Source organism: Ostrinia nubilalis, chromosome Z, assembly GCF_963855985.1.
Source record: "Ostrinia nubilalis chromosome Z, ilOstNubi1.1, whole genome shotgun sequence".
NCBI classification, from domain to species: domain Eukaryota; kingdom Metazoa; phylum Arthropoda; class Insecta; order Lepidoptera; family Crambidae; genus Ostrinia; species Ostrinia nubilalis.
The window spans coordinates 11,117,959-11,598,244 of NC_087119.1; the positions used below are offsets into that span (position 1 = coordinate 11,117,959).

The 480,286-nt window shown below is 36.5% G+C and overlaps 17 protein-coding genes, 3 long non-coding RNA genes and 1 pseudogene across 36 annotated transcripts; 4 read left to right on the plus strand and 17 right to left on the minus strand.

Annotated features, from left to right (window-relative positions):
• Positions 1-3,665: 3,665 nt before the first annotated feature.
• LOC135087227 (polyhomeotic-proximal chromatin protein-like) lies at positions 3,666-63,514 on the plus strand. Of its 3 annotated transcripts, XM_063982065.1 has the most exons (29): positions 3,666-3,918; positions 10,015-10,678; positions 11,204-11,383; positions 11,479-11,640; positions 12,462-12,614; positions 16,539-16,664; positions 18,212-18,318; positions 19,321-19,468; positions 25,871-25,961; positions 27,990-28,159; positions 31,556-31,705; positions 33,226-33,427; positions 34,112-34,272; positions 35,634-35,740; positions 37,896-38,007; positions 38,878-39,031; positions 40,824-40,930; positions 41,577-41,684; positions 42,160-42,246; positions 50,767-50,931; positions 52,024-52,147; positions 52,878-53,044; positions 53,625-53,747; positions 55,175-55,319; positions 55,793-55,884; positions 56,331-56,412; positions 56,821-57,041; positions 57,504-57,723; positions 59,465-63,514. In XM_063982065.1, the coding sequence occupies exons 1-28, from the start codon at positions 3,884-3,886 to the stop codon at positions 57,720-57,722; spliced, it is 4,362 nt and encodes a 1,453-aa protein (XP_063838135.1). In that variant the 5' UTR covers positions 3,666-3,883; the 3' UTR covers position 57,723; positions 59,465-63,514. The 3 variants fall into 3 exon arrangements, with proteins under 3 accessions (XP_063838135.1, XP_063838136.1, XP_063838137.1); XM_063982066.1 differs by lacking the exon at positions 53,625-53,747 and having other exon boundaries at positions 55,172-55,319; positions 55,793-55,893; XM_063982067.1 differs by lacking the exon at positions 53,625-53,747 and having other exon boundaries at positions 55,793-55,893.
• LOC135087228 (ficolin-1-like) lies at positions 63,503-101,800 on the minus strand. Of its 4 annotated transcripts, none has more exons than XM_063982069.1 (8): positions 73,303-73,786; positions 67,926-68,076; positions 67,553-67,651; positions 67,309-67,468; positions 66,839-67,103; positions 65,317-65,443; positions 64,974-65,133; positions 63,503-64,694 (listed from the first exon to the last, which is right to left on the minus strand). In XM_063982069.1, the coding sequence occupies exons 1-8, from the start codon at positions 73,748-73,750 to the stop codon at positions 64,557-64,559; spliced, it is 1,548 nt and encodes a 515-aa protein (XP_063838139.1). In that variant the 5' UTR covers positions 73,751-73,786; the 3' UTR covers positions 63,503-64,556. The 4 variants fall into 4 exon arrangements, 3 of the variants coding, with proteins under 3 accessions (XP_063838139.1, XP_063838138.1, XP_063838140.1); XM_063982068.1 differs by lacking the exon at positions 73,303-73,786 and adding an exon at positions 69,083-69,697; XM_063982070.1 differs by lacking the exon at positions 73,303-73,786 and adding an exon at positions 69,083-69,697 and having other exon boundaries at positions 64,577-64,684.
• On the minus strand, positions 79,191-88,789 carry LOC135086945 (uncharacterized; annotated as a pseudogene).
• LOC135086612 (uncharacterized) lies at positions 88,912-95,911 on the minus strand. Of its 2 annotated transcripts, XM_063981361.1 has the most exons (8): positions 95,568-95,911; positions 94,783-94,983; positions 94,039-94,128; positions 93,138-93,233; positions 92,222-92,317; positions 91,641-91,745; positions 90,442-91,560; positions 88,912-90,093 (listed from the first exon to the last, which is right to left on the minus strand). In XM_063981361.1, the coding sequence occupies exons 1-8, from the start codon at positions 95,617-95,619 to the stop codon at positions 88,964-88,966; spliced, it is 2,889 nt and encodes a 962-aa protein (XP_063837431.1). In that variant the 5' UTR covers positions 95,620-95,911; the 3' UTR covers positions 88,912-88,963. The 2 variants fall into 2 exon arrangements, with proteins under 2 accessions (XP_063837431.1, XP_063837432.1); XM_063981362.1 differs by lacking the exon at positions 88,912-90,093 and having other exon boundaries at positions 90,311-91,560.
• Positions 96,171-102,854, plus strand: LOC135087231 (3-hydroxyacyl-CoA dehydrogenase type-2). Its single transcript, XM_063982074.1, has 6 exons — positions 96,171-96,405; positions 96,663-96,827; positions 97,159-97,323; positions 101,807-101,935; positions 102,290-102,398; positions 102,554-102,854. Exons 1-6 carry the CDS (start codon positions 96,397-96,399, stop codon positions 102,742-102,744), a joined length of 768 nt encoding a protein of 255 aa, XP_063838144.1. The 5' UTR covers positions 96,171-96,396; the 3' UTR covers positions 102,745-102,854.
• Positions 102,855-110,484: 7,630 nt separating this feature from the next.
• LOC135087133 (nuclear hormone receptor FTZ-F1) lies at positions 110,485-227,820 on the minus strand. Of its 4 annotated transcripts, XM_063981972.1 has the most exons (9): positions 227,467-227,820; positions 141,210-141,503; positions 131,559-132,172; positions 125,311-125,569; positions 125,022-125,122; positions 124,772-124,914; positions 124,571-124,630; positions 122,084-122,133; positions 110,485-110,760 (listed from the first exon to the last, which is right to left on the minus strand). In XM_063981972.1, exons 1-8 carry the CDS (start codon positions 227,642-227,644, stop codon positions 122,085-122,087), a joined length of 1,698 nt encoding a protein of 565 aa, XP_063838042.1. In that variant the 5' UTR covers positions 227,645-227,820; the 3' UTR covers positions 110,485-110,760; position 122,084. The 4 variants fall into 4 exon arrangements, with proteins under 4 accessions (XP_063838042.1, XP_063838041.1, XP_063838043.1 ...); XM_063981971.1 differs by lacking the exon at positions 227,467-227,820 and having other exon boundaries at positions 141,210-142,034; XM_063981973.1 differs by lacking the exons at positions 122,084-122,133; positions 227,467-227,820 and having other exon boundaries at positions 141,210-142,034.
• Positions 227,821-234,586: 6,766 nt separating this feature from the next.
• On the minus strand, positions 234,587-264,863 carry LOC135086576 (medium-chain specific acyl-CoA dehydrogenase, mitochondrial). Of its 3 annotated transcripts, none has more exons than XM_063981330.1 (10): positions 264,704-264,863; positions 263,984-264,077; positions 263,703-263,870; positions 250,379-250,479; positions 245,898-245,978; positions 245,468-245,598; positions 243,566-243,674; positions 242,631-242,771; positions 239,836-240,025; positions 234,587-234,968 (listed from the first exon to the last, which is right to left on the minus strand). In XM_063981330.1, the coding sequence occupies exons 1-10, from the start codon at positions 264,719-264,721 to the stop codon at positions 234,736-234,738; spliced, it is 1,266 nt and encodes a 421-aa protein (XP_063837400.1). In that variant the 5' UTR covers positions 264,722-264,863; the 3' UTR covers positions 234,587-234,735. The 3 variants fall into 3 exon arrangements, with proteins under 3 accessions (XP_063837400.1, XP_063837399.1, XP_063837401.1); XM_063981329.1 differs by lacking the exon at positions 250,379-250,479 and adding an exon at positions 255,457-255,560; XM_063981331.1 differs by lacking the exon at positions 250,379-250,479 and adding an exon at positions 263,080-263,180.
• Positions 264,864-265,018: 155 nt separating this feature from the next.
• On the minus strand, positions 265,019-270,332 carry LOC135086946 (THAP domain-containing protein 5-like). The gene is made up of 7 exons (XM_063981770.1): positions 269,584-270,332; positions 269,105-269,349; positions 268,830-268,883; positions 268,269-268,421; positions 267,711-267,797; positions 267,514-267,593; positions 265,019-265,048 (listed from the first exon to the last, which is right to left on the minus strand). The coding sequence occupies exons 1-7, from the start codon at positions 269,682-269,684 to the stop codon at positions 265,019-265,021; spliced, it is 750 nt and encodes a 249-aa protein (XP_063837840.1). The 5' UTR covers positions 269,685-270,332.
• An 8,726-nt stretch (positions 270,333-279,058) lies between these two features.
• Positions 279,059-282,261, minus strand: LOC135086590 (uncharacterized). 2 transcript variants are annotated; one of them, XM_063981344.1, is made up of 7 exons: positions 281,813-282,261; positions 281,519-281,632; positions 280,936-281,180; positions 280,656-280,709; positions 280,094-280,246; positions 279,536-279,622; positions 279,059-279,417 (listed from the first exon to the last, which is right to left on the minus strand). In XM_063981344.1, exons 2-7 carry the CDS (start codon positions 281,617-281,619, stop codon positions 279,119-279,121), a joined length of 939 nt encoding a protein of 312 aa, XP_063837414.1. In that variant the 5' UTR covers positions 281,620-281,632; positions 281,813-282,261; the 3' UTR covers positions 279,059-279,118. The 2 variants fall into 2 exon arrangements, with proteins under 2 accessions (XP_063837414.1, XP_063837413.1); XM_063981343.1 differs by having other exon boundaries at positions 281,519-282,261.
• Positions 282,262-282,490: 229 nt separating this feature from the next.
• LOC135086760 (USP6 N-terminal-like protein) lies at positions 282,491-301,088 on the plus strand. The gene is made up of 7 exons (XM_063981543.1): positions 282,491-283,055; positions 284,039-284,692; positions 284,766-284,940; positions 285,157-285,392; positions 286,415-286,476; positions 291,428-291,620; positions 299,231-301,088. Exons 1-7 carry the CDS (start codon positions 282,913-282,915, stop codon positions 299,601-299,603), a joined length of 1,836 nt encoding a protein of 611 aa, XP_063837613.1. The 5' UTR covers positions 282,491-282,912; the 3' UTR covers positions 299,604-301,088.
• A 12,257-nt stretch (positions 301,089-313,345) lies between these two features.
• On the minus strand, positions 313,346-351,304 carry LOC135086762 (proton-coupled amino acid transporter-like protein pathetic). Of its 2 annotated transcripts, XM_063981550.1 has the most exons (9): positions 351,110-351,304; positions 323,571-323,631; positions 323,016-323,098; positions 321,807-321,881; positions 319,993-320,143; positions 318,129-318,250; positions 317,472-317,556; positions 316,853-317,325; positions 313,346-316,576 (listed from the first exon to the last, which is right to left on the minus strand). In XM_063981550.1, the coding sequence occupies exons 2-9, from the start codon at positions 323,577-323,579 to the stop codon at positions 316,168-316,170; spliced, it is 1,407 nt and encodes a 468-aa protein (XP_063837620.1). In that variant the 5' UTR covers positions 323,580-323,631; positions 351,110-351,304; the 3' UTR covers positions 313,346-316,167. The 2 variants fall into 2 exon arrangements, with proteins under 2 accessions (XP_063837620.1, XP_063837621.1); XM_063981551.1 differs by lacking the exons at positions 323,016-323,098; positions 323,571-323,631; positions 351,110-351,304 and adding an exon at positions 322,524-322,634.
• On the minus strand, positions 324,288-325,445 carry LOC135087087 (uncharacterized). Its single transcript, XM_063981928.1, has one exon. The coding sequence runs from the start codon at positions 325,443-325,445 to the stop codon at positions 324,375-324,377; it is 1,071 nt and encodes a 356-aa protein (XP_063837998.1). The 3' UTR covers positions 324,288-324,374.
• A 10,055-nt stretch (positions 351,305-361,359) lies between the features above and the next one.
• On the minus strand, positions 361,360-368,347 carry LOC135086449 (uncharacterized). Its single transcript, XM_063981168.1, has 7 exons — positions 368,100-368,347; positions 367,794-367,901; positions 365,927-366,414; positions 364,956-365,058; positions 363,442-363,537; positions 362,586-362,741; positions 361,360-361,416 (listed from the first exon to the last, which is right to left on the minus strand). Exons 1-7 carry the CDS (start codon positions 368,142-368,144, stop codon positions 361,360-361,362), a joined length of 1,053 nt encoding a protein of 350 aa, XP_063837238.1. The 5' UTR covers positions 368,145-368,347.
• A 9,101-nt stretch (positions 368,348-377,448) lies between these two features.
• LOC135086451 (uncharacterized) lies at positions 377,449-378,076 on the minus strand. Its single transcript, XR_010260487.1, has 3 exons — positions 378,009-378,076; positions 377,754-377,922; positions 377,449-377,601 (listed from the first exon to the last, which is right to left on the minus strand). It is a non-coding gene; the product is annotated as an uncharacterized LOC135086451 (long non-coding RNA).
• Positions 378,077-386,143: 8,067 nt separating this feature from the next.
• Positions 386,144-389,206, minus strand: LOC135086673 (uncharacterized). Its single transcript, XM_063981447.1, has 4 exons — positions 389,002-389,206; positions 388,086-388,253; positions 387,345-387,572; positions 386,144-386,435 (listed from the first exon to the last, which is right to left on the minus strand). Exons 1-4 carry the CDS (start codon positions 389,083-389,085, stop codon positions 386,268-386,270), a joined length of 648 nt encoding a protein of 215 aa, XP_063837517.1. The 5' UTR covers positions 389,086-389,206; the 3' UTR covers positions 386,144-386,267.
• Positions 389,207-393,498: 4,292 nt separating this feature from the next.
• Positions 393,499-394,589, minus strand: LOC135086695 (uncharacterized). The gene is made up of 2 exons (XR_010260569.1): positions 394,178-394,589; positions 393,499-393,769 (listed from the first exon to the last, which is right to left on the minus strand). It is a non-coding gene; the product is annotated as an uncharacterized LOC135086695 (long non-coding RNA).
• A 976-nt stretch (positions 394,590-395,565) lies between these two features.
• Positions 395,566-400,788, minus strand: LOC135087199 (uncharacterized). Of its 4 annotated transcripts, none has more exons than XM_063982037.1 (4): positions 399,892-400,784; positions 399,666-399,797; positions 395,809-398,074; positions 395,566-395,721 (listed from the first exon to the last, which is right to left on the minus strand). In XM_063982037.1, exons 1-3 carry the CDS (start codon positions 400,640-400,642, stop codon positions 395,892-395,894), a joined length of 3,066 nt encoding a protein of 1,021 aa, XP_063838107.1. In that variant the 5' UTR covers positions 400,643-400,784; the 3' UTR covers positions 395,566-395,721; positions 395,809-395,891. The 4 variants fall into 4 exon arrangements, with proteins under 4 accessions (XP_063838107.1, XP_063838108.1, XP_063838110.1 ...); XM_063982038.1 differs by having other exon boundaries at positions 396,875-398,074; positions 399,892-400,769; XM_063982040.1 differs by lacking the exons at positions 395,566-395,721; positions 395,809-398,074 and adding an exon at positions 398,177-398,617 and having other exon boundaries at positions 399,892-400,770.
• Positions 400,789-401,128: 340 nt separating this feature from the next.
• LOC135086766 (uncharacterized) lies at positions 401,129-406,558 on the minus strand. The gene is made up of 6 exons (XM_063981556.1): positions 406,383-406,558; positions 405,937-406,074; positions 405,379-405,527; positions 404,536-404,642; positions 402,878-403,041; positions 401,129-401,265 (listed from the first exon to the last, which is right to left on the minus strand). Exons 1-6 carry the CDS (start codon positions 406,454-406,456, stop codon positions 401,169-401,171), a joined length of 729 nt encoding a protein of 242 aa, XP_063837626.1. The 5' UTR covers positions 406,457-406,558; the 3' UTR covers positions 401,129-401,168.
• A 10,726-nt stretch (positions 406,559-417,284) lies between these two features.
• LOC135086763 (GRB2-associated-binding protein 2) lies at positions 417,285-439,214 on the plus strand. The gene is made up of 11 exons (XM_063981552.1): positions 417,285-417,472; positions 417,636-417,764; positions 420,064-420,265; positions 420,874-420,980; positions 422,989-423,193; positions 423,370-423,441; positions 423,529-423,644; positions 425,735-425,869; positions 426,538-426,654; positions 436,602-436,694; positions 437,346-439,214. The coding sequence occupies exons 1-11, from the start codon at positions 417,404-417,406 to the stop codon at positions 437,493-437,495; spliced, it is 1,395 nt and encodes a 464-aa protein (XP_063837622.1). The 5' UTR covers positions 417,285-417,403; the 3' UTR covers positions 437,496-439,214.
• On the minus strand, positions 427,913-435,148 carry LOC135086773 (uncharacterized). The gene is made up of 3 exons (XR_010260597.1): positions 434,660-435,148; positions 428,747-428,893; positions 427,913-428,060 (listed from the first exon to the last, which is right to left on the minus strand). It is a non-coding gene; the product is annotated as an uncharacterized LOC135086773 (long non-coding RNA).
• Positions 439,215-442,412: 3,198 nt separating the features above from the next.
• Positions 442,413-444,181, minus strand: LOC135086811 (putative nuclease HARBI1). Its single transcript, XM_063981603.1, has 5 exons — positions 443,665-444,181; positions 443,313-443,594; positions 442,767-443,154; positions 442,553-442,686; positions 442,413-442,463 (listed from the first exon to the last, which is right to left on the minus strand). The coding sequence occupies exons 1-4, from the start codon at positions 443,917-443,919 to the stop codon at positions 442,556-442,558; spliced, it is 1,056 nt and encodes a 351-aa protein (XP_063837673.1). The 5' UTR covers positions 443,920-444,181; the 3' UTR covers positions 442,413-442,463; positions 442,553-442,555.
• Between the last annotated feature and the right edge of the window lie 36,105 nt (positions 444,182-480,286).

A 480,286-nucleotide genomic window follows, 5' to 3' on the forward strand; every position in this document is an offset into this window, starting at 1 on the left:
ACCTCCGTAACAAAACAATAGAACCCTATGGAGTTTGGGCTTGTGTGATTCGCCTTGACGAATAGTTCGTATCCAGCGTCCGATGATGGAGCTGTAAGGGGGCAGATTTTTTTTTTCACTATGTGACTGTCTTTATTTTGTACTTAATATATATTTTACATATTATACCTATTCGTGTTTCATTATGAATCGAAATATAAAAGACAATAAACTCTATTAAAATTTTAAATTAATTTATCAAGTTTGAATACCTCATTCTACCTTAAAATTAATTGGCTCTGTGCACGATTACAGCGCCAACTAGCGTCCACAACTTTGTGTGCTCTGTCACATTGACATTTAGGTCGTATATTTGTGAAATGATATCGAAATGAAAAAATAACAAATATTTTCAACTAATAAATTGTTGTGATACCACGATTTGGATGGAAAAAAGGTTTTGAAATCATTTTGGTCATTCAAATCAAATCCAAAAAGTGTGTTTAATTTTGATTGTGTCAGGGTTTGTTTACTTCATTTATAATTGTAGTTTTACAGTAAAACAAAAAGAAAAAGCTACTTTAACGGTTTCATTATATAAAAGTAAATATATTTAAATGTTCCTGTATCGCTAGTAATAAATTAAATATCGTTTTCAGATCGAAATGAGTATTGTTTTGAAGACCGGGTTTGTGAGTTTTACAATATCAAATTCCAACCACAAACCGTATTTTAAGGAAAGTTGTTGGTATTGGCTGGACAAGTCCGAGATGTAGAAGAATTAAGAACAAAACAAGGGCAGAGTTCAATAATTCACGCTCTCATCATAAGGCAAACATCTGTGCACAACAACTACTGTGACTCATTTTTGTACTACCACGTTGTATAGTCTAGTTATTTCCAAATTGTAAACGGCTATTAAACCAGCCCTATCGAAATACAGTCCACTCTTTTATTTAAGTTCCCAGTAGGACCCTTTTCATGCGATTAGTTAATGATATTAAAATGTATTAAGTAGAATCGCTTTGCCATTGACAGATACAACTGATGACAGAGCTTACATTATTTCTACTTTTGACCACCATGAGCGCTGCGATCGATTATGTTACCCCCACCTAGTACTTCGCACCCAGCGAATAACTTAAATCAAGTCTTAATACGGTCACGGCTCAAGATTTTTTTGTCCATTTCAGCGTTCTTTTTACTCTTTTGACGTTGCGTTGACAGCTTTTACCTAAATTCGCGCGGAATATTTTTGTGAAATGGCTCTTAAAGCAAGTAGAAATATTTTGTACCTAGCAGCGCGTATCCACCAATTTAGATTTTGTTGCATGGAAGCGCCATCTATTAACACCTGACGTAGGTGCGCGCCAATGCAAAAGCTGAGGCCCGGGCAAGCGGTTTTAAATAATTCCTTTGCGGGGGCCTAGCCTTTGGATTTACGTTTAAAAAACCTCGGACAGACAGACAGACATATCGAAACTATAAGGGTTCCTTATCAGGACTACGGAACCCTAAAAAGGCCCAAAAGCTAAGAATCATCTAATTACATTAAGAATCATAAAAAGCGACATCTTCACTAACTTTATTGAAATGCGATGACAATCATTTTTTTTATTTAAAAAAAACTTCCGGTTTGTGTGACCATAAACAAAAGAATTGAAAAAAAAACTCCCAGTGATGTGATAATAGCAGATTGAGCATGTCTACAAAATAATAGAAATAATAAAACAAAAAAGTATTCAATAAAACACGCAGTTTTTTTGTCTAATATCTAAAATAAAGAAATCTACAAATATTGTATTAATTAGGTACTGTACTATAACTATTATCACTTCACTTCTGTTTAGTAAATGAATTAGTGCTATAATATTACGATTATTACGAAATAATAGATGACACACTGGCTTGCTTAAACCCAATAGATTGACTGTAAGTTTTATGGTTTTAGCATTGTTTCCCGTTTCCCCAGATCCACTAATGGAAGGAATATTAACTTTAAGATCCTTTGTAATGCTCCAAAAATCTTGAGGAATAAAGTAAAGAGATTGGGCCCGACCACAATTCTGGTGTTATTTTTACTGTCGTGATCAAGTATTTTTTTCATATCAGGTCATGATAACTTTAAAGCTAAGCTCAGTTAAGTACAGCCATTAAAGTTTTTGCATTTTATTGTTAATTCGATATTCGTCCGCCCGTAAATTTTCATGGATTCCTAAGTTTCCAATTTTTTGTTACGAGATGAAAGAACTGACCTTAACTCATGTGCATTGTTGAATCCATCAGTCATTCGTCAAGAATAATGTTTAAAGTAAAAGTTTCGTTCAAGCCAATTTGTGCCTTCTCGTTTACTGAATAAAGCATTATTTGGCTTGAATTTTATCTATTTCCAATCATTGATTATTGCAAAAGCCGACTATTAATGTGTTATTTTAACCCCCGTATTATGAATAGTATTTCTATTAATTAATATTTTCTCAAACTTAAGTGCCAAAGAGAAGGAGTTACATAAATTCTCAAAAAAAAGTAATCACAGGCCAATCTGTGCCTTATTGCGTTGTCGATAAGGAACATTTTACTAACATAATAAATTACGATGAAGAATTAAACCACAGTATATTTAATCTACTGTGATTAAACTGTACAAAAAGGTTTAAAATTTATTGAAGATCAAACTTGCTCATGATAATTTAAATATTGAGAAATAAAGAAAATTAGTAGTATCTAGTAAAATGTCCGTCGTATTCAGTACCTTCTGACATTGCAATACGTGCCCATTTTGAGCTAGTGATTAATGGTTGAAACGATTCTTCGGATGAGTGTGCGGTAGGGTAAAAGGGGGTGATAATGAGCCCCTTTTGCTTTTTAACCGATTTCTATTAAATAAGGAGGTGCTACGACATTAAAAAAAATGGTTTTTAATATTTAAAGATTTCTTCTCCTTTCTTTTGGCATGATGAATAATAATAAAATATTATTTATAATTTCAAGATTAAGAATAAGAATATAATAATTTGTGACCCAAAAAGTAAGAAGAGTGATTTATAAGGTGTTGATTTAATATTTTTGGCTTCATAGTAATTTTAAATTTAATACTACCCTTAGAAAGGTATATCGTGAAAAGCTTATAATTAACAAATTAATGTACCAAACAATTATTATTATACAAAAAATAAAAATAAAATGTTTAAATAACAATTGAATCTTTAAAAAAATATTAATTTTATTTTAGGATCAAAACTTTAGATAAGTACTGCGTCGACTAAACAATAGTCAAAGTAAAAAGGCATTAAAAAATCTAAAATCTTAACCATCGCACGCAATAGATCTGACTCATGGTGTTTCTTCTATGGTTCTAAAATGGTCGGTGTTTGGGTGAGAAAGAAATGGTATGATATGACGGTCTAATATTTTAGGTTTACCGTCTCGCTTTGACCATCGAGTGCGAGAGAGACGCTTAGAGTGGCAATAATAATAATCGCACAAACGCTAATTTCGTCCCTCGCGCCCTTTCGTGCCGTTCTTGGCAACCGGTTTTGTTTGTGGAACGGTCATAAAATGAACCAACCAATGAGAGGTCCGGATTTGGGGCGGGCGTACCATTGGCGATGGCAGATAGAGAGCGCTGCCGAGGGGTAGTGCGGGGAATGGGTGCGGCACGCCGGCACCGCGCGCGTACAGTACAGTCGTGTTTCGCCACTCGAAAAGAAGGTTATTGTTACAATGAGCCTGGCGCTGGACTATCGATAAAGTGTGTTTGTATGTCGTTTTCGTCGATAATAAGTGTTGTGTTTACTTTCACTCGTGCGAATGTCTCGATCCTTACCTTTTTGTTTGTTTTTTCTTTTAATCACTGCCGCATGGGACGGCGCTTACGTTTCAGTTAACCCTTTATTTTGAAACGATGGAACGTTGTTCTTATGGTTTTTACACCAAAAGGTATTTTATGTTATTTTTTACTTTACGATTGCGATGTGAAGTGGGCGAGTGCGTCGCGTGTGGCTGCCTCTAGATAGTGGGCTAAGGTGGCTTGATATTAGAATGGATCACGAACAAACATCTGAATAGTGCGAAAACAAGTTTACTCAGAAGCTCTTAAATGAAAGAGAAAGGAACTTCTTAACGAAATGTAACACAGTCATTATTCATACTCCATGTAAACATAAACAGCACTGATAATTTTATATACTTTAAATTCATATGGCATTTATTTTTTTTAATGCTAAGGGCTTGGTTATTATTATTATTGCAATGCTTCGGGGAAAAGCTGACAATGTGGGGCCCTCGTACCCGAGGGTCGACAGCCGAGGGGAGGGAGGGCGCCGTCTGTCTGCACACATGCAGAACCGGTTTGCGTTCCAACTCCCCTAGTGGGCTTTAATGCTCTCTTTCGCACGCCACACGCGTCTCTATATTGCCCTCTCTTTCGCACCTTTTCATTATTTTTTTTGCTTCCCCTTGTGAGTTGTGAAATAATGCCCGAGGAACCGTTTTTTATTTAGGTATCTGTCCTTAAAATAGGTGTTACTTTTATTTCTCTAGAAAGTATGGTAAGTAAGAACTCAAACAAGAAACTAATGTAGGTTGAATGAGTTTGCAAATAATACTTCAGCTTTTTTCCTTACTTACTCATGCTCACCTGTCTTACAATAATAGGACACCATAAATGTATGCGTAAATTATAATTCTGTAGGTATACCTATTGAAAAGTATTTTTAGGTGGTTTTAAAATAACTTGATTGGATTTGCATGTATGTAGTAATTAATAATGTAGGTAATCTATACAAGCTGTAAGGCCTTCTATTCATTAGAAATATTGAAAGCTTTTCCATTTATGATTATGAATAGTTTTTCAAGAATTTTTATTAAAGCCATAGCTAACGATAACGAAACGAAGGGTAAGAAGACATGTCAATTTACCCTTCATAAAACATAATAAAATTAACCTACTTTTGTTATATAGCCTGACCAGGAACATAAAAACCCTGGCATAGAGGCGCTTCAATTGCATTTGATAGTGCAACACTGAGTACAGTCGTACATGTGTTAAATTAATAGGCTAAATTTATGTATCAGGATTCAGGATTACGGGCTAATTTGATATTTTCATAAATTAACGAAAAATATTATTAAAGGTAACCTGGTTTAAATAAATTAAATGAAACCATCAATCGAGCTAGTAGGATTTATTTTATTATTCATCAATAATCAAATTCAGAACATGAATATTCAACTGCAATGTCTGCTCATGAACGCTTCAAACTCGGTACTTCTTTCCCAATTCCATAAAATTCAAAACTTAGAAAGTGACAAAAAACTTTAAAATAGGTAGTTGAAACAGACTACAGCTAATTTTCATAGTGGACTGTACTATACGATAAACATGTCAGTCAATTTGACAACCTTTGTCGGAAACATTATTCAATGAAAATATTGTCCGAACCCTTAGTATTTCTCTTCGACAAATACATTAACACATCGTGAACCACTTTTCTTTCACGACTATAAAAATATTTTAGCAATTTAATTCACAAAATCAATTGCACACATTTAAAATAAAGTTTGTTTACACTTTGACAACAATAGACTGACATGCAAGGTGACATGTCAATGAAGTTTTCAGTTACTGTTGCCATTAAAAGAAATTAGTACCATTAGTTTTCCGCAACATGGCGAGGGTTTTTATGTTCCTGGTCAGGCTATATTTTAAAATTTAGTACTTATTCTGGACCTCAGTAGCAAAGTCAAAGCTTTTATTCAGTTCTTAGGCCCTTTCCAAGGTGCTTTAAATACACGACCCAAATATAGCTTGCCCTACCCCTCCACCACTTCAGGACAACATAATTATGGGCTGGTGCTGAGAAGAAGTGGAGAAAGAAACTCAGTCACCTTTGTTCAAACAGTGGGTCTAGAGCTAGACAAGTGACACTTTTTGATCGAATCGAATCCGTTGACATTCCATACAAAAAAGGCTTTTCAACTATGTTTCGACCTAAAAACTGTTACATTTGGCATCTTTCAATTGCAGCGTTTATCCTTGCAAAATATTGTATACATTTTTCCATGTACCTACACTGACATACCTATACTGACATCTCTGTTTAACTCATAAAAAATTTAATAGTTAGGTATGTGAGTATACCTACCTAAACCTTTAGTACAAAGAAATTTTCTTGTTTCCTACCTCTTGCTTGCACTCATTTATGAGCCACTTACAGGCACAAGCATTCATGGCTGCAATTAAGACGACTCGCAGTTATTTAGTTTAAAACAAAGAATACGTTCGTACTACGTAACTTAGGTAGATTACTATTGTAATATTTTAAAGGGCTAGACTATAATCAGTAAAAATAGTTAAAACATCTAGTTCAATAGCTAATTATTAATTACGTTACGTTTGCTCGTTCTCTATCACATAAAAAAAAAAAAAAATACATACCTATTGTATGTTACTACTATTACAATAAATTAAATAATAAGCTAGATGTAAAGTCACCGAGATCTAGATCTTTAGATCTTAGCTGGATAACGACTAGTTACAAAAAGATGAGACAACTAGTTAGGTACCTACTATCTGAGCTAATATTCTGATATGTGAATAATAATTACAATACCATTTTGTTTTGCTCTTATGTTCATTTGTGTTGTTTTTATAATAATATCAGGTACCAAATAAATATTTCTTTCTTTCTTTCAAAACATACAAGTGGTTCAAAATAGTCCTTTTTTGGCACCTCTGGATGGCAGGTCTAGTAATAAAATTCACAAGTAGTAGGTACGTCATTATTTTTTACACGTCTAAGTTTTTCAGTAGGTACTTACCGGTAATGGCTTCAATTATTGTTCCTCAGCTCATTCAAGATTATTCAGCTGTACTCAAATGTTAACAATAATAACGGTTTTTTTCTATTATTAATAAAACATTTATAATTTTTTGACTATTTATAATTTTGAATCTAAGGTTACGGTTAGCTTAGTAACTCATGGGCTAGTTAAGCGCCTTGTCACAAATAATTATAAAACAATTTAATTCATGGTTATACTATTTAAACAATTTCATTAAATTGTTTCTAGTCAAGTGAGTGGTTAACAAAGGTTTTGTTAGCATCAAAATTGAACTTTCTTTAAAATCTAAAGCTGTTTATTTTTTAATCAGGTATGTAATAGTAACACAATAATTAGGTAATAATTTATGCTAACTACAATATTTATAGAAAAATTAAATAATTCCTTGAATTTTAGGCTGATAACAATGACAGTTGAACCACAAGTTGAACTAGCTCGACAAACGCCATCTGTATTGAATTTAATCTCATCTGTAATGCGTGTTTTGCCATACACAATCATCAAATCCTGTTTTTTATGACTAAAATTATATAATAATAATATTTTATGTATAGAGTAGTACAATAAGAGTACTTTCTCTCCTAGTGGCATCACAAAATTCCACCCTATACGAGTATTGTAGTATTATAGTGGTTAATGGTTTTGTTATTTCCGGAAACAAATTAAAAGGAAAGTCTTAAATGGCGCACTGTGAACCAAAAGGCCAATCTAGCTGGACAAAATTATTTAAGGCTTGGAATAGGTACTAAACGCTTTAAAAACTCTTACTTTGATATAATATGTTAAAAAAAAATGAACAGAAAGCTTTTAATAATGATAAAACTAAAACCAGCATAAGCTGACCCTCTTTATTAAACATTTTGTACGTGTATGGAGATCTAGTTAAACTGGACATGTTAGTTAAGGTAAATTATTGTTTTTTTATACCGGTGCTTGATATTTTAACATCTTTGCATTAGTTCTGTAAAAGTACTAAGGTATAATGCTAAACATAAGCTTTTAAAGATGGCTTTCTATACTGAAAATTACAAAGCTGAAGACCTTGATTGTTTGGTTAAACGCGCTAATTTCAGGAACTAAGCTACAGCCCGATTTGAAAAAATATTTTTGTATTGAATAACCCATTTATCAAGAAAGGCATTAGTCGATATAATACCCTACAGCCAATAGGGGTGGAGCAGTAAAGAAAAATTTTGCAAAAACGCCAAGTATTATTCAAACTATTTTTACGCATACAAAGACGCGAGCACAGCTGGTTAATAAATAATGGAAATTAAATAAAACTATAACAATACCTGGCCGGCCATTACCAAATCGTCAGTAGGTACTGCAGGACTTAAATAAATCGTCAACTCGTTGCGTCTTCTTTTTGTTTTGAACGCGGCTTGGACGAAGTCAATCTTTGGGCGACCAGTACCTCTATTACGAAAAACTTTCGAGTTCGTTTCGTTTGCGTATTCAAAGTGCCATCGAAAAATTTTGTATGAAAAATTAAACAGCACCCCTAGGGCGGCTATAATATAGGGGGCGCTGTTTAATTTTTCATACAAAATTTTTCGATGGCACTTTGAATACGCAAACGAAACGAACTTGAAAGTTTTTCGTAATAGAGGTACAGGACTTGAAGTACTAGATTGACTTTCTGAAGATGACGTAGATGGATGCAAAATACGTGTATCAATTTGAAGTTTTCACCATTCAGACATTCAACACCAATCGGCCTTGTCACAATATCGTCCCGAATTTTACCAAACTGAACCCATTTTTCGCCTAATTTTGAACTAATCTGACTAAATTCTTTATAATGTTTCTTTAACAACACTCCATAACCTCTTTTTAGTCTTATTTAGCTAGCTTAAGCTTAAGCTTAGCTTCGTTCAAGTTTGTCTTAAAATTACTAAATTATCAGAGGATAGTTGCTAAAAATAATGACTGAATCGTTACCTCTGGTTATTAAGCTATCGTTTTTGCTAGAAAAGACCCTTTTTGTCCAGCTAGATTGGGCTTTTGGTTCATAGTGTGGCGGCAGAAAAAAAGAACTTTATTGTGTTAAAACAATATTGTCCAATGTTTATATTACATAATTTTATTACATCCGCCGAATAAAAATATCAGCAGGACGGATTTGATATTTTCATCTCAGTTCAAAGATAAATTACATGGACTGTACCTATGATTATAATATCTTTGATATGAATGTCGCACCATAGACAACAGACAACACTATAATTTGACAGTAAAAAAAAACAACTGTCAACTTACTAGTGACAGTTCAACTACATTCGGATTTGTGTTTGGTTTTGGTGTTATTATTTTTAGAATTTTAAGCGTGTTTGAGTTTGCTTAGCTTTAATTAAATCCACATTTAAGTTTTAACCAATTGAGATTATAGAGCAATATAATATTATTTACAGTCAATAACTAAATGCCTATCGTGGTTACTTTCCTGTTAATGGTACCAAATTACCGTCACTGTATTTTTATACAGTTTTTACTATTTACACATTTTGTAGATTAATTAACACGATTATCATCAGACCTAATGGCAGGTTATTATTCCAGGTACATTATATAAATTGGTGATGTGTTCTTCAACTGTATAAACCTACTTTAGAAAGTAGTCAACTTGTAACATTGTCTGATTTCTTTGCTGGTTTCGTTAGTGCTAATTCTTCAGTTTGCTTAAGTGAACGATAGAAAATCAATTGTCTCCAGTCGCCGGCGGCTGGGCGGTAATTGAGGCGCGCACTTACATTGACTTATCCAATCAAGTTACAAGTGCATGCTGTGCCACATCAGTGCACTTTCATCATATTGTATAATATTATTAACTATATCAGAATTATAGTATATGTATAACATAACATGCATAGTCAAGTGCAAGCATTTGGAGCTCTATGAATATTTCTTTATTCTAGTGTTGATGAGTAACTGTTATATGAAATAAAAGTTTATGGTTGAATGAGCATTAAATAGATAATCATAAGTTACACAACAACACATTACTTAACCTCTTAATAATATTAGTATGCCTTAACATACCTATTGCGTTATGTTTTAATTATTGTGATAATGTTTAATAAGGTACCTGCTCACAATATTTAAATATAAAATAATTTCTGTGTGTGGATAAACTTCAAGGTTCTGTCTAAGCACTGATATTTTGAAGGTACATTTTATTTGTTTCAGGTCTGAAATTCTAGATAATATACAAAAGAAAAAAGATCAGGAAAAAGAGCCACAGAGCCCCAGTTACCAACAACAATTGGGGAAACCTGCTGAAAAGTCAATTCATTCTGCAGAACAGAATGCTAATGTCCCAGTGACACAGCATGTGCCCGCTCAGCAACTGCTCTCTCCGAATGCTCCAGGCCAACCTGCGCAAGCAAAAGATGACCCTAAAGATAAGGCATTAAAAGTCACCAATTCAACTACTATAACGTTAATTGAGAACAGTAACCTCAATGGTGAAAAGGATAAAGACAGTAACTATCCTAAAAACTACTTTACTTTAGAGCCTAAGGGTGACAAGAAAGATGAATGTAATAAAAATAGTATTACGATAACTAGGACTGTGCCCAAACAATCACCTGGTGGTGGTCAGGCAGATAAGCCAAAGGCACCGCCTAAACCTGTTAAACGGCCACTGCAGTGTTTAGAAACACTCGCAGAAAAGGCTGGTATAACATTTGAGGATAAGTACGAAGCTGCAAATACTCTTTTGGCTTTGGATAAGCAGAATAACACTTATCGGAGGCCTGAGATTAAACAGCCAAAGCTAGAGCCTGATAACCACAGTACAGGGGAGGAATATAGATACAGGAATCAAAAAGAAGAAGATGACAAGTTACAGGTAGGTTATCTTTGTTATAGTTCACTATACATAATATTTAAGTATAGAATTTGTTGCTTACTCAATGATAGAATAAATGAAAGAACAAGTTTTAAAGAAAATTGCCTAGTTGTATGTAGTTTGAAAGAAAATGATAACTATGAATTATTATTAATATGAAAACGATATTTATTATTAGTCACTGTTTTTAACTTGTGACTACATACATGATGTCCCTTAAGTATGGGTTAACAAAAATAATTTATTCTACAGTTCAAATGCCACAACTTACCCCAAGAGGAGGAAAATAAAATCTTACAACAAACTTATTGCAAATTCTCACCGACAATCAGCCAATTATTATGGGTCATTATCATGACATTTTTGTTTTGAGAATTTAAATATTGTTTGTGGATAGTTTTTGAATTTGATTTGAGTAGTAGAATCAGTCGTTTTTTTATCCATACTTAAACTGACTAATATTACTATTTTTTAATCGCTTTCAATGTTAATTTGAATGTATACTAATGCTGTTTCCTGCATCAGATCCAACAGCAAATAATCCAGCAGCAGCAGCAGCAGCAACAGTTGCAGCAGTTACAGCACCAACAGCTGCAGCAGTTGCAGCAGCAGCAGTTACAGCAGCTCCAACAGCACGCGCTACAGAGGCAGCACCACCAGGCCATACAGCAGCATATAAAGAACCAGCAGGATCAGCAGGAATTGGTAAGTATCACATGCAATACACATTTGAATAACAATTGAAAATAATACTTGTTTTAGTAAATGTGCAAGAAAATAAAGTTTCCTTTCAAAAATAGTTGCAGAAGCAATTCCAGCAGCAACAACAACAGCAGCAGCAGCAACAACAACAGCAACAACAACAGCAGCAACAACAACAACAACAACAACAACAGCAGCAACAACAAAAAGCCGATATACAGTCTCAACAGCAAGACCTTCAACAGCAGAAGTTTCTACAGGTTAAAGTACAAATATTTTTGTTTTGTATAAACCAAAAGCTGTTAACGTTAATTTGACAATCACTGTTGCGTGGTTAAAGGTTATTAAATTATTGCCTGCATTGAAATTCTATTAATTACAATGCTAAACATTTAAGGCATTTCTTTTTACAACAGGAACAGATAATTAGATTAATGTCTTCGTAATTAGAAACATGTTAGCATGATTAATTTCGGCCGATTGCATGTCTTCATGCACCGGACCATTGTCTATCGTCGGTCCAAATAGGGATAAGTTGAATGAAATGTATTATGAAGTATACTGCCCACAGGCTATTATATGTCTAGGGCATAAGTGAGTCTGTGCCCGAGGTATGGAGGCGGCACGGGAGGGGTGACATCTAAAACATACGACATGACAGAGCTTGCAAAGCAGGGTACTCATCTAGCCGTGTAGCATGTGACTTATCAGATACTGTATCAAGTGAGTACATAGGCACGAGCCCGCTGCGAGCTGCTCGCGCGTGGTTCGCAGGGAGATAGTAGCGGCCCGCCGAGTGGCAGTATCACTGCGAGCACAAAAGCGGCTCGCAGTAGGATTCAGAAGCTCGCAGCCAGATAAACGATGACCGTGGACGGGCCGTACTCACTTGAAGGTTGGTTACGTTACATGCTACGTTACGTGCTACATGGCAGGTGGGTACCCTGTCCAAGTCTGAAGCACACACCTACCTGAAGTCTTGCTGTCGTTTGACGTCACAAAAACACCCTCCCGTGCCGCTCCCATACCTCAGGCACTGACTCAGATATGTGCTGGATCTATAACAAATTATTCCGATTAGGTGGTGAACAATCAGCCGGTTCACACTCAGCAGTTTAACGTGCCCGGTATCGGAGAGATCAACCTGAGTTTCTTGGCGTCACCACAGAGTAACGTCAACCTACTGTTCGATAAGAACTCGAAGACTGGCATGAGCGGAGAGATCAAACCACAAGTGAGTTGCGTACGCGCCATCAATATCATCAGGCTATGTTCAGATGGCAACATTTTGACGCGCGTTTTCAAATTCGACTAGACATCGTAGTTTTTACATACAACTGAACACATGAGCGCGCGTTGACGCGGCGCTCAGAGAAAAAGTCTCTAGACGCAGGCGATCGCTCGTTGATGCGCGCTTTGACAACTATGTAACGTCCGTTGACAGTTCAGTTGAGCGCGCGCTTCCATCGCAATAGCTTCTTTCACGTCCATTTTCTAAGCTCTATCGTAACAGACTGACGATTACCTCGCAACGCGCGTTAGCGCTTGTCATATGAACTCTTTATAAATTTAATTCCGCGTTGACCTGCGTTAACGCGCGTTACATGTGAACATAGTCTTAGTCTCCACTGCAGGAGCACGACCTCCTCTAAACCAGAGGAAAATTAAGGATTTGGCCTATACATTCCATAGCCAGACGCGTTGGGGAGGCATGGGATTGCGTATGCATGCCGTGCATTTACTGATCATTATTATTGTCATTGTCATTATTTAATACTAACATAAAGGATTCAATCCTCATTTCGTCTTTTTAGGTAGGATTTCCAATAATTCCTTCAATAGTGATTTCATCTTTTTTTGATGAAATATTTCCCCTAATATTTCTAGGCGGTGTGTCATCACTGTCGTCTGTTGATTTTTTCTCGTATAGGCAGAATATTTCATACTGCACGAAAAACTAATTATTTTTTACATTAATGAAATACCTTTTTTTCTTGTATTGCTTGTAAACTATTAAATTCTCAATCAAAATCACAGCTTTTTTACCGCAAGTTTCTTTTGAAAATATAAAAAATGTGCGTGCGTAAATCGTCTTTGTTTTTCATGGATATTTAATTAAAATAATTCGACTTTAAATAATATAGTAACCATTTGCGCGAAAACTTCAAGAGAAAAATAATTGAGAGTTGAATAAAAAAGCGTGGTGAGATGAACAAGCTTCGCCGTGTGTAGCTCCAACAAGTATGCACGCTATTTGGACTACGTCACCCATGACGGCAATTCGTCAATTTTCGTTAGCGGTAAAACATTACAGATCACGGGAGAAATCCGTAAGCTCTTGTCAATAATTGCATTTCGAAAATTCGCCCCGCCCCTCTCCGTCGGAGGGTTGATATGAAATACTCGGATAGGGCAGCTGTCGTGTGGTGTGGGTTCGCGTTACGGTGAAACAGTTCGCGTTGCAACAAGAGACCCCACTTCCTTTCACTTTTTATCGACTTCATTTTGTTGCCTCCGTTTAATAATAAAAACAATTGAAAAAGATACACGTGGGTACGTTCCACTTACTTTGACCGCCCATAATAAATCGATTTAACCTTTAATAAGCAGTGTCTTTAATGATTAGTGTTCAAAATGAAGTACCTGTATTATAATTATTTTATTAATTACATGCACTTTCGTTTCGGCTTCGTAATGATGTATTATGGTTAAGCCGTGCATCAAATTGTAGACTAATCAATTGTTTAATTATCAAATTAGAAAAACATGCTTGTTATTAATTATACGTAATGCCGTAGTTACAATAACAACAACCGGGCTATTTATTACTGTAGTAGATTAAGCTCGACTCAATTAATAAAATATTGACTGTCAGTGTACTAAGGTAGTTCGCTAGTGACACATGTTTGATATTATATTTGTTTTTGTAATAGTACTAATTTAATTTGTGTTTTGTGATCCAAATGTCCAATCTTAAGTTGATGGAGTCTTATTTAGTGGTAAAATTACACTAATTAATTACATCCTTAATTACTAGTTACACAGTTTCTGTGAAAGTATTCATTACAAGTGTTCTTGAGGTAACGACGTCATACAGAAAAGCCATTCAAACTGAAGGTTGATATTTCCCCTTTAGAACCAACGTATTAATGTAACATTTGTGTTTGTATCTTTGTGTGATAATTAAAGTTGTTACGCATTATGTATTAAATAGGAGGCAATGGTATGATAGATGAATTAAAAGAGTTTATTCGTTACGACTAGCCGTTCACTTAGCTGTGTGTTAACGGGTAAAATTTTGACTGCGATGTGGTTTATTGAAGCTCCGTTGTCATTCTCAAAGACGACACTACTCGATCACTTTGCGAACCCTCGGGCTCTTTCAAATTAGACGTTTAGAGCAGGCTGTAAGTCGTGCGCTAGCAAGACCGCGCACTAACTTGGTTGTCATTTTTCCAACGCAGTTGTGAATGTTGTCATACATTTCTCCGTATGCGATCCTGCAAACGGATGACTGACGTCCGCCACAAAAGTTCTTATACGTAAGCGCCCTTATTCACATTCTTCGCATACATCTGTCACTCAAATTGTAAAAAGAATTCTCTCCGCCATTCCCTTTGCTATAAGCGCTATGCTAAAAAAACAATCGTTTTTTTTTCGTAGCTCCCTGTTCTTTTTCACAGTCCTCAAGTGGAAACCCAGCCTTAGGATTCTATTACTCTAACCGGTGGTTCCGTTTTATTAAATAAACGTCGTTCTAGTGCAACTTTATTGCTTTGTTGTGTAGACAGTTCGTGCAAGCCGTCACCGGTTAAAAGGTTATCCTTAACCATAATAATACGCGGCATTTATACGTTGCGTGCATGCGGTCGGTCGTAGACTGCTCCCAATTTAGCTATGTAAATGCGCCGACGGCCCTCAAGGCTGGGGTTGGCATCCCTAACATAGTAACTACTAACCTATAACTACAAACCTATACGGTAGCTATATTCCATGATTGGGGTGGCTTACTGACTTGACTTGTTTGTTTTTGCTCTGGCAATACTTTATTGTATTGAATGTTTTAGATATTGGTTGCAATTAACGATTCGTATATTTTTAATTTTTATTGTTCTTAAGAGTCTTCTTCATCTTTAGGTCTTTAACCGAATGTTTAAAAAGAAGTCTTTTTTGAGATTCAAATATTTAACTGACGTTTTGGCAACAAACGTTATCGTAAGTGTCTCACATATCTCCTGTCCCGGCAATAATTAATACAGTTTTTTGGAATTCTAATTATGAATGTAACTTTAAATCTTTAAATTCATATAATACAGGCTTAACCTTTTGTGAATTGATAATAAATAAATGAATACTAATTTCTGATTTATGCTAAAGAAGCGTGTCGGATTATTATATATCAACACGCAAACTTATTACGCAAAACTTTTAGACTTACACATTGTGTAAATTTTTTCTTTACAAATTACTTACAATAATTTCACACGACATTCAGTTTCAGAGCTCATTATTGACATCGTCATAATATTGTGAATTAGAATGTGAATTATAAGACACATTAACAAATGAATAATTAAACCATGATACCAGTACCAAGAGCTTGTACACTTGTACTCATAATACTAACATTTGTCCCTCGCAGTATCACACCCGCATTTACAGCTGGCGTCAAGAAAGTAGGATTTCTGTTACTAATAAATCAAACTGTGTCCTATTGTCCACTTAGCGTTGCTCCATAGACTGTCGACGGAGTGCCAACGTCGCTTTTTCGCCGCAGCATCGCTGCCGCCGACCGTTTTTGAATGTAAAGGTGGGTCTATGCTAGACAAGCCGAGCACGAGGTACTCGCGGTATCTATGTGGACGTACAACGAGCCTACAACAATCACTATCTTCCAACATAGTAGAGCACCATTGACCGTTCGATCTGTGTCCGCCAAAAAACCGATACACACATTCGAGCGAGAGAGTAAGTCGGTCCACAATACACGAATGTTTGTTCGGCTCGTGCGCCGCTCGTGCTCGGCTCGTCTAGCGTAAGACACAGCAAGCGTATAACGACGAATACTCGTCTAAAAAGCTACGCTACGGGGACAGTAGACCTTAAGAACACTAGTGTCACAGGAAGCGGGTTCATTATGTGTTGTCCGTTGTTGTAGATCGTAGACGGACAAACTCAAGTGGTGCAGCAGCAGATGAGCATGGCCCAGCACGACGCTGGCCAGCAGCATCACCAGACCGTCACTGTGGTTTCCTCAATGCCAAACAGCATGACGCCTCATCAGGTAAATTCATTTTTTTATGCATAACAAGGCAGGTATTCAAATACCTGTCAACCACAATCGCACCTGGTGTTAAGTGGGATGCAGTCTAGGATGGTACATATCTGCCCTGTATGCTTCACTCTCGCCTTGAAATCGCCCGGATTATAGTCTTCGGGAAAGACAGCAGCAGGCAACGAATTCTAGTCCCTGTTCGCATTACAAAAGAGTCATCGAAATGCTTAGTGCGAGCTGGCATTTTAAAATCAATAGTGACGTTTCGGTATGGCTCCAGCAGAATTTAGGGAACCATCATCAGAGTAGGGCTTCGTGAAGTGCGCTTAAAACTGATAGTCCAAAGGTCTCAATTTTCGGTTGACTCGAGGGTACCTAGTTCGATCCCTGGACTATAGTGGTGAACCCACTCCTACCACAATATTTAGCTTAGTTGGAGGGGTTAACGGAAATATTAGCAATGTGTACAGCATCATTTCAACACCTGTCGGATCACACGAAAATTGCTTTTCTTAATTTTTTTTTAACAAAACGCGTAATTACGTTGCTCATGCTTGTAGCCAATGTAACAGGTAGGTACAATTCACACTTTAGCCAATGTAAATCATACAAATTGGGATTCCAATGCCAAAAAAACGTCTTCTACTTTGACGAAGAGGCGAAGTCAGCAGGTGGATTAATATTTGAGAGATAGCAAGAGGTTTTCTGAACCCATAAACCAGTTCTTTCCACTTTTGATACACAAATTATTATGCCCACACAAATGAATTACGTAATTCAATGTTGCCAACCCAGCCAAACCTGTTGGACGCCATACAATGAGGGTATTCGAGTTTTTTGTCAATTAGGGTAGCGCCATTATGGCACGTGCTGAAATCTTTTTGAGATGTGGCGTAGACTGTATATGACAGGTCACTTTTAAAAGCAGGCAGTATGACATTTGACTTTAGTTGGTTCGTTATTGATAAAAGAGCGAAAGCTATTCTTCCTAATCGTAATACTAAGATGTGAATGACCACAGCTGCAGTCCACTGTTAGTAAACAGAGTCATACACAGCACTCCAAGTGAAGTATTACAGTAGGTTCAACGAAATTCAAGTCTGTATTACAAAAAAATGCGCAAAATGATGAAACTGCCACTTGTGATTGTCTAAATATTCAAATTCTACCAATCACAGGCCTCAATCTATGTTGAAGGAAATCCAGCTTCTTTCTGTAAAACTCATCTCAGACAGTTCATAATAAAACTCTCATAAAACTCATTTTATTTTTGCAAATAGGTCGCAAAAAGCACCTTTACGTCACGGTTTCAACCGTACCACTGCTTTTGGACATAAAATGGGCCAGTGCTGAGAAGAAGTAGCGCAAGAAACTCATGCTCGTTTTCACCGTCAATCCCTAATTTTTAAGTGACTCATTTGAAAATAAAATTCCTGTTAAGTGTTACCATAGGGGTCACTTAAAAATTAGGGATTGATGGTGAAAACGGGCATCAGTCAGTAATCAATCTTTAAGTCGTTGTGGTCGATATATCCTGAGTGTTGACTACGTTTCAGGTCCAGCAGCAGCAGCAAGCGGGTGGTATCCAGCAGCAGGCGGGAGTGACCACCATGCCGCCGCTGCAGAGCCTGCCCCCTAACACCCAGCACCCCCAACAGATCAGGTAAGACCCATGGCCACGGCTGCACGCGGAGTTTGGCTCTGATCTAAAGTCTGGTCCAGGAGCACGTAGAATTTTGTCTAATGACCCCAAGCTACCCATCCTTATCGCTCGCGCGTAATGAGGGCTATCGTTTTAGCGCTCACCAGTTAGCGCTACTGTAGAGTAAGGTCCTGTCACTTGCTAGTAGCGAAGACAGTGGCACCAACTGGTGAGCGCTAAAGTGGTAAGAGGACTATCGCAATTGCACTCATCAAGATGGCGCCACTGTAGAGTAAGGTCCTGTCAATCGCCAGGGGTGCCAACTGTTAAGTATAAAAACGATAGCCCTCATTATGTTGCTGTCGCGCTCGCACACTCACCGCGGGCGCCCGTCCCACAGTCGCGATAGCAATATCATTACGCGCGAGCGATAAGGATGGATAGCTTTGGGTCATTGGACAAAATTCTACGTGCTCTCGGACCAAACTATAGATTGCTATACACGTAGAGATAAAACGTTCAAATAACGATAATTTGGAAGTTAAAAAACAGTTATCTATTGCTATAAGCTCTGCGCCAAGCTCCGCGTTGTTAGACACACAAGTAAAGCTATTATGACCTGATATCATGTCTAAGAAACGACCCAGTCCAATTAAAACTATCATGTGACGCTCGATGATGCCCGGTGGAAGCGTGAACTTGAAATTGAACATTTTTCACACAACCTGCAGTTGTGAATGGAATCACAGACGCGTGCAAGTGATACAACAGAGTCCAATTCAATTAATAAACACAATAATCACCTACCGTGGCCCGTAGACGCCTGAGCGGGCGCAAGCGTCGGGCTGGTCAATCGAAAATGAACTTTTTCCACATAACCCGCAGTGCCGAATGGGGTCACAGTCGCGTGCAGGTCATCCAGTAGTGTCGTCAATGCAATCAAAACAAAAAACGATCTACCGTGCGCGGGCGCAAGCGTCGGGCGTGTCTATCGAAAATGAACTTTTTCCACATAACCCGCAGTGCCGAATGGGGTCACAGTCGCGTGCAGGTGATCCAGCAGCCGCTGCAGAACAGCACGTACCTGCAGCAGCTGTACAACACGCAGGGCCCGCTGCTTATGCCCGGCAACATCGCGCTGCATCCCGGCATCAACTCGCAGCAGATTCAGGTGAGAAACGCTTTTACAGCTTCAATAACACTACTTAGAAAGTCCTTTTCGTACGTAATTCATTACTAGTATTACAACACTGTCGCCACAAACAATTTGAGTGTTAAAACTCCCCACCAGTGGCGGATTTACAAAGGACAATGGGCAAAATGGTACCCGGCTCCAATAGATATGAGTCTAGTATCGTTTGAAAGGTCTTACCAAGATGAACAACTTTTACTATGACCACCAGCCTCAGATCTGGTTGTGTACGAAGATATACATACTTTTTTGCAGAATGGTACCCGGCTCCAATAGTTATGTTTGTAGTGTCATTTGAAAGGTCTTACCAAGACGAACAACATTTACTATGGCCACCAGCCTCAGATCTGGTTGCGTTCGAAGATAAAGATACTTTTTGTGTAACCTAAGTATCATACAGTATGAAAAGGGACGCGCTCGGGGCAGGGCACCGACGACAGGGCACCGACGAGATGGTCGGACGCGGTGAGGAAGACGGTGGGCGGGAGTTTGCATCGTGTGGTCCACACAGCTTATGACCGCAGTCTGTGGAGGAACACTATCTGTGGTCGCGATCCTCATCAGTGAGGGACCGAGGAAGAAGAAGAAGAAGTATCATACGTGTCCATCGTATGGTACTTGGGTTATGCGAGGCAGGAAGGGTTTACTGCTCCAGCATCCTTCCTTAACTCTATAATTATTGATGGGGATAATTGTGAAATAAATATTTTTATTTAAAGAAGTACTACCCCCTTATTAATACAAAGTTACACCTAGGAAGAACCGTGGATTAAAATGACATTTCCATACCAAATGACAATTTAAGCCAGAGTTCAACTAGGGTGTAACTCGTATATTAATAAAGGGGTTAAAGTTTTATTACTTCTTAAGGGTTTTATTATGGGTTGCTAAAGCGAATAAACCCACAAGACCCAATAAGTCCATCCACAAGTTGGACCGACGACCTCATAAAGGTAGCGGGAAGGCGCTGGATGCAGGCCGCCACCAACCGGCCATTGTGGAAATCATTGGGGGAGGCCTATGTTCAACTGGACGTCCTATGGCTAAAATGATCATGATGATGATGATGAAAGCGAATAAAGGGCTAATAGCTTGGGTAGTTCATCGTAGGTATAATCCTTTCCTTTTCAATGCTTCTTTTAGTTATATTAATAGATTGTAGTCATAATACATACTCGTATACATGGATGATTGTGTTATACTTTCATTCTAATACTTAGTGGAATTACTGCTTTCAAAACGTGAATTAGAACTGGCCCCATAGCAGACATTTTCCTACATCTAAAGGCCTTTTCAAATATATATTGGTTATGGCTATTGGAGCGGGTACCACTTTCCATACATTTGTGCCCATCATCCTTTGCCGCTAGTAGGCCATTCAATTTTTGCCGCCCCTACCTACTGACTTTTGAAATTCAATACGTTACTTTAATCCCGTTATTACTATGATTGTAAACTTAATGATATTTCTGTCAGTTACTAGATTATTATTGCAACCCGCTATGTAATGAAGAGTTTAATGTTGACCTAAAAACAGCAGTATGTACTAATCCTAAGCTAGGCAAAGGCATGACTTAAAAATACCTACACTATTATGAACACAGACAAAATAATGTGTGGTCAGTAAACATTGTTTTTGGTAAATATTTTTATTGGACTTGACAGTTTAAAAACAATACAAACAATTTCTATTAAAATATAACATGTTAACAATTCAGTTAATGGTGACAGACAATGAGATCAAATAAGTTTTACATTATTTTCTTGCGAGATTTTAAATTTGCAAAATCAATAATTATATCGACGTATGAAATCTTTTTCATAAGTTTTGACTCTATGCACAAAAGAGATAAAGCATTAATAGGCCAGAAGAATTAGATTTTAAATCGGAAATAATTCCTACAAAAGATTTTATTGCTTTAATGGCTTCATTGGTTGCCCATTAAGACTTTCCTAGGTTTTCGACTTCGACGGAGTTGTGCTTAAGTGGTGGGGGCCCCCGAAAGGGGCGCTTTTTAGGTTTTCCGGTTATACCGCGTAAAGGACTTACCCTATCGAAAAGTGGTCTACCTAACGGTTGAAGGGCATTTAATCTTGCATTAAATAAGACCAAATTCATATGTTTTGGACAAACCGTTCTCGTACAAATGTTCGGCAAAGTAGAAAATATGTGTATAATTAATGACCCTCTCCACGTCCAATGGCTCGTTACCCGTAGGCTCCCAAGCCTTGTAAAGGGTCGCCTTAACCAGCGTATCCCTGTCAAGGCTCACGAGTTGGATTCGCTTATCCTTGTTCGTCCCAGCCGTTCCTTAACTGCGGTTGCTGCACCTCTTCCTGGCACTCTCCTGAACGACTCTGTGTTACCTAATGTGGCTGCCCCTCTTCCTTGTACCCTCCTGTACGATTGCATTGCTTAGCCATATGCCTGGTCCAAGGTTCGACGCCACAAAATCAACTTCGTACGCGAGAAAATAGTTTAAATACTATTTTCCGTGCTTGCAACATTTATGAGCTATTCAACACAAAAATAATTATTTCAATCAAACTAGTAATTCTTGAGATTAGCGCGTTCAAACAAACAAACAAAAAACTCTTCAGCGTTTTAATATGAACTTGTTGTTGTTGATTTTTGGCGTCGAACCTTAGACCAGGCATACGGCTAGGCAACGTAGTCCTGCAGGAGGATACAAAGAAGAGGGGCAGCCACAGTAGGTAACACAGAGTCGTTCAGGTGAATGTCAGGAAGAGGTGCAGCAACTGCAGTTAAGGAACGGCTGGGACGAACGAGGATAGGCGCATCCAGCTCGTAAGCCTTGATAGGGTTACACTGGTTGAGGCGCTCCTTTTCAAGACTTGGAAGCCTGCGGGTAACGAGCCATTGGACGTGGAGTGGGTCATTAATTATACACATACGAGGGCCGGCTGATAATTCCGCGGCCTAAGGTACTTAATGAAATAAAATAAATGGTTTCTATTTTTTATTTTGTAATATAATCTCCCTCAAAAGAAATACATTTCTTAAATCTCGCATACAATGCCTTTTACCCACCCAAAAAATTTTTTTTTAAAATGACGACCAACCGCAGCTTTAATTTCGTTGTCATCTGCATATCTCCGGCCCCGTAAGTCCTTTTTCAAATCGAAAAACAGGAAAATATCGCTAGGTAATAGGTCTTGGCTATATGGTGGGTGGCCAATCTCTGAGAACCCGGTGTCTTTCAGGGCTTGGCCTCGCAACTCGTGCGGCGTGAACGGGCGCGTTGTCTTGCCGAAAAATCAATCCGCGTGTCAGTTTCCCACGTCATTTCTGTACAATAGCCTCGCGAACATAAAGAAATATTCTTCAGCTATCTGCCACGATTTAATTCTTTGGTCAGCCAGAACGATTTTTTCGACTTTTGAACGTTTCCTTCACTCAGTATCGTGACAGGGCGGGGGTCGTTTTCACAGGTCTCTCGTCCGTGTTGAAATAGTCGGGCCCATTTTTTAACCATGGTATATGAAGGTCCAGAATCCTGAAGAACCAATGACATCTCTTCAAAAATGTCTTTCGGTCTATTTTCCTTCTTTACGAGGAATTATGTCCGCGGCGCGCGGTGTCGAAATTCCGCAAATCTCCAGATTTGGCGGACATGGTGATGTCATTTGTTCGATAGAAATTGAACTATCAGTGCAAACTTAATTAGTGATTGCTTTTTATAATACTACTGAGTGTCGCAACTAGTGACATGAGTAACATGCTAATTACTCATCGCTAAGTACCTTAGGCCGCGGAATTATCAGCCGCCCCTCGTATTTTCTACTTTGCAGAACATTTGCACGAGAACGGTTTGTTCAAAACATATGAATTTGGTCTTATTTAATGCAGGATTAAATGCCTTTCAACCGTCAGGAAGACCACTTTTCGATAGGGTAAGTCCTTTACGCGGTATAACCGGAAAACCTAAAAAGCGCCCCTTTCGGGGGCCCCCACCACTTAAGCACAACTCCGTCGAAGTCGAAAACCTAGGAGAGTCTTTATGGGCAACTAATGAAACCATTAAAGCAATAAAATCTTTAGTAGGAATTATTTCCGATTTAAGTCATTTTTGTGTTTAATTCTACTGGCCTATAAGCTGTTCTTGACTTAAAGTAGATCGTAGATAGTTTTTAACCCGTTTTAAGCAAGAAAAGCTTCTCACCTGAACTATTTGTCACCGGTGTGCACAGAGCCATGCGAAGTGCTATATCCAGTATAATTAGCTAAGAACTACTTAAAGGTAAACAGAAATACCAAGGCTTGGTAATACAGGGTGGCCCAGAAGAAAATTAACTTTTGAAAATTCAAGGAAACGAAAACTGTAACTACATTTTTATAGAACTTTAACTATTGCAATTTAAAGAAAATTTAATGCAATTTATTTTTAAAATTACCTTTATTAAATTACATCGCCCAGGAGATTTCCTTGACGCTTACACCATTCGATCAACATACATCAAAATCTTGGAATGCGTTCGTCAGAATTACTTTGAAACCTATTTTCAATTTTTTGCCGAGTGCTCAGCTTCAGTTGCTGCATGGTTGTTGGATTATAAAAGTACTTATACTCTATTCTTAATGTAACACCACAAAAAATAATTTTCTGGAGTGAGATCAGGGCTTCCTGGTGACCAGGAGATGTCACCCCTGCCTGAAATTATTTTTTGTGGGAACATGTCTCTTACCATCTAAATGCTCTCAGTTGAAGTGTGACACGTACGTAGCCCCATCTTGATGAAACCAAGTGCTCTGGTCATAGCCTTGCGAATCTTGCAGCTTTGAAATCAAAAAGCTTTTCAGCCTACCAGTATATCGCTCTCAAAAATTAATCATCCTTTCAATGCAACAAACCAATTAAGCAGTGGTGAAATCTCACTGCCTCTAAGAAGCGCTAATCTCATTCCAGCAGACTTCTTTTTGTGAGGTTACCTTATGAGCAGAGTATACTCTAATAATCCAAAAACTCTGCAGCATTCATCCATCCTGAATCCATTTTGAGGTAACTCTAAGGGCTCCTGCACACGACGTTGCCACCGCGCCGCCGCCGCGCCGTCGCCGCGCCGCTACACTGTTCATACGCACCGAGTAAAACCGCCGCCGCGCCGCCACCGCGCCAACAAAGCATAATTTCGCGCGCGGCGCGGCGGCGGCGCGGCGGCTGCGCGGCAGCGGTGTTAACGCGGCGCGTATAAACCTAGTGCAAAGGCGCGGCGACGGCGCGGCGGCGGCGCGGTAGCGGCGTCGTGTGCATCAGCGCTTACGAAAGTTTTCCAAAATGTTGATCTATGTTAACCGAATGTTGTAAACGTCAAGGAAATCACATGTACGATAAAATTTATAAAAGATAGTAAATTTTAAAATAAATTGCACTAAATTTCCTATCAATTGCAATAGCTTAAGTTCTACAAAAATGTACAGTTTTCGTTTACTTGAATTTTCAAAAGTGAATTTTCTTCTGGGCTACCCTGTAAAACAATATACACGAAGTTGTGGAGAGATGGTGCTCGTGCTAGGCTCCGAAGATCCTGTGTTACTTAAGAGTTTTTTATTTTATTTTTATTGAAACGCTATTGGATATTTTTTTTTCCTGTAAAAAAAATTGCTAAATTTGCCGCCCCTCTAAATCTGCCGCCCTAGGCACTGGCCTACTTGGCCTATTGGTAAATCCGCCACTGAACAGATGTGCCTTATGTTTACATTTTATTTTTGTTATCTACAATTTTGACGACGGCCTAGTGGTACATCTGCTCCTCTTGCTAGCTGGCAATAAATTAAAGGTTGTGATAACAATCACGTCTTTTACCAATACATACCTTAGTTCTGGATAACCTGTGCTTGAATTTTTGATGGCGACTAGGACATGTTGCTTTTAAAATACCAGTTTATTTATAATATCCAAAGGTTGCATGAAACGCAACAGAATCGGCTAGGGAACATTGCCGCTAAAGTTTTTATAGGTGAAGGTGACATTACTCCAAACGGATGAGAATAACGCCCGTATTCACAAACATTACTATGAGCTCTCACAGTGCGCGTGGACGCACAGGGTGACATATGAACCAATCACAGAGCTCTATTCAACGCTGCGTTCGATTTGCTGCTTCACTTTAGCAAGCATCTTTGTGAATACGGGCGTAAGTCGATTAGACAATTTTGAAATCGAAACAAAACCTTTTATAATATGATACATTAAATAAATGCTTAGTAGTCATTAATGAGTAACCATAAATTAATGTGCAATAATTCATTCCACATCCTTTGCTCCATGACCGTTGAGCAATAAATAAAAATCAATTAACATCTCCTTTTAATAAATTGAATGACTTTCTCCGTTTTTAATTTAACGCCGTCGTGTCTAGGTGATCGCCGCTGGCAAACCGTTCCAGGGCAGCCAGTTGGCGCCTCACATGCTCACTACTCAGGGGAAACAGGTTCTCCAAGGTCAGGCTGGTGAGTGAAAGTTATTTGTTACTCAACAACTCAACATCCATTTGTTAACTTTAATTATGGGCAGAAATTGAAATGATGAATTTTAATTTCTGTGACGGGTCTGGGTGTTGCTATGTATAATATGTATGAATTAAAAAAAAAAAAGGATATAAGTAGTATATCCGTTAAGCTAGCACCCATAACACAAGCATATTAATTGCTTACTTTGGGGCTAGATGGCGCTGTGTGAGATTGTCCAAAGATTTATTTATATATTAATTATTGCTATCCCTAATAGTGTTTTGAGACAACACAATAATGGGACTGTCAGATTTGTTTTATATAACAATGTAAAGTAGCATCGTAATATCATAATATTTTATGGCTTTGGAACCAATATGATTACTATAGGGAATATGCATCGATTTAAGTCAATAATTATAGAATTTCTGAAAAACTAGTATTGAAATCGGACTGGAAACAAAAAAGTTACAAGTGTTTAATTAAACTTTGTATGAAAATAGCTGAGCGAGACGTCAAATGTCACCCGCCCATAGTAATTTGAATGGGACTCTGCGTGGCGTTCTAACATAACCGCCGACGTCATGAGATCTCTAACGTTTATATCTTAGGTATTTTTGTTAAAGAAACACACTGATTGATTTGATGCCAAGGCTACTGAAATGTGAGAAATAAAAAAAAATTGCATATTCCCTATTTAAATATTAAGATTACACCCGTTTGTCATTTAAATGAGAATGAACTACATTAAATAACTACACAATTCAGACATAAGTACTACATTTAGCGATAAATTGCTAAGTTATTAATTTGGCTTTGCGCTACAAGGATTTGTTATTTGCGGTACTAATCCTGCGGACTAGTTTTGTATACATACTAGAAATCTATCTGCTAATTACACTATTTTATATTTTACTATCTTTAATGTATATTAAAGCAGATATAACAGATTAAGTACGGGTTAATATGTACGACCCATTATTTATCCATGAATACTTCACTTATTAAGCAAAGCAAATTCGATGACGCATAGAATTTGTATGAATTAAAGAAACCTGATGTAAGTGGGAGAGGGCTCCCACCTACATCGTAACAAATGTAGTTTTTATATACAGCTTATAACATCAGAAAACATACTTCAATACTAACAATAGTTGCAGGACGCGTTTTTCACATACACAATAAGCTTACAGAACTGCGTTTAGTTCCGCACATTAGACCCACATAAGACACTAATCAGTTCTCGCCATGACCCGCCCGAAGCATTATTTTGTAGTACCCTGACTAGAAATGCGAATAAGAATTTCTACACTATTTAGTTTTGCAGTAAATTTTACAGGTCTCACTACCTATCAGGAGCAAGGTTTATACATTTTAAAACTGAATTATTTTTGTTAAAAGTCTCGTGATTGAACGAATGTGAATGTAATATGATTTCGGGATTTTTTTTTAAATTTCTTAATTTATTTTGTGTATATTTAATTGGCGTTTCGACTGAGTCTATGAAGCTTTTTATTTGAAGAAATCATTTTATTTATAGAAAACACGCAAACGATGCTTCTTAAGGATCTGTTACACGTCTTTTCATCGTAAGCGCAGCTTGTTATTGTTTCGGCTTTCGACGCATTTAGTCTAGACGCGTCGCGTGCGCTCGTCACGCGGCCCGTGGCCCGCGCACGCGATCACCTCATTCTTTAGCCTCAAGGGGACTACACATTAAAATATTTTGCTGAATCTAATTTATACACATCCATACGCATTGAGTACGCTCACAGATTCATATATTCTTATGTTTAGTCCCTTGACACACTGAGCCTAAGATAAGCTTTTTAATTTTCAATGTGGACGTTTTGATGTATATTGTTTGTTCAGCAATCTCACTAATAACAAATAACTATGTTACATTGTCGGTTGGAATTTGCTGTTGTAGTTAGGTAGTTAATGGTTATATGCAAGGCTTATCGTTTAATTAGTAAGGTGGAATGATCCGTAGAGCGGTATGTACTAAGTGCGTTTTTTGATTGGCAGCGCCCTTCCCGGGCTATACCACGATCCCGGCGATCCCCACGACCCAGAACCAGACGTTCGTGTTTAGCCCCCTAGGCGTGATCAACTCGCAGCCCAACATTCTGCCGTCGCACTCCCAGCCCACCGTATCTGGGATTGGCCAGCAACAGAAGTCTGCTGACATGCATAAGGTAAACACATTTATTTTAACTTATTACTGTTCAAGAGATCCGATGGATATTACGGCTATAATAGACATGTTACTTCCAGCATCAGCAGTGATTTAAATATTTTGTGATCACATCGATTCTTGAGTTAATCGTTGCGGTTTTTTGCGTACAAATCTGAAACTAATTGCTGCGTTTATCTTTTTTGTGGAAAAGTTGCAAGTCTGTTATGACCCTTAACACTTACGCAAAGTTTTATAAAAGTAACAAACATTTTAATATATTAATATTAAACAGAAAAAAGTGTTACTATATCAGCAGCTGCGTAAGATTCGCAGAAGTATTACATTTATCCACACATTGGCACGGTAATACTATCTATACAGTATTCCAACTCGGCCATATTTTTGAAATAAATGTCAACAGTCGCGCGGTACGTCACAGTATGACAACATGCGATAGGGCTGCCCACCTACAGTACCCAGTTTAATTACATCTGCCTACTTACAATTTCTATCTAGTTTTGTGATTGTAGTTTTTTATTTAGTTAGACAAACAAAATACTTTGTGAATGGAATAGGTTAAAAATGTGTGTTGTTTTGTGATTAGTAGATTTAATTTATTTAAAACTACGTAAATAATTTTGAAACTTTAATAATCATAATGATCTGTTACGTTAATTTCGGGCGAGCGAAGTCGTGGGCAAAAGCTGGTTTAATACAATATAATTTTCATTTCAAATCAAACTGACTGAAAATGACAAATTGCCTAGTTTTTGAACAATTTGACCGTAAATGACGGTCACTCAAATTCAATCAGTTTTGTCATTTTTAACACTTGGCCACCGACGTCCATTCGGCACATTCGCGACACCCCCGACTTTTGCATACCGAGCGCATACCGAGATTTGAATTTCGAAAGAAAGTTCTCGTTTCGTCTGTTTATATGAAGTTACAATACTGTATGATATTATTACCGTGACATTGGCATGCATTGGCGTCGTTTGACCACCAAACATTATATGTCAGCTGTCACATTTCAAAGTATAATAGTGTATGCCATGGGTAAAACCAACGAAAGAACAAACTTCTTTCGCATTACTCGCTAAACAGTCGGCCTATGCTTTCGTCATGTGATGGGAACCAATATTTCAGTCAGTTTATTTTTCTGATATTGTTTATTTTATTAAGATTATAGTGTATTAGTAATTAATACATTCGAGGTGTTTTTTTTTTTAATTAAGTGGTTTAAATTAAAGTGCAACTTCAGTAATTTGTGAAATTGTGAGAATTTTTAATTCAAATGTCAGTCCCCACGTATTTTGATCAGAGAAGAACAATTTTATATCGTAGGTCGTAGAGGGATAGTCTTTTACTCATACGCTGGCATCAGAAGAACTCCACTGAGTCCAGCGTATTCTTTTCCGCACGCACTTTGTTATGTATATTTGATTGCGAGTTTTGTCAGCGAATATACCAGGATACAGCTTGTTTGATGGACGCCTCTAACAAACCGAGGTTCTACCCTCCGCGACTGATCTTGAGGGTACGATTGTCGTCATGTTTTGGACTCAAACATGTAGATAAGAAATTATGATGTTTAATATTGTGTTCCGTGTTCTCAATTTATCAAAATTATTTAATATATTTACTAATCTGAATCTACGAATTCAAAAGTTTTTATTTATGCATAACAAGGAATTTTTATTTATTCCAGTCTATAGAATCGAACGTAGCTAGATGAGATCTTTTAGACGTTACACACGATTACGTTTACTAATAATTAAGATTGGCAATAAAGTACCTACATATTTAAGATATCGACTAAAAGAGGCCATAAAAATATCTCCCTGGTAGTGCTCCCGGCAAGTCGAGTAGATATTTACTTAATCAGCGTTATTGGTAGGGTAAGGTGTTACACGGGGTACAATGTTACAATGCATATTTCTCCGTCCCTTCCTTTTAGTTGTATGTTGTTGGTATACACGTTTGTCAAGCTCATAAGAACGGTGCAGTCCTGTTGTCCCCCCTGGCTAGGGGAGACAACAGGACTAGATTTTTAATCAATGATTTGAGGACTGTTGTCCCCCCTGGCAAAAATTATTTAAAAGCCATAAAATTTTATAACATTTAAGAAGGACTGGAGTACCTGAATGAATGCCAAATTGCCAAACTGAATACCTAAACGTATGTCAAATAATAATTAACATTTGGATAACGAAAAAAATATAAGTTCTTGGTACCGGTACTATTTCAGACTATTTCAAAATCTGCTTTACTTGCTTTTGACAGATTCGTTATGAATTATCCCTACTAAATAATATTATAAATGCGAAAGTAACTTTATCTTTTTTTATAAATAAATATAAACATATAGCGGACAAAGCCGTAGGCAAAAGCTAAGTACCTCTATTATGCTATTCTCATGTATAAAAAATATTATCTAGGTACTGTAAAGTTTATCAAGTGTAAGTAAAAATCCGTTTAGTAGTTTTTACGTGAAAGAGTATCAAACATCCATACTCACAAAGTTCCGCATTTATTACAACATTAGTAGGTAGGATGCTAAAACTGAATAATTTTAAATTTATACTTAATATTATAAAGCTGAAGAGTTTGTTTGTTTACTTGAACGCGCTAATCTCAGGAACTATCGGTACGATTTGAAAAATTCTTTCAGTGTTAGATAGCCCATTAATTGAGGAAGGCTATAGGCTATATACTATCACGCTACGAGTAATAGGTGCAGAGCAAAAATGAAAAATGTTGCGAAAACGGGTTTTTATGCATACGAAGTCGCGGGCACAGCTAGTTAAATAATATTCAACAAATTACTTGCTCAGTGACAGTGATTCAATTAGCAGCCGCCCGCGATTTCGTCATATTATTTTCAATCCTTTAATAAATAAATTCCGTTCTTAGTGGATTCTACACCCTATAAGGAAACCTACCTGCCAAATTTCAAGTTTGTAAGTGTTAGTTAATACCGGCCGGCACCAATACCTATCAAAATTGTAATTAGCTATTACCTTGACAAACTGAGACAAACGTTTAGGTATTCAGTTTGGCAATTTGGCATTCAGTCAAATACTTCAGTTTTTCATAAATTATGCTATAAAAATTTATGGCTTTTAAATAATTTTTGCCAGGGGGGACAACAGTCCTCAAATCATTGATTAAAAATCTAGTCCTGTTGTCTCCCCTAGCCAGGGGGGACAACAGGATTTCGAAATCCTGTTGGCTCCCCTAGGGGGGCCAAGCAGGGGGGACAACAGGACTGCACCATAAGAACTGCTCAACTGAGCCGCTGAACATCATACATCTAATAGAAACCACCTTACCCTATCCCGTATTGAAAAGTTCAGTGTGCACCCAAGTATATAAATTGTCGTATAGTGTTAACGGGCTTCGTGTACTGCAGGTGATGAGCGGCGGCAAGGTGACTGGCGGCAAGGTGACTTCGGGCGGCGCCGGGCAGGCGGTGCCGGTGCAAGCGCAGTGCGTGCAGGTCTCGCAGCCGGTGCTGAGCGCACAGCAGGCGGCGCAAGCGCAGATCATCAGCCCGCTGCAGGTTTGTATCCTTATACTCTGCAGCAAGTAGGGCCTACGTTACAACGCTCGTAAGTCCACGAAACGGCGGGGTTATTACGAATCTTAGTAACCAGTTGCCAAAGGTTCCGCCAAACTAATTTTTAGGGCTAAAAAGCTAACGTTCTATATTCTAAAATATCGATAGTCGATGCCTAAAAGTAAATACCTACTCGATGATGGTCCCTTCTAGAATAACCTCATCCATGGTTAATTTCAATGTGAATGATATTGAGATGTATGTAATTCGTGTGCGTCAGAATCTGCGCAGTGCAGTTGGCCTCTTACTATGTATGAGCAACTCGCAAGATACGCACTAAAATAACTTATCGCATCTGTGTTTTCTTTTCCACTAAATGTTTTCAAAGATTTATTAAGGCATTTGTATTGGCAGCTTATTTTTATGGTATTTTTTAAACATGAACAAGACAATGGTTTACCTATAAAATTTAACAGTTTTATTTATGATTACTAGCTAATTAACAAATACCTTGTTAATAAATCAGTAATCTGTTAAATGTGTTATTCACTGTTTCTTTTTGCTTTGTTTTATTTACCCATTTGCGCATGCTCACTGCGAATAAATTATGCAATGCCAAAGCGAACTATTACTTATTTTAGTTTTATGTCTGATTGATGTATTTAAAACGTTTGCTTGCGCTTTTGTATTGTGACGTTATTTGCTGGTTGTTTAGTAAGAAGTTTGGACTATTCGCAGGAACTCCTTGTTCAGTATTTTTGAAGGAACTACTGCGAGTTATATTTCGTAATAGTTCCTTTAAGAATTTTTAAAAGTATTGTTTAACGAGCTTCTGCAAATAATCCAGAACAAGTTGTATTATACTTTGTTTAGTTCACTACACTTGCATACATCATAATATTGATCACAGTTGAAAATAAATTTATATTTGTATAAATAGGTCGCAAGAAAATTATGCCTATTCATACAATCTGATAATACGAGTTCATTTAACTTGCTGATAAAGTTCCTGATAGCCTAGAAGGAACTTATCAGTATCTATTAGATGTCTCAGATATCTTTGCTAGATGAGGTCACTAACAAACAACCTTTGTATGTCAGATAACTATCTGGGACTTTGACAACATCTAACGAAACTGACCCTTCGACTATGTTTAGATAGATGAGATACAACTCGCGTGAAGAAGTCTGTAATAAATTAATTAGACTATTTCATCATGTAAATGGTCCAATAAATGATTAAAGTCTTCTCAACCTCGTCCAACACAGCATAATAATATAGTTCGTTTCATCCACGAAGACGCGCCCCACCAATTTTTGGTTGAGGAAAGCGCGTTGTGCGGGGAGTTTGATCCGAGAAATCAGAGCGTCATTATTGTAGTGTGCGTGTGCACTCATGGATGATTTAGCGTGTACCGATAACATCAAACATTAGCGGAAAAATGGTGGGGCGCGTCTTCGTGGATGAAACTATATCGAGACTCATATCTCGGTGGCTGCCTGATGGTCCGACTTCTCCCCAGGCTGGCGGCCAGACGATGCAGTTCGCCCCGTGGCAGCTGTCCGGAGCCCTACCGCAGGTGTGGACCGGCGGCATCCAGGCCGGGGCTCTGCCCGCCGGAGGCCTGCTCACCCACAACCCGATATTCATCAGGGGCACTCAGCCTGACGCCCCGCCCTCGATGTTCATTCAACACTCGCCGCAGAACAACGTTCAGCATGCGAGTAAGTATATTATTTTATACGTTAAGGGTATTTTACACGAATACGCGTAAAGAATTACGTTGTTTAGCAATAAAGTTGTGATGAATCACAGTTTTTTGGTGTAAAATACCCTATTTTATCCCATTACAATTATGATATTGTTAGATAGTAGATTTTTTCTTGGTTATTGTGTTTGTGTTAAGCGAAGCTATTTTGCAAGTGCGATGTTTTGTTTGATTTTTAAATAATATTGTTCAGTAGCGAAATTTTTATCACGGTATGCAAGGCCTGTATTTATCAAATGCTGAAAGTATTTTCTGACTTTGACAGTAATTTACAAAATACTTACATAAGGCCAATAAATGTTGAATTTATAACTAATTTACGAAAGATCGGTGCGGTTGTAAGCATAAACATCACATTTTGTTTATTATTACAATTTGACTGATTCTGATTTTGTCCGCCAAAGTATCACGTAACATCACCTTGTGAAAATCCACAAGGTGTCACGTGCCCATCTACTGTACAAGTACATAGTCAAAGCAACTCAGCTGTGTTTTTTCAAAACTATGGCTGAGTTGCACCACCTTTTTTAACCGTAACAATAACCGGTGATTTTGTATGGAGTTGGACAGATTGACGTTTGTCAAAGTTAAAGTAAGATGGTGCTACCCAGCTTATGACTTGTTTGTCGTTGTCCCGTAGACGTGAGCGTGGCGTGCGCGACGCCGACGCCGGCCAAGCCTCGCGCGGCGGCCGACGGCATGAGCAAAGCGCCGCGGCCGCTGTCCAACATCCTGCCGTCCGCCGGCATCCGGCCCGCCTCGTCCGTGTCCACGCAGACCAACGCCAACCAGCAGAACCAGGTCAGTTAACACAAGCAGTTCAGGTGGGGATTCTTGGATGGCTCAAACTTGGAGTGCAACGGGACTATTCCCACCTCTCGTTCCCACCACTTCAACTCCTGTGTAGCCAGGATCTACAGCTTGACAGCCATAAAAACCCAACCAATGAAGGTCAAGTTTGTCCCGGGGGAAAGTTACACTGTCATTGGACCCGCAACGAAATTAATCAGAAGAACATAGGAGGATTTCGAAATTAAGGTGTGCTTTTGTTCCCCAGTCAACGAAGCACATGATGTCGTGCCCTGCGTGCCCAAATAACTGCACGCAGGAAGATTTAATGAAGGCTACTGACAACTTCTTGTGGCGGAGTTTTGGGCTGACGCTGTGTAGTCAATATAGGTTTGTTGTCGATACGACAAGAAGTTAACACAAACTACGTGTATTACCCTGTTATATGCTCTCCAGTGCCACCCGGCTCGATTATCTGTTTTTACACCCAGACCAGCGCCTACTAGCTGAAATACGCAGCTTTAGGCTCCGCACAATGCGCATACTAATAATAATATAATAATAATAATCGTTTATTTCTCTCTTCACAAAGTAGGAAACATGCTTACTTAAATACAAAGGTTTTATGCTAATAGTCTTAGCTTAGTTCCTATCACTTGTGAGATACTGGTGCCTGAAGTAGGTTTCAAAGAAATCTGTGACACAGGTTGATATACTGACAACTTACTATAGTCACTAGTGGTTGCCACGTGCTACGTCCCTTGGTACCGCCCAAGCGAAAGTGGTTGGTGGCCGCCACTAAACGGAAGTATTCCAACCTCACGTCTCCACCGCTGCAACTATAGCCAAGATCTTACATTCATTCATACAGCTTGCACTCTAATAAAGACCTAACCAGTAAAAGTCAAATTTGTCTCACAGCAGAGTGAAACTGTCATTGGACCCACAACGGAATTAATCAGAAGAACATAACCGCCTCTGTGGTCTAGTGGTAAGACCACCTGCTTCAGACGCAGAGGTCCCGGGTGCGATTCCCAGTGGGGGCAGATTTTTCTGTTCGGTTTGGTTGGTGGTAGGGCTTGTTCTAAGTCCGCCTGGCTAGCTACCACCATCTTACCTAAGTCTGTCGCCATAACAACAATGTTAACAGCATTATTGTGTTCCGGCAGTTAGAGGTAAGATAGCCAGTTCCTCCGTGGTTGAGGATTCCGGGTGAAGCTCGCTTCCACCTTCGGCCTGATCGTCACTTACCATCAGGTGAGATACAGGCCAAGAGCTTCGGAAAAAAAGGAGTTCGAGCTTGAGGCTACCCGGTAATGTGATGATTCCGGTCCAATGTAGAATTTAAAACATAATTTTCCTTTTGTACACAGGCTAAACAGCGTGGCAAGCCCGGAGTGAGGTCGCCTGCGCCGGCCGCCAAGCAAGACGCCGCCAACCAGACCAACAAGATGCAGCATCAGATGCAGCCGAAGCAGCAGTAAGTGCAATGAGGGTTTTCGCGTATAAAAAATCCGCCAGATGGCAATACGTAGACGCGAGGTCCAAATGCTGCATGATTGTTTATTTTTGACATGACATTGACAGATATGTCAAAATCCACCAATCACGCAGCAGTCAGACCCCACATCCACGTCCCGCCATCTAGCGGATCTTTTATACGCGAAAACCCTCATTGAAGCCTTTGAGTATTAAATTATTATTTTAAATATCACCTTCAGATCCAAACAAAACAAGTTAAAGACCAACAAGTATTGAATTTGGTGCCTCGTTTATGTGTAGGCCACTTATTAACTTAATGTTTTGATATTGGCTCTGTGCACGATTACAGCGCCAACTAGCGTCCACAACTTTGTGGGCTCTGTCACATTGACATTTAGGTCGTTTATTTGTGAAAAAATATCGAAATGGAAAAATAACAAATATTTTCGACTAATAAATTGTTGTGATACCACGATTTGGGTGGAAAAAAGGTCTTGAAATCATTTTGGTCATTCAAATCAAATGAGGTAAGTCCAAAAAGTGTATTTAATTTTGATTGTGTCAGGGTTTGTTTACTTCATTTAAAGTTGTAGTTTTACTGTAAACCAAAAAGACCTTCAGGTTCAGAATGTCCAATTCCCAAAATGTCCAACGGTTTCAAAACGTCCAATTCCCGGAATGTCCAATTCCCAAAATGTCAATTTCTCAAAATGTCCAATTCCCGAAATGTCCAATTCCTGGAATGTCCAGTTCCCGAAACGTCCAATTCCCAAAATGTCCAATCCACTATTATGATGGGTTTGTTAAATAAGTCCTCATAGGCTTTCTTAAAAATATTTAATAAATAACCATACTTAAATTTAAATAATCATTTATTTATTTACAAATTATTCTTTCCTTTTTAGGTCAATAGAAAAAAATATAAATAACTATACATACTTGTATCAGTATAAAGTGCAGTAGCTTTAAATTTTTTCTACGTACTTTTTGCAAATAATACTTGTTACATACAATTTTTCTATGTTTATATGCCGATTTTGCAAAAACTAAACGCATTCGTACAGAAATATATTAATTACTAATTTTTAAGAAAGGCTATGAGGACTTATTTAATAAACCCATCATAATAGTACATTGGACATTTTGAGAATTTGACGTTTCGGGAACTGGACATTTCAGGAATTGGACATTTCGGGAATTGGACATTTCGGGAAATGGACATTTTGGGAATTGGACATTCTGGGAATTGGACATTTTGAAACCGTTGGACATTTTGGGAATTGGACATTCTGAACCTGAAGGCAAAAAGAAAAAGCTACTTTAACGGTTGCATTATATAACAGTAAATATATTTAAATTTTTTGCTGTATCGCTAGTAATAAATTAAATATCGTTTTCAGATCGAAATGAGTATTGTTTTGAAGACCGGGTTTGTGAGTGTTACAATATCAAATTCCAACCACAAACCGTATTTAAAGGAAAGTTGTTGGTATTGGCTGGACAAGTCCGAGATGTAGAAGAATTAAGAACAAAACAAGGGTAGAGTTCAATAATTCACGCTCTCATCATAAGGCAAACATCTGTGCACAACAACTACTGTGACTCATTTTTGTACTACCACGTTGTATAGTCTAGTTATTTCCAAATTGTAAACGGCTATTAAACCAGCCCTATCGGAATACAGTCCACTCTTTTATTTAAGTTCCCAGTAGGACCCTTTTCATGCGATTAATTAATGATATTAAAATGTATTATGTAGAATAGCTATGCCATTGACAGATGACAGAGCTTACATTATTTCTACTTTTGACCACCATGAGCGCTGTGATAGATTATGTTACCCCCACCTAGTACTTCGCACCCAGCGAATATGTACATGTAATATAATATCACCTTCATACAAAACTTGTCATCCCATTAAATGTGCGCTAAAATATACTCCATTTTCTGCCTGTCTTCGGCTTGTCGCATCCAGCTTCTGCTAGCGACTTTTCGCGAATCTTCACCTCATCTTACTATAGAGCGTCTTACTCTACGCTTACCCATTTAAAGTCTATTTTGCGGGAGGACAAGGATCTATAATCTCTGCTCCAGTGTCATGCAGTTAATAATCAATAGTAGTAGTATTTATACTAAAAAGAATTAATTTACAGGCTGCTGGTGATGAACTCAAGTGGGCAAATTGGACAGATCACGAGCGTGCAAGATAAGAACTCGGTCAACAAGTCCATCCAGCAACAAGCCATGATGCAACAGCAGGCTATTGTAAGTCAACGTTTTTATTTGCTTTGTCTACTACAACTCTGTTTGTATTAAAAATCCGAATGTAATACTTGGTATAGCCTGACCAGGAACATAAAAACCCTGGCATAGAGGCGCGTCAATTGCATTTGATAGTGCAACACTGAGTACAGTCGTACCTGTGTTAAATTAATAGGCTAACTTTATGTATCAGGATTCAGGATTACGGGCTAATTTGATATTTTCATAAATTAACGAAAAAATATTATTATAGGTAACCTGGTTTAAATAAATTAAATGAAACCATCAATCGAGCTAGTAGGATTTATTTTATTATTCATCAATAATCAAACTCAGAACTTGAATATTCAACTGCAATGTTTGCTCATGAACGCTTCAAACTCGGTACTTCTTTCCCAATTCCATAAAATTCAACACTTAGAAAGTGACAATTTTTTTAAAATAGGTAGTTGAAACAAACCACAGCTAATTTTCATAGTGGACTGTACTATGCGATAAACATGTCAGTCAATTTGACAACCTTTGTCGGAAACATTATTCAATGAAAATATTGTCCGAACCCTTAGCATTTTTCTTCGACAAATACTTTAACACATTGTGAGCCACTTTTCTTTCACGACTATAAAAAGATTTTAGCAATTTAATTCACCAAATCAATTGCGCACATTTAAAATAAAGTTTGTTTACACTTTGACAGCAATAGACTGACATGCAAGGTGACATCATGTCAATGAAGTTTTCAGTTACTGTTGCCATTAAAAGAAATTAGTACCATTAGTTTTCCGCAACATGGCGAGGGTTTTTATGTTCCTGGTCGGGCTATACTAAATAGTGATGATTAGTTTTCTCTATTTAATTCTGAATTGGCTGTAGCAGCAACAGCAGCAACAACAGCAGCAGCAGCAGCAACAGCAGCAACAGCAGCAACAGCAGCAGCAACAGCAGCAGCAACAACAACAACAACAGCAACAGATGCTCCATCAGCAGCAGCAAACTCAACAGATGGTGCAGCATTATCAGCAACAAGGTAAAGCGGCTTTAATTTATGACCTCATTAGTATCGATCAATCTGGACTACACAATCGAATTTCTTGAATAACAAGGCGTTTTATATGTTTTTGACTGACGGCTTTGTGTGCTTTAAACGGGTATATTTCGGATGATAAAATCCAGCTGTGACTAATTCAAGAGTGCACAATCATTGGCGTAGCGTGGATTTTTCCACCAAATCTAAATTTGCCGTCTAGTCCTATTTGGCTATATTATGATCACATGTTATTAGAGATTTTTATTACTGTGCTGTGCAAATACATACATGTGGATTTTGTGTTTCACGTTGTTTATTTGGCGTGTTTCAGAATTAAAACACCATGCTTCTGACTTGTTATCTTTGGATATTCAACCAGTATAGTCATTGTTTAAAAGTACGTTAAATGAATATAAAAAAATCAGCAAGCATTAAACCAAAGGTAATTAGATGTGAGTGAAAACACGAATAATTCAGCGTATTAATAGCTCGAGACAACGGAGTGCGTTTTTATGGCGAGGTGGACCATCATCATGCACCTAACCATTTCAACAGTTAATGTACAGCTATTTGTATCGGCGTGCGTGGCAGGAATCAAAATGTCCGTGTCATAACATATATATTTTTTAATTCTTATTCAATTAAGATTAACTCTTAGCATAACTAGTTGCTAATGTCAGTTTGTAAATAATGTTGGGCGTCATTAACTTCACGCAGCACCAGTTGAGAGCGTCACAAGCTACATTGAAAAGTCAAGGACATTCTGCTTAATGTGGACAAGGACTGTCTCCTCTACGATCAATGGTAGGCATGTCGTGATCTTTTAAGACATACCCCCGTGACATGTCCAGTGATGTCCAAATCCATTGCCACCTGACGCTGAAGAATAGACCACGCGGGGGCGGCAGCTTTTCTCCCCGCCGTCCCCTAGTCTGAGCCGCCCGGATCATGGCCCTTCGGCCGTCCCACGCTACGCCGCTGTGCACAGAATATGTGAACTCGCTCTAGCCATCATCAGAATTCGTCAGCACGGCCGCAGCCTCGTGCGGCCTCGTGTTAGCCGACACGCTAAGTGTTCACGCATGCGCATTCAGTCTCATTGATTTGTTCGATAAGCCGTGCACAAGTACGTTGCACAAAAGTTCCGCACTTTTTCGGTGGACCCAGCTGGCCCGCACAGTGAGCACGGTTCTTTCATGCGCACAAATCTCATTCTCATAAACTTTCTGGTGTAGTACTTGTAACTTTTGTGTATTAGTCAATAACAACTCATCTAAAAGCCTCAAGAAGATGCATTGTTATAATTAGACCAATTGATTTTCTATTTATAAACAACTATAGTATTCGTGTATAGTGTAACTTTAGATTGAAAAAAAAAAAATATCTGAATCGGTGAAAGTGTTGTGTAGCATATAATAAGCTCCTCCTTTTTTCAAGTCGGTTAAAAAAATAGTAAACTTTTTATAATTGCGCTGCCATGTGTCGTGATCATAACATTGTGGGCGCATTCAACAAGTTGGCTAGCGCTCTTCGCTCATCGCTCGGTATTGTCATTGGTCTGGCCGTATGCTGACAACAATGATATTTGAGGATAGTGTAACTTTAGATTTATACATTCTTTTTCTAAATTGGTGATTTTAACAGCAGCAAACTTTTTTTAATTGTGCTGCCATGTGTCGCGATCATAACACTGTGAGCGCATTCAACAAGTTGGTTAGCGCGATGGCGCTTGCAAATCACTTCATCGCTCGTCATTTCTCTGGCCGTATGCTGACGAAGCATTTGTTCTCAGGAATGACGCTGGGCATGCAACAAACGTTGCCCGTAGGCTCGGTGTCGCAAACCATTCCGATGGCGGGCATGCCGCAAACCATATCAATGGTGCAGCAAATACATCCGGTAAGTGAATATAATTAATATTGCCAATGTAACTTCTCAGAATTAATGAGACTAAGCTTATTGTTGACTAGTTCGTAGTAATGTTGTTCAAGTCAGCAATTTCGTTCCGACTGAATGTCGAGAGAGTTAGATAATAAAATAAGTAGTAGGTATTATTAAGTCTTTAGTGTAAGTAAATCTTGACGCAGTGAATCTACAATATTGTTGTTCAGACAAGAAAAACACACATAGATGAAATGTGATATGTCTGAATTCCAATTGCTGCTGCTGATTTTTATGTGCATATTTCAGACACTGACGCATTATGCGGTTTTGTTTTTGTAATTCAACTCTCTTTGGTCTGTTTATGATCTATAAACGACATAAATACATTTAATGTTATGGTTGGTGATTTACAAACAATTTGGTTTTGTAACTTTCGAAAAAAAGATCTTTAATCCCCAGTCGATGCTATAACCACGTGGATTTGGATGCACTTCGCCCGATCGGAGCTGCTAACCAGTCCTTAAGTAATATTATAAGTAGGCAAGCAGCTATTACTATAGTTACTCATATGAGGCCACGTTCTAGCGTAGTGCACCCTCTTGTCCAACCCCTTTATTCCTCATCATCCACACTGGTCAAACTGTACGAATGTCGTTTCCAGCTGGGCGGTATGGCGCAGGCGGGCACGCTGGTGGGACAAATCAACAGCGCGCCGGCACAGCCGGGTGGCACGCTCACGCAGGTGCAAACGCTGCCGCAGCAACCGCAGGTAATCATAATCATAATCATTTATTGCTTCATAAGTGTACAATTACATAGGTGGTGATCATAAACTAAAAGTCTCAACTTATGACCCTGTAAGGGTATTGCAAATCTTAATTATCGTACATTACTAAATATTCTACAATAATTAGTCGTACCCACATATTAATTAAAATCGATAAATAGGTAATAGGCTGGATGACTAATTTTCAATTATTTGTCCGTCAGACAAATCATTAGAAAATATTAGACTCGTATTTTTTATTTTCTTCCATAATTAAATAATAACAATGCTACATCGAGTTGAAATGGCAGGTTAGATAAACCAAGTCGGCTAAGCATTAAATATCTAAAAGTAAAATTAAGTTTAAAGCTTTTCTCAACAATTGAACTGTTTCACTATCGAATCCTCTGCGTATATATTTAAAATTGACGTCCATATTTAGGTAGTAAGTCTTGTAACACACTGTGTTTGTCCAAAGGCTTTGGTCGGCAACGGCATCGTGCAGACTTCAGTGGGCATGGCGGTGCAACAGCCTACGCTCAACCACTCCACCCCGATGCAGACCGTGAGTACTACCCCTTATGTCACTAATAGTACAAGACAAAATCGCTGAAATTACACTACATCTTGGGGATTACTCAAAAAACTAAACAAAAAATCATCGCAAACTGAACTCTTTAACAATCCAAATATGCGAAGGCATCACAACAACCTCGACCTTTCCACTAATATAAACTGCTGATTTTAACTCTGATCAGGTTACAGTTATTGCATACGTTCATTCGCCTAAACATTTATCGATTTTGTAATTGTCGGCATAAAGTGATTGGCAAGTATGCATAATTTATTACTCATAATAGACTAAAGTAAGGTGTACGTGGCATTTCCTGCATACAGCAATCAGAAAATAAGCTTCCACTCACTTTTTGTGAGCTAGGTAAACCAGTGCAGTTTGTGTGCGAGTGATAGTAGAAGCGACAGGTCGCGCGTGTGCTTTTGAGGTAATAAGTAATTTCATAATCTTTAGGAATACCCGTAGTTTGAACCTAATAACATTAGCGTACTAAGGGTGGATTCGACCAAACAAGAGTAAATATTAATCTCAGAATAAATCGTCAGTTTTGACATATTTCCCATACTGAAACTGTCAATGTATCAGTTATACCAGGAGTTATTCTCGGATAAAAGTTTGGTTGAATCGGGCCTAAGTGTGTGATATTAATCCCGCCCTTTGCACTGAATATCTCTACTTGAATTATGGTCTTGTTTGCAATAGACATGTTGATGTCGCAGTCAGATTGTATAATCCGCCGTTTTACATTACAGCTAGGCATTTTGCATTACAGCTCTGTTTTGTAATACGGCGGATTAACGTTTAGCTGGATTGAATACGGCTGAATGAAAATCCGCCGGAATGTATTCGGCGCCAAACGTTCTTCAATACGGCTAGCCGTAATGTAAAACAGCGTGTCATTACCCGCCGCTTTGACAGTTTTTAGTTCCTATTTTCAATACCGTGGCGCTGCCGGACAAAGTGGCTATGGATTCTGGTGTTCGGCGGAATCCTACACAATATTATTAGTGTAAAAATATGAAATCATGGCAGTGGCCGGTGAAGATAATTTTATCTTAAAGAAAAATAACCCAGAAAAAATGACTAAAACTTTATTGTTTTGAGTTACCTGTTCCCTTTGATCATTTTTAATGTCTAAAAAAGACTAAAGCCAAATATCTAATTAATTCTTAAAATGTTTAGAAAAGTCTAATTGTTTTGAGTTACTTTTTTTTTAGATGGCTATCCCTTGTGATTTATAAATAAGTAAAAAAAAAGTACTGAAGCCAAATATATTATTTAGTATACAGTAACGAAGGAAATAATTCTTAAAATCTGTCTTATTAAAATTTATTTTCATTAAACATTGTTTTATTTTGTAAGTATGGTCACCCTACAATCTATAGAAGTACCACAGAATAGGTAATAGTACAGGTACAGAAGGATTACTCCGCAAGACGATTTAAATAAATGCGAGTCTTGCTACGACGCGATACAGTGGAATTCAGCTCGCACAGCACTACGTACCTACAATTTTATTCACCTACAAGTTTTGTCTCTTTCTATCGCGTGTCTCTGAACTCTTCTTACGCTGTTAGGGTTGCTGTCTAGTGAAAAAATAATTAATCTACTTATTTGTAATGAGGTACGTATGTAGGTAAGTATGCATTCATTATGGAAAACCTTGGGAGAGGCCTTTGTCCAGCAGTGGACTTCATTTGGCTGAAACGAATGAACGCATTCTGAGCAGTAGTCATGGTAGGTTAGGTTCCTATACTATCCTAAGAATTATTGATTACCTACATGGCCAACATACCTTTCAGCATCTTTGGGAAGCAAAAAAAAAGATAAATCCGGTAGATTTCTTTTCGAATTTAAACACCCGAACGCCGCACAATATTTCTTTCTCTTTATGTCCATTTTTAAATAATACTTCAATCATAGAATTATAATCATACTATAACGCACGCCAGCGTCCTAACGGGCGCGCGCGTGACACTCGACTGATATAATACCCGCCGGCGGGGCGCTTCGCTGTAGGTAATTATCGGATGTACCGCGCGGAGTGAGCCAGGCCTGGAAGTACGATGCGGCTAAACGTGGGCCGCCGTATTGAAGAACGTATCGCAATGACAATCCGCCTAAACGTTGAACCGCCGTATTACAAAACAGAGCTGTAATGTAAAATGCCTAGTGGTAATGTAAAACGGCGGATTATACAATCCGACTGCGACATTGACACCACCAATCAATTGACGTACTTTTTAAAACTGTCAAAACGAAACTCTCCCATAGATTTTGTATGGCACTACAAGCAAGTGACGTCACTATTTTGTGAACTCAAATAAACTACTTTTTTCAATTACAATGCGACCAAAAATCGTAATTTACAGGTAATTTAAATTTAATAAAGTTTTTAAGACCAGAATGAAGTGTCTTTTTAGAAAAGTTGTGATTTAGAATTATTGGAGAATGGTGTCAAATTGTCCATATTGAAACAAATCATAGTCACGTTGGTAGGTTCAACAACATAGATTAAACTTCAACGGGTTTAAACATACATGTATAGTATACTCAACAATCTACCACACTATATCCTCATTCCGTATATGTATAAGCACGTATGTATATAATAATTTGTATATTGAAATAAGCGTGTAAACGTAGTATGTATGCGAATATTGGTGATGGTGGTTGGCAGTCGCTCGCGATAGACGGCGCAGCGCTGCTGTCGGCCCCGCTCGTGCAAGTCTCACCGGCGATCTTGCACCATGAGGTAGATGGACCTTAACATGGCACCCATGGGGTCTCTTACGACCCTTAAAACTAAACTAAACGCCATAAAGGACAATCTAACGGCCAAATGCTGAAGCGGCACTCAAAGGTAACGCTCCGTTGTTTCAATGGTCAGTCACCAGTCGAATATCACCACAAGTAAACATATTGACTTGTTCCATTTCATTGACCATCAGTTCCGTGACGACTGGTGGTGACAGAGCCTTCACTTGAGAGTATCATTTTAGTATTCGGGCAAAGTTGTCGGTGTTTTGGAGAAACGAAACGATGTGTTCGTAATCGTTACCATCTATAGCCCGTTCTACGAAACATCGGCTCTACTCACGTATATTGTACCAAATTCCTAAAGTTTTTATAATAGACCTATAGATATATTCTCTGGATATATTATAAAATAATGGAGGTGAATTACTTTACCTAAACTTTAGTAGTACACAATACGTGATGTGCCCATTCTAGGCCCTATTTTCGTCATAATTATGTAGTTTAGTGTTGAAATTATACGTTTCTAGAATTTGATTCTTTTGATATTTTTAAATACTTTTTTATATTTGCTTACATAATTATTCATTGTTGTTAATAAATAGATTTGAAAAAAAGTTAAAAGTAATTTCAAATGACCAACCAATTGGTTGAAAGACGAAATATATTTATTTAAATTACATTCCTATTTACTTTTTCAAAGTTCCAATTATAACAGCAACAGTAAATTATTTTTATTATATTTGCATGGTTTGCTGTGTATACAGGGTGTCCCGTAATGTAACGTCAAGCCGGAACTGGGTGTTGAGGCAAGTTATGTTGGTTATCAGAAAAATATAAAAAAAAATCTATGTGGCATATTTTCAAAATAATGGGCATTTAAAAAAAATCAAAAATTTTTACTCCAGGTGACGGTCTTTTTACTCGTGTTGCCACAAATCTTCACTTTTTCCAATTTTTTTTTTTGTTATGTAACCCTGAATAATGCTTCTCTAAATTGTTATCAAAATTACAAAACCAGCTGCTCCAACTTGGATGAAAAAAATACATTATTCCCAAAAAAATTTTAAAAATAAAAATTTTGCCTACTTTAAACTGACTGTACTGAAAAAAAATTGTACTACGCGAGTGTGGCAAGTGACGTCATAATTTGGCGCATTTAGTAAGGATTCCAAAATGGTATAACACTTGGTAAATTCTTGCTGTAATTGTCGACAATTTTTGGTTTTTTGGAAATAATCCCGTTTTTAACTTTATCTACCTTGGTTAAAAATTATTATTCTAATGTGCCCAAAATTCAAGTTTCTGGCTTAAATGAGGTGGAGAAGCCATTTTAAAAGGTATGAGCGGGACGGAGAGGGCCATCTTACCAAGCAGGGATGTTATGGATATCCGTAACCGTAACCGAAACTATCGGATATCCGAAATAAAAAAATATCCATAACCGTAACCGAAACTGATTCAAAAGTTACGGATAGTTTCGGATACAATTATTCCAAACTGCAAAACTCTATGAAATCTGCAGTATACACGCCGCAGCAGCAATGCCGCGCTGCCGATTTCATAGAGTTTTGAAGTTTGCGGTCTGCGGCCCGTCTTGGAATTGTACCTTAAATCTTAATATTTGTTACCAACTTGTCTGGCATTCCCTGGCACCATCTAATATGCCAGCCTGTTTAACCTTTATCATACATAGGTGTCCTCTTAGTTGGTACATAAAGTAGCTATGTGGGTCACGCAGCATCTTGCTATTTGAATTATACCTACATTTTTGAAATTCTAATAATTTAACAGATAACAGGCCAAGAGCTTCCTCGTTGTGGATAAAAAAAAAAAAAAAAAAAAAAAAAAAATTCCGTAACCGAAATTATCCGAAACTTTCGGATAATCTGAAATGATTTCATATCCGTGACCGTAACCGAAACCGGTATAATATTATTGTAATATCCGTAACCTTATTCATAACCGAAACTTCATATCCTTATTATCCCTGTTACCAAGTACAAGTGCAGGCAGAGCAGGTAGTAACGGCGCGCACGCACGGGTGACTTTTGTCACAGTATGTCAACTACTAATTACTGTCATGGTGACAAAAGTTTCTTTTTTCACAGAAACTTGAATTTTGGGCACATTAGAATAATAATTTTTAACCAAGGTAGACAAAGTTAAAAACGGGATTATTTCCAAAAAACCAAAAATTGTCGACAATTACAGCAAGAATTTACCAAGTGTTATACCATTTTGGAATCCTTACTAAATGCGCCAAATTATGACGTCACATGCCACACTTGCGTAGTACTTTTTTTTTCAGTACAGTCAGTTTAAACTAGACAAAATTTTTATTTTGAAATTTTTTTTGGGAATAATGTATTTTTTTTATCCAAGCTGGAGCAGCTGGTTTTGTAATTTTGATAACAATTTAGAGAAGCATTATTCAGGGTTACATAACAAAAAAAAAATTTGGAAAAAGTGAAGATTTGTGGCAACACGAGTAAAAAGACCGTCACCTGGAGTAGAAATTTTTGATTTTTTTAAAATGCCCATTATTTTGAAAATATGCAACAGATTTTTTTTTATATTTTTCTGATAACCAGCACAACTTGCCTCAACACCCAGTTCCGGCTTGACGTTACATTACGGGACACCCTGTATACCTATATTTAAATATCTGTATTTATTATTATTATACATATGTGTGCTATATAATAATGACTTAATGCATGATTCTGAAAGACGATAATATTGTGTATGGTACAGTCGAGTTCACAAACACATTTCAAAATATTGTAAGCGTTTTACCAATCATATTTTTATATTTCAATACAAACTCAAACATCAATAAAATGTAAACATTTAAACTGTACATAAATATGTTGCGGTAGCACAGTATTGACTGTACAGTGACAGTATCCAATTTTTTAAATAAGCTTGACTTTTTTAAACGTGGTATTTTTCGCGAAAAAAAATTATTGTAAATGTAATTCGCGGGTGCCCATATCTTAATTTTTAAAGGTCAAGGCTTATTTTCGCGCACCATTATGTCTATTAAGCTTTGCATTTTTCTATGAACGAAGCAAATTTTATCCACGTGTGCCAATTTTGAAACCGCGCGCAGCGGATAAAAATAATTAAACACGAAAAAAAAATATTTTACTTTAATCGATTATGTTACTGATTCTCAGTCGCTTCTAAAAATTTGGATACTGATAACAAAATGGTTTTGTAAAACAACGCCCATCTCAGGGGTGGTGGTAGTATACACGACACTGATATTATTTTTTTTCGATAATAAAAAGCGTGTCCATGATATTGATAAAGTTACGGCGTAAGCACAAGGCAAAGATATATTTTTTTACCATTAATGTATACACGACACGATACTATACACGACACTGATGCCGAAAAATATGTATTTTAATTTTTCATGGAAAAATCCATGAAATCAGGAAAATGGTATTATTACGCGGGTGAGCTATCGGTCAATTCCCCCGCTTTCCCGGGGCGCGGCGGCCGCATGTGCTCGGTGGTGTAGCGGGGTACGCGGGGGTGGTGCGGGCGGTAACAAGCACCGTCTCGAGAGTTTTAGGAGACGTTTAAACAAGGTTTTTTACTAGTAAAGTAATATTTAAAAATTTATTTATATTTTTCTTGTAATTACTTTCATGTGTACAAAACCACATCCTGTATATTTATGAACTCGACTGCACCATTGCATGTTTTCTAACTCAAGGCATGAGAGTTCTTAATAGACTCTTGCATGGTTCTGCATTTGTTTGCAACGACCAACTGCATAGTGACCAGAATATTATAACATTAGGAATATTTATTCTATTATGATACCAGTATTATTAATGCGTATTGATTAAATAGTCACAAAATAAAATATGTACTTATATTATCGGGATTTAAGGGATATTTTGTATATAATTAACAATGTAATATTTATATCAATCAATAAACAAATTCTAACAATGTTGGCATCAAGTTCGATATCAAAAGAATCAAATGATGTTGAAATTTGATTGGCCAAAGAGTGCTGACTTAATGTTGGTAGGTATCTCATGCATGAAATCGATAAAGGTATTTTGTAATTATCAATCAGAAATAGATATTTCTTCCATTTTTACCCATTGATAGACCTTTGTCAGATTATTCGCAAAATACTCCCCGATAACGACTCGACCTTTTTCGGTATGCGTAAAAGGTGACATAAAAAGCAACGAAAAGAATTAATGGAAAATGTAATGTATTAAAATAACATTTAGGCCCAAGCCACTAAGCCAAAAGCTTCGCTTGGTGCCACGATTTGGTGAGTATTTTGTCACCACGTTCAGAAACCATAGGATTCAATAGTCCATATTTTAGGGAATCTGGTTATGTCATAACTTATGAGTGGTATGGAGAACCCTCAGTGTGCGTTTTACAAACAGTGTGGCTGGCAGGGTAGTCATTTCGAAGAGCGGACGAAAAATGATTCGACGATTCACTGTACTATTTCAGCTTGGTGACTTAGTGATTCCGAGGGTAGAGACAGAGTTGGTCTAAACACCAAGCAAAACTCTTGACTGTGTGACTTGTGCCTTACATACGAAAGAGGCCGAATACATATTAAAATAGGTTTTGTCACACATGTGTACTGATTATTTTCTGTGTGCCACTTTTACTTAAGGGGAAACGTGGGCAAAAAGCCAAAAAGCCCGCTGCGCGACAACCACGGAAGGCCCCGAAACGCGGAATTGTATGTTATCTTCCATTAAACAATATAAATGTTTTTAGTTTTTCGGAGCTTCGTGTCGATTTTTCTTTAGGGTGTCAAATGCGAACGAATGATTGTGACTATGCAAGCATGCAAAACTATCTTTGTGTCTTCAAATTTGGAATCGATGTTTTTAATTGCCTTTTTATCTGTCTCATGTGTATTACCATAGATCGGAATAGGTTGAGAGTTCTGTTGTGATTAGGTCATAACTTTATAAATGGATAAGCTTCATTATCAGCCAAAGTTTATATTCTACCTATCAACACTACTAGAGACAGATATTTTACATGAATTCATATTAATTTCTATCTCTAGCGGTTAAATTCCTATAGGATATAATTTTTTTTCGATAATAAAAAGCGTGTCCATGATATTGATAAAGTTACGGCGTAATAAGCAAAGATATATTTTTTTACCATTAATGATTAATATTTCATAATATTAAATTGCCTCTCGCAAACTTGCAACAAGTATCAGGCAAGAACAATACATTGACAATAAACTGAGATCAATGTTCTGAATCATTTATTTGTTCAGTATTTTTTTCTGGAAATGAAAATTAAGTGTTTTATGTTTATTTGTTTTTATCACTTATCAATGTTAGTTATTTGTGCCAGAATGAATCATAGCTTACTTCATCCAATCAAACACCTTCATTAAAGTAGCCACATTTAATTAAATTAGGACACATTTTCATCTTTCCCACCCTTATATCAAGGCGACCTATTCCGATCTACAGTGTGTTTTTTTTATACTTGCTCAAACAAAAAGGGTTGATTTTACTGCTCAAATGCAACAATTCTACTGCTCAAATCACAGGAGACCGAAGTACAAATATTACCTATAGTATGGGGAAATGGGGATGTCAATGAAAAATTGTCGCAATTTGAGCAGTAGAATCAATCCTTTTAGTTTGATCAAAAATAAAAAAGCACCCTGTTTATGTGACCTTCAAAGTAGTGCCGAAGCTTATATTGTTGTCGCGCGGTGTATAGGTGTCGGCCAACAGCCTAAGCTCGCCGCAGCTGACGCTGCAGGCGCCGGGCACCGTCGGCCTGATCGCGGCGCCGGTGCAGGGCTCGGTGCTGCCGATGCAGCCGCCGGCCACGCTCGTGGCTCACGTCAAGACTGAGGATGACAAGAGCCAGATGGCGCCACCGGTAAGAACCTACTTTATATTGATCGAAAGTTTTAAAATTGAGAAGACACTTTTTTACTGACGGATTAGCAAGTTGAAGTGGCGATAGGCAGGGCACATAGTACGCAAAACTGACGGCCGATGGGGCAGCAAGGTTCTGGAGTGGAGGCTGCGTAACGGAAAACGCAGCGTGGGACGTTCACCCACAAGGTGGACTGATGACATCATAAACGTAGCAGGAAGGCGTTGGACGCAAGCCGCTACCAACCGGGCAACATGGAAAGCTTGAAGGGAGGAGGCCTATGTTCAGCAGTGGACGTCCTATGGTTGAGATGACAAAAATGTCTCAACATTTTTTAAATACCTTTGCGAAGGAAACTTTCTGTACGTAGTACCAGGCCTGTTCATCTCCGCGAGTTTGCATCGAAAACAAAACACGCGCGACGACCTCTCCTGAGGTACCTAATCGACAGGACAATCACGAGCGAGTATTGACGGACGCACGTGTATTCTTCACCCATTTGCATTGTAAAGACAATAAACTATATGTAAAATCGGTGGTGTAATTAATACTGTGCAGTATTTTTTAACTGCCTGATGAATATAATTCATGGTTAATCATGTATTTACTCCGCCATTTTCCGTAGTTTGGCACCTCACGTCACACATCATTTTACCGAAGTCAGCCCTATGCCTTCGGCGCAGTACCGAACACTGACGTTTGTCAACAAAATGGTGCTCGACTATTGAGACAAGCTAAATTACACCATATTGTTAACGACATTGAGCATACATTTTTTTAAATACCTTTGCGAAGAAAATCTTCTATACGTAGTACTTGTTATTATTCTCTGGTAAAGCCTGGTCCGTGAGCACGTAGAATCCCGTCCAATGACCCCAAGCTACCCATCCTTATCGCTCGCGTGTAATTATGTTGCTGTCGCGCTCGCACACTCACTGCGGGCGCCTGTCGCACAGTCGCGACAGCAATAAAATTACGCGCGAGCGATAAGGATGAGTAGCTTGGGGTCATTGGACAAAATTCTACGTGCTCACGGACCAGGCTTTAGTACATATTATTCTGTGCCTTAACTAATAGTGTTGTGGCACCCAGGCGCCGGTACAGCAGATCGCGCCGCAGCCGATGGCGGTCGACGCGGCGCCCGAGCCGGCCAGCGCGCCGTTCAGCGCGGCGCCCGCGCCAGACACGCCGGCCTCCGCCCCTGTCTCTTCTGCCGGTCAGTACCACACTAAAGCCTTGTCAAATCAAATCAGTTTATTTGCGAAAAGTGGTCTACAAGTTGTTACAATAATTTACCCAGAAGCTGGCATGTTTATATTTTAACATTGCCGTGTCCGAACACCAAACATTTAATCGAGTATGTTACTAAATCGTTTAGTCGAGTCAATCCAAGGCGAAAGGCTATGGCAGTTCGCGAAAGGCGATACGGTGTTGATGACCTTTACGCCCCCCAACACTCATCGCTCATTGAGTCCAAACCGGGTAGTTTAGTCGAGTTCATATAAAAACCACTAATTATAGTACAATAACTAATTATACCACTAATTATACACAATAGGTCAGTAGCCAGTACTTTAGTTATTAAAGGCGAGTTACTCTACTAAATTACTCGATTAGTGCGAACAGGGCTTAATGGCACTGGAGCTGAAAATCCGCTTACATTAGGGTGACAGCAAGGCGAAAGGTGAAACGGTGACCATCCCTTTTTGAGTTGATAAGTTAGCTATGGTCCTAAAGGACCAAATAGTTTAGCTAACTGGATACAGTTGCTGTCAATATTGTGTTCCTTTTATTTGGCAGGGAACATCTGACGTGTATATGTTACGGTAAATGTGATAAATTGAAACATATAATAAAATTCTGTTCAGCTCAAAATATCTCGAACGATGCGTTATTGATATAGCTTCATTGTCAAACATTGTCCTTAACCTCGTGTATACTTACAGAGTTCCAGCGCGCATCGAGCGCCACAGTCACGACGGAGTCCAAGCAGCTGACGCCGAAGACCGAGACGGCGCCGGCCACGAGCTCGGAGCCGGCGCCGGCGCCGCCCGCCTCCGCCGCGCAGCCCGTGCCCAGCAGCGCGCAGCAGACCACGCCCGTCGCGCCTCAGGTATCCCGATCCCGCCCGTCATAAGTCCTATGGCACCCCCTACCCCCCAGGATTTTGGGGTTACCTACCGATTTCGAAGATTGAAAGACAGTCGCACCCCCCCGTATCATGAGATAGACCGCAGACTTGTCATGGCAGATCCGCTAATCAGTACTAATCTGCGCGACTTGTGTCACCCCCTGAGGCTTGTCACCCGGGGCGGACCGCCCCCGCACTACTTTCGGGAAACTTTAGTATCAATCGTACGTAACTACGAAAACAACAAGCTAAGTACTTTTCACGATGATTCCTTCAGTGCCTGAAGTGCTGGTCAACTTTGCCTGCCACCAAAACTGCTATGGAACCAGCATTTTTCAGCAAAATCAATTCTTCCTGCAAGATCTAGGGTTCAGACAGATATGCAAAGGGCCACCTGAAATCCTCACGCTTTGCAGACTCGACCTGACATCAAGACAGGTTCAACCATCGCTTACGCGCCGAAGGCGTGCTGCAATTTTAAGTAACTCACTGTTATCTGGGACCTTCATTGTCACACAACTCAATTGCGAAACAGACGAGCTTTGATGGTTTCATTTTGCAGCGCCCCAAAACCCCGTGGTCGGGAGAGAAAGTTCACTCCACGAGTGAGGACCCTCCCCGCGAAACCGCGCGCAAGCGTCCGCCCGCCAAGGGGAGTAGGACGTCGTACAGAAAGAAGGATGCAGTAAGCTTCCGTCCCAATACACGTTAATTTAAAATATATGTTGTATTTCCCAACTGTCGCAAACACTCAATCATTTCATGAAATGTATTACAATTACCTGGGTCTTTTCAAGGAAAGATTAAATTGGAATCGATCTTTGCCATGACCCCGCAAGTATGTAATACTATTGCTTCTCATAACGGACTGTGTCAGATATGATTGAGTCAACTGCCAGTCCGTTACGAAACAGCTGTTCCATAAACATTTCTTCCTTATTTTGTTCCGGTACGAAATAAAGACATTTCTAAAGCACAATCCACATATTAAAATAAGCTAACTTGGCTTTCAGGTAGCCTGTGCTAACATGTGGGCTAGGCTGAAGTAATATCTGCTTTCGCATCGGAAACTTTCGTTTTGATTGGATGTCTTTTGTTTTGAGAAACTTCTGGAGATGTACCGACTAGGAAACTCACGATCACGGACTCAAAACCTGGAGCGCGCGAATTCCAAAATTTCATTAAATCTTCTCGTATTGTTTGACGCTAATGTTATTAAACTATAAGGAATCAATCGTCAGCTAGGGCGAATTTACTGGCCGATTGTCGGCTAGTCGGCCTATTTGTCGGCTAGTCGGCACATCTCTTTGTAGTTGACGCCAACAGAATTTGTCGATTTTGTCAATTAGATAATTATTACAATGTATACAAACATTCACTTAAATATTTGTGTCAACATAATTATTTCAAAAGGCACCTCAAAAAAGGCATAAAAATTGGCGATGTTGATGCTTGTCACCATGTTTTATTACATTCTTTTGGCGTTAACTTTATTATATTTTTTTGAGTCAGTAAGTTTTTGTCGATTGTCTCTTTCTATGATTTTCATTTTAGCGCTTTCTTTCTTTCTATTGGTCGTTGTCTACAATAATATACGTCAATTCAATTATTTCAATTGGACCACTGACACCGTTAATAATTATTGCAAGTCACAATGTTTTTAGAATTTCGTCTTCGTTCCTTCATCTTTTAGGTCAGAATTAGGTTGTTGTTGCTTTTAATGTATGCGTAGTTAGTCAATTGACTTTGCCTACAATTTATGTCATAGTATTTTCTTGCTACCACAAGATCTAAAATCGAATTTTTACATCTCGTAAGAATTTTGTGTCAATTTCGTTGGTGTCATCTACCCATTGAGGGCTACCGTATTTGCGCCATCAGTGAAAGGTCATGTTACTCGCTAGTGACGCCGATGACGAGTGCTAACACGATAGTAGGACTATCGCATTTGCACTCATTAGATGGGCGCCACTGGCAACTAAGGTTGTATTGCTCGCCAGTGGCGCTAAATAACTTAAATACGGCAGCCCTCATAGAGGTGGGCGTTCTATGTGCTATTAAATGTTTCCTCATAGCTTTGGGACGTCTATCTTACCTGTGCTGTGACAGCAGGTGGTGACGACGGTGGCATCCTCTACGTCCGCGTCGTCCACGATGACGGCAGCTATCACAGCGCCGGTGTCCGCCGGTGGAACCACTGCGCTTTTCAAGTCTTCGCAGAGCGCTCCGAGGCACATGAGCCAGCAGGCTTCGCATGGTATGTAGTTTGTACAACACTATTATTCACAACTCTCGTTTTCAACACTGAGACTCCTGTTGATTTAGGTGACATTTCATCCGAAAATATCTCATCCGCGGATAATTTGTCTCCCTTTCAAAGTTAGGTGTCGAATCATCCGCAAAATGATCAAAATCTTCGCATGAAACGTCACCGTTTCAAACTTGGAAATGTCTTCTCATTCGAAATGTATTAATTTAATCAAATTAGGTCAATCTTCCAAGTTAAAAACGGTGACATTTCATCCGAAGAGAAATATTTTGCGGATGATTCGACACCTAACAAATTTGAAAGGGAGACAACTCATCCGCGGATCAGATTTTCTCGGATGAAATGTCACCTAAGTCCTCCTGTTGCCCCTCCAACCAACCAGAGCAGTGAATTCCTGCGAAGACCTGACTGCCTTGACACATGCACTGAATTGAATCTTAATAATAATTGTCGTGTTTCAGATAAAGGCTTACCCAAAGCCATGGTGAAGCCCAACATCCTGACGCACGTCATCGAAGGCTACGTCATTCAAGAGGCCGGGGAACCGTTTGCTGTGAGAAGTGTTACTATCTCTTTCTTAACCATTTTCGTAGTTAGATGCATGAATTAACCTTTTTTAGTTGCATTTAACTCACCTCAATAAGGTTCATTGTAATTGTAAACTTTTGGCAATATTGCGAACTATTTTGGATTTTGTTTTGTACTAATTAAGAGTAAATATTTTGTCAATCAAATTTATAATTTGCGTCATTGCTATTTGGAATGCAGTCATTTGTCGATCTGAAGGCAGTTAATCATTTCAAACATTCTCATAAAAACCGTCCATTTTACATTTCGTTCTTTACATTATTCATTCAACATTTTAATATTCATTTACGAGGTAAAAATCAAGTGATAAGGAATTTCATCATCAGTAATTTGCTTCTCTCATATTTTTTTTTACATCCATGCTTGTGTATTATGCACCCTAGTAATATACAATTTAAATGCTTTTTGCAGGTAAATCGTCCTCTGCGCGAATGGACCGCTGATAAGGAACAAGACAAGGAGAACAAACTCCCGTCTTCCGACGAGCCACCGCGTAAGTTCTTTCTTTCTTCTCTCTCGGTTAACTTAGTTTCTCCTATTACTCCTTATTTATAATTTACGTTATTGTATTATTTCATTAGGGGCTGTTATTATTCAGTTTTATTAAATATTTATGACGTAAATTTTAACTCTCTTACTAATAAAAAGTTACACACGCGTTGAACAGTAGTTCCATAATAATCGTCACTTTCAAACACTGTTCAACGAGCGTGTAATTTTTATTAGTAACGAGGTATAGCTTTCAAATGAAAGTGTTGCTCATTCCTGAGACATCCACAGCGCCTAATCTTTCCTTTTATTTATTTCCTGTAGTTTCCTTTTTCGTTACACAGAACCCGAAAAGCTTTTACTATTGCATGGCCCCTAATCCTTATTTGCTCATCGCCATATAATTTCTTAGGAAAGAAGCAAATGCTAGACCCGGCTACTTTGAACATAGCGCGCATCACGTCGAGTAGCAGCGAGGCGGGCGGTCGCGAGCGGGAGCGGGAGAGAGAACGAGAGAGGGAGAGAGAAGAAGCGGCTCAGGTCGTCTCCGCGAAGGCGTCGCCTAGCAACGAGCCGGACACCGCTACGGCTGACGACCAGGCGGCCAAGTTCCCCAACGCCAATAAGTGGACCGTAAGTCACGTTTATTACAGTCTATTTTACTTCGTCAGCATTAACTTTTCACAGCGTATATTACCAATCAATAAAATATCTCTATATTATCTTAAACTCATTATAAGTAACATTTAAATTTATAAAATATAGCTAGTATAGTGACGTCATTCACTGGTGTTACACTGGCATACAAAATGTACTGCCGTCTTTATGGGAATAAAATAAGACTAAATATCATAATTGAGTTTTCAGTTGGCTGAAAATATACACGTTGATGTTTAATTCAAGCTTAGTTTGTCATATAAAGTTGGGCGCACTTTGCGCAGCGGGCATAAATGTCTAAAAAGGAAAATTGTTTTGCAGCAAATATCGCTGGATGGTAAATGACGTGCCGGGCAGCGCCATATCACTCAATCACGCACCGACCTTTGTTTTACAAATGCATGGGGTATGAAAAATTAACTCTATCGTCGCTTGCAGGTGAACGAGGTGTGCGAGTTTATCCGCAACATCCCCGGCTGCGCTACCTACGCCGACGAGTTCCTGATGCAAGAGGTGGACGGAGAGGCGCTGCTGCTCATCCGGCCCGAGCACCTGGTCATGGCGCTGTCCATGAAGCTCGGGCCCGCGCTCAAGATCGTGGCCTGCATCGACTCCCTGCGTCCCGAGGGCGAGCAGACCACGCACGAGAACGACTGAGGTGAGCGACTGCTGCAGACGAGGCCTCGTGCAAGAGTGGACGCGAGGCGCTGCTGCTCATCCGGCCCGAGCACCTGGTCATGGCGCTGTCCATGAAGCTCGGGCCCGCGCTCAAGATCGTGGCCTGCATCGACTCCCTGCGTCCCGAGGGCGAGCAGACCACACACGAGAACGACTGAGGTGAGCGACTGCTGCAGACGAGGCCTCATGCAGGAGTGGACGCGAGGCGCTGCTGCTCATCCGGCCCGAGCACCTGGTCATGGCGCTGTCCATGAAGCTCGGGCCCGCGCTCAAGATCGTGGCCTGCATCGACTCCCTGCGTCCCGAGGGCGAGCAGACCACACACGAGAACGACTGAGGTGAGCGACTGCTGCAGACGAGGCCTCATGCAGGAGTGGACGCGAGGCGCTGCTGCTCATCCGGCCCGAGCACCTGGTCATGGCGCTGTCCATGAAGCTCGGGCCCGCGCTCAAGATCGTGGCCTGCATCGACTCCCTGCGTCCCGAGGGCGAGCAGACCACACACGAGAACGACTGAGGTGAGCGACTGCTGCAGACGAGGCCTCATGCAGGAGTGGACGCGAGGCGCTGCTGCTCATCCGGCCCGAGCACCTGGTCATGGCGCTGTCCATGAAGCTCGGGCCCGCGCTCAAGATCGTGGCCTGCATCGACTCCCTGCGTCCCGAGGGCGAGCAGACCACACACGAGAACGACTGAGGTGAGCGACTGCTGCAGACGAGGCCTCATGCAGGAGTGGACGCGAGGCGCTGCTGCTCATCCGGCCCGAGCACCTGGTCATGGCGCTGTCCATGAAGCTCGGGCCCGCGCTCAAGATCGTGGCCTGCATCGACTCCCTGCGTCCCGAGGGCGAGCAGACCACACACGAGAACGACTGAGGTGAGCGACTGCTGCAGACGAGGCCTCATGCAGGAGTGGACGAGACTCGCCGCTGCTCATCCGGCTCAGTTGTGTACTACAATGACTAAAGATGACTCCGGGCTACTGAATAAAGCCTCATGCAGATGGTGGACTGCGACATAATCATCATTTAGTTTCCACTGCGGGAACACGTATCTCATCAATTACCACAAACAAATGGAGCCAAATCCTCCATGGGGCCAAATCAAATGAAGGATTTGGCCTGCACTGTGTTGGGATGATCTGATGTGCGCATTATCCTCCCCTTTTAGACTTACGACATCCGCAGGAACAATGGCGATCCTATTCTACTCTGATGGAACTACATCTATAAATCTATAAATAAATAAATAAATCTTTAGACAATTTCACACATCGCCAGCTAGCCCCAAAGTAAGCAACTTAATGCTTGTGTTATGGGTGCTAGCTTAACGGATATACTACTTATATACTTTTTTTTTTAAATACATACATATTATACATAGTAACACCCAGACCCGTCACAGAAATTAAAATTCATCATTTCAATTTCTGCCCGGCCGGGAATCGAACCCGGGACCTCTTGGCATAGTAGCACGTTCTGAACCACTACACCAAACGGCCGACATCTATACATATCTCTTCACACTTTCAAGTTATATATTTACTTTGTTATTGATAGATTGACAATGATGATGATTGATACCCGAAACCGTTTACAAATAATACAAAAATGCAACTTTTCTATCAGAATACATTATTCTGGTTAACTCATTTAGTTCTCAAACAACTAGCTGTATTTAGCCATGCCATCGACGATATTAACACAATATGTTTTTGTTTCAGATTTTGTTGCCTACTATCTGAACCCGGATCGAAACCTGTGAAGTTTTCGTAAGTGTTCATATATTACTCTTAGTGAGATAATATAAAAATGATAGTGGGCAACCTAAAACACTGGCTATACGAGCCGATCTAAGACTATTAACAGCGTACTTTATACTCTAAAAGATCTTCATGTACTATGACTTCGTAATATAATATTAGCTAATCTTAATCTACTTATACAGGGCTATTTGTAAAACACCAGCAACTTCGCAGTTAGATTAATTTGTTCTACGACTTTTGAAAATTCGTAGTTTTTTTTCGTACTTACTAAAATAAATATTAATTGATTTGACCGCTCCACTATTACTACGAGCTTGCTGGTGTTTTACAAATAACCTTGTATATTAAAATATATACAAACGGTTATATTATGTTATCAAACGCGTTCGCAATTCGTTATTTTAGTTTCTAAGGTGTCTTATTAAATAACAGCAATATCCAGAACAAATGCGGTTATTTAATAACTCTGCACCACATAGCTTTATTATTTATGAATTTTAGCATTTACGTTTTTTCTTGTGTTTATTAATTTGTGTAACATAAACTAACGCTTTTGTGTAAATGTAAAATTCGTCTAACATCGAGGCGAGACTTCGCGATAGTAAGATTCAGGTATAAACGAATTCAGTATTGAATAATTATGCTTTTAATGTGAAGGAAACTGACTTCTTTGTGATTAAAGTTAAATTTTTAATATTATAACATCTAACGAAATCTAATTTTTCAGTAACGAACATTTTAGTGTCTTTTTTAAGAACAACGAATCTAAATTTTATAAAATCTAGTATTTATGTGAGACAATATTAAGGCATAGGCTACATAAATAATAATTTCTAAAATAAATTTGAACAAAAATCGCAACTAAACCTACGAAATATTTACATTACTTAAATTATAAAGTCATGAATATGAAAAGACCTGGTTAATATGAAATATGGTTACGTGTTAGCTATGCCATTATTTTGTTTTTGACATCGATTGTTTGCCAAGTAACTAAACACTGGTTCGTTTCCTCGTTGCGCTGTCGTGAAACAAGCCTGAGGTGCATTAAGGACAAATGTCGAAAGGTCCGCCTACTTAGATATAAGCAAAGTACTCGGATTAATCGAACTGCAACCCAGATTAATCTATGTAGCTATGCACTTATTTTTAATTTTTTTATTCGCGTTTTAAAATTATTTTAATTTACCTTTTATTTTACAAACAAATACAACCGATTGCTCTTTAATCTCTAGTATAATATTAACGATGGATGTTGTATCAGGTTGTCCCATTATATTTATAAACATCTTAAAACACAACTGAACCTGGGAGTCGATTTTATAGTTCTTACTGGGATTTTGTCACATTTATTTGCATATAAAATTCACATGCGAATTCCTTTTGAATTTATTATGAACTTATTTGTATTTTTAATTCCTTTTACCTTCGTATTTTTTATACCACGTATTAACAATTAATTATAAGTTATAATGAAATGTCGGTTTTAGGCTTTTAAAACTTAATTTCAGTCAGTTTTAAAAGCATTATCCCGTCGCGTTTGCTGTTGACTTAGGATATTTTGAATTGATTGCAATGACCCTTTATTTAAAACTAATTGATTGTCTCGTTTTTATTATAATGTTAATATATCGCACTCCCACGTGGTTGTCATTAAATTATTACTTACGGGACAACCTGTGTAGATTAGTGTATAAGTGATAATAAGTGATTTACCTTGTGTACTTGTATTATATTAATGTATGCAGTTATGTAAGCATACAGTGACCAGAACTGGGATACAATTAACATGTCTTAGGAACTGAACGAGACAATTGTGAAGGTGAAACCTTCGTACTCGGTTCAGGACGTCGGCTGTCCGTTGTACTCAAGCTATAGTTTAACAAACAACGGCATTGGTTAGACTGTCGCTAGCTTCCTTACGACGGACGGTAGAACAGTTGTATTGGTGCATCTCAGTAACTAATGCATCCAAGGCGTTTAAATTGGCTGCGTGTGCTTAAATGTTGCATTCGAGTGCAGGCAATCAATGAGGTGCACAGATCACGACTCGACAGTTTTATACATTATTATAGTTCTAAATAAATTAATTGTCTGTTAGTGGTACAGTATTCAAGTACGTTTTTACTAAGGGGTGAGTTCGAATTTTAGTCGATTGTATACTACAACCGCAGATCGCGAATTATAACAACATAACCCTCCTTCAGGCGCAGTCAGGTAATGACTCCTAGTCTGTGGTTGCACGCAAAACAGTAGAGTCGCTGTGTGGTCTGCGGTCAGTCCAACTCACACCTTAAGACCAACACTCTTATGAACTAATAAGTAAAATTAGTAATTTTATAGTTTAAGAGCGCGCGGCGTAACATCCGTATATTATTTACTTAAGTATTAAAATATTAATTAATCACTTAACTTTTATGTTGGTGTATATTCGTTTATATTATTATAGTTGTTGTAATATTTTAAAATGTTAGTAGCTTATAACAACAGAGGGGAGAATGTGCAACAATATTTTACAAGCCCCTTTAATACATAGTATCTCATTGCTTATGATTTTTTTTAACAATTTCTTACTCACCCATGAAACTGTAAAATCTATGGTGCTAATTAGTTCTACGTGTTGTCACGTACTTTTTCTTATTTAGTTAATTATGAGGGCTGGTAGAGTAAGTCGCGCCTTGTTATATTGCAAATGAGATCTATGTTTTGACGTTTTCTAAAACTACCTGCGGGCGTAATGAAAATGATTGGTCGCAGAGGTGTGTGTGCAATAGGCAATTAGACAGTAGATACGCGTCTGGTAATAAATAAATCTATAATGCACATGAATAGAAAGAAACACACCGAAACAACTAGAGTAACCACATTCGTAATTTTTGCGTGATTTGCACTTCCAGCTCACATTTCGTAATGAAGTTACATTGTAAATATTTTAAGTTTAACGTCAATTGTAGTCAGGCCTCGTAAGCCGTCGCTGACCTCGGTCAACAGGCCGTTTACTTGCAAGACAATTATTTACACACATTTTTCAGGATATACATCGATTTTACTAACTGTTTTTATTATTCACTATATTTCTTAGCAGAGTTTTCAATTTATACTAACAGTAACATTTGTATACCCGTACGTTGTAAATACTAGAAAAGGAAACATGTACTGGACACTTACACACGCTTAGTGCGATTTGTATATACTTATTATATTTTAACAATTAGATACCAAAAACAGGTCAGTACCTTATTAATATCATACAGTGTAAGTACTGGGAATTTAAAACAATTTTAAGAACATTTAATGTATAAATTTGATGTTTTAGACAAGTGTTCTGCAAACTGGATCCTTGATGTAATATGAACTATGTCCAGGTTGCTCTCGTAGATTCTCGCCTAAAATGTTTTATAATTCCCCAACTTCTGGCACTCTATCAAGGGGTCCGAACTATCGTGAATGTTAATATACCTAATACTAATAAAATAATAATACTTATCGTATTTATGTGGTAATGTAAAAATGTCGTTTTAGATTTACTTATTTGGTAACATTAGGATAACATAGTGAACGTCTAATTTGTACATTTTGCAAACGGCTCTCCACTGCCCTAACACAGCATAGTCACATCTGTAAATATTATGTATGTGGTTTTATTACTTTTAATATTAGTGAAGTTAATTAGCGGTAGTACTCCGCATTGTTGACGTCAATACTCTTATTTTGTAGTGGTTGGGAAAATGTTGGGTAGTTAGTTTTGTTATCATGTGTTTTGTAACATCAAAAACGTTGCATCTAGATAGTTTTTGAGGATGCTATTATTTCTTAATTACTTTTTAATTGCAAAGATGCTATTCGTTTAAGATGTTCTTTTGTGAATGTACATCGATATGTACGGGCGTGACTAAACACTTGTGTAACTTGATAGATTTTGAATTGTCCAACTAACATTGCTCAACTCAACACTGATACTATTGTTCACGTCAAAATTAGGAAAAAATAAAGCAATTGAGACTGATATACATTTCTTTTATTACACTTTACCTTAAAGAAACAGTAATATCGTTTAAGCTACGAAAGTATATTTACATCGAAACGTCGAAAAGTTGAGGAAATGTAGAAATTATCTCGAACATAGGCACTTCTTAAAAAGTATTATAATCCCAGTTACACGTTGCAGTGCGCAGTAACGATAGTGCACAGCGCGTTCCAATAGCATCATTACCAAAATACATTCAGAATAGTTTCTCTAATGGTTTATATCATATCAACCTTACATGCGTCCTAGCCTAGATTAAGGTTCATGACTATGCAACGAATGTCAACATATACAAATTCATACAATCACATTAACATTACAGGCAACTCGTTTCTTATTCCACCAAAAGTGACCTTTAACGAAAATATAATCCCACTTGAATGCCACCTTAGTGATCTACTATCTTCTATGTTCATTCATTTGAAAGTCATAACGAGGCAATTACTATTTAATATTATTACTTATAGTAGGAAAAGGCTCCAATCATTGGTAAAATAAATTTAAAACAAAGCTCCACACGTCACAGCAATACTCCACTCGGGAGCAACTATAGACCATTTTGTACAAAGACATACATACATGCCAATCATAATCTAAAACCTAACATTACATGAAATGCATTGCAGCTTTGAGTTCCACCATTAATGGCAAAATGTTCATTTTAGTTTAAAAATAACATTTAAAAATAAAATAAATTCAACAATATAATAATATTCATCGTATAACAATTTGGAAATTACAATAATGTAAAAAATACGAAACCAATTTGGTTAATTTATTAGCCGCCACTGCTAAAGCAACCCTAAAATACCACACAATTGCAATAAAATTTGATATTTTACAACTATTTGTCTAAAATATACAATAGACGTTGATGCTGATGGAATGAACGCGTGAAATCCGAAAAATATTCCATCTTTCCATAGTCCGTGTTTGGCTGACAAAACTGTGGTAGGGTTGATCTTCAGCAGACTGTATTAATAATGGGTTTTCTCTAGCAGTGCTGACAATTCGTTGTAGAGGCTACGCGTAGTTGGGGAAGAAGGCGTCAGCGCGTGTGGGCTCCTCGTATCTGTACGGCGAATGGCTCAGGTCGTAGGTGGCTTTCACTCCCTTGGGCAGATCATGCAGAGGCCTCAGTTTCGGACTTTCTACAGTTTTCTGCAAAAACATGAGCCATTTATTCTTAGATTATTTGCAAAATATGCTCACTTACTTATTCATAACACCATTTGAAAGTCAAAATATTACCTAATATTCGATTGTGTGGTGGATTGATAGTAAAATAATTTTTAGTAGTGAACAGAAAACGAAAATAATTAGAAACGTCTAACAATTGGCTTTGTCTAAACACAATAGGCATTATCTATTGATACGAGAGAGTATAGTCCACCTGTTCATTTTATTATGCTACGAAATTTATCATAATATAAACATTACCCTGTTGGCATCGCCGTAGTCCAGTGGCTTGCTCGCAGGCAGCGGCCTGATCATCATCTTGGTCTTCGATAGCGGGGAGTTGGGGGCTTTGAACGAAATCCAGTATATTGACTGGCCTCGGTGCTCATCAGTAGCAGTCGCATACTTGCCGTTCAAGTTGCTGAACAAAGGAAAGTGGCTTTTAAAATGATCTTAGAGTCGTGGATGAGTGAATACTTGACATTTTGTCATTGTCGTTGATTCCCTAGCATATATTGTGTCCGCAATGGTGTCCGTGGATCAATGACCGTAGAAGTCTGTCGGTTTTTGTGCAGGTGATTCCTAGAGAGAGGCAAACGGTTACCTTTTGTCGCACTCCTTGTACCACCATGCACCGCCATGCTCGGATGCGCAGGCGCCGTCTTTCCACTCGTCGTTGTCCATGTCCAAGGTCGAAAACTTCTGACCAGCATGATAGGCCAAAGAATCACCTAAAATATGAATAAGAATTTAATTCAGTTATTTTTCAACCGACTTCAAAAAAGGAGGAGGTTCTCAATTCGACCTGTATGTTTTTTTTTTTCTATGTTTGTTACGCGATAACTCCGCCAATTACGAACCGATTTGAACAAATCTTTTTTCGGCGTATAGGTAATACCTCAAGGGTGGTCCCATTTAAATTTAATAATAGAAAAAACAACCCCCAAGGGTGGAAAATTGGGGATGAACTTTTTTATACGCAATATCTCCGCCGATTATAAATCAATTTGAACGATTATTTTTTTGTTGAATAGGTATTATCAAAAGGGTGGTTTCATGCGAATTTGAAAAAAATATTTCACCCCCAAGGGTGGAAAATTGGGGATGAACTTTTTTATACGCAATATTTTTAATTTTTAGTTTTTTTTTGTGTTCACGCATTTGAAGTCGGTTTTATTTTTTTTAAAAGTTAATTATGTGTTACTTAATTAGGAATTGGTTTTTCTATTCTTTACATAAACACAAACATCCGAATACGGATATTACTAAACGTCTGGCAAACTTCTGTACCTACGTTTGGAATAAGTTAAAGATTGTTTTATCACAGACTAGCTTTCCGCCCGCGGCTTCGCCCGCGTGTAATTTTGTCTGTCACAGAAAAACAATATCGCGCGCGTATTTGCTCACCGTTTAGACCTACCCTGGACTACGACAAACATTTTAAAACCAAAATCAGCTCAATCGGCCCAGCCGTTCTCGACTTTTATTCAGACTAACGAACATCAATTCATTTTTATTTATATAGAATATAGATATACAATATTTGTAGTAATTTTTTTCCAGATAAGTACTTAAGTATCGTTATTTGTATCCTTGGATATAAAATTAAAATAAAATTTCTAATTTACTTACATCCGAAGTCCCACTTGGTATTATAATAATTCTTATCTACAGGGTGTCCCAGAATGGGTGAATCAAACTGATAGGGGAGGTAGCTCTACTAATGAACTATCCCTAAAAATATGAAAAAAAACATACGGGTCGAATTGAGAACCTCCTCCTTTTTTGAAGTCGGTTGAAAAAATAAAGCGCATAAGGATACAAAAAAAATTTTTTTTTTAAAAGTGAAAATAAATCAGCTTTGTCTAAGTATCTTGTAGTTTATTTGTACTTTTTTGTTACTAATATTAATTGTACACGATCGCTTCGTTTATCTGTAAACAAACTTGAAAATAATGACTAGATTTCGAGTTTAGAGCACTTTATTTTAAAAAAAACCGAACTCAACAATGTATTTTCATATTTTTAGGGATAGTACATTAGTAGAGCTACCTCCCCTAGCAGTTTGATTCACCCATTCTGGGACACTCTGTATACAAATTGGCATGGTATGGACAGTTCTTTACCTGCAGTGCCGTAATAGGTGCCAAGCGTGCTTATCCGGTACCCTTCATGCTCGGGGCCGACTGTGAACACTGAGTACCCTGCGTACGCCTCTTGCCCGCGCTGAGTTTCCATCTCTACCCTCAATTCGTACAGCTTCTGATTCGTGAGGTAGTTAAGCTTCTCTAGACCCAACCAGAACTCACCGGCGAGGTTACCAAAACCGTGTTTGTAATCAGACCAAGTTTTGTAGAAATCTTGGGAGCCGTCGAATCGGTTTTGGAATACCTAGAAGTTAAACCAATTTTGTACAAATATAGCGGTTTTGGAGAGGTTTAAACTAAAGTCAACAACTCATAAAGTACATTTGCATGGGCATTTTCATGAAACCTGATGAGCTGGTCGCTACTAAGGGTATTTCGAAAATTCGAGATAGATGAGGCCATGATTTCCAAAAATGAGGGGTGTTTAATTGCTCTTTGGATCAACTTACCGTCCAGCCTCCTCCAGCTGTGGTGAGGTCACAGAGTACGTAGAACGGCTCCATGTCCTCGGGCTTGATCTTATAAATGCCGGACACGTTGAACCCTTGCATTTGGATTTCGTGGCAGTCCGTGGGATACCTCTCAGATCGGTCAAACCTTCCTCCACTCCTGAAGAGTAAGATAAGATGCAATTTTGTTTTGATATTCTCAATCTGTTTCATAATACTTTGTTGACCAAGTTAGTTGACTTACTTGCATTCACACTTCTTTGCTTTTTGTTCGTGCAGGGTCCTTCTGAACTCGTTGATCAGACCGAGCGCGTCCACTACTCCGGGGGAGCCCGTGTCGGCTCTGAGAAGATTTAAAAGGTCACGATTTGTGGTAAGTTTAAATTTTAGTAGTGATGGTTGATAAACTGTGCAATAGAGCTTCTTTGGACGCTTGGGTTAAATAAAAAAATTGGCGTGAAATCAGTTGTAGCAGCTATTATTAAAGAATAAACTGTCCAAAGAAAAAAAGTCCGCAAAGCTTTCTAGGTGAAGCTTGTATCCAACAGGTGAGATGCAAGCCAAGACCTTCCTCGTTGTGGATAAAAAAAGGTATAAGTGCAGGTAGAACCACATACTTGGTATAGGTCCTAGACGTCTGTCGATTCTTGACTTCTGCGATGGTTGAGATGATGGAGTCCACGCCAGCCACGACGCTCTTCAAGTTGCCCTCAAGGACGCTGAGGCGAGTGTCCAGATTACTGTCTCCGTGAAACTCCGATCCTTCCACTGAAAAAAAAAAAGCATTTGCATTTGCGCATTCTAAAACATAGACAAACGTGAGAAACTTTAGCTAGGGTAGGTTATGATTCAAAATAAAATTTAATTTACCAAAATTGTTAAATCATCATCACCTAACTTTAACAAGAATAACAATAATTAAAATCCAATAAATCTAAGGAATTTAACTAATGTCTCAACTATGCAGATCTACTAAGTTAAATCTACCGAGTCGAGCCGTTGGATATTCATCATCATAGGTTAAATTACAAAGTTCATTTGCAAGTGACATAATCGTCACATTATTATGTATTCTATTACTACTCGATAACTTATATTCCTAGCTGCCTAATTATATGTATTAACTAAATAAGTACCAACTGTTTTACCGCTTCAAACTACACTTACGAAAGGGCTTACGAGCAAATGTTAAAACTATTATGTGGGTACTCACCTCTATCAGCTTCTCCACTTTTTTTCTTTAAATAAAACAAGTTTGTCTAACTAATTAATTACGTATTAAATCTAACTACATTTTCTAAAAACATAGGCAACTACTATCTCAAAGTCTTGTTCGGTTTTTGTTGGGTGGATCATCTTCGTCATTTCATTACTTCTCACTTGATCTCAAATATTTTATTGGTAAATAAGTAACACAAATTTTAACTAACACAAGGTGAATGCATTGAGATGCAGGTAACCTAAGTTCTAAAAATTTTCAATTCCTATCTATGAGGCACTGCTAAAATACATTTACAATGGTAACATTCACAAAGATTAAACGAGCTAAGTAAAAATGCTGTAGTAGGTAGGTGTGGTGCATCATAACGTGATGTTTTGTTGTGCATGTTCACGAACTTTTTTTATCACACTGTGGTAGTATTTTTACTATACAAGTTCCAGGCTCATTAATTTAAATTTGTTAAAATCTGAATACACTTTAACAATTACTCAATGGATGGAAGTATGGAAAGAGAACTACGTTTTGAAAACCTAGGATCGTCTTCGTCGTTACCAGCATTGGTAGACCGTGGGTTTTTCTCCAACATAAACTTAATTTGGTTCACTTCTGTTTTTAAAGTATCCAAAACAGTTTCCAATTTGTCAGGATATGCATCGTTTCTAATAGCTTTCATGATTTCCATCAACTGCTTCAATATGCTGTTTGTCTTCTCGTGAACTTCGATGTCCAAGCGATTCAGTCTGAAGTCGATGCTATCCACTTTCTTAAGATATTTCTCGCTTGATGTTATTGTTTCCATTAATTTGTCGATTACAGCTTCGTTATCTGATGAGGCTGCAGACTGGACCACTCGAGTAATGTTGTCCCTTTTTCTGGTGGACAGCATGGCATCCGTGAGTTCATCTTCGTATTCTTTCTTCCACAGGGATTTATCAGGGTAGTCGTTTTTTCTTCTTGATCTTTTTTCCCTGGCGGCTTCACAAAACGCGGAAAGCGCTATGAGGACGGGCACGATCAGTGTCAGTGTGACCATCGCGAGATGTGACTTGACCGTGAACCACGATGTTACTGTCGCGTCTGCGTGAACCATCTGATTGTCGTATAAAAGAAAGTTTACAAACTGCGATTGTGCTAAATAAAAACAACTGAAGAATACTTTACCCGTGAGTCTTCAGCGTGAGTGATTCGCACAGATTTTTCTCACGATTGTTTACATACGTTAGTATCGTCTTAACTATAACTATTGATATGTTTACAAACTTCTATCGAGTACCGTGTGCGATGTGGTTGTCCGTCATAATAATGTGTCTGTCTATTAGATTGCGCTACTTAGGTACATTCCCATGTTGGCTTTACCGGCCTATTAAATATAGATCAAAAAATTTTTTCATCATCATCATCATTTCAGCCACAGAACGTCCACTACTGTACATAGGCCTCTCCCAATGTTTTCTTAGTGTTTTCCATTGGGAGGGAAATTGCCAGTACTTACTCGCCACGCGCTTGGCAGGCAGGTTTGGCATCGATGGCGACAGAGGCGGCGTTAAGCGTGGGCGATGTGGGCCACCGCCTACGGCCTCGCGGTACAAGGGGCCTCGCGACTCAAAAATGTTTAAAGCGAGAATAAAACAAAAATAAGCCGTAATGGGTGCGACTCTGGATGGGTGTGACTCTGCAAAGTATATTATTTGTTATGGATGTGATTCTGGTTTGGTGGCATCTTGCCTAATGGCAAATCACAAAAACTTCCCGATTAATCGGGACTATACGATGTTTACAGTTGATTTTCCAGAATATCGCAAATTCTTTGATACATAACGTTTGTACTGCCGGAATTCATTCTCCTCTGGAATGTCCCCAAAATTCCATTATTTTTGCCGTATCACTTACCGTTTTCAACATAATATCTGCGTGTGCAAATGACCTGCGCGTACATCGATACGATTAATATTATAGGGAGTCCTTCGTACTTACATACAGGGTGTCCCAAAAACAATGGATAACCCTGTAACCATCGATAGGCCTCGCCATGATCTCCCTAACGTCCATTTTTGACCCCAGTAAAAATATCACCGTTTTCAAGATTTTTAAGTTTTTGTGCATTTTTAGAAAATTGACACCTGCGATTACTTTTTCTCATGCCATTTCTACAAAGGAGGATACTTTTCAATCTAGTTTTTTTCCTTATCACAAGGGATAGTTGGGCTATCAAAAGAAAAGATCAAAGTTCAACAAACTAGTTTGAAAGTATGAAAATTTTAAGAAATTGCAGAAGAGAAGGAAAAATTAATTCATTGTCTTGCACTTTTGATCAGCCATCGTGTAAAAAAAATGTAGGAAGACCATCGTGCCCATTACCTTAAAAACTTCCTTGGTTAATTGAGATTCTAAAAAGGTATCACAAGCCTATGTATTCTGTATTATTTTTTTCTTATGGCTACTTGAATAGCAACTAGTATGAAAACTGCAAAAATTAGTTTTTCTCGTAATAGTTAAACTAGGACTGCATAGTCGCATTAAATACAAATGGATAATTTTTAGCGTAGGAATTTAAATAAAGCAACATTTTATCATCAACATCATCATCATCATTTCAGCCGTAGGACGTCCACTGTTGAACATAGGCCTGTACCCTAATGATTTTCATAATAACCGCTTGGTAGCGGCCTGCATACAGCACCTTCCTGCTTAGCTTTATGAGGTCGTCGGTCCACTTTGTAGGTGGACGTCCTACGATGCGCTCTCCGGTACGTAGCCTCCACATGAACTTGTACATTGAAAATGTTTGATTTTCTCGTAATTCGTCAGTAACTCGTAAACTATCATAAATGCGAAAAAAACGTTAATAATCAATTTTGTAGACATTCCAAATTTTCACAAAAAAGTTTCAATACATTTTTCATTTCAGACAATAATTTAGTTTTTTAGTTATAACAAAAACAATGCTTTTTTCAATTGTTTAAACAATTTGCGAATGGCCGATAGTCTACACAAACTAATGGCCACGATTCCACCACGAGACAAACCTACTGTCAAAATTTTAAATCGATTGCTTCATTTCCCTATTAGTAATCGTTCGCCAAAATTTTTCATTTAATACTTATTAATCTAATTTGTATTTTTATGAATAAAAACTTGGCAGTGTTAATTGTTTTGTTTGTTTTTATTATTTTATAAAATCCGTCTTCAGGTCGCCATAGAACAGGGCCTCGCGAAATCTGTCTTGCCCACATCAAATTTAGTTGTTGCCCCGCCACTGGATGGCGAGCGCAGTTTTTATCTTAGATTTCGTTCGCAGACGCTGCTGCCTAGCTATCTCGTGCTACATAATTTAGTCGCCTCTTACGAAACGCCTCCCGTTGGCGGTGGGGAATGGTATTCTCTATGACACGCGGAAAAAAATTGATTTTATTAATTTTGTTATCAGGTGACGTGCATTTGATATTGATAACTTTAAAGATAATAAGAATACCAACTTATTCGCCAGGGCATTTATTTGATGCCTGCTTATGGCAAACTCCAACACAGACCAAAAAACCGATCGGGGCTCATAGAAATATCCACAAAATAGATTCGCTGGGGACGAAAGATTGCCTTCAGCCGCAGCAGAAGTCGAAACCGGTGCTTCCTGGGCCCGGCCGAATGGCTAGCCTCATGGAAGTGGACGCGGGGGCGTCCGCTTCCTAACACTGAGGCCCGAAGTGCGCGCGGAGTCCCCACTCGCTTTGGAAAGGGGACCCCTTAAAGGGGAGCGAGGCTGCGGCAATTGCGTGGGGGCAGGCATGCGTTGTCGCGGAAGTCTAAGGTTACGGCCGGATACCTACTCGCGACACCCCCACTCGGGCGATGACGGAACGCCGCGGAGGATTTAGTGGGTATACCCCGCCATTTTCAGGACGGAGCAGCGCCCTTTTCAGGGCGCCGGGAGTCCCACACACCACCCTGACCCCGACAGTGGTGACGGTGCGCAAAGAATTTCCGCCGCGACAAAAAAAAAGGGTCAGGCATGCGATCAATTTACCGATTATCGTATGCTGCGCCACTAAGCGCAACCAGAGGGACCCGACTGGTTTTTAGTGGGCAGGACTCGCTCTCCTGGCGAGGAAAGCCCCACATAACTCATCGGCTCCCCGGGCTGGTGAGTACCTATGCAGTTTCATGCATTATCCAGTCGAAAAAGAGGTACAGTCAGCGTCAAAAATAGTTCGCAACATTAGTGTTAAAACTTTTTGGCCACTTTAGGTGTCACGAACTGTTAGACGCTGACTGTCTATTATGTGGCAGGTAGGTAGGAATATGGGGCATGAATTAACTAAGATCTGAGTAAGTAGGTAGTGTTATTTTTTAGAGATTTATGAAATAAATAAACCCTGCTAGTTAGTCCCCTATCAAATATCGATAAAATATGAGTGGTTAAATCCAGTTGGATTTAACCACCTTCTTAAATATCCACCCACTCTACTCTTATCCAGGTAGCTAAGGATTAGGCTTTTTGTTTGATTTGATATAATTCCAGTCACTAATAGAGTAGGTATATCGCCTGATTAATATAAAGTTGAATAAACAGGCACACCGCACATGTAAACTAAAGTTGTTTAGTTCTTCAGCTGGCGTTCTGGCAATACCACAATAAGTCCTATCGAAATTGTGAGTCTAAATCCTGAACAATTTCTTTGTGTCTGTGCAGAAATAGTTTTCAGCTCCTCCAGGTCTATACAGCTCACACAATGAATTTCCCTAAGTATTTCAATTAAACTATAAAACCTACTTACATAGAAGATTATCGCCACGCATCTTGGGTGCCTCCATCCTTTCCATGATAGTGCTCTTTAGCTTATCCAAGTCGCCCTTAAGTGACTTAAGGGCATTTTCTAACATGCTGGCAGGCGACGATTTCACCATTCTTAGCAGCTCTGCTAAATACTTTAAAATACTGTTAGACCTCTCATGGAATGTTGTGTCCAAGTGGTTGAGTTTCTTTTCGACTGTCTCAACCATTTTCAGGTATCGTTCGCTGGACATAAGCGTTTCCACAAACTTCTCCACTACGGCTTCTCCTTTGGGTCTTACGGTTGTAGTTGGCACACGGGAACCATTTCTTCCATAATACAAATCATCGACTTCTTCATTGCTTCTATCGTGAGCTCTATGGTTATAACCATCTCTTTTTGCAATGGCCACTGCAAACAGGAAGGTGAGCACCAAAATATTCTTACACATATTGCCTTAGCCTGCGCTCGGCACCACAATACCAAAGATAATGAGCACTATCCCACACATGTTTAAGATGTGGTCAAGTTATTATAAAACATTTAAGCTCGTACAGCACCATTGTTACTGAATGTCACAATGTGTTGTTTAAATATTCTGCCCCGGTGAAATTTTAAACTTAACTCATCAACTGGTACCTAAACTCAGCTACCTGCTATAGTAGTGATGAACACCTTAAAAGTTTGTGGTAAAACTGGTAAGTCAACAGAAATCCAGACGACATCTCATCAAGGTAAGTAAACACTGTAGCATCAGTACTTAAGTAGCATAGTGGTTGCTGATGGAACTGTTTTGCAAATTATAATACCTACTCTGACGTTCTGTTGACTGTAGCTGTAGATACCTAGATTATGCCAGTAGAACCGTAGTAGGTACTTATTATTATTCTGTGGTAGAAGTAGACTTGAAATCGGAAATAATTTCTACAAGAGGTTTTATCGTTTTAATGGCTTCATTTGTTGCCCATTAAGATTATTTTAGGTTTTAAACCGGTTGTTGTTGATTTTTTGGCTATGAACCTCGGCCCAGACATACGGTTAATCAACGCAGTCGTGCAGGAGGGGGCAAGTAAGAGAGGCTGCCACGGTAGATAACACAGTCGTTCAAGAGAGTGCAAGGAATAGGTGCAGCAACCCTAATTTAATTTTATTAAGTTTTTGATACCTACTGTAAGTCTTTTACGAGGCATGGGGGGCCACCACCACGTAAGAGCAACTCCACCGCAGTCGAAAACCTAGGATAGTAGTATTAATGGGAAACGATGAACCCATTAAAGCGATAAAACCAAACCTTTTGAAGAAATTATTTCCGATTTGATTCTGGTCATTTCAAAGAATTAGGTAGGTACCTACCTACACAAAGATTACAGTGTTTTGTAATAGGTACGTAAAATTGAATAACATATTGTTGTGCTGCTCAACTTGCTCTTTTGCTATGGACTTTAAACCACGGCATTTAAAATACATAGTTTTATCCTATCTTATCAACATTGTTGTACCTACTGGTAGGTAAGTGAAGTACTTACCTACTTGTTTTTAGTGAAATACAGGTGATTTAAATTGAGTACATTGCCGGATTTACAGATTTGCCGCTTATGACACGATCCCTACCTACAGTTTGTCTATAAAGTCGTGACATAAAATGAGGGCGCTTTTTTTCTTCATGTAGCAACCCTATACAATTTGACCAAATGAGTTTGATACTAGGGCAATTTAGTTAAGGGTAGATTTTTCTATCCTTAGATATCTTTTGACTGATGAATAAACTTGTCATTTTGACATATTTTCCATACTGAAACTGACAATGTGCCAATCTTATTCTTCAGTTAAAAGTTATCCGACGATTGAAAAATCAGCCCTTAACCAATTTAGACGACGATATTTTGTTTTTGTTTTTATACAGTAGGTACCTATGCTTATGAGAGGTTTTACCAAGCATTTTTGTTGAATCAGCATAATAAAAAACGCATTATACATAGTTAATAAGGACGTTTATTAATCACTTTCATCATCGGATTCCAAATTTTCGATGTTAAGAAAAGTTTCGTTGCCACTTTCATAAGCAGCGCTGTCATCATTCACATCATCTTCGCTGCTGTTATTATCGCCTAAGCAAAAATAACCAATTGTCTTGGTACAGGTCCATAAATATAATGGAAGGCTCATGAAGATTTGGTATTAGTTTTTATTTAATCCACTTCGTGAAGTTATGCGCATTCATTTCGGAATGGTAGTCTTCCAAATAATTTCTGCCAGTGAATATGAGGAGGCAGTTTGGCACAAACCCCTTTTCGCTTCCAGCATGGACTATGATGTAACGCTTTCCTTTGAAAATGTCTTTTGTGATGCCTTTGATGTTTAGAGATTGCGAACATTTTGTGACCTGGTGGAAAAATAAATAGATTCTTGTTAGTGAACATTTTATAAAATTATACATCTATACTCATATTATTAAGAAGAAAGATTTCATTGTTGGTTTGTTTGGATGGGGGTTTAAGAGTGTATAAGAGGGAGGGGGAGGGTGCAATTAAAATTATTTCATCATTACAATCTAAAAAAAACTGCTTTACATACGGCCGAATACTGAAACGCCATTTAAATATTTGACGGCTTCTCAAATAGTTAAGCAGCTCCTAAACTTACATTTCGCATACTCAAAACAATATCTGAGCAGTTCTCAATTTGTAAGCACCTCTCAAATTAAGTTGCACTTAAACGCCACTCAAATGAATTTTCGCATACTGAAACGCCATTCAACGCTAAGCATTACTCAAACAACTGTCAAATCGTCTTAAGCAGCTGTTAAATTTGAGAGTGCTTGCCCGGTATCTTAAATCCTATTCTTATACCTAAATCGACCTAAATAGTGGTAAATAATGTGTGTCATCGTTATCATTTCTTTCGAGCCTTGAGGAAATACCTAGATCTAATCGCAGGAATGCAATAAGGCTGAACGCTATTGAAAAATATTATTATAATGACATGCAATTCCGAGCGAGGTTCCGCGTCTCTAAAGAAACGGTGTTGTTTCTGGATTCATAATTTGGAAGCTCTTTGAAACCCTTCACCAAACGCCATACAACCAGTGGACCAAATACTTATTATAACCCTACTGTTCTACGCAACGGGAAGTTATGAACGTGTACTAGGTGATATCCTCCACATCTAACAGCCAACTGTGCATCGTATAGTGCACGAAGTAACAACCAAAATAGCTGCTATGAAATCGCAATACATAAACATGCCTATTTCTGAGGAATAAGGGGACATCGCATAGCAGCATTTCCAAGAGTTGTTGATTTGTCAATTTGATGCTCTGTCAACAATGATAAATGTCAATTGTGGTTACGTTTCGGTCCACGATCGCCACTTAATAGATTTCAACAATAAAAAGTAGGTCACCTTTAAAATTATTTTTTTAATTAAATAAAAATGCAAGCATTAATTTTTTTATATGACAAAACGAGATTTATATATAATAGAAACTAAAAATAAACTGTTCTATGTTAAGTTGATTGAGTATATTTCCATAAAAGACAATACATAAACAAACGATGCTGCGTGTAATGGATAAAAAACGCAAAGTTATCATTTGTGTAAATGAAAACATACTTTTTTTGGTAAATGTTGCCATTATGTAAACATTTGAGAGCTGCTTAGCTGATCACGGCTTCAAATCCGTTGAGTGGCGTTTGAGAATACCATTTAAAATTGAAGGATACTTAAATTTAGGAGCCCGTCAGCTGAGTGAAAGATTTGAGTAGCGTTTCAGTATTCGGCCGATAGGCTATAATATTATATAGGTTACCTTGTATGAAGAATGAATATAGCTCACATCAAACAAAAAACATGCAAAAGATGAAAAATGTTATTTACCTACCTCTTTTTGTACCGTATAAAAAATTATATTTTTTGGCGCAGAGCACAAATATTAAAATTATCCATTTCTTTCTTTGGTCGGCCTTGCCTGTGTTTCCCAGGAGTTCTAAATTTTCCATTATTCTGAAAACCTTCATTGACTATGCGCTTAACCATACTCTCTGATTTTCCTGAAAAAAAAAAGTTCAAAGTTTAAAGGGATGGAAAGAATAACTACAATACCTAACTAATATTATTTATTGTTAAAGATTTACCAACAAGATATCATTTCACATGCATTTAAATAATAAGAGCTAAATCATAATCATAAAAAAATATTTCAACAAATTATTTTTTTTGTAGACGGACAACTTGATGTGAAAGTGATGTCATACAGTTATCAATGGCCAAAGCGAACGGGTAATATAGATATGAAGCAATTAATTCAAATTCAAAATTCGTAGAAAACTTGACTGAATTAATATATCAAAAGAAATGGTCGTACTACAATATTACGTACTTACAATGAAAATTTAACCTAAAAATGTCCTATGTAAACAATGCCAGCCCCCCTAGACAAAACGCACTTTTTGATCGAATCGAAAATCGAATCCGTCAAAACTCCATACAAAAAAGGGGCGGGTAAATCCGCGAAACAGTAAAAAACTTATGTTCCGATCGATAAAAAAATAACTGTTGTAGTTCTGGTAAATTAAACTTCTGAATAACGATTCATACAAGTTTCCACATAAGGCGCCATGATCCATATTGATTAAATACTTCAAGTTATTTCGATAATCAAGAAAACACGCACTAAACGTCATTACCATCACAGTAAAAATACTGACCTTTGCCGTTGTCTTTTAATTTTTTTTACTTTACCTATACACAGACCAGATTTTGATTATAAATTTAAAATGTATATATTTACCGTGACAAAATAACAAAATTATATTGAAATCGTATTAGCCAATAAAATGGAATCATGAATTGAAATATTGTCACGAGAAATCGTCATAGCCATCGCGACAGCATCAAAGGTTCTTTAATGTGGCCGCGACGCGACTTATCCCCGCTTGTGTCCGCGCGCCCCACTCTTCAATTCGTTGCTCGTAACAGAACAGAATGCACGTAAAATTTACGCAGCTCCGAGACTTTTTAAACTCCGAAAACGAGAGACACTCGCAGTTTGTCATCGGCTCGCGTCATTCCCATTTTGTGCGATTTGGTAAGTTTTATATATCGATATTTTTCTAATAATTAGCACTTTGTAGCATGTGATTACAATAAAAAAATGGCGATATTGAGGTGTCCCAATAGTGGTGACAATTATTTTTATATAATTTTAAAATCGTTTTCGTCATTACCATTAACATCATTACCATATCATTTAGGCTTATGGTGATGACACTTTGTATATGGTAATGATGACTATGAATGGTTTCCTAAAAGAACAATGGGACAAAACGTCCCCAGAACTGTAGCACTTTAATACCTACCTTATAATATGATAGTACATGATAATACTATAATTTTATTATAATATGACAGCTCAAGTGTGACATGCATGTCTCAGAAAAAAGTTATATCTAAAATAAGAATCCATAAGCAACCCTGAAAAAATACATACAAAATCACTTTTGACCGACTTCAATGGGTATCACGACAGCTTGACCCCGGGACAATTCGACTCCTGTGACAACTCGACCCCTGCGACAACTCAAACCCTGCGACAACTTGATTTTTTTCAACACTCAACACTTTTGACTTACTTCAAATGGTTTCACGACTGCTGGACCATACGACAGCTGAACCCTACGACCACTCGAACCCTCCGACAACTTGACCCCTGCGACAACTCGATTAAATTACTTTTGACCTACTTCAAACGGTATCACGACTGCTTGAGCGTTAAGAAAACTCGACCTGGACACCTCGATCCTTGCGACAAGTCGATCTCTATTACAACTCGACCCCTGTGACAAGTCGAACACTGCGACACGTCAACCCCTGCGACTACTCTGAACATTTATTCTAGATTCTGTTCAGGCATTGATTGATGGAGCTAAATGGTTTACAATAAGTATCATAGTTGTCATCGGGGTCGAACTGTCGTAGGTTCCCTACGACAGTTCGACAACTGGACCCCTGTGACAACTCGACCCCTGCGATAACAAGATTAAATTAATTTTAACCTACTTTAAACGAAGCTCGACCCTACAAAAACTTGACCCGGACAACTCGACCCCTACGACAAGTCCAAAATATTCAACTATGATACTTATTGTAAACCATTTAGCTCCATCAATCAATGCCTGAACTGTATCTACAATAAATGCTCAGAGTAGTCGCAGGGGTTGACGTGTCACAGTGTTCGACTTGTCACAGGGTCACAAGTACAAGTTGTCGGAGGGTTCGAGTGGTCGTAGGGTTAAGCAGTCGTAGGGTCCAGCCACTAGCGGCGTAAGGGGGGGGCGGTCCGCCCCGGGTGCCACTCATCAGGGGGTGACAAAAGTCACGCAGATTAGTACTCACTGGCGCTAGTATAACGAGGATATGCCATGATTGGGGGGGGGGGGGTGTTGCGATTAGTATCATATAGCTCATTCGAACTAACACCTTTCATTCATTCAATCGGTAACCCAAAAGAGGGGGTGCACCAGACCATTTTGGGGTGTCTTACCTCCCCACTATATGTATACCCAACTTACTTACATTAAGGACTTATGACGGGGGATGCTGTGCTGTGCTATGCCCCGGGTGCCAACCCATGCTACGCCGCCACTGTCCAGCAGTCGTGAAACCATTATTTTGAAGTAAGTTAAAAGTGTTGAGTGTTGAAAAAAATCAAGTTGTCGCAGGGTTTGAGTTGTAGCAGGGGTCGAGTTGTCACAGGGGTCGAATTGTCCCGGGGTCAAGCTGTCGTGCCCTTTGAAGTTGGTCAAAAGTGATTTTGTATGTATTTTTTCAGGGTTGCTTATGAATTTTTATTTTTGATATAACTTTTCTGAGACATGTCACACTTGAGCTGTCATATAATAAAATTATAGTATTCAATTCAATTTATTCATTTAAAGATAACAATGATCCACATGGTTAGTAAATGGGTGCCTTATATAACTATGTTAGTAATTTACTTATTATAACATACCACTAATTATCCAACCCGTTCGGTAAGAAGTAGCCGAAGGAAATGTCGGATAATAGGAGAGTCGTACCTCTCCGCCACGGTCTCCAGGATACTGTTGGGGCTCGCCCGTATCCTACTGAGCAACGAGGCAGTCTTCTTGCATAGGACAGCAAAGAAGCCGTCAGTATGCGACTGAGCAAACATTTCCGAAGCACTGCAGAAGCGAGGCAAGCCCAACAGCACCCTGAAACCGTTGTTATATTGGACCCGAAGGACGCCAAGCGATTTCTGCGAGTACGTGGTCCATAGGTTTCCCGTGTATAGACTCTGACAGTATGCTTTAAACAGAGTGATCTTGACATGGTCATTACATCGGGCAAACCTGCGAGCCAACATATTATTACACCTTACTGCCAGCGCCCTTCGTTCCCTCTCGATATCAACATGATCTTTAAGGTCATCAGTAACGTAGTGTCCGAGATATTTAAATTTAGTGACTCTGTTTAACTTTACCCCATTCAGCAAGAGGTCGGGTACCACGTTTGGACATTTACTGGCGGCCTTAAATACCATGTATTCGCTCTTCTTCACATTATACAAATAAGCCATGGCATTTAGCATACGCTTCACACACACCCACCATCTTTCTGAGAGCCCCCATTGTTGGCGCCAGCAGTACCATATCATCAGCTTAGCTTATGTTGTTGATACAAACACCATCTACCCAGCATCCGATACGCATACTGCTAAGGGCAACAATGAGGTCATTTACGTATAGGTTGAAAAGCCTGGGAGACGTCAGCCCACCCTGTCTCACCCCGCACTGCAACCCATACTCCTCAGAAAAAACGTTAGCCCATCTTACGCTGTTAATCTGGTTAGCATACTAATAATGGAATATTTGTGATACTTCTGACGGGACGCCCTGCCTCCTCATCTTATCCCAAAGGATGTCATAAGACACAAGATCGAACGCCTTGGAGAGGTCGAGGAAGCATGCGTAAATGGAAGTCCCCTGATCCGTGTAGTACCTGACAGTGTGCTTAAGACTAAGGATGGCGCTCTCGGTCGACAGTCCAGGCTTAAACCCGAATTGAGCATTATGTGATTTTAAATATTTATCTAGTAGAGAGTCAAGCACACTGTCAAGGACCTTTGCCGTGATTGTAGCTAGAGAGATCGGTCGGGTATTAGCATGGTCTATCATACAAGGTAGGTATTAAAGTGCTACAGTTCTGGGGACGTTTTGTCCCATTGTTCTTTAAGCTTTGTTTTTAAATGAGAAGGTTTTTTATTAGTTTACGAAAAGACGTTTTTTTATTCATTTCTTGTATGTTGACTATTGTGTAAGTCTAAGTAAGAGTACCTAGGCATATTTTTCAATCAAAATCCTCATTGGTGTAAATATATATTTTTTCTGATTCTGAATAATATTAGGAACGTAAAAAAAATTTAACTAATGTCCGTATTGTTCCAAATTCAATAAATTCATTAAAATATTGAATACATTTATTTTTATTTCCAACCCATTCTTTAATAGGTACGTGCTTAGCTAGGAAAATAACATAGATAAAATTGGTGTTTAGCTAAACAATTATATTTAAATTTTAGTTTTTAAGTAATTTTAATTTAATGTATTACTATAAAATATATTTCGTCATCACCATTAACATAAGATCATTACCATTTTAATAAAATCATTACCATTAGGAAAACGTCATTACCATTTTGTGAAAAAATATTTGGACGCTTGTTACTTCTAAAATCACGATTGAATCTAAGGGCCTCACACTGATCTAAAAAGCTTATTGCTTAACCTTTCAGTTTAAGCTAGTTTGCACGCATCCCTGTTAAGTTTTTCAAAAAACGTAAAATAAATCCCGCGGAATAAAATCGGCGGATCTACCCGGGCTTTTCGACCACTTATCGACTGGTTTGCGATTATAATTTGCACTTTGTCTAGACCCACTGTTTTGGTCACCAAATCGCAAATTGCAGTAAATTTTTTTTTTTTTTCTTCTTTCTGGCTCTCGCGGATTGCGTTTAGCCACGACAGGGTTCTTGATCTTGAGTTTTGCGTTTGCGTATGTTTTGCGTTTGGTTTTGCGGACATTGCGTTTGGACAGGGTGGGATTAGGTTAAAAGGTAGGGAAACGAATTATTAAAAATTACGGAAGGAAACGGAACAAAAGGATTATTTGATAGGATCATTGTTTATAGCGGATAAGGATAACAAAAGCAAGTATTTACATATTAAAAAATAAAATATATACACTATTTACAACTTAATATTATTATGAGTAATATATGCAGCTAGAATATTATAGATATTACAATCATTAGAATTTAAGAGGCAAGTGATAGAGGTAGGGAAAGGAACATGGATGGATAAAAGTGAGCTAATAAAAGAGGAACGGTCATAAAGGCAACAATTAAAAAATATGTGGTTCATATCTCCCACATCAGACCCACAGGAACACATATCACTGTCTATAACATGAATTTTGGCCAAGTGTGCTGGAGTGCACAAATGTCCAAGTCTCATTCTTGTCAAAGTAGTAGTAACCCTTTTTGAAAGATTCATTTTAGCAAACCATGGCTTAAAAGGAATAGATGGTTGAATAAGCTTATAATGCTTCCCCTTAGATTGACTAGTCACTTCCCAATTCTCCTCCCACGCAGACCTGAGATAAGTTTTGGGAAGGGCTGCTGTTAAATCATGGCAATAATTAGTATAAGGATAAATATCTCCACATTCAATCGCTTCATTGGCTAGTTTATCGGCTTTATCGTTTCCTGTAATGTTACTATGACTAGGAATCCACGCAAAATGTATTGAATAACCGTTTAAATGACATTTATATAATAATTGTCTGCATTCCATGATAACAGGATAACTGGTATTACTCTTAAACGGAAATTTTAATAATGCTTGCAAAGCACTTTTAGAATCGGAAAAAATAATAGTTTTGTCTAACTTCATAAGAAGCGCATACTCTAAGGATTTAAATATTCCAAAACATTCCCCTGTAAAAACAGACGACTCAGGAGGAAGTTTAACTTGTTGTAAAATTCGGTATTGTTGATGGAATACGCCAACTCCAACGTGACCCGTTGGTGAGTGTTTAGATGCATCGCAGTAAAGATGATGCCAATCATGCCAGTTCTCATCTAATATCTGTCTAAATTTAATATCAGCATTGTGGTCATCCTTGTTTACGTCTAAATTAAGATGTACTGTCGGAGCAAGAATCAGGGACTCAAAACTAACAGAAAAAAGCGGAAGGAAGCACGATCTGTGTACAGGGGATTGAATGGATATAAATTTGCGATAACTTATAACTAAGCAAGGTGGAGATTTGCGAGACCAATAAGAAGAAGTATCAACTAAACCGGATAATCTGTTAAGTTTACTGTATATTGGATGATTTGATTGTTGAAGAACGCGAAATAGATATTTGTCGCATAAATATTGGCGACGTAATCTCAACGGTGGTTCAACACATTCCGTTTGGAGGGCATTGATCGGACTCGATTTCATAGCACCAGCCACAATCCGAAGTGCTTTAGATTGGATTGCATCCAATTTATTTAAACCGACTAAATTACATGGTTCTAGGAAAAAACTACCGTAGTCTAATACACTTCTTATGATTGCATTGTACAATAGTCTTAGTGAGGCTGGATGGGCACCCCACCAGACTCCAGAAACGCATCTTAAAATATTAAGTAACTTTTCACATTTAGCAACTATATTATAACAGTGTGGGACGGCAGTTAGTTTTGCGTCTAGCGTTACACCTAAAAATTTAGCGTCATTTTTAACTGGGATGTCTCCACCATCATAACGAACGGATATCGTTGGAGGCACTCTCATTCGAGTGAATAATATTACAGAGCTTTTAGGAACCGAAATACTGAGTCCATTTTCATCCAACCAGCTTTTGAGTACAAGTAAACTATTTGTCAGGGAATTAGTTAAGTTCTGAACGGAGGAACCTGAGACATACAAAAGTAGGTCATCAGCATACTGTAGTATATTGACTTGATTATTTAATGCTGAATCTAAATCATATGTATACAAGTTAAACAACAGGGGACTTAAGACGGATCCTTGTGGCAAACCTTTCCAAACAAACCTTTTGCAGAAGTGATCATCATGAAATACACTGATATACCGTTCTGAGAGGATATTAATGACAAAATTAACTAACATAGATGGAATTCTAAGACGATGAAGTTTATTAATAAGTAAATTAATTAGGACGTTGTCGTATGCAGCTTTAATATCTAAGAAGGCCGCTAAAAGCGACTCATTAGATGAGAATGCCAGACGAATGTCAGTAGTAAAAATTCCTATACTGTCCATAGTCCCTCTACCCTTTCTAAAACCATATTGATTGATACTTAACAACCCTGCGCTTTCAACATACCACTCTAAGCGGTTCTTAACAAGATGTTCAGCCAATTTAAAAATTACTAAAGAAAGTGCAATCGGTCTGTATGAATTAGCGTCAGATCTTAATTTACCAGGTTTTAAAATCGGAATTATTTCTTGCGATTTCCATGTGGCCGGGATATTACCGTTTAACATTATAGAATTTATCAGTGTTAAATAATAAGAAAGACTAAAATCACTAAGATGAGAGAAGAAGGAGTACGGAATTCCATCTTCGCCGGGGGATGAATCTTTGACATAAGACAAAATTCCTTTTAATTCGCAAAGAGTAAAAGGCTCATTTAAAGAATTACTTTCAAGAGAATTGTTCAAAGAGTGGTTTGTAAGTGCGATACTTAACGGAGCAGAAGGAGGAGCTAATTTATCTAAAAATTGATCGATAATACAATCATCCATGTTATAAGGCTGGGGTTCATTAAAGATAGACCTATATCTACGGATATTAGACCAAATGACTGATGGGGAAACATCAGGAGATATTGAAGAACAGAAGGACTGCCAGCCTTCCCACTTTTTTTTCTTAAGCAATTTCCGAGTGGCAGTCATTACTTCCGTCAAATAGTCAAAATTCTCAACGGTAGATTCGGCCCTGTAGCGCCTTTCTGCCTCTTTCCTATTTTTGACAGCTGTCAAACAGTCTTGGTCCCACCAGGGAGGGGAAGGGATTTTGTTTGTGTTGGGATTTTTAATAACAAACATTCTATCAGCTGTTTTAATTAACAATTGAGAAATTGCTTCCGCGCACTCTGAATGATTACTACCATTAACAGCAGGTAATGAAGGGATCTGGCGTTGAACTTCTTGTTGGAATGCATACCAATTTACATCATCTAACCTGTACTTCATACGAGGTGGGCGCCTTTCGTATGATTTACCTACTTCATTAGGAAAAGTTATAACAATGGGAAAATGATCACTTCCGTATGACGAGCTTAGCGTTGCCCAAGTTAAAGAAGAAGCTATGTCAGGTGTAGAAACTGATAGATCTGGTATACTAATACCTTCATTAGGTGAAGTTCGTCGCGTAGGCTCACCAGTATTTAATAAACATAAATTTAAACTGTCTAATAATTCTAGCATTCTAGAACCATAAAAATTTGAATTAGAGCTGCCCCAGGATTGATGCTGGGCATTGAGATCTCCCATGATTAATGCTGGCTTTGGAATATTATCTAGTATACTTTCAACTTCGTCAAATATTGCTGATGATGGATGAGGAATATAAAGGGACACAAATGAAATGTTACTTATACTAACTGCTATAATTGAGAAGTCACTATTATGCTGAGGAATGGGTATATGGGTAAAGGAAATAGATCTTTTAACAAGGATAGCTACACCACCGTAGCCATCACTTCTGTCTTCTCTTATACATGAGAAGCCAGGTATTCTAAAATGAACATGAGGTTGTAGCCATGTCTCTTGAAGAGACACAGCAAAAGGTTTAAACTTATTTATGATAAATAAAAGATCACTTTTCTTACTACTAATGCTGCGGCAGTTCCACTGCAGCACTAGAGTGCTTAAGTCCATTTTGTGAATTATTTTCCTGTGTACTATTGTTAGATATGGCAACGTTGGGCGGTAAAGACACTAAATTTGACTTCGATAGTGAAGTTATTAAAGCAATGATTAGGTCTTTAATAGGCATGTTAAAAAGAGAATCGGGTTCATTATTATTTAAGGCACATCCATTTTCAGGTTGAGGAGCATTATAGTCTTTCAATAACTCATTATGGGCTACTCGGTCATAGCCCTTTCCATGTTTAGGTGGGACTCTGGGTTTTAAGTAGACTGTTTTATTATAAGATCTGTTGCCATTATTAGGTAAGTTAGAGTTATACCCAATTGATGGTGTTGGAGGGGGAGAAGACATTAGGACGCTAGCATATGACTTACTAATGGGAGGATGTAACTTTAAGGCTTCACCATATGAGAGACAATTTTTAGCCATAGATTCCTTAATTCCCTTTTGTCTATCAAATTCTGGACATTTTTTGTCTGTAGCACAGTGAGGACCTGAGCAAAGACAGCAAACACTTTCTTCAATAGTACAACTATCTCCTGAATGTCCCTGACCACATCTAAAGCACCTGGGGGTAGATCGGCACTGGGTTTTGACATGACCGTATCTACAACAATTGAAGCATTGGATTGTTGGATATATATACAAATTCACAGGTAACGAGTTATAACATAGAAACACACGTTTTGGTAAAACCTGGCCATCAAAGGTCAGGACAACTGTCTCAGTAGGGACAAATTCAGTTTTGCCATTGCTTGTCATTTTCCTTTTAAACCGCCTTACCTTTAAAATATCACCACAACCTATGGGAGTTGATATGCTAGTTTTGACCTCATCATCAGTCCAATCAGTTGGTACTCCTCTAACCACCCCCATACGGGTCACATTAGCCGCTGGAATAAATGCTTTGTATTGATATTTTTTTAGTAATGAACTTGAAACGAAACTGTTTGCATCCTCAAAATTTGAGAATGAAATTACAATGCGGTTTCTACCAATTTTTTTCAAACTGCCATTAACTATATTTTTAAAATTGTTCTTTTTCAAGAATTGGCCAAATGAAATCGGGTGAATGTTAGATTGACGCTCATTTGATGGGTCTTGATCTTTAAGTACATGGATTATGTAAGGGGCTGCATCAGAAGCTTCGTAGCGAGATCTGCCTACAAAAGTCGGTACACGAGAATTTGGGCTTTCAGTGGAGTTCATTGCAGTAGGTTCCGACATGGGAGAGTTTGGAACTAGAAAGTTATCAGGCGGATTAATGAAAATATTGGGCTGATTACCTTCATTGTCACATAAACAACTATTAACTTCATTCGATGAATTTAGATTTGACCTATGATGTTTCCTCTTTTTGTTGCAATGTTTACAATATTTGCGGTTTATGGAACGTTTCCGAGTAGAGTTAGATTGACCAGCATCCGAACAATCAGTGTCTCTTTGAGATCCTTCAGTTTCAGAGCATTGTGAGACGGTAACAAAGTTAGATACCTGGGGGACACCGGTCCCGCCAGGATCGTCGGACTCATCCATGCAACTTTTATAAAAGTGAAAAACTTACCAATAAACAGGAATTTTAGCACTACTTATATTAAATATATACAAATAATTAATATACACACTATTTTACAATTGATCCTATACAATACACTATTTAAATAATTAAAATATCAAAAGAGCAAAAAAAAGACGACCGAACAAACCGACGTTTCCCGCGCTTTTTCTGCAGTAAATTTGTTACTTTAGGTAGATTATAAACAAGCAGTAATACGATTACGTACCCGTCAAAGATGCTGTTCGCCCATAAAAAACATCAAAATCCCACAAAATTTGACCAGCTTGGTACTCCGCGGAACATTGCTGGAAAACTTTAAAAATCACTTTCCGCGTGGCACTCCAATTTACTTTACTCATTGTTTATACTTTTCTTCGTAGCTGAGTAATAATTTACAGGAGATTAGTCAAACAATAAAAACCACAAAATGAAAATCGTTCCACAACTTGTTCTCGATGACAGCTGATGTACATATATGTTTGGTGATCTTTGGTGTTGCCAGACACATGAATAATGTTAGTTCCTCAAACATTCATGTCACGACTTTATAGACAGACTGTAGTGTGATATAATTTGCGACCCCCGAACGTTCGCTTTTTTTACCCGGCAGCGCCAGAAGAAGGGTTATTTTATGCATTTTATAATGACTAATAAAATGCATGAAAAAATATTGTAGCAATTCATTGCGAATAACAAGCCCGAATGATCCCGAACAAAGCACTTCAAGAGCATTTTTTTTTTGGATCATCTTACAATATCCAAGGCCGTGAAGGAATTAGACATGTGATATAAAAAGTAGAATGTCAAAATAGTTAAATGTCAAATTAAACAATTAAACCATAGATAAGAATAAGTACTACGTATAGATAGCCGTCTCAAGGTTTTGATAGAAAGAGGCGCCATCTAGTTCTCAAGCTCCGTACTCGCTTCTGCTTGTAACACGGTGCTTTCGTCGTTCATGGTTCGTATCCAGATATTATTCCAAATATTATTTTGAGGCGCAGTTTTATTTCGGTAGATTTTTTTCCAAAACAATGCAACAGTGCATTAATTTGGAAAAAAAATCTACCAAAATAAAACTGCACATAACCAATTGCTAAACAAGGTAAAAGAAATAAAAAACAAATATGTAAATCATTTAAAACTTTTATTTTTACTTTTATGTGATACAAAATATCTGTGCGCTAACATTTTCATAGGACAATTTTCATCAAAAACTATATTTTTACCATTTAATATATTATTTATTTCTTTACACCAGTCATTTATCATCAAGGAAATTCCTTTACATATTATAAGTTCTTTAACTTTTTCTTTATGACTTTCGCATGTCACAAAATTTAATGTTACAAGAGAAGTGGTTACCAATTTTATATATTCGGATATTTGATCCGATTCACACTGTGTTGATAAAATTAACAATGTGATTTCTTCTATATGCAATAGGCATTCCAGCAAATGTTTATTGGGATAGTGAAGATTGCATTTTTCTGAATATTTTTTCATAGTTATAAATTTTGAATAGATTTCTTCACCATCCCCTTCTAAATCACTTTTACACATTTCACAATAACCAATATTTTTATAAATTGTTTTAATAACCCAACCACTACAATAAGCAGCTGCTGCGCATTTTTCGATGTTTAACGGATTTTGGCTTTTTATTAAATTATCAATGTTGGTTAGATCCATGTTTATGTGATCAAAATTTATTATTATATTTTTAGGTAAGGGCCTAACAATGTTTTCATAAAAAAGGTATTTGAGATTTTGTAAACAATAGCCATCATCACTTTCGCAATTAGCCCCAATTGATTTAGGCGACACCATATTATTTATTAAAAGCGCTTTATAAGAAGCCTCAAATGCCGGCACTGTAGGCATTATATTTCGATGCCCATGAGCCCTTATTGCACCAAAAAAATTTTCTAAAGGGTCTTGATTGAAATTGCGCAGCAGTAACGATTTGAGCCCAATGGAATGTAATTTTTTTGTTATTTGCTGGAATGCTTCTATAGTTTTAATCCAACTTCTTAAAGATGGAACCACCCCTGAGCGTGCTCCACCAACAAATTGCATGGATTTTAATATTGGTAGACTTTTATACCACAACTTATGATGTGGTGACTTTGGCGAGACCGCAGATCGGTAAACTTTACCCTTTTCAATTCTGTTGTAACTACCGTTTACGGAATCGAACAAATTGTCGAAAAATAATAAAATTTCTGCAGTATCTTGAGCTTCTTTTGGGATTCTGCCAGTTCCTATAAACAAACACATTATATAGTTACATACAAGTATAAAATATATTTACATACTTGTTTTAAATAAAATTATTATAAGGTAGTCCAGATAGTGTCGTGCACCAAATTAATTTTAATTTATTAATTCGTTAATCAAATTAATTGTAGTCAAGTCCAATGTATTCAATGCATTTTTGTAAAATTAAATCCTTATGTTAAAGTCAGTTAAAAACGAATCTAGACATTATGAAATCATGGAATATTTCCAAGCAGATGACATGAAACTCTTGCAGTAGAAACTAAGTTATAAATTATAATATTCGTGACTATGATGACTGGCATAAAAGGCAAGTACAAATAAATGTTTACCTGCTGTAAATCCCATGGCAACGCTGACAGTTTTACTAAAAAGTTCCGTGCAGTATTTAACCTTCATTTTAGGTATTAAATTAGGAATTACATGGCGCGCGGTAAGTTTAGGAATTAAGCGCATGCCTTTATAGCTTGGGCCCTTTTTGTATAGAGCTTCTAAATGGGCCCATTTTGCCGTGCGCTTTTTCCCATTCAGAGTAAATTCCAAATTTTTTGTAATCAGATTGTTTCTTATTCCTTTTAAAAGATGAGGGGGGTCGTATAGTGGGTAAATTTTGTGTTCGTTGATTTCAAAAAACCCCCCTTTAAATTCTTGATTCTGCCTTATATAATGACCTTTGGTGTCATTTATTAGTGAATTTATGGCAGCCATATTAGTGGATCCCTGGTCGCACGTTGTCGAAATGACTTTGAGTCCGGTTGCTAAAACGTTTTCAATTACTGTTTTTAATTGCCTTTTGAGCTTCTCCGTTTTTGTGGATCCAGTACAAAAGCTATAAGCGACAGGCTGCTTAAATTTTTTGAATACTCCTCTGACCATAAATACCAACACGTGATCAGCAAATTTTCTTTCGCGTTCGAATCCGTCGTCCTCAAAACCTTTTATTTTATCGGTATGTTTATCAAATGCAACATGGGCAGCAATGGCCATTTCGTCAAATATTATAGAGCAATATCTATGCTTACTAGGCATTTTTTCTACCCTTTTCTTTAAATTATTAAAGATAATATCATTTATCCCAGGCATTAAATATGTTTTCGTCATTAATTTGTTCAAGGTAGTTTTTTTCGGCAGAACACATATTTGGCTCAGCAAGCGATATGCCTTTGGACTAGGTTTATATAATGATAATGCCAATATCTTTTCATCTAATGTGAAACGATGTCCTTTGGGGTGTTTTGTAGATTGTCTTATTTGCATATCAAAAAATGTTTTTGCTGCTGGTGACAAGTCTTTTGTAACATATTGATAAGCTTTGGAACGGGTCAATTTCTTGGCTATTTGTAACTTCTCTATTAGTCCCGCTTTTGCTTTTTTGCATCGTCTGAGTTCCGCTTGTGTTTTGGCGACTGCTTTATATAGATCTTGTTCAAATTGGTTCTTGAACATATGGCCTAAAATTAAGAAATGGTAAGAGTTAGTTTAATATAACCACATTATTATGTATAAAAAGAAAAATATATATTTTCCTTACTTCTAATAACACCACTGTGAGTCCTTGTGCTTGGCTGCTTGCTTGCTGCTTGCTGGTCATCCATTGTCATGGGCGGAGGCCTTTTAGAAGTTGGTTGTGGTGCACCTGAAAAGAAACACATTTTATAATTTACTTCATTCTGGTTCAAATGAGCATGGTATCTTGAAAGATAATAAGAACCTCTTCTTCTCTAATTAATTCTGGTGCTCAAATTCACAAAATTTCATACAAATAATCCGGCCAGATATTTGATTATGAGATTAGAGTTATGCAATAAAGATTTTGAATTTGAGTTTAACTAAGATTAAAACAAAGAGGCAAGATACGGCTTATGCGTCTCGTAAATGTCGAGTTCGAATGGCGTCCCAGGATGGCATTTTTGACAGGTAACAATCGGCCTTACCTACACATTACACGCACGGAGAGCCTTTTTGTAATGTTTTTACCCGACTGCGCCAGAAGTATGGTTATGTTTTTTTTAAATAAGCTCATACATGTGTCGTCTAAAATCATCCATAAGAGTTTATCCCGGCTCAGCGGCTGGGCATCAGTTTTCATTTATAAAATAAAACAAAACTTACTTCTAGTAACACCAGTGTAAATCATAGTGCTTGTGCTTGGCTGCTGGTCATCCATTGTCATGGGCTGAGGCCTTTTAGAAGTTGGTTGTGGTGCACCTGAAAAGAAATACATTTTATAATTTACTTCCTTCTGGTTCAAATGAGCATGGTATTTTGAAAGATTATAATAACCTCTTAAGACCTGATTCTGGTGCTCAAATTCACAAAATTTCATACAAATAAACCGGCCAGATATTGAGATTATGGGATTAGAATTACGCAATAAATATTTTTAATTTAAATTTGAGTTTTACCCAAGATTAAAACAAAGAGGTAAGATACGGCTTATGCTTCTTGTAAATGTGAAACTCGAATGGCATCCCAGGATGCCATTTTTGACAGGTAACAATCGGTGTTTTAGATGACCTAAACTGAACTGGCCCACCAAACTCATTGACAGGGGGACGCCACCATCGTTCAACTTTATAGTTTCCTGCTGCTTTTACACTGCGCGGAAATTAGAAAAGTCAAGTTAATGTGAACACACACCAAACAGCGGGGTGGGGATGAAAATCATTTATTTTTCATCCCCACCTCACTGTTCGGTGTGTGTTCACATTGACTTGACTAATTTCCGCGTAGTGTAAAAGCATCATCCAGCATGGAAAAAGTCGGAACCAGCTATCCGGTATTGACGGTGGCGCCCCGCTGTCAATGTCACGGATAGGACAGTTAAGTATATTGGGTCTATACCTACGCATTACACGCACGGAGAGCCTTTTTGTAATGTTTTTACCCGACTACGCCAGAAGGAGGGTTATGTTTTTTTTTAAATAATAATAACTCATACATGTGTCGTCTAAAATGAGTTTATCACGACGCGCATCCTAGCCCGGCTGGGCATCAGTTTTCATTTATAAAATAAAACAAAACTTACTTCTAGTAACACCAGTGTAAGTCATAGTGCTCGTGCTTGGCTGCTGGTCATCCATTGTCATGGGCTGAGGCCTTTTAGAAGTTGGTTGTGGTGCACCTGAAAAGAAATAAATTTTATAATTTACTTCATTCTGGTTCAAATGAGCATGGTATTTTGAAAGATTATAATAACCTCTTAAGACCTGATTCTGGTGCTCAAATTCACAAAATTTCATACAAATAATCCGGCCAGATATTTGATTATGGCATTAGTTTTACATAAGATTAAAACAAGGGAAGATACACTTATACGTCTCGTCACGCTCGAATGGCGTCCCAGGATAGCATTTTTGACAGGTAACAATCAATCTTACCCACACATTACACGCCTTTTTGTATTGTTTAAATATGAACAATTTAAGAACTAAAAAGAAAGACCACGGCATCACTTTTCATTTTAATACAATGAAAAAAAAACATGATGTCAGTGCCTTGTTTTCACGTCCACTGCTGGACAAAGCCCTCCTCCAAGGTCCAGCATAATTTTTTATATTATGCAATATAAAATTTCAGTGTCCTAGTTACAATAGGCTCAATCAATGCTGGGTTATTATTTATTCCGATTTTTGCCACTTGACATTTTGTCCATTGTTTCATTTTTGTTATAATCTTACCCCCTTATTAATAAAAAGTTACACAGTTGTTGAACACTGTTTTAAAATGATATTTCCATACTAAACGTCACTTTAAAAAACTGTTCAACGAGCGTGTAAGTTTTATTAGTAAGGGGGTTAATAATTAAAAGTTCTGTAAACTCTTATAACTGTTTATGAACTCATACTGATTTGTAAATAAACTATAGGTACAATACCATTTAATGTTTTGCTGTTTTATAAAAGAGAACACTAATCATATTTACTTACTAGTATTAGGACCACAATAGATCTCTTTATATGTGGGTGGCTGCTGCTCACACACGTCCATAGGCTCTGCTGTGTAACTGGATGGGACATCTAAAAAATAAAGACAAATTTAATATTTCATCCGTCATAAGAATAAAAAATTGCTCGACTTGGAGATATGTAGAACAACATACATGGTGACATTGCAAGATGTTGCCTTAGTATATTAGGAATGTCAGGACTTAATTTATGCGAAAGAAGAAAACCACGCTCCAGTCTACAGTGGTTGCGGGTTCCAATCCTGCAAGGCCATAATTTTGGTACAAATGTCAATCCATAATTATTATGGCTTTTATACATTATAAACATAGTAGGAACTTATTTATGTTAGTAGTTAGTGTCACAAAATTTATGTACCCTATTTTTATAGGGAACTTAGGTAAATGTGTTAGGTACAACTAGTTTATTACAAAATTAACAACTAAGATTTTGGAAGAATGGTGTATAATGTAGGTAATGATAACCTGTGTCTTAGTTTAATTACAAGTAATTAATTAAAAGTTAATAATTACGGATGTATTTTTACACAAATTCACATGCCAGCTGCGCTGGTGAGATAAATTGCACATCTCTTTAACATAAGACCACTTTTAAATTTAGTACCACACTATCTCGGTGAATAAAATTTTAGAATGTGTGAAAAAATTATTACATAGGTAATAATTATTATTGTCCTATATGTATATGTATAACTAACTAAAATACCTGGAAGATGCAGTGTTGGAATTGCCAGTTTGCTCAATCTGTTTTTCGGGTAATGATATATTTTATTAAAATGAAGATGGCAAATTCTTCTGTTGGCAAATATATGTTTGTCATCCTCTCCATCAATACCAGCATTTTTCACCCATGTGCGAAACTTTTCCAACTCTTTCAATGGATTCGGAAAGCTATGAAGAATGGCACCTGCAAAATGAGATTTAAGTTAATGTCAAATTGTAATCTTTCTCAGTTATAGTTTGTTGTAACACCTGAAGCTTGGCGCAAATGGGCTATTGACCAAAGCCACCGGTGGCCATCAACATATTAAAATACAAGTTATTTTTAAATTGAATTTTCTTTTATTATGTCTCCGTAACAATTTGTGCACTCCATTAGTTTAGAGTATTATATTATTGAGTGGCATTGTAAACTAATAGTGGGTTAGGTAAGATTACAAATTGTAGTCTAACTGCGCCAGATTATAATCTGGCATGAGTTCACAATTTATTTTTTGGTGGCATAAACATTTTTTTTAATTTTATCATCACGGATTGCAATAAATTTATACTCTCACAAGTTTGAAGGTTGTTTGTTGTTAAGACTTTAGTTGTACTTTATTTAGATACCTATTCATTCTACATCATCAGATTAAGATGAGATTGAATAGTAGGTAGGTACAAGTTTTATTAAAGTAATAAATTTTTATGGCACTTGGCAGCTAAGTAAAGCATAAGGTTGGTTATTTGTAGGTAACCATTTATTACTGTTACAAGTATTTATTTACTAACCATTTTGAAGTGATGATTTGCATGAAGAAACACAGCAGATCTTCTGAGGCATGGTTGTGGTCACACAAGCACATAAACAAAAGTAAAAGTTCACTTTCTCAGAGTCACTATCTCAACACGACACGTAGGTATAACAGAGTCACTATCTCAGTCACTTTCTCAACACACACAAGACCTGAAGTTAGAACGGAGGAGCATTAGCTCGACTCAACGTTTTACTATCAAGGATCGCGAATGCAAAGAGAAAGAAATCCAATAAGAAAACGGAGCGCGCAACAGCAACGATCAAGTTTTCAAATTAGAATGTCAGATTTGACGTTCAAGTGGTTAACCGACATATTATGGAAGCGTTCACACGATTCAAGACTTTTTAAAACCAATTTTAATTTTTCTTGATTATAAAGTTTTAAGAGACTATAAAATATTTTATAGAGTTCTATTTCAATTAAATAACTTTTAATAATAAAACATTGTATAACAAATTAATATTTTTATAAACGTAAACGCATTTTAAGGTCAAAAAAGTACGGGGTCAGGCGGATAGATGGCGCTTGCGAGCCTCGATTTGATACGTATTAAGAAAGACGAACTAGCATGAATTAAACCGCGTTGTTCTTGTTGTTGATGCTTGCACGTTGACTTAATTTATTATTTAAATAACAATCCTTATCAGTCTTTCTTATCAACGTTAATCAGAATTGTGAATTGCGGGAGGGTCCGTAATATTTCAATAAATTACGTAACCTAAGTGACTAGTCAAATAAGATAATCGCTCCATACCGGCTTCCGCTCAGTCTAAAAGTTTTAAGTTACTTTGCGCTTCCACAAAATGTTTAAGGTAAGAAAATTATCTTCATAAAGGTGTTGATTATGTAAAATACTTACAAATAGCCTTCCTTAATTGTTTTTTTATGTATTTTTACGCAATGCCTGCTGGTGTTCTAAACTTACAAAGTTATCGATAAAGTTTCTAAAAATAAATTGTTTCACCGTATGAAGGTACATTATGTACATTATTTGGTTATATTCAAAAATGATCAAGTGCTGTCAAGTATTAATTATTGTTACAAAATAAAAATTAAAGCATTTGAACAGGGTTTAGTTGGTTTAGTCACGGGAGGAGCGTCAGGGCTGGGACGGGCGACTGTGGAGCAGCTGCTGAAGCAAGGAGGCCGCGTGGTGGTGTGTGACCTGCCCTCCAGCCAAGGGCAAGAGGTCGCTAAACAACTCGGAGAGAACGCTGCATTTGTACCTGTCGATGTGAGTATGAGAGACAGGTTACAACCCAATTTTTTTAGTAAAATCACTAGTGTTTGGAAGGAGAATTATGTAAGTTATGTTTAACCATGGAAAATGCCTCCTTCATTGAATATGGTATGTTTTGTCATACTTTTATTCAGCTTCAGATTGTTGTTCGACTTAAGCCTCTTCCCAGGATCTTTATGCTTCTTTGTTGACTATTTGTGGCTATCATGGTCCTGTTAAAATGTGATAATCGTCCCTAGTGTAGTGTAGCCGGCCTAACTCTCTTTAGTAATATATTGGCAGTAAATAAATTGCATACTTATTGATCACATTTTTGTCATTTCAGGTTACCTCAGAACAAGACATAAAGAATGCGCTACAAACAACATTGGACAAGTTTGGACGTCTTGATGTTGCAGTCAATTGTGCTGGTATTGCCACAACGTCTAGGATATACAATTTCAAAAAGAATCAACCTTTCGACCTTAAAATGTTCCAAAAAACCATTGAGGTTAGCTTAATAATCATCAATTATTTTGTTCATTTGTTTGTTGTGTTATAATTACTACTTTATTAATATTGTATACGTAGATATTCGGGAATACCGGGAGAGCACGCGTGCTGACTCACCTGACGTGTCTAGACTGGTTTTTCAGATCTACCCCCAAGTGGGGTACATGACATGCCTTTCCCCCGGGATAGTTCACTATCACTTTAGTCTTTAAGTTCTATCACTAGTCTATATTACTGACACTTACACAACACATCCCTCTTAACAACTATAACATGCATTAACTTTTCTATTTAAATTAATCGTCCACTTCACTTCCTAGATCTTCATCTTCCTCTTCATCTTCATGTGTTAAGTCCAAATTTGGTTTTTTGTTGTGGGACTGTTGAGGTGATGCTGATTCTGAGCGAGCCCTTTTATATTGTTCAGGTGCTGTTTGTTCATATTGTATCCTCCGTGTAGCATCAATATCCTGTGGCCCTGATACTCCTATAATATCTGCCCATTTTGAAGGTGAGGGTATAACTATGGTCTCCTCCTCCTCATCATCATCATCTTCCCTTAGTTTATTTTGTTCTCTTTGTTGTTCTGGTTCTGTTTCACCTTTCTCTTCCCCAAATAGATGAATCTGGTTTATGTGTCTTTTTAGCAATTTTCCATTCCATTGAATTAAGTACCTACAAATTCCTATTCTCTTCTCTACCACACCTTTGATCCATTGGGGGCCTTTGCCATAATTCCTTAAATAAACAGTTTGTCCAACCTTTACTGACCTCACATTCCTGCTTTCATTTTCTTCCAATTCTTCAAGCTGTGGTTTATCTTTGAAAGTAAGGGGATTTAGGTAGTCAAACTTGGTTCTGAAATGTCTGTTATTTAATAATTCTGCCGGGGTTTTATCGTTGGTGCTGTTTGGCGTTGTTCGTAGGCCATATAACATTGATGTAAGTTTCATATGCCAAGATCCAGGTGATTGTTTTTTAAAGTTATTTTTAATGGTTTGCACAGTGTGTTCTGCCTGTCCATTAGAGGCAGGGTGATATGGTGCAACTAGAACATGTCTTATACCATTTGATTTGCAGTAGTTTTGAAACTCCTCAGAAATGAATGATCTTCCATTGTCACTCACAACTGTGTCAGGTAGCCCTTGTTCTGTAAATATTTCTCGTAATGTTTTTATTAGTGTTCCACTACTCATATCAGGAACAATCTTCACTTCTGGCCACTTTGAAAATGCATCAATTAGAATGAAAAAAGTTTTCCCTTGAAAAGGTCCTGCGTAATCCATATGGAGCCTCGACCATGGCTTGTCTGGTCTTATCCAACTGTGTGTAACTTTCTTAGGCATGTTTCTATTTTCTGCACAAGTATTGCAACGGTTTATCATCTGTTCTATATTTTTGTCGATAGCTGGCCACCAAAAATAGCTTCTAGCTAGAGCTTTTGTTATTACGATACCATCATGGTTCGAATGCAACTCCTCCAATACTTTTGCTCTCATCTTTTCAGGCAATACTACTCTATTACCCCACAGAATACAATTTTTAAAAGAAGACATTTCCTCTCGTTTTTGCCAAAATACTTTGTATTCTGTCTCTACTTTACTTGGCCAACCATTTCGTATCCAATATAATATTTTGCTTAATTTTGGATCCTTTAGCGTCAATTTTGCCACTTCATCTGCAGAGAATTCTAACTCAAGTGGAGTTTCTTCGATAAATAGTACCCCTGAATATTCTTCTTCCACTTTGCCTTGGTCTGTAGAAGGCCAGCGGCTTAGAGCATCAGCATTTCCAAGTTTCTTGCCCTGAACATAGTCTATTTGATAATCATATGAATTTAATAATAGAGCCCATCTTAACATTCTTGGTGAAATAATATTTGGGATTGGTCGTTTTGGATCAAATAATCCTAGCAAAGGTTTATGATCGGTCCTTATCACAACCTTCCTGCCACTTATAAACTGATGAAATTTTTTTAACCCAAATATTATCGCTGCTGCCTCCTTGTCTATTTGTGCATAATTTCTTTCATGAACATTCATAGTTCTAGAAGCAAACATGATGGGTCTAACGGTGCCATCTTCCATTTCATGTTCCAATACAGCTCCTAGCCCATACTGAGATGCATCACATGTTAATAATAGTTTTTTCTTGAGGTCGTAGTGAACCAGCGTGTCTTCACTAGTTAACATTGTACGTAGCTTTTCAAAAGACCTTTGATGTCCGCTATTCCAATGCCATTTCATGTCACTCTGTAACAATTTGTATAGGGGTTCGGCTATAGTAGCTTTATGGGGTAGAAACCTATCGTAGAAGTTTAAGAGCCCCAAAAAAGCTTGCAGCTCTTTAACATTATGAGGTGCTTTGAAGTTTTCAATGGTCTGAATTTTATCTTTACATGGGTGTACTCCTGATTCATCGATCATATAACCCAAAAATTTTATATTTCTCGCCAGAAATTGACATTTCTTTTTATTAACTCTTAATTCAGCAAAATGTTGTAACTTCTTCAAAACCATATTGAGTCTTTTATTGTGTTCCATGACATTAGTTCCCATCACCACTATATCGTCTAATAGTACGGCCACTCCAGGAATATCAGCTAGCAAGGAAGACATAAGTCGCTGAAAAATGCCTGGACATGCTTTGACACCGAATGCAAGTCTTTTTACCTTGAAAAGACCTTTAGGGGTATTAAGTGTCAATAGACAAGATGTAGGCTCATCTACTTGCACTTGTGTATACGCTTGTTCTAAGTCAATTTTTCTGAAAACTACCCCCCCTTGAAGATGTGTGAATGCTTCATCTAGGGTAGGCAGTGGATATGTATCAGTGTCCGTTGCCATGTTAACTGTTGATCTGTAATCTCCACATAGCCGCACCCCCCCGTTTGATTTCAAAACGGGCACAATAGGGGTAGCCCAATCAGAATGGGGTACAGGTTCTAGCACTTCCTGTGCCACCAAGCGGTCTATTTCAGCACACACTCTCTCTTTTAGCGCAAATGGTATAGGTCTACACTTAAGAAATTTTGGGGTAGCCCCATCTTTAAGTGTAATACTGACAATTGGTCCAGTATATTTACCTAGACCCTCTTCAAAATATTCCTTATATTTTTCCAATATGTGTTTAACATCTTGTGTATCTATTTTTATATTATTTATTCCCTCAAGTTGAATATTCAAATCACTAAACCAATTCCTACCTATTAAGCTGGGTCCTTGCCCCTTGGCTATAATGACAGGTAAATTTTTAACAATTCCTTTATAATTGACAGGTACAAATACTTTTCCAAGAATGTTCAATTGGTTATCCGTCCATGTTTTTAACAATATGTCTATCTTACTGAACTGTGGTAATTTATTTTTCCATATGAGTCTGGCAGTCGGTTCACTGATTAATGTAAATGCACACCCCGAGTCTACCTCCATTTCAATATTACAACCATTGAGAGATATATTGACCATATATGCAGGCACCCGGGCTTGTCTTACATTGTTGATTGGAATTTCATATAAACCATTGCAATTTGATTCTGACCTAATGTTATTGTTTTTCTTTTTGCTTAAACATACTGCCTCAATATGTCCCGTTTTGTCACAAAAATTACATTTTACCCATCTAAATCACACTCTCCTTTGTGTTGTTTACCACACCGGAAACAATTTTGTTTTTCACTTTTTTTATATGAAATTTTATTAATGTCCATGGGTTCCTCAAACACTTGAGTTGGAGCTTTACTAGTATTAGGTAAAATGATAATGTTAGAGTCACAATTGGCAGATTCATGCGACAAAGCAATTTCACAAGCCAATTGAAATGTCAAACTCGTTTGTTGTAACATTTTCTTTTGAATATCTTTATCTCTGATCCCGCATACCAATCGATCTCTTAGTGTGCGGTCGACATTCTCAAAATTGCAGTGTATTGACAATTTCCTCAAACTTGCTACATAATCTCTAATTTTTTCCCCGTCTTCTTGATTTCTAGAGTGAAATTTAAATGATTCCACTATTTCATTTGGCTTTGGGTGGAAATGATTGTCTAAATAAGTCTTTATAGTTGAAAATGTAACCTCACTTATTTTTTTAGGAGCAACCAATGACGATATTAAATCAAATAAATCAGGGCCACATACCGCAAGTAAATTCGCTTTCTTTTTCTCGTCTTCCTTCACTTCACTGGCTTCCAGGCAGTACCCAAACCTAGTGATGTAATTTTCCCAACAGCCATGTGCTACATCAAACTCACCAAACTTTACCACCATTTTTGCACTTTTCACTTTACAAATATTATTAATTTGTTGTTTATGCACTATTACGCAATTTTACACTGTTTTACACTCGTCGCCAATATTGTATACGTAGATATTCGGGAATACCGGGAGAGCACGCGTGCTGACTCACCTGACGTGTCCAGACTGGTTTTTCAGATCTACCCCCAAGTGGGGTACATGACAATTAATTAAACACTTGTTGCAGGTGAATTTGATAGGCACATTCAATGTTATCAGACTATCTGCTGGTTTAATTGGAAAGAATGCGGCAGATGCAGACGGACAACGGGGCGTTATCATCAACACAGCTAGTATTGCAGCATTTGATGGGCAGGTAACTAAATATAATAACTAACTCTTTATAGTATTATCCATGACTTCTAATGATTATTTTCATCAATATCCACTAGCCCTGAGCCCTATCAGGTTTAAAAGTTGGTGATAGGTATTTGTAAAAACAATCAATTTTTTTTTGTATCATTCAAATCCTTGTGTAGTGATGTGTATTGTGTAGTCAATGAGATCAGATTTAACATGTTTGTTGGAAAATAACAGGAAATCTCAATAGGCAAAACTTGTTATTCTATCTCTACCTACAGAACAGTATGTTTTTGCCATGTTGTTTATAGCGTCATGAATAACTTAGTGTCATGAATGTCGTGAACATACATTTTTTTTAATATTTCAGATTGGTCAAGCAGCATATTCTGCGTCTAAAGCTGGAGTGGTTGGTATGACTCTACCAGTCGCTAGAGATCTGGCCAAACAAGGAATTAGAGTTGTCACCATTGCACCAGGTAATTAACAATATTAAATCACGATTTGTTTATGTGTCTGAAAGCAAGAGCTAGTTTCACCACTTCGTAATGAAGTGCAAGATAATTGGGACGTGTATAAGCGCCTTGGAAAGGGCCTAAGTACTGAATAAAAAACTTTGACGTTGACTTTTCAGGTTTGTTCCGTACACCAATGATGGAACAGTTGCCCGAGCCTGCGATCAAACAATTGGAGTCATCTGTACCATTCCCATCACGTCTTGGACACCCTCAAGAGTTCGGACTGCTCGTCCAAAGCATCGTCCAAAACCCCATGATTAATGGAGAGACGATACGTCTCGACGGATCCTTAAGAATGCAGCCTTAATGAATGTCTTCTGAGTAATCTGGGAAATAAAATGAGGTAATGGAGCTATTTTATAAGTAGATTGGTGGTTGATTTTGTATGTAGATATGTAAATAAATGGTTGATTCGAACATTTAGTTTTTAAAGTACCTAGTGTTCCCAATCCATCGTCCTATTGTAGTGTAGTTTTCCTGGGAAATGTAGAAAGTTCAGTAGTTCCTGTTTACAGTATCATGCGGAATATCTTGATTTTACTGAAGTAAAGTGATTCAAGGATGGCTTCTTGTTTGCTTATGGATATTTGTTTAAGATAAGTTTTAAATCAAATCCAGAAACATGACCATATTTTTGCCTGTGTGTTATACTTCAACGTGAATAGAAAGGTATTATTGCACTGGAGAGTGCAAATAAATACACAATTATTTAAACGAAAATATCATTTATTTCTACAATAACGGGCGGCGGTAGCGCGCGCCCCGCCGCCGGCGCGTTCGTGCGTCTCACAATATTATCGACCACCGTAAAATAAATACAAAGGCGATGCGCGGGCGACATTCACACCGCCATATACATTAAACATGTATCTATGTTGCCTTCAATATAGATCATTGTGTGTACGTTTTTAACTTAAAAGACACCTCTAAACAATATCGACAATAAAAATAAGTTTAGCGACAACAATAACTATTATTATGTAAAAAAGATGAACGTGAGGTAAATGAACTATGTTTATGGCTAACAAAGGTAAAAATATAGACGATCCAATTTAACTGAACTAATACACCAAACTTAATTACAATCTTTGTTACATCTACCGTTGACAATTCTCTTATATTTAAAACTTTTAAGTGATGAACTTTAAACTTTTAATATTTTTAAGCAAATGTTTCAAAACACAAAAAAATTGCCAACAGGTCATACCTACAATATGATAAAGTAATTACACCTATAAAAATACAATACGCGTTAAATTATGTCCGAATTAACAATTAGCTCGTGATGTATCGCGTGATGTGTTCGGTCCCGGTATCCAATCTGATTCAGTTAAAATGGATGCAGCCTCACAACAAGCCTTCTTGGCTAAACTAATCGCGTGTACTTATGTATTACGATTTACATTAACATACATGTCGGTCACGGACCGAGTGCGAGGATGCGTTCCACGCGCGGCCGGAGCGGGCGCGGGCCCCGGCCCGGGCGAGCCGTGCGCCCGGGACACCGCCAGGGACGCGGCCAACCGAAGCCCGCTCCCGTGGTTTAGCCTCACCACCGTCTAACAACAGTAACACATAAATATCCGTGAAACTATGGTATCAGAAATTTGACATTATTATAACAGCAAAATGCAACATTGCATTGGTATTTGCCAGCCCGCCTTTTAGATTCAACAATAACCATTTAAGATTGATGAAAACACAGTATACCTCGCCCTAACTATATGTACAATTAATAAAATATAACTAACACGGCTCGCGAAATAAAATTAAGGTGCAACAGAAATAATCGCTTAGGTACTTAAATTTATAGCTAGTATGAACTCATCAGGTTATAGCCTGTCGATTCGCTCAAATTCACGTCCTCACATAAACTTAACCAAGAGAATACTATACACAGACTAAAGTTAAACAACATCGACTGAGATTAAACCTAACTTATCGTTAATGAACAACAAAGTGGTTAACTTACAAGTAACGCGTTATAAGAGACACGTCACGTAGCGTTACGATTAGCGTTATTTTGGAATGTGTGCGACGCGTACGTACCCGCCGTCCGGAGCCGCCCGGACGCGTGTAGTTACGTGACGCTGCGCGAGCGAATCTGAGCGAAGTAACAGTGTCCGGTGTCCGCCGGACAACCCGCCGCGCGCGTGCGCCGACGGAGCGCATGGTTCGACTCTGCGCAACAGTGGTATAACTACATACTCTTCGCTTACTATCTAATTGAACTCAAAATTTACATTTATATATAGAACACTCATTGTGTATCTTAACATTTAAAATACTTATAATTTTATTTCATAAATATAGATATTACTTACACAAACACTAAAATACAACTGTACGCTGTATATTACAACCTAATCTTAGAAGTAAATAGTAGTTTTAGATTTTACATGTATAGAATAATATACTCAAGTACTCAACAAAATTATATATTAAATGAACGTAGCTTCGATTCGAAATATAAGTAAATGACAGCGAATGATATTAAATGAGAAATAGCGATTAATGAATTAAAAAAGAAATTCAACTGGCACCTAAAACAAGTGTTATTGTCTATTTGAAAATTCAGAGAGAGTGTTTGCTAAGTAGCGCTAATATTGAAGCATTGTACTTGTCGCCGGGAGCAGGCACTGCCTACGCGGCGTCAGCATGGCACACGACTGTCCTCGCGCGTCGCCGCGCTGCGTCGGCGGACGACTATGCAATATGTAAACGTTAAATGATCTCTTGTTTCGGCACTCCGAAAACTTAAGCCGACCATGAAACGTCTCTCATGAGTAAAATTTAATTATTCACTGGTTCTAAACTGGTTTAATTTATATGTTTACTTTTAAAACTCCGAAATATTGATAGAAACTCTAAAAACTTAACTAAATCACTTGGACTGTCTTTAAAATATACCTACTTTTGTTAAATTTTCTGAAAGAGAATGTTTTGATTTTTTTTTCCAGTGGAAAAACGACATTAATATATAGGTAATTTTTAACTAATTTGTGAGATCGTTTATCGTTTACATATTGTATGTTAACTATGATAATTGTATAAACATACTATTTTGTATGAAAATATTAATGATGTAACATGTTATACATAGAGATTGATTATATCTTGAACATAAACGGACATCGGTTATACATATTCCATGATTAATAACTAATTTATATACTTATATACGTATCAATAGCTGTTTCCTGTACGAGTAGATTTTATTTGCAAACGTTAAGAAATAATACACATAATCCTTTATAAAGTGACTCCATTTATATTCGGTGATGTAGGAGTGTCCATATGCTTTCACTATTTGAGTCGCAATTTAAAATTTTGTGTATATTATTTCCTTGTCGAAGAATAATAGCATATTTTCTTAGGAATAATATGTACTTAAATGTGTAGTAAAAAATTAATTTCTTCATAGTCGTACGATTATTTTGAGGCATTCAAAACTAGATTCCTTTTATTAGATACGGAAAATATTTCAAAATAGATGAATTAGATATAAAAGTAAAATAATACTGTTACGTATTTTAACAAACCAATAAAAGTTTGACATAAAATACTGTATAAAATGGTAACATTTGTTTGGTAAATTATTGTTCACATAACTAATAAAAGGCATCATCAATTGAGGTATGTTGGCATCTGTAGTAATTTTTGTAACTTTATAACACAGCGCTATGACTTTTAAATACCACTCTTCAAAAATCATTATATTAAAGGGACTTTTAATAAAGCCGAAGAGGAAACATGATAAATAAACCACAAATTGTCGTTGTGCCCCTAAGGGAGAAGACCCACACAGCCTAACGTACCTAACTATCATCACAGATTCGCTTCTCGATTTATAAAGCAACTACAATGTTGTGAAGCTACGTGTCGCTTCAATTTCTCGAGCAAACGAGTTATACCAAAAACAAACTGAAGCAAGACTAACGATATGACTCCTTTTATTTAAGGATAAGGACAGGCCAAACAAGCATCTGTGATGAAACAAGTGAATGTCCATGAAAACGATTAAGTAACGGAAAAAATAGCTTTGGCTATTCGATTGGAGACAAAACTACCTACTACTACAATGTGGTGATCCCATCAAAAATGTAAGCAACTTCTTACCGTACAAGAAACGCATCGATATGCATATACCATTTGATTTACTGTATTGTTTAACGAGAACCATGACAGCCGAAAAGGGTTAAAGATTGCAAAGAAAATCCTTTGCAGAAAAGGAGTCGATAATCGCAGCTTCACAAATCAACATTATTATAATTATTATGATAATAATAAAACGACATGGGGTTTACGACTTCTAAATTTGAACGCTATTTACATTAATGTGATCGGCGATAGTAAGTAAAATAAAATATAAAGAAAGATAAAAAAACGTATATCGAAAGAATTTATGACTATTACGACTTAAATTTAGTAAAATTTTATAAAATCATGATATTGCTGTTCAAATGAGGTTCATATTATAATCTGTATATTTAAAAAATTTGAACCACAATAATCTATTGAGGAACTTCGTCAAACTTGATTTCAATTAGCACGTCAAACTCGTAGTACAGGTACTCTATTTGCATTCTATTGCCATCGCAACTACATATCATTCATCTCACTGTGTCCGTAGTGCAAAAAATTTAAAACGTGCGTTTGAAAACATGCAATCAAATTTTATTTTGCGTTTTCAAACACTGATTTTGTCATGATTTTTAATAACAATTTTCACTGGACGGTATGACAGATAAAATACGGTGCCGTAAATATATACAGTACAGGCCTAGTAAAGAGCCGCTAAGCAATTTAAATAACAACATAACTCGAAATAATGCCTACTACTCGATGATGTGGCCTACATTACACTTGCACTTGGTGCAATGACACTAATATATTAGATAGATACTAATTTTTAAACATTCAATAAACACAAACCGTCAATCACATTTTAGACTAATTAATTCATCCAACGCAAGGATTGAATGAAGCCCATTTCAATGAAACAGCGTGTGATCACACATTCACCGAAGAAGAAGCGAATACCAAGTTATATTTATAATTAAGCAACTTATATGCAAACACCACTAGCTATATTCGAGACCTGGTAAATAAGTACAGTCAGTGGCTTGGAAGAGCCATGTTTCAGAGTGCAGGGCAACCAAAGACTGTAAGATGACAGAAGAAATGAATCGGCTTGTGAAATGGGCATTGCCTAACAACAAATTGACGCCATATAAAAATAAAACGTTTTCAAATTAAATTTTCAACGTTATGCTTAATTTGTGAGTTACCTACTAACAATGATAGAATGAAGTTTATGTTATGTAAGTATATATAATAATAATTATATTCCACTTTAAAAGTTGATCATTAAACTTTTTTTTACGTACGCTACTATATTTAATTATGTTAGAAAAATACGAAACCATGTACTTTCAGTTAACATATTATATATGTTAATAAAGAACAATATGTTTTATAAAAATACATCATCTTCTCGACCGACTGTCGAATAGAAGCTAGTACCACGTTTTTTTAAAAATCTATGATTTTTAAGGCTTCTTGCACGTATGTTGAGAGATATTTTACATAATTACAATTTTAAGTAGAGGAAATCAGTGTAAACGTGTTACTAGATTTGTTATTTACAAGGTAGGTTAATAATTTGGTTTGTACTGGTATGGCCAATAAAAACAACGTCAAACAACACTACATCCAGATATATGTAATATCTTTATAATAAAGTGAACAACTGTAAAATTTAAACATGATTTCGAATAATTTGTTCATCTTAACAATATATTTATTTATCTATAATATATATATATGTATATAATTACATATAAAGTTAATTTCAAATAACAACATTAGATACATTCTGAAGTATTCAAGCCAATGAACATCCGCGCCTTCCAACCTTCACTCATAGCGATCTCTGGCATGCACTGCGGGACTGAAGCGAGAGGGTCTTGATCAGTAAGAACGTTAACAAGTCAATAGAGTGCTTAGTCTTAAAGAAGTAAATCGTATATTAATATAATAACGTTAAGTAACGTTGGATCGACAAAGCGCGGCCGCAGCACACACTGCAATAAAACTAACAAATATTATGCTCTTCATGATCGCAAGTAACGATAAAAATTGTTTTCATCAAATTTCTTCGTTTATAATCACAGACGTTTTCCTAAAGTATGTATTGTAATATTTCTCCCTTATGCACCGGAGTTAGAGAACCTAGTAATATAACCATCAATGTACTTACATAATTTTGATGTAACACAATATAAACTGCTAAATAAATTAACCCATTAACCGCCGCAGTCGCGTATGACCGACAACAGAATTTGGGGGCACTAGCGCCGGAGTCGGGCATAGCAGACTGAATTTTTGCCGCTCTATTCTAAGGGAATGAGACGATCCATGAGAAAGATAATAATAAAAAATCCAATACTTTGAACTCATTGTTTTAATTCATGAATTCGGACTTCATTGCACCTATTAAACGTGACATATTTAAAAAAAACTAACACCATAATTTCACATCGCATAAAGCAATATTATTTTAGGACCTCAGCGCCGCAGTCGTTAATAAAAGACCATAGTGTTGTAGTAAAATCTTCCCATCATTTTAATGAAATGGAAATTAATTATGATGAAAATGTATAAATTCGTTTTAGTTTATGTAGATTTAAATACAGAAAGATAAGTACAACGTTATGAATTAAACAGACGAATTATTTAAATTGTAATACGATATAAATTTTAAATAAACGATGATAGAAAAACGCAAAGATTTGGAAAATTGCACAACACTAGCAGTGCGGAGTATTCAACGTTTTCTTAACATGCTCCAGCGCCGGAGTCGGGAATACACGACCGCTTATGACGTCATAGACGCACGGAAGTTTGGAATAGTGAGGGTAAGTTGATAATTTTATCGTATGATTGTTACTTCGATAGTGAGTGTAGTGGAAGTTAATTAAATGAAAGAGTGGACTGTATACAATTAATTGTCTATTCGGTATAAATTTACAATATTATCGAGACCGTTTTGTGCAAAGTCGTTGAAGAGAGTGCGTCAGGATCGTCTTCTTAGATGTTCGCTCGCGAACCGAACATTGCTCGTTCGTTCGCCGAACGCTCGCCGCTCCCTCCGGTCACGCCGCCCGCGGGCAATGTCCGTGAGTAGACAATGATGAATATTAACACAAAATAACAAACCGATACTTTGTAGAATAACTAATATTATCAAACTAATAAAAAAATTAACTGACTTAAAAAATACTGATTTTTTTTTCTGATAGTTTGCAAATAAATGTCCATTGTCCATCCATGCAAAACTGAAACGGGCTGATAATAAATAAATAAAATCAAAATCTTACTTACTCGGATACGTTCTACGTATGAGCTTACAAAATGCAGGTAGCGAATAAAATCGTACAGTAGTGGAACCAGTGTAGCCAGTACTTTTAGCCGCATTTGATTATTTCGTGTCCATGAACTTCTTAAATAGTTATAAAACATTAGTTAATTATAATAAAGAAAAAATTACTATTTTAAAGCTAATTTTATTAATTAAATCAATAAATAATTATGCAGTGGTTGGAATTTATTCGTTAAAATTCATCAATTTATCGACATCCATTTGATCGAGTTACCTCGTCACTAAAACTAATAAAAATAACGCCTCTTACTGCGCCGGGGTCGTCTATACGCGACGTACTGCTTTGTCAAGGTCAAATAGGGATTGAAAATATCGATATTCTGCTGAATTAAAAAAAAAAGTTTCGTTTTGTCTCAACCTGTTTTTTATTGATTAAGCTATGAAATAATTCTCAATTTATTGAAACTATTCTTTTTTTATATTTATTTTACAAATATACAAATAAATACATACATATTACACGTTTTTTTACACCAAAACGCATCTTGAAATAAAACTATCGCAAAGCAGATTCCCCATCACTAACGTCAAAGTGTTGAAAAAGAGTTGCGGCGCCAGTGGCACGTTTTGATAACAGTGGTCCCGGCGGCTAAAAGGTTAACCGTAGCTACACGAACTGGTGTATAATGTTTTTGTATATTTATGTTACAGATATTAGGTAGATAAATATTTGTTTTATCTGTATTCGGACTAGGCACGCGCGGCACCGCCGGTCGGCGCTCGGCGCAATAACTTAATAAATTTAATCACACACCAAGTTAACAACTAAAGCTAATTAATAAGTAGTATTTTTGTAAAATATACTATCTGATGTGGTATCAGGAGCGCTTGGCGCATCTTCGGTCTTCATTTTGTTATTCTTCACTGGGAACTCAAGACCTGTAAACACAAAACGTCCATTGTACCATCGAAACTGCTTGACCAAATACATTTCACAGGTGCTTATCTATGAAACTCAATCCAATATTTTATAACCAACTTTTAACTTCTGTAATAATAAGTCATTTGAACTGTCAATATTAGTAGATATTTAATGGAATCTCTCTCTGTATTACATCACTAAAAAGAAAAAATAAGTTAGACTGAAAGTAGAGATTTCTTTCAATTTTCAGTAATCAACGACATTTCATAGGTAAGCACCGTATAGCATAACATTTTCGCCGGGGCAAAACATAATTATGTTAGTAGTTCACACTGGCCCAACCCACGTTCCAACCAACTTCTTCCATAGATTACCATTAACCCGGCGAGGATGTGGAGGGGTCAATTTGACCCCGCCCTTCATATTTTTGTGTACAGTTATTTATCCCGTAGCCGTGTGCTGTTGAACGTCTCAGTAGCTGGAGTAATTGAACTCTGCTCCCCTTTGCACGCCAATATTCAGTCAACAGTTGCCGGTGAAAGAAAATAGACGTGCGCAAACGTAAAAATGACGAAATTTTGCCAAAACCACATTGCCCTATTTTGTTAAAAAATGCGCTGATTTGTAACTTAGAAGACTAATTATGAATATTTAATGATATAAGATATTGATTACCAGAAAATAATTATTATTATTATGAAATATGATGAAATTGCTTTTTTGTTACCAGATAACACAAATTTCACTATTTTTTAGACTTTTAGAATAGCTCTATTTATGTAAACTTGTTTATGGCTATTGGTGAATGTTTCAATTTAAATCTTTTAATTACTATTACTTAAATTTCTTGATAAATATTATTTAAATTACCGCTTAGTAGCCAAAAATCTACAAATCAAATACAGGGTCATGAAGACCCTCCACATCCCCGACTTATACTTTTTGTACCACATCCTCGCCGGGTTAATATTTAAAAATCCAAGCACCTAAACCCATTAATAAATGTCGATATTTATAGTCACAACATGTAGGTAGGTAGGCAGTTAACGCGTTAACAATTATCCATTAACCACACAGAGATGGCAATTAATAAAATGATAACACACCAGTGTTAACGCCGTTACACCTGTTACAGGAATGGCGAAAGATAAAAGATAAATTGCATATGTTAAGTAGACATAAATCTAAAATTGTTCCGTTTTGACGCATAAAAAAATAATAGTTTAAAAAAGAAAAACACGCTTTTAATTACTGCACTAAAAGGCAGGATCCTGGACATCTAGAACTAAAGTGCTCGAAAAGACAAATTCAATGAACCCAAACTCGATGCGATTCCGCCGTTTTGTTTAGGAGTTCCTATGGCCACCTTCCAGTCCCATCATCAGACCAGCTTGATGGTACCATAATATTGTATTGTCATGCTACATATTATTGGCAACGTTCTTGATGATACAAGAATTAGAAGTGCGTGTAATTCAGATTCTTAGATTCCATTAAATAGTTACATACACGACGACCTAATAAAAGCGTGTCAAAAACAAAAACCGGCCAAGTGCGAGTCGGACTGGCGCACCGAGGGTTCCGTAAAAACCTGTAGGTATATAACTTTGATTTTGTTACAGCTTAAAGGTACTATAGACCTGAGTATTTGATATGAATTTCAATTTAATACCTCTACGTGTTCATGAGGAAAGGAGTAGTAACTGAAACATTTTTAAAAATTTATTAAAAAACTACTAGTTAACTACTTAGATCTTTTGTGCAAACCAATTTTCAATTGAAGTTTGCATGGTAATGTACATCATATATTTTTTTAGTTTTATCGTACCCTTATTTTAGAATTTATATTTATTTATTTATTTTACACTTTGGAAGTGTCTCTTGCGCAAACTATTCAGTTTAGAACAAAAATTATATTAGAAACCTCAATATCATTTTAGAAGACCTATCCATAGAAATACCCCACACGTATGGGTTTGATGAAAAAAAATTTTTGAATTTCAGTTCTATGTGGGGGTGCCCCCCCCAAAATTTATTGTTTTTTTTTTCTATTTTTGCGTGAAGATCTTAATGCGGTTCACAAAATACATCTACTTACCAAGTTTCAACAGTATAGCTCTTATAATTTCGGAAAAAAGTGGCTGTGACATACGGACTGACAGACATGACGAATCTATAAGGGTTCCGTAGTCTTGACAAGGAACTCTTATAGTTTCGATATGTCTGTCTGTCCGAGGTTTTGCTTGGAAACTGTTGGCACTAGGGAGCTGTAATTTTGTGGAGGTATGTAAATTAATCACGCCGACAAAACGGTAAAATAAAATTTTGAAAAAACATTTTTTTTTAGGTAGCTCCCCTACATGTAAAGTGGGGAAGAATTTTTTTTCATCTTCTACCCCATCGTGTGGGGTATCGTTGGATAGGTCTTTTAAAATGGCTTAGGGACTTTTAAGACTATTTTTCCATTTAGGGATCGGTTTGCAAATTATTAAAGTTTAAAGTGCCAATTTTTGTTCGAGTTGGGCGTCCCCCCCCTCTAAAAACTAAACTGTTGGCTTAAAAATCTGGAAAAATTCATGATAATAGTGCTTTTTATGAAGTTTCAAGGAAAACTATAACGGTTAAGATAGATCAGTTATTTTAAGAGTATTAGTCGTTTAACTCATGTATTAAATCATTTCTTACCTAATAAAATAATTAATTAGAAGAAAATATTAAAAGTGACTTTAGATGAAGAAATTGCTTGCTTTTGAAGTATTTTGTGGTAACGACGGACAACTACGGAACCCTACACTGCGCGTGGCACGACACGCACTTGGCCAATTTTTTGCCATTTGGCTACGGAACCTTAAAAAGCATTGTTGTCTTTATAAGTCGACTAAAACCCCGGGCTTTTTTTTCTTTGTTGTAAAACATCAATTAACGCGATAATAGATTCAAGCTTCTGATTGATTTAGACTAGGCGCTGACCACCGATTTATAGTTGGCCGATAGTTGGGCCCGATTCTAATTTGTATGAAAAATCGGCCGATACTAAATCGGTTTAATGTGCGCACTTCCATACATGTAGATTAGATACTGATTAACAGCCCGACCCAACTATCGGCCAACTAAAAGTCGGTAGTCTGCGCCTAGGCTAAATATTGAAACTCAAATCAATAGCAGGTTAGAATCTTTACTTTCCATCAGGTGAGGTGCAGGCAAAGAGCTTCTCTTTATCGATAAAAAATATGTATTTTTGATCAAAAAATGTTTTAGATTATGGGCCTGATTGTGACGGAACATCCGTCTCATGATCATGCTCATTTTTAACAGACACAATTCGTCTTAACATTACATAAAATTAAAATTCATAAAATTCATTTATTTTTGCAAATAGGCTTTTAAAAAGCACTTTTACACATCCCAATACAGTCCCAAACAAACTAAATAGTTTAAAAGTCACCTGAAATTGTTTGCAAATACGACTAATTACTTTCTTAAGTTCATTCTAAATACTCTACACTGGGGATATCAAGTATTTTCATACAACATACCATGCTAATGTTCTATAAGTATAGGTAAACATAATATAATGCATAGGTTATTTACAAGAGGCAACAAATATTGACTCTACCATATCCAAAAAGTCACTTGTGTAAATTACGTGACCTGTGAAGCTGAAATTTAGCAGTTACGTAATTTATAGGTTGGAGACGTAGATAAGAGACGCATTTGCACGCATCCACAAGCACGCACGTTACGACAGGAGCGGATTTAGAAGGCAGAGGGTATAAAGTTTGCATGAAAAGTTTTAAAGGAGTCAGAAATTTGTAATTCGACTTTTATGAGTATTTTTTAGTCTCTATACATGTTTTTGCGTATTTGGTATTCCATATTGCCAATCTTTGCCATGATGTTAAGGTTTTCAATTTTAAAGAAACGAAATGTTGAAATTTTTGGTGATGTCTTTTATCCATCTATGCTCTATGGTGTAAATCTTTAGACAATTTCACACATCGCCAGCTAGCCCCAAAGTAAGCAACTTAATGCTTGTGTTATGGGTGCTAGCTTAACGGATATACTACTTATATACTTTTTTAAATACATACATATTATACATAGTAACACCCAGACCCGTCACAGAAATTAAAATTCATCATTTCAATTTCTGCCCGGCCGGGAATCGAACCCGGGACCTCTCGGCATAGTAGCACGTTCTGAACCACTACACCAAACGGCCGACGGTCCTTGTAACACACAGATTTTATGCCATTATTGGTTTTCTTTAGTTATCAAATACTTTATGGCATTTTAATTTATACGTGAATTTATTCGCACTTCAAATTTCAAATTAACTAGCGAAATCAAATTGTTTTTCCCATACATCTTGTATTGTTTTTAAAGCAAATTTTTAAGTGCTTGGCTGACTATTCAGATAATTTGGATTTTGAATTAAATCATTTTGTCGAAGGCTGCTCAATCGGCATTAATAATATAATCCGGGAGTCTTAGAGTTCCTGCAGACTACAGACTTTATCGGCTAATAGTTTGGTTGACTTTTAATCGGCCGATACCAAACCAAATCGATGTAGGTACTGTTGCACTTTTATACATGTTCACTAGGGTGGTCCTTATTTTTCGACTTTTGAATTATCCCCGGGGCACTTTCTCATTCGATTATATACCTCTAAATATGAAATTAGCTTTTTTTGTTTTTTTTTTAGTCAAGATTTAGAGGTCGCTACCAGCTGTCAAAATATTTACAAAAGCTTTGAAAATCTTAAATCATGGTTTCATATAAATGTTTTATTTAAGTGTTTATATCACATTTTACGTGCAAATGAACATCGCATAGATAGAATAGACAATCGCTTCTTGTCCCCTTCTCCCCTCAACCCCTCTTCTATACCGACCATGGTACCGACGCGTCGAGATACTAACAAGTAAACTCTTATGTCTTAAAAATAATTGATTCAAATAGGTACATTGTACATAATATCTTAGTTCATAGCAACAACAATAATTTTGTAAAATTTTTATTTGGCTTTGGCTTTAAAAATAAATGAATCTAACAAATACAGATTTTGTTTTTTACTTAAAATTCAAACCTTGGTAGGGACCCCTAAATGTCTTTTAAAAATTAAAAAAAAAATAATGAAAGACTTTCATATGGTATACAAAGTGTCCCAAAATTCAAGGATAAGCCGGCGCCGCAAGATGGACATAGTCATGACTACTGCAGAAAAAAAAAGAAAAAAAAATCTATCTCAATTATTTTTTAAGTTACACAATACACTATGAAATTCGTCGAAAATTGACACCCCTTATGATATTTTACATTACCACGACTACAATTTTTCAAATACTTCTGTTTTTTTGTTTATATTATCAACTTAAGTAGTGCTGCTGTCCACTCCAATTCTTAAAACCCCCAGAATCCTTGCAGTTTTTACACAAAAGTTAATCAAAATATGGTATTTCCTTAAAATTTTAAACGATTTTTACTTACACTCCAATTTGACTCGTCGTTTTGTAAAAAAATAGTATGAACACTACTGCGGCAAGTTTTAAAGTTGACGCAACTATCCAAGATTCCAAAATGGTATAATACTCTAAGAAAACTAGTCGCAAAAAAGATATGCGTACCATTTTTACAAGCACTTCGGTTGTTAGTAGTATGGGATAAATCTTGCAACTAAATTTAAAACCAGTTCTCCTCAACCAATTGAGCTGACATTTGGTATACTTATGTAAGTACGATGACAATGCAATATTATGGTATCATTGAGCTGGATGGAGTCTGGAGGTGGCCATAGGAACTTCTAAATGAAACGGCGGAATTGCATCTAGTTTAGGTTCGTTAGATTTGTCTTTTCAAGCACTTTGGTGCTAGATGATGTCCAGGATCCTGATGATGAAGTCAAGAGGTGGCCAGGAGCTGGCCATAGGAACTCCTAAACGAAATAGTGGAAGCTTATCGAGTTTGGGTTCGTTGGTTTTGTCTTCTCGGGCACTTGGGCCATGAGATTAGAGGTGGGCGCCGATATAAAATTGGCCGGCGGCGGCGCGCCGACATTTTGACCTCGGCGGCGGCGGCGTCGGCGGCGTGACCTTGTTTGACCTTTGTTCATTAGGTTTTTTTTAATCTGCTTTTTTAGTATCTGTCGTCAAGACTAATCAGGTGATTTGCAGTTGGTTGGGGTTTGAGCCACTAGAGTGGTTTACCCTAGTAAATTAGCTCTCTTGATCATAGATACTTTGATATTTGGATAGCGGGTTTGGTTGAGATCAGGTTCTCATGTATTTCTTAAAGGCGAGCGTACCAATGTGCCGATAAAAGTACCCTTAACATGTATTTTTGAGCTCTTTGGAGGCACATAGTTAATGTTGGATTAGCTGACTGTCGGTGAAATATTATATTTAGTTCTGTTTTATTTATATTTATGGTCTTTCCATGTCAGCCTACGGTCCAGGATTTTAATGCAGGTTGATTGCAGCAATTTGTCGATGTCTAGATTGGCCGGAGGATAAGTTTCACGTCTTAAATGATAATATGGTGAGACTTCGGGGCTTAATTACATGCGCCACTTGGTCAGCCAAGCAGCTGACTTTGCAGTCTAGTCACTTTAAGATTACAGTTACATTTGAGGAATGCCGCAGCTTTCTGGTGTCTCGGCTACTTTACTAGTAGATGTTATAGAGTATCGGACCAAGTACAGAGTCCTGGGGTACTCCAGCTCTGCAGCTAAAAAGAGAAGATTTTGTCACCGAGTTTGATTTAAAACTGTCTGTCACTGTTATAAGAATCCATCAGCAGGTAGTAGAAGTGTGCTAGAAGGTACTTTTTAATTTCATAGAGTAGTCCTTTATGATAAACCCAGCTGAAGCCGCAGCGAAAGCAGACGTACATGATTCTTTCTTTTCCAAACATTGTACTGATTATGATTGGTATGGTTTCTGCCAAAATTTATGGCCGGGTATACTATATTACATGGGTCATACTTAGGCAAGGGAATAAACGAGCAAGAATGATCCTTTTCCATAATTTTAACAATACAAATGACAGATTAATTGAGCGAAAAGAGAATTCGTTAGGCGACTTGCCAGCCTTATGGATCATTTCCAAAGTTAAGAGGCGAGGCGACTTGCGAGGTTCTTCTCACTCAGTGTGGTCATTGTCAAGACCATGGACTTCATGGTGATCAGATCAAATGCAAGTGCTTTACGAGGGTCCATTTTGGCTATTTCTTTAGCTTAGTCATCTCTCTTAGCGTTAGTTCTTTCGTTTCAGCCGAAAGACGTCCTGCGCTGTTCGCATCCAGGCACTTCCCCAAATAGTCGGTCCACCTAGTAGGAAGCCTGCCCACGCTACGTCTTCCGGCTCATGGTTGCCACTCAAAAATTTTACTGCCCCAGCGGCCATCAGCTCTACGAGATATTATTATGGGCCCCACCCACTGCCACTTGATTTTAGCGATTCTGTGGGCTATGTCAGTCACTTTGTCCTCCTGCGTCTTTCGTCCGCAATTATTAGCGTAGTAGGAATCAATCTTCTACTTTGAACTTGAGGAGGGTAAGCGGAAATATGGCGGTCAACTCCTCAGATAGTCAAGTATAAAGATGTCCAGAAGCAGCACACGAAAAGATGCAAAATGAGCCCTCTCAAATCACAATGGGAAGGTTTGGAAGCACAGCACCTAGAATGGCGGGAGATTGTGTTGTGTAGAGGCGAGTCCGCGAATTCAACGAGCAGCGCACAACTGAACTCAACGCAAAACGCGATGATGTAAATGCCGTCCATCTGCCGCCATTCACCATAATTATGTTGGCGGCGGGTTACTCTCAATGTGCGAGGAGTTTAGGTACCGCGAAGATCGGCTATGTAAGCCATCTTCGGGCGCACCAGCGCCGCTAAGACAGCTAAGTCGAAGTGGTCACCATGACCGAAATCGATCGAATGAATCATCATCATCAGTAGGAATCAAAGGCAGGCATAGCTGCAAGTCTCGGATCAAGTCCAATGCTTGATCTTATTTTTTTTATTGAATTGTAGATTTTTTGGATTATCCGTGTCAATGGGTTTAAATAAACCGGCTTGTCATGTAGCAAAGGTCTGAGATTTTTCTTGTCAGTTCGCACTCATGTAGTCCGGTAACCGGACCTAATAAGCGGAGAACACTTTGAGGGAGGTATTTTGTTGCCTTCCAGAGGTTGTGGTTCCCATTTGCAATCCGAGACATATTTGCCAATCTCTGTGTGAGTGATTCGCTTAAAGAATAGTCCAATAGTGTGGGTTATCTGCCAGACGAAGGCAGGGATTTTTTTCTTGACAGCAAGAGGGACCGGCGCCTCTCGCGATCAATTATTTACTAGACCAAGCAGTAACTTGAATAATGTACTTGATTAACTGTTAATATAGTTAGTATTAAGTTACTCAATCCATTTATTAGTATATCAACGGCATTAAGTTCGCCTTGTGTATCAATTTATATGGCATTAAAGAATAAATATTATAGTTAGTTCTTCTGTTATATGGTTTACTGATGGGTCAAAAATGGGCCCTAACGTAGGCTTTGGCGTGTATGGAGAGCAGCCAAAGCTTAGGCTATCTCAAATCCTGGGTAAATTTGTCTCTATCTTTTAGGCAGAAGTCTACGCCATTATTGAATGTGCGGAAGCTAACCTGCGAAAAAATTATGCCAACCACATAATTTACATTAACTCAGACAGTCAGGTAGCGCTGATGGCCTTAAACTTCAACTTAATCACCTCAAAGTTGGTAGAAAACTGCATGAGTCGACTGAATACCCTAGGAAAACGTAACAGAGTAACGCTGAGATGGGTTCCAGGTCACGCGGGAATCGTGGACAGTGAAAATGCCAACGAACTGGCCAGAGCGGGAGCGGAGGGAACACAATATGGTCCAGAACCCTTTTGTGGCATTCCCAAAAGTCTCGCTCGAATGACCCTGGAGAACATCTATTTAAACAAATCCTTTAAGACATGGTCAGACACGCCAGGATCATTCTAAAGCTCTTATAAAATGCTCTATGACCGAAAATGCTCAAAGCAGATCATAGGACTGAGTAGGATCAAAATGCGCATCTTAGTTCGAGCCTTCACTGGACACTGCAGCTTAAACAAGCACTTGTCCACTATGGGACTGTCCGAATCAAGAACGTGCAGGATGTCCCAAGAGGCAGATGAAACGCCACTACACATTCTCACGGACTGCGGACCTTTGATGCGCAAGTGGAGCTTACACCTGGGCAAACACATCCTAAGCCCACAAGATGTAAAAAATATCGCCCCCCAAAAGATACTGCAATTCCTAATGGATGCAGGAGTCAGGACTCGGAGGCAAACTGTAAGGAAAATAGCGGCGATCACAATAGATCGGTACCGGTCGCAGTGATACTAGGACTTAATTGAACTAGAATAGCCGCTCAACTTAATAAAAAAATAGTTTTTCTGCGTTTGAAACACATTAGTACAGTATAGGAGAGGAATAAATTGCAAATAGTTTGTACAGTATCAGTATCGGCGCGCCGACAGCTGGTCGTCGGCGGCGGCGGCGTGAAAAAATTCGCGGAGGCGGCGGCGCGCCGGCGTGGCGCCCACCTCTACATGAGATTGAGAAACAACTAAAAAGTTTAAAATAAAGTTATAATCGCGCATGGAATTTATTCCTCTTTTTTTCTGTTTGCGCTACAATCTTTCGAAATTATTTGAACCTTGCATACAATTATTTTTATCGTTAAATTCTTTCGTAAAATTTCGCATTAATGCTTGTTTTTAAAAAAGTTTTTTTTTTATTATAACTTTATTTTACACTTTTTAGTTGTTTCTCAATCTCATGGTCCAAGTGCTCGGGAAGTCAAATCCAACGAACCCAAACTCGATAATCTTCCGCCATTTCGATTAGGAGTTCCTTTGGCCAGCTCCTGGCCACCTCTTGACTTCATCATCAGGACCCTAGACTAGACATCATCTAGCACTAAAGTGCTCGAAAAGATATCCAACGAACCCAAACTAGATGCGATTCCGGCGTTTCGTTTAGAAGTTCCTATGGCTACCTCCAGACTCCATCCAGCTCAATGATACCATAATATTACAATGTCATCGTACTTACATGTATAAGTATACCAAATGTCAGCTCAATTGGTTGAGGAGAACTGGTTTTAAATTTAATTGCAAGATTTATCCCATACTAACTAACAAGCGAAGTGCTTGTAAAAATGGTACGCATATCTTTATTGCGACTAGTTTTCTTAGAGTATTATACCATTTTGGAATCTTAGATAGTTGCGGCAACTTTATAAATAACTTGCCGCAGTAGTGTTCATACGGTTTTATTACAAAACGACGAGTCAAAGTGGAGTGAAAGTAAAAATCGTTCAAAATTTTAAGGAAATATCATATTTTGATTAACTTTTGTGTAAAAACTGCAAGGATTCTGAGGGTTTTAAGAATTGGAGAGGACAGCAGCACTACTTAAGTTGCCGATACAAACAAAAAAACAGAAGTATTTGAAAAATTGTGGTCGTGGTAATGTAAAATATCATAAGGGGTGTCAATTTTCGACGAATTTCATAATTTATTGTGTAACTTAAAAAATAATTGAGATAGATTTTTTTTCTTATTTTTCCTAAAGTAGTCATGACTATGTCCATCCTGCGGCGCCGGCTTATCCTTGAATTTTGGGACACGTTGACTTTTCGGATAGATAAGAAATTACGTGGTGCCCCGCAAAATATAAGAAAAAAAATTTTTTTCGTAGGAATAAGGACCACCCTAATGTTCACACACCGATTAAATGCCCGACTAAACTTTCGGCCGACAAAAAGTGTGTTGTCTGCGGGGAGTATAAAACTTCAATCTTTACAAGCGTAATCATACATTTGGCCTTGAATTCAATAAGATAAGTACCAAAGTAAGATTGACTGACCCTTCTGTAAGTTGAGCAGCAAGCACATTAGTCCCGGAAACTATCGATGTATTCGTTTTATAAAAAGTTAATGATAATTCCTTTATTGTGTCCATAAGTTGTAGCTTCACTAACTAATTTATTCTTGAGTTTATTTCTTTTAAAGTTAAAACAAACTAAAATAATAATACCAAATAATCTTGGACCATTTGCAAATTGTTTTACTGTTTGCAATCTCCTTCTTAATTTTAATGCGGATCATAAGATCATTTACAAGAGTTACACGTTTATAAATGATTAAACCGCATTGTACATCACTGCTTTCTGTAGAAGAGAAAATTTACATGTTATGACGGTGCCAGAGTGAAGTGACATTAAGTTACTACAGAATTGCACGTGCTGAGGTGATCTCGAGAAACCATAATGCTTACTCTAGATCGGCGAATGCGGCTCAATCGTGTCGCTTGGCAGGAAGCCGCACCTGCCACACACAGACAACGACTTAAGAAATGCAAACACACATTGTATCAGTGAAGAAAAATGGCACAGTGGACGACTGTATAGAGGCACAGTCACAAAGTGTTCCCGCCATTCTGTTCAACTCCAAATCGCCACGAGCATAATTTTCTTTACCAAAAACTTATCTACAGTCAGTGTCAAAATTAAATACTGTGGCCCAAAGTGGCCAAAAAGTTGACAACACAACCTTATGACGTGTGCAAACTTTTTGGCTACTTTGGGTGTCACGCATGAATTATTTGACGCTGACTGTACCTATACTGTTTTGTAGTTGAATAAATTATACTCGTGCACCTAAACATTTTAAAGTATGTAATGGTTCTCAGTATGAGAGCTGAAGCTTGCAACAATTTGTACAATCATGCCAACCAGCTTAAATAAAAAGAACATAGCACTTTAGCTTTTTGCGTTGCCGACATTATATCTCATAGGTCTTGGGTAAGGTATTTTTTTTTGGGAACGATGCTAATTTATCAAAATAATTAATAGTTTTTTTTTTCGATTTTTCAAAATTAACAGAATCCGGTATATTAATGGATAATCTTTTGGTCACTATAAGGGAATTCGATTTTTTTTTTACTAAAAATGCGTTTTGAAATATCTGAGCGACTCTAAATTATTTTATCGCAATTTTGGTTAACGCTTGTAGACGTTCTGTTGTCTAGTTTTAGTTATTATCTTGCTGTGTACCTACTTGCATCGAATAAATATTTTTCTTTCTTTCTTTCTTTCTTTATCGGTTTGTGCTCTTCCCTGATTGCATAAATATTCAAAGTTACTTTGTGATTTTTATAAATAAGTCAGTTTCCACCAGCTTTTGTTAGCAAAAGATTATCCATTAACAAAACCACATCCTACGTTCATATTATCATGAATAGTCAGCCACATATTTGCTCAGTTTTATTGTAGGCAATGATTAATTAACCTAACTTAATTCAGTGCGCAGAAACTATAGACACCAAAACATTAAAGTGTGTGTTAAAAATATGTACATTTTAAGAGTTACTATTTATCAGTGTTGACAAACGTGCATGTAGGATGCGTGCAATTGATAAATAAAAGTTAGCAAAAACAATTGATTGGTGTTGCATGTGTTGTTGGGCCATGTTCAAAGTAACAAACGTCTGATAAAAATGCTAAATTCCATCTAACAGACATTCTTACTTTGAATTTGAATTGAAATGAATTCAACTAGTAGTAGTTTATATTAGTAGAACTCGTTTAGAATATGTCACTCCAGTTAACTCTTTGTTTTATTTTAAAATAAAACTTTATTTCAGAACAACAGGTTGTGATAACAAATTGCCTTTTTGATAATGTTACACACACTCGTATATAAAACAACTGATAAAAAATTGGGTCACTTCCATCACATTACTCTAAAATCCGTGAAAGTAAGCGATAACGTTGTTTATTAGCACATTCAATTCTTGCAATTAACCAAAATAATATGTACTTATTGAGTTTTTTGATACGCCCATTTCTACGAAAATACTTAAGTCTAGGTACTTTAAAATACCGATTTTATATTTTTGACTTGCGTCATTATGGAATCAAAGTGCAGAATATTTCTACTGCGGTACTTTAGTTATTTATTACTTTATTTACTTTGGTCGCATGATGTTAGAAAATGTGATGGTAGAATATATTTTTAAGTGAAATTTACGGGGCATCAAATTATTGGTTCATACACTTAACCTTGATCGTATTACCCGCGTGAGCCTCGATCCAATTTAAGTTAAGAGGTTGTGTATCGCACAAATCAGGTTAAGTGCATGTGCATTATGTAGATGTAATTTTCTGAAATTATTCTGTTTAGTGTTCACCTTTTCCCAATATTAGTAAGTGCTTAATATTAAGATCCCTTTTGCTTAGTTCAATTGCGTTTATGAATTTAGTACGTACTTGCTTTTTCCTGGTATCAATATCTGGTATTGAATTAAGAGCTACGTTCGAGTAATATTACTAGGAACAATACGTGTAATGTGAAGCTAATCTTAACACAATGTTTACTAATATCGACAAAATAAGAGTTCTATGTAATTTTCTACGTAAGCAAGTCATATTACGAGGCAAACTAAAATAAGAATGTAAGTGGAGCGTTTTATAACATGATAAGCGTAATTATGAGATGTTACAGTACACCAATGGCGTTGCAGTGAGTGGTTTGACATAATGTCTATAATGTAGAGTTGCCAGCGAGCCTAAAATGATCAAAAACTCATCAAAATTAAATTGATACAATCTGACGATCGCATTCGGTTTAGTTGTAATTCGTATAATGTGTACCTGGCAACTCTACTGAGATAAATAAATGATGTGTTGTGATGGTGCTACTTGTTTTGTGAATGATCTACATAAATAATGTTATAATAAAGTATTTTCACATGATAACATACAATCTGTCAAGAGTCGACGTATGCTCAGCACTCCGGTTAACCATTTCACCTCCATTAGGCCTAGAACGATAGATTTTATTGTATTTCTTACTCTTACTCTAAACGATACATAATTATATTAATAGATACAATAATGATGTTCGCCATATAATATGTCGTGGATAGTGTTTTGAAATATTTTTATGAGGGTTGATAACTCACTTGCGTTTGGCGTGTAACATTTCCATCAGCAGCGTCTGCGTCGGCGCCTGCCCCGCGCAGTGCCGCTGGTACAGGTGCTCCTCCCCTCGCGCGGCCAGCGCGTGGATCTCGGGGACAACCATCACGAGTTTGCCGAACTTATCCTGGAAAGCACATTCCAAATATTTACATTTATATTTGTTTCACAATCATAATGGACGGCTGACTCAATTTAGACGTTTATAAATACGTCTCTACGTGTATTACTTGCCTGTATGTTTGGATAGCAAGTGAGCGTGTAGTCCAAAAGCGCAGCTTGCACTGTTTGGTAGCCATCTCGGACGCATTTCACATTCACTATGCCCCTCACGTCTGAAACCCCAAGAGAACTCTTCAAGACAAATATAACGTTACACATGCAAAACCTGTAGCAACAAACACAAAAAATAAAGTCACAAACGAAAATAAAGATAAAGAAAGAAGAAACAAGAAATGTGGTATATCATTCGCAAATAAGCACTTATGCTAAAAAATCTTGCAAATATTCATAAAATACTAACCCGGATTGAGAAGAAGCAAGAATTTGACGCATATGTAATCCGGAACGTCAAATTTGAGTTCGGCTAGCTTGTTCTGGAGCTCGTTGAAGTGCTCGGCGAGAGAGGGCACGCCCAGGAGACCTAAGCACAGTAAATCGAACTTCTGTCCGTTGTGTAGCGTGGTCTCATCGGGCAGGCCGTTGTGCATCCGTTGGTGCAGGTGGTCCAGGACCAACATGTCAGACCACGAGTGCTGCAGCAATTTCATCTGATCATCAACCTGCAACAAACGATCACCACATTGCTACACGGGCAAATATTTTAGAGATGTAAGGACTTCTCAGAGATTTTGCACCGCCTTCACTGATTTCACTTAAGGGAGCAACCTTATTTTGACTATAATTTAAATGTTAGTAGTTTATTAGTCGCTTGCTACATAAAAATTATGTGAGTAGTAGACTGCTCCATTAAGATGTTTAATCAAGAGCTCAATTTATTTTTATTCCTGCATCTTATTCAGGGAAGACGGTCGAGACGGGAATCCAATTACAGTTGTGTGAATGCAGAAGTCGCGTGTGATTGCACAATCATCTGGGTCAGGATCCATTCGTATTTTTGTCTTATTTTTGTGATAGCGATATCTTTGCAAGTAATGTTTCGGAAACTCGTATATTTTTGCGGTTTTAATTTGTCATTTACGTTATCTTTAACCGAAATGCTATCGGAGAAGTCGCGACCGACTAACGACGTTATGTTGTGGTGACCCACATTTTGTTGAGTTGCATTAGAAAACACGGGGCGGTGCGCGAACGCGTTAAATTCGCCGTTTACGAAATGTTACAACTGAATTTTAGAGCTCGGAGCTATTGCCTCACAGCGAACTGCTTGCTCAACTCGATGGACTGAGATCGCTCCGACAAAATCAGTCTATCTACAAAGTAGTAATACATAGTTGTATGGGTGAATTTCAACAAGTGCATATTTTTGCCTAATTTTGGTGAAAATTGTTATTTGTGTATTTTTATTCTTTAATTATAGATCAAATTTATTGGAAACTTATACTGTTTCTAAAATGATTAAGACATTAAATTTTGTCCAGTAGTTTTTTAGATTTTCCTTACACCAAAATTAAGAGAACACCAAAATTTATATTAAAGCACCAAAATTAGAAAATATGCTGTCAGTCGGTCATATCTTAGTGCCAAGCTCAAGAAATGGTTTTAAATTTACCAGCACCGACTCCAAAAATATTAATCATGGTATATTGTCCTAATAAATAAATAACGACGTACTTATTTTCTACTTTTAAGTGATTGTTGGCGTCGGTTTTAATTTTTTTGTTAAAATTATTTTTTTTCATGCTTTTTAGTTGATTAGTCCTTGTTATTGTCACTGAAGAGGGACAGTACCTATGTTTAATGTGATTAAGACTATAATTTTCCATTTTGTAATGGAAAATTATAGTCTTAATCACAATCCAAGTGTAAATAATCTTCCTAGCAAAATACAGGCTCCCTACTTTAAATATCGGCAACTAAAAAGTATCAATGTATCATGTGTCAATGTATGTATCAACAAATGAGTATTGAGTATCATCTAACTCCTAACTTATGTTGTTTGACCTTTCATCATCAGCTCATCTTAAATACCTGAAATAATACAACTGTATGTACATACCTACCTAAAATATTTAAAGAATTATCCTCCAACTCCTAAGCGTTAAGGAGTTTTACCTTCCATCATCACCTCATCAACATTAGATGATGACTACTTGAATAACTTTAGAAAACGTATTGCATTCCTACAAAATTTGAGGTTTACTCTCGATTTCCCTAGGATCCCATCATCAGATCCTGACTTGGTGACAATGGGACCACCACATAAGTGTATCCTATAGAACAAAAAAAGAATTTTGAAAATCGGTTCACAATTGACGGAGTTAAGTCGGTTAAAAATGCTTTGGTGCACCACCAAAAACACCAAAATTGACTCACCAAAATTAGATTCTCGTTGAAAAAGCTAAATTATATGAAATCTGTTTTAAATATAACAATAACATTTTAACACATGGTATGAAAACAGTTCCTTTACATTATACGAGGAATTCAACTAAAAAGAATAGCTTAGAAATCTTATACAAAAAGACACCAAAATTGCAGAATTGTTGTCCGTTTAAAAAAAAACAACACATTTACGTTTTTGGCGGGAAGACGCAGAGGTCTTGCACCCGTCTGCCGTCACTGCTCGCGGGGGCGGTACTAAACCTAACGAATGATGGGAGTGTTTAAATCCTGTTTGATCTTTAAAGAAACTGACGAGCTATTTCATTATTGACACCAAAATCATAAATTTTTCGCGGACAAAACTTAAGGACGTGACTTAATCACAGTTATTTGGGAAACTTGCTTAATTTGGTAATCTTAGATAATAGATAGATTGTATAATCCAAAAATATACTTTTTCCCTAAGTTCTGTTTTGATCTTCAGCTAAAAAAATACATATTGTAAGAAATTAAGGATGTGGACACTGCACCAAAATTAGAAACGCTTAGTTCAATTATTTTTTGTCGAATTTGTAAAAGAAAATACTCATTAATAATGTTGTCCTCAAAATGGAACCTCTGTATATTTTCGTGTAAAAAAAAATCAAAGTTCTATGTCATAAAAAACATATGATTTTCAGCTACGCCGCTCAAAAAATGTGTTTGGGAAATTGACCCTAATACAGTTTGTGTTTCAAAGTGTAAATAATTCGACCTATTTAGATTTCATTGCTCATTTGCTCACAAACTTATTGTACCTATGTATTCATAGCAATACGATAATATAGGTACAATAGCCTACTCGGATTTCCCGCGAAGGATGTTACTTTTCATTGCTGTAAGAGCGCGACATGGTTGAGAATAATAAATCCTAATAATCAGATGTACTGTAACCACGTCATCGCTTAATCAAGTCCCAAAGAAAGAGTTCCTATTCTTATTACGGTAGTGCAGATATTGTGTCGTTTAAGGTGTGAGATATGCGACCTTTTGGACCTGAAACGGCGGTTAGCATTCCCTTTGAGCGGCCATCTTGGCCTGAGTTGCTGGTACTAGGTAACACGCGAAGTAGGTCAAAGTCGCGTCGAAATGCCGCGTGCCTGTAAACTTAGCCCGCACCAGGAAGTTTATTTAAATATGTACGAGTCTACTGTGTATGAAATGTTTTTCGTTTCCAGTTGTTTTAGTATTAGAAGTACGAGTATGTAGTAACTTTCAATTTAAACTACAACAAATCTCGCAATATATACGAACATTGTGTAGATTGCCCTAGTTAGATATAAACACGGCACGTGTTTAGATAAATGTGTAGTAATAATTTTACAGAAAAAAATACATCAATCGCTGTGGTGTTCCACTGCGAGAAAATAATTAAGTATTAAGTCTGGAATCTTTCTAACCGAGATTAAGTTTTCTTGTCTAATACAAAACTTGGCAGGATTTACAAGCTTTTAACGTTAACCAAAAAGGAATTTTATTGGACATCTCATAAAAGATATTATTCAAATACGCGAATTTCCACGGAATGTAGAATAAACTCGAATACGCCTATTATGATATGTTATGTAGAGCGTAACATTTAGATACCAAGCTGTCGTTACTGGCAATATGTTGCAACGAAGGCTTGGCTAATGTCTAGCTAGACCACAGAAGAACACAAAATGACGAAAGTGAAAGGCTAAATGCCAAAATCGAATTAGACTTTATACCTTTGATACCTATTACTTAAAGTAGATCAAAACAATTACGAGACATAGATTTGGGTGTCTTTCGTAATATTGTTTCAACTTTGTATTATATTATATTCCGACAGGCATTAAAGATCTTTGACCATTTCGTTTGAATAACTTGTAATAATTTAAAGTTATATTTTTAGTTAAAACCCATTTTTGGGTTATTCCGTATTCGACCCACGACAACTCAACCCACTCATTATTTTTCCTTACTCAACCCAATTTTGTTCCTTACTCTACCCACAACAAATTTTTAATTTTATGTTCCTTATTCACCCCAAAAACATTCCTAGCTCAACCAATTTAAGCTCAGTTAACTTTTGTGTTAAGATCGTTCTATTAAATAAAACTGCAGGAATTCTGATACAATAATATATTTGAAAAACGTTTTTCACAAAAGGACACAAATCAAATAATGACTAATTAGAATCTACTATAAATCCACTATAAATCTACTATAAATCAAACGACTGTGATTTTTTATTAAATCAGTATAACCAAGCGATGGCGTATAATTTTTTTCCCTAGACACTTGTTCATGAATGTACAAATGTTTCAAATAATACAATGTATTTAATCTTTTTTTTTCAAGCGGTATGAGATGACAAAAGAAAAATAATAAAAGTATTCATGTGGACAGCTTAAATCCCGCGGTAGAAGTTTTCATCCTTTTAAATTGTTTATATATTTAGGTACCTTAAAATAAAATAAAATCTTTGATATATTTTAGTCAATCAACATTATTCATATCAATCATTTTTTCATGTAGGTGATGTTTTTTATTTTTTTTATTTAATTATAAATCAATGTACATACTAGTATGTATTTGTCATTATAAAATTTCTGAAAAAACAGTAAACGTTGTTTTGCTATCCATACTTATTTTTGGTATATTTACTTTGGGTTGAGTAAGGAATGCATTTGGGTAGAATAACGAAATTATGTAATGGGTTGAGCTAGGAATACTAATTTGGGATGAGTGAAGAAATGGGTTGAGTTGTCATGGGTCGAATACGGAATAACCCAATACGATACATAACCTATTTTGTGGTATGTTATGGTTTAAAAATGTTCCAAATTATTGCCGGCATTAAACAAAAATACAATTTCCGATCCTAGTGTTTCACGTGAAATTGAAATTTACTCGCCTAACATTATTAAATTCATTCATTAGTAGGACGCGGTCAAAGATTTCCATTAAATCTAATTCATGTTACAGAACTGTGTCAAACAGTGATAGACGGTCATCATAGCATCGTAAAGTCGGCCGCTCAAGTTCACCACGCCGCTGTTATGTGACTAATCGCACCAGGTAAGGCGTTACGTAAGAGAAAGCGAAGAAAGAGCGCACTACTCGTTACGTCTCTGTTACTGGTGGTTACGCTGCGCCGCGGTAAAAAGTGCTTTCTCGTGGCAACTCGGCCACGGCCAGTGTGTCAAGTGCGACGATGAAAGTGCAGCGTTGCCGTTCCGCACTCCGGACCGTTACATCACATCCGTCTGGAGAAAGCGTAGGTCATCAACATCACGCACCGGCTCGGGACTTGTGTACTTTAATTAATTTAGCGTCTTGTTTTTAACATTTTTTACGTACGATTTTAATAAAAAAGACTCAAAGGATTGCTTTATAGTCTAATTTTAGTTATTATATTAATAAGATACGTTCAGCATAAAATATGCAAATAACGTTTACACACCTCACTACGTTGTCGTCCTAATTCTGAGAACGGATAGTAAATAAGACGCGTCATTTTAGCACAAACAAAAATTTGCTAGTTGCGGAATAGTCATGTGTGCCAGAACGAGATAGCAAAGGCGGCGCAGAGTGGCAACGCTGCGCGCCCACGTGACCGGCTGCGGGTCTTGCGTAAGCGTACGACGACCACGGTGCTGCGGCCATCGTCGCCTCTGCTCCCGTTCCTTGTCGATGGAGACCTGATTGATTAATTGGGCGACCGCTCGGCTCGCTTCATAAAACGATTGATTGATACGGATCGACGTCCACGTTATAAATGCACACGCACGTATTTTTGGATAGACTTTCAGGTCATTATAAAATTAACTAATATTTTATTGCATGAAAACAACGACGACTAATCTACTGCGTACCGATATTATTTTCTGTTACGTCTAATTGAATAAGTTTGTGTTTACGAGTATGTGTAGCTGAAGCCCGACGGCATCGGCTGGCGGCACGCTTGTCGTGGGAACTTGACCCAGTTGGTGCGGTGCGGCGCGGGCGGCGCGGTATCGATTGCGAACGGCACCGCGTCGCCCGCTGCGTCACACGCGCCCCTACTCACACAACCACATCGTAACTACTGTCTGCACGCAACAAAACTGTATAGGCATTCGCTTAGGCCAGTCATATGAGAGGAAAATAATATACGTCGCTCAGCAGAGCAATGCGTCACATTCGCCAGCAAAATTGGTGTACACCGGATGGGGGTTTCAAGGATTCGGGAAGGGACATCATACTTATCTGGAAATTCACCTTTAGATACTTAAAGAACACGGTGTTCCGCGCCCAATCCACTTGAGAGAACAAATTTTGGTCCAGAACTTTGCACATTAATTCGAATAGATCGACTTCACACTGGTTGTAGGTTTGGCTCTGCAAGAGTCCGAAGAGCGAATTCTGCCACTCGCGGTCGTCGATTGTTTGAACGAATTCACGAATCATTGGAGAAACTCGCAGTGTTTCTGTACTGGTGGCTTCTGCTGTGCTTGATGGGGTGGCAGCGGCGGTGGCCGCATCGAAGGCGAACGCGTCCGGCGACGCGGAATGGGGTGAGGGTGCTTCCCACTTGTCGTGGGACGGAGGCGGTGGCGGCTGCGGCTGTTGCGCGGCCAGCAGGGCCGGGCCGGGAGAAGACTCGGGGGAAGATGTCAATGAAGACACTTGAGGGATCTGGATTTCCTGCTTCACGGGCACAGATGCGTATGGCGAACTGAATCCGAGCACAAGCCCGCCATCGCTCAGCGAGCCACGCAGCGTCTGGACAGCAATTTGTCGCTGTCTCATCATCTGGAGTTTGCGAGCACGATCTCGTTTGTACATGGGCCCAAACTTATTGCGTCCTCCTCGCATGCGATCCGCTCGAACAGCTGAAACAGTTACACAGGCACATTTCAGATTCAAGTGTTGATGATATCGAAGGGTCTGAACCACTTTCAGGTCCGACGATTGAGAACCAACACAAATTGGTTTTAGCAAGATAATCAGATTTATGAATAATTCAATATGCAATATCACCCTTTGTGAAATTGCTCAAAATTCAGCAAAAACGTGTCATTCAGTGGTGTTACCTACATTAGAATGTCTACAAACTACTAAAGGTTTTACGCTTTAAATTCTGTGGAATTATCATATACGGAATGTCACCCACGTTGATTTAGTTCAAAATGCAGCAAAAATACAAAAGATGTTATATAGTACTAGCGGTCGCCCGCGACTTCGTACGCGAGGATCCCGTTTTACCGGAGTTTCGTAAAATCTTTGCTTAGCGGATGCCTACGTCATAACATCTACCTGCATGCCAAATTTCAGCCCGATCCGTCCAGTGGTTTGGGCTGTGCGTTGATAGATCACTATGTCAATCAGTCAGTCAACCACCTTCGAGTTAAATTAGAAATTATTCTTATGAATAATATTATACGCTTTAGATTCCTGCCTGTGGAATAATATCATCATCAGTTCATCACCCAACGCAATTTTATGTAGCTGGTTTTTTCATGATATCGGAGGTTTCTGGCATGTTTGTTGATCATTTTCGAACCAAGAATATTTTTTTTTATTTTGGCAGAATATTGTGTACCTTATCGGTTTGTGTTCATATTGACATTTTAATGTGTCCGAATCACAGATATTTGCAAATAAGTGGGTAAACTACTGTAGGTTTGTGTGTTGTTCAATAAATATTTAATAACTTAGGCTTGAAATTTAGGACAGCGGCCCCATAACGCACGCGGCTGGACTGTTCTTTATTATTCTGGCTGAATTCCAAATACAAGGCACTCCTCGCTACCACGCACAAAATGCGGGGTGTGATTCTTTATTACCGATGCATTTTAAGTCGCGTTTATTCATCGTCTATTGGTAGCTGAAATATAAATAGATTGGTGGAAACCATTATTTTTTTTTACATTTGATCCAGGAAACGGGAAACTTTAAGTCCTTTCAGGTATAAGCTAACTTTAAATCCTCTATTCATCCCAGATTCATGAGATGACCCCATATAAACGCCATGCGCAATAGAATTTACTGAATATGATAAGCATCGACAAATTACCTTGGAATACAATGTAGACTACGTACGATACGATAACTGCCTACTTCATTGTTGTTGGAACTACAATAAGTTTTAAGATTGGATCTACATAATGTTAAATATTGTGCGTAAGAAGTTATTACTTTGACAAAATACTACAGAGTTACAACTGTACTGAGCTGAATAATCAAGAAGTTTCTTTGGTGTAAATAAATATCAGTGAACCTGGAACGGAAGAGGGCTTTCAGTTAGTTGCCGGCTCGCCCAACCCACGAGTTAAAAATAACAACCAGTTTTTATTGTAGCCAACGCGCCTCTGTGCGATAAGGAACGAGTTACAGGGCTTACGAAGGGTTCAAAAGAGACAGCAGGCGTAACGGATTCAAGCATTGCTGTGTGCAATTCCGTCGGTTTCGTATGGCGAAATGTTGTACGAAAGGAATGAAAAGCATATTATACGTGCATAATAGTCTTCATTAAAATTCAATGTCCTGATTTTTAAAGGTCCGCAAATAAAAATTTCTAGTTTTATTTTTATAATGTTTTTTTTTTCATCGCGAAGTTATTTTTAGTTAACAAAAACATGAATGTGTCAGGCGTTTCATATTTCGATGTATTTAAAACTTGAATTGCAGTGTCTTTTAGCATGAACCCAAATCTAATAGTTACACCTACCCCAAAAATAAGAGCAGTTTGTAACTGCATCGAACTTTGATTATTTTTTATTTCCCCTATAACTAATCCCTATATTTATAAGTAGTTAAAGTTATACTTATAATTTTGTTACATTGTACTTGTGTGATGAAGCAGTAAAGACAAATAGTGTTTTCCCTGGCGTTGCACATTTCATGCAGTCGTTGTCGGTGCAATGCGAAATGTGCATTTCAACTCACTCTACTGCTTGCCTCACGACCGCGTTGTTGCAAAATGCCTCCTACAATCTTTATTCTTTTGTTTCATTTATATTTCTATAAGATATTTTTATTGATCTCAATAAAAAGTTTATTGACACACATATCCAAAAAGTCTGATTGAGAAAAACACTTTGCTTTCTTATTGGAATAAAATTTTTGAACTCTACATTTTTCCTGCCCGCAGTTCATTCCTAAAAACAAAAATAAAATATATTGCTATGGATGGGTAGAACAATGATATTTTTGAGTTTCTAGCTTTGTCATAATAAATAATAACTAAAATTACAGTAAATAACTTTTCCAGTAACGGATTTGATCATAATTATGATACCAGTTTTTACAAACCGGACATGATGATGATGACTAACCCATTCTCGCGATTATTCAGTAGGAACATAGGTAATATTACGTTTTAAGTTACTTTTGATTGTTAAATAAATCGATAGTTCAGACAGAACATTGATGTAAATCCTACATAAGGTAAGTATATAAATAAAAGAGAAGAAGACGAACTGCTTATTATTAAACCGAAAAACAGGCAGCTGATCGTATACTTACTACGCATTTATAAATGAAGAAGTAACTTTAACGATAATATTAAAATACTAGAACAGTTATTTCTAATAGGATTTTGATTATAATGAACACTCGATAGTACCCGATAATGCGGTAAACGAGGTCAACTATTTAATACAAGACTAAACTAGATCAAGGTCAAGGTCATTTTTACAAATCAAAAATATACACCTGAATGACAAACAGTCAGTGTGCAGAAATAGGCGCGTATGAGTTCACCTCGCATTCTGATACTATTTGTAGCTATAGCCCACTTGTCTAAGATGGGTCAAGGTCGACCTTGCCAACGAGGACACGGGAGCGTAAATGCATCAGATGCGAATGCTTTGCCTATCTCTAGCATCGTCACCGAGCTTAGTTAGGCATTATAACTACGTCATTAGTGGGGATGCAACCTTGGCATACGAGTCAGGGCCATTATATGAAGTAATCGTGTCAACGAGATAAAAAATAGTATGTACCGAAAGGACGGGAAGAGGTGGGGATCGCTCCTTGTGCCGACGAGCCGATGAAACTTGGTCAAGGCTGGCAGCACCGCGCCGCCTGCTGCCCTCCCCCGCGCCTCCGAGCGCCGCCGGAGTCGGCCGAGCGCGACCGACCGACCGCTCGCACTCGATCGCGCACTTAGATAGCGGCTGCTCGATCGTTACACAACCACGATAAATCATCGCCCGCGATGATCCACGGAACTGTGTCAAGATCTCGTCTTGGACAACATTGTTCATATGACGACTCCAATTCTTTAACGCATCTTGCGCCGTGCAATTGCATCTTTCATCCATTAGCATAATCTATATACATAGTTATATTCAGTTTTTCGGTTCAGCTCTATCTGGCATTACAGAAATTAATGTTGTTGGTGAATTATGGTCCCAATGCATGCTTTAATGTGCGCTAGCGACACCAGAATAATAGATGTATTTTACGCATTGAAACCGGTTCCAGTCACGAAGGCGGGGCTGTAGCCTGACTGGAAGCGCCTGCGCACCAAAATCCTTCCAAGATGGCGGCCCTCGTAAGACTGTCGTAATAATACGACAGGTAATTCCTAAAAAATAGAAAGGCCCGGTGTGCGAGGCCGTTCTGTCGAAACAGTCGATTCAGGTCAAGGCAGCACGCCGAAATAGTCGACTTGCGCGCGCGTTTTTATTGTATTCTAACATCTGTCGCGGGCGCCTGACCTCAGAGCTTGTCTAAATCCAAAAAAAATTTTTGTTTATTAAATAATGACACCATCTAATTACTTGCATTAAGTAATCAGCTGGCTGGATTCCAATTCCAATCTAATAAGAAATTGGATCGAAGCAACTTGCCTGTCTGTAGCCCATTCATGACTATACAAATATTCCAATTCAGATTTCGCGTGTCATTGTATTTATACCTATTCATTGTAACTACTACAAATTCAATCAATATTAATAACAAGAATACCAATCCTTTGTAATTTTCTTTGTTACATGTGCACTTCAACAACATCTAGGTTATGTCCTTTGGTTCAAACACGTACTTTATCAAAGTTAAAATAATTACGTGGAGTGTATTTTTTAATTGTCTATTATTGTGTATACGCACATTAAATCGAATCGCCAAAGATAAGTAGGTATTTCAACATTATAATAATCATTGTGTCTATCGAATATTACAAACAGGCGTGAGTACTGTGTAGATTACGTAAGGTGGTGTGCACACTGGGCAGCGGTCCGTTGAACAACAGTCATGATTGGTCATCCGCGGTTCAAAACGCCCGAGCCGTTTACTCATTTTGCCGCAGTTAGCATAGCCGCGTAAGGCAGTGAATTACAGGCGATAAATTTATTTAAATTTGTTGTGTAGTACATCTACCAACTTGTTGCCAGCAACAAAATATATGTAAATGCATGTTGTAAATTCAGCATTGAATCGGTTTCTACTGAACTAGCTACATACATATTGCGGTCGGTTTAAAATAACGACGATGTCAATCCCACTGAGTAATTTTCTTACTCTTATATTGGGAAATTGTTTGTGATACTTTTAGTTTATTTCTCTTGCACCTTCCCGATATTGGTAAAACGCACCAGATAGGTGGGTAGAATCAAACGTCTTCTTATTATTATTCTGTTTAATGGCTTCAATGGTGCGTATTTGAAGCACACTGGTTTCGCCAATGTCGAGTGTTTAACGAGACATGGACAGTGAAATTTGAAGATTGCCCGGTGATAATTTAATTAATCCATTCTTCATTGAAACGTCTTCTTTTATCGCCCAAAAAACTTTTGGCATTCTAAATGCTTAAATTACCCGACTTGGATTTTGACAGAGTGGGCATGGATTTTATTGTTTTTTTTTTTCATTGAAAGTATGTTGACACCCACAATAATAAATTCGGCACGCATATCCATGAACATGTAATGCGATACGTGTTCAGGTCACATTTGGGTAGTCCGTTGCGACAGGTCGACCGAGGCGTCTTGTGAAACGGCGCTTGCGCAGCGCACCCCACCGACGTCGGCTGATTGTGTCGAAACGCACGATACAGTCGCCGGCGCACGCCTGATTCACAACCCCCACCCGACAGCTATTATGAATGATAATAATCATGCTTAAATATCACTGGGCTTCAAGCAGTTAAACGTAAAACCCATGACTATATTTGGTCCTCATAAAGAAGGAGGTACAACTTTTTTAATAACGAATATCTCCCCTAAAATTGCAAACTGTAAGTGCGGTAATGCTATTGTCATTGCATGGTTAAAACTCGCGCGTTTTTAAGCGCTATTGTGTATGCGGTAGGCAATACAGTAATTTGCCTCTGTTCAACTTACGCAACACATGGGTAATTTCAGGTAGATAGTGCTCAGTAATAGACTGTTATTATAGTTGTTTGGCTAAACACAAACGTTAGAGTTGTTGACAAATAGCTTTATAGTCTTTACATTATCAGTCAGGTAATTGAGTATGCTGAATTTTTGAATCTTGCAATTAGAATATTTGGTCCTATTAGTTTATTGGGTGATTGAGTGAGATTGTTTATTTGATTCGTTCTTATTGGATCTGATATTCTGGTTCCATCTGGTTCCTCGCGAACGCTTTTATACGCGTTTTATAATACTTCATTTTATAATTTTAATGTTTAATTAATTTAATTTTAGTTTGCAAATAATTATCTATTTTAATGTTATTTTTAAGTTTTTGCAACGCCTTCACTGGGCGTCACATGTACCTACAATATTATGTTTTTGTCAACCCTTACCCATGTGACATGCAATAAATAATTTGAATTTGAATTTGAACGCCTATCATATGGGCTGACCTACTTGTTGTGATTTCCCAGAGGAGAAATGCATTAATAAAATAACTCGTCTTTAAAATTCACAAGCCGAACTCGACCTACTGCAATTATGCCTTAAAGCATCACAATCATCATTCCCACTTTCGCAGTCCACTGGGCTAGTACTTCAGTTGGTGGCATTGCACAAGGCTCGCAGGTCGAGCAAGCGGTACGAGGCTCTCGCAACACTCGCTATTCGGGTCAGCCAACGATTTGTGTGAATTGTGTCATCTGACATATGCTTGCTACAAACGTTTGTTGTTGGCGTTAAAATATTCGTAACATTTTTTCGAAAAATATTGACAATTGACTACAGCCTCTCATTCAATGGTAATAAGCATTGCTCTATCAGGTTAATTTAATATTCATTAACTAACTCCTCGAGGTTTAACTTAAAAACCCAAACTTATACCGAGGAGTACCTTTCATATGCATGGTTTATGTTATGTACAAATTTATTATTGTGTACTTTGCCTTTATTTTGCATCACCAAGCTCTTATTTTTGACGTAGCCCTATTTAATTATCTGTACTGTTAAGAAAGATAACTAGACATATGGATCAATTGGTCAAGGCCTATTCAAATCCAATCATAACTTAATCAATGAAAGTCCATCACACACACAGCAATACCGAAGGAGCGTGTTTTAGTCGATTGTTATCGTCATAAATATTGTATTTTTTGACTCTAGAATTTAACTTTATGTCAAGGTAGTTTGGAGATTAATAGGGAATTTAAAATAAACATCTTGAAACGTAAATTAAATATGCGTTATCTGTCCAAACAACCAAAAGAAGAAAATCCCAATAAGGAATGTAAACTCTGTATATTCGGTGTAAGATTAAATTTTAATAAATTATTTTACTAAAAAAAAAAATCAAAAATACAGTTGTTATTGGATATGTACAGTTTGTACAGATTGGGTAAAATTACACCTTATGTGTTTATGTAGTCAGTTTGAGTTTCCAAGCTGACTCCTGTCTTGGAAGCCATTTTTCACTCACATAAATACATAAATGTATGTTAAAAGATTTGAGTTCAAAGGACCAAAGCTTTTATTATTTATGTTATGATTATAACCGTGTGAAATGACTAAATGTGTTACAGGTAGGTACTATACTGTCTTATCGAGGTTCTGGTTATCTCTTTCGGAAATTCGCTCTTTTTACCTCACTTACGCCCTGTGTATGGCGTAATGTAAAAAGCGGACGTCCAATAATGTATGCAAATAATATTAAATTCTATCTAGTACACTTCAATTATCAAATGTTTATACCTAAGTATGTAATATAAACAGAATTAGTGCAAGGCTAGGCAAATCTAGATGTTTGTGTCAATTACACTTACAATTTTAATATAGAAGATACGTATGTCAGGCGATTGGTATTTCGTTATTTATTGTTTTAAGAGCAAGCTTTAAATATTGCTGGCTGATGAGATGGCTGAAATTTCAGAGTACTAGATGTGTTGCAAACATCACAGCATCTGGCGAAACGCGGAATGGCGAGTGGCTGGCTTTATGCACACATGTACATAGTGTTGCGTACATGTACGCACAACAGCAGCGCGCGCGCCGCATCGCGGCCCCGCTCGCAAGTAGGTCAGGGCGCTCTGCGGCCGCGCGCATTTTAAATTTAGAACGATCCGCGCTTCAAGCTCCGCCCCACGCGATCGCCTAACTACAAGTGTTAATATATTACCTTCCAAACGTTCACATGTAACCGCACCCCCTTAACCATAGAATATGCACATGGGTGCGTTACAACAATATCCAAGAACTACTACAACCTGACAAGCTGCCAGGATTTATTAAACTCACAAACCATAGCGCATATAAATAAACTATGTTTGCTTACGATAAATATTCCCCGATATAATCTACCTCTTGATTTTTATATCAATAGGTACTTGATAGCAGATTGAGTTATGATGACATCCACAAATAAAAAAACTAATTCATAGGATATTTACCGGAAGGAACTAAAATGCATAAAAGATAGAAATTGTTTTGGAAAAAATAAATAATTAAGTAGGTGTATCGGACAGTAATGTGTGATTTAAACGAATTATACATTTTATGATCTTGTCATAATAATATTATAGGAATCATAATTGATCATCCTAGAGGACACAGATTTTTTAACTGCATCGATCCTTTTATATTTCTCACACAATTTATCTTCATTTGTGAATCATCCGAATAGCCACGTTTAACCACTTGAAACTGTGTTACGTCAAATTGACGAAATTGTAAAGGTGGAATTTAAATTTCATTACGATAACTCGGGAAAACACTCGGGAATATCAAAATTGTATGAGTACACTTCAAATGTTTCTTGTTTACGATAATTAACTTTGTTAATCATTTATTTGTTGTTGTTTGGATTAATTCCCAAACTTGAAATTTTCATCTATAAACATAATTAATTATCATTTTGTAAATGTTTAGTTGCTACGAATTCTGTTATGGCACTGAAAGTTGTTTCAAAAATACTTATTATAAAAATGCGTTAAATATTTGAATTTTGATTGGTTGCATTTTCGTTGCTCCGTGGTTAATGGTTAACGATCTTATCAATTAGATTTTCGTAGGTATCACAAATTAATTTGTTTTACTTTATCTTTGCTAGATGCATCTCATGCACAGATTCATTACATAGGTACTCGTAGCAATTATTTTTTACTAGTCGTATGTTTTAAAACTATGATCTTATTTAAGTAATGGTTATACATCATACTGTGCGTGACTGAATAAAGTATTGTAATCATGATCAGGCACCTTCAAGCGACGTGTAAGCGATTCTTTAAAGTAGGTGAAGGTCGGCGACGAATTGCAGCAACTTTACATTGGCATCACAGTTACAAAAACCGGCTCTACGCGGACAAACTTTCGATTTTAACTGCATTTTGACAGCATTGAATGATGTAATCACGTCTGAGACCGATGTGGTTGAATCTACATTGGCGACAATTGCAGAGTGCATAAAGTACTTGTCTCAATTAAAACGAAAGGAATTACTGACTAGAACATTATATTATGTAGACACAATAAAAAGTTTGCATAAGTCACTCACCTTCCAATTTCATCCCGACGTCCAAGCACTTTTGGAAACGGCAAAATGGGCAGCGTTTCCGCTGTGTTTTATCTATGTGACAGGCTCGTTCAGCGACACATGTGTACACCTTTTTGTTTTGCACGGTTCGCTTGAAGAAACCTTTGCAGGACTCGCAGGTCAGCAGGCCGTAGTGATAGCCGCTGACTTTGTCTCCACAAACTGGGCACAACTCCTCGATCACATCCTTTGTGTCAGTTTGGTCGCACACGGTTCCGGCTGCAGGCAAGTAACCGCCGGGCTCACCCCCAGTTCCTGTTGGAAACAGATATGATGGGTCCAAATTGGCATAGCCAAAAGATTGCTGTTCAGGCGTGCACTGGTATGCAGCACCCTGCGGGACGTATTGCTGGGATGCTCCTGAGGGGCCTCCGCCAGATCCAGATCCTTCTGGGCCCGGGCTCAAATCGAAGGGGGACATGTTGAGGGACATAAGGCCTGTCTGCTGGTCCATCGTCATGCTCGGCCGCTCTAGGCGGCTGCTTATTACAACTCCCTACAGCGGCGTTCAACCGCGACAACGTTCACACAGTCACCGAGTTCACTAGCGGTCTGACCGCAACACTATCTGCCGCTCGCGGGCTGCACCTGTTCAATCACTATAGAAGAAGACACATAAATCCAGAGCATTTTGTCCTATGGGCTGAGGTTAATAAGCGCCAGGCGCTGTCAGTCACAGCTGACCGGTAAAACAACTGTTCGTACGAGAGTTGACGACGCGAGTGATGTTTACGATCGCGTCGAGAGTTTGTGTCAGCAGCGGCGCACGTGCCGCTCGGGGGACGTTCCGCGATCGACTGGCGGCCGGCCGGCGACATCGGCGCGCGTGCCGGCGCCTCCCGCATGCGCGCCCCGCTGCCACCCGCGAGCCCCCGCCCGCTCGCACAATGGAAAACGATTAGGAGCCCATGTAATAAGTGAAAGTGAGTCGGTGACCCACTTTCCCGCGATCCAGGTCTATGTTAGTGCGCGTTCGCGCGGTTGCGCCACCGCGCGGGCGGAGGACAGCGCGGGGGGGCGGCCCACTGACCCAGTTGCGCGCAGTGCCGCAGCAGGGCAGGGTTGCCGCGAACAACGAGCGTAATGTTTACGTTCGTTTGAAATTCGCTGCCGAATGGACTCCGATTGTATAGGATATAACAACACTAGCAACACTCGTAAATACTAGGAAAATTCTACTTTACAGGATAAATTCGGGAACAGACAAATTATGACTGATGGATGCAATTTTACTATGAAAGAAAAATTAGAAAAAATCCCATTAATTGACAACATTAATTAATATTAATGTTAGAATTCATAAAGAATTCATATCTGCGTAAAACTTTAGGAACTACAACCTACGTAAAAGAAATAATTTAGGAATAATAATTAAAAAAAACAAATACATAAAAAATCTTGCCGCCCTAAAAACATGTAGGTAATGAAGTCTGTATCAGACGAGTTAAATGTTTGATGACGTCACGCGCTAGCACAAGCTGTCATCGACTGCCGCTCAACCATCGACTTTGACATTTGTCTGCAGCTACGTCTACTACGCCACATGGTCTACATTAATTTATCTTTAATATGCCATTATAATATACACAATGTAAAGTTGACGAGGACAGTCAACTAGCCTATATTATGTCATAAACTTTAGAATTCAAGCCCTATTCATAACTATTTTACTTTTACAATGCAACACGAATTGCTCCCGGAAAGGCGGCGTCGTCAAAAGAAAAGCTTTCTCCAATAAACGTAAAGGTGCCATAAAACCATAACTGACTCGTTTTTAAACATTCCCGTTACCAAGACTGCAGAACACAATAGCAGTAGGTTTTTTCTCTTGGGAACAAAAGATTTCATTTCTGAAATTAAAATTTTGCCAAACCATAAAATTCGGACTAATTAGTCTATTGACAAAGTTACAACAACTAAGAACAAACTCACGAAACAGAAATCGTAAAAAGTAACATTTTTAATTCGAAAAATAAGTAAATCTAATATTTATTATATTTGGTTGAACCCATATAAGATGTTACGGTAAATGTGAAAATTGTTTGAAAAATATTAGTCATACCAAATCTAAATTATAACTCAAAGGTGACTGACTGACTGACATAGTGATCTATCATCGCACAGCCTAAACCACTGGACGGATCGGGCTGAAATTTGGCATGCAGGTAGATATTATGACGTAGGCATCCGCTAAGAAAGGATTTTACCAAACTCCACCCCTAAGGGGGTAAAACGGGATCCACGCGTACGAAGTCGCGGGCGGCTGCTAGTCATTACATAAAATAATATGATAAAAATTTCAATCGTAGTGAAACTTTACGTTACTGATTTAAAAATAAAGATAGTAACAAGCTGAAATACTTATGACCACGCGTGTATCTTAAAATTACTTCAACTTGAAAAATAGGTAGGTACTAATAGCAAGAACTCTTAGGTACTAAAGCTCATAGTTATCTAGTGCTATGATGTTATATACATAATTGAAATAACGATAGTTTAATTTATACCATTCAGATTCTAGATCTCATTGTTAGACGAGAAATAAATAAAACCGTATAATAAAAATATTTAGGGGACAAATCAATAACAATATATTTTTTAAATACAGTCGGCGAGGGATGGGTTATCTTATTATCATTATAACCAATATGGACAGAAAATGATAATGCTCAGAGAAAAATGGGAATAGTCCATTTTTACGCCTTGTTTGGCAATAACGATGAATCTACATGATCGCGGCCATAACAAAATCCTGTTACGTCCTCAGGGATTATTTTGGTTTAACCAAAAGTAATTTCTTTTAAAAGTATCATAGGTAACTCTGAAAAAAAATTTTTTTAACAGACAGGATTCTTCAGTAATAGGTATTACAGTAAAAATGTATAGAACCTGAAAATTTACTAGGACACTTACCTACTTAAAATTCATAGGTGCAAAGCGAACATGCTGCTATTCGGTATCAAAAGTGAAATAAATTAAAGATCTTGACCTGGTTTTTGGTTAAATCAGTCGACAGGTCACGAACGAGTGACTGTAACAACCTTGTGTTTTCGGTCAACTCTACATAATAATACGTATTTTTGATCATAAAAATTAAAAAATTTAGGTAACGGCTGTTTTCGTAAGATCATCATTTCAGGAACAAACATTGAAAAGTACAAATAGTTACTTAATCATTGCATGAATCCATGAAAAGCGTTTTTCTTTTCACAACTCGCAAAGAGTTCGGGAAAACAAAAAACACAGGCATGATTTTGGCAACATTGGGTAAGTTTACAAATTGTTTTTTACAGCTGCTATTTTTGGTTTCTTCAAAGTTAATTTTAAATCGCACATAAAGAAGTCGGTAACAATAACTGGAAGTCATATCGGAACATCGGTTTCATAACTAAGACCTGAATACCGGATGAAAAAGCGACAGTAAAGGTAAGTATACCAAAGTATGTCGTTTTCGCTATCACACAGACGGCGCGGCCTCCTACGAAAGCAAGAGTGGTCTACAGAATCGCACGCGCAGCTTGCTTTCTTCGCATGCGCGCAATCTGACGTCATACTTTCTCCACGTCCGATGACGCGCGTTGATGTAACGCATCGTAACGATGTAGTAATATGCGTGTCGACTAGCATTGTGTTGGCTTGGTACCCGATTTGCAAACCGATGCGTATTGTGATGCACTACATTTAGCATTCAAACCTATTCGTGGACTACCAATCCGTCATAGATGGGATGGATTCAGCATTATAATAATAAAAAATTTTCGTAGTAATGTTAGACAGCTGAAGCTGAAACCGTCGTCGCATAGTGAACTTTACATTAGTGAACTTTACATTTTCAGGAAAATCATTTCCATAAACAACTTCAACTACTAATCACCAATCTATGAGCTCCTCTGAAATGAAAACTATTCCACCTCTTCCAGTTTCTTCCATAAAAACTTTCGTGCTTTTTCTACTGTGTAACGTTATTTTTCAAATTACCTAACTGTGTACTCAATAAGATTTCAAATTCGCAATAATGGGAACAAACTCGTTCTATACATAGCTGGAAAGTTTTTAACTTTTGTTCATTTGTAAATGCAAGAAATATAAATAATCACGAACCAAAAAAGGCAACTGTTGCTGTACGAAATTAGAATCTTTGTTGACGGGAGAAGACCTACTGGAGTTTTAGTACTTGCCAAAAACTTCGTTTAAAAGGCTCTCCAGGGTATTGCTCCAATTGTTTTGTTTTTGCGCAACAACAAGATTGGTCCCAATTATGTCGTCAAGTGGACGAAACAAATAGTTAATTTAAATTCTTAACATTAGCTTAGTAAAGTTCAAACTTCAAATGGCTGGTAGAAACCAGCCATTTGAAGTCAAAAGCCGCTTTATTAATCTGTGGGATTTCATACTTTATTAGCTCAATGGCGGCAAAGCTTTTGTACAGTGACTACGGATACCTAAATCTGAAAGTAGATAAAACTTAACTGAAGTTCATAATTCTATTGAACTTTATTAGTGATCTCAACACTATTTCACTATGCAATCAAAGATAGTATAGTCATATCATGGCACAATGCGGTGTTAATGTCATTCGACCTTATTTGTCATCCTCATTAAAATGTTTCTAGGATGGTGCGTGTGAGTAGGCGCATCGTTACATTCCCTTCTACGTGGACGAGTAAAGCGATGGATGGTTAACACGAACACGACACAACATGTCTATAAACCAAACAGCGCTCCTTTTGGGACTGGTTGATCCAGCTTAGGTATTTAACTTTTCATTAATTGCTCAGTACCAACAATGTTAATAATAGGTATATAGATATTCGTAAGTCATCATTTTAATTTATTGTCATACCATGTAATTGGGTTAACCCTAAAGCCAATCAATATAGCATTTTATTTTAAACAAGAATGTGTGGTTAGTTCAGAGAACGGCTTCTGAATCAATAATGGACCTACTACCGATGCTTCTATTTATTTTTAACCGGCAGACAGCGCTGATTGAATTCGTAGCGGTACTTTTCAGCACTTGCCAAGTGTTTATCTCGAAGCGCTAGTAGGGCATTAATGACACATGCAATGACACCAATCCAATGTAAGGGCCAGTGTTTTAGATCCGCAGTTAAATTATCCAATTGTCAAAATGACAAGCGGTTAAATATTAACAAATAAAGTAATATAGGTAGGTAATACAATAACAATGGTTAGTTTACATTTTGTTAATATTTAACCATTGGTAACGACAATTAGTTATTTTGACTTATGTACGGATCAAAAATTGGTCCTCTCTGTCCCGAATTTAACTGTATTAGGTTAGAGTACATACATATTATTTACCTGAAGTATTGTCTTATAGACAAAACATTGATGCCTTTTTTACATAAAAATGAACAACATTCTGTTTTCTCAATGCCTCAATCACTTAAAGAGAATTTGCGTGGTCGGAGTACTGAAATAGGTAACTAGCAAATAGAAAAATATATTATATTTTCCAGCAAAAAATTCTTAAGTTTAAAACCAACCTACGTTTTTCTAATGATTTACTATGATTGCACGCACAGACATTGTCTTGATACAAATAACTTGGACCTATTATTAAAAACGAAGAAAAAAGCAGTATCATCTTTTAAACCTGAAAAAAAAGCTTAAAGCTTTTTAGGATTCCGTAGTCCTGACAAGGAACCCTTATAGTTTCGTTATGTCCGTCTGTCTGTCTGTCTGTCCGATGTTTTGCTTGGAAACTATTGGCACTAGAGAGCCGTAATTTTGTGGAAGTATGTATGTATATTAATCACGCCGTCAAAGCAGTAGGTACAATAAAATTCTGAAAAAAAAAATGTTAGCTCCCCTATATGTAAAGTGGGGATGAATTTTTTTTCGTCTTCTACCCCATCATGTGGGGTAGGTATGGTTGGATAGATCTTTTAAAATGGCTTCGGGGTTTCTAATGCCCGTTTTCACCATCAATTGCTAATTTTTAAGTGACCCCTATGAAAACAAAATTCCTGTTAGGTGTTAACTACCATAGTTAAAATTCGGATAATTGGACATAGACTTGAAATAAAGAAAAACCTACTGTCACACATATAATACACTTTATGAAGGTTATCTGAGCGTTATTGTAGATGGGTTTACAGTTCTACAATAACGCTCAGATGAAATTATATTATCTGGACTCCAGTGAGTTCCAAATGTTATAAGTAAACAAAATAAAAATTACTTAGTTTCAATATTTTATACTTATTACGCTTATGACCGATTCGGTTAATCGGCGTTCTACTGTACTTGCTTCTAAAATAGGTATACAGTGTGAGTCTTGATAAAGTGCACATAATATGAAAATAGGTGAAACTAGACCTATTTTTATCGACAAAAAAATGGTAAAAAATATCTTAAGATTTTTTTTTCTTTCAATCACTTATTGTGAAGAAAACGTAAGAGGCGTATCCTGATATAATAAAAACAGTAATAATGCTAAATTACAGGCGATTTTTTTTTTTTTTTGAAAAAAATCTGCATTTAAATTCGTGTTTTTTTTTTATATTTGATAAATTTATCTAAAAAATGCCCCTATAACAGGTGGTTTTTATTACTTTGTATTATTGTCTAATCATATCACTTTTGTAAAACCAAAAATCGCATGTCTCTATCCCTATCACAACATTTGCTATGATCGTTTGATCGTTTTTTTTTGTCGATAAAAATAGGTCTAATTTCACCTATTTTCATATGTGCACTTTATCAAGACTCACACTGTATTGTGTTAACGACGGTCACTACAGAACCCTACACTGCGCGTGCCGCGCGTGCCACGACACGCACTTGGCCAATTTTAATTTTTATTAATTGTTTAAGGCAATTAGGTAAACCAGTAAGTATTTATTCCTAAATATTAAAAATTATGATTAGTACTTACTCGTATTTCGAAAACAAATAGCCAAATCAGATATACAAACCATTATGTACTTATCGAAATAAGATGTATAAATTATATTACTCTTATTTATTTAACCCAGACTCCATTTATCTGCTTTGCGGCACTATTTGTTTTTATTTCGCTGAATGCGCCACTATAAACCGATTTAAAATCATTGCGCTAGCAGTCTCGGGGGAGGGTGGCCGGTGGGCCCTGGACGTCCGACGGGGGAGGCATTATGAGGTTTCGGAGCCAAGTGCACTAGGTCAGTGGGTTAAAGTATAGTTTATTTACTACGAGTATTCCCCGACCCGGTGTACAGCAAACAAAATAGTTTACGTTACTGCTAATGATAGTATTGATAGTGGACAAACGTTTGTGTAAAAAGAAAAAAGAAATCCACAATAAATGAAAATGTCATCTATATTTATTTTTATAGAGTTAATATTTACCCCAATTTGTTCAATACTCAAAGTTGAAACTAGGCTAAATAAGTACGAGATAAGCACGTTTGTGTTTTTTCAAGTAAGTAACATGTAATTTTTAGTTTTCAGATAAAAAATCAAGTGTGTGTTTTTCAGGCAACGTGATATTTTTAGTTTTAATCAAAAATAGCAAGATGATCAATATTATGTTATAAATTATAAATTTTTGAATGTTAAATCAGTTGTAATGAAAGTACTTAATGATGAAGATTGAAATATGAATTTTCACATTAATTAAATGGAAAATGAATAGGAAATACTGTTTCATCATATTTTTTAATCTCCTTCAAACTTAAATTTTAAAAATACCCATTTATTAGTAACCTAAATATACGATATAAAAAATAACGTCTACAAAAAACTGTTACCAGCTATATCAGACCCTTTCGAGGGCTTGTTGCCGACTCGACCCGCAGATCTCGTTTGGTGCGGGCCACGGGTAAATTGGCTTAAACTCGGTCATCAGACCTAACTTCATTTATTCTGCAAAGTGCAACTCGACCCGCCCGCATGGGTATTTTATAAAACCACGCGAATTTATAAAGTGACACTTGAAATCACGCCCGATTTCAGGTTAACAAAAGAGATTTAAAAAAAAGAATTATTATGTAGGTACTCTATACTAATTGGACTTTAATACCAATTTCATCATTTTCATAGGGCTTTTATGAAAGTGACACATCTCATTTTGGATTACTAGATATTACTGAGATATATTTTTTTGGTTTAACTCTACAATAGGTACCTAGTCGGTATGCTGGTTAAAATAAGTAAGTGGCATAACTGAATAATTATTATGTATGTATGTTCCACTTCGATATACAAATGTTTGGAATAACAAATCAGGTTGCTCAACTCAATCGCTACAAAGAAGCAGGCGACCTGATTTTGAGATAAATTACTATGGGGTCATTCCATCGTTTCGGGTGTTACGTTCGTACACACATATTCAACAATTTCTTGTATTTTGAAATAGTATTTTAATAATATTAGTGCCTTAATCTGTCCGTTTTTAGTTGTTTTATCTAAATAATAAAGTTAGTGCAGCTTAGAATGTAGGATAACGAAAATATGAGTCGAAAAGTGTGCGTTTCGGGCGTTACGAGATTTTGCCTCTATGTTCTGACTGTTGCTGCATTTACTCGAAATTTAGCGAATTTTCTTAAGGAATCATACCTAAAACTTACAGGACTTCTAAAGTATGAAATTTGCAAACCATGTAATATACAATCACTGTTACATAAAACGTTTTACTATTTTTTAATAATTTTTTTCTTTGTTTCGGGTGTTACAATGGTTCTATTTCGGGTGTTACGAGTACGAAAATGCAACGCGTTTTATCGATAAAATCGGTGTTTTATTAGTCTCTAGGTACTACAAAATAAGGAGTACAACAAATAAACACAAATAGAGCGAATTCTGGTTTGAAATTACGAAGCAGCTTTTCTTAAAAAATATACAAAGTTCAAGTTTAATTTTTCCTCAGAATATAGCTTTTTCTATTGTTTTTGGCTTGAAATAGCATTACTTTAATTTCTAATTACGATATTTAATGTAAATGTCAAACATCGAGACTTTTTAGCAATACCTTAATTTTAGTGTTAAGTCGACATTTCAAAAATATCTTAAATAGAGAAATATGACTCCTTTTCCGACGCCAGCGCTAGTGGGAGGTCGAAGGACACTCACAGTAATACTTTTTGACTTCTCCAAGCAATATACACACATTATCGACATATTAATAAAAATGTAATACCCGAAACGTTTCGGGTGTTACAGTTTTTAATCAAGAAAGAAACATACTAAATTAGTATCATGCTCAGATATTAGTTAGTATTTGAAATCATTACTACCATGACCTTACTTTTACCAAATATTGTTATCCTAATCCATGTGTAAGGTACAATAATAAAACAAATACCTGTTTTTTTGTTTCGGGTGTTACATCGCCGAAGTAACAAGAAAACACACTTAAAACTTGATGATTATCAATTTTTTTGGGACTATGGCGCTATCTACCAATACTATGATAAATACCCTCAAATCATATAGTGGCAAAACATTTCACAGATTGATAGTTTTTTTTTAATCGTATTACCAATAATTAGAGAGAAAATGATCATTCAGACTGTTGACTTAAGTATAGACTTTGAAGACTAATAACTTAAAAATTACTTGTTTCTTGCAGATTTTTTTTGTTGCACATTATAATTTGGAATGTTTACTTTCAAAATTCATCAGATTTAATGCGAAAAGAACATATTTAGTTTTTAACCCTCGGTAACATTTGTCATGGAATGACCCTATGGTTTCGCTCGGTAGATACATTTCTCAATAGATTAATAATTGATGAGATAAATAAAGTAGTCGTAAGTAATGCGATTATTGGTGAAAATTTACCTCTAGTGATGTCCGCACTACCTAATACCAGGCCTGGCTCACTCCGCGCGGTACATCCGATAATTACCTACAGCGAAGCGCCCCGCCGGCGGGTATTATATCAGTCGAGTGTCACGCGCGCGCCCGTCAGGACGCTGGCGTGCGTTGTAGTATGATTATAATTCTATGATCGAAGTATTATTTAAAAATGGACATAAAGAGAAAGAAATATTGTGCGGCGTTCGGGTGTTTAAATTCGAAAAGAAATCTACCGGATTTATCTTTTTTTTTTCGCTTCACAAAGATGCTGAAAGGTATGTTGGCCATATAGGTAATCAATAATTAGGAACCTAACCTACTATTACTACTGCTCAGAATGCGTTCGTTCGTTTCAGCCAAATGACGTCCACTGCTGGACAAAGGCCTCTCCCAAGGTTTTCCATAATGAATGCATACTTACCTACATACGTACTTCATTACAAATAAGTAGATTAATTATTTTTTCACTAGACAGCAACCCTAACAGCGTAAGAAGAGTTCAGAGGCACGCGATAGAAAGAGACAAAACTTGTAGGTGAATAAAATTGTAGGTACGTAGTGCTGTGCGAGCTGAATTCCACTGTATCGCGTCGTAGCAAGACTCCCATTTATTTAAATCGTCTTGCGGAGTAATCCTTCTGTACCTGTACTATTACTTATTCTGTGCTAATACCTACATTACAAAATCTGAAAATGCTCAACAAATAGATACCTATCTGAGATGCATTTTACATGCACTCATTTCTCTCAGCAATTCAAATTCTTGAGTAGCTAATATTTTGTGCGTATTATTTTATAATTACATGTTTATGTTATACCTACTCGCCCTTCGAGTATTAGGTTGCCCTATTTCCACAGTTGACCCAATTGTGAAGGGTCTGGGACTGACCTACATGCGGAGACCGTGTTGAGTCTATAAAGAGCCTTCTCAGAGAATCCTTGGAGAACTCCAGGGACTATTGCACACTTTTATTGCGTACAATATAAAAAGTACCATGAAAAGACATTTTAATAAATAAAATTAAACTCCAGTTAGAACTCGTAGAAATAACCATTGAATGTTTTATTAACGACCTCCTAGAGTAACTTATGTTACTCGCATCAATAGCAAAAGGCCTCCTGCCTATAAATAACAATGTTTTTTATCCTTGTTACTGGACTATTGTCGGCAAACGTTTAACCCTGATAAACAATGAGCATTCATTGCTGCACATTCGGCACTACAGTTGCCAGATGAAAGAAACAAAACAATACGGTCACAAAATAAAAATTGTCTTTGTTTTCCCTTTTCACGATGTACTTACGATAAAACATTTCGCCCATCATTACTTTACGATGAAAACGTAGGTATCAACCTATTTTATCAGTTCGAAGCACCACATAAAACTTCGGTACCAACCTACTTGATCAGTACCACACATAAAATTACAAATCAATTCAGTGAATTTGCGTGATAGATGTTTCTGGAGCATTTTGCAAGAGCATTTGAATTTGAGTTTCAAAAAATGTTTAATATTAAATAAAACATTTAGATAGGTTCTATTATTATGAAACGCACGATCTAGATTGCAGATTTACCTATTGACTGCTGTAGAGAGGAGTAAGTACCTATCCCGTAGGTATGCTTACTCTTCTCTTCGTCAGATTAGTCGAATTCTTTAAAATTAATTCAAAAAAAATTCCCACATAACTAATTTTCAGTATCAATAAGTATTATAAAAAATCTATTTACTGGGTTGCAAAACAACCATTAATTTTCTAAGATTTTTGCTCCCTAACTGAATTGATTTTTTAAATCTCCATGTAAAAAAATAGAATTAATAAAGAGGTATAAATTATTTTAAAGTTACAAATACCTAATTACCTCGAAAGGTGTTGATTTTCACCCATGTATGTGTGTGTTTTTATTGGTGTATTAGAGTTTTCCCCTCGAACTCTACTCTGCATTAAATAAAAAATATCAAAATTCCAATATGCGTGCTATTAGGTAGGTGCATGATTCGTCTTATCACTTTAGTAGTTTCATCACATCTCAGTAACTCGTCACATAGAATGCAATATAGGTATCTGTGCTGACTGCTGAGTCGTGTCGCAACGAGCATTAACAAAGGCACCTGCGAATCATTTCACTAACATTCTTTAATTTTATATCTGTCATAATACTGAATAAAAACTCTGCTTTTGGAAGTGGCATCTTTGGATCGTGTCATTCTGGCTTTTTACACTCCTGTAAATGTCAAATGCATCCAGTTATTATTTTAGGTAGGTAGGCACATAATAAATCAAAATATTCAAAATGTTGTTACAACCAAATAAAACTACAGTGCAGCCTCTAGTTGAGACCTTGTTACTGCAAAACTGCAATGCATATTTAATGCAACGAAAGCTTATCTGCGATGTTGACATCATGAAGATGCATTTACATAGCGTTAATGTCAAAAGAATACGCCCGGCGTGGTTGCACCCAGCCGTGCCTTAAATCAGATGTGAAAGTTGTTTCATAAGATTAAATTTCTATATCCTACAGCTTATTTACAGAATCGATAAATAGGTGGACGGGTCGAAGCGGAACGAGGAGACCGTGTGCGTAGGAACTGCTGGTGACGTGAGTCCAAGCTGTTATTGAATACTCTTTCCATTTAGGTCAGCCCCACCTGGTGTTACGGAGCGCTAGCCACCCCGCGAATAAACAAATTTGACAGGACGTCACCAGCATATTCCCTCGAGCGATAATATTTTGCTTACGTTATTATGTGCATTGGATGGCAACTACACTCGCGAGCAAAAGTATGGAATCACTTACATGAAGTTGTTTCCACGCGATCTTGTGTACTAACGAATTTGTTAGGAACAAAAAAAGTGGCACCATTTTAAATATCAAACTTTTATCTTTAAATTGATACCAAATTTATTTAAATCACACCAGTATTTAAAAAGATATCCCGGCTGATGTGAAGAAGTAACGAAAAAGACATGTATGAACTGTTTGATACGTCGCGAGTTGCGGCCTATTTACCCCCTATAAAAGCACGCGTTTTCGGATTTTTGCTTTCACACGTTGATTCATACACATCTCCGCTTCTTTTGACACTTTACCTGGGATTCTACACCTTCAGGGCTCAGCCAGCGGGCTGTCGCACGTCAGCGCCACATAAGCCGGTCCTGGGTTTCGAAAGTTTTAAGACGCTTTCGGGAGACTGGTGGCTTTATCCCGAGACCAAGTTCTGAACAGCGCCGGCGCACATCGCAGAGGGAAGACCGTTTTTTCATGTCAACCTCTCTATGAAATCGTCATTTGACTGGAATCGACGTCCAGTAAGAGCTCAGAAATGTTCGTAGGATAGCTGTTAGCGAGTAGACAGTTTGTCTAAGACATAAGCAATAGAATTTAACTCCAAAAAGGCCTGCCACAGGCTCGAAACTGACGACAACGAAGTGGCAGGTCATCGATAAGCACGCTTTCAATTTGCTCGTACACATCTCGATGTTAAGTCGAGCAAGCCACCCCCATAAGCCACTGTTTCAGCGAACCAGCACTGCACAAATCGCTCCTCAGGCCGCCTATAAACCCGACCTCTTCGACTGCTGCCCTGCAAACACAGTTTGCATTCATCGGAGAACAGAACTCGCCTCCATTACTCGCCTTCCCATCGAAATGTGTACGAGCAAATTGAAAGGGTGCTTATCGGTGACCTGCCGTCAGTTTCGAGCCTGTGGCAGGCCTTGTTGGAGTCAAATTCTATTGCTTATATCTTAGACGAACTGTCCACTCGCTAACAGCTATCTTTCGAACATTTCTGAGCTCTTGATGGACATCGATTCCAGTCAAATGACGATTTCATAGAGAGGTTGACATGAAAAAACGGTCTTCCCTCTGCGATGTGCGCCGGCGCTGTTCAGAACTTGGTCTCGGGATAAAGCCACCAGTCTCCCGAAAGCGTCTTAAAACTTTCGAAACCCAGGACTGGCTTATGTGGCGCTGACGTGCGACAGCCCGCTGGCTGAGCCCTTCTTGCAATAGTGCAACGATTTGTGCTGCTTCTGAAGGTGTAGAATCCCAGGTAAAGTGTCAAAAGAAGCGGAGATGTGTATGAATCAACGTGTGAAAGCAAAAATCCAAAAACGCGTGCTTTTATAGGGGGTAAATAGGCCGCAACTCGCGACGTATCAAACAGTTCATACATGTCTTTTTCGTTACTTCTTCACATCAGCCGGGATATCTTTTTAAATACTGGTGTGATTTAAATGAATTTGGTATCAATTTAAAGATAAAAGTTTAATCTTTAAAATGGTGCCACTTTTTTTTGTTACTAACAAATTCGTTAGTACACAAGTTCGCGTGGAAACAACTTCATGTAAGTGATTCCATAGTTTTGCTCGCGAGTGTAGTATGAGCGATCGCAGACCTTGTAACACATACTGGCCTGATTTTAAACATAATGTTTGGATAAAGACTATCCTTGTCACTACTGTTTCTATGGCAAGTCTTTCATATGGCGGTATGGAAAACGCGTTTATCGGAGAAAGACAAAATGAATTTAAACAAATGTTTAAAATTGATTAAAAATTTTAAATGGGCCAATTACCTAAATGAGTTTTCATTATTTAAAACTGCTTAAAATAATTGCTCAAAATTCTCAAATACAGCAAAAATAAATAATGTTACAAAACTTAACAAATATTTTACTAACAGTTAATTAACCTTTGAATGTGTCTCGAATGTTTTTTATGTTCAGGGCAAACTGAAACTGAAAATGATATTTTATTGACAATAATCAATTGGCTGACATTTTAACTCCAAATCTTTTTTTATGATTCTGATTCTGACTACTTTTCAGGAAACACTTCAACATTTCAGTTACATAAGTAATGTTTGGTACTGTTTAACTATAATTATTCAAGCTTGCACCTGAGGCCGAGTCGGTGCCACAGGGATATGAACCTTATGAACAGTGCCGGATTTAGGTCGAGAGGCTCGGGGCTAGGGTTGCCAGGTCCAAAATCACAAAAGCCGGACTTTGTGCTTCATTTGGCCGGACATTGTACCCTAAAAGCCGGACATGTGACGGGGGGGCAATTAGTGTCAGCTCATGAGTGAGTACTATCAGCATCGGTTGCTAACCAACATCCTGATGCGTGCGCTTCATATGCAAAAGCCGGACAGGCCGGACAAGGCAATATTTGGCCGGACAAGTCCCTAAAAAGCCAAACATGTCCGGCTAAAGCCGGACGCCTGGCAACCCTACTCGGGGCAGCAAAGAAGTGTGGAGGCCTCCTCCTGGCTCCAAATTATTTTTCAAATAAAATTGATTTTTTTAGTGAGTTTTCCAATAAAATCTATTAATCATAAAAAATGTAATCGCAAATAATTATTATCAGATTTTTTCCGAAGCCTCTATTGTGGGCGTCCCTCTTTTGTGGAGACCCCGGGGCTGCTTCCCCTATTGCCCTCCCCTAAATCCGGCCCTGCTTATGAAGCCTGAAAATAATACTAGAATGATTTTATATGTATTGCTTACATGGTACTTCATCAATGCGTATTGCGCTTACTGTCTTACGGGTTGTCTATTATTTACCGAACGTACCTATTTGAATTGGCCTTTGAACGTCACCGGGGTTTTTCCATGCGAGTTGTGTGATCATGTAGTTTTTATGGGAGTATATGGAACCGTTTGGGGTAGGTTGTTGGAAATAGTTAATTATTATCAAATGATTACTTTTTTATGGTGTATCTACAAAAAAAACTTGAATTCATTCATAGTCATACTTTTTACTGCAGAATTATATCGAAAAGGAAACCATAATATTTAGGGCAGGGATATACGTTGTACGTATTTATTAAATCATAAAAAAATAAAAGTAACACGCCAGGGAAGGGCTTTTAAAATGGAACATCATGTGGTGTCGCAACGCAACTTCGCAAGAGGCTTCCCTGTGGGTATGAGTATGGGGGTTAATTTTTAATTTTATTATTAATTCCTAAATTCGTTTCCTCTTACATAATAAGTATTTGAAGTCTTTATTAGGTAGGTAGACCAAAAAAATTGTAAACCTATTAAATTATGTGGTTCTTTACCTTGGAACTGTGGACTCAAAAGATTAATGAATATAAAAATACAAACAAAATAATTAACCATCGATCGTTACCAGTATGAAAGTGCCAAGGCCGACAGGCGCGGCACATACGGAACAACTGTCTCTTTGCCGGCTCTCGTTTTACTCTTTACTACTCCGCGATCCATTATGCGTCAGCGTCCATTTTATCCTTGCCTCAAATTCTCATTTTCATAGCGAATTGCAGATCAACCATTATTTTGTATTGTATTGGCATCTGAAGCTTAACCCATCCATCCAGTGCATGCGATGCATTTTACTATTTTTTTAACTCATTAAGATGATCCTTTTTAGGTTAAAGGTTAGTTCGCCGTCCACAAGTTCCAAAATAAATTTTATTGAATTTGATACAACTGCAATACTTAAGTAGGTACAGTCGCCGCGGAATGAAAAGGTTCGTCACCTTAGTGTCGGTTTTCGCTTGCATTAGGTATTGTAAGAGTCAAGCCTGCCAACATACCAGTGCAAGAAACAGTGCTGCTAACATTTAAATAAATGTGACGTTTGCTAACGAAGAAGGTTTTGCTTATTTTTCTGTCCCATCAGTGCAATGTTACAAAATGTATTTTTTTATTTAATAGAAATAATAATGGCAGGTTGAACCAACAAAAAGGTTTTAGTTTATCAATCATAAAAATCTTCTTGACAAGATAAATGTCAAACAATTTAATCTGAATAATTTTGAACTTTACTGACAAACAGTTAAAGATTATTTTGTCTATCTCGAGATTATTCTGTAACATAGTTTCAAAAGGTAATATGTGCTCGCGATTCGTTGAAGGAATCAATTTGAAAACTGACGAACCTTTTCATTCGGCGACTGTACATGCACTTTTGACTCTACCTTGGTTTATTTCACCCTACCTATTTAAAAAAAGAATTAAATGACACCAGTGGTTTTAAAAGCGTTTATTTAATACCTAAATAATCACAAAGTTGCTTCAAAATTATGTGTTTGTGACGCGTCGTCGGGAAATTGCAAAATCGACATTTCACAAAAATGGCGCCTGCTTGAGTACGCTCGTCGGTTTGTAAATCCGTACCGCTTGGATTTCACCATGTGTCATATTTTAGGATAATCACTTCTGAAAAATATATTTTTCTTATTTTAAAATGTTACTTGCCTACTTATTTCAAGCATCAAAGGGTAACTTTCATATTATGAGTAATTTGTTAAAATAAAAAACAAAATATTTTTTTTAGCACCTGTGCATCAATTTAAATAAAACGATTATTACATTTATGTTAAGCATTTTGTAGACTGCGCGCTCGAATTGGGTTTCATAGACCACTTACAAAATGACTAGGCCTTTTACAATTCGCCATTGGCATTTCTCAAGCGATCGAAATTACGAATCATGCGATTCGCCGACGACATATGGATTCGATTGAAATATTGAAATTCAATAGCGTTGTATGTCTAAAAGGTTCTTCTACTATTGTCGGTGTTTCCTTCCCTATCATTTACATATATTTTCGTTATAATTGCATCCAGGAACTAAAGTCAGCGTGTGATTTTTAAGTAGGTAAACACTTGTAAGCCGAGTACCTACCTACATAGTTTTATGTTTCTTCCCAGTCTTCCCACGACCCATTCTTTCCATTAGTCTGAATCATGTAAAATAAAAAATAATGCTGATAAATTCAATGGGGTGCGTGAATCGAAAATGAAAAACGGTTTTATAAATTCAGTGACTTGGGACTTAGTAAAGGGTCGAAACATTGAACTACTTTTGAAAGCCATGCTGATGTAAATTTACGAAAGAGTTGCGTTTGCAACCAAAACTTAAGTCGGCAATAAATAAACACTGTAAAATATTAACACAAAACTCTTTTAAGGCTTGGTTGCACCATCTTAATTTTACTTTGACAAACGTCAAAAATCTGTCAAACTCCATACAAAAAGCACCGGTTATCGTCATAATTACTGTCAAAGTAAGATGGTGCAACCCACCCTAAGACTTCGTTGAATTTTTTTAATCGGCAGTTTGAGAACATAACGAACACATGTAAGTATCATAGGTAGTGTTAGGTAGGACAAATACCTAATGTAGAGTCATACAGGAATCTTCCTAGTTCAGGTATCAACCCACCAACATTATTATTTTTTGTTTTCCCTGATTTTGTTTTTGTTATTATCTGTTAGGTTGGTGAGAAATAAACATTACCTATAATGTTGCATCACGCACTACGACCATGTTAGTCTGACTGGCTGTTTCCACTTTTAGTGGAAATCTTTTCCCAAAGCTTCTATAATTGAATTTCACCAAATCACCATTAACTACTTTCCAGGCAACCTCTCATTAATAATATATTGAAAATACCTAATTTTCCATGAAACATCGTGTTTACGACACCGATTTATTTGATGGAAAAACAGCCTATTATTTTATCTTTATGTATTACAAACGCAAATTTCCCGAAATCTATAAACGATACTTTTACCTGTTTTCTTAGAACGCTAAGAAATAGCTTATCCGTCTGGCCGCCCCCAAGGATTATACACAGATATTGTGTATTATTTACGTTGAATTTCAGTCCCAAAAAGGTGCTACGAAATATTTATTCGGTTTAACAATAGACTATTATTGCGAATCTTACCGTTTTGATAAGGTAAATCGTATATTTTTCGTTGATCATTCTCTTGTTAACGATAGCAAAGTGTATGTAGGTATACGTTCTAATAACCGAATGAACCGCTCGCTCGCCGTAGTTCGTATGCTTGGTACGTCACTGAACTACTGACCGATATGAAGTAATGAGCATTGTGTTTGGTGATAATTAACTGACATCATCATTAATCGCTATTAGTGAAGTAGCTGTACAGGAGCAAATAAAACTTAAATAAGCACTCGTAATTATCACACTTTTACAGTACCTTACTATTTTCCAGGTTTATTTATTTACTCGTAGTTTTTTATAATAACGAACGTAGTTCAGGCAATTGGCTCTTTACATTGAACAATTAGCACGATTTCGTAATTTGTGACATCTTATCAACGTATTATGTTTGGAACGCTTGATATTATAATCATAATAGTACGTATAACTAAACGAAGAAAAAAGTTAGACAATTAGTTCTGAGCGATATGGATTATGGTGATATGGCGATTTTTCTATTCGGAAGAAGTACCTATAGTTAACGCCAATTTTATTGCTATTCGATGATGGTTTTAAGTTGTAGAACAATTTAAATATTATTGAGTAAGTTTTCATCAATCAGTTTCAATTTTGTATCTTGCTTAATGGGTGTTAAAGTAAAATAATGTTGAAATCGACGCACGGAGAATGGTAATCGTGGAAAACAATGACGGCGAACCGCTCCAAAACACAATGCAGCAAATGCATTAACATAAATCCCTCCAGAAGCGATACGCATAAGTTGGCACAACATTAAGCATAATTAGGCGTTGACCCAGTTTTTTATCAAAGCTCGTTGCGATAGAAGCGGCGCGGGCGCACTGCGCACACCCACAAATATCGCACGGGCCGACCGACAGACACCTGCGTGAGCGCACACGTAAACTGCGCAAACATTTTGTCTTACTATGTTCAGATAAGGTTGTCTCGCAGGTCTTAACAATGTCCAACTCACACTGACTAACCTACTTATTGACCTAGGGCAATTTATTTTATTTAACACTAGGTACACTTATCAACTTCTGTTTACTTACATTAAGTACCTATCAGTCGTTATATTCTAATAGTACCTAGGCATGCCACGTATTATTTATTTTTACGATTATATTGTACACAAGACATCTAGCACGTCGTAAATATTTTTAATGTACATTGCGGTTAATTAAATATTGCTCAACACCAGTGATAGTGGTGATCAGGTCAAGGCAATAGTTAAGTATTGTCAAAGGTGAAATTTATTTGTGCAATAAATAAAAACAATAACACAAGTGTAGGTAGGTAGTACATACTGATAAAGTGTACTGATATTAAATGCACTATTATGTATAGTGTGAATGCTATTTCTCACGTACATGTAAATAAGCGAAGCCTTGGCCCAGTTACCACGATTTTAGCGGCATTACAAAATACTCGAGTGATGCGGCGCGGCGCCCGCGCATTAGAGTGGGGGCTACGCAGCACGCACTGTGCAACGTATGCCAGTATTATTGGGCAAAATTGAACGACGTAGGCACTTATCCACCACATTATCAATGTAAATTAATCTATTACAGCCCTATTTATTTATCTATGTATTCAGAATTCTATTTACATAAGACTAAATTAGGATAATACTTATGTTTTCAAGAGAGCGAGATATTTTAAGAAATATTTGATAAAAACTAAAGTGCATCATTAATTTAAAAAAAACATTTTGTAGATTTCACTTACTTATTACCCAGTTATTTTTCAGTCTTTCCGGTGATAATTATTCTGAACAAATACAACGTAAACGTCATTAAAATAATTTTAAATTACGCATTTAAGAATTATACATCGCTAGACTTGGCTCTTTATCAGATTTCACACTTTTTCAGGCTGAAATAAACTCAATCAGAACTTGTCACGTTTTACGGAATAGTTTTGTTGGCATTTTATTTAGCAATTTGGTATTTTTATCTTATGTTCTTTTGTGATCAAATACTAAAAGTCAATGTATAAATAACCTATTGCTTTATTTTATTAAACTACAAAATATCTTACTGACAACAAATTACTCCTGTTTGTTTTTTTTTTCATATTACATATTTCATGAAATTTTCACACAGTGCAGTAAGTTCAGAACCATTTTTGACCACCTACATGACTGCTCGCGTACTATATGCGCAGCCTTGCTTTCGATATCGCAATCTGACTAAAATGTAAACTACGAAAAACTGGTTCCAAAACATTTACATTACGATGATAGTATATCTAAAATCTACATACGAATTATATTATGAATCGTACAGCTTTAGCGCTTGGCTCAGCTTATGATACTTTTGGTAGAGTGATAGGTGCTAGTATTTAGTCTGAGGTACAATTACAAAGGACTAGTAAGTAGGTCTAGACAAGTGGCACTTTTTATCGAATCTAAAATCGAATCCGTTCACGGAGCGATGCCTAGCAAAATACGCCGGAGCTAAGGCCTTTCGTGTAATTTTCCATCAGTGAAAATAGCATAATTTAATAAATATAACAAAACCTTTGAAGTAGAAACATACTACCCACAATCTGTTTGATTCGAAGCGACTTATTTAATTACCGTTTGGTCCACGAAGTGAATCGTTTGAGTATTCTTTTCAGAGAGGCCTTATGAATAGGTAAGATCTTATAAAAGACAATGCCGGAAATTGGCGTCTTTTTTTTTTCGCGCGGCCATCGACCAAACTTTGTTTTTTTATTACAAAATAGTGTAATAAACCAAACTTACTATGACATGCATACCTCTAAACTCAGTCTGAACTGAGTTACGAGCATTAGAAGTTTGATGATTTTCATACTAGATTTGCTTTTTGCGCGCAAAGTTTTGTAAGAAATTGCAACAAAATAGTGAGATTGTATGTGTAAACAAACAATACCATCCATTAAAGGCTCCAGACATCAGTATGGAGCAGAATCAGCGCAATAAAAAATAGCGCAATATTTTGTTGCAATTTCTTACAAAACTTGCGCACAAAAAGCAAATCTAGTATGAAAATCATCAAACTTCTAATTCTCGTAACTCAGTTCAGACTGAGTTTAGAGGTATACATGCCATAGTAAGTTTGGTTTATTACACTATTTTGTAATCAAAAAACAAAGTTTGGTCGATGGCCGCGCGAAAAAAAAAGACGCCACTTTCCATACAAAATCTGGCATTGCCATTTTCCGTTCAAATGCAATTCACCATTTAATTTGAAACGAATGTGGTGTGGGTGGAATCTTCGACAGTTATTGAGGCTCGTATTAGGTATAAAATGTCACCCAAGTACGATTCCACATTCAATAATAGATTCAGTCCTGTGATTGGTGTAAACCAATCATCAAGTATTATGATTCTTAATTTTCCATCAGCAAACAGATGTACAGCTGAAAATCCACAGTATTTATATAACTTGTTTGTGTTAAAATACATAGCTATATTACGTAGAGTCACTTTCAGCCTGCCGAAAATGATCAACACTTAGTTAACGCGCATGATATACAAATATACAGCACACGTGGAACTGGCACAAGGTTGTTTGTAGAAACGGCGATTCGGTCGGCAAGGAAACAACGGAAACCGATGATTTGCCCGAAAGCCGATCGATTTGGATAAATCAAACATGCAACACGGCTCCATGCATGAAACATTTATGTATATAGTTGCCACACAGGCATTTAAATTCTATTACTTTCTCGAGGGAGAACTAGATATTATACACAACTTCTTTTGTATTTTATTTAAGTACTTATAAGTTATTTGTAATGTATCATTTAAAGCTATTTATTTAATATCAGGGCAGTTACAAATACGTCAGTAATCAAGTACTTAAGCAGTCGGATGCAAAACATTTTAGAAACGCAACGTGGACACGTCTCTATGATTACTATGAAAGTGATGTTTATTAATTCTTATTCAGCGTTACGTATTTTCTTTATATTAAATTAGCGGCTGGTGGCCGCTGTACTGGAACGCGATTTTATTGCAAACAAATGAGCACCTAGGACATCCTGCAATCTGACGGTAGATGCCTCGTGAGCCCGTATTAAGCGGCTGCAGCGGAGGCGCCAGAGCATAACATCCGGAGCTATTACCGACATTTTAAGGTGCATTCACATCTCTGTTCGTAGAGTGCCATTTACGTACCTACCTACCACAGAGAATTTCTCAATACTCAATACTCAAATCTTTATTGCATTTCACAGTGTACATTAGGTCTTAAATATATAATTTCGTTACTGTTGTGTGATAAAAATCTAATACTCCTAAATAAAATAAAAGGTTCAAAGAGAATTTCAAGACTGTTGTGTGAGAAAAATCTAATACTCCTGAATAAAATAAAAGATGCACCCTGCATGCATTCTTCTTATAAAGATTTTTTTGAATTAATGTGAAGCTGGCATTTTTTTTAATTCCTCACTAAATCAGGTTCTCCAACCTTAACTTTCGTCCTAAACGTATCCTTTCCACACAAACTATGGAGAGCGGCGCATCGACAGCTAATACAATTGACTGGTGATCCCATTAGAGAGGGTTGGCGTTGGGACATTCAGATTGCTTACTGTTATTCTGTATCAGGTTTTTACATTTCAGTATTACGATTGAGGTTTTCTTTCATTTAACGTTAAATACTCGTGTTAAACCAAAAGTTGCACCATCTTACTTTAATGACAACAAACTTGTAAAGTCTGTCAAACTCCATACAACACCGTTTAAAGTTAAAATATTATTGTTAAAGTTAAAGTGATACAACTCAGCCTTATAGACTTTCCTAAAAACAAATGAAACACGTTCACGAGACGCCTCGTTATTCACAGTGTGATTACGCCCTTAGTGTGGGTAAGAGTATTAAAAATATCTTGTTTTATCAACCGCAAAAATACAGCTGAATAAATCAGATTACAAGGTAAATACGATGGAAATAAAGGATTGTCTGCTCGGCCATAAACTATGGGGAGTCTTGGTAACCTAAATAGGCTACTTTATTTATGGAGTAATAAATAGGTTCTATTCCAACTTCATACATGCTAAAAGATTCTATTGTAATATTACCCACATTAATTTCGCGTTTTTATGAGTTATTCTAAATGTACCTATTAACTTTTTAAATATGAAAACTGAAATAAGTCTACTTTTTCTCCATAAATTTTAAAAATAACCAATAGTTAACGGTATGTTTCATTTACGAGTAGACTTCAAAGAATTTATTAAGGTTTCATGCCGGAAAATTAATAAATATTTCAGTATACATAAGTACTTGCTTTTAAATAACATCGTAATTAATTAAATAAAGTTCAATGTTATGTAAAGTCTGAATTGGTTTATTAATACGATATTTTATTAAGAAAATAATACATAAGTACATACATTTTATTTACCTTTTTCAGGAACTAACATGATTATAGTCGGAGCGAAGTTATTTGTCCTTTGCCTGTTAATTGTTTATGTTTTTACTGAAAAACAATTAGGCTGAGTTACACCACCTAACTTTGACCGTAACTTTGACGATAACCGGTGCTTTTTGTATGGAGTTTGACAGATTTTTGACGTTTGTCAAAGTTAAAGTAAGATGGTGCAACCCAGCAAAGTTTATTTCAAAATCGTTCGTTCGTCGTTCGTTTCTGCCAAATGACAATCACTGCTGGACAAAGGACTCCCCCAAGGTTTTCCATAATGAACGGTCCTGCGCCGCCCGCATCCAGGCTCTTCCCGCGACCTTTACCAGATCGTCGGTCCTCCTAGTAGGAGGCCTGCCCACGCTACGTCTTCCAGCCCGTGGTCGCCCGCCACTCGAGAACTTTTCTGCCCCAATGGCCATCGCATCGTCTCTACGAGCTATGTGCCCCGCCCACTGCCACTTAATTTTAGCAATTCTGCTTTTCAAAATTCGTGTAAGTGAAGATCAACAGAAAGAAAGAGAGTCTGAAACTATGCTAGAACGCCAAGATTACAAGACAATTTTAACGTGCAAAGTAACTGTATTAATTAACGCCTATTTTTTATGCGTAAACAAAATATTATAATTTAACTTAATAGAAATTCAAGATGGAATAAGCGTCGTGTTTAATGCCGTGGTTGGTACGGTTGCTCAACCCACCAAGGTCAAATTGGGCAATAGGCGTCAGTCTCACTAGTGTAGTTGTTAATCTAACATAAAGTACAGTCGACAGCACATCAGACTATACAAATTTGTTACAAATTCGCTCGTATTACAACTCCATAAGACCCCAGTGTCGAACTTAATGTGCAGTCGCCCATACTTGACTGCTGCCTACCTTTGTGTTATTTCGTAGTATTTTTGGTTAACGCTCTGATGACGACTACACAAAGATTTATTGCTATCAGCATATTTGTTTTCAATCTGACACAAACTAGTTAATCAAATTCGTCAGTAAGTATTATACTGCTTTGTGAATTTAAATTTATTTATTAAATATTTTTGGAAGCTATTAAAAATTTAAACTCGTAAGTAACTAGGTAGGTAAGCATTGATTTTCATAATATTCAGGACGTCACTAAGCAAAAAGCCCAGGTAATATTTCCAAATAATTCGTTTATTCATCCACGTTGCTACACTCAATCAATAGTAACAAACCCTCAAGATTTTTAGGTTCCGTATTGATAAAGTAACTTGTATTTAAAATTCAGCTTCAAAACTTAATTACCAATTGTGCCAATTCAGGAGGTGGATATATGCAGTAAAAATACCTACGCAATCATCTAGCCGAAGATCAGCCCACAATATCTCCTATGTTTAAAAATATACATCATCTAAAACAAAGTAGCATTGTTGCGCGCAAGCTAAACAAAGGATGTCGTACACTGTTTAACAGCGATGTCTCCGCGAAACACATTGATTGGTACGCGTATTGCGACACGCGCGCGCGCCGCGTCCCACTTACCAAGATAAATTGAAATTCAATTTCGCCAAAGGGCAACAGTCGTATGCGCACTCTGAATATTGAGTGTGATGAAGAAGACTGCGTTTAATGTACGAGAAAGGATTTATACTGCAATTATACAAGACTATCGCCTTAGTAAGAAAATAGATCCATTAGACTTTTGAAATAAAAGCTGCATTCGTCTCTATTACGTATTTTCAATTTTCATTTTAAAAAAGTTTGAGTATCTAAGTCAAATACAATAAATGTACAATATTAGTACAATTACTGTAGGTAGCTGAGAAGTGCGTGCTTGATGATGCAAGTGGTAACAAAAACCTTTGTTCCTCTGATATTCTGGTCGCACGTCGCCGAATCAACTGTTGCACAACTGACGTACCTAACCTTCGAAATGGAAAAGAAACGCACGCGCAGCCCACGCCGCGCCGCCCGCCGGCCATGTTGAAAAACGAGAGACGTTCTTGCAATTTTTATGAAAGAATACTCAGTGATTCCATTTAACCACACAGCTATTGCGAAAACGAAATATTTTCCATCTGAATAATAAATTAATCTTAACAAAGATTACAAAGGTTAAATATTTTTTAAGAGCTGATAAATCTAAAAATACTCGTCTGTTTTTCTACAAAATGAATAGGAAAAGATCGCTGTTTGTTTGTGTTTTTCCTAGGTACGATAATTACTTAGAACTTATTTATTATTGTTGTTTTCTCGATTCTGACTTCCGTTTATTGGAAGTACCTAGGTATTACAAAAATAAAAATAAGGTAAAGTAAGGTCTTCGTGGAAATCCTTGGGGGAGGAGGCCTTTGTCCAGCAGTGGACGTCTTTCGGCTGAAACGAACGAACGAAAGTAAGTATTAGAGTAGAAAGATAGCTTCGTCGGTGAATCAGTAATATATTTTTAGGATACAGTAGTAGGCGCTTATTTACGTAGGATGGGGGTTGTTATAAGTGACTCATAGAAATATTGATGATAAATCGGAATTCTAAGCATAGGCGCAGACCATCGATTTTTCGTCGGCCGATAGTTTAGTCGGGCAGTAGATCAGTATGGGCATGTATGGGAGTGCGCACATTACACTGATTCGATTTGGCCGATTCTTCATACAATTTAAAATCGGGCACAACTATCGCCCAACTAAAAATCGGTGGTCTGCGCCTAGTCTAATTGTGCAACACTTGTTTTGGCGAAAATATTTATTTTTGCCTGAAAAAAATATGGCCATTAAAAATTTAAATACACCGTGAAATTTTAGTGGTTGTTTTCCCGCAGTAAGATGATTCTATCTTACTAGTAGGAATAGATTGAGGAAGTTTTTATAATTCAAATAAAAAATTAGCCTGTACGGAGCGTGTGCGATTCAGTTTATGCTGTAGGTATTATGGTATTACTTAGTGCGAGAGCTTCTTTTACTTTAAATATTGATTTCGTGAGGCAGGCAGTATCCAAATACGTCACATTTTGTAGAAAAGACTATTGTTTCTTACGCTTTCGAGTTGATGATATTTTTTGATTAGTTAAGAACATTTGTTTTTCAAAAATAACTCGCACGATTTGATAGTTCTAAAGGTAAAACATTCTGCCGCGGGAAAACAACCACTAATATTTCACGGTGTATAGGTACCGACCGACCTTTTTGGAAAGTGATACAATGATAATATAATGTTAGCATTAATTTATTAAAATGTAACTTAATATTACGGTTGCAAACTTTTAATTGAAATTAATATTAACTCTGGCACGTGGGACGTAAAATTCATACGAGTTGTATGTACCTACGAGTAAGGTATGTCACTGTAAAATTAAAAATTCTGTTTTATAATCTGACGTAGGGGAGACTGGGTACGGTTGAAACAAAGGACGGTTGAAACAGAGCAAATATCTCGTAAACGGTTCCACGGGGAGTTAGGGGTCCTATGGGAAAAAGAAGCGGACAACAGGTCCGAACACGAATTTAGTGCCTAAAACTTCCTAATTCGTTGACGTTGTGTGCAAAACGCCATATTGTTTTTTACTGCCCAAAAGTAAGTATTTTTCTTCAGACATTAACGCTTATTACCTGTTCTTTTTATGTGAATGTCTCGAGTGTGCGTTTGCGATTATAATGAAGCTTGTAGAATAAGGGCCAGTAACTATTTTTAATGTGTTATAATTAGTGTCGAAACTATAAAGTATATTTTACCAAAAGTGGGGTTGGGGACGGTTGAAACATTTTTTGTGGGTACGGTTGAAACAGAAAATTTATTATGTTAATTTTTTGTAGATGCCGAGAGTTTGGGTAAGGAAGATTTCCAGAGAGGAAATTGACTTAGTAAAGCATTAGAGGTGGTAAAAGCTTGAGATTCACTGCGGAAAGCGGCGGAAAAGTATGGTTAGAAAAAAAAAGAAGATTTTCGTTAATTTTATTCAGAATTTTAATATTATTTTATTATTAATGTTTATTAGGTTTGGAAATATCATTTAGTTAATCATATTTCTGTTATTTTTTTAAATGTTTACTACTAATCAAAGGCTAATTAATGTTTTAGAAATATTAAATACTTAGACTGATTAATGTCGTCATGTGGTACTATAATTTTAATATTCGTATTATCTATATATATAAAAGAAAGTCGTGTTAGTTACTCCACTTATAACTCAAGAACGGCTGAACCGATTTAGCTGAAAATTGTTAAGGAGGTAGTTTAGAGCCAGGAGAAGGACATAGGATACTTTTTATCCCGTTCGAAATTAAAAAAAAAAGTCTGCTTATTAATGCCATTAAGGCGGAACAAAGTTCGCCGGGTCAGCTAGTTAATGATAAATAAAACACGTTTTATTAGTACTTATTGTATTATTTGTATGTATTTCAACAGATCCCAATCGCTGTTTCAACCGCCTCTGGCATGGGGCGGTTGAAACAAAATTTCTTTATTTTTAAATTGCGTATATTTCTATAAATAGTAACCCGGGAACTATAATGATACAGCCATATCATAGCTAAAACTTCAAATTTCAATTTCACGTATCGTAATCGTCACTTGGCACAGTGTTTTTTTTTGACCCGAAAAAGTGACATTCTGTTTTTATCACTAATATCCAAAGTTTAACTTATTATTAATGTTAGACTAAAACACCCAGGTGACAAATAGCTATAGATTATTTTTTTTTAAATATTTTAGAAAATTTATTTTGTACTGGGTCAAACTACAATTTTATTATTATTTAAAGAAACGTACACACTAAGCTTCTCTTTGCATTGCAGGTAGGTAGGTTGGTGTATGGCGAATATTATTGCACCTATAATTATTTAAAAGTAGTTATAGGAACGACAGTATGATTATTTTTTAAATTTAAGAAATTATTATTTTTCTCTTTTTCTACGCCGAAGTAGAATCTCTGCTTAGGTCAGATAAATTTCTTAAAATAAGCTCTATCACCTAAAATTTTTCTATATTCTAACTCGGCCGCAATTTCGAGAAAAAATATTTTTTTCAAAATGTTGGGATTGTCACAAAAAATTACCTTACGTAGTTCCACTTTCTTTAGGGTTCTGAGGCCAAAGGATGCTAATCGGTCCTAATTATGTGTTTAATTTGTCTTAGGTAGGTTATCAGTTAAATTACTATCAGTGCTCAAGAATACTGTTTCTTCATCATCTTTTAAGATATGAAGACTCTTGATCATCAGGAGTGGTATTTATATTTGCATAATATTAATTATGTCGCGTAGCATCCTTTGGCCACGGAACCATAAAGAAAGTGGAACTACGTAAGGTCATTTTTTGTGACAATCCTAACATTTTGGAAAAAATATTTTTTCTCGAAATTGCGGCCGAGTTAGAATATAGAAAAATTTTAGGTGATAGAGTTTATTTTAAGAAATTTATCTGACCTAAGCAGAGATTCTACTTCGGCGTAGAATAAGAGAAAAATCATAATTTCTTAAATTTAAAAAATAATCATACTGTCGTTCCTATAACTACTTTTAAATAATTATAGGTGCAATAATATTCGCCATACACCAACCTACCTACCTGCAATGCAAAGAGAAGCTTAGTGTGTACGTTTCTTTAAATAATAATAAAATTGTAGTTTGACACAGTACAAAATAAATTTTCTTAAATTATAAAAAAAAAAAATCTATAGCTATTTGTCACCTGGGTGTTTTATTATAACATTAATAATAAGTTAAACTTTGGATATTAGAAATAAAAACAGAATGTCACTTTTTCGGGTCAAAAAAAACACTGTGCTTGGTTATTAAACAACAAAATTATAGACAATAAAAGCAAAATTGTTTCAACCGTACCCAGTCTCCCCTACTTAGTTACATTTACATTACAATCTAACCGACGGGACCTTATAAATAGACGGGAGTTCATAATTTCACGTTGACACACAATTCTTATATTGACGTGGTGCGCTGAATCAACTACTCGTACCTAGCTATTTACGTTTCGTGCGTGATAGAAAATAGTACGAGCAATAATGCAAGTCAAGCCACTGAACAAGGTTGATTGGTCTAATTACATATGAATCAAAACAATGCAAAGTAATTTGCATGCAGCCAGCCTTTTAGTACAAGGGTTATTTGTTTTCAGAGTTATGATAACCAAGCATGCAGCGATATAAACGTTGAATAGATGGTTATTTTTAAATTTTATGCCTGCGGCTGTTTTGCAAGGCAAATAATATTGTAGTTTGACCCAGTACAAAATAAATTTTCTAAAATATTAAAAAAAAAAATAATCTATAGCTATTTGTCACCTGGGTGTTTTAGTATAACATTAATAATAAGTTAAACTTTGGATATTAGAAATAAAAACAGAATGTCACTTTTTCGGGTCAAAAAAAACACTGTGCTTGGTTATTAAACAACAAAATTATAGACAATAAAAGCAAAATTGTTTCAACCGTACCCAGTCTCCCCTACTTAGTTACATTTACATTACAATCTAACCGACGGGACCTTATAAATAGACGGGAGTTCATAATTTCACGTTGACACACAATTCTTATATTGACGTGGTGCGCTGAATCAACTACTCGTACCTAGCTATTTACGTTTCGTGCGTGATAGAAAATAGTACGAGCAATAATGCAAGTCAAGCCACTGAACAAGGTTGATTGGTCTAATTACATATGAATCATAATAATAATAATAATAAGCCCCGCAGGGCAGCTTTGTGGCGAGCTGTTGGTGAGTAGCGACACCACGGGGCCAGTTGTTAATCCGAGTGCTCCCGAGAGTCGGTCAAGACCCTCGTCTTCGGCTTGCCGAAGTGGAATCCGAGAGGGTCTGCAGGACTTTCACCTCTGGCTTGCCTTAACCGGCCGGCCAGAGTGGAGTCGCTAGAGCTATATGCTCCAGGGGTGGAAGTGTTAAAGGGCATAACGCCGCGAGTAACCTCGGAGAAAGCGCAGCACACCTCTCTACACCCCTGAGCTGGCAGACGCCAATGTTGCCCCTCAGTCCGGTCTATACGACCCATGACGCCAGGGGGGGCCCATTTAGTCGCTGGCTAGTCACCGCCTGCCATTTTTTCAGTCCGAGACTATGAACCAGGCAGGTGACCCGTAGTCTCCATCCATAGCCCAGTAACCAGTCCCTCCATCCTTCATCCATAACCCTATTCCATTCACCAATAACTGCAATAGCTCCTGTGCACAGGCTGGGGATGGTCTCTGGCTACATCCCATGATATAGTGAGAGACTAGATCCAGCATGTGCACCACTTTCACTTTTGTCGATTATTTTGCGCTTAAAACGGCCTCTACGTGTTGGATCTGTATCCCCACGCAAGCCTTATAAAGGACCGGGCCACTTTTGACCCGTGAGCTCCAAAGCGTACAAATAATAATAATAATAATAAGCCCCGCAGGGCAGCTTTGTGGCGAGCTGTTGGTGAGTAGCGACACCACGGGGCCAGTTGTTAATCCGAGTGCTCCCGAGAGTCGGTCAAGACCCTCGTCTTCGGCTTGCCGAAGTGGAATCCGAGAGGGTCTGCAGGACTTTCACCTCTGGCTTGCCTTAACCGGCCGGCCAGAGTGGAGTCGCTAGAGCTATATGCTCCAGGGGTGGAAGTGTTAAAGGGCATAACGCCGCGAGTAACCTCGGAGAAAGCGCAGCACACCTCTCTACACCCCTGAGCTGGCAGACGCCAATGTTGCCCCTCAGTCCGGTCTATACGACCCATGACGCCAGGGGGGGCCCATTTAGTCGCTGGCTAGTCACCGCCTGCCATTTTTTCAGTCAGAGACTATGAACCAGGCAGGTGTCCCGTAGTCTCCATCCATAGCCCAGTAACCAGTCCCTCCATCCTTCATCCATAACCCTAGTCCATTCTCCAATAACTGCAATAGCTCCTGTGCACAGGCTGGGGATGGTCTCTGGCTACATCCCATGATATAGTCAGAGACTAGATCCAGCATGTGCACCACTTTCACTTTTGTCGATTATTTTGCGCTTAAAACGGCCTCTACGTGTTGGATCTGTATCCCCACGCAAGCCTTATAAAGGACCGGGCCACTTTTGACCCGTGAGCTCCAAAGCGTACAAACATAATAATAATAATAAATTTCTTTATTAATTGTAACATAATACAGAGACTTTAAAAGAACTCTGATTTCCGAACTAGGTATAGAATACCTGTATCTCAGAAGATCAGCGCCCTCTTCCACAGATCATAAACAAAGAAAAATTAAAAGTGTTAATAAAGATTGAATCTTAAACAATGTTCACAAACAAAAAACTGATAAAATAGTACATTGTGAGGTGTATCGGTGTGTGTGTGCGTGTGTGGTGTGTGTGTGCGTGTGTGGTGTGTGTGTGTGTGTGTGTGTGTGTGTGTGTAAGAGCAAATTAATTCTGTGTGAGCTAAAAACGTACTTTTAAAAGTTCCTCAGTCTTCTGGTAGTCAAGCGTAAGCAGCCAGTTTGTTACTTTAATTTTGCATTCATATACAGTACCAGGATAAAAGTTCAGAAGTTTGTTGGCTTGATTATATAAATAAATGGATAGAAAGTAACTTTGTCGACTGGCCAATGCAGTTCGACACTTGGGCACTTCAATTACATTCTTGATTACACGCCTCCCACTAGTTCTCTCAGCGATGTATGGAGTGAAACGATGTTGTCTGGTAATAGTCCGCAAAAAGAATAGTTGCCTTACAGTTAGGACAGAACACTTTTGATACAAGGCAACAGTCGAAAATCTGAAGGGGCTAAAAGTCATTGTTTTTAGCAAGGATCTCTGTGCTCTTTCAATTTGGATCATGTGAGATTTGCAGGCGCCTCCCCAAACGACAATACAATAGCCAAGAACTGATTGTGCTAATGCAAAAAACACTTTTCGCAAAAGGTCTAAATTGGCCGCATACCTTAGCCTCTTGAAAACCCAAATGAGTTTTCGAGTACGTGATGTAAGTAGCTCAATATGTTGTTGCCAGTTAAGTCGGTAATCTAGTAAAACACCGAGGTATTTAATGGAAGAGGACTTTACAATAGAAAGGCATGTGCACGAATTCTCAAATTTAACGTCACAAGAATGAGCTTTGATGACAAAATCACTTGATTGCACCTTAGAGGCTGAAAATTGTAAGAAGGTAGTTTTGGAAAGATTTAGTGTTAGCAAGTTTCGATTAAGCCATTCAATCACCTTGCGCAACCCAACCTCAGCCCTACCCCGCACCTCGTCCCAAGTCAATCCATGAAACACAAGTGCCGTGTCATCAGCGTATGTGATGACTTTGCCAGAATCAAGCGACATTTGGCATAGATCATTGATGTATATCAAGAATAGACTCGGACCCAGGATACTACCTTGCGGGACTCCATAGGACACATACTCTTCCCTGCTGATATATCTTCCTATCTTGACCTGCTGGACACGGTCACGAAGGAAACTAGAGTAAATAGAAAGCGCGTTACCTCTTATTCCAATCCGCTCTAGCTTGTCCACAAGCCCAGGAATCGAAACAGTGTCGAAAGCCTTGGCGAGGTCCAGGAATATACCAATACACTTACGTTTGCAATCCAAATTATGAGAAACAAAATCTACAAGTGTACGCACAGCATCTTCCGTACTTTTTTTAGGCCTGAATCCAAATTGACAATCTGATAAAATTCTGTTATTTTCCAAAAACGACATTAATCTCCTATTTAACATAGTTTCAAGAATTTTAGACAATGAGGTAAGTACTGATATTGGCCTATAATTCGTAACACTGTCTCGACTCCCACCCTTGTGGACTGGTGTAATAAGCGCTTTCTTAAAGGCTCTGGGGAAGACACCATGAATGAAGCACAATCTCAGAACAATAGTAAGTGGTGGAACAATAATATCCTTTGCCATTTTTAGGAATTTATTAGGAATTGAATCATACCCCACCGCACAGTCAGTCTTTAGATTTAAAATGATTGATTCAGTTTCAGCTTCATCAGGTGGTAACATTCCCATAGAATTGGCCAAAAATGAAGCTCTAAAAGAAGTTAAATCTCCAGTATCCTTCGGGCGTGCAATTTTATCAGCCAAATCCTTACCAATGCTTGCAAATCAAAACAATGCAAAGTAATTTGCATGCAGCCAGCCTTTTAGTACAAGGGTTATTTGTTTTCAGAGTTATGATAACCAAGCATGCAGCGATATAAACGTTGAATAGATGGTTATTTTTAAATTTTATGCCTGCGGCTGTTTGGCAAGGCAAATAATAAAATAATACGTAGTTTTGTAACAAACGTTCAAGAAAATGGGAAAATGTAACAAGTTATAAGTATTTTCTGCTTGAATTTCGAGTAGACAGGACAGCTTACCGTGTCTCCTGGTAAATAGCATAAGAGCACATCAACCTACCACAGTATGAAAAATGTTTTGGAACCTTATTCAAAAGGATAAACGGTTGAAAATTCTTTGGGTAAAGTAGGTTGAAATGGCTGTTGTAAACACTTGTATAATAAATTCCAGAAGCACGTGTTAAAGTTGCTACAGCAAGCGAGGTTCATTAGTTTGTAACCTGAGATAGGTACAATTTCAACTTATTCTAACGAAAAGTTTATGGAACCAAACATTTGAAAGCTAAAAAACCATTAAATAACCAGTAACCCGGTATACATTTATAATTTAGAAATAATCTACAACGTCGGAATCGGGACAAAGTGCAGACAAAATTTCTGTTTTACAAATTAATTACGTTGATCCTAAATGTCATTGCGTTGACCTCTGAATATAATTATCTCAACTTGCATTTACTAATAAATCTATCTTTACTAACCTAAATAAAATGTTTCATAAAGATATTATATCGCAAGATTGTGCATCTAGGGTTTCTTTAGGTAAAGTCGTAACGTTTCACCTCGTGTAGCGCCGTAGCAACGTAGTAGCGTGGTAGCGTTACGGGCGCCATGTTGAATCCCGAATAGGGTTGCCAGGTGTCCGGTTTTAGCCGGACATGTTTGGCTTTTTAAGGACATGTCCGGCCAAATATTCTCTCATCTAGACTGTCCGGCTTTTGTTAGGCTTTTTATGTGGCTGCAGGGCCTTATTTGCATTACCTAATGTAGGATTAACCCCAGGGTTCGAAAATATCCGATATTTATTATAAATATCAAAATATCGGATATTTATGATATATATCCGATATATATCAACTTTGATATATATCAATTTTGTATGAAAGCCATAGTATTATTTTATTGTATTATTCATGAATACTATTGCATATGTGTTACATAAACATGTTTTTAATGTTTTTAAAACTTAAAATCAGACAAATAAAGCAAAAACATAAAATATCTTTGAAATACGGCAAAATAAACTAAAAAAATAAAAATCTTATGTCAAAAAGTACAAATACAGTAACAAATTTTAAAAGTTGATATATATCATCAAAACCGGCTTGATATATATCGGATATATATCCGATATATATCTTGATATATATCCTCGAACCCTGATTAACCCATAAGGAAATTCAGCAATTGCTTAGGGCATCACGCACCAAAAAGAACACAAAAGAATTTGCTAGCACATAATTTTTTTTTTCGGAATAAATGACATGAAATTCCATCTTTTAGGATAAAATGTTCAGCCAAATTACGCGCCAATGCCGGATTTTGTGTTCTTGGACCTGGCAACCCTAATCCCGAAGCTAATCTACTCTACATTTTTCAGCTCTAGCTACTGATATACAAATTGATAGGTACAGAAAGCTAAATTCATTAAAATAAATTTAAATTATATAATAGTTATCAATTTACAAAATAATTATATTATTGGTCATTTAGATAATTTTATCTGCCTAAGCTTTGAAACATAAAAGATACCTTGAAGAAATTGTGCCAAAAACAAATGTAATTTTGGAATATGTTGTAAGTATACCTATTTTTGTGCATTTCTTTAAAACTTATATAAACTTTTCACCTTATTGCACAGATCTATATTTCATCTGTCTGTTTGTTTATTTTCAAAGACGTTGAGTGCTATTTCCATCCGAATATGACGTCCCAAATTCAAATCACATTACCCTCCGGGTCATAATGAAATTCCATACTGCGTTATTACCCTAGGGCCATAATGGTGGTTCTAGATTAAGTTTGCATGATATAACAGGCCATTATCGAGCAGGTGGCGTGAAAATTACATTTTGCCCGGGATTTTTTTTAAACTTGAAAATCTAGCCTTTTTCGACATCCATTTTTCAAAGTTCCTTGTAGATATGAAAATCGTATTGACTTATTTTCAATAATATTTTTCTTTCTTTCGTATTCTATTTTTATATTTACTCGACGGAAAAGAGTAGGTGGAGAGATACTTAAGTGCGCTATAAAATTGCAAGGAAACTTGTACTTTAAAATAAAGTACTGAAAAATAACTCTTCAGCTTGATAAAAGGCATAAATGCAATAAAAATTACATAACTTTTTCAATTATACAAAACGCTTCCCTAAGTTACGGTACGTTGTACCTACTCGTAATTGTCATGACTATCAAAGTTCTTTTTACTGCATTGTCAATAAAATGTGTGCATTCCCATGTCTGTTACTTTCCATAGGAAATTAATGATCGATACCATTTTGTGCCTGCCGTGGAAACTACGGGGCCGTGAATAAGTTATGACCGTTAGCGAAAAGCGCCTAACACAATTAATATAAAAAAATCGATGCTTGGATTCTGTAAACGTTTCATAGGACTGTCAGAACTGTTTGGACACCAGTTTTCCTTGTTAATGTACCTAGGACCATCGCATGATAACAATTTAATAATTAATGTCAATTATAGTCACCCATTTTTTCCGAATGCCGAAGTAGGGTTTTATAAATGTATCAGCAGCGGTAGATAGCAGTAGTAAATATACCACTTCACTGGTCATTTCACAGTTACTGCATCCCATTAAAGCGTTAATTTCGGTTGTTCCCAACTGGTCACACCCAAACGAGTATTTTTAAACTTCTTAAAAGCTGCCATTCGGAGGGGGTTAAGATGTTTAACCTTCGTAATTGACAGTTTCTCCATAATTTAGAAAGAGAGTTATTATCTTATCAAGTGGTATTAATTATTCCTAAATGAGTTATCGAAAATTTTGAAGAAATATTAGAAATTATATTAGACAAATAATACTTAAGTGTTTCTCATTAAAATCGTCTGAGAAGATCTGAAATATGAGTGGTACTTGTATGAAAATAGCAAGTACTTAAGACGGATTGAAAACTTTATGATGGAAGATGTAGGCAGAATAAGGGTGCGGCGCGTTGGCTGCTAAGTGCCGACCCTCGCTATAATGGCTGCTGTTGCTGCCAACTGAGTTAAAATTAATTGTTATGAGTCCATGCCTTATTCAGAAATTGATTTGAAGTGTATTAGTCAACTGCAGTATAAGGACCTTGGTACGCGGGCGGGGTAGGTGCCGGGGGAGGGGGGCATGGTCGCGGATGACGCGCGACCCACTGGCACACTGACACACTTACCCAGTGACAGTGGTACTGCTTTTGGTACGTCGAGGTCGCTACGATGCGTCCTACGTGTACGATTATGTATGTTAACTAAGGGCGTAGTAGGTGACGTACCCACATAGTGCGGGAGCGAGTCGGGCAAAGTTAACTCCCTAATATTCGAGAATATTCTACTACTCACGAATCAATCGGCTGTGATACAAATTAACGTGTCAGTCTTAGTTATCTAATTAAGAGATCTTTAGAGTCGTTTCACAAACAAGTTGTATTGATTGGGTTGGTACGTTGTACCTACTCGTAGGTAGGTTGTTTCTTAATTTCTCCGAAACTCTTAAAGCTTTTAATGGAAAACGTAATTAACAGGATAAGGTATTTTTGGCGCCACTTTGATCATGGTAATGGCACAAAATAAGAAAACTTCCAATCAACAGATTACGTATCCTTACAGTGAGTGAAGCAACTGTAACCTTTAACCCACTAAACATTTTCTCAACCAAACACTTCGTAAGCCAGTGTTAGAAAATAACGTTTTACATGTAAAGTTACCCACTACATGTTACATTATTATGAAAGTGATTTTGAAACAAAATCTGCATTTTAGTGATCGGTAGGTACACTGAGCGGTTGGGAAAAATTTGGTTAGCAACTAAAATTACCTACGAGTACTTCATATCAGTCACTGTAATATAATAAACTACTTACACGAAATTATTATGTTACTAAGATGTAAATTCAAAAATACAAAGTTATTGATTTGATGCAAATTTCGTAGCAAGCTTAAAATTCACTTAAATAAGGTGTGTCGTATCGTTTTACTTCGATTAATTAATCGATTTACGCAATTGCGTAAATTATTTGATCTACTCGCCTCCGAATATTTCCATGGAAAGAGGTCGCAGTTAATTCGAGTCACGCGGCGACGAGCCGAAACCGACTGAGGCTAGAGATAATTATAACATCAAAATAATTCAATCACTATCTTTTATTATCATATTAGTCATTATCAATTCTAAAACAATTTGAAGATGATTTACCTAACATACAAATTCCGGTCGAGTTTCGTAGCAATTAATTTTCTAATGAAAAACTCTTTCATGAGCGCGGTACGTACACCCAATAACTTAATGTTAATGAATTTACTACTTTATCTATTGTATAATTCAATGCACAATTTGTTATGACTCTACCAGTTTATGCAGGCGACATTCACGAAATTAATTAACTAGTTGCGCAACAATTATCCGAATGAATTAAGTAGACACAAAATACAGCAGCAAATACTTGCAATTTCTATTAATTGACGAAACGTTTTTGTGTCAAGGTCCCTCGTATTGCGTAGAGATGAAAGGAAAAATCTACATAGCTATTTATTATAACCTTGCTGAATATTTATTTAGCAATATTTTTTTAATAGACAAACAAATAATTAACCAGTACATTAACAGCACTAGTAACAATAAAATTCATTAATTAACAATGAAAATAAATTGTTGCGTTCTGATTTATTGCAGAAAGACAGGTACATAATGCATAGTTGCCGTGCGTCATGTACCGTATTAAAAGTTGTTAAAGCAATCAGTGATAATATTTCTTATTCCCACAAGTCGGCTATGGTCTGTGAGCAGAAAGCATCACATAATAGATACATAGCTCTAATGTCCTATAATTTTCCAATCACAGCGGCGGGCCCCAGGGAGACCTCGATAAGTGGCAGCGTAATAACAGGACTCTAGTGCGAATAATATAATCCCTTCATTGGCCTTGACACGCGGGTAATTGTGGGAAGCCTCAGTGGTTGCTTATTAGTTTAATAATGTTTGTCACCGGCCACGTATATATCACAGTCAACTTAATAGACTCCTGCTAAACTCATTGATACTCGTAAGTCGCTTGTTTGTTATCTAACCAATTTGTGGCATTATTATGACACTGGTGCTTGTGTTTTATTTAATGATATCATTATTGTTAATGGATCTTTTTTAAAGAAAAATAGATTTATTAGAGGATCCTTTTATTTCAAACAGGTACCTACTATCACAAAAACAAAAAACAAGATAGTTAAAGAATAAGAATACAGAATAGTATAAGAATACAGAATCATGGACTGTGTCTTTACACATCCAACGAGGGATGACTCGCGTCCCAAGTCCCAACCTCAGTTGATTCTTTAACTATCTTGTTTTTTGTTTTTGTGATAGTACCTATTTGAGATAAAAATAAACTAAGGATCCTCTAATACTAAGTTATTATTGCTTCCACTTTCCAGTGCTGGTTCACTTATTTCATTTCTAGCTTAAGTACCAATTTGTTACCGTGCGCGCTCGTGGGAGACCAGGCCTGCAGTCAATGAGTATTGCTAAGAATTATATTTTTCTACGAAATTAAAGTTTTCCTATAACTTCATATTAAACTTCCCCAGTACCATCGATTGGATTTGAAGAACGCAGCGGCCTCGACACAATTTACTTTCTGCTGAACAATATTGGCATTTTCCTCATACTAGTACCTACTTACTGAGGCAGAGTAGGGCATTTTCTGTTGTGCGTGATGTAGGCGCTCTATAAATGTCGTAGACATGTGTTTTCCCATATTTAAATGTCAGTATTTATAATTATCATTTTCAGGTAGGACTGAAAAATAATTGATATCAATCTCGTTGATATTTTTATTATGTCTACACGTCCTGCGTTTTCCTGAAAATCTGATTTCCGTTTTCTTCAGGCAATAGTCCAATAAATTCAGTTACGGATATGAAACCGTGTGTACCCACAAAATGAAGGTTAGCTAGCTTTTAAATCACTAAATCAGATTTTAGGTTTCAAAAATGCTATCATAAATACAGACATAAATCTAAGCCAATTTTGTTTGTTCATTGATGTATGTATGTATTATCTTCTATTGTGTGCCAAATAAACAACATTCTATTCCATTCCAAAGAGATTCAAAATAACTTTATAACACCGCTTATAATAAAGTTATTCAAGTTAAAATAAAAGCTAAACCTCAGTAATTGCTTGAAGTGTTTATTTGTGTATAAGTAGTGGCTGCCAAGGTCCGCGTACAATAGCGACGAAGCAAGGTTTGTTTGTTATCTCGCTTTTCCATTGTAAACTAGAATTTCCTACAGTACTTCCCTTGCATTCTGAATTGAACCAGAGTGTGTCAAGGTCTGTTCCATACCTCATTAAATACCCATGAAACTATTAATTAAATAGACTCCATCTTAACTATTTAAATTTACTATTGTTTTGAAGTGCTAGTCACCTTCTGAAGTCTGATTGTTTTCTTGATTAGATATAACTAAATTGTTCTCTCCAACAACAATTACTAATGATCTACATTTTCAATTGTTTCTGTTTTGTATTTACAAAGTTTGAATTTAATATGCATAGTCGTTGTTTAAATTCTGTCAACAGAAATGATATTAAAAATGTTTGTCTAGTCGCATTGGAATATTCTAAATCGGTCAGTATACAAGTTGCGCAAACACTTTAAAACGGTAGTAGCTGTATTTTATAATAGCGTTGGTTGGTATGAGCAGTCTGGGGTCCACAGAATATGGGTCAAGTTCATTCGTATCTGGGTCAGGGGGACAACAACTGGGTCTTCAACGAATGTTCCCGTACCTACGGATATTTATATATTCTCTTGTGGCGCAACTGAATAATGTTAACCAATGCCACAATACATATTTTAAAGGTGCCATTTAAATTTTCCAGAAACTCCTGAGGAAAAAACAACTGGTTTACTGCGCACTTCGCCGGGAGGCCACTACCACGGTAATACTATCATACAGTATTGTAACTTCATATAAACGGACGAAACGCGAGCTTTCCTTCGAAATTCAAATCTCGGTATGCGCTCGACATGCAAAAGTCGGGGGTGTCACGAATGTGCCACAGTAATAAAGGGACGATGTGTTGTTTTATAAACAGTAAGCGCTCTTTTTTTTATAATAATAATTACAAGTACCTATTTATACAGGGTGTTAGGTAAATAGGTTTATAAGCCGACACTAGCCCATGTTAACATTAAATGGTATGGTGAAGTCAGTGATATCATCATTTTATTTTTTTAATTTTCATACAAATAAAATTTATAAAATCAGATTTATATGAAAATTAAAATTATTATATCAATTTTCTGACTTCACCATACCATTTATAATTATACACATGTTAACATGGGCTAGTGTCGGCATAAAAAAAACCCATTTACCTAACACCCTGTAAGCAGTCGAAAATGGCCTGAATTGCTTCGAGAAAAGGATGGTACGGCCGTGCCGCTTTTTTGCTCGACTTGGTGGGGCCGTGCCCCCAGATCAAGCATTTTGTTCGCCTCAGTAGAGGCGCATACATTTTACGGTCGCAAAATAAGATTTGTTACTAAATCTGAACACAAATATATTTGTTTAATTAAATCCTAAACAACATGCATTTTTATCCTATTTCATTCACAAAGTATTTTTTTTGTCAAAATACAATCATAAAATACATTTACAAAACTAGATAGAAATTCTAAGTAGGCAGATGAAATGAAAGTAGGGTCTGCAGGTGGGCAGCCCTATCGCATGTTGTCATACCGTGACGTACCGCGCGGTGTTGACATTTATTTTAAAAATATGGTCGAGTTGGAATACTGTATAGATAGTATTACCGTGCCACTACACAATCGACTATGATATGACACAATTTTTAGGACTTATAGCCTGACCAGGAACATAAAAACCCTCGCCATGTTGCGGAAAACTAATGGTACTAATTTCTTTTAATGGCAACAGTAACTAAAAACTTCATTGTCATGTCACCTTGCATTGGTGTCAAAGTGTAAACAAACTTTATTTTAAATGTGCGCAATTGATTTTGTGAATTAAATTGCTAAAATCTTTTTATAGTCGTGAAAGAAAAGTGGTTTACAATGTGTTAAGGCCGGGTAGCAGAGAAAATGGCGAAAATGAGGTTTTCATTTTTCATTTTTGAGGTACTAAACAGTAAAATTAAAGGCTAAGATTTTTATTGGGCATAGTTGAGGATATTTTCTAGGGCTATTAACGGATGGAAACACGATTTGATGAAGTTGACTCGATAGAATATATTCCCAAAGTTACCTCTATTCGTTTTCTATTTATGGTTTTATTTTTAAAATAAGCGATTTGAGATTCTAAATCTTTTACTAAACTAAAGTTCAGAAATAACTTGAGGGCTTTTAACGGATGAAATTTTTATATTGCGTCTTATTTAGTTACTATGTTAAAAAATGTGGAAAAAATCGTCCATGACGGCTTGGACAATCTCAATCAGTCGCGCGGTGGCGCTTACGGAGGACGGACGCGTGTCAGTTTTATGGCCGTGACAGTTCGCGATTTGTCAATATTTTTGACAATGATGACTTTGATGAGTCACAGTATAATAATATCAGTGTTACTGGAGAAAGCTTAAATTTTTGATAATTAAGTATTTTATCAAGTTTGTCTACCTATCGAAATTTAAATCGTTCGCATCCTTTTAAACGAAGACTCTACTCATGATACATAGTACATTCCTCAAATATGAGACAAAACCAATGAGTTAAAATTACATTTTAATAGTACCTACATACAATCGTATTACACTCTTTAGAAGAGCACACTGACACAAATAAATAATAAAAAATGCTGTCTAAGGTCTGTAAAGCCTGGTCCGTGAGCACGTAGAATCCCGTCCAATGACCCCAAGCTACCCATCCTTATCGCTCGCGCGTAATTATATTGCTGTCGCGACTGTGCGACGTCTAAGATGCAAGATGGAAGAATCTTCTACCCAAAAAGATGGCAGATGCAGCAGATGTCAACGGATTTAAAACTGGAGTTCATATGACTCCTTGTAGACTTGAGTGTCTAGAGCGTCCCTTCCTCCTCCATGCGTAAGAATTTTCAAAAAAATACTGTCTAAGGTCTGTAGCTAAAGGTCTACGCTGCAAGATGGAAGAATCTTCTACCCAAAAAGATGGCAGATGCAGCAGATGTCAACGGATTTAAAACTGGAGTTGATGTGACTCCTTGTAGACTTGAGTGTCTAGAGCGTCCCTTCCTCCAGCATGCGTAAGAATTTTCACAAAAATACTGTCTAAGGTCTGTAGCTAAAGGTCTACGCTGCAAGATGGAAGAATCTTCTACCCAAAAAGATGGCAGATGCAGCAGATGTCAACGGATTTAAAAGTGGAGTTGATGTGAATCCTTGTAGACTTGAGTGTCTAGAACGTCCCTTCCTCCACCATGCGTAAGAATTTTCAAAAAAATACTGTCTAAGGTCTGTAGCTAAAGGTCTACGCTGCAAGATGGAAGAATCTTCTACCCAAAAAGATGGCAGATGCAGCAGATATCAACGGATTTAAAACTGGAGTTCATGTGTATCCTTGTAGTTTTGAGTCTCTAGAGCAGTAGTTCTTAACCTTTAAGTAATGAGGGACCATTTTACCAAATTTCTGTCTTGTCAGGGACCACCTCATAATCGGTCAAAACCAGTTTGACTGCAAAAATCAGTTAAAAGCGGTTTTGACCAAGGTGTGCAAGTGCACATCGTGGACCACTTGGAATGCCTCCAGGGACCACCAGTGGTCCGCGGACCACCGGTTAAGAACCACTGCTTTAGAGCGTCCCTTCCTCCACCATGCGTAAGAATGTTTCAAAAATACTGTCTAAGGTCTGTAGCTAAAGGTCTAAGCTGCAAGATAAAATAATCTTCTAGCCAATAACTTTAAAACTATAATTTGAACGAATTTTGCTATTAGTGGACAAATTTCTGCTCACGATGGACTAATTATTTATCTGCTATACTCTCGACTCTCTAAAGCACAACATTTATAAAAATTTTGCTGCGGTAATGCACTCCAGGTAATAGTGTGTGATGCTCATTGCTCATAGTGATTTTCGATACAGAGCCCCGTACATACGTTATACATAAATTATGGAAAGAAAACACCCAGACCAATACAAACAAATATGTATGCAATTTTAGTATGATATTTTTATTTATTAATAAACAAAAAGACTGAACAAAATTGATGCGTGTACTGATTAATGTAATTAACCACATGCAAAGCTTTGTGAATTGCAACAACTATAATTTATTATCCAAGCTCTAAATACGAGTAACTGATCATAAAATGTTTTTCCAATCGCTCAAGCTCCCGAGGATCTACCGATAGGTCGGGTGACGTAAGCTTGAAATTCTTTTGGCCGGCGCGGAACTTCCGGAAGGTCGGGTGACGCCACGCCTCTTTGAAGTTTTGAACCGTGTTTACTTTGGCAGTTATATTCTATATTTATTCGATTCTAAAATATATTCCCAAAAATTTTGAAAGTTGTTTTAATTTGTATCACTTGGATATGATTTGTATTAGAAAGTGCTGAGTTTCTAATACAAGTGCTGAGTGTGACGCTTGAACGGAAGGAAGTCAACCTAACCTAACCAACTGCGTATTTCTAAACTGCGTATTTCTATACTGTGTAGCCGCGAGAGCTCTTTGGCGCGCTGTCTTCGGCGAAGTATTGCGCGCGCAGATTTTGACAGCGCGAAATACCTACTTTAGCAGAAATACCAAGCCTTAAAGTATTTGTCGAAGAGAAATACTAAGGGTTCGGACAATATTTTCATTGAATAATGTTTCCGACAAAGGTTGTCAAATTGACTGACATGTTTATCGCATAGTACAGTCCACTATGAAAATTAGCTGTGGTTTGTTTCAACTACCTATTTTAAAAAATTTTGTCACTTTCTAAGTGTTGAATTTTATGGAATTGGGAAAGAAGTACCGAGTTTGAAGCGTTCATAAGCAAACATTGCAGTTGAATATTCAAGTTCTGAATTTGATTATTGATGAATAATAAAATAAATCCTACTAGCTCGATTGATGGTTTCATTTAATTTATTTAAACCAGGTTACCTATAATAATATTTTTTCATTAATTTATGAAAATATCAAATTAGCCCGTAATCCTGAATCCTGATACATAAAGTTAGCCTATTAATTTAACACAGGTACGACTGTACTCAGTGTTGCACTATCAAATGCAATTGACGCGCCTCTATGCCAGGGTTTTTATATTCCTGGTCAGGCTATACATTGCAACACTCTACATTTAGCATTTTTATCTCTTTCAATGCTAAAGTTTTGTATGTCATGTGAATTTTTATAGAGGATCTTCATAACGATATTTTGAATGTATTATGTATTCCAGACACGTGTGATATGTGTTAGGGTCTAAATTGGTAGATCACTTGTAATGATAGATGACACGTCAGACTGATGATGCAACCGCTCGCGCTCTCGCAAATGACGGGATACCCAATAAACGTTATTTATATTAGAAGAATTTTTCAAAACAAAAAATGTGATAAGACCCTCAAAAGACTTCTTAGGTCCTTGCCACACAGGCGGATTGCAAGCGTCTTCTGGGCGGAGCAGCGACGATACTTTTTTGTGGGATTATTCATTACAATAAAAAAAGAAGCTTTGAAAGCTTCGAATTACTGTGTCATTTTTTGTACATCCATTTCCATAGATTGGCCAGTCATACCTCTAAAGACTGCCAAATACTACTTTCAAAGAAATTTATGCAAATAATCCGTTAAATAGGAATAATAAAATTTAAAAAAATCAGTCTATTTTCATTTAATGTAGATAGCTTTTCAGCATAATAACCTATAATGTCTACTGAAAAGTTGAACAGCAATACTTGAGTACCTTCTACGCGTGTCGTACTTGGCCGTTTATTGAAATATCTCTCTTTTAATACCAATAACCTTTGTTTAGTACCAATAAAGGTAACATCGTGTGTGCTTATGGGCGTGCGTAGTGCGTACCGATCGGCTGTTAGGCAGGGCGATTTACAGCGACGTATGACAGGTAATAGATTCGTTTATGATTTGTGTGGACGCGATCATGCTACGAGATCTAGGTCGGGCGGGCGGGTCAAGATCACACGGGATATAGGTCAGAGGGAATCGCATCGCAGCGGGGGTGGGGGCAGGTGAGTCCCACCCTGCCGTGTGGCGTGCCCTTGCTCCATCACGCTGGGGACGTCATACGATAAAACCAACCATAAAAGGATCACATCATGTCTACCTTATTGATCAACCTGCTCCACTTTGGGATTTAGAGCTTTTAACAACGGTGTTCTATCGAGTTTCGTTTGTTTTATTTAATGGTGTAGTAATTTAAAAGGACTTGCGGATGTTTTATCACATTATTACCCTGGCGAGGGCTGACGTCATAACCTACTTTCGATTGAACGTACTGCACACATCTCAAGAAAATGTGCCATTTCATACATAACTACATATTGGCCAATCACAAGTGTCTTACCTTGTTCAGTGACTCGTGGAGCTGTGTACCTACCTACAATCTTATCCTACCAATATTATAAATGCGAAAGTTTGGATGTTTGTTATTCTTTCACGCAAAAACTACTGAACGGATTTTGATGAAACTTTACAGTATTATTGTTTATAACCCAGAATAACATATAGGCTATAATTTATGACGATCTGTTGCAAACAAAATTTCACGCGGGTAAGCCGCGGGCAAAAGCTAGTCTTAACCATAGTTAAAATTATAATCTTGCATTCAAAGTTATTAAGTACTAATCCACAAATATTTATTTTCATCACAGATTATTTAGTGGATAAAGAAGTCTTCGTAATTATTGTATATGATCATTATAGGTATGTAGAGCTATGCAAGCAAAATTGGTATGTTAATCTTGACAATTGGAAAACTCACAATTTTAAATTTGTGTCGCAGTCTAACGCTTAGCCAGTTAAATGTAGATTGATTGTAATCAGTCAAACAATGCTACTTAAAGTTTTAGTTATGTAACTAGGTCAGACTACTTTAGTTAGGTTAGTACTATTGCAATCAGAAACCATCTTGTAGCGATTGAACCATCTTGTATTCTGAGCCTGCGAGACAACGCTTGATGTAGAGTCGCCAGCACATCGGATAATAATTTTTTGTTGCAAAATAACACGTATTCCAACAAGATAAGATGCCGCAGCGTGACACTGCGCTGTCCGTACAATGAGAACATAGAGCCGCGAAGATGTTACGATGAGACGAGGGATTCTAAACTTGCCTCAAAAGAGTTATACCGAAAGAGCGTGCCACCACGATAGACGAAACTACTTATTATTTTTCCGATTAGTAACCTGTAATTAAAGCTCGATTTCCTTTCAGTCACCTTATAATTTTATAACCGTCGACCTAGTCTTTACTCGCCCATAAGATTAAACAAATCGATGGCTCTTTCACTAGTTTTAGTAATTGAAAAACATGTTGAAAACATATCCTTTTTTGTTGGCCATTCAAAATCTCCTGCATTCCTACACTTGTTTAATAATTTTACGGCTTACATTTTCGGCACCTCTAATGGCATGTCACATAATAGATTTTAAATCCGAATATTTTTTTTACATTTGCAAATTAAGCATTTTTATTTATTGCAATGGATGTTTCTAGACTTCTAATGCAATGGCGACTTAAGGCGCGTGCGCTGCAATAGTCGATGTCACTACATCCTTGACGTAAACGAGAATGCGTCTCGTGCACACCGACTGCATACGCATGATCATGTTTCCACTACTTGACAGTGCGTTCATGTAGGTTGTTTATATAAATTATACTGCCATATTGTAACAAGTGGGTCAAGTTTACAAAAAGCAGGACAGAGGATAACACAGTTGCAGCTGACATTATGCGTAGGTCAGACAACAATGCTATAAATATAACTTCTGTACGTGTGTGCATATGCTCAAGAACTCGTAATGTTATCTATCAAGCTCTGGATAAATAGGCTACCTAATGCTACCCATAAATGATTACATGTTATTACTTACGAGCACTTGTTAGTTTCTGTGATAATATATTGCCTTGAATTAGTGCTAATAAACACAGCGTTGGAATCAACATAAAATGACAGAAAATTTTAATAAACAGCAAGCGGCGTTGCTCAGGAAAATTATATTTTCCGAGTAGAATGATCTAGGACATTTCATAGATATTTCAATGCCAAATAGAAAATTATTCTTCGAGCTTCATCTAATGCGATAAAAGAAATTGCAGGTGATTTGACGGCTGTGGGCTGCCGACTGGGAGATGATTAAGGTCTAACGTTCATCTTCAATACAATTCAATACATTTAATAGGACAGGATCAAAGAAAATTGCACGGCTTATACCTTGACCTATATTTTTATGAAATCCGAGAGAAAACAAGACGCTTCTGCTCCTGGAAGAACTAAGATGAACAAATTAAAAAAGATGAAAGGCGTTCTTTGAGCCCCTTAGCCCCTTGATTTATGTATTAAGGGTACCTATACTAAGAAAAATATTTATTCACATTACATTCAATATTTACTTTAATTAAATAAAATTAATTTCAGAGACGCAATTGCTGCAGGAATCCGTAATTTATGTCTTCGAAATATTAGTCAGTTAAATTACCGAAGTAAGTTACATACATGTCGCCGTGGAAAATGACGAACTAATCAAATGACGAATATTATAATGCGATTCATTTATGTAATATTATATGCGTATTACAGTACAGCACGGTAAGTTTTGCGTGCAAGTATTATTTAGGCACGGTCTCGCATAATGACGTCCAGATAATTTGAAGATATGAGGTGCCATAGAGGTTAATAGTGTCGGTCGACCGTTTTAGGACACGGCGTAGTAGCGTTGCCAGGCGTCCGGGTAAAGCCGGACACAGGCTTATTTATTGCGTGTTCGGTCAAAATAAACGGTGTCCGGCTTTTGTTGTGCTCTTACTTCACAAACAAGCTAAAGAATATAAAAAGCCTAAGTTTAAAAAAAAAATGTACTTATATTAATACTGAGACACAAAATCCTCAATAATGTAGGGTGTCCGGTCTTTTTACCCAAATGTCCCGCCCAAGTGGATACGGATGCTATGTCCGGTCACTAGGTTTGGCGACCTGGTAACCCTGGCGGACTTATAGGAGTAGTCTGATCTGAATTACATCAGCCAGTCACAACAACTCACAACACTGTTAACAGGGTCGCGCACAAATAATAAAAATAGATGCTTGTAATAAATCAAATTTAGCTTATGTAGTCGTCAGCGTTTTATATTGCGGCATTTAAAGTATTTTAAGAAAATTTTACGTGACCCATTTAGGTATTTTTGAAAATTGCACTTTCGTAAATCTAAGATATTTACTACCTATACCAATTAATGGATTTCATTAAGAAATAGGTACCAGCATATAATATTAATCTCAGTCATGATTGAAATTGAAAGGCTCAACGTAACATTTAATCGTTTCGGTCTTATCAGCAAAGTACTTAGGTGGGTAACATACACAAAATGATTGAATCGGGGCCAGATAATTTAAGATATTTTGGGAGACTTTAATTACTTTAATTTAAATCCGAGACTTGATATTTGTTTTGTCGTCTTTTCACTAGGTATTACAAGGTAGTTGGATTATACTAAATATTAAAAAAAACTGCAAAAATACAGTGTGAGTCTTGATAAAGTGCACAAATGAAAATAGGTGAAACTGGACTATTTTTATCGATGGAAAAAATGTAAAAAAACATCTGAGATTTTTTTCTTTTTAAAGAATTTCATTTCTTTCAATTACTTATTGTAAACAAAAAGGTAATAACTTTTAAACTAAGTAAGAGGTATATCTTGATAAAATATTGTATGTTAAGTACCTTACTTATATTTTTATTTAAAAAGTGTGACAAATAGGTAATATCAATCATCTGATTTTAATCGACACGGTTGGTATTTTTCATAAATTTTATTCTTTACGACACTTAATGCTGACACACACATTTATTATTTTTCAATAATAAAAGTTGGGAAGTAGGAATGAAGGTAGAGCGATAACTCAAATCTTTTGGACCATCCCTAACATGACACAATTTTTCTCGTGTGCCAGACTTGTGTTCTTTGTGCCGATCTGTAAATAAAATGTACCTACCCAATAAACATTTTGAAAAGATTCGCCGAGAGTGGTTTGATCCGAACGAGCGAATAAGTAGGCGAAGGTCAGGCGGCATTGTATAGTCGGCTTGAATATCGTGACGTCACAGAGATAAGCTGAAGTTGCGTGGATCCGCCAGGGGCCTAAGTAACGAACTGACAGATCGTAAATTCTATTTATATGTAGATAGATCATAGGTAATTTTATTTCAAACCACAAAAAACTGACTAAGTAGTAGTAATAGAAATGAAAATGAATTTTATATATGGTGCCATATTTTTTAAAGAGAAACAAGCAGTTAACTAAAAGTTGCTTAGTTGATATTATCCCATATATGCCCAGAGGCACGAAAACGACCAAAGGGTACAAGTTCTCTTGCGATGCCTATAAAAGAAACTGTAAATACTTATGCTAAATTACATAAAAATCTGAGATTTAAATAGTTTTGAGCATATATGGGTTAAGTGTGCTGAACTACTTCAAAAATATAAAATTTTCTCTAGTAAAGGCAAAGCCAAATGATCATACTGCGTGTGACTTGCGTATACTGATGAAATCTCACCTTAAGCCAATTAGGTAGGTACCGACGAAAGTGCTGCCACCATCATCATTATTTGTTTTAAAATTAATTTAAAATTAAACTAAAACGAAATATTATGTAGTTGAATATTCTGAATAAGTATTAATAGACTGGTAAACGTTATACTTTCTGTAAAACGAATATAAGTTTATGATTTAAAACGTGTCATTTAAAGTAAACAAACATATTTTAATTAATATTTTAAATACCATAAACGGTAACCTGGTGCTGTTAACCTACTGTAGTCCATTACAAATATTATTGTGAATACATGCAGCGCCCTCTGAAATTTTCTTTCAACGTGGTTTAATATTCAGTTTCCGAAGAAACCAATACGGTTTAAATAGTATAGTACTAGATAATGATTGATTATTTCCACTGAATGGTTATCTTGGCTTATCACAACTGCCGTGCGACAAATTACTGACCTTTATTATTATTGATCGGGAAAATTACCTCTCCATGGACATGGTCCCCAAAGAGATTTACCTGCTCTATTGAACAATTTGTTGCTACCCAAGTTAGAATTTATAAAAATGGCTGAAGCAAAGATGACGGTAGTTATATAAAAGGCAGCCCAACGCCCCGTCTCCGCGGTAACGTTGCGGAAAAATCCAACCGAAATTTGTCACCGGTGACCTCATTTCCTAGATCCCGTTCGATGTTGTACCAATTACCCATCTTGTTTACGGTCTCGTATAGCTCAAAAAGGTAACCCTTGCTGACGAGATAAGTACCCAATGTATTGTAGTTTAAAAATTGATTTGTGGAAAGAAAATTGTTAATGAAAGAAAATTTTTGAAAAACAAAAATGTTTGGCATCTCATTTGTACCCACGGCCACATGAAAACAATGGCAATGCAATCTCATTGGCTATATCTAGGAGTAACTACGAGCAGATCCAAAATAATACATATTTTTTGTGTTTACTAAGATTATTTAAGTAGAAAGCGCGCGAGGACTTCCCTAAGGCTGGGTTGCACCATCTTATTATAACTTTACCAAACGTCAGAAATCTATCAAACTCCATACAAAATACATTGGTTATCGTTAAATTTAATGTAGTTACGGTTGAAGTAAGGTGGTGCAACTCAGCCTATTATTGTAAATTTTGAAAGGTAACTGAAAAATGTTTCACTGATTTAATCTTGACAAGAACTGGTGACAATGATATTATATAAAAACAAAAGCAGATATGTTATAAGCGCTCGCGCTGTGAATACTCAAATACGTCCCAATTGGGACGTCTTGTGTTTAGTCTTCGTGTGGCCTGCGTCGTGCGCAATCGCGTGCGTACCACACCGTAAGTTCCTGTTCTTACCAAAATAAATAAAAAATGCCATCGTGTGTGTTTCGAAAGTGTACCAATTATGACTCTAAAGTAAACAAAATACAAGGGATCTCTTACCACATGTGATTATGCAAAATTATTTAGTATTTATATTTTCAATTATTTATGCAAACAATCAAGACGCCATGCGCCATGTTCAAGTTAAGAAAGAGAAAGCGATCTTGTTTTGACGTTAGAGCGATAAGGATGCGTGCGCTGCGGACATAGATTAGTTAGTGCAGAATCGTTAAAACTATAGCTATCTCTTTCATTTGCGTGCTATTTCGTATCTTTTGTTTCACTTATCAGTTACATTTGTCAATGTGTGCAATTTGGAATAGCTCGGCACGGATTCAAATCGTAATTTCTATGAACGTAACATATCTATAGTTCTTTAATATCATTGACTGGTGATTTATTTTTTAAAACTACATTTTTTAAAGAAAATTATACCGGGTGGTCAGAATTACACAACACCGAGTATCCCTAAAAACATTTTTTCTTGCTCTATCTGGCCTTGATCTAAAAATAGAAAGAAATTGGATTTTGTTAGAGTTAAAAAACATCAAGTAATCCGGAAAAAATAATACATAAACACTGAATTGAGCTTGCTTCTTATTTGAATAGAATGTTCTAACACACAAAGTGCTGTAAACAGAACACGACGTCATTAAGTTCTATGTTGAGGAGACAGGAAAATATGAAGTGCTTATGGGGTTGCATATAGACACCAAGACAGGGCCGGATCTACCATATAAATGGCTTTTTGGGCTTGAGGCTAGGGCCGCGTGGATACAAAGGCCCCCCAGCTAAGTCAAGTCAAAGTCAAAGATAGACGATAATGCGAAAGAGTATTATGGTGGGCCCATTAGTGTATTAGCCCAGGGCCCCCTAAACTCACAGTCCGGCCCTGCACCAAGATAGCCTACGAAGGAATACAACTCAGACAGAACAGAAAAATATGCAGTAGGCACAAGATAACTAACATTCTATTGCACAGAATACCCTACTTATTACATTACATATACGTTGCATAAGGTGCATATTTCATCGGTTCGAGGTTTCATATTAATTTCAGAGCACAACTTATCGACTCAACTCCTGGCATCATAATTATTATTTATTCCAATGGCATAGGCAACGTATTTGCTTGGCGCTACTTTGACATGTCCGCTTGAAGCTGTGACGCCTGTATTTCAGTAATACCACAGAATAATAATAAGTACTACCACAGAATAATAATAAGTACTACGTACAGAAGTTTTACTTCGCGAAGGTATTTAAAAAAATGTATGCTCAATGTCATTAACAATATGGTGTAATTTAGCCTGTCTCAAGAGTCAAGCACCATTTTGTTGACAAACGTCAGTGATCGGCACTGCGCCGAAGCTATAGGGCTGACTTCGGTAAAATGATGTGACGTGAGGTGCCAAACTGCGGAAAATGGCGGAGGAAATACATGATTTAGCATGAATTATCGTAAATAATATTAACTACTTATTTACCTCTCAGTGTCTTGAGGCAACTTAAAAAAGTACATTCTGTGTTTTTATTATTATTTAGGCAGTTAAATACTGCACAGTATTTAGTACACCATTTTCTTTATTTTCTTCCATCATACAAAAGAATACGCGTGCGTAAGTCAATGTTCGCTCGTATGTGAGGCCTTGTCGAATAGTATCCTGTAGGTGGGCCATCGTGCGTGTTTTGTTTTCGATGTAAACTCGCGGAGATGAACAGGCCTGGTACTACGTACAGAAGTTTTACTTCGCGAAGGTATTTAAAAAAAATTATGCTCAATGTCATTAACAATATGGTGTAATTTAGCCTGTCTCAAGAGTCAAGCACCATTTTGTTGACAAACGTCAGTGATCGGCACTGCGCCGAAGCTATAGGGCTGACTTCGGTAAAATGATGTGACGTGAGGTGCCAAACTGCGGAAAATGGCGGAGGAAATACATGATTTAGCATGAATTATCATGATAATATTAACTACTTATTTACTTCGCAGTGTCTTGAGGCAACTTAAAAAAGTACATTCTGTGTTTTTATTATTATTTATACAGTTAAATACTGCACAGTATTTAGTACACCATTTTCTTTATTTTCTTCCGTCATACACAAGAATACGCGTGCGTGAGTCAATGTTCGCTCGTATGTGAGGCCTTGTCGAATAGTATCCTGTAGGTGGGCCATCGTGCGTGTTTTGTTTTCGATGTAAACTCGCGGAGATGAACAAGCCTGGTAATACTTAGCCCGAGTGCACATTTATGCACTCGTGGTGTTTAAAAAATTCGAAATCTCAAAAGTACAATATTTAAGTGTGCATCAGCACCAGAGCATTTTGATTTTCATTAGCACTGTCTGTTTTCAATTTTATTCCTAGTATGGATTTTCAATTTTATTCCTAGTACATTCCGGGATGTAGAATGGTGCGAGTGTGATAAATAGGTTATAATGACGCTTGTCATGATTAGCAATTTCTCCATATTATTGGCACGTGTATCTGACATTTTGGTGCTGCATTCCAGCGCCTACGCATTTGCATGAACGCAAAGTGCACGCGGAAACCAGTCCCCTCCCCCCCGCTCTAAGCTCTGCTTGACACATGATTGACTGACGCCTAATATCCATTTTTGGGTATAATCATTAAAATGCAATTTCTAACCTATCACAAAAAGGAGTTTGAGAGTGCACAAATTATTTTGTAATCTGTAGTTATATTAACTAAGTAGTTAAGTTTATATGCTAAACAAAATTAAATTAAGTATATTACGATAAAGAATGCTTTAGATATTTTTTTAATTTTCTTAGAAATCATTGTCCTTCATGGAAAAATATTGTTTATTCTGGACATAATTAAGTCCTTTAAATACAGATAAATTTTAAATAATATTTCATGGCCGTCATTTCCCTGCAGGGTCTAAACTACTTAATTGAAACTTTATTAGTAAATTCAGGTTTGTATGGTTGAATTTTATTAATATTTAATTCTAAATATTTAATGTATTGTATTTAATGTATATGTTTCAAGTATGAAGCATCATTAATAGTGAAGGGTTTGAGAATATTACATTTAATCCAAATGTTTTCCCCCTAGTTACCACCTCATTTGTATACAATTCCCTAATCTTACAAGAATTTTCCTAGAAATCGTCCTTCGTGGGAAAACATCTATCCACTTTGATATTATACGTGTACCTGGATGAAATTTGAGAAGTTGTTATGATCAGGAAATCCCTGAGCAGTGAATATATTACGTAGAGGATTGTAATGTGATATTTGTGACAATATGAACAAAATACTTCTTGCCCACAAATACATGCGCATTGTTCTTTTATCTCCAGGAAGGCTTGCTCGTGCTCGCCGTATTTTAGCTAGAAGATATCCTTAAGCTCCACGTGGAACTACTTACGTTAGGATAAATAATATTTCCATAGTTTTGGTCGTCAGGCCGAAACAGTATAATATTTTGTTGCTAGGTCCAAAATTACGATAATTTTATATTGGGAATCTTAAAACAAACAATATAAAAATCGGAATTAACGGCATACCGAGCGATATAAACGAACGCAAAAAAATTGATAAAACTAAACAACTATTAGTTTGCAAAACTTTTATCCTGAGATATTTTATAGGTTTATTTGACGATCTACCGTAAATCGATGTTAGCCTAGCTTTCTATGGCAATGGCATCCATGCTCGTATTGCCAAGTGTCTCCCAAACACGGATCCCAGTGAGCCCCGATGTTGAAGTACCCACATTAACGCAAGCCTATGCACATTGCACACTGACGAATCACATGTGACCATTGAATGCTAATCAGGTTATTGTCTTTTTATATTGTTGGTGTATTGGTAGTGAGGAAAACTTACTCTTTGAACTTTAACCTACTAAATAAAAGCAGGAGAATTCAATGTAGAGATTGACGTTAATACCCTTTTATAGCCTAGTATAATAATATTAAAAGGGTACCACATAATAAGCTGAATTACCATAGAGCTTTCTTGGGAGCATCTGAAAGGGTAGACTTGCAAACTACCCTTAGTACGTGTAGACCCGTTTTAAAAGATTCAAGGACAATTCAATCCATAACATAACTGGTTACATAATACACTTTCAATCTTTTTACTCACCATACTCGTATTACATATTATTAACGCTTATTAATGCAATGTAAAAATAACTACAAGTAGGTAAAAAGAGATATGCAAGTTTTGCATTTTGGAGGCTCAATTGAATTTGTGAAGTAAGGAATAAAGTTTCTATTTCGATCACTAGGTAGGTATATAAGATCCTCTTACACGGTGGGAAATCTCGTATTACCTTTTTTAAACCTTGACATTTTAACATATTTATAAATGATACACAAAAATTACCTCATGATAGGCCTAAAGCGACTATGTAGGCTTCTCAATTTTCTTTTCAGAAGTGAACTGCAATTCGCACTGATAACTTAAAATTTTACACCATAAAATCTCGAAGCTAATATTGCAAGCCATGACCTAAATTTTTTCTATCTCTTATTCAATAAAGTAGCGGCGCACAGTAGTTTGATTTTAAAAATAGGTGGACATACGATCGAAAGTCATAATTTCACCGAAACAAAAATTGTTTTGGATAGCATTTTGAATGCTGATCAACATTTGTCATTATAAATTTTTCGATAAAACGAGCCTTTCATGCTTAAAAAAAAATATGACAAGAAAATTTGTATGGAGAAAAATCATTTTTATTTTTTTTATGGCTACTGTTGCAAACTGTAGCGGTCAAACCTTATGTAGTCGTAAGTACCTATGGTGCCGAATATTACTACATAAATACTTTTTGCGGGCACGCGCGGCGAAGCGAGTAATGGACATGCAAAATTTTAAATATTTTTATTTATGGATTATTGATTTTAATGCACTTAAAGTAATTATTAATAGAAATATACTATGTACCAACAGATGGCGCTGTCACTACTACACTATGGCACACTCCGTCGCTCATACAAACCTGCATCGCGGTGACGGAGTTTTATATCCTGCCAAGTATACATAGTCTAACTTACTACAGCCCCCTATTACCTCATTTCACGCCAAAACCTTTCAAACTAGAACCTACGTTTGTAGGTACTAGGTAGCCTAAGTCGAATATTGACAATAAAATATTCACTACTGGTCTACTGGTTATGGTGTAAGGTAGATTAGGTAGATATCTACCCTTTACCTAGCTATATACCTACTTCTTGGCACTTATAATACCGACAGACATGATTAAATAAGTCTTCAAGCAAGAACCCTTGACTTCAATGGTTATGAAAGTTTTTTTACTTTCTAGAGTAGTCCTGAATAGATCCCTTAAATCATTTTGACTGACATAATCGATTACAGTAGGTAGTGGGTTCAGTAAGAGTTTCAACCCATATAGTAAACAATACATTTTTATGGCTCTTTATTCAAGTTAGTCGAATAATTCCATCATAAATGGGAATATCCGTAACCCTCCTCCACACATTATTCATCATCCATCATCATTTCAACCTTAGGACGTCCACTGCTGAACATATGCCTCCCCCAATGATTCCCACAATGGCCGCTTGGTGGTGGCCTTCATCTAGGGCCTTCCTGCTACTTTAATGAGGTCGTCGATCCACCTTGTGGGTCCTACGCTGCGCTTTCCGGTACGTGGCCTCCAGAACCTTGCTGCCCCATCGGCATTTACTTCTGCGTATTATGCCACTTTGGCTTGCTAATCCGTTGGGCTATGTTAGTGACTTTAGTTCGTTTATGGATCTCCTCCTCATTTCTGATTCGATCTCGTAAATAAACATCGAACAATCTCTCCATAGCACGTTGTGCAATTTTGAGCTTATTTATAAGGCCTATATTGAGAGGTCACGTTTCCGAGCCGTATTGCAGATCCATTATGTTCACATCTACCTATAGTTTTATATGCCAACTAACGTACACAAAAACTGCTGATACATGATGCAGATAATGTGATAACATTTTGCTGTACTGCATAACTGCCTATTGGATTCTTTCGGAAAAAGTAAGTATGTGAGTGACTTTGATTATTTTGAACACTCTGTTCAAGATAAGTGAATTAGGCTAAAATATCTTTTTTGATTGTTTTTCGAACGAAGATAATAATTGAAGACATGAATGGAAGAAGGTGGTTAATGTCGGATTTCAGATTTTTCTCAGTTTGATGATTGGATAAAGGTGTTATATTTCAAACCTTATGTTTGAAAAGAAGGTGACCTACTTGATGAAGGTGTTATGTACGTTATCTTTTTAAAAAGATAAAGGGAAAGGAACTCACACCTCTTTAAAGAAGCCAAAAAAAAGAATATTTTTGCGAAAGTACAAGACTATTCAACAGAAGAACTGGAAATTATTACAGTTCTATCAAAATTGAAACTATCTCGCTACCTACTGTAATCGATTATGACAGTCAAAATGATTTAAGGATCTATTCAGGACTACTCTAGAAAGTAAAAAAATCTTTCATAAACATTGAAGTCAAGGGTTCTTGCTTGAAGACTTATTTAATCATGTGTTGGTATTATAAGTGCCAAGAAGTAGGTATATAGCTAGGTAAAGGGTAGATATCTACCTAATCTACCTTACACCATAACCAGTAGACCAGTAGTGAATATTTTTTTGTCAATATTCGACTTAGGCTACCTAGTACCTACAAACGTAGGTTCTAGTTTGAAAGGTTTTGGTGTGAAATGAGGTAATAGGGGGCTGTAGTAAGTTAGACTATGTATATATTTCTATTAATAATTACTTTAAGTGCATTAAAATCAATAATCCATAAATAAAAATATTTAAAATTTTGCATGTCCATTACTCGCTTCGCCGCGCGTGCCCGCAAAAAGTATTTATGTAGTAATATTCGGCACCATAGGTACTTACGACTACATAAGGTTTGACCGCTACAGTTTGCAACAGTAGCCAGAAAAAAAATAAAAATGATTTTTCTCCATACAAATTTTCTTGTCATATTTTTTTTAAGCATGAAAGGCTCGTTTTATCGAAAAATGTATAATGACAAATGTTGATCAGCATTCAAAATGCTATCCAAAACAATTTTTGTTTCGGTGAAATTATGACTTTCGATCGTATGTCCACCTATTTTTAAAATCAAACTACTGTGCGGCGGAACGACTGTAAAACGATTTCACAGTAGGAATACTTATCCGTCCAATTTCAGTTGCAACCTCAGGCAACAGAATTTATTTAAAATTACTGCAAGTGGGTGCTACTTAGAAAACTATTTCAAGAAAATCCTTTTCCATTTCTCGTGACATCGCCTCTGATCGAGCGTATAAAATATAGTCCTTCACAAAAAAGATCTATTTTTAACCGACTTCAAAAAAGGAGGAGGTTATATCGACGGTCCCTACGTATAATAACGTATCTGAAAACGGCCAATTTTACAGGAGAGCGGTTTGAAGGTTTAAACATGTGTAGCTCGCGTTCTATTTATCATACATTGATGAAAGGAGAATGCCCAAGTGACTATGGGAGTTGGTATCGCTATCAAATTCATTGTACATTAATCGAATAAAGCTTAATTTATAGTATGCATACAGGACTATTTGGCACAGTTATTATTTTTTTTATAAAACTCCGGACTTTGACGTAATTTTGGTTTAAGTGAAATGAATGGTGTCCATTGGCATAGCTACAGGTTTTACCTTAGAATACTTGTTTTATATTTGTGGATAGTTAACCTACCTAGAAAAAAACCCTAGCTACGCCAAAGCTAGCGTTATTTGATTAGGATCAGATATAAACACAAAATAATCTTGCGTGCATACCAATGTTATTTATACCATTTTGCAAGGGGAAAGGGATTTACAATAAATTAATAATTAATAATATTTTTTATATACTTATATGAATGAATCGATTTAAATCAAATAGATCTTTGCTATCACTATATTTTTAACATTGGCAACACCGACTTTTTCGCCACTACCTCCCGGTACGGAAATAAACAAATACTGCAGTAGGTTCTTCAATGAAAGACTCAGTGCTTCAGTATAATGTCCGTTTACCAGTAGCGGCGTAAGGGGGGGGCGGTGGGGGCGGTCCGCCCCGGGTGCCAAGCATCAAGGGGTGACAAAGTCGCGCAGATTAGTACTCTCACTGACGCATCTGCATGGCAAGGACGGTCGTGATGTCATGACAGGGGGGGTGCCATTCTGGGGTGCCTTAGGCTATAATTTATATTATGACGGGGGCGGGGGCGGGGGGGGGGGGGGGGTTGCCGCCCCGGGTGCCAACCTATGCTACGCCGCCACTGCCGTTTACTTCAGTTTCAGAGTAGGTACAGTACAATGAGTGACAAGACAACCACTAAGTAGTAGTACGCGGTGTCGCGGCGCGGAGATGCAAGGTCCGGAATATCCAATATATGGATGATCCCGTACGCCAGCACTAGTCGGCGAGAATAAAACGTTCCGATGCCCTAGTAACGCTAAAAAGGTCCAACAGATCCAGAGATGGATGCTGCTGTACGCTTCAAGCTCCAATGCAATGGAAGACGCACGGGCATACGGATAATCTTGCCCTGACTACTTAAGGACGGGAAAAAATCAAATGATACCGCGAGCTAACTACGAACAGTGCCATCTATTGACAACCGTGCGAACTATGTAGTGTCGTTGCTCGGTGATAGGTGTTGCTGATTGCAGCTTGTTGTTACAATACTTTTTATTAAAATCGGATTTTATTCCGGAGGTTTTACAATTTCTTACTACTTTCGCAAATCATTACAAATGAAGAAAGGAATTTACGGTGTGGTACCCTCAATGTACAATTAGATTTCGAGCGATATCACTTTTGGGCATTCTCCTTTGGTATAATAGTTTTATATGAGGTATATTTTATAAATCATGAAGAATTATCAAAAAATAATCACAATTAGTGTATTATTTGCCATTTACTCACTTATACAACGGAAAGTTTCTAATTACAAATGACGTAAGTGGTAGTTACTGACTTTTACGTTGGATTAATAGATTTGTTTAAATCATTAACTGCCACATAAGTAATTGTACAAGGGAACAAAGTTCAGCTACTACTGACCGTAACTGTCATTCTAGGCCCATAGTCCTCCTCGACGAGGCTTAACAGCGTCAGGCCTGGCTCACTCCGCGCGGTACATCCGATAATTACCTACAGCGAAGCGCCCCGCCGGCGGGTATTATATCAGTCGAGTGTCACGCGCGCGCTCGTCAGGACGCTGGCGTGCGTTGTAGTATGATTATAATTCTATGATCGAAGTATTATTTAAAAATGGACATAAAGAGAAAGAAATATTGTGCGACGTTCGGGTGTTTAAATTCGAAAAGTAATCTACCGGATTCATCTTTTTTTTCGCTTCCCAAAGATGCTGAAAGGTATGTTGGCCAAGTGGGTAATCAATAATTACTAGGATAGTATAGGAACCTAACCTACTATGACTACTGCTCAGAATGCGTCACTGCTGGACAAAGGCCTCTCCCAAGGTTTTCCATAATGAATGCATACTTACCTACATACGTACCTCATTACAAATAAGTAGATTAATATTTTTTCACTAGACAGCAACCCTAACAGCGTAAGAAAAGTTCAGAGGCACGCGATAGAAAGAGACAAAACTTGTAGGTGAATAAAATTGTAGGTACGTAGTGCTGTGCGAGCTGAATTCCACTGTATCGCGTCGTAGCAAGACTCGCATTTATTTAAATCGTCTTGCGGAGTAATCCTTCTGTACCTGTACTATTACTTATTCTGTGACAGCGTCTCGCCTCGTTTCCCAGATAGTTGCATATTGGAGGCACTTCAATACCTTGAGATTCTTCCTTATCTAAGGGGTCTTTTGACTGAAGAACTGTAGAACCGGTAAATTTTCTTTTTCAATAGTGCCGGCCAGGTTTGACACCATGGCATCGAGCCCGAAGATCCACATGGGTCTTTTTTGAGTTCGATCTTGTGGAACATTGGATACGACTGGGTACTAAATGGAACCCTTTTCAAGGGCATGGACATTTCAAGGTATCATCTGCCATGCAGATAGTTTCATCATTACAAGAATATCCTGATAACTTTCAGAGCCTCCCCTCCAACAGCGAGGCGGCATGCCTGGGCGCTACAGATGGCATTATGCTCGCCCCAGGCCAGGGACCACATATATTTAAAAGCATCCCTGATACCTTCACCTGACGCCCACATCACTGTCAAAGCTAAGGCACAGATCAAATATCTAAGAGTAAGGTCCTGTTAATCACCAGTGGCGCCAAGTAGTGAGCGCAAATACGGTGACCTCCAACAACAGCCCTTTACAGTCCACTGCTAGACTATGAGCCTCCTCCACTATAGTGGAGGGTTTTGCCATAATCTCCACGCTTGGCAGGCGGGTTGGAGATCGCAGTTTGAAAGATTGATGTTTATCAGAGGGCGCTGCTGCCCGTTCTCTGTTTGATATGTAGTCCCTAAGTCGCCTCTTACGACGAGTAGAATACATTTGTCACCAACCCCTACTCTTCCCGCGGGTGTCGTAAGAGGCGACTTAGGGACTACGGTGACCTTAATTAATAATAAATCTTTAATAATAAATCTTTAATAATAAATCTTTGGACAATTTCACACAGCGCCAGCTAGCCCCAAAGTAAGCAACTTAATGCTTGTGTTATGGGTGCTAGCTTAACGGATATACTACTTATATACTTTTTTTTTTTAAATACATAAATATTATACATAGTCACACCCAGACCCGTCACAGAAATTAAAATTCATTATTTCAATTTCTGCCCGGCCGGGAATCGAACCCGGGACCTCTCGGCATAGTAGTCCGTTCTGAACCACTACACCAAACGGCCGACAAATATAATCAGTGGCAGCTTGCACTTTTTCCAATTCGTCGCCGTGCGTATGGAAGACAGCTTGCTTCGTCGTGGCTGCTTCCCTAATTTGGAAGTCCGAAAACTCTATGTCGGAAGGCTATGGAGAAAGGCCAGGAGCTCTATACTGGCACCCTCAAAAGCATAATTCTGTACAGGACTCCCATCTAAGGCATCACCCTCGTAGGGAAGGGTAACGCTACCCATCTTCTAAGACCTTAACAGGCCCAGAAAGTCTACAGGGCTACATCGTAGGCTTTAACGCAGCGTGAAGAACGAGGTGAAAGCTCCGCCTTAGGAGGACAGAGAGGCCGTTTGACGTGAGACTCGCTAGCCTGTGCTGTAGTCTAGTAGTTGATAAACTACCTAGCCGTAGCTAAGTTGGGTCACCGAACCTTATTCGCAATCGTGCAGAAGTTTAAGGTTGCTCGAGCGATTTCACCATGACTGGGCACGGATCCTCCGAGCCCTACCTGTATTTCGGTGGCTAGGAGCATACGGCACACCATATTCTTGCGGGATAGCATAGTCAAAGCTATGTGGACGGTAACAAAACCTGGGTGGCAATGAATCACCTCTATCTGAGAAGACAAGGTGCCGAAAGAAGCTGCGGTACGATAGCGCGACTACGAACCAAGTGCGGGTGCATTTGAATTCACTCCAGGGAAGGTGACAGTATGATTGTTTCCTATCTTCCTTCCTCAGTAATGGCCAGCGTAACGGGGTCGTGAGGCAGTACGGGAGGCATTGCATAAGCCACCACCACCGTCTGCTGACGGTGAGTGTGTGTGCGGGAAAGCTGTGTACTTCCAGCTGCTCTCGTCCCAACTGTCGCCGTGTAGGCGGGAGGTCTTTGTTCGGAATATCACAGTTAGCACTTATAGCGAGTGACGGGTGCATCAGGGTATTTTTAGTGGGTATACCTCATCCTTCTGACGGGTAGGGCAAGTGACCCGGTTGTGGCCACCGACCCCTTTGTGGCCATTTAGAACTTCAAATCGTTATAACTAAGGCAAAGACTAATATATTACTCTATGGTTTACGGGAATAAAAATATCTAATATTAGCAACACTGATAGCGTTAACAGCTTTGATGTGTCAAGCTTCACTTCAATCCAACAAGTCATTATTTTTTGAGAAGCGTTAATTGTTTTAAGTCTTAGCGAAAAGGCTAAGGCGAGCGGGTGAGTAAACAATCATTATTTTCTAAATCCTTCTTATTTTTTTAAATGTTTATGTTAATCCTTAATAAAGAATACACTGTCTAAGTGGTACTAATGATATTTTATCGCTATTTGTTTATTAAGGGGTTTATGAGAGGTGGCCACTAATGGAGCTGGAATTCCTAAGTATACTATAACCTGCCCAGGAGTATGAAAAATAATTGTACCAAGTTTCGTTAAAATCCGTCGAGTAGTTTTTGTTTTTTTTTTGATGAATTTTGATGGCCAGAACTGGCACATGACTGTGGCCAGAAATGGGGTAAAGCTGGCCAAAAATGGCACAAATTCCCATTTCTTTTTCTTTTCTACAGGATTATTTTTCCATTGAATCATTATGAAAAAAAATGTATCCTTAGGCTAGATCTAAATATATTTAATCACTTTTTACAAGAAATAAGTCCGTGATAACAAAAACTGTAAAATGATATAGCCTCAAAGTCTAAAAAATTCTTAAAATGGCCAAAACCGGGTCACCTGCCCTATGTATGCAATATCATGTAAGAATGTAATAGTAGCTTCCGAGTTAATTGAAACTTTTGTTTGTAAGTGTTGCCTGCTTATATTTATTTCTGAATTCCATAATATGCTTGATAAATAAATAAAATACATTTTAACGATATTTTTACAAACTTGTATCTTATAAAAAGTAGCATAGGAGAAGAACTTGGTTGCGTTAAGTCTAATAAATGACCCTAGATACTTCAGTCGTGTTGTATATCATATTTTATATTGTTTTGTCTTCACTTTTATCTCCACCAGATATTGCTAAAATACAATTTCTCAGCGTAAAACACCGTTACTGGCACTAACTTATAGACATAAAACAAACTTTTCCAAAGTAAAACATTTATAGTGGCAGTTACGGCTAGAAGATACTTTAATTTTCCGACGTAAAAATAGGTAAGTGCCACCTACTTACAATAGTAACTTTAATTTTCCCTAGTGAAACAACGCAACTACCAGATTCCTACAGTTAAATGATTAATTTGCCGTTGGTATAATGTTGAGTGAAATAAATTAGGTCAGAAACCATAATAATACCTATTTCCTTCATAAAATACGTATCAATTCACTCGACCTGCGCGAATGAAAGTGGCAGTTGCGGGGTTGGGCGCGCGGGGTTAAGCGTGCGGTCCAACGTAAAATTTCGTAACTCCCACTAATGCAATTTTACTGCGGAAATCGTTCTAATTTTGTAGTTGCGGGATTTGTTTTTTGACGTTTTAAGGTTCAATTTGAATAAAAACTGTATGTTTTTTGAACTGAGCCGTAACTGTTGGGTGCTCTGAAGGTTTTGCAAACAAAAACGGCAAATCACGGAACTGGTAGATACTGAATTGTACGTACGGACCGTCGATATTATGTTCGACTGTATGTTTTTTTTTTCTATGTATGTTCACCGATTACTCCGTCAATTGTGGACCGATTTTCAAAATTCTTTTTTTGTTCGATAGGGTACACTTCTGAGGTGGTCCCATTGTCATTGTCACCAAGCCAGGATCTGATGATGGGATCCTAGGGAAATCGAGGGCAACCCTCAAATTTTATAGGCACGTATGTCGTTTTTCAAACTTTTTCTTAAGTTATTCAAGTATTTGCTCCTGGAATAGCCGGTGCAGGCAAACTACATGTTTCATAATCTTGGCACCGACTCCAGAAGTATCAATCATGGTATACCTACATAAATATTAATTCGTCCTAATAAATAAGTAGGTAATTAGTAATTATTTTTCTACTTTTTAGTGTAGGTTTTTTGGAGTCGGTTTTTTTTTATTGTTATTAAAATTATTTCTGCTCACTACTTACCTAGTTACTATTAATAAACTCAACTGTAAAGATTTTTATTCTGTTCATTGGAAATTTATAATAAAAGGTTGCGATTTTTCTTCCTTAGAAAATATTAGAGATGAAACGGATATCCGGTAACTATCCGGTAGGCCGGATATCCGGCCTAAAGGACAATGTTCATTTCTGGCCTGGCGTGGACAAGCTGCTAATGAAAATATGAATTTGCCAAAAATTTTTAATTAATTTTTAAAGTATTCACTTAGTGTAACTTTGTATCAATGTGCCTTTATAAAAATCCAATTTAAATAGTACTTTATGTGATAATTACAACTTCCTGTCTTTAACACTCATTTCAGTGTTGCCAAAATGAATCTTATCGGTAAGAATCGATTCATATCGATTGTTGTTCGACTATGACAATTATTTTTTTTTTAAATACGTATTCATTAAAATGACATTTATAAAACCTTTTTAATATTCTAATAACACTACCAAAAATATTTATAACTAAATGAAACCTTATTTCACACACACCTTATTATACACCTTATTTCGAGTCATCAAAAAATATAATCGATTTTTATATCGATTATTTTTATTCATCACCACATTATTAGCATGGCAACACTGAAAATATTGTCACAGCTGTTATCTGTCATTCGCTTTGTTTTGAATTTTTCATCGTGAGTGTTGTTTAGTTCTCAAAACCAAGTCTTTGCCAAAATAAAAGCAGAAGAGTGTTGTATAAGTTTCCCTTTTGACGTCTTTATTTTTTTGACCATGGTCCTCGATGCTTCCTTTCCCGATGACCCTGGCATACTCTCGAACTACGAATCTCACTCAACCAATGACCAATGGCTCACTTTCGGACATCGAACCTTGCCTAAACGCCGACCACGGCTTACGTATGGACTCCGACCCGAGCCCCAATGTTAACCCCAGCCCGATTTTGGATAATGCAACTAGCAATTCCTCAATGTCATGAGGAACCTATGATATGTATCAATTGTATAGCTGACATGATGCAGAGGAGGCGACATAGCCTAGAGCTTATTAAGTTCAGTTGGTTATAATGTCAGTGGATGACTCCTCAGCTGGTAAGTTATTGAATGAGCGTGTGGACTTGTTGAATACCTTTTACAATGTATTTGATCAACTACCTTTACCGTAGATTACCATAATCCTAATAAAACTTTTTTTTTAGATTGATAACAGCAGTGTATGTTGTCACTCATGTTGGACCGTGGCCACGGTGTGGCTCTGCACCAATCAAGGACAAATAATATTTCAAATGAAGAAGCAACCACTAGCACTGGTCACAGTTAACGTGGATTGTCTTTATTACAAATACGTTCCATAGACTGCATATTAACACTGAAAGAGAATCACATATTTTATTCGAAAATAATGTAATAATGGAACAGATTTCACCTCGTCAAGTAAGTTTTTTTATAATTATTTTTTATATTTTATTAAAGACATTGGCTTGATATATTTGAACAAAGTGTATATTTTTTTCTATACACTTCTTACTGATAGATAAAAATTGACATCACATCTCAATATCTTAAAGAATGAATTTTGGATGATACCATAATTAATTTCTTTGTTTCAGCTGCGGGGATCTGACCAAATATGTAATTCTTAAGTGGCAGTGAGCTGATCGAGCTGCTACACATGCTGTGGAGCCCCAACAAACACATGATGGGACGAGGATTCATTTGCCCTGATATTGGCCGAATAACAGTAGGTTGCTGTGCTCATGTTATGACAATTTTGTGGTTTTTGAGCTGGGCAAGGTATCAGGAACATGTATTTCCACCTGCCTAGTTCCTAGACAATATTTTATTGACACATGAGTCAGATTAAAATAATAATAATAAAAAAAAATGGTGTTTTATTTTGCTTCTAACCTTTCTAGTTTTAAGCAAAAAAAAATTTTTTTAAGGACTTGGATACAAAATGATATTTATATTCTGTTTCTTACTGGTATAGACTATTTAATAAATAACAAATTACATGCTGTAATGTCTGTCCACCTCAGGCCAAAGGTCCCATACTAAGTGGGCATAACCCTTTACTATCCGGCCGGATACCGGATAGTAACTCACTATCCGGCCGGATACCGGATATTAAAAAACTATGACAATTTCCTATTAATAAAATGAAATACATTAATCTTTGAGGTAAATATCAATAAAATGTGTTACAATAATGACGGCTTTTATTTAAAGTCCAAAAAGTTACAAAAAAGCCATATTAAGGCCTTTCAAAACTAATTTCTTTTTCTGGGCTATTCACTCTAATGACAAATACATAAATAGTAAATATCTGTTAATGTCGATATATTGCCAAATAAAATAGGCGATCTTTTTTTCACTGATGGTCTGATGACATGATGCAACTAATTAAATTTTCGCTATTCAATCACACACTCACGATTGCAACCGAAATTGAATTGAGAATGTTACTAGGTATGCAAAATCACTTGAAACCTATGTTACAGTTAAGCTTTTACATTTACAAATACATTAGTTTTTATTTCATTCAAAAATACCCAGTAGTTATGATTTTATAGGCATTCAAAGTTCGCTTAAATATTGAGTCCCGCCGACGGTCACGTGACCCCGTGTGACGTACATTCACAGCGTCCGCTCACTAGAAAACGGATATAAACATACTTAAATAAATTTTTTTTTGTAAATACACACTTATTATCCATATTAACACCCAGACCCATCACAGAAATTAAAATTGAACCAAACCCAAACTTGATGCGATTGTGTCGTTTTATTGCGAATTACCTTCCAGCTCCATCATTAGACCCCGATTACTATATAGAATTAAAATACTCATCAATACAAAACGAACGAGCCCAAACTCGATGCATTTAAGTCGTTTTATTATAGAGTTCCTATGGCCACCTTCCAGCTCCATCATCAGATCAGCTCCATGTCATCATAATATTGCATGGTCATCCAAATCACATGTGTTTGCGAAATTTCAGCTTAATCGGTTGCCTGGAAGTGGGTCTTAATTCAGCTTGCAAGATTCCACCCATACAAATATGAGCCAGTCACTGTAATATGACGTCACGCGCATAAAATGGCGGGCCGGCCGCCGCCCGCACTTTTAAAATTCAATATTTTGGAAACTAATTGACGTATCGAAATAATTCTTTCACGTGTATTTTTTATTTTTAACAGAGAATACAGAAAGCTAAAAAACAAAATTAGTGAACATTCTTCATTGATCTGCCCCCTAGACAAGTGGCAAAATCTGACATTCTATTCGGACGGATTTGATTTTCGAAAAGTGTGACTAATCTAGTCTACTAATAGACCCACTGATCGCGTTCGAAGCACCTGTGCGGCGCTTAATCGTCACGACATGCAACGAGACAATGGGCCAACTATCCGGCCGCCGGATATCCGGCTATCCGGCCTAGCAGCTGGCCGGATATCCGGTATCCGGTATCCGGCCAAACAACTATCCGTTTCATCTCTAGAAAATATAACATGATCTTCTATGTCCACGTTTTTTTTTAATTTTCAATTGTTTTCTAAATACTTATTTGTGTTTTTTTTTTCAAAAGGTTAGCTTTTAACACTTATGGTTAGTTACTGTCTGTTGTATTTCCTACCATTGATTTTTTTATTTATTAAAAAACAACTTTTATTTTGTGGTAAACGCATTAACTTTTTTAGCGTTAAAGATACAAGTAATACAAAGACGTTTATAAAATATGTAGTTACTTTTACGCTCTACAAATAAGTGTGACAATCGTTTAGATTGCATAGCGTACACGTGACTGTTATCAAGATACGACTTTTCAGGCAGAGTTCAGATTGACAAAAGTGCTATGTAAATATTCAGTTTATTGTCTGTCGCTCCGAGGTTGACGGTTGAACCCCTATTTTAGTGGGCTAACAGCTCTAAATTCTGTAATAGACGTGACGTGATGCAATTTTAAGTGGGGCAAAAGTGTTTGTCTTTAATGACACTAACTGCACGAACCGAGCCATGATTACGAATCAACTCCGAAAGAATTTAGTTGGTTTCCATATCAAAGTCTAAATCAACAATTCGATCCAGATTATTTAATTACCACTCGATATGAAAATTTAAGTTACGAAAACCTGAAAAATAAGATTTGTAATTGGACTGTTTTTAAATGACGGAATATATTATGTACATTGTCCCGTTTTCGGGCGCCTTGAAGCTTAAGGCCGTGTAGGCAAATACAAACTGAATAAAATCAATAAGCAGTACATATGCAATATACGCCTGACCACACAGCAGTTCTGTTACCATTATCAAGTAACGTGCGCTTAATTCGCGGTCGCGTTTCTTGTGCGCTATTCTGTTCTGCTTTTGTTCTGTACTGCAGTACGGAGGACGGTTCGCGAGCGTCAGTGGAATGCGAATATCGGATCTGTTCGAGTGGCTGACCACGTTATGACACTGACATCGCAGTTGTTCTCCTCGACCTAGTCTGCTGCTGAGCCATCTAAGGAGAGCTATCGAGAGCAGGGCCACCGGGCTCTTAAGGGGACATTGCTGCTTAACTGCACTCTTTTATTTTTAAACCTTTCTACATAAGATGAATGGCCTCAATAATATTTTTAGATTCTGTGAACAGTTTTAGAAACTTTCAGCTTTATACGGCTTCTTAATTCTAACATATAAGATTCGTTTCGTTAAATTTTTACCTGGTTAATGCTATTTCTTATTGTAATATTGATTAATAACAAAATGGAAACATTGTTGCGTATGTTGTGGCGTTTACCGTAAGTTTAAAGATTACAATGTAATTTAGCCTGTTGCTGAGTAAGTTTGTGAAACATCCTGTTGCGTATACTCCACAAAAAAAAACGCAATGCAGCTTGGCGATTTAACTGAGGCGGATTCATCAAAAAGCCCACGTAAGCCTGGGTAATCCCCGAATATTTCGCCATAGTATGGTTTCCAATCAGGAAAGATTTAAAAAATCGGATGAGTCATCTTACTTTTATCCCCGTACAAACGCTCATTGATCAACTTTTCTCTCCATGCTTAAAACGAAACTGTTCAATAATTAACCTTCCTTAATTTTGAAAATGTTCTTCATAGAATACCCATTATTCAGTGTGCCCTTTAAGCTGTAAACTTTAAGTGCAATCCATGTGACTGTGGGCCTGATGTTGATGTAATCACACTCACATTCATCGGAGTACCTTGCACACAAATGACATCAGGAGGGAGTGACTAATGCTGCATTATAAAACGGATACAAATGGTTACACGGAATGTTCCAAAACAAAACTTCAGACCCTGAGATTAACTATTTAATAATAATAACACTTTAAATATACGAAAACCACAGTGAATATCGTTGGTTGCGACACTCCGAATCGAATTAATTACCTCGCAACCGGGCGTAGTATTAAAAACCGTTTGCGCAAGAGTCGATCCGCACCTTGACACAGATACTGTTCAAACTGTCGTTTTGAATACACAAAAACCGGACGCTGCCTCCAGTCCTCCACTGTTCAAGTCACTTACGAATATACAGACGGTCGTAATATATTATTTACATACTGTCTTTACTTGTTCTTATTATACAATATTATGTATTATTAGGGGTGCACTATTATTGCATTCATTTGTGAACCTTGCGTAACCCCCTTTGAAAACACACCTGCATGAAACCATGGTATTTAACACAAAGGTCTCGTACGTATACCATCGGATTGCGAAAAGACAATAATCCGTACGTTTTTCACATAACGAACATTTCGTAATCCTTTGTTGGCGTTGACAAAGAATAAAAGAGAGTGCGTTCTCTTGACAATATGCGTATTTACAGGCTTCGTTTTTCAGTAAACGCCGCTTTAAATTCAATTTAAAATCTTTTGAAACGAGCTTAAAGTTTTACATAACGTTGCTTGGGATTGATGGGTCAGTAAGAAAACGCTACATTAATCAGTGTTTGCCGTTGAATAATAACTTTTTAGTTAGATAAAAATTTAAAAATAAAATATGTTGAATAATACATTTGGACAAGTTTCCAATTTTTTTTAATAAAGCTTGAAAATATAAATAAAACTAATAATAATTGTGAAAGAATCATGAAAATATCTCTACAAATACAAATTAAGTTACAAGGCCCTAAAGTTGCGCATAACAAATATTGGCGCCATTTTGATCGTTGTAGTCACGACAGTCATTCGAAGTACAAACAGCGGGTCTAGTCAAAACGCACTTTAAAATCGCAAACCCATAGCAAACCAGTCGCAAACAAATAAACAAATCGCAAAAGAGGTCGATAACAAAAAAGGCTTAGTCAAACGGCAAAAAATCGAATCGCAAAGCCCTACCTATCGATAATCGAAAGACTGGATTGAAATTTCCCATACAAAGGCTTAGCCAACATGCATTTAAGACTCAATCAAAATCGAATCGAATCGCAACACCCGCCATTTTCATTGCGATTAATAAAACCCCGGTGATAAGCTTCGATCGATCGAAAACCAATAGGGTGAGTTGCACCACCTAACTTTGACCGAACTATGACGTTAACCTGTGTTTTTTGTATGGAGTTTGACAGATTTTAGACGTTTGTCAAAGTTAAACTAAGATGGTGCAACCCACCCTAAGGCTGTTTTGACAAATCCGTATCGCGATGTCGTTTTGACAGTTAGTTTGACGGCGAAGCATAGACGTAAACAGAGAGCAGAAAGAAGGAAGAAACAAATAAAAAAAAAAGCTAAAAAAAGTAAAAACAATCGCAGTCATAGACATTTTTTAACTTTTATTCGATTTTGAATGAACTTTTATATCGCCGCGTCGTTGGTGGTTCAATGTACATTTTGGCTGTCATTTTCCGATCGAATCGAATTACTGGTGACGCGGCGACTGACATTAGTGAAAACTTCCTATCGGTTTGCGATGGCATTTTGACTAGACCCACAGTAAATCACCCCTATAGTTCCAAAATACTGGACTGTCCTATCGATGACATTGACAGTGGGGCGCCACCGTCAATACCGGATCGCTGGTTCCGATTTTTGCAATGTTGGAAACCATATAGTTGAACGATGGTAGCGCCCCCCTGTCATTGAGTTTGGTGGGACAGTTCAGCGTGGGTCATCTATAGCAGTGGGTCTAGTCAAAATGCCATCGCAAACCAATGTGAAGTTTTCACTAATGTCAGTCGCCGCGTCACCAGTGATTCGATTCGATCGGAAAATGGCAGCCAAAATGCACATTGAACCACCAACGACGCGGCGATATAAAAGTTCATTCAAAATCGAATAAAAGTTAAAAAATGTCTATGACTTTGCGATTGTTTTTACTTTTTCTAGCTTTTTTTTTTAAATTAGTTTCTTCCTTCTTTCTGCTCTCTGTTTACGTCTATGCTTCGCTGTCAAACTAGCTGTCAAAACGACATCGCGATACGGATTTGTCAAAACAGCCTTAGGGTGGGTTGCACCATCTTAGTTTAACTTTGACAAACGTCTAAAATCTGTCAAACTCCATACAAAAAACACCGGTTAACGTCATAGTTACGTTTAAAGTTAGGTGGTGCAACTCACCCTATTGGTTTTCGATCGAATCCAAGCTTATCACCGGGGTTTTAGTAATCGCAATGAAAATGGCGGGTGTTGCGATTCGATTCGATTTTGATTGAGTCTTAAATGCATGTTGGCTAAGCCTTTGTATGGGAAATTTCAAACCAGTCTTTCGATTATCGATAGGTAGAGCTTTGCGATTCGATTTTTTGCCGTTTGACTAAGCCTTTTTTGTTATCGACCTCTTTTGCGATTTGTTTATTTGTTTGCGACTGGTTTGCGATGGGTTTGCGATTTTAAAGTGCGTTTTGACAAGACCCGCAGTGCTGTTGACAGATCCAACTTTTTTTAAAGTCTAGTAGTTTTTAATTTTTCAGCCAGGGTCACTCAAGATTCTTTCTTAGTAGAATTGTGTAACCTTTTTTGACTTAACCAAGACCTGCCCAAATTTAAAAAGAAAAAGAAGATTTTGACATTATAGATAGACAATGCGTTAGGGGTGGTAAGCATTGTGATTAAAGAGGTGGCTTGACTAGGGTTGCCAGGTCCAAAATCACAAAAGCCGGACTTTGTGTTTCATTTGGCCGGACATTTTAACCTAAAAGCCGGACATGTTAAAGGGGTGGGGGGGGGTGCAATTAGTCATCATCATCATCGGTTGCTAACCAACATCCTGATGCGTGCGCTTCATATGATTCTGTGGCTTGACTTTCGCCTGGCGCGGCAACCAAATAAAAAGCCTAACAAAAGCCGGACAGGCCGGACAAGGCAACATTTGGCCGGACAAGCCCCTAAAAAGCCAAACATGTTTTAGCCGGACGCCTGGCAACCCTAGGCTTGACGTCACGGCACCGCCTACTATGTTTAAGTTCCACGCGAAAATATGGAGGTAATTTAAATAATTAATTTCTAAGCCATTTCTTGACGTATTTCAAAAATAACTTCACCGGCTTTTTCGTTTCGGTCTGTATTTTAATCCCATTCAGTGAAATCTGATGTTTTGAACATCACGAAACTTCTCCACTGTACGTAGTTTACAAAATATAGTAACTAAGCTACATAACAAAGTATGCTAAAATGGATGATTTTATTTTTTTAAACTTTAGGCTCGTTTATTTATGTGATTTCAAACTAAAATAATAGAATCTCCAAAATGTAGAGCTCAAAGTCAATGGACGTACTTTAATAGCATTTGAAATTAATAAAACTTCAAGTAATATGAAACCCATTTTATAATTTAGATTAAATTTGTAGATTTGTGAGTATTGTGAAGCAAAATGTTATTATGCAATAATTATTGAACATTATTTCAGGAACATAGTACCTATCCCATCCCAACTAATTATATTATAATATCCCAACTAATATTATAAATGCGAAAGTAACTCTGTCTGTCTGTCTGTCTGTCTGTCTGTTACGCTTTCCCGCTTAAACCTCGCAACCGATTTTGATGAAATTTGGCATAGAGATAGTTTGAGTCCCGGGAAAGAACATAGGATAGTTTTTATCCCGGTTTTTGAAACAGGGACGCGCGCGATAAAGTTTTTCTGTGACAGACAAAATTCCACGCGGGCGAAGCCGCGGGCGGAAAGCTATCTGAAAATAATCCGAATCGCTAGCGAGTGAACAACTATAGACCTTGCTTTGGTACCTAATATAATAAAGGTAATTTAATAAAGGCTTGAGTCACAAAATTATTACTAGTTTAAGGACTTAAAAAGGAACTCAAAAATCAATTTATTTTGTAGAACTTTTCTAGATTTGTTCTGATATCACAGGCCCGAAGAACCTGCCTAGTTTTCCAAGATAGATTGATATGCTTCAGGGGACTCAGCAAGTCAAGTCACAACTTGTAACGACTAAAGCCTGTCATAATAAGTCAAACGCCCATGGCGTCTCATAGTGTTATTATGACATTATTATACTGGTGCAGGATGTATGGCCCTTTACACACGATTAAAGTACACAGTTTCATTACAGATTTAATTTGTATTTCCGATAAAAGTAATAAATACATGAATATGCCCATATTCATTAGAGTTGGGATAATAATACCCACGTTATTACTTATACAACATGTAGAGCGCAACATATAGTCTTGATTTATAAACCGAAATAATATGTTTTGATTCTGATACTCTTATGGTTATGGTTATTGTAATAATTTTTGTTGTTATTGTCAACATTAAACCTACCTTTGGGTTCAGACGACGACAGCATGTCAAGCTAAGCAATGCAAGATCTTTATGCCGTTAAAATAGGAGTAATTTTGCGACGAAAATGTATGTCTGTACGTGTATGGCTAGCACGAAAAACTTTCGAGTTCAAATCGTTTGCATACTCGAATCGCCATCAAAAGATTTAGTAATAAACTACAACAGCGCCCTTGTGAACGTGTCGTAAAGTGAACTTAGTATGAGATGTGGTTGCACGAAACTAATTTTGAGGATCAAAATTGTCACGTTGTCGTTTAATTCGAAGATTGGGTATCTAATTTTATCGAATACGCAAACGATTCGAAGACGAAAGTTGTTCATGCTAGAGGTACTGATGTGCTGTTGTCTGTACCTTGGGCCAAGGTGCCAATTTAGGCGTACATCCTTTTCAGAAAACAGGCGCTGGACATCCAAATACCTATATTGTCTCGTATTTACAAACAAAGTATCGCTAACATATTTATAATGTTTATTTATTTATAGTTACCTATTACGTGTACGTGTACCTACCTACCTACTATAAATAGATGGCAATTAAAAATGTCTACTTAAACTAAAATTAATATATCTACTCATTATTACTCACTCTACATACAATAATGAATATGTAGCCGTTTTGTGAAAACATGCTGAATTTCAATTAGGTACAATTATTTTACAGTAAAAGTAGAGAACTAGTAAAGCCAAGTCTTTGAAATTACTGCTAAATGTAGTGTTTTCAGTGGCAACAATTTACGGATATCTACCAACACGTTCTAGTTACATAATATTAATTAATTACCCTCAAGTTAAAAAAACTGAAGTAAAAAACTTATGTATTTTTAAACGCGACTCAAAGCTCAGGCTTTGATTTTCTTCGATTCCTTTGCTTTTTATTTGTTTTTCAGCCTATTTCATTTCAAGTTTCAACGTTGAAAAGATAGAAAGTGGCAGTGGGTCTGTTGCAATTACTCGTGCATAGACAAAAGTAGATACCTCGTGTAAATATATTCTGACACCCGTATTCACAAACGATGCTTGCTTAAGTGAAGCAGCAAATCGAAGGCACAGCGTTGAATACGAGTATAGCTCTGTGATTGGTTTGTGGGTGACCCTGTGCGTCCACGCGCACTGCGAGACCAAACAGTAATGTTTGTGAATACGAGCGTAAGTATTCAAATTTTTGTACAGTGCACGTGTATTGTACTGCACACCTAGTTAAAGACTGAATAATATTATACTAATACTATTCAAAGACAAAAGACGACGAAACATGTGAGTTTTGTAATATCTAGGTATGTATGTACCTACCTACCTACATAACATTTTTACTTACCGCTCTCTATACTTAAATATAGAGTTTATAATTTAGTTTTATCTATAAAATTGCCACTTTTCATGGAAAATAATGAAAACTCATTTTTCAGTACAAAAATTTTGCTTTGTCTACATTCTGCAAGATCTGCACAGTTTTATCTAATCTCCCAGCCAGTCCAGCTTAATCCTCCAATGTCCTAATCGAACTGGGAACACAAAGTGTTTCAACTTTCAATCCACTTTGTGCTCAGGGAATTGACTACAGGACCTTCGGAGGGCTGCTATCTAGACCGGAGAGGCGTTGTATCGAAGGAGTAGTCGACTTGACATCTACCTTCGTTGAGATTGAGATTTTTTGTTTATAAAATTGAAAATTAAAGGGTATGTAGTAAGTAAGATTACTTAGGATTTGAAACAATTGTCACGTCATTATTTTATTCCCATAACAAGATGATAAATAAATAATAAAAAATATCCTTGGACAGTTGATGGACAGATGATGTGCGTTAGGTACCACCTACGTTAACAACACAAGTAAATAAAACTCACTGGCTGGACCCCTAGTTTCTCACAACTTCAATAAAAACATTCTAGCCCTAAAATCCGAACTTTCAAATTGAGTTCACGACCTAGTGAGGTTATAGATCAATCGCATTCACAGCGAATAAACACCTCAAATATGCCACAAAAATAGAGCAGAGTATGATGACACTAAAAATACGCAATCGTAGTACTATTACTCACGAAAATGTCTTTTGTTAGGCGAGTGTATTCTTAAGAATCGAGATAGTAACGTCTTTGTTCAATAAGGGGTGTTCTTTCACTTATGGGGCGAATTTTGAGACAGATGGTTGACCTTAGAAAACCAGAACTGTATACACGAGTCTCTCATTACGAAATATCAAGGACCCGGGCTCTCGATTACATTGAGAAGCCTTATAAGTGCTGACGTATGTAGTTAGCCCTCCCGAGTAAAAGTGTTTACACACGCGGACATTGTAACAAGATAACCAACCATTTTTCTTATTTTCTATTTTTTCTGTTTAAATTTTTTAGTTGACGGCTTATGCGTATCAATTACACCACCCTTCACTATGGTAGGTAATATAGGGACAAACTGTTCAGCAGTTTGGCAGATTAAAATTAATAAAGGGCGGATAGTTCACTTAGATTTAAAAAAAAAACAATAATCAAAAAGCAGTTCTGGTTAGTGGCAGAACATCACTAGATGCTATAAGAAGCAACGATGGCCGTCACAGACGTCTTTATAGCATAGAAAGAAATACTAAAGGGAATTCCTAACAAGTGTTCTACCTACATATTTCCACGATAACAAGTCCTTGCTATGTGGGAGAATAGTGTTACTTTCTGTACTATTTTAGTACAATATTTTCAAAGGTGACTAAGTAAAATACTCTAGTAATGGTAGGTATACTCTAACTCTAAACACCCTAAGGTATTACTACTTGTCTTTTATCTTTCTTTGTCCAAGACTGATAAAAAGTTATACGCCACCATTAATAAATTATTATCTGATTAACTACAACATATCTAGTTTAAAAAGTAATATCTCTTATTTATATCCAAAATAAAACCTACGACAACAATTATTTTATTTGCCCTTTTATCACACACCCTAAAATACGAGTATATTGTGAATCAACTGACATACTTGTTAAGTACGGCCTATCAAGCTTGACTCTCCCATAGATTTTGTAGAGCAAGAAACCATTAGTTCGTGAAATCGTGAACTCAATTAACTTTTTGTTGATTTCGGTACTAAAATTCGAATTTTACAGCAAATTTAAAACTAATTGTTCCTTCTGCTGCATTAATACTAATGTAATTAATATACATTAATGGAATATTAATTGAGAGGATCTGCAGCGTTTTAATGCCAAAGAACTTTGATTATGGAATTTGTGTCCAGATCGGATAAGGATATTTTCGAACCCTGATCCAGATCGAAAATGAAGGTAAAGGTTGTCTGTTGGTTTGAAAGCTGTAGGTCATGAAACTCCGAGCGAAGTAAGTAGAGCCTACTAATTTTTATACAAAACTTGTGATTATGAAGTAATTGAAAAATTAATGGGATTTGATACACAAAATAATCCTACCTTAATATTTGCCTGATGTAAATTACTTTAATTTAAAATCGATCTTTTTGTTCTCTTTTAATTCATTTTGTATCTTGAATCACGCTGTTATGTTAATGTTTATGATAATTCCTTACACATCATTGATTGGTTTTAACAAAGGCATTTTCTGCGGATAAACTGGGATTCCTTCAATTGGGAAAGTATGCCGCAGTCGGCGCCAGCTTTAGTAAGTCAGGGCACGAGGGCCGGCGTCATCGGAATTATTTTTATTGAACCATTAGAATATGCTCCACGCTTAAAATAGGGTATTTCAATGTTTCGTGGGTCGCCTTTAGTTGTTGTAATGTTAATTAAAATTTCCCTGTATCCTTTTGTACCTCATCTGGGAAGGGTCATCATATTGTTTACTACAACTGTTATTTCAATAAAATACAAATTTCTAACTAATACGATCAATTCAATTTCATTTTCCTCGTGAGGAAACTTGTTTGAAATGTTTCAGGGATTGCTTAATCTATCTATACAGGGTGGAAACGATAAGTGATCTCACTCGATTATTTCTAAACTATACAAGATATCGAAAAACTGGTTACTGATCCTGAAAGTGCTTGACGAGCTCTTTCAAACGGTACCAATAATAAGTTACAGAATAAACTGGAACTATCCGAAAATTCAATGTTTCCAGCTTCCATACATTTGGTAAAGTTACATAATATTAAAAACTACACAAGATATCGCAAAACTAGTTACTGATCCTAAAAGTGCTTCATGAGCTCTATCCAACGGTATCAACAATAGCTTACAGAATAAGTTGGATCTATCCAAAAATTCAATGTTTCCATCTTCCATACATTTGGTACTATCACAGTCATGGCACTCATCTCTTGATGATATTATAGCAAGCCTAAAAAAATGTTTTTCCACAAATAATTTTAAATAAGATGCAAGTTACGAGTTTATTTAACCGACTTTTATGTTTATTATTTAACAAAAAAATAATTACACTTCTAATATGTGTGGTTGGCATACATTTAGTATGGAAGCTGGAATCATTGAATTTTCGGAAAGTTCCAGTTTATTCTGTAACCTATTATTGGTACCGTTTGAAAGAGCTCGTGAAGCACTTTCATGATCAGTAACCAGTTTTTCAATATCTTGTATAGTTTAGAAATAATCGAGTGAGATCACTTATCGTTTCCACCCTGTATAAATAAAAATGAATTGCTGTTCGTTAGTCTGATTAAAACTCGAGAACGGCCGGGCCGATTGAGCTGATTTTGGTTTTAAAATGTTTGTCGTAGTCCAAGGTAGGTTTAAACGGTGAGCAAATAAGGAAAAATTGCGATGGCTTATTTATTGCCTTTAAGGCGGAACAGAGTTCGCGGGGTCAGCTAGTATGCAATAAAAAATTTGAAATTCAATTTCAATTTGACGCATGACGATTTTTTACCTGTCTAGTGCTATTGCAACTGGAGGATGAAAAACGGATTCTAAATATCTTTACATTCTCGTACTCATTACACTAACATTGGCTCTATAAGAATTTAAACCCCCGGCCGCAACGCCGTATGGTTGAAGTCTGAAACGCGCTGCCAGTGGGCTGAAGGATTTATTTTCCTTCTATATGCATACATATACTTTACATTAAGAATGTATTTTAAGATACATGATAGCTCGTCGGATCGAGCTGTGTTGTGCATCAGTGCGTAACGTGTACTGACTGTAAATACCTACACTTATGGACGATGTGCGATTACTACTCTGACGCGTAACTGGGTCACTGGGTCACAAGCGAGGTCCACTGATAGTACAGAGCTGTTGTTTTCCAAACTACATTACATGTGATATTACGAGTACGTCTGCAGATAAATAACAGTCAATAAGTGCTACTGCTTAAAAAGATATCACGTACCTAAGAAAAAGTAATAGTAATAACCAACAGCGACACATGAAAGTATCCCACTACAGGGTGGAATTTTGTAATGCCACCTGGAGGGAAAGTACTTACTGACTCTTAATAGTTAGAAAATTTTACTCAAAGAAAACATTCCTTTATTTTTTAAAAGAAAAAAAACTGCATTCTAAGATTTTCGATTTTTTTTCGAAAATTCACCACCACACCATTATACATTTTTTTGGAAATAATGAAAATAATTTAAGATTTCATGGATTTCCTTTCATTTGATTTATCAAGTTTGTTAGAGAGATTTTATCCTTATACATAACTCTAACGATCGTTGCAATAAAAATACAGGATGTAATTTTTAACAGATTTTAGTTAAGTTCGATTCCCAGGTGGGAAATCTTTGAATGCAGTTCTATTTCTTTAAAAAAATAAAGGAATGTTTTCTTTGAGTAATGCCCTCCAGGTGGCATTTCAAAATTCCACCCTGTATAGTGTCACCAATAGAATCTGAACCTGCAACTGGCACAATAGTCCGATATGCCATCCACCACCAAAAACTGCTCGATTACGAATTTCTATGTATACCTACAATTTATAAAAATAACTACGAATTACAATTCTTACCTAACGCTCTAAAAACCTTAAAATTATAAAGGCATATTAAAAAAGTAATTGCTTTTTAAAACATCTTTACCACTGCTTAATTAAAAAACTCTTGTTAAACGATTTCATCAATCATTAAAAACGATTGACTTATTAAGACTTTATTTACGTATTTTTCCTATATTTTCCAAATAATAAGTTGAGTTTTAGGCGTGGGCGATACAAAGTGGAAAAGACTCAAACATTTTCATTTGCACGTTTATTATGCATGTGAGCTTCTAATATCGAGATTCGAGGATGTAAATATTCCTGTAACATTTAGGATAATATAAGAAATTAACCCAACAAGCAAAATAGTCCTATAAAAATTACTGAGTGTTGTAAACGTTCTTAAAGAGAACAAGATATTATAATAATTTATAATGCACTAAGTTTACTATAAGATTACTATAAGATTCCATCGTTATAGGCTTGGTCGAGATTATTATGTGCACTATTAGATAAAACAACCGTATACGGTACTAGACCAAGCACTTTATTTAAGTAAATGTCAGCATGATAGTCGATCATTAAAACATTGTCATGTATTTTAGAGCTTGGTGACATTGTGCAAGTTCTACTTCTTTATAAGATCGTTATAAGATGCGATGCTCATAGGGCCCAGAACAGACGGTTAAACGCAACTGCAACGAAACTGCAACTTTCTGATGATTCTGATGAATGAAACTGAAACTGAAAGTTTCAAACTGATCGCATCATGTGTGGTCTCTCAACGGACGCTATGGCAGAAACTTAGATGCAACTCAAAAGTAACTAGCAGTTGCAGTTGCGTTTCACCGTATGTTCAACAGACGGTGACCAAACCACTGGACGGATCGGGCTGAAATTTAGCATGCAGGTAGATGTTATGACGTAAGTATCCGCTAAGAAAGGATTTTACGAAACTCCACCTCTAATGGGGTAAAACGGTATCCACGCGTACGAAGTCACGGGCTAGTACTTAATAATCGTCTAATTAATTACTCTGACATGTAACGATAAATAAAGCAATAAACTCGATTATTGTACATACATTGAAGTATGCGTGCCGTGCCTCAAGTTATTTGTTCTATTTTAATGTTAGTCGAACGCTCCAACCTTGCTCTACTTTCGTGATTACAATTAAATAAAAAGAAACTGGTAGGTGCATTTAATGCCCCCAGTAGACATTTTGGTTATCTACAATGGTTAAGTAGGTAGTCACTTACTTTTGGTTCAATTCTTTGCATTATTTCTCTATACAGAAGTTTCAGAACAAAATGGCCTGGTTTCAGACCTGTGAGACAGCTCTAAGAATAAATAAGTAGGAGCTTCTTACTCCAATTTTCTTCACATGGAAAACTAAATAATGGATGCCCATTGCCCATAGTAGCCTTCGGCCAATCGATTTTATTGATATGGTTGTGGCACACTAAAAGAAGTGTTCAATTAATTTGTAAAATATTTGACAAACACACTCCGCGTCAAAATCGATTGAAATGCTGATTTTTACGGGAATGAGTCATTACGTAACATCATCGTATTCGCTAAACTCGAATAGAAACCTTCAACGAGAAAACCTAATAAGAAGATTCGTTGATCTTATCTCGTTCTGTTAGAATATACAAGTATAGGTACTAAGCTACTAAAGTAGACGGTATGGCGTCACTGTGGTAAAGAACCTACGAAGAAAGTATTTCGAAAAGAAGTATAGTTTGATGGAAAACCTGTCATGGTTAAACTCCACTGGTAAATAAAAATAAAAAAAACATAACTCTCTACATGATTGCATAGATTTTTCTAATTTTGCATAAAACAGATTTTTAGCCCTTTCGAAAAGTATTAAAGATCTATTATCTGATTTACGATTAAAGAAAATTTCTTTCTGCTCACGTCACGCGGTTCCTGCGTTATTACGAACGACTACGACGCAATACCTGGGAGAAACAGGCTTCGACGAAGTGAAAAATCCTCCTTCCATGCTGTCTAAACCAGATCCACCAACTACGTAGACTCCGGATTAATATAATTTTAAAAGCAATTTCAAAAGTTACGAAGATTCGAGATAAAGGAAGAATATTGCATTTTACAAGTATAATCCAATTGGAATATATTAATTAAGTACCCACCTACTTCGACTTTTGGAAGGTAAGTCTTAGAGAATTTGAAAAAAGTGCAACTGCAACCGTGTTATGTGGTCCTTTATGTTGTTGTTCTTAAGTATTAATCAAATAACCCATTAATTAACCATATTATTAGTTTCTTTAACGAATTCTTGCACTAATCTAATATAAATACTGTCTGTTCCTGTTAAGGTAAATTCATTAGGAAACCGGCAAACTTCGCAACTACAAAGTTTCTTAACTTTTAAGTGTTGATCGAACCATGGTGTATATTACGTTGCAATTTATAAATTATTTTCTGAAAAAAGCAAAATTGAGGTAGAGGAAATTTAAATACTAAACTTCTTTGGAAGTCGTAAAGTCAAAGAATGAACGAACGAAGAAGTTTACGTTCTGTTACATCCCTCTGATGTACATAAAACCCCTGATGCCCAGAAAATCCTGCGGCATCAGCATTTTTGCCCGAGTTGGCTCGCCCGCTTCACGGGCTCGCCAGTTCTTCGCTACCACTCGTGCGTGACGGCTGCCTCTTTCAAATCCAATCATTGTATTTTATTTTAGCCAGAATAATTAGCCTTTTTTAAAAAGACTCTATCAAAGCCCGGCCTAACAGTTCGAAAGGGAACACTAAAATGAACGAAATGAAGTGAGTCATATGAATCCAGATTTAGACTCAGACTCAAAGAGAGCCGTACAAGACTGAAAATGTGTTGTTCAAAAGCGAAATGAACCGAAGCTGTCTTTGGGGAAGAAAGATACTTGGGTATATTTTATGTTATTCTTGATAGGCGAAAGTGCTCAGGTTTTGTAGGTATTCGATTTCTTTACAGATGAGATTTAGTTTGCTCCAGGAATTTAATAGCGTTGAGTTGGTTCGATGATCTTCCACAATTATGATCTATGTTTGAAACGTTTTGGTCCATTTCTTTAGTCGAAATAATACAGAAGACGAAAATTGGTATAAAGTAAGTAGGTATTACTTAAGCTGTCTTCTCGTTAAGGAAGTTACTGACTGGAAACTAGAATTAATTGAGACGAAAGTGAGAAAGTGAATTTGAAATAGTGAAATAGGTAGTAGGTTTGATTTTCATTTAAAATGATACGATTCTTCTTCTTCCTATCTTTTTTAACAATATCAATCAAAGTCCCCGTTATTCAAATAGGAGTTTTTGAATAAGTAGGTATCAATGTAAAAAAGCCTGATACAAAAGATATAGCACGCTAATCTGTGACAAGGTCTAACAGCAGATAAACAGCAATAACAAACAACAATTTACATTTAAAGACTAGTTTCAATCTGATAAACATTACTACAGCTGCGATTTACCACCCACTTGTCGGATTCCAAACAGAATCATCGTTCGTCCTAATTTCCCAGAATACCCAGAGCACTTGTAACAACGCGCCATTACGACAGAAAAAATCTGCAAGAGATCCCTGTCTTCGTCTACCAAATGTATTCATGACATAACATAGGCAAGATGCACCATGTTACACATTCCCGAGGTGACCATATGGTGTAATATTAGCAGCCCGTAGCAGCGAGACAGGCAAACGTGTCCTACTGACATCGAACGAAATCAAAATGCGACGTCGACGAGCCACCCCACTGAATACAAAACGACATCACTATGTAACGTTGAATAGTTGATCACTCATTCACCGCAAGATTGAAGCTAATTATATATTCCAACTATTCTCGAAACATGTTCCGTGAGCCACAACTATTCAGCAGTAAGCCAGTAACTCTAAAATACTGTTTCACTCAGCCGATTCTAAACGCAGGATAGCGCGAAAAAAACCAACGCGGCGTTGCCACACCGTGCAGCGCGTACGAACAGGTAGCCTCCACAATGCACAACATAATGTCCTTATGTATTATATATTTTTATTTCTGTTATTATTATACAACACTTGTCTTTTTCTATATGAGAAAATAATATTCTTGGCCAATTTCAGACAGGCCTTGGGTCCCAATATTATTTCTTAGAAGATTCCAATATGAATTTATTACACATATTAAATAGGACATAATTATAAATTACATACTTTATCGCAAGAATGTAACTGCTGTAAGATGTTTATTGGGTCACAGGAGCTATATTTTAGATCGATTATCTACAGATCAATGAAAAAATTACATCCGCCTTGGAACATCCCAGCTTATTACCTACTTGTCGTACAGAACATCTTATCGTAAAGCAAATGTAGCGCAAGTACTTACCATTAGACGGATCGACGTACGCGATTTTTAAGTCGATTTCAATTGTCTCGGGTGGTTTGGAGTCCGCTGAGCTCATGTCGAAATCCAGAGGCACGCTGGTTACGATGTCGCTCTTGGCCTGGCTCGTGGAGGCGGCCAAACTCTGCGTTACACTCATTTTTGGAGCGTCTTCGTGCATAATACACGGCACTATAACGAGGCAACTCAATTAACTTATCTACAAAATGTCTAAAACGTAGGTATACGGTAATATTCAGGTAACTATTATATTTCAAAAATCGCCCATAAATAGCGATAATACGATTTAAAAACCAAATGTAGGTCTCTAGGCCACTTCACTTACACTTTGATATTCCGACCGACATAATTCGGGTTCAATGGAGCTACCGTACTCATGACTGACATTGAAATAAGTCGGTAAAGGGCAGTAAGAAATTAACCTAATTCGAAATTATAACTATGTTGACCTATTTAACAAAAAAATACGTAAAAAAATATTTATAAATAAAGTAAACGTTCATTTATCTAATTATGAATCTAAATATAATGATCGGAATCAAAGAAAAACAGATATGATTACTTTTATGTCTTTATTCTCAAGAGTGTATATTACCTCCAAAAATATTTAAATGAAATAAAATGACTGGGTTGACTTATGAATACGCTCTGTTGTGTAATAAATGACCGTTTCTATTGCACAATCCTTTCACAAGGGCTCTGAATGTAGGTCAATCTTTATGAGTATGTCTGTTGAATGTATTATGACTTGTTATTTCAAGATAAATAAAAAATATTTGTGCGTATAAATTAGATATATATTTTAAATGTGTATATTATTTGACGATTTAGTGTCCATATCGTATGAGTTCAATTAAAAGTAACTAAAATTAACCATTAAAAACATCCGGTTTAACATCGCCATATTAACATTTTGAATACCAGCTAGTTTAAGTAAACTAACACAGAGGGCGCCCGTATTCCAATACTTTTGACGTTTATACAGTGAATTAGCATCATTTTCTGTACGAATTTCGTGTTAAGACATATTATTAATTCGTTACAAACACTTTTGTATGCAAAAAGTACTTGTTTAACTGAATATTTTATTAATTACATAAAACAAAAAGTTGCCCATGAACGATATTTAATTAAGGTAGCTCCATCTAGCGCGCCGAATGGAATCACTTTCAGCTCTACAAGACAAAGCATTTCCAGCAAAAAAGGCGCGTGTTTTCAAATAGCATGCACTGAATAACTTGTTTAAAAGTTTGATGATAAATATATTGATGAGTTATTTATGAATGTATGAGCGTGTTTTTATCTGATGGAACGCGAAATGATATTTAAAGTGAGCACACTAAAAGCAGGTAGGTAAGTACTTACTTAATAATTACAAACTTTTAAATTATGTAAGATGTAAGTCTGAAGACGTTCGCAATTTATTTTAATCGTAAAGTAGAAAGAGCGTCTGTATATGATAACCGCCATGTTTACAGGGTTAACTTCTTAAGTACTCGTAAGAAAGGTGGTATTAGTAGGTACCATTTTATTAAATCGGACATCTAAATCTGGGGGCACGGCAGTGCCCCCACCAAGTCGAGCAAAAAAGCGGCACGGCCGTACCATCCTTTTCTCGAAGCAATTCAGGCCATTTTCGACCGTCTGTAACTTCGTTGTGGATAAAACTAGAAGGCTGAATTTTCATTAGCTATGCAGGCATTGTAAAGACACGGTATATTTAAAATTTCATCCAATTTGAACCAGTAGTTTAAGAATTATAACGGGTCAAAGTTACTTAATTTTGTCACTCACTGACTGACTGACTGACTGACTGACTGACTGACTCACCGATCATCAAAATTCTAAGGCACTTCTAGCAGACCTAGAAGCTTCAAATTTGGAATATAAGTAGTGTTTGGTGTATGAATCAAGGAAAAACTAAAATATTTGGGGGCACGGTAGTGCAACCGCCAAGTCGAATAAAATTTTTCAATTTCGGTCCAGTTTTCTAGATACATAACTGCTGTCTACAAAATACAAAAAGAAATGAGATCCCATCAAAAACAATACTTGTCAAAAAAACCAAGTCTCGCAATAACTCAGTTGTTCTACGGTAAAAAGTTGTGAGATCCATGTAATACCAAGTCCAGGCCAGTGTTGCCAACAGCTACCAAAGGCTCGTAGCTAGGAATTTAACAGAAAGTTGCTAGATTGAGTATTTTTTTCTCCCTAAAAAGTAGCTAGAAGTAGCTGAATTCCGAAGTAAATAAAATACTAAAGAAATAAATCACTGCAGTTAATAAATCAGCTATAAACTTTAACCAACTTAACTTTTATACTGTGACTACTTAATTAACTAATAAAAGAAGACAATATTTTGATTATCTACCGAATATTATAATTATCTAATTATGTACGAGAAGATGTAGAAGGTTCAGCTGCACATGATTTGGAATATTTGTCAAGTACGGCTTTAGGAAAAACGTGATTGTGACAGCACTGGCAGCTTTTCCTGAGCGAATCTTTTATGCATAAAATAGAATTCAGAGTTATAAACTCATTCTATTCCTCTGTTTATTTTTTATTAAATTCACTTGGGAGAACAACCTCTGAATTTGAATGCGGAAGTGAAAGACATGCTATAGCGAGTTCACTTATGTCTTCAAATACTTTGTAAAAATATATGATAATCAATAGTTGCTAGAAAAAGTAGCTAAAAAGTTTAGCTACAAGTTAAAAAAAATTGTAGCTGCCTGACATCAAAAAGTTGCTAAATCTAGCTATAAAGTAGCTAAGTTGGCAACACTGGTCCAGGCCAGGAAATCTTTAACGTTTTACATAAATATTTGACTTGGCCATCGCATGAAAACACGTGTAAATTAAATTATTTAGTGCGATGGCCAAGTCAATAATTTATGTAAAACGTTAAAGATTTCCTGGCCTGGACTTGGTATTACATGGATCTCACAACTTTTTACCGTAGAACAACTGAGTTGCGAGACTTGGTTTTTTTGACAAGTATTGTTTTTGATGGGATTTAGATCTTTCGCTTTGACTCTACATATTTTAAAGGTCACTGCTTCAACAGTGTTGTGTTTTAAACATAGGTAGTCAATACCAGCTTTTTACCCGTGACTTCATTAGATAAATTTCAAAGCACTTATGTACTTAATTAACCAAAAATAAAATAAATTATTTTGTATTTAAGAAATAACAACTTAACATTAGGTAATCCATTGTAGGTACTTATTTATTAGCGACTCTACTCTTCACCCCTTTCAGTATTTCCGACTTTACATCTGTTGCTCTAGTTGCCTCGGTAATAAAGTAATTGTAAGCCAACCAGCGTATCCACGAAATACTTATTTAACTGACAGGACGTCAAACCATAGTTTTTAAAGAAAATTAAACCTAAGAGGAGAACCTCCACCGCGGAGGTTTCACGCGTCGGCAACACTCCACAGATTTTAATAGTCAATATCTACCGGACTCCGTGTTAAGAGATCCCTCGACACTAACGTAATATGTATTACATTTCCTTACTCTACATTTTCTATCAGACTACGCAGTAGAATTACAATTCGAGTAGGTAAATAATAGGTAATGAGCAGCTTCCTATCAGTAGTACAGCGCCGGGTCAGAAGTTTCGAGATTAACTCCAATAAACAATCTTAATTAATAATAACTTTGTTGACTTAAAATAAAATGACTAGTTTCTTACCGTGAATTTTCTCGTAGGTGGGTATTCGTATTTCGGTTTTCATAAATTAACATTCGCGCATTGCTTTTAACTATCACGAGCGGAACAGGCCTACTACTCCCCAAATTCAAACTTGTTATTAATTTTCTTATCTTACCTAAGTAGTGGAAGTTTCCACAATCTTAGCTCAGTGAAAATAAATCCATATGGGTTTCAGTTTTTGTGACTCTTAAAAATCCTTCTAGGCTAAAACTAAACAAGACTGAATAACATGCCATGCATTAAACTCTTAATAAAATTGTTTGATAATCGATGTCCAATTCGAATTTCGCATTAGAAACCATGATGAAAACCCGATCCAAACTTAAGTACAGATTCTGTCCTAATTGGAAGTAGTGAAATTCAACCAGTCAAAGGCTAAACGTTAAAATCACGCTTTTCAAAGCTTATTGTCAAAGTTTTTACACGGGAGGACTGTGGGTCAACCATACCAAGAAATCTTTAGATGTCCTACGTGTCCAATACAATAACATCTTCAGGATGTTGTTGCGGCTGCCGCGCTACTGTAGCGCATCGGTGATGTTTGCGCAACATCACACCGACGGCTTTCACGCTGTCCTCCGTAAGAAGACAGCATCTCTGATAAGCAGACTGCGTGGCAGTGGCAACAGCATTCTGAAAACGGTGGCTGACAGATACACATCACCTATGTGGAGATGTTGGGTGCGGAGGGTGATTATGTGAGAAGACACTTCTGGCATAGTCACACTCGGCGGCTTTCAAAATGCCTACAATTATTAGAAAACCAAATAACATACTAACATTACTTTTAAGATTATAAATTGTATCCTACTAACCACTATGAACTGTAAAATTGTTTGAAATAAACGTCATTATTATTATTATTATTAAAGGCTTCAAGCATTTCATGTTTGATAATCATTTCGTGATCTTAAAATTGAGCTTTGACTCTATCTCAACTTCAAGCTTATGAGAACAGCCTGTGAATGGTGAATTTAGGTGCTTAGACCAATCACAGGCCAGATTCTGGTCTGGAACAGCACTTAAATGCAGTTTATACGTCTTTGAGATGAAAAATATGATGTTTTTTCCTTCCTGATGCCTTGAAGCAAACACGTGCTTGCAAATGCATGCAGCAGCAATCCTTCGCCATCCTGCCTGGGAGGCTATGGAGTACCCACTGTAGAATGTAGGAGCTATGGGTAATTATAATAAAGTACTATTCTATTCGCGTAAAAAGAGGGAATCGAACCCACAACCTTTCGTCTATCTAACGATTGTTCTCTTAATCAAAAACATAAGCCCAGTACCGACTTGCATTTTTCTTTGGGATTTGCATTAGATATACAGATAAGTAGTAAGCAGATAGTTTTTATTATAAAGCACATAAAACGGATAATCAGAAAAAAACACAATAAGTTCGACTGGCAGAGGTTATAGTACCTTATTTAGGCCAAAAATAATTTAATTTTGAGATTTATTACTTACCTTGGGGCTCCCCATCAGGAGTCGGAGTCGGAGTCGGAGCAATAAGACGGGTCCGCGCAATCGCCCACCAATCCCACCAGCTCTCTTCCTTTTCATCTTCATACCTACCCTCCATGACTACTGAAACCGCTCTACTTCAAATTCAAGCCTTTTCAAATTTTCTTATAAGCAGGACCAATTTCACAATTCACGTTACAACTTCAGTACTGGTGAAGCACTACTCCTATTCACAATTACATCCAGTTGTGCACAATACTATCATCGTCATAAAAAGATGCATTTCGATTCAGGTGCATTTTATATCTTTTAAGGATAGGAGCGGATTTTTATTGCATTCGCGTTGCATTTATCTGTGACTACGGGTCGAAACAATGTCACATTCGACTTCATCGAATCGAATCGAACTCTATTGAATGTTACTTTGTCTAGATACCTACTTGAGAGCTTCGATATTTTAAAAGTTAACTGTTATAACTCTACAGAAAAGTCGGTTTTCCATTGCCGGAATTCCTTTTATGGTGGATTCTCCACATGTCCATGAGGTGGTAAGTTCCGCTGGATATTGTTGGGTAGTTTTAAAACTGTACATCTTAATGTATGGTGAAGTATTTAAATGTTACAGCTAAGTTGAGTATTTTTTTCTGTGCGTTGATAATAATATCAGTCAATCAGTCAGGACAGACTATTTTTTGAGTATATAAGTAGGTATTGATATCAGTACCTACCTAGTATCGGTATCTTCCATTTTTCTGCATTCTGCACAAACGCGTAAAAAGCTAGGATAAACAAAAATAACTTATGTACCAATTAATAAATAAAGGACAAAAAAATAATAGACTGTTGCGAGACCTGACGTTAGGTGGAAGTTTGTCTTCAATTCAAATTCAATAACAACAATAAACAGCAGATAAAAATACTATTTAATACTTAATGTTATTATTAGATAATGTAGTGTAGTAATAGTAAGCGCCTGATTCTGTAGAAGGCCCAATGTTGAACGTTTTTGTTTTTATTGTCAAAGAAGTGTGTAGTGTTCAATAATTTATAAATCAGCGTAGGTAATATCCCGAATTCCTGACTGGCCATGTCATATTTATATCGATCTCATGGTCCTATGAGTGAATTTAATTTATCCACTTGATGTTCTTAGTCCACGCGTGGATATTACTTGGAGTGGAGACTAAGAGGAAATGGAGTTTAAAGAAAGAAGGGTAGTAGTAGGTTGGTTTCCTCTGCGAGGCAATTAATAGAGTATTAAGCCTATTATTTAATGTGGTTTAGCAACAGAAATGGCAACTTCGTCATGCTTTACATACAATACAACCCTATAGCAAGTAGCAGAGCGATTCGAAAATGGATATTGCAAAAGAAGATTTCATTCGTGGTCATTATGATACATTCCAGCTTGCACATAATCGATCAATTTGTTCTTTTTCAATAATTCATGGAGATAACATTACAATGTAAATAATCGAATTTAATGTTTGTGGTTGAGTGTGTTCCATTCCTTCATAAAAAAACAAGGTTTTTTAAAATGTTTAGATATTGTAGTAGCGTAGTAGGTATATTTAGTTATTTATGTTGCCAGACTCCTAAAATATGTACTCGTAGTGCTCAGTTCGTACAAGTATTGATTGATCGGTGTACAGTTTACGCAATACTCGTACGAGACCCATTAATTAATTTATGTTAGTTCGCTCTAGTTAGTCGTATCCTATCATTATTGTGAATAGCAAAAGCAGTTTGCAGTTACAGTGGTGTTATTTAAAGGAAAAGACCTAAGAAAAGACTCATTCCTTCCTACAGAAGCTAGCTACTGAAATAAGATCGTTTAGAACAATATTTTTACAGTCGGAAAGCTCTGATAGTTTCCTATTGTAGGTACGGATTGAAGCTTAAAAAATACGATAATTTACATAAAATAGTTTATTGTGTAGATTTTAACATACAGATTAAAGGTTTCGTAACTATGTACGCAACAATATTCTCTTTAATACAACATGATCAACGCATAACAAAAGTTTTCAATAAAAGACTAAAATGTGTGGGTCCGAGGTGTATTACATAGATGCCTTGGCGGCTTGGATAGCCTCTCTGGAGATGATGACTCTTTGTATTTGGGAGGTGCCTTCGTAGATTTGGTAGATCTTGGCGTCCCTCATAAGCTTCTCGACGGGGTATTCGGTGTTGAATCCGTTGCCGCCGAATATCTGGACGGCGTCGGTGGCGGCCTTGTTAGCCACTTCTGACGCGTGAAGCTTGGCGACCGATGCGATGGTAGTATTCTTTTGGCCTGGAGAAAAGGAAAAATTGGTAAAGTATTGGTCATTTCTATTGTAGTCACTAATAAAAATAGCCAGTTCCCATCCAGTCACACTGTAACATGTAACAAAGTGACTCGTTGGAAAAAAATCCACACTGGACTCGTTTAACGTGATGTTTAGTTTTAAAATAGTCTTTATCGGTGTACCGATACTGTACCAACTCCATCGTGAAGAGAAACAGTAACTTATTGAGTAACGTTACTAACTAGGTGGCGCCACTGTCTTAGTCACTAGCGACATAACTCTTTAGTGGCGCCAATAGAAAGTAATACTGCAATGTTCTGTCGCCAGAGTGCAGCACTAGCGCAAAGAGTTTTTTTTACAATTACAAGTGTCTTCCAAAATGTGAATAAAATTGCAAAAAATAACTTGAGTTGAAAATGGTTATGAGGGTGGGTACATATTATAATAGAACAGATAATTTATTGCAAAATAAAACAAGACGTAAAATAGTGACTGCTTCTTTATGTTTGCTAGTGCTAGCTATACTAGCGCCCTCTGCTGTAGCGATCAGCATGAAGGCCACTCTTTGGTGGTGCTTGACTTTTTATTTATAGCCACTGATTCAGAGGCGGGGCAAGACCTAAATTTGATGTGGGCAAGACAGATTTCGCGAGGCCTTGTTCTGTGGCGACCTGAAGCATTGAGTTATAATGTACTACGTACTAGAGAAGACATGTCAACTAGACTGTTTCTGGCACGCAAACAGGTCCACGGACCGAAATTCAATTAGTATGTGCTCAGCGGTTGCTGTGACAACACGCTTGAGTGCAGTTTTGTTTTTTTAAATATGCCATCCTATAGACGAAAATACTGTTCAAATAACTCCAGATACATATTAAGTAAAAATCAAGGAATGACTTTTTACCATTAAGTTGTACATTTATGCACTTTAAAACACTAATTTAATTTTAATTTGTTAATTACAAGGCGGCAGCCATTTTACGAAAATTTCAAAGAATAAACATCGCAGAATTGACACTGACGCATAAATTAGTATACAAAAGGAAGGTTAATTTTTTTTTTTTTTTTTTTATGTGATAGGAGGCAAACGAGCAAACGGATCGCATACCGCAATAAAAAGATTTTTTAAAGATTATAAGCACTTTATATTGCACAAATTACTAATAGTCCCGTCCAGCCCCTTGTGTTAAGCTAAATAAGCTTGGGTTACGGGTGGGCTCACACAATAGTCGTGCGGCATCATGGATCAAACTTGTTTGAATCTCACTGCTGTTGTTCGTATGCGACTGGTTAGTTAGTAAATCACCCTAATTATTTACACCTAGCTCACGAGATAGGCTAAAATTATAATAATTTGTACAGTGTGTCTGGTCACCAGTGTCCGACCCGTTAGGGCGCAGTAATATGATCAATTTAATCGACAAATCCAGTATTAAAAAATTACAGCTATTTTAATTTTTTTAGTTTCTGAGTCCGGATGGATTCATTTATTTACCAAATCTACCGATGTACAGGACCTATGAGTATAAAAGTAGATTCGTTCGACAGCTGAAAAAGTAAGCAATACGTTGTCATTAAAAGCTTCCATTTAAATTTCTTAGAAACACTTGGTAAAAAAAATGATGCTTCTTTTTAGATTTTTCTATGTTACAAAAAACTAGAAAGTTTTACATTTTTAGATGCACTAAGTCATTACCTATAAACTGATATACCTTGGCTTTAAATCAACTTGTCTAGGTGCTAGCTACACAGGAGATGCAGCGGTGAAAAGGAGAGGTGGGAATAGTCCCGTAACTTCTACCTCACAGCTATTATACGTGTACTCAACCACTGAGATAGTTAACAATAGAGACAATAAAATAACTGAAAGTTTCTGACTTTCAGTTATTTTATTGGTTCTGGAGTGAAGGCGTAGGTCATCCCTAGCTTTGTTCCTACCGTGACGAGTGGGAATTTTTCTAAAATCTCAAGATGGACTGACTGAAGATAGCAGGAAGACGCTGGGTGCAGGCCACTATCAACTGGGCGATGTGGAAATCATTAGAGGAGGCCTTTGTTCAGCAGTGGACGTCCAGTAGCTAAAATGATGATGACGATGTTTCCTTACAGTATCCAATTCAATAGGCAGAAACTAAACGTAAACGAAGTGTCGCCTCTGTAATGGTATCATTATCTTTAACTCATAATATTTCGTGCGCTGTTGGATGACAGTTTTAAACTAGAGATGGGTATTTTTTTTATCGAATTAGAAAATACCAGTTGACGATTCTCAATGCGATTATCGATTACATTAGATTTTAATGGGAAAAAAAAAATTAATGGCTTAAGCATCAGTATGAAGCCCATACGCACTTGTAGCACAAGTAACACGATTAGCCTCAGTCCCCTCAGTTGTGAATTCGGAATCGCCAGTTGTAATTTTAAAATCGCATCACGGAGTGAAGTAACTGACACCAAAAAACGGCAGAGCGAAGTGATTTAGAATGTTTCAACTGCTACGTTTTGTCACTTGTCTAGGAGGGCTAATTTTAGTCTAAGGGAGGGGAGCTTAGATTACATTACAGGAAACGCACAATATAATAAAATAAAATAATAATAATAATAATAACCACGGAACAACCAGTTCCGAGAATCTTTAAGAAGAAAATATAAATAATAATAAATACTCTTTATTGTACACCACATAAAAAGAAACAGAAAGAAAATAATAAGAGAATAATGTAAGTAGCTGAACCTTTTTGCTATTGAGCACCATGAAAATTTAACACAATTTAGCCGATTTGTTTATTTTCACAATCGTTTCACAATGTCTATGATGAGGCGACCGCAGGAACGTCACTATTCGTGCAATCCTATCAATGAAGTACGACATTTTCTGGTGCAGATTTTATCGCCATAAATTATGAAACTTGATAGTCATGGATTTGACTGACAGCTGTCCGTCAAATTCCCGCCCCGCACCCCGCACTGTACATATTTTGTTCGCGATGTCTGTTCTATACGTAGTAATATTACTTCAATGACCTGAAGACGGATTTTATGAAATAATAAAAAAAAGGGTCAAAGGTCTATACATTGACAGTTTCTGATTTCTTGATTCAGTGATTATTTTTAAAGGAATATTGCGCCAAAGAATAATGTTCGTCACTTAAAACCGTGTTGTTGCTTAATTTTGTGTCTGATTATGGCTGAATTTGTTTGGAAAAAAATATATTTTTATTTTTAACTACATTGTTTAGCTATCAAGAATTTATATTTAATAGTCAATGTTCGTATTGTGATATTGTCATCTCCACCTTGTATACATTTTTTCAAAATTTTTGATGCGCGAGGCCCCTTGTACCGCGAGGCCGTAGGCGGTGGCCCACGTCGCCTACGCCTTACGCCGCCTCTGCACTGATTACACTGGTCAACAAAAAAAATAAAATTGTTTTTTTCCCGTGATTTTTTTTCCGTTTCTAACTCAAATTGACGTATATTTTTTAAATATGGCAACAGTTTTTCTCTAACAGCTTTCGTTTTTGAGTTGTAGCTATCTACCCTCGTCTAATATTTTTACTTAGATATTTGATTTAATTGGCCAAAAAAATATATTTTGCAGGTGTTTTCGATATTGCTTCGTTATGAAAATGTTGTGTGCTTAAACCAGATTGCTTCTGCTATGTGTGTGGTAAATATAATATTTGAAAAATATCGAAAACCTCTATCGGACTAGATGAAAACTGCGTAACATCGACACATAAAAATAAATATTTGAAATTAAGTAATCAAGACCACAAATGAGTTATTTGTGTTCTGAGAATAGTTAACTTCATTTGGCCAACAAGGGGGCTACAAAAAATTCCCGTTCCATGTGTCTCTGGAATAGTCTTAACAAACAATAGCATTTGTTACAAAAATTTTGACCAGTGCGGTTTCCCGCACACACAACTTTTAGCTCTTCAGCTAAAGTTGATACAAACAATTTTATAAACGTGCATTTAGTCAGCCAAAATGGTATCACAGTACTTCCACCATTTTATATTAAGCTCGGCATCTTGAAACAGTTTGTGAAGGCGCTTGATAAAAGTGAAGAATGTTTTAATTTTCTTTCACGCAAGTTTTCAGGAATAAGCACAGAAAACTTGAAAGCTGGTAATTTTTGATGGGACTCACATTAGGCAACTGGTGAATGATCGTAATTTTAAGAAATAAATGACTGAAGTCCAGCCCTAAGCTTAGAATTCATTTTTTTGGTTATAAGTAATTTCCTAAGCAAAAAGTAATTCTTGAGAGCATTCTATCCAACTTGCAAGAGCTAGGGTGCAACACGGGCATAAAAATACACTTCATGTACTCGCATTAACATCGATTTCCACAAAATATGGGTGAGTTTAGTGAGGAGCAGGATAAAAGATTTCATTCGAATTTTCGGACAATGGAAGGTTATCAGGGGCAGTGGTGCTAAAATATGGATGGCAGACCATTGCTGGAGTAAACAACGAGATCTACTCAAACTTGTCTATTCAAGTAAATCATATAAAAGATCATTTGCAAGTGTTCAATAGAAATTTTATTAACACAATGTATAATTTTTCGTATTTTTTTTGTCGAAATAATAAAACTCTATATTTTTAAAAGTAAAGCTGTTGGCGATCTCCCAGTATTTTTTTCATAATCAGGGCCATAGAAATACCCAATAACAGAAAAAAAATTAAAGGAAAAAAAACATGTGTTGACCAGTGTTATTCAACACGTGCACGTTCCGTGGTCCGCATTCTGCCAGGCCATAGTATACTGGCCAGGCCGATTCACGCTGTCTTCACTAAGGGCCACGCCCTGGTGGTGCGCGGTGGGACCGAGGGTCCTGCTGTGGCTACTGAGGGTTCTCACCGTGGTCCACCATCCAGGCCGCCTTCTGCCAGGCGAGGCGCGCGGTCTCGACGCCGGTGGCCATGTCTGCCAGCATGAAGGCCACGCCCTGGTGGTACGCGATGGGCACGCCGAAAGTCTTGCGCTCGAGCGAGTACTTCGTGGCCTCGTAGAGAGCGCGGTTGGCTAAGCCGGTGGCTCCTGCTGCTACCTGGAATACAGAATAATAGGGAATGTGGTTACTTAAATGAATATATCTTGTAAATAATTTATTTAAAGCCTACCTGTAAAAAAGATACATTTGTTCCAACTTTGTATGGAAGCTGAACGGGTTTGGTAAAAGAAAAATACTGGATGACTTGCCAATGCCAAGGGTGAAGAAATGTGAAAAACCCTGCCTTTCCTAAAACTGATGATCTGAAATTCTCTAAATGAAAATTCATTCATTGTTTTATCGTTGCTTGCGAACATCCCGTAGGTACGATACGTCTTTTAGGTCGGGACTATTCCCACCTCTCGTTCCCATTTGACTACCAATAAAATCCCAACCAGTGAAGGTCAAGTTTGTCCCGGGGGAAAGTTAAACTGTCATTGGACCCGCAACGAAAAATCAGAAGAACATAGCAGTTCGAAGTTAAGGTTCGACGTCCCGTCATTTAGGTCATAAGTCATTTTAAATTTACTATTTATTTCTACTTTATGTCAATGTGATAAATGTGAAAATTATGAATAATCGCCGGTTATTATGAATAATTACCTCATGATTTGGTAAAAGTGATTAATATGAGATCATTAAAATTTATGGGTGTATAAAACTAAATAGGCGGCTTAGGGGTGGCCCAAGGGCCACCCCGCCGCACCTTAACCTATTTTTCACTTTAAATCAAAACAATATGTTATAGGCATTATGGCAAAGTAATGTTACGCAAGAAACAGTCCAAACTCATTTTGCCAAATTATATTAATATATGATATCAAAACGTTCAAAATGTGAGGCTGTACATGAGCGCTGTACACAGCCGGTGTTCTCTTTAATGATATTGTTAGTATTAAGGTTACATTATGAAATAATCACTGATAAATGTGATTAATTTATCACTTTTACCTCGCCTGTCGGTAATTATCATGATAACCGGCGATTATTCATAATTTTCAATTTATCACATTAACCGTAACATATACAATGACAGAACCATCCAGTCAACCGTATACCTACGGTAGGTTGTAGCTTAGAAACTTACATTATTTCATCCATTTTACGAGTAACTTCATCCTTAACATTCGACTGCTGACAGCAAGGCAAGGCAAGGACAAAACAAAATCATTCTTATTAACATGAAACTTGAATGCACTTCACACTATTGTTTACATAACCCTTTTAAAATATACCATGTGAGTTAAGTAGGCATTTATCTTTTTGGTTTTCAGGAGATAGAAAAAAATACCTACGTAAATATTACTTGCGCATATAGCAGCTATTTCCACAGAGTTTTATTGCTATCTAAAAATAAATATCAGTTAGGAGAAAAAAATCGAATGGAAGAAGTCCACGCGAATTTAAATTTTAAGCCAATTGTATTAAGAAAATCAATTTCTTAAAAAAATATAGGAGGTATTGTCACTTCAACGTCGAAATGTACATTGGACCTGCCAGGATATGCTCCAACTAGGTCAGATAGGGTTGTAACTAATGTAATTTTATTTCACCTATCTTGTCATACTTTTGTTTTGACTCGCAACTCGCTGCGTGACGTATTAAGGCTGATTTACAAGTGTTAAGTAGGTAACTTTTTAACTTAATTTTAAGTATATGTCAAACTTTTGTTTTCTATGAAACTGCTTGTCAAAACGTGTCAAGTGACAAGAATCACCCACCAAATTACCAGAAGAATTAAGTTGAAATTCAGTTAAATACTTAATGCGTGTAAATCAGCCTAAGATGCTTCAAAGGAACTTAAAGTGTTAAGCACACTTGAAGTACGTAAAATAGGTTTAATATTGCCTTGGCTCCTTAAGGCTCCTATTTTTTTTTACCTAATCCAAATATTTTAAAATACCTTATCCAAATACCTATTCCTAATATTTAGCAACGAGCGGGAGCGGCTTATGAAATGTGGCGGCTTCCAGACACCTGTGGCTTTCGCTCGCTTCTGACACTCTTAGAAATGTGGCAGTAGCGCGCGACAGCCACCGGTGGCTGTGGTCGGTGGCCCATTTGCCGAGGCCGAGCCTAAAGCTCACTCGCCTTCGTGATTTGCAACAACTATAATGAAAACATCAATAAACTTTACTTATTTTACTACATCGAAATGGTATTAATGTTTAGCAGTATAAGGCATGTATTTGACCGTATTCTCACTTGATGTTAAGTAAGATACAGTCTAGGATGGAACATACTTGCTCTGTAAGTGCCACGTGTAAGTGTGTACCTTACATATTTATGTACTTGCCACCTACACAACAAAAAGTAAAAACATTTCCTGTACTGCTTCTGCATTATAATATTGCGTCAATTTTAGTAGACAATACAATCTGCTAACAACAAATAACCAGGGTCACTAAGTTCGAACACCGCATAAATTAAAATTGATTATTTTTGGGTTTTATACAAGTGTTTCTCGTCCATTGGACCAATCGATGCGACTTTTCATGAGGTCACCTATTATACCAGAGGCAAATGAAGGATATTTTATTCTACACTCTTCACGCTGGCCAGAAAGGTTGAGGATGGTTCATATAATATTAGTTTATTTGTCGTCTTTTGCGACATCCAGCAATATTAGAAAAGTAATAAAGCATTGTAATAGCTAACTTACCGGTGGCCTGGTTTTGTCGAAGGCTCCCATAGCGATTTTGAAACCTGCGCCCTCTCCAATGAGTACATTTTCCTTTGGGATGCGAACATCTTCAAAAGTGATGCCGCGAGTGTCGGATGCGCGCTGGCCCATATTTTGTTCCTGTAAAGAAATATCGATGAAACTAGACATGCTACCAGTAAATTTGTGCACATTCCAAATACATATTATAGCTTGTCCTACCACCACTTCGGGACAACATTGTTCTCAATGTGTGTGTGAGAAGTGGTGGAACAGAGTCACCTTTTTAGTACCAGTATAACCAGTTATAGAACTGCGTCCAGAAGAGGAATCAAATTAAATCAACGTGGAAAGAAAAATGTAATACCTACTCCCAAAGTTCGTATTCATGATATCTCTGTATGTTGCTAGCCTTTCGCTAAGATAGACGAATAGATAGATTAGATAGACGAATAGATAGAGACATGGAAAAAGTGTTATGCAGGAATTACGTAATCCTAGGTCTCGATAAAATCATTAATCGATTTTAGTCAATAATAAGTACATCTGAAACAGGGTTGAAAAAATGATGACTTTTTTATTAAACAAAAGAATTCCATCTGTTTATTTTTAAATCACGATTTTATTTATTTATAACTATAGATTTTTTTTTATAGGTTTTGCATTTCTTTAGTTTTTCTTGCGGAAAACATTTTTATTTGCGTAGAATTGATGTACAGCTGGCAACATCTCATCATTTCATACTTTAACACCAAATATTCATATTAATAATAAACATTGTTTTGGAACATTACAGTTGATTATATCGGTCATTTATTTAAATCAGTGATTTTAATTTAAAAAATCATGCAATAAAAATGGTGATTTAAATCATGCAACCCTGATCTGAAATAATAGCGTAGCATAATAAGTTTTTTCTATATGAATTGGCTTACCTTGCGGCCGGGGGTGACTCCGGGCCAGTCGCGCTCTACGATGAAGCCGGTGAAAGCCTTGCTGGCTGGGCACTTGGGATCGGGGTTGGTACGAGCCAACACGAAGTACCTGGAGACAAATCACCGACCGTCAACGTCGTCACACAGTGTTTGTAACAAAACTCCTCCGAAAGGGCATTGGTCGATTCTTATGAAATGTGCAATGTGTTACTTAATCTACAGGGTGTTAGGTAAATGGGTATATGAGCCGACACTAGGCCATGTTAACATGGTCATATAAATGGTATGGTGAAGTCAGAATATTGATATCTTCATTTTAAGTATTTTAATTTTCATACAAATCGGATTTTATAAAATTTATTTTGTATGAAAATAAAAAGAAGAAAAATGATGATATCAAATTTCTGACTTCACCATACCATTTACATGACCATGTTAACATGGGCTAGTGTCGGCTCATATACCCATTTACCTAACACCCTGTATACTTATAATAAATCTGTAGAGAGGTCAATTCTGTACATGAAATATATTTTCAAAATAACTATCATGGGGTGATTAGTGATCGATACCGATGCCAAAAATGTAATCAGTAAAAATTTTGTCTGTCTGTCTGTCTGTATGTTCCTTATAGAAACAAAAACTACTCGACGGATTTTAACGAAACTTGGTACAATCATTCTTCATACTCATGGGCAGGTTATAGTATACTTAGGAATTCCCACGGGAACAGGAATTAGCGGGAAAATCCTTTTGTATGAAAAATCTAAACCGCTTAAGTTAGACGCTTGTAATTTGGCATGTAGGTACCTTAGTAAACTTAAAGCTTAGTTACAACAAGGAATTTCTGAAATTCCCACGGGAACAGAAATTAGCGGGAAAATCCTTTTGTATGAAAAATCTAAACCGCTTAAGTTAGACGCTTGAAATTTGGCATGCAGGTACCTTAGTAAACTTAAAGCTTAGTTAGAACAGGATATTGCAAAATTCCCACGTGAACGGGAGTTAGCGGGAAAAAACATTTGTATGAAAAAATCTAAACCGCGTAAGTTAGACGCTTGAAATTTGGCATGCAGGTACCTTAGTAAACTTAAAGCTTAGTTAGTTACAACAGGATATTGCAAAATTCCCACGAGAACGGGAATTGGCGGAAAGATCCTCTTGTATGACTGACTCACTGACATATCAACGCACAGCCTAAACGGCTAAACGTAGGCACTTGAAATTTGGAAGGGACGTAGCTTAGGTACCGTAGAGGTGCACTAAGAAAGGAATTCCCGAAATTTCCACGGAAACGGGAATTACCGGGAAAATCCTTTTGTATGAAAAATCTAAACCGCTAAAGTTAGACGCTTGAAATTTGGCATGCAGGTCCCTTAGTAAACTTAAAGCTTAGTTACAACAGGATATTGCAAAATTCCCACGGGAACCGGAGTTAGCGGGAAAAAACATTTGTATGAAAAAATCTAAACCGCGTAAGATAGTTGAAGGGGGCAAAACGGGATCCACGCGTACGAAGTCGCGGGCGGCCGCTAGTATTCAGTACGTAGGCTCATAGGATGTAAACTATTTTTAATAGAGTTAAAAAAAGGAGAAGGTACTATGTTCGACTGTATGTATCTTTTTTTCATACCTACACCTCGGAGGATGCAAAACGTTTGATGGGTAGTTTTAATCGCTAATACTAATAAATGCGAAAGGAACTCTGTCTCGCTTTCACGCCTAAACCATTAAACCGATTTTGATGAAATTTCCCGGTAAAGAACATAGGATAGTTTTTATCCCAGTTTTGAAACAGAGACGCGCGCGATAAGTTTTTCTGTGACAGACAGAATACCACGCGAGCGAAGCGGCGGGCGGAAAGCTAGTCTATTATAAAATGAGATTGACAGATTTATTTACCAGTTGGCGACGCCTCCGTTGGTGATCCACATCTTCTGGCCGTTCAGGATCCATTCGTCCCCCTTCTTCTCCGCCTTGGTCTTAATTCCCGCGACGTCAGAGCCCGCACCGGGTTCTGTGACGCCATAGGCCTGTAAAATTGATATAGGAACTATTATTTTAGCCTCATATTAACTTGGAGCTTAAATTAAATTCGATATCTGATCCATTAATTCGAGATAAGTACTTTATATAAACTTTGAAACGCTTAATGGAATTCTTGCGTAGTTTGCAATCAATTTAGTGAATTCTGGCTCTGCATGTCCAGAACGTGCCGTCTTTTTAGTCTTTGCATAACGTCTGGGATAGTGCAGTAAGGTGGAAGTGGTTAGTCGGTCTGAGTTTGTTTTAAAAAAAATTCAATGACTTAAATTGGTTTTTCAGTACATACAGCAAGTAGTGGCTCGTCAATCAGTCTGCCGAGGTATTTCTTCTGCTGCTCCTTGTTGCCGGCGATGATGACGGGAGTTTGCTAGAACACAGAAACATTTTAATCTTCCAATACAGGGTGTTAGGTAAATGGGTATATGAGCCGAGACCAGCCCATGTTAACATACTCATATAAATACTATAGTGGTGTCAGAAAGTCTGGGAAAGGTACCATTATTGAGTAATCAGCTGATTCAGTTTTTGTCGCCAAATTGCGTCGTGACACCCCTGAAAATTAATAGTACGACAAACTAGCGTAGATAAAACAAATAACAGAATTCATTATAATTTTCTGCCTAAAAATTTGTCTCTGAGAGGCAAAAACCTTAAGCAATCCCCCAGGAAAATCAGTCCATTTAAAAAGATTTAGCACAAGTCAAATACCCCCTTACCTTATTTGATTCGATTTGGATTTTGGATAAGTAAAAGTAAACAAAGTGGTCAAGAATTAATTTTACTTCATAGACTTACTTATTAAAATAAACTGAATAATCAGGACCGTTCATTGTGGACGTCATTCGGCTGAAATGAATGAACGAACGAATCATTAAACTTGATAACTTTGATTAAGGAAAATGAGACATTGTAGGTAATCATTTAAATTTTATCATCGTAAATCACGATATTGTGTACTAAAAATACCTTAACTAAAAATAAGACACCATTGAAAAAAAACCTTAGGCATTAAAGAAATGTGTCCAACGCACTGTTTAATCTTTGAAGGACAACGAAATGTCTTTTGTTGACGAACAACGGAACCGGCACGTGTAGTGCGAGTGAGACGCAAGACGTATCGCACGGCGGCTTTCACTTGCAAGAAAGAGTCGGAAGATCATCGCGGCGCAGGAGTAGGGATGTGTAAGGAGGTGACATTGAAGGCAAAAAATCGATTAAGATTTTTCACGTGTTCAATAATAAATCGTTGAAGGATTTTTTTTCTACAAATAATCAATTTAGGTGCCATTAATTCATTTCCAATCATTAATGGAGACGACATGTGGTTGGGGTTAAGTTTTCATTTCATGATTGACTAATGAAGGTCGAGGTGCCGTAATTACAATCCAGTTGGTCAGTACAGTAGTCTTGCCGATTGTCTATCAATAGCCTATCGAAAGGCCACCCAATCACTCATACTATCGTTAATAAAATATCATATTTTCTAAGAAAAATAACAGCGTTTATCGCAAATTTAGCTAAAACATTTCCAAAAGCATGGCAGATTACGGTTTTCTTAATTTACCAAATAAAAATGTGTTGTTTTTTTTTTCAATGTCTTCTATCAATGCAATGGTATCGTTAAACTAATTTAGACCCATCGATAGTATGAGCGATTTCAGGTAGGTAGGATCTATCAATTAATCGATAATTGATTTTAAGACATTCCTATTGATTACTCAGATGGTTTTCAAACAATTTGATATTTTAATCGATTTTTTGTAATATCAATATCGATTACCGATTTTATGGAAAAAATAATGACCCCGCACTAGTTGCACCGCGCCATGCGGCCATGTTTATTTGTTTACATTATTTTGTTTGTCAGTAAATAATTTGCGTTCGTTGCGATGTTTTGTTGCTGACGTTCTGGATAATTAGATATTCAAATAGCAAAGTAATACAGTGAAATTATGGTGATGTGTGTTGAGTGGTGTTGGTGCAATAGGACTTTGTGTCTTCTTTAGTGTGATGAACGATTTATTTCCGGGAGACCTTCCGTTCCACGATGCCTTGTAAATGTTTTCGCGGGTGGGTGAATCGACACCACCATACCACCGAAGGGAGACCCGGAGATCCCGTTCTTGAAAATAGGATTTCACTACAAGAACCTACCCGGTCACTTGAAAGCGTGGGAAGGTGAATTAAGTGAGTGGATGGATGTGATAGATGTGTTGCGATTCGTTTTGTGAATTAGAGTGAAGTGTTACCCCCTGAATACCTTGGATTGCTTGCAGAGTCAATAAAAAGAGGTAAGTGAAGAATTGGTTCAAAAGTAATAATAAAAGTGGGCGGTGCCGACTCGCGTCAAAATTTGTGAATGAAATACCGTTTGACCACGTTTGACCTAGGAGGGAGTTGCGCGATCGTAGGGCTGTCCAAAAATTTAAATAATAATAATTTATTTAGTTTTGTATGGGAAAATATTTTTTATTAAATATTACGATATCCACTTTCTGACACCACTATAGTATTTATATGAGTATGTTAACATGGGCTAGTCTCGGCTCATATACCCATTTACCTAACACCCTGTATAACGAGAAGCACAGGCAACACATCAAGCTAAAATCGCTTGTGCCCAACGAGTCACTTCGAAACGAGTAACACTGTTACTCAAAAAATCTATGCAGTCACACTGTTACTGGTTCACACTTATAAAGAGTCCGTTATAAAGAAATAATGTACAAATTACATTTAAAATCAAAATACCTACATACTTAAGTAACCTACAGCTTACGTAATAAAATAAAGGCTACAGTGTGAATGATGATGTTACTGGATGGGATTTTTTTTCCAACGAGTTAACAGTACTCGTTACGGTGTGACTCGTTGGGAACGAGCGCTATGTATTTGCAATAGGTGTTATTTTGCAAAAAAAAAGTTTGATGTGCTGACGATATATTTAAAATTTACTTTGATATACAATATGCAGGATGTCTAATAAAAACTACGTCAAGATTGTTCTTTTATCTACATACATAGACTGCAAAAAGGTTTACCCTTTGATCTATACATACATCCTGTTGTATAATGTAACACAAGTAAATTTTAAAACAAGTCATTGTTACAAAATAATAGATGAGAGACAAACATGCTTATAGGCATAAAGCTGTAGAATACAAGCAGTATCGTCACACTGAATACCTTCTGTAGAGTGTAGACTAGTTAAAGCAGTGTAGAGTACTTCGTGATGATCAATAAGGTGTGTAAGTTTAATATAAGTAGATATAGTTTAATATTATAACCTACCTAACTTTGTAAAACTTAACATTATAAACATAAATAAATTGAAATAAATACACAAAGAAATTACCTACATTATTCAATGAAATAAATAGATACTTAAACATACGAATAGTATTTCATAAAATTATGAATACCTACCAAACGCTACAGAGTGTTGACTTGGCACGTAATTTTATTGTTTTTGCGAGTTCAATAGTAAACAAGTTGAGAGACAAAACGATCATTACTTAACTTTTTGAGGTCAGAACAAGATGATTTTTAAATATTGTTCCTACTTGAAATAAGTTTAGTAAGAGATAAATAGAAGTCTGTAACGCGGCAACGCTATTTTATAACGTTTATAACGTTATCGCGCGCGAACAATGCAACGTTAGTGTTATCTCGCTACGTCATCTAATAGCGAATCACGCGGAAGTATGGTGCCGCGCCCTTTCCTCGGCCAATCGGCGCGAGGCGGTCCCCCCGCGCGTCTCGCGACTCACGCGGAAGTTCGAGAAGTTTCCTTCTTCCCGGTGCGCGACGCCAACGTGAACGGTCGATTTTGAGCTAGCCTATTTTATATGTGGAAATATGTAAATTCCTATAATTGTTTGCCACGAAAAGTTTGTTTAGTCGTAAGCTTGTTTCAATAAATGAATATTGTGAAACCACGACTAAAAGTCTTAATTTAAAAATCAATGACAGTCATATTTTACTTAATTAAAATTGATATTGCGAAAAACAAAGTTTAGACGCCTAAGTTTTGGATAATATGTGAATAATCGTTTATGATGCTGTCATCCGACATAAGCTATTGCCCGCTGCTAGAGCTTTGATATGCACGTGATACCTGGTGCATAGTTTTACTTTTACTGTTTTCATTCTCACACATATCATTAGTAGTAAAACTTTTAATTTCTGTAAAATGTAGGTATGTTTTGAAGTATTGTTGTCATATTCATTTGTAACGAATAAGATGCATGTTGTTAGGTTACAATTTAACCCTTAAGTTTAAGTGCTACAAAATTTTATTTGTGAAATCTCAATTGTAATCTGTATTGCGTCTTTAATAAATAAATAAATAAATATAGTGTAACTCAAAGGCTAGGGTGGGAAAGCAGAATCTCATGCAATTTTATTGTTCATGCAAAGAGCCCTACAAAGCCAGAAGTTAGTTTAACCAACCTGAACGGTTATGCGCTAAATCAACTGAGAAACGTGAAATCATAACCCTAGATGCTTTTCAGCCCGCGCTAAGCTCCATATCAAAGAATCAGGCACACAAACAAACATGCTAGTACTACTACAATCGCATTCGTATTAACTTCAACTACTGGATTAATAAACAAGCAAGCTATTTTAAAGTGGCTTAAAAAAGCAAGCGATTTTAAAAGGTGGCTTAGTACAAAATCAACAAGATACTACTACTACTAAGAGAAAACTAAATTGATAGCGAAAGTTTCGTGTCAGAAATCCTTGCTTTCAATGCATAACACTCACACCGAGTCCGCTAGCCTCCAGGGCTGTCATGATGCCCGTACATCCGAAAGCAATCTCCTCAGCGACCATACACCCGTCAAACACGCCCAACTCCATACCGCCTACAAAAAATAACCACCGGTCAATATATCGACTGACTATGCATTTTTTAAATGAATATTAGCATTTTGTAAATACATACAAATTACTAATAATAATCCCGTTAACCTCTCGTGGTAAGTTAAATATGCTTGTCTTACGAGTGGATTCACCACAATAGTCGAGCGGCAGCTGGATTTGAACCCGCGTTCCACGAGTCGACCAGTCCGACCCATTCACCGTTCGGATATCGTGGCATTGTATGGCGATGGTCTATAGTCAGGGCGTATTTGGAGGTATCCACAATATTGTCGATATTTTTATTAAAGTTTGACACACGCTAAAAATGCACAAATGCCAACCACCCAAAAACTTGGATGGAAGCGTCCTATAAATTGAGCTGATATTGAAAACTGAAAAGTCATGACGAAGACCAAAAATATACCTTATTTCTCTAGAGAGACAATTTACCTCTCTTGACCATTATAGGCCGATCTTTACAGAACCAAGTGTAGTCAAATATCCCCGAGGTGAGAATTTAGGGGAACTTCACAAACAGTAGCCATAAGTATTATTTTAACTATCAATTGCAACTACAATTCCTAAAAAGAACACTCTAGTAAGTTTAAAAAAGAAATAGATTTAAAATTTTCAGTATTCCTACTTCTGCCAGCCCGATGGACAGATGGTCGTATTTTTTTAGGGAAACCATTAGTTGCAGGTCGCCATGCATGACATTATTTTTGCTGAAAGGTATTTACCTATGGTGAATTAGCACCCAAAAGCGCTTGACATGCTACTGCGTGTCTAGACTAGTTATAACGCCATATATACATGTATTTTATTCCAGTCGTATGTAACAGTTCTGTTGTATAGAATCATATGTATTTTATTAATGCAACCTAACAGTCGTGACTGGTATTTGTTTTTACATTATTTAAATGACCTGTAATATTTTAAAATTTACAAGAATGAATGAATGCACATAATTAAATACACTGTATCCCCAAAAATATGCACATTTTAAATAAATCAAACACCCGTACAACAATGTGAATAAGAGTAATGAAATACAACCCAGTTAGTGTTACCTACTCGTATGCCGATTAACATTCGCTGAAAATAATACATAATATTATCCATTATCATGGTAATTGATGAATCTTTGCTTTGCTTGATTTGCATGTAAATTTTATGAGAATATTTAAATAATTTTGAAGTCATTGTAATTCCACTTTTTGTATTCAGGATGGAGGTGGCACGAGTAAACTGTTAATAGGTTTCGGGAAAATAATTATAGCCCAATTCCTAAGGCAGCGGCTAATAATAGGTAATATACATTGAATACGATTGTTTTGAATAAGGCTAAGAATTTACGGAGTTTAATCAGCGTTAATAGGCTAGCGACAGCAGAAATCGGCTTAAGCGGCGTGCTTTGTTTTTCGCGGTTTATTCGCATCTGTTTACCTGGGCGATTAATTCCTAGGTGAACAAAGGCACACCAGGTGAAATGTTTCCGAGGTGAAATTAGGACACTAAAAAATCCACTATGTTCACCAAGGTTAACAAAGTGGAATAAACCCCTAGTCACGCGTGTTGCGTTTTTCGCGGTTTTTTAACCTACGCTGAAGATTCAACGAAAAGTAAAAAAACATAATTATTATGCATTTTAATAAATAGTCTACACATATAAGAATATAAGTAAATGACATTGGGAACTTTTTGCCCCACTTTTCGAAAAGTAGCGGACACAAACGAAACCTATCACAGATGATACATACTAATATCCAATGAAATTCCGTGCATTTTTTTTTCTCTCTTATATGGGAATATTGAGAAAATGAAGTTTTAATATTTTATTTTATTTTACATTTAGGTAACATTTTTGACGACCTCCGTGGCGGAGAGGCGCACACACCGGTTTTCAAGGTGTGCCGGGCCAATCCTGAGGTCCCGGGTTCGATTCCCGGCCGGGACAATATAGAAAACGATCTTTTCACATTGTCTCTGGTTTGGGTGTGTTGTGGTTCGTCGTTCCCGATTTCCATAACAAAAATGCCTTAGCTACTTATTTTGGGTTGGAGTAATATATGAGATGTTGTCTAATATTAATTTAAGTATTTATAATATTTTATTTATTTATGTTATTTTATTTATATTTTTTATTTATTTATATTATTTTATTTACTTTTATTGGTTACTCTGCAATGCCAAACAACATAACATGTAAAAATATCAAATCATTTTAGACAAATATATTTTCAACTTAGACTCGTCATATCTCAGAATTCCCATATCTCACAACATAGCGCTTTAAGTGAATATACCTACAAGAATAAAGCTTTGAAATAAAATACGTTTCATCTTTGTCCGCCGTGGGGCATTTTCTCATATTAAAGTTCCCAATGTCCTTTAATAGTTTTTGGTAATCGAAATTTGATAATAGTTAACTGTATTTAGTCGTGATATTTATTAGAGATGAAACGGATAGTTGTTTGGCCGGATACCGGATATCCGGCCAGCTGCTAGGCCGGATAGCCGGATATCCGGCGGCCGGATAGTTGGCCAATTGTCTCGTTGCATGTCGTGACGAGTTTAGCGCCGCACAGGTGCTTCGAACGCGATCAGTGGGTCTATTAGTAGACTAGTCACACTTTTTTGAAAATCGAATCAGTTCGAATAGAATGTCAGATTTTGCAACTTATCTAGGGGGCAGATCAATTCGAGCGATTTCGGTTGCCATCGTAAGTGTGTGATTGAATAGCGAAAATAAAATTAGATTACTTGCTGCGTAATCTGACTGAACTGCATCATGACATCAGACCATCAGTGAAAAAAAGATTGCCTATTTTATTTGGCAATATTTGTACTTAACAGATATTTACTACTATCCGTTCGTTTTAACTTTGCCGCTGGCGATATGACGTCACTCGAATCGTCCGGGAATCGTCTATAACTTTATCAAACTAGTTATATTTAAAATATTTTTTATATATTATTATTGATAAAAATTGTGTTTTTGCGTAAAATAAGACACATTAATTGCGTTAATCACCAACTAATTGCGATTAATCGCGGTTGGGGGAGGGGACGCGCATTCCACGGACCGGCAAACTTAGCGCGAACGGGTAGTATTTATGTATTCGTCATTAGAGTGAATAGCCCAGAAAAAGAAATAAGATTTTTTAAAGGCCTTAATGTGGCTTTTTGTAACTTTTGGACTTTAAATAAAATCCGTATAAGCCATTATATTGATGTTTAACTCAAAGATTAATGTATTTCATTTTATTAATAGGAAATTATTGTAGTTTTTTAATATCCGGTATCCGGCCGGATAGTGAGTTACTATCCGGTATCCGGCCGGATAGTAAATTTAGGCCGGATATCCGGCCTACCGGATAGTTACCGGATATCCGTTTCATCTCTAATATTTATACAGTACCTACTTAAAACTTTATGTAATATAAAGAAATGACAAAACGAAGTACCCGCCACCTGCCAGAGATTTTAGATTATTAATAAATAAACTATACAAAAATCCATTTTTTATACAGTAAGTAGTTATACGTATAAGGGTCATTCCACAAAAATATGTCAACTCTTAGTCCGCGCCACATTTCACATGAAATATTTTATTCCAAAATTGTTAAATAATAGCTCGCAATGTGCTTTATTCATCACCCATTTATATTTTTTGAAACTATTTTTAAAACATCTTAAATTCCTTTTGAATGACCCAAAACGTCATTCCCTAGGCATGTCCGTACTCCAAAAGTTTGTGTTTTGGGTCCCACATTTATAAAAACATCAACTTTATCTTTTGTTTTAATTAACGAATAATCTATTTAAATGTATATTACACCAAATTCTATTAATATTTTGCGGTTTCAATAAACAATAATTTGATTTTCTTTAGTTGAAAAAGAGTCTACAGTTTTTAGCGTCATTCCCTCGCCACGCACTGATTTTATAATTTTGCGCTTTAATATGTATTTAGAGTGAATGACATTTAGTTGAGTTTAAAGTACGATACGAAGTTATCCTCAGACCATACTGGCTTTGCGGTAGCCGTTTTTTGAATAAGTGCAAACGTGCCAGTTGTTGCCGAAACATGTGTTAATCCAGTCACTTCGTCAGTCCCTAGTTGAGTAGCTTTATTGATTATAATAGGAAATTGTATATAATTTAATAGTATTTACGTGTGGTTTTTTGGCTATTTTCGGCACATCGTATTAAGCATCTTATAATATAAAGTTAATCTGCATTTGTGTTAAGTTTTACTCCAAATCGTCAGTCCCTAGAGCGTCAGGCCCTAGCTTTAAACGGCACTTGGGACTAAATTACTAGTTAGGGAATGATGTTTTTTATATAGTGATAATAACAAAACAACTACATTATGTGTATTAACTTATCTATAAATGTTAAGGTTATAAGTTTTATACTTTATTAGAAGTCATATTGGAGTAATGTAGTATGAAAAAATTGAAAATTATAATTTCTCCTAAAATAAAGCATAAAGTGACTGGCCCTTTTAGACATAACATAATTAATTAATAAACAATAATTTACACTAATAAAGTATTCAAAAGCATCTTAAAAAAGTTACGGACAAAATGACGTCGAAAATATACAGATTTTTATGGAATGGCCCATAAATAATAATATTGCATGTTTCGCAATACAACGCTTCTAAAACATACACGTAAAATGCCAAGATGGACCTGTCTACGGTACCTGTCTGGCAGTGGAAAGTTCAGAGAACAGACATACATAACAGGCCAAAAGACATAAACCAATTACGGCACATAAATTGGTATTTGTAGGTACCTACTTTTTTAGTACGTTATGATGAAATGGACATGAGAAAATATGATTTCTTAGTTAAATAACAGCGTCCAATTGATATTTTATTATGCCCGTATCATATCCGTACCACATTGAGTTTATACGGTACCTAATCAAAGGACCCCCTTTATAACTGTATCACTACATGAACTTACTCCAAGACCGGTTCCCCCGACTGCCGTAGTGATACCGGAACAACCGAATGCCATTTCTTCTGCTATAAGGCACTCATCGAAGACGCCGAAATTGCCTATACCACCTGAAATAGCTTTGGACTTAGAAACAATCATAAAATGTAGGCGATTAGGTGCAGCGCATGCGCCAACACACAACATACGCCTAAACCCTCAAGAAAATTAAATGTTTCAATGAGTAATATTACCCAAATACATGGACTTTTTTTCATTTTAGAGGTATTTTAGAATTCATTTATAAAGATGGCGTCTCACAGAGGTTATGAACCTGATGTTAAAATTAAAACTAAAATATGTCAGTCTTGTTGAGAAAATACTGATTTTCTGATACATCAGGTGATTTCTAAATCAAATTAATGTTTTAGACATTAAATAGTGTTTGCGTGTTCAGAGTGTGTTCCTAGGCTTCTAATTTCTAGCTATTGTCTGTGACTCCTAATCTTCTTGTGTGTATGGATCAACACGGGTAAATCAGGCGACTTTGAAGATATACTGGGATTTATTACTTTACAATAAAGCGTTTACAATATTTCAGTTGAAAGTTCAAATGAGAATGAGAGACGTTAAGCGTCCGTGCAATCGTTTATATAGGTGTGCTTCAGCGCCATCTGTTGTGGTTTCTTGACATCGCGTGACGTAATCGATGCGGTGTGCTCGGTGATAGTATTGCCATTGATCTTTGGTTGGAGCTTCTCACGCGCTCCAATAGATGGCTCTTCTTAACAAATAGTATGTAGTAGTGTATGTAAAGATACAGACACAGATAATATAATACTAGTACAGATACATCATCCCATACTCGAAATGTGGCCGACCTAAGTCTTGAAACTGCTCGGGCCCGTTTGGTTTCCTAGTGGTGATAACAGATCGCGCTAGTGTGCCGCAGCGGACTTGACCGTCCCGCGGCTTGCGACCCGCTAATGCTTTCTATTCTAGCAACTTGAGCGGAGTATTTATTTGGCGTGCTATGTCAAAAGATGGCGCTAAAGCCAATAAGTTTACTGCTTTGTTTATGAAGACATGTAACTAAGCAAAAAACAGATTAGAGACGCTATTGAAAATTTCGGCACGGTATAATAATGTCCAAGTAGCACAATGTTCACAGCTGACGCTCAATATCCAGCACCGTGGGTTCGTATCCCGCTACAAATTATCATCATAAAACTCTAATTTGTTTTATTTTATTAGGTATATAAAACAGGACAATATCGAAACATGCAGTAATAAAGGTAGATATCAATAAAAAACTTATTTTTTCCATAAAAATATTCAGAAATAATTATTATGTAAAAAAAACATAACCCTCCTTCTGGAGCAGTCAAGTAAATATCAAATGAACTGTTCGTAAAAAATACAAAATCTAGTTTTAGTTTTTCGTACTCGTATCGTAGTTTATTCAAAAATATGCCTACATTTTAATCGACTTGCACAAACAGGTTTAAGATTTAGGATTATCTGTGATTTAGGTTTAGGTTCTTTGTTGCATTCGTTTGCGCGTCACTCGCGAAAATAATAGCACCTACCTATTTATTTACGAGTAATAATACCGTGCTGGCACAAAATATACCTAGGTGGCAAAATATTATTTACTTATTTAATTATTATTTTACTGATGTTTTATTCCTTCTCTCTCTCTATTTATCGTCGCTGAACACGTAGAATTTCGTCCAATGACACCATGCTACCCATCCTCATCACTCGCGCGTAATTGTATTGCTGTCGCGCTCGCTCACTCACTGTGACGGCCCGTCCCCGTCGTACGGGCTCGGCGACCGGACTATAGCATCATTTTCGATTCACTTACACGTGCTGCGTGAATGGCTGGCATGCATACCTACTAAGTATATTGACGTTACTGGGATCGGGAGTAGCCCCAATGGATGGGTACCTGCCTACCAAGCTTGTTTTCATTTAGCGCGCGACACTGGTCTTTTTAAATAAGTAGGTAAATAAGATTAATCATTCATAAATTAATCGTGTGCGTTACATCAGCGACATGGTGACGCTGGTCGGGATGTGCTTATGTGGAGGGGTTGGTGCCTTGTATCCTGTAAATGTGTCGAGAGTCTACCATTTGTACCCGGTAAGGTTGCGGAGTACTTAATTGGTGAAAATGGGATTCCGCTGCGGTGATGCTTGAAAACGTTACTGCAGCAGCGACATGATTATTGCCTATTAGCCTTGGCCAGATTTAAGGTGTTTCAATAGGTGGCTTGTATTTGTGCCTTTCCATGGTCAAGCAGCGACGTTTGAGCCCCCCGTGGTTTTGAAAGGTTGCGGGTGCCGCTGCGGTAACGTTTTGGGGATTTCCATTTCTTCGAACGACTTTATTTATTTATTTACTTATTTAAGGCTCACAAAACAAGTTACAGTCATATTTAGGCACAGATAATAATCCATAGATTAATCTAAACCGCAACTCTTAACTCTTACTTAACATGATGTCGTGTGCACAGAATGAATTGAAAATTATGAAGAGGGTAAATACTGTAAATAGTGTTAGTTTAACTCATTTTATGCTTCGTATTTAATGTTATTAAGTGTTATTAAAGTTTACAAAGGACTCCGACGATGACACTTGAATGAAACATGATGGACAGATGCGATTTTTTGTTGATAGGTGGCATGTGATTGGTGCCAATGGGTGCCATAGTAATTATTCAAAAAAAAATAACGCATGGCATATGAATTAGATGGGTTACTGTGAAAATCGAAAATACCTTCTAGCTCTTAAACCGGATAAAAAGGGCGCTCTGTGATTGCAGTGTCAGATGTCAGAAAATTTTGAATACCTATGCCTAATTTTCGATGAAATAAATCATTTTACAACTGAAAATGGCTTACTTATTTCGAGCCTCAAATAAGGCAATATTAAGAAGATAACTGCTTTTTATGGTAATCAATCAATCTGCAGTGCTTTTATATTCAAATAAATGCACACAAAATTTTTACTTTCTACGCCTTGTAATTAACCGATTACAACCATCTACCGTATTTTTGCGCACGGGTTATGCATAGTTTATTTTTAAGAAAGAAATAAAGAAAGAAAAATATTTTTTCATTGCTTTAATAGGTAGAAATATGAATAACAATAAAAAAAATCTGAATTTGCTTTTATGTGTAAAAATATTAAAAATGATATAAATGAATGTAAATGATGGACAGATTTTTGCAGTCAAAAGTGGTTTTGATTTCTTACAAAAAAAAAATGTTTTTTTTAAATCGGTTTTTGTTTGACAGAGAAATCGGTAAACATTCATAAAAAAATTTATCAGACAAATATAGAATATTATCCCTTTCTATTGAAGACGCTAAATAACCTTATTAACTGAAGTGTAAGTTGGTCCTTAATTTCACACTAAAACTTTTCTTCGTAATTACCTACCTTAACGTTAAACATGGTAAGGCTTACGATTTGGCTTTTTATAATAATTATGTCTTCGCTATTGACAATTAACATTGGAAACTTTTTTGGCTTATGAATAAACTAAAGTTTTCCTGTACCTATATCTATATATATAAAAATGAAACCCGTTTTCCGTTGTCACGACATAACATGAAAACGGCTTGACCGATTTGGCTGATTTTTTTTTTGTAGTTTTTTAATACTCTGTACAAGGTTTTTACGGAAAAAAATATAAAGAAAATCTCTACGCTAAGGCGGTACGAAGTTCGCCGGGTCAGCTAGTGTAATATAAAAGCTGTATGTTTCTTTCATTAAATAAATAATAAATAAATTTAAAGAGATTGGCTTGGTTGGTTGGGCACAAATGTCGCTGCTTGACCATGGAAAGGCACAAATATAAGCTACCTACTTATTGAAAAAAATTAATCTGGCTAAGGCTAATGGGTAAAAATCATGTGGCTGCAGTAACGTTTTCAAGCATTACTGCAACGGAATCTTATTTTCTTAAATTACTCCGAAATCTTATTGGGCAAAAATGCTAGATTCTCGGCACATTTGCAGGATTTAAGGCTCTACCTTTTCTATGACATAAGCACATCTTGATCAGCGTCACCATATCGTCGCTTGCCTCTCTAACTGACGTAACTGACATTTTGCAAAATTTTCAGGCGATCAGATAGATCGATTCGTCTTGCGAAATTAATTAAGATGGTGTAGATAACTAAGTTTCGAAAAATGTCAGATACGTCACTTAGAGAGGCAAGCGGGTCCGTGGCCGAGTCCCCCAGTTTTCGACGCACCCGTGGTCGACGCCCCCGGTCAGTTAAATTCGATTTGAAGCAATTTTTAATCAAATGTACAGTCAGGCACAAAAATGTTTATAAACGAATAAATATTTATTAGGCCAGTAGAATTAAACACAAAAATGAATCTAATGAAATGAAAATAATTCCTACAAAAGTCTTTTGTTTCTTACTACTGCTGGTTTTGGGTTAAAATTTTGCTCCCATATTGCATAAAAAGCGTCAAACATGCATAGTTTAGTATAATAATTAGCTTGTGAAACTTTTTTCGTTGACTGTACTTAGTGCAAAAGCCGAAAAAAATATGATATTAAATTTATTTAAATCGGGGGCGTCCACCACGGGTGCGTCAAATACTGGGGGACTCGGCCACGGACCCAGGCAAGCGACGATATCTCTGAGGTAACGCACACGAATGAATCTGCATTTTGATTTTAAATAAGTGAAATACAACTTGATGCAGACTGACATGTATTTGGGAGAGAACTTGCTTAAGGATAATTACCTACTGTCTACTGTAACATTCGCTGCCTGCCGTTCGCGCACCCTGCTTCTACTTTCAATGACGCCAATCCAATGGGCCGCGCGGTCGCGTCTCGGCGTGGCCAGCTAGTAGGTATGGAGCGTGCGAGTGAGACAGCAAAGCTCTCACTTTGTTTATGTTTTGGCCGAATTTAATAATTAACAATGGAATTAAACAGGGGATTAACAATGGGTTCACTTTAATAGGTACTAGGTTAAGATTTTTTTTATTTGCTATACATATCTTAAAATAAATTAAATGAGTAAAAAAAACATTAACTGCACCTCTGCACCGCACCTACCTACTAACAGCTCTCTGCGTGGCTGAAACGTTGACTGGCGGATAATGCTCTTAAAATTATAAACAAAAGGTGGACCTTAAACATTATTATGGGCAATACAGTTTATAACCGACTACACCAGAAAAAGGGTTATGTTTTCCAGTGTATGTAGGTCTTTAGATTAAGATTCGTCTTAATTATTATTGTGAGTGACACTGGGTAGGTTATCTTAATTGGAAGGAAAACAATCGAACCTTTTATAGCCACGATAGCCGAACGGTGAAGGGGTCGGAGTGGCCGACTCGAGATCCGGGGAACGCGGGTTCGAATCCCACCGCCGCTCGACTATTGTGGTGAGCCCACTTGTAACACAAGCTCATTTAGTTTAACGCGAGGGGCTAATGGGACTATTAGTAATATTTGGAATACAAATTGCTAATAATCTTAAAAAAAAAAAAAATTGTCGATTTTAGGCGCCACAATGTTAGACAAATTATTGCCGAACTTTTGTAATGCTAATTTGTGTTTCTTTCATTTTTATTTGAATGTAGATGGTTTTTTTTGCATTTTACAAGAAATATGACAATTAATAAAAATAATAATTTGTTGCAAAACCAAACCTATTTTAGTATTTTTATAAGTGACGAAATAAAACAGCAGCGATGAGCGCCATCTATTACATCATTTGTAACTAAATGCTACTCCTACAGCGCTGCAAAAACTATTGTTTAAGACTTCAGTTTTTACTTAAGATAAAATGTTATTATATGAAGAAATATTGTTTATTTGAATCATTCACTGTGTTTAAATGAACAAATTAATGTGTAAAACATTTTTTCATTATAGTTTACTGAGCATTAGTGACTTTTTACAAACGTCTTCAGAAATTCGATACTTATGTCGCCATCTAGTGAGATTGATTGGGAATGATTCAAGATTTATAGGCATCGGGTTCCCGTGATACAGATAAACCTATCAATATTTAATCGATAACGTTGCTACTTTGATAATATCAATTCCGACCAATACCCATCCGTAATCCGTTTGAGGTGACAGAAATATCAGAGCCAAGATCTGTGGCGCGACCGAAATGTTTGTGTACTTACACATCCTAAATCTATAAATTTCTGTTTTCAAACCTGCTAGAGTTCGTTGAACATGTTTCTTCTACTATTGGAAATCTACAGGGTGTTAGGTAAATGGGTATATGAGCCGACACTAGCCCATGTTAAAATGGTCATATAAATGGTATGGTGAAGTCAGAAAATTGATATCTTCATTTTAATTATTTTAATTTTCATACAAATCGGATTTTATAAATTTTTTTTTGATTGAAAATTAAAAAAAATAAAATGATGATATCAAATTTCTGACTTCATCATACCATTTATATGACCATGTTAACATGGGCTAGTGTCGGCTCATATACCCATTTATCTAACACCTTGTATACTAATATTATAAATGCGAAAGTAACTCTGTCTGTCTGTCTCTCTTTCACGCTTAAACCACTGAACCGATTTTGATGAAATTTGGCATAGAGATAGTTTGAGTCCATACATACAGACATAGGATAGTTTTTATCCCGGTTTTTGAAACAGGGACGCGCGTGATAAAGTTTTTCTGTGACAGACAAAATTCCACGCGGGCGAAGCCGCGGGCGGAAAGCTAGTAAGTAATAATCATGTACCTATCTGTACCTATGCATACAATAAAACTAGAATTTATTATTATCTAGTCTATCTAGCATAGAACCACTTCTCCTCCACCAAGAGTAAGGCATTCGCTTAGCAAAGCCAGTACCTAATTCAAGGGAAGGTATAATAGTAATAATAGACCACAAAAAACCACCTGTGCACCTTGTAGGGGAATAATTACTGAAAAAATCCATGCCAGTAGGCAAGCGACCATTACCCGATTGATTGGTTCCCAAAATGACCGTCTGAATTTAACTGCAAGTTTTAAATGCTTACAATGTATTAAATTACATTTTTGTTACTCATAAGAACTAATTATTAACTATTGTTTAGGTACACAATTGTTGCTTGCTTTTTTTTCAAAAAGCTTTGTCCATTACATCCATTACATAAAATTTACGAACAAGACACCTAACCTAAGGTACTACGTTAAATCTTTTATAAGGTTTAAGTATTTTTTACGAAATCTAATTGTTATTCCAATACGCTATTTTTATGGATTTTTTAATTTCAAAAACGGTCATTTTGTGAATCGTTTATACCTTTTATTTTTTTATTTAATTTTTTGGACCTAGAATTTATTTTATGGTCACCATTACCTACAGGTTTCATGAGCAGAGGAGTCCTTAAGAGATGATGAGTGGTTATAATATAAACATAATAGTTTGTTTCACAATATTCATTATCAAAACCAAGAAGCGAATAAACTGTAATTTTAAATATGTACAACTATTGAAGCAATCGCGCTGCATGATTAAAGCAAAACTGTCTACCATGAAACCTTAACTGATATCAGTTATAGCATGGGTATTTTATCTTAAACTAGTAGGTATGGCAGCCATAATAGATTCTAGATGCCTATCTGCAGTGCTCACAGCCACTTCTGTTATGTAAATCGCTGCCATCATGCCGGAACAACCGTACGCAATTTCTTCGCAGACAAGGCAAGCTTCAGAAACGCCTAGATTCAAACCCCCTGCGAAATCATTATTACCTATTCATGACTGACCTTTGGATTTGTAGTACATCATCGTTTACCTGCCTATTATCTTTCGCGACCTTTGTAACGATCGTTATCGGAAGCGGCCTAAGTTGTTTACTTCATTCTAGTTGCGATAAAGTTTAATGTTAGGTATAATTATGATTGACAACTATAGAAGAAGATGTACTATGACAAGCGGTATTTGATTTTACATAGATAATTTAGACGACTGGCCAAACATTTGCCAGTCAATTTAGATGTGCATCATAGCTATTAACAAAAATATCAAAACAGACACTAAAGGTCCATCCATATACATAATATGTACCACACAAAATGAAAAATTTATAAAAGGAAAATTAGTCTTTAAAATTTTGTAGTTAATGCATCTGCCCGATAAATAACATTTAACGCAAACTGTAAAGAAAATTTGATAATCTAATTGGGATTTCTTATCAAAGCCACTCCTTGTACCTACTTACAACTTAGAGTTAAAGATAATTATGATTACATTACCGCAATGTTCAGGAATGTGTCCATTCATAAGGCCGACTTCCCACGCCTTCTTGACGATCGGCCAGGGGTATTCTCCTGACTTGTCATATTGAGCAGCCACTGGCATAATTTCTTCTTTTGTGAACTTTCTGGCCAGGTCTTGAAGAGCCTTTTGCTCATCGCTAAGCTCTATTTAAGAAAACATTTTATTCGTTTTGACAAAAATTTAATAATTAGGTAAATAAGAAATATTTAGTACAATAAAGAAAATGTATAAAATAGAATGATTTAATATTACATACCAAAGCAAAGTCCTGTTGTAGGTATTGGTTTCGCAGAAGCCACTGGTGTTGTTGTAGATATAGACCTGAATATAGGTCTGGTGGCACGGGCGATCTTAAAATGAAGATAATTGATTAAGTTTACATCACCAATAAGCTCCGGAAAAAAAGAACATGAAAAACGAAAATAAACATAAAGAATGTACACAGGAATGCAGGAATATAAACAAAAGACAACATAGTTTAATTTGTTTCTTAAATTAACAGCTTAATTGAGTAGGTAGTCCATCAGCAAAGTCAGCTGTATGCAAAATTTTGAGAATCTATTAATGCTAGTCATAATTGAGTTGTGAATATTCTATTAGTGGAATATTGAATCATCCAATGAAGGTAGAAGGTACCTAGCCTACCTACAAAATAACAGGCGAATTTAAATATTATTTTTAAAGAAATGGTAGTTCATTGAGTTTCCATTTAGACAATTTTCAATAGCTTTGCAAGGAAGTGTTAACATAAAATTCGATTTTCAAAATGAAAAATTAAAATGACAATCGCAATTGCATGAACTTTGGACTTTGACGGCTAAGTGCGAATTAACTTATAATGTAGCACTAAATTAAATTGTATGTGATTAATTTGGTGTTTTACCTATCCGTGAGGTAAGACAACTATTCGAAAATCTTTCATATCCTCAAGTGAGAGAAATAAAATTTTAGCAATTTATAAAATAATTACACTTACTTGAACGATTGGATTCATTTTCTAATTTTTTATTGGCAAATTAAAAATTTTATTTAGATAATTTTACAGCAAGGACTTTGAACCCAGCAATAACAACGCCAACAGGTTTAGATTCGCAAATTATCTGTGTGGCCACACAGACATCCACTCAAAGACAGAAACAAAGAGCATAAAAGAGTATAGATGACCCAAGCTGAACTGTCCCACCAAACTCAATGACAGGGGGGCGCTACCATCGTTCAACTATATGGTTTCCAACATGGCAAAAATCGGAACCAGCGATCCGGTATTGACGGTGGCGCCACACTGTCAATGTCATCGATAGGACAGTTCACTATTTTGGAACTATAAGAGACGGCACTCCATAGATATTTTTTGAGCTCACGCACACATATGCATTTTAGAGAACGACCCGCAAATCTTTACCAACCGCACAAACTACAGGCGGAGCTACCAACCTAATGCCTTATTTTCTGACAGTATTAGTGACGTTCGTAATAACTTATCGATTATCGATACTTTGCTAGGGTTGTAATTGCATATCGATATCTAGTATAGGAACCTTCAATATTTTAATGATTACTATTTTTATTTTATACTATGTGTAAGTAAAACGAAGTTTTGTAACGTAAATTATTTATTTCGAAATAAAATAGGTATATTACAATAAGTATTGAACATGACATAGCAGTTGTAGGCATGAGGAATTATTGAAAATTATAACAAAGTACAGAAATGATAATTTTGTAAACTTTTATTTTCACAACTTTTTCTAAGAAAAAATAGGATTTTTATTTATAAACATCTTTAATTTTCTTATCAGCTGATCGAACCTCAGCCTCAAGATTACTTTTCAATGCTTTGTTGCTGTGCTTTTTTACTTTTGTCAGCAAAATTGTTTTCACTTTTTATGAAGCTGTCATTAATGATTTTACAACTTTTTCTTAGAAAAAGGTAACTTAATATTTTAAACATCTTATCATAAATTTCTTTATTATGTTGTTGACATTTAAACCAACTAAAATTACAATTTGTACTCAACATTAAGAAAATGAATTTTCCAACATTTTCCATATATATCTGGTCGGCAATATGGTCATGATAAAATTGTTTAGCTTCATTTACGGTGGTACATAATTGAATTGTTGGATAAACGAGACTTTTTTTATCATGCCACCATTCGCGAAGAGATATATATGCATACAAATCATTGTCAACAGGAGTTTTCACGCTCAAACACTCTTCACAAATTAAACAAGAACTGTTCTGTAATAGTTTGGCAGCTAAATACCCGCTTACATATACTACTGGTTGGTTTTCAAGGCTACACAAATTTTCAATGGGCTGTTCTAAGTTTTCAGGGTCCGGGATAGACAACACAGGATAAAATTCAGTGTCTGTGGAATCTTGAACATTAATTTTTATTTCTGTTGTTTTTAAATTAGTTTTTAAAATGTCTTTATATTCCAGCATATGTTTATTGTTGTCTGCTTCACAATTAGCACTTCTGCTATGAGGCACTTTCAGCCCAGTAACCATGCTTGTTTTAAGCGCTGCAGTAAAGTGCGTGATAGTGGGATTTCTATTGGTTACACTGTGTTGCCTAATGATTCCAAATAAGTTTTCCAGAGAGTCTTGGTTAAACTGTCTAAGGTTCATATATTTAAACCCTTCATTCTTTAACTTTTCCCAAATATCGTTTAAGGATTTGATAGATATTTGATATCCCTTTACGCATTTAACATTTTTTAGTATCGTGTTTTCTGCTGTTATAAATTTTATGGTTTTTAACTTATCAGTATAAAAGGTCCAAGACTCAATGTGATTACTTGATGTGGAAACATTTTCCCGGATCCCTTTCTTTACGTCATTTAAAGATGATGGACCATTTGTACAATCAAATAGTTTATCTAACTGTTCAATCACAAATGCTGTATCATTGCAATCAGAAACTTCTTTCCATGCCATCATTTTTAAAATAGCTGCCACGGTATTACTCAGAGCATGCGCAGCATACTTCACCCTCATCTTAGTTTTGAATGTTGGATTTACAATGGTACTATTCAGTTTTTTAAAATTTAAAAAATTTCTGTTGTGTTCTTCTGCAACTACCAAATGCCTCCATTGTGCAATTTTTCCATCGAAAGACATATTTCCACTTTTAAAGAAATTGTTTCGTAATGATTTGAACAAGTGAGGGATGTCATAGATTATAAAAATTTTGTCATTATTTACAGAGAAAAAGTTGCTATCTATGCCTTGTCCACAGTTTCTTTTTAACATGTTAAGAGCTCCTATATTTGTAGATCCCTGATCACAAACTGTTGTTAGAACCATAAATCCGATTTCTTTTAATTTTTTGATGATGTCCGATATAATTTTTGCCAGTTTTGCTGTTGATATTGTGCCTTCCACAAAATAGTGCGCAATATATTGTTTGTATTTATGTTTAGCACCCTGTATCATAAACACTAACGCATGGTCTGCAATTTTCTTTTCTCGTCCCATGTTCTCGCCCTCTCCATAATCCACGTAGCCATCCACTTTATCAGCAATTTCGTTATAAATTATCCGTTTCTTTAACGCCATCTCGTCAAATATTAACGAGCAATATTTATTTTCCTTTGGCATACTTGATGCTTTTGCCTCTAACATATCAATTATATTTTTATTTATACCAGGCTCCATTGGTATATTTTTTAAAATCCTTTGGAGCGTTTTAGTGCTTGGTAGCGTAAACAGCTTTTGCATATAGCGGTATGCTTTAGGGGACCGTTTAAATATAGCCAAAGCATATATTTTGACTTCGCTATATTCCTTATTGTTTTTTTTGCATTTTGTAACTGTCGCCAAAGCCTCTTCTCTTTAATTGTAAATGTTGATGAAGTGTCTGTAATAAAAACATTTCCATTAGTAAAAAAAACAACATTAAAGCAAATTGAATTGAATATTGGTTAATTAATCAGCAATTTTACTTAGTTTTTTAAATTAGGATGTTTTATCTTACCTTTCATTTCAATGTTTTTCTTAGGTCTTTTATAACTGTGGACTAATATTTCTGCCTGTGCATCTTGATGGCAAATGTTTTTATCATCTGAAATATTATAAATATGCAAATTAGTTTAAAATTTATTTTGTTGTTTTATGAAACATATTATTTCCAAATCAATCAATCATTATCAAGTTTTAAAAAAATGCAAAGACAGGATAATGATAGCTCTTCTCATAAAATATGAAGCGTGGGCCCACCTTCAATAACAATGACATAATATTAAATTAAAGGCATTTAGAGGTTTTAATGTTCTGCATTCTGGATGCGGTCTGCGGGTATGTCAAGACAATCTGTAAGTGGTCGTGATAAGGCAATCAGTCACGTGTGCTTTGCGTTCTTTGTTCGTATCCGCACGGTCAAATAGCATTAATATAAAATGTACAGAAACCTAGAATGTTGTACATATAAGTTCATTTTGACCTGACTGCAGACTGCAGAACGCATCCAGGGTGGCATTCTTTAGTTTGAGGGAAGGCATATTTTAGAAGGTAAATAATTAGTTTGTACACTTACCATGAGTAATGGGTTTATAGGTCATATGTTCTGGTGCATTGGAAGTAGAAGGAAGAGGTTCAAAAGTTGTTTTCGCAGAAATACCAGAATCTGGTATATCCACAGCTCCCAAACATGTTGAATTTAGTTGTTTGGTTGTAGTTGTAAGGGGAACTGAAAGCAGATAATGAAATGTGAATTGGGTAATAAAATGTCATGTTCTTACCCAACTTTAGGGTACAATCAGTCTAGTACATGTCTTGCTCACATTAAAAATTACTAGCTTATAAATATTATTAAACTAGCTGACCTGGCTAATTAATGTAGATTGCCTAAAATTTTTCAAATTGGTCCGGTACTTTTTTTGAAGAATTTGTATTACACAAATTACTAAAGTCCCTCTAACTCAACACACATTCTAAGCTAAATTGTGTTACGAGTGGGTTTACTACAATATTCAAGCTGTGGGGTTCTAACCCGCACTTTAGGCTATCTTGGCTTCGAGTTACGGAGCCGATCAAATACAAACAAACAATTAAATATTTCCTTTTATATTATTAGTATAATTTTAGATAAACATACCTCGTTCAACTGGATTTGACTTCTTTGGAATGCAATATGAATGATCATAAAGAACTGTAACAAAGTATAGATATAATTAATAATTGAAATTATATATTATTTATTGATAAGCATACAACACATGTTTGTGGTTACAAAGAAAGAACCTTGTTAAATTGCATTCGGTTGGTTTGTTTTGGAAACCAAAGAAAATTAATTAAGACATCTAAATAATTCAGAAAAATTGATAGATAGTAAATTAAATTTAAAAAAAATAATTGAAGTCATCATCATACCTGTCTTGAGGTTTTCTTTATTGGAGTCTTTTACATGAAGAGGAAACTCTGTCAAAACTTCATCTGGCAAGATGGGATTGCTCAATTCCAGTGTTGGAATAGCTGAGTTCTTCAGCCGAGTTCCTTTGGCATTGAAGGATTCAGGAGTGAAGTGCCCACCACAAACAAACTTCAGTTGGTGTAACTTTTCAATAGGTACATATGCTAAGTCTTCTATGCCAGCATTTTTAACCCACATTCGACAACTGAAATAAGAAATACCTATTAGAAAAGAAAAAGAATAACAAACTGAAATTTATTCATCAACTAATTTCTTTTAGTATTGTTATGCAATTCATTTACAGAGTACGAAACAAAATACTGAAATTAAAAATTGGTTATGGTTATTTACTGTATGATTAAAAATATTAATCCCAGCCTTTAAGTTTACACAATCAGTAAAATTATCTTGTAATAAATGAGTGTTATTAGAAACTTACCGGTCAGAATCCAGAGGAAACCTACTCAAAAGTAAGGGTGATCCACCACGACTTCGCCTCTTATTACAAATAACGCACTTCTTGTTGTTTCTACTCTCCATTATCAGTAGAAGCCTAAAATGAAATAGGTATTAATTAAACAAAGCCTATAATTTCTCTCCAACCAGTGTCAATGCCCTGGTTCATGCATTTACCAGTTTTGAAAGTACATTTACATTTTCATCACATAGGGTTGTTTTTAATGAATAATAGATTTGTAATAGATCTAATATTTCAAGTAAGTAGATAACATACCCATTAAACAGAAAAGTAAATAAGAGTTTAAACTTCTGTAGAAGTTGAAACACAGCTTATTTAAAAGAGTCTCTATCTCACAAAAAACATAACACTGAACAGCAAACTTTATCACGCCCGATACGGAGGAACTTAATCAACTCAACGTAAACGACAGAAAAGTTTATTTACAGTAATATTGCACCAAATCTGAGAAAATAACTTCACACGAATCAATTCGCCGGTTAAAAACTCAAACTCAATTGACAGACATTTTTTTTCATTTGTCAAACTAACAATACTACCAACATAAGGACACTAACAATTATTTTTAGTATGGTGGTATTGATCCGCGGGTTCCCCTGCTGTAGTGAAATCAATCCAAAATGCACTTTATTGCTTAAGGGATAAGGTTGTATATCAATTGCTACATATAGAGACTAGTTTTTGAATGAGAAGTGTCTACCCACTGGACAGAAATGTGGACAGAAACAATTTTGTGTTGCCCTGTCTGTTTATCGTTGAGCAGGCAGCAGGCCATGAAGCTACAGATAAAAATGGAGGCCACACTCCGAATACCTACTTGAAGCACAAACTATGTATCACTATCTCGCTCTCTGTGGGCAGACTCACTCTTTCTAAATAAACAAAAAATATAAATTTGCTCAAATTCAATGAAACTCAATGTAAAATCTTTATTTCTTGACATAGGTATCATTAAAAATGATAGGTGTAAATACTGGTAAAACGTTTTAGGAAGAAATTACTGTAAAAAATGTGAAAAATGTTTACAATGATCCAATGTCGGAAATCACGAAATAAACACTTACGCGTGGAATATTATGTGAATGTCACTTCCAGGGCACCACGTAGTACCGCAACCACGCACTACAAGATTTTGCACCATTTCTTGTGATAAAACAATGATTATTTCCTGTAAACAATCTCAAACGAAATTACCTGCATAATAAACAAAATAGTAAACAACCGCCATGATGGGCCGGATTGGGCCGATGTTGCCACATGGTACCGATTCCCCGGGAATTGGGATTGTAATTCCCTGATTCGCCAACACATTAAGCCTAAATGGCCGACAATTTTGTGATTTTTTATTTAACTAGGTAATCTTAGTTTCAAATATTAATTATTTATTTGTTTAACTTCTGATTTGGTTAGTGAATTGGCTATTTCGAAGAATTTACAAGGAGATTTAAATAAGAAGATAGCAATACTACAGTTCACACTAAAAAGAGAGGTAGGGCCACAGAGAGCGAGATAGATATAAGTAGGTATTTGACTCAAGTTTTTGTTCCAAGTTTGCCCTCCATTTTTATCTTTAGCTTCATGCAGCAGGCCACTCTATTCCTTTATCAGAGAGGCCACCACACACTCCATTGCGTGTGCTCTAGTAGTTGAAAAATACCGATATACAATACCGATAGTGTTTATTCGATATCAATTTTTTAATTAATACTAATGTTTTATATTATTTACTATACATATTTAATAACTAGCAACTGTTATCTTACTAATTATAAAAAATATTGATAAAACAATAAAACCCAACTGCGTAAAAATGAACAAAAAAGATAAAAACAAGACAACTAATGTAGTTTTCACAAATGCAGTCAGAGGTAGGGTTGAGCCGGACATGTTTCTGTCTTGTCCGGTCCATCCAATAATATTGTCTTGTCCGTCCTGTCAGGCTTTTTATGTGGCTGTCGCGCCAGTTGGAAGTCGAGCCAAAGACACTCATCACCCCGCGTGATATGTCCGGCTTTTAGGGCAAAATGTCCGGCCAAATGAAGCACAGAGTCCGGCTTTTGTGTTTTTGCACCTAGCAGCCCTAGTCGGAGGCATCAATGACCAATTCTTTTATTGGTGATATATTTAAAGTATTTGAAGCCTCCGACTGTATTTGTGAACACTAAGTGGTCTTGTTTTTAAGTCCAACTCAGAAACTGTAGTGGACCATATTAAAAACTCTACTCATGCACCTACCGATAATAACGAATTAACTTTGCTAGGGTCAGGTACACATAAAGTATTAGGACTCGCGTGGTCAAATGATGACGATAGCATACGGTATAAGTTACAAGTAGAACCAGTACCAACCGACTTAACCAAAAGGAAGGTTTTATCTATAGCCTCTGCCATTTTTGACCCTTTGGGTCTGTTAGGGCCCTTAATAATAATTGCGAAATGTTTCATACAACGTTTATGGAAAATTAAAATTAACTGGGACGAAAACCTACCTAACGAGTTTTGTTATGAATGGGAATCATTTTATAACAAATTAAATTATGTAAACTCAATAGTTATTCCGCGACTTGTCCTTATCAGTGATTACATTAAGGCGGAGCTGCACGGATTCTGTGACAGTTCATTGACAGCTTATGGCGCGGCTATCTATGTACGTTCTCTTGATAGGCATGGTAACTAGAGATGGGTTTCCACCCGGGTAAAAACCCACATGAGGGTAAAAACCCAATAAAAACCCGTTTCATTCCACCCGTGGGTGTTTACACCGGGTGAAAACAAATAATTTTATAATTATTTCAATTGGTATCTTTTCTTTATTTTTATTGAATTTTTCTCATTTAAGTTTATTGATTAATAAGTAATAAGTAAAATTTAACACTAATATGCATTTATATCGTGGCTAAATCGTAAAATTGATCACGTTATGATGATGTGACCAATTATTTTATAAAATGGTGTTATTAAATTTCAAGAATCGTCGAACCGATTTAGAAGAAATTTAGTAGGAACACAATAATTTGTGATCATGGGAAGGACATGGAGGGGGGGGGGGGGAGATGCCAAAGATGCCAAACTCTCTCTTTGATGACATTACGGTATAAAGTTACAAATAACAACACCAACTACAAACTACTTCTGCTTAAAAACTTGAAATCGAACCGCCCTTCCGCCACTGTAACGCATTGTAACGTTTTTCAAGACCTCCTTTCCCCTCAGATTGCATTACGTAACACTAGAACGCCCCCTTAGCAACAAATACCACTTCTCACTTTAAAAAAACGCTATTTTTGTTTTCACCCACCAGAATGGGTGATAATGGGTAAAAACCGGGTTTTTACCCAAATCACCCAGTTTTAACCCAATCGGGTGAAATGGGTTTTTACCCACTACCCATCTCTAATGGTAACGTGGTTGTACGATTGCTTTGCGCGAAGTCGCGGGTTGCGCGAAACGAAACAATACCGAAATTAGAATTACGTGCTTGTTTATTGTTAGCCATATTATACAACAAGGTTAATGATGCCCTAAAACAAGAAATACCTAACATATTCTTGTGGTCAGATTCCAGGGTGGCGTTGGCTTGGATAAATTCCAAATCGGACAAATTGTCAACCTTCATCAAACATAGAGTAACTGAAATAAATAAATTAACCAATACGAAGGATTGGTACTGGGTTTGCTCGAGTGACAACCCTGCGGACCTGCTGTCGAGGGGGGTAGAGGCAGATAAACTGCCAGCGTGTTCCCTTTGGTGGCAGGGCCCCGCATGGTTGTCCCAGCCTACGATTCCAGAGAACATTCTATTACAACCCTATTCTTATGATGAGACTTTAAACACAACCAATTGTAACGTTTCTACCAATTCTAGTGATACAATTGATAACAGGTTGTTTGAACGTTGGTCGAACCTCAAGAAGTTAAATCGTTGCTTTGCATTTGTGTTAAGATTTATTCACAATTGTAGAGATCCAAAAAACAAATTAACTACTTCATTGTCAGCCCTAGAGTTGAACGATGCTTTAATCAAATTAATACAATTTGCACAGATTCAGTCGTATGCTACCGAATATAATTTACTTAGTAAAAATAAACAATTACCGAGGTCATCGAACTTACTGTCCTTGAATCCCTTTATTGACGAGGGGGTTATGCGTGTGGGGGGTCGTTTAGGCCAGTCTAACTACAACTACGATAAGAAACACCCCATAATACTACCACGTCACCACCCACTTACAGAGTTGATAGTTGTTGACTTTCATAAGCGATTGTTGCATGCAGGCCCGCAATTATTGTTGTCATCTATACGTGAGCAATATTGGCCTGTGCACGGCAAGCAACTAGTAAATAAAATAGTACATAAATGTGTGACGTGTTTCAGAGCTAAGCCTAAGGTAACTACACCGATTATGGGTAACCTACCCCCATCGCGAGTTAACCCTGCACTTCCCTTTGTATTGACAAGCGTTGATTACGCGGGCCCATTTCATATTAGGGACAGGAGAGGACGAGGATTCAAGGCAAGTAAATGCTATGTCGCTGTATTTGTGTGCTTAACAACCAAGGCTGTTCACATAGAGCTGGTATCTAGCTTGGAAACCAATAACTTTCTCGCGGCTTTTAAACGATTCATATCCCGTAGGGGAAAACCAAAAGAAATGTTGAGTGATAATGGCACAACATTTCATGGAGCTAACAATGAGCTTAAGGAATTGTATAATTTTCTAAGAGATAGCTTGGATGAGTTTACAACCTCATGCGCTAGTGAGGGGATTATCTGGAAATATCTGCCTGGTTACACCCCGCATATGGGGGGGTTGCATGAGGGGGCTGTAAAGTCTTGTAAATACCATCTGAAACGAGTATTAGGTAATTCTTTGTTGACTTTTGAGGAGTTCGCAACCGTTCTCACTCAAGTAGAATCCATTCTTAATTCTCGGCCCTTGTGTCCGTTGCCTAATTCAGCTAATGATGAAATATTTTGTTTGACGCCAGCCCACTTCTTGATAGGCAGAACACCCATTTCGATACCTGACTATAATTATACAGACGTGCCAATGAGCAGATTGACACACTATCAGCAGTTGCAACAGCTGTACCAAAGCTTTTGGCAGCGTTGGTCGAGGGACTATATTGGACTTCTGCAGACCCGTACCAAGTGGAGGAGCTCAAAGGGCATCAGTCTACGTGATGGCACCATCGTACTCGTGAAGGATGACCGGCTGCCCCCGAACCAATGGAAACTAGGACGCATCGTTAACTGCTGCAAGGGGAAGGACGGAGTCACGAGGGTTGCGGAGATCCACACTTCAGGGGGAGTCATCAAACGCGCGTTCAACAACATTTGTCCACTACCTATAAATGGAATTGATTAATTATTTAAGTTTATTACCTACTAAGTTTCAATATTATTTTAAGTTAATATGTATGTATATTGTTTGTATTAATTTAGAGTCAAGGGTGTATTTACCAATAGTTACTATGTACCTATGTGGGACTTGGTTTGTATTCGTTTAAATAATTTCCTATTGTTTGTTTCAATTACCCACTTAGGATTAGTAGGTATGTGTGAAACCTGGGTGTCTGGTACCTTTTTTCATGGATTAACAAACTTAAATTTATTTCAATTGATTAAACTTATTATTACCAGAGACCTAGATTTTACTGGATAAGGTTTTGTAGTTCTATATTAATAATGCCTGTGGTGGCAGCATGTCAAGGACAGAAAAAAGTATTTTAAAAGAAAAGAATAAAACGTCACTTTTCCGTCAACCGAAGAAAAATATGGTTTCATTTGCTCTCTTCTAATACGAAATATTATGCAGATAATCATTTGGTGACCCCGATTTATCTTTTTAGTTCATTTTTACGCAGTTGGGTTTTTTGTTTTTTTCAACAACTTAGATTAATAAAACCTAGATAGATAGTCAGTGCACGAAAGGTGAGGCAGATTTTAGTAAGCCAGAATGGCTTACTCGTAAACGTCACATGAACTGTTAAAGTGAAAAATTGGTAAACACGTCCGACGACTTTTAATTAATTAAGAAGGTTTGTGCTGTGAAAGGGTGTCTAAATACATCAGAAAAACTAAAGAAAGTGACCAGTGTTACATTTCATAAGTAAGTACTACGATTCGACGCGTATTTTGCTTGAATTTGGCTTTCAAAAATTAAATACGGGAATGATACCAGTAACAAGAAAATTTATTTCCCAATTGTTCGCCGTACAAATACACTTCCTTTTTTATGAAATCGAGACTTCAATCGATTTATCTTATTGTAATTATGTAGGTACTTTGAATTCAATAAATAAGTAAGTACATGATGCGTTTTGTTTTTGTTAGTTATAAAATAATTAAAAACGTATTAAAAATTTCCCTACTTTCGGGAAAATCGCCTACACTGTCTACACTCCCCAACAAAATTGACACTAATGACATAAGATTTTTGCCTCCCTCTTGACGAAGCGTTTGTATGAAGACTATTCATCTAGGTTTTATTAATCTAAGTTCAACAATAATTTTATTTTATGCTTGTCATGTGGATTAAGTGTGCTCACTAGAAGCAACATGGTACCTAACTAGGCTTTTTGTTGAGATAAATACCGATTGCGCTAATTTATAGTGTCTCCAATTCATTTGCGTTTCATCTCTAGTCCACACTACAGTCACGATCCAATTTCATTCCAGACAAAACAACGGACTTGAGCACTTACCATTAAAAGTCCAAACGCCATTTTTTTAAATTAAAATTACTAAAACACAGCAAATGTTCGTGAAGCGTTTGACTTGCGTTTGAGAGAAAGTAGCTTTCTGTCAGCTTTTACTCAAATGCGCATTGCGCTCCGCTTACTTTACAATAGCAACAATAGGTAGGTACAGATAGATCAAACGAAGCTGAAACGTAAGCTACTTTTTTCCAGCGTAAAGGCGTAAATTAAGTTAAAATTTATTTACCTACTTAACTACCTAAATTAGCCTTAACTTTTCCACGTAGTAGAAGTAAAAAAATGGGTAACTTTGAATTTTTATACCGCGAAAACTACGTGGAATTTTCAAACGGGAGTTTTACTATCACGTTTGTATAACTGAGCTCTATACGGTTCATCAAATAAATGAGAATGTCTGATTATACCAAAGAGCATAAAAGAGTAAGAGACGGCACTCCATAGATATTTTTTGAGCTCACGCACACATATGCATTTTAGAGAACGACCCGCAAATCTTTACCAACCGCACAAACTACAGGCGGAGCTACCAACATAATGCCTTATTTTCTGACAGTATTAGTGACGTTCGTAATAACTTATCGATTATCGATACTTTGCTAGGGTTGTAATTGCATATCGATATCTAGTATAGGAACCTTCAATATTTTAATGATTACTATTTTTATTTTATACTATGTGTAAGTAAAACGAAGTTTTGTAACGTAAATTATTTATTTCGAAATAAAATAGGTATATTACAATAAGTATTGAACATGACATAGCAGTTGTAGGCATGAGGAATTATTGAAAATTATAACAAAGTACAGAAATGATAATTTTGTAAACTTTTATTTTCACAACTTTTTCTAAGAAAAAATAGGATTTTTATTTATAAACATCTTTAATTTTCTTATCAGCTGATCGAACCTCAGCCTCAAGATTACTTTTCAATGCTTTGTTGCTGTGCTTTTTTACTTTTGTCAGCAAAATTGTTTTCACTTTTTATGAAGCTGTCATTAATGATTTTACAACTTTTTCTTAGAAAAAGGTAACTTAATATTTTAAACATCTTATCATAAATTTCTTTATTATGTTGTTGACATTTAAACCAACTAAAATTACAATTTGTACTCAACATTAAGAAAATGAATTTTCCAACATTTTCCATATATATCTGGTCGGCAATATGGTCATGATAAAATTGTTTAGCTTCATTTACGGTGGTACATAATTGAATTGTTGGATAAACGAGACTTTTTTTATCATGCCACCATTCGCGAAGAGATATATATGCATACAAATCATTGTCAACAGGAGTTTTCACGCTCAAACACTCTTCACAAATTAAACAAGAACTTTTCTGTAATAGTTTGGCAGCTAAATACCCGCTTACATATACTACTGGTTGGTTTTCAAGGCTACACAAATTTTCAATGGGCTGTTCTAAGTTTTCAGGGTCCGGGATAGACAACACAGGATAAAATTCAGTGTCTGTGGAATCTTGAACATTAATTTTTATTTCTGTTGTTTTTAAATTAGTTTTTAAAATGTCTTTATATTCCAGCATATGTTTATTGTTGTCTGCTTCACAATTAGCACTTCTGCTATGAGGCACTTTCAGCCCAGTAACCATGCTTGTTTTAAGCGCTGCAGTAAAGTGCGTGATAGTGGGATTTCTATTGGTTACACTGTGTTGCCTAATGATTCCAAATAAGTTTTCCAGAGAGTCTTGGTTAAACTGTCTAAGGTTCATATATTTAAACCCTTCATTCTTTAACTTTTCCCAAATATCGTTTAAGGATTTGATAGATATTTGATATCCCTTTACGCATTTAACATTTTTTAGTATCGTGTTTTCTGCTGTTATAAATTTTATGGTTTTTAACTTATCAGTATAAAAGGTCCAAGACTCAATGTGATTACTTGATGTGGAAACATTTTCCCGGATCCCTTTCTTTACGTCATTTAAAGATGATGGACCATTTGTACAATCAAATAGTTTATCTAACTGTTCAATCACAAATGCTGTATCATTGCAATCAGAAACTTCTTTCCATGCCATCATTTTTAAAATAGCTGCCACGGTATTACTCAGAGCATGCGCAGCATACTTCACCCTCATCTTAGTTTTGAATGTTGGATTTACAATGGTACTATTCAGTTTTTTAAAATTTAAAAAATTTCTGTTGTGTTCTTCTGCAACTACCAAATGCCTCCATTGTGCAATTTTTCCATCGAAAGACATATTTCCACTTTTAAAGAAATTGTTTCGTAATGATTTGAACAAGTGAGGGATGTCATAGATTATAAAAATTTTGTCATTATTTACAGAGAAAAAGTTGCTATCTATGCCTTGTCCACAGTTTCTTTTTAACATGTTAAGAGCTCCTATATTTGTAGATCCCTGATCACAAACTGTTGTTAGAACCATAAATCCGATTTCTTTTAATTTTTTGATGATGTCCGATATAATTTTTGCCAGTTTTGCTGTTGATATTGTGCCTTCCACAAAATAGTGCGCAATATATTGTTTGTATTTATGTTTAGCACCCTGTATCATAAACACTAACGCATGGTCTGCAATTTTCTTTTCTCGTCCCATGTTCTCGCCCTCTCCATAATCCACGTAGCCATCCACTTTATCAGCAATTTCGTTATAAATTATCCGTTTCTTTAACGCCATCTCGTCAAATATTAACGAGCAATATTTATTTTCCTTTGGCATACATGATGCTTTTGCCTCTAACATATCAATTATATTTTTATTTATACCAGGCTCCATTGGTATATTTTTTTAAATCCTTTGGAGCGTTTTAGTGCTTGGTAGCGTAAACAGCTTTTGCATATAGCGGTATGCTTTAGGGGACCGTTTAAATATAGCCAAAGCATATATTTTGTTGGCTAAAGTCCACCTTTTTCCTTGTGACTTTTTTTTGTTATTCTGCACTACATCCTTTACTAACGATGTCAGCACTTCCGAATCTAACTTGTCTAAATTCACTCTTGACTTCGCTATATTCCTTATTGTTTTTTTTGCATTTTGTAACTGTCGCCAAAGCCTCTTCTCTTTAATTGTAAATGTTGATGAAGTGTCTGTAATAAAAACATTTCCATTAGTAAAAAAAACAACATTAAAGCAAATTGAATTGAATATTGGTTAATTAATCAGCAATTTTACTTAGTTTTTTAAATTAGGTATGTTTTATCTTACCTTTCATTTCAATGTTTTTCTTAGGTCTTTTATAACTGTGGACTAATATTTCTGCCTGTGCATCTTGATGGCAAATGTTTTTATCATCTGAAATATTATAAATATGCAAATAAGTTTAAAATTTATTTTGTTGTTTTATGAAACATATTATTTCCAAATCAATCAATCATTATCAAGTTTTAAAAAAATGCAAAGACAGGATAATGATAGCTCTTCTCATAAAATATGAAGCGTGGGCCCACCTTCAATAACAATGACATAATATTAAATTAAAGGCATTTAGAGGTTTTAATGTTCTGCATTCTGGATGCGGTCTGCGGGTATGTCAAGACAATCTGTAAGTGGACGTGATAAGGCAATCAGTCACGTGTGCTTTGCGTTCTTTGTTCGTATCCGCACGGTCAAATCGCATTAATATAAAATGTACAGAAACCTAGAATGTTGTACATATAAGTTCATTTTGACCTGACTGCAGACTGCAGAACGCATCCAGGGTGGCATTCTTTAGTTTGAGGGAACTCATATTTTAGAAGGTAAATAATTAGTTTGTACACTTACCATGAGTAATGGGTTTATAGGTCATATGTTCTGGTGCATTGGAAGTAGAAGGAAGAGGTTCAAAAGTTGTTTTCGCAGAAATACCAGAATCTGGTATATCCACAGCTCCCAAACATGTTGAATTTAGTTGTTTGGTTGTAGTTGTAAGGGGAACTGAAAGCAGATAATGAAATGTGAATTGGGTAATAAAATGTCATGTTCTTACCCAACTTTAGGGTACAATCAGTATAGTACATGTCTTGCTCACATTAAAAATTACTAGCTTATAAATATTATTAAACTAGCTGACCTGGCTAATTAATGTAGATTGCCTAAAATTTTTCAAATTGGTCCGGTACTTTTTTTGAAGAATTTGTATTACACAAATTACTAAAGTCCCTCTAACTCAACACACATTCTAAGCTAAATTGTGTTACGAGTGGGTTTACTACAATATTCAAGCTGTGGGGTTCTAACCCGCACTTTAGGCTATCTTGGCTTCGAGTTACGGAGCCGATCAAATACAAACAAACAATTAAATATTTCCTTTTTATATTATTAGTATAATTTTAGATAAACATACCTCGTTCAACTGGATTTGACTTCTTTGGAATGCAATATGAATGATCATAAAGAACTGTAACAAAGTATAGATATAATTAATAATTGAAATTATAGTATATTATTTATTGATAAGCATACAACACAAATGTTTGTGGTTACAAAGAAAGAACCTTGTTAAATTGCATTCGGTTGGTTTGTTTTGGAAACCAAAGAAAATTAATTAAGACATCTAAATAATTCAGAAAAATTGATAGATAGTAAATTAAATTTAAAAAAAATTATTGAAGTCATCATCATACCTGTCTTGAGGTTTTCTTTATTGGAGTCTTTTACATGAAGAGGAAACTCTGTCAAAACTTCATCTGGCAAGATGGGATTGCTCAATTCCAGTGTTGGAATAGCTGAGTTCTTCAGCCGAGTTCCTTTGGCATTGAAGGATTCAGGAGTGAAGTGCCCACCACAAACAAACTTCAGTTGGTGTAACTTTTCAATAGGTACATATGCTAAGTCTTCTATGCCAGCATTTTTAACCCACATTCGACAACTGAAATAAGAAATACCTATTAGAAACAAGTAAATAGTTTTTATCATTAGTAATTTTTAAATTTTAGTTTTTAGTCATTTTAAGTTAATGTAATATTATAAAATTTATTCTCTAATAAATAAAATCCTATTAGAAAAGAAAAAGAATAACAAACTGAAATTTATTCATCAACTAATTTCTTTTAGTATTGTTATGCAATTCATTTACAGAGTACGAAACAAAATACTGAAATTAAAAATTGGTTATGGTTATTTACTGTATGATTAAAAATATTAATCTTTAAGTTTACACAATCAGTAAAATTATCTTGTAATAAATGAGTGTTATTAGAAACTTACCGGTCAGAATCCAGAGGAAACCTACTCAAAAGTAAGGGTGATCCACCACGACTTCGCCTCTTATTACAAATAACGCACTTCTTGTTGTTTCTACTCTCCATTATCAGTAGAAGCCTAAAATGAAATAGGTATTAATTAAACAAAGCCTATAATTTCTCTCCAACCAGTGTCAATGCCCTGGTTCATGCATTTACCAGTTTTGAAAGTACATTTACATTTTCATCACATAGGGTTGTTTTTAATGAAAAATAGATTTGTAATAGATCTAATATTTCAAGTAAGTAGATAACATACCCATTAAACAGAAAAGTAAATAAGAGTTTAAACTTCTGTAGAAGTTGAAACACAGCTTATTTAAAAGAGTCTCTATCTCACAAAAAACATAACACTGAACAGCAAACTTTATCACGCCCGATACGGAGGAACTTAATCAACTCAACGTAAACGACAGAAAAGTTTATTTACAGTAATATTGCACCAAATCTGAGAAAATAACTTCACACGAATCAATTCGCCGGTTTAAAACTCAAACTCAATTGACAGACATTTTTTTTCATTTGTCAAACTAACAATACTACCAACATAAGGACACTAACAATTATTTTTAGTATGGTGGTATTGATCCGCGGGTTCCCCTGCTATAGTGAAATCAATCCAAAATGCACTTTATTACTTAAGGGATAAGGTTGTATATCAATTGCTACATATAGAGACTAGTTTTTGTATGAGAAGTGTCTACCCACTGGATTATACAGTCTCATAACACACTGTGCATCCCATCCTCAGACTAAGGATATCCCACTTCCGCCCATACTTCGGTGTGGTGTGCGGGCTCGCGCTTCGTCTCGGTCAATTTTCCGCATGGTGTACTTGCGCCATTATAGTGTGACAGAAACCGACCGGAGCTGGCGTTTTGTTTCACCATTGTAAAATAGCTTTGTCAATCAAACCGGTTTTAATAAAATGTGAACGTCTTCGAACTTCCGTTTCGTAATTCATGAATGTGTGTTGTGTTCATTATTCTAGCGAATTTCCTTTGGTTTTGAGTTTTTTTAAAATTTTTAGCACGAGAATTGATATTTTTGTTTTCTGTGAGTGTGAAAAGTGGGCTAGGACGTGGAAATCTCACTAACGAAATGTATCAATAGTGCCCTTGTCCAATTTTTATGACATGACATGGGAATGTCAAATTTACTGACTAGCGTCCGAGAATTTTTAAGTTTAGGGCGTGATGTCTTTGATTTTCGTGAGCGATGGATACAAAGGACTGTAAATTTATGATTTCGTGGTGTTCACAACGTAATACAAAACGAGGAACGCAAGCTTACTTCGGAGTTTGTGTTCCACAATAGTTAACTCAAGTCTTTCGGTATGTGGCACACTCAGGCCGTGTTATGAATGAGGAGGCTCTCTTGGCGCGGGCTTCCGAGGAGCGGGAGCGTATCTTCCAAAGGTATGAGAGAGGAAGAGAGAATCTCACAGGACAAATAGACCCTTGGGAGGACCCCGAATTTGAAGAGTACCACAAAACTGACAGGTAAGATGAGGTCATATTATAATGAAATTCAAGAAACTATGTTACACATTACGAAATATTATATTAAGTTAAGATATGAGCATTTTATGGCCGGTTACCTGTGTGGTAGTTCAGTGAACTAATTTGTTTAGTTTATAAATCTTGGTCAGAATTAGATAAAAGTCACAGCTGGAGATTGATAAAATATTTATGTTTAAGACCTCAGATGTGTACTTCTAACACTTTATAATAGCCACTGGATTATGCTAACCTTTATATGCCAAGCGATAGAACAAGGTGTCATTCTATTATATTCTTAATTAGTATGTGGGTATACACTGAAATTGATTTCATCTGTACCATTCTTAGTAAATGGTTGCCAACTCCAAAATTAATTTTTTGCCGTTTAGAACAGGTTTGTGTTCTACCCACTTAATAAGGCTCACATTTATAAAAATTTTATTCAGTGAGTAAGAGGTTCGAACAAATTTTGTCATAATCTTCTGATTAATTGCTAATAAATAACAAAAAAAGTAAGAGCTTGTGTACATAGAAATGTTGAAAAATATTTTTGAGAAACTTATAAGGTACCTAATTTCTTAATTTTTTATTTTGGCAAATAGTTTGCTTTGCGATTGTTATTTTATTTTATAGTTTGCTCTTATATTATCGTTTTCTATTTGTATTCTTTTTTTATATTTGATAAATTATACTGTGATTCCCTAATGACACATGCGATTGTTATATTTGTAAAATATTTGTTTAAGTGCAGTCATCATAAGTTAATTAACATGCTGTGCCTTCTAAGTTTTGCTACTGAACATAAATTGATCAAATTATTGACCTTGGTGTGATTGTTAATTACTTAAATTGTTTGGTTGGATAAGGACCTTGTTCACCATCTCAGAGTAAGTGTCAAGTAGGAACTTTACTCGTAGATGGTCAAGAGCCCCTAAGTCATATTTTTAGTTGATTTCATCAGCTACAGTATAGAATTATTGCAGGTATGGCTTCATCCACGATGAACGGTTGCCGCAGAAGACGGCGCCGCAAAAGGTCAACATTGAAGTGGAAAGAGAGAAAAAATGGGTTAAAATGCTCGCATTTTGGGACTCTCCCACTACCAAAGAAAAGCTGCATAGGCGCATATACAAAGGCATTCCAAATTCGTTAAGAATAAAAATTTGGTGCAAACTGTTAGACGTTAATAGAATAAAGTCAGAAAATCCAGGGAAGTACCAGGAGATGTTAAAGTTAGCTAAACTATGGTCCACGGATGTAAGACAAATAGACTCTGATGTTAATAGACAGTTCCGTGAACACCAGTTTTACCGCGAGAGATATTCAGAAAAGCAATGTTCATTGTTTAATGTGCTGTGTGCTTATAGCATTTACAACTCTGAGGTGGGATACTGTCAGGGCATGTCTGGCTTGGCTGGAGTTTTGTTGATGTACATGGACGAGGAAGACGCATTCTGGGCACTTGTTATACTCCTATCTGACAAAAAGTACCTCATGCATGGACTGTACATAGAAGGTTTTCCAAAGCTAACAAGATTTCTGGAACACCATGATAAGATACTCACAAAGTTTATGCCTAAACTAAAACATCATTTTGACAAATTTGGCCTGGATGCTATACTTTACTCATTGAAATGGTTTGTTTTTTCTTTCTAGATAGTGTTTTGATTGTAACATTGTCATAAAATTTAACAATGTGTGTTTTTTAAGGTTTTTTGTTGTGTTCGTTGAACGAGTACCATTCAGCCTATGTTTGAGGGTGTGGGATATTTATCTGCTGGACGGAGAGAGGGTGATCACTGCTATGGCATATACAATACTCAAACTTCATAAGAAAGCAATCATGAAATTAAATGACATGGATCTTATTGTTAATTATATTCAGGTACTGAATACCAGTTTTAAATTTGTTAAATTTTCCATTTATATCTGTTTAAGTATGCAAAATTTCCAAATTGAAGATGTGATTATTCACCTATTAAAAACAGATTCTGTATAATTTCTTATTTGATTAACATAATAGACGGAAATTCAGTCCTAATTTTATGCCATTTATGCATGCATTTTTATATTAATATTTTATATTATATTTTTATTGTAGGTTAAACTTCACAAAGACTTTGGTTATGAGGATGACGTGGTAATTTATCATTTGGAAAAGGCTATGGATGAATTAAAACGAGCTAAATTAGACTATCCTGGGCTGCCACCACCGAATGAGCTGCCAAAGCGGCCATTGGGGCACTTTGTAGAGCCAAACAAAAAGTCCAAGATCGGTCAGCGGGCGGAAAACTTTTCAGAAACTGAAAAACAGGCCAGAGCAACTGTGATATTAAGGTGCATATAATATGTACAGGACATATGAAAATATTCAATATACAGGATGGTTTTTTAAGACAGGAATATAGAGGCATATACAGCAACTTTTATATACTCAACATCAAATAAATCGCACCTTCCGCGACGCGAACTTTAAAGATTTTCTTCTGACACAATCATGGTACCCCAACAATATTGGTATTATTTGAAAGCCCAATAAATATCCTTAAAGAAAAATACATTCAATTTCTTAATAAATGATTAACATATACCATAAATGTGACTTGAAAAAAGACCTCACTTTGGGCTCACCTCTGGGATCAATTAGACCAATTTTTATGGTAATAAAACCAAATAATGATCTCACGTGTCCTCTTTAACCGATGGATAGCGATTAATCCCAACTTAACAGTTTTATAGCCATAAAAGTTGGCTCAAGCGTAACTACCTATTTTTTGAAGAAGTGACTCTGGATCCTTCTAAAGACACATTTTTGGGGTAAAAACCTTTCCTATAATGAAATCAAGTTTAGAACTAGGCTTTTAAGTAGTGCCAATATTGGTGGGAAGTGGGGATGCATACGTTTAAAAGTGCTTGTCGCGGGAGGTGCGATTTATTTGACGACGAGTGTAGTATACTTTACTAATTACTGACTTTCCTAATAACGAGAACAGTAGATTTCGCTTTTAAAACAAGATTGGCATCAAAGCACTATTGCTGAAGTCACTAAATAGTTAGCAATATCTTTAAAAATGACGACACAGGTTACATTTTGATGTAGATTTATCTACCCTGCATAATGGCAATCACATTAGATGTCATTACTCTTATTATGTCGTGCGTGAGGTTGCTCTTTTTTGTTCCTGGCTTGTGCGAGCGAGAACATGTACTTTTCCGAAAACTCCTCCTGAATTGTCTCAACATATTTGTTTTATATTGGCATTTCCTTTATTGAAATGTATATTGACTGATTGATTAATTGATTTTTTACTATGTTCAGTGTTACTGAAAACATTTACACTCTTGTATTATATTTTCAGGCATGAAAAAGCTGCGTTAGAACTGCAAGAGCTACGGGTGTCTCAGAGCGACACAGTCTCAGGTAATTTGGAGGTGTCACCTTCCATCTCGCGCACCACTTCAAACGAGAGCCTCGGCTCTGATCACTTCACTCATCTGTAGCTTCACCATGAGTTTACATTAAACGTAATTGCTAGCTAGTGTGTAAAAAATCAACGACAGTTTTTTTAAAGTAATTTCAAAGCGCTGTACAATCTATAATATTTTTTAACGCAGTTCGGCAGCACTTTAATGTAAACTCAAGGTAAGCACACTGTGAACTAGTCCGCTACGTAACACTATTTACTTCGATTAGTATTGGTTTATGAGGCTGATACGCGCTTACTAGCGCCACCAATTGATCTTCAAAAAGAAACTGGGAAGCTTGCGTAAGGAATATCGAGCTGTGCGAAATACGAGAGGCCTTTTGTATAAATCTAATAAATGAATGCATTTAATGACTTTAATAACTTCTTTCTTTTAGATTTAAAATAGGCGTTGATCAGAAGTGGCTCCCTTTGCTATAAGAATAAAATAAATGTATCTTAGATGTAGAGGATTAATTACTTATTTAATGCCTATTTTGGAAGAAATAAAATAAAATTCAATGGTAGCGCTAGAAAGAACACTGTCAGTCCTATTATAGAAATTGACTGTATTTGATCTCTTTCAAATATTCAAAATACCTCATTTTTAAGATAAGTAATACAGTAGTAGTGGACAAGTTTTCAATAGAAGTGATTTTATGATATTTGATGTTGATATTTGGTTTGGTCACGCTAAGACATTATTTATTAATGTGCCGTATAATTGCTATGAAAAATGTTACAAATTAATCTGTAAAGCTAGATTTACATGAAACCGTTTATACATAGATTTACGTATGTGCATTTGTTTTTTTGTTATTTTTTGCACATATTCGTTTTAGTTATTGAATGGCGAGTTTTAACAGCATTTGTCTAGATGTTTGATTTAAATTTATTTTTGCCGTAATCCAAATTTTGACGTGCGATAGAAAATAATCGAGATTATTATTTTATTTTCGTACTAAAAATTAGAATTATTTTATCTAAGAAAATCTTGTGTTCAATCGGTATATTTTACACTGCACGCTTTAGAAGATTTTCATTTACATAAACGTATGAGCGCCTAACTAGCGAAATAATGAATGTAGAATGTGGGCAGTCTTCAAGTCGTTCATATGCGTAGGTATTGACAATTTTGTACAATAAAACGACAATGAAAACCGGCCTACTCGAGCAGTACAAAAATACCAATTTGATTAATCTTTACAGCAGTGTTAATTTTAAAAAATAGTCACAAGGATAGGAATGGTCACCAATTTTCACAATTACTAGGCTTTTAAGTTTATGATTTAATATGAATAGACATGCTGTGGTGGATCTTCAACTCCTGATGTATAAAATGAGATAAATGACACTGTAGGTACAAGTAAAAACTTCATTTGCAAAAATGTTAGTTGGTTCCACCACACATAATATATCGATGCATTTAAGCATGTACCTCATAATCAAATAAAGTACATTTATTGACCTTTAAACTTTCGTAATCTGGTTATAAAATATGATTATTTTGCCAATAATTTCAACTTTCCTAACAACAAACAAGGTGTATAAAAATTTTCCTGCACTGGCAGTACCTCACTGTTGGTAAACTAAAAACCGCCAGGAAATGCACGAAAGCTAAATTATGGCAACTCACTGTTTCAAAAAATCTTGATACTTGAATTGTTTATAACCTTATATCAGTTAATCATTGATAGTATTCGACAGGCATGTGACGATTGATCGATTCTTTGTGATAAACTAGGTTTGCGTGCAGGTAACCAGACCTAGGCTGAGTTGCACCACCTTACTTTAACAGTAACTATGACGATAACCTGAGAGTTTTGTATGGAGTTTGACAGATTTTAAAGTTAAAATAAGATGGTGCAACCCAGCCCTAGTATTGTACAGTCAGCGTCAAATAGTTCGTGACACCCAAAGTAGCCAAAAAGTTCGCAACACGTCTTTACTACAACTGGAATAAGGTTGTGTTGTCAACTTTTTGGCCACTTTGGGTGTCACGAACTATTTGACGCTGACTGTACAATACTAGGGCTGGGTTGCACCATCTTATTTTAACTTTAAAATCTGTCAAACTCCATACAAAACTCTCAGGTTATCGTCATAGTTACTGTTAAAGTAAGGTGGTGCAACTCAGCCTAGGTCTGGTTACCACTCAGCCACCCAGCCCACCCAACCCAGCCTAGGTCTGGCTCACTATTTGACGCTGACTGTACTATTCAATGCTTGTCAATTAGATTTTCACGTTTAACCTAAATCAAAGCGCTATTTTAGTGTTAAGTTATTATGTAGTATATAATGCACTAGCATGGTTATGTTGGTGGTATGGCGGTGGGTTTATGTCATGATTAACACCGCGGCGCGTAGGTATATATTTAACAAGTTATATGGTTTGAGGAGAACGAAATTATGTGACTAATTCAATGTTTCATCTTGTATGCTTTGTGTACAATATTCTTCGCCACAAAACTGTATACTTAACTTGTCTAACTATTACCCATTATTAATAAGGGAGTTTTTAATTGTAATATTATTTATAGTGATTAAATTCACGGGACATTAAATGGATAACACACATACAGCAAAAAAAAAAATAGCGTGCAAAAAAGTCCCTTATTTATTTAGGCTTGAACTATTATAATAGGACAAAAAAAATGCAGTAAAAGACTCCATGCAAACGTCTCCACGTAATTTTTATAACATTAATCCCATTATTGTTTATGTAATTTGATAACCATCTTAACAACATGTTAAAAAAACAAAACGATTACTAGTAATTCCACATAGTTTTGGGCCAACTTACATAGTGTATGATACATCAATGACTTTGAATTTTAGTCTATTGAGTGAGAACAGCATCAAAATAGACGTAAAGGACCTTTGAACGGAGGATTAAAACGTGTGCTGTCAAAGTGCAAAATGAGCGGTAAAAGCGGAGATTACATTTTTATCTAAATAATTTATTATCTGGGTCTGTTAAATTTCTAACATACGTTTTGATAGTGATATCAGCATATTTGTGTAGGTTTGAATGCTTTTAGATACATTTGTTTCTGATCTTCTACCTACTTATCATCGAGTACATTTATCGATAAGACAAAAAAAAATTGTTTCCATTGGCCCTCAGTCTAAAAGCCGAATTGCTAGTAATTACATCACACATAATTACATGACCCATGCTGATCTATTAGTCGATTCTCTTGCAGTCTTAAGTGTTTATTCTGTAGTAAAATTTCAGACGTGACAAAAATCTAATAAACAAAGAAAGAAAAAATAAGAATCGGTAACTTTTTTACAAGGGAAACCATTGTTCAAGTTTGAATTTCTGAACTGCATGAATCGCAACTCAAGCGGCGATGAATATTATATTACCTACAAGTTCATTATAATTGTCAAACTGAGTGGGTTGACTAACTACAACTTTATCAGACTATTGCAGCTACTGTAAAAACCATATCGGTCTCCTCAAAACATGATGCCTGCTTATCGCATTCTGTGACTTCCAGTGTTCATATTGCTGTCTCTACAATTTTAACATTAACATCTAACTAAGCACGTCAAAACCGGGGCTCACTTATTTATTAATATAAATCAGACGGTGCACATAACCACATTATCTCTGCTACATATCATGTCTGTTTGGCCTAAAGAATCTCTGCTCAACCTTAGGTACTGATGTTTTGTCATGTTCAACTTGTCACATAAACCCACCTATATCACCTTTTTTTGTTTATGTAAACACAACATCATAGTATTTACTTATCATTGTTTTAATTTGATTAATTTTAAGAGTTGCGAGTGAACGTACCTTTTAAATCTAATTGAAATAAAAACACTAAACATATAAAGTTATTAAATAAATTAAATACTAAGTAATTCGTATTTCATTAGATCGCTCACGAACAATATTAAAGCATGCTTTACTCAATTTATTGATGTTCTACAACATCTTGAAACGATATAATTATATCTCGTTTTATTTTTAGTTTTGCCGCCTGTGGTGGTTTGAGGACACCAAATATTTATAGAATTCAGACATAGAAAAGTAATAAATGGTACGTTTTAGTTGTTTAGAATTAATGTCACCAAATGTGCTGAATGTAGAGGAAGCGCACATTACCTGATCGTAGCCTATTGTTTAAAGTCTGCATTCAAATATAATTTGCTTTTTATTTACAAGGACATAGGATCACTTACACAAGTAATGTCTTGATAATTACAATATGATATCATAAAAATGATGAGTATCATAAAAATATGACAAACTAAATAGTTAAGACCACAACGGCCCGTTAGATTGCACAGTTTCGATAAATATTGACTGTTCGTTTTTACTTTAGGTGCGAACACTTCCTCTGGCGCCGCTCTCCGCCCCTCCCAAGCATCCGTGGACATCCACCTCCCCACCCCCGTACCAAGCCCAGTCCTCGCCTACGTCACCTACGAACCCCATGGATACCTCGTCAATCCTCGCAAACACAAAAAAACATCCAAAGCGAAACTAACGGTTTTCCCACAATAGTTTTTACCGTAATGTAAATAAGTCAAATTATTTATAAGAGTTAATTCCAATTTATGTTTATCAGGATCTGAGCAGAGATTTTTACGTTCGTTTTATTCATAAAACTCATTAGAAATGCATGTGCGTTTGGTGTGGTCCTAATTCCTTTGCTTGAGAACATAGCGTTGCATAAGATTTGAGGTAAGTACTTTATAAGTCTTTATTTTGCATGCATATGTTTTTGTCATTTTGCTTCGTTATGCCTGTTACTTTATTGTTGTGTTTATTGTAAGAAAATTGAGACAGGAATAAATAACTAGTCTGTTGAAGTTGATTAAAGCTTAATTTGAAGGTTGAGTCACGATCGTGCGTGTTGGTGTTTGGCATTATTTTGTTGAATTTTGCAGAGCACAGCGGTGTGGCGGCGGGGGCGCGCTGCGACGATTCTGCGTCAGCGCTGGGGTCGCGGCGCTCCCTGGCCGACACGAGCGTGACGAGTACCGCGGACCTTAGCGTGTTCTCCAGCGGGCGGTCGCACGCTCCTGACAACTCGCTCGATACACACAGCAACGTCAGCGACGACGGCACTGGGTCAGATGGGTGAGATTTGTTTTGTAGACGCGGGCTGGGCTAGTCATACGCAGAATATCATATTAATTTGAACCCAAAATGACAGCTGTGTTTACGCTCGCCAGTTGGCACCTGGCAATCGCGGGGCTGTTGAGCGCACACAGGGTGATAGGGGATACTTGACCTATTCCTTGACAGGGGTAATACTAGGATCATTAGCAACAATGATGTCCAGTAAAAATAAAAAAAGCTAAGAAAATAAAAAATATTTTTACTAAAGACCTTTTATTTCTGAGATTATGTAAGTTATGGCCAAGCGCTTTTTTTTTTCAAAATGATCACAATTTTTTCAGCTTTAAGAAAAGTATCAATTCAATTTTTAGGGTTGAGTAATTTATTCACTAAAGGCTGATTTTTCAATCGTCAGATATCTTTTAACTGAAGAATAACCTTGGCATTTTGACATATTTCCCATAGTGAAACTGTCAATGCCAATGTGCCAAACTTATTCTTCAGTTATAAGTTAATAATAAAAAATCGATAACTATCCAGTTTCGACCCCTGGTTCACTGGACGTAATTTGTTATTAATGACCTCTAAGGCTCTAGTATAACCCCTTTCAAGGAAAAGGTGGAGTACTTGAGTATCCTAAACACCCTGTTTATTAGGAAGGCTATTGCAGCCAGTATTCATTCGTCACTGTCGCAAAACATCAAAGTATGATGTCAAACCACAGAATAAGTAATAGTACAGGTACAGAAGGATTACTCCGCAAGACGATTTAAATAAATGCGAGTCTTGCTACGACGCGATACAGTGGAATTCAGCTCGCACAGCACTACGTACCTACAATTTTATTCACCTACAAGTTTTGTCTCTTTCTATCGCGTGCCTCTGAACTCTTCTTACGCTGTTAGGGTTGCTGTCTAGTAGTGTCTAGTAAAAAAATAATTAATATACTTATTTGTAATAAGGTACGTATGTAGGTTAAAGGCTCTAAAGTGTTCGCAAGAGATCTGTCTGTTGGCCAAAGTCAACTGACCAAGCTGAAGACAGAGGATGGCAGAGCCATTTCGTCGGGGCCGGAGATATTGGAAGAGGTCGAGAAGTTCTACGGACAATTATACACGAGTGTACGTGCACCTGTCACAAATCTAGCCGAAGACCCAAGAGCTAGACTGACCCGACACTATACCGAAGATATCCCGGACGTCAGTCTGTACGAGATTAGAATGGCTCTCAAACAGCTGAAGAACAACAAGGCACCGGGTGATGATGGAATCACGGCTGAGCTTTTGAAGGCAGGCGGAACGCCGGTACTGAGGGCTCTTCAGAAGCTGTTCAATTCCGTCATCCTCGAAGGAAAAACGCCTACGACATGGCACAGAAGTGTGGTGGTACTCTTCTTCAAAAAAGGTGACAAAACCTTATTGAAGAATTATAGACCCATCTCACTTCTGAGCCATGTCTACAAGCTGTTTTCAAGAGTCATTACGAATCGTCTCGCTCGCAGGCTCGACGACTTCCAGCCTCCCGAACAAGCCGGTTTCCGAAAAGGCTTTAGTACCATAGACCACATACATACGCTAAGGCAGATTATACAGAAGACCGAGGAGTATAATCAACCACTTTGCCTGGCGTTTGTGGATTATGAGAAAGCCTTCGATTCGGTCGAGACCTGGGCAGTGCTACAGTCTCTCCAAAGGTGCCAAATCGACTATCGATATATCGAAGTGTTGAGGGGTTTGTACAAAAACGCCACAATGTCGGTCCGCCTCCAGGATCGGGATTCGAAACCTATCCAGTTGCAGCGAGGGGTAAGACAGGGAGACGTCATATCTCCAAAACTGTTTACCACCGCCCTGGAAGATGTCTTCAAGCTTCTGGACTGGAACGGATTTGGCATAAATATCAACGGCGAGTACATCACCCACCTTCGATTCGCGGACGATATCGTAGTCATGGCTGAGACCTTGGAGGATCTAGGCACAATGCTCGATGGCCTCAGTAGAGCCTCTCAACAAGTGGGCCTCAGAATGAACATGGACAAGACAAAAATCATGTCTAATGTCCGTGTTGCACCCACTCCTCTGAAGGTTGGAGACTCTACACTCGAAGTTGTCGACAATTATGTATACCTGGGACAAACAGTCCAGTTAGGTAGGTCCAACTTCGAGAAAGAGGTCAATCGTCGAATCCAACTCGGATGGGCAGCGTTCGGGAAGCTTCGCCATATACTCATGTCCGAAATACCGCAGTGTCTCAAGACGAAAGTCTTCGAGCAGTGTGTGTTGCCAGTGTTGACATATGGATCCGAAACGTGGTCGCTTACTATGGGCCTCATAAGAAGGCTCAAGGTCACCCAAAGGGCGATGGAGCGGGCTATGCTCGGAGTTTCCCTGCGTGATCGAATCAGAAATGAGGAGATCCGTAGGAGAACCAAAGTAACCGACATAGCTCGCAGAATTGCTAAAATCAAGTGGCAGTGGGCGGGGCACATAGCTCGTAGAGACGATGGCCGTTGGGGCAGGAAAGTTCTCGAGTGGCGACCACGGGCTGGAAAACGTAGCGTGGGCAGGCCTCCTACTAGGTGGACCGACGATCTGGTAAAGGTCGCGGGAAGAGCCTGGATGCGGGCAGCGCAGGACCGTTCATTGTGGAAAACCTTGGGGGAGGCCTTTGTCCAGCAGTGGACGTCATTTGGCTGAAACGAACGTATGTAGGTAAGTACGCATTCATTATGGAAAGCCTTGGGAGAGGCCTTTGTCCAGCAGTGGACGTCATTAATTTGCTGAAACGAACGAACGCATTCTGAGCAGTAGTCATGGTAGGTTAGGTTCCTATACTATCCTAAGAATTATTGATTACCTACATGGCCAACATACCTTTCAGCATCTTTGGGAAGCGAAAAAAGAGATAAATCCGGTAGATTTATTTTCGAATTTAAACACCCGAACGCCGCACAATAATATTTCTTTCTCTTTATGTCCATTTTGTAATAATACTTCGATCATAGAATTAGGTACTACAACGCACGCCAGCGTCCTGACGGGCGCGCGCGTGACACTCGACTGATATAATACCCGCCGGCGGGGCGCTTCGCTGTAGGTAATTATCGGATGTACCGCGCGGAGTGAGCCAGGCCTGGTCAAACATCTTATGCAAATTGCGAATTTGGTATATTACCATTGCACATGCTTATCGCATCAAAATCCTAATTTTATATCACAAACCATCTTGTTCAAAATGAGTCATTGATGTTTTGCGAATTTAAAGATAGTTTGGTATGATATGCGAGTATAATATTCTGCGTATGAGTTGATAAAACAGTTGGATAATCGACTCTGTTTTACCATCTACGAATGAACAGCTTATTTTTGCTTACGCTATGACCGGTATAACAACTTTGTGTTCGTATATACCTCTGAATTTTTTTTAAGATGTCTCATTATCCAGCTGCTGTAAATAAATTAAATTTATACTTACCTAAGCCCGTAGCCAGATAACTAGTTTGCAACTATCACCTTATTTGATTTTAAATTTGAGATCACAAAGTAATCATAGACACCATAAATGAAGACATGATTTTGGGTAGTATCATACAATGCACTAACAGCCAAGAAGAGATGTAAGGACATTATAAGCATTGATCATTTAACGTAGATTAGCACCACGAGTGCTAACTCATTAAATAAGTAGCTCTAGACTACCCATAAAGTGAATATACCTGGCGGAATAAAGCAACAAAGGACTGTACGGGCGAGATGTCACACTGTGATAAAAAAAGATGCATGATGCCGTCGGTCACGTCGAACAGAACCGTTTTTAGGGTTCCGTACCTCAAAAGGAAAAAACGAAACCCTTATAGGATCACTTTGTTGTCTGTCTGTCTGTCTGTCAAGACCTTTTATCTCAAGAACGCGTGGACGTATCAAGCTGAAATTCACACGAAATACTCAGGTCTATTGTCCCTTTAAGCTGTGAAAATATCAAACTTCTAAGCCAAACCAATCAAAAGATACAGCCGATTATGTCGATATTTTCAACAAATTTTCGACACTCGCAAAGGAATCAAAACCTACAGGATACTTCCCGTAAACTCAGAATCTTGAAATTTGGTATGAAGCATTGTCATATAATGCAAATATAGGAAAAATTGCGAAAATCACATTTTTTTAGTTATACAGGGTGAAATTTTGTAATGCCACCTGGAGGGAAAGTACTCTTAATACTGTAGATAGAAAATTTTACTCAAAGAAAACATTCCATTATTTTTAAAAAGAAAGAGAACTGCATTCAAAGATTTTCGAAAATTAAAAAAAAAAATCACTACCATACCTTACAATTTTCTGTAAATAATAAAAACAATTTAATATTTCATCGTTTTCCTTTCATTTGATTTATCAAGTTTGTTAGAGAGATTTCATCCTTATACTTAACCCTAACGATAGATGCAATAAAAATACAGGGTGTAATTTTTAACAGATTTTAGTTGGTTCGATTCCCGGGTGTGACAAGCAAATTTTTAGAAATCTTTGAATGCAGTTCTATTTCTTTTCCTAAATTAAGGAATGTTTCCTTTGAGTAAAATTTTGTATCTACAGTATTACGAGTACTTTCCCTCCAGGTGGCATTACAAAATTCCACCCTGTATAGTATAATAAAAATATTTTAATAAAATGAAACTTACTACCTTATTTCTCACGAACAAATAAAGATATCAAATTGAAATTTATACCAAATACCTAGGTCTATTGTCCCTTTAAGCAGTGAAAAAATCAAACTTCTAAGTTAACGAGATCAAAAGATACAGCAGTTTATACCGACACCTTAGACGAATTTCCGTCACACGCTAGGGAATCAAAACCTACAGGGTACTTCCCGTGAACTCAGAATCTTGAAATTCGGCACGAAGCAACGTTATATAGTACAGATAAAGGAAAAATTGCGAAAATGATAAATTTGAAGTTACATAAAATATTAAAATATTATTTTTGCTTACATTTACATAAAATATTATATATTTTTTAATAATTATAAACTTACTACCTACCCTTTTTCACATGAACGCTTAGAGATATTAAAGTTGAAATTCATACCAAACACTTCTTAAATTGGGAAATGTAAAAGCTCTTTTTAAAAGCCTATTTGCAAAAATAAATGAATTTTATTTTTTATTTTAATTTTAATTGCCTCTAAACTGTTAAAAATTCTAAATCAACGCAAAAATTCAAAACGCCGCATATTTTGAAATTCGCCACTACTCGCAACGGAATCAAAACTTAAAGACTACTACGATATCTAGTAAGTAATTTGATTTAATACGTCATAAATTGTAAACCGCTACGTTTGTACGGCGGAACCCTCGGTGTGCGAGTCCGACTCGCACTTGGCCGGTTTTTTTGCAACTGTTTGACAGTTCATAGGCTCGCAGTGGCACGCTGAAAATTTTAAGTCTGATATATTTTCAGAGTTTACGTGAGTGAAATCGTGTATGTTTATGAGAAATTGTGCTTCAGAAACGTGGTGACTGGTTCAGTGATTTTTTATTGTACAAAACAAAATTGCTGACACTGACACACAAGTGTCATCCAAAATTGGTTTCGTTTGACAGCTCGTGGTTGTTGCTCTATTCCGAAGGAATATTAACTTTATGAGAGTACCTATTGTGAACTGTACAGATGCAGTAAAAAAATCATAAAACTCATTTTTTTCTCAAAGAGCACTTTTACACGTCCCAACCCTACCACTGCTTTGGAAATATGTGGCAGCGCTGAGGAGAAGCAGCGCAACAAACTCAGTCACTATTGTTAGCAAGTAGTTCTAGGATGGTTTATACCAGTTTTGTAAATATCTTGTCCTAACACTGTCATGTCAGACATTTAGCGTCTTTGGGACTTCAAGAGACACTGCAAAAGCTTAACCATGTTTCACAGATGTGTGGCATACACTAAGCGGTCCCCCGAACGAAACCGTAAACCTTACCGAGGATCGCTAAGGAGTTCTATATCTTCGAGGTATGACAGTATACAGGTTTAATGACAATTTTAATAAATTCAGTCTCGAACAAGCTTTGGTAAGCTTTTAATTATATTACGCAGCGCAAGCGAGGCTGTCGCTGGTAAGCTTAATTTTTTTCTAAAGGCTGCTTAAAGTTTATCCATTATTAAAGCGTTCTTCTAGATTTGTATCCATTACTAAAACGCTCAGCGCAAAGCGTAGTTAGATACATTTTTGTCATACTTTTACTCTTTTCAAAAACTGTTTCCATAATTAGATAAGTAAAGCAATGCTATATTCTTGCCTACAGAGTTTGTTCGAAATATTATGAGTTTTAGATCTGTGATTACTTTATGTTCTCTAATTCAAAAACAAATTAAATATTATCGGTAATTACATACTCTAAAACGTTTATTTACTGAAACATTTTTACAAATGGAATAATGCATGTTATATAAAGCCTGGTCCGTGAGCACGTAGCTTGGGGTCATTGGACAAAATTCTGCGTGCTCACGGACCAGGCTTTAGTTATATCTATAAACGACACAAATGACTATATTAAAATATGACAATTAAATCAGAATCCGTACTTAATTATATCACATAGGTAAATACAACTATTCTTTTTACATGTACATATTTTTCATGCGAGTTTGACTGTTCTTTGATGATGATAACGTCACTCTTCTTGCATTTCTCTTATTGGTTCCTAATTTTTAAAGCTTGTCTATAAACAAGATATTAAAATAGCATATTTGTTGTACCATTTTCAATGACTATACCTATTAGCTACAAAATTAAACCCTTTTAAGTAGTTTTACATATAGCTGCTAATGTATACAGGGTATGTATAAGGAACAGGTTGACAAAATCACAAACAGTGATTCAGTTCATACCATACTTCTAAGTTAAGAATCAGAGTTTTCTATTTGTTCCTTACGCCCTGTATCTATAATATGTAGGTACGAAAACCGTCTTATCAAATGGGATTATTTTTCAGGGCTATAAAACTTACATACATAAAACTATCTAATAGCCTAATTACTAGTACTACTCGAGACCATAAAAATGCGATAATAATTTTATTGAGGCAGTTACACTTATCAGATTATTATTAAGCTTTCTTAATCTTGATTACATAATCAAGAACGCTCATAGTAGTATAGTATTAGTATTATTATGTCACAAAAGTGGGCCTAAAAACTTCGATTTAAATGAAATCGACTGCCTTAGTGCTGATTATTCGTATTTAGGGACAGTCATTTAGAATTTTAAATGATAAAATCCCAAATATTCAAATTCATTTATCTTATAAAAAGCTCTTTTAGCCTAGGCACAGACCACCGACTTTTATTTGACCGATAGTTGGGCCCGATTCTAGTTTGCACAAAGAATCGACCGATACCAAATCGGTGTAATGTGCGCACTTTCATACATCTCCATACTGATCAACAGCCCGACCCAACTATCGGCCAACTAAAAATCTGTGGTCTGCGCCTAGGCTTACTCGTCCCAGTATCTACTATATCTAATTCTACCAAATAAGATCGTTGCACAATCTATACTCGTAGCTGCGTAATCTCTTAAAACTTTCAACGTGATTTCATCCAAAATTCACCGTCAATTGTTCTCGATTCCAGGTCAGGAATATGCGGGCTGAGTATACAGAGGGCGCCGTCGACCACGCACTCCACCCCCCGCGCCACCCCGCACCCACCGTCCGTCTCCCCGCTCTCCGATGACGTGGTACGTATCCACGTGACCTACAACCCGCTCGCGGCAAGCCCCTCCCACCTACACCCCGTCAGCCCCTCCAAATACAAAGCCTACGAGGAACACCACAAACCGATGACCCTGGGCTTCTACCCAAGCAACGGGGCCAATAACCTCCCATCCGACAACAGAATCAGAATCCAAGTGCCATCTGAGGAACTCCTGACTCCGGTAGTCGACTCCGGTCGCATCATCACTCAAAGATACATAGAATCTCAGGATCTGTACGATCTTAAATAAACTGAATTTCAATTAGATTAATCGATAACTGCCATAATTGAGCACAGAGTAAGCATACTGCGTCAGCGCTAATTAACTTTGTTCATCTGATCTAGCTGTTTATATTTGGTAATTGTAAAATTGTAAAAGTATGTAATCGGCTTTAGAAGCGCCGACAGCGCTGTGTAAAAGATCTTCATTAAATAAATGTATAGATAATTTAGAGTAGACTTAATTAAAAGGAAATTTTATTATACTCGAGGAATAAACAATCTGATAATGTTAACGTTGGATCTGTAAATTGTATGTTAGTCATAAAAGTTAATTTAGTGACCGCGTCATTGATATTTACTATTTATGAGACGACCTATCTTAACTAAATATTAGGAAATGAATCTAATGCCAGTAGGAAATGCAAGAAACTGCTGACATTTAAAAATTATTTTATAACAGGCGTTTATTATTATGTATCTTTAAAAGATGAATCGCTTGCGATAGTGTTCTGTATTGTAAGTATGTAATAATGTTGATCATTTATAAATTAACCGTTTGTTTCACGATTACATAAATATACGTTAGTTCAAGTACTACTTTGACTGTTAAATAGTTCAATTGGAAAAAGCAAAGTCGTTCCTGGAATTACGGTGATATTGTTATGTATTTTGTTTTATTATGCATTTAGTTGTATATATTTGGAATTAAAATGTATAACGCAATATTTTAACTAACGTATAAAATATATTTAACATCATTTGTGTGCATGCTAAATACTTATTTTATTTATTTATTCATGTCTGTAAGTTATTATTTTTATTTTATTTAGGTGTATCTAGGTTTCTGTATGTTTGGGTAGTATGTAGAAAGAAATAGTGTATTTTTATATGTTGTGTAGAAAATTTCAAGTCTAAAGCTGATGACTGAGACCAAGACAAGTTAACGTTATGCCGCTGGAGCATGTTCAAGGCTTAGAAAATTGAGATAAATGTGTTTTTGATTAGAAAAGGTCATTCATTTGCTTCAACAGAGACTCTGCTGGACATGGTCTTCCATACAAGCGAATAAAGGTAACAGAAATTCTCGACCTTTTTTAAATTTGCATTTGTATTCTGACACGTATACGTTTTGCAACCATGAATTATTATTTAGAATCGTGTTTATTTGTTCCATGCATTTAATACTCATTTTATAAGCAATAGTATGGCAGCTGCTTCATCCCACTTTCGGGAGAGGCACACGCACAGAACATGCATATTTACATGATTTTCAATAACCCTCCTTCTGGAGCAGTCGGGTAAAAATAGGTACAATTGTATTTAAACCTTTGTCATCAGCTTAAGACAACTTCGACGTTTCATAAATCTTCCAAAAGTTGAAAACCACTGATTCTCAAAACTTTTCCCCAGATTGAATGTGATCAATGAATCTCGACTCAAATTATAATATTTATGTGTTACCGTTTAAATGTGTAATACGCGCAATAACTAGGCAATCTGCAAATTAATATGTGTACAGTAAGTAGAAGAGTATTGCTCTCTTCTTATGAATAGTTAGTTTTCTTAGTAACGGAATGAGAGTAACAGACAGGTTTTTGAGATTGTTCACTGTTTGTGTTACGGTACAATATCGTACAATCGCGTGCTTGAACAAATGAATAAGTTAGTTCGTTCTGTATATTATTCCGATCAATGACAATGTTTTATTAAACAAAAAATACACTATCTAATACTTTATTGTAGTTATAAATTATCCACTTAGCACTCTGCAGATTAACTAGTTAGTGCAAAAACTTACAAGATTAACAAGTCAATATTAACTAATAAACACAAATTAGCGGTAACATATACAATTATACATACATCAATATACAAGATGATAAATGTGTAATAAGTAATTTTACAAAGTTAGTTACGATGCTAGATAGTTAGATATTATTTATTGCTGTACATCATTTTGCTAGTGTGGACTAATTACGTAAAAGCGTAGCAGTTGGTATGAATTTAATTATATCACTATATACATTCTATTTGTATATTTAAGTTTATGGAATGTGTTGGAACGTGAAATTTTAAAGTTGGTGGTTTTGAATTATCTGCGAATTATAAACCTACAGTGAGAATTGCAATAATGTCAGTTAAACTGTTATTGATATATTAGATTTAAGATGTGCAAGTCAATGTTAAATTAAGTACAAGTTGTTGAAAAGAGCTGACACGAAGGAATTAGTTAAAATGGACATTTTTGTTGCTGCTGACTTGGGAGAATGATCAAGATGTTTGTTTGTATGGATGTGGAAAGTTTATTAGGCAGTTAGGCTTGGCCGGCTAGCGTAGGTGTCGCCATATTGACTAGAGTACATTAGCTGTCACCATAGAAACATAAGCTGCTAGTTGAACAAAGGATTTACAGATTGTGCTAAACTGTAAAGTTTTGTAGATTCCAAAGTCTGACGGATTGATATTTAATAATTAATTATGGTTTGAGCTGCTGTACCACCATAGTTATGGATAGGAGGATCATTCACACATACTTTATCATGCTCATCAAAACATTATAGAATTGTAGAGATGCTGACAGTGTCTTAAACTAAATTAAGATTGAGCGTATCGGTCTCTTTTCTCCGTGCAAAAATACTGCCAGTGTCAGTAACAATAAAATAAAACAGTTATAATAAAAGTTGAAAAACTTGGAAGAAAACATCTTTTCTGATGACTGCACTAATTTAAAACTGAAGTTTTCATTCATCAAGCTAAATTTTGAGCTGCCATTTTTCAACTAGTAGTGGTTTAATAAAATAAATAATCAGTAAAACTCCTTAAATGTGAATAGGCTGCACCTACAGATAAATTATTGTGAGGATTTTATTATACTTTCTATTCGTATCAGCTCTTTTAATTCGAGGCATGCAGGATTATTGGTACAGTCAGCGTTATAATAGTTCGTGACACTTAGGCCTCAGCCTCGAACTTAGCGGGCAGCGGGGCGGCGGCGGCGGCGGCGCGGGAGCGGCAGGATCTTATGCGTAAAATCAAATAGACCGGTTCTCGAAAACAGCGGCGCGGCAGCGGGGCGGCAGCGGGCAACGAGCGGGCAGCGGCGAGGGAGCGGGCAACGAGCGGGCAGCGCACTCCTTCTTTTGGCCACAACAAATCGAGCGTTAGGAATAAATTTGAATCGAAATAAAATTGTCGCCGTTGTTCAGACATTTCGTTTGCGAATAAAAACAAATATCTCGACAACACAACCCCGAACACAACACTTCGCCGCTAAAGCGCCGCGCGAGCTGCCCGCTTGTTTCGAGAACGGGTCTGCGTTGCCCGCCCCGCTCCAGCGCCGCCGCCGCTCCCGCCCCGCTGCCCGCTAAGTTCGAGGCTGAGGCCTCAAAGTAGCCAATAAGTTCACAACACGTCATTGTTACAATGGGAATAGGGTGGTGTTGTCAACTTTTTGGCCTCTATTGGTATCACTACTATTCGACGCTGACTGTACCTCAATTTTATTCTTACTATCAAACTGGTTGAAATTGCATTTTTTCAAGATAACTATTCATACTTGAAATACTTTGCGAGATAATAAAAGTTTAGTGATAATCGAAATGTCATTAAATTGCGATTATCTCGAAAAGGTATAGATTTACAGTTGTATCTTACAAATATAAATTAAATCCTGTATTTGGCCAGTAAATCTTGTCAGGTTGTAAACAAGGATAGGGTTTGTAGACTAGCTAGATAAAACGTTCAGTACACAGCGATACAGCTGACTTTGATACACTACTTGGCTTCCATAATACTTCACATCGTTCTGCCTTAATAAATTACCTCTAAATTATTTAGCAGTTTCAGAAAATAAATAGAATAGCAAAGAATTAGAACTTACTATAGATTTAGTGATGAATAGTGTGTTAATACTTATCGATGCATATTTTCGAAAGAAATAGATAGCACTGTTTCGTTGTTTTAGAGCAAATACTGTAGACGTCCAAAATTTATTATGTTCAACAAAAAGTTGTGCCATTTCTATTTACTTATGTATTAAGATAATTGGGCAAGCCAGTCTTATATATTTTATAATTTTGTGTAGGTAAGCTAAATAGTTTACTATAAGCACCAGTTAGTGTAAATTAAATAATTTAAGGGTTTTGCTCTTCAATCATATGTTTTACGGTGTAGGGTAGACCGGGGACAATAGTACCATTTTTTGGAAATTGTTCAATATTGAGAAATCTAATGAATTATAACTTATTCTGTTAGGATGCTGTAAAAACTAGACTCTTAAGCTACAAATTTAAGCATGCAGAGTTTAACTATTCCTTCGAATACTTGATGAAAAACCAATTTGAACTGTACGATGTCTCATGTTACAATTGACCCCTACAACGGGTCAATTGTACCAATAATACAGGGTGTTACTTTGCATTCTTGCCATATTTACAGAGGTAACTATATTACTGATACTGAACACAAATCCGTTAAAAAATAATGCCCGAAAATTTTGATTTTTAATTTTGAATATTTTATTTTATCGACAATCTGTTAAACACATCACTAACTATCGTAACGCATGCACATCACTTGTTAGCGATGGCGATGGAGACTTTTTTACTTTTTATTGTATTTTTAAATATCTATTGCAATCTAATTGTCTTTAAAATGTCTTTTTGACACTTGTAAAAAACTGAGAAATCCATCAATCACAAATTACGTTAAAAATATAATACAAAAATGACTGAAGTGTATTCAACTAACGAATAATTTAATCAAAATGGTGCTTGGAGTGACTGCAAGACGTCTTAAACGAAATGCTTGATGACGTACCCTTAGCGTTACACCAAATGCTCTACTACCAGCAGGATGGTGCTCCCCCACAATAAGGACGTCAAGTGCGCGAATAATGGATTAACAGTGGATTAGACGAGGGGGTCCAGTAGCTTGGCCACCACGATCCTCGGACCTAACACCAATGGACTATTATTTTTGGAGTGACTTGAAACGACCTGGTATGCGCAGAAGAGATAAAAAGTGTAAACGTGTTACGTGAAAGGATTGTTTCAGCGAAACTGTGAGACAAAACGTTTATGTGTTGCGAAAACTAAAGCGAAATACCTACGCTTCGCCGTGCTTGACTGTGCCTTCATCAGAACGGAGGACACTTTGAACACTTGCTTCGCAGTACGTAAACTTTGTAAGTAGGAACTCATAAATAAATGATTAATTGTGAATAAGGTGATTTCATTTCATACTTAATTTATTAATTTGTAAAAATAGGGAACAATGTTATAAATTAATTAAAAGCCTAATAATTATTACGTATTTTTGACGGTCCTAAGCCCGTAAAGTAGAATCTGAGAGTAGAAAGGAAAATCTAAAATCAACTGAAGAGTATTTTAAAATAATTATTATGATTGGATAAAAAGGCTGGTACCCAGAGCCATAAAACATCACAGATTAATAAGAACTAGGCCACGCCCACTAGGTTTATTCCACTTGCACCTGTAGAAAGTGCGAGACAAAATTGGTTTATTCAAATTTGTACTGCAAAACCAAATTTACTAAAAACTCAGTGTACTTTCTTTATGGGAGTCTCTTGTTTATCTTAAATAATAGGTATTGTGCCCTACTTTTATCTCTGTGAATATGGCAAGAATGCAAAGTAACACGGTGTATATGAGGCAATAAAAGTAGTTATGTTTATCTAATCATCACCTTTATTGGTAGGGGAGAGGGGGGCAGCTTTGAACAATTTTCATACTTTATTAAATATCTTCTAAATTTGACTGGTTTCATTAATTTTTTCTTCCTAGATAGAGGTCATGGTTATCACACAACAAAATAATGATGTTCTTCTTAATTATTCATGAACGCTTATTAAGATATTTAGATTTTTGCACAGACCTGTAAATGTTCAAAACTGCCCCGTAGTCGGGGCAGCCTTGAACACGCCTGGGGCAGTTTTGAATTAGTATTTTTTTCAATGAAATAAAACTAAATATTTATGAATGTGTATTTTTTAAATAATTAATAAACAAAATTCTAAATGATCAGTGTCATTTGGGATCAATTTAACATGTTTATTTTATTTTAAATCACTTTGTACAAAGTAACACAAAACTTAGGGATATTATTTAAAAAAAGTAAATATAAGATATATCAATTAACTAAATACTAATAAACTTTCTTTTTAATGACACATCAAAGACAAAACTGCATAATTTAAAAAATATCAATCAACTACTAAAACTAGCTTTTGCCCGGACTTCACCCAGCTTGAAATTTTATCTGTCACAGTAAAGCAATCTGCTTATTTTTTATGTAAGAACCTTCTACGAAGTATTAGAAAACTTAAAGTTTCATAATACCACTTAAAAGAGAAAATTTATAAAGTTCAAAGGTGCCCCAACCATTTCGTTCAAAGCTGCCCCATGGGTATATTTCCAGAAAAAAACATAAATTTAGTAACGAAACATACTTTTATGTTGCAATTTCTTATTAAATCTTCATTGAAACTATTTAAACTTCCATATAGTAAACAAACCACTCACTATTTTATAAAACTACATCCACAAAAACCTTAGAACCAAAATAAAAAAGTGCGAAACTGGCAGTCAAAAACAAAAAAACACTTTTACCGGTTAACCTACAGTTAAATATTAAAAATGAGATGTGACAGCTATGCGCATCAGTGGTGGCAATATAAATTATGATTTATACCATTGTAGCCTAAACCAGGGATTTTTAAATTCATTTGTTCTAAGCTGCCCCTGTCCAAAGCTGCCCCCCTCTCCCCTATTCTGTACTCTTAATCTCCTACAATCATCAGTATTTATTAATTGAGATCGAAAATATTTAGGAACAAGTATGAAAAATCAACACTTAAGTTTAAAAACAAATCAATCACTTTTCTTCCATGAAAACGAAAAAACTAACTGTTTCTACATAATATTATGCCATCTATTTGGCTCGGATATTGCTTCTAAAACAACAATAAGCATAATAACAATGATAGAAATATCAAAACTGAAAAATCTATTTTTGTATGAGGGTACAATTGACCCCTGGTACAATTGACCCTGATTATTTATACCTACTACTGCTTCGATCTTTTAAGATTTTTTAATAAGCCTGTTCATAAAGGAATAGATCCGTTGATCCGCGATCTGTACTTTTGACTCTACGCCGAGGCATCCAAAACAAAACGTTCAAATACTTAGTTACTTACTGAATTAAGCTAAAATGTACATATTCAGAAGGGTTTTGGAAACCTATATTAAAATATTTTAAGTAGGCATTTAGGTACTTCTATAACCTTTTTATCGACATCTACCTACTTATTTAATAAAACACGTTAAGTATGTATTTAATTAATGCTTAATGCATGCAACTATGAATGAGTCTAGACTATTTCAGTAGGTAGGTATGCATAAAATTGAAAAAATAATAACCACGTGAATGTTTTAATAATAACTTATTTTATTATAACCCATTTAAAATATTATGTAGTAAGTATAAAATAAGGTTCCGGGGGTTAATTGTACCACGGGGTTGATTGTACCGCTACAATTGACCCCATGGAGACTGGTACAATTGTTCCAAGTAGGTAGTCAAGAGAACTTAACCTAAAATTCAGTCATTTTTACGGTGATTGCCAATAATTCGCTGTCGATACAAAGTTTAGAGCCTGGATAAACTATTGACAACAATATCTTGGTAACAAATAGCATATAAGGCAACTTATGGGCTCATATATTTGACGTAAAAACTTACTGCGGCTGGGCAAAAAACAAAAATCCTTCCTGTACACCTTCGTTTCTCAGCGCAAGCGCCGCCGACTGGTGAGTGGATGGAAACACAAAAAGCGCATATTCTGACGCTATGCACACCACCTAACGTCGCTTGTATGAAGAAATATCGCCGATGGTACTATTGACCCGTGGTACTATTGTACCCGGTCTACATTTTAAACAACGATTGGATTATGTAATTGTTCATAAATATTTTTTATCATTATACTCATATGTACTTGACATTTTTAAAAGACGGATGCAAATTGACGTTTATCTGTAGGATATAGTGGTGTATTTAACTTCAATAACAAAACTCATCATTGGGTGAATATTATTTTGTTAATTACATGTCCGTCCAATTTCGTTTGCCAGTATAGACTGAAATAGTTTAAAGGGGTGTGACTTAGGATGTTGTTTTCTCCTGACAGTCGATAACTTTTAATTGAATAGGTATAAATATAGCTGAAAATTTAAGGCTTTTGCGATACAAAGATACTTGCATATGCATTTCTTTTAAAGTCGGCAAAATGTTCATAATAACAACAGAAAAATTTGTAATTAACGCTTTATGTTAACTAATTTAACAAACAATGACATGCCATTCTAAACTAACACGTTACATTTTTAGCTTCAATTCCTGAATTGGAATATACTTACTTCATAAGACCTCTTTAGACATAAATTAGTAACCGAATAAAAACTAATTGACATGGATTTCAAATTCTATATGCAGTATGAAGTTTTTACATTTCTGTATTACAAAATATTTTAAGTCTTGATTTTAAAATAGAAACGTTATAGTTTTATTTCATAATAAACAATACGATTTTAATTATGGACTTAATGCTACCAGTTACACGTATTTCAGAATATTATATTGTCACGAAGACAGTATATTATTTATTTGTTACTTATTTGTCAACAAAAAGTTTATTCCTTGGATACTTACGTACCTACTTATACCGTGGTATTATTTGTAATAGTAATGTAAAGGTGTTCAAAAGTTACTATACTTAGCGCAAGTTGTGGAATATTTACTAACTCAATTTTTGGAGATGTAAGCTTATTGAACAATCTAGCTTTAAAATTCAATTAAGATTTGTCTAAATCTGTGAATAATGTTGATGTGTTTAGCCTCGTGGTAAATCTTTAGATTGTAGGAATATACAGATAAAAGTTAGAGTCGTGCTTGTGCAACAGGAATAATTACTGTGATCAAAATAACGTTACATACGGGGTTTATTTGTTATTCAATGTCATAGAAGAGATGAGCATAATGCGGCATAATACTGTCAACAGCACATTAGACTAAAAATGTTTGTTGAAAAATCGCTCCTAATTACAAGAAAATAAGTACTCGAGTGTTTATCTTGATGTGCTGTTGTCTGTACTTTAACTGCTATCACAATTAAGTCACCGAAAAAATACTAGGTACTTCTCGATATCATAATATAGAAATAGATAAATGCTTTTCAAATTCATTGAATAACATCTTAATCCTTACTAATTTGAGAAATCAGATGACACCACTACCTTTTATAGAACATTGTACTTACATTTACCCACAATTTTTCTTGTAATCTTAGTGAGGTAGTCAATACTTAAGCTAGAGCGTTTATAGAGAGAAACCATATTAATTGATAACCAAGGTTTGGAAGAACTTCGCATTCTCAAGGCCCAAAAGTAACGGATTCTGAAACTAACTGACTCTTACAAACTAATAGAGCAAGCTCGTTTTTTATTCGTATGTTTAACAATCCTCTCAGAGTGAATATTCCAGTTCTTACAACCCCAAGTTACATCTCAATTTACTTAAAATATGAACTATAGATCGTGTCATCCACAAAGACGCGCCTCACCATCTTCCGCTAATGTTTGAGTGTTATCGATACACGCTAAATTATTCATGAGTGCACAGGCACACTACAATAATGACGCACGGATTGCTCGGATCAAAGTCTCATCAAACTCCCCGCACCCGTGCATCTCTCGACCAAAAATTGCTGAGGCGCGTCTTCGTGGATGGCACGATCTATACCTGATTACCTAACCCTGAGGAGATTTGTTGCGTCTTATCTCTCTTCCATAATACATATAAATTAGAAAGAAAGAAAGATACATTTATTACAATGGACATCACACAAATACAGGCAATTACATAGACATGACAGTGGCAAATTACAGTGACATTATAGTGCCTACACGAATCGTGTTCCATCAGTCGACACCAATTGGTGTCACTTGGTTTTCTTAAATAGTGTGTAAATACATAGATAATATCCATCTACATAAGTATTTTGAGAATATTTCGCACTTTGTAACAATACAATACATTTACTTATTTCGATGGCATTAATTGGCATTGCTGACGGTGGTATTGTCGCCGCATCGTTTAATACAGCTAGGGACTGGAATTCGAACGGAATTCGCGCTGTCTTTCCCGAAGACTATAATACGGCCTGGATTTTCAAGGCGAGAGTGAATAGGCACTTACAGGGCAGATACGTACCATCCTAGACTGCATCCCACTTAACACCAGGTGCGATTGTGGTCAAATACATGCCTGGTTATGCATAAAATATACAAATAAACAATCACTAGCCTAGAACTGACACGATTATCTAATGCATTAGTAAAATTATTCATATTAGCGAAATTTCTGCTCAAGCAGAAGTGAGAATACTTTACGATTTACGTGATTAAACTTTTGCCTGACAATATTCTTAATAGCTTTCTTTTGTATTAATGACTTCTAACTTAAGTATTTAACACACATAACTTCCTTGGTGAACATCGACTGAATTTTTGATTACATAAATTAGTTTAGGTGCGTGTACGTACGTGTGAAGTATCACTAGATCCCCTAATGCCCTTGACTCAAGGGCCTTGAGGGTACTAACTAGTGCCATGTCAAACGCCTGCATGCATTAAAATTTTCAAGTCGCTAAAATACTCCATTTACAAAGATATAATAGTCTGTATAAATTTTTACTATGTAAGTATAAATCATTCAAATGTAGCAGATCCTTATACTATCTACTTAGAATGAGAATTCAATGTTTATTTTCAACAATTTATTGTTGTCTAGTTTTAAGGTTGGAAACAGACATTTAAAATGTTGCGGCTTTATGAGCTTTTTCTAGGTTTGTCGATGTTTTATGGCCACACTGAAAGCGCGGGATGCGACCAGAGTGTGAAGAAGGCCCCAATAGACAATGACAGTTGTGAAATCAATATGACCGACTTACATTGACATCGAACTTTTTAAATCTTTATCCGTTTTACTTCGCCTCGCACTCGCGTTCTCAGTCTGACCTGGGAATTCAATCGACATTATTAGTTTTATGCATCGTGGGCCTAAATTAATAAGTTCCACCATTATAACATTATGCCGTTTGTCAATAAGAATTGATAAGTATTTGGAATGATGAATAAATATTAAAGTAGACAACGGTTATTAATCTTCTAGCTAGGTCTTTACTTTTAACTAAACTGATATTATTTACGTACCTTTGAGTTTTGATACAGCATACAATATAATCTACATTTTACTTATTAAGCACAAGTTTATACATATAATATGAAGGACCTTTGACTCTATTTTGATGTTATCAAAAATTGTTGAGCAATTTATTTAATCTTAAAACCTTAACTAAATATTTATTTGTCAAAAGCAAATTACGAATTTTTACAGTTTATTTCTGCATTTAATTTAATGGTATTTATACATTCACCTACATACACTTTAGTTAGGTTTTATTTTTCATGTATTAAATTTAGGTTACCGAGTCCAAAAGTATTTTTAAGTGACTATTTTATATAATTTGTAATAGTTTTTAGTTGAACAGTGAAAATAATACTTCTTTATCCTGTAAACTTATAATGTACCTATCTATTTTGTAATATTTAATAATAACATTACTTTCTTACAGTGAGCTCTCTTCATAATTTTAGCGAGAATAGACACTGTTCATAAATAAATAAACAATAATTTTTAAATTGATTTTTCTTTTTTATCCTATTTTTCGCTTACACCTGCGCGGTGCCTGCGGTGCCTGCGGTCAACCGCTAATGCGTAAGAACGCTGAGAATTATAGTCCAGTCAATGAATGCCTTAACGACGGTGTAGAGAGAAATCCGTGGAACACAATTTCTGACCTCGGGACTTTATTTAGCCTAGTTAGGTGGTGAACATAGCAAAAGTCCCCGCCCTTAGCCCTTGAGCCGGCGGGGAGAGGGGGGTTTAAAGGTACCACTTTTCGGTTTTTCGCTTAATCCTCGGAAAATATGCGTCCTAGTGACATGACTACTATGAACCAAAAAAAGCTTAATAAATTTGCTACAGGTGAGACCGTCAAGTTTTTCTATATCTTGTATAGTTTTTGCGGCATCTGCTCTAGAAGGTCTGTAAAATTGGAAATTTTATTGTTGTCTTACATGTTCCTTTCAGGAGAAAATCGACTAAATCAACATTGAGCAAACACTATAGACATGCGGGAGCATGTTAAGCCTAGTTCCAGGGAGGGGACTGCACCGTGCGTATATTTAGACGAACCAATTAGAGCCACTTTTGATTCCTCATCATTCAAAAACTGCTGTGCATTAACACTTCAAATTTGGCTCATGTATTGAGACTTGCAAGATATACATCAGCTTTAAATTTCATAAATATACCTCAAACGGTTATTTAGGTATTGACGTTCAAAAATCGATATTTAGAGCACTAAAATCTATCTATCACATGTGAAATGTTAAAATTTACTGTTTTTTTTTATTTGTTCCTATGTATTTACATAACTACCTTTCTGGATGCCAAATTTGAACCTTCGAGGTCATCTGGAAGTGGTTAGAATTTGGTCTATAGGTCAGACATGTTGATTTTTGAACGTCAATATCTAAAGAACCGTTTGAGGCATATTTATGAAATTTGAAACTGATGTATATCTTGCAAGTCTCAACACATGAGCCAAATTTGAAGTGTTAATGCACAGTAGTTTTTGAGTGATGAGGAGTCAAAAGTGGCTCAAAGTGGTTCGTCTAAATATACGCACGGTGCAGTCCCCTCCCTGGAACTAGGCTTAACATGCTCCCGCATGTCTAGAATGATTGCTTAATGTTGATTTAGTCAATTTTCTCCTGATGGAAACATGTAAGACAAAAATAAAATTTCCAATATTACAGACCTTCTAGAGCAGATGCCGCGAAAACTATACAATTTATAGAAAAACTTGTCTATCTCACCTGTAGCAAATTGAATATGCTTTTTTTGGTTCAAAGTTGTCATGTCACTAGGACGCATAGTTTCCGAGGTATAAGCGAAAAACCGAAAAGTGGCACCTTTAAACCCCCCTCTCCCCGCCGGCTCAAGGGCTAAGGGCGGGGACTTTTGCTATGTTCACCTCCTAACTAGTCTAAATAAAGTCCTGAAGTCAGAAATTGTGTTCTACAGTTTTCCATCTATAATGCTTTATTGACTGGACTATTACGAGTTTAGAGCGATCTTGAGATTTATCTGTCATACAACCTTATTTTATTAAAATATGACACCAAAAATGGTTCTTATAGCTAAAAACAGCAACCATTGTCAAAATCGATTTATTACAACACATTTTTGAATTTGAGTAGGTAAATGCTCTATTTCACCGGGACAAGATGGTGGCGCCACCTAGCGCCAACAGTCGCCGTTTCAGCTATATGTATAGCTCCAAGGTAGTTAACCGGGATACCATAACTATAAAAGCTGTATCATCATTGTGATGCTAGTCATGCCACCATGTCTATTAGATACTTAAATGTTACTACTAAAATGTATAATAAGCTGGGAGTGGGATTAACCCTCATTCCTCATTTACAACTGACGGGATATAGGTACTCCTCCTTGCTAAGCGGGTGTACTTTTTGGTACACGATAAACACTATTTTTTTTTGTGTCAAAAAACCTCTTTTTTTCTTTCATTCCTTGGGCTATTAATACAAATGAAACAAATTTTGAGAAGAGCTTGTACGTTTGTAATTTAATTAAACAATTTCAATACATTAGTTACAATCAATTATGCAATTATCTTAAATTAACAAAACATACAGTGGTAAATACCAAAAAATTATACCATTCGGTAAATAGGAACTTTTGTTTTTGTTATGTTTTAATTAAATATATGTGGGTACATGATGTATACCTACTCAGTTAAGCGAAATTTTATCGCTTGAAGTTAGAACAAAAAATAGGCAAACTGCATAAATAAACTTAATTAATGTATTTGCTGATGGCATCTTGTGGGGAAAGATCGTAAATATTAATCATTATTTTTTAAACAGATTTGATTTATTTTGATTGTGGATAGGTACAACAAGACGATTGTGTTTCTTTAGTTTTTTAGACAAATTGTAAGAAGTGTCCACATACTGTGATTTGTACAAAATATGATAGTAAAATGTATTTCTACCATAACAATACATCATATAAATTACTTTCGGGCTTTTATACAACACAAACTTTTTCCACATTTTTATCGACGCTTAATTACTTATAATAATGTATGGAATGACAATGGCGATCTTGCTTAGGTAGGATCGGCCACTGTGCTAACTCTCCATTACCGTTTTTGCTCTTGCTCTCATCAAATGGTGATTCTTTGCGATAGAACCAGATGACAGGACCGGCAATGGGTAGTTAACACTTGCCGATAGTACTACACAATAATAGCAGTGGATTTAATAAAAAGTTGGTTTACTCCTTCATAGGAAATACCCACACTATTAGGTAATGTTTATATTGATCTGTCACGTTCGCAAATAACATTTATTTTGGATGATAATAATGCTAATGACAACAAATATTATGTCTACAATGGTATGTACAGGGAAATCGACCAGCTTTCTGACACAGGTCTACTACTACAGTAAGAGGTACACTTGAGCCGCCGGCGGCTGATGTGAACCTAAAGGTCAACTATAGGCTGTATAAATTAGTTCAATCAATATTTCTGGATATAACGAAATAACGCTAATATTTAATTAATGAATAACATTGTTCATTTGTTTTTAAATTGACGAAAAGTGTTTATAATTTTCAAAAATAAGAGCCTAAACGTTAAAAAATCTAAAATTGGTGATAATTTCCATTTTACTATTTTTGTCTTTTGTAAGTTGATATGAGAAAAAATGCCCTAGTAACAGTGAAGAACACAAGAAAAAACCTATTTTCTTCTTCTTGTCGTGTCGACAACAAACCTAAACAGCGTCAGCCCAAAATTCCGCCAAAAGAGTCACGTGGCGTTGTCAGTAGCCTTCAATAAATCTTCCTGCGTGCAGTTGTTTGTTTTCTATTTTAGTAACGGCGTATACTGTTCACTTTGGTTAGTTTATTTTTTTTAAGTATTCGGTCCTCTTCGCCTAACTTACGAGTACTTACGAGTACCGTGCAAAACTGATTTTCTCGACCTCGAAAAATGCCCAATTCTGAAAATTCTTAGGACGGCTTGAACAATCGAATTAAATACTTACGTAATAAAATAAATGCACTAGTATTTAATTTTTAGTTTCTATTCAACTTGACTAATTGAATTTTTTGTCTTTTTGTGTTATGCGTTATCTTTTTCTCTTAATCTTGTATATTGATAAACCTCCAGAATCGAACCCCTTTTAAATGGAATTTAATATATTTAATATTAATGGAATTGAATTTTAAATAAATTTTAAGAATTTGGCATTTTCGACTATCCCCAATATGTATTTTATTGTAAGTTAAATTGTAACAACAAATTAATGAGTTTGTACATCACTACTTTATCTACATTGAGATTTCACTGTGCTGTTTAGTGTAGGTGCTTGGTGAAGGCTATAATCTCATAAACGACGGTACCGTTTTGCCCATGTAATGTGGGACAGCATGCTAGTTTTTAATAGAGAACTCGGCTTAAAAACACTAAATGCACAGTCATCAACGATAATAATCCTTTGATAGTGTTGTATGACTGACAAGCATTTGTTCAACATAACCCTTGCACACTCGCATTCGCGGTACGCTGCGACTTGTACTCCTGTTTTATACCCTTATTCTCACTAGATCTTGGTCAGTATATAAATATATAATTGTGACCTAAATTCTAGTGTAAGTAATTATATTTAAAAAAATATAAGAGTAAATAATTCGGATAACACTGACATTGAATGCGTACCCTCATTCACTTCTTAAAAATTGCTCAAAATACACATGCTCTTTTTCTATACACTCGTAAAAAATTTCCTATCTTAATCCTCGTTTGTATCTTAAAAGATATCACTTCTATAAAGGTAAGTAGGTACCAAGATTCACTAAGGGAAAGGGCTCATCGTCATCGCATTGCAAGCGATGAAGCGATGTTCAGCAGACATATTTTACACCGCTCTGGGCGCATTGTTGGCACTCCCATCTATGAATTTATGGTATCTACTTACCTATATTATGTATACATACTCTCTTTGATCATGAGACCGTGTTGTACAGTGTCTCGGATTTTCATTTCTAGGTTGGGAATGCAATCGAATTTTTTTTAGTTTCAAGAATACCCATACTTCAAACTATTCACACATTTACTTATGGAAATTGTTCAGAACAATTATGAGCAAGCATTAATAACGTCGCAACAAATAGCACCATTATTATCGCAGTGCCATGTCCATATCATCCATTTGTATTTAGCAAAAAATTGGTCTAATATAATAAACTTTATAAAGTAACTCGTATAAAAAGTCGCTAAGCCATACATTCTTAATTATCACACTTATAGTTAACATAGACTTAAAACAAGTCCGTTGTATGATTGTTACTTAACTATATTCCTTTGCGATATTGATGATGGCGTCTTTGGTACCGAATATTAAGGCGAACAAGCCGAATATGAGGACGAGTATGTTTTTCCAGATGAGGTATTTGCCTGGGCCGAAGCCGATGTCCCAGTAGGTGATGACTTCGATGAAGGCTGGGGCGATGAGGCCGAGGATGGAGAAGCAGAAGGCTCCGATGACGCCCATGAAGGGGCCGATGGTTGGCACAGCCACGGCCAGCAGAACACACACGGTCACCATGATGGTTCTCATAATGTAGTCGGCGAGGTCCGGCCTCTTGGTAAACTTGTCCTTGATTCCGTTCCACATGATTTCTATGCACACGTAGAACTGGAGCCCGTACGTGCAGAACACTGCAATAGCAATAGCTATCTTCACGATTTGGGCAGGGCTGGAACAAACAAAATGACTGTCAGTAAATGACTACATTTTTGAAGTGTCGAGAATGAAAAATTTGGTTGTAGATTGAAAGATAACGGTAAAACTGAAACATTTGAAGTCACAGCACGTTGTGGCCGTACTATTTATGCTTGTAAGGACTTAGTTCATGCTTAATCTTTAAAACTTCCATAAAACAATTTGCTGCGAACAACAAATTCGTTCGAAAGAAATTTCGTATAACAATTTGCTTACTAAAATACTACATGTTATTTACAATCCTACTTACATCAGTGTCTTATCCAGATCAAGGGTAATGGAATCACTGACGGACTCCCCGAATCGAAGATACCCAAGGAATCCAAGGAGAATGTAGACCAGTGTAACTCCCGACATTCCCTTATTGAGTACTCCGCAAAGCCCAAGCATAGCACGGGGCGTTTTCATCGCGTTTTCCAGTGGCATCACCACACCAATAGCTTCCATGGCAAAAATACTTAGTGAGAAGAACTGAGCCCATTCTGCAGGAGGCTTGAAGAGCATGTTCTTCATATTGTCGGTTTGCAGTTCGCCAGTCCCGACGAGGTAGTAAAAAGTGATTCCAAGACCGAGGCCCATGAAGACGTTGGCGATCATAGATATAGGCGCGAGGTACTTTAGATTGCGGACCCAGGACATGAAGATCAGGGGTAAGAGGAGGGCGATGATGAATATCCTGATTTCAACCTCTTCATCTTGTTTGTCCATGTAGTATGCCACCACCTGTAAAGAATATACGGCTGCATGTAATAATCAGTTAAGAAGCACGTGTCACAGTGATAAAAATACTTTAAAAAACACCTAGGTACATGAAAGTTGACAATAACGAAAATAAACTAATGTAAATGAAAATGTAAAAATGTACCTACCTGTAATATATTTTTGGCTACGATAACTGTATACACTGAGCAGGTTCCGAAGTAGGTCGCGAAGAGACTCACGAGAATAAACACTCTGAAAAAAGAAAAACAATTGATTTTCGCACTTATTCAAAGCATGACGTATTTAAGCTAATGTTTGAGTTTCATTTTATTTTTAAACAGTAAAATGACAGATAAATGTATCCTCTTCAAAGGAAGTAGCGCTGGCCACCTACATCCGATTGATGCAGACATTACTCATTTATTATCAAGGTTCAAGCCTGCAATTTGTTGAATTTCAATAGACATGAGTGTTCCAACCACAGGTACAACCTGGTAAACGAACTCAAAATCAGGGCCGTCTTTAACCTACTAGGGGCCCTGGGCACATAAGGATTAAGGGAGGCCCTTCTCATCTGCAACCATAGTTCATCCCGTTGCCCATAGCGTTCCTTACGACAAAAATTTAATGGACGCAGTAGTCAAGCATGTCTAATTCTTGGCGAATGAATTAACTTTGGGCAGAGTAGATTTTGAATTAAAACCGGGACACGCCCACTCGTAACAAGCATAGGTAATTTAGCTTACTACGAGGGATTAACATGACTATTAGTCATTTGTATTCACTAATCACTAATATTCCTTTTAAAAATATATCCCACTTACCTAAAGGAATAAGCCCAGCTTCGTAATCTCTCCGGTCCATTAGCGAGAGCCGCCTCGCCCACTTCTGGGAAGGTCATGTTAGTTTTCCTGGTCTTCTTGTACAGAACGTGGGCGCACTTTACCTGGGGACAAGAACATATCATTATGATACAAGTGTGTTGAGTTGACAGTTAACACCAACTGATAGTTCTCTCGCACAGCAAAATCAAAATCAAAAATCTTTATTCAGTTTAGACCACAAGTGGCACTTATGAACGTCAAAATATAGTAATTTATAATGAAAAAAAGAAAAGGTATGGGGCACTTTACATGTCTCCTTATCTTTTGGACACTACCAGCGCTTCGAGACAAACATTATTATGGCAAGTGCTGAGAAGAAACGCCGAAACAAACTCAGTGACCACTAATTCCCAGGAATTATCTAACGGTAAGAATAACGTCTACTACGATAGCGAATAGGTACCTAGTTTAAAAACTGAATTCCTATTTATTTATAACATAAATAGAAGTATTTGTGGTTACAGACAAAATGCATTGACCAGACAGTAATTTTATGATAAGACTAGCTTTTTCCCGCGGTTTCATCCGCGTGAAATTCAGTTGGTCACAAATCTTCTGAGTTATAAACTTATACTGTAAAGTTTCATCAAAATCCATTCCGAAGTTTTTGCATGAAAGAGTAACAAACATACTTAATCCATACATACATTCACTTTAGCATTTATAGTACGAGTAAGTAGGATTCCAATACCTACTCTCGTACTTTTGCAGTTGCAAAAGGTATTTTGAAGATTAACAAATCCTAGTTACATTATAATTCAATTCCTTGCCTAATTTGTGTTTCTTGAGAATGAGACAACATTAGGTTAACAGTAACTTTAATTACTTTTATGTATGGTTGTCGTTTAAAACAATACGACTGGAATGGGTGACACTTAAATCAAATTCCAATTGGGAATAAAGACAAAGGAAGTTAACGCTTAAATTAAATAGCTATTGAATAAAGAACCAATTACAGAAGTCATGATTGTATAATTTGTAAGTTACGGCAATTTTACAACAAGTAAAGTTAACATTTTTACATAATTAAAAGTATTAAAACTTTGATTTATGTGTGAATTATTAATCATGTGAATTTCTACTATGTATTGCTTTCAATTTCGAGTACTATGTAGGTATGTATTGCTATAACGAGAACTGGGTAATTTGCAATATGAACCTAAAGACGGTTTATTAAGAGCCATTCACGAGAAAAGTGTTTTTATAAAACAACTACTTAGCGGCCGGCCGTGACTTCGTATGCGTTGAAATTTGGATTTTGCTGAATCTCGTCTTAGTGAGCACCTACGTTCTCCTAGCACTTGTTAGTTTCTGAGATTTCGTGATGAGTGAGTGAGTCAGTCAGTCAGTCAATAAGAGACCCTTCGCTTTTATAGATAAGTATATAAATAGATTTAAATATTCTGCTAAATAATCAGAAGCTACATTGTTTTTCGATGCGTTGTATTTATCAGTTTTATATCTGCGTATTGACCGGCCCTTGAACCTATCAGTCAGGAAATTTTGTGATGAAGTATTTTCTGATGTAATAATAAGTTCCTTTAAAATTTTCGCATTAGCAGAATAAATCTAAGCTATAGAAAAGAAATCGCTATGCATATAAATAGTACCTACCTAGAACCTAAATAGTTAACATTCGCTTGCAGAAAAAGTAAAAGTTAGTCAACCAACAGCTAGGTATTTAGAATTTCAACCGTATTAATTTGTGTGTATTTAAATATAATTTCATATTAAACACATTCTCGTACCTAGTTTAACGTGTAAAAATAACTAATTTTTTTTAACCTATCGACATTTTACTTACCAGTACGTACGAGCAGTGTGTGCAAACAACAGCTACTAGAATAGTGAAGAAAATGCCTGCGACCAATCCTGCATTTTTGAAGGCCATGGGCATGGCCAAGATACCGGTGCCCAGGGATGCCTTCAGGAGATGGGTGAGTGTGTCCATGTTTCTGGAAAGAGAGGCGGTGAACTTAGTCTTCACCTAGCTAGTCAGTCAGCCTTGATACTGGCCTGAACTAAAAAAATAACACATGAATTCACAACCTCTTTTTTTAAGGCTGAGTTGCACCATCTTACTTTCCAAAAATCAAAAATCTGTCAAACTCCATACAAAAAGCACCGGTTACTGTTATTGTTACGGTTAAAATAAGGTGATGCAACTCAGCCTAAGTCGGTACTACGATTTTGTAAGCTAATTAGACATGAATAAAAAATCGAAAGGAATTGACCACCTCTTCCTTTTAAAATTCGGTTAGAATTAACTACCGCTTTTTAATCTATGTTTAACCTGAATTAATACTTATTGACTTTAGACGTTTTTGAATGATGACGAAATTAATTAATTTATTTTGAGGATGGACTGGTTAAGGCAGAAGAATTTTTCAAGTGAATACTAATAATTAATTAATGATTGTTATTTGACATTATAAATGCAAAAACCCAGTAACTCGGTTGTTAGGTAGGTACCTACAGGTAGGAACTTTAATCAAGTAAGTATGCAAATGTTGACTGACCCGTAAAAATAACATTGCTTTTTTTTAAATGATACATTAGGGTATCATAAATTTAGTATTTTACTAAAATAAAAAGTTAGAGCTACTTTTTAGTCTTTGGTGATAAAATAAACCATTGAATAATGAGAGAAATAAGCACGCGTGGATAATGCTACATTAACTTACTTAAAAAAGCAAATGATTACGAGCTAGCGTGTTTAAAAATAAGTCGCAAAAGCGCAAAGTAGCTTACTGGCAATTAAGGAAAACATAAATTAACACTATTATTAGAATCACATAATGTTCTGTGATTAGAATTGGTACTCATTCGCTCAGCAGACAAATACGACAGACCGTAGCACGATTAATTTGTAACGCATAAGTATTATTTCCTTGCTACCTTTTACAATATAGGTAAACTTATTATCTTTAATAAGTTATAGGTATAAGTTTGAGGTCAAAATTAACTGAGGAAAAAATATAATGTTATTGTAGATGATAAGTAGTGACTTGCAAGTATCTACAACCGTAAGATAACATAAAAAAATATCAACAAAATTCCTGTTTACAAACACTTTTTTGCGATAATAATGAAACTTATAATTTCCGACCTAGGTTATCTACATTTAGGGAGATGGAATACCTACACCTTTAAATAACTTCATATTACACTGATAAATATACTCGTAAGTGTTAAACTGATATTGTAAATATTGTGATGAAGACTACACACCTACATCTGACTTGAGATGATAATTATATTTATACACAGAAGTTACTGTATAAAGTGTTAACCTAGCCTTGCAGGATTGAGGCATAGTAGGTTTGGGTTCATATAAAATCAACTGAAAACTATTGTTTAAACCTTTAACTTTAATTTTACTTACTTACCTAGTTAATATTAATTTAACGAGTGACATCATTCCTAAATATCTCAAAACTACAACATTTTGCAGACTTTGGATTGACTGCATACCTATTGTAACACTAGCGATTTTTTAACTATACCGTTTACGCTGTCTTCTGTATTGAGATACTTGTTTAAAACTAATCACAAATCATTTGTAACCTCGAAAAATAACAAGCTTGTAAAAAGAAAAATTACGAGGAAAAAACTTACGAAGTAGGGTTCTCCAACTTCCGTTCTGTGAATGGGTCGAAGTCTGCCGCCTCTGCATCTTTTGTCATGCTGTACCTGGTTGCCACAACAATATTTTACAAATACAATCATATACATATTCCTTATTTATTAAAAACACTGTCACAAATAGCAACGCCACAACAATAATCATTGACATTAACTACTGCGCTATGATTCAAACATTTTTCAACTACCCTCTTTAATTTTTACACCGGTGTTTGTTTATAGCATACCTAAATGTCATCTGTGTAAAAATGTTAGAATATTATGTTTATCGAAAAATTTTCAATATATGGGTATAGTACCTATAGGTACATTAAATAACGGATTGTGAGGACTGACATTGCTGTGGGACAATGTGGGATAAGTTTCCGAACGTGAATAAGTGATCGAGATAGAATAAAGAGTGAGTGAAAGGTAGCACAGGATGTTTATTTACCATTACAAGTAGATGTTTCTCGTACTAGCATACGATAATAATGTTTTAACGAATAAGTAATTATGTTAACATACTCGTAGGTAATGTGGATTGTTGATGTCGAAGTCATGAAAAAATTGCGACCTCATTAAGAAAAACTCACCAATGCAAATCATGGAACATTTAAGAATGCATGCGGGACAAAGAAAGTATCGTACATTTTTTATATTAATTAAGAAATATTGTTAAGTTACTTATCAATTAATAATGTAGTTTACCTATTTTACATGAGGCTTTGTACGTCTTTGTTATGGATGTTTCTGATTAATTTCTAATGCTATCATTATCAGCAAGTAGGTAGTAAACAACTTTTACTTCCATGGACCTAATCCTATGGTGTTTTCTATACTGTTTGTGAAGACTAAGAAGCAAAAACTGCCAAAACACCAAATTTTAGAATATTAATAAAGTAAATAGGTATCAAAATTAAATTGACATGATTGACAGAACGTTAAATCTCATTGGTGTCGACATTTAAACCGTCCTGATTTTACTTACTAACTATAAGTTATGTCTACGTACTCACGGACATCGAACCGTGGACAGTAGAGCGTGAAACGGAGACCACGAGCAATGTTCGTTCGTTAAACCTACTACCATATTATGTATTCTGTGCTACTACCTCTAAACATACAGTTCAATTCCCTTTAGAGCTATCTCCACTTCTATCGAGACCCAAAAAATGTATTAAATGGTTTTTATAAACTTACGTTTTGACAATTTTTTCTTTACTCTTCTCCTCTGGAGACAGGAACGTCTCCAATTCCTGGGGTGGTACCCCGCCATTTGATTCCTATAAAACAATAAACATGACACATTTTATATAGATATTAGTGAGTTTGTATTGGGCAAATTGCTAATGGTCCCGTTAACCCCTCGAGCTAAGCTAAAAATATGCTTTAGTCACGAGTGGGTTCACAATAGTCCAGCAGTGGGCTTCGAGCCAGTGTACTTCGAATCTCAAGTCGGCTAGTCCCAGTCCAACATTTTAAAATGTTAAAAGTGGAAACTTCAAATTCTTTTCTACATCTCAATTAAATAAAGTTAAATCTGTCACTAGTTTCGTAAAATGCTGTTTAAATGGTGATAGCGTATCATACGAGTATACATATTATTATTACGAAGTTTGAACTAAGTACATAATTTCTAGATCAATTTGAAAAGTAAATATCGACAGCAAAATTAGATAACTCTCAGAGAATAAGGCACAATGATGAGATTTCCATGGGAATTCTCAATTATTTCATTACTAGCTAGCTACTTACCATCACCATTTTGAAGGTTTCTTTTTACCTCTGCCCTTTCTTGTAATTTTCCTGTATACACCTGTAGACAAAGAAAATCGTTACCGTTAAATCTGGTATGTCACTAATATTTTAATAACTGCATCCTTGCCATATTCACAGAGATAAAAGTAGGGAACAATACCTATTATTTTATATAAATATGACACTACCGTAAAGAAAGCACTCTGAGATTTTAGTAAATTTAGCTTTGGACTACAAATTGAAATAAAACAATTTTGTCTCGCACATTCAACAGGCGCAATGAGGATCAGTACTGTTGTAGAAAATTCAATAAAACTAGTATCTACGTTAATTTTTAAGACATAAGAAAGATATATCTTTTTGAATTATCCAAATCGGACCATTACTTACGAAGATATTAAGTAATTAACATAGGCCGTTTTTGCCGCTAAAAGTCAACGTACGCAGGGCCGCGTGACGTCACTATATCCGAATCGAGCGCAGCCGGCGTATTATTGGGATGGAAAATATTTTTTTCCAGCTAAACTAGGTATCAGTTTTAGAAAAAAAGTAATTTATAAAAAATAAAAATTGTGAAAAATAAGTATCACTATGTCCAAAAACCACATTTTCATAGGATTCGATGCAATGCGGAGACGCGGTTGGGGTGAGTGTAACTTAATGATTGTTTGTATTGAACATAATAATTGAAATTGAAATTGAAAAAATTTATTGTCAGACCGGGGTCCATAATCGTGTTAGTAACAATTTTCACTTAGCCTATGTTAGTAAGATACAAATAATGAAATAATATGAAGCCGCTTACATAGCACTGGAGACGTGCAAGCTAAGCCAGCGCCCCAGCAGCGGCGAGTCCCACCTGTCAGCCAATGCCCTCAGGATGCCATTTGTACTGCCGCGGAGACGCTCTAGGAGCGATGCGCTCCGCTTCCGAATTATCGCGTGGAAGCCGTCGGTGTGCGCTTCCGCAAACATGGTTGACGCGCTGCAGAACCGCGGCAGGCCAAGTAGCACCCTGAACGCATTGTTGTACTGCACACGCAGTGCGCTGTAAGCGCGCTGGGTAAAGCTGACCCATAGGCTGCACGTGTAAAGAGACTGGCAGTAAGCTTTAAAAAGCGTGATTTTTACTTCATCCTTACAACGCGCAAACCTACGTGCCAACATATTACAACGCACTGACAGCGCCCTGCGCTCCCTTTCTATGTCTACATTATCCTTTAAGTCATCTGTAACCCAGTGACCAAGGTATTTAAATGAGTTAACCCGTTTCAGAGGCATACCACAAAGTGTTAAGTGCGGAACTGATGAGTATGTTTTAGTCCGCGATTTGAAGATCATGAACTCACTCTTCGACACATTATATTTGAGTCCATGTGCCATCGCATACTCCTCGCATATCTTAAGCAGTTTACGCATAGCTGCAATCGACGGGGTCAGCAGCACCATGTCATCAGCATAACTAATATTATTAATACAAACGCCGTCGATATGACACCCGACCTTGGTGCTGCTGAGCCCCTCGATCAGTCGGTTCATGTACAAGTTGAAGAGGCTTGGCGAGCTCAACCCCCCCTGCCTCACCCCGCACTCCAACGTGTACACGTCCGAGAAAGCCCCCGCCCACTTAACACTGTTCTTTTGATTGTTGTACCAATACCCAAACATTGACACGATCTCAGGCGGTATGTTTTTTTCGTTGCTTAGCTTTTCCCATAGTATGTTATATGAGACTAGGTCGAACGCCTTTGATAGGTCCAAATAGCAGGCGTAAACGGGTGTTTTTCTGTCCGTATAGTACTGGACGGTCTGCTTAAGACAAAGAATTAGCGCTTTCCTTTGACAAACGTGGCCTGAACCCAAACTGAGCATCGTGTAGGTCAAGGTGCCGATTCAATTGTTTATTAAGCAGACTGTCCAGTACCTTGGCTATAATTGTAGCTAACGAAATAGGCCTGTAGTTAGACAGATCGGATACATCACCAGTTTTATTTTTTACTATTGGTACAACAATCGTATACATTAAATCATCTGGCAAATAACAATGTTTCATACATAGGTTAAAAAACATACACAAAACCCTCTGTAAATGCACACCTGCATATTTAAGATGCTCGATGCTCAGGCCATCGTGTCCTGGCGATTTACCTCTTGACATTTTTCTTATTACTATTTAATATAATAATACATAATATGATGCTAATAATACCCAGTTTCTGGCCTGGGGGGGGGGGGGGGGATAAGTCATACCCAGCTTATAGCCTGGGGGGAGGGGCAAGCCTTACCCAGCTTCTGGCCTTGGTGGGAGGGGGGGAGAGGCAAGTCATACCCAGTTTCTGGCCTGGGGGGGGGGGGGGGAGTCATACCTAGCTTCTGGCCGAGGGGGAGTCATACCTAGCTTATGCTTATGGACTGGGGGAAGGGGCTAGCCTTACCCAGCTTCTGGCCTGGGGGAGGGGGGGGGGGGGTCAAGTCATAACCAGTTTCTATGGGCTGGGGGGAGGGGCTAGCCTTACCCAGCTTCTGGCCTGGGGGGAGGGGGGGGGGGGTCAAGTCATACCCAGTTTCTGGCCTGGGAGGGGGGGTATGTAATACCCAGCTTCTGGCCGAGGGGGAGTCATACCCAGCTTATGCTTATGGGCTAGGGGGAGGGGCTAGCTTTACCCAGCTTCTGGCCTGGGGGAGGGGGGGGGGGGGTCAAGTCATACCCAGTTTCTGGCATTTCTGGCATGGGGGGGGTGTCATTAAAGGGGCTAAGATTAAATAGATTTCCAGGAGGGAGCAGCTGTCCTTTCCTGCAGCAGCTGCCCTGCCCATGGGAACGGCGAATAGATAGGTAGGTGCGTAGGTTTAACTCAGAAAAACTAAATAACAGGTAGGTATTGCGTGTACATCGAAATGATCTTCATAGCAATGTCTTGTAGCCTAGGCAGAGTGTATCTGCCTCAGCTATACCTTATTGTTAGAAGTAAATAAATTAATACTTATACATTTTTATATTTTACTTGGAAGAAGACATCACTTATGAACACTTTATTTGAATAAATCGCCAAATATACCACCGCGGAGACCCCAATCGCGTCTCTGCGTTCCATTGAATCGTATGAGCGTATGGATTTTTTGCGTTATTTTTCACAATTTCTAGTTTTAAAAATTATCTATCGATAGCTTACTTTATTCTGATGAATAAATGTCATTACAAGTTTTTCTCTAAAACTGATAGTTTGGCTAGAAAAAAATATTTTCTATCCACGCAGTACGCCGGCAGCGTTCGGATCGGATATATTGACGTCATCGTCCCCGCGCCGGGCGGTCAGTGAACTTTTTTAGTAATTTGGCCATAACTTCGTCAGTTTTTGTCGTAGAACAAAAATTTTTGGACTGTGTATTAAGGATTTCTTAGCCCTATAAATCTGCATTCACAGTTAAAAATCGAAATGATCCTCATTGGAATAAACAGTGGGTGTCAGCTTTTTACAAAAGTGTCAAAAATAATTTTAAAAACTCCAATAGATATTTAAAAATAGAGAAGATTGTTGATAAACTAAAATAGGCTAAAGTTTAAGAGCGTTTACGTCTAGCGTGGCATGTCAAGTTTAGGTAATTTCGATGCTAGTTTTATTCACACTAAAATAATTATGACTGTGTGCGTGTTCTCACGCTCTATAGTCAAACCAAAATACTTTGATCCACCATCGTAAAAGTGTGCCAGGCTGTCAAGTGACAGCTCAAGGAAACTATAAAATCCTAATCAATAATAAATACGTAAATTCTTTATCAAATAGTAAATTATCAATTAAAGATTTTTTACTATTTTGAGAATATTTTATACAGCCTATGTTCAGCAGAAAAATTTTTGAATTTTAATGGTGAGAGATTTTTTCAAATCGGTTCTATTCAAAACAAACTTTTCCTGTTTACTATTCTTTTTTTATCCGGAAAATGCATAACATTTCATACCCACCAGCTGCGGGGGCAGCTAGTGGGTTATGTGGGGTTCTTCCTACCAGAAGGTGGGTAGCCCCTACACCCACTAAAAACCTGACCCGGTTAACCAGAGTCTCGGCTGAGGCCTCTCGCTCCCCTTTTCCACTGCTTCTTTCTGTGAAAGAACGCTTTCAAAGAAAGTAAGCACACTATGCCATAAGATTATTTGTCTCATCATATATTTTATACTAATGTAGATATTGTTTCCGAAAGCGAGCGGGTTCATTCCGTACCTGTACGCTTCATGCGTTCTCTAGCAAAAGCTGAAAATCAGTGTTCTGCCCTTTTGAGGGTAGTGTTTATACTGAGCTCTTTGCTTTTTGCATCGCTGCGGCACACATCACTCTGACGCAGGGAACTATTTGAAACGCTAGTCATCTTTATCTTATGTTGTTTTGTCACTTTTGTTATGTTGCAACTGTTGAAATTATTGCTAACCTGTGAACCTGTGTAACAAAATACCAGTGGTGTCACCTAGTGTGTTTCTTGACTAACTTTCGATGCTAACTTTATTTCGATATTGAATTGAATTTCAATAGCAACTATACATAATGTGTGTGTTAAAAGCATTAAAAAAAGTGTGTCACAACAAATAAACAATTTATCTATCTATCTCACGCCTCTTCCCGATTGGTAGGGAGAGGTCATTTCCAACCGCCGCTTGTTCGCTTAGGATGGGCACTGTTGGAGCGTGTCAGACGTCAGTCTGCTGCGGTGACTCACGTGCCAAGACTGCAGTGTTAACTGACAACCATCTACAGGCTCTCGGCCTATACGGTGGAGGAATGGCCCGAAGCACCCATGGCCCGGTAGAACCTGGGTCGCCCTTTGTGTGAGGCGATCATGCCGTCGCCACCCACTCCTCTAATACAGTCAGAACTGCCTCTATGGTGCGACGTAAAATTTGGCTGACGGCCAGGCGTACCCTTCAGCACTCTAGGGCTTAGATCCTCAAGCCTCTACCTTTTGGTTTCCACCTCTCGTGATGCACGTACACGTACATTTCCCCTTGGGACCTATGGTCACCTCGCAACTGGCGTCTATTCTCGGTTGTCGACACTAGCTTTGTCGCCACTGAGGATAAATGGCATAAATAATATCGATTGTCACCAGTGGTGACACATACTTTCCCAGTTGTAGCTACAGGCTTTCTCACAACTTATGTCAAATTAAAAAAAATACATCCCAATTATGCCTAGTGGGGACGTACACAAATATTGACGCAAATGTCATCGTGCATGACATACGTAAAGTAAAAGTCAAGTAAGACCAGATGAATACAAATATTATTAATTTTATTAATAATTCGTACGCGTGGACCTCGTTTTACTCCTTACTTCGTAAAATCTGTTGTTTGATATCATGTTGATAGATGGCGTTTCACGGCTTCCCCCGCATGAATATTTACGAACGTCAAAAACAGTAGTTTGTCCAGCGCTGTAGATTTTAACCAATGACGATAGATTGCGCTTTTTAGACACGTCTTATTTATTTATTGAAATTTATTTGTCACATATCGTCATAAATTATAGCCTATAATTATGTTAATCTGGTTTATAAACAATAATACTGTAAAGTTTCAACAAAATCCGTTCAGTAGTTTTTGAGTGAAAGAGTAACAAACATCCAGACATCCAAACTTTCGCATTTATAATATTAGTAGGATTGTTATACGTCGCCACTAATGACAATATTTTTTTTCCCATTTATCCTCAGTAGGGACATAGTCAGTGTCCACAACCGGGAATAGACGGACTGCGGATACTATGCGGTATCCACGAATTACCTCAGCCTGTGCCTCAGTGATATCATGCGTTGCGCTTTTTTGAACAGTAGGATGTTCCACGACTACACAGCACTGTGCCATACTCGAGCCCCATATAGGACCATATAACGCGCGACGCAAAAGTATAGTCAGCGACTCAGTGCAGCCGGGCCTCCGAGATTAGGCATCAACCGGCTTAGTGCGCCGGCGGTAGCCAAAAGCTTAGGGGTGAGACGATTCAAGTGGCCGTCAAATGACCACTGTCCAACTAACTACAATCCGAGGTACCTACCGCAAAGATTTTCCGACTGTAATATGTTGTGCATGTTCCCCCTACAACTAGGTGGGACCCTGCTGGCAGAGCATTCCTATTAACTATTCTGTAACCACCTATTTATGGCAAATAAATTATTAGTATTATTCCTCTTTATAATATTAGTAGGTATACATACATAACTTGCTGTTCCAAATTTTCGTCATTCGTTTTCGTTTCATCGCTAAAAATAACTTAATTTTATTTTTCATTACGTCGGAAATAGAATTTGTAGTAAAAATAGACTGTAATGAAAAATAACAATAAAATATTTTAATTACCACGTGATCGCAAAATCTACCACCAAGATTTTGCGGATACACTATAAAAGTCCAGCTACCTGTCAAAGATCAACGTACGCGTGACACATGTCAGCAGAGCACCGAGCGACGTGACCTCACTCTGGAACGCCTCGAGGCGGACTGAATTTGAACGATTCGTGCGCGGCGTTTTATAGTACTTTTCAAATACTCATAGAAAAAAAATTACAATGAATTATTTTAAATTTCAAAGTAAATATTTTTGATAAGATATTCTTCTATAATATTAAGCTATTTTTGTGTTGAATAAAGGAAGAATATTGGTGAAAAAATCACTTTGATTTTTGGGTATTTCACGTTCTTTTAATTTGTGATTTCTTATTGTAAAATGCTTAAATCTAAAAATTTTCTCAGATAACTATTTGCCCAAGGATCTATGCTATAGGATATAAATGTTTGTTAAATCGTTTTCACAGTATTTTTATAAAGATTTCGGCTTGTAAACTGACGCTAAAGTGGAAATTTACAAAACCTGTGTGGACTAATCTTGATAGAATTCTTAAATACTAAACTAATCGCAATATTTTCTCAATTAACTATTTAGACGACGAAATTGCCTAACTATTAATGCCTATAACATATTTGTAGTATTACTGGTTAATGATTGTAACGAGTTGAAAAAGTACTGTTTTTGCGCCAAACGGCGTAAACGCTCTTAAAAAACTAAATTTTAGGACATTGTTTTTTTACTGATTTGTGTTCAGTGTCATTCACATTAGTTACCTCTGTAAATATGGCAAGAATGCAAAGTAACACCGTGTATCACAGTCTACTTAAAGTCAAGATTTGTGTAATCATTCTGATGAATATTGTCAAATACGATTAAATTTTTAATCCACACAACATGGTATCAAAAATGATAAACATGCATCATTAGAGTTGCTAGCTTTTAATCTACGAAATTATATTTTTATTCAATCTAATCATGAAACGTAAACCTAGTTTATGGACCGTGTTAAGATAGTTGAGCAAAAGGGAAATTTAAATGATGCCTATGTGTTAAGAAACTCCGGTGTAAGTACGATTCATAAAATGTTTTAAAAATACGAGCTTGACAATTACAGTGTTTATGTTACACTTGCAAGCGTTATCAGTGCTTGCCTACCGTCAGGCCATGACCAACCACGAATTCGCACGATAACGAAATGACTTTGAACTATTTCCAGTTGCGAATAATTATTCTCAGTAACATGGCTTTTACTTTTCAATCCACCGTGAAAAGTAATGTGTTACCAGCTGACTACACAATTCAAACGTGCTGAAAGGTGTTGATAATGCGGTAAACGTTATATTTAAAATTCAAATTGTTTATTACATGAAACACGGTACATAGGATGGAACACAAAATTGATGATACAGTTCAACATGTCTCGCCAGATTATGGCGTGTAACAATTAATCCTTTCATATTATAAGTCACACATAATAATAAAGTAGGTAAACAAAGTAGGTAATATTACAGTCCAATAGAGAGACTTTCTAAATAATATTATAACGAAATATTTAAAAGTAAAGGTAAAAAAGTGTTTATTTCTTAATGATGACAAATGTACAGTTTTAATCTAGAGGTCTCTGCACTAAGCTTACGTATTTATATCGCAGTGGCCAGAACACAGACAATTTCCATTAAATATGACATCACGTGATAAAATTAAAAATAAAAGGATACATAAATCTGTTAAAATAACATTATTAATACCTAATGACAGGACAAATGTTGAAATTAGTAGGTATTCATTACATAGTTCGCTTAAAACAAAGCTGTATTATACCTACTAGCACACGAAATTGTTTTAAAAGTATACAATTTGGGCTCTGAAACAATACAGCAGAGTTGCTGAAAACTAACCCTGACCTACATAACGATGGATTGGTGTCGTGATTCGTCAGTCACAAGTGTACATATAGATACCAACGTACGTCTCGACACATGATGCTGTAATCAGTCGATGGCTTATGTATCTCCACAAACAAGAAAAACAATATATGTTACGGTAAATGTAAAAATTATGAATAATTACCGGTTATTGTGAATAATTACCGCATGATTTGTTAAATGTGATTAATATGAGATAATTTATGTGTGTATAAAACTAAATAGGCGACTTAGCCGCCGCATCTTAACCTATTTTTTCACTTTAAATCAAAACAATATGTTATGGGCATTATGGCAAAGTAATATTAGGCAAGTAACAGTCTAAACTCATTATGCCAAATTATGTTAATACTAGCTTACTAGCGGTCGCCCGCGACTTCGTACCTACGCACATAGCTGGGCACCGTTAATCAATCAAATAGTTAACTTCGTTAATCGTTAAACCGTTACTAAAAAAATTAACTTCGTTAAACGTTAAAACGTTACATTTCGGATGATTTAACGCAAGTTAACGTTAATCGTTAATCCGTTAACACGTGATAATAACGAAAAATATTATTGTATGCAAGGTTCAAATAATTTCGAAAGCTTGTATCGCGCATGGAATTAATTCCTCTTTTATGTTTGCGCTACAAGTTTTCGAAATTATTTGAACCTTGCATAAGTACAATTATTTTTTTCGTTTTAGTACAACTGCATTTCAGAATAAAAGCTTTTATTATAATTTTATTATACATTTTAGTTGTATCTCAATCTCAGAGCCTTGGTACAAATTACAATACAATTTAGCACCAAAGTGCTCGAAAAGAGAAATCCAACAAACTCAAACTCGATAAGTTTCCACCGTTTCGTTTAGGAATTCCTATGGCCACCTCTTGACTCCATCATCAGGACCCTGGACATCATTTAGTACTAAAGTGCTCAAAATGACAAATTCAACGAACCCAAATTCGATGCAATTCCGCCGTTTCATTTAGGAGTTTCTATGGCCACCTCTTGACTCCATCATCAGACCAGCTCAATGGTACTATAACATTGCATTGTCAACATACTTACATAAGTCCTATACCCAGCTCAATCGGTTGAGGAAAACTGGTCTTAAATTCAGTTGTAAATAAATAAAAAAAACATTTTTTACATTGTTGCGTTGGTGATCGGTTACAAAAACTGTTGTTTTGGGTTCTGGAAGTTCTGGAAGCCCGAACGTACTTGTCAGAACGCGTTTTTCAGCGTGTCTGCTGTATGTTTTTGGTAAATAGTAGGTACTGGATTAACGATTAACGGACTTAGGATAATTTAACGGAAGTTAACGAGTCCGTTAACATTTTTTAAAGTTAACTTAAAAGTTAATCCGTTAATAGAAATGTTAACTTCGTTAATTAGCGATTAACGGATTAACGAGTTAATGCCCAGCTATGCCTACGCATGAATCCCGTTTTACCCCCTTAGGGGTGGAGCTTCGTAAAATACTTTCTTAGCGGATGCCTACGTCATTAACATCTACCTGCATGCCAAACAGCCCGATCCGTCCAGTGGTTTGGGCTATGCGTGGATAGATCACTATGTCAGTCAGTCAGTCAGTCTGTCACCTTTGAGTTATGTATATTTAGATATAAGTAGGTACGGCAAATGTCTTGGTATCTTCGTTACAAGTTAAAACATCGGCATCTTTCATTACAAGACACCACAGGTCATTTCCCTATCCAACCACACCCCCACATCGATTTCTCAAGCCCCTTGGCTATCGGCTTCATACTCGTAGAAGCCCATTCGGCCGCAATATTTGTTGAACGGTAAAAGCTCAGAACAGTATCAGAATAAGTTATTTAATCAACTCCCTAAATATGGCGAGGATTAAAATCAACACCCTGTATAGGGAAAAAATCATTCCTTCCAGGATAGCAGTACTCTTCAAGGAATAGTTCAGGTGCGCTACATTAAGTAGGTTCGCTTGAAAATGGGTGCGCTTCTGGGAATACCTTAGTGTAAAGCTAAGGACACACCCACCTACCAAACTTTCGGTCACGCGATGTGTGATTGCTTGATACCTAAGCATGACGCATTCAATGAAGGTTTCGGTCTTTGACTATCGAATTGCCGTTTCGTACGGACACTTACTGAAAAGCTGAAAAACATCTTTATTCATAACAGATAGTACTAATATTAACGTTTTATTTAGGAACAAGTCTAAATTTTGTGAAATTTTGTGTGTAGATTGAAGCGATATTTTAGGTTTTTATACGATACTTATTAACACGCCAAATGAAAGCTAAAAGCGTACCTACGTTACTCAAAAACACTGCAAACATTATTCGATTTTACGGCGCCGCCTCACGTCAGCGATACGAGTATGTTACTGCATATATACAGGATGTCCTAAAATTAGTATCAAGCCGAAGCCCAGAGCCGAAGGTAGAGCATCACTAGGGCTACCTCGTACCTATCATAACTCGAAAACTATCAAAAATCGCGGAACATACGAGTACATGGGTGGGGGTGATTGGGATAGCCCTAGTGATGCTCTACCTCTGGGCTTCGGCTTGACACTACTTTTTGGGACACCCTGTACACCATGCCCCTAATTACGCTTACTACACGTGACTGTTGACCTAGCTAGTAGGTGTAGCACAAACTGGAGAAATACGTGCGCATATCATTCACCTCGGTGAACCGTAATCTTTTGTTATTCGATACACGAGTCGATCGTCAGTATCGATAGTAGGCCGTGCGCACGCGCAAGTCACCCTCGACGACTGAACCATTGTTGTTTTATTTTAAAGTAGGTACCTATCTAACTTCTTTCTTTTTCCTCCTTACATCTCTAGAGAAAGAAACATTAGAGAAACTATGTAGAATAATAGCTAGGAACCGTCAGTAGGTATTATATTACATATGTATTTTTGAAACGAACACAAAAACGATTGAAATGTTTTTTATACATATGTAGTATCTCAATTAATCTCCTCAACAGCCCTTTGGTACAACAGGCTGATTAAGCTCGTTTTAAAATTCTAAATGGTAAAAGAAAATATTGCTTTGTACATAGAGGGTCTATTATTTTATTTTTATTATAGCTTTACATTCTTAATTAAGCTGTATCTCTTGTTTGTGTTGTGGCCCCACTTGGGTAAAAGCCTCCTCCATCATTTTACCCAAGTGGGGCCACAAACATGTAGAGGGTCCACAAATCAATATTTAACAATATTGCGGATAAAAAAAAAAAAAAAAAAAAAAAAAAAAAAAAAAAAAAACTGTCTGTTAAATATGTATTTAATTTAACCCTTAATACAAGCGATCATTGTCACTCTTATTTCATTAAAATAAATGCTATAATAGGCATGTAATCGTTAGGAAATAATAAATCATAGGTATACCTACTAATGAGCCGCATGAATAAAACATAATATTAATAAGTGACCATCAATTAATTTAATACTCACGATTTGTTTTAGTTTAAATTATTAAAAAAACTTGCGTACCTATACTTTGTTCCAATTTATCAATTGAAAAATCAATTAAAATCCTGTTTCTATAGTCCAGTAAACAACTTGCTGTCAAAAATCTTAAAATAAGCAATGGAAAAGGAATAAAATCCTAACTTACCTAAACGTAAAGATTTTGTTATAACATTTTTTGCGTTATTTCAAATAAATAATTAATCAATCTCTCTTATCGCGTGGCCTCCAGCAAACTCAATAAATAACAATAATAGATAAAGTTTAGTTATCTACTTGATTATCGTTTTCAGCCAAATGACGTCCACTGCTGGACAAAGGCCTCCCCCAAGGTTTTCCACAATGAACGGTCCTGCGCTGCCCGCATCCAGGCTCTTCCCGCGACCTTCACCAGATCGTCGGTCCACCTTGATTATAATCTTAGTAAATGATCGATCTCATTTCATGCAAGCATCTGTTACGCTCGTTACTCGTGTAGCACATTGTCAGAAAAGCATTAGAAATTTTGAATCACTGAACCGAATCACAAGCAAAACTTTCCATAAAACAACTTTTTGTTCCTTTACCTAAATAACTAAACATTTTACACAAAAGACTGGAGTAAAGCAATTTATTTGAAAGTAAACTCTTTCAAAACATTTCTTTCAATATAATTCTTTATGGCAGTTTTTAACTTCATAAAAAGCTGTCTGTAAATGTAAGTAAGTACTTATACAATTTAAGTAACGTTGAACTGATTTCAACTTTCAGAAAGGAAATCTAGAGTGCAATGCAATTCCTTAAATATTTAGATGTTTGGTTAAACTCACTTTTCTTTGTCAAAAAAGTAGGTAATTAGCTTGCTGCTGCTTCATATGTAATTGTTGAATACACAATTAAGAACAGGATGCGAAATAATTAGTGTGGGGTTCGTGTTATCTGCGTTAAACATACTTAATGATATCACACATTAAGACAGTAACAATCAACAAACGGTATCACTTAGGACACAACAAATGCCAATGTTTCTCGCGGACAATCATCTTCCTTATATGAGAACAATACTCGTAAGAATTTTAAGTAAGTAGGATCTTTGTTAATAATTGTCCTTTCATTTGTTTTAAAGTTTATATTTAGATGACCTAATACTAACTACTTCCAATAGGGTTTAAGTTAACCTACCTACCTGCAGATTTATATTGAAATCGAGTATGTATGTATCTTAATCTATAAATAAGGTTATTGCATAATAAACCTTAGTATGGCTGTGTTGATCACAGTTTTTCAATTAATTTCATTTTCACGTACCTACTTACCTACCTAAATTAAATCCTTTAGTTTCATTTAAATTAGCTATAAAAACTATGTAATAAATTAATTAAATTAAACTTAAGAAATCCAAGCAATCACAGACTGAAATGTTTTCAGCGTTGTTTCAAAATACTGGTCTACTTAGTGCGCTTCTTTTGTTAAATATACATAACTAGCTGACCCGGCGAACTTTGTTCCGCCTTAATGGCAATAAATAACGGGATAAAAAGTATCCTATGTCCTTCTCCTGGCTCTAAACTACCTCCCTGACAATTTTCAGCTAAATCGGTTCAGCCGTTCTTGAGTTATAAGCGAAGTAACTAACACGACTTTCTTTTATATATATAGATTATAATAATTTAGCATATGAAACCTTCATGAAGAGTAAAAGATACCATTATTATCACATTATTTATGTATTAAATTATGTAATATCGCGATCGTGTATAGCTTCTGTATGCCCATTGCACATGAGCCTTGCAATATCGGATATAAGTAACATGTCTTGGAAATTGATTGTATCACGATAATTTCATATTATGATGAATGTTATCAGAAAGTTTAGTACTTCTTAGGTAGGTAAGGTAATAATAATAAATCATATTTTTAAGATAATTAACTTGGAATTGCCATCCGTGTACCTAATCCTTTTGTCACACAAAGTTATTTTAACACTTATAACATATTCTGGGTTTTGTTAAATGGTGATTATTTTTTTTGGAATCATGGTTTTTTATATGGATCAGTTTTCAAATTTAACATAAAGTAACACTGCTGTTCTGAATTTGGGTCAAAATGGGAATAAGTACTTCTTGAGTAGAATTTCATGAAGAAAGTTTATTGTTTTACAAATAGTTCTAACTCATCATTGCGATATGGGTCAAAATATGAAATATATTGTCAATTGACATGCAATAGTTAAGTATCGTTAGAATTGATCATTCTGGACCCTTTCTCAATTGGATAGTATTATTTAAGTAGGTCACTTGGATAAATGGTAATTTAGTTCATATGTATCCTTGTAAGTTGTCTGCACTGATTACCGCAATGATTTATGATGGAAATAAAATGTAATATAATATTATGAAAGTACATCTATAATAATATCATAAGAGTGTTTTGTATAAACAGTCGTCAATTGCCACTCGATATCTTTACATAATATTACGTTATATTGTGCTTAGGTATCTAGTTTTATAGCGGCCGCGTAATTTTTACGAGCATTTGCAGGCATTTCGTATTAGTTTCTTTTCATGGCAACAATTTATGAACATATTATTTTCATTAATATTTCTAAACATTTTACTAGGGTGGTTTAAGAAAAAATAGGACTACATTTCACTACAGCAGCGTGGGCAGGCCTCCCACTAGGTGGACCGACGATCTGGTGAAGGTCGCGGGAGGTGCCTGGATGCGAGCGGCGCAGGACCGGTCTTTGTGGAAATCCTTCGGGGAGGCCTTTGTCCAGCAGTGGACGTCTTTCGGCTGAAACGAACGAACGAACGAACATTTCACCCGTCAAACAAGTACATAGGTCTTTCAAATATAACGTAAAACAAAAACTTTGGATATAGTAGGTGGTTCAAAAGTTAGGTGCAGATTTATCATCATTAACATTGGATTATTTACTTATCTCATATCAATAATTTATTGCATTAAAACTACCGTTCGTGATTCTTTTACGTGATAACATTTTTATAGGATAAGAACTGCATAATCAATCATTACATGTTACCTACAAGTACAAGGTACATATTACATCACAAAGTCGCACATCATAGATTAGAGATGAGACGTATTTACTAGAACAGATCCACACACTAGGTATTTTACAGTACTAGGCGGCACCTATTCCAATTTTTTAAATACTTAATCCACCTAGTATTTTATAAATTACACGATTTCCGACCCTACCGTCAAAGTAATAGAGGTTATTATTGCGTAATCCGTAGTCGTGTATTACGCGCACCTAGTATTTCTCGCTAAGCTTATGTGCGAAGAACGTAGAGATTCACTCCGTCTCTGTCTGACCAAACAAATTTGAGCGCGACGAAGCAAACGCACACAAACGTAGTCAAACCATATTCATGTAATAAGAAAAAAATATGTAAATATTTTTATGAAATTGATATCTTTTAAATACGCCAACTTTTAAGTTGACAGTCCTAAGCCTGTTGAAGTATGAAGGGAGGAATTATTATTCAATTTCAAATTGCATTATTCATACTACGGTTTTATCTTTTAAAAAAAATATTGTATTTTAAAGTCATATTACGTGGATTAGTCCGCCGCACTAGTCGAGTCAAGTATGCTAAATTACTACGTACTAGGTGGAATAGGTATTTGGATCGAGTATTAATAAATACTAGGAATAGGTGCACCTAGTATCAAATTTACCTAGTACCTATAACCCATCTCTATCATAGATATTATCTAGTTACTTATATGTAGTTACTGATCTTCCAGTTATGGTATTTTTTTGGTCATCTTTTTAGGTAAACAAATATGTATTGCTATCTCTTTATCGCTCGTTCATTTAGGCGGTTATCACACTGCGCCGCGCTCCGCCGCGGAGCGTGTGATTTCATTAAAATCTCGCGCGCAGACGCGTTGTCAGTGTGTTGTGCCGCGCGTGTTTTCTATACAAACTGAGGTACTTGCATACAATGATTAAATCTGTCGTCCCGCGTACCGCGGCGGAGCGCGGCGCAGTGTGATAACCGCCTTAGAGTTTTAGTTAGTGCGATAGCACCCCGGCACCACGACGTAGACGTGTTCTTCCGTAGTGTCAACCGTCTCTGTGGTCAAGTGTGTCAGACCCAGAGGTACCGGGTTCGATTCTAAGTGGGGTCAGATTTTTCTGTTCAGTTTGGTTGGTACCAGTGCTACCACCACCATCTTACCTTCTAGTTGAGGGGTTTAGTTAATTCTTACCTTCTGGGTTGAAAAACACTGGCTTATTTATGCTAACATCGATCAATATCCACTAATGTAAAATGCGAAAGTTTGGATGTCTGGATGTCTGGATGTTTGTTACTCTTTCACGCAAAAACTGCTGAACGGATTTTGTTGAAACTTTACAGTATTATTGTTTGTAACCCAGATTAACATATGGGGTATAATTTATGCCGATCTGTGACACAAAATTTCACGCGGGTGAAGCCGCGGGCAAAAGCTAGTGAGTCCTAATGGGCTAGCGGGATAAGCGAACAAACTGACATTCGAGGCCTTGGTTCAAGTAAACATGCGATAATCTGCCAGTAGTCGGCGACAAGTTAGACCCGATAAGTGCTCTGTCACGTGTATGTTAATATGTACATGTAGGTATATTACAAAACAATTTGCACGCGCGTAATTAATTCCATTTCGTTTTTTCAGCCGTGTTCATACCTAATGGTGTAATGGGTGCAAATAAGCGCCATTTTTACATTGGCTCGTAGGCCAGATGTAATGTTTTGACGCATGGGTTTATTTAGTCTTCGTATCTACGGATGTTATTATAACAAACAAGTTTGCTTTCATTGCAAGATATTTGCAACAAAGTAATTGTATTTTCTGTGGTGTCAACGTGCTTAGTTTAAGCTTAAGCTTTTAGGCTTTATTAGCTTAACCTGGGACAAGGAAGAGCGCCCTGAAAATTTCCTGTCAAGATTACCTACCTATCTATAATTGATTCGTTTATGGGGGGGAAATGTCTAAACCTTTCGCTAGCTTTTGCACGCGATTTTACACAGAGAAGTAACTAGACTTATGCTCTGCAAATGTTATGAAAGTTAACTTGAAGGATTGACTAATATTCTTCCATTCTCACAAGCTTTTGCGTTTAATATAACTTTAGTCTTCATTCTTTTATAGTCGTAATTTATGGTATAAGTAAGGACCTATTTTGGGATTAGGCAAGCCACGTGCTGCATTCTAGTCCATTTACTACGATATTATGCATGTCAGTGTCCCATTTCAATCCACTTCACTGAGGCAGGGAAAGCCGAAGCCGTGTCAATCTCGCGTTACATACTAAGTAAGGAAGCCTTGTTTGGAATTATTTATCCACATTATAGGCAGGTATTATGTAGCGCCGCACATAGCAAAGCCAACCGCCATAATGGTATCTAATAATGTCATACTACGTATCGAGCATCGAAAACCACTGTATCGAATTTTCTTCGGAGTTGCAAAAACATGCGAAAAAATAAGCAGTTTATTTCTTACTAGCGGCCGCCCGCAACTTCGTACGCGTGAACCCCGTTTTACCCCCTTAGGGGTTGAATTTTGTAAAATCCCGTCTTAGTGAGCACCTACGTTCTAAAAAGAACCCATGCAAAATTTGAGATGAGTGAATTTCGAGATTAAATTACTACTAAACTGGACAAAGTTTTCTAGGTACATAGTTTTATCTTCAATCATGCATATCCAGGGCAGCTTCCGCCACGAAGTCGTGTGGCTTCACGTTGTCATGCCACCTATTTCTGGGTGCCTATTTCTGACGCGTAGGAAATGCACTACGCGTGCTTCAGATCTAACCTAACAAATTAATCTACAGTGTATTTTACATTTAGATAAAAAAGAAATACACAATGACTTTAGAATGCATGGGAATGGTATTCCAGAAAAAAAATCGGTGGAAAAAAATGTTATTTCCTATCAGTTTGACGTTCATTAATCTCACAACGCCGGTGGTCACTTAATAAGCCAATTTTACATTAATAAGGACAGAGGACCACGGATATCCTCATTCTAGTAGTGCTTCATACGTCTGGATGTTCAAGCTGAGACTACACAAGGCAAGAGTAACTTTAGTTTGACTATAGCCGACTCAGTCGGCTATTTTTTTAAGGTAAATAAGTAGGATTCTCGATGGATGCTCAAAGGTTTTGATCATCTAAAAATCTATAAAAACGATGTCAGCATAAATGATGATTTATTATATTCTGGAAGACCTTACGCAAATGAAGTAAAACAGAGTCAAGTAGGTACAATGCAAGCGTCCATTATTAGAACAGCTGTTATTTAATACAAACTCAATTATGATAACATTTGTATTACTGAAACGTACAAACTTTGACGTAAACTGTATGCGCAAGTATTTTAATGAATGGTTTATATTATAGCTCTATGTACTTTGGGTGTATTTGTATAGAGTATTTTTCATAAAGAAGTAAGTTATTGTCAAATGATTTCTACATATTACACGCTTACATAGTGTGTAAGTAATATGCTGTAGCGCTTATTCTTATCGTTACTGGTTGAGAATAGAACATGTTAATAGAAACGATAACCCAATTAACCTCTGGGATGACTTAACAAACTTCAGTTTAAACAAAGGAGATCCCGACAAGTTGTAATTAATCGTAATGACCCGATCCAGGGGAACATTTCCGATTTATATAAACACGTTTGCCGCCGTCTGTTTTGGCACGCAGCCCGCGATGGCATTAAATTAAAAACAAACTTTCTTTGTCTGTACGCCTTTCTTTATACTTTGTTCTTACGTCTTGTGTGTCGGTTTGCACACCTGATAATGGCCTTTCTTTAGTATATATATTTTATGTTAAAACAATAAAAGTTACCAGAGTAAGGCGTCATCGATCTACTGATTGTAACTTCATTTTCGTCACTCATTAATTGTTTAACACCTTTGCTGCGGCAGTAACTTTCTAATACTTTCCATTCCTTCGGTACAAGGTCATTAAACCTGGTATTAAAACTTACATTGTGGCGGCACAAGGCTTAAAGACCTTGTAATATTTAAGATATATTAATTTTATTTTTGGCTTCATGTTAATAGATATTGTGTTTTTTTTCTTTGAATATTAATAATAATGCATTTATTGACATACATCTGAAGGCGTTCGTGAATAACTTGTTTAGTATAAAAATTATAGCTATATTCAAAATACAAGGCTTATGCACCCTGTGCCGCACTGAAGTAGGGAAGTCTGGTGGGTATTCTAGGGATGTGTAATACAAATATCGATAGTTTAAATTAAGACTTAATAAAATTTTAAAAAAGTAACAAACAAAGATGTTGTAATAATTTAGTCTAAATATTTTACAAATAAGATAAACGTGCATAAATACTTAAATAAGCTATATTTACAGAAAACATATTATTTAAGAACATTTAGTTACAACTTCAAATGTTTGTCACGAAAAACATTATTTAAATTAGCAATAAATCGTGTAGCAAATTAAATTATAATCAATTTGCAGTTTTGATTTTGTTTGTTTCTCTTGACGCCATGTCGACATGTGCGTTTCTTACGAATGCGAGGCAACACTGGCTGCACGTAGCTAGCGTGGGGTGCGGTACCAGGTGCGCAGGGTACAAGGTGCTTCGACCTGGTTTCGCATTGTGAAGACATTTTATTAATTCCGTGCGGTACCAGGTCTAAAAACCTGGTATTAAGGTAGGTACATCATTGGATTCTTTTTTAAGAATACATCATAGATATATATTCATCACTTTCCTACACCGGACCCAATTGAAGTTATGCCTTACGCACGACAAGGAAGACTATAATTTTCTTAGCCGCACGGTAAGCGAGACGTACACAAGGTCTATAGACCTGGTTTCGCACTCAACGTGTTAAGAAATTACAATGGGCAAATCATTTTAATTGCGTTACAATAGATAAGTTGTTCGCCGTTGAAATTATGATCATACTTTTCCAATGAGAAAGGATGATGGGCATATTGGGCGTTAAACCAACAGAAACAAAAAGTATACTAAATTAAAGCTTAATACTAGTACTTCATTTCATAGTATGACAACAATCCTGAAATACGCGGGGATACGGAGATAGAGGTCGTTGAATATGCAAAGTTTCCATAGTATTTCACATCACAATAGGGTAATAAAAATAGTATTAGGTCAATTAGATTGCTTTTATCGATCATATTGAGAGTATTGTATCATATCTTACTATCGATTCTATCGATTTAGTAAGTATGTATACTATTGTATACCGAATAAAATATAATCGATTATTCGATTGCAATAATCGATTATATTGCTGAAAATAAGGAATTCAATTAACAATCAAATGATAGTAATGATGGTAATCAATAAAATCGATTAATCGAATTGTTAATCAATAAATCGTTATTTGGCAATATCGATTAATAATCGATCCGTGATCGATTATGCGACAACACTACAACTTAACTGGTAGAAATCCCATTGAAACATGACTGCGTTCATGTCATTTCTCTAAATGGTACCTAGGTATGGTCCTACGCTTATAATGTAGAACATGGTTTAAATATACCATTTGTTGGTCCCACTCCTGAACTGTTGGACATAATAATGGATAAATAACTTAATGTATTTAAAATGTAAGTAGATAAGTATATTAATTAATAATATTTATTATTTGCGCAATAAAGCACCTATTACTATTACACATTATGTCAATTTCCAAGCAAACCCGGGAGTTTTTGGTAGTTATTTATATGAGAATATATTTCTGATATTAAGTCCTAACAAATAATAGTAGTTACATTTCTGTTGGTTTTACGCCCAGATGCCATAGAAAAGTGCCCATCATCCTTTATTGAATATTTTACTGAATGATAATGTCGTAAATCACTAAGCTAAGCTATATTTCAGAGATAAGAAGGTCAGATGATATTTGTGCAAACGAGTCGCAAACACGTTTCTAAGTTCAATGTCACACCCACACACTTGAGAACCAGTTGTACAGTCCGCAGCAAAATATTTTGGTAATATTGTAATAAAATATGATAAAAATCCACTGAAACTAGGATTTTGTATGTATTTGCAATTAAAGCTTTTGACACAAAGACCATGCTGGACTTTGAACAATTGATTAGTTAAGACAATTAACCATTTCTCTAAAAGAACACCAAATTCTAGGCCTGAAAACCCCTTTAGTTCTCAATTAATGGTTTTTTAGTTAACTACTTTGACATCAATCAATAGGTTTATTCAATTGAGTTAACGACAAAGTGACGTCATTGCTTTATCCATAGAACATCTATGGCAGATGAGATTTTGAGAGCTCATAAAAAGTATTTCAATTGGCTGGTGATGTCAACTACCCCATTCAGCGTTAGTAAATGGAATTCGATTCTTTAATTTTGAACTTCTACTTTGTTCTTCTGAATAATTTCGTTACGAATTCAATGACAGTGTTACTCTTCCCCCTGGACAAAGCTGGCTTTCACTACCTAGGGTTTTTATTGGCGGTGTGGCCGTAGATCCTGGCGACACAGGACTCGCAGCGGTGGAAACGAGAGGTGGGAATAGTCCCGTTTTAGTAGTCAAAATTATTTAGGTAATGGTGCGCCAGATTGGTAGATTTTACGGTCGCGGACTATACCGCACGTTAGCCATAATGTTCGTATGCAAACATCGCAGTGACGTCAGTCAAGAAGTTAACAGAAATGCAGAAAATGACGGCGGTCATGCGAGGCTGTCATTGTTACGAATTTGAGGATTTACAGTGCCATTGATTTATCTTCATTCAATACGCTTTTGCATTCTTCAATCACCTTTCAGTTGATTTCAGTTTTCATGGCAAGTTGGATTAGGATTGAAGTTAGACTTTTTCGAAACTAGTTCCAAGTAATCGTTCTAATTTACGATGCAATTGGAGGATTTCGGTCTACTCTCCTAGAGACTTAGATCGTATATTTGCTCCTCAGTTGCCTTTTACGACATTCAAGGGTAGAGAGTAAGAGTTATCCTATCCTACTTTATCGGAACCACACGGCAAATTTTAGTTTATTTAGCTAGCGTTAACTTTCAATAACAATTTTAATCTAGATACGTACCTACTCTGTATTTGGTTCTATTTGATTTGAATTAATTCCATGAACTATAATTTCCGTAGATTTCTTTGTGTAATCTCTACGCTATAATAATGTCAGATGGTAGAGTAATTTGAATATCTTAATTACTTATTTACTTATCTACTACATAGCAACCAAATGGTGCGAGGACGACCACTGCAGTAACCGACCGAGTAACCGACACTTGAGTCAATTAATACTTAAACGACAACAATGAACAATTATTTTGCTTAGACGCACACTATGAATTTATTGTTTTATGCACTCAAGAATGTCATTTAAGTATCATAGCTATGCATATCAAATTGAATTATTTTGCATTGCTATTTGCATCATAAAACGTGTAATAAACTTTAACATTATCGATAATTAAAGGCAAATCACTAGCAGTTATGAGCCTTTGACACTAAACTGCAGTTGTTGCAGTGTTAGTACAGATACTTTTAAATATCGATTAAGTAGGTAGGTACCTATTACGTTTTTATCGAAAACTTTAATTTCTCCAATAAAAAAATTTAGCATGCTGGTTAATGATGACGATTAATCAAAACCAAGAGAATCGAAGAAAATTAAATTAAAACATGCCTACATTATGACTAGGAAATTATAAACAAAAAACAAAATACATAATTGTAAACTGAAACTGAAATTCAGCAGGGCAAATAAATAACGAAAGACACGACATGCCCGTATTCATGCTTGCTTAAGTGAAGCAGCAAATCGAACGCACAGCGTTGAATAGAGCTCTGTGATTGGTTCGTGTGTGTCCCTGTGCGTTCATGCGCACTTTGAGACCTCATAGTAATGTTTGTGAATACGGGCGACAGTTAAGGTGGTACAACGTTTTATTTACCTACTCGTACTTTTGAGTTGAGTTCTTTGAATGTAAAACTGTGTTTAGATAATATCTATGTTATAGCTACACATTATTACGTAGTAGCGAGTGTTTGTCAGTCCTTACCACCTTTCTCGCGGTACTCGTATGAATTACTAATATCTTGTTCGCGTCCTTCAGCAACTGGGTTACTATGTCACCTTTCTTTCATCGATTAGAATAGATAGATTGTATTTACCGCCTGGGTTTTACATATTCGGGACACCACGGCTATCAATTTTACTTAAAATCGTTGATAAAAACAAAAGCGAATCGATTGAAACAAAACTACATATTATATTGTGATCATTTCAGGTGTCAGGATTTATCAGCTGAGTGTCGACTACTAGATAACCTAAGCCGCTTAATGGCATGTAAGAAATACTTAATAGTGTGGAGTTAAAAGAACATTAATGTTGCAACGAAAATATTTAGTCTGTTGTGCTGACGACTGTGCATAGTCAAGACCAGACTGCTTAAAGTTAAGCAAAGGTACCTAATATGTAGCAGAAAATCTCACTGTCATAGCAGAAAGAAACATAGATTTTTTTCACATTGAAGATTATGTCAAGGAAAAAATGTTTCAACGACCTGAAATATATAAAAGGGTCACTGACCCTGAAAAGTTTCAAATGACCTACGGATAACAACAACTGTCTATTTGTCTATGTTTGCCCGTGAGTAACTTTTATAATGTTTATGACAGTTATCGGACGGTGTTTTCCCTACTTTATAATATTCCATTGATTGTGTAAGTATGCAGCCAGCCTTTATCAACAAATTATGATAATGTGCGTATTACCGTAAAACGTCAGTGGTTCTTAAGCGGAATGAACCGGTGTTTTATCTGTAATTATTTAAGGTAACCTCTAATCAATCGACGCATCGTGTGAAAATAATTGGACTTAATTCATAGTGCAAGCATCAGCATAATAAATCATTTACCTACACGTGTAGTATAGCCTGACCAGGAACATAAAAACCCTGGTATAGAGGCGCGTCAATTGCATTTGATAGTGCAACACTGAGTACAGTCGTACCTGTGTTAAATTAATAGACTAAGGCCCAGTTTTTTGATTCGTAGTTAAAATAACCAACAGTCAAATTTGACAGATGTCAAATGACAAGTGGTTAAATATCAGAAAAAAATGTTTTTCGAACAATGGTTAGCTTGACTTTTAGTACATTTTTTAACTACTAGTTAACATTTTGTTAATATTTAACCATTAGTACCAGAATTTAACAATTTGTTATTTTAACTATGAATCAAAAAACTGGGCCTAAGGCCCAGTTTTTAAATTTGACCATTGGTTAATTTAACTACGAATCAAAAAACCGGGCCTTACTTTATGTATCAGGATTCAGGATTACGGGCTAATTTGATATTTTCATAAATTAACAAAAAAATATTGGTATAGGTAACCTGGTTTAAATAAATTAAATGAAACCATCAATCGAGCTAGTAGGATTTATTTTATTGTTCATCAATAATCAAATTCAGAACTTGAATATTCAACTGCAATGTCTGCTCTTGAACGCTTCAAACTCGGTACTTCTTTCCCAATTCCATAAAATTCAACACTTAGAAAGTGACAAAAAATTTTAAAATAGGTAGTTGAAACAAACCACAGCTAATTTTCATAGTGGACTGTACTATACGATAAACATGTCAGTCAATTTGACAACCTTTGTCGGAAACATTATTCAATGAAAATATTGTCCGAACCCTTAGTATTTCTCTTCGACAAATACTTTAACACATTGTGAACCACTTTTCTTTCACGACTATAAAAAGATTTTAGCAATTTAATTCACAAAATCAATTGCGCACATTTAAAATAAAGTTTGTTTACACTTTGACAGCAATATACTGACATGCAAGGTGACATGTCAATGAAGTTTTCAGTTACTGTTGCCATTAAAAGAAATTAGTACCATTAGATTTCCGCAACATGGCGAGGGTTTTTATGTTCCTGGTCAGGCTATAAGTATAATTTTGCAAAATTAACTATTTTTTTGTAATTACCTATTACATTAAATCTATACAATCAAAGTTGCGATACATTAAACTATTTTTTTCAATAATTACTGGTCATCACAAAAATCGACCCTCCCGCGACAAGCACTTTCAAACGTATGCATCCCCACTTCCCACCAATATTGGCACCATTTAAAAGCCTAGTTCTAAACTTCATTTCATTAAAGGAAAGGTTTTTACCCCAAAAATGTGTCTGTAGAAGAATCCAGAGTCACTTCTTCAAAAAATAGGTAGTTACGCTTCAGCCAACTTTTATGGCTATAAAACTGTTAAGTTGGGATTAATCGCTATCCATCTGTTAAAGAGGACACGTGAGATCATTATTTGGTTTTATAACCATAAAAATTGGTCTAATTGATCCCAGAGGTGAGCCCAAAGTGAGGTCTTTTTTCAAGTCACATTTATTGTACATGTTAATCGTTTATAATCGTTTATTAAGAAATTAAATGTGTTTTCTTTAAGGATATTTATTGGGCTTTCAAATAACACCAATATTGTTGGGGCACCATGATTGTGTCAGTAGAAACGAGTTTTCCTGTAAAACGTAGGTGGGCCGATTTTTGTGATGACCAGTATATTTTATTGCATTTTATCATGTAAATTATAAATGTTTTTATTTTACTCAATTTATAATTTTTAACTTTATTTTTTTTAAGACTAAGTATAATGATATGTAGTGAGGTAGTGTTTTGCACCTTATAGTTTTCAAAGAAGCCACATAATTATGTATGTAGTTGATATTTCTATTAATTAATAACTTCAATAGAACCATAAACTGTTAGATAGATGATCGTATCTATTATTTATAATAAATAAATAAATATCCTTGGACATTTTACACTACGCCTCTAGTCCCAAACTAAGCAAAGCTATGGGTACTAGACAACGGATATAAACATACTTACATACTTTTTTTTTGTAAATACATACACATTATAAGTACCAAGGCCGCTACGTAGAGTTCCTTTATGTTAAAATAATAATTTACTTTCATAATAATCTCTCATCATATCATCCTCATTCTTTTATGTTACAAAATAAAATTAAAAATACATATTTATGAAAGATAGAGTCTGAAATATATCATTGGAAATAATAAATTGATTGTTGTATAATTACAAATTACATATTTTTTTATCCTTGCCAATTGTAGCGTGGCTCATCAAAACCAGTTATTCAGTCTTTATTGCCTTAATTTATTTAGCGCTGACCTGGCTGACAATTATATCCTGCATGTAATTATTAATTATTAGACCCGAAGGCAATACCTAGAAAAAATGTGGCAATGTTAACTGAACCAAAAAATTTTTATCGCTATCAGTAGAAAAAGTTTAATTTGAAAATCGTTATTTGAGATGATGCTAACTTTTAGTGGTAAAATAATGTTCATCTTTAATGAAATTTAAAAAAAAACTATAAGTAACTACATAGTTTCAGTATTAAAATAGGTCTAAATCAGTGGTTTAATAACTGTCGCATGCACAAAGTTTTAGCGGACGACATCTTAAATGTTAAATGAGCGGTAGTTACAGCATTGCATGCATCATTAGTCCTGACAATCGGAAATAATCTATTAACATGTGACGGATATAAACTGCTTATCTAGTGACGAACCTTTGACCCAATGTCTTTGTTTTATTGCCTAATTGAAGCCGCAAAAGAACTCCTTGGCCGCAAGCCTTGTCACTGCGAAACTTTTTTTTTCCTAATATATAAAATCTATGAATTATTAACAAGTATGCGCACAAACGACATAAGTATAAAATATAATTTTCATCGAGTTCGAAAAAAAGGTGAAGGTCTAGGATAAAATATAAAAAAATAAGTGTTCAGAAGTATAGAACTAAGACAACTGTATTTTTGAATGAAAAATAAAACAGACTAATGTATTTATATTTGTGACATTATAACAATTATATTCTATTCCACCAGAGACGTTATTTTCAAATAGTTTTAATAATTTTTATACAATAAAATATTATTATGTAAATTGATCAGTGGACGTCATTTGGCTGAAACGAACGAAATTGATCACTCCGTTTCTAATACGATTTACACGGATTATGTAATCATCAAATTTATTTATTTAATTTAGAAATATGACAAATTGAATTAAAATAAGTAAGGGAAGGGTCATAATAATTAAAACTCTAGTATGCTATTGTAATAAAAATACTAAACTTTATTTATATTCTTCGATTCTATCGACGGGGCTTGCTTTTTATGACCTCGAACCCCATTTGAAGTGCAGTTAGAAAGGGTCTGCGCGGACGCAGGTAGAGTCGGCGGGTAATAAATACCCGGAGTCCACCCTTGAACCAGTCCCAGCCAGTGTTAATGCCAAGAAAACATGAATGAAGTTCACATAGAACCAAATAATTTCCGCGTCCATCGCACCGATAACGTTATCAACTGTGCGTACCGCAACGCAACCCTATTAGTTTATAGAAATAAACTTCGATAAGCATTATTATGTTTGTGAACACCACAGGAATTCGTCGCGGAATTTTCAGTGTCTTCTGTAGTTACTAATAAGCACTATTTATAGCGCAGTAGGTACGTGTAATTCAGGAAAGTACCATAACTTCGGTGACATGGCAAATTGAGCATCAATATTGTTTGATTAATTATAATTAATAAAATACATTTTTTATCACATCACGTAACATATTTTTGAATTTCAAGAAAGCTCGCTAAGCACAGCACGTATTGCGATCAATTCAATGAACGTGTCAGCGTACGAACGCGTGTCAATTTTACGGTTCGTGGAAAGAGAAAATGTGTATAATGAATGAAAACACTTACCTCGTGTGTGAGACTGTTGGCTGTTTCCTGAGGTTATAGGTTATGTGACGGACGCACTATTGGCCACGTGCTTGTGGATTGTGTGGCGAGCACAGCACCGACCGGCGCGCGAGTTCAAATCAGAATGAGGGATGGACGGAGCGGCAGCGACCGCGAGCGCTGCGTGCTCGCTGCAACTCACGCTGAGTGTTGCGTCACCGCGACGTAGCACGCGACGACTACCGTTACACCGCAGGCGCTACACTCTTCAGAATTCAGCGCCACATCACTTTTATCGCCGCTATAAACGAAGCTTGTCGCGGGCTTTACGAATTCATTTCATGGCATCGATGGAGTATATTTATACTAATACTATCACGGCTTTGGTATCAGCCGTGAGAATCAATATTCAATGATATCAGTGTTGTGCGATACCGTATAAATGAATGTAATTACATAACGTTAAAAGCTACATTCATAAGGTAAAATTAATGGAAAGGATTGAAATTATGTATTATGTACTTTTATGACATATACCAATTTAGCCTCTGGCTATAATAAAAAATAAGGTAGGACAAAGTTACATGGTGTAGATATGTCGCAGTCGGATTGTATAATCCGCCGTTTTACATTACCACTAGGCATTTTACATTACAGCTCTGTTTTGTAATACGGCGGTTCAACGTTTAGGCGGATTGTCATTGCGATACGTTCTTCAATACGGCGGCCCACGTTTAGCCGCATCGTACTACTACAGATTGTAGGGTGACCATACTTACCTACAAAATAAAACAATGTTTAATGAAAATAAATTTTAATAAGACAGATTTTAAGAATTATTTATTACCTTCGTTACTGTATACTAAATAATATATTTGGCTTCAGTATTTTTTTTTTACTTATTTATAAATCACAAGGGATAGCCATCTAAAAAAAAGTAACTCAAAACAATTAGACTTTTCTAAACATTTTAAGAATTAATTAGATATTTGGCTTTAGTCTTTTTTAGACATTAAAAATAATCAAAGGGAACAGGTAACTCAAAACTATAAAGTTTTAGTCATTTTTTCTGGGTTATTTTTCTTTAAGATAAAATTATCTTCACCGGCCACAGCCATGATTTCATATTTTTACACTAATAATATTGTGTAGGATTCCGCCGAACACCAGAATCCATAGCCACTTTGTCCGGCAGCGCCACGGTATTGAAAATAGGAACTAAAAACTGTCAAAGCGGCGCGGGTTGACACGCTGTTTTACATTACGGCTAGCCGTATTGAAGAACGTTTGGCGCCGAATACATTCCGGCGGATTTTCATTCAGCCGTATTCAATCCGGCTAAACGTTAATCCGCCGTATTACAAAACAGAGCTGTAATGCAAAATGCCTAGCTGTAATGTAAAACGGCGGATTATACAATCTGACTGCGACAGATACACAATGATTTTACACGTGTGTTTCGAAGCGTAGCGGTCACCATGACTTTTCAATTTTACCATGACTTTTGCGAAGTAAAACCAGTAAATTCTGATATTTCACAAGCTGACGTCACTTCGTTTGTAAAATGTTCACGTGTAATCTATGACGTAACAGCTACTCGTGGGTATTTTAGATCCTATCATTAATATAGTATAGTTTCATTCCGATGTAATTTTTAAAAGAAGTAGGTAATGTAGTTTCACGATGATGCTGAATGCACGTGGTAATTTTGATATGGTCTGAAAAATTGATTTATTGATATAAAAGTTTAATGCCCGTGTAAATAAGATATTAAACGTTTCATTGATTGAAACGGTTTAAATTCTCCCTAAGATCTCGTGTGTATGTGTGTTAACGTGGGTGGTTTGTTGACAGTAAAGTCGTCAAGGTGATGGCACAATGTGGTCGGCGGTGACGAATTGAGTCAGGTACATGAAATACCTACCGATCGAACTTAGTTAATAAATGTAATGATTGTTATGTTATTGCATGTAGATAGTTGCATTTCACAGAAAACAAAAAAAAAACTTACATATTATGCTAAATCTTTTTTTTTTCATCTTTGTAGAAAATAATATAAAAATAATGCTTTTGGAAGTTGGATCACTTTATTTTTCAGCGCAAAACTGCAAACGTATTATTTAAGACTTAATGACTCAATACAAAAATGAAATAAAGACTTTTTTTTTAAATTCTGGAGAGTTTAAAAACTCTTGTTGAGTAATAATTTAGTAAACGTCTGCCAGTGCTGTTATTAGAAATATTTTCAGCAGCGTAGGTAGACGCTTTCATAAGTTTCCTGTATAAATAAATACCCGAATATTTCCTTAAATTAGTTTTCCTTAAACGACCAATATAACCGAAAGAGTACGGTAATAAGTGCATACAAACGCATATGTTACTTTTATTTCTTTTTTATGATGTTCAATTTACAGGTCTGATGCCAATGCGTCCTAATACATTGTCATAATAATGGAGAGCCTTCATTAAGACCCGTTAGTTAAAAGATGTAGGTCAGATAGGTTTTTGCGAGTCCATTTGAAGCTGTTAGAAAGGCGCCGCGCCGGCGAGCGAGACGTAAGCTTCGGCGCTGTTGCATCAGACGAGTATGCCCGACGAGTGCCGTCAGTCATCGGAGACGGCTTCGTGAATCTTGTTTTAGAAATGTGAGTAAAATTGCTCGAGCACACAGCGTGGGTACAGAATGTCTCGTAGATTGGCGGTCGTTGCGTTATTGCGAGAATAACGTATGATTTTTAGTTATGACGATACGTCGTTGATTCTGAAGGCATCATAGAATTAGTGCATTGAAGTGATATTTAATGCCCTTTATATAATTATACTATAACTCAAAGGTGACTGACTGTCATAATAGTGATCTATGCCCAAACCACTGGGCGGATCGGGCTGAAATTTGGCATGTTATGACGTAGGCATCCGCTAAGAAAGGATTTTACGAAACTCTACCTCTAAGGGGGTAAAACGGGACCCACACGTACGAAGTCGCGGCGGCCGCTAGTTTGTAAGTTTGTTTGTTGGATGTTTGTTAGTGACTGAAGTAATATTGAAAATTCTTTCAGAAACTACAACTGTAATATTTACCTCAAAGTAGCAAATTAGTTACTTTATTTAAAGAATTGAGTATGAAAATTGTGATAAGTATGTTGTTACAATTTCCAGTAAAAAAACTTTCCCTTCCTCGAAATATTACATCAGCAATGCCGCGGTGTTTACTTACATTATTTATTTCCTAATGGCCGTTATTACAACGAAAGTTGTTTACAATTATTGCAGTAAAGGTAAAATGTGTAACGTTTCAGAGAAAAACCGGCCAAGTGCGAGTTACACTCGCGCACCGAGGGTTGCGTATAAACTTATACTTAGGTAAAATTAATTAGCAATTTTTCCTTTGTCTGTGCTAATAAGATGTTGTTTCGTACCAAATTTCAAGAATCTGAGTTCACGGGAAGTACCCTGTTTTGTTCTCTTGCGAGTATCGAAAATTTGCATCAGAAACGGCTGTATCTTTTGTTTGCTTTGGCTTAGTTAGAAGCTTGATCTTTTCACAGTTCTAAGAGACAGTACTTACACCTGAATATTTGATATGAATTTCAGCTTGACACCTCCACGCGTTTCTGAAAAAAACAGACGGGCAACAAAGGGCTCCGTTTTTTTTTTTGAGGAACGGAACCCTAAAAATATCTTAATAACCAAACTACTCGTAGGTAAATGATGATGGTGAAATAAAGAAACTTGTCATTTTTCTCTGGATTCATGACACAACTGAGTGCATTTCTTGTGTGTTAGAATAAAAACGTGCTATTTTTATGTGGCACGAGTCATGCTATAGTTTCCGCATGGAAATAGTAGGTATATTTGTGTGAATATTACTACAGTTCACCCACACTAATACCTACAAGAATAGAAAAGATATGTAATGCGGTAAATCTGCAATAGTAGAGTTACTACGTAAATTTTTTTCCTGAAATAAAACAATTGACACGAAAATATAGACAATAAAGAGTATTTTATCAGTAAACTTAAATTAGATATTTCGAAATAAAATTCAAGTTTAATATTTAAAAAATAAGAAAAAATAGGTAAATAAAAATGAAATAAATTATATTAATAGGAATGAAAGAAAGAGAAAAGATATCTTGTAGTGCAATTGGTTGCTGATATTACAACAGCTTTTACTGTGGAAGTAACAACGAAGTCCTTGAAATGAGATCCGGCCATTCATACCACGAATGCACTGAGAATATTTTAAGTAGGTATTAAGTATTACGATATCGTGCTCAGTTAAAAGAATTTGATATTTGGTTAGGAGCTGTCCTAATAAAGCTTTCTAAGGCTGAGTGGCACCATGTTACTTTGACTTTAACAAACGTCAATAATCTGTCAAACTCCATACAAAAGGCACCGGTCCTTGTTATAGTTACGGTTAGTAAGTTGGTGAAACGTTGGTAAAACTCAGCCTAAGTGTTATACGATCTCGTAAACAAAGGCATCTTCTGTTTAGCTTTTGAAATAGATTAAATTACTTTTACGTTCATGAAAATTGAGAGAACATTTCTGCCGCTCCTTAAATTACACAAAAACAAGTTCTACTTTTGTACTTTACCCAGGACTTATTCAAATAGTTTAAGCTGTAATAAAATATAAATTGAACAATAATTTATAATCTTCTTATGTGAATTCCTGAAAAAAGTATTGATGTGATAAATCACCAGTCTATTTGGGTATCAATGACGTAATCTGCTACAAAAGTCGCGACCTACCTTTTAATATGGCTGGTTACTAAATATAGTGATAACTAAATAATAATTAGGCCACCAAATTATTGGAATTGTCAGATGATCCCAACCATCTACGTCATCCAACATAATGGTTTGTATTGTCTCTACATTATTTATAATATTGTTATGCATACCACATCATAAGCCCACACAAGCTATGTAATCTAATCACAATATTAGGCTTTTTCTGTACATTTCAGTTTAAAGTAGCTTTAAAATTCCTTAATCAAATTTTCCCAGAGCTTGAAAAACATGTTTGGAAATAATTTTCGAATGCAGTACATAAGTAGGTAAAACATACAGTACCTACACAAGTAAAAACTATTACCTACCTACTACATATTACCTAGTATAGTAGGTACGAGAAAAGTTAATTAGCAATGCCGCCATATTGTCGCCCCGTGTTTACAAGGCAATGGCGGTGACTCCCGTGAGCAAATTAAACTGAACGTAAAGGGCTACCAAATGAACCCGTAAGATTATGAATATACAGGGTGTACACACTTACCTATGATCAGAAATAAGTTGGCAGTAACAAAAGTAATTTCAATAAGCACTTCCACTTATAGTTAGCCATTTAGATAGGACCATGTGTGACCATATGGTTACTGTTAAACCGTTAACCTCAGGTGTAAGTCTAGAGCATGATATGAGGAATACCTATTAATATACCTAATTTGTGACTAGTGTTCTAGACTAGAATCTAGAGAATTTTAAATTGTGAATTCACTGTTCTAATTAAAAAAAGTAGTTGCGTCATTGTCGCCCACCTGTCGCTTACACCCTGTGTGTCTTTCTAGAGTCAATTCTATTTCACTGGTTCTGCAAAGGTGACCTGCCGCTAACACCCTGTATGTCTTTCTCGTGTTGATTCTACTTCACTGGTTCTGCGAAGGTAAAGAACTACCCACACGCAAGCTGTCTAGACGGCTTGTGCGCCTACTCAATTGTCGATGATATTATAATCCGACTAATTATACGAAATAACAGCACTTAGGTACTCTCTGTTATACTCGGATACTAAGTTTAGAATATTAATCTTCTTTTTATAAGCTTTTATTTTTTAGTATAAAATGATTATTATGGTGTTCCCGTAAATTCTTACACACTTTAGACACCAATCAGAGTTTAATTGCACAACGTGAATATTGAGCAAATAAGTTTAGGGTGCTGTTAATTTTAGAAAACATCAAACATAATTTGTAGGACTAGAGTTAATGAGTTTTTTAATTGGATATTGAGTTATTACAAGGTTTTATTTATTTTTGAAGTAGAATAGTTTCTCGCAATTTTCTACAAGAAAACTGAAAAAGCCGATTACATGATGAGTTTTTAATTTATTTATTTTCCCAATGGTATAGTATTACTGTAATAGTAAAATAATTTATGTATTCATAAGTTTAGTCGTACTACCTATCACTCTCACCAAAAGTTTAGTCGATTTCAGGCTCTACATTTTTGTTGCGAATTAGAACTACCTACTTAAGCCTAGGCGCAGACCACCGACTTTTAGTTGGCCGAGAGTTGGGTCGGGCTGTCAATCAGTATGGATGGAGTATGGAGATGTATGAAAGTGCGCACATTATACCGACTTGATATCGGCCGATTCTTCATACAAATTAAAATCGGGCCCAACTATAGGTCAACTAAAAGTCACAGGCCTGCGCCTAGGCTAAATGCCACGCAATTTAGCATGACGAGCAGTTTTCTGTAACATGATTTAACAGCGTGTTCGAGGGTCCTCTTCTCCTATTTTTTTTCCGATTAACTTCGTTGCGGGTCCGACATCGGAACTTACTATTAATCTGGGACAAACTTGACCTTGACCGTCAAGTAACACAGGAATAATTGCTGCGGTACGAATGGAAGGACCGGTCGTTATGGAAATCCTTGGGGCAGGCCTTTGTCCAGCAGTGAACGTCATTTAGCTGAAACGAACTAACGAATAGGAGAGCGACAGCGGTAATTAAAACTGTTGCGCAATGTACATTACTTAGCAAGTAATTAAAAAGATAATCCATTGTTCGTGGAAGACACGATATATACTATAATGCTTTGATCTATTTAAAATTGTACGAAACGAGATGATTCCAAAAATAGTTTGTCGCAAAGTTCGTTAGTCTTTGGCGTTTGGCCAAAAAGAAAGCGCTTAAAATTACATTTGGCCTATTAACACAGACAGAATATTACACTTCGACAGTACCAGTACTAGGTACTTGGTTAATAATGCAACTGCGATACCCAAATAAACAGCCGTGATCGTCGTGTCGTTGTCTCTAAAAACTATTTCGTGTAGGTACTTACCTAGTGTTGAAAATGACTAGTGACTGACTTTGACTGACTGTCATTTACGGTCAAATTGATGAAAATCGGTCAAAACCAGTCATTAACTGTCAAAAATGGTAACTTTCAGTCATTTTGATTTCATTAATTGTAAGTAGGTACTTTAGTAACTTTGAAATAGTGACTGGTCAGATTTGGTCATTTAACTTTTATATTCGTGTTATGGTTTGTAGCAATGACTTGCATAATCTCACAACATTATCAGTCAGTTGATTAGAATGTCTTCAATTTATTCAATGTTTTCTAGTATCTTACGATTTGATAAAATCTCGTACCTAATAAAACGTTAGAATGACTAGTCTTTTGGATCTTCGAATTATTTTCGTTTTTTTTTATACTTGTACGTAATACCACTAATTCAAAGATTTTAATAATAGCGTGTGACGCATAAAAGTCGTTCAATACTTACCGATCAACCTTCCAAAAGATGCATCATCCTTCCAACATGACTTCCAACTCCATGAAAATGCTGAGTCATTTACATTGTTTTAAAAATCTTGAATCATTTATATCACTTTGTACTATGGCAGAGGATGACTTGTTAAATGTGTGAAACACGATCTTTTTATTTACGAAATATTATGTTTTTTACTATAGACAAGTTTTTTGGAAAATTAATATCTATTCATTTTATGTGGCAGATAGAGTTGATGGAGTCGTTTTTTTCTCATTTCTTCAAGTTTCCTCAAGTTAACAATCATAATTGTTTTTTGCAAAGTTGCTCTTATAACAAAAAATATCAACTGAATTATTATTAGGTATTAGGGTGTCCCTTATATGGCCGAAAAAAAAATTTTTTTAGATATTGAAATGCATACCCCCTAATTATTTTCGTACTACTCAGACATACTTAAATACAAAATTTCATCTTCCTACGTCAACATTAACCCGTGCCGACCGAGCTCTGAAGATTTTGAAAAATGCTGCTTTTACCCCTTTTATTAAGTAGCTAAATCAATTAAAATATAATTTTTTTATAAAATATTTATAAAAAGAAGATAACATTACAGATCAGACAATATATTTTACATTTGAGGGACCCTTTTTTACATTCTGGATACAGATTTCCATGCTCCTGAATATTGGCCTGATTTTTGCTACAATGTGCGTAGCTAAAAAAGCTTTTGCTCTTCCTTTGCAGTAATCAAACCATGAAAATCTTGCATAAGCTTTATAGCTCTTTCAGCTGTATCATTAACTACCCTAAAGAAAGCACTTATTTGCCTTTAAATAGGCAACATCTTTATCTCATATAGAAATGTGTCTCAGGGGGAAATTATTATCAATTTTCAATCGAGAAAATAAATTTATGCTCTTGACAGACACAAAACCACTAAATGGTTTTCCAGCAACAATAAATAAGGCAGTATTATTATCAATTCATTAAAAACAGGACACAAAATTAGTACAAAGTCCTATTTACCATAGAAATAATCATACCTTCTTCAGATGGAATGTATCTCTTCCCAGAATCATACATCATACTCTTTGTACTTTTACTACCATATTGACGGTGTTTGTTCATTACCTTTATCATCAAAGAGTGATAAAACGGCAATTTCTTCTGATATGAAGTACCAAAGATGTTGACTAAACTTGCTCAGGGCTGCCTTGGAAATCTATTTGTCAACACTCTCATATACCTCTTGGAAAGTGGATGTCAAGAGTTCCTTAAGGCTTTCCTCAGAGCTGGTAAGCTGGTCGTGATATCCTTGCGTTTGTATAGAATCTTGCGTAGTAAGAGATGACGATAAACCTCCGAAACATATTTGCTCTATTTTTTATTTATTTATTTATTCAAGTTTCTTTGTCTTGCACTTTCTACTTTCTTAACTAACTTTTTGTCTACACCTTAACACTCTGGCCGCCTTGGTTTTATTGGTTTTTGTTAAAATACTTTATTTGTTTTTAATTCCTCCTCACCGAGGCGCTTAAAAATCTTGAAATTTTTAAATCATTTTTCTTGCAACTCCCTCCAAGTATGGTGAAGATACACAAGTTATTTTACACAGTTAGGCTCTGGTAGGATTTATAGCTTTTCCCAAAATATAATACACTCCCGAATGATGAGATTAGAGCTTTCAATAACATTTAATTAACTTCGCAAGATATGTTAAAAAATACTGCAAAAACTTGATGATTAACGGTAACTTTGTGCCTATTATTTGATAAATTTACGTCCTCGACTAAGAAAATACTTTTTTATTGCTTCTTAATTCCACAGCCATCATCTAAATGTCAAACAATAGGTGTTAATCACGAGATTAATTGAGAACAAATGACAAATACCGCGAATACGCACCGCTACTGCCGCGCAACATGTTCCGATGCAAGTCGGCACGGGTTATCGTACTCCAAATAAAGTAAAAATTTATTTCCGAGTGTTTTAGAGGCAAACAAACAAAACTAAGACCTATGCGTTACAAATTTAAAACTTTGAAAAATAAGGGACACCCTATTAGGTATAATGATAAAATCCTGACCTGACCTGACGGAGGTTTTTTATAATAAGCACTTTTAACTTGAAGACCTTTTTCTAATACGCAGCTTCTTTGATTATTATTCATTTACATAGAAATGACATTCTCAAGAAATGGATTTGCCAAAAAACAGACGTGATTTTTTTAAGCTCTAGCTTCTAAAATAATTTTAACATCGTAAAACAATCCGTCTGTTCTAAAGTTACCTCTAGGGCGGGCGGTTTATATTTTATGTGCGTCTGTAGAGAAGGTGGCATTAGTTTGATTCTAGTAGAGTCGTTTAATGTTCGGACTACTTACCCACTAGTGAAGCAATTTCACTTATAGCTTTTAATTTTAATAATAAAACAAAACATTCCTTATCGTTATGGATACGAACGAACTTGCTTAATGTGATGAATTTCAACTTTATTCGTAAAACCCTTATAGGTAAGACATTCTTACAAAGCAAAAACAATATGCTATAGTCATGAATACCTACATGATTTGAAGTAGGTAAGTATCTAAAATATGCAAAATTTTATTGATAAACAGTATAATTAGGTGGGTAGGTACTTAAAATCGAAGTAAGTATTAAAGTGAAAATCATTGGTAAAGAATTAAGATATTGTAAAATATTGTGAAATTGTGAAGTAGGTAGGTAATAAGTAATGATACATTTTTCGTGTCATTATCTATCTCCCATTGTTTGTAAAAATGCATAATATGAAAACGTAGTCTTTAATATCTGTAACAACAAAAGTGGGTGTTAATAATTTGAATTTTACATGGTACCTACCTAGGTAATTGCTGGAAATTTTCGTCACATAACGCAGGGGTAGTTTCCTGGGTAAAAAAAGCAATTCTTAATTAAGTAGTCCGTCAGTTATTTTATCAAAAAATACTCGACACGTATTTTTCACTTTTTTCAAACTAATGAAAATTTAGAGATAAAGCGCGCCAAACTTCAAAAGAAGCGGCCCATGACGTCAATGAGTCCTTAAAAGTGCAGCACTTTGTGACGTCGCGCGGAACTTCAACGCACAATAACTTATTTAATTGATTGGCATTGAAAAATATAACTACGTGTCCAATATTTTCTTTGATAAATTAAAATTGACGGACTAAAAATTATTTTTTAGGAAACTAGCCTGACAACGATCATACTTGTATACCTATTCTATTCAGTGCTGTCTTAGGTACGATGCTCATTGACCGGGGCGCGTCGGAGCGCGTCGGAGCGCACTTACACGGCCGTAAATAGTATTTTATTAACAGTTCTTTAGAGTCGTAATTGCTTAAAACTGTTTAACTGACATTTCAATCCGGACGGCTGCGCGAGCATGCGTCGGAGGCCGGTCGGTTCCGACTTCCGAGCGTATTCCAGCGGATACCGCATTTTTGGCTGAACGGACGCTGCGCTGCGCGCCGACTCGCGCCGGTCAATATGAATCCTGCCTTAGTGTTACGGTGAGTGTAGACTGTAGACTACTTAATGTTTTTCTTTAATTAGGAATGTAGTAACGTTTTTACGAACGGTACAATACACGTAAAATGTACGAGGATTGGTTCATGTAAAGCTTCAGCCAAACCAATGCGTGCTGATCGCGTCGGCGATGACGATCACCACGCGTGCATAGGCTAATGATAGGACGCGCGTTTGGCTGAAGCATAAAGATTCAACCACACCAACGCGTGCAGATCACCATCGCCGGCGCGCGATCAAACTCCAATGACAGTCGCTCGACCTATGACAGTTCTCGCGACCTGTCTTTGTCCTTTGATCGCGCCGTGATCGCACCGGCGATGGCGATCTGAACGCGTTGGTGTGGTTAAAGCGTTATAGAGCTGCTCGTTTTTCTGTACATGTAACTAAATGCTCTAACTATACTCTTAAGAAAATAATTAAATAATTACCCCCACCATGGTGTTCACGCCAACTGCTGCCAGTCCTAATGCCTTGAGACTGATTTTGTACTGCATTTTGTGCAGCATTATGAAAGCAGTTCGCTGGTTGCTGGTGTTCATGGCCTCCCATGGCAGACAGTACACGGAGTCCTTCAGTTTTTCCGTCTGGTGACGAGATTAAAGGTTTGACCAAACCAACGCGTGCACGATGGCAATGGCGATCCTACCGATGTCTACTGATCGCCATCGCTCACGCCGGCTGCACGCGTTGGTTTGGTCGAACCTTGATTAATTTTTAAACCAACTGACATACTCGTATAGTCGAGGTACCTCAGACTCCCCACATTTTTGTTGTAAGCTGCGCCCGCCCGCAATCTCGCATGTGTGAAAATAGTTTGAATGGTTTTTCCCGTTTTCGCAACGATTATCATTGAGGCTCTGCTCCTATTGGTCGTAGCGCGATGGTATATAGCCTTTTTTTACTGTCGCAGAGGAAATGCTTTCCGCACCGTCACCACTGTCGGGGGACAGGGTGTTTTGTGGGATTCCCGGCGGCGCCCTAAAAAGGGCGCTGCTCCGTTCTGAAAAGGACGGGGTATACCCACTAAAACCTCCGCGGCGTTCCGCCATTGCCCGAGTGGGGGTGTCGTGAGTATACGGCCGTAGCTTTAGACTTCCGCGACAATGGTATACATATAGCCTTCCTTAATAAATGAACTATCCATTACAAAACTCTTTTTTCAAATCGGACTAGTTACTTAGTTTTTGAGATTACTTAGTGCGTTCAACCAACGAAACAAACTAGCTCTTCAGCGTTATAATACTTATATTACTACATTTCTACATAATATATGTATTTTGTTACCTCTGAACCCAGCAACTCGAACATAACTGACATCTGTATGAGCTGACCAAAAACGATCATAGTCAAAGGTCCGTAACGTAGTACTGCATCATAACTCTAAAAGTTTTACGGATATGTCAGATTTTCATCATTTACAGGTCTAGCGCATAACTAAGTCAGTGTCTGAGGTACGGGAGGGGTACACGTGACATTTGACGTGACAGAACATTAGAGATGAAACGGATATCCGGTAACTATCCGATAGGCCTAAATTTACTATATCCGGCCCGATACCGGATATTAAAAAACTACGACAATTTCCTATTAATAAAATAAACTATAAACTTTGAGGTAAATATCAATAAAATGGCTCATAATAATGACGGCTTTTATTTAAAGTCCAAAAAATTACAAAAAAGCCATATTAAGGCCTTTAAAAACTAATTTCTTTTTCTGGGCTATTCACTCTAATGACGAATACATAAATAGTAAATATCTGTAATGTCGAAACATTGTCAAATAAAATAGGCGACTTTTTTTCACTGATGGTCTGATGACATGATGCAACTAATTTGCTATTCAATCACACTCACGATTGCAACCGAAATTGAATTGACCTGGGCAGATACCGAAATTGAATTGATAGGGGGCCCTAGACAAGTGGCAAAATCTGACATTCTGGGATTCGATTTTTGAAGTGTCTAGTCTAGTCTACTAATAGACCCACTGATCGCGTTCGTAGCACCTGTGCGGCGCTATACTCGTCACGACATGCAACGAGACAATGGGCCAACTATCCGGCAGGCCTAGCAGCTGGCCGGATATCCGGTATTCGGTATCCGGCCAAACAACTATCCGTTTCATCTCTACAGAACATACAAACCTGAAGCACATCTGCAGTCTCGCTGATGTCACAAAAACGTCCTCCCCGTGCCGCTCTTGTACCTCAGGCACCTACTCAGTTAATTATGCGTTGACCTGTAGAATGTAGTCCAATTCTGAATATAGGCCTTCCCAATGCTTTCCAGATTGGCCGATTGGAAGCGGCCTGCATCCAGGCAGAAAAGAAACTGTTAATTTTTTACCCCCTTACTAATAAAAAGTTACACACTTGTTAAAAACTACTTTAAAGTGACATTTCCATAAGAAACGTCACTATAAAACACTGTTCAACGAGCATGTAATTTTTATTAGTAAGGGGGTTCGTGTGTATGTAGAATGGAGGCCACGTACCACCACGTAGCCACGTCCACCCAGAAGGTGGACCGACGACCTCATAAATGTGGCAGGAACGCGCTGGATGCAGGCCGCCACCAATCGGCCATTGTGGAAATCATTGGGGGAAGCCTATGTTCAGCAGTGGACGACCTAGATGGCTGAAATGATGTTGAAGGGGTTTAGTGTTACGTTTAATGCTATGCATGCCGTCGCCACTCTACTTAGCACGTGTCGTGTTGAAGATTTTGGGTTATTGTAGGCGACATTCTCATAATTAATGATGCGACATGGTTGACATATTCTGGTGAATTACTTACTCCTTCTGTACATTCCAGTAACAACAAACAACAGGCAATCATATGAAAGAAGTAATTGAAGGCTAATATAGGTCCAAATACACCTGACAGGTCATCTGTAAATCTGAAGATAAATAAATAATAAGTAATTATCCTTGGACTAAGAGCTGATTTTTCAATCGCTGGTTAACTTTTAACTGAAGAATAAAGTTTTTGCACATTGACAGTTTTAGTACCGGTATAGTCGGCCGTTTAGTGTAGTGGTTCAGAACGGACTACTATGGCGAGAGGTCCCGGGTTCGATTCCCGGCCGGGCAGAAATTGTAATGATGCATTTTAATTTCTGTAACGGGTCTGGGTGTTATTATGTATAAAATGTATGTATTTACGAAAAAAGTATTTAAGTATGTTTATATCCGTTGTCTAGTACCCATAGTACAAGCTTTGCTTAGTTTGGGACTAGAGGCGCAGTGTAATATGTACAAGGATATTTATTTTTATTTATATTTAGTAAAGGCAATATGTCAAAATGTCAATTTTATTCTCCAGTTAAAAGTTATCTGACGATTGAAAAATCAGCCGTACCTAATTTAAAAATTATAATCTTGCACTCATCAATTAATTTATTAAAGAGATTCGGCGCTAAGTTTTACCACAGAATAAATAATAGTAGGTTTTACATAGTGATTTGATTGCTATTGGGTCTGGTGATATCAAAGATGTTAACAATTAAAAAATAATCCTGTATTCGAATTTGACGTTAAGGTACTCATTTAAATTTCTCTTTATTTGATAGATTCTCTAAAGGATTTTAATTAACAAATATTTTGTTCTATGGTAGAGTTAATTAAGTAGGTATATTTACCTAATTCACAGACAGATAATGACTTCGCAGACCGTATCATAAAACCCTATTACTATTAATATTACATATTACCTACTTGTTTAAAGTTATTTTGTTAATATTAAATAAGTAATCAAAAATTACATACCCAATTATTATTTTGTGGTGTTCTATGCACTCCGCCAGTTGAAGGCGCACTTCTTGATTTTCTTGTGCGTCAAATACTTCAAAAGTGCACGTGTTATTTGTACTCAATGCATCTCCCCGTACATTGAGAGTAATTTTATTCTTAGGCGACTGAAAATTCTCGAGATTGTGTCTCAGAATGTACACGTGCCCAATTATTTGAAATATCATCAAAAACAATAACAAATCAAACCCACACAACAATGTTGAGCAGTTGTATGATAAGTAGCAATTATAAATGGTAGTACTTGCAAAGTAGTCGAGCGGGTTGAATCCAGGGTAACTAAAATATACAGAATATTCCATGGAATAATTTTCAGTCTTAGATATCAAGGTATGTCTTATGTTGTTGTACGTTGGAGTGATATTGAACAACAACATTCCTAAGTACATTATTATTGTGCTAAACTTTGTGTAATAAGATGAGATCTTGTCAACAGTTTTGTTCATCTGGAAATAATTATTTAATTAGAGTTCGTGCCCATCCTTCGTTCAAAATATAGTGGTTTTTCAGACTAACAAAGGTAGACTAGTGTGACTTGATTGTGTGCCCCAGTTGATGTGAATGACCCTAAATAAAATCTATTGAAAATGTAGAGATCTTCAATAGATCTTCCAGACAATGTCAAGATGCCAAACATTGTGTTCTTGAAAATTGTTAATAAAATATTACTTAGGTACTTAGGCCTGATTCGACCAAACTTTTATACGAGAATAACTCCTGGTATAACTGGCACATTGAGGCCCAGAACAGACGGTGAAACGCAACTGCAAAGAAACTGCAACTTCTAGTTACCTACTTTTGAGTAGCATCTAAGTTGAAAGTTTCAAACTGGTCGCGTCATGAGTGTGGTCTCTCATCGGACGCTATGGCAGAAACTTAGATGCAACTCAAAAGTAACTAGAAGTTGCAGTTTCGTTGCAGTTGCGTTTCACCGTCTGTTCAGGGCCTCAAGACTTTCAGTATGGGAAATATGTCAAAACTGAAGATTTATTCTGAGATTAAAATTTACTCTTATTTGTTCGAATCCACCCTTAGGCTGGGTTGCACCATCTTACTTTAACTTTGACAAACTTCAAAAATCTGTCAAATTCCATACAAAGCCTTCCAGCATTCCATACCGGTTATCGTCAAAGTTACCGTTAAAGATAGGTGGTGCAAACCGCCCTTAGTCTGACATACGGTGACCTCCATTTTAACAACATGTAAAAAGGCAAAAAGGAGGTAAAGCTATGTTACTCGTATGTGGTCGTGTTTTTGGGGACGATTGTTGTTATAAATTAATAATGTTTGGGACTCATTTTATTTTGTACTTGCATCGAATAAATACTTTTTCTTTCTTTCTTTAATGGTGCGGACGTGAGGCGAGGGAGGGGCCAAGTGCGTGTCGTGACACGCGCAGTATAGGGTTCCGTAGTTGTCCGTCGTTACCACAATATATTTCAGAAGCAAGCAATTACTTCATCTAAAGTCACTTTTAATATCCCTTCTAAAGAATTTTTATGACGTATGAAATTTTAAGGGAGGTGGGGGCACTGTACTCGAACAAAAATTGCCACTTTAAACATATTTTGCAAACGATGGGGTAGAAGATGAAAAAAAAATCATCCCCACTTTAGGTGTGTAGGCTATAGTAAAAATTGTTTTTTTATCACTTTGTCGGTTTGTGTTTAATATAAATTACAGCTCTCTAGTGCCAATAGTTTCCAAGTTAAACTTCGGACGGACAGACAGACAGACGGACATGACGAAACTATAAGGGTTCCTTGTCAGGATTTTTTTTATAATCATGAACATATAACTACTTATGTATTCCACAAGGACAAACCTCTTCAAAATAGTCGCCTTTATAAGCGTGGTGCATCAAATGAAATTCGTGTAGGAATTTACACAGCAATGAATTGTATGTCTGCAAGTTTGGTAGAATACTTCTAAGCTGAAATGAAAACAAACGTAAAAAAAATTGTAAGTTCATCCTGAAATTATTTTGAAGCTTGAAGTCGATAAATATTAAGTCTTATTTTGTACAGAATGTAGCAAAATGTAGGGAAATCACTATCGATATATTTTTTTTATGCAGAACAAGGCAGATATTTGATCGTAATTTAAAAGTATTTGATTTAAATATACTTACAGCAGTAACCATTGCCAAAAACGTAGTTATAATCATATGTCCCATGTCGAGAAAACTCAACCGATGAAAATTATCAGTTATGTAATATAACCCCCCAATCACAATGATGGTGGTATGGAATGGTAAAGTTGCCCTATGGATTCGTATGGGCAAAGGCAAGTACCCTTCGAAAACATCAGATGGCCATGCTCCTGGTGGTCTCAAAAAAAAGCTTATGGTTTTTATGTAGCCGAGTTGTAATGGCGATTTCTGTCTGTAAAAATTTATTAAGTAAAGTTATGGGTCGTTTTTAGATATTAAAAACAACTTAATTACATTATAATGTGATAAGTAAAAATACATATTTTAAATATGCTACCTAACCGTCCACTTTTTTATTTTTAGGAGATATTTGTCACCCTATTAAAGTTGAGCTGTATTAGCAGGATTTATTGTGAGGAAACGTACAAGCACAAGTACCTACCTAAAGTAGGCAGAGGATGTAAAGAATTTCATGATTTTATATTTCCTGTGTACAAGTAGGTAGGTGCTAAGTCAAGCCAAATAAGGTGTTTTTATATCAGTAACTTAGCAAATATGCATAGAACATGAAGAAACCGTCAGAATACTTGCAAAATTGGGTAAGGTTACAATTAGATTAAAATTAAGGACTTCGATTACTTACTGCATTTTGTTTGATGAAATAATTTAAATTTTATTATACAACTGATGTGGTTATAGCTTTCCCTAGTAATGGACTGTTTCGCGAGTAAAATGTAGGTACCTACCTACCTACTAATTGTTATAAATACATAATGTCTCTGATTGACCATTAAATATGCATGTTGAAGGACAACTGATGATAATAGCTTAGTTAGAATATTATAGAGAAGAACTTTCCAATAGAAATTCACGAGGATAAAAATATCCAATAATTTATTTGAATATTGAAAAGCGTGGAAATTAATTTCGGTCTTTTAACCAGCAAAAATTATAAGCTAGGAGCCATCTTGATTGTATCGCCTTTCAAACTAAAAACCACAGAATCTCCATTTCCATATCTCATAAAGAAATAGGAAAACCATTCATTTAGGAGTCCCGATTGCTAACTGTAGCCTATGTGTACTTAGTGTAGGCACGTCAATCTAATATCCAAAAAGCAATTTTTAAGGAATTTTTGGTAAAAAACGAATGTATTTGCTTTGCACACGTGACTCAGAGAGTATAGTACCATAACATTAAAAAAAATAAGTACAGAAGGTTTACCTAATAAGCCAAGCAATGCTATTTACTCATTTATTACAGTTAAAAATAATATCGCGGAATTACATGGTGGTGATTCGGATAGGATAGCCCTAGTGATGCTTTACCTCTGGGCTTCGGCTTGACACTACTTTTTGGGGCACCCTGTATGTATACAGAGTAGCAACTTAAGTAAGGGTCATAATAGGGCTTTGTCCGGATTCCCATAGTTCTTCCCATCAAGGCGATCGGTGGAGCACCGGGGTTATTTTAGTGGGTATGTCAGATGTTATCCTTCTGATGAGCCCCACATAACCTACGATGTCCATTGTCCCTGCAGGGTAGATGAAATTTAATGCATTTTTTTCCCGAAAAAATAAAGGGTCATATTCATCGGGGGACACATGTAGGGTAGTTGGGCAGTGTCCTTTGACCTCGTTTGATGTTCTGTGTTAATATAAATCAAGGTATGGTATAATTTGCTTAAAAATTAGTACAAACACAAACTGTTTGTAAACTTTGGTCCAGCATCCTTTGGGATGCTCTAAAAATACTTAAGGTTTAATTTTTAACCTTATAATAATGAGCTTTCAATTTTTATCCAAACGCGTACCTAACTTTTTATTAATAAGGGCGAATAGGTATATTTTTGCTTTCTTATACTAGTTGTGTTAAGCCGCCTACGTAACAAGCGATGTGATTATACTTATTTGATACAAATCACTCTAGTTAGTATCTATCAATTATCGTATTAAAGCTTTTATTTAAATTACTTGGTATTGCGAGGTAAATAGTTTTCCATTAGGCAAAATAGCGTTGAAAGAGTCAATTAAGATTGAATTTCAATGTTGGCCCACTACTGGACTAGTAGTTTTTAGGGTTCCGTAGCCAAATGGCAAAAAACGGAACCCTTATAGATTCGTCATGTCTGTCTGTCTGTCCGTCCGTCCGTCCGTCTGTCCGTCCGTATGTCACAGCCATTTTTTTCCGAAACAATAAGAGCTATACTGTTGAAACTTGGTAAGTAGATTTATTCTGTGAACTGCATTAAGATTTTGATGCAAAAATAAAAAAATAATAATAAATATTGGGGGCTCCCCATACTTCGAACTGAAACGCAAAAATTTTTTTTTCATCAAACACTTGCGTGTGGGGCGTCTATGGATAGGTCTTCAAAAATGATATCGAGGTTTCTAAAACATTTTTTTTCTAAACCGAATAGTTTGCGTGACAGACGCTTCCAAAGTGGAAAAAAGTTGGTCCCCCGCCCTCTAACTTCTAAAATAAGAAAATGAAAAATCTAAAAAAAACATATGATGTACATTACTATAAAAACTACCAACGAAAATTGTTTTGAACGAGATCTAGTAAGTAGTTTTTTTTTAATACCTCGTAAATCGTAAACCGCTTATTACCGCGTAATCTTTCATACTAATAACTTAAATTAAAAATAATAATTTTAATTTCATAAATCAATGGTACGGAACCCTCGGTGCGCGAGTCCGACTCGCACTTGGCCGGTTTTTTTATCGGGATTAAGAGCAGTTGTTGCTGGTTCTATTCCACATTCCAAATACACCCACTGAAAGTTGGTATACAGGGTGTCCCAAAATGGGTGAATCAAACTGATAGAGGAGGTAGCTCTACTAATGTACTATCCCTAAAAATATGAAAAAAAAGCGCATAAAGACACAAAAAAATTTTTTTTTTAAAGTGAAAATAAATCAGCTTTGCCTAAGTATCTGGCTATAATTGCTGCGTTTGGAGTTTATTTGTACTTTTTTCTTATTAATATTAATTGTACATGATCGCTTCGTTTATCTGTAAACAAACTTTATTTATTTATTTTATTTATTTTATTTATTAGGACAACCAACAAGACAAACACGCATACATGAAATTACTATAACTAAAAGTGCTTAAAACTAAGTGCTTTTGAAAATAATAACTAGATTTCGTATTTAGAGCACATTATTTAAAAAAAAAATCCGAACTTAATTTTTTTTTCATATTTTTAGGGGTAGTACGTTAGTAGAGCTACCTCCCCTATCAGTTTGATTCACCCATTCTGGGACACTCTGTATAAGTGTCAAACGGAAACTGTCGACATTGCCCAAACTCGGAATCCTATTTTGTGCTCGGAGGCTGAACCTCACTTGGTATGCAATGATGCACTCGAAGGCTCCAAAAGTAACAACAGTGTTAATAAGCAAACCTTCTTAAACTTCATTTTCTCATCCCTAAGATCCAAATGGTCATTCGTAAAAGTCGATCATTACGGGTTACCTTTAACCCGGGACTGACAGAGTCGGGACGAAGCAATCCAACACTCTATATTCAGAGCTTCTTCTATTGCAGTTTTTATAAGGTTTGTTATTATTGTAGTAGTATCAGGCCTGTTCATCTCCGCGAGTTCACATCGAAAACAAAACACGCACGATAGCCCACCTACAGGAGGCGATTCGACAAGGCGTCACATACGAGATACGAGCGAGCATTGACACACGCACGCGTACTCTTGTATTATGGAAAAAAAAAATACTGTGTAAAAAATACTGTGCAGTATTTTACTGCCTAAATAATAATAAAAACACACAATGTACTTTTTTTAAGTTGCCTGAAGACACTGAGAGGTAAATAAGTGGTTATTGTTATTCATGATAATTCATGCAAATTCATGTATTTCTTCCGACATTTTCCGCGATTTGGCACTTCACGTCACACATTAGTTTGCCGAAGTTCGCCGAGCCAGCTATTGTCAATTATTATAGGTGTCAAACAGGATAGGGTCTTTGCGCTGGTTTTCGTCCAACTATCGGAGTTGCCAACTTTGTGATCTTAAAATACCCTTACATAAATGTATCATATTATTTTATGTCGTTCGAGTGCTCATAAAGGCAGTCAACTAAAGTCCATACTGCAACGCACACACAATCCGCACCGTAACGTAAACGCCTTGCCTCGCCGATGACAGTGCGCGAAGGGCAATGACAGCTCGCAAAACACTGACATATATCAATGTCTCATGGACTTGGAGTAACTTTAAAATAAACGTACTCGGTACATTACGCACACATTTACACGCATTATAAATACATACACGATTTAAGAAAACAACATGGCCGCAATATAGGCAATCAGCTGACAGGTATTTGTGTGTGTGTGTGTGTGCGTGTAGTTGTCAGCTGATTTCCTATAAATATGTTGTTTTCTTAAATCTTGTATGTAGGTACCTACTCGGCACAAGTCAGGTAGTTAGTGATGTCACATGAAAATGTTGCCAGAATGAGTACTGACCAAACATTATCTATTTCTTTTTTTATACATCACCAGGGGTAAGTTAGAAAGAGATAAACAGCTGTTTGTCATTAATTTGTCGAATTTTTGTATAGATCTATATTTCCTCTCCACTATTACCTCCATGCCACAAAAGGCGATACGTTGTTGATCCCTTTCCGAGTTGATTTGCCTGCTATATGACCTGAGCTATGCTTTAAAAAAATGACCCTTAGTCATCTAAGATTTAATTTTGTATGAAGAAGTTTAATAAACACTTAAAATTGTGTTTATAATGCTATGAATTAGACATACGTGCCAAAAACTTTTCCTGTCAGCACGTTTTTTTTCTAGCGCGATGATTTCTGCAATGTACCGGTGACCGGTGTAAGGCCGCGCATTTACGTAATTTTTTGGAACTCACTACTTTTTAAATTACATTTTCATTTAGGTAGAACTGTTGCTTAGGCATTATAGATTGCAACAAAACTAACGCGGGATGGCTACTGCCTTCTGTGAATACAATACTTTGTATTCAAATTTTACGCATGTGTTTATGGCAGCTCAGTGAAATGGACGAAAACCGAAGTTAGATAGAAAACCAGCACAATGACCCTACTTTCAAAAATTAATATTGCGATTTTATAAATCACTTAAACAACTTTATATTAATTTGCGGTACGAAGTACGCCGGGACAGCTCGTAAAACAAATTCATTATTTACATATTACTAATTTATCAACTTTGTTCATTGTTAGTTCATTAGTTGTTCGTGTTTCGTTTGGGTTAGACCAAGAGCCGAATGCAAAAAATAAATGTTACTTAATTATATTAATCCTACAAAAAACGGACGGACGTGTGCAAGTCTAATAGCCATATACTTGGTTAACTCATTTTAAAAAGTGCACAAAAACGTTCTATGTTCAGACAGACTATATGACGAATCTATAAGGGTTCCGTTTTTGCCATTTGGCTACGGAACCCTAAATACCGTATCAAAATCTGTTGCATAGTTTTAAAGATCTAAGCATACATAGGGACAGACAGACAGGAAAGCGACTTTTTTTTATAATTATTACGTAGTGACGATGGGCATATAGACCAAATAAAGACATTTTGATTTAAGGGGGGGACATCGTAAGAGCCATTCACATTTTTATCAGAAAGTTAACAAATTAATATTATTTGGGTTTTTGAAATCTAAAACAGCCAGGAAATCAAAGAGGCAAACATGATACCTTTGTGATTTTATAGGAATTTTATTGTAAAACACGGTCATATTAAACTTTTATAAAAAAATCCAGAGGTAAATGTTTTTTTTCGAGAAAAATTTTTTCTAATCGTGTTTTCGAAAATATCTTCCCATCACTCATACGTTCTGTAATACATAATATTGAAAACAGTGCGAAATATCGTCAATTGCAGTTTTCACATACCTACTAAGGGCCCATAATGAAATAAGTATAATGTTTGTTTATGTAATAAAATTTGGTTTGAAATACCTACTGAATTGAATTTTTATTTCTTACTAGCTTTTTGGCTTCGCCCACGTGAAATAAATTGTCACAGTTATGTGTGTTATAAAATATTTAGGTGCTAGCTCTTACACTATATAACTGGCGGCCGCATGTAGCTGCGCGTTGCCGCGAAGAGCAGTGAATGCAAGTGTGGTGCGCTAGATGGCGACACAGTAGCTTCTTGTAGCAGTCAGCCCTATGGCATCAAGACAGTACCGATCACTGACGTATGTCAACAAAACGGTGCTCGACTCTTAAGACAAGCTAAATTACACCATATTGTTGATGACATTGAGCATACATTTTTTTGAATACCTTCGCGAAGAAAAACTTCTGTACGTAGTACTTATTATTATTCTGTGGTAGTATGACGAATATGAAATACCTACATTGAATAAGTAAGGTAAGTGCCCCCTACTTCGGTATATTAACACCCGTATTCACAAACGATACTTACCTATGTGAAGCAGCAATGCTATGCGAAATGTGACATTTCTCAATGCGTTCCGTATGGCAAGCCTTTCAATTCATAAACAATACTTAAACGACCCTTGACTATGCAAAATCAGAATGTTGAATAGAGCTCTGTGATTGGTTCGCTTATGTTACGCACTTCACTCCGCTAACTGACATTCCTGTCATTTAAACGGTGCAACGGTTTTATGTGATACTAGCAGCTGCCCGCGACTTCGTACGCGTGGATCCCGTTTTACCCGTCTTCATCTATCTTACGCGGTTTAGATTTTTTCATACAAATGTTTATTCCCGGTAACTCCCGTTCCCGTAGGAATTTTGCAATATCCTGTTGTAACTAAGCTTTAAGTTTACTAGGTACATGCATGCCAAATTTCAAGCGTCTAACTTAAGCGGTTTAGATTTTTCATACAAAAGGATTTTCCCGCTAATTCCCGTTCCCGTGGAAATTTCGGGAATTACTTTCTTAGTGCACCTCTACGGTACCTAAGCTACGTCCCTTCCAAATTTCAAGTGCCTACGTTTAGCCGTTTAGGCTGTGCGTTAATATGTCAGTCAGTCAGTCAGTTTCTCCTTTTATATATTTAGAAATTTTGTGGATTTGTGAATTTAATAAATATGAATTAAACTACAACTATCAGGTTAGTATGAATACTTCGATTGCATTGTTTATTTTCAATCAATAATAAAAATAAAAATAGTGAAAATCATTACTTTTCAGATCAAAAAAGCTGCCGTTTTCTTCTTCCGAAAGAGAGCTGATTGTAGCTATAATAAGAGAACGACCTATTATTGAAGACAAGCATATTATTATCCTCTCTAAAATATCGAGTTGAAGGCAGGCCTGGGAAAATCTAACAGTGGCTTACAATCCTCAACCATATTTTATGTTTCACAAAGGCTCACACATCAACTGAAAAGCTGCTGGAATAATTTAAAGACCCAAAGAAAAAAGAACTTTCTCAGAAATCAATCAAACGTTCTCAACACCCACTAGTAAGTAATGTTTATAAAATATAATAGGTAGATTTATGACGAATAACTAAGCAGAGTATACTCATAGAAGTTAAATTCATAATTTGCTTTTCAGGTAGCAAGAAATTAAGATTAGTACTAGCAAGAATTAAGATTAAGACAGAAACAAGAATCAAACGTACTAGGGCACTATTTAAGTTGTGAGCCTCGACAACATAACGTATTGTTAGACGACATCTGTACCTCTAGTACGAAAAACTTTCGAGTTCGTTTCGTTTGCGTATTCAAAGTGCCATCGAAAAATTTTGTATGAAAAATTAAACAGCGCCCCCTATAGGTCATAAAAAGAAAAAAACACCTAACTTTCGATTTTCTTTCGTATCGAGTTCAAATACTAGGCGTGACGAAAGATGGATTTTGTATGAAATAACGTAGTACGAACCTAATTTTGACAATCAACGGTCGTTTCGTTGTCGTTGAAATCATCGAATGTTGTGTCACTGTCAATTTTGTTGTGAGAAGATTACGTTGATATAAATTTTACGTGTTTTTGAGGCTTAAATGTGGAGATTATGTGGTCGGCGAATATATTTCCTTGTTTGGCATCATTTAGATTGTTTAGATGCTTTAAGTTAAGAGATTAGGAAGCATCCCAACAGTGAGTAAAAAAATATATTTTGTGGACATTTTTCCTAATGTTTGTTTATTTCATATCTAATAGGGCAACATAATAAGGAAAAACTTAAATCCTGATGTTGTGGTTGTTGCAGCGATACCGCCTCAAAGTCAATAAACCTGCATTTTAGTAGATTTTTTTTTATTTATTTTTTTATGCATAACAAGGCAGGTATTTGACCACAATCGCACATGATGTTAAGAGGGATGCAGTCTAGGATGGTACATATCTGCCCTGTAAGATACCTACTTATGTGACAAATTGCCGGAAAGATAATCTTATGGCAACAAAAAGAGTGTCCTTGGAACACAAGGCAAGTACATAATTTATTCATACATTCTGTCTACTCTACATACCACATGATTTCTTTGTCATTTGATAGATAATAATTATTACAGGTTATATTATGTGCTATGCATTAAGATGCATCCAGTTCATACCAAGGCACTGATGGTATGAAGAAGCATTTGGAATTACTTAACCAATGCTCTCAATACCCCCAACATACTCGGAGAAGTAGGTAGGTACTCATGCCTACATAAGATTTATCCATGAACTATTTTATACAAATGTCATATGCATTCAGTTCTTAAGATCATACAGAACAAAACACAACAGGGTGATTCCATACCTTTGCTCGTAAGTGTTTTAGCCAGAAAGTTTTAGATCTTAATAAACTTATTTACCTAAACTAATAACTATAAAATTAATGTTATAGTATTCTACTCATCAACATTTATTAATCATTACAGGTACCTACCCTACCCAAACCTTACAAAGATCCAGCTCCGGCACAGAATAAGTAATAGGACTAAGGTTCCTAGGCACACTTAAGAAATACCATCAACACTTGCGGGCAAATAGACATTAATGGGATTAAAACAAAATATATGTGTGACAATTTATTTAATAAATACTTATAAAACATTAAACAATATTTTGAACTAGCTTTCCGCCCGCGGCTTCGCCCGCGTGGAATTTTGTCTGTCACAGAAAAACTTTATCGCGCGCGTCCCTGTTTCAAAAACCGGGATAAAAACTATCCTATGTTCTTTCCCGGGACTCAAACTATATCTATGCCAAATTTCATCAAAATCGGTTGCGAGGTTTAAGCGGGAAAGCGTAACAGACAGACAGACAGACAGACAGACAGACAGACAGACAGACAGACAGAGTTACTTTCGCATTTATAATATTAGTTGGGATTTCAATTAAAACATAGGTACCTAACAGTTTTAATTTTCTATTAATAGGTATGATACATGATTGGTAATCAATCAAAATTGTTATTCAAATTGCTGAGAGTTTCAATGGCTGGCTGCTCATGGTTTCATATATTATCATCTGGCTACTCGGGTTTCCTCTGTAAAAGAAAAAGTAATGTTAACTAAATACTAATTTAACTTGCCATCCTAACAATCAATATGAAAGGGCATAACATTTCAGTTTGTCTAGAGAATGCATAGGTAAGTACCTACTTAAATAATAAAGATTCAATTATTGCAATCAACATACCTTTGACTATTCTTTTCCTGTCTTGTTAGGTCCAAAAAAGTGAGGCTAAGAACTGCAAACCGCTGCACTTTGCCTTTGGACTTCCACTCGCCAAAAGCGAGATCTCGATGCTCTTGCAGGATTTTTGTTAATTTCTAGCTGTTAAATCTTCTCCTCCATTCCATAAAATCTAAAACAAGATAGAATTACAATATACATATTTAACTACATGATTTAACTAAAAAATCTTTTCACTTGCTAATTTAATTTACTTACCGATGTCTCATCATGTTAACATCGTTAAATGGTCTTTATTTACTTTAAACCATAGCTTTATATTCAAATTATTTTATTACGACTTCTAATAACATTCTAAGAGGTTAGAAAATACGTCAAAACAAGAAAAATCCCTGTCTTTTCAATGTCAGACGTGTGTGAGCGTGTGGCTGAGTGTGATTTTACAGTAGAAAAATAGAAGATAGATTTGTCCACCAAATTAATTTATTACAACAGTAGGAATACACAATGGATAGCTCTTTTTATTTTCTATGACACAAGTGACAATCAACAGAACATTGTTTCTATAGCAACTTAAATTTATTCATAACGCCGCTTTGCTTGCCAGCTACATTAACAAGACGAAAGATGTTCCGAAATTTGTTTACCCAACAATATAAATATTGATTGGTAATAAATAATAATGGTTTTAAATACTTACATATTAAACAAACAATAACACAAAAACGTATAAACAATTAATGAGGCGTTATGAGCATTATTCATCTTTGTAACTTATTTTTTTAAATTTAATAACAACATCTTAAAATAACGCAGCATGTTTCGGACGGAACACACCATTCCATGTTAAATAAAAAAAAACTTGTAAAATACTCTATGACTCGTCGAAAGAAGCTTCTTGGCCTTGCGTGCCGACGAAAGAAATTAGAAAGTTAAGCTAACGAGTACGATCCTTAATAAAACAAGAATGAACGTTTCGAGTTCGAACTCGAAACGTACAAAAATTCGTCCTCGTCTTGAACTCGAAAGTTTTTCGTACTAGAGGTACTGTACCTCTAGTAGGAAAAACTTTCGAGTTCGTTTCGTTGCGTATTCAAAGTGTCATCGAAAAATTTTGTATGAAAAATTAAACAGCGCCCCCTATATTATAGCCGCCCTAGGGGGCGCTGTTTAATTTTTCATACAAAATTTTTCGATGACACTTTGAATACGCAACGAAACGAACTCGAAAGTTTTTCCTACTAGAGGTACTGATACTTTTAATGAAAAGTTTGACATTTTTGACTACAACCTTATTCAAAACTTTTTATCATTTGAGCACGTTTTGTATTATTAACATTGAATTGAAAATTATCTTGACTACAATAATTAACTTTTAAAAAAAATAAAACCGACTTCAAATGCGTGAACACAAAAAAAAACTAAAAATTGAAAATATTGCGTATAAAAAAGTTTATCCCCAATTTTCCACCCTTGGGGGTGAAATATTTTCTTCAAATTCGCATGAAACCACCCTTTTGATAATACCTATTCAACAAAAAAATAATCGTTCAAATTGATTTATAATCGGCGGAGATATTGCGTATAAAAAAGTTCATCCCCAATTTTCCACCCTTGGGGGTTGTTTTTTCTATTATTAAAGGACAATGTTCGTTCTCCATACATTGTTCGCCGTTAGATCAACAGTGCCGAAATAATACTTTCTAGGTTCTAAATGACACAAATCTTTATGTAAGAACAATTATTCCTGGCGGACCAATTCTATAAACTTATTGATAGCAATATTGTTATCATAACCTCTTACTTACTAGTATTGTATTATATTATTTTATGCACATCGATTTGGGAGATGTTCTGTATTGTAGTTGTCGCAGCCAAATTGTATTATAATATTGGACGGGTTTTGGAAATAGCTCGGCGTTCCACTTTTATGATTTACTTACTTACATTTTGCACGTAAATAAATAACATGAATCCTATGTTTACTTTCCACTCTTGACATTTAACACGTGACTTACCAAACTAACTATCTCCATGGTTACCGTCTTAGTCTATGCATGACTAGGGATTGAACAACTTTTAATTGAATATTATTAACAATTCTCGATAATTATTATCGATTGAAAAATATTCGGTATTTGAATCGAAAGATATATTCAATTTTATCAATATCAAAATATTCAATTTTAATAATAAAATAAATATTATTTACTTACTACCTATGAAATGTTCTAAAAATTGCCTGGAGCGCTCCCCCAATCCTGGGTTTTCCCTTTCCAAGCTGAGAGGATATCATTTTGGTTCTATCGATACATTATAAAGGTACTTAATATTTGAAATGTATTACCAATTATTGTTATAAGCATTTTGAGCGAATAAAACTTTCAATTCTATTAGAACTTTAGACATTTCTCTCACTTTAAGCGGCATTGGATTTTTCATCGAATTTTGAAACTGTAACAGATATATTAAAGATGATCCCATATTGTTGTCATTGTCTATATCAGTGTTATGATCACAATTCTTTTTATTTTATTCATGACCTTCGACCAGTTGGACACATTAGATAGCTTCTTGTAGTATCGTGCAATATATTTTTAACTTTTAATTAAAATCTAGTCATACTGTAGCAATTTGGACGATTTATTTTATTTACAAGATCGGTATCTTATTGTCTATGATGACCGCAGTCAACATCACTATTACATGGATTCCTAACAATGAAGTACGGCATTGCCTTGTGCCGATTTTACATAGATTTTATCGACACAAATTATGGAACTTCATAGGATATGGAGCAGGCCACGCCCTAAAATGTCCGGATGTCGTCATAGTATTATGGAATACATATAAAATACTTTTATTATTTCATTTTTTAATCCTCAAGTGTCCGTTACAATCTAATTAATATTTAAGTATTCAAAAAGTAAGAGATTAATTTTGATACTTTACTGCTGTGCCCAGGAATCTAAGGCGGTTTCTGACAATGTCCTTTAAATGGGACCACCCTTGAGGTATTACCTATACGCAGAAAAAAGATTTGTTCAAATCGGTTCATAATTGGCGGAGTTATCGCGTAACAAACATAGAAAAAAAAAAAAAAAAACATACGGGTCGAATTGAGAACCTCCTCCTTTTTTTGAAGTCGGTTGAAAACATGGAATTGACTTGCGGAAATTTTCCCGCGAAGATTTATTATGACTTTCGACGTGGTTAATCAATACAAAACTGAAGCGGTCAGGTAAATTTCACTTTTGGTGATAAAGATCTATCCTTTACCATTGTAAAACGCTAGTTTAAGAAGTATAATATTGTATGTCATTGGCTCACCAGTGAACTTTGCGAAAGTCGTCCAAAATGACTAATTGTGGCGCAAAACATTGATGTTGTCAGAAAAATGGAAGAGAAACCTCGTTATGTGATATATCGTAGGATTGAGATAACCCTAGGCATTAATTCCACTAGCAGTAATAAAATATTGTATGACCATATTATTATTATGGTTAATACGTTTGTTTCTCGCTGGATGTCACAAAATTTTTCAAACGCTCAATAGGACGCTTGTGTCGTTTAGTCCTTGGAATAGTTTGATAAATACGTTTAAACAGCTTTAAAAGCCGTTTTTAAAATTGTGACAGTTGACGAATTAAGGATCTATGCATAATGATCCTGAAAATAAACAGCTATCGACTATGGAGGTGTTTTAAGATGAACCAATTCCAACAAAAGTCCCATGCGCTCGGAACACTTTGAAACTTACGGTGCCTATTTTTCCAAAATATCCGATTATGTGACTAAAACGTCACTAGAGAAATTTAGAATGGTTAATATTTAATAGTAAACAGCCACTTTTTTTCCAAAAGTCTTCAGTTTAATAAGGGAAACTGACCAGCATAGTCGAATCGCCATTCGTGACGAAAATGTGAACTTTTACACGTCTCGTCAAACAACTGACTATTTGAACACTCAAAATATGAAATAAACAGGTCCAACGCTACAAAATTCTTGCTTGGAATCTAAACACTTCTTTTGGTACCCGTATATTAAAATTAAATGCGTGAACAGCTATTTATGTAGCCAGAAGCAACTGTCGGTGCGGTCAAAAACCATGATTTGGAGGTGCCTCAAGCTGAGTGTAAAAAATGCAATGAAAAGTATTTCGAACACATTAAAAAGTACATAAATCATGAAAGACAATACCAATAAACGCAATCAATACCATTTTAATAAAAACTACTTTGTTTTCATAGTTAGGCTCACAACTTAAATAGTGTCCCACGTACCACTTTGAATATACAACAAGGCCAGGCTTTGCACGAGTTGGGGCTACAAAGAGAAAAAAAATGATAGCAAGAGAAAATAATTTGTTAGACAGTTAGAACATGAAAAAAAGATTAATGATTTACAAATACATTAATTTAAATTAGACATTGAAAATTGATGAAAATAAAACTTCATAAATAATTTTATGTTTTATTTGCCACTAGCAACTGATACATAGGCACTGGTAGGCCTCTCGCAGTTAATATCCTCAGGTCTTCTTTTATCAGTGGTAAAAGTATGAAAAGTACCCCATCTTTGGATAACCTAAACTAAATTCGTTTGAATTGTAATAATCAAAGGGATTTTGGGAATCCCGTATCACTTTTCTGGTACATTCCACTTTGCTCATTGATATAATTATCAAATTAGTCTTCGCTACTGTTTATCCATTGTAAGATGATATTAATCGAATACAACCATAAATAAAGCAAACAAACCTCAAAAACGAGAATATCCTAAAAATTTTGACGTAAATAGACACTATGCGTTGCGTAATACAGCTCCCTGGCTACCTTAGCTTTGCGTTCATTCTAAGGGACACATAGTGCTTGTCACCACTGAAGTATCGTCTATGAATAGGTTTTTGGGACACTGTGCGTCCACGCGCACTATGAGGCCTCAAAGTAATGTTTGTGAATACGGGTGTAAGGCTCTTACGAATTTAACATTTTATTCAAAAATAACCAAGCATGATATCAGTATGAAAGCTTTTGATACGACATCGTATCAAAAGATATGTCGAAGATACGACAATTACTCATAATAAAAAGTAAGCAATTAATTAATTACTTAGGTAGGTAAGTACCTATTAAAAGCTAAAAAATATGCCGATTTCTTTGATGGTATGTGTCATAAAAGTACCTAACACTATACCTACATTTATATATCACAAACTTGGGAAAAAGTAGCAATAATACGGTTCCTTGTTTCGGGAATAAGGTAATCAGATTCCAAATTGCCAAGTAAAATTCATAGATTATTATCAAATTGTGTCAATTAACTATTATCTATCCCATATAATACAATTAAACAAAGATAAATAAAACAAATCGAATTAAAACCAAAATTACGCTGGTAGTACTTATGCTAATTTATCTTAAAATTGGTAATTTATGTGAACATCAAACTCGTGTCATATAAATTCTAGTGAACGAAACAAATTATACCGAATTTAGGTCATGAGAAACTTAAATAAATGCATTATTTGTTTCATAACTTACATTTAAATTATCATAAATAATTATTTAAAAACCAAGCATCAAAATGTTATCCATAATATCCTTGATTCGGTAATGTCACGAAATAGGGGACACCTGAAAAATAATATGTACCTACGCTATTTCGTGAGTCAATTAATAGCAATTTTAAAGGAATTCTACGTTTTCATATAATTTTTTTCTAAGCCAAATCAATTGTCAAGGAACACATGAAACCACTATTACAAGTTTTATTCAAATGGACTTTCCTTCGCACAGTGTTTTATTTTGGCTTAGAAGCGGACATCCCTGTTTTATTAATTCAATCGTTAGATATTACTATTATGTATAAAATTGATGAAGGAACTAGTAGTTGTATTTGTTTAGTTTCGAAGAAATATTCGATTTTGTGATTTTATAAAAAAAACAGTTTTAGAAGCATATTTTCTAAAAAAATTACATTAAGTCAGAATTTTGTACAAATAAATTTACCTATCACTATAACGTCTACCTTTATCCAGAAATAAATGGTTATTGCTGCAGTAATTTAGGAATTATTTAATAATTTATGATTTTCAGAAAACATTTTTTTCTCCGTTACACTAGAAAATTGGCAGCTATATTTACTTTATATTGATATATGATATAATTATCTATAATACCTGAAAATATTACTTGCCTATCCCGTGGAAGTTCGAAGATATTTTAATTTCTATGAGTTTAGAAAATTTATATGTAAATAGGGTTGTCATCTGAATATTTTTTAGTTTTTTAAATGCCGTCCGTAACAATACGGTTTTAATGCCTTTGTTAGATAACTATTGAAATTCATTGCTTTTACCATTATTAATTTGTCTGGTCGAGTTTGATAATTATAGAGTTGGCCCGCTGGCGGCTTATTGGAAATCCTATCGTTTTCGAAACATCGATATATATGTTGCAGTCAAAACTCATAATCGATCAAAACCACTTTTGACTGCAAATTTCAGTTAATAGTGGTTTTGACCGATGGCCTTAGTCAATATTACTTTTGACAAATTTTTCTAGTCGTATCATCGAACTTCCACGGGATAGGCAAGTAATATTTTCAGGTATTATAGATAATTATATCATGCATCAATATAAAGTAAATATAGCTGCCAATTTTCTAGTGTTGTTGTTGTTGTTTCAGCCAAATGACGTCCACTGCTGGACAAAGGCCTCCCCCAAGGTTTTCCACAATGAACGGTCCTGCGCGGTCGGTTTCTAGTGTAACGGAGAAAAAAATGTTTTCTGAAAATCATAAATTATTAAATAATTCCTAAATTACTGCAGCAATAACCATTTATTTCTGAATAAAGGTAGACGTTATAGTGATAGGTAAATTTATTTACAAAATTCTGACTTAATGTAATTTTTTTAGAAAATATGCTTCTAAAACTGTTTTTTTTATAAAATCACAATATCGAATATTTCTTCGCAACTAAGCAAATACAACTACTAGTTCCTTCATCAATTTTATACATAATAGTAATATCTAACGATTGAATTAATAAAACAGGGATGTCCGCTTCTAAGGGAAAATAAAAGACTGTGCTTCGCCATTACATATTTTCCTTCTAAGTTTGGTAAAAGTTTCCGTTCTCGATGTTTTCCAAGGTTTCCGTTTCACGCGTGGTGACAGATGACGTTGAGTTTATTTATAACATCTTTCACCATCCCACTCGTACCTCGCATTTATTATTTGAGTCAGAAAATATTTCCAAATGTAAGTAATTAATATTTTATTTACCAATCCTATTTTCGCCTGATAAAAATGTGTAAGCATTTATCTGGAGATGATGTTCTAAGAAAAAGTTAGTAAGGTAGCAGGTAAAGCTAAAAATACGTTCATTAGTAAATAGGTACTTATTTGCTGCTCTATTTTCGCTCAAATAGAGGAAAATTTCCAATTTATGTGATGTTTTCGTCGGAATTAGGAAAATCCCTAAAATGGTGATTACTTACATTGTGAATTTGTTACAGAAGGATAGTACACCTTAGGCTACATTGTACTTAGTATCTAAATCTAATGTAGTTGTATTAATTAGATACGATTTTATGCTATGCATAGTCTTATGTCCTGCCAACAGTATTTTACCTTTGACCTTTAATGCAACAGGCAGACTGCGGGATGCGGAGGCGGAAGGTTCAAGGGCTATTACGAGCGAGCATGCGCGAAAATGCAGAATGCACTAATACTCGTACTCGTAGACCCCTCACTAAATACCAATCTGCATCCAATCAATACAGCATCAGCATCCAACGACTACAAACACGCGTAACAGTGTTGTTACCTGAACTCTGGTATCGATACTGTAATACTCTCGAATTAATTTAAAATCGAATCAGAGATGTTTCGAATTGATGTAACTACAACTCGTTCTGCATAATGCCGCTAATAAAAACTGCCTTTTTAATAAAAAAGAAGATAAGGAAACTTCAAGAACAAAAAGCTAACAGACTGTTTTATAGTTGAACTACACTGAAATGTCCCACCGACGACATTGACAGCAGGGCGCCACCATCTTCGTGCAACTATATGGTTTCCACCGTGGCAAAAGTCGGAACTAGCGATCCGCTATTGACGGTGGCCCCCCTGTCAGTGTCAAATAAAGGACAGTTCAGTGTAGTTCATCTATAAAAAAACTCACCTATACTAATTTAAACAGGTAAAGTTTGTGTTTGTATATTTGTTAAATTGTAAGGGGTAATCTCTGGATCTACTGAACCGATTTTATAAAAAATCTTTCACCAATAGAAAGCCACATTATTGTTGAGTGTCATAGGTTACTAATGTATAAAAAACCGAAAAATTCCACACCGAAATCTAGTTATCAATAAAAAACGTTATGGGTTATTTACTCTTTTTTATTTTAGTTTTTCTTAACATTTTGTAAACACACATTGTATCCGAGCTCACAATGTTAGTAAACATAGAAAAAGGTTCGTAAAGTTCAGTAGGTACTAAAATTTATTTTCACATGCAGCATCTAGACCTTCTGGTCTTTTTCCGTTTAGGGACGACTCCGCGGCAGGTCCTGCAGGGCACACAGCAGGGTATGTCTTGCTCCTCGCACTGTATTTGGATGCAAGAGTGGGTTGCTGGCTTCGCTTTGGCTGGCGCTCTGGGAGTTATCAATTCCACCTGGCAATTGAGAAACTTGTCAAAAATATCTAAGTGTAACCTTTGGTTGGACCTTTTCTACAGAACTACTTCTATTTTTATTTTGATAATGGTAATACGAATATGAACAATGCTATGTTTTGGGGTTTCATGTTTCATAATCTATTAGGGACATAATGGACGAAGTTTGACATTATTGGCCATTGTACCGAAAATCAAAAAGATAGCTGGATAGACAATGGATATGTCACCGCAAAATTGTGAATTGCGTCAGATTATAATCTGACGTAGTTAAATTACAATCTAACCTTTTTTTTTTTTAAAATGCTAAACCTAACCCACTGTTAGTTTACAATCTAACGCGTTATATTATAAACTGACAGAGTTCACAATTTCACGTTGACAGATATACGCAGATCAGTCTTTTATAAATAAGTACTTTCCCATTTGTTATAAAAGGTATCACGTCTAGGTATGCATCAGCTTTTCATTATTGGCATCTAAAAAAATCGGAATGGATAATATTGGGTCTAGAACAGCAATGCTAGAGCTGGTCTCTTTCCTTAGCATAACTAAGACCATAAACTGACCAAATAGTAATTTATGAATCAAGCTCTACAGTGATAAAACTTAGCTTATGAATACAATGACTTATGCCCGTTTTCCGCCGCGAAACCATGACAACGAAAGAAATTCAATATACATCTCTGCGTTTACTTGGCCTCGTTGCTAATGTGGTGATGTGATTTCAGAGAATTATATTGAAATCATTTCGCTGTCATGGTTTCGCGGGCGGAGATGTGCTACAGGCGTTAATCTCTTATTTTTAAGTGACCCCTATGGTAACAAATAACATGCATTTTGTTTTCATAGGGGTCACTTAAAAATTAGGGATTGATGGTGAAAACGGGCATTAACCTCTTAAGTTACCTCAATATTTCCAGTGCGATTAGGCTCGTCAGTCTGTTTCCCGATCTTCAAAATGAAGACATCTTTGTCTGGATGCAGGACCTTTTGAGCCTGGACTCCCTTGGGAGCGTCGTTTGGAGTGACGTTGCAGACGTTACATAGCGTCTCGTGAGCTTCATTCTTGCTGTAGGTCAGCTCTGAGTTCAGAGCAGTTCTGTTGGTGAGGGCCTCGCAAATGTCGTCGGGGATCTGGGAAATTTGATATTTTATTTAGTTACCAGGCCGCTACCAACCGGGCAATATGGAAAGAATTGGGGGAGGCCTATGTTCAGCAGTGGACGTCCTATGGCTGAAATGATGATGATGATGATGATGATGATGATTTAGTTTTAAGTTATAATTTGCAGAAGACTGATGATTGGGTATAATGACTTACACCTGTGAAAAATCCAAGATTGATATTCCTAATCGAATAACTTGGTAAAGTTTAAATGTAAAGTTAAAAATAAACAATGGAGCTCGCTAACGAGAAATATTGAATGATGAATAATGACTTGACTGGTGACATAATTTGATGCAACACATATCAAACAAGTCACTATTATGTTACAAGGACACCATTGCTACGAGCAATGTGTTCTGTTTTTGGGCATATTGCTGCGACACTGGCCCCGCCTCCTTTTCACATCTCCCTTTAGTTTCTGTGATCTGTGGGTGCTTCAGTTGTTACTACATAAGCTCTCAGCTTTGGAATTCTTGTACCTGTAAGTGCAGCTGGTTTGCTGGGCCACCATCTTCCTCGCCGGGCAGCCCGCATGTCTCAGAGCACACTGAAGCTCCATCGTCGCAGGTGCACTGCTGCTGCAGCTTCAGCTGGGAAGGCGTCAGTTTTGGAGGCTTGGAAGTGCTCTTTGGAACCCTTATCTTCACCTGAAAAACATTGCCTTGGTAGTCCAGTCATTTGGTGGTTTTGCCTAGAAACTTTTCCGGGAGTTTTGAAAATTGATATTTATAGATTTCGATGTGCACAATGTGCTCTTTCCGAATACTTTGCGATCTCATTACGTTGCCGCGTGCGCCGCCATATTGGAAAAACTGCGCCTAGTAGCATATTTTGTTTAATATCTTCTTTCCTATTCATATAATGATATAAACATAATTTTACAAAAATAAACTACAGAAAATCTTTACTTCTATACTAGTCTATAGACTAGAGAGAGAGAGAGAGAGTTACTTTCGCATTTATAATATTAGTATCAATACTAATATTATAAATGCGAAAGTAACTCTCTCTGTCTGTCTGTCTTGCTTTCACGCCTAAACCACTGAACCGATTTTGATGAAATTTGGAATATAGATAGTGTGAGTCCCGGGAAAGGACATAGAATAGATTTTATCCTGTTTTTTGAAACAGGGACGCGAGCGATATGTAAGCACAATTTATAAACAATAACAACACAAAACGAAAAGGAAAAAAAATCGGTGGGCCACTGCGCCAATAGGCGGGACTCCTGCTCAGCATTTATCTTGACAAGAAGTTGGTCTTAGGAGCACTAATTCTATCGGATCTGTTCGCTTATTACTTACAATGATGACCAAATTGGATGCCTAATAATGAATTTACGTTAGAATTTACGGATAAGTTTTTTAGAACCCAAATAAATATAAACGTTTTTACCTCGTTGCCATTGAATATCGCGCCGATTTCTTCATAAGGTTTGCGTGGTTTCTTTTGTTTTTCGTCTTCCTTACCTTTCACCATTATGTAACACAATTTATGAACCCGAAAATACAATCGAAAAATTTTAACCCAAATTTTTTAGTGAAGTGTCATGAAATTTTGATTTAGATGACATTTCGTGAGCCCATAAAGTAACTTTTAAGAAATTTGGAGGAAGGAAAGAAGTTTGGAAAACAATATCATAGAGAAAAGAAAATAACACCCTTCGAGCAAAATGGAATAAGGCCCGGTTCCCACCAAGGCGGAGCCGGAGCGGAGAAGTCGGACCATTAAAGGACAATGACCAAAAATGTATGGAGTGTGGTCCAAATGTCCACCACTAACGAGACCTATGTAGTAAAATAGTCTACTAAATGCTGATTCATTATAACCAAACCGCAATCAAAAATATGCTGTCAGTAAAAAGTTATGACTGAATGAAAAGTCATGTTTTTCACCTTTTCATCCGAAAAATGTTCTTGATATCATTCTATCCATCGCACATTTTGGACTAATCTATGCATGTTATGTCATGTTGCTTAGTGTGCCGTGTTAGTTTCTCGCTAAAAGAAAAAAAATAAGCTCAGAAGAAAGACAACAATATTGGAATACTTGGAATAATGCGAATTTTTACAACATTTGTCTTTACTGCTCCGCCCCTATTGGTTGCTATGTTATATAACCTAAAACCATCCTTGATAAATGGGCTATCCATAACAAAAATAATTTTTCAAATCGGACCAGTAGTTCCTGAGATTAGCGCGTAAACTACTACAATTTTCCATAGATACAGTCATAACTTTTTACTGACAGCTTATTTTTTTTTGGTCCCATACTGAAAGTTAATCTCTATTTAATGGACTATAAGCCAATATAGGTCTCATTAGTGGTGGACATTTGGACCACTTTTGGTCATTGTCCTTTTCTATAGAATTTGACAGCGGCGCGGTGGCGGAGCTGTGCCGTGGCTGTGCGGAGTGTAGACAAGAAGTGGGAATAATTAAATCTGATTGGTTTTGAACACACTTATTAGTCCAGTCAATAAAGCATTGTAGATGGAAAACTGTAGAACACAATTTCTGACTTCAGGACTTTATTTAGACTAGTTAGGAGGTGAACATAGCAAAAGTCCCCGTCCTTAGCCCTTGAGCCGGCGGGGAGAGGGGGGTTTAAAGGTGCCACTTTTCGGTTTTTCGCTTAATCCTCGGAAACTATGCGTCCTAGTGACATGACTACTTTGAACCAAAAAAAGCATATTCAATTTGCTACAGATGAGATTGACAAGTTTTTCTATAAATTGTATAGTTTTCGCGGCATCTGCTCTAGAAGGTCTGTAATATTGGAAATTTTATTTTTGTCTTACATGTTCCCATCAGGAGAAAATCGACTAAATCAACATTGAGCAATCATTCTAGACATGCGGGAGCATGTTAAGCCTAGTTCCAGCGAGGGGACTACACTGTGCGTATATTTAGACGAATCACTTTGAGCCACTTTTGAATCCTCATCACTCAAAAACTACTGGGCATTAACACTTCAAATTTGGCTCATGTGTTGAGACTTACAAGATATACATCAGTTTCAAATTTCATAAATCTGCCTCAAACGGTTCTTTAGATATTGACGTCCAAAAATCTACATGTCTGACCTATAGACCAAATTCTAACCACTTCCAGATGACCTCGAAGGTTCAAATTTGGCATCCAGAAAGGTAGTTATGTAAATACAAAGGAACAAATAAAAAACCAGTAAATTTTAACATTTCACATGTGATAGATAGATAGTAGTGCTCTAAATATCGATTTTTGAACGTCAATACCTAAATAACCGTTTGAGGTATATTTATGAAATTTGAAGCTGATGTACATCTTGCAAGTCTCAATACATGAGCCAAATTTGAAGTGTTAATGCACAGTAGTTTTTGAATGATGAGGAGTCAAAAGTGGGTCTAATTGGTTCGTCTAAATATACGCACGGTGCAGTCCCCTCCATGGAACTAGGCTTAACATGCTCCCGCATGTCTATAGTGTTTGCTCAATGTTGATTTAGTCGATTTTCTCCTGAAAGGAACGTGTAAGACAACAATAAAATTTCCAATTTTACAGACCTTCTAGAGCAGATGCCGCAAAAACTATACAAGATATAGAAAAACTTGACGGTCTCACCTGTAGCAAACTGAATAAGCTTTTTTTGGTTCATAGTAGTCATGTCACTAGGACGCATAGTTTCCGAGGATTAAGCGAAAAACCGAAAAGTGGTACCTTTAAACCTCCCTTTCCCCGCCGGCTCAAGGGCTAAGGGCGGGGACTTTTGCTATGTTCACCTCCTAACTAGTCTAAATAAAGTCCCGTGGTCAGAAATTGTGTTCCACGGATTTCTCTCTACACCGTCGTTAAGGCATTCATTGACTGGACTATATCTGCTCCGCTTTGGTGAAAACCGGGCTTAAGTAGTCGCTGGCAACAAATTGATTAATTTTTTTACCATTATTTATGAGCGTCTACCTGCTGTAGGTAAATTTGGTAAAATGGTTAAAATTTATGGAGTCTTTCGCAGGAGCCGAGAGACGAGGGAGAAGTATATACAACGTGTCCCAAAATTCAACGATAAGCCGGCGCCGCAGGATGGACATAGTCATGACTACTTTAGGAAAAATAAGGAAAAAAATCTATCTGAATTATTTTTTAAGTTACACAATAAATTACGAAATTCTTCAAAAATTGACACCCCTTATGATATTTTACATTACCACGACCACCATTTACAAATATTTCTGTTTTTTTGTTTGTATAGGCAACTTAAATAGTGCTGCTGTCCACTCCAACTCTTAAACTCCCCAGAATCCTTGCAGTTTTTACACAAAAGTTAATCAAAATATGTTATTCCCTTAAAATTTTGAACGATTTTTACTTTCACTCCATTTTGACTCATCGTTTTGTAAAAAAAAAGTATGAACACTACTGCGGCAAGTTCTTTATAAAGTTGACACAACTATCCAAGATTCCAAAATGGTATAATACTCTAAGAAACCTAGTCGCAAAAAAGATATGCGTACCATTTTTACAAGCACTTCGCTTGTTAGTTAGTATGGGATAAATCTTGCAACTGAATTTAAAACCAGTTCTCCTCAACCGATTGAGCTGAAATTTGGTATACTTATGTAAGTACGATGAAAATGTAATATGGTACCATTGAGCTGAATGGAGACTGGAGGTGGCCATAGGAACTTCTAAACGAAACGGCGGAATTGCATCTAGTTTGGGTTCGTTGGATTTGTCTTTTCGAGCACTTTAGTGCTAGATGATGTCCAGGGTCCTGATGATGAAGTCAATTATAATATTCAAACGAAGTCAAACTTGTTTTTAAAAAAGTTTTTTTTAAATTACAACTTTATTTTAAATTTTTTAGTTGTTTCTCAATCTTATGGCCCAAGTGCTCAGGAAGACAAATCCAACGAACCCAAACTTGATAAGCTTCCGCCGTTTCGTTTAGGAGTTCCTATGGTCAGCTCCTGCCACCTCTTGACTTCATCATCAGGACCCTGGACATCATCTAGCACTAAAGTGCTCGAAAAGACAAGTCCAACGAACCCAAACTAGATGCAATTCCGCCGTTTCGTTAAGAGTTCCTATGGCCACCTCCAGACTCCATCCAGCTCAATGGTACCATAATATTGCAATGTCATCGTACTTACACAAGTATACCAAATTTCAGCTCAATTGGTTAAGGAGAACTGGTTTTAAATTCAGTTGTAAGATTTATCCCATACTAACTAACAAGCGAAGTGCTTGTAAAAATGGTACGCATATCTTTTTTGCGACTAGGTTTCTTAGAGTATTATACCATTTTGGAATCTTGGATAGTTGCGTCAACTTTATAAAAAACTTGCCGCAGTAGCGTTCATACTTTTTTTTTACAAAACGATGAGTCAAAGTGGAGTGAAAGTAAAAATCGTTGAAAATTTTATGGAAATTACATATTTTGATTAACTATTGTGTAAAAACTGCAAGGATTCTGGGGGTTTTAAGAGTTGGGGTGAACAGCAGCACTACTTAAGTTGCCGATATAAATAGAAAAACAGGAATATTTGAATAATTGTGGTCGTGGTAATGTAAAATATCATAAGGGGTGTCAATTTTCGTCAAATTTCATAATTTATTGTGTAAGTTAAAAAATAATTCAGATAGATTTTTTTCCTTATTTTTCCTAAAGTAGTTATGACTATGTCCATCCTGTGGCGTCGGCTTATCCTTGAATTTTGGGACACGTTGTATAAGTACTTATGTACTTATGAAAATAAGTGGATAATCAAAATTATCTTTTAAATCCATCACCAAGCCCATAACTGCTCTCATCTCCTCCCCACTTCAGCGTCTCCGATGCTCCTCTTCATTTCACCAGGCCTAACTTCAAGACCGTTAAATTTACATTGTTAAATAAAAATGAAACAAAAGCTGGTGTTAATTTATATTCATATATTTTATGTTACTATACATCGGAATCACTTCATTTCGGCCTAGGGGTTTTGGGTTATTCTTAACATTAGTAGAGCATTTCACTTTCTCTTCTTTTTGGGTTTCATGCAGCAGCATGGTGGGGGTTCAGGGTCGCACTGTGTCTCTCTGGTGTCAATGCGACACATCGGTTTTTTCTCTGGTCCTTTAGGTGTAACTAGCTCAAGCTCCATTTTACAACGACGATCACCCGTTGGTCCCACTTTGGCAACCTAAAAATTCGAAGTTAACAGAGTTGGATGACAAAACGTTGAACTAGACTATGTATTTATGAAACACTAGCTTTTGCCCGCGGCTTCACCCGCGTGAAATTTCGTTTGCCAAAGATCGTCATAAATTATAGCCTATATGTTATTCTGGATTATAAACAATAATACTGTAAAGTTTCATCAAAATCCGTTCAGTAGTTTTTGCGTGAAAGAGTAACAAACATCCAGACATCCAAACTTTCGCATTTATAATATTAGTAGGATGTTGGTTGCGACCAATCTAAATAAGAGGCGGGATAATGTAAAACATGTATTAGGAATTCACACTAATCATGAGTCAACAAAAGAAGAGAATCCGATGTCCTGAAACAAAGGAGAAAAGGAGTAAGTATAGTAGAGAATATGGGTTACCTTTAGAACAAACACGTCCTTCCGAGGGTGCAATATGGACTGAGCTGCTCCCGGCCCCGGGACATTCGTAGGGACCATGTTGCAGAGCCACGGACATGGCCCCTTGTTGTCCTTCTTCGGTTTCCCTTGTACTTGAACCCCTTTAGCGCTTTTTAGAGACATTGTTATTGATTTTGAGAGAAGACTAGAATTTTGAATGACTCGCCGCTTGTGCAAGATGACAATGTGATAAATGTGACAGATCCTGACAGGTCAGTTTTTTAACAAAATAAAAAAGAGGAATGAAATGGGAAATGGCGGCAAAGGAGTAACCTATCGTTTATTACAATTTCGTTTTCAATCCAGAGAACAGAGAACACCAGCTAGTCCTAGAGTCACCTATTTTTTTTAAATTCAACCACAGTAACATTTAGAGTAGGCGCACACCGTTGATTTTTAGTTGGCCGATAGTTGTGCCCGATTTTAAAATGTATGAAGAATCGGCCAAATCGAATCGGCGTAGTGTGCGCACTCCCATACATGTCCATACTGATCAACTGCCCGACTAAACTATCGGCCGACGAAAAATCAACGGTGTGCGCCTACTCTAACGTTGATTTTTAGTTGGCCGATAGTTGTGCCCGATTTCAAATTGTATGAAGAATCGGCCAAATCGAATCGGCGTAGTGTGCGCACTCCCATACATGCCCATACTGATCAACTGCCCGACTAAACTATCGGCCAACTAAAAATCAACGGTGTGCGCCTACTCTTAATTTTTAGATTCGATTGTTAGGCTGAGATGCACCACCTAACTTTAATCGTAACGTAACTATAACGTTAACCGGTGCTTTCTGTATGGAGTTTGACAGATTTGTGTTTGATGTTTGTTAAAGTTAAAGTAAGATAGTGCATGCACCTCAGCCTTAGTTATTAAAAGGATGAACGAACATGTTGCGAACTGTAATGCTCGGTTCGCCTCCCTCACTGAATGCTCGAATGTTCGATCTACATTATATCGTTAACAGGCAAAAAAAGGCTGCAACACCATATTTATTAGCGAATTTCTGAAATAGGCTGGTAGTTGTTTTAATGCTAATTGTGGACTGCCAATGATTTTCCTACTAGACATATCCCCAAAGTGTACTTTTTGATACAATGAAAATAATATCTACACACCTCTAAATAATGTTCTACATTTTAATAAAACTGATTGCCGTCTGTACGGAAGGTGACGAGTGAATCTAGAACCTATAATTTAACAATCGAACAAATAATTTTGTCTGTTTGCCTGTCTTTGCGTTTGTGCACGCTAATCTTAGAAACGGCTGAACTGATTCGAGTGCGGGCAACTAACTCTGACATAAATAAATAGCGCAATTGGCCCTTATTAAATTTAGAAACGCATAGAAACCGGAAAATACTTTTTATTCGCTTACAACATAATATTCTTCGCTATCATCTTCAAAATTTCATTAACACTGGCACTATACCTATGAGTGGTAATAATTATTATTACTGTTTTTACGAGACTTGGTAATATCATTAAATCCTTCTTCTTATTCCTGAACAGAAAAATGCTTCATTAGAGATATCGTTCGTTTGGGATGCAAAGAGCAGTGCCTGCCATGAATCGAGCTGTGCCAACTTACCAATTCAGATAAAATAATAAAACAAGAAATCTTTGTGTTCCATAAATGTGTTTATTGTGATAAATTCAGAACTGATTCTATATTTAATCGCAGCAGGATGAGCAACTCTTGCAACATTTCGGCGATTTACATGAGGATATGGAGCAACACTTTCGCGGTGGGCACAGCGGCATGCCGTTACAAGTAGGGCACGGCCCAGGGACGCTGCGACAACGCACTACGGGGCATGTCTTCGAACGGTTGCAGCATGGGGATATGCGTTTCCGGTGAGCTTTTATTTTTGGTGAGCTTTTACTTTTTCTAGTCTTTTTTCGACCAACTGGACACGGTCTCAAGCAAGGCGAGCTCTTACATGGAGAACTGCAAGGACTTTTGCAGCAAGGCAACGAGCATGGAGTGCTACAGGGCGAAGGCGGGCAGGGGGCACAGAGTGCGGGGGGGCATGGCATGCAGGGGCCACACGGCGATGGTGGTCTGCAACGCTTGCACGCTCGGCATGGTGACGGAGGACATGGCCTGCAACGCCTGCATGCCTTGCAAGGTGAAGGTGGGCGGCAAGGTTTTGGCTTACAAGGTCTGCAAGGCGGAGGTCTACAAGGTCTGCAAGGTGGAGGTCTACAAGGTCTGCAAGGCGGAGGTCTACAAGGTGGAGGTCTACATGGCGAAGGTTTACAAGGCGGAGGTCGACAAGGCTTGCAAGGGTTACATGGCGAGGGTATGCAGGTCATGCAAAGGCTACAAGGTGAAGGTGGACATGGCTTGCACGGTTTGCACGGTTTGCAAGGTGGTGGTGGACATGGCTTTTTAAAGATCTTGCGTGGTGGTGGACAAGTTCTACAGGGTCTGCAACATACTGGCTTGCAAGGTCTACAGCGTGGGGGAGGGCATGGCTTACAGGGCCGACATGGCTTACACGGTTTGCAAGGTTTGCAAGGTCGGCAAGGTTTACCGCCGCATGAAACTTTGCAGCATAGCTTACATGGCACAGATCGACATGGCAATGGACCGCACGGCTTTCTGCACCCCTTTGGCTTGCATGGTGAAGGACGGCAGACAATCATTTTACATTTTGAAGGTCGACAGGGCACCGGCGGTACACAGGGAACTGAACAGGGTAGTCCACATGATGGGGGCCTTGAAGGTGGTGGTGTCCATTCTAACATCAGTTCATTCTTTGCCAATGGAGCTCCAGTGATTCTACGAATTACTAATTCAAATACTCCGCGTCGAGGGTTAGTCATTGTAGTTATTTTAACAGGAGCTTGTTCCTCCCCTGATGAAGCGACTATACATTTAGGTCCTTGACATGGTTCTTTTCCATGAACCGGGCAAGGCTCTCGAGGACCAAGCCTTATATGTGACACAGTGGCTACCATTTCGCCTTTAACAACAGAAGCTACAGCAGGACATGGTTTCTCCATTGGACATGGCTTCTCTTCTTTTATAGAAACAGTCTTTGTACAAGTTCCAGCAGACGCCCCTTTTGATTTTCTGGTTTGTGCTGTTCTTGATTCGTTTGTAACTGGCATGGTTGTTGTTTGTTCGGTTCTATGGCGTTTCGATTTGGATCCAGAACTTCCCATCCCCAATTTTTCTGTTTTTGAATCGTCTTTCTTCCTTCCAAAGAAATATACGTCAGAATATCTCATTTTGTCTAATTTTCTGTTTTCACGATATGGACTTTCTGACATCGCGTATGATGAATAGCAATGTGGGCTTATACCTAAATTTCCTGGCTGGTAAGTAGTATCAGTTAAACTATTATTGCAACACACTTGTAGACATTTGTTTATAGAGGCTGTAGCCTGTGTTCCAGTAGTTGACTGAGTTGAGTTTTGATAGCGACAAAATTCATCAAATAGTGTCATATAAACAGTAGTCTCTTTTTTTCCAAATATCTCGTTGCCTGCGAAGAAGTCTTGTTTGCAGTTTTCATCTTTTATACTATGTATGGAATGATGCGACTTAGAAACGTAATTAATGGTATCTGAGAATGATACACTGCGTCTTTTAGACCTTATGGTACTTAGTGATGTAGCTGAATACTTTTCACTTGCTGAATATAGTTTGTATGGTACTTTCAGGTGATCATCAGATATCTCAAAGTACTTATGAATTGAACTATTGATTGGAAGTTTCATATAGTTGTAATTTTCAATCACAGATTCATGGTTTCTATATTTATCCATATCCTTAGACGATGCTCTTATTTCCAATTTTTGCTCTTCAGTGAGATCTTGTGTTATCGGCAAATTCAGCAGAGTACCTACGACCAGTTGACGACAATTTAGAATTGTTAGAAACCAAACCAACTATTAACTCTAAAAGAACTTACAAAATGATATAAAGGGAGACTAAAAAACCATCATCTGACAAATATATTTAATTAAAGAAAACGTTTTTACATAAAACAAATAAGCGAAAAACCAATGTTAATTTTTACGTCTGGCTAATTTAGAAGGACAACAGTCTGGACAATATGGAATGCACTGGGCTGTACGCGTATCTCTAACGGGCACTACTTTTTCTCTTGTCATGATAGGTGTTATAAATTGGTATTCTAGCTTCGATTTTCGACCTGGCATCTCAACAGTCTTCCCAACTCTTAATTTAATTACTTGATCAGGAAAGTCATAAACTACTCCAGGATAATCTTCAGCGTTAGTGGGCATCAGCTGACCAGGTTCATCTCTTGCCATATCGCCAACACCATCTGAGTTGATGTTAAAGTACATGCGTTGCTTGTGGCCCATGCCGCAAGTGTCTGACGGCATTTGGAATATCACCTTGTTCCCCGTCGGGCAGCAATCTGTACAATCGGTGATCGTATCAAGCTATTGCAAAACGGTTAATTTACGGGAGGGAGTACAATTTCAATCAAACAATTTTCCTTAGAGAAGTATACCTAATAAGTGACTAACTAAGAATTTAGAAAAATAAATATTTTAAATTCTAAGCATTAAACGTTACTATTTTGAGTTTTATTTGCAATTTTAACGTCTCTTTTTCCCCTTTGGTTTTTTCAGTCTCCTCACGCAACAATCGCAATCAGCGTCTGATTGTAATCTCATGTTTACTTTTTGAACAGGTGGCTTTTTATCTGGTCCTTTGGGTGTGACCAGTTCAAGTTCTAGTTTGCATTTTCTATCACCTTGCATGGCTGTCTTTGCCACTTTTAATACAAACGTGTCTTTGTTGCCAGGGTCTTGTTGTTTGACATCACCACGTGCTAAAGCAGCTTGTTGCCCGTGCTTAGATGCTTGAGTACAACCTTCAGTTGTACAAGTGAACTGAGTATCGGCAAGTCTAGCTCCGCGACAGCAAACATCCTCATTGGGTAATGCCAAACTTATTTGATTTTTCCCACAAGGTGGTAGACATGGTCCGCCATCAACCCCTTTGGCATAAGGGTATGACATAGCACAATGCGTCTGACTCATCTTCTTGATAATCGATGCGGAAGCTGGTACTTTGATCTTAAGCTCGTTTCCACCAAGGTTTGTCCCTATCTCTTCGAATTGTTTACTGCGACCTGGCCATCAATAAATTTCGCTGATGCATTCAGTTTAGATAACTCTCTGATACATAAATTAATTACATTTGTCCAGAACAGTCCTATCTCAAAAAATAAATATTGGATCCTACTAATTTTGAAAAGAAAATTAAGAAATTTTAAAGGAGTGGAGGGATATAAACTACAAATACTATTATTAGGCTATGTTTGACTATTGATAAATATCTAATTAAGACGTCTAAACTATTAGTTCAATATTTTTAAAAATTAAGTACAGAGTAATTATAATAACAATAGTCAAACAACTGCAAAAGTAATGGAAATATGTATAAATTGGGCTCACCTTTCGGTACATGAAGGCAATATTGATCAGTATTTCTACAGACCATTGGTTGTTTAGTAGGAGGTTTAGGCCCAGTGCAGTAACAAGGATCATCAGGATCCTGACATGGCATCGTGTTATACGGATCACGGGCTGTAAAAAGTGGAAATATAAATGTATCGGTAACTAGTACTAATTGGTTAAGAAGAAACATTACAAGCAGGTATGCGAAGTCCGTAGCAATTACCTGGAGGGCAGACGCCAAAACCACCACCCCCAGCACCGCAAGTGGAACAGGGAGCACCACCAGCGCCGCCTCCACCACTTGCTCCGGCGGCGCTGCCCTGACCTCGGGCTGCCCCACAAACACAAGGATCGTTTGAAGTTTGGAAATCCCTTCGAGGGTTGCAGGAACGGTCGACAATTGCGTTACCGCCAGAACCAGCGCCAAGATTTGGAGGACCACCACCCCCTTGGAATCTCGTGATTATCAATTTTCCGAAACATGATATACGCAAGAACATTACGATTTCACCAGTTTCCGCTCCATCTGGCCCAGTAATTCTGAAAGAATCCTTCAGTGCCTCATAGCTTACAGTCGTCGGGTCTTGCAGAAACTTTTTACGAGCCTCTACAAACTCCTTGGTCATATCAATTGTAGCCTCCCCCATTACAATTTTGGTCGGCAGGCATCCACAAGGGAGGGATTTGTACACTGATATTTTTATAGGAAATTTGCTCATTGCTGAAGATATGTCAGATTCTTTGAGGGAAAACAGACATGATTTTCCATTGTTAAAAGTTTTCACGAACGGTCCTCCACTTTTGGCGACACAAGCTCCAGGGTCATCGTCACAAATCTCCAGTGGCTCGACAGCTGGGCATTCTATATTCACGCAAGTCCTGAAGTCCTTGTCGGAGAAGCAGGGGCTTTTAACGAATACAATTTTGTCGATCAGCACTTCCAGGAGGAAGAGCCCGTCATCCTGCTTCGCCATTCTGGGTTTGTTTTTGGGGATGGGAAATTTTATTAGTTATGTTTTTTTCAAAATTGTATGATCATGCTTAAAATTTTGACAACTATAAACAAAAGAATTTTGTGAGGCCCATTGCCAGAAAATGTCATCAAGTTTTTCTTCTGGTCGTGATAGACAATAATTACCAAAAAGTGGCATTGCAAATTATTATCTTATTATCATACACTAAGATAATAATCGACATTACAGGGTGTCCCAGAAAGTGAAATCAAGCGTGATCAAAATATTCCTCCCAGGATTAGTTGATTCACTTCTATTTGTGTAAGATGTTTGAAACTTTCGATTTATTGTGATAATAACATTTGCCTACAATATAAAATCTGATTTATTCAAATTCCTTCAGACACACTATCCTAACTGGAAATCCAACTTGTAAGTTGGTAGAATTCAACACACTAACCACGGGAACACTAAAGTTTATAGAAAAGAGCATTAAAAGTCAGTTCGTATTATGTTCAGCAATTTATTCAGTTCTTCTACAAGTTTTTTACTTTGAAAATTTACGCATAATGCAGTCATACTTTACAGAGGGATAGTTTTCGTTGTACCAGTTGCACGCTTCATTTTGGAAAGGCCGTCCGACCCTGAAAAACAAAGAGCCTTAGCCAAGTTCGCATTTATCTTTAAAACTTGCTGAAAAGATGACGACTTAGGCTCAGATTTAACCGTTAGCAGGCCTGTTCATCTCCGCGAGTTTACATCGAAAACAAAACACGCACGATGGCCCACCTACAGGATACTATTCGACAAGGCCTCACATACGAGCGAACATTGACTCACGCACGCGTATTCTTGTGTATGATGGAAGAAAATAAAGAAAATGGTGTACTAAATAAATACTGTGCAGTATTTAACTGCCTAAATAATAATAAAAACACAGAATGTACTTTTTTAAGTTGCCTCAAGACACTGAGAGGTAAATAAGTAGTTAATATTATTCATGATAATTCATGCTAAATCATGTATAGTTCCAAAATACTGAACTGTCCTATCGATGACATTGACAGCGGGGCGCCACCGTCAATACCGAATCGCCGGTTCCGATTTTTGCCATGTTGGAAACCATAATAGTTGAACGATGGTAGCGCCCCCCTGTCATTGAGTTTGGTTTGGACAGTTCAGCGTGGGTCATCTATATTTCCTCCGTCATTTTCCGCAGTTTGGCACCTCACGTCACATCATTTTACCAAAGTCAGCCCTATAGCTTCGGCGCAGTGCCGATCACTGACGTTTGTCAACAAAATGGTGCTTGACTCTTGAGACAGGCTAAATTACACCATATTGTTAATGACATTGAGCATACATTTTTTTAAATACCTTCGCGAAGTAAAACTTCTGTACGTAGTACCAGGCCTGGCTCACTCCGCGCGGTACATCCGATAATTACCTACAGCGAAGCGCCCCGCCGGCGGGTATTATATCAGTCGAGTGTCACGCGCGCGCTCGTCAGGACGCTGGCGTGCGTTGTAGTATGATTATAATTCTATGATCGAAGTATTATTTAAAAATGGACATAAAGAGAAAGAAATATTGTGCGGCATTCGGGTGTTTAAATTCGAAAAGTAATCTACCGGATTTATCTTTTTTTTTTCGCTTCCCAAAGATGCTGAAAGGTATGTTGGCCATGTAGGTAATCAATAATTCTTAGGATAGTATAGGAACCTAACCTACTATGAAGGTTTTCCATAATGAATGCATACTTACCTACATACGTACCTCATTACAAATAAGTAGATTAATTATTTTTTCACTAGACAGCAACCCTAACAGCGTAAGAAGAGTTCAGAGGCACGCGATAGAAAGAGACAAAACTTGTAGGAGAATAAAATTGTAGGTACGTAGTGCTGTGCGAGCTGAATTCCACTGTATCGCGTCGTAGCAAGACTCGCATTTATTTAAATCGTCTTGCGGAGTAATCCTTCTGTACCTGTACTATTACTTATTCTGTGGTAGTACTTATTATTATTCTGTGCCGTTAGTAGCAAAATTCAACAATTAGTTATTTTAACTACGATTTTTTTGATTCATAGTTAAAATAACTAATTGTTGAACTAGGCCTAAATACTTTAGATAAAATATAACTGAAATAGGTACACAGTTACAAATGAAGGCTAACGGCTAACCAGTATAATACATTTAATTCACATAACTTATTATAAACCGGATCAAATCATCTTAGTTACGAATATCACATACTCGTCCATAGACTTGCGTATCTCTTCAGTAGTCAACGTGGCTGTAAGGTCGGGGTAGTAGCGCCAGCGTTTCTGCCCAGGGTCCTGGGCCCAGGCCAGCTGGAAGGGCGTCAGGCCGGGCACCTTCATGTCTGAACAGTCACGACAGTGCGGACCGACAGCTTTCTGTGATATTTAGTAGTTGTTTTATGTAGCATAATCTAAGTGCCTATTCACAACATACAGTAGCATTACTAAGGGTCCTTGCACACCACGTTTTTCAGGCGCCGTCGATGAATTACGAGATGTGTAAGGGTCTTAATGAATAGACTCTAGCTAGATGACACATTATGGAGCCAAGAGGATACGAGTAGAAACAACTTCCGACACCTACATTATTAAGAGTGAGTGAGTGATTAAGAAATCACAAATGAATTATGGAGATAAGTAGTTTGTCTAATTCCACAAGTTAAATTAAAAAAACAGTCGTTGAAATATTTAAAAAATTCACGCTACACTCGTAAGATCTTTTGCTCCTTACGAAAAAAGCTTAAGTAGGTTATACCTTAGCATAGCCTACTCCGAATAATGTAGGTTATTAAGTAGAACATGGTGGCCGAAGCAAATTCGAACATCACAAAACATTGCAAGTGTGTATAAAAAACAATGACTAAGTATATGAATCAGAAATAGAAATGTTTATGTATGTGTTACAGGAAATGTATGAATTCTAGGAATTGTATAAAACTCCTAGGAAATGTATACGATTCCTAAGCTAATGAAATTTATAAAATATTGATTCAGATAATTATTTAATACGCACATATCCTAGGAAATGTACAGTTCCTAGGAATTTTATAAAATTCCAATATCGTATTAGGAAATGTATAAAACGAATGCTACTTATGTGTGAATAAAATAAGTAAAACACGTGTAATTTAGGGTCTCATTGACACAACTATGTATCAATCATACAATAATATAATTAAGGCTCTCATTGAGACTAACAAGTTACAATCATACGGTATAATTTAATTTAAGCATAATAAATTAAATATTTATTAATTCTTTAATCGGATGATGCTCTTCTCGCTCACGCACCGCATGTCCACGCGTATTCATTGAAATCTTAAATACATAAATTTTACATTTCCGATTGCTGTTTAGGAATTCAAACCAATTCCTAGGAATTGTATTCAATGACGGGTTTCATACATTTCCTGTAACATTAAGTCAATAAATAGGTACATTCTAATATTTTCTTACTTGAGGCCCCTAAACTTAAGGCGAAACTGGATTTCGGGAGCCAGATCTTCCCAGTATGTGATCATAATATTCAGTTTGTAGGTAAGTAGGTAGGTAGGTAACTACTAAAAATCTTAAAGTTCACAACTTCGAGACGCGACACATGAATCAAGAAATATTTCTTTATTCATTTGTGACGTGAGGTGTATCGTTTAAAGTACCAAAAAAAAACTAAGAACTAAGAACCATCTCAATGGCACCTTATTTCAGCGACTAAGTATTTACTACGCGTAAACTAATGGTGAAATAGGTAGGTACGGTGTTATAATAGGATAATTTAGCATAAATTAAGTAGTTATGTAGAGACGATAGCGCATCTTTTGTAGAACAACTACGCTAAGTGCGATTTTGCAACCAAGTTCTATTCTATTATACCTTAGGTTCTCCAGGCTTCTGCTTCAGGCCATCACAAGCATGCTCTCGACGGTACCTTACACAGTCAAGATCATATTGATAAGACCGGGGAAAAACATCTTGGTGAGCTGCAATGATTTTGCCAGTGATTAAGTATTCTTAAACTAAGTAAATGATTAAGATAACTAAGAATATAAGTAAGTAACCACGCTAGTGACCAAAGCGTCTACGGTTCTGCCCCTTAAGAGAATCGAACCTGCAATTGCTGGCTTTGTAAGAATTTTAAGTAAGTAAGTATGTATTTTGTTGGAATAGTAGGTAAGTGCGGTGGCAGTATTTTTCCAGACGGTTGCTAAATTATTCATGAGGACAACGATGTGGTGGCAAAAAATCTTAAACTTAGGGTAACTAAAGTATCGTGAGCTTATCTTAAAGTAGACCTACGCAGATACGTAATTAGGCAAGCTATTTTAATTCATTATCATTGCAAGGTGAGAGCATATTCCTGCGCGTAAATAAGTTACCCCTTTTCTAAGAAACTAAGACTTTTCTCGAAGGTTAATGACAACTTAAAGGTTGTATCTTTCCTGCGTAACTCATTAGATAAATCGATACTTTCTCTCATAAAGGAAAATACCTATATTGTGAAAATTCTGTTGTATTTCTTGGAATACGCTTTCGGAATCAGTAGGTGGGTGAGATGCTGTCCATTATAAAATGGGTGACTTTTCAGTTTAGGTTTTTGACTTTGTACATTGTAAGACATTTCAGCATGATTATTAATGAAGACCCACCTGTCTTAATAGGTAGGAACATTGATTATATTTTGTGAACGTTACACGTAAAATTATTTGATATTCCTACTTGGTTTCACCATTTCGGTGGTCATCCCGTAGTTGTAATAAGCGTCGTGGAGGGTGTAAGCGTTGGCGCCAGGCTTGTCCACCCAAAAGGCCTTGTCTTTCTTCACCATCTGGTCGATGACTGTGTTTGGCATCTCATCTATAGTTGGACTGTGGACCAATACTTATTTAAGTATCTAGTTAGGTACTACATGCACGATAAGTTAAGACCCGTGAGGATTCTTCTTTACAAACGGCGCCAGTTACTTAAGTTAACAACGCAACAGTGATGTCACTATTCTTCAGATCTGATCTTATCATGTCTATCTGCCTTATATTTAATAATAATAATCTGGTCAATTGGTGAAGGTCGCGGGAGGTGCCTGGATACGAGCGGCGCAGGACCGGTCTTTGTGGAAATCCTTGGGGGAGGCCTTTGTCCAGCAGTGGACGTCTTTCAGCTGAAACGAACGAACGAACGAATAATAATAATATAATAATTATTAGTAAAAAAATAATAATAAAGGCTCACAGGATCCCTTCCTAAGAGTCGTAAAGTGAGCAAAGAAATGCAACATACAATGGTGGAGTTTCTACCAGCTGCCTGGTCAGCGGCTGCAGGTACTTGCCGATGGTCCGCTGAGTCAGGCACGGCGGTCTTCCTGGAGTCAGACCTTCATCCGTTTTTACGGTAAGGGACACGTCGGTAATGGCATATCTAGAAAGAGCTTAGTAAATTAGTGCGAAAGTATATCAATCAATTTTAAAACAAAGCTGGAAACGTTACCGGTTTCACATTTTTGTGAAAAAAAAAAGGATTTAGTAAATAGTTACTAATACGGGAAATATGTAACTTGCTATTACCTACTTTAGGTCTATACTTTACCTACTTAAGTATTTAAATGTTTTAACAACAGTTAGGTATAAGTCCTACGTTCTCAATTCCAACCATTTACTAGATGATAGAAAGAAATACACCCTGTATGACTAAGTAACAGATAGATAAATATTCTTTCTCATACGTACTTATCAGGGTGATACCCTGTGAATTTCGAAATATTACTCCTGGGATCACCGGGGTGGTTAGTATTACATTCCATAATGCGGTGAGAACGTGTAAAAAGTTAAATATAAAAAAAATATTGCACTACATTTAAAAAGCAGAGCTATTGTAGACATTTTCTTGACATGTTTGAATTTTCCCGCTAATATCGATAATGTCACTCACTCAAAGTGGTTACCATGCCAACTGAACACCTTGTCTATTTTCATTTCGATTATCGATTAGACTGATACAATTAATATTTTTATTTTATTATAGCCTGACCAGGAACATAAAAACCCTCGCCATGTTGCGGAAAACTAATGGTACTAATTTCTTTTAATGGCAACAGTAACTGAAAACTTCATTGACATGTCACCTTGCATGTCAGTCTATTGCTGTCAAAGTGTAAACAAACTTTATTTTAAATGTGCGCAATTGATTTTGTGAATTAAATTGCTAAAATATTTTTATAGTCGTGAAAGAAAAGTGGTTCACAATGTGTTAAAGTATTTGTCGAAGAGAAATACTAAGGGTTCGGACAATATTTTCATTGAATAATGTTTCCGACAAAGGTTGTCAAATTGACTGACATGTTTATCGTATAGTACAGTCCACTATGAAAATTAGCTGTGGTTTGTTTCAACTACCTATTTTAAAGTTTTTTGTCACTTTCTAAGTGTTGAATTTTATGGAATTGGGAAAGAAGTACCGAGTTTGAAGCGTTCATGAGCAGACATTGCAGTTGAATATTCAAGTTCTAAATTTGATTATTGACGAATAATAAAATAAATCCTACTAACTCGATTGATGGTTTCATTTAATTTATTTAAACCAGGTTACCTATAATAATATTTTTTCGTTAATTTATGAAAATATCAAATTAGCCCGTAATCCAGAATCCTGATACATAAAGTTAGCCTATTAATTTAACACAGGTACGACTGTACTCAGTGTTGCACTATCAAATGCAATTGTCGCGCCTCTATGCCAGGGTTTTTATGTTCCTGGTCAGGCTATAATACATAATTAAAAAAAATGGTAAAACTTTAATAAAAAAATCATGATTACAGTGCTACCCTGTGTTTAATGGCATCTTGAATATTGGGACGGATCTTTGTGTTTTGTTGCTTTTGTATAAACTTAAATCTAAATATAACCGAGTTAATAAATAATATCATGTTAGATCACTATGGACCCAAACTAAGCAAAGCTTGATTACTTTATATTTGTTTTTAAGATTTACATAATATAATATGACTCTCCTTAAAGTCGAATGAATGAGCTAGGTTTTGCAGTTTTGCTATGCTGAAGCGTATTAAATCTACGAGCTACAATATTGGCATTAAACTCGCCTTTTCGTACGGATCAGTCATATTTAAGTGTATGCAATAGTATTTAAAAATATATATATTACATAAATCACTGAGCTCAAGGAGTTGTGCCAAAGGCACCTAGATACGCCAGTCGCAGAGTGAAATCTGTTGCTGTGGAGGTTTGGCCGAAATGCTTACCTACATTTTTTTATATCATAATAACTATTTTTTTTGTCTTAAAATAAAACGCCACGGCCAGGCTACCGCATAATGCGATTCGCATTTCGCATCCTGCATTACCATTTTGCTAGCCTATCCTTCTAATACAAAAATATATTATTCTTGAAGGGTCCTACTTAGATAAGTGCTTAACAGTAACTTAAAAGTTATTTGAAAATAATTTTACGTTCATCGTTTTTTATACATTATATAGCCCGACCAGGAACATAAAAACCCTCGCCATGTTGCGGAAAACTAATGGTACTAATTTCTTTTAATGGCAACAGTTACTGAAAACTTCATTGTCATGTCACCTTGCATGTCATTAATTTGCTGTCAAAGTGTAAACAAACTTTATTTTAAAAGTGTGCAATTGATTTTGTGAATTAAATTGCTAAAATCTTTTTATAGTCGTGAAAGAAAAGTGGTTCACAATGTGTTAAAGTATTTATCGAAGAGAAATACTAAGGTTTCGGATAATATTTTCATTGAATAATGTTTCCAACAAAAATTGTCAAATTGACTGACATGTTTATCGTATAGTACAGTCCACTATGAAAATTAACTGTGGTTTGTTTTAACTACCTATTTTAAAGTTTTTTGTCACTTTGTAAGTATTGAATTTTATGGAATTGGGAAAGAAGTACCGAGTTTGAAGCGTTCCTGAGCAGACATTGCAGTTGAATATTCAAGTTCTGAATTTGATTATTGATGAATAATAAAATAAATCCTACTAGCTCTATTGATGGTTTCATTTAATTAATTTAAACCAGGTTACCTATATAATCTTTTTTCGTTAATTTATGAAAATATCAAATTAGCCCGTAATCCTGAATCCTGTGATACATAAAGTTAGCTTATTAATTTAACACAGGTACGACTGTACTCAGTGTTGCACTATCAAATGCATTAGACGCGCCTCTATGCCAGGGTTTTTAATGAGAATGTCTCCAACTTCCTCATTGGCCCTAGAGCAATTCCAAGTATACCATCAATAAAAGCCTAATTAGAGTCATCAAACCTCTCAGTCATTCAATTAGAGCCATTAGAACTTCATATCTATGAGTTGTTTTCTATGTGTAAGCTGAGGACACGTGTCTCCAGCTGACACATCTGTATCTTCGTAAATATTTATGCTACGATAATGTATTATACCTCAAAAATTACAGTCGAATCCAAATAGTAGGCTTTCCACTTTTCAAGACTTTAGCTCAAATACTGTTAAAACCACGATCAAAAAACTATGTGCGAGCTGGAGTACCGTGTCTCCAGCTTACACATCTGTATCTTCGTAAATATTTAAGCTACATCAATGTTTTATATCTCATAAATTAAAGTCGAATAAAAAAACCCGACTTCAAATCTTTCAAAGCTTTATTTCGAACCGTTTTCGAACTACGAACCGATACGTATGTGTAAGCTGGTGACACGTAACACACGGTGGATTATTAAAACCGTATAAGTTAGAGTTGCGTTTTAAAGATCAAATAATTCGTTATAGTACGAGAGCCCACGACCAAAACCATGTCTCATAGCAATACGGCAAAACCCCTATAAAATCGTTAGATTGTATGATTCTGAACCCGACTAGGTGTGTAGTAACGGTCGAAAGTGTAGCAACTGCGTGGGAGGCCATTTCTGCTGTGTCAAAAAAAAAAGATAGTCGGTATTATAGCAATACGTCTGATAGTGAAAATGTACATAGATTTTATAATTGTATTACGAAAAAGTTTGTTTTCAGACATTTTGCGCGTAGCATATAGCCTGAGCGCATTTTTGAAAATGTCAACAAATTTAGCCGACCTGTATCATAGCAATACGGATAATTTTTTTTTTCAACTTTTCGTATTGCTGCCATGATTACCAAAAACCTGTTTTCAGACACTTTAAGTGTATCAAAAAGTGGTATGATAGAGAAGGTGCTACACTTAATTTGTCTGATATAAATTTTTTGCACATGTGGACAACTTATTTTATCATGTCCAACAATTTTCAGACATATTGCTATGATACGTATCGGTAAAATTTGTTAACATTTTCAAAACGGTCTCAAAATTTAATGCGTTCACATTTCCGTCTGAAAATTGTTTTGTTCGCATCAAATAACCAAAATTTACTAATAAAAAAGATTTTCAGACGTATTGCCATGAGACATTTTTTTTATCTCATTTTTAATTTTTTTAAGTGATTTTACGGGTTTGCGCTACACCACTAACGTCTGAAAATAATGTTTCCGGTATCTCAGAACTATCATTCAACTACAGTCTGCAAATCAGACATATTGCTATGATGCAGTTCGGTAAAATTCTTTGACAATTTTGAAAATTCGGTCAGATCAAACGCTACGCGGAAAATGTCTGATATTGGTATTTTCGAGTTCAGGATAATCGTATCTATTGATTTGATGCGGTTTTGGCCGTATTGCTATGAGACAAAAATTTTGGTCGTGGGCTCTCGTACTATTATAATTAAAGTACACACGAGACATAATTTCAAATCTCTAGGCCTCTTAGTTTCAGAATTAAAAGCCAAAAACTATTTTCCCGCCAAATAATTCAAATAATATGGGTCGACTGCGACGTTGCCGTTCCGTGCGTCCACTAGAGCAGTCGAATTTGAACCTAAAAACTAGTACTGTTTGAATCATTTTTATTTGTAGTTTAAATCATTTAATTTCGATTATAAGAATTTTAGACTAGGAGCCGGCTGATTTGTGTATTGAGTACTTAATAACCTATATTTTATTAATAAGAAAAAGCTAGGTAAAACAAAATTATATTTTAATATACAAGTATAATAAAGAACTTGTTTCCAAAGACTCAAATATTTGTGGCGTTTCTAAACGCAACCACTTTAATTTTTATTTAAATACCGTGAAGTCCCACGATTCTGCCACGTCAAGTGGCAAAAATGGGCAACAACTATACAGGGTGGAAACGTTAAGTGATCTCACTCGATTATTTCTTAACTATACAAGATATTAAAAAACTGGTTACTGATCCTGAAAGTGCTTAATGAGCTCTTTTAAACGGTACCAATAATAAGTTACAGAATAAACTGGATCTATCTGAAAATTCAATGTTTCCAGCTTCCATACTAAATGTATGCCAGACACACAATATTAGAAGTGTAATTTTTTTAATTTAATAATAAATACTTAAAATAAACTCGTAAATTGTATTCTTATTTTAAATTATTAATGAAAAACATTGGTTTTAGGCTTTACTTGCTACAATATTGTCAAGAGATGAGTGTCATGACTGTGGTAGTACTAAATGTATGGAAGAAGGAAACATTGAATTTTTGGTTAGATCCAGTTTATTCTGTAACCTATTATTGATACCATTGGATAGAGCTTGTGAAGCACTTTTAGAATCAGTAATCAGTTTTACGATATCATATGTAGTTTTTAAAATAATGTGACTTTACCAAATGTATGGAAGCTGGAAACATTGAAGTTTCGGATAGATCCAGTTTATTCTGTAACCTATTATTAATACCGTTTGATAGAGCTCATGAAGCACTTTCAGGATCAATAACTAGTTTATTGATATCTTGTATAGTTTAGAAATAATCGAGATCACTTATCGTTTCCACCCTGTATTTTGCTCTATGGTTACAAACAGATTTTGCATGACATTGACAGATATGTCAAAATCCACCAATCACGCAGCATTTGGACCTCGCGTCTACGTATTGCCATCTGGCGGATTTTCCAATCGCGAAAGCCCTCATTGAATTCTTCTTCTTTTGTTGAAAAAAAAAAAAATTAACAACATTAACATCACAAATCACAATCACTACTAAGACATCACAAAATAGACGAAACACAGCATTTTGTACAGCATTTGCACAGAATTGGCCGTAAGGATCTATATCCATAGCCGTAAAACTTGTATTAAAAAAAAGATGACAGTTGACTACAATATTGAGAAACAGTCAGTGTTGCCAGAAGGTTACTTTTGTAACCTTTTAGCTGATTTTTGAACTGCTTTGGTTACTTTTAGGTTACACTAATGAAAACGTTACTTTTAGGTGATTTTTCGGAATTTGTAGAATTAACTTTTACAGGTTATTCAGTAAAAAAATATTAATAGTGTCAATTTACAAATTATTTAAATTGAAACGTGACACTCAAAATGTTGATGATTTCCAATTAATTTTAACACTTTGTATGAATTTTGGCTGATTGGTAAGATAAGAGTCGAAGATGAAAGTTGTTAGTACGAATCAGCTTTATGAATCAATATGATAATAATATCAATCGCACGTGTGAGGGTTACTTTTTTTCTATTTCTGGTAATTTCTGACAAGACCCTACTGGCAACACTGGAAACAGTTTTTTTTACAAAGTCCAACAAACACACAACACATTGGATTTATCGTATTTGTGACTTGTGATATCAGTGTTGCCAGAAGGTTACTTTTGTAACCTTTTAGGTTACTTTTGAACGGCATTGGTTACTTTTAGGTTACACTAATGAAAAGGTTACTTTTATAGCCCGACCAGGAACATAAAAACCCTCGCCATGTTGCGGAAAACTAATGGTACTAATTTCTTTTAATGGCAACAGTAACTGAAAACTTCATTGATATGTCACCTTGCATGTCAGTCTATTGCTGTCAAAGTGTAAACAAACTTTATTTTAAATGTGCGCAATTAATTTTGTGAATTAAATTGCTAAAATCTTTTTATAGTCGTGAAAGAAAAGTGGTTCACAATGTGTTAAAGTATTTGTCTAAGGGTTCGGGCAATATTTTCATTGAATAATGTTTCCGACAAAGGTTGTCAAATTGACTGACATGTTTATCGCATAGTACAGTCCACTATGAAAATTAGCTGTGGTTTGTTTCAACTACCTATTTTAAAAATGTTTGTCACTTTCTAAGTGTTGAATTTTATGGAATTGGGAAAGAAGTACCGAGTTTGAAGCGTTCATGAGCAAACATTGCAGTTGAATATTCAAGTTCTGAATTTGATTATTGATGAATAATAAAATAAATCCTACTAGCTCGATTGATGGTTTCATTTAATTTATTTAAACCAGGTTACCTATAATAATATTTTTTCGTTAATTTATGAAAATATCAAATTAGCCCGTACTAATCCTGAATCCTGATACATAAAGTTAGCCTATTAATTTAACACAGTGTAGCGTTGCAGTTTTGGCTGTTTTCACAAATTGATATTTCTTCTCGATATTTGGATTTAGGATACCACTGGCGACATCTATTGGCGTGATTTTGAATTAATTTGCAATAGATGGCGCTTTTTGCTCAGTCAATTCAAATATATTTTATTGAAACATTTCCTAATGTTTTTGTTTTGATTATTCTATTTTTTAATAGAATATTTTCAGTGTTCAGGAGATTGTTTTCATCATGGTTTTTATTAGTATTTGCTTTTTACCTAAGCGGCGAAACGAAACGTCTTGCGATGTCAATGACTCGCAGGCTGTCAGTTGAGCTGTCAAATCACTTAGGAATTTGTCGATCGTGCGCAACCGCAATTTGATTATTTTCGGGAATGTAATTCCTTTTATTTCAAATCGGGTGGTGCAAAATGCATCCACGATAATTTCTTGATGAATAAATAAAAATAACACACATGAGGTAAGTTCCCGTCGGAGAATTTATTTATTTTTCGTGAGTGATATTTTTCGTATTCCAGTACGTGGTATTTCATGGTGATCGTTTCTTTCAGAGATTCCCTAAATCCTATTCGGATGAGGGTATTGGGATGCTGAAGACTGTGAGTGAGGCTCAGATTAGCGAACGGTCTTCGTAAGTGTTTGTTTCCCATTGCTGGTTTTTTTCATAACCTAATGCCACGTTCCACATGTGATCCTGACGCTCGTATTTTTCGTTTCAGATGCGGGATTTTCAAATTTCATATTTTACGATTTTACATTTCATATTTTAGATATTTCAATATTTCATATTGATTTCTATAATTATTACTCCTTTCTGAACTGCTGATCTCTTCGCATTTCCTCCTTGTCATCAAACCTCTGTCTCTGCAAGAGTTTGAACGCTTACCTTATCCACGATAATTTCATAATATAATAAAATTGCGGTTGCGCAAGATCGACCAAAATTCCAAAGTGATTTGACAGCTCAACTGACAGCCTGCGAGTCATTGACATCGCAAGACGTTTCGTTTCGCCGCTTAGGTAAAAAGCAAATACTAATAAAAACCATGATGAAAACAATCTCCTGAACACTGAAAATATTCTATTAAAAAATAGAATAATCAAAACAAAAACATTAGGAAATGTTTCAATAAAATATATTTGAATTGACTGAGCAAAAAGCGCCATCTATTGCAAATTAATTCAAAATCACGCCAATAGATGTCGCCAGTGGTATCCTAAATCCAAATATCGAGAAGAAATATCAATTTGTGAAAACAGCCAAAACTGCAACGCTACAACAGGTACGACTGTACTCAGTGTTGCACTATCAAATGCAATTGACGCGCCTCTATGCCAGGGTTTTTATGTTCCTGGTCAGGCTATAGGTGATTTTTCAGAAATTGTAGAATTAACTTTTACAGGTTATTCAGTAAAAAATATTAATAGTGACAATTTAAAAATTATGTTATAAACTGCATTTAAACATGAATTTGATTTATTATTTGTTAAAAAAAATGAGTTTTATAGCCCGACCAGGAACATAAAAACCCTCGCCATGTTGCGGAAAACTAATGGTAGGTACTAATTTCTTTTAATGGCAACAGTAACTGAAAACTTCATTGACTTGTCACCTTGCATGTCAGTCTATTGCTGTCAAAGTGTAAACAAACTTTATTTTAAATGTGTGCAATTGTTTTTGTGAATTAAATTGCTAAAATCTTTTTAAAGTCGTGAAAGAAAAGTGGTTCACAATGTGTTAAAGTATTTGTCGAAGAGAAATACTAAGGGTTCGGACAATATTTTCATTGAATAAGGTTTCCGACAAAGGTTGTCAAATTGACTGACATGTTTATCGTATAGTACAGTCCACTATGAAAATTAGCTGCTCACTCTGCCCGGTGAAGCTGGAAAAGCTCCTCCAGCTACCAGCGCGCGTCCCTTCAAAAAAAAAAAAAAAAGCCGGAAACCTCCCCGACCCGACCGTGGATCACCAGTATTCTACTACACAGTAAAGTATAGGGTAAGGTGGGGCACAATGTTACACGGGGTACAATGTTACAATGCATATTTCTCCGTCCCTTTCTATTAGTTGTATGATGTTCAGCGGCTCAGTTCAGCAGCTCTTATGAGCTTGACAAACGTGTATACCAACATCATACAACTAATAGAAAGGGACGGAGAAATATGCATTGTAACATTGTACCCCGTGTAACATTGTGCCCCACCTTACCCTACCTAGGTTATTAAAAGTTGATCGATCTGTGATAAATAATTTACCTGATTAATTAGTTTTATGAAGTAGGAATTTTATTTCATTAGTGATACCCGACAAGAACGTAGATCATCGGATTTCTAGTAAAGTGTATCTACCTTAATTAGTAAAAATGTTAATTGATCTGTGATAATAATCGAGCTGAATAAAAACGTTTTTGATTGTTATTTTAGTATTTCATTCTAGCTATTATATTTCCAAGAATAACCTGGTTTTGCCATGTCTGAATACAGTTTTTTTTTTCGGTTTCGGTAAAACCGGTTTTGTGACCCCCTAAATCCCATCCTTACGTTCATATAAAAAGAATGTGCTTAATCTATACGTACATAAGGCACCTAAAATAATAGAGAGGAAAGAATTGATTGTATTGAACAATGAACCGTCTCAGCTATAAAAGACCCACTAAACTGAACTGTCCCACCAAACACATTGATAGGGGGCGCCACCATTGTTCACCTGTACAAGGTTTCCCAAAAAGTACTGTCAAGCCGAAGCCCAGAGGTAGAGTATCACTAGGGCTACCCGAATACTCGATTTTTTCAAGTTATTTATAATTTTCAGATGATATGATAATGATGAAAATCTTTATCATATTTCAAAAACTGGGATAAAATCTATCCTACGTCCTTTCCCGGGACTCAACCATCTCTATGCCAAATGTCATCAAAATCGGTTCAGTGGTTTAGGCGTGAAAGCAAGACAAAGTTACTTTCACATTTATAATCTATATATATAAAAGAAAGTCGTGTTAGTTACTCCACTTATAACTCAAGAACGGCTGAACCGATTTAGCTGAAAATTGTCAGGGAGGTAGTTTAGAGCCAGGAGAAGGACATAGGATACTTTTTATCCCGTTCGAAATAAAAAAAGCCTGCTTATTTATTGCCATTAAGGCGGAACAAAGTTCGCCGGGTCAGCTAGTATTAGTATAGATGCAATGTTTTTGCCTCGATTAAATAAAACATTGTGATCAAAATAAAAACTTATTATCAAAATATTTTATAGGTTATTAGGTACTCAATACACAAATCAGCCGGCTCCTAGTCTAAAATTCTTATAATCGAAATTAAATGATTTAAACTACAAATAAAAATGATTCAAACAGTACTAGTTTTTAGGTTCAAATTCGACTGCTCTAGTGGACGCACGGAACGGCAACGTCGCAGTCGACCCATATTATTTGAATTATTTGGCGGGAAAATAGTTTTTGGCTTTTAATTCTGAAACTAAGAGGCCTAGAGATTTGAAATTATGTCTCGTGTGTACTTTAATTATAACGAATTATTTGATCTTTAAAACGCAACTCTAACTTATACGGTTTTAATAATCCACCGTGTGTTACGTGTCACCAGCTTACACATACGTATCGGTTCGTAGTTCGAAAACGGTTCGAAATAAAGCTTTGAAAGATTTGAAGTCGGGTTTTTTTATTCGACTTTAATTTATGAGATATAAAACATTGATGTAGCTTAAATATTTACGAAGATACAGTTGTGTAAGCTGGAGACACGGTACTCCAGCTCGCACATAGTTTTTTGATCGTGGTTTTAACAGTATTTGAGCTAAAGTCTTGAAAAGTAGAAAGCCTACTATTTGGATTCGACTGTAATTTTTAAGGTATAATACATTATCGTAGCATAAATATTTACGAAGATACAGATGTGTCAGCTGGAGACACGTGTCCTCAGCTTACACATAGAAAACAACTCATAGTTATGAAGTTCTAATGGCTCTAATTGAATGACTGAGAGGTTTGATGACTCTAATTAGGCTTTTATTGATGGTATACTTGGAATTGCTCTAGGGCCAATGAGGAAGTTGGAGACATTCTCTTGGGTTTTTATGTTCCTGGTCAGGCAATTATTAATTTATAATCGATTAAGGTTATCGACTGTATCAACGGCACGACGAGCAATGCTAGATCACATCACTAGTGACAGTCTTTCTGTGGTGCATGTTAAAACTCAATGTTAAAAAATGTCTATGGTGATCATGAATTACGGCAGGATAAATCTATAATTTGTGACTCATAACACTGAGATAAGCATTAAACTTAATCGTTAATGTCGAAAAATATTGTTTTTGAGGGCTGGCTGACCAAATCGCCACCCTCCAAGCGCATATGGAGAACGGTAAGTGAAACATTCCATTGAACACTCACCTTTGTTGACAGATTGTGTGCAAGCTTTTTGTAGTCTGGCCTGAAATTGTTTTGGTAACTTAATCATTATTCAAGCTGATTTTCAGTATTTGTGGGTACTTACATTAAAATGTGCATAATTTCATACCGAGCAGAAATGGCGGAGAAGGTGGTTTGCTTTGCGGCAGTCTGGGGAGCTCCCAGGGCAGTACTTCTTAGATTACTATGCGGACCGGAATTGCAGGCGGCTCAAGGGCACCATCAACTTAGATTTGTGTGAACAAGTATGTCAACTATTTGTTACTTTTACTCTCTCAAACACGAATTACATTGGAACAAAACACTCAAAACACAAAATCAAAACATATTTATTCAAAGTAGGTAGGTACCTCCTAATCACCATTATTGTCATTACATTAGTTAGTAATGTTCAAATTCTCCAATTAGTTGTTTTTTTAACGAAATCAAGATGTTTATTCATACTAATTAGTATATTTTGCCTAACTGATAAGGTAAATATAAGCTCTTGGGTAATCTTTTTTTAAATGTCATGTTTTCACAACAATTACCTCTCCTATAACTTATTGGTGTATAACTTTCATAAACACATTCAAAAGTAAGTACATTTTACTCCATAAACATAATCACAATCACAAAAATTCAATACAAAATACCAACATAATAAACTGAAAATGTGTTTGACAATACTGCAGTACATCCCTCCTTGTCATGCCTATAAAGGTGTAGATACAAACCTATCACAACATCTTTCTCATTGACCAATAAAATATAACACATCCCATTAGAAATTGTAGGGATCAAGGTGAAACTGAACAGTCTGTGCCCGACAGGGAAAGAGGTAGGATCTCTCCCCTATTCTCTCAACACTTCACTAACTGATTACACATCTTCTATACTTATAATAAATCTGTAGAGAGGTCAATTCTGTACATGAAATATATTTTCAAAATAACTATCAGGGGGTGATTAGTGATCGATACTGATGCCAAAAATGCAATCAGTAAAATTTTTGTCTGTCTGTCTGTCTGTCTGTCTGTCTGTCTGTCTGTATGTTCCTTATAGAAACAAAAACTACTCGACGGATTTTAACGAAACTTGGTACAATTATTCTTCATACTCCTGGGCAGGTTATAGGATACTTAGGAATTCCCACAGGAACGGGCATTAGCGGGAAAATCCTTTTGTATGAAAAATCTAAACCGCTTAAGTTAGACGCTTGAAATTTGGCAAGCAGGTACCTTAGTAAACTTTAAGCTTATCTATAACAGGATATTGCAAAATTCCTACGGGAACGGGAATTAGCGAGAAAAAACATTTGTATGAAAAAATCTAAGCCACGTAAGATAGACGCTTGAAATTTGGCATGCAGGTACCTTAGTAAATTTAAAGCTTAGTTACAACAGGATATTGCAAAATTCTCACGGGAACGGGAGTTAGCGGGAAAAAACATTTGTATGAAAAAATCTAAATCGCGTAAGTTAGACGCTTAAAATTTGGCATGCAGGTACCTTAGTAAACTTAAAGCTTAGTTACAACAGGATATTGCAAAATTCCCACGGGAACTGGAATTAGCGGTAAATTCCTTTTGTATGACTGACTCACTGACATACCCACGCACAGCCTAAACGGCTAAACGTAGGCACTTGAAATTTATAAGGGACGTAGCTTAGGTACCGTAGAGGTGCACTAAGAAAGGAATTCCCGAAATTCCCACAGGAACAGGAATTACCGGGAAAATCCTTTTGTATGAAAAATCTAAACCGCTTAAGTTAGACGCTTGAAATTTGGCATGCAGGTCCCTTAGTAAACTTAAAGCTTAGTTACAACAGGATATTGCGAAATTCCAACGGGAACGGGAGTTAGCGGGAAAAAACATTTGTATGAAAAAATCTAAACCGCGTAAGATAGATGAAGGGGTAAAACGGGATCCACGCGTACGAAGTCGCGGGCGGACGCTAGTTTGCAAATAAAACAATTTATTCAACTTTAACTTCAATAAGAATAGTGGTGATAATGTGAAAATGTTGTGTTCTATTCAATTAATATAGTAATTTTGCACTAAACAATGAGAATTATGGTGAAAACATCGAATTGTTGTGCTAGCTTAAAGTAATACTGTTGAGTATTAGTCTATTTTCCTGCTAATTACATATTTGACTTTAGTTGTAGCTTTTATCATTATTTATTAATACTGTTATGCCAATTGGAATTTCCCATCAAACATTTAAAGAATTATTTGTCCAATATTTCCTGTTAATTATGCAGAGCACTAAATCTTTGCAGTTTTGTTATACAGTTTTTAGCTTAAACTTAGATCTCTGTTACTTAATTTCGTTGCCCCTCTCACTAATTTTTGTCAGCAGTAATTTCTTGCATCAATGCAAAATTTTAATTTAACAGTTCAACTATAACTGACTTAGCAATAATCTAGTTTGATGATGATGATGTGACTCGTTATTAGGCACAAAATATCTTAGAGTCCTATACTTTGAGGAGAACTACACACAGTTTAGATACCATTTTACTTTTATGTTACCTATAAACATTTTAACATTTTTGGAGGTTGATGCTGGTTTGCATATGGAACGTACGGGTGGCAATAGTGCATTAAATCCGAAGCTGCGCGGTTCAGTGTTCACCATACAAACCCAGTCACGGACATATCACCTGGAAGCCGATTGTGAAACAGACATGGAGAGATGGGTGGATGCTATCTGCCGGGTCTGCGGCCTCCGGGCTACTGAAGATACTTCAGAGGAAATAGGTAAATGTTTTATATTATTTAACTTTATCCTCTAATATTTATAGATCCTGCTTTGCTTCTGGCACAGTTTATATTTATGGAGAATACCTGTTTATGTAAATGTATTTTATCCTATAGATTTGCTGAGTTGATTTCATAAAGTATTTAAATGATAATAACATAATCTATTCACGAGAGAACCATTTTCTATTTTACATTTGCTGAAAGATTTCAAATGTTAGAATTAATTATGGTACACACAAGTATTCAGATTCTGGAACAGACCTTACAGTTTTGTGCAATAAATTATAAAATTGCTGGTTTGAAATTTGGTTTTTATGAATATAATTTGACAGGCTGTGTTTAAATTATCAATTCTAGTCATACATTTTTATAAGATGCTTGGCTTTAAAATATACAAATTCTGGCAAGTGCACTTAATGCAAACACTAATGTTTAGCAAAGCGAATTATCTTAGGCAATAGCGAATGGCTATTATCTCCTGGTATTTTGTATTATTGTGACTTTATGCAATATGCTGACTCATGTTTTCATTCAATGCTGATGATGAATATAATTATTAAACTATTGATTATGTGAACTCAGTACTTATGATGATGTGTTTTCAGTTACACACCCACCTATTACGAGTGCTCCAGCGGCACAATATGAACTAGCTGATTCCACTGGGCCCTACATCCCTATATCTGAATGTATCACTGGAGTGCGAGCACAGGTACATATTATACTAATAATAATCCAAAATTAGTGTTCCAAGCACAGTACACCTGGTTTTTATTTCAAATTTGGATTTTTATCAAACAATCATGCTTTTTGTTAGCAAAGAAAAGTTTATATAAATATGTACACAAATACAGTGCTGTTACTCCGACTTGAGGTCGTATTAGTGCAGATTGCTGCCGTATTCTACAACAGCTATGCAGACTGGACAGAACCCAGACATTAACGCTTAGTGCAATATGTTGTAATTTGGTTCCCGTTGGAACCATCAATCAAGAACAATCTGTTCTCATCAGACACTATGGTCTAATTGTTTTATTTGTAATAGCTCTTAGTCAGATTAGTACCTGCTTAAAAAAAGAAATAGAAAATAGATTAGATCCATTTGCAATTTTTTTTCATAAACTGAATTTAAATAGAACCATAAAATTAGATTAGGCATTTCTTCTTGGGTTACTGGATTAAGACAACCTGTTTTTTCACGGTCACCAGATTAAGATAGAACCAGAAATAGTCTTGGGTACGGGCATTAAGTTAGAACCAGATGTTTTCCCTTTGGGTCACCAGATTGACGTAGAACCAGAAATTTTCTTCTTGGGTCATCGGATTCTACCTTAGAACTAAGTATACTTTTTTTTTCTATAGAACTGAACCAGACTCTTTTCTTTTGGGTCACCGGATTAAGATAGAACCAGAAGTTCTCTTCTCGATGGAACCAGATGGTTTCTTCTCCATAGAATTAGCCTTTTCCCTCTTGGGTCACCAGATAAAGATAGAACCAGACGATGTCTTCTCGATAGAACCTGACATTTTGCTCTTGGGTCACCAAAGTTAGACTTTTTCTTTTTGGTTTTTGCAGATTAAGATAGAACCAGAAGTTTTCTTCTCGCTAGAACCAGACCTTTTCCTCTTGGGTGACCAAATTAACATAGATTCTGGATCTACTTTTCGATAAAGCTTTATCGAGAAGTAAACCAGTACTTCTCGATAAAGCCTGGCATTTCGGTCTTGCGTCACCAGATTAAGACAGACCCAGACGTTTTCAACTCAATAGAACCCGACTTTCCATTTGGTCACCAAATTAAGAAAGAACATGACGTTTTCATCTTGGATTACTGGATTGACCCTTTGAAGAAGGGTAAGAAGAAAGAAAGAGAGGAAGAATCTCACAAATTACTCGTTAATGGCCGCCGATACCAGAAATTTTTTTTCATGGTGTCACCAGATTAAGGTAGAACCAGACTTTCCTTTTGGGTCACCAAATTAAGATAGAACGGTTTTTTCGCGGTAGAAACAGACTTTCCTCTTGGGAGGAGTATGGTGAATATTGTGGTAGGACCAGCCATTTTCTTCTGGATAAAACCTGGCATTTTGCTCTTGAGTCACCAGATTAAGATAGTACCAGACATTTTCTTCTCAATAAAACCTAGCAATTTGCTCTTGTGTTACCAAAAATTAAGATGGAGCCAGACATTTACTTCTTTACTCCTGGGTCACCAAAGTCGGACTTTTTCTTCTTGGTTTTTGCAGATTAAGGTAGAACTATACTTATTCTTCGAATACCACGGCATTAATTGCTGCGTATATCGCTGATATATCAACCTAAGCTAGCGAGGATATGCTTCTTCCTAACGATTTCATTACACGCACCGCGCGACACAACGTCATACGCCTAGCGTTTTTCCAAGTCCTGAGCATTTGTTTTAAAAACGCAATGCAAAAGCTGTAAGGTAGATATATTAGCTAGGTGGGTTCTCGGTGTATCAAATACACCTCATAATCCTCTCTGAAACAGAATTGAATTTACAAATGGAAACTTCTAGAGTTCTGGATATCATTTACGAATTTTTTCTGTATTTTGATCGTTACAAATTGAAAACAGTGCGTCAATGATGAATGAATTTAGGGGTGGCCGCGCATTTAGCACTTACGTAAGCAGTTTTACGTTTCAAATATGCACATATTGTGCAGCTTATGAATGTACTTTATAATTCATGTTCTAGGATTCGCAAAGAGCTTTTACCTTCGATGCTAAGAACATTGTCACAAGTGCAAGGACGCCGCTTGAGAGGGTAGCCGACAATCGCGACAATCAGATGTACATTAGTCAGCCCCAAATTCGGCTCCATAACGCAGATCTGTCAGAGAACGAGTCAAATCTGAGTGAGGAGGAGTGCCGGTCACTCAATGCTAGTCAATCCAACATACGTAAGTAACTTGTTTATATTCATCTTGAGACGTTTTTTTTGCATTCAATTTGGTTTTCAAATGTGTTATGAAGTGATAAAACTGCACCTTTACCGTCATTTGACTTTAAAATTGAATAAAAATAAAACGATACCATGTTGTTACAATTCCTCTTCTTACATGCGTTTTTTTTTCAGGTGACTACTCAGTCGCAAAATCTTTCACAAAACTCTCAATAAATCGGGAAAAGAATGGAGGTTACGAAGACGGTATTTACAGTTTTATAATTATTTTGATGCATAACATTACGGTAATACTATATTTAGGTAATTATTGACTAAATATTCGTCTTTTAGGACCGCCAGTGCCGCCTCGTCCTCCGAAAACGTTTGCTTTAAGCAAAGAAATGTTTACAAAAGAAATTCCTCCTACACCTAAAATTCAGGAACCAGTAGTGGACCCTCAAGATCCCGTAAGTATCTATAGCATAATCTCAGTCGGTACATGTCAGACCACAGCTGGGAGTAATTCCCTTCAAATGAGCTCCGGCTTTTTATACCTACCAGCCGCTACCAGTTTGCCACTGACTTTTTCATTTCTTGGGGTCAAATCAAATCATTTTTTTGCATTACATTATGGTCAGTTGATAGACCAGCAGCGTTTCATGGTCGTTGAAAAAATCGTATATTCTACTATTGTCGGTCCTGTGACACGTATCACCTACCAGCCTACACGCACTGTAATGTATAGTCTTTTTCACGTAAGATGATCCGTATGACACTTCAAGGTTATCCATATTACGCATACTACATATGCAGAATATTTTGGAAAAAATATTTGTATTTTATTAGCAATATAATAAAAAAAAATTAACTACTTGTCTTGAAATATATAGTAAAATCTGAGTCTATTGATTATATTTTAATTAAATACGATGTAAAAATATTTTTTATTTTATGTACGCAATGTGTGAAACGGAATAGATTTAGTGCTGGGGTATTTCTTGTATAATAAAATCGATTATTTCCGCGGTTTATTAATCGATTGCAGTGAATACTTACTTATTAAAAACATCACAAAAATCAACTATATTTTTCGATTATTGACTTTAATAAACGCATTGAAAATAAATTAATAGTTTTTAATTTAAAGAAACAGAACCAGTAGGTACCTTTAGGGAATCGTTTTTTTTAACACAAACCATGAAATTTGAATATTATCAATAAAAAATTGTTACAATAATATTTGTAATTAAAAAAAACATGTTTTTTGTTAAAAACACCTATACAAAATAATTCTCAGTGTTCTTCAGGTTTAGTTATGTGACATCTCTAAATCTTTCAAACTCGAAACGTCATACGGATCATCTTAGGTGAAAAAGACTATAGTATGCCATTGGACTATGTCTGTTCTACAGCCGATTGCGTGCGTGTATAACATATACACACACATAATAATATTATATGTGCTCGGCGCATACCTTTTATTTGTACTAAAATAAGGTTTCATTCCTCATGATAGCTGTGATCCACATGCAACTTTTCTTCTTGTCATTGAGTTAGGATGAAATCACACAATCTTATGGGTCACTGAATAGACTATTTGACACCATTCCCCAATAATTCGAAATCACAACTTTTTATTACAAGCCTTTTATTATTATTATTACAAGCTTTATATTGACTTCGCTTGTTTGTTAGTGTGGGACAAATCTTGAAACTGAATTTAAGACCAGTTCTCCCCAACCGTTTGAGCTGAAATTTGGTATACTTATGTAAGTGCGATGTACCATTGAGCTGGTCTGATGATGGAGTCAGGAGGTGGCCATAGGAACTCCTAAATGAAACGGCGGAATCACATCGAATTTGGATTCGTTGGATTTGTCTTTCCGAGCACTTTAGTGCTAGATGATGTCTAGGGTCCTGATAATGAATTCGGGAGGTGACCATAGAACTCCTAAACGAAACGGCGGAAACTCATCGAGTTTGGGTCCGATGGATTTGTCTTTCCGAGCACTTTAGTGCTAGTTGATGTCCAGGGTCCTGATATTGGATTCGGGAGGTGGCCATAGAACTCCTAAACGAAACGGCGGAAACTCATCGAGTTTGGGTCGAATGGATTTGTCTTCCCGAGCACTTTAGTGCTAGATGATGTCCAGGGTCCTGATAATGGATTCGGGAGGTGGCCATAGAACTCCTAAACGAAACGGCGGAAACTCATCGAGTTTAGGTCCGATGGATTCGTCTTCCCGAGCACTTTGGTGCTAAATGATGACCAGGGATGAGATTGAGAAACAACTAAAAAGTGCAAAATAAAATTATGATAAAAAAATCTTTTTTAAAAACAAGCTTTTATTCTGAAATGCAGTTGTACTAAAACAAAAAAAATAATACGTTTTAGTTCAACTGCATTTCAGAATAAAAGCTTGTTTTTAAAGTTCAAACAATTAATTTTATTACCTGTAAGTTAAGATTATTGTAAAGTAGTTTTAATTGAGTTTTATGTAAGTGATTTTTTTGTAATCTTGAAACCTAAACCTACAATTATTATTTCGATCCGCAGCAGACGTCCGGGACCCGGCTTCAATCGCCACGGCGCATGTCCCACGGCGCCGCGCCTCCGACGTCGCCGGTGCGGCCCAACCATTCCGTCGGCGGTTCTTGGCGGGATGACGACGAGGACATACATATACCGCAGGTATTTACTTTTTTTTTTAAAGATTATTAGTAATTTGTTATTACATAAATTACTAATACTCCCTTTAGCCCCTCGTACTAAGCTAAATATGCTTGTATCACGAGTGAGCTCACCACAATAGTCGAACGGTTAACTTCAAACTTATGCATCACCACTTCCACCAATATTGGTACCAGCTAGGAAGGAAAGCCTAGTTCTAAACTTTCTTTCATTTATCCCAAAAATGTGTCTTTACAAGGATCCAGTGTCTCTTCTTCAAGCGACAAGTAGTAACGCTTGAGCCAATTTTTATAGTTTTGAACTGTTAAATTGTGATTAATCGCTATATCCATCTGTTTAAGAGGACACGTGAGATCATTATTTAATTTTATAATCACAAATATTGGTTGCAATGCTTCCCATGTTGCCCGGTTGCTAGCGGCCTGCGTTCAGCTCCTTCCTGCTACCTTTACGATGTCGGTTCACCTTGTACGCGGCCTCCACTCTAGAACCTTGTTGCCCTATCGGCCATTGCTATGATCAATAACACTAACGTTTAGGCGCGATTGGTTCAAATTATGAAAAAAATACAAATTCGCGATTAGTCCAATTCGCGATTGGTCCAATTTGCGATTAGTCCAATTCGTGATTGGTCCAATTCGCTATTGGTAACTGTATTTTTGTTGCAGTCGCTACATTACTACAACTTGGCCAACCTTCCACCAGCGGTGGACCGCGCGTTGAAGCCGCGGCCTGCACCCAACCCTGCATCCCCTAACTATTCAACGCAAGGCGACAGCGCATCGGTATGTATCATTCGTTCGTACGTTTCAGCCAAAAGACGTCCACTGCTGGACAAAGGCCTCCCCCAAGGTTTTCCACAGTGCACGGTCCTACGCTGCCCGCATCCAGGCTCTTCCCGCGACCTTTACCAGATCGTCGGTTTACCTAGTAGTAGGCCTGCCCATGCTACGTCTTCCAGCCCGTGGTCGCCACTCGAGAACGTTTCCTAGAGAGCCCCAACGGCCATCGTCTCTACGAGCTATGTGCCCCGCCCACTGCTACTTGATTTTAGCAATTCTGCGAGTTACGTCGGTTACTTTGGTTCTCCTGCGGATCTCATTTCTGATTCGATCACGCAGGGAAACTCCGAGCGTAGCCCGCTCCGGTATGTATAGTACTTGGTAATAGGCAATTATAGTTCTTGCACTCATTGAGTTTCAATTACGCATTATTTTACAAAACACATGAAAACAATATAACTCGCTCGAAGTCGATGTGGCTTTTTCGACTTTTTCACAAAAATAACAAATGGTCATGAAGATATCACTTTCTGCAGCGGTTGACAGATCTCGCAATTTGCTTTGACAGGTGACAATAAACATTGCCACATGAAAATCATACTTTTCCAATATTTTATGTGATCAAATGAACTTCAAAGTGAAGTTCGATCATTATTATATGAGTCGCTCCATTCGAAGATATAATATTACCTGGTAGTTCCCCTAGCCTACATGGCAACGACGCACTTAAATTTTTAGAGATAAGTCGAATTTTTTCGACAGGCAACAGTAGTTTTTTCGATTTTAGACTGGCAACACTAAGTAATAGTCTACCTTCACTCACTCACTCGCTCTGCTACCTCATTCATTTTAGAGATTGCATTAAGTTCTTAACAAAATCATTAAATTGGGTAGGGTGGGCTGGGTTGTTATATCTTCGAATGGAGCGACTCATATAATAATGATCGAACTTCACTTTGAAGTTCATTTGATCACATATTATATTTCGTCGCTCTATTCTTCAGATATAATATTACCTGGTAGACCTTTAGAGAAATGATTTTGTTAGGACTAAACAATGGTGTATAATGCATATCACAATAAAAAAACATTAATAACATTAACATGTTGGTTTTATTTATTTTTATAAATGAAAATAAAGAAAATACAATTTTTCTTTCTATAATTATTGACTATAGTTATTGTAATCAATATCTAATGATAACAATATAACCATTCGCATAACCAAAAGTATAACTTAAGGGCGAAAACAAACTGATTCCGCAAATACATTTTTTGTAATTATATTTAATCGATAGAATTTTGCAAAAGTATGATTATTGGTCCACCCAGCTGCTTTACGAATAGTTTCGATGCATACACCCGCGGCACTGGCCGTAGAGGTTGATGCGTGCCGTGTACTGTGCGCACTGAAAATTGAAACATCTATTCCACTCTCGGATAATACTGATTTTAACCATCTACTGATGGTCTGGGGAGAAATCGGTTTATGAGGTTTTTTGAAAGATAGCAGCAAATTATTTGAGTTTCTAATATTTTCTGTACAACTAATATAGTCTTGAAGTACTGTAGCTGGACAAATTTTTAAGTTTTCTTCGAAAAAGGGTAAAAAGAGAAGCGGTTGGTCACGACCAGGCGCTGAAGTTTTAATTATATCTGTGATACTTATTGTGATACCATTAGATAGGACTTTGATGTTATCTAATTTAATTAAGGATAAGGTTTGAACTCTTTGAGCGGTGCATAGTGCTAGAAGAGTCACTAACTTTTTTGTTAGTTTTTCAAGAGTGATCTCTTTGTTTGGATACCAATTTGCTATTAAGGTAAGTACTAATTGCGGATCCCACGTATGGGAGTATTTGGGCTTCAGAGGCTTTGACTTGAAGACACCTTTTAGAAGACGCTTTATGCACTCATTAGAACCTAAGTCATTTCCTAGTAACAAAGAGAGAGCAGATCTGTGATTGTTAATAGTTCCATAGCTAGCGCCCTTATGAAATTCTTGGGTCAAAAAAGATATAACTTCAGGGACAGAAGATTGAAAACTGTTTATATGTCTACTCTCACAGAACTGCCACCAGGCTTTATAACTTACATTGTACTGTTTTTTAGTGTTATTTGAGAGTGAAGCTAACATCAGATTTATGGCTTCTGGTGGGATATTGCGGTTTAAAAACGCCTTCCGGAGAGTTTCGCTGCAGCCAATGTAAGATGATGATGCAGTCGGTATGGAGGTGTATTCCTGAAACAGGATTGAAGAAAGTTTTCATCTGGCTTAAAATAAATTATATCGGAAACTAATAAGCGTTTCATTAGCGGATACCATGGCTGTGATGGCCACTTAGGGAAAACTAAGATGCCTACAGCTTGGTCATGGATAATTTTCTGTAAACACTTCAGTAGTAAGGGAAAAGGGGGAAACGCGTAGAAATAATAATCTTTCCAGGAAATGGTAAATGCATCTACACATAAAGCATCAGGGTCTGGAAACCATGAAACATAAGTTTCGCATTTGGCATTGATGCGGGAAGCGAATAAATCAATATTGGGTTTACCAAGTTTAAAAACAATTTTTCCAAACACATCGTCCGTCAATCCCCATTCTGTGTCAGGGTTTTGTTTTCTAGATTCAATATCAGCCTCTTTATTATCTTTAGTATTAATATACGAACCAAATAATGTTATATTACGCTTCTCGCACCATTGCCAAATTTGTCTGGATAGGTCATTCAAATGGGGGAATTGTATGCCTCCCATTCGGTTAATATAGCTAAGAGCTGTAGTATTATCGATACGCAATAAGATTGCACAATTTGTTACGTTTCGAGCAATGGTTTTTAATGCCAAGTAAATTGCTAACAACTCTAAGTAATTTATATGTAATGATCTTTCATTCGTTTTCCATGCTCCATGCACCCGAGTATTTTTACAGGAAGCCCCCCAACCTGTCTTAGATGCGTCTGTAAAGATTTCGAATTCAAAATTCGTGACATTTAAATCGTTTTTACATTTAAAAACTTGTTGGTCCCACCAGTTCAGATCTTTCAAAATACACTCGGGAAGTTTCACTTTTGAATTGTAATTGTTATTATTATTATTTAACATCAGATATTTTTGTCTTTCTAATGTTTTGGTGTACAAAAAACCGTACTTGACTGCTGGACAAGCTGCTACTAGTACTCCTATAAGCTGAGAAAATTCCCTAATTGTGCATGTGGGCAGTTTAGAAAACCTTTGTATTAATTGTGCAATCTTTTTGCGTTTTTCGTCGGGCAGTGAGATAGTCAAGTTTGTGGTATCAAAATAAAAGCCTAAGAACTTACATTTCTGTTTAGGTTCTAAACAGCTTTTGTCGGTATTGATTATGAATCCGAGGTCAGTTAGTAATGGACATGGCGCACAATTTTTGTTGAAGATGCCAAAAAATACTACAAAAAATTAGAATGAATACTGTATTTTTACTTTTTTGATATCTTTAAAAATGACTGAAATATTCAAGCTCAAAGTGCGCTCTTCCGCTAGGAGCGATTTTCCGCGCGGATTTTGAAAATGTGACGTAGTAACATGAAAAGCTGCATGTAAGATATTATCTGTGTACAATGGTTAGAATGGTTAGTAGGGGAGCCGAAGCGGGGATTTCGGGACTTACTAAAGAGTGGCAGACTAACATACAAGGAAATACTTTGTACCTGGTTGATTACCTTTAAATATGAATTTTTGATATAAAACGGCATTAGTTCTTATGCCTCTCACCCAAAAAATACCTCAATTAAGCCCAAATTTGAGACCGCAGCCAAACTTTGAGTGACGATGGAAACTAGCCTAGATGGAGGACACATGAAATTGAACTTCTGCTTCTTCATTGATAAAGACTTATCATTTACCATACCTTATCATTTTGTATTCCATTTTCAAGTCACTTTTTTTTCGCTTACTGTTTAAACAAAACGTGGGATTTTTTTAAATCTCAGGTCTTTTGAACGCACATCTGAACGATGTCTGGTTTTAATTTCTTCAGTTACTCCGTGACCATGGCGCTTGCAACAGTGCCGAAATATCAAAACTAAGGTACATGGTAGCAATCCCGTCAGTAACAATAATAGGAAAATGTCTTGAAAAATAAGTAAATCGTATATTACTTTATGTAACTAATTTTATTATGTATCATACTTATAACTAATCACTTCATTCAGAACTAGAAAACGATTCCAAGGATTCCACTTTTCTTCAATAGATGATCAAGATAAAGAGGTATTTATTATAAATTGTTCTTCCACCATTTCAATTATTCTATCTTACATCTTACTTGATGAAATCTTTTTCAATTTTATTTACATGGTCATAACATTTTCACCATTCCTCTGCACCAATTTGTGAGGTACACCTGAAACCCCCGATAAAGCAGCTATTATAAGAATAATATTTAAAAAAAACCCTCCTTCTGACGCAGTTAGGTAATAAACTAAATGTATCTGTTACGGTTAATGTGATAAATTGAAAAGTATTAATAATAACCGGTTATTATGAATAATTACCGACAGTCGCGGTGAAAGTGATAAATTAATCACATTTAACAGTGATTATTTAATAATTCAACCATAGTACTAACAAATTTCATAAAAGAGAACAACATCTTGTGTACGTGCTCGTGTACAGCCAAACTTTAGAACGTATTGATATCATATATTATTATAATTTGGCATAATGAGTTTGGAATGTTTCTTGCATAATATTACTTTTCCATAATGCCTATAACATAATGTTTTGATTTAAAGTGAAAAATAGGTTAAGGTGCGGCGGGGGTGGCCCTTGGGCCACCCCTAAGCCGCCTATTTAGTTTTATACACACATAAATGACCTCATATTAATCACATTCACCAAATCATGCGGTAATTATTCATAATAACCGGCGATTATTCATAATTTTCACATTTATCACTTTGACCGTAACATATCCAATTTCACTCCAACTTACTGTCAACTCAACGACGCGCTTTAAAATCAAAGAATGACTTTGAATTATGCCTTATTTTACAATACACATTGAAAACAATATGACTTGCTTGAGCTTTTTCGACTTTTTCACAAAAATAACAAATAGGCATGAAGAGATTACAAAATTTCTGCAGCGACTGCAGTTCGGACTTCTTTATGCGTCCACTACACATACAATAAAATTCGAACTATCGCACATTTTTTCTTTTTAATTCTAATTCAGTAAAAAATGTTTTTGAAACCTTCATTCAAAATTCAAAAGTTATTATCATATGACAGAACTTATGACCAGACTATGTACATTGAATAAAATATTTTTCTTTTTATCATTAAGCTTAGCAGTCTAATAAGTTACTATGACACTCGAGTTAATCCACATTCAGCACCATAGCCTCCCCTTCTACAAGGCCCTCTACAAATGTCAAAACGTCACTTAACCCTTTTAGCACCAGTTCTTTTGTTTTTGAGAAGATGTACCCAAATTTTTATATCAATTTAATTATAGTCCAGTCGTTTGGTACAAATTAACGTGGTTACCTGGAAAGTGTTCCGGGAGTTTTGAAAATTGGTGATTAAAATAGATTTCGCTATGCTCTCTGTTAGTTAAGTGTGATTGCCGCGCTCGTTGCGAAATTGGAAAAATGCTGCCTTAGAGAAGATTTTTGATAGTTACATTCTTTCCTATTTCGTCGTTGCAGCCAAATGACGTTCACTGCTGGACAAAGGCGAGAGGCCTTTGGGTTTTCCATAGGTTTTTCATAATGAACAGTCCTGCGCTGCCCACATTCAGGTTCTTCCCGCGACCTTTAGCAGATCGTCGGTCCACCTAGTAGGAGGCCTGCCCACGCTATGTCTTCCAGCCCGTGGTCGCCACTCAAGAAATTTTCTGCCCCAACTCTGTCTGTCTCTACGAGCTATGTGTCCCGCCCACTGCCACTTGATTTTAGCAATTCTGCGAGCTATGTCGGTCACTTTGGCTCTCCTGCGGATCTCCTCATTTCTTATTCGATCACGCAGGGAAACCCCGAGCATAGCCCGCTCCATCACCCTTTGGGTGACCTTGAGCCTTCTTATGAGGCCCATAGTAAGCGACCACGTTTCAGAACCTTAAACTTTCCTATTTATTTCACGACTAGCTTTTGCCTGCGGCTTCACCTGCGTGAAATTTAGTGTCACAGATCGGCATAAATTATAGCCTATATGTTAATCTGGGTTACAAACAAAACAATAATATTGTACAGTTTCAACAAAATCCGTTGAGTACTTTTTGCGTGAAAGAGTAACAAACCTGAGACACAGGAATCTTCCTAGTTCAGGTATCAACCCACCAACATTCTTACTTTTTGTTTTTCCTGATTGTTTGTTATCATAATATTATCTGTTATGTTGGTGAGAAATAAACATTACTTTACTTTATTTTAAACTTCCAGACATCCAAACTTTCGCATTTATAATATTAGTAGGATACAATTATGTAATGTAGAAACAAACAAGACAAAAAAAATGTATACTTCAGCAACGCGAATTTTTTTATACTTCAGCATATTTAGGACACCCGGCAGCGTGTCCTGCCATGATCAAAGAAAAAATAACTCGCAATTTAGCAGGTACATTAATTTGACTGTTTCACAACTCTAAATCTATTTAACTTACATTACATGAAATTTATCACATTTATCAAAGCTTCTTAGCTTGTCTATGTCCCAAAAATTATAAAATGAAAAAAGTACCTAGTTGTCAAAAACCTTTTTAAGGCGGATTTTTTTCAATAAGGCGGGCGCGCGCGCGGCTATAACAAAATTCGGAAAGAACATAGCGAAATCTATTTATTCACCAATTTTCAAAAATTCCGGAAAACTTTCCAAGTAAAATTAACAAATACTGGACTATTTACTCGTTATTGAGCACAGAGACACAAACTTGGTTATTTTTCCAGAAAATTTATATTTAAGTGCATAAATGTAAAAATGGCTTCATAGTGCACAAAATTGGCAATAGGTGGCATAATAATGGTTACTTTTTTAGCGCCTATTTTGAAATGTGATTGAACGATGACAACTAACAACAGTTGTCAGTTAGGTAAAATTTTATTTTAGTTGGAAAAAGACAAAAAGTGGTAAATGGGTTAACGTGCGGGGGCTGCAAAATCATGTTGTGACGTCACGCGCGAATATTGGAAATTTTTGAAAATTTTAAAATGTCCGTAAACTTCTCGAGGCTCTATCTTCGGTAATACTGGATGGATTGAGGTGAAATAAAAACTAGTGTAATGTGTGTGATCTAAACTTTAAATTAAGTCATAATTTAACTTAATATTACAACTTATGCGTGTTGTCCATTGCAGGGTCTTCTTTACATTATTTAGACACTCATTATAATCGCAACCGATACAAAGTATGTCATCAAGGTAGATGACGGATTGAAAACCTTGATTCCTAAGAAATTTTACTATTTCTTTCATGATTTTAGTAAAAATTCTAGGTGCTATGCAAAGACCATAGGGCATTGCGTTAAATTCGTACGTAGTCAAATTTGATTTAGGATTTTCGAACTGAAAACGTAAATATTTTCGGAAACTCATATTTACAGGTACTAATAAATATGCCTCTTTAAGGTCGATTGTAGCTAAAAAGCAATCTTTCGAAATTAATTTTGCAACTGTTCTATGGTCTTCCATCTTAAAATGTGATTTGGTTATATATCGGTTTAAAGATTTAAGGTTTAGAATAAACCGCTTATCGCCGTTGGGTTTCGGTGCTAAGAATATCTTTGAGATGTACTGATCGACATCGGGCTTACATATGGATACGGCACCCAAGTCTAAAAGTTTTTGAATAGCGAGTACCATATCACATTTTTCTTGTGCACTAAAAGTAGGGCTAACAAAATCGGTTTGACAAAAATCTTTTTCGAATGGAATGTCAATACCGTATCTAATCCAGTTAAGAATTTGACTATTATTTGTAATATTAAGCCAATGTTTATAAAAATATTGAAGCCTTCCTGCATGTACCTGAGATGGTCCTACGTCTGGTGATGAGGTTGCCGAGACGTCCCCCGAGTCTTGGTTTGTTGATAAGGTTTTGGTTGTGATTGCGCTTGAGATGTCTGCGTAGAGGTTTGTTGACCCCGTGGGTTGGTTCTCTTGTAACCTCCGCGCCCCCCCCTGTTCTGCGAAAAACGAGGAGGGCCCTGCCAGTTTCCCTGGCTGTTGGCCCGAGTTACAGTTTGGGCTACGGATGGTTTAGGAGTAACCGTATTCTTTTTTATTTGTTGACTCTGAGTCGTGATAGCTTTTGAAGCCTTGATTTTTTCGGATAAATTATTACCATATAGGGTGTCGTCGCGTTCCGCGACTTGAATCAATTGCAAGAAACCTTTGTCTAAGCAGGGGGTGATGAATTTTTTCCTTGTTTCGGTTTGTTGGTGATGCAGATCTGACAGTAAGCGACAACCGTCACTGATACATTTTATTGCTTCGATCTTTTTATCAGATGTAAGCAACGTGTTAAGGCCTCTATTAATGGCAGAAATGCCTACTCCTAATTGATTTTGCAAAGAGCAAATTTTTTTGTCTCGAAATCTCCCGGTTTCGGGAATGGCAGCCATAATTTCGGGATTTAAAGTCGGTGACTTTAGAAGGGGACAATTTTCGGGTATAAGGTAATCCTTTAATAATTTATCGCGGTTTTCTTTTAATAAACCCTTTTTTAACAAAGGTGTCCATATTTTAGCTAAGCTATCGTGGATTTTTTCGCCAAAATCTGGGGATTCATCAACGATTTCCCCTAGGGCCGCTAATATATTGGGATCTAACTCTGGGGTGATCGGGGGTGGCTCTTCTGCGCTGGGTGCAGAGGCTGGTTCCGCTACATTAGGCAGTTCGACGGTTTCCTCGGTGTTGGGGATATCTGCAGGTACTTCAGGAGCGCAAACATCCACCAACTCCTCGACCGATGATGCATCGTCTTCTTCTGGAGGATGCCCCTCGATTTCCTCGGGGTTAACGATGTCAGCGTCTGTAGACAAGACATGACTTGGTTAATTTTATCACTATTTACATAATTCTAATTTTAGAATATGTTTATCGTGATGATGCTAAGCCTTCGTGTTGTTATCGCGAACAACCTCCCGGTATCATTCCCGTATCATTGATACAAACTAGTTTTTTGCCATTGTGTTAACATCGCGGTCAACCTCCAGGCATAAGTATGGCCTAAATTATTATTATAGATAATATTAACCATCGTGTTACCATCTCGGGCAACCTCCCGGTATTTTTTCTTTAATAATAGAACTGGATTAATATAATTGAATAATTAATTTCACCACTTTTTTAACACACAAAAAAAAATGTGGGTAGGATAGTAGGTACTTACTATTTTCTGGTTCCGAATCCGATGCGGCAAGGCATGTTAACCTTCGTTTCTTCTGCAACTTCTCAATCTTTTTGAGATATTTTTCAATTTTTTCTTCGGCACTGCGTTTAGACATACCTAATTGTTTTTTAACTATTTTTCCTACAATAATACTTATTTAGCACTTTAGAGAGAACGTCCGTTCGTTGCCACGCACTTTAAAGGAATGAGGTAGCAGAGCGAGTGAGTGAGTGAAGGTAGACTATTACTTAGTGTTGCCAGTCTAAAATCGAAAATACTACTGTTGTCTGTCGAAAAAATTTGACTTATCTCTAAAAATTTAAGTGCGTTGTTGCCATGTAGGCTAGGGGAACTACCAGGTAATATTATATCTGAAGAATGGAGCGACGAAATATAATTTATGCCATGAGGTTCTGGTTGACTTAATATCAATTCTAAATAATCGATTTTTTCAAGTTATTTATTTAGAATTTAGTTTGAGAAGGGATTCTAATCGCTACCAAATTTTAATAACAACCTATATCAATATTTTTTTACTTTTACTTGTCTATTTCATAGAAATATTGTTATTTTCAGACTTTCACGCGTTTCTTACCCCGTGAAGAGATGAAATCTGACGTACTCCAGTACCTGGATTTGGATCTTCTGCCTATATCTGATTCTGCCAAGGTAAGAATCAATAAGTTGAGCATTTTATGATACATCATTAATTCTTGCAGCTAAAATACTTTTATTCCTTAGTGTGCTGTCGCATTTTAAATGTACAGACGCATTAATAAAGAAACAAAAGTAAACTTTGTGGCGTTTTAACAAAATGTTTATTAATTTTAATCGATTTATTTAAATTAGCTTGTTATCACTATGAAATCATTGTTGATTTCTGTCACTTTACTTACTGCCATACTGGAGAAGAATCACTTTGTTTGGCATATAGATATAACAATTAATGCGCGGAGTTCGATACTCAGTGTCGCATTAGAAATTCACACACAAAGTAATCAAAATATGTGCTCATTATCTACTGCGGTATCAGTACTCAACGTTCGAATAATCTTTAGTATTACGTAAGCAATGTAAATTGTTTACATTATGACGTCGCTGCTGTCATCATTGCTTTCACGAGCAATGTGTTTTGTTTTTGGGCATATTGCTGTGACACCGGCCCCGCCCCCTTGTCACATCTCCCTTTAGTTTCGGTGATCTGTGGGTTATTATTATAAAAATCGGCTTTGATGAATGCTATAAACACCTCTATTGAATGACTCAATTTCTTAGTGCATTATATTCATACGAATTCATTGTGCCTTTTTTAAATTCCAGCCGAACGACACAAAGAAGGTAGAAATAGTCCATGGCAAGTCGTTCTCGGCTGCGGACGCGGACTCCGCCTATAAGACCGTGGACTTCCTCAAGACCGAAGCTTTCAACATCACGCGCCAGGACGCAGAGGCCTCAAGAAACAATTATTGACCCATAACGTAAATTATTATAAAATTGTTTCTGTTGTCAAGCACAGCTTGCAGATTTATTTTCTCGTCTCAGACGATGTTACCTTGCAAGGTTTCTATATTCCGTTAACCCTTAGAGTTCGCTTATTTCTAGGGCACTGCGTTGATCATGCAAGACAATTAATTAATTTATTTTATTACATTACAAAGACGCAATTATTCACTACTCTTACTTATAAATCACAACTCTTGCACATCACATACGTAGTTATTTAAATATAACCTTAACTTTAAATCGCATTTTTAATAATTGCTATCTTTATCGTTTCTTAATAATTGTCGAATATAGAAACCGTGCAAATGAATGTATTTTTTATTTTAATCAACTAAAGGCATTTATTTTAATATTTTGTTGATTATTATGCGCATTTATATTATGTTGATACTTAGTTGTGCACTGATTTGAATGTATTATCGCGAATTTGGTAAAATTTCCTCCAGATTTGAGAGGCTTGTTTCCAACGAGTCAGTCACACCCAAACGAGCAACACTGTTAGGTACTCGTTGGAAAAAAAAACCCCATCCAGTCACACCCTTACTCGTTAACCTGAATTTTCTTACTGTAAGATTTATTACTAAATTATTTAAATTTTTAATGTATTTTTACATTGTTTCTTTACAATGAAATCTCTTTTATCTTTATTTTAAAGGTACTTAATGTGTGTGATCAGTAGCAGTACTGGATGGGATTTTTTTCCTAACGAGTAACAGTGTTACTCGATTGGGAGTGACTCGTTAGGACCAAGCGATTTGAGCTTGATTGTTTTTGATGAAATTCACTCAGATGACTCCAAACTCGAGGTGAAATCGACCCAAGGACAGTGGCATCACAATGTATTGTGTAAGTTTTTCTAATTCTTCCTAAAATCGACTGAACCTCGAGTGTGACTTGTCATCTAAGGGTTAAGTAGAATAGTTACTTGAGTATTCTGCAATTCCTAAGTAAATTCAATCGAAACTGAAACTGTCCAAGAAAAGACGAGTGTATTTGTATCCAATCATATTCCACGTATTGCATGACTGTAAAACTTATATTATTTTCGCTGCATATTATTCTTATTTCAGTTCCACACCACATTACTCTGAGAACTATATTTAAATTTGTTTTGATAATTGAGTATCGAACATGGAAGACTCAGTATTATTTCATTTATCAATCTTTCAATTATCACAATTTTTAAATACATTTATCTCCTTTTTTTATATATTAATATCAAATGATGTTCCGTCTCCGATACTTATGTAAGATTGTTGTTGTTATGCTGTATTAATTTTAGTATTATTTACATACATTTCAATGTGTTTATGAGAACTGTAGGTAGTATGTGTAACCGTATCTTGTATTGTTCCTATGTATATTGAAGGCTTTTCATGACAGCTTTCCATTGGTGTTTGCAGCAAGCAATCTCGCATGACATGCGTAATATTGGCAAAGAGGTAAATACATGGCACCACCAGGTAATATTTTGAAAGATTTGTAATTTCCAACATATTATTTTATTGTCAACCAACAATGGGGATCCAAAATTTAGTCCACTTGAAAAACCGCTTGCCATTACTTCAGTAGTGCAAAATCACCAATAAAAGCAGCATAAATAAGATCTATTTCATACAAAAATAAATGTATATAGTAAAATGCACAGACAATATGTTTTTATTAAAGACGATATTAACTAAGTGACGAGTGTAAGTTTTAATGTCTACCACTCAACCCTCTCTTTTCCGCGTGTGGACAACTTTACATTAATTTGATTTTTTTAAAGCACATTATAGATTTTAAAAAACAATTCATGTATAATTTTATAATTTTTTTTCATAAATCGAAGCTACAACCTCAAATATTACAATTTACATCTCATCAAGAGACCTAAGTAAAAAGAGGATTTCAACAATTTATCGGAAATCTGTCATTTGTTGACGCCAGGAGATTATCACTCATAATCACTGGTTTTGCAGTAAATTTTTTTAATGCAAGTATTTTTACTGACTGATTTCGAAGGACTGATGATGCTATAATAATTCGATGGGATTTGGTTAATGAAGTGACGATGTTAACAAGGGAAGCTTTTGCCTTGAATTCTTCAAGAGAAGATTGATATTGTGCTGATTAGCGTTTCGTCAAGATACTTGAAGAACTGACTCATTTTACAGGTAGGCAGAGGTATGTATTACCTATGGACATATGAATCGGTACAGTGATATAAAATAACAAAAATATAAATACTAATCTAATTTATTATTAGCTTAATGCCTAACCTTTCTTTGCTTCACTGTTTTATATTTTCGTTTCATTTCATCTTATCCATTTCAAGTGACGCCATGTCATTGACGTAAGTAGGTATTCAAAGACTCGTCCAAATGATTTCCTAAAAACCGAAGCTTTGATCAGATATACATTTATTTGCAAAGACACAAAGTAAAATTAAAAGAGGGAGAGACAGAAATACCCGTAGAGCGCACGCGGCGGTGCATGCAACGAACGCCTATGTAAATTCCCCCCACAATCGGAAATATGTGCCTTACGTTAATTTGCTATGATTTTTTACGGTTAGCCTCTGGAACACGTATTTTATCAATTCAATATTTACTCATCCACCTGACTATCCACTTATGATTTTCTAGGTTATTTATTATTAACTTAATATTAACTTTGTTATTTTATGATTTTCTAAATTTTAGTTCGGTTTGAAACTTACGGTCTTATTCATAATAAAATGCTAATATAGGTTTAAAACCTACATTAGCTAAAACGTTTGATAGGCTTAAAACACTCTTATAAACCTCTGATAAAAAACGTTATTCATAATCGTTTACAAACCTTTGATAGCTAAAACAGAGTTTAATATTTTCTTTCCACAGACTATACAAAAAGAATGAACGAAAACAGCTTTTTTGGTGATTTAACTTGATGGACCATGTAAAATCATAGACAAATCGCAGAAAAAAAAAACAAAAAATTGGCAGCTGTGACGTTTTACTTACTGACATTGACATTTGGCACGAAAATTTAATAAAGTTTTCGGTTTTTTCGATCAACTCCCAAGTTTTATCAAACTTTTATAAAACTTGGGATTGTATGTTCTGGATTCTGTACCTCTTACCCTGTACTCTGCAATAAGCTCTTACGACGACCCGGCTAGTTACATCGGATACTAATTATGTCCATGACGAAGGAGAACAGACCGCCTAAAAGGCAACGATCAGAAAACTGGTTGGAGGAAGATAAGGTAGTACTTATTTTTAGCCTGATAAAGTGCCTACTAATTTTTGTAGCATGGTTTTATTTATGTTTGACGCCTAGTGTTTGCTTTTCAGTATTTGCTGAAAGAGTTGGTGAAAGAAAGAGTAAATGCAATCGAAAATAAAAATACAGACACTAACACGAATAAACGGAAGGTTGCGGCTTGGGCTGATTTACAAACAACGTTGGTACATCTTTTGATTTCTGCCTTCAATATAAAATTTTGCCTTTACCTGTAATTCAAAATCCTGTCATTTCTTTTTCAGGTTTAATTCAATGTGCGCTGGTATGAACCGCTCCATTACCCAGTTAAAATCGCAATGGAGCCTCATAAAAATCAGTGCGAAGAAAGACAAGACCATTGCTAGGCAGGCTCAAATTAAAACTGGCGGTGGTCCACCATTATCAGTGCCTGACGATAGGGCTGATGATATAGCATCTTGGTTGCCCAATGAATTTGTAGTCGATGTTAACAGATTTGACTCGGACTCAAATAAAAGTGAATTAATTAACATTCAAGAGGAGGAATCAACTCAAAATACGCAAGATCAGGAATTGATAAATAATGAAGAAATCCAATATGAATTGGTGGTACTTGATGAAGAAATAGAAGATACACATGCTTGTACTACTAGAGGCATATTGGAAGATAAAGAAAATAAAAAAGTAGAGGCAAAAGAAAATAAAGCAAAACCTAATTTTAAAGCACCAGCAATCAAAAAAAAAAGGAAACTGTTAAACAAAGAAGGCTTAATTGATTTAAGCAAAGTTAGGATTTCCGAAATTGCAGAAACAGAATCAAAATGCCGGATTGAACTGCATGAAGTTCAAATGGAAAACGAACGGAAGAAAGGGAGAAACTTGGATCTTGAGCATCAATTATTACAGGAAAAACTTAAATATTACACTCACATTAATAAAGAATAATAAGTCTTTTGATGTTAAAGTTTTTCAAGTACTAACAGATTCTAAATAATAAGTTAGTTCCTCCCTTACTTCTGTTTGTTTTTAATTTGTATTTTATGCAGTTCCAATCCGCATTTTGATTGTGTTTCTGCAATATATTTAGACGGCTATGAATATGTTTACTAGTCATAACTTAATAAGAGTTTGAGATTACTATTAACTAGCTGTTGCCCACGACTCCGCCTGCGTAGACTACTATTTCTGTAACCTACAGGATCTGTGCATTTTTCCAGGATAAAAAGAAGCCTATATGTTATTCGAGACTATATAATCTATCTGTTTTAGCAATTTATTTGTTTATAAGAATTGAACTGTGATTTTTAGTAAGTAAGTTTAATAATTGTACTTAAATTAGTGATATAAAGTAAATACACATATGCCTAGTCACAAACATTCGCCTTTATAATAATAGTGTAAATTATGGTTATTTTGTTTTAAATGTAGAAGGTTGATAACCTCCGAATAGAAACGTTTATACTTAAGCAATTTCTTTGTTTTAAAGAATTGAACTGTGATTTTTAATAAGTAAGTTTGTTGAAACTAATTGTACTTAAATTAGTGATATAAAGTAATTTGTTTTGAATTTTTGCAGAATAATTGCTTTTTTAAAGAGAACTACAGGTTTTGTTTTTGTGATAGTAACAAATTGGACTGAAAATTGAAATACAGGTATTTTTCAATCAAATATTCTTTTTATTTTCATTAAGATGCCAGGAACAGTATCTGAAAAATTAAAATACAACATTTTCATGAACTCAAATGACATTACATAAAAGTAAATCGTTGGAATTTATCAAAATGTATTTTAGTACCATTCAAAAATGTTGATTTATAAAATTTTGTAGTATCAACTGCGACCTACGCCTCAACAATGAAGGTCGGTTGTCGTGAACACTGTTCTCCGTCGAAAGTTGCGGAGTTACAGGGACCTGCTCCATATGTTGTTCTGAAAAATATTATGAATTTGTCAACATTTTGTCATAAAGATTTGTATTCCTTATGTACAGTCAAATTGATAACATTTACCTAACAATGTGTCATTCATATCAATGGCTATATTATGTAATACAGCCAATGCTATGATCACAGCTTTTCCATTTTGGAGGCTTACTGGTAAGCCATGGAGTAGGCATTGGAACCGCTGCTTCCACACCCCAAAACACCTTTCAACAGTGTTCCTAGTTGAGATGTGAGCATTATTGTATGCTTCTTCTTCTGGACGACTAGGCCTTAAAATAGGTGTAAATAGATATGGCAGAAGAGGGTAGCCCGAATCGCCAATAAGGCGTCCTCTAAACTGCCTATCCTCAAATCGTTGTTTTATATTGCTCTCCATAAAAATTCGACTGTCATGTGTACTGCCTCGCCATCTAGCCACTATATCCATTATTTTGAGGTCAGCATCACAGACAACCTAAAATAAAAAAAACAGTATCCTGTAGGTAATCCATCCAATAATATAGTGTTGAATGTTGCTAAAATTTAGATCATACCTACAAAGTAAAAATTATAGACATTATTAAAACAAATCTTTCTCTGTTGTAAACTGTATAAAATCAAAATATATTTTACCTGAACATTCAGGGAATAATAGCCTTTTCTATTAATATAGTACTGGGCCATGTCACCTCCGGTTTTTTTAATTTTAATGTGGGTGCAATCTATGGCTCCTATCACCCCAGGAAAATTTTTAATTGCTCTAAATTTGGCACTAATTCTTTCCTGCTCTCCTATAGTGATAGGCATTTTGATGAAGGAATTTGCCTTATTCGCGATTGCATGCGCGACTCTGGCGCATATCCGGCTCACTGTCGGCTGACTTAGGCCATGGAGGTCACCAGCATCATCTTGTACCTGAAAATGTATGAAAATAATTATAGCAGCCACGACAAAGGGATAAAATAAAACACTTTTTTGTGCTTACCTCACGACGTCCCCAACATCTTATGGCCACTAAAACTTGCAGTTCAGGACACGTGCCACCACCTCTAGCGCTCTGAACCAGATCATCTTCCACCAAATCTATGATGGTGCGCACTGTGTCCTTATTGAACCTATATTTTATTTTAAAATTTAGGTCCCGCAAATCGAATGGGTTGCTTCGTTGGCGGTAGAGCTTTCTACGTCGCGCTGGGTCGGCATTATTGGCTAAATGCACAATTGCATTTATAGCATTCATTTTCACAAGCAAGGATCACAGCAAGGATATTTTGAATAAATAAACCAACGAAGTGACATTCATATGAAATGACATTTATAAAAGTTAGGTTAAAATAGGTTTATTAGAGCTTTAAACAAGGCCCGAGCTCTCGATAACTTATCACACAGATAAAAGAGGATTTTAGCGCTAAATGACGATTATGAATAACAATTTTTATCAAACGTTTTATAAACCTCTAATAAGCATTTGATAAAATGTGAAAAATGATTATGAATAAGACCGTTAGTCTTTAGTTGTATTGACTCGATAAGTGGTGTCATGTGCATACCTATGAGTAGGTACTTCAGTGTTAAATATAAGTATCTTTGTAAGTCATAGTATTTATTGTGTTACCAATATAGTTTGGGAATATATCTACGTGCTTCTTGAGTGTAAATACTCATTACCGACGGGCAGTGGCAGCGGTAGCTGTCGGCTGCCGTTGCCACTGCCGTCGGCTATGAGCCGCTCGTGGAAGCCTAAATGTTATGGTGAGATCTCTACATTTCACTGCTGTCACCGTTATCGAACAACCCAAGACTATTAATTCTTCCTGCAAATAACTTACATTTGGGTCCTGTAGGAAATGAAACTTATGCCAGAAGGGAATAAACAAACCAACATTGAGATTGCGGATTTGCGGATGTATAAATTTACGAATTGGTTTTCATTTTTGATCAGCCCTGCACCCGCGCCCGCTCGTGCACCCAAAATTACAAGAAGAAGCGTCGAACCCTATCTAATCACATCGCTACCGTTCCTGAAGATCTCGCCCGCACCGAAAACTCAGTCTGGGGATGATCCGTTGTCCAATACTAAGCCCGCGTTGCCTGCGTTCGAGATGTGTGGGGCGCCGCCGAAGGTGTTCGTGGGGCCGCCGGCGCCCATGGGGGCTCCACGGCGCGACCTGATGATGCTCCGGCGCACGCCGCCGGCGCGCACGCGTGCGTATCCCTCGCCCTCGCCTCCGCCGACGACGAAATGCTTCACATTCTTAAATTGCTGCAAAAAAAATTAAATAACGATCCCGAGGAAACGACACGTGATCGAAATGAACAATGCGAAGTTTGGTATTCAAGAACTTGTGACCGATTATGAAGGGATCGTTATTAAACATTTAAGCATTTATTGATCTATTTAAAAAAATGGGTGTCATAGTATTACAGAGATAAAAAGAAAAAATACAAAAAAAATGGGTGTTCTAGTAATTAATCTAATGTAACTTTTCTCTTTAAACAGAAGAAAACATAGACCTAAGATACCATATCTGTATTAGATGATGAATTCCACACCCCGCATTTCTTAACAATCGTTCTTATTGTCCTTAAGGAAAATAAAACTGCTAACTGTACCTGCTTACATATTTACATAATCACAATGAGAGAGATAATGTAAAGGGACATAATAAACGTAATAAATACGCACACGGTAACATTTTCCTAACGTTTCTTTCAAGTAACAATGTTAGACATTAAGAAATTTATTCGTATAATGGAAATATATTACTTTTGTATGTTTATAAAACGGCATGATGGCATTCTTTATGATGATTTTTCATCATTCGTAACGATACGACCACACTTAATTAGGTTGTGCTAATTTAAAATATAATACTTAATTTTATGCTTTAAGTTTCATATTAAGTACATACTCTATTAACGTCAAATCTGATATTATTATCATATTATTAAGTAATTTAAAAAGTATAGTATAAAATTGCACACACGGAATTAATTGTTATTGAACGCTGCCATCCACAATGTAGTCATGCCGTTAATATAAAAGTGTATTTCCTGAAATTCCTATGAAAGTATTAGGTTATTACTACTATTATTATTAAATTCATGATTTAAGCGCTGGCCACAGCACGTAGCCATAAAAAATACAAACCGTTAAAATTTGAGACATACTTAACTACTTAAATTTTTACTTAATCAAAAGTTTACACAATTATTTAACTAGCTTAGCGCTCGCGGTGTGGCCCGTGCTTTATTGTCGTGCCATTAATTATTATGTAGGTAATTGATTCGCACAATTCGTACGTAATTTATTGTAATAGATATGTGATGAATACATAATATGAGTACTTAACTAGTTTTCTCAAAGTAGATAACATTTTCTGAATATTTAAATTAAAACGTTAAAATATACTTACTTATCAGTTGAAATTGTACTTGTATTACGTACGTTAGTCGGATAAAATGATAATATCAGTATAAGGTAAGCTTTAAGAAACAGCACAAAACTGTAGTATAGCCCGACCAGGAACATAAAAACCCTGGCGTAGAGTCGCGTCAATTGAATTTGATAGTGCAACACAGGACAGTCGTTCCTGTGTTAAATTAATAGGCTAACTTTATGTATCAGGATTACGGTCTAATTTGATATTTTCATAAATTAACGAAAAAAGATAACATTATAGCTGTAACAACTGTATACCATGTTTTATGCAAATAAACAATTATTCTATTCTATTCTAAAGGTAACCTGGTACTTCTCTCCCAATTCCATAAAATTCAACACAAAGTGACAAAAAAACTTTATAGGTAGCTGAAACAGACCACAGCTAATTTTCATAGTGGACTGTACTATACGATAAACATGTCAGTCAATTTGACAACCTTTGTCGGAAACATTATTCAATTAAATAATGTCCGAACCCTCAGCATTTCTCTTCGACAAATACTTAACCACCACAGAACCACCTTTCTTTCACGACTATAAAAAGTTTCTCGCAATTTAATTCACAAAACCAATTGCACACATAAAACAAAGTTTGTTTACACTTTGACAGCAACAGACAGATTAATTATTGACATGCAAGGTGACATGTCAATGAAGTTTTCAGTTACTGATGCCATCAAAAGATTTGTATAGTTCCAAAATACTGAACTGTCCTATCCATGACATTGACAGTGGGGCGCCACCGTCAATACCGAATCGATGGTTCCGATTTTTGCCATGTTGGAAACCATATATTTGAACGATGGTAGCGCCCCCCTGTCATTGAGTTTGGTGGGACAGTTCAGCGTGGGTCATCTATACCATTAGTTTTCCGCAACATGGCGACGGTTTTCAACCGACTTCAAAAAAGGAGGAGGTTCTCAATTCGACCCGTATGTTTTTTTTTTTTTTTTATGTTCCTGGTCGGGCTATACTTATTAAAACTGCAGGTAAACTAAGTGGGGTCGTGCAAGACACGCCTGACGCCTCCCTTAATAAATTCGACGTCGAAAATTTAATTTATATTGATAAAATATGTAGTTTAGATAATGTCGGGACCCTAAATGTACACGGAAATGTTTTTCCGCATGTGTGATTGAAAGTGCATTGAATGAAAATGTGATATTTAAACAACATATATCAGTATCTACGTTACGACTGGATGTTAGCGATTAGTTGGTGCCGGGCACCATAAGTGATATTTAACCAATAGGTATTCGTAGGTATACCTAATTCAGGTACAAATGGCGTGGCATTTATAACGTCCAGGAGCTCAAATACATGAATTTAAGTCCCGCCATTTCGTAGCCTGAATTTATTAATTGTATTGTAGAATTTAATGTTACCCTAAGATGTTAGATTTGTAGGTACTAAGTTGAATTAGACGCCCCAAAAAAAGGAAAAAAAAAGTAGTTGAATACGTGTTTGTATCCATTAGTCATAAAGTTTAACAAAGATATTGTTATAATGTTCCGTAGTTACTTCAATGATATAATACGAGGGTTTTCCCAAAAATAATAAGTATACAATGTGCATTAGCAACCGTTGTAAGCTACGCAGCCGTTCAGTGTCAGTGCCTAGTGGATTAAAAGTGATAAGAACATTTTGGGATCATGATAGTGAGATTTGTATAAAGGGAGCAGGGCCACAGACAGGCTGATAGTTCAAAAAGACAGTAAGAATGGTCAATCCAGACCAATCCTAGATTAATTTAGCAAGATGATCTTGCATGGTTGTAAGTAACGCCAGGGTCTGACTGAACCGATAGATGCGGTGTACAGTGCATGCGGTGTCTACAGTGCTACTAAACTATTTAAAAAACTACGGCTTATACATCTCGGCCTAAGTAGGTACTCGACTTAGGCCCTTTGAGGCCATCTGATTACAATCTTACCAACTATCCATTAATTTTGGGACCACACTCGGTTCACTTGGAAATAGTCATACTAGTCGTTTAAGGCCCGATTCTACCAAAATTTTATCCGAGAATAACTCCTGGTATAACTGGCACATTGACTGTTTCAGTATGGGAAATATGTAAAAACTGACTATTTATTCTGAGATTAATATTTACTCAAGTTTGGTCGAATCCACCCTAAGTATCTAATTAATTGCTGTGTTAAATTGAACGAGAATAGACAATGAGTGTTATTATTGATTCAACAACGACAAAGTGAAAGTGCTTTTTTTGCAGAATACGATATGGACGATTGTATGGTCACCAGGAGTTTACCATACGCCTCATAATATAGTGTTAATGACTTTATATGAATATTGAATATGAACACTGGAAATATTGAAAGTGCGTTACCCAAAATATACATACGTAGTTAATAATATACCTACGCATGTCGATCTTTGAAAAAGCGCTATACATGGTGACATTTAAATCGTTGGTAATCCAATGAGATTTTTTGTCTTAATTTTACTATTTATTTGTATTAGTATGCTCAAAGAGTAAAACGATTGGACAGCACATCATGCCATACATTTTTGTTACAGAATATCACCTACTACATCGAAAGATGATGCCACAGTATTATGTTTGATGTGCGTCTGTACAAGGTTTTCATTTTTGAAATTTTAACTCATTGGATTTGTCTCATTTTCAGGGAATGTACTATGTATCATGAGTAGAGTGTTAGTTTAAAAGGATGCCAACGATTTAAATATCACCTGTATGCATATGCTCATTCAGACTTAGTAATAGATAGCCATATGAAAAAAATGTGGAAATAGCCACGCGATTTCACAGCTCATCTTTGCATCCTTACACGCACAGCTGCCTTACACTAATCGCACGCTTTGTTAACGCAGCTTTAGTCAATCATTGACTAGTTTCTTGAATAAATAAACTAAATCACTGTAGTTTCTTGAATGAATAAACAATATTATCGCAATGCACAGTGTGTTATGGGACTGTATAAACGGACATTCTCATTGATTTGATGAAACTTATAGAGCTCAGTTATACAAACATGATAGTAAAACTCCCGTTTGAAAATTCCACGTAGTTTTCGCGTTATGAAAATTCAAAGTTACCTATTTTTTTACTTCAAAATTATGCAAAAATATTCTCACTCGTTAACTAATAACATTTAATTCAGAATTGTTATAATACTTCATAGAGCTCTTAAAACTACACGTAATAAGCGAATTAAGTGCTTCGTAAACGCATTCAGTTAATTAGGAAAAATGATTTTAGTGATTTTTGTTTTTATTTTTTTTCTCAATTATACCTTAATATATGCAAACATTTTTAATTGCAAGATATAGTCTGATATTTGATCTAATTGTATTAATAAAATCAGCTTTAAACTCCGTGATATATTTGAGGAAAATCAAATTGAAAATATGCGCCATATAGAATTGTAAATTTCCCATCACTTTTTAATAGCAATATTTCTTTTGGATGTTTAAATATCATCAGCTCGATTGTACCAAATAACTGAGCTCTATACGGTTCATCAAATAAATGAGAATGTCCGATTATACAGTCTCATAACATACTGTGCAATGGTATCGAATGCGTTTTTTCAGGATGATAAGATGCTGACTGAAGAAATTACATTAGAAAAAGTAGGTATCAACTTGTGGAGAAAAACGCGTCTGTGTTAAGAATGGTTCTATAATGAAACGATATTAATTATGTATATTTTATACATTCTGTATATGTATATGTATGATAGTATAAACGCCTTGAAATTGTATACTTGTTAGTGCACTTGCACCCTTGACCACTTTTATAAACCTACTTGTTTTATATGACTGTAGGTATTAACAACGTTCCAATCGTTGAACTTATAAGGAGATCTCTAAGATGTTAATTTTTAGTTGGTGATAAGTAATAGTAGTTACAGTATTTTAATGTCGTACCTTTAGATAGTTTAAGGCCACTTTTTCATTCGCCAGATAACTTTCATCTGAAGAATTCTAAACAAATGAACTATTCTACTGTTTTGTTTTGACAAGCGATTGAAAAATTGGCCTTGATATGTTATATTAGGATTTTAATTTATTTGTTTCTAAAAGTTGAGTTTACGATATTTTCATTATACACCGTGATCACGGATGAAACTGTCGAAAACTGTCGAAAACTCAACTGATAAAATATATGTATAAGTATCCGATATACTAATTAACAAAATATTGTTTCGTGTAATGTAGTTATAGCAAGATAAAAAAAAATGTGCGTTCTTTTTGGTAGATAAAAGAACTACTGGATAATACTCGTATAGGTAATTACTTAGCAAATGTGTATAGGTACCTGTAATTATAACGTATAATTGTTAAAACCACTGTAGGTTTCATAATAGTAGAATAGCAGTTTTCCAACCTAATGATATTAGGTGGATCATCTATAAGCTCTTTTCGTGATTCTCTACCTCAAATATTTTTATTACATATTTATTTTTACCTTTTATGGCAAATCTGAAATAAATATAGTATTAAAAAGTTTTCGAAAGAACTACTACATTAATTTGTTCAAAATCATCAATCAATTAACAATCTGCTACAAAGTTTACACTATTGATTTTCGTATGGATATTATCTATATCTATTATATCTTTGCCTAATTTATTAAATAGCGACATTGAAAAATTGTTAAATTAAAATATAACGTTACTTATGTAATGATATTATGTTCCATGACTTGTAGTTTTTTAAACTAGTATTTAGCTACCAGAATCAATGATTTCTTTTTTAATTGATGTTCTTGTTATTACTTTTATTAGTTTTGAGAGAGTAGAATAGTTTTTCGCAATTTTCTACGAGCAAACTGAAAAAGATATTGATGCGAGATAATATTTACAAATGATGATGATGGTTATATTTACAGAATGATATTTTAATTTTGAAAAATGTTTTTCTATTTTTTTTAACTATCAGATATTATAATTAAAGATGATCCTTTTATGTGTGGGTATTAAATAATTATGTTTTCATTTTTTATGATGAAAAACCTGACATGAGAATATCTAGTCCTTATCTCACATTGAATAATTATCTTACTAAAAATGACATATTATTCCATTGAGTTACTTATTTAGTAATCGTGTATTTTTACGTTAGCTTTAATAAACTGTAATTTTTTTTAGAAACTTAAAATTATTGTATGTTTGATAAATGTTTGAATGGGGTAGGTATACAGTGTGTCCGGGCATGTAGTGATCAAACTTTAAGGGCGTAATCTATAGACAATTTTATCGGTGAAAATACTTTAAATTTGGGGCTTGACCCATTTCTCACATATTTACAAGGATTTAAGTTTTTAATTTCAAGTTTTCACCTCTTCCTTCAAAAACAAGTGATAGCGTGGGTAGTTTAACATTAATAAGCAAAAATTTTATATCATGCGATAGCCAATAAAATTATCTATTAGAAGAAGTAGAAAACAGATACAAGTTTATACATTTTAAGGGTGTAAGAATGGATTTAATTAGAAATAAACACGATTTTTTTCACATCTTTTTCAGTTATTTCCCAACACAAGAAAAACCAGGTCGTTAAGGTATGTTTTATTTGCATTTTATTATTAGTATTTGAGTTATTCTACAAAACGAATGTAAATTTATTAGTCTACGTCTATTAGTTTCGACGTAATTGTTGAACAAAGATACCCCTTCCCAGCGGTTTCCATAGCGCACGCGACATGCGAAAATGCACTGCCTGAAAGAATTACACAACCTATTCCGATTACTATGGAAACCGCTGGGAATGGGTATCTCTGTTCAACAATTACGTCGAAACTAATAGACGTAGACTAATAAATTTACATTCGTTTTGTAGAATGGCTTAAATACTAATAATACAATGCAAATAAAACATACCTTAACGACCTGGTTTTTCTTGTGTTGGGAAATAACTGAGAAAAGGTGTGAAAAAAATCATGTTTATTTCTTATTAAATCCATTCTTACTCCCTTAAAATGTATGAAACTTGTGTCTATTTTCTACTTCTACTAAAAGATAATTTTACTGGCTATCGCATGATATAAAATATTTGCTTATTAATGTTAAAAGTTACCCACGGTATCACTTGATTTTGAAGGAAGAGGTGAAAACTTAAAATTAAAAACTTAAATCCTTGTAAATATGCGAGAAATGGGTCAAGCCCCAAATTTAAAGTATTTTCACCGATAAAATTGTCCATAGATTACGCCCTTAAAGTTTGATCACTACATGCCCGGACACACTGTATAATATTCTCGTATAGCGTAAAAGTACCTAATGTATCGGAGCGAGAATGAGTAGATAATATTCTAGTTAAAGTGAGTTAGGTATTTAAATATGTATCACAACTATCTTATATAATTACTTATTGTATGAAATCAAAGCCACGGAAGAACCAGGGAATTTGCATGTTAAAAAAAACAATAACAAACTATAACTTTAAGCATTTTACTAAAGTTTAACTCTTGAAATAAAAATACTTGTTCCTACGGTTTCCTATTCATAATGCGAAAATATAAAAACAAACTATAGTTCTTGTATCACTTCCATCATGCCTTTGAAATTTCAATAAAATTGATAAATGAAAATATTGAAAAAATAATTAAAGTTTAGTATTTTCATAATCACTTGAACAATCTCTTTTGAATAAAGTCATGTAAGTTTCAGAATAGTTTAAAATACTTAATAATAATCATTCGGCAATATGAGGGTCACAAAATCAAAAATATCATCCTAAATAATTTGTATTCACAAGACTAAATAAGACAACTTTTTCTAATGTTTCAAATTACTTCAAACACTTAAATAAAACCAAATCTATTTATTCAAAATATTGTTTTATTTACTATTTGAACCACTTTTCAGATGATGATGATGTAGGTAGGTAGAAATAATGAAAAGCGATTTCGAAGTCCAGACAAGTGGCAATTTTTGATCAAATCTAAAATCGAATCCGTTCTAATTCCATACAAAAAAGGCCTTTCGACCATCTTTCGATATTACAACTGTCACATTTTGCCACTTGTCTAGGGGGTCAGATCCGACCGCACCATGAATTTAAAAGCAACGATATTCTCTCCATTGTGTTTTACCAGGTAGATTTAAAAAGTAGGCTTCGAATATGGTAAGTGTTTAATAAACGTTTTATTTTCAGGTAAAACGTCGCTAATAAACAGTACCGTTAGGTACCTAGTACCATTGAAGTAATATTACTACGTATAGAACAGACATCGCGAACAAAATATGTACAGTGCGGGGTGCGGGGCGGGAATTTGACGGACAGCTGTCAGTCAAATCCATGACTATCAAGTTTCATAATTTATGGCGATAAAATCTGCACCAGAAAATGTCGTACTTCATTGATAGGATTGCACGAATAGTGACGTTCCTGCGGTCGCCTCATCATAGACATTGTGAAACGATTGTGAAAATAAACAAATCGGCTAAATTGTGTTAAATTTTCATGGTGCTCAATAGCAAAAAGGTTCAGCTACTTACATTATTTTCTTTTATTATATTGTGCGTTTCCTGTAATGTAATCTAAGCTCCCCTTAGACTCTCCCTTAGACTAAAATTAGCCCTCCTAGACAAGTGACAAAACGTAGCAGTTGAAACATTCGAAATCACTGCGCTCTGCCGTTTTTTGGTGTTAGTTACTTCACACTGTGATGCGATTTTAAAATTACAACTGGCGATTCCGAATTCACAACTGAGGGGACTGAGGCTAATCGTGTTACTTGTGCTACAAGTGCGTATGGGCTTCATACTGATGCTTAAGCCATTAATTTTTTTTCCCGATTAAAATCTAATGTAATCGATAATCGCCTTGAGAATCGTTAACTGGTATTTTCTAATTCGATAAAAAAATTACCCATCTCTAGTTTAAAACTGTCATCCAACAGCGCACGAAATATTATGAGTTATAGATAATGATACCATTACAGAGGCGACACTTCGTTTACGTTTAGTTTCTGCCTATTGAATTGGATACTGTAAGAAAACATCGTCATCATCATTTTAGCTACTGGACGTCCACTGCTGAACAAAGGCCTCCTCTAATGATTTCCACATCGCCCAGTTGATAGTGGCCTGCACCCAGCGTCTTCCTGCTATCTTCAGTCAGTCCATCTTGAGATTTTAGAAAAATTCCCACTCGTCACGGTAAGAACAAAGCTAGGGATGACCCACGCCTTCACTCCAGAACCAATAAAATAACTGAAAGTCAGAAACTTTCAGTTATTTTATTACCCGACTACGGCAAAGCAAAAGGAGGGTTATGATTTTGACAGGCTATGTATGTATGTATGTATGTTCATGTGTTCCTCGTAACTTCTAAACTACTCACCAGAATTCGACAAATGACATATCATTAGAAGCATCTTAATTGTCCGCTGGTTATAGGCTATATGGGGTTTCACAAAATCTAATGTGGCGCCCTCTAGCGGACAAAACATACAGAGTAAAAAAATAAAGTTAAGATAAATATGCCGTGTTTGGTATCATTTGAAAGCGCTTTACTTGTACATTTTGAATATATATGTTACGGCTAAAGGTAGGTGTGAACATAAACTTAAGATTAGCCGGCTAAACTTAAGTTTATCTTCGACGAGGTGTTAATGTTAGTTTCTTCTATCTTTAGCCGGCTAAACTTAAGTATAACCGCAGGCCCTTGGCTAAAAATGTAGAAGGAAATGGAAAAGGAAACAATGTAATAATGTTTACTATTTTGACACGAAAACTTTATTAAAAAATAATCACTTTCATTTCACATACTTTTATGTACCTATAGGTATTCAAAATTACAATATTATTATTAATAACAAAATATTAATTACTTAAAACAATATCTACCTAATCATTAAAATAATATAATAAGGAACCATTTGGTCATTACAGAATCTACTGTAGGTATTTAAAATTACAAAATAAAACTTCTTCAGTGTTAATTACTTAAAACAATATCTAGTCACAATTGTTAAATAATATGGAGCTATTTGTTGGAACATGATGAACTAGAATGGTATTTCGAATTACAAAGAACATTATTTATTCGGCAGCGGCATTTGCGTGTACCACATTTTGTCTTGCAATGACATCTTTGAAAGCCTTGTCCACCTGATGTTGACTGTTCATTAGCATTAATTCGAATACATTTTTAGCCGTTTCGTTTTGGCTAATGTGCACATTAGCCGGCTAAAGATGGAATATCACGACGCAAACTAACATGTTATCGAACTTTAGCTGCTTCTCGAAGATAAACTTAAGTTTAGCCGGCTAATCTTAAGTTTATGTTCACACCTACCTTTAGCCGTAACATATATATATTACTAGCATTTGCTTGTGACTTTACCTGTATTCATGGGCTGATTGCATATAATTCACATATTTTCGTTCATAGCTTCTTTACTACTTATCAGAATAAGACCACTGCAGTACCATTAGAAGGGCCTTGAATTCTGTTGGTTATGAGCTATAAAGCTTGTCACCAAATTTGAAGCGAGCCAAAGCTTGTCTCTAGCAGACAAAAAGTTCTATGTTATTATAAAATTAAAATAAATATACCTACCGTGTTTGGTAGGTATCACTTAAAAGAGCTTCACGAGTACTTTATGGGTCAATTTCCCAAACACATTTTTTGAGCGGCGTAGCTGCAAATCATATTATGTTTTTTATGACATAGAACTTTGATTTTTTTTTACACGAAAATATACAGAGGTTCCATTTTGAGGACAACATTATTAATGAGTATTTTCTTTTACAAATTCGACAAAAAATAATTGAGCTAAGCGTTTCTAATTTTGGTGCAGTGTCCACATCCTTAATTTCTTACAATATGTATTATTTTAGCTGAAGATCAAAACAGAACTTAGGGAAAAAGTATATTTTTGAATTATACAATCTATCTATTATCTAAGATTACCAAATTAAGCAAGTTTCCCAAATAACTGTGATTAAGTCACGTCCTTAAGTTTTGTCCGCGAAAAATTTATGATTTTGGTGTCAATAATGAAATAGCTCGTCAGTTTCTTTAAAGATCAAACAGGATTTAAACACTCCCATCATTCGTTAGGTTTAGTACCGCCCCCGCGAGCAGTGACGGCAGACGGGTGCAAGACCTCTGCGTCTTCCCGCCAAAAACGTAAATGTGTTGTTTTTTTTTAAACGGACAACAATTCTGCAATTTTGGTGTCTTTTTGTATAAGATTTCTAAGCTATTCTTTTTAGTTGAATTCCTTGTATAATGTAAAGGAACTGTTTTCATACCATGTGTTAAAATGTTGTTGTTATATTTAAAACAAATTTCATATAATTTAGCTTTTTCAACGAGAATCTAATTTTGGTGAGTCAATTTTGGTGTTTTTGGTGGTGCACCAAAGCATTTTTAACCGACTTAACTCCGTCAATTGTGAACCGATTTTCAAAATTCTTTTTTTGTTCTATAGGGTACACTTATGTGGTGGTCCCATTGTCACCAAGTCAGGATCTGATGATGGGATCCTAGGGAAATCGAGAGTAAACCTCAAATTTTGTAGGAATGCAATACGTTTTCTAAAGTTATTCAAGTAGTCATCATCTAATGTTGATGAGGTAATGATGGAAGGTAAAACTCCTTAACGCTTAGGAGTTGGAGGATAATTCTTTAAATATTTTAGGTAGGTATGTACATACAGTTGTATTATTTCAGGTATTTAAGATGAGCTGATGATGAAAGGTCAAACTACATTAGTTAGGAGTTAGATGATACTCAATACTCATTTGTTGATACACACATGATACATTGATACTTTGTAGTTGCCGATATTTAAAGTAGGGAGCCTGTATTTTGTTAGGAAGATTATTTACACTTGGATTGTGATTAAGACTATAATTTTCCATTACAAAATGGAAAATTATAGTCTTAATCACATTAAACATAGGTACTGTCCCTCTTCAGTGACAATAACAAGGACTAATCAACTAAAAAGCATGAAAAAAGATAATTTTAACAAAAAAATTAAAACCGACGCCAAAAATCACTTAAAAGTACAAAATAAGTACGTCGTTATTTATTTATTAGGACAATATACCATGATTAATATTTTTGGAGTCGGTGCTGGTAAATTTAAAACATTTCTTGAGCTTGGCACTAAGCAGGCTGGGACCGACATGACCGACTGACAGCATTTCTAATTTTGGTGCTTTAATATAAATTTTGGTGTTCTCTTAATTTTGGTGTAAGGAAAATCTAAAAAACTGCTGGACAAAATTTAATGTCTTAATCATTTTAGAAACAGTATAAGTTTCCAATAAATTTGATCTATAATTAAAGAATAAAAATACACAAATAACAATTTCCACCAAAATTAGGCAAAAATATGCACTTGTTGAAATTCACCCTTATGCTTGTACATAATTACAAGAATGCTTTAATGATGTTAAAATATATGAGCGATAAGAGTAAAGCGCGGATCACGGGAACTGTGAATCGCTTTATGCAATGTAGAGCAGTGTGAACGTTAATAGAATATACAGTGTGAGTCACGTTAAAGTGTACATATGGAAATTAATGAAACTAGACCTATTTTTATCGACAAAAAAGAGGTCAAAAAATTTTTGAGATTTTTTTTTAATTTTTTATAGAATTTTTTTTCTTCCAATTACTTATTGTAAAGAAAACGTAATAACTTTTAAACTAAGCGGTATACCCTGATAAAATAAAAACAGTAATAATGCTAAATAACAGGTGATACTTAAAAAATACATAAAATACACAAAAAAGGCCAACAAATAATAAAAAAATATATTTTTTGAAAAAAATCTGCTTTTAAAATCGTGTTTTTTTGGTTATTTGATAAATTTCTCCAAAAGATGCCCCTATAACCGGTGGTTTTTATTACTTTGTATTATTTTCTATCGTATTACCTTCGTAAAACCTAAAATCGCATGTCTCTATCCCTATCACAACGTTTGCAATGATCGTTTGAACTAAGCCTCTCCGGGCGCGCCATTCAACGCTTCGTTAACAACGAAACTGAAAATGGCTCTAGATTTGTAATTTTGATAAAGACAAGTTAGATTTCAAATAAAAACAAAAGATTTCGAAGAAAAATAAGCATTTTAGTTAAAATTAAAATTGTCTCTACCTGTAGCGGAGAATAATGTTGTGGCAGGCCTTTGTTCAAACGATCATAGCAAATGTTGTGATAGGGATAGAGACATGCGATTTTTAGTTTTACAAAGATAATACGATAGAAAATAATACTAAGTAATAAAAACCATCTATTATAGGGGCATTTTTTGGAGAAATTTATCAAATTACCAAAAAAACACGAATTTAAAAGTAGATTTTTTTCAAAAAGTGTCATTTTTTATTGTTTGTTGGCATTTTTTGTGTATTTTATGTATTTTTTTAGTATCGCCTGTTATTTTGCATTATTACTGTTTTTATTTTATCAGGATATACCTCTTAGTTTAAAAGTTATTACGTTTTCTTTACAATAAGTAATTGGAAGGAAAAAATACTATAAAAAATTAAAAAAAAATCCCAAAAATTTTTTGACCTCTTTTTTGTCGATGAAAATAGGTCTAGTTTCATCTATTTTCATATGTACACTTTAACGTGACTCACACTGTATAATGCACTAATGAAAACGTCATAAGCTGGGAGTACCTCCACGCAGTGAAGGCGGAAATAGTTTGATAACTGGCTAAAACTTCCATAAAAAAATGTCCTATAAATTACTTAAAAATCCACATGACAGTCGATCGTTAGCAGAATTAGATAGATTAAGAAATCTTCCCAGGTCCTTTTAATATATGAAACATCCAATCTATTTATACTAACGACCTCATCCACTAATTCATGACCCATTCGCTGCCATCGACGCAAATGTGCGTCGCTACTACGAAAAATACTGGGAGCTTCATACGGGGAAACCGTTGCTATACGCGCTACGATCCACGAGCTACGAAATAGTAAAATAGGATATCTCTACATATTACTATACGCCGATATACATTATTATACATATAAGTCAAAAGAGATGTCGTATGTCAACTACCTAGTTTTTAGTTCATCAATTTAACTTTTGTTAATATTATGCGCCACAAATACACTTTAACACCAAAATAGTACAAATAAAAATAAAAAGTAAAAAAACTAAAACCCAACTACGACAAAAAACGACGCTGAAAAAGTATAAAACAAGATTTTCAGAATACTGAACTGAACAAATTTGCTAATGTAGTTGCAAGTAAATGGACACAGTAGACTCTACCAAGATGCCTTCTCGTTGTAAATTGACAATAGAAGTTACGGGACTTTTCCCACCTCTCCTTTTCACCGCTGCATCTCCTGTGTAGCTAGCACCTAGACTAGTTGATTTAAAGCCAAGGTATATCAGTTTTTAGGTAATGACTTAGTGCATCTAAAAATGTAAAACTTTCTAGTTTTTTGTAACATTGAAAAATCTAAAAAGAAGCATCATTTTTTTTACCAAGTGTTTCTAAGAAAGGACAATGGGCAAAATGGTACCCGGCTCCAATAGACATGCTTCTAGTGTCATTTGAAAGGTCTTACCAAGACGAACAACTTTTACTATGGCCACCAGCCTCAGATCTGGTTGTGTTCGAAGATAAACATACTTTTTTGCAAAATGGTACCCGGCTCCAATAGTTATGTTTGTAGTGTCATTTGAAAGGTCTTACCAAGACGAACAATATTTACTATGGCCACCAGCCTCAGATCTGGTTGCGTTCGAAGATAAACATACTTTTTGTGTAAACGAAGTATCATAGGTAGGTACGTGTCCATCGTATGGTACTTAGGTTATGCGAGGCATGAAGGGTTTACTGCTCCAGCATCCTTCCTTAACTCTATAATTATTGATAGGGATAATTGTGAAATAAATGTTTTTATTTGAAGAACTACTACCCCCTTATTAATAAAATGTTATACCTACCTAGGATGAATCTTGGATTAAAATGACATTTCCATGCCAAATGACATTTTAAGCCAGAGTTCAACTAGGGTGTAACTTTTATTAATAAAGGGGTTGGAGTTTTATTACTTCTTAAGGGTTTTATTATGGGTTGCTAAAGCGAATAAACTCACAAGACCCAATAAGTCACAAGATGGACCGACGACCTCATAAAGGTAGCGAGAAGGCGTTGGATGCAGGTCGCCACCAACCGGCCCTTGTGGAAATCATTGGGGGAGGCCTATGTTCAACTGGACGTCCTATGACTAAAATGATCACGATGATGATGATGAAAGCGAATAAAGGGCTAATAGCTTGGGTAGTTCATCGTAAGTATAATCCTTTCCTTTTCAATGCTTCTTTTAGTTATATTAATAGATTGTAGTCATAATACATACTCGTATACATGGATGAATGTGTTATACTTTCATTATAATACTTAGTGGAATTACTGCTTTCAAAACGTGAATTAGAACTGGCCCCATAGCAGACATTTTTCTACATCTAAAGGCCTTTTGAAATATATATTGGTTATGGCTATTGGAGCGGGTACCACTTTCCATACATTTGTGCCCATCATCCTTTAAATGGAAGCTTTTGATGACAACGTATTGCTTACTTTTTCAGCTGTCGAACGAATCAGTTTTATACTCATAGGTCCTGTACATCGGTAGATTTGGTAAATAAATGAATCCATCCGCATTCAGAAACTAAAAAAAATTAAATAGCTGTAATTTTTTAATACTGGATTTGTCGATTAAATTGATCATATTACTGCGCCCTAACGGGTCGGACGCTGGTGACCAGACACACTGTACAATTATTATATCCTATCTCGTGAGCTAGGTGTCAATAATTAGGGTGATTTACTAACTAACCAGTCGCATACGAACAACAGCAGTGAGATTCAAACAAGTTTGATCCATGATGCCGCACGACTATTGTGTCAGCCACCCGTAACCCAAGCTTATTTAGCTTAACACAAGGGGCTGGACGGGACTATTAGTAATTTGTGCAATACAAAGTGCTTATAATCTTTTAGAAAATCTTTTTATTGCTGTATTTAACCTTCCTTTCGTATACTAATTTATGCGTCATTGTCAAGGCTGCGATTTTTATTCTTTGAAATTTTCGTAAAATGGCTGCCGCCGCGGTGACGCCTTGTAATTAACAAATTAAAATTAAATAAGTGTTTTAAAGTGCATAAATGTACAACTTAATGGTAAAAAGTCATTCCTTGATTTTTACTTAATATGTATCTGGAGTTATTTGAACAGTATTTTCGTCTATAGTATGGCATATTTCAAAAAACAAAACTGCACTCAAGCGTGTTGTCACAGCAACCGCTGAGCACATACTAATTGAATTTCGGTCCGTGGACCTATTTACGTGCCAGAAACAGTCTAGTTGACATGTCTTCTCTAGTACGTAGTACATTATAACTCAATGCCTAGTACCTACCTATTCGAATATACATTTATAATGAGAGATCGTGTCTATTATCTCCAGGTGGCGCTGTGTAATCGCCAATGTGATCAATTTAAGAATAAGACATTGATCTGTGAGAAATGTTATGAGTTAGACCCTAAATAAAATTGTTGAATATTTAGGTGGATACGCCTATCTGTCTACCGAGTGGTAATGTACAGTCGACAGCACATCAAGCTATACATTTTCGTTGCAAAGTCGCCCATATCGCAACTACGTAAGATACCACAGTGTTTACGTTGACGTGCTGTTGACCGTACCTACTGTGGTGTAGGTACATTATAATATTTTACAGAATGCAACCTGCATCTGCATCTCCAAAGAGTGTGGCCTTAGCTTAGATGACGATGATTTACATTGTTCGAGTAAAAGCACGAGCACCACACGTATCGAGGGTTCTACTGATGTAAACTGACTGTATCGAAAGGTTTGCAAGCTACTCGCTAGATGGCATAATCTTCTCGAATTTAGTCCCAAAACTTGTCATAGAGGGCATTAGTAGGTTTGTAGGTTGGTTTTCAGCTCCTGAAAGTTGCCTACTTCATCCATCCCTTCATTATCTCGTAATAGCACATGGATTGAATTTCTTTGTTCATTTGAATATTACGAAAGTTCCGTTTTGAGAATTTAAAGAAATCATTTTTTTAAATTAATATTTTTGGATTGTTAGTCTAGTATTGAGGTTAATGATGCCTTATCGAACGAAATGGAGTTGAAAACGATTTTTAACTACGAATTATGTACTGAATAAACAAGATTCCTGATATTAAAATAGGTAGCGGACCAGCAAAATATTACGTAACTAAGGTAAGTGCCCCCTACTTCGGTATATTAAGGCTCTTACGACTTTAACATTTTATTTAAAAATAACCAAGCATGATATCAGTATGAAAGCTTTTGTATGCTAAACTTTGGTCTTTTGACAGTAAGTTAATACATAATTTATAGTTATATAGTTTGAACTTTTTTTTATATTAATTGTTCTGCGGACCTCTTGTTTGGATCCTGTTTCGTGACAAAATTTTGCTCTGTTTCTAAGTTCGTGAACTCATGTCCCCTATTTCGGGATAAGGTTTTATGCATACAGTTAGGATATTTTAATAATGATTAAGGGTTTAATAAATTTAAAAACGATGATAAAAATTTAGAATAAAATAATTATGTGCAATTGACGATATATTATGAAATATTCATAAGAAATAATGTGAGTCTCGTATAATATTTTGATTTGTTAATTCTAACAATATGTGAAAATATTTATACATATAACCATTAGAAATGTAGGAGGGGGGGGGGGGGGGGGGGGGGTCGTACCCATAAAATTTAGATTTGTTATTTCTAGCGATATGTGAAAATATTTATATTAACCATTAGAAATGGGGGGGGACTTACCCCCCCCCCCCCCTTCGTACCTATAAAATTTTGATTTGTAAAACCCCCCTCTTCTCCCCATAATCCCACCCCTGGAGCTGTTTCAAGTGAGGGTGCCCCCCCCCCCCATCTGAAAATAACCCCAGATACGCCAATGACTCATAATAAAAAGTAAGTAATTAATTAATTTCTTAGGTAGGTAAGTATTAAATACTAAAAAATATGTCGATTTCTTTGATGGTGTGTGTCATAAAAGTACCTAACACCATACATTTATATATCACGAACTTGGAAAAAAGTAACAATAATACGGTGCCTTGTTTCGTGATACTGATTATTCCAAATTCCCCAAGTAAAATTCAAGGATTATTGTCAAAATGTGTCAATTAACTATTATCTATCCCATATACAATACAAATAAACAAAGATAAATAAAACAAATCGAAATAAAACCAAAATTATGCTGGTACTACTTATGCTAATTTATCTTAAAATTGGTCATTTATGTGAACTTCAAACTCGTGTCATATAAATTCTAGTGAACGAAACATATACCGAATTTAGGTCATGAGAAACTTAAATAAATGCATTATTTGTTTCATAACTTACATTTAAATTATCATAAATAATTATTTAAAAACCAAGCATCAAAATGTTATCCATAATATCCTTGATTCGGTAGTGTCACTAAATAGGGGACACCCGAAAAATAATATGTACGCTATTTCGTGAGTCAATTAATCGCAATTTTAAAGGAATTCTACGTTTTCATATAACTTTTTTCTAAGCCAAATCAATTGTCAAGGAACACATGAAACCACTATTACAAGTTTTATTTAAATGGACGTTCCTTCGCCTTTTTATAAGCTTAAGAAGTTGGAGCGCTAACCTTACGGTGAGAGCAACCTTTGCAAGCCGCACGGCTGTTTTTGGCTCTCTGAGAGTTTGAAGCTTCGTATTGCTCTCATTTTTGGCGCCACAATGTTGGTACTTGGTTTTTTAGATAGCTTAAATAATAGAGTTTTTGTAGTAATGAAGAATTTTTATAAATAATATTCCATTTGCTTATTATTTGAGCTAGAAAAAAAACTTACGAACTTACGTACTATCACGAACTAGTAGCCGTTTACCTTATGTAGAGCAGTGGTTCCCAAAGCTGTCTGGGCTACGACTCATCTAAGTTCTCAAACTTGGGACCCACTTATAGGAAATTTCGCCCGCTGCCCAGCGGTTGGATGCGTAGGGTGGTGTGTCGTTCTACAGGCAGGGCCTACTCAATGTTGACCCATAGTTTGGGAAACCCTGGTCTAATCAGTGTGGAGAGTGTAGGCCAAATCCTCCATTTGGCTCTGGTAAAATAAGGAGAGTGGTGCTCCTTCAGTACAGATTAAATGACCTGATGATGATGATGATGATGACATTGAAGAAAAAAATATTGTAGCTAGGTAAATTACTTTTGTCTTTACATAATATATAAATTCGGGGCGGCTAGCTGAAGTAGTTAAGTTTGATAAGTACTTATTTAAGTAAGTAGCTCCCGTATGCAACGCTTGAACCTATGCGTTTGTAAATTAGGACACAGCTAGGTGAGTTTCTGCAAGAACCTAATTTAGTCTTATGTATGCGAGTGAGCAGAGCCGAGGGTTATGTGAAGATTATACGGATCAAGAATAGAACCCTTACTTAATTACATACCCATCCCTTAATAAGAATGCTTGCTTAATTACGTTAGCGCGGCGGAGGTCGCGATACACTCGCTGGAAATACCTACACAACATTTTTAAATCAGTTATATTCCACTACTTAGTAGATATTTTACTTAAGCTAATTATGTGTCTGCTAATGAAAAATTAAGAGAGTGTGTATGTATAATGTACTGGACTAATGATAACATTCGTGTAGATTTTTCGATGGAAAAATTGCTTAAAAGTGAAGAGGACTCTTTGATAAAAACTCCAGGAAACATAACAGAATTCCAGAAATTCTATATCAAATTGTCCAAAAAATATCCCCTGTTATGATTTAGGTATATGACTTATGTATAACGTTCTCAGAATTTCGCCTAAATTTTTCACTACTATACAGTACACTACAGTATTTTAATTTTGAGATGTGATGAAGAAAACGCCTGGAATAGAAATATTTATGAGTATTTTTATTATCTCGCTATCTAGAAAAGTACCTACTGTTTGAATAAATTCTCAGTACCTCTAGCATGAACAACTTTCGTCTTCGAATCGTTTGCGTACTCGATAAAATTCGATACTTAATCTTCCAATTAAACGATAACGGAACAATTTTGATACTTAAAATAAGTTTCGCGCAACCACATCTCATACTAAGTTCACTTTACGACACGTTCACAAGGGCGCTGTTGTAGTTTTCTTACTCAATCTTTTGATGGCGATTCGAGTACGCAAACGATTTGAACTCGAAAGTTTTTCGTGCTAGCCGTACAGTAGATATGCGAAAATAAAATTATGAAATGTCTATGAAGTTGAACTGGTAGATAAATTGGATATAAAAATGTGTGCTTTGCGGCCTTTTATATTGAGAAGAGAGCTCAATTCATGCCAAAAATCCTGTATTAATCGGTGTATCTTTATTGGAGCAGATAATATTATAGACACGATTGGTCGCCTCCGAACGAAGGGATTCACGATATTGCTACTGGGGATAGGGCTGCCTCCACTGCTGTCACCGGAATACAAACTTCAAGACCCCGGATTATTTAGAAAAGTTTCCAGATTTTCCTCGACCATCCAATAAAACCTTTCAGCAACATTAACCCACAGAATAATTGCCCAAAGTGGGTCGCCATTTTTAACCCTTTTCGAAAGATTGAGGACATTTCAAATTACAACAAGTCCCGAACAACGGCGGGCTGATGGCAGCCCTAGCTGGAGAGCACTCCAGCGCTTCAATAAGCCCCAGTCGAAACAAACCGAGCCACACGTGTTTTTGGTATTCCGTCAATGTTTTATGCATTGGAAGTTGATTTGGAAGTTTACGTATGGAGAAATATTACTTATCCCATCAAAAACAATACTTGTCAAAAAAACCAAGTCTCGCAACTCAGTTGTTCTACGGTAAAAAGTTGTGAGATCCATGTAATACCAAGTCCAGGCCAGGAAATCTTTAACGTTTTACATAAATTATTGACTTGGCCATCGCACTAAATAATTTAATTTAGGTACACGTGTTTTCATGCGATGGCCAAGTCAATATATTTATGTAAAACGTTAAAGATTTCCTGGCCTGGACTTGGTATTACATGGATCTCACAACTTTTTACCGTAGAACAACTGAGTTGCGAGACTTGGTTTTTTTGACAAGTATTGTTTTTGATGGGATCTCATTTCTTTTTGTATTTTGTAGACAGCAGTTATGTATCTAGAAAACTGGACCGAAATTGAAAAATTTTACTCGACTTGGCGGTTGCACTACCGTGCCCCCAAATATTTTAGTTTTTCCTTGATTCATACACCAAACACTACTTATATTCCAAATTTGAAGCTTCTAGGTCTGCTAGAAGTGCCTTAGAATTTTGATGATCGGTGAGTCAGTCAGTGAGTGACAAAATTAAGTAACTTTGACCCGTTATAATTCTTAAACTACTGGTTCAAATTGAATGAAATTTTAAATATACCGTGTCTTTACAATGCCTGCATAGCTAATGAAAATTCAGCCTTCTAGTTTTATCCACAACGAAGTTACAGGCGGTCGAAAATGGCCTGAATTGCTTCGAGAAAAGGATGGTACGGCCGTGCCGCTTTTTTGCTCGACTTGGTGGGGGCACTGCCGTGCCCCCAGATACCTATATACAGACAGAGTAACAATAGCGAGAACATTAGCGACAAAGAATCCAATAAAACGGAATAGAGTTACGTAAATGGTTATTACAATACAGCTTCAATGTAATTAAACTAAAGATATTTAGCTTAAATAGCAAAACTTATTACCCAGCCCAAGTCCTAATCCGGTAAGTCATTACATTAGACCACCAGCCCCTACCCAAAATGTATACAGCCACTTTAAATGTACCGACATTGTGAAGCTGTGAGAGATTACATGAACAAGAGACTGCAATACTATTTATGTATGTTTATCTAGACAATTTTATGCAGCTTACTATTTTATTTATTTTACCAATGGTCCGTGACCCTCACTCGGCATGGGGCATACTGAAAACCAGCGCCGTGGCCTTCGTCACCGTGGGCCACGGCATAATATGCTAAGTGGGGTCCCGTTGCAGTGGGCATCTTGTTGGTGAATGGGTGGCATTGTTCAGTTTACTCTTGTTTTATTTTTTTTCTTCTTCCATTATTATGTGCCACTGTCATGTCTATGTAATTGCCTGTATTTGTGTGATGTCCATTGTAATAAATGTATCTTTCTTTCTTTCAATAACGAGCATTCAAATGGCATATTCTTGATGTGTAAAGAAAGGAGGAAGAGAAAGGAGTCATGGAATAGGTACATTATAAAAAATAGAACACACATTATTTTCTGTTTGACCTCTGTGGTCGTGCCATGTTGAGGTCTCATTGCTGCAGAATTTTCTGACCTTGTTTGTAATGTTTATTTTATTAAATGAAAATCGCATTACTGATGTTAAAACACTAAAATATCTCGACGGCCACGGTTTATTCTCAATCTTTTCAGTGTGAGAGTGAAACAGAAAGATGTAGAAACGATAAAGGTTTTATGAAAAAAGTGCAAGTGATCAGGAAGATTGACTGAGACGTCCGAACACAAAGGGAAGATAGGACGAACTCACAAACGATGGTCAGACAAACTGTAGCAAAGCAACCCCTTTAGTTAGCGATTGCTAGAAATAGATATCGAGTACTGGAGATAGCCTTTGAATGAAAAGGACACAGAACTAACATGTATCTACAGTTTCTTGATAGTGGACTAGGCAGAATAACAAAAACTATATTATGTTACGGTAAATGTGATAAATTAAATATTATTAATAATTACCGGTTATTATGAATAATTATCTTACCTACCTCATGATTTGGTGAATGTGATTATGAAATCATCTACGTATGTATCAAACTAAATAAGCCGCTAAAGATGTGTCGTTATCGGTTTCTGATATCTGCATCATCATTTCAGCCATAGGACATCCACTGCTGGACATAGGCCTCCCCTAATGATTTCCATAATGAACGGTTGGTAAAGGCTTGCATACTTATTTTAAAACGTGTAGGTATCGTAATGTAATTTTACCAAAACATTTCTCTAAGTTAAAATATCAATTAAATTCTACGAAATACGTGTATTTATCTGGCCTTGGCCCTATTCTATTGGGTGTATTTGTAGCTCCTAGGCCACAACGTCCATCTATTGTTTGCAGACGAATCATAGTAAATTATGGACGGTCACGCAATGCGTTTGGGAGAGAACACGATTGTCCTTTTGTATTATATCTTTGTAGGAAGCTTAAATCCATTAGTCACTATTAAAATTATCTTTTTAGTTAAAAGGAAAGCTTTAGAAATCACACAATCAATTATAAAATATTAGCTTTCCGCCCGCGGCTTCGCCCGCGTGGAGTTTTGTCTGTCACAGAAAAACTTTATCGCGCGCGTCTCCGTTTCAAAAACCGGGATAAAAACTATCCTATGTCCTTTCCCGGGACTCACTATCTCTATGCCAAACATCAAAATCGGTTCAGTGGTTTAGGCGTGAAAGCGAGACAGACATCCAAACTTTCGCATTTATTAGTAAGAAGTAAGATTTGATAAAATAAACCCGTTATGCAAACCAACGTAATCAACAGAGAAACATGACGGCTAACACCTTTGCTAGGCTAATCTAGCACCAGTGTGATATTTATAACGGGTTTAAAAAGTTGCACAGTTGTATTAGATCTGTCGCCAACATAACGTATACAATAAAGTGGATTTTCTGTTGTGTTGTAAATCAGTTTAAACTATCTCTCTCGGATACTCTCTCCGGACTCTTATAACTTTGAGCCCGGCTCCGTTATATTAATCATGTGAGTAAGAACTTATTGAAATTTACAGTTTGTATCCCAGATGTCCGGTAAAGATAACTTGAAAGTTTATTTTGTAAATGGGACGGATGTAGGTTGAAACATGAAAGTGGAGGCTTGTAGATCGGATGTAGAATTAGAATGTTTGTTAGTTTTAAAAACTGTTTTATTAATCCAGGGATGTTATGGATGGATATGAAGTTTCGGTTATGGATACGGTTACGGATATTAGAATAATGTTATACCGGTTTCGGTTACGGTTACGGATATGGTATCATTTCGGATTATCTGAAAGTTTCGGATAATTTCGGTTACGGATATTAGAATTTAAAAAATGTAAAACTCAAATAGCCAGACGCTGCGCGACCCATATAGCCACTTTATGTAGGTACTATGACGGCACCTAGGTATGATAATGGTAAAACAGGCGGGGATATCAGATTGTGCCAGGAAATGCCAGACAAGTAACAAATATTAAAAGACATTAAGATATAGACTCCGCCTATATCCGAAACTATCCGAAACTTTTGAATCGGTTTCGGTTACGGTTACGGACATTTTTTTATTTCGGATATCCGATAGTTTCGGTTACGGTTACGGATATCCATAACATCCCTGTTAATTACCTATTATGAAAATATTGATGATTACCTACCTATACCACAGAATAATAATAAGTACTACGTACAGAAGTAAAAAAATGTATGCTCAATGTCATTAACAATATGGTGTAATTTAGCCTGTCTCAAGAGTCAAGCACCATTTTGTTGACAAACGTCAGAGATCGGCACTGCGCCGAAGCTATAGGGCTGACTTCGGTAAAATCATTCTGGGAGTGGGTAGTCAATGCGAAAAAACGCTCAACGGTTGGAATGTGCAGCGGGTCTAGTCAAAACGCACTTTAAAATCGCAAACCCATCGCAAACCAGTCGCAAACAAATAAACAAATCGCAAAAGAGGTCGATAACAAAAAAGGCTTAGTCAAACGGCAAAAAATCGAATCGCAAATCCCTACCTATCGATAATCGAAAGACTGGATTGAAATTTCCCATACAAAGGCTTAGCCAACATGCATTTAAGACTCAATCAAAATCTAATCGAATCGCAACACCCGCCATTTTCATTGCGATTACTAAAACCCCGGTGATAAGCTTCGATTCGATCGAAAACCAATAGGGTGAGTTGCACCACCTAACTTTGACCGTAACTATGACGTTAACCGGTGTTTTTTGTATGGAGTTTGACAGATTTTAGACGTTTGTCAAAGTTAAACTAAGATGGTGCAACCCACCCTAAGGCTGTTTTGACAAATCCGTATCGCGATGTCGTTTTGACAGTTAGTTTGACGGCGAAGCATAGACGTAAACAGAGAGCAGAAAGAAGGAAGAAACAAATTAAAAAAAAAAAGCTAAAAAAAGTAAAAACAATCGCAAAGTCATAGACATTTTTTAACTTTTATTCGATTTTGAATGAACTTTTATATCGCCGCGTCGTTTGTGGTTCAATGTGCATTTTGGCTGCCATTTTCCGATCGAATCGAATTACTGGTGACGCGGCGACTGACATTAGTGAAAACTTCCTATTGGTTTGCGATGGCATTTTGACTAGACCCACAGGTGTCAAAATGTACATTATTACCATGGTTACAATGGTTTAGTGACAAATGGTACACATCACAAAATACAAGTACAACAAAAGGTGTGATAGATAAAATGATCAACTGATGATATTGATATTGTGCTCATGATTTAATTAATAAAATTAAATGTCAAAATGTTCAATGTTCTTGTAGTCCAGCCAATAAAGATTTTTTGGACATTTTACCTTGATGCATTTAAACACGTGTTCACGTTAGCTATTATACAATAAGACGCTTGTTCGAATAAACCTGAAGACATTTTAACTTCAGATCATTTTAACCATTGCTCATTTCGACGTTCATACTTTTTGCCACACTAACAGCCGGTCCGTATGGACATTTTGACACCTGCACATTCCAACCGTTGAGCGTTTTTTCGCATTGACTACCCACTCCCAGAATGGGTAAAATGATGTGACGTGAGGTGCCAAACTGTGGAAAATGGCGGAGGAAATACATGATTTAGCATGAATTATCATGAATAATATTAACTACTTATTTACCTCTCAGTGTCTTGAGGCAACTTAAAAAAGTACATTCTGTGTTTTTATTATTATTTAGGCAGTAAATACTGCACAGTATTTAGTACACCATTTTCTTTATTTTCTTCCATCATACACAAGAATACGCGTGCGTGAGTCAATGTTTGCTCGTATGTGAGGCCTTGTCGAATAGTATCCTGTAGGTGGGCCATCGTGCGTGTTTTGTTTTCGATGTAAACTCGCGGAGATGAACAGGCCTGCCTATACATACAGTACCTCTATTACGAAAAACTTTCGAGTTCGTTTCGTTGCGTATTCAAAGTGTCATCGAAAAATTTTGTATGAAAAATTAAACAGCGCCCCCTATATTATAGCCGCCCTAGGGGGCGCTGTTTAATTTTTCATACAAAATTTTTCGATGACACTTTGAATACGCAACGAAACGAACTCGAAAGTTTTTCGTAATAGAGGTACAGGATGTTTATTTTAAGGTTGGCGTGAGATAAAAAGTGTGTATCGTACTTATGCGTTAAGGATTTTGCGTAGTTTCTGGTGCATAATACAGAACTTCATTAGATTTCAAGCATTTCACGATGAGTTTTAGCTAAGTATAAATACTTAGCTAAATATCAATCGATCTAAAGATCAATCTGGGTTTTCAGCCTTAATTATACTTACTAGGAACAGACAATGGCACGTTAAGCTAAACATGGTGGCTGTATCTTTGAAATTATTCAGCATATGGGTTTTATTCAATGATGTATCTTATTTTGAGTTTGCTCATTCTCCAAACTTTTTCGTAACTCAGCTAAGCTTTTCCATTGAGTGCTAAATAGAGTACTATATACACTGTATACAATGTGAGGAGAATGAGCAAACTCAAAATAAGATATTTATTTATAGAATCAGCCCTCCAGCTAACTCAACCTACGTTATACAATCTCTCATTACGTAGCTAGATACAACATGCCGCATGCCGTTCCTTTTACAATCACCTCGGCAAGCTAAGCTTTTTCTGCTAAAGCACCAAGGAGAGATAATCGCAGTCGATTAGTGACCGACGCCGTACTGCTCAACTTTTTCCTGCGATCTCATCTAAAAGATTTACTACGAATTCCTCCTCGTCTGAAACGGCGATCTATAATTTCCGAGCTTGATTTAATTCTGAATGTGCATTTAAATAGAATGACTCCACTTAAGTATTTCGTTTATGTTTATCTTTCATGATCAAGACATTTTTAACACTTCAGTGTTCTTTAAAAACGATTCAGTATTTTTTGGAGGTTTTTTTGCCTGAGCTAGAACTTTGCGTTGTGCTCTCACTAGCAATGTGTCTATTAAGTAACTGCTTTACGGACTTTTTGAGATAGTAGAAGGTGGGCTACCTATTAGTAGAAAAAACCGGATACGTCGTTAGCAAGTTATTTTTAGTCACGATATTCATTCAACATATAATATTATTCATGTCTATTTATACAAAGCAATATGGATCCTCACACATTGATATAAGGTTTATCACAATCGAACTGTATATTTGATACGTGAGTGCAAATCAATTAATTTTATGAACCGTACCCTATCTGTACCTTCCGTACCTTCGTACCTGGTGAGAAACCCCGGCTTAATCAGCTTACCCGGATCGTTGTGGATCTTTATTACGATAATTTTTAGAGTCCCAAATGTTGATCTTTCTCTTTAATAATTTAAGCTTGGTTAACTAATTTTAATTACCTCACTCCTATTAAACCTCGAACAAGATTAAACTTTGATCGAATATGGAAGGATGCCGATTAGTTCCAAAGTAAACAGTTTTGAAATGTTGGAGCTCTGTTAACATTTAGTTTACGATTGGCGATATCCAAGTTAGTAACTGTTACTTATAGATAGGATATAAATGTAACAGTTTTTACCAATGAGAATAATTATGCTGTTTATGAACTAGGCTACCCTAGAAAAAGTACTAGTAAGTAGGTAGGGGATTACGGCTTTGCAGCATCATCATCATCAGTACATATTCTCCATTGCAGGAGTCTCTCTAAAGTGTTAACAGGGACCACAGGCAAAATGGAGGATTATGTCGAGGCTGCCCACACTGGCTAGAGGGACCGCTTTATTAAATATTCATATTCAAATGGCAGCTAAGCTACATAATATCAGATAGCTTTAAATGCTAACTACAAAACTGAATTTTTAGACTATTTTACTAATTCTAAAATACCGGGTGATATTTTTGTTATGAAATTAATTCTTAATTTTGTGAAAAATTTAGCTCATAATCTAGGGTTAGATGAAATCATTGTACATTGTGGGAGTTAATCGACCGAAATTGGTCGCACCGTGTGTACTACGAGTATGTCGAAACATCCCCTGGGCGTGCTTGTGAGAATTTTCAGTCACTGTAATAGGGATGTTTCCTGGGTAAAAAAGCAAGAGTTTTAATTAGTCCGTCAGTTAGCTTATCAAAAACTACTCGACACGTATTTTTCACTTTTTAAAACTAATGAAAATGTTAAGAGATAAAGCGTGCCAAAGTTCTAAAGAAAAGGCCCGTGACGTCACTGAGTGCAGCACTTTGTTACGTCGCGCGGAACTTCAACGCACTATAACTTTGTAATTATTTGTTTGATGTATATTTTTAATTGTCATTAAAAATATACGTGTCCAATATTTTTTTATACTAAAATTGACGGACTAAAAAAATTTTTTTAGGAAACTAGCCTATTTAAATATAAACGTGAAACTCGCATTAAAAATAAATGTTAATCCGCAGATTGGTTTTTCATGCATTATTTGCGTTTTAATATTTTCAAATAAAATATTTCGGCTTATTCTGGCAAATATTTGCATGATAATGTGTATCTACAGTCGACAGCACATGAGACTATACAGGTTGTATCAAAATTAGCGATATCTCAAAATAATTCCATAGAAAAGTTTCATAAGTTTTGAAAAATAACAGTTTTTTTTAGTTATTTTAAAAATGGACTTAATAGATTTGTTCGATGCGTCTTAGGCTCATCTACCTCTGGTATCAGTGTGAGTGACTTGTTGATTTTGAGACATCCTGTATTTATGCAAAATAGCACCTGGTAAGATGCACGTGTAGACACAGGATCTATTTATAGCTAAAGCCTTTTCTTTGTGCGGAGAAAATGTAACACGCCTAGGGTTCTCCTTGACGAATGGGAGAACTCTCAAAATTATCCATTAAGACGTTTTCCCTCAGGTTAGCTGGATGACGGAAGATCGCTGTCCGAGTGCACTCCGTATAAACAAACCCTAGAGTAAAATGCATCCAAAATTAAAAATACATAAAGATTATTTTCATAGGTAGTAGGTAAGTTGGTTTTTAAAGAACACTCACATGTATTTTTTTTTTTTTTGGTTGCGTGCAAGACTTTCTACTTATATGTTTAGTTATTAAAATTAGGAGTTGCTTCTCAAACTAAAAAAACATTGTCTCCCGTGGGAATCGAACCTACGACCTTTCGTCTGCCATGACTGCTTCTTGTGTTTCCACATGAACAACAATAACTGTTTCAGTTTTAAAAACGAAGAATACGAATTTCATACAAAGTTTTCTAATGCGAATCGATTTCTGCACGTTAACACATCTGTGTGCTTACCATTTTACGTTAGGTGTGCTCGCTATCGAGTACTTAGGTACTTCAAAAAAATCTATGAAGATTTCATTTGTTGAAAGTAAGTAAGTAGTCGCAAGGGACGCTGCACAATATGTCATAATTACATATGTACTAAGGCTGAGTTGCACCGTCTTACTTTAACGGTAACTATGACGATAACCGGTGCATTTTGTATGGAGTTTGAAAGATTTTTGACGTTTGTCAAAGTTAAAATAAGATGGTGCAACCCAGCCTTAATGTAATTTTTTTACGTAGTCGTTAGCGAACACCTAACGTAAACCCATGGGCATGGTACTATTACTTATTCTGTGCTCATAGTAAGCACACTGATAAACTTGTACCTACGTATTTTATTACATATTATACTACATTTTCTGTTGCAAATTCGCCCTTCTTACGGGTGTATAAGGTCCCACAGTGTACAGCTTGATGTGCAGTCTGTACATTTCGCTAGCTCTTGCCAGCGGCAATGATAACAGTAATTACGTTAAACGATAGCGAGTAGTTTCGATAAGTGTTCCATAGCAGGCGGCAGGCGGCCCGCATAGGGGTAATTCGTTAATGGCCTCTCCATAGCACAGCCTTCATCTATATCTATAAAAGCGAAAGGTCACTGTATAGCGTTTGAGTATCGCTATTAAATATTGTGTCTATGGTAGGTAAACTACTGCGATAAATAAAGTTCCAAATCACAGTTATTAGAGTTTATTTGACGACACAGAATAGAAGGAGTAACACAGCACGTGAAGTAGAAAGTCAGGAAGAAGAAAGATACAGAAAGTTGTTTGTTATCGCGCGAAAACAAATACGATAACGCGCGGAAGGCGAGCCGGGCACGTCGAGCGGCACGGGTCATGCGTAGGACGGTGTTTTCTCGACTGGCGATATATCGCCGCGGGCGCAGCCGAGCGGCGGCCCAGTCCTGAACATTCCACGCGCATACGTAGCTATAGGGCATCGATGTATATCGCCCGCCGCATACTCGAGGTATCATTCGGGTTTGCTTGTGCGGATAAATATTTTGTATTTGCGTAATGTATGTATGTTAGCGTGATGTATGAATGTAATGTGTATGATTTTAATGTGTTAATAATATAATTATAAGCTGTAAAAATATTTTTTGTGTGATTGTTTTGTGTAATAAATAGTATAAGTGTAATAATAATGTAGGTTCCCTACATCACTCCCCTCCAGAGACCGGGTTAAGGGCGAAAATAATCAGGAAAGCGAACTTTCCTCCCTGAGCGAGTTGTGTATGGCTGAGGACCCTGATGAATGAGTGGATCAGATGGATGAGAGTCAGATGGATGAGAGTCTGGTGGTCTAGTTTCGCGGAGTTGTGGAGTTAGTTCAGTGGCTAGTAAGTAGGCTGGTTTCAGACGGTCTATGCTTACTGTCACATCTTTATTTTTCACGCTTATCCGGAAGTATTTAGCACCTCTTTTCAGCACTGCGTGTGGTCCCGTGTAGGCGGGCTGGAGTGAGCCTCGTAACGCGTCTTCCCTCAGGAATACGTGGCTACAGGAGGCCAGATCTTTGTACACGAAGATCTTGTTCCTGGAGTGGTGCTGAGCTGGAACCGGACGCAAGTTCTCAGCGAATGTTTTCATTCGAGCTGAAAAATCGGTGATGTCGGTGGTATAGGCTGTAACTTCGTGGCCAAAAAATTCGCCAGATAGACGAAGCGGTTCACCAAACACCAATTCAGCTGATGAAGATTTGAGGTCCTCTTTAAAGGAGCTCCTTATGCCGAGAAGCACTAGTGGTAGTGACTCGATCCAGTTAGCGTCAGCGTGGCAAGTGATAGCTGCTTTCAGCTGTCTATGAAAGCGTTCAACCAAGCCGTTGCACTGCGGGTGGTATGCTGTCGTCCTGCGGTGGTCGAAGCCGATAGACTTCGATAACTGTTGGAAGAGTGCCGACTGAAATTGTACACCTCGGTCGGTTACGACGTCAGTTGGACAACCGTATCGGGAAACCCAACAGGAGACAAATGCTTTGGCCACTGTTTCGGCGGTGATGTCGGTAAGGGGTACAGCTTCCGGCCATCGCGTGAAGCGATCGACGGCTGTAAGGCAATACCGATAATCACCAGCGGGCGGTAATGGGCCGATCAGGTCTATATGGACATGTTTGAATCGCGCTGAAGGTGTGGCGAGCGTACCGAGTGGTGACGCGACGTGTCGGTTCACCTTCGAGCGCTGGCAGGTCAAACATGCCTTAGACCACTCACGGCAATTTTTACGCATCAGTGGCCATACGAAGCGCTGTGCAACGAGCTTGGCTGTAGCGTTTGCGCCTGGATGGCTGAGTGAGTGAAGCGAGCTGAACACTTGCTGACGCAACTGAATCGGTACGAAGGGCCTGGGAGTCGGTGTACTTACGTCGCAGTACAACTCAGCACGACTACCAGGTAAGTTCGTTTTAATCAGGCGAAGGGAAGATTCGCTTTTTAGGTGCTCTGCGAGTTCAGTGTCTGTGGCTTGGAGTTTGGCCATCATTTCCAGATCGACGGGCATCTGCAGTTCATCGATACGTGAGAGTGTATCGGCGACGACGTTATTTGCGCCTGAGATGTGCTGCACGTCGGTTGTGAACTGCGATATGAAGTAGAGATGTCTATACTGACGTGGTGAGCAGTTACTTTTTCGCTCGTGGAATGCATAGCATAATGGCTTGTGGTCAGTATAGATCGTGAAATGGGTTGCCTCTAGCATGTGGCGGAAGTATTTAATACTCTCGTAGATCGCAAGGAGCTCGCGATCGTATGGAGAATATTTCGTTTGAGATGGGCTCAACTTACGCGAGAAGAATGCTAGAGGTTGCCAAACTCCATCCTTGCGCTGCTGGAGGACCCCACCTATCGCCGTGTCAGAGGCGTCCGTGACGAGTCCTAATTTAGCTTGCGTGTCGGGATGAGCTAGTAAAGCTGCATTGCAGAGAAGCTTTTTACATTCTTCGAACGACCGGAGTGAATCTCCTTCTATGACGACTGGATGCGAACCTTTGACCGATCCTGTTAGTAGGGCGTTCAGGGGGGCCTGAGTCTGTGCTGCATTCTGCAAGAAACGCCTGTAAAAATTTATCATTCCCAAAAATCGTCGGAGTTCTCTGACGGTTTTTGGGACTGGAAAATCGGCGATGGCTTGCACTCTGCTGTCCAGTGGTTTGGTGCCCTTTTCAGAGATTCGATAACCCAGAAACGTGACTTCAGAAGCGCCGAAGACACACTTGGCAGTGTTGACCAGTACGCCGTAGTTTTTCATGCGTGTGAAGAGCTGGCGCAAGTGGTCTTCGTGCTGGCTGGCTGATTTGCTGAAGACGAGGAAATCATCTAAATATGGGTAGCAAAAATCGAGTCCACGAGTCATCTCGTCGACAAATCTCTGAAAAGTTTGGCCTGCGTTGCGAAGACCAAACGTCATAAAAGGAAACTCGTACAAACCGAATGGCGTGGTGATCGCGGTCTTCGGGATATCGTCCTTGAAGACTGGGATCTGGTTGTACGCTTTGACTAAGTCAATTACTGAAAAGATAGTGCAACCAGATAAGCTGTGGGAAAAATCGTGGATGTGACGAATTGGGTATTTGTCAGGTATGGTCCGTGCGTTGAGGAGTCTGTAATCGCCACATGGACGCCAACCATTGTCCTTTTTGGATGCGAGGTGTAGTGGCGACGCCCATGGGCTATCGGAAGGACGAGCTGTCCCGTTTGCTATCATGGCGTCAAACTCTTGTTTGGCTATTTTGAGTTTGTCTGGGGCCAAACGTCGTGGTGAGCACGAGACAGGGGGACCTGGAATTGTGCGAATGTGGTGAGTAGTGTTATGCCGAACAATACCCGGAGTACCAGCGGGGCGTGTTATTTCCGGATATTCGGATAAAATATTGTGATACCTACTATTACCACCAGTCGAGATTTTCACACTTGAAATGAGACAATCTGGCTTAAATATAGATGCTACTATACTGACATTGGTTAGGCTATCGATTAGTTGTTGTTTACTAACGTCAACGATGAGACGGTAGAATGATAAAAAATCTACACCGATTATGGCTTTAGTAACGTCAGCAATAATAAATCTCCACGGGAAATTACGACGTAAACCTAAGTTGAGATTTAATTGTACGTACCCGTAAGTATCGATAGCCGAACCATTGGCAGCACTAAGTTGGTAGGTCGTTTTACTCAATCGCTCACGAAGCGCGGAAACAGGGTATACACAAATGTCACTTCCAGTGTCTATTAGAAATTTAGTTTTGGTAGTGCGGTCCGTGATGAAGAGGCGACCAGTAGAAGCGTGGCAGTAATGGCGACCAACGGGTCGCCATTACTGACTGCCTGGGGTGTTTCCCGTCGTCTTGAAGTCACAGGGCTTGATACACTTCATGGCTTTGCTGCCGTGTTTGTAGTGGTACCAGCAGATCGGGTGTCGTCGGTAGTTGGACTGCGACCGGTGCGATTGAGAGCGGTCTCGTTGTTTCTGATGTTGCCGATCTCTAGGGCGCGATCGGTTGTTGACTTGGGTTGACAGGGCGCTCACTTGCTTTGTCAGCTCTGCCACTTGGCGTGTTAACTCGTGGATAGGTGAAGACGAGGTTGCCGCGACGTGCTGAGCTGGAGTCGTGATGTCATTGACCCGGTCAGCCAGTTCTGCGAGTGCATCGAGAGATAAAGTTGTCTGGGATGCTACGATAGGTTGCAGGTCTGTGGGTAAACGGCTCGTCCATATCGTTTTTAGGAAGTCCGTAGGTATGTCAGGACCGGCAAGGTGTTGCAAATGCCGTAGAAATTGTGACGGCTTACGGTTTCCGAGTTGTTCATGCATCAGGAGTTGTTTCACTTTATTCTCTCGTGACACCGATAATCGCTTGATGAGCTCCGATTTTAGCCTTTTGTAGTCAGCTGGGCCGGTCAAAATGTCTTCGACCTCTGCAGCGTATTGTCTGTCGAGTGTGGCCAATATGTGGTAGAATTTCGTGGCATCGTCGGTAATACGCATTATTGCGAACTGTCCTTCGACCTGGGCAAACCAAATCGCCGGTTTTTCAGGCCAAAATGGTGGGATACGTATCTGTACGGGCGGTGGTAATGACGTAGTTCCAGCGTCTGCCATCTTGTTATGCCGTGGTTTCGTATTGACCTTTGTAGTCCCGGTTGTTTCTTCGCCGCTTGAATCCGACATGGCGCTTCACTTCACTGTCGTTATGTTCCGTCAGGGGGTCACCAATATGGCGTTTGAGTATCGCTATTAAATATTGTGTCTATGGTAGGTAAACTACTGCGATAAATAAAGTTCCAAATCACAGTTATTAGAGTTTATTTGACGACACAGAATAGAAGGAGTAACACAGCACGTGAAGTAGAAAGTCAGGAAGAAGAAAGATACAGAAAGTTGTTTGTTATCGCGCGAAAACAAATACGATAACGCGCGGAAGGCGAGCCGGGCACGTCGAGCGGCACGGGTCATGCGTAGGACGGTGTTTTCTCGACTGGCGATATATCGCCGCGGGCGCAGCCGAGCGGCGGCCCAGTCCTGAACATTCCACGCGCATACGTAGCTATAGGGCATCGATGTA

Bases quoted from the DNA above. Each gene is read 5' to 3' on its own strand.
- LOC135086449 (XM_063981168.1), bottom strand. From the start codon at position 368,144: ATGGGACATATGATTATAACTACGTTTTTGGCAATGGTTACTGCT. The intron at 365,059-365,926 runs GTATGTAATTTT...ATTTATCTTCAG, and splicing joins CACCACAAAATAATAATTGG to ATTTACAGATGACCTGTCAG. The intron at 361,417-362,585 runs GTAATTATTTAA...TTGTTGTTACAG, and splicing joins GCGTGAACACCATGGTGGGG to ATATTAAAGACTACGTTTTC.
- LOC135086576 (XM_063981329.1), bottom strand. The intron at 263,871-263,983 runs GTATGTAATATT...TTTCTTAAATAG, and splicing joins TACAACAGGACTTTGCTTTG to AGCTTAGCGATGAGCAAAAG. The intron at 255,561-263,702 runs GTAATGTAATCA...AAGCTATTTCAG, and splicing joins ACACATTCCTGAACATTGCG to GTGGTATAGGCAATTTCGGC.
- LOC135086673 (XM_063981447.1), bottom strand. From the start codon at position 389,085: ATGGTGAAAGGTAAGGAAGACGAAAAACAAAAGAAACCACGCAAACCT. The intron at 388,254-389,001 runs GTAAAAACGTTT...AATGTTTTTCAG, and splicing joins CGATATTCAATGGCAACGAG to GTGAAGATAAGGGTTCCAAA. The intron at 386,436-387,344 runs GTAACTTAAGAG...CTCAATTGCCAG, and splicing joins ATCGCACTGGAAATATTGAG to GTGGAATTGATAACTCCCAG.
- LOC135087228 (XM_063982068.1), bottom strand. From the start codon at position 69,620: ATGGTTCACGCAGACGCGACAGTAACATCGTGGTTCACGGTCAAGTCA. The intron at 67,652-67,925 runs GTATGTGGTTCT...AAATCTTCTCAG, and splicing joins ACGTCTAGGACCTATACCAA to AGCCGACACGGGCTCCCCCG. The intron at 65,444-66,838 runs GTAAAGAACTGT...TTCATATTTTAG, and splicing joins CACCTATTACGGCACTGCAG to GTGATTCTTTGGCCTATCAT.
- LOC135086811 (XM_063981603.1), bottom strand. From the start codon at position 443,919: ATGAATGCTATAAATGCAATTGTGCATTTAGCCAATAATGCCGACCCA. The intron at 443,595-443,664 runs GTAAGCACAAAA...ATACATTTTCAG, and splicing joins GATGTTGGGGACGTCGTGAG to GTACAAGATGATGCTGGTGA. The intron at 442,687-442,766 runs GTAAATGTTATC...AATATTTTTCAG, and splicing joins TATGAATGACACATTGTTAG to AACAACATATGGAGCAGGTC.
- LOC135086766 (XM_063981556.1), bottom strand. From the start codon at position 406,456: ATGGAATGTAATACTAACCACCCCGGTGATCCCAGGAGTAATATTTCG. The intron at 406,075-406,382 runs GTACGTATGAGA...AGCTCTTTCTAG, and splicing joins ACAGGGTATCACCCTGATAA to ATATGCCATTACCGACGTGT. The intron at 405,528-405,936 runs GTATGTTGCATT...ATTGGTCCACAG, and splicing joins CTGGTAGAAACTCCACCATT to TCCAACTATAGATGAGATGC.
- LOC135086590 (XM_063981344.1), bottom strand. From the start codon at position 281,619: ATGGAGAGTAGAAACAACAAGAAGTGCGTTATTTGTAATAAGAGGCGA. The intron at 280,710-280,935 runs GTATGATGATGA...ACTTTGTTACAG, and splicing joins TAAAGAAAACCTCAAGACAG to TTCTTTATGATCATTCATAT. The intron at 279,623-280,093 runs GTAAGTGTACAA...ATAATATTTCAG, and splicing joins CTATAAACCCATTACTCATG to ATGATAAAAACATTTGCCAT.
- LOC135086760 (XM_063981543.1), top strand. From the start codon at position 282,913: ATGAATGAGGAGGCTCTCTTGGCGCGGGCTTCCGAGGAGCGGGAGCGT. The intron at 283,056-284,038 runs GTAAGATGAGGT...GAATTATTGCAG, and splicing joins GAGTACCACAAAACTGACAG to GTATGGCTTCATCCACGATG. The intron at 286,477-291,427 runs GTAATTTGGAGG...TGAATTTTGCAG, and splicing joins TCAGAGCGACACAGTCTCAG to AGCACAGCGGTGTGGCGGCG.
- LOC135086763 (XM_063981552.1), top strand. From the start codon at position 417,404: ATGTCGAAAAATATTGTTTTTGAGGGCTGGCTGACCAAATCGCCACCC. The intron at 423,442-423,528 runs GTATTTACAGTT...TTCGTCTTTTAG, and splicing joins GAATGGAGGTTACGAAGACG to GACCGCCAGTGCCGCCTCGT. The intron at 436,695-437,345 runs GTAAGAATCAAT...TTTAAATTCCAG, and splicing joins CTATATCTGATTCTGCCAAG to CCGAACGACACAAAGAAGGT.
- LOC135087133 (XM_063981971.1), bottom strand. From the start codon at position 141,708: ATGACGATGGACCAGCAGACAGGCCTTATGTCCCTCAACATGTCCCCC. The intron at 124,631-124,771 runs GTGAGTTATCAA...CTATCGTTCTAG, and splicing joins ATGTTACACGCCAAACGCAA to GCCTAATGGAGGTGAAATGG. The intron at 122,134-124,570 runs GTATGTTATCAT...TGTGTGTGGCAG, and splicing joins ACGTCGACTCTTGACAGATT to GTGCGGCTTCCTGCCAAGCG.
- LOC135087087 (XM_063981928.1), bottom strand. From the start codon at position 325,445: ATGCTCAGTTTGGGTTCAGGCCACGTTTGTCAAAGGAAAGCGCTAATT.
- LOC135087231 (XM_063982074.1), top strand. The intron at 96,828-97,158 runs GTGAGTATGAGA...TTGTCATTTCAG, and splicing joins CTGCATTTGTACCTGTCGAT to GTTACCTCAGAACAAGACAT. The intron at 97,324-101,806 runs GTTAGCTTAATA...CACTTGTTGCAG, and splicing joins TGTTCCAAAAAACCATTGAG to GTGAATTTGATAGGCACATT.
- LOC135087227 (XM_063982065.1), top strand. From the start codon at position 3,884: ATGGAACGTTGTTCTTATGGTTTTTACACCAAAAG. The intron at 25,962-27,989 runs GTGAGTGAAAGT...TTTGATTGGCAG, and splicing joins GGTTCTCCAAGGTCAGGCTG to CGCCCTTCCCGGGCTATACC. The intron at 40,931-41,576 runs GTAAGTGAATAT...TGTCGTTTCCAG, and splicing joins TGGTGCAGCAAATACATCCG to CTGGGCGGTATGGCGCAGGC.
- LOC135086612 (XM_063981361.1), bottom strand. From the start codon at position 95,619: ATGCCTCAGAAGATCTGCTGTGTTTCTTCATGCAAATCATCACTTCAA. The intron at 94,984-95,567 runs GTTAGTAAATAA...CTCATTTTGCAG, and splicing joins CAAATCATCACTTCAAAATG to GTGCCATTCTTCATAGCTTT. The intron at 90,094-90,441 runs GTAAACATTTAT...GTTTGTTTATAG, and splicing joins TGCCATGGGATTTACAGCAG to GAACTGGCAGAATCCCAAAA.
- LOC135086762 (XM_063981550.1), bottom strand. The intron at 321,882-323,015 runs GTAAGTTTATAA...TGTGGCAACCAG, and splicing joins AAAGAAAAAATTGTCAAAAC to GTACAGCATGACAAAAGATG. The intron at 317,557-318,128 runs GTAAGTGGGATA...TTCTTTTTTCAG, and splicing joins AGCTGGGCTTATTCCTTTAG to AGTGTTTATTCTCGTGAGTC.
- LOC135086946 (XM_063981770.1), bottom strand. From the start codon at position 269,684: ATGGAGAGTAGAAACAACAAGAAGTGCGTTATTTGTAATAAGAGGCGA. The intron at 269,350-269,583 runs GTAAGTTTCTAA...TTCTTATTTCAG, and splicing joins TTTCCTCTGGATTCTGACCG to TTGTCGAATGTGGGTTAAAA. The intron at 267,798-268,268 runs GTAAGTGTACAA...ATAATATTTCAG, and splicing joins CTATAAACCCATTACTCATG to ATGATAAAAACATTTGCCAT.
- LOC135087199 (XM_063982037.1), bottom strand. From the start codon at position 400,642: ATGGCGAAGCAGGATGACGGGCTCTTCCTCCTGGAAGTGCTGATCGAC. The intron at 399,798-399,891 runs GTAATTGCTACG...CACTTTTTACAG, and splicing joins TTTTGGCGTCTGCCCTCCAG to CCCGTGATCCGTATAACACG. The intron at 398,075-399,665 runs GTGAGCCCAATT...AACTGGTCGTAG, and splicing joins TTGCCTTCATGTACCGAAAG to GTACTCTGCTGAATTTGCCG.